At 39.9% G+C, this 452,528-nt stretch overlaps 30 protein-coding genes across 67 annotated transcripts; 15 read left to right on the forward strand and 15 right to left on the reverse strand.

Annotated features, from left to right (window-relative positions):
* Positions 1 to 299: 299 nt before the first annotated feature.
* Positions 300 to 64,823, forward strand: sbno2b (strawberry notch homolog 2b). 6 transcript variants are annotated; one of them, XM_014413008.4, is made up of 32 exons: positions 300 to 470; positions 18,068 to 18,294; positions 19,031 to 19,119; positions 28,340 to 28,463; positions 44,849 to 45,022; positions 46,503 to 46,589; positions 47,544 to 47,649; positions 47,768 to 47,928; positions 48,020 to 48,153; positions 48,773 to 48,863; positions 48,993 to 49,136; positions 49,290 to 49,407; positions 49,498 to 49,603; positions 49,755 to 49,908; positions 50,016 to 50,192; positions 50,455 to 50,552; positions 51,140 to 51,222; positions 51,507 to 51,689; positions 51,884 to 52,005; positions 52,094 to 52,225; positions 52,374 to 52,509; positions 53,860 to 53,972; positions 55,520 to 55,591; positions 55,793 to 55,901; positions 56,006 to 56,077; positions 56,169 to 56,312; positions 56,411 to 56,505; positions 57,489 to 57,581; positions 57,675 to 57,806; positions 58,421 to 58,497; positions 58,720 to 58,910; positions 60,661 to 64,823. In XM_014413008.4, the coding sequence occupies exons 2-32, from the start codon at positions 18,187 to 18,189 to the stop codon at positions 61,776 to 61,778; spliced, it is 4,743 nt and encodes a 1,580-aa protein (XP_014268494.1). In that variant the 5' UTR covers positions 300 to 470; positions 18,068 to 18,186; the 3' UTR covers positions 61,779 to 64,823. The 6 variants fall into 6 exon arrangements, with proteins under 6 accessions (XP_014268494.1, XP_004554934.2, XP_014268497.1 ...); XM_004554877.6 differs by having other exon boundaries at positions 46,506 to 46,589; XM_014413009.4 differs by lacking the exon at positions 300 to 470 and adding an exon at positions 498 to 1,124.
* A 2,150-nt stretch (positions 64,824 to 66,973) lies between these two features.
* Positions 66,974 to 88,890, forward strand: tjp3 (tight junction protein 3). 4 transcript variants are annotated; one of them, XM_012920178.5, is made up of 30 exons: positions 66,974 to 67,133; positions 75,573 to 75,629; positions 76,133 to 76,254; positions 76,356 to 76,458; positions 76,550 to 76,898; positions 77,036 to 77,139; positions 77,251 to 77,440; positions 77,694 to 77,766; positions 77,893 to 77,990; positions 78,142 to 78,241; positions 78,376 to 78,561; positions 78,725 to 78,825; positions 79,480 to 79,564; positions 80,246 to 80,322; positions 80,452 to 80,545; positions 82,393 to 82,466; positions 82,607 to 82,679; positions 82,787 to 82,860; positions 83,037 to 83,100; positions 83,185 to 83,341; positions 83,688 to 83,796; positions 83,888 to 84,107; positions 84,198 to 84,403; positions 84,501 to 84,596; positions 84,726 to 84,805; positions 84,909 to 85,119; positions 85,243 to 85,343; positions 86,231 to 86,806; positions 87,875 to 87,933; positions 88,036 to 88,890. In XM_012920178.5, the coding sequence occupies exons 2-30, from the start codon at positions 75,582 to 75,584 to the stop codon at positions 88,154 to 88,156; spliced, it is 3,951 nt and encodes a 1,316-aa protein (XP_012775632.3). In that variant the 5' UTR covers positions 66,974 to 67,133; positions 75,573 to 75,581; the 3' UTR covers positions 88,157 to 88,890. The 4 variants fall into 4 exon arrangements, with proteins under 4 accessions (XP_012775632.3, XP_012775629.3, XP_012775630.3 ...); XM_012920175.5 differs by lacking the exon at positions 66,974 to 67,133 and adding an exon at positions 71,449 to 71,611; XM_012920176.5 differs by lacking the exon at positions 66,974 to 67,133 and adding an exon at positions 73,510 to 73,717.
* Positions 88,891 to 89,699: 809 nt separating this feature from the next.
* On the forward strand, positions 89,700 to 104,419 carry arhgap45b (Rho GTPase activating protein 45b). 4 transcript variants are annotated; one of them, XM_076880430.1, is made up of 24 exons: positions 89,700 to 90,267; positions 91,300 to 91,552; positions 92,211 to 92,393; positions 94,327 to 94,467; positions 94,614 to 94,698; positions 95,740 to 95,812; positions 96,022 to 96,109; positions 96,590 to 96,721; positions 97,241 to 97,302; positions 97,390 to 97,500; positions 97,609 to 97,689; positions 97,832 to 97,999; positions 98,513 to 98,650; positions 98,735 to 98,931; positions 99,383 to 99,507; positions 99,668 to 99,754; positions 99,861 to 99,962; positions 100,050 to 100,213; positions 101,981 to 102,169; positions 102,269 to 102,406; positions 102,503 to 102,774; positions 102,870 to 103,101; positions 103,413 to 103,518; positions 103,612 to 104,419. In XM_076880430.1, exons 1-24 carry the CDS (start codon positions 89,992 to 89,994, stop codon positions 104,052 to 104,054), a joined length of 3,846 nt encoding a protein of 1,281 aa, XP_076736545.1. In that variant the 5' UTR covers positions 89,700 to 89,991; the 3' UTR covers positions 104,055 to 104,419. The 4 variants fall into 4 exon arrangements, with proteins under 4 accessions (XP_076736545.1, XP_076736546.1, XP_014268499.3 ...); XM_076880431.1 differs by having other exon boundaries at positions 98,735 to 98,889; XM_014413013.3 differs by having other exon boundaries at positions 96,022 to 96,097.
* Positions 104,420 to 104,762: 343 nt separating this feature from the next.
* Positions 104,763 to 109,606, reverse strand: polr2eb (RNA polymerase II, I and III subunit E, b). Its single transcript, XM_004554875.2, has 8 exons — positions 109,417 to 109,606; positions 107,474 to 107,648; positions 106,068 to 106,183; positions 105,892 to 105,972; positions 105,734 to 105,792; positions 105,566 to 105,644; positions 105,131 to 105,199; positions 104,763 to 104,903 (listed from the first exon to the last, which is right to left on the reverse strand). Exons 1-7 carry the CDS (start codon positions 109,471 to 109,473, stop codon positions 105,134 to 105,136), a joined length of 633 nt encoding a protein of 210 aa, XP_004554932.1. The 5' UTR covers positions 109,474 to 109,606; the 3' UTR covers positions 104,763 to 104,903; positions 105,131 to 105,133.
* Positions 109,607 to 109,957: 351 nt separating this feature from the next.
* On the forward strand, positions 109,958 to 114,987 carry gpx4a (glutathione peroxidase 4a). Of its 2 annotated transcripts, none has more exons than XM_012920106.4 (7): positions 109,958 to 110,119; positions 112,512 to 112,606; positions 112,706 to 112,850; positions 113,414 to 113,565; positions 113,811 to 113,835; positions 114,036 to 114,095; positions 114,286 to 114,987. In XM_012920106.4, the coding sequence occupies exons 1-7, from the start codon at positions 110,027 to 110,029 to the stop codon at positions 114,316 to 114,318; spliced, it is 603 nt and encodes a 200-aa protein (XP_012775560.1). In that variant the 5' UTR covers positions 109,958 to 110,026; the 3' UTR covers positions 114,319 to 114,987. The 2 variants fall into 2 exon arrangements, with proteins under 2 accessions (XP_012775560.1, XP_012775561.2); XM_012920107.5 differs by lacking the exon at positions 109,958 to 110,119 and adding an exon at positions 112,165 to 112,322.
* Positions 114,988 to 116,054: 1,067 nt separating this feature from the next.
* Positions 116,055 to 169,203, forward strand: pip5k1ca (phosphatidylinositol-4-phosphate 5-kinase, type I, gamma a). Of its 4 annotated transcripts, XM_004554872.5 has the most exons (19): positions 116,055 to 116,457; positions 138,243 to 138,274; positions 139,198 to 139,284; positions 139,672 to 139,802; positions 139,901 to 140,018; positions 144,511 to 144,663; positions 149,294 to 149,593; positions 150,261 to 150,469; positions 151,581 to 151,664; positions 151,816 to 151,864; positions 153,723 to 153,807; positions 155,206 to 155,367; positions 155,769 to 155,910; positions 156,201 to 156,233; positions 156,462 to 156,581; positions 159,512 to 159,782; positions 162,767 to 162,835; positions 163,917 to 164,006; positions 166,145 to 169,203. In XM_004554872.5, exons 1-19 carry the CDS (start codon positions 116,325 to 116,327, stop codon positions 166,145 to 166,147), a joined length of 2,271 nt encoding a protein of 756 aa, XP_004554929.2. In that variant the 5' UTR covers positions 116,055 to 116,324; the 3' UTR covers positions 166,148 to 169,203. The 4 variants fall into 4 exon arrangements, with proteins under 4 accessions (XP_004554929.2, XP_012775633.2, XP_076736778.1 ...); XM_012920179.4 differs by lacking the exon at positions 162,767 to 162,835 and having other exon boundaries at positions 116,057 to 116,457; XM_076880663.1 differs by lacking the exons at positions 162,767 to 162,835; positions 163,917 to 164,006; positions 166,145 to 169,203 and adding an exon at positions 159,948 to 162,754 and having other exon boundaries at positions 116,057 to 116,457.
* Positions 169,204 to 171,409: 2,206 nt separating this feature from the next.
* LOC101480206 (ras-related protein Rab-11B) lies at positions 171,410 to 176,578 on the forward strand. Its single transcript, XM_004554870.5, has 5 exons — positions 171,410 to 171,570; positions 173,364 to 173,559; positions 174,833 to 175,026; positions 175,140 to 175,220; positions 175,307 to 176,578. Exons 1-5 carry the CDS (start codon positions 171,531 to 171,533, stop codon positions 175,450 to 175,452), a joined length of 657 nt encoding a protein of 218 aa, XP_004554927.1. The 5' UTR covers positions 171,410 to 171,530; the 3' UTR covers positions 175,453 to 176,578.
* Positions 176,579 to 178,669: 2,091 nt separating this feature from the next.
* marchf2 (membrane-associated ring finger (C3HC4) 2) lies at positions 178,670 to 185,702 on the forward strand. Of its 2 annotated transcripts, none has more exons than XM_012920183.4 (5): positions 178,670 to 179,039; positions 181,192 to 181,489; positions 181,834 to 182,038; positions 182,312 to 182,521; positions 182,619 to 185,702. In XM_012920183.4, the coding sequence occupies exons 2-5, from the start codon at positions 181,293 to 181,295 to the stop codon at positions 182,775 to 182,777; spliced, it is 771 nt and encodes a 256-aa protein (XP_012775637.1). In that variant the 5' UTR covers positions 178,670 to 179,039; positions 181,192 to 181,292; the 3' UTR covers positions 182,778 to 185,702. The 2 variants fall into 2 exon arrangements, with proteins under 2 accessions (XP_012775637.1, XP_004554926.1); XM_004554869.5 differs by having other exon boundaries at positions 178,673 to 179,039; positions 181,834 to 182,029.
* A 2,859-nt stretch (positions 185,703 to 188,561) lies between these two features.
* LOC101479629 (ras-related protein Rab-11B) lies at positions 188,562 to 193,436 on the reverse strand. The gene is made up of 5 exons (XM_004554868.3): positions 193,254 to 193,436; positions 191,822 to 192,017; positions 191,539 to 191,732; positions 191,365 to 191,445; positions 188,562 to 189,537 (listed from the first exon to the last, which is right to left on the reverse strand). The coding sequence occupies exons 1-5, from the start codon at positions 193,291 to 193,293 to the stop codon at positions 189,392 to 189,394; spliced, it is 657 nt and encodes a 218-aa protein (XP_004554925.1). The 5' UTR covers positions 193,294 to 193,436; the 3' UTR covers positions 188,562 to 189,391.
* Positions 193,437 to 198,366: 4,930 nt separating this feature from the next.
* Positions 198,367 to 204,500, forward strand: LOC101479072 (signal-transducing adaptor protein 1). Its single transcript, XM_004554866.6, has 13 exons — positions 198,367 to 198,571; positions 200,101 to 200,172; positions 200,288 to 200,407; positions 200,505 to 200,561; positions 200,657 to 200,808; positions 201,100 to 201,231; positions 201,534 to 201,603; positions 202,205 to 202,307; positions 202,400 to 202,498; positions 202,947 to 203,018; positions 203,155 to 203,205; positions 203,319 to 203,450; positions 203,581 to 204,500. Exons 1-13 carry the CDS (start codon positions 198,485 to 198,487, stop codon positions 203,643 to 203,645), a joined length of 1,212 nt encoding a protein of 403 aa, XP_004554923.1. The 5' UTR covers positions 198,367 to 198,484; the 3' UTR covers positions 203,646 to 204,500.
* On the reverse strand, positions 204,402 to 213,801 carry fsd1 (fibronectin type III and SPRY domain containing 1). The gene is made up of 13 exons (XM_004554867.5): positions 213,596 to 213,801; positions 212,785 to 212,880; positions 212,575 to 212,706; positions 210,701 to 210,802; positions 210,458 to 210,480; positions 209,912 to 210,033; positions 207,573 to 207,782; positions 207,386 to 207,484; positions 207,125 to 207,272; positions 206,949 to 207,031; positions 206,293 to 206,544; positions 205,984 to 206,072; positions 204,402 to 205,883 (listed from the first exon to the last, which is right to left on the reverse strand). Exons 1-13 carry the CDS (start codon positions 213,608 to 213,610, stop codon positions 205,773 to 205,775), a joined length of 1,482 nt encoding a protein of 493 aa, XP_004554924.1. The 5' UTR covers positions 213,611 to 213,801; the 3' UTR covers positions 204,402 to 205,772.
* Positions 213,802 to 217,016: 3,215 nt separating this feature from the next.
* On the forward strand, positions 217,017 to 222,290 carry LOC101478408 (uncharacterized). 4 transcript variants are annotated; one of them, XM_004554863.3, is made up of 5 exons: positions 217,017 to 217,284; positions 217,457 to 217,813; positions 218,217 to 218,264; positions 218,641 to 218,778; positions 221,722 to 222,290. In XM_004554863.3, the coding sequence occupies exons 1-5, from the start codon at positions 217,242 to 217,244 to the stop codon at positions 221,880 to 221,882; spliced, it is 747 nt and encodes a 248-aa protein (XP_004554920.1). In that variant the 5' UTR covers positions 217,017 to 217,241; the 3' UTR covers positions 221,883 to 222,290. The 4 variants fall into 4 exon arrangements, with proteins under 4 accessions (XP_004554920.1, XP_004554921.1, XP_076736418.1 ...); XM_004554864.3 differs by having other exon boundaries at positions 218,662 to 218,778; XM_076880303.1 differs by lacking the exon at positions 218,217 to 218,264.
* Positions 222,291 to 222,554: 264 nt separating this feature from the next.
* On the forward strand, positions 222,555 to 238,105 carry si:ch211-129c21.1 (semaphorin-4E). 2 transcript variants are annotated; one of them, XM_004554861.4, is made up of 14 exons: positions 222,555 to 222,690; positions 229,012 to 229,499; positions 229,814 to 229,956; positions 231,067 to 231,129; positions 231,529 to 231,627; positions 232,629 to 232,728; positions 232,975 to 233,085; positions 233,222 to 233,373; positions 233,482 to 233,654; positions 233,858 to 234,014; positions 234,121 to 234,343; positions 235,302 to 235,417; positions 235,637 to 235,853; positions 236,037 to 238,105. In XM_004554861.4, exons 2-14 carry the CDS (start codon positions 229,391 to 229,393, stop codon positions 236,798 to 236,800), a joined length of 2,427 nt encoding a protein of 808 aa, XP_004554918.3. In that variant the 5' UTR covers positions 222,555 to 222,690; positions 229,012 to 229,390; the 3' UTR covers positions 236,801 to 238,105. The 2 variants fall into 2 exon arrangements, with proteins under 2 accessions (XP_004554918.3, XP_012775610.3); XM_012920156.4 differs by having other exon boundaries at positions 222,558 to 222,690; positions 229,015 to 229,499.
* Positions 238,106 to 239,642: 1,537 nt separating this feature from the next.
* scamp4 (secretory carrier membrane protein 4) lies at positions 239,643 to 247,452 on the reverse strand. Its single transcript, XM_004554862.5, has 7 exons — positions 247,247 to 247,452; positions 246,782 to 246,808; positions 246,396 to 246,524; positions 246,123 to 246,279; positions 243,928 to 244,029; positions 241,312 to 241,429; positions 239,643 to 241,184 (listed from the first exon to the last, which is right to left on the reverse strand). The coding sequence occupies exons 2-7, from the start codon at positions 246,786 to 246,788 to the stop codon at positions 240,996 to 240,998; spliced, it is 702 nt and encodes a 233-aa protein (XP_004554919.2). The 5' UTR covers positions 246,789 to 246,808; positions 247,247 to 247,452; the 3' UTR covers positions 239,643 to 240,995.
* A 43-nt stretch (positions 247,453 to 247,495) lies between these two features.
* chaf1a (chromatin assembly factor 1, subunit A (p150)) lies at positions 247,496 to 260,620 on the forward strand. Of its 4 annotated transcripts, none has more exons than XM_076880180.1 (16): positions 247,496 to 247,590; positions 250,297 to 250,344; positions 250,608 to 251,278; positions 251,725 to 251,787; positions 251,927 to 252,171; positions 252,519 to 252,600; positions 252,703 to 252,771; positions 253,262 to 253,479; positions 254,259 to 254,427; positions 254,555 to 254,635; positions 255,277 to 255,378; positions 255,515 to 255,764; positions 258,202 to 258,355; positions 258,467 to 258,788; positions 258,954 to 259,038; positions 259,747 to 260,620. In XM_076880180.1, the coding sequence occupies exons 2-16, from the start codon at positions 250,299 to 250,301 to the stop codon at positions 259,854 to 259,856; spliced, it is 2,667 nt and encodes an 888-aa protein (XP_076736295.1). In that variant the 5' UTR covers positions 247,496 to 247,590; positions 250,297 to 250,298; the 3' UTR covers positions 259,857 to 260,620. The 4 variants fall into 4 exon arrangements, with proteins under 4 accessions (XP_076736295.1, XP_024654650.2, XP_012775607.3 ...); XM_024798882.2 differs by lacking the exon at positions 247,496 to 247,590 and adding an exon at positions 247,669 to 248,547 and having other exon boundaries at positions 251,936 to 252,171; XM_012920153.4 differs by lacking the exon at positions 247,496 to 247,590 and adding an exon at positions 247,672 to 248,547.
* A 1,420-nt stretch (positions 260,621 to 262,040) lies between these two features.
* Positions 262,041 to 268,972, reverse strand: ubxn6 (UBX domain protein 6). Its single transcript, XM_004554858.4, has 11 exons — positions 268,745 to 268,972; positions 268,115 to 268,272; positions 267,376 to 267,440; positions 266,638 to 266,766; positions 266,441 to 266,538; positions 266,245 to 266,320; positions 266,049 to 266,133; positions 265,710 to 265,929; positions 264,690 to 264,820; positions 264,404 to 264,552; positions 262,041 to 264,052 (listed from the first exon to the last, which is right to left on the reverse strand). Exons 1-11 carry the CDS (start codon positions 268,825 to 268,827, stop codon positions 263,927 to 263,929), a joined length of 1,320 nt encoding a protein of 439 aa, XP_004554915.3. The 5' UTR covers positions 268,828 to 268,972; the 3' UTR covers positions 262,041 to 263,926.
* A 1,518-nt stretch (positions 268,973 to 270,490) lies between these two features.
* On the forward strand, positions 270,491 to 281,113 carry uap1 (UDP-N-acetylglucosamine pyrophosphorylase 1). Of its 2 annotated transcripts, XM_004554856.2 has the most exons (11): positions 270,491 to 270,606; positions 271,828 to 272,132; positions 273,243 to 273,447; positions 273,974 to 274,149; positions 274,238 to 274,410; positions 277,584 to 277,777; positions 277,874 to 278,014; positions 278,894 to 279,082; positions 279,302 to 279,343; positions 280,248 to 280,314; positions 280,414 to 281,113. In XM_004554856.2, the coding sequence occupies exons 2-11, from the start codon at positions 271,850 to 271,852 to the stop codon at positions 280,504 to 280,506; spliced, it is 1,563 nt and encodes a 520-aa protein (XP_004554913.1). In that variant the 5' UTR covers positions 270,491 to 270,606; positions 271,828 to 271,849; the 3' UTR covers positions 280,507 to 281,113. The 2 variants fall into 2 exon arrangements, with proteins under 2 accessions (XP_004554913.1, XP_004554914.1); XM_004554857.3 differs by lacking the exon at positions 279,302 to 279,343.
* A 2,617-nt stretch (positions 281,114 to 283,730) lies between these two features.
* ddr2a (discoidin domain receptor tyrosine kinase 2a) lies at positions 283,731 to 315,266 on the forward strand. 4 transcript variants are annotated; one of them, XM_012920109.3, is made up of 17 exons: positions 283,732 to 283,896; positions 297,614 to 297,727; positions 305,601 to 305,703; positions 306,249 to 306,480; positions 306,733 to 306,880; positions 308,075 to 308,177; positions 309,074 to 309,257; positions 309,343 to 309,583; positions 310,008 to 310,067; positions 310,493 to 310,629; positions 310,718 to 310,949; positions 311,061 to 311,248; positions 311,342 to 311,469; positions 311,576 to 311,773; positions 311,859 to 312,093; positions 312,596 to 312,745; positions 313,572 to 315,266. In XM_012920109.3, the coding sequence occupies exons 2-17, from the start codon at positions 297,646 to 297,648 to the stop codon at positions 313,701 to 313,703; spliced, it is 2,553 nt and encodes an 850-aa protein (XP_012775563.1). In that variant the 5' UTR covers positions 283,732 to 283,896; positions 297,614 to 297,645; the 3' UTR covers positions 313,704 to 315,266. The 4 variants fall into 4 exon arrangements, with proteins under 4 accessions (XP_012775566.1, XP_012775563.1, XP_004554912.1 ...); XM_004554855.3 differs by having other exon boundaries at positions 310,718 to 310,931; positions 311,016 to 311,248; XM_012920110.3 differs by having other exon boundaries at positions 310,718 to 310,892; positions 311,016 to 311,248.
* Positions 315,267 to 315,451: 185 nt separating this feature from the next.
* On the forward strand, positions 315,452 to 318,726 carry hsd17b7 (hydroxysteroid (17-beta) dehydrogenase 7). Its single transcript, XM_004554854.6, has 9 exons — positions 315,452 to 315,573; positions 315,801 to 316,007; positions 316,127 to 316,219; positions 316,358 to 316,472; positions 317,450 to 317,644; positions 317,757 to 317,870; positions 317,949 to 318,005; positions 318,084 to 318,182; positions 318,275 to 318,726. Exons 1-9 carry the CDS (start codon positions 315,539 to 315,541, stop codon positions 318,380 to 318,382), a joined length of 1,023 nt encoding a protein of 340 aa, XP_004554911.2. The 5' UTR covers positions 315,452 to 315,538; the 3' UTR covers positions 318,383 to 318,726.
* Positions 318,727 to 321,841: 3,115 nt separating this feature from the next.
* Positions 321,842 to 327,925, forward strand: serbp1a (SERPINE1 mRNA binding protein 1a). 4 transcript variants are annotated; one of them, XM_023154994.3, is made up of 9 exons: positions 321,842 to 322,213; positions 323,526 to 323,709; positions 324,330 to 324,470; positions 324,618 to 324,689; positions 324,908 to 324,982; positions 325,153 to 325,324; positions 325,912 to 325,956; positions 326,085 to 326,273; positions 326,583 to 327,925. In XM_023154994.3, the coding sequence occupies exons 1-9, from the start codon at positions 321,958 to 321,960 to the stop codon at positions 326,637 to 326,639; spliced, it is 1,191 nt and encodes a 396-aa protein (XP_023010762.3). In that variant the 5' UTR covers positions 321,842 to 321,957; the 3' UTR covers positions 326,640 to 327,925. The 4 variants fall into 4 exon arrangements, with proteins under 4 accessions (XP_023010762.3, XP_023010763.3, XP_012775624.3 ...); XM_023154995.3 differs by having other exon boundaries at positions 324,621 to 324,689; XM_012920170.5 differs by having other exon boundaries at positions 321,844 to 322,213; positions 324,621 to 324,689; positions 325,156 to 325,324.
* A 2,017-nt stretch (positions 327,926 to 329,942) lies between these two features.
* Positions 329,943 to 342,360, reverse strand: il12rb2 (interleukin 12 receptor, beta 2a). Its single transcript, XM_004554850.6, has 16 exons — positions 342,224 to 342,360; positions 341,787 to 341,979; positions 340,948 to 341,208; positions 340,318 to 340,441; positions 340,026 to 340,216; positions 339,373 to 339,515; positions 338,886 to 339,027; positions 337,091 to 337,155; positions 336,237 to 336,435; positions 334,870 to 335,052; positions 334,646 to 334,744; positions 334,398 to 334,544; positions 333,480 to 333,611; positions 332,494 to 332,590; positions 332,325 to 332,412; positions 329,943 to 332,238 (listed from the first exon to the last, which is right to left on the reverse strand). The coding sequence occupies exons 2-16, from the start codon at positions 341,845 to 341,847 to the stop codon at positions 331,798 to 331,800; spliced, it is 2,373 nt and encodes a 790-aa protein (XP_004554907.3). The 5' UTR covers positions 341,848 to 341,979; positions 342,224 to 342,360; the 3' UTR covers positions 329,943 to 331,797.
* Positions 342,361 to 342,651: 291 nt separating this feature from the next.
* On the reverse strand, positions 342,652 to 355,588 carry il23r (interleukin 23 receptor). Of its 3 annotated transcripts, XM_012920181.5 has the most exons (19): positions 355,570 to 355,588; positions 355,290 to 355,400; positions 355,068 to 355,169; positions 354,829 to 354,930; positions 354,286 to 354,424; positions 353,943 to 354,109; positions 353,254 to 353,377; positions 353,007 to 353,173; positions 352,471 to 352,607; positions 352,166 to 352,367; positions 351,971 to 352,053; positions 351,096 to 351,294; positions 350,806 to 351,009; positions 350,415 to 350,513; positions 350,105 to 350,260; positions 347,437 to 347,577; positions 347,211 to 347,298; positions 346,671 to 346,761; positions 342,652 to 345,714 (listed from the first exon to the last, which is right to left on the reverse strand). In XM_012920181.5, exons 4-19 carry the CDS (start codon positions 354,887 to 354,889, stop codon positions 345,064 to 345,066), a joined length of 2,709 nt encoding a protein of 902 aa, XP_012775635.3. In that variant the 5' UTR covers positions 354,890 to 354,930; positions 355,068 to 355,169; positions 355,290 to 355,400; positions 355,570 to 355,588; the 3' UTR covers positions 342,652 to 345,063. The 3 variants fall into 3 exon arrangements, with proteins under 3 accessions (XP_012775635.3, XP_004554904.3, XP_076736159.1); XM_004554847.5 differs by lacking the exon at positions 355,570 to 355,588 and having other exon boundaries at positions 355,068 to 355,408; XM_076880044.1 differs by lacking the exons at positions 354,829 to 354,930; positions 355,068 to 355,169; positions 355,290 to 355,400; positions 355,570 to 355,588 and adding an exon at positions 354,506 to 354,786.
* A 914-nt stretch (positions 355,589 to 356,502) lies between these two features.
* LOC101472450 (cytochrome P450 2J4-like) lies at positions 356,503 to 363,599 on the reverse strand. Its single transcript, XM_004554840.4, has 9 exons — positions 363,348 to 363,599; positions 362,694 to 362,853; positions 362,451 to 362,600; positions 362,055 to 362,215; positions 360,595 to 360,771; positions 360,360 to 360,498; positions 359,984 to 360,171; positions 357,607 to 357,748; positions 356,503 to 357,131 (listed from the first exon to the last, which is right to left on the reverse strand). Exons 1-9 carry the CDS (start codon positions 363,546 to 363,548, stop codon positions 356,956 to 356,958), a joined length of 1,494 nt encoding a protein of 497 aa, XP_004554897.3. The 5' UTR covers positions 363,549 to 363,599; the 3' UTR covers positions 356,503 to 356,955.
* Positions 363,600 to 366,898: 3,299 nt separating this feature from the next.
* LOC101472746 (cytochrome P450 2J2) lies at positions 366,899 to 372,593 on the reverse strand. The gene is made up of 9 exons (XM_004554841.4): positions 372,325 to 372,593; positions 370,850 to 371,012; positions 370,556 to 370,705; positions 370,004 to 370,164; positions 368,938 to 369,114; positions 368,703 to 368,841; positions 368,257 to 368,444; positions 367,670 to 367,811; positions 366,899 to 367,391 (listed from the first exon to the last, which is right to left on the reverse strand). The coding sequence occupies exons 1-9, from the start codon at positions 372,535 to 372,537 to the stop codon at positions 367,216 to 367,218; spliced, it is 1,509 nt and encodes a 502-aa protein (XP_004554898.2). The 5' UTR covers positions 372,538 to 372,593; the 3' UTR covers positions 366,899 to 367,215.
* A 591-nt stretch (positions 372,594 to 373,184) lies between these two features.
* On the reverse strand, positions 373,185 to 385,508 carry LOC101473039 (cytochrome P450 2J4). Its single transcript, XM_004554842.4, has 9 exons — positions 385,245 to 385,508; positions 382,607 to 382,769; positions 382,316 to 382,465; positions 382,050 to 382,210; positions 377,046 to 377,222; positions 376,809 to 376,947; positions 376,037 to 376,224; positions 374,695 to 374,836; positions 373,185 to 374,542 (listed from the first exon to the last, which is right to left on the reverse strand). Exons 1-9 carry the CDS (start codon positions 385,443 to 385,445, stop codon positions 374,367 to 374,369), a joined length of 1,497 nt encoding a protein of 498 aa, XP_004554899.3. The 5' UTR covers positions 385,446 to 385,508; the 3' UTR covers positions 373,185 to 374,366.
* A 2,598-nt stretch (positions 385,509 to 388,106) lies between these two features.
* On the reverse strand, positions 388,107 to 398,371 carry LOC101473341 (cytochrome P450 2J4). Its single transcript, XM_004554843.3, has 9 exons — positions 398,080 to 398,371; positions 395,348 to 395,510; positions 395,046 to 395,195; positions 394,197 to 394,357; positions 393,615 to 393,791; positions 393,378 to 393,516; positions 392,668 to 392,855; positions 388,822 to 388,963; positions 388,107 to 388,715 (listed from the first exon to the last, which is right to left on the reverse strand). The coding sequence occupies exons 1-9, from the start codon at positions 398,278 to 398,280 to the stop codon at positions 388,540 to 388,542; spliced, it is 1,497 nt and encodes a 498-aa protein (XP_004554900.2). The 5' UTR covers positions 398,281 to 398,371; the 3' UTR covers positions 388,107 to 388,539.
* Positions 398,372 to 400,073: 1,702 nt separating this feature from the next.
* Positions 400,074 to 406,489, reverse strand: LOC101473625 (cytochrome P450 2J2). 3 transcript variants are annotated; one of them, XM_004554845.6, is made up of 10 exons: positions 406,252 to 406,489; positions 405,874 to 406,107; positions 403,596 to 403,758; positions 403,250 to 403,399; positions 402,669 to 402,829; positions 402,132 to 402,308; positions 401,919 to 402,054; positions 401,292 to 401,479; positions 400,966 to 401,107; positions 400,074 to 400,716 (listed from the first exon to the last, which is right to left on the reverse strand). In XM_004554845.6, exons 2-10 carry the CDS (start codon positions 406,072 to 406,074, stop codon positions 400,541 to 400,543), a joined length of 1,494 nt encoding a protein of 497 aa, XP_004554902.2. In that variant the 5' UTR covers positions 406,075 to 406,107; positions 406,252 to 406,489; the 3' UTR covers positions 400,074 to 400,540. The 3 variants fall into 3 exon arrangements, with proteins under 3 accessions (XP_004554902.2, XP_004554901.2, XP_076736163.1); XM_004554844.6 differs by having other exon boundaries at positions 406,247 to 406,489; XM_076880048.1 differs by lacking the exons at positions 403,250 to 403,399; positions 403,596 to 403,758; positions 406,252 to 406,489 and having other exon boundaries at positions 405,874 to 406,006.
* Positions 406,490 to 407,651: 1,162 nt separating this feature from the next.
* LOC101474137 (cytochrome P450 2J4) lies at positions 407,652 to 414,740 on the reverse strand. The gene is made up of 9 exons (XM_004554846.6): positions 414,428 to 414,740; positions 413,207 to 413,369; positions 412,915 to 413,064; positions 412,596 to 412,756; positions 411,835 to 412,011; positions 411,594 to 411,732; positions 409,517 to 409,704; positions 408,975 to 409,116; positions 407,652 to 408,828 (listed from the first exon to the last, which is right to left on the reverse strand). Exons 1-9 carry the CDS (start codon positions 414,626 to 414,628, stop codon positions 408,653 to 408,655), a joined length of 1,497 nt encoding a protein of 498 aa, XP_004554903.3. The 5' UTR covers positions 414,629 to 414,740; the 3' UTR covers positions 407,652 to 408,652.
* A 2,123-nt stretch (positions 414,741 to 416,863) lies between these two features.
* LOC101469747 (cytochrome P450 2J2-like) lies at positions 416,864 to 442,087 on the reverse strand. 4 transcript variants are annotated; one of them, XM_076880047.1, is made up of 10 exons: positions 441,941 to 442,087; positions 424,879 to 424,980; positions 421,544 to 421,706; positions 421,242 to 421,391; positions 420,980 to 421,140; positions 420,349 to 420,525; positions 420,133 to 420,271; positions 419,713 to 419,900; positions 417,937 to 418,078; positions 416,864 to 417,761 (listed from the first exon to the last, which is right to left on the reverse strand). In XM_076880047.1, exons 1-10 carry the CDS (start codon positions 441,950 to 441,952, stop codon positions 417,586 to 417,588), a joined length of 1,410 nt encoding a protein of 469 aa, XP_076736162.1. In that variant the 5' UTR covers positions 441,953 to 442,087; the 3' UTR covers positions 416,864 to 417,585. The 4 variants fall into 4 exon arrangements, with proteins under 4 accessions (XP_076736162.1, XP_024654454.2, XP_024654453.2 ...); XM_024798686.2 differs by lacking the exon at positions 441,941 to 442,087 and having other exon boundaries at positions 420,133 to 420,268; positions 424,879 to 425,275; XM_024798685.2 differs by lacking the exon at positions 441,941 to 442,087 and having other exon boundaries at positions 424,879 to 425,275.
* LOC101471776 (cytochrome P450 2J4) lies at positions 426,113 to 432,089 on the reverse strand. Its single transcript, XM_024798690.2, has 9 exons — positions 431,809 to 432,089; positions 430,634 to 430,796; positions 430,330 to 430,479; positions 429,842 to 430,002; positions 429,113 to 429,289; positions 428,889 to 429,027; positions 428,488 to 428,675; positions 426,909 to 427,050; positions 426,113 to 426,707 (listed from the first exon to the last, which is right to left on the reverse strand). The coding sequence occupies exons 1-9, from the start codon at positions 432,007 to 432,009 to the stop codon at positions 426,532 to 426,534; spliced, it is 1,497 nt and encodes a 498-aa protein (XP_024654458.2). The 5' UTR covers positions 432,010 to 432,089; the 3' UTR covers positions 426,113 to 426,531.
* Positions 442,088 to 452,528: the final 10,441 nt, after the last annotated feature.

Genomic DNA, 452,528 nt, shown 5'->3' on the forward strand with positions numbered 1-452,528 from the left:
TATTTTTTTTATTTATCAGATAGTCGATCTGAATTTCAGCATCTGCATACCTTTGACTGAGCTGCTTGTTATTATTAGGGTACTAGTATTTATTTCTTGGCCAGCTGTTTATTAACTTAGCTATAACTGCTGAGCGCTCATTTGTCACCGCTTTATATATTTTGTCTAACTTGACGCATTGTCTCAGGTGGGCCAAACACTTATCTATTTCTGTGCTCTTCTGTTTTCTGTTCTCGATCAACAAGCAGAGTCCTCAAGGGATCTGAACGAGCGGCTCTTGTGTGTGACGACAACGGCGGAAATATTTTTTCGCTGTTCAAAATGGCAGCGTCTCAATCAGGAAGTGGAGAAAACAACTACGAAGAATAAGTTGGATAAAATTCCCTATTTCTGTTACTTTGACGCGAGTCTTCGATCAAAATCAGGCCGTGAGCTCGGGGTTTGGTTTGAGAATAGGAAACACGTCAACGGTAAGTGTACTTCGATTATATTGGGAAAATGCGAGCGACACATCGGCAGTAGCCTTATAACAAGATGCGTTCAGGGCAGCCTCTCCTAGGCGCGCACGTTTTTTACGACGGGCTACGCCGGCTCTTCGGCGCCTGGACTGGATTAAACGAATGGGACGTTATCGATATACATGTAATGTCATGAAACCCATGGAAGTTAGGAGCAAATAAAACACACATAGCGATGTTAATTACTTCGTTATGCTGTGTTCGAGAAAGTCCGGTGGCTATCTTAGCTAGCGTGTTACGGAGTTACACGCTATCGCTTTAATATTAGCCAACCAGCAAGTAATTTGGGTCAATAAAAATTTCCATGCTATCTTTATCATTTAAAGAGAAACAGGTAGCAGTTGCTACAAAAACTATTTTAACACAAATCTGGACAAACTGATATTTTATGTACTAAACTAGAGTGTATTCTCTCTCCAATAACATACAAGTGCCAGGCATGTTAGTGTAAAACGAGCATACCCAAAGTCGGAAAAAGGCTATGAGCTATGCTACCAGAGCTAGCACAATGAGCTATACAAAGTATGGTTGATTTTAGTGAAGTAAAACCAGGTATACTTTGCCTAATCGTTGTTTTCTTGACCAGCAGTCGTACGCGATTTTTCGGTAAGAAAACGAAGCATATTAATTAGAAATATTCAGAAGCCAGTGTTGGTTTGTTTGTTACTCCGTAATAGATATGTCGTTTGTCGTTCACTAAGCTAACAGTAGTGGCAGTGATACTGTACGCAGAGCTTTGGCTGTTTTCCTTTGTGCTGTTTGAAACCAGTGCGTCCACTTTTATCAACACAAGCTGTATTTTCAGCTTATTTAAAAAATGCTGCTTACTTTCATCGCGTAGGCGTACACACTAACTTTAGCTGAATTACAGGAGAGGGAACAACGCCATTTAGTATAATCTCAAAGCAAGTCAAGTTAGTTGAAAAGTACTGTTGTTCTCGGAGACCTTGGGGAGATGTTGCCCCCGTTTGTGCATCTAATGTATTAATTAACAAATGAGACAGAAGAAAGGCTGAAAGTTGTAAGCGTACTTGGTAACAATAAACTTTGTGCGTGTAATACATGTTTCCGCACACTTCTTTTTCATTATATGATTATGACGTGTATGTACCACTGTTAGGAATGTTGTGTTTGTCAAAGAGGTGGCTAAAGTATGCGAGTATTCTGTGCCAGGGTGCTTTAACTTATTATAGTAGAAGGGTCCGGATTAAACACGCCACTGGTCATGTCTTCCACGAATTTAAGCTATATGTTTAATACAGAAAAAAATCAGATTGATGTGGCTGAAACCAAACACATTGGAGCGTTTGGATTTGACTCATAAGGAAATGAAAATGGCTCCCACATAGCTGTCCCCTCCAGTTCTTTCCTGCAATTTTCGCTATTTGGTTTCCACTGTGTTTCTCGCCTGCAGCAAAGGCTAGTCGAGCCCTATGCAAGCCTTGACACAGTAGGTTGCCATGGTGCCTGGCTATTTTTCTAATTATGTCATTCTCCTTTTGTTGATGGATAGTATTTGGTGGCTGCGAAATGAACAACATGCTAGGCTTTTGTCACAGTTTTAGTCAAAAATATCTAAACCCCTGTGATGAGGTCAATGGACTTGGTGTTGTTTGTTGTAAAATCCCTCTTGCAGCTAAATCTCCCCCACTCTCCTGAACTTAAATGGAAACAGACAGGGTTTTTTTTTTTAACTTATTATATCACCTACCCAGCAACTTAAGTACTACACTAGAATATAATGCTTTTACAGATACCCATACATAGAGAAAAGTGGCTTTGAATTTAAGGGAAGTTTTGTTGGTTTGGTTAAAACAAATAAAGTACCAGTTAATCACTCATGTAATAATAGCTACTTTTGGTAACCATGCATACCAGGCTGTATTTTAAGTGCGTGTATAAAAAAAAGGTTTGCATGAGCAATAACAGTGGTTGAGCTCCACTTCTACTTCTGTGTGTGTTTATGCTGAACAGCTCCCCTTTTCTAATTTTCCTCTGTGCCAGACAATTGATGGCTGTCTGCCCTGCAGGGACTCTGAGGGTCACTGCACACTAGATCTGTTGGCACCATGTTTAGAGCCTGCAGGAACTACAAAGATGACACACAGAGAATATGTGGGTGTTTCACATAGCAGGATTAGCAAGTTGCATATGCTTTAAAAGTGTTAAGACATGTCCTCTGAAATTTTTACTATTTTTAAATAGTAATGTATGTTCAGGCTTTGTTTAACGCAAGAGTATTACACATGCAGTACAAGGGTTGCTAAAAGGTCCAGTAACATCCACCGGATGACGTTGGAAAGTTGTTGGAAAGAGTATTTTGAATGTAGATCAAGACACGCTGTTTAAATCATAAAATACAAAAGCTTTACATGTGAAGATTTTACACTTTAAAAAGTAACTTGTAAAGTGTAGTGATTGTGCAAAAACTGTATATTGTAATTTATCTGAAGACATAACAGTCTGCTTATTGTCTGGTTTGTAAATGAAGTGCTCATTGAATGACAAAAACTGAATTGAAAGTAGACCTTCTGATGTCAGGAAAATTTTTTAGGGGAGAGCAGTAAGGGATGTTTTTCACTAATTGCCTATGGTTTCTGCTTTTAGAAAAACTTACCTATGACTCGGGTAAAAGTTTTCAGAATTTACTTTACGTTTACATGATGAGAAATATTTGCAGGGTTATTTTCATGTAGATTATGGTTTTAAAATACTTTCTGACTTGAGATGAAATTGGGAAATTAGTTACTCCTGGTCTTATTGGTTTGGGGAGGCCAAACAGCTGTGATGCACTACTAAGCAATGGCTCATGCCCCCCACTGTTTGTGATTTGGCCTCCATTCTCCTTCAGCCCTTGTCTTTGCTAGCTTGTTCCCCCTTTCTCCAATTGGTGCCAGTGATAAATCTCATTTATTGCCTTTGGGTTGATTAGAGTGAGAGTAAAAATGTGAAGTGGAGGAGGGGTATCGGCCCTAGGTAATTCGTTTGATTCAGTTCCTGCTTTCCTGGAATCTGGGCTTCATTAGGTAATAGTTCGTGTACTAAAAAAAATATAAATGTTTGGTGATAGGAGAGTGAAAGCACAAGTAGGAGTTGTTATGAATATGTGGCAATGGGGCTCACCTCTTACACTGTATTATGAAACAGCCTTTTATGATAGGCTGTCTGAGTATCCCCTGTCCCCTTTCCAGACCTGGAGCCCATGTGGATCTCTCCCAAGCCACATCAGAGGTTCGTGAGACATGACTGAAATGCAGGAGAGCATACCACACTCTGGCATGCCTCGTTGCTTTACTTTATGATTTTCTGTGGAAAAAGTGTGTCAGAATACTTCTAAGAAACTCAGACAATGATTTCAAACTGGGACTCATCCAGGAATTAGATATAAGAGAAATGTTAGTCTCCACATAGATTGATAACCGAGTACAGTGCGTGTCAGTGTTTCAGTTATCAGACTAGATCCATATCTAGCTCCACATGGTAACTAGGGAAGAATAAGAAGAGTGGTTAATTATATGCCAACATACAACCTAGTTTGTGAAATTTTTTTAAATGCGTGAAAGGAAATTTGAGGTGTAAATTTTTTTTTAATGAACAATTTAAAATAATGTGTTTTTATGTCTGCTGTTGACCCTTGTTAAACGAGCACCCTACTGTGTTTCCCTGACATGTATTGAACCTAGTCCTATATTAAAAAACGTGTTCAGTCGTGTAAAACTAGGATTAGTTCATGTCTTGGTAACAGAGCCATAGAGTTTAGACCTTTTAATTGTAAGTATAGTAGTTTCAAGTGAATTTAAGATAAAGTTTTTATTGAAATTACACATTAATGCTTCTTTGCAAGTATTTAGAGGTCAACTGATACTGGCTTTTTGGATCTGTTGCAGAGAATGATTGTGGGAATAAATAATAATAATAATAATAGTAACCGGTATTGTATGTCAGGGATGCATCCTGAAAGTCGAGGACTCAAATCATCAGTCAAAGATTGCTGAATATACTTAGTGGACCATTCGTTGACAACATGCTGCATTGCGGTTGAACGTTAAGAGAAGTTGAAATTGAAGGTGAAGTGAAACTTTTTTACCTGCAGAGGCTTTCCTTTTAGGTAACTTGTCTGACGTTAAGTTTAGTGTTATGGGAAGTTTGAAACCTGTGTGTGTGTGTGTGTGTGTGTGTGTGTGTGTGTGTGTGTGTGTGTGTGTGTGTGCATGAGTGGGTGAGTGCAAAAGAGAGAGAGGAATTAACGTTACCAGTAGCCATAGATACTTTGAAGTTTATGCCAACAGCAGTGATTAATTACTATAATCCACCATAAAGTTTCTAGACATGTAATAGTATCAGCGAAGTCTTCAGTTATGTGTTGTATACTAGTTTTTTCTGTCCCATAAGAATGGAAATAACAGGCTTTGTCATGCAACTTTATGATGCTGTTTCTCTTCCTGCCCCTCATTACTGCAAAGTTGTTCCAAACATTCAAGGTTACCAGCTAGTAAACCAGACTATAGACACAGTAGCATTTCAAACCTTAAAAGAATTTAATGCAAGAGCTCACATTTCGAACAAGTGTTTGGTGCCTTTGTGCTTAAAGGTTAGCTTCTTTAGTCATTTTACAAATATGTTTGATCCCAACGTCTAAGGTTTCCCAAAGTTGTCAGTGTGAGTAAATATTTGTCCTTCCGTAGTAGAGTGACACTGAATTTCCAAGAATATATAATGGGTCTAACAATGAAGGGGGGGAAAAGAAAGACTTGTCAGTCTGTGCGGGTCAGCTTACTCTGATGCATAGCTCAGCCACTTCAGTTTCATGTAAACCCTGAACCAAATCTTAACCTGCCTCATCCTGCAGTAAGTGTATTTGTACTGTTGGCAGTAACTTAATTACCCTTGTCCTTAAAAAATGGCTCAGTTAATGTCACTTGACATCATCCAGTTTGATTTATGTGTATGTGAATGCGTGGCTTTGTTTTTTTGTTTTGTTTTGTTTTTAAGTGAGGCAAGTTAGAGTTTTCCTTGTTTTTAACATATCTGTGACATTTTATGAAGCAGTGGCAATGGTGGAGATGGAATTTGTGAAAAGACCGAATGGATTTGGAGTTATAAAAAGAATGGATTATGGTAAACATTACCACTTACTAAAGTAACACATTGCAGTACTTTACCGGAACTGCATTTGAATATTGTCTAAGTAATGACATAATACAAGTTTTTGAAATTTTTCTTTTATTGAGCATTGTGATAAAGATGGCAGTTTTTTGTTTATTCAACTTTTCTTCAAAGATCCCCCACCCAAAACATCATTGACATGTTAGCCTTTTCTGACAGAATTTGTACTGGGCCTCATATTCATTATTTAAATGAGTTCCACACAGCACTTTTCATCGGTTTTAGTCATATTTGGCTTTGCATGTTTTCTCTATTGTTTTAGTTTGCATTTTGTCCTCGGTCTGTCTGTGCTTTTGTTTTTTCTCTTCTCTTTTCTCATTACCCAGCCAGTTTCAGTAGATGACTGCAATTCCTGGAGTCTTGGTCTGCTGAAGATCTGTTCCTATTATAAGGGAGTTCTTCTTTTCCACTGTCGCTGAGTGCTGATTGTTTGGGTTCCCTCTATAGTATTGTAGGGTCTTTACCTAACATTATAAAGTATGACACATAGGGTTTCTGGATGGGATTACTTTACCATTTTATTCTACTTCAGAATAGGGCTGCTCGATTATGGCAAAAATGATAATCACGATTATTTTCACTGAAATTGAGATCACGATTATTTGACGATATTTATTTAACCCTTTAAGACCTACTATAGAACCAAGTCCGCCAGAGCTTATATTATTTTTTTACATGTTGTAGTGCCATTTGTGGGAGCATTTCAAGTTGCTAAATAACTGTTATAGCCCATATTTTAATAATATGTATGCATTAAGTCCATAGTAACTACATTAATTGCAAAAAAGTGCAATAAACTACAAAAAAATTTATATCGTTTTTGTTTTGTTTTTTTTACATATATTTCTACTTGGAGAAATTTAAGAGGTTTATCCCTCAAAACTTTAAATACAAAAAAGTTGCAAAAAATAGTTTACAACAACAGGAAATTTATTTTGAGTGTCTTCATAGTTTTATTTTGGAGATACACCAATTTTTATATACTGCAGGAAAAACAAAAAAAAAAACAATCCTATGATGCAAATTTGCAAAGAAAACAGCATGTGCATCAAAATAAACTATTTCCAGCAGTGCAAACATCCCAGAAACTATTCAGAAAAGTCAAACATGACCAGTAGAGGTTTTTAAGGCCTACAAGTAAAAAACTACATTTCCGCGAAAATGACGTCACTTCCGGTTTCGGCCAGGAAATGGCGGACATGCGACAGTTCGCGCTGACGTTTGTTTCACTGTGGGAAGTGTTACGAACAGCTGATCGGATCGGCAAAGCGTGTTTCTGGAATATTATGTTTTTGTTCCTGCAAGCGCTTTTTATGCAATTTTTGCAAAGCTTTATGTGGAAGGAAACCGTGACCGAGGACAAGCTGATGGCATAAGATGTAAGTACAACTCCTCCGGTTTCATATGCAAAACAAATTATTGCGCTAGCTTACGTGGTTCAGGTTCTACAGGGATTTAAAAATAGTTACACAAAACGGAGCATGCTGCTCTGACCGGCTTTAAAGGGTTAACAATGACTTTAAAAAATAATATAAAATAGTGTGCAACACCACTGAAGTTTTTTTTTTTTTTTTTTTACCTCTCTTTTCAACCAACAGCAGTCACTCTCCTCTCCAAATAACTTCTGCTTAGCTTTCCGAGCTTCCCTCGGGTCCTCTTAATCAGCGGTCTCCAACCTTTTTTGCGCCACGGACCGGTTTATGCCCGACAATATTTTCACGGACCGGCCTTTAAGGTGTCGCGGATAAATGAGGGAGGGGCTAATAATCGGCTCAGTCATTTTTAATGATCGTTGAAAGCCCAGATCGTAATCGTGATTAAAATTCGATTAATTGAGCAGCCCTACTTCAGAATAGTGTAATGCATGGTGACACTTTAAATTTAGATATATATTGTTGCTTTTTCACCTTACTGTCATCTTACGTTTACACAGCAGATCAAAGCCGCTGTGTGCAGTCTCTGCTGGTATCTGGAACACCTGAGCACAATGTGTTATAAGGTGTTTCATGTTCCTCGTATAATTTTTCTGTAAATCTCATAACAGTGTATGCTCTTTGACAAGCTGTTCATCAAAATAATCTGTAGTAATTAAATAAAGAGCTTATTCTGTGATGGGGCCACCAAATTGCAACTTTAATTCTGACTGACTCATCTGGGACTTGTCATATCATACAGTAGGCACTTGTTCTTTGTAATTATTTTCAGTTTACAGTAATTTGGTCTTCTGATCACAATGATATAATTTTTTGAACATGCTTTGCCTGTCTGATTTATTTTCAGCATGGCTTGTTGGTTTCAAGTAGTGTTGTTCTAGAGTATAAAGGCAGCCTAGTCAGTGAGCCAGCTCCTATGTGAAATAAAAAGGATGAACTGAAGTTTGCAAAGTGACATAGACAGCCAAAGATACACTCCTGTGAGCTGTGCAAATGGTGCAATATTTTCATGCCTGCCAGATAACTGAGGTCAGTTTTAGTGGAGCAGAGAGTACTGTCTGGACTTGAACCGTGTTAGGGCACAGTTCACAGTCCAGACTATTTCGTTTGCCTGTGCTGTGTTGTTTGCTTGTGAACCATGCATCTGCTAGCTTTTGTTGGGTGTTATGACTGACTCTCTGAATAACCATGGCTGAGAGGGGTGGTTATGGGGGTGGAGATTCAGACGCATTGAGCCAGCTGCCTCCAATCGGCAGCAAAATCTCTTTGGAGTTCAGACTGGGTGAGAGGCAATAGCTAACGCTACTGGCTTCCATGCACAGGATGGAGGTGGAAAGAGGAATGGACGTAAGGGAAACTGGGACATGGAGATATATACACCATATACTGGGTTGCCACACAGCAGGAGGAACTGTAGTGGAAAAAAGAAAACAACTGGGCATTGGTCGAAAGAAAGGAGTTAGGCATAGTGCAGTAATCATAATATGTTATTTTCACATTAGAATGCAACGTTAACTGCATTTTAATATTCATACAGCAGTATATATCATAAATGACTTTAAAATGGCGCAAGGAACAATATTTTAAATCAGCCAAGACACATACATGATGAAAAAGTTCACTGGCTTTGCTTATATAGGTGTGAGTAAAAATCCTTAAGAAATATCACAAGGAGCTGAGCTTTTTTAAAAAAAAAAAAATGGTTTAATATTTTTTGTGGGGGAGTAAAATAAGCTGTTGTCTATTCACCTAAAAAGTTTAACCAGAGTAGTCAAGGCAAAAAAACTGTGCAACACTAGCATACGCTATCATCCCTCTATTCTGAGGAAATTAGATGACAGAGGAAAACGGGGCAAAGAGGCAGCTAAGTGGATCGTTCTCTCTTTGATCAAGTCAGCCTTTGATCTATTTCTGGTGAGCTGGTGGTAGAAGTAGAGGGATTTGCTCCTAAATGAGTGCCATCAGGCAACTGTAAAGCATTGTTTTACTCCTTTTTTGCTCTTTTGCTCTTATTATTATCCAAATTGTTTTTGCCCTCACCTTTTTTCTCTCCGTACTCTTCCTGTTCTCCGTTATCGCTCCTTGTTCTTATTTACCACAACAAAGCCATCCTCTCACCCACAAGAGCTCGATTAAGTTCTCACTTTAAGGATAAATTACTTTAATGTCTCATTCAGCTTGTGTTTGTGGCCACAAAGATATTCATCATCCCGGCAAAATGGTGCTGAATAACCATTTGGAGTTGGTTGATGAAGATGTAATTAGGATTAATTGGTATTCACTTGCAAGCAGCGAAATCTGTGAACCCAGCCTTTCATTTAGAGCAGACCATTCAAATAAATGCCCATTTGTTTTATGAAAGGTGTTCCTGTGTGCTGTCCCAGTCCGTAGAGGCTCTTTGATAAATATTTGTACAAGAGAAATGCAGTAACAACAGACTCCTAAAACCAAATTTGTTTCCATTTCCCGACTTTGATAAGACAGCTGATTCAGTTACACCGTTATTCGATCATTATTCTCTATCCAGTGTCCTACTCAGTTACTGGGCTGTTAACAGTCCCTTTACGGCAATGCTGAATGGAATTTCCTTTCTGGCAGTGGGAACCGGGAAAGATAGGTAGCTAATGTCTGTGTCCTTCCATGTATGTGCTTAAGGGCTTGCGTCATGTCTGTGCATGTGCACACCGTGTCAAGTATGGACCCTTTGTGTTGAAAAAGGTGCTGATTAATAATGTAGGCTGTTTTGAATGATGGCATCCAGCGTTTCCCTGGGAAGTAACTTGTTCCTTTTATGAATATTTCATCACAGCAACTAATGAATCCAGCCAGTCAAGCCAATCATAACCAGCCAACAGCCCCCTTGCTGCTTTGGTGTAGTGTAGCTGGGCCCTAATCATTTCTAACCTGATTACTGGTGATGCTGATGGACTCAGATGGGTCATGAGTAAGTGGTGTACATTGAATTGAATGTTTGTTGTTATCCAGCTTGTTAGTAGTAAAGACAGAGACATACTACAACAGTATACAGAGTGACAGATGCCAACAGAGGGCTGTCTACATATTTCTACAGTACCTGCAATAAATGTGCAGTTACGTTTTTTTTTTTTTCATGAATCCATTTTTTACAGACCTACCGTTTAGTCAAATGAGCCCCTGGGCTTCACCTAAAAAGCACTGCTGCAAGAAACATTAAAGGGCTATAAAGAGATGCAAAATGACTACAGGATATGCTAAAAACCCAAGGAAACCTGTCCCTATGTCCTAGGGACTGTGTAATGTCCCTATAAGTCCCTAGGGCATATAGGGACACCACATGACAACTGTGATGTGGTACTAGATGGGAAAAGTAGGGGACTTTCACAAGTATTTGCCAAGGTGCTTATTGTCTCATGTAATGTCCATGGTAACTTTGGGAAAAACAGACTCATGTGAAATAACTTTAATTCCTTTTTCCTGGCATTTCCACTCATAGATTTCTCCACACTGGTACTGCAGTGACCTCAGAGGTTCAGCTGCACAATAGCATCAGCTGTGTCTCCTCCAGACTGGTTCATCTAGTACTTTTATGCACCTTACTGAGTGCATAGAGCACTTAACAAAAAACCTAATAAATATATAGCACGTACAAAGGCGCTGAAAAAATTGGTTGACATAATGAGGTTTTGACACCTTGTGAGCCGCAAGGAGCTGATTATGCAAATGTGGTTAATGAATGAAGCACAGCTAAACTTCTGAATACTTCCCGTAACCCTACTGAAAAGAAAAGATGATATTAGTATGATTTGAAGTAAAGGAATGCATATTAATGCTACAAGACGGGGGATTAACTATAGTGGGTAAACTGCATAACATGGGATATCATTTATTTACTTTTTGCACTGGTCTTGGTCTTGAAAACAGGATATGGCGCATCTGAGATATCTTGCTTTCATAAAGGAAGACATTTATATATTACTAGATCTAAAATGTATTAAGATAATGTCTACAGAGTTACTTCATGTAAAGCATAGAGCATGATTTCATTATGAGTCAGGAAGAGAAAAAAATCACTGTTTGTGAAATTCTGATTGTCAGTATCAACACTCCACATGTGAGTTTTCATTTGTCAAGTGAGGTGGCACACACGCGCTAGGCAGGGTGGTGCTTCTCCTCGTGAGTGTTAATCGTGATTTACCAGCTTAAGGAAGTCACACTTCCCTGGATGATCTCCATGTGCTCTGGCAGCCACAAGGCCACCAGCAGTCAGTCAGCTAGTTCAGTATATGCCAGACTCCCTTTTCACTCTCATTATTGGTACTTGCAAGCTGATAGTGGATTGTGTAACAGGGTGGTGGTGCAAACAGGCAGGCACATATCATGTCTTGGAAATATTGTTTCTAAAAATGTCATGTTACTAAATGTCCACATTTGTGAAAGGGCTGTTTGCTTATGGCAAAAAATCATGCCTATGAGTTTTTCTGTCAATTCTGTGATAACAGTTATGAGTAACAAGATAACTAAGAAAAATCATGCTTTTGCTAAACTTTTTAAATGGCCAAGCAGCAGCAGGCACACATGTCTCAGGAAAGCTGCACAGGACCCACCAAGAAGATAGAGTGCCCCTGCAGGTTCTCCTTCGGAAATGTTGTTATTACTTTTACTTCCTTTATCTATATCTTGTTGATTAAAGGCTCTTTTTGAATTATCTTGGGTGAAACGGTGAGTGAGTTGGACTTTTAGGGAATTGCCAAAGTGCACAACTGTAAAGAAAAAATGGTAACTACATTTATTACATAAAGCAAAATGCAAATTTATGGTTAAACAATAATCGTATATAAGATATCTTGTTTTCACAATTATTAGAAGCCAAAATTATATTTAAAGAAAAATCACATCGTCCTAGTTTGTAGCCTCTTAAGTTAATAGTGTGTGGATTTGTTTCAGGTTTTAAGGATTTTGCAAATACTGCAGATGAAGTGGCCTAATTTGTTTTTAGTGAGCTCTTGCATCAGACCACCCAGGAAGAGGGAGAGAGATGGACTAGGAGACTCACATGGGAGAGGGCTGCACAAAAACCAGCAGTAACCTCTGACTTAATTAACAGATTTAAGAGATTACACTGCAGAGTGCTTGCTTTCACTTGCTCTGTTACATTTTTTGTAGGACATTAACCTTTTTTTTTTTCCTTTTTTGTAGCACCCTGTACCTTAAAAAAAAGAACTGCATGAATTGTGTATGTTGAGGAAACTCCTTGTGCCCCTTGCATTACAGTGGACATTTTTTGTTTTCTTCTCACTGCCCACTACTGCCAGCCCTCTTCCTTCTGCAGATAGCCCTCTTCATCACACCCCTCTTCCTCTCTGCAGGAGTTAGGAGTAGTAGGGGGGTTTTCTGTTTTCCGGTAATGAGAGACCTTACAGGAAGGGCAGATCTGGGACCACAGTTACAATGATCAGTATCGATTATCCTCCGGAGCTCTCTGGAGGGAGAAGGGGGAACGAGGGACATTTTCTGTTGCTAAGAGACAATAACTGGCATGGTACTAGTGGGTGACGTGGGTTTAGGTGGTAGGGGGGACAAGAGACAGGGCATTATGGGAAGCAATTCTGCCTTTTAAATCAATGAGAAAATGCATTGGTGGACTTAGGCTAGTATTTGAAGATGAAGAGGCTATGGAACGATGGAGCTCCTGTCTGCTAAGGCTAATGAGGAAGACTGAGTGGTTCTAGCTATGACAATTCTTGACTTAGATCAGTGGGCTAGCTAACAAACATCTACTATACTATGATGTTAGTAAGGAATTACATAAATGTTGTAACTGTAGTTTCATGGACATCATTTCAAAACAGCAGAATTCTAAGTGCTACATTGTCTGACATCTAATGGTTAAAAGCAATAAAAACTGCTTCTCGTGTGTGCTTTTTTGAACTTTGGTTCTTTGTGGAGAACGCTGCTGTTGTTTTACTTGTGTTTAGAAAAACTTTATATCCCATCAGTACTGGATTTAATGCATCATATCTTCACCCTTGGGATATATGGGCTTGGCTTTTTTAAGGACTCTTGTGTTTCTATATCATCTGTGTTAGTCTCTTTATCTGCTAGCCAAAAACCTATGCAAATGGACTCCTGTGCAGTACCATAAGGCCCGCATGTTTCAGCAGAACGTTGGTATCGGCCATGTTAACTGATACTATCAGCAATTAAAATGACATCATTGTAAGCAGGCGATGTTTATGTGTTGTGTTACATCCATTTTTTTGATGGCTAAAAGTAGGGTAATGAAGGGCTGAAAGAGCTTAAAACTGTGTTTTTATAATAAAGATTTCTTTGTTTCCCTGCAACAAAAGGGGATAAAATAAGAACAAAAGAAATAAATACTTCAGTATTGGGCATTGGCCAGACATGATGGAGCCATAATGTTACAGCTGAGTTAGTGATGCCGAATTGGTTAGGAAATTGAATGGTGCACAACAAGTGCAAGCAAAACCAAAGCGTGGCGTGCACTAGGAGCTGTGATGACACTTTTGGCATGCATTTGCAAAGCACTGTCCTTACGTTGCTACACTAAGTAGATTTATGCAACACCAGCATGTCCTCACAAGGCTCCCAGTACACAGTCTCTGACTCCCTTGCCTTGCTTTTGTCTCCCTGCTTTGAGCTGCACTTTCTAGGGTGAAATCCGGCCATACATATTCAAAAAATATCTAATTTCCTTTTGCTTCAGACCTCCTGCCTAGGAAATTTGCCAGTTGGTTCTTTGCATTGGGCTTCCCCCTCATTTGTTTCACCTTTATCCAGACAGTATCACACAGGCAGCCCGAAGTGGAAAATGGCCTCCCTTTGTGTGTATTGGCTCTGCTAGTGGTGACTATCTTGGGCCAGGCCTCTGTCTCTGTCACATACACTGACTTGCACACACTTGGACACACAAAGTCCTCCTTATTTAGACCCTCATGAACTCTATTAGGATTTATTACCTCAGCTTTGTCCCCAGTGAACATGTCTGGTCTGTGTTCCAGATTGGGGGCAAACTGGAGGAGGGAATGAAGGAAGGACAAGGGGAAGGAGGGTAGCAGTTTGAGTAGTAGTGTTTCTAATGTAACACAGACATGCTTTGTAAAGTGCTAAAACATTGGATCCCATCTGGTGAGATTCATTAGAGATTTGTTAGGCTTGTGGACTTTAAGTAGCAAAAAACTGACTTTAGTTTTATATATTGTTTATGTGATCTAGTTGGAAATCGCAGTTTATGGATTTAGATCCCATATAAGAGAAAAGAGGTTCTCTAAAATATACAGAGATATTATACTTGATATTAAATAATTTAGCTAATTGAGCCAAAGCAATTATTGTGCTGCATTCAGTTTTGCAATCGCTCAAATGCTTTTCCATTCAGGTTTTCCCTTTGTATATTTTTGTAGCTCTGTGTGTTTAAGATTGACAATGTTAAGGTATAGGCTTTACAGCATTTTAGGAATCTGTCTGCATATCTACGAGTTGAGTTGTAAGATACACATATTTTACGACATGAAAGGTCTTGTGAGTACACACTATTGGTGGTTTTACTGGCTGGAATTTGGCTTTGGGGGTTACTGAATGTGTAAGCAGTGGTCCTCGTCCAGCAGAGAGTGACACTCAGCGGCAGAAAGCTGTGCCATTTTCTGTTAATTCTGAACATTTGTTATACAATAATAAACCAAACCAATAAACACAACTGGTTTAAACATAATTTATTATAATTGATTTTCTTTTATTTATTTTTGGACCACCATGTCTGTATTAAATACTATTATGTTATGTTTGTTATTTAGCTTGTGCTCATTATAGGTTTATCCAGCGCAGTGCACACTGCTGTGGACCTCTGGCCATGATTTTAATTGGTTCTGTAATGAATGTGGAATCTTCAGTGATGTTGGATGACAACCAGCTAATGAGGACTGTCCATCAATAAATATCTGCTCAAACTCTGCATTATGAATAGAGATGGCACGATACCACTTTTTTATGTCCGATACCGATACCGATATCATAAATTTGGATATCTGCCGATACCGATATGAATCCGATATAGTGTTTTTTAATCAACAAAACTGTTTTTTAAATATCTTGCTGCATTTTGTATAAGTTCATACTCAAGTTTAAAACAACAACTACACTAAAGCTATTCTGTTATACCTGTATGCAAAAAAAAATATTTCATAGTTCAGCAATACTGATCAATCTAAGAAACTTAAACCTACACCATCCTCCCTATTCTGGTATTTTAAAGAGTACTTAGCATAAATATTAAGCAACCTAACTAATAGGGTTCCAACTCCCAGCAACAACAAAAATAAATAAATAAAAAATAGGGAACCACCCCTCACGCGCCACCTCATGATGCTTAATCGACGTAATCAACCTTAATTTGATGCAGTGTGAAAAAAAATGCACAGAAATCAATTATTTTTCAAGAAATATTAAATAGATTCAACATCTTTCTTCAACAAAATTGCAGACTGCACAGATGGTACCTTCCCAAAGGAAAAAGTACTATAGCTTACTAGGGTATATATATTAGACTTAATAGTTACTATATACAGTAATTGACTTCTATTCATTTTACATCAAATTAAAACTTTGGGTGTCAGATAATTATTTATTAAAAGCTCGACATTTTAAATGAGAATAAGAAAGAAAAGTATGTCTTTGTGCCCCCTTTTCCCTGTTAATGCCCTATCAGCCCCCCTGGCTAAACTTTGCTAGATCCGCCCCTGCACAGTTACCAGCGTCAGCTACGTAGAAAAAGATCCTTGAGTAGAAAGTAATATTAAATACATTCTAACAACAGCTGATCAAGCTTAAACGTGCTGCTGTTGTTCAGCCGCTGGTTTCCTCTTTCTGGTGCAAAGTGGGCCAAAAGCAAACTAGAGACACGGACTCGCGACAGAAAAGCCGATCAGCTGATCCTTAAGCAGTTTCATGATTGAAGTAGCAGCAAGAAGAGGCAGTCGCTCCATATATCGTTTGTTAAGCTTAACGCAGGAATGCTTTACAAACATTCAGAGATGGACTTACACACTTGCTTTACTTCTCTCGGGATAACTTTGTCGGAGATGAAATGCCGGGTTGCTAGCGAAGCTCCAAATGCTATCCAGACCATCGACAGGTCCCGCATGCCACAGCCGCTCTATCACGTGATGCATACTGCTCCGACGTGCTAACGTTCTGAGGTGAGTTACGGCGTGTTGCAAGTTTTGTGAGGTGCTTTCGTGATATTTAATGGATCGGATTACATTTTTTATTTTTCTCCGATATCCGATCCAGTAATTTAGGTCAGTATCGGACCGATACCGATACGTAATATCGGATCGGTCCATCTCTAATTATGAATAAGATTTGAATTCAGTTTGTGTTCTGACAAATGTAGCAGCCCTAAAATGTAAGGCCAATTGCTTTTTAATTTATCTTCATATTACCATTTTATGGCCTGTAAATGGCCTGTATTTATATAGCACTTTACTAGTCCCTAAGGACCCCAAAGCGCTTTACATATCCAGTCATCCACCCATTCACACACACATTCACACACTGGTGATGGCAAGCTACATTGTAGCCACAGCCACCCTGGGGCGCACTGACAGAGGCGAGGCCGCCGAACACTGGCGCCACCGGGCCCTCTGACCACCACCAGTAGGCAACGGGTGAAGTGTCTTGCCCAAGGACACAACGACCGAGACTGTCCGAGCCGGGGCTCGAACCAGCAACCTTCCGATTACAAGGCGAACTCCCAACTCTTGAGCCACGAACTCCCAACTCTTATATATAGGCCTATTTGCATAACCTATCATATTTTGTAAATCATTTTAGTGCTTTATGACATATTTGAATTTCTCTATTTCACTATTTTTTCTCATAAACTGGACTCTGTTTATATGGCTATGCCAGACATAGTCTTTCTAAAACATATTTTTTTATGACATTGTCACGGCTGGCGGAGGGAGCCGTGTGGTGTGGAGGAAAAGGAGGACCCAAAATGCAGCAAACTGATGATACGAGTGACGTTTTATTTACAGGGTGGTAGTGGCAAAAACAGGCAATGAAGCACGAGTAATTACAAACGGAAACCTAAACTGGGAGAAACTAAGTGACAAACCTGGGACCATACAAAGGGGTGCGGGGCAGAGAGACGCAGAGACAGGAACACCATAGACCGCAGATGAATGTAGATTAACGCAGTGATACATGGATGAACGCAGACGAGCCGACAACGAACACAGACCGACACCCACTAAATATACACACACAAGGTAATCAGGTAATCACACACAGGAGGGAAGAACAGCTGAACCTAATACACCCGGGGACCGGAGGAGACAAGCTGAACACAATAACAGACACAGACCTTCAGAACAGAACAGGAAATCCAGAACACGAGCCTTCAAAATAAAACAGGAAACAGACTGATGTACAACACAACACGGGGACATGAACAGAGCACCAAGGACAGACACAGGTAGGGCTGACAATACACCAAACTTCAGGTTAACCCTAAACTAATACAGATCAGAAAAAACGCAAAACGCTGGGTCAACGACCCAGGACCATGACAGACATGGTTTTATGGATGCCGTTTGTTGAATAAAAAGAACAAAACTAAAATTACAAAACATGTATAACTGTCAGATTATATAAAATGGGGTTTGCATTATAGGCTATTCTAAGAGCCTTTTCTCTGTGTATCCATCACTGCAGTTGCACATGGGCCAAATACTTCAATTTGAGATTTTGAGCTTTTTTATTGCTGAATCTGACTTTAAGTAAGCCATTAAGCCCACAGTTTCTGCTGATTTTCATGGCTTATTTATCTTTACACCATCTTCCTTGATTTTATAATTACCATATTTGCAGCGAAACTGCTTGACAGCTTTTTTCCTGTTGCTGTCCTCTTCATTTCCTATATGTCTCATCCATTCCTACTCTTTTTTTCAGGTCATGGACTGCATTTGCCCTTGTTAAAAGCCCTATTTCACACACAGCCAGCACCTGAGTGGTGGTCGGAAAGTCCATAGTTTAAGTCGGCTGGTGGTCATGAGTGAAGCTGTGGTCTGATGCCAACCCTCACCTCAGCGATGGCCATGGACGGGGAGAACTACCTGCATCCAGAAGGCCCTCAGCTGGACAACAGCTTGTTCTCTGTAACCCCCACTAGCATGGAGGTGTGTTTGCATTTTTATATATAGGCCTATTTGCATAACCTCCATAGTTTTTCTTCTTTTATGTTTCACTTATTTAATATTTTTCAAAAAGGCAAAATAGATAAATAAAAGAGCATGTGTCACAAAATGCCACACATTTGGAAATGTGTGGCATTTTGCTGCAAATGTAGTTGGATAATCACTTGAATTTTGGTCTGGATCATCTTAACAGATCTAAAAGATTGTGCTTAAATACATAATCAAACAATCACATTTTCTAATGGTGTATTGTGAACAGAAAAGTAAATGATTCCACTAAAAAGTGATGAAAGCAGGCTTCCACCCTTTTCTGCTGTAATGGGATTATGATTGCTATTCCTGAGAATTTCTTTAAAAAACAAGCAAAAAAACCCCCCACCATACGTGAAACTGAAACTTTCCACCTCTCTAGATTACACTAAGGATGAATGTTATTGAATGCTGTTGAAATCACCGATTATTGGATTGCGCAACTACAGTGAAACATTTTGAAATCATTCCCAGGCATTCTTTGCCATCAGCTGCAGCATTCACTTCTTGGTGGGGTAAAGATGGGATTTATCTAAACAAAGTATTTTGTTTTTAGTATAACACATAGCAAAGTGCTGGTAATAGTATAGACTTATATTAAATTTGGACGAAGAGAAGAGCCTTTCCTGTGTGTTAAAGTCCTAATGCTGCTTTAAGTGATAAGTCTTTTTTTAATCTTTCTTTTTAGAGTTCAATATTTCCCACCCCCACTGCCTGGCCCCTCTCTTCTCACCAGAGTGGATACAGCATACACTGCCCTATGCAGTCTGGAAATCAGTAAGTTACAAGCACAGTTTACAGTATCTTCAAAGTGAATGCTCCATAACAATTACCATATTCAGTAGGGGTGTAGTAGCACATGTATTTCTCTTGAACTGTTCAGAAAGCTGGGTTGGGTATGAAATGCTCTTTTTTTTAATGTTCCCTGGGAGCCTAACAGTTATTGCCAGAAGACTATTTATATCAAGCAAAGTCTACCCAGCACCTTTTGTTGATGTTCTAGCTGTCTTTTTGGGTTTACTAGTTTATCTCAGTTAATTATGAATATGTTTTATTCTTTTTAATGGAAACATTTTTGATATTTGAATGATTTATTTACATTTTCAATGAAAAAAAAAGATATATACTTGACAGTTAGTAGCACTCTAAGCACAGAATGCAGCATCTGAGTGCTGAATGCAGTCTGAAACCAAAGTTCAGACCAAACCCTGAGTTTCAAATGCTGTTACACCCCCAATGTTAAGCATTTAAAACAGGCAGTTTCCTGGTTTCCAAGTTTCACACATGAACTGACAAAATGCACTAGCAGTCTAGGGACTTAAATTATTATAAATTTTTCCTCATGTTGGTGTATTTGATCAATGCATACTTCCCTGAGACAGTGACATCCACATAGCACACAATCACTTCCACACATTTAAATGTGGTCAGTCAGAATGACATTTATATGTGTATCCTACAGCAATACATATAAATATAAAAAGAGCAAAAATTGTGAAAGAATTTTTAGAATTGGTCAAATATAGCTAGATAAGTGTATGATGGTGCTTAACCTCCTAAGCATGCATTTTTAATTTCTCTTTGATATTTGGGCATATTATGTAGAGCAAAATGTAGAGCAAAATTTAGTATTTTGGTCTAGACGACCCAAAATGTGATGTCCTCATATGTGGACGCCAGGTCCTAGGAGGTTAAACTCAGTTATATACGATTTATTATTAATCGGGTAAACTTGAGGGAAACATTTGTATATATTTGATAAATATAAACCTTTAGGATTGAAAGAAAATGGATACACTGGTCCAACCTAACATGAAATTATCATTTAGATGCATGTAAAAGTGTTTCTTTCAGTGGGCACATAACTTTTGAAACCCCCAAAGCTGATTGAATGTTTGTTTTTTACAGCTGATCACATACTCATTCTAACACTCAACGACCAGCTCAGATCACTGGGCAGGTCTTCTTTATCAAATCTCTTTTATTTCCCGTAGTGAGTGGCCCAGTGTCAGACTTAACTGCAGGATCTCTCAGTGCTAAATGAACGTTTTCTCCTAAGTTGTGCATGTATAAAGTTAAACTGGAAAAGGGCTGCGTAACGTCTTGTTTTTGTTGGCAGAAAGAACCACAGTCGTTATCACGAACTGCACTCCATGCATTTAGCCACAGCTGTGCACTCAGGAACATTTTGACATTTTAATCTGTTAAAGATCAGGTGCACTTTGTATAAGCACTCTGATATAAAAGGTCATATGTACCGTTTATGTATCTGTGCAGTATGGGTTAGCATTTTTTTCAGCAGAATTGTTTAATTCTATGATACATGCTAAATATTAGAGCAGTCATTATGGTTCTTTCTTGCATCATGAAAACTATCAGGGTCTTAAAAGTGATATCGTCATTAGGCTTTTGCTTTAACCAGTCCAAACTTAAAAACTATGTGCATTAAATCTGAGAATTGAGTGGGCTTGTATACAGTATCTATTTGGTGATTCAGTGGATAGTGACTTGTTATTTTAAAGATGAATTTAGTCATCACCAAGATTGTGTCATATTGAAGATAACTGAAGAAGTGTTTGTTAAAGAAGTGGTGTTTTCTATTGTTATTGCTGCCAGTGCAGTGCGTCTTTGAAAGTTCAAGTGCCAGATGACGTTGAAAGCAGGGTCTGTGGTTTTCAAGTTCACTCAAAGTGGAATTTTCTGACATCAAGTTGCGTTTACAACACTCTTATCTCACTCTCTGTTTTACAATGTACAATACAATCAAATTCACAAGGGGTCTGTGGTTTATTGCAAGATTGGTTTGATTGAATTTCAACTAGTTCTTCAGTACTGTGTTTTGAGGACCCCTCATTTGAGGAAGTCTTTGTGTACTCTCAGTTTTGTTTTAGAGTGAAGTGGCTGACTGGTTTTTAGAAGAACCAAGTCTTTGATCAAGAGATTTAATTCACGTTAATCATTCCTTCTGCAGCACTTCAAAAATTATTCAGTCCTGCTCCTAGTTTATTTAATGGCTCAGTATCACTAAAATAGAAATAGACAAAGAAAAAAAGTAACTAAGAAATGTTAGTGGTTGCTTGATTATTACATTTAATTTTTCTTTCAGATTTGGTGACCAGTTTTAAGTAGTTGCAGCATTCGAGGTTGCTCGGTGTTTGAGTGTGCCTTCACCCTCAACTTGTGGGCGACCACTTTAAATTGCAAAACAATTACACAATTCCCTTTGTGGGAGGCAACAATTGTAGTCCAACTCAGATTGAATGCAGTCACTCTTAACAAATTGGGACGGTTTGAAAATAATTTCCATTGAATTCATTAATTGCCTACACATTGCACTCAGCCTGCGCTGATCAGTGCATCTGATGTGCAATGTGTGTGTGTCTCTTTGGAATAGGGAATTTGGCTTACCTGGTTGTATTCTGATGCAAGGTTGTAGAGTTCCTGTCTTCTTTTACAGTTAAATTTACTGTCCTACATTAAGCAATATCACTTCTCCACTGTCTCCGGAGGAATTTCCTTATTTCCATTTCAGATTACTTGGGTTCTGACTGGACTCTTAATGTAAATACTTTCTGTAGTTTCTCTGTAGATGGAGCCAGAATTGCAAAAGATTACAAAAGATTGACGATTTTTTTTTGCCAATTTATCTCAGTTCATTGCTGTATTTCACAAACTGCTGCATGTATTTGCCAGCTTGACCCCATTCAATCTCAAACTGACTGCAGGCTGGCTCTGTATTATTGCCGTGTTATTGCTGTCTTCCCACACCAAAGTTACTTTGAAGATGGTAACAGTCGCAGTCGTGTCACAGTCGTGGTTCTCTGTCTTTAAAGCAACCATTTCAAAGGCAACAAGAGTTTCCCAAGTTTGAATGTGGCATGAGTAAACAGGACAGAGGACTAAACCTCCAGTTTCTGCATCTCTACATTACCCTGCTAATTTTTGATGTTCAGTGTGGCACGACCCTGTGTGTGTTACTTCTTTTGAAGGATCCTCAGGTTACAGAGCAGGCTGCAGCTAAGTATGATTGACTTGCTCTCCACAGTCAGAATGAAACTGATTGGTGTCGAAAGCCCTCAGCTGTCCACTCACATTGCTACTGGGCACAAGCTGAGAAGTGAATAGCTCACAAGACCCCATTGAGGGAAGAATGTGAATGGACCAGTGCTCTGTTTACACAGATTGATGGACTGGCTGACTGATTCTGCCCCTGCGCAGCAGAAATGATCCTTATAAAGAGTAATAAAAACATCACCTAGATTCTAGTGACAGTTACAGCAGGAGGAAGTTCATTTTAGTATTAGAGCTTACTAAAGCATACATCTCATTATAGTAGCTCTGGAGATGAGTTTTATATGAAATGTGGAGCACTTGAGAATATGTGAATTGTCTGTGATTAATCTGTGTGCTTTGGGTTGTAGAAAAACCAAGGCACTTTCTCACCCATTGGGAATATAATAAAATCCAGAACAATAGGAGTGTGTTTGATTTAGGGCTCTGTTTTGGCACATGCTCATCACTGGTGAACAAGCATTTTTGTGTGTGTGTGTGTGTGTGTGGGTGGGGGGTAAAGGGGGTACTGTAAAGGTTATACGCTCACTTGCACCATTACCTACTTTGTATCTTGGCGATTCGATTATTCACTTAACTTAGTGGAAAGTTGCAGTACAGCATGTACTTTGCAAATGAGGCAGAATATTGCAGTGAGTTTTCCTGATAGGGCTTGCTCTCCACCTGCTTGAAGCAGGTTAACAGCTCAGCAATTCTCTGTTCTGTAATATTGTTCAAGCTGGTTGCCAGCAGAGACATTGAGGTACAGGCATAAGCTACTAGCTGCAATAGAATAGCAAGAATCACCCCGCTAATAATGCTGTATTTCTCAGTTTATCATTATCTGGCCTAAACATGTAGAATTCAATTATAAAGACAAGAAAAGGATAAATTAAGAGTTGTGTGTGAGCTCATAGCTTACCAAATAGAAGGCAACAGGTCATTCTCTCAACTTAAATTGATTATATCTACTGTCCAGCTGCAATTTCACAGAACTACTTCACTGTCTCTTAATTTAATCTATTAATTTATTTACTAATGGAACCAGCTACAAACTCACAGCATAGGTTATATGAGCAAAACACTGACCTGTTAAAATTTACCTTTTTATTAACACACAGTGACAGCAGTCTTACCCTGGTATCTTTATTCAGAAGAACCATGTTTTTTGTCACAGCAGGTTGAAATTTTGGAGGTGGCGGTTTGCATTTGCATGTAAAGCTGTGAAATATGAAATGAACATTAGCAAAAACATTATCTTCTCTTGACAGTTTGTTGCACTGTGGTTTTGATATTTACAACTCTGCATGTCCCAGACAATGAAGAAACTTATTTGTCTGTCCCCACCCTATATCCTGCTGTGTTATTTTTAGTCATATTGGTATCAACATCACTGTATCTGGCACTGGCTGAATATTTGTCTTCTCTAGTTATGTGAAGATGGCACATCATCAAGGCTAAAAATCTAATTCATAAATCCAATTTAAAAAGATCCAAACACTGAAAAATATTTCAGCAGTTGCTGCATAGAGATTACATGGTATGTGTTAGCTTATGCAAAAAAATAAAATAAAATACAGTACGAGTTAAATAATCTGTAGAGAGTCTTTTCGGAGAGACTGTAATTCAGGTGATATTATAGTTATGATTTACAAATTCAATATGTGTCATATGGCCATCTTAAACTTTCTGTTTTTAATAGAGACACTCCCTAAGTGTGTCTGTGCATATGTTTGTGTGTGTGTACCACAGGCAGATTGTGGGTTGCAACTTCGTCATGATCAGCCCATCCAAACAGCATGAGTGACTGATTGATATATTTATCACAGGAAACCAAAGATGAAAAATAAAAAACATAACAACATAACACTTATAGTGCATACTTGTCCAGCTTTTAAATAATTTGAGTAATACCATTTGTAAATGTTTGAACTCTCAGTTTTTCACGCATCTTCAAAGCCCTGTTTAGGACGTTAAATACTTTAAATAGACTCTTTACTTTGTTTTAGAGTTAAAGTTAGGTTAAGGTGTAGGTTTAGGGTAGGGTTAGAGTGAGAGTTGACTGTTATTCTTGGTGATAGAACCTGGCGGTTTGAGGTTCAGTAATGCATATATCTTAGTCAGTGTCCTCACAAAGATGTGATTAAAGTGCCCTACACACATACTCACATAGCAGGTAGTCATTGTAAGGGAAAAACTGGAAACTGAGAACCAGTTTTAGAATGAAAAACTCCATTTGATTTTTAAACATAAGTAGAAACTAATTTTCTGCTCAGTTAAATATTTTCAAGTGATTTAATTAACAGTTTATTGCAGGAATAATGGTTAGGTCTGCCCACACAGCTGCTTTTCCTGCTTTACACAACATATCAGCAATGTACAGTTAGAACACCACAGCCTCTTCATGTTTTATGGATTCATTCGTGTAGTGAAAGGATTTTTGATATTTACTCCAAAATTAGCTTTGACCTGCTACCTGTCTTCTCTGCATTATTTAGCATCTTTAGCACAGTACTACCTAGAGTCACACTGGAGTGTTTCCCACTGCCATGAGCCAAAGTTCACTGCGGGAGATAAATTTAGAATAGAAATATAGATTAGACTAGAATTGTCCTTTATTGTCCCTTGTTGGAGAAATTTGCGTGTTCCAGCAGCAAAGTGACAGGCAGATGGAGCATGTATACACTATATTAAAGAATATACAATAAAAAAAAACAAGAAATAAGAGACTGTATAACATAAGAAAAAAGGATACACTACAGTTATTAAAAATAGCATACTCAGATTCAAAGAAATGTGCTTCCGAGTAGGATCCTTTTTTTTTTTTTTTTTTTTTTAAAGCTGTACTTCGTGAGATACTCCTAGGAATCAGAGCAGTTGCATGTCTTTGTTTACTTTGTAATCTTGGGCATCCCGTAGATGTTGATAATGATCTCAGATTTTTCTATGGAAGAAGCCGAAAACACTAACATCATTGTAAAGTGCTCATGTTTGCTCACAGTAAACAGTTCATGGCTACTCCTGAATTGGGCAAAATGTGACAAACTTACCTTTATCTACAATCACTTTCAGGTAATCTTAAATGTACATTAAATTCCTGTGTTTATTCACTGTTAGCATAGCTTTAAATATTTATTTATTTATTTATTTTTATTTCAGGATTAATTTCCAAAGTTACTGCAAGTTCCGCACCTCCATAGGAGTTTGCTTTAAGGATGATGCCTTAATCCTGAAGGTGTCAGCACTATAGTGAACCACTTTGAAGCTGAAACACATTCTAATGTTTAAAGTAAAGAGCGTAGAAAATGACTATAGACTTTTGTACAGTCATTGTTTGAAATGCACATCAGGTCTGATCCTTTAAAGACCCTAATTATGAACTTCTCAATAAGTAAGGGGCACAGGATGCCAGGAAGTAATTTATCTGAAAACCTAATAATAAACATAATTCTAGCAAACTTGTAAAATCGCAGTAATTGAAAGACAGTTGAGATAACTGCACACTAGAACAGAAAACCAAGGTGTGCGGAAAAGCAAAGTTATAGATATTATTATCTATGCACAGCTTCAGGCTATGCATGATGAGATAAACAGTAAGTCATTCAGCTACTTTAGCTGAGAGACCCTCACTGGCTTTGTGTTATTGGAAGGCAGCTTATGCTGTCCTGCCAAGACTTCTGTTGTAATAATATCACACTCATATCACTGTTTGCTAAGGGGATTTCCAGTGTGGATGGTTGTTACTATTCGCGGTGTTTTCTGAGAACTAATCATGTTCTTTACCTTTTTTTTCTCATTTATATTTATCGCCATGATTAATCTTGTCTTTTTCCATTGTGTAGGCAAACTACTTGTTCTCACACTAACTCCCCATCTACTTGATTGAGGAAAAATAAGTTTAACAAAGACCTCATTGTTGTCTTGTTTTGTTTTTTTAAGTTAACCTACTTATTAGAGGTGGGAATCACCATACATCCCACGATACGATATTATCACAATACTTAACGCACGATACGATATTATTGCAATTTTTTAAAATATTTTGCGATATTCAGATTCTGTACATAAAGGTAAACTTTATCAATATTCATTTTCTCTAATATCAAAGTCTCGCACTCAGTCTTTCTCTCATTTCAGTCAGTTTTGTTGTTGACAAACTGAACGGTTTGTATTACAGTCTAGTCCAACTTAACTGAATGCAACCATCTGGTACAATTATAGCTATTCTGCACTATGCAATATGAAAACTATGCAGCCCCTTCAGCAACTGAAGAATTTGAAAGTAAATTAAAACAAAATATAATTTTATATTAAATAAAAAAGTTTTAAACTTAATTAAAATAAAACATGTCTTAAATTAAAATAAGTAAACTGTCATGTTTATTGCTGCCAAAAAACGTTAAACACATTTGGACAGTGAAGGAATGTCAGGATTCTTTCTCAGAAAAGGATCAACATGCTCTGAAGTCAGAGCACAAAAACCCTTTTGTAATAAAATATCGATTTCTGCTGTCCCTGTATCGATACATTATTAGCGAACAAAATATCACGATACTACACAGTATCGATTTTTTCCCCCACCCCTACTACTTATCAGCCAGACGCCCCTTTCATCCGCAAAAATTCAAACGAAAAATCGATGGCTGCATAAGTAACCAAGTGAGAGAATTGGTTATATAAAACAATAACCAAGATAAAGATAACATATTCTCAGCAAATACTGAATGTGTGACCACGTACAATCTCAAATATTGAATATTTGGCAACATGTCATTTTGTTGTTCATTAATAAATGAACAATTTTCAGCTATTTATTAATAAGTGACTTTATGTGTATATATATATATATATATGTATATATTGTACTATTCTTAGTTAGCGTATTGTCTGTCTTGTTAATGTTTGTTTATAATGGAGCACTGTAACAAAAAAATAATTCCCCCAGGGATCAATAAAGTATTTTGATTCTGATTCTGATTGAAATCAGAGGAACCATGTTTCCATAGTTTGGTTTCCTTACACTGGATTAGGACTGCCCTTTCATCCCCTTGATGTATTTTGACCTTAAATCAATCAGGCCTGCTGATCTAATCCTTTGAATAGATTTGGACGTTTCCAATCCTTCAGTTCTGAGCCCTGGAACATGATTGGGTGAGACGAATATGGGATGGTCCTTTTATAGTTCCACCTTTACAAGGGTTTAGTTTTGCTTTCATTTTGACTGTGCTTTTACCACTCATAGACGAGTAAGCTTGTTGCGTTATGATGACTTGTACTCAGGAAGAAACTGAAAATATCGCAGGAGTTCTATTGGACAGTTTCAGATATTAGCACAGTAGACAAAGTGAAGGTTGTTATTCGGGAGAAATGGATCTTTGAAACGGGTAGGAGCTGCTCTTATTCTCTGTACTTAGACTTTCTGTTGATAGCTCTCGCTTACCCTCTGGGTTTTTCTAATCTTGTCTATCTCTGCCTGTCTGTCCTGAGATACATGTTTAGCTTGTTTCTTTTAATCCCTGGTGCCTGTTTTTTGTTATTATTTATTTACTAAGACAAAGATTTCAAGAGTTACAAGAGACTAGATTGGGCTTAAAACTAGCTTGAAAATGCCATAAGGGAACAAACTGAAAGTGTTCCGCCTTCACCTGTTAGGCGTGTGTGGAATTTAAAAAAAAATGTTTTGTAACACAGTATTATAACTTTAGACCATTAACTTTTAGTTAGACAATACTAAATAACAAACAGCACCCGGCACGCTTGTCTTGGAGTACTTTGGTGTACTACTTAAATGTCAGCTTCACATGTCTGCTACTTACTGTACAGGTATAAAAGCCTGTGAACTTTGGCAGCTTTAAGGTGTTTGTAGCTGAATGAGTATAAACCTTGTTATTATTTGAAAAAGCTATGTGTAACAGTTAAACAGACTAAACTTTGTCTTTCTTTCTAGGCAGTACCACTTAAACGGCAGAGCTTTCACCAACATTCCAGATATGCCAGTGGATATATACCCGGGAATCTCTGACATGGACTTTCCCGGCCTCAACTTCTCTAGGAATGGAGAGTTTACCCAGGTTGGTTTTTATTTAGCACTTGTACATGCTGACCTACAGATGGTCTCACCGGAACAGTTTTTATTTCACAAGTCTTTGGAAATCTACTGAAGAAAGGGTGGACATTTTTTCCAAAAGATGTTCCCTCATTTGCTGGATTTGTGATGATATTGGAATGGCTTCAAGAATCGGGATGAAGATAGTCTTATAAATACAGAAAGATGTATTTGTCTTGCAGTTTTGTTTTGAGTTTTTTCGTTTATTTGTTTTGTCTACCACTCTCATTTACTTGCTCATCATAGGGAAGGATAATACCTCCCACTCACCCCTTTCATCTTGCCTTTCATGTGTATTAAGTTGAGCCTTAATTTACCGTAGAGAAACCTTATTAAAGCCTGATGTTGTCTAGACGACTGCAGCAGCACCTGCCCAATTCCTGTCAAGGCATGTCATTAATAGGAAGCTATAATTGTGTGATCCTCTCTTCTATGGTTTTATGCCTTTAGAAGTCGGCGTTTTAGTCATGCTTCAAATCATTTTACAAATATTAAGCATCTTAGAAAGTCCTGGAAGTTTTTTCAGCTACTGTGAATTATTTCAGTGCCTGTGAGACTATGCTTAACTTGGACATTCATTCAAAAATGGGAAATACTTAAACAGGGGCATTGAAGACACAGACCTCTACCCATACCCATTACTTTGCATAATTTGCATTTTTTATTTCTAAGTACTTTTGTGTCCATTCAGCCAGTACTTTATAGCTAGTATTGTATGAACAGGAGCCATTGTAATTGCACAGACCAGTGAATTTCTAATCTGAATCCATTTTGAGTTTATGAGTGTCATTATGGAACCACATTAAAACACAATATGCTATGATGATGAGTTTTAAAGAAGAGAGCCACTAACTAGAGAAGGCGTAGCTGTCCGGGCTTTCCTTAGTCCAGCATAAAGCCAAAGCAGCCACAGTGGTGGCTCAAGATAAGGGATCCTTGCTTTGCATATGCATTTTTTCTATAACATATTTCCTCATTATGTTCCTACGAGGCAACTCTTTAAACAGTAGTTCTAATAAAAATGTAGAAAATGCAGATTGTAAAAAATAATAATGTTTTTCAATCCTGGTGCATGAAATACACTTCTGGACATGACTATAATTAATTGGACAAATCTATCTTTAGTCAGAAGAGATGCTGGAACAGCTCCTTGCCGTAGCAAATTGACAGCATAGCCTGGCCAGTGAACAATGTATTGTCTGTAGATAAAAGCATGCATTTACATTCTATGATAAAGAAATCATAGAATAAAAAAATTCTAATAACAAGTTCTCATATAGTTTTTGCTCAGATGTTTTGCATCAACCAGAAGAACTAAAAGATCTTAAATACATTTAATGAACGTGCACATTATAGGTACGTTATGACAAAGCTGCAAGGATAATTCAGAGTTTTTTGTTGTTGATATCCAGTTTCCAGACACATCATTTGTAGTCCATCATTACTAGCAGTTTCAAATGAAGCACAAGCAGACACAGAATCTACACGCAAGAGTTTCACTTCATGTTTGGCTCCAGATGTTTGAATGAGTCTAATAATTCTCTCTTTAAAAAAAAAAGAAAAAAAAAGGCAAGGTTTTATTGGTTTGTAAGACTGGTGGGAGGGGTTTAAAATCAAAAGCTACACATGTCATATATTATACAAAAGAAAGTTACGTGTCATGCGCGTGTATTGTAGTGCTTACATGGATTGTGTGATTCATGTGGGGTTTCCCTAGTTTTCCAAATGCATGTTTTAGCCTGTCTGGATTGAGCTTTCTTCTGTAAAGTAATCATACAGGGCTCCTGAGTGTATGACACAGATGTCTAATTATCTGTAGGTACATAATTAGAAAACAGTTGTTGTGAGATTTAGTTTAGATTACCTCTTTTCACAAGCAGTAAGTAGTGGAGATTTGTTTTCGTGGTGTCAAAAATATGTGATGTTAAAATGCTTGCTTGTGCCTGTTTGCGGCAGCGAGATCTTTTGTGCTTATATTGTGCTTTCTCAGCTCTTCTTTCTGGTTTTAGACACTCCCTGCCATGTGAGGCATGGGGGAGAAAATGTAAGTCATGGGGTCATCATGACTAATCTGCCAACTCACACTCAGCTCACTTCATCCTCCATTTCATTCCCCCATTCCGTGGTGATCCTGCCATGTTTTTCCTGTGTCCATCCACAATCAGAAAGCAGAATTTCTTGTTTTTTCCCCCCCACTGTTGATTCATGACAATACAGAAAACATTTAGGCATATTTGACTAGGCAGAGTTTTTGATGGGATCGTTTGGTTTTGTCAAGTGACTGCCGTGTTTACCTCAGCAATTTCTTTGTTTCAGTTACAGCTGTAGGGTCATTAGGAAAATCTCTTTTGGTTTGCTGTCTTCCCACAATGTTACAGTTTGTTTATGCAGCTAACCAGCATATGACCAGGAAGTGTAACTCTGGATTGCTGTAATTCTGAAAACAGTTGATTATTTGTGTTAGAATCAGTAGACTTCCTGTTTATATTCCCGTTAATATTATTTTTATATGACTTTTCTCGAAGTTACTAATAAATAAAATGGACATGTGGCCACTGTATTGTGATCAGGATAAGGTTGTTGAAACATCATAACCAATGCACACAATGCACATCATAAGTAATTAGGACATATTAAATGTGAGAGATTTAAACAATGGCTGAATAAAATTACCTACACGTTATATGAACTGAAGCTTTGCCAATATGTGCTGTCTTTCGCTGGAAACTTCCCCCAGAAATAACAGTTGGCATAAAATACCTTTTCTGGGAGTTATAGTACCACCAAGAAGCTATAAACTAAGGCATTACCAAAACAGTCAGCTTGGACACAGTAAAACTGTGATAAACAGTGGAAAAACCATATTGAGGCTAACTTGTATTTACTGGTTTTTATTAACCTCAAGAATTTTAATGCCATTTTTCTTTAGTAGATTCAAACTAGCAACATATTTCCATTCTGCTGACTCTGCTCACTGTAATTAGAAAAAAAAGAGAGCTGCTACTTTGACAAAAACGCAACCGCGTTTTGAAAGAAAGCTATACCCTTTGTCACAGTGATACATGCATACCTACCAAGCCCAAGTTTTGTAATCTGTGGACCTTAAACACGTGAGTCTATGTGACAAAAGTCACAATGACAACAAGATTTACTGGAAGACAATAAAGACAAAACTAACCACTCTGGCTAACCTCAAGGAGTGCACATCACGTCAGAAGCAGACCATACTATCATACATACTATATCCTCTATATATACAGTATACCTACTGTATGTGCACATGTACACACATTGGAGCACATTTAGGCACACTCCTGGTCTTAGTCTCTTACTACATACTCTTGTTCTGTCTCTCCGTGTAATTGCTCTCACGTTTACACTCATAATACTGCCAAGTACATTTCTAGGAAGTGTGCATTTGCATTGAGTCTTCTTAGTTTTGCTTTTTGTAGAACTGAAAATTTCTTATTGCTAAATAAGTCACACTCAAAATTCCAAACGTGAGTAAGTCTTTAGCCAGCTGTTGGCAATTACCTGTAGAAAGATCATTGTCTTTGTCTAAGGTGATATAAACACACTAGATATGTAGTTGAAATGTGATAACATCAAAATATCTATATGGGCAGGCAAAGGAAAGAGAAAAGCAAAGAGAAAGATCCTGTTTAGTCTAAGACCCAGCTGAAAAAATGTTAAGGCCCCTTGGTTCCTGAAAGGCATGCTTTTTTTTAACCTGTGCAACTCTGCAGACCATGAACTAGATCATAACTAAGCTCATATTTTTGCACACAGGTGTAGTTTAAACCTCTCTGTTGCATTTAAGACTCTCATTTTGTAAATTAAAAAGTGTTTGCAATGCATACAGAAATACCCAGCTAATAGAATTATTTTCATTTGTTTTAAAATATTTGGTGAATTTGGTGAATTTGAAAGTTCTCAGGGTGTTTTTGTTGTTTTTCTTGGAGGGGGGCGGGGGTGTTGGAATATGGTGTGCGGTAAGAGGACGATCTGGTTTGTCTTGACTTTCTTTTTTTCTGTGGCAAACCTGTCATGATATAAATCAGTTGGTATTTCTCGGTTACTTCCTTATAAGACACTCCAGCACAGTCATTTGACTGGCCTAGTTTCCGAAGGAGGAGGTCAAAGGTGTTAATTTAAAGGGTTGTTAATAGGTGCACTGTTTTCCGTGAGGACTGTGTGCCTTAATATTAGGTTCGGATAGTTTAACTTCTACTCTCATTTGTTTAGGAACTGAGTATTTCTTAACAAAAAATAATTATTGCAATAGTCAGGTTTTGACTTGCACCCGTGTCTACCTTGCAAGTTAGAGATGATATCATCACAGTGAATGGAAAAATACAATTGTTGGTCCTGTTTGATAAGGGTCATCAAATGTGACAAAGGATTCAAATGATTCAAAGTCATTGAGGGCTAGAATCAAAATCAGATTTGGAAATCAAACCAGCTTTGCTTGTTTGTGGTCTCAGTTAGCCCCATTTCACGTAGCTTCACATTGCCACTTAGCTTTTGTAGATCACTGAAAGCAGCTGTGCGCATATGACAATAAGACTATATCCTGATGTTTTGTATGTAAAGTCAGGAATGCATTCATTTGTGTATTTGAAAGGGTCAGCATAAGACTTACAGGTGACTATCGACATATTTTTGGATTATGTTATTAAACGGCACTTGTTCATATAAGTCATTTAAATGCGAAGTTGATGCACTTCACATTCACCAAGAAGACATAGCTTCTTGTAAACCTTTTATGAGCATGATATGTTTATAGGGTATGTAAACTGTTTAGCTTTATGGGTTAACATTACATCATTAAGCTGTGATACATAGAAGGCTTTGATATTGGCTTGATATTGCCACAACAGTAATATAACTGTTTCATGACTATGTACTTGATCCCGACTGCAAGAGTACAATTTGGAAACTGTAGTTATATAACCCAAACTATTAGTTAATGTCAAGTTGTCATAAAAATGACATTTTTAACTGAGTGACACTTGATGACAGCAGTGATAAACGTTTGAAAAGATTCCACGTTTATGATGGTGTACTTCCCTTTCAAATAAAGTGGTACTTCTTTTGGTTGTGAAGCAGCAAGGTGTGTTTAGGAGTTCGAAAGAAGTACATCAATGATTAATTTCTCCCCAGTGGCCTTCCATGTGAAACGAAACACACGCACACACCCAGACTCACATACATACACAAATTATTCAGAGGATTCCCAGTCATACAATGATGACACCATGGACAGGCGCCACTCTGTCTCTGAGAGCCTGACTCCCCTTCAATTCAGTGAAGATGGACATTACAGTACCTCTCCATGCTTGATATCATGTATTCCTGGAAGCTGGGTGTACAAATAGGCCCCCGTGTTTCACATAAATCACATTATTTCTCTTTTTAAATACCACAATGTTTTCCTTTATGATGGACAGTTGGACAGTTAACATTGCTCTTGTTTTAGAAAAACTGGCACGTTGCTGCCTTTGATAAGCAGTCAGATTCCCAGAATATTGTTGTTTTTTTTTTTGTTGTTTGCATTTTACAATCACACCCATAGTTCCAGTAAGCAGTAATAACTTTTTATGAATAGGTGTGCAGATAGGCTAATCTTTGAAAGACCCCGTGAGATTGAAAACACGCACTTTTAACAATCTCGGCTGTTTTTTCTTTTTTTCATAAAATCTCTTTAATGGTTGTAGAAGAAGCTCTCTTGATCGAAAACTATATCCTATTCTGTGCTGTTATATCTGCAAAAAGGTGTCCTGTCATACCTGACACACCCTTCCCAGAAAGCTTATTTGACAACTTGTTGCATCTGCCTTTGTTAGCTTTTGTGTGTATTAATTTTTACCTTATATTAATCAGCATTTATTAAAAGAATAGTGACTGGCCTAAAAATGAATCTTTCTAGATAAAGAGTCACAAAAAAAGAGTATGAAGTAAGACAGCAAGCCAGGCAGGGATTTGGCCTCTAAATATAATAATGATTAAATAGTGGCCGAGTCCCATTAAACATAGCAGTAAGCAGCAGGGTGTGAGGAGAGGCCAGGTCCAGAGCGCAATACTGTTTACACTACAAATGCGGTTGAGTTACACCATGTACAGTAAAATGGGCCCTACTGCCAGTAACTCTAGTCACTTACCAACAAAAGCATCATTTCCTGAAAGCTCCTCCCCTCCTCCCTCCCTCTTCTCCCCACCTCTCCCCTCCCCTCCTCCTCTGTTCTCACTCGCTCTCCAACCACCTTTTTGAGCTCAGAGGAACTAGTCCACAATCACTATGACTAAACCCCTTATGCAAATACCTGACAGTCCTGGTGAAGCAGGAAGTATGTTTTAGAGTTGCTTGTATCTCTGTTTGTGAGAGGTTGTAGGTGTGAGCTCATTGCCCACAGCAGATCTGTGGTAGAGGCAGATGTGTGCTCTGAACCATAGAGGAACTGTGAAGGGGCTAGTGAGAGTCCTGTGCTGGGTGGGAGCGCACCAGCTGTAAAGTGATTACCAACACTTTAATCAACACATGGAAGAGACTGTCCAGTTCAGGGATTCAAGGTGAAGCAGGAGCGTATGTGTGTGTATATTTTACTCCCCCAAACTGCAGCTGTTGGATCCATGTCTCTCATGCAGTTCTGGACTAAATTTTATGCTCAGCTGGGAAAACCGCTACCAAAGGTACTGTTTGCATCTTGTTGTCATATATTTTAAGTTGAATGAAGAGTGTTGATTTAAGCACTCGCCGTTTTTATTTTCTAATGTCACGATCAGCCCTTGAATACTATGAATAGAAAAGCCTCGTGACTAACTGTAGGCTGTTATTGTGAAGAGTTTTTATTGTCCCTGTCATGGAACTTGATAACAGTTCATTACCCAGCCATCGTTGTATTTTTAATTTCAACTTCCTTGAATTAATTTTATAAACGCTTCCTCTAAAAACAGCGCTGAAGGAGACAGGCCTATGTTGTTTCTTCTATTGTAGTATAGGGTTTTTTATATGGGCTTGGCCTTCTTTGGATTTGATCTGTTTGTAAAGTAACTGTATTGAGACACTTCTGACAGCTGACAAATTCGTACTATATTAAGATGTATTTTAAAAACTTCTTAAATTAGTTTGTAGTAGCGCTTACAAATGCTTGTTTCCTGAACAAGATTGAGATATGTCTCTGATTATGCCCTACACCAAGACTGAAATTGGTGTAGAGCACGAATATGATTAATTCTATTGAAAGAAAGAAGGTTACCTCATCTTTGTTCATTATATCTTTAAGCTTTTTGCTTCCCTATTTAACTGTCTTAGAGTAAATGATTATGAAAGATGGTCTGTTAGTTTTTAGATCAGTTTATGAATATTTTTTGCCGACAGACCAGTCTGCCAGCCAATCATCTGCTGCACACGGCCACAAACTCTGACAAATTATTATGTGCCACACTCCACGCTGTCTACCACTAAGTGCTAGAACCTGATATCTTGTCAGGCTAAATGGCAGTCTTGCCGGTTTTGTGGATGACTATTAAATTTGGCCATTGTTGTGCTGGATTGTAAATAGACCATCATTATTTTTTGAATTATGATTCATTAGACTGCACGGTGTCAGTGAAAATGTGGCAAATTTAATGACTTGATTTGGGGAAAGGCTTGCTGAGCCCATTACCAGTGAATTTCTGATTAAGTCAGTTGGCTAATCCCATGTCAGCATTTCTTCTTTCAGCAAAAATTGAAAAAGGGTCCAGTCATGAGTTCCAAGGAATTTACACATTTTAATCATATTAAAAAAGAGAAAAAAACATCATGCATGGATATTATCAGTGCATGAAAAAATCTTAGGCACACAGTATTTAATCATCTTTCTAACACAAAAGTCAGCTGCACATCTGCACATTATTTGCTGTGGCCTTCCCTCCAATACACAGTGACCATTTAGAGAGTCAGAGTTTAGCATACTAAAGTGTGGCCACCTGTTTGATCAAATTCAAACTTGAACGCATGGAGAAATCTGTAGTAAAAGTTTATCCAAACCTAGAACCTCTTGTTCTAGAGCTTGTTTCTTATTTAAGGTACTAATTACTGTTACATTGCAAGACTGTGAACCTGTCATTTAAGGTGCAGGGAAGCCTCTCGGTGGGCACATGTTGTCAGTTTCCTGGTATTACGTTCAACCTCAAGTGTGACCCCAGGCGTGTACTTGACGGGAAGTGAATAAACAATGATGGTGAGATTAAGTGAGTGCTTCGGGGAGTGTGTGTGTGTGTGTGTGTGTGTGTGTGTGTGTGTGTGTGTGTGTGTGTGTGTGTGTGTGTGTGTGTGTGTGTGTGTGTGTGTGGGGAGGGGGGTACTGGGTCACTGATAAAAGAAGACAAAGGTTGGTTGCAAGATGTGCAGTTTTCTTAGGCTGCAGGTTGGTGCCTCGCTTCACATGCATGCTGTCTTTTTGTATGTAGCAGTGCATAAATGGGTTTGATTGAAAGCAGCATTATATCAAAAAAATATCACATTTCACTGCCAGTTGTAATCGCAGTATTTTAGAGTGGTGCTAGGTGAACAGACAACTTAACCAGGGGACATTCAAGCTAATTATTTCTGGCTAGTAATGTTTCTACTACGACACAGGATACAAGATTGAAAAACTACGACAGCATACGGAAAGGAAGACAGCCGTTAGAACAACATGACTGTCAGCGTAGTAATACTAAAATGAGAAAACTCAGCACATTATTTTTTAGAGTCCTAAAACTGTGTCGCCAAAATGAAGTTACCGGTAATAGTATTTTTTTTATGAAACACAATTAAATAGAATAGACTAATGAACATGTATAACTGTTTTGTGGTCATTCGTTCCATTCAAGAGCTTTTGCATTTCCCGGACCGTTTGCCTGTTAGAGCAAGGCATAATTAAAAGTCCTCTGGTACAAACTTGAATAAAATACTATGTTATTAAACTTAATGTGAGAAACTTGTTTCAAACATATTTGGAAACTCTTTTAACTTTTTGTAAAATGCCCCACTGGGGCATGCTTATTACGAGGCTAGTTTAGGATTTATTATCAGGTTATTGTATTATAGCAGCACTGTTATATCATAGAAAGGATTCGGTTTCTTGGCATTGTGGACCTGTCTACCCTTGATCTTGTCTGTTGGCTGTTATTGTCTGAACTAACAGTAAGTAAATCAGAGATGGTTAGGCGATGGCTGAGATACTCTTTTTACATGCTCTGGAATATTGTTAGAATACGGTTGATATAGAAGTGCTGGGTCAGTTTCTTTTAAATAAATAAAGGCATTTGAACAGCACCATAAGTTTTTAATTGTTTTGGCTTCATGTAGGATGAAAATTGCTAAGGGTTTCTGTGTCCCTTACCAGATGTGTTAAGTGTGAAAGTGACATATTGGACATATTGTTTTATAGAAAGTTCTGATTTCGTTGGATAGCCAGGAGAAAAAGTGTTGCAGGTGTTCCTTGATCGGGAACAAAATCAAAGTCCGTACCTTACAGGCTCATTGTGCACAAGGTACTCAACTGACAAAAGGTGTCAAAGTGTGGGTGTGTGTCATGTACAAGATGAGAGGAAGGTTATTTGAAGTACATTTTTGATTTCATACATCTGCAGACTTCCTTTCTTCTTAAGAGAAAAACTTTTCCTAGACTATGCTTTGAATATTAGCTTAGGCTATACTTTATAATACCAATAATATTTTACCTTTTAAAGCAGTAACTTACCATATGCATCTAGTATAGATTATTCCCCTATAACAAGTTTTAAAACAATTTTAAATCCTCTCTATTTTGAATGCGACTGTTTCAAATCAGAGGATTTACCTCTGTTGCAAGTGCTTCGTGGTATGCTGTGTTGAAATTTCTGTCATCTTGCGTCAACACTCCCCTTACATCCACTTTTCTCAGCTCTGAGCACGCAGGCCCACATAGAACACAAAAACAGACACACAGTGTGATTCTGAGTGAGTCACTTTAATGTGCGTTTTTTCACCGGTTTTTGTTTTTTTTGTCTCACAAACATGTTCAGAATCTTGTCTTGCTTTGAGTTGCAAGCCCAAGCATGTAGCCGCGATCATGACGATCTGTCTTCAGTGACCTGAATAATAAGGAGTCCCTGCAGCATATTGTGCCCCCCATAGATCCCTGATCTCAACATTATAGAGTCCGTCTTAGACAAAGAGTTAGTGGACTCTTAGATGGCTTTAATCTACAGAAGAATTGTAGAAAGATGTTTAGAAAATGTACTGAGAAGAGTAGCCTCTGTAAATACTATTGACCCCACCCCCTTTTCCCTATTTTTTTTTTTCTTTGACTACAATTTGCTTTGTGTCAGCTCACCCTCTGTAGATGACTTCCTGTCTTCTCATTCTTATCTTTAACTACTTTGCCTTTACTTGATTTTATTGCTAGGAAAGTAATTAGTTTTTTAGATCAACTGGTTTTGCTAAAATTTACCCCTTTTAGTTTCTAGTACCCAGCTCCGTGTGAACCTTAGGCTCCCCTACAGGCAGAAGAACCGTCCAGCTGGGGACACTAGACACGGCATCCTTTTATTTTCCAGAACACATGAAAACACTAGGGTTGTAAGTAACAAGCTGGCTTTCTTGAGTCAGACTTTGCACAACATGAAGGCCTGCCTGTCAGGAGGTATTTGGACTGAATATACCCCTTTGATTAGCATAGGTTAGTCTGGTGCAGATTAGACCAGACTGTCTGCTGGCTAAACAAGGAAACAATCGCTCTGACCTTTAACCTTTAAAAAGGAATATAGAACAGAAATAGCTGATTACTAATCAGACTTTTCACCCTAAAATAGAAAATGTACTAAGTTCTGTCAGAGAAAGTCCACTGGGTTAGGTTTTCTTTATTAGCACTGATTAATGAAATGTGGTCAAAGGTCGACTTCCACTTAGGGAGGATCCTGAGGAGAGCTCTTTGTGAGCTGCGAAGCTGCTGAACTTGAATGCATTTTGTTGACAGTGGCTGACATTTAAAAGTGTTTGAATATATTTTCTTTGGTTGGGAGGTTGTGTGACTAAAGGGTCTTATAGACCAGAACAGATGTAAAACTTTCCATGTGTACAGAAATAAAGTGGCTTTTTGACAAATTGGCTCCTTGATCAAAGCTCTGTTTCTGGTTAAGCTGATTTATGTCTGCATGTCAAAAGACAGAACCTTCTGTCCACAAATTAATTTAATGCTAAAAATCAAAGAAGCCCTTTTTCAACAGCAAGTTAATCAAAGAACTTGATTTTTTTTTAAGGTCAGCACCAGCCTTAAGCTGTATGGGGTCAAGGAAAAGGAAAAGCTTACAGCCGTGCTATTAAAGTCACAGTCCGGTAGATATGTCAGGGCCGTCTGACATGCAGACAGTTTGGCATAACATAATCCACAGAGAATGAGAGACACCAGTAGTGGCTTTTCAGTTACTGGCCCCAGACCCACATCTTAAGAAGGCACACAAACATCATCAGTCAGGTTCGGTTGACTGCATGGATAAGGTCAACAGCTGACCCCAGTGAGATCAGTCTCGGGTTGTTCCAGTCAGCTGATCATAGGGGTGCTGTGGATTATATGAAAACTCTATCCCATCACTGCATCCACATAAACAGACCACACAATCTGACAGATAAGATTTCAGTACACCTACTTGGCTTGTTGACAGGGTCATGCTGGCTTACACAGTCATTTTACACTACTGACATTACCAAGAACTTGGCATTTTATTAGCTTTTACAACTATCAGTCTCCAGAGTGTGGTGTGACTCTCACACGTCTAACCCTCCCACTACTACTGTTACTAATATTGGTACACCAGTATTTTCATGATCTTAAAGCATTCTGTAGGATATTAAGACAGGGCTGAAAAGGGGCTGTGCTTAATCCAGAGACAGTTGAGCTTGAGCTACATCCATATCAATCAGTCATGTGTTGGATTACACAGACAATCTTCTTGCAGCTGAGTTTTTGCTGGAAAACAAAACTAAACATTGAAGAGATGCCCAAAGGGGCAGAGAGACAAAGTTGCCGGGGATGAGAAACAAGGGGGATGGACATTTAGAGCTTGGGATAGTGAATAAGCAGGAGATGACAGAAATGTAGGTTGTGTTCGTGAGGTTATTTGAGGTGTGCATGTGTGTTTGTGTACATGTGTGGGTGTGTAGGGTAAGTGGGAGGCCAGGGTGACTTGTTTCCTGGCCTTGGAAAATTTAGCCAAGCTGGCAGTGTGTAGGAGGGGAAAGCCCTGGGCCTGGCCTGGCTGAGGCTTCAGCGTGGCCTTGTATTGAGAGGTTATTGAGTTTAGCAGGACGTGGCCTGGGACAGTATACAGTAGCTCTTACGTTAAGGTTGTGTTTTGGTAGCGGGGTAAAGCTGTGGTAGTATTACATTACTAAATGCAGATGATTAATTTTTTCAATAAATTACTGCTTTTACTAGCTTGAAATCGGTAATAATATTTTTCCTTTTTATTGCACTATTGTCGGGATATCAACTGTTGTCAGCACTTCCCGCATGCCAAAGAAAACACCAGTGAAAAGAGACAGCTGACAACACCCTGTGTGTCACGGGAGGTATGTGGCTGTCCTTGGATAACATTAGACTTAGTAATGAAAACAACAACAAAACAGAGGAACTGACCATTCAAAACTAAAAAGGAAAATAAACAAATAAAAATAGACACCTTGTGTAAAAACGGTTTACGATGTCATGACTGGAAATACTGGCAGCATCCTTTAAAATATTATTTTAATGATGTGTTTGAGAAGGGTTTGTGTCTGATAATCCTTAGTATTCCAAAAGGGCGTTTTCATTTAAAAGGAAGAGAAATATTTGTAAACTGATGTGCTTATAAAGCTAAGTAAAAGACAGGGCTGCTAGAGTCCTCTGTATGACACTGCATGAGTTTATCATCAGGGCTAATTATTGACAGTGTGGTCATTATATTAGAAACGGCTGTTCCTTCCTTCTGTCATGGCAACTGCAGTGTGTGTGTGTGTGTGTGTGTGTGTGTGTGTGTGTGTGTGTGTGTGTGTGTGTGTGTGTGTGAAGGACAGATAAATACTTCTCCTTACCGTAATATGTTGGCTAATATTTATTCTAGCCTAAATTTTGTTTTCACATCTTACGATTATGGACTCACTGGGATTTTTTGGTAAGGGCTGGAGATTGTGTGAAACTGTTTAAGGTTACTCGTCATGCAATAAATGCATCAACTTTAGCAGATTAGGGAAATAAAGAAGCTAAGCTGCTGGTGGGCGGTTATGTTTAGAAGTGTATTTTTCCAGTTCTGATTCTTAGAGCTGATAACCACCATCTTCAACCACAAACACCAACTTCTACTGCTCTGCAGGCATCTCGTGTGCTGGAAAGGCTCTTTGAGGTTGTTTTTCACTGCCATGTGCCTACATTAATCATCAACAGACAGATAACTGTTATTATCCAGATACTCAAGTACAATTTACTGCTGTGGATACATGATGTTCAGTGTTCGTGTTCATATGTGCCGGTAGCTTCCATACAAAGCTTCTTGCAGTAAGGTAATTGGGAGTGATTGTTGCAGGCATTTGGTCAAATGGATGACTGCATGTGTTGAGGGTTTCAACTTTACTGTAAAGAGAGGATATAATACTGGCTTCACAATTCACAGCAGAGAAGAAGCTGAAGTGAAAGAGGAACATGTGAAAAGCAAAAAACAGGATGGTGGACAGATGATGTGAAAAAGCATGTGCATGGACTTTCACATGTTTCGCTGTTGTACAAACAGTTTTTTTCCCACCTATTCCATGAAAATAAAATAAAATGTGTAATTTGGCCACAAAAAAACACACACACACAGATATTTGTTTTATTGCGCAACAGATACAAAGAGTGCAAAGGAGAAAGTGTGAGGCAGGATTAGCAGTTATATGATTGTAAGGCTGTGAGCTGTGGAAGGAGCCAGATTACCATCAGAGCAGTTGGAATTCAAGCCTTATCTCTGCTTGGCAGGGCCCAGTGTTAGGAGCAGTAGATGGAGTAGCCCTGGGTATAGGCCTGCCGGGGGACAAACACTGCTGCCTCTGTTACGCTCTGCTTAACAACTCGATTAGCATGGTTCTGAGGTTGGACATGTCTGGGTTAGCACCCACCAGACTGCCGCAGTTTTCTGTGATTCCTCTGTATCATTTTGGTTGTCTTAATATAACAACACTGCAACAGCAAAGCACATAATGTTACATGGTTTTACAAGATGCAGAAAACCGAGAAGTCTCATCATAATGTGGCGCTAAGCAATAAACAGCTGGCATACAAATTAGCCATTTTTGTAGAATAAATTAAATTAGCCCTTGTTTTCTTTTCAAGCTTGATTGAATTCATGGTGATGTGCAAAATAAGAATCGTTAAGGTTTTGAGAGTTTCATAACCCTAACCGGCTTTATGAGGAAAGCTAATATGACAGCTGTAGGTGTAACTCAGATTAGATTATATTTAGGGGGTTTTCTTTTGTGTTGTTTGTTCATCAGGTCTGTATTTGTATCTAAACTCATCTTGTAACATTTTATCAAATTTGTGGTTAAGTGTGTTGTAAGAAAGACAGGCAATACTTAATAATTTTTATACGTGTGTCTGCGCTTATGCGTGTGTTTCCGCAATTATGCCTCAGTGGAACGATGCCTCTGGTGACACTGTGTCCTTTTTCCAAGCCTTGTTGTTTATTCATTTATCCCAAGTCAGAATTGCACAGAATGGAGGGAGCAGGGAAGGGAATTAGGACACGGAATAGCATGAGGTAGAAAGTCACATAGTTGATAGAATAGAGAAACAAACTAGTAAACGGATACGTGATATAAAAGTGATATAAAGTGACCAAGTTGCGTGTTTGGGAGTGGTAGTATAGGACACCCACTCTTATCTACAACTCTTTCTCCATACAAAAGCCAGTTGTTCCAGTCAGCTGTCCGTAGGCTAGAAGAACTTTGGAGAGTCTGATTGCAGAGCTCATGCCTGATCTTGCCCTCAGGAAGCGCACACATACACAAACATGAGGAGAAAAGGAAAGAGAAAGGAACAGGGAGGGAGCTGAAGAGCATAAAGTGAGCAGTAAACACTGATAAGCTTAGTGCACTTTACAATCCACAAACATCCACATAATAGGTTAATAAGTTGCTTTGTTTCTCTAATGTCACAAAGACAAAATACACAAATATGTATGTAAGCAAATGTGGGGCAGAGCCACTTTTTCTCTGTTTGCTGTTTATAGTCCTTCCTGTTCACCATTCCTACGTGATGTTGTCATGTTAACACTTTGAGCTCTACGTCTAGTCCTCTCATGCTTGTGAAACATTTTCTGTTGAACTGTGAGTAATGGCTAACAGACAGCCATGACAGAAGTTCCTGCAGCTTCTCAGTATTAATCAGTCCTACCGGATTGTTAGGACTGAGTCAGCAGCTCAGCTAATGATTCTGCATGATTATGGACTTTTTTTTCTTACTTTTGTTCTGTAAGCATAGTATTGTTCTTCCCACAAAGCCATCTTCAGTCCTTAGAGCTTATTGTGTTTTAACAGAGATCAACATTTGGAGAAATGTTGAAATTTTCCCAAATTTCCAAATAAGCACGTTAGTCTCTTTGGGGAAGTATTCACAGTTGCCTCGTGGTCCCCTAGTGGGTGTATGGGGAACAGTGTGTTGTGGGAATCTCCATACATTGCCCAGAGTGTATTTATACACCGACTCATTTATGGACGTCACAAAGAGATTTCTCCTCTGTTGAGTTTCTTGTTGTCATTCAATTCCTATCTCTCCAAATACATGTTTATAAGTCTCAGGGGGCCTAGGGGTGCCTGTGAGGGGCTAGTTAAGGAACATGGCATGCTAATGGTTTGGAAACGATATGAATAGAGGCGCGACTGGAAGGCAGCCATAGCTGAAATGACAAACATACACACAAGCAGCCTTATTGTGCCTTCCCCTCACGTTCTACTTCACGTGCTCATTCTCACATCTGTGTGTAATTATATTTTGTTTGGGCTACTCGTGTTACACCCAAATAAATGTAACTTGGCTAAAATCCAGAATGAATACGGCTCCTTTATTATCCAAACATCACTCCCATTCATCCTCATGCCACACCTTTTTTCTTTTGCTGTTTGGTATTGGTGCCGTGTCTGTTACATTTTTAAAAAAAGCTTTTGTTGCGCCCCCTTTATGTTGCATAAAGCTTGATGGTGAGGGACCGTGTCTGGATGTGGGTATAAATATTGTTTCTTTATTTAGAGATCTACTGAACTCTCTGCCCTAAATTTTGTCCCGTTTTAGAGTTTACCTTTAACACCTCGTCCCGTTTTTTCTTTGCCTGCAGGACCTGCCCTGCCTTGATGACATCTCCACAAACTCTCTGTTCTCCTCTCCGACTGACTCACTGTCGGAGTATGCTGATACCCAGTCCTTCATCAATGCAGAGAACCTGGACACAGTGCCCACAATCTGGGACGTCAGCACTAGTACCACCACACCAGCACAGAGCCAGTTAGAGGTCAGTAACAAGCACTCGCTCACATGTCATTACCAGAAAAACTGGTTACCACACCTTTACCTCTTACAGATATGATATGCAACAGACTTGTTTGCCTCAGCATACGTATGTCTTCACTGGGGGAAGTTGGCATCGAATAACAAACAGTAGCTAAGGGTTATATTGTCCATTGTATCCCGTAAACACTAGTGCTTTCCTGCCTTACGACTGCGTCTGCAGCCTGGCGGTGAAGTGGTTAGCACTGTCACCTTCAGTTTCCTCCCACATTCCAAAGACATCCATGTGAGGTTAATTGGTGAGTCTAAATTAGCTGGAGCTGTGGATGTGAGATAGATAAAGCGCTGTTTTAATGGGTGAATGTGGCTTGTAGTGTAAAGTACTTGGAGCATAATATAATGTTGATTTAGTGTTCCACTCTAAGTTGGGATTTTCATGTTGTGGCTGTGCACAAGTCCATTCTTATGAAGTATAAGCTGTGAATTAAAAACTTCTAAGCAGCAGACACAGCTCTCATATAGTAACTGTGCAGCATATCTTTTGGTGCATATCTACTGTCTTTCTTATCTAATATCATTATCATCTTTCTGTGCTGTTAGCACACCATTTTACCACCTACCTAGCTACCAGTACGTTTGTTAATGTGTAGTTTTTTGCGTTTAATTCATTGTACAGTGAAACCTTCAACTACGCACCGATGTGATGGTATTTAATCTCACATATTTAAGCCGTTAAACCTCTGAGCACTGGTGGAAATGACACAGTTATTTTATTCATATTGAATTCTTATTACATATAGCAGGAGAGTCATTTGGTGCCGAGGTTGAACAATGGTTTTCCCAGTTGATTTTACGGTTTACGCTGTTGCTGTTTGCAATGACCAGTGTCTCGTCTTTTCATTCAGGAATTATGTTTGTATCCATTAGATAAAATTTGTTGTTGTTAAACATTTCTCTTTGATCATTACATTTTTTAACTGTTTTCTCTGTTGTAGACAAATTAGGAGTATGCATGCACTTTCATGCTCTCTAAATCAGTGTCCCGAGGAAAGCAACTTTGTTTTCAATAGTTGTTCCTCTAGCCTGCAGTTTCATTCCTGTTAAGCTCTCTTTGAATTAGATGGGTCCGTGGATATCTTTTTGATATGATCAGAGTACATTTATTTTCCCTGCTTTCTGAAAGCCTTTTTATTTTTTTCCTTTTCATTCTGCCCTCATTTCGTTCATTATATTTCCCAGACTATATTTCCCATGCCTTTATCTTCCTTTCATTGTTGTTGTTGTCATTGCTGGCTTTTCACTGCCAGTTAAATAAAATGCATTTTGTTTAGTGCAGCTTTAGGAGAGTGCCCCATCGCTCTCGTGCACATGCATATAGACACAAATGCACAGGCAGATTACTCTCGACTTTCTTTGCTTTAATCCTTCTTAGGCACAGTGTTTTATTTGAGTTTGTATTTCTTTATTTTATGTTTTTTTGACAGCAGAATGGCACCAGCAGGTTTCAAGGCTTGGCAAGTTTGGAGGATATATCTGCTATTATCAGCACCCCACCTTTAGGAGGATTCCAGGTAGTCACGTTAACCTCTCCAGTCTGATGTTAAAGTTAAACTCCTTGAGCTTACTCATCAGTAATCATATATGGGAATCATATATAAAATATAGATTATGTTTTAGGTCTTATTTGCAGCAGCTGCAGCAGTTCACTCAAAAAATATGCCCAAAATCCTGTCTTGAAGTAATTTGATTTCCATGTAATTCCATTGTGTTATATTAGTTCAATGTAAAACACTAAATTTAATGGAATCTGGTCCAATTAAATTTAATTGATTCGTATATGTTTAGTTAATACCCAGCATATTTCCCTTACTGATTCATTATTTGAATAAATAAACATTAGATTTTTACATATTTCAGTTGCATTTTATTCAAAATTACTGCTTCATGTTTAGGAGGGCAATTCATTTTTTTGAGTGCATCTTTTAGATGTTTTACACTGAAAACTTAACATGGCTCTCATCTGGGGGTCCCGTTGAATTTAGCAAAACTTCATAAGGTAAATTGTAATGCTCCTGTCTACCATCTGTATTACCACAGGTGACAAAAGCATGGCGGCATATTGTACATGCCACAAATGTACATTACATAAAAAACAGAGATTACTTTGACAGGAAAAGAGGCATCGTAATATTCAGCTGACTGTCAAAAAGAGGTCCTCTCCGTTTCCACTCTCTCTGTCTTTTGTCTGCTTGACTACATTTTTCAAATCTCTCAATTCAATCTCCTTTAATTGGCTTCATGCATTTTATTCACTTGTTATTTTGCTAATTTTCTGGTTAATATTCCTTCTTAAGGAACTTTTCCAGTGTGCATTATCGTCATACTAACTGCTCACCTACTTCTAAATTTCAGCAGTTTTCTCTCTCCTAACTTGTCTTCACCTAAGCTGAAACAACAAAATATTATTCCCAAATGCAACGCTTGCTGTTGTGATTACATTACTGAAGTCTCTGTGGTGCTTCCAGCCTCAGACAACCCAGGCAGCAACAGAAGAGGAAGAGGAGGCCGAGGAAGAAGAAGCAGAGGAACTGGGACATGTAGACACATACGCTGAGTACAAACCTTCCAAATGTAGGCCACTTGAATGAACTTCAACATCAGTTCACCCATTAATTTGTCTGCCTTTTTCCCCCTAATACAACATGACACTCAGTTTATGGTTAACATGTTTTTTTCCTCTTCTCTTCAGCCACTATAGGAATTTCTCATCCTGACATAGTGGTGGAAACAAACACTCTATCCAGTGTCCCTCCTCCTGACATCACATACACTCTGTCCATCCCCGAGTCAACTATTAAAAATGGTCTGCTGTCTGCTCTGCAGCTAGAGGCTATCATATACGCCTGCCAGGTACACATACCAGCACACAATACATGAAGCACTTTTAATGGCGTGACTCTGGAGGCATATTGATCATCATTCGTTCCTTATGCACCCTCAGCAACATGAGGTGATCCTCCAGAACAAGCAGAGGGCCGGCTTTCTGATCGGAGATGGGGCAGGGGTCGGAAAGGGACGCACTGTGGCAGGAATCATCCTGGAGAACTACCTTAAGGGAAGAAAAAAAGCACTATGGTAAGAGTGATAAACATGCTACAACAGATGGGCCAGTAAGAGGCCTGTCTGCATAGTCTGCCGTTTTAATTAAAGCACTCTTAGCAATTTTCAGAAAACGGAAAGACTACGTGAGTTATTTGGTGACCTTTTCTTGACTTCTTCATTACAAAATCACATGAACAGTTTTGGTAAAGTCATAGGGCATTTGAAATCGGCCTACGGAAAATATTTATGATGTGAGCTCGGTGTAATTTCAAAACTATATAAGGGAGTTCAGAAGGTTAAACTGGAGACAGAAATTACTTTCATTTGGATGCCTACATTCAGTTTCTACCAATATTAAGACCAAACATCTCCTTTTATCAGTAAATGTGAGCTTCTAGAAAAGCAATGCAAAGTAGGATTTGTATGAAACTAGAGAATGTTAAGAGTCACCTGTTCCATGAGGCCTCAAAAGGTTAGAGTCAAGAAAAACACTTCTGAGGGGAAAAAAGGACATGACTAATGCGGGCTATGATTAAAAAATAGATCGATTTTCTGATTGGGATTTTTGTCCACCTGCATGATATATCCTGTTTATGCACAGTAGATTTACTGTATGTCAAAGTCGGCTAATTTCCCCTGTCTTTTCCCTCAGGTTCAGCATATCCAATGACCTGAAATTTGATGCAGAGAGAGATCTCAAAGACATAGATGCACCGACTATTCCTGTGCATGCTTTAAACAAGGTGAGTTCAGGTGGAATTTGTGGGTCAAACTGAGAAAATTAGAACAGTTGTTATGTGTGCATGAGCGCAATCGGTGAAGTAGAGCGAAGCACTATTGTGACTTGTTTAATATTTGTTCTGTTCTAACAGATAAAGTACGGTGACACAGCTACCTCAGAAGGAGTCTTGTTTGCAACTTACTCTGCACTGATTGGAGAAAGCCAAGCAGGAGGGCAGCTTCGGACGAGGATCAAACAGATCCTGGATTGGTGCAAACCAGAATTTGATGGAGTTGTATCCTTTAATTTTAATGCCATATTCTTTGTCAATCTAACATAAGCTGTCCTTCGATATGTTGTTCCACATGATTTTCTGACTTAATTTTAACAACCACACATTCAGCAGTGGTTTTTGGTATTTTTTGTCCTTGACTTTGCATCAATATAGATTATTTTTGATGAATGCCACAAAGCCAAGAATGCCACATCTACAAAGATGGGCAAAGCAGTTCTTGACCTGCAAAGCAAGCTGCCGCATGCCAGGGTGGTGTATGCCAGTGCCACAGGTAAGCTAACACACAAATAAACATTCTCGGGCAGGAGAAAAAATACAATAGTAGACTTTAAATCATCGATTTCTGTCATGTCTGTTCCAGGTGCCTCTGAGCCAAAGAACATGATTTATATGAGCCGACTAGGAATTTGGGGTGAGGGCACACCCTTCCGAACCTTTGATGACTTCCTGCATTCCATTGAGAAGAGGTTTGTGGGATGAATTTCACTCTGAAGTTTTTATGTTTTTCAATCATGTGGATCTGTATCTTCAAATTACTGGAACATTCCTTACAGTCAGATTGTGGGAACGGCTGTTGACCAATGATTAAGTTATGTTGAATTATTTATTTGTGTACAGAGGTGTCGGGGCCATGGAGATTGTGGCCATGGACATGAAAGTGAGTGGGATGTACATTGCCAGACAGCTGAGCTTCTCTGGGGTGTCTTTCCGCATTGAAGAGATCGGGCTGGACGGTGACTTCAAAGAGGTCTATAATAAAGCTGCCAAACTGGTGAGGAAATTCAGTGACAGCGTCTGCTGTATTTATATGTTCTTATCTTATTTGAGAAAACTGACAAAAATTTAAACTGAGAATTCGCGTCTGGAATCTGTTTCTAGTGGGCCGAGGCGTTGAAAACGTTCATGCAGGCAGCTGATGAGCTGGGCATGGTCAGCAGGAAGTCTCTTTGGGGGCAGTTCTGGTCGTCTCACCAGCGATTCTTCAAATATCTCTGTATCGCTGCCAAGGTCCGCTCCTTGGTGGAGCTGGCCCAGAAAGAGCTGGAGGCCGGAAAGGTGAGCATAGCACACTGTTGAACTTTGAGTGCATAGATTGTATATGTAAGAGTGCTAATTTGAAACATAGTTTAGTCAGTTGTGTGGGGGGTTTCAGTTCTCTGTGAACAAGCTGGTTTGATTTTGCTTTAGTTGTTCAGGAATTCCACATGGATTTTTGTAATATTTTCCATCGTGATTAGCAGAAGTGAGTCCTAGTAGAAGTTTACTTTAGGTAACACGGCTGGGTCATTGATGTGCGTTTGTGTGTTCTCCACTGCAGTGCATCGTTATTGGACTCCAGTCTACTGGAGAATCGCGCACCAGAGAAGTCTTGGATGAAAATGACGGGCATCTGGACAGATTTGTTTCCGCAGCCGAGTAAGAGAGTATTTCGTCTGTTCGCTTCTGTGTTTCTGTGGTGATGGCTACATATGAAAAAAAAAAGACTGCCTGTATCTGAGTTGCAGCTCTTTTAAAACTGAATGCCGAGCCATAGGTGATAACTTTGACACTATTTGAAAGAGTGATTTTCTGCTTGCTGAAAACTATAGTCACAGGTGTCTTCTGTTTCGTTTTCTTGATACACCAAGCTGTCAAATAACAAGAAAGTTTCAAGAAGGACTTTGTCATGACTACATATAGTCATACAGGTCATGTGACATTCTTCACCAGTCAAAGCAGACAACCTTTTATTAGCTGCTAATTGACCAATGACTCATTTGTGAAAAAGAAGAAAAGGAAGTTATAAGGACTTGAACTTGGTTGACCTTAGGTCTGTCACAGCAGACATGCCTTAAAGTCTGAGTGTATTAGTTCACGTTTTCATCTGCCTATCAATACCTGGCACTCATAATTAGGTCAGATCAGGAATACTTGTAATGTCTAATTGCCGCAACAGCCCTAATGTGTTGTGGTTGCTTTGCTGTCAGTTTTAAAGTCTGTTATTCTGCTCTTCTTTGCTCCAGGGGAGTATTCCAGTCTCTTGTAACAAAGCATTTCCCTTCAGAGAAGCAAAGCAGGGAAAAAGCTCCAAGTAACAAGAGAAAACGTAAGTGAATATGAAGATTTAATACAACACTGTAGGATGTTCACCCCTAAATGCTGTCTTTTACAATTATTTCATGTAGCAAGTGTTCAGTGGACATTTCTATAGTTTGTGTAGCAGTAAAATTGCTCATGTTGTGATTTATAAGTGTATTTGGTGTATTTAGCCTAGCAGCTGGTACTATTTATTCTCAGTTAAAGACATATTTTTTAATCCTATGTCTATTATTGGCCTCTTTTGTGTCGCTTTTGCTAACTCCAATCTCATGCGGTTTAACTAACAATCAGGGAAACCCAGAGGTCGCCAGCCCAAAGTACCCAAGCACAGTATAGAGAACAACGTTGTGATCAACATCACTGATGACAGCAGTAGTGACTCCGATGGCATAGACACAGACTCCAACTCTTCACCAGACTCCCTGCTAGATAATGACGATGTCATCTTTGTGAACCAGACTAGCTACCAGACAGGTAGGCACCATTTCTTTTTTTTGTCCTTCAGCTTGTGTTGTCAGTAACAGTGATACACTGGAAGGTGCTTGTCATTCAAACAGATGCACATCTACTTGATAGCTGCCACTGTAGCCTCACATACCCTGCTATTTTTTATAACTCAACCAGCAAGGGATATATTGTTAATATCTTCCTCTGATTTGTATTTACAGCCAGAATAGAGGAAATGAAGCAGGACCTCCTCAACAAAATAGCAGAACTGGGAAAAGAACTACCTCTCAACACATTGGATGAGCTCATTGACAAGTTTGGTGGACCAGATAAAGTCTCTGAGGTATGACCCTCAACTACAAGCTAACCAGCAGCATCACCTGTCACCTTGACATGTGCAGCTGATGTATATTAACCCCTTTTCTCTCCAGATGACTGGTCGTAAGGGTCGTGTGGTGCGGCGGCCTGACGGCACCGTGCGTTATGAGTCACGAGCTGAGCAAGGGCTTACGATTGACCACATTAATCTCAAGGAGAAAGATCGCTTCATGAGTGGAGAGAAGGTTAGATATTTTACAGTACAAAAAAATGAATCACTGTTTTCATGACTCGAAGGGCTTCAGATCAGATTTCACCAAACAGTGAAATGCTTTAAAAACATTGTTCAATAAGACCTTTCTCCACCAATAAACAAAAACCTGTTTCCTGTAGTTGGTGGCCATCATCTCAGAAGCAGCGAGCTCTGGGATTTCCCTGCAGGCAGACAAGAGAGTGAAAAACCAGAGACGCAGGGTTCACATGACCCTGGAGCTGCCTTGGAGCGCAGACAGGGCTATTCAGCAGTTCGGTAAGTCAGGAAATGTAATCTAACAAAGAGGCTTTAAAAGTTAAAGAGGAGTACATGATTAGAAATAAAAGAAAAGGGCATTTTTTGTGTTATTAACTTACATAAGGATGTCGGGAACCTTTTTTAGACTGAATTTTTGACCTGTCAATATAGTCTGTCTGGTTAAGTTTGTGTCAGACTTCACATAATGGCTTGAATAAAGTTTTTCATCAGTGGTTAACTTTGTCAATGACATAAGTCTTTTTTTTTTCTGTTGATGAGTGATGTAACCAGTTAAAAGGCTATAAGGCACACTGGACTTATTTTCCTCTTCATCGTAGTTACATCAGCTTTCTATTCCTTACTTCCTTTTAAATTTACCCCTGTGACAAGCAGCAGCATTGAGGTGAAAGGTTGAAAGAGCTTTAGAAGAAAGAGAAGAAATGTGAAGAAGTGTTTTATGTGTTATTTTCATATTGCGATATTCAAATTGAGACAAATGTCTCGCTGAAGGTTTGTTGGTAGATAGAAGCTGTGGTTTCTTTCAGTTACTCTACTTGTGTGGGCTGAACATTTGACCTTTAAAGGTGTTACAGCTGCGAATCTATTTGTAATTAACACCACAAACCCGATCAGTATTTGATTTTTTTATATACGTAAATGCCAAAGCAGAGCACTAAACTAAATAAGGTCATCAATTTTCTGCTTAAACCACCTCAGTGATTCTTCAGGCGGACTAAGTTTCTCATACCGAGAAGCTTAGTCTGACACTTACATATACACACACATACTGTACAAACACAGACATGCTTATTTACTCATAAGAAGTTCTATGGAAGTTGAAGGGACTTCCTTAGAACAATCTTGTGTAAAGAGTTTTTGTTTTCATTTTTAGGTGGGAGGATCTGAGTGTCAAGATCAGATTTCAGTCATATGACTGGAGATCTTATCATCTCACCAATAATGTCCTCTTCATACTTTTCAGTTTCTAATTTATTGTTTCTAATCGCACCTCACTAGTGTACTGTACTAACATATAACTTGTGTGTGTGTTATTTTATTTACATTTATGGGTGTTTCATAGTTAGTTGAGATTGGCACAGCCTGTAACATAAAAATGAGCTGTTGTAAACCAAACGTCATCACAAAAATGTACAATACCTGATTTCTCCTACACATAGCAACATATCTTGCTTGTTTTATTTATCTGTATAAAGGTTTTACAGGATGTTCATTAGCAGTACAACGCTTATCTGTAAAGTTAAAGATTTGAGATTGAAGGATTTAACAGTCAGACAGTAGTCTTAATATCTTTAAATGTTTTGCATGTACAAAAAATGTCTTATTGCTATTTTATTCTCATCGTTCCAGGTCGGACTCATCGGTCCAATCAGGTGACAGCCCCTGAGTACATCTTTCTCATCTCAGAGTTGGCTGGGGAGAGACGTTTTGCCTCCATTGTGGCTAAGAGACTAGAGAGTCTGGTAAATATGAACAGTCTTTCAGTTGTGTGTGGGTTGGTGTTGCATTTGCTGTTGTTATTTTGCACAATTATCTTGAAGTGTCTCTCAGGGGGAAATAGCTGTTTATATGTTGTTGTCTTATGGAGTGTGAGAAGAACTGTTTCAGTGTAAACAGAGACGATCTGAGTTATGTGTTTATCGATCGGAGTGCTCCGGGCTGTTCGTGACTCCGCCGTTCATTTCTTAAACCTGCCCTCACCCTCTGTCCTTCCTGTTGTGTGGGATACTCCCTAGTCTTAAAGCGCTCCATAGTCTTCTTTATTGTTGGTTCCCTTGATGTTATATCAACTTTTCTCCACAAACCTCAAGAGATTCTGGGTCTTTCCCTTCTCCAGCTCAGTAACGGAAAACTGAACAAGCAGAAAAAGCAAAAAGAGGTTGTCTGGATAATTTATAAGTGTAGCTATTTTCCGTAATTATCGATGCATTTCTGCACTAGCAGCCATTTATTTCCATAGTGACACAGCATGACAGTTCTTTTGGGAAAAGGGCAGAGAGGGTGTAGGGGATGGTGGTTACAGGAAGTCATTCCTGCATTTGCCAGCTATGTGTGATAAATCTGTATCAAGAATATGGCACGTGGTCTGCCTGCCTGCCTGCCTGCTTGAACTTGATACAGCTCCAGTGCACACATTTCAGTCGAACTGAACAGCTGAACACCTTTGCAACAGTCTGACTCCAGATCAGCAGTCAAATCATATTTGGCTAAAACATTCATTTGCTTTGGTATCTTAAGGTTTTTGCCTGTGTGAGCAGAGCTAGCAGCTGGCTTTAAGACTGATCCACTGTTGACTTTGTCTAAATTTTCTGTTAACTTTGTTGCCTACTTCCATCACACGTTGGACTCACTGCACACTCGGTCTCTTTGCAAAATGTTGTTTGAAGATTAACTGAACCACAATATCATGTCAGCACGTTGCACATAGAAAACGTTTGTTTTCACACCTGAACCTCGTGGGTTTCCTTTGACATGTTTGGGCCAAGAGCGGGCTCTGCATCCTCATGCATTTACACTAGTGTGTGTGTGCGTGTGTCCTTATTTCAGTGTTTTTGGGGTTTGTTTGGGTTTTTTTCCTCCGTGTTATATGCTCCACACCCATCACTGGTGCATTGTAGAATCACCTTTTAACTATATATTAACTGAATTGATGGATATGTCAGATAAGCAACAACTGGGTATTTTTATAGTTGTTGTTTTTGGGGGGTTTTTCAAATTTTTCAAGTTACTACAGCAGCTGAGCTTTGAAATCAGACATTTCTGGCTTAAAACACTACAAATCCAGAGTAAATTGAAATTGCAAGGCATTATTTTCCAATATTATTTCTGCACAGTAGAATTGCACTAAACAGTGAAGACAGATTTCATAACTTCCTCTGACAGTTTCACACCAGCAGCACCGACTCTGGTTCTGTTAGCGTGACTGCTGATGATGTAAATGTAATATTTTAGTAATAGTAATAATAGTATATTGATTTGATAGTCATACTGTTTGTAATCCACTGTGCAGGGTGCATTAACCCATGGAGACAGAAGAGCCACAGAAACCAGAGACCTGAGCAGATACAACTTTGAGAACAAGGTATGCAAACCTAAGAAGCTTTTAAAATTGTACCCAACCTTTGTATCTAAAATGTTTTGTGCTCTTAATTTGAGGTGTATGGAGTTTGTCTTGCTTTTAGCATTTTATAGCATATTTTATGTAAACACTTAATCTGCAGTGCTTAAAAAGCCTTATGAGATCATCTGTCTTTACTAATTTCACCTTACTTCTTTTTTGCAGTACGGTACCAAGGCTCTGGATAAAATTACCAAAGCAATTGTTGGCTTCATAGATAACAAGGTGCCCCCTCCCAAAGGCTACCCAGGGGGTGATTCCATGTTCTTCAGAGGTATGTTCATATTTTGGTTCAGTGTAAGCAGAGAATATCATCAGCAAATGAAAGTTTAGTGCAGCTGTAGAAAAACGGTTCTGTTTTTTGTTTTTCACTTCCAGACATGAAAGCTGGAATGGTTGATGTTGGGATTTTATGTAAGGAGCCCCGCATTGGAAACAACAATGAGAAAGGTAGAGTATACGGACAGATTTCTTTCTCTGTATTTGGTATTTGAGATGAATAAACAAAATTTGAAGTCAATTGCTTGTTTGTTTTTCTCAGACTGCAGCATTACAAAGTTCCTAAATCGCATCCTGGGTCTGGAGGTCCACAAACAGAACCATCTCTTCCAATACTTCACTGACAACTTTGACTATCTCATAGAGAAGGATAAAAAGGAGGGCAAATATGACATGGGAATCCTAGGTATGGAGATCAAGTGTAATTCTAAAATAGAAGGATGTCAATGAATTCATTCAGCAGCTGCAAATGTTCATCACTTTCTTCTACTCTGTCGCTGACAGACCTTGCCCCAGGTAACGATGAGATTTATGAGGAGACACAGGAAACTTTCTTGACGGCTGGAAATCCTCAGGATGGCCAGGTTGTTCTGTATAAGGTAGGCTTGCATAACTTGATTTCAGGTCTACAAGTATACATTTCTTTGGAGTAGAGCATATGCAATGTTAAATGTGTCGATGACAGTGAAGTTGCATACAGCAGGATTAGAAAAGTATTTACTTCCTGCAGATAACCACAGCAGTACAGTGGCTTATTTGTGAACGGCCAGGCAGAAGTGTTGTTTGATATGGCATTATCAGTAACATATTCAAAACAGTGATGTGCCTGCAGCATCTGCAAAGTAACAGCAAACTATATAAAACATGTAAACTATGACTACACAGGAGAAGGCCTAGCTATGTAATATATATTAGGCCTATGTTAGGTAGTGTTGCCCACAATGGCAATGCTATGCTATGCTACTTATCTTTTTGATGCTCTTGCAATTTAATGATAATTTATTGTATGTATTAATATCAAAGTTAGAGCACCAGACCTTACAATTTTTCAAATAATATTATTAAATTGCAAACACAGAGTACATTATAAATATCACTGAGAGTCAGTTCATTTAGATCTTTTGACAATACTTGAACGGGTACAATTAAATAAGTTCCTCATAACGTGCAGTCCCCCAGGTAACTCAAGCAACTACCTCTGTAGTTAAGAGCTTGGATTGATGTCATAGTGCCAGCGGTAAGACTGTGATCACGCAGGTTTGGCCCTGGAGCTATGGAGCCTATGTAGATACTAGCAGGTGGCACAGGATAATTACTGGTATCCTCTGCTTTTAGCTTTTGGCTGCAGGCTAACCTACAGTTGATGTTTCAAAGTTGGCAGCCACTCAGGACTCCTGCACAAGAAAACCAGTTTACCCAGTATAAAGGGCGTATTTCATACATACATTAAAGTGGTTGTATTCATGTATTTATAGATATTAATAGTTTCTGAAGTCATACCAGCAGTGTGTAGGTGTGGGGCAGTTTGACTCCCTCTCTTTCACAGCACATGCTTTAGACTCTGATCTTTTTCCTCCTACAGATCAGTGTGGACAGGGGCATGCCCTGGGATGAGGCCTACAAGAAATCACTGAACCTCAGCGGCCATGATGAGGGATTCTACCTGTCTATGAAGGTGAGTTCACGTTATGATAAACAGTTTAACTAACTTTGTCTCTTTGACAGTGCAAAAAAAAAAAACAACACTCTCTGTGGCCTCTGTTCACAGCTTCGAGGTAACTATCCATGTGTGCTGCTAGCTGAGCAAGGAAGAGGGAAGAACTTTGTGGTCTATAAGCCCAACATCGGCAAGCAGACTCACCCTGAGAGTCTGGAAAAACTGCACCAAAAGTACAGAAAGGTAAGAGTTTCACAGTCTATTAGTTCTGTCTTTGTATTGGTTTTGTGTTACATTTGAGTCTTTTGATTTTTTTCCCCCTCAATTTGGCATTAAAATGCATCTTTTTTCATTTCTGAAAATGGGGAACATTGGGAAAACACAAAGTCGGACATTTTCTGGACCAAGTGTTCCTCTGTCATTGCTCCGGGTGTATATTTATATATATTCGGTCTCTGCTGCCACCTTGTGGACATTTAGGTGTGCTGACCAGATAAGGCTTAATGCTCTCCAAAGACAAAGTGTGGCAACATTTTACAGACTTAAAACCTTTAATGTTATATATTAATAGTAAATTTAAAGAGTGAGCTCTTATTTTCTTTACAGTTCTGTTGTTTATTAAGGCTATAGCTGTTTCCCTTCCCTGCTTTAAAACTGCTAATCATTGACCTTTCACCATAAGCCCATTGAAAATAACTTGTTTTTCCCCTTTGACACAATTATTGTTTTAAATGAGAAAAGGGTGTAGTTTGTGCTTTGGTTTGAACTTGAAAATCTCACTTCTGCATTGGTAAAAATATGTAATGAGTGACTACTTGGCTGACTTTTAGGCTTTTGCATTTCTTCCTTTTTTTTAGGTGACCCCTGAGGAAGCCAGGGACTGCTGGGAGAACCAGTTCACCTTCTCCTTCAAGAAATGCAGTCACGCTAACTGGTAAGCAGGAATCCACAATGTCCCTTAGGATTAATGAATCCTATCAGGCTGGTAATTATTAGGATTCAGTCAATGGTTTTTAAATCAAATGCCATTCCCAAGAGCTAGCCACGAAGAAATTACCTCCAAATCTCACATCTTGTACCTTAGCTTGCCATACAGTCACACTAAAAGAGTGATTTATGATGTGTTTTCACCATTTCTTCTTTGCTCTCTCTGCAGGAATGGGAAGTGTAAGAAAATTGAGGAAGGCCAGGAGTGTCTGCAGGGCATGCGCCTCCGTCAGTATCACATGCTGTGTGGAGCTCTGTTACGAGTGTGGAAGCGCGTCTCTGATGTGGTGTCTGACATCACCAACAGCAGCATCCTGCAGATTGTCCGCCTTAAAACAAAGCAGCATAACAAACAAGTCGGTTAGTATCTCTGACTGCCTGAAGTGAAGTGCAGTTTGAGGACAGCTTCTTCACTGTTCTTTTAATCCCTAAACATCTAGCTCAGAATTTAAAATGTGAATTTTATTGACCCCGATGTTGTTTTGATGGTAAGATGTGGTGCTGCTGTCCAAGTGCTGACACATCATTATCTAAAATTGAGGAAATGAAAAAGTTCCATATTTTCCTTATTCGTTTCCGCTGAGCTCCTGTGCGCATTACGTTAACGCTGACCCACACAGGACGTGTCGCAATTCACCTCAAGATCCATGAAAACACACTCGTGATTATTGTCTCTCTACACCGCACATATATCTTTAGTTTCTAAGTTGTTCCTGTCTGATTTTTCTTATTTGGCCATTCATTTGAAGAAAATGAATAGCATGACGTTATAATCAGCTGCCTGTGTCATGTCACATATGGACTTGGACTGCAGTCTGCTCTGCAACCGTGGCAAGCTCAGCCTACTAGCAGATGCAGTAGTTCTCTCTCTGCTGCAGCCTTTCTGCTTAGTAGTGTGGAAGCAATGAATGCACATTAAAGTACACATTACCTTTATGCTGTCTTATTTACTATACTTAGTGATGCATGTGCTGTGATATCCAGCCATCTGACTTCTCAACCATCCAGGTGACAGTGGGCATAAGAGTCGTCAGTCAATCACAGGACTGATGCATAGAGATGGACAATCATTCTCATTAATTAATACAGATTAATTAATGTCCTGTTGTTATTAGGGCTGGGCCATATCATACCGTTCACGGTAATACAGTATAATGTTGGGCAACGATAAGAAAATGAAATATCGCGATAGATTATGGGTAAAACGCACATGCACAGTGCCTTTGTTTTCATACGCACATGGCAGAAAAAGCATGGCGGCGACGGAGAATGAGGGACGAAAGCGGGTCGTTGAATGAAACGGATGAACCAGAATTGTTTTGTAAAAATGCTGCAACTTCAGTGGTATGGAACTGGTTTAGCTTACGTCCGTCAGATACACAACAAAGCACTATTTTTGGTAGCGCATGCTAGCGGGCCGTCGTTATTACCGTGTTTTTTGGAAAATACGGCACACTTAAAATCAATCCTTTGATTTTTCTGAAAATCGACAGAGCCCCTTATAATCCCGTGTGTCTTATGTATGAATTCTGGTTGTGTTTCCTGACCTCGAAACGATTTTATGTTTACACGGCGCTCGAAACTCTGTCAAATGTTTTAGTACGACTTTTCTAAGCTATGAACCCGCACCGCTTGATGGATTGTTGGAGCATTACGGCTATCATAGGCAGGAGCCTCGTGGAGTGATACGTACTGTGCTTCAACATAATATTACTGTATTGTGTGTGTATAACCTCTTTTTACGTTTTGTGGACATTATACATGGTTATGCTGAGGATATGTCGGCCAATTTCCACTGGAAATGCCTTTTGGTTAAACTGTCAGCGAGGAATTTGCACTGTAAAATTTTTATATAACTTTAATGCACATAAAAACAGCTGCTTGTTTAAGTGAAAATACATAGATTTTTTTTTTTTGCACTAATAAAGTTGTGGAGATGCAAAGTATTTTGTCTAGAGTCAGTTATATTGTCAGTTATATCATTATCGCAAATTTTCAAATGTATATCGTGATAAATATTTTTGGTCATATTGCCCTGCTCTAGTTGTTATTGTAAAGCTGATAAAAGATTGAGGATTTATCTTACTGATAACTGTGTCATCTCTCTCAGGTATCAAGATCCCAGAGAACTGCGTTCCTCGCGTACGGGACGAGCTGCTGCAGATGGATGACGAGGTGAAGAAGAGGCGAAAAGAGAAAGAGCAGGCTGCTGAGAATGAGCGCAAGCGCAAGCTTGAGTACCTGCAGGGGCACAGACAGCTCGTGGAAAATCTAACCAACCACAAAACCATGCATACTCAGTCCCTCACTCAGCCTTTTGACCCAAGATTCCCACTCCAACACAGAATGCACCCCCAAGTCCAGCCCACCTTACCACACCTCAGTTCAGCCCTCTTGGCCTTACCGATAAATTCTAGCCAAACCCAGCAAAGGACCCATAACAGCTGGTCCAACAATCCGAGTTCCTTCTCCAACACCAACCAGAGCTCCATGAACAGCTCAGTTAGCCTCAATCTCTCACCGTTTTACTCACCCGCCTACATGAACACTTTTCAACAAACGAAGAACCTGCCTCCTTCACTCCATCAGACCAAGCAGCCTTCCAGTTTGTCTTCCAAAAGTCCTTTCGACGATATCTTAGACCTTACCATGAGCTCTCCATCTCCCTCTCCAGACACCACAGAGGGCGGACTCAATCTGGACACTCTGACAAGCAACTCTACAGCGTTTGCAGAGGATTTTAATCTAGAGTCTCTCATCTCTCAGACTGCACCAAACGTCCAGCATGCTGCGCAAGTACAGCTGCCTCTCATGCTGCAGCAGCCTCTTCAGGCCTCGCAGCAGCAACAGCAGCAGCAGAACCACAACTTGCTGGCCAATAACCACCATGACTTATTAGATTATTTTGACATATCCCTTTCCCCTCAGATAGCCACACAGAAAGCCAGCCCTTCGTCTTCTACCTCCTCCTGCTCTTCCTCCACGTCCTCCACGTCTTCTGTGTCAAACAACATGGGTTCTCTCTTCTCCAACCCGTCGCCCAACTCTTTGTTTTCCAGCTCTTCCTCTCACTTCCCCCCAGCCTATCTCCTCGCTTCATCAGACTCTGGTCCCTTACCCAACGGCAACTGCAGCTCCGGCGCTCTTGACGTCCGCGAGGCTTTGAACAGCATGCTACAGGCCGGACCGGACCGCAAATCTGTCATTCAGTACAGGCCGCAAGAGTGAGAGCTCATCGGGCTCATCTGGACTTTATCTTTAGTTTTTTTCTTGTTGTTTTGTTTTTGTTATGTCTCTTAGAGCAGATGGTGTCTTGTTTGCTGCTGTCTTTGATCGCAACCTTGGACCTACTCCCTCTCCCCTCAGGGCCTATAGTCAAGTCACTGCCTGTCCTGCGTTGGGCTCACCCTTCTCTTTATCCATGTGTAGCGTTCACTTGCTTTAGGCTGTTGAGGTAACGACGGGCTCGATCAATATTCGATTTCTGCACCAAAGTGTGTCCTCCACGGTAAAAGGCAGCTGTTTAAAAATAAAAGGAGATGGGTGGGGGGGAGGAGGGGGAAAAAGAGGACGGGATAACTTTATTTTATCGAACATACGAGCTGTTGAGGTGCGGAAATCTCTAATAAACCTCCTGCTGCTGATTTTTCTCGAGGTATGATTGGTGAGTTGCTGGAAGCTCTAAATGCCTTTCACTAGTTAAAACCGCATCTTTAAACTTTGCTTTACTGTTACTACATTCACGGCTGTATGCAAGGCTTTGGTTTGAGTGAAACACGAGGTAGTCGAACTGGAAGACGCATGAAATCTTTTAGCTGATTAGCCATGAAATGCCTCAGATTTCCTTTTTTTTTTTCCTTTCCCTTCTACGCACTCCCTCCTGTTTGTCTCCCTGCTTGTATGAACACTAGTGTGAGGAAAAAAGGGAGAGGATGAGCAGCCTGCTGTTGCAAACAGTGCCTTTGGAAAAAGTCTTTAAATGCAGTCTTTAAAATCCATGTAGCCTAATGTATAGATTTGTACTCTTGAGCGTTGGTTTCGATTTTAATTTAATACGGTGTATTTGTATGAAACTTTTGGGGCCCATGGTGAGTCAGGCAGTCGTCGTTTGTGTTACACTATGCTGGTGTTGGGTTTCAGGAAGGCGCCTCCTTTGAGCCTGCATGTGCTTGTGTGATTGTCTGTGTAGCTGTCCACAAACGTTTATCTACACCCCTTTCTCCCCTTTTAATTTCACTTGACGCCCATTTTTGTTTTGGAAATCCTCAGGAAAATCTTGTGTATTTTTTTTTTTTTTTATCTTTCTGTGTGGATGTGTCATTTTTTGACCAACACTGATACCCGAACCTGTTCACGGTCTCTAATTCTAAAGGATCACAAAGAATTTCTATTGTTCTGAAAAGAAAGCGCCCCCGTCTCTTTGCTAGTATCAGAGTAATTTATTGTTTCCTCTTGAGCACTGTTTTTCACATGAATTCAACCTATACTAAAAAATAAAACATCCAGTTTCCATTTGAGGCTCTAGAAAGCTTTTGAAAGATGCGTGTACATGTGTATGATAGTACATATTTAAAAACCTGTGAGGTCTGGCCATGTTTGTGTGATGCACTGTAGTTGGTTTGTGACAAAATGCGCAGAGGAGTTAAAGCGATCAAAAAGCAATAAAAACCATGTTATATGTTCGTTATGAAACAAACGCTTCAGTACTGTTTACGCTCAACAGGCAAAGCTTTTTGGTTACCTTTGCATGGTGTGAATCGTCTTTATTTCTATTATGCTTTGAAATATTTTAGTTAAATACATTTTAAATTCATTGTTATTAAAAAAAAAAGTTATTTGTTATTTATATTTAAGGGATATTTAGATTTTAGATACATTATCTTGCTTATTGTAATAGTTAAGGACATGTTTGGTCAGGGAAGTTACTCATTTTCAAGATTGCTATAAAACAAATTCTATTATTACCTGCCACCAAATAACATTGCACTGTTCTACTGCTGTACAGCGTCTGGATTTATTTCTGCTCGTTTTACTTTTGCTTTTCTCAAACGCAATTGTTTCTCCCACTCGTAGAGCTTTTTTTTCTCTTGTCAGGCCTTCAGTTTGCAGAGAGATACCAAAGTATTCCACAGGCACCCCTAAAGTTACTGGCTCTAAGATATCAGACATTTATCAATCTCAGGAAGAAACCTACAGGAGGCGTAACGTCAGGGCGTTAGCAGAAATATATCAGTTCCCCTTTTAAGGATGATGAAACTAATGAGTATTTGTGCTATTTTTTCTTAACTCTGTGCTGTGACTCTTGCTGTATTTATGTTTTAGACTTAATGTGATGGGTTTGTTGTTTGTCCTTGTGAAAATGTCAGTGGTTCTAAATATTTATGCCTTCTTAGGGCAAAGATCAAAGGCTGTTTCTTTTAAGAAACATTATTTTTCTGTGGACAGTTTTGTTTTTTTCTTCGAACCATGTTAACGCTGACCCGTTCTCCCGTCGACTCACACCTGGGTTATATTAAAACGTGCAATTAATCTGTCCAAGCCTTCGCCCCTCCCTGCTTCTGTGTTTAGGGTTTAGGATGACTGATTCGTTGTTTTTTTCTGTGTGCAGAATAATACTGCAGCTACCCTTCGTTTCACTTTTAATAATATTCGTCAGGCACATTCCCAGACACCAGTCTGCAAACGTTTTGCCTTTGATTTTGTTTTTATAGTCACGGAAATAAAGCTTTATGCATTTGAGGGATATGGACAGCAGTTTTTAGGAAAGAAAATTCTTCATTCGTTTAGTTAGGCCTGTAATCATTTTTATCATTTTGCACTAAGAATGGCATAATCAAGTTACTGTTCTCCTGTTGGTTTTGATTGAGCGTCGCACGCTTGATGTATTTCTGTTCTTCAGTGGATTGCTCTGTGTATACTTTAACCATCTTTCTTGTTTCTCCCACCAGTTGCATATATATAAATGTTATCACCTTCAAATAATTTATTGCTAACAAAACACAAAATGAAACAAAAAAAACATGCTACTGATTGTATGTATTTTTAAACAAAGCCTATTTTTCCTGTAAAAACAAAACTGTGTTCAGCACTTTTATTCTGGGTTGTGCTTTTGTTTTCTATATATTTATAATTTAGATCCAAATGTATATATTGTAAAATTTGTGCCTTTCAACTAATTCTTAAAAAAAAATAAAAGTTTTCTACTTATTAAAGGAAGGACGATATAAAATTGCGGTCTTTGAAAACAGATTAAAAACTTGAAGATTGCTCAAACTGAGTGTCGTGTGTTCATTCTGTCTGTCGCCCGCGGGCTTGTTGTACAGTTTTTGCGCGGCATTGCTCCCCATTTTAAAAACATGGAGCTAAAAAAGGGAGCAGATTAACTCTGCAAATGTTTGTGTTCAGCAGGGGACACCCCCCCCCCCCCCCCCCCCTTTTTTTTTCACTAAATATTAATATGATATTTTCTGCCAGTGGTGTGCAGCGGTATCATCAAACACGAGAATAATCGGATAAATGAATCACAACACACCAGATAACAGCCTCTGTGTAAACGCACCTGGTATTTCTTTCTGGGGAGAAATAGAGCACACTGTCTACTTTAAGCACCTTCTAATAAAACACATTTGTTGCCACGGGGAGGGCTGGTCTTAAAATGTGCAGGCCAAGGTTGCAATAATAGACTAAACTACAACTGGGGAAAGTGTATTATTGAAATCTTGCTCTGAAAGAATTGAAGGAAACGCTTGATCATCACAGTATCCTGCAAACTCAGCCCAACAGTGGGCAGTTTAGTTTCAGTCATTCAGTGTGTTTGATCAAACTTTCAAAACGAGCAGCATTTTGTATTTGTTTTTAATTATTTATTCCTACACAGCTTTCATAAAAACATTGATCATATTTTAAAAAGCAGCACCTTCTGGACTTTTCCAATGCTTCCCCTGACAAAGGTCGATATTGTAACGAGAAACAACTGAAATAGAAAATTTCTAAAGAAGAAAAACTAAACTGAAACGAGCAATCACACCCTGGAAAGCAACTGAAACTCGATGGAACTCAAAAGAAAGACTCGAAACCAAAAGTAAATTTGAATGACACATAAAGATTCAGAATCTTTTGTCAAATTTATGCTTCGTGTAAAAACAAAATCGCGTTTCGCACATCCACCAGTCAGCAGTGTTAATACTATAAACACAAAAATCACAAATGCGGTCAAATACAGGTGATTACATAAAAGATGGCTAACTGGAGCTTATGAGCAGGGGCCCAAACATCAAAAAATTTATAAAGCAAATACATATAATTCCCAACAGACACTTCCACACTAACCTATCATTAAATATCCCACAATTACCCCAGGAATCCTAACATAACAATAACACTGATCCAATGCAGCACATAGACGTCACACTATAAACCTCATATAGAGAGTTGCAAGTTTTGAAACATCTTTGCCATACAGGGTTCAAAATACTTGAGTACTTTTTAAACCTAACTAAAGAAGATACACTAAAAGGAAATAAGTGTTTGAAAAAAACTACACAAAACAGGACTTCTCAGGTTTCACAGTCGAGTAGTCCTTCATTGATACTTTTGCATCTCTGCCCAGACCGAAGAAGCCATGAGAGCGGTGAGTGGAGTCCTTTAAACTCGTGGTTCAGCTGAAGATGTAGCAGCGAGGCACCGATGATCTCTTCTCGGTTCAGTTCAGGCCTTTCCCCTGTTAGTAAGTAGGAACGCTCCCAGCTGGGCCTGTGTCCATATATTCATGGCTGGGATGGAGAAGGCCACCAGCTCCACCTGAGAGCCACAGATGGTCACTTGGAACCAGACCTCCTGAAGTCAGCTTTCTTGGTGTTATCGGTGTCTAGGGCCACACCTGGGTGTCAGCTGCTCCATCTCTTTTCAGTGAGCTTACATCTGCGGTATCTTTGGAAAACTTTATGATGTCATTAGTACTGACAGTATCAGAGCAGTCACATGTGAGTGCAGACAATGAGGTGCTCGGCACACACCCTTGCGGTGAACCAGATTGTACCTGCTGACTGCCTGTCGTTTATCTGAACACAGTTCGGCTTTATTATTCAAGTCCATGCAGTGATTTCCACGCCAACGCATTCAATATGAACTTCCCCCTTTAAGAAGCTCCAGGGGAAATACAGTTTCAGGAAGTAAACTGGTGCCCATAAAAGACATTTTATTGGTTTTCTCAGATCAACTTTAAACTTCAGATCAATTTTTTTTTTTAAATTTTGACTTCCTGCACCCGAAAAAATTAAACCGAGATTAAGACGGTGACTAACATAATTGCGTAAAGCACACGCCCAAAGCAAACAGGGAGGTTTCACTTCCTGACAGACGCTGCCCCCGACGTGATGACGTTTTTCACCTGTACGTTGAACAGTTAACGCCACGCCTCCTGCTTACACCTGTTTTCAGGAAGATTTGTTGGAGAAACTTTTAGAAGTAGCGTTACAGCCAAGGCGGGCAGGTGAGACCTTAACGAGGACTACTGTTTATTTGGACGAAAGCGGTCTGAGAGTGAAGGAAGAAGCCTTGAAGCTACGAAGAGCACGTTTACAGGTGAGTTAGCGTCGTTTCTGTCGGTGTTTACTTCCTCCTGCACAGGTAATCAAACCATCTCAGCTTAGCCTGTGGAGTGAAAGGTGAAGCTGAAGGATCGTATGTGACATAACTCTGAATCAAAAAAGTTTTTTTTCTGTGGTTTTTCTCAGTTTAGGTGAAGTTAGTCGGATGTTTACAGGCCTGAAAGCTTTGTCGCTGCTTGACTGCAGTCCTCACAGGCCTGTGTGACAGCTGTGGTTTTCTTCTTAGTCATTTTGTGTGTTTTTGTTGGAGTTCCCCCACAGTTTAACGTGCTTGCCTTGATTTGTGTGCTTGTCTGTGTTGCTGTGATGCTGACTGTCAGCTGTAAACTCCACTTTCTTATTCCTCACCTTACTGGTTCGGCAACACACAAGTTTCTACCTGTCCGGAACAGGAGTTTCACACTAGTTTCGACTGCATTCCCAACCTGCTGCGTCCTCCTCTCCTCACTCTGCATATTTACACACTCATTGTTTGATTTGGGACTGACACAGTCGCTTAAGACTGCTGTTCTCGTAAGTTCCGTACTGCGCATGAGGTGCTTTTAAGCTTGTGGCCCGTCCTTTCTGGATTTTTAAAAGTTAATCTAGGTTTTAAGGTTTCTGTCATCGCAGCTGTAGCTTAGTTCAGTTCAAATAAAAGGAGGAAAGGGTTTAGTCTGCTGATTTTATTCCAGTAAAATAAATATATGTGTGGCGTCCATTTCCCAGAATGTGGACGTGTACACTTAAATATATTAACCCTCAAGTAATGTAGATTTTATCAGCTAAAATAGCAGAGTGTGCTCATTTATGACCACACTATTTTTGAACAGAGAAACACCCACAGGCATCTGACAACAATGGCCGCAACATCCCTGATGCAGCATTAAAAGAGCTGCATCAAGAAGGAAACGCACTGCGTATTCGTTTTTCCCATTGAGAAAGTGCTGGTACACTATCCCAGATATATCAGATATGTGGAGTTTCTTATAGTAAAGAAGTCTCAGTCTCTCCAGATGTGATGGTGTTTGCTGTAGTATTTTCACTGCTGTAGTGTTAACTTTTTGGCAGTCATCATTCAAACAGGGTTTCACTCTTCATCAAAGAGGTGCTCACTCCAAGGATGGCTGTAAATGTGTCTGGCTCCCAGCTCTTTGAAAAATACTGGGGTACTTTGTGGTACTGCTTGAGTTTATCAGGCGTTATCTATTACCCATTTTCTAAACTTGTGCACTTGTGTGTACAAGAAACATGACATTTCTTACAAACCAAAACTTTTTTCTTTCTTACGACAGAAAATAAAATGCAAATAAAAACTAAAGGTTGGATACCAGATAAGGTGTGTAACTTTAACAACAATTATTATTATTATTGTTATTATTATAAAGATATTACAATATCCAACAAAGAATCGAACTAGAGGTCATATATCTCAGTTTCTTGGTTTCTCTTCTCTGGCTGCCTATAAAATCTAGAATTTGAATTCAAAATCCTCCTTATTTAAAAAATAAAAGTACTGAATGATGAGAATATCGTAATAGTATCATAACCTCTCCAGTTTACTCTCACAATGCTGACTTGCTTGGCATTCCTAGAATTTCCAAAATTAGAATTGGAGGCGGAGCCTTTAGCTTTCAGGCAAGTCTCCAGTTTGGATTCGGGAGACGGATACCTTCTCTACTTTTGTAAATGTTGCTTTTTGAGAACCTTTATCATGAGCTGACCCTGAACCATGCCTTGGTCATGCTCCTTAGGCTACATTTCTTCTCCACTCACCTCTCACTTGCCCATGTGTTTATATGCAGCTACTGCATGTTGTTACCTTTGTCTTCTCTCCCATAGGCTGTTTGTCCTCGCCTCTCGTCTTCTCCTTTTTCCCTCCCCTTTCTCTCTCAGGAGTTTTCTTCATGTTAAAGATGAATTTTTCCTTCCCGCTGTGATCAAGTGCTTGCTTATATGTTGTTGTCTGATCTTTACCTCACAATATAAAGCATCTTGAAGTGACTGCTGTGACACTTTATAATAGAAACTTAATTGAACAGTCAGGTTTTGGTTTGCTTCTGGTTAAAACAAAACATAAAGTAGCATTTTATTTGTATATGTGTAATATATAAAGTGTGTTTTGTGTAAAAAGGGTTAAGATATCTAGCTCTGAAATATCTGGCATTTTTAACTTTTACAATGAGTTGGAATAACTTGCATCTTGCACTGCTGCCACTGATGTACACAGGTTTAATTTTTATATACATTTTCTTTTTATATTTCTTAGACATTTTTTATGTTAAGGTGAGAGAGAAACTGTCTTTCTCTTTGTCAGGATGACATGTACAAAAAAATCTGTGAGTCTTTGAATCTTGAATCTAATTGCTAGCAAATATCACTAAAATCAACATGTTTAAATCCTAATTATTTTTTTAAAGATGCCATATTATATAATTCCAGTTCTAAATGACTCTATATTTAAACACAGCTGGGGTCATAAGTGACGCTTCTCAGTCTCGACTTGAAGGTTAAAGAGAAAACGCCTCTTGTAGCATATCTCACTTAACGTGTGAAGTATTATGCAACATCCCATATTGTCATCTCCACCGCCGTCCAGCAGTGCAGAACTTTAGCAGTCGTGCATATAATTCCAGTGATTCCACCAGCATTGCTCACATTTCACATTTTTCCGTCTTTAACGGGAAAACTGAGGGAACTTCCTTTTTTTCTTCCCAATTTTGGCTTCCATGATAAAAATCAAGCAGCACAGGCCTCTTCTTCTCTCTCTTTTTCTAAACCGCTTATTCGCCTTGAGCTTGGTTCGAGGAAACTTGCTGAAGCACTACAATGGACGTGTTCGTTAAATAATCATGACCTCAATAGTTTTTGCTGTGATGGAGCAACCATCCACCATACACGTGTGACCATTTGCATCCTCATGCACAAGGGGCTGAGCATGTGTGGTATAACTCATGTTATGGCGCTGGGATAGCTGTAAAGTGTGTGTTTGCAGTACTACACACAAGACAACACAAGTAAGTCCACTGAGTGTGGAAGCCACAAAGCCCTGGCCTGTGTAATTACAGCCTCTTTGCTGATTGTGTAAACCTCTGGAGTATTTGTTCTGCAAAGCTCTATATTTTACACTAGGAGGCTTTGCTTTTCCACATTCCCCAACGAACTCGTGTACTGGAGCCTTCTTGCCTCCGTCGGTTGGTGTTTGTTAGTTTGTTTCGATGATGCACCGTTGAAGAATTTTAGTTATGAATTTTAGTTAGGCCTCTGCATTCATAGTGAAACTCAAGCACAACAAGGTGACCTGGAGTCGATAGTCAGTAGTTTGCATATTGAATAGCCAACAGGAGTGGCCTCTCTATGAAAGCAAAACAAATAGAATATCCTGCTGCCGTGCACACTGCAGTCCTCGGCGTGAATGAGTGAATATTCACCTACTATGAATGGTTTCACCTTTGCTACCTGTTTGTTTGTTTGTTTGTTTGTTTTTAGCAACTGTAGAAGTCTGTTTATTAAGATCAATTAATAATTCACACCTGGTGCTCTCGCTGACCTCATGCCGGCTATTCCACCTGGCTGAACCCAAGTTGGCATCTAACATCTGTTTTGTTTCTCAAGTTTTATAATACAGACACTGATCTGTGGATGAGGGATTTAGGAAGTAATAAGCTGTTGGATAGTGTTTTCTAGTAGCTTCACCTCCTCTTTGTCCCCCTTCCTCCTCAATGATTTGGGTACATGTCACACTGAACACTAAAAAAAAAAAAGGGGGAAAAAAGGCTACAACACGCCCATGCTGTGGGGCATATGTAAATGTTAACCATGGAACAGAGATAACATCAGGCTCTCTGTTGCCATTTCCTGATCCCGAGAAACAGCCTGTGTAGGCACATCAGGACACTTACACGAAGCTGGAAGATCCATAGTGCTGCAAACACCCCGTCAATTATTAACAGGCCAGTGCTCTCATTCCTCCAATGTAACCATGGCACCGAGCAGACAGAAACTCAGCCGGTAGCCTGGGATCTGCTCCTGCCTTGTGGGGAAGTAAGACGCGCACATACCGCTGACAGCGGGAGCAAGTGGACCTGTTTGACTTTATGAGCCTGTCACGAAGGAAACTATTGGGCAGACGGATCTATGGAGCGATCTTCACATGACTTCTCCATTGGAAGCAAAGGGATGACAGTTGCTACTTTTATTTATTTTTAATTTTTAACTTTTGTTTTTCTTAGTTTTCTTTTTATGGCAAATTAATGTTTGTCGTGAAGAGGCTTGCAGACCTGCATCAGTGACCATGTGTGACTGAGACACAGACACAGGATTATTAACAGATTTGCAGACAGCTGGAGATCTTTGGTGTCTGTGAATGAGTGGGTCAGCACTGTTATCATTATGAAGTTGACCGAGCGACTCAAACGGCTGAAGCACTTGGGCTCTGTGCCTCCGGAGCCTCCGCCACTGCTGGTGGTGCCCGTAAGTGAATGGATAGTAGTTATTTTATTTGTAGTTCCTTTTTCTATTACAGTAACCAAGCAGCTTTACATTAACTTCAGCTTTAAGAGAACTTCACAGGTTACTTCCCCCCCACTCTTCCAGCGCTCTCTTAAATATCATGCTCAATTTGAACCCACAGAATTTTATTTTTATTTCTTTATTCATGTTGAACAGTTAGTTGAAAGGTTTTGTTTTACAGTTAAAGAAAGTTTAAATCGGCAGAATTTCTTCATGTCTTGTTCATCAAATGTGTCAAAGTTGTGGAAAATGTATTCTTTATTGAACACACTGACTCAGTGACAGTTCAACTTGGCAAAAAGTACGTGAGTGACTTGTAAAACCTTTGTTTATCTACGTGTGCTCCATAGCAGGCTTTTTCCACAGTTCGGTGTAAGAAGGAATTAATTTTCACATCAAAGAATCTGGGATATATTTATAGAATGGGCCTCGTTAGGTGATCTCAGTAAGGTCAAAGATTCTGAACATTAAAGCATCGTTTCTCTTCTATTTTTAATCCCTCTGTCACTGATTTCCTTGTGACACAGTTTTGTTTTGTTTTTTTGCTCCTTCACCGAGCCCACACCCGAAGGTATAAAAAGAAGGCCTGAACCCTGAGGCTCCTTCTGTTATGCTTCACAGTTTGGAGGGAAAAAAAGCTGCTCTTTATTAGGGCTTTTCTTGTAGTGGACAAACTGAAGATTGGTTCTGATGTGCTTTTATCGTTGCGCTCTCTTTCGCCTCTTTCAGAAGTACGCGCCATGCTCTTGGTATGATCTTCTCAGGAAGCGTACTCCTAAGGGACCTCCTTAAATTTCTTCCTGTTTTATTGTGGACGGATTAACATGGAGACGGTTAGAAATGTAGATAGCCACCATCATATCATACGAATCTATGATTCTTCCCATACAACCCTGTGAAAGTTGCTGTGATAGAGCCATAACTGACAGAACAGACTTGTCATGTCATTGTTTATTTTTATTTATGAGGACGAGCCCTTTTTGTAACACACATTTACAATTTTGTGTCTTAATTGGAACGTCTGACCACAAGTAGCTTTTAGAGACATATTTTCCCCCTTTAACTGTTTGTATTTAGACCTTTTCTTATAATTAGTTTAAACCTCTTAAGCTCTTTTGATATTGAAACTAAGCCTAAACCTTACAGTAGTATTAATATATTTTAGTCTCAGTCGTTCACCAGCGTCTAAAATAATTATTTTGTGAAAAGAGAATGGGAAGATTGTTTGTTCATGGATCCAGAGATATGACGTGTTGAAGGAGGCATGTCTAAAAGTTTGCATAAAATATGCAGAGATTTGAATTGCAAAATTCTACTGAAACAAGGTTTTTCCCACATAGAGGAATTACTTTTTTTACTGCCCCGAGAAGTGGTTTGTGAAAACAAACAAACACTTTCTTAGTTTCAGTCTAATTTATTTAACCATAATTGATATTTTAGATGAAATAATAGACTGATTTCAATTACTGTATGTGCAATAACATTAACAGTCATGTGAACACACCCTTAAAAACTCCCGACCAATCAGTGACTGTCTGTTATTTAGAGCTAAATGATATTTTTCTGCTTTGAAATGAAAAAACTTTGAGCTTTCTAGTTCTTAGCCTGAATGTTCAAAGCTATGCAAAAACGCAAGGGAGTGATTACCCTACCTGACATATTTAAGGTGCTTCCCAGTTCTGGTGGGTTTAAAAGGGCAGATCCACCTTAAAAGCCATGTTTATTTAAGGACACTAGAGAATGACTCTTAGAGTGGGCAAAGACTCAAAGGGGAGGAGCGCTTTCCAGGTGAGGTCTTTCAGTCTCTCTGCCTGGTGTGAGAGAAACACCCCAGCTGGTCATATTACAACCAATTTCAGCACGAGGATCTAGTTTCAGCCACCATCCATGCAGAGCTCACTGGCGGGCGAAGTAACCTGAGATTACTGGATCTGTGATTGTTTTTCTGTTGCCGGCTCCATATGGGATATAAAGAGCTGGCTGTTTGCTGAGCGCTGGAGGCAGCAGGTGTTTTGTTCAGGGTAGAAATCCCAGTAGGAAATGGAAGTCAGGTTCAAAGATCACATGGTAAGTGCAGATGAAAATAAACGAAGCATTTATGGACTTAGTTATGCTTCCCTTTAGTGTGAAAAAAGCATAACTATTAAAGATTTACAGAAATGTAAGGACACAAGTCATTAGTGATGTGCATCAGCTCCCTTAGATTAATGTTGTTTGAAGCTGGAAAAATGATGACCTGAAGATGGAGGAGTGTCCTAAAGGAGTGCAGCTGCAGGCTTGGCAGTCTTGGATCAGGCGTTTATTAGCAGATAACAAATCACTGTCGGCTGTCGTTTGTTTTTGTAAATAATCAATTTTCTTTTGGAATATGGACGATGCTCATATTTACATCTCATCTCACTCTGATCTATAACGATGCGATCTTTATCTGCAGTTTCACATGCATCTCATTGCTCCGACATCGTGACCTACATCCAAAGTTAAATTTTAACTGGTTGTAAAGTCAGTGAGCTGTAAATGAGCTCTGAGAGCGTAGACCTTCCCGGCAGCTCAGTGTCCTTCTACATTGAGTTGTTTTGTATACTTTGTTGCTGATGTGATTTCCATAAAGGCATATACTCCAACTACTCATCAAGCCTATTCACCGACTCCTCAAAAAAGTTGCTTTGTTTGAAAACTGGCACACTTAAGTGACCTTTCTGTGTCGCTTGCAGCTTTGAATCTATAAATGCAACAAATCTACTGCTGATTTTAAAAAAAGAAAAAAAAAACGTAACTACTTCAGCTGCTGTTTCAGTCTACCTTATCATCAAATCAGAAAAAGTCATGACCAGCTTTTGTTTGAATACTAATGTCAGTACTTGTATTTTGTTTTTTTTTAACCTTCTCCAGTTTATGATTAACCAAGTCAAACAAGAGGCCTGCTGTTCCCAGGTTAGACATTGTACACCTGCGAGTTTAAGGTTTTCCTGGTGATCATTTGTGAGATTTTATTCTTGTAGTTGTTTTTTTTGTGTAACCTAATTTGAAAAACTAAACAGTCAGAGTCAGCAAATTGAGGTTGTATAATTAGGTTATGTGTTTGGGTGTGACTGGACGTTGGGTGCTCGGCTGATGTTGCTGTACTTTAAGCACTAATGGGCCTTGTACTTGTTGTGTGCCCTGTTCAGTGTTTAAACAAACTCCAAGTCTAAGCAACACTACACCACTGTGTGTCTGACTTGAGTATCAGGCTTTACTCGTTCTGGCTGTAGCTTAGCAAGCGTCTTCCTCGGTGTATGAAATATAGTCCATGGCCAGGCTGCAGTGTTGGCTTGTTTTTAAAAAAAAAAAAAAAAAATGCAAATCACATTGGGCATGTTGCCATGTTCCTGTAAGTCAAAGGTCGTCTTTTTTTCACTGATATAAATCCCCCCCAGAAGAATCTAATAGTTCCTTGTCACCAGTTGCTCTACAGTTTCGTTCATCCCCAGGTACTCGGCCAAACAGCCATGTCTACTTGTTCCTTATCTCAGATGCCAGGATGGAAAGCTCTTATTTGAAACAATAAGCTAAATATTGTAACTTGATAATGTCAGCATGGACTGTGTTAAAGGATCCCATTGCATTTTGCTCGATTCTTATATATATATATTAAAATTTTTCCAGTTGTTGGTTGTAGTCTGTGGCGTAAAGGTGGTTAAAAACATGCACACACATACCAGGTAGCCCCTCCTCCATACTGGTCAGGCAGGATTGCGACAGGTGAGAGCATGTTGAGATCAGGTTCACGTATTGGCACATTCTGTCTTCCACTCAGGCTCAGCTGTCCTCTCTGTAAGGACCTGGACTATATGTTGATTATGAGTTAATTAATCATGATTTATTATTGTCAATTGCTATAAAAAAAGATTATTTTTCTTATTGTATTTTTCCCCCCCAGAAACCAGGCATGGAGGAGATAACAATATGGGAGCAACATACAATAACACTAAACAAAGTAAGTGATTTTTTTTTTTTTTTGTTTGTTTGTTGTTGTTGTTGTTGTTTTTTAATTGAATAATTGAGATGTATATGTGAGGTGTTATGGTGAAACTGCTAGCGTGTTTTACTTTTCCAGTTGTTTAATCAACATGAAATAATGAGTAGGCTAAATTAAGTTTAACATGGAGATTCTAGTGTGTGGCTAAACAAATACACATGTGGAAAGTGTGTTTCGTTGTGGTTTCTGAGGGACTGTGTTCAAGTCCTCTTAGTTTCACAGCACAGGCTCCGTCAGGAATTCAGTGACACACCCTGCTGCACCCCACGGCACCAGCCAGCTCTTCGCTGTCCTGCCTCATTGTTGGCGACACTGGAATGTGTTCTTTCCTCCTCCTATCTCTCTACTGTATCTCCCACTCATGCTCATCCACCCACCTACTTCCCTGCACTCTTTACTGTCCATCATTTTCTCTCGGTCTCATTTTTTTTTTTTTTTTTTTTGTTCTTTCTAAATGGCAGGATTCCAAACTAGGATTTGGTTTTGCAATATCAGGAGGCAGGGACAAGCCGCAGCCCGATGGGGACACGTCAATTCTGGTGTCAGATGTGCTGCCAAATGGACCAGCCATGGGACGACTGTTGTAAGTTGGAGGCCTTTTGCTTTTAATGTGTGTAGAGACCTCTTTAAGATTTGACTGTTGAATGAACACCTGGCTGCCTGTGTATACTTGTACTTCTGCAGCACCAAAGACCAAATTGTCATGGTCAATGGCGAACCTATGGACAACGTCCATTCTAACTACACCATTCAGACCCTGAAGTCTTGCGGCAAGACTGCAAACATAGTAAGTGTGCACCGAGCCTTTAATTAATTTGTGCCAAGTGGCTTCCAATCTTGGGTTTCTTTCTGATGGGCGTCTTCTGCATCTTTCCCAGACAGTGAAACGTCCTCGTAAGATCCAGATCCCAGCAACCTCATCCACCAGACCCACTCGGGCAGCCTCGCACTCAAACTTGCTGGATGCGGACCCTCCGAGACGGCAACGACGCCACTCTGATGGGAGTGACAACATGGACTCCAGCCGCTACCGTGACGATGACCGCTATCGTGCTGATGACCGTTATCGCACCAACGACCGTTACACACGCCGAAGCCCCACGCCCGAACGCAACGGGCTTGCAAACGCGGCGCCGTTGATTTCATCAGGGTACAAGAGGCTGCCGCTCAAAAATGTTTCAGAAAAACCCATCAGAACTACTTTGATTAAAAAGAAAACCACAGATGGTAAGATTTCAGGAATGAGAGCGAAGGGAAACCTTTTTTGTTTGTGAAGAAGCGAAGCTTTTTAGACAAAAATAATCTGCTCAGCTCATCTTTTTTAAAGTGCTTATTTCAGTATTTCTGGCTTTATTTTTCTGCAGAGTATGGACTGAAACTGGGCAGTCAGATCTTTATCAAGCACATGACAGAAACTGGCCTAGCTGCAAGGGAAGGCACCCTGCAGGAGGGCGACCTCATTCTCAAGGTAATATTTCACTTGTCTTGGAGTATTTTTAAGCTACAACTATTCTACAGGACTGGAAGATTTCATTATTAATCTTCAGTTTGTCTTAATCAAATTTGTATCTGTGAGCAGATCAATGGCATGACAACAGAGAACCTATCCCTGCTGGAGACCAAGCACCTGGTGGAGAAGAGTAGAGGCAAACTGACCATGACGGTCCTCAGGGATGACCGTAGATTCCTGGTCAGCATCCCAGAGGTGGAGGACAGCCCCCAGAACAGCGATTATGAACGTCGCAAAGACAGCAGCTCAGAGCTGGATGGTAAGGGAATCAAACACAGGGGAAAAGGTGGAGAAATCAAAACGGTGAAGCAGCTTCTACTTATTTCATGGGTGAAATCAAAGTGCTGTAAAGTCAGTCTAATCCTGTAATGTTCCTCATGTTTGCTACAGTCAAATCCCTTTAAATGTAGAACTTTTTTGGGCTACAGGCTCAGATTAATTAATTCAATCTTGCAAACACCCCCTGTATAACTTGAAAAGTTAATACATTTTCTGTTTCTGTCTCCCATCAGAAATTTCAGACATTGATGAGGACGTTCCAGCCCACAGGACACGTCCAAGCGCCAAGGAGAGGCGGACACGCAGGTACAGACTTTACCCTGTCACCCCGCCTAGTAAAAATTAAGTCCACCGATGTAATGCACAAAAAACGTAAATCCTTTATTGGATTTGATCTAAAAGCACTGAAGAAATCTTTTATTTCTCACACAGAACAAAAGCTGAACCTCCACTGCCAAAGTCTCGGGATCAATCGCCTGTGCGCTCCACCTTATCCCGGCCACCTGTAAAAGCCTATGCTCCTCGCCGAGGTCAGTCCTGCAGAGAATTACTTTATTTTATTTTACTTATTGCACAAAGATGCTTGTACTCAAACCAGCACTGATTTGCTGGTTTTCTTGGAAAAAAAATATTTACATGTCCTATAATTAGTTTTCTAACTGTTGATTATTGTTTATTCAGCTCCGTCTGAATCTGAGTCCGACCACAGTGCATCTCCTCCTCCTCCTCCAGTCAGGAGAGAGAGGGACAGGGACAGCCTGGACCAAAACAACAAATACAAGTCAGTTCACACGGATGATATCATTAAAATGACCTAGGTTTATTTTATTAAAGTGTATATATACATATGTTACTACATATTAAATGCAGTTAAAACTGTATGAGACATTATTTTTGCTTTTACTCTTTGAGCAGATCTCTGTCAGGAGTCTCCACCCTCCCCAACCCCAAATCCTCTCCTGTTGCTCACAACTGGACTGCACCCGTCTCCGCCTCCTCCACTTCCTCACGCCCTCGCAGGCCGGTGTCGGAGTCCGACTCTGACCCTGAAGGTTCCCCACCCCCACGCAGAGATGGCCCTCGTCTGGACAGTAGATACAAGTACGGACATTTCTTTATCCAGTTCCAGGAATAAACAACAAAAGCACCAAGATCACTTGCACAGAAATATTCAAAAACAGAAGCCATAATTTGCACCAGCATCATCAGTTATTTTGGTAAACAATTATTCATTCATGCCCCCAACCCTTTCTTGTCTCTGCAGAGTTCTGCCTGATCGTTACGCAGGCCGGGTATCTTCCCCCATCGTTGTTCGCCAAGATCCACCAAGGAGGGTCAACTCACCTGTGAGAGGCCCGCCTCCAGGTCTGCACAAAAACACGCAAACAATCCAGTCTCCTTGTGATGTACACGTCCCGGACTTTGTCTCACACCTCCTTGGAAATATTTACTAAGGCCAGAGCAGAATATGAAAGATGCACATGAAAACATAAGATGGCTTGTAAGTGAATGAATGTAGAAGAGATAAAGTAAGTAAGAGTAAAAGAGAATTAATCCAGCAGTGCACGTATGAATGCATGTAACACTGCAGAGGCTGAGGGATGATTCTTGCAATACACTTAAAATATAGAAGGAAATGATGGCTAAAAAATAATATTCATGTAAATATTTTTGAAAGCATTATTTATAAGTGAGTAGATCAAAGCATAAAGGTGGAAAACATTATGTATAACTCTTCATTCAATCGTCTCATTGAGATCAAAACATTTTCCAAGAAAGGAGAGACGACAGATGCAATAATCATGAATAATGTTGGGTAATAAAGAAACTGTAGTATCTGAAAACAGTTGTTATTCCATACATGAGCATTAAAGATACTGGATTTTGAATTGTGGAGATTTGAGGCATCTCGGGAACGTAAACACACAATGGAAATGCTGCAGATTAATCAGAAGTAAATATGTTGTTTACTGTTTATATTAATAAAATTAATCTATAAACGCTTTTCTTTCTCCTCAGATTCTGACTCCGAGTCGGATGGCTTCTCTGAGCCTCCTCAGAGGCGTAGCACCACATACAGTCAGGACTCTCTCAGCAGATACAGGTACACATGAATCCCCCACACCTACCTGAAACCCAACAAGATCTCACGGACCGGAAACTGAGCAGACTCTGTGGCTCTCTGGTTGTTAAACTTAGTTAATCATACATATTTTTATTTTTAATGTTAAACTACCTAACCTTTGCTCTTTGAGTTGTTTAAATTTGATTTTCATTTTGTGCTTTGTCTCATTTTGAAATTTCTTTTTATTTTGTCTGATTTTCTGTTTTTGACTGTGTACAGAATCTGTGCTTTAATTTTGTTGACCAATAAAATAAAACTGAACATGTCCTCTCCTATATGTGGCTGAAGTGTTGATTAAATATAGGACACTCGTTGCAGCAACAATCATATCGTAGAATAATTCCCTAAGACTCAAATCAAAGTCTTTCAAAGTTTTGCGTAGTGTGCATGTGTTATACAGCATGTTTGAATCTCACAGTGAGCATCACAATCAAGTAGCTAATAGCTAAACTTAATAGGGTGGTTAATTTCAATCAGTCACAAAGCAGTTTACCGCCAAAGAGAGAGCTTCCCTCAAACAGAATAAGGTGAATATTCAATATTTTAGTCTCATCCTCTCATCAATAATCGTCTATTAGCCGCTGGTCCCCCTCGCCAAACGTAACTGAGATTTGTTGTCTTCCTCCTCCCTCACTCCCACCTCCCTCTCTTCTCTTCCAGGGTCCTGCCAGAAGTTTCCCTGCAGCCAGAGGTGGAACCACCAAAATGGAGCACTGCCAGCAATCCACCACAGAAAGGTGTGTGTGTGTTTTGTAGTGAGCAGTGGGAGTTCATATTTGGTGCCTGGAATCTAAAAGGACGCATGAGTCATCTAACAAATAATAAAACTTTCCATAAAGACAGTCTTGACTTATTGATCTCCACAGCGAATTCGGACTCTGAATCAGAGGCCAGTTATGCGCCAGTCCCCAAGAGGGAATCCACCGGCAGTAAAAACTCAGCAGCCAGAAATAGATACAGGTGAGAGACGCCTTCCACTTTGACTGTCTCATCAAACGCATTGAGTCGTGCTTCATGCTTCAACACCTATTATATTTTTTTTTTTTTTTTTTTTTTTTTTTTAATATCCACCTTCTTTTGATTATAATGGAACTTAATGCATTTTGCCCCGTTTTGCTCAACATGGCAAAAGATACACTTGAAAAACTTCCCAGAAATCATCATCTGGTTACTCACAAAAAAGGAAAAAGAAGATCAGATCAGTTTCATATAGGAACTGATTTTTCTCTAAGGGAGCTACACCCACTGTAGCTGGGTGGCTGTAGCTCAGGTGGTAGAGCAGGTCATCTACTGATCGGAAGGTTGGTGGTTCGATTCCCGGCTTCCCCTAGTCTGCATGCCAAATATCCTTGGGCAAGATACTAACCCGAAATTGCTCTCCGATGCATTCATCGGAGTATGAATGTGTGTGAATGTCAGTTGTGCTTGTGCGAATGGGTGAATGCACAAGTTGTGTAAAGCGCTTTGAGTGCTCAGAAGAGTGGAAAAGCGCTATATAAGAACCAGTCCATTTACCATTTACCATTTACTGACCACATCACTGTGTCAGAAGGAAGCACACATGATGAGGGGATCGTGCTTTAATGTCACATTAATGTCACTTCCTTTGGTACCTACAGCTTCCCTTGTTGTTCAGAAGGAAAATGGTTCCTACATGAAACCACTCAGTTTAATAAACTGCTTCTAAAAATAAACACTGCAGCCGACTCTTTCCAAATTAATATTATTTTATTTTGTTTGTCAGTTTTGTTTATTTACTATCCTAATATAAAACCTCACACATGTCTGAGTATGAACTCCTACGTGATCAGGAATTTAAGCAACCAAACTCGACACACAGGTATGTCTTAGGCCCCTGAAGCTTATCTGTACCAGATATTTCTTGATGTTGCTAAGCAACCACATATCAACAGAAACATTGTTAGCATTGATGCACCTCTGACACCTTTGTGAAACCACAACATTTTAATATAATATTTATATTCACAAAAGTTGAATATGATGATTAACGCCGCTATATTGCGCAAAAGTTTTGAGCTTTCTATTTGTATTTTTTTTTTTTTTTTTTTTTTTTTTTTTTAAGCAGTCTTGAGCACTTCTCTAGTCTTTCTGAAGAGTTTTCAGTCCAGTCCTTGTACCTGTCCATTTTCAGAGGAAGGTTTTGATTTGTTAAGCCACTTAACACTGACCTATGAAGCATCCAGAACTAGTGCAATGCAAAGAACCAATTTTCAATCATATTTTAACTTTTTTTTTTTTTTTTTTTTTTTTTGCCTTATTTACTGTATTTCCATGTATGTTTGCACATTTCAGTAAATTACCTCAAGCATTTTCCATTTTCCAAGAAAAATGTCATGAAATAAGAGTTGATACGAGACTTTTGCACAGTACTTGTTTTATTTATTGCACTTTTAGCACAGGCTAGAAATAATTTAAAGCTGCAACTGTAGAAAGAGAAAGTGAAAATATGAGAAATGCAAGTTACAGCTTCACTGTGAACTGTGGGAAATCACACTGAGAGGATGTCCGACAGGTTTTTATGCTTACCACAAACACAACTGTTGCCTGATAGTAACGTGCTTTGTGCACACGGGGGCTCATTACATGACTTCCTGCAGTGATTGCATCACATAATATTCAAACTGCCGACTTAGAAAACCATATCGAAATCTCGTGTGGTTTTCTAACTAACATGCACTAACTTGACCGTCAATTTATGGCTTTTGCATTTCTCATTGTATGTTTAGGGAACATTTAACAAGATGATGGCTGAAATTTAATTCAGTTTTCCCCTATTCTTCTCTCAGAGTGCCTACTTCAGTGCCTGTAAAGCAGGAGCCTCCTCATCGAGCCCCATCGCCCGCTAGACCGCCTCCAGATGGTCAGCTGATTACTTTTTTGCTTCATCTTCAACCTCTCTTTCTCTCTGTTTTAGATAAAAGCATTAGAGCACCACAACCAAAGAAAATCCTCACAAACTGAAGTCTCCCTGCTTAAAGTTTTCATTTTTTTTAAAACCAGATTCCTCTGAGTCAGATGAGCTTTCACATCTTAGGAGGTCTGGCAGCTCTGAGCGGGGGAACAGTCAGCGCAGGTACATCAGGAATTAATTCATTAAAATCAGATTAAAATATGGCAGCCCGAAATGTGTTTTCTCTTAAATAACCAATATTACTGATTTCTGTTTTCTCCACCTCAAAGTGCTCCTCGTGCTGCAAATGGAAACGGCACCATCAGGTCTGGGATTTCAGTCAAGAACAACCCGCCCATCTACTGTAAGGCTCAGGATGTGTAGCATGATTATCATAAATAAGTTTTCAATCTGTGGGTTGAAATAAACAAACCTTTTTTGGGCATCAAGATATTTTTGTGCTTTTCTTCTATTTTATTTTTTTGACATCTTATGAGTTGACATCTTTTAGGCGTCTAACAATATCTGCATTTCTTCCAGCCAAACCTGAAGAAGAGCCCCTCTATTCCCTGCCTCCAGATTCATACCCATCATCTATTCCAGGGTGAGTGCCGCATTTGCTTAAAGCGTTGCCCCGTGTCTTAGCGTCATAGCAACAGTAATCTGATTCCTTCGGTTTCCCCTTTAGGTACAGCTCAGATGTGAAGACAGTGTCATTTATAAAGGAGAGCAGTTTGGGTCTTAGACTCGTGGGAGGCAACGACGTTGGGATCTTTGTAGGTGGAGTCCAGCCACACAGCCCTGCGTATGAACACGGGATGAAGGAGGGAGACCAGATCATGCAGGTGACCTTTGTTTGCACACCTTATATGGACGTGGTTATGGCGGCATAGATTAACAGCGTCTTGTCCAGTTTAGAAAAACTCTTTAGCTTAAATGAGATGTTTATGCTCATTTGCATTTCTTTATTAGTTTTTTTTTTTTTTTTTTTTTTTTGACTGTTGTTGTTGTATTAGTAGTATCCATGTCATATGTACCGAGTAAAAATGACCACTGTCCAAAAACCTTATGCTCCTAGCTGTACATTTACATTGTTATTTGACACCTGTCCATTTTTAAAAAAAAATATTTTAAATATGACAGAAAAAGACCAGAGTCCAAGTTCATCCCTGTTCTTCTTCTTTTTTTCAGGTTAATAAAGTTGATTTTGGCCATTTCACACGAGAAGAAGCTGCCAACTTCCTCCTTGAGCTCAGGACAGGAGAACGGGTGGAAATCTCCACGCAGCATAAGATGGACAGTAAGTGAAGAGCAAAACCTTAATATGACACCGAGATTACTTCTGTTGAGTTGTGTCACAAGTCACAAAATCTTATTTCGTCTATCTTCAGTTTACAAAAAGATCCTCAAGTCCAACCTGGGAGACAACTTCTACATCCGCACACATTTTGACCATGACCCCGATAACCCCATTGGTCTGGGCTTCACCAGAGGAGAGGTGTTCAGAGTGGTGGACACAATGCATCGTGGAAAGATAGGCAGCTGGTTGGCTATCCGCATGGGGAATGACCTGCACGAGATGGACAAGGGCACTATCCCAAATCAGATCAAGTAAGGAGAAAGGAGACGATAAGCAGATGAAGATCTCTTTGCTTCCACGAGGACTGTTTCAGTTTTTGCATCTGCCATCTTTTCCTGCAGGGCAGAGAAGATGGCTAACATCGAGAAGGCACAGCGGGCGACCGGAGAGAGGCAGGCAACCGGACCGAGAGCCGAATTCTGGAAACTACGGGGGCTCAGAGGGAATAAGAAGAACGAGAAGAACATGCGACGGAGTCGCGAAGACCTGCTGCAGCTCACCATTCAGGGCAAATTCCCAGCTTATGAGAGAGTCCTGCTCAGAGAAGGTTGGCATTTATTTATTTTTTAATCATACCCTCACAGAGATACTTTGTTTCATGCATAAAGGTCCAGGTTTAACAACGTTTACTGGTTTTTCTCCAGCTAATTTCAAGCGGCCCATTGTTATTCTGGGACCTCTTAATGACATTGCCATGGAGAAGCTGGCACGAGAGATGCCTGATGATTATGAAGTGGCAGGTTGGTTTGTTTTGGGCTGTTTTGATACCCCTTTTTTATTCTTGAGTATTATTTCCCTCCTTTTTCACTTATTCTCCTCATCTTCTATTTTATTTAAAATATTTTGGGTGTGTTGTTATATTTCTACAGAGATGGTTCCTCGCAGTGGAAGTGCAGATGGCGGCTCCACAGTTATTAAATTGGACACTGTGAGGAGAATAGCAGAGAAGGTGAGCAGTAACATTAAAGTTATGTTTACAGTCCTGTTTTCTGTGTCTGTTTGGTATTTCCTCTTTGATTTTTTTTTTTTTTTTTTTTCCTCTCTCTTCCCAGGATAAGCACCCTCTGCTGGATATCACTCCCACTGCAGTGGAAAGGCTCAACTACATCCAGTACCACCCGATGGTTTTGTTCTTAGACCCTCACAACCGCAAGGATGTCAAGACCATGAGGCAGAGGTACAGCCCCAAATCCAGCAAGAGCTCCAGACGCCTTTACTCACAGGCCATCAAAATGAGAAAACACTGCAGCCACCTTTTCTCGGGTAATTTTAACACTTAAAGCTTTTTCCAGTACATCTATGAGGAAATAAATTTTTCTCTGTCTGCTGGTACAAGTTTAAAATGTTTACTTCTTTTGATTTATTTTTTTGTTTTTCCCCCTTCAGCTCGAGTGGACCTGGATCCCAGTTCCCACTCTTGGTATGAAAGTCTAAAGAATAAGATTCGCCACGAGCAGACCAAACCCGTCTGGGTGTCTGAAGTCACGGTACAACACACAGCTTCTCTTCACACACACATCTGTACACTAAAGCGATTATGAGATATTATTTTATATACAGATCGATGTGGTGTTTTGTTTTTTGTTCTTAATTTATTGCTTTAGTTCTTATAACAATCTAATGAGCGCACCGACTCTCATGATGTAGTTTTACATCTTTCTGTTTATTAATCCAAGTGCTGTGTGGCTCAAATGATCCATAAACCTGATTATTAGTTAATTGACACGAATATTAAGCCACAAGAAAAAGAGTAGTTTGAACTACAGTTCGTTATTGACCAAAAACTGAGCCAACGTGAAATTCTAGAAATCTGCAAAAAGAAAAACAAAAATTGCACCTGTAGTTAAAAACAAAGCTTATGATGATGAGTTTGTGATGCTGGTGTGATTGAACCAGCTTTAAAAATTCTCAGCTACATAAACAAATATAGAGCAACACAAATGAAGCATAGCACTCTGCGTGGTCCCAAAAATTGTAAATAAAAGATGGACAGGCCATCTTTGCTGGGGTACACTAGCTGTAAAAAGACATGCAGTTCTATGGAAGTCTGTGAGAAAATGACCCTCTGGCTTCTCTGATTGCCAACCTGTGTAAACGCTTTCCTGATGAGTTTATGGTCTAGAGTTTTACGTCTTTTTCTGAAGTTCACTTCTTACTTTATGGTTTCGTTAGTCAAAAATGAGAATAAAGCAGATTATGGTATCATATGAGCGTGCAGCACCCACAGTTTCTCCCCTCTCTTTAATACAGAGTTGCACATAGTGGTGATATATTTTACAAAGCAAACTGTTTTAATATTTTTTCCATTGATTATGTATTGTACAGTTAGTTAAACACTAATAACTAAAGCTGTTTGATTTCTCTGTCTGCACAGTTGGAGAGTGGTGGAGAACAAGATTTGGATGCTTTGGACCAGAACCAGACTGACTACCTCAGTGCTGCTAGTGACCTGGAGGACACCGATGGAGAGGGCTTCACAGACGACGCCTACACTGACAACGAGGAACTCGAGGAGGCTTACCCTGGTCAGAATACAGCCAAGGTCCCAGGGGGCTCCAGGGTAGCTGGAGCTGCTTTAGCTCGATCATCCGAGCCAGCGTTTGAACACCACAGCCCCTCTATAGAACCCGAGGAAAGCGATGACGCGTACGGAGTCAGAGAAATCCCGCCAATAATGCACGTACCTGAACCCAGGTCACCTCGTCATGCGAATTACAGCCCGCCGCAGAGCGATGCCGAGGAGGAAGATCCCTCTCATCGCAGTTTTACAGACTCAGATTTCAGCGCTCTTGATGTAGCTTCACACGCCGCTCCGTCTGAAGGACCGCCAGATTTTAGAGCCCCCGACCCCACAAGCCAGTACTCAGTGGACGAGCCTTCATACACAGAGGAGGAGCCGGAGAGCTTCCAACACGCCAGCCTGTCTGCTATCGAAGACAGATTAGAGCAGGTTTGTGCCCTCATTAAAACAGTTACTGGATACCAGTTCTTTTTTTCTTTTTTTTTTATCCTTTTACTTAAAACCAGATGTGTTTCAGTCCTTCACTTAACAACAAACAGTTTTGATAACAAAAGATGAATTCAATTTTTGAAACAGTAAAACAAAATGAAGTATTACTTCTAGCTTTTACTCGAGTTTAACTTGAATTTAAAATGAGGGGCATTTAAGGACGTCGACTAAGACTAAACAGATTTAGTTTAAAAAAACAACAACAAACAAACATCATCCAGAGTGCCAATGTTTTATTTTGTTTTGGATTTTTTGTTCCTAAGAATGTGTCTTGGGATTTATTAAACTGTGCAATGTATATTAATACATCTGAGTAATACAGTATTCAGACAAGTTCAGAGGATAAAAGGAAATAATAATAATACAGGCCTGGTCAGATGCTGTGGTGAATGGTGAATTTCCAGAGCTGAGCATTTGTTTCCTTTAAACAATCTGTAATCGATTACAAAATTCCCTCAGGTTTTCTTAATTGAAGGTGTTGCATCCTTTAAAAAACCCCAAAAAACGCAAGGTTCATTGGTTTTCTTGTTTGTCTACTTCTCGTTTAAAAGAACGTGACTATATTTAGTTGACACAAACGACTCAAAGTTCTGGAGGTGTTTTCAAGGAGAAAGTTATGAAAATTTGTAGTCTGTTTTATTTCCAACTTTTTAAATGCAAAGCTCCTAAATTAAATTCACATTAACCTTTTTAATAAATTTTTCTTCCCCCCCCCCCCTCATTTTTGGAACCTTATCATAAATTCTTCCTGGCTATGGAGGCGGTGCCGAATTAGCACACATATAACAACCTCATTTTAAATTCAGTATAAAGATTATAGTAAGTGTGGTTTCTGTTTTTCAAGAGGTTTACAGCCTGTTTATCATCATGAATACAGAGACTAGGACAAATCCTCAGTGTATTAACTGGTTCGGAAAGGCTTATGTGGATTTTAAAATCCATCTCTTAAAATAGTCTCTTAAGACTAAATAATTGTGAGAAGTCACTGTTTTATATCCTCTGTTACAGGCTCGCTCGGGAGAGGAAGAGCCCAGAGATGAGCAAAAGAAAGCCCCACAATTCATCGTGTAAGTCTTCTTGAGCCGTCTGCGGGTTTATGGGGTTCATGGAGTAACGCCAGACTGAGGCTGTGCGCTGATTTTTGACCCATCCGTTCTTCTCCCGTACAGGCTCGCACATCACCACCAAGCAGTCCAGTTCAGACGCACACAGATCCAGGGCAGCGACAGCTCTGAGGATGAATTTGACGATGCGGACGATATGGAATGGGGTCCCGCAACTGAGCTTTAGATGCCGAGAGGACTGATGCGGCTTTTCCTTGTGATCTACAAAGGACGTGGAAATGATTTCATTCCCACACTGAACTCTGTTATCTTGGATGGTATTGTCATAGTGTTTTTAAATTCATGTAAAGGGAGCCTCGTTCAGGTGTCACTGTAGCCTTTAATGACAACTGCAAGTTTTAAAGTCACCAAAAATCCTCTCAGAAGAATGTTGAGATCAAAGTGCCTGATTTGTTGTTGTTGTTTTTTCAGTGTTTTTTGTATTTATAAAAAACAAAACTCTGTGAAACGAATCAATTTCAAATATATGTTTTGTAAGAAATCATATGAAATATGCATCATTTTAGGAATAGCAAGGACATTTATACTTTAGATTTTTCTACATTAAACTGTTTGTTCTTCTGATTTTAAAATGGGTTTGTTTGATGATGCAGGACAACGAAAAAACATACTTGATCAGCTTCATTTTACCAAGCTGTCACTAAAATCACTCATATTAACATAAGTGAAACTGTGAATATTACATGTGTTACTATGGACATTCACTGGATAGTAAAAGTAAAAGATTGGCACACTATTTAAGTTACCACTGACTGTCAGAGGCGTCAAAGGACCCGGATTCACTTTGTTGTTGCTTTTTTTTTTTTTTTTTTTTTAAATATATAATAAATTTTAAAAAAATCTATTTGGTAATATTAGCATCTAAAAATTAAAACTGAGATATTTTCTCCCAAACTTCAATCTTTGGCATTCCTTTTTTAGTAACCTTTAATATAGTGGTGTTTACTGTAAACGAAGGATTGTACCAGGAAGTGCATCCAGCACAAAACATGCAGAGCTACCCGCTGGTTTGACTTCTTAAATAAATAAAGGTTCTGTGGTTAGGGGTCCATATTGTTATTGAAACGGTTTTAATTGCCTTTAATGTACAAACACATGAATGTGCTGTGATATTTGTGTCACTCATCGGTGATTAGTATTAATATGCTTGTACAAGAGGTGGACATGCAGATTCACACATCTGCAAAAAGTAACTGTGGAAGCAAAAGGAATGTCAATTAAACAGAACAAATACAAAAATAATTTGAATTTTCTAGATAGTTATTGTTGACACGGTTTCATTTTTCCCCTTTTTGAAATTCCCAGAAAGTAAATTTAGATTAGTTTAGCGGGATCCTCTTCTTAAAATGCGGGAGTCTGAATTAATCTTGTTTTTGTATGACTTTAACTTCATATAGTGGATCTCAAACCGCGTCGACTCAACTCTATTGAAATAAAACATGAACTGATACAGATTCGGTACTTGCTGTGATCAAATGCTATGAATTGATGTTACTTGGGATCTATTTTGCTTCCATACAATTCATTTAACATTATTATCAGATGTAGTTTAATAATTTCTCCGCTTTCCTTCTGATAATGAAAAAATTAAACAAACCTCGGTCTAAAGCGGTTTCGGGGCGCATGTACACCTCGGGGTTTTAATTCTGTGGCCCGAGCAGGTGCACAGAGGGGCGGAAGGTTACCGTCAAAAGCGTCGTTTCAGATGTTGGGAACACACGTGTGTCAGGATGGACTGATTGCTGCTGTGAACGAGGCAACAAGTTGTTGCTTGTGTTCGCTGCTTCTGACTTCACCAGGAGAGACGCCGTCGGGACCGCATTTCCCCGCGTGCACCTCAACCTGAATTAATCCTCGCGAAGCTCGGTGGATAACAAAGTCATCCGTGCGTCTTTCCTCCTCCTCCCCCCCGAGGAAACTGAAACGCGCGCGCACAGCGGATGCCGGGTGCGCACTGACGGTTTGCGGTGAGTTTCTCTGTCAGTGAGCCTGCGCGGCTCGATGAGTGACACCAGGAGGAGGAAGACAGACAGACAGTTATCGTGGCTCAAACTCGACCTGGATGGCACCCAGCTCCCGCTGAGCTCGAGCGGCAGAGCACCCAAGTGGCGAGTCGGGGGGTGGGTGGGGGGGCTGTACGTGAAGCTTAAAGAAGTCGGGATGGACGGCAAAGGCACCCTGAAGATGTTCAGGAAAAAACGGGAACTAATCAAGACACCGTCTATCTCGAAGAAGAGTCGAGCAGGAAGCCCTGGGCCACAGAGCAGCGCCCCGTCTGTGAGTAGCGCATCACTTCTGGTTTCTGATGTTTAACTGTGTGTGTGTCAGATGACCATCATCTGGAGTGGACAAGTTTCTGAGAGGGCTCATTACCAGGGGTGCTTTTGTTTGTGTGTGTGTGTGTGTTTGTGTGAGGCTCTGTAAGTTTTTAGTCTTTTTTTGGGGGGGAATCTTTTCTGCTGCTGTAGCTGGTGCGATCAGGGGTGTGAAAACTGTCCTCTAGCTGAAACCAGTCATTATAATGCAGTGTCACAGTGCTGAGTGCTGTGATGGGTACCTGACTGTAAGCTGACTCATATCTGGTTATGTGGCGCATAGGAAGTATGTCTCCTGTGGGGTTTTTGCGTGTGTGAGTGAGCAAGTGAGTGAATGCGTTTTGAGAATTTGTGATTAGAATGAGGACAAAAGTCTAGAGGGCAAGGAGCATGCTGAAACGTGGTGGCAAAAATAGTTACAACCCTTATTCTACAAGTCAGAGAGTTAAAAAAGCCGAGTCGAAAGGCAAGGACAGACTGGACATACTGCCCAACAAGCACAACGTATGGCTGAAACAGGTACGTTTGTCGTGTACACACAAGTCTCTGAACAGAAAATATGCACTGATGCTTTTTTTTTGGTTTCCTGTAAAGTATTTAAAATTTTCAGGCTGCTTTTGCTTGGTTGAGATGCACTTGTCGAGCCCTAAATCTACAGGCCGCTGACTTTAGTTGAAGTTTTCTGTTGAGTACCAACAGGCCAAAAAAAAAAAGAAACTTCTCCGTGAGTTGTGTGTTTTTGTTTATTTTATTTTTTTGTAGGTGATGTATAAAGTTATTCGACTTTCTGCTGAGTTTGCCACACCCGTTAACAGCTTGGAGTCAGGAAGTATTGCACAACGCAGCACAGGATCTTGTGAAAGTCTGCATATGATTGTTTACTAATAACAACAGTGCTGCTGGCCCCAGAGGCAAAGAAAAGTCACCTTGTTAGCCGTAATGCTGAAAGGGACGAGCTACATTGCAGTCTTGACCTTCTCTGTCTTCCTGTCAGCTCTCCATTCTCCAGGAGCAGCCTCGCAGAGATGCAGTCGACATCACACTCTTTTGTTCCCCCTCATCTTCCTCCTCCTCGTCTTCAACACTTACCCCAACTTCCGCCGGGCTCCAGGATCCCTCCGCGTCCTGCCCAGGCACCCCGAGCACTCAGCACAATAAATTGGGAATGATGCAGGGGGTGGGCTGCCCGTCTCCTGTGGCCACTCTCAAGAGACCGACCGCACTGAGCCGACACGCCAGCGCTGCAGGTCTGCTCCATCACTTAATTATAGTCTTGCTCCTGCTTGCTGAGCGTGGCCCATCACAAACAGAATCTGGTCAAAACACCATTTATGATCTGTAACTGAAGCATTTATGTGGCGTTATCACCTTTTAAACATTTAATATGAGTGAAGCTGAAAGGTTTGAGATTATCGACTTGGATTTCAAAGCCTAGAAACTGTGAAACTGAGGAGTTCTTTAACTAATGATTGCTCTTTAAATAGATTTCTTACACTGTTAAATGTAAGAAGGAAAATCATGACCAGAAATTGCCATTCTACAACTTCTGACCAAGAACAAGCCAAAAAAAATGCTCTAATGGAAAGGAATAGTCAAATGTTTTGGGTAGATGCGAAGGGCCCCTCTAATGTCACACTAGTGAGCATATAAGCTTGAAACTGTTGCACATTTGCAGAAAACCAAATGATACAGATCCCCACGTTTTGTTTTTTGTTTTTATTTCATTACAGTTTGATTGTATTCTCTAAAATCTTGAATCATTCTATTATTATTTTTATTATTTTTATTTTTATTTTTTATTTTTATTTTTTTGTGATAATTCATGAAGATTATTCAGTAAAAATTGAAAGTCTCACATGAAGACTAAATGCGTGTTTGTTGAGTGATATTTCTGTGTCTCCTCAGGGTTCCCGCTCCAGTCGTGGGTTTTCACTAGAGGTCAGGGAAAAGGGGCTATAACCCCGACGACTCCATCTGACAGTCCAGAGAGCGCAGCCATCGAGGTGGAGGACATCCCAGCCCTGCTGAGGGATGTCGCACGCTTTGCAGAGGCTGTGGAGAAGCTGAAGGATGTTGTTCTGGCTGAGGGTGAGAGCCGTGACAGGTTTAAGCTTTGTCTTGTACATCTCCAACACAAACCTGCGTGAGAAGCCCCCAAATACATCCTGTCAGACAGGCTTTTGTTTGGTCTTGTTAGCAGCTGCAGTCTTCCCTGCCAAACTCTGACTTACAGAAACGTGCTGTGTCTAGATTTGTTTTGAACAAAGCGCTCTGGGAGTCCCTCAAAGCTGAGCACATTAAAAATATCACTTGTTTTCCCCACTGTTGGGGCAACACACACTTTCCTGCTGACACGAAGCCATGTAAGGTTTTGAATAGTCGCCCTCCATTCAGTAGCTTTGGAGAAACAACAATAGTGTTTGCACTCTCTCTTCCCTTTTGTGTCACTCCATTTTGACAAGAGCTTACACAGAGAGGACATGAGGGATCCAATCTTACATCCGCCGTGTTCAGCGACACATGTGCGCGGTGTGCAAGGGGGGAGGAGGAGGAGTATGTTATGGGCGGAGCATCTCTGCACAAGCAAGCTTTACAAGAGGCTCTGAGCTTCCTCTCTCCAAATGGAGGCAGCGCGCTCACAAAGACAACCGCACGCTTGTCTCCAGCAGGAAACCAGTTTTTTGTTTACTGCAGACATGTTCTTGTGCTCCACGTGCACGATGCAGTGAAGCTTTAAAAAAAAGGGGCCATATCACAGGGGTTTGAAAAAGAACAAAGAAAGTCCACCTGCTGAATGCTCAAACTGTGTTGTCTTCTCTAGTTTCTGTCGTGTTTTGGCTAGTTTAGCTCACTTGTCTGTTATCTGGCTCTGTTCTGTCATGTTCTCCACCCACAGAGAGCTTTCTAAACAGGAAGCCATGATGGATTGTCTCTGACAGAAAGGCCTCGTCCGCACTTCCTCGTCTGATAGTCTGGCTGCGTTGCAGTGATGCGACACTGATCACTTTCAGAATCAAAAATACAATTGCGGCGTTGAGGTGCTCTTAATCTAAAGCAAAACCTCTTTTGACATTAAAAACTGTTCTCAGAAACTTCAAAAAGAACATTTGAGCCACAGGGAAAAAAAATGTTGCAGAACACCACAGTTGGTTTGTAGTGTTGCAAAACAATAGAAGGGACCACATCCTCTCCGGCACTGTGTTTAGGTCACTCTGTTCTTGTAGTGTGCTGCTGCTAATCTGATACTCTGACACACATTTCGAGACAAGGGTGATGGACCAGCTGCCCTCTGCTCTCCTCCACCAGCGAGCCAGTGTGATTAGATGACTCGATGGAAGAATGCGAGGTTGCAACATTAAAGGGTTGACAAAACCGGTGTCTGGAGGAAAGGAGGCTAGAAATGTGTCACCAGTGACATTAAAGCTGACAATGTTTATCTGGAGCTGACCTGTCTGACACTTGGCCTATTATCAGTGTCCTTATGGTTGGTGTTTCAACTGTCAGTCTCCATCTGCTGTTCCCCTGGGAAGAAAGACTTGGAGACTTTCAGCAATGTTATTTCAGGGAAGAGCTAATGTATCGATAGCACTCGTTTTCTTGCTAGCCTTGCTCCATCCAAACATTTTTAAAAATTCCACCTGTAAGCACCTACATTTCTTTAATGAACACGGACTTGGCTATGTGAGGATTAAAATCAGCAAGTTCTTAGTGTTTCTTGCGGAAAGGAAGCAGAGATTCTGTTTAAACTGTATCTCAGGTGGTGCCACAAACCAGCAATTTCACAATGATTGCAACTGCGTTTGGCAGAATGCATCGCCCAAAATAAAGTCAGCAAAATGTTCACGTACATATTGTATCGAGAACGAGACAAGTTGCTACGCGCTGGCAGCGATTTTAGTAGATGGCTTATTGTTGGCAAGTCAACACATCCTAAACCTCAAGCGTGATCTTTTTTTGAAGCTTGTTCCGCTGTTTTTCCTCTTGGTTCTTGTTTCACCTACCACGACTCTATCTCACCCAGGTAAGGAGAGTCAGCGGCCCGTGGCCCACGAGTGTTTAGGGGAGGTGCTTCGGATTTTGCGCCAGGTCATCAACACTTATCCTCTGCTCAACACCGTCGAGATCCTCACTGCTGCCGGCAAACTCATATCCAAGGTCAAAGGTAGACAGACTCTTCTGTTTTTTTTAGATGCATGTCTTTGAAAATCTCGATGTAAATCTGAGTTGTACAATGACGGTAAAACCCAACATCACTCTGTAACTACTCTTGACCACGACTGAAACCTGAACACATGTACGATTTTCCAGGTTTCCACTATGAGTCCTCTAACGAGGCTGATAAAAAGGACTTTGAGAAGGCAATTGAAACCATTGCTGTCGCTTTTAGTAGCAAGTAAGTATCTAAATCAGCTTTTTATTCATATATAAAAGTAAAACGCTGTCAAAAGCTGCTTCTGTTTCTTATCAGTAGCTTCTAAGAATGTATTTCAGTGGCAGTGAAGCCTTAGTGGTGTCCAGTAGGCTATTGTTCACACACAGGCAGTTCAGGTGGTGTGTAATTGTAGATATTAATACGAACAAAGTAGTCTGCTGTTGGGAATGAGAGAGAGAAGTGCAGTGATGGTGACACATTTGCATGAGACAAAGCTGAAAACAGGAAGTGGGTTTTCTTCTACCGTATGACACAAAACCAAAAGTAGAAAATGCTGTTGACTACCTGCCTGCTAAATGAACAGATTGCAGACCAAAGAGAAAATACATCGTGGGAACACTCGGTTGATTTGAGCTACCTGAGAATAGTTGAGATCAAAAGAACTGGCCTTTAAATTTGCTTTTGTTTTCCTGTAACTTTTTGTATTTTTTTTCTAATAGTAATGTAAAATGAATATATATATTTTTTTTAATGGCAAAGGAAAAATACTAAAAGCTGAAGTATAATTGTGGCGTATCGTACCAGGATTTTATCGCATGCCTGTCTGTGCCATTTCAGGGTTTACACAACTGTCACACAGCTTCAGGAGGAAGTGAGCTGGCAGAGACAGTTGAAATCTGCCATATGAGTCTGTTTCCTCATTCTCTTCTCTAGCCTTCCTCTGTATGACTCGATTTTGACATGAATGCAAAGACGGAAAAATCTAGTGTTGTTGTTTGGCCTGCATTTCAGCACATAGGATGGTTGCAAGAAAATAAAAATGACTGCTACCAAATTACATGATTTTGGGGGGCGGCGAAGGAAAGCTGGTAGACTAACAAAAACTGTCACGAAACTTGCTTATCACCTTCAATCTGCAGTGTACCTGTGGAGGTTTCGTAGAAGGCCTGGCCCTCTTCCTCTCTACTGCTTTCTCTTTTGAAATCCATCTTACGCTTTTTCTCTCTCTGCAATTCAACAAAGATTTTACGTTTGTGTGAAGGAGTCTGTGTTTCTCTTTAGTGTGTCTGAACTGCTGATGGGAGAGGTGGACAGCAGCACGTTGCTCTCCTTGCTGCCTACAGAGAAGAGCAGAGTGAGTTTGTCACCTATATTTCACACGTGCCAACCAAAAAGAAAAGTTACTTAATGTGGTGGTTATGCAAAAAGCTCCTTGATTAAATTAAACGTCACTGCCCGCAAAATGACACCTACACCTAAATTTCTGCTGAGTGTAAGGGGGGGGGGGGAAGAAAAATATCCTCTAATTCTAGCGAGTAAAGGTTCGTGTTTATGCCGTTTTAGTCCATGGAGAACTTGTACACTGGTTCTGGCCATGGAGGAGATGGTGGACATTACAGGAGCGACCTGCAGGACATGGGTAAGCATAAAGGTGCCGTACAGCTTTTGCTTTCAGTTAATCACAGGTGCTGCTTTGCATAACAGTGTAACCTCCTCCTTTCCATTCATCTCATTTGACTCCATATGTAAACGTTATAGTGGATATTTTCCTATTTTCTGTATTTTGATGTGACGGTGCATACTTTCAAACCGCCAACGTCACTGTAGTAATCTTAATGTTATCCCTGTGTTCATGTGAGAGATTTCATGTGTAGTAGGTCTCCCCCTGCTGATGAATATCCTGCAGTGCTCGGATGTTGTCGCAGTTAGTTTGTTGGAAAGTCACAGTCACAGGGGAAGTTTTTAGCAGAGAGAAATTACAGATTTAAGTACTGACCACAGCAGAAGACACTAAAAATAAGCTTCCAAATCAAATCCACTCGCATACCCGATGCAAACAATCGTCCTGTTTTCTGTCGTATCGACAAAGCGTTTCCTGCACAGTGACCTGTGTTGGTGTGTTGATGTGTAGGTAGAGCTGAGGAAGTGGATGTCATCCTACAGCACAGCGAGGGAGGGGTGGACTCTGCTCTGCTCTACGCCAAAACCATTTCCAAGTACATGAAGGACCTGATGTGCTACGTGGAAAAGAGAACTTCACTTGGTTAGTGGGAGTGACGAAACTATGTGAGAGTGATTGTACAAAGTCAGACCAACTATCAACTATGATTTCAGACACTAAACTAGACTTGAGCTTCTTATCACTGACATGTTTTGGGGTTGTTGTTTTTTTTGTTTGTTTGTTTGTTTTTTGAGTCAGAAGTGACCATTTTTAGATGAGAGTACAACGTAGCAAGTTATCAGTGAACTGATGAGCTTACTAAAACTTGTATGGGAAAATCCACCCATTTAGCTGTCACATGGGAGGAAATTGGTTTTAAAAAACCACTACAGGCTGGAGACATTGTTATTTCTTATGTACATTTGGGGGGTTTTAACCCGGGAGTCCATGAGGATTGAGGCATCTTTGAAGACGGCTTTAAGTGGCCATTCAAGTTTATTCCATCTTATTAAAAAAATAGTGAATTTTTTGGGGTGATTACATTTTTATAGTGCACGTTGTCCTAGAAGTTGTGCTTTTGACCATAATTTTAATAGTCTGTTTTTGTTTTGTCTTCCCCAGAGACCGAGTTCTCCAAAGGCCTCCAGAGATTATACCAGTCTTCCAAACACAGTATTACACATGTAAGCTCCATTCACTTTCACCTCTAAAGAGCTGTAATTTCTTTATAGTTCACGATCGTCATCTTATTGCTTGCTCTCTTCCTCTAGCCCCACATGCCTCTTTTCTCCATCTACTCTCTGGCTCTGGAGCAGGACCAGGAGCAGAGTGTGGGCCTGCAGCAGGCCAACAACACCCTGCACAACCAAACCTTCATTCAGGTACATTTCTGAGTTATTGGTTACTATTCTAGTAAATGAAGCACAAACCACATTTTTGGTTAGTCACTTGCAATTTCTCACCTCTCATATTTAATGTGTATCCTGCAGCCTCTGATGCAGCGTAAACAGGAGCATGAAAAGAGACGTAAGGAGATCAAGGAACACTGGATTCGAGCTAAAAGAAAATTGGTATGGCCTTATCATCTTTTATTAATCAACAGCCCTGTTTTATCCTTTTACTGTGACAAGAAAATCAGGCAATAACTGAAAATACCACAAACCTATTTATTTATTTATTTATTTCTTTTTTGTTTCGTTCCTCCTCGTTTAGATGGAATGTGAGGCAAACCTGCGGAAGGCCAAGCAAGCCTACATAGCACGCTGCGAGGAGTACGACAAGGCTAAAACGGCAGCCTGCCGAGCTGAAGAGGAGGGAGGGGGATCCACAGCGAAGTCTGTGGAGAAGAAGAAACGAGTGGAAGAAGAGGCTCGCAACAAGGTTCTTCTCAATAACTTTGTTTTGCTGATGTTGTTTTGTCTCTGCAGGAAGAAAGACGATTAAATTTTTTTTGCATATGACCTATATCAGCTGAAAATCTTTGGTCACAACTCCGTCACATGAGCCAAAGATGTTGTGTGAGGACACAAAGAAGGAAATAGTTTATCTGATACTTGCTAGTTTAGGCTGAGTGAACAGTTCAGCTTTACATAGGGCTCGTGAAAACCACTGCTGGACTTTCAGATCTTTCCCACTACTGGATGAATTCATGATTTTAAAAAATAGGTTAGAAAATGAAGAATTATGTACCTTCATTGCCCACCAGGGGGCCGCACCCTGCACTTCAAGAATAACTAAGCTTACCCTTTCTGATTTTTGCCACTGTGTGAAATGTTTCATCAACACTTTTCTGTCTGATAAATGATCTGACAGATATAAACAGCAAAGAAAAAGCAGAAGTAAACTCTGTGTGTGTGTGTGTGTGTGTGTGTGTGTGTGTGTGTGCGCGCGCAGGCAGATGAGGCGGAGGCCACCTACAAGACTTGTATAGCAGACGCCGCCACTCAGCAGCAGGAGCTTGAGCACACAAAGGTCACAGTGCTGAGGCAGCTGCAGGACATCATCAAACAGAGTGATCAGACCATTCGCTCGGTGAGAACAAAGGCCACACAAGCCATCGCGTCTCGCCAAGAAGAAAAGCTACAAATGCTCACCATCTAATCTTTTCACTTCCAGGCGACCATCTCCTACTACCAGCTCATGCACATGCAGACAGTAGCCCTGCCTGTGCACTACCAGACTCTGTGCGAGAGCAGCAAGCTGTACGACCCCGGCCAGCAGTACGCCGCTCACGTGCGAGACCTGCAGCTGCCAGAGCAGCCGACCATCCAGTACGCGTTTGAGTCCTACTCTCCCTCCAACTCATCATCGCAGTAAGAACTTCAAGCGCATCCTCAATTAGTTTCTCAATGAAACCGTTCCTATGCAGCTCAGGATGGGGGTTGTTACAGTTTGGGGGCCACATATGCCTACAGCAGAGAGAATTTAGCAAGGATCCACTCATATCTGATTACTCGTTCCTAAATGTATTCTCTCTTTAACCAAACATTTTCACAGACATGACACAATGTATCAAAACCACGTTGTTTCTGTTTCCCAAATATAACCTGGGTTAGACTATTTTAGGAGTTGATTGACTACATACAACAATAGAATACTCTATATACAGTGTTATACCACTGATGCTGTAATTTGTACTAAAATGCCATATCACACCTGCTACACACAACCCTGTACCCAGGCGTAGGACTAGACTCTCGAAATATGAATAAAAGAAACCCACTTTTAATGCATTTGCAATCTGAAAATCCCAAATTGTTGCAGCCATGGTCACAGACCGAGGAATGACAGCTTCAACACAGACATGCAAACGAGTCAAACAGACAGTCCTGCCGTCAGTGTGGAGACGACAGCTGGAGACAGCCGAGAGTCAGAAGTCCAGCGCAAGAGTAAGTGCATCCGATGTCTGCCGCTGCTAAAGATTTTACACAAATCTTAACAATTCCTCGCAATTACTTGTGACCTGTTACTATCCTGATGTCTGTAGTTAACAGAATTGGCAATGTAAAATGTGACTAGCTCATGTTATTGTCCCTTTTGTTATCACAGGACAGGGGCATAAGTCATGGGGCTCAACAGTGAGCGATGACAGCGTTGTTGGAGATGGAGGCCTGGATTCTCCAACTGCCAGCACAAGTAAGTGTAGACACGTCTTCTGTTAGTTTCACGCTAATCCGTACCAAAACCCTGCTCCAGAGATGGCAGTATGCATTATAAACGCTCTCAAACTCACTTATTTTAGGTGACATCGCTAAGATTGTTCGGACTTCATCGACTGGAACGATGTCGTCCAATGAGGATGCAGATGAAAAAGATGGAAATGTGTCCTCATTTGAAACTCAAAGTAAGATTTCCAGATTGTACATGTTAAACCTGGCTATCGGTTGAGTTTGGATTTTGCGGAGTGTGTGATGGGGGTTATTCTGTGCAGATATTAACGGCATGGATCCAGACGTGGTGGTGTCCACCGGACCTTTCCGTAATATCGGCCTGTCCAAAGCAGCCTTGACCCACCGACTGAGGAAGCTTCGGACTCCTTCCAAGTGCCGCGAATGTGACAGCTACGTTTATTTCCAGGGAGCTGAATGCGAGGAAGTGAGTTCTTCATCACTTCACCAGGCTAACATGTTTTGAGGCTCACGCTCTGAGTTGCACACTGAAACACTGAAAGCCTTCCAGCTGTGGTTAGATCGGCTCAGTGTGTTGCTGATGCATGCTACATTTTAATGATAGTAGTCAGCGTGTTCAGTGAGCATATGCAAATGTCAAAGTAAGATATTTTGTATTCTTAAAATTAACTTTTTATGTTGAACCCCACAAAATAGCAAATGGTCTGAGAAAAATGCATAAGTGGTTAGATAAATATGTTCAGTGTGGATACATGTAAATTACAGTATGTAATGATCAACACTAAAAATGAACATCTCAGACTTTCTGTAAAGGATGGACTTCCCTGAGAAGTAAAGCCAATGTGGAAATTGCATTGTTTCTAATGGTTGGAGGGGGAAGTGTAAAAAACTGTGCGTAAAATGGCCCTCAGCTGTCAGTCCACACCTTGCTCGTCCCTTCTGGTTGGAAAATTTAGCAAAGTTCAAAATGCCCATCACAAGACTTTATTAACAAGAAGGTGATGTCACTGTAACTGTTACAATCTTGTATATTTATAGCAATAATAAGGAACTACGTAGCATAAAGTGTAAAGCATGACTCAAAGCAAACGAGGGGAGAAAAAATAATTTCCGAAGAAAGACTTTAAAAAGTGTGTGTGTGTGTGTGTGTGTGTGTGTGTGTGTGTATATATAGTTAGTTGAAAGAAGCTACACGTCACTCTGAAACTGGAATTTCCAGTGTTCCAAGAAAATATCAAGAACTGCAAACAAAGAGACAATAAAACCACAACAAACAACTGTAACAGGAATATGTAATGACAGACAAATTTCATATCTTTATACCATTTTTTTTTTTTTTTTTTTTTTCCCCCACCATCTTTTCTATTGAATCGGGGGTTTTCCTTCCAATGGGCATAATAAATACAGTGGAAATGTAGTAAGGCAATTGTGATGCCACTGTGTCACCCCCTTATTAATGCCCGTGTTATCTAATTTTATTCCATCAGGTGATTTTTTTTTTTTTTTTTTTTTTTTTTTTTTAAATTTTATTTATTTGTACACACACGTTTATTAACCAAGCATGTGTACACATACAAGAAATTTGACTCTGGTTGTTTCTTTGTTCTAAGTGTATATAACAGAGTAGACAACAGTCATTACTGACAACAACAGTGCACATAGCATATTTATGGTGCAGATGTTGGAATAATTAAGGGATGGAGTGTGTGTGTGTGTGTGTGTGTGTGTGTGTGTGTGTGTGTGTGTGTGTGTGTGTGTGTGTGTGTGGATTGACTATAAACACATATAGACATGTACAACATTCAGCTGGCTGTCATGTGGCTGTCACTTGCTGATAATTGAGATTCACAGCAAGATTAACCATACTCATTTGAATACTGTTGATTGCAACAAGCAGCCTTACTTTGCATTGCAAATGTGAAACACCTGTAGTTAAAGTTTTTTTTTATCAGTGAAATTGAACATAGGTTCCCAAAAAGTTGATTCTGTTCATCTAGACGTAGAGTTTTCAGTGGGAGAAACTTTTTGTATGTGTAAAACTATGTATTATGCATAGTTTATTTATGTTACCTACACTATTGAAATTGCACATTACACCTTTGTAATCATTTTTGGGGGTTTTTAACGTTCTTCCTAATTAGATGTCACAAGTTTTTCTACCTAGTCACAAGTTACAGCTGTTCCCAGGCTACGATGGTTAAGATGATAATCATTATATTAACTGTTTTCTCAGTGTTTCCTGGCGTGCCACAAGCGCTGTCTGGAAACTCTGGCGATCCAGTGTGGTCATAAGAAGCTGCAGGGCCGTCTGCAGCTGTTTGGCAGAGATTTCACTCAGGTAGCCAGCTGTGCCAGTGACGGTATTCCCTTCATCATCACCAAGTGCATCTCTGAGATCGAGAGACGGGCACTGAAGATGAAGGTGAGAAAAAGCACGTATGCTGTGTTTTGAAGGGGTGGTCGATTTCTGATTGTTTGCCTTTGAACCGTTGGGTTTAAATCTCCTTTCTCCTCTTTTCAGGGCATCTACAGGGTGAATGGAGTGAAGACCCGTGTGGAGAAACTGTGTCAGGCCTTTGAGAATGGAAAAGAGCTGGTCGAGTTGTCTCAGTGTTCACCACATGACATAAGCAACGTGCTCAAGCTTTACCTCAGACAGGTAACTGAGGTTACACTGATGTGTAGCAGCTAGTAAAGACTGAACCTGAAGCTCAAGTCAATCATCATATGTTTGGTGTTTTTCCTTTACCCCCAGCTGCCTGAGCCCATCATGCCTTTCCATCTGTACAACAAGCTGATGGGTTTGGCAAAGGAGAGTCTGCATAATGAAGGAGACACACCGGAGGGGGAGGACTCAGAGTCGAGCAGCACTCACCCGGCAGTGAGCAGGGGGCCAGAGCTGGTGGATCTGGGCCCAGACACGGACCCAGAGGTCCTGGTCCTGGTGGACAGTCTGAGGGAACTTTTAAAGGAGCTGCCCAAACCCAACATCGCCACACTGCGCTACATCGTTCGTCACCTTCGAAGGTGAGTTAGTCATACAAGTCATATTAATTTTTTATTAAAAAGCAAAGATTCTGTTAACCTCACCATCCTTTCTTGCTCCATCTTTCTCATTCCAGGATCGCAGAGCTGGAACAGGATAACAAGATGAGCCCCAGCAACCTTGGCATTGTGTTTGGGCCCTCTCTGATGCGGCCCCGTCCAACGGGGGCTACGATATCCCTGTCCTCTTTGGTTGATTATCCCCATCAGGCTCGCATCGTGGAGGCCTTCATAGTCTTCTACTCTTCCATCTTCCAATCCAAAACTTCTCAGACCCACAAAACCTCCCGTGCTGCCTCCACGCAGCAGGTAGGAATCCAGCACACGGTGCACATTAGTATTTACTTACTGCTGAGCCTTTTTGTGAGACATTTTTAGGAATTAAATACTACTGCACAAAATATTTGCTCTGTTTTTACACATACTCTAAAGCATTGGAACAGAAAACCTGCTTTAACAAAGTCTAAAGAGTTAAAGGTTGCAAACAGCCCGGTATTAACGAGCAATACCAAAACTGGTCATAATCAGTCTGGCTAATAGAGACACCAGATTTGCATTTTTCTGTTGACTGAAAACAAATTCATGTTGTGAAGCTTTCACACTTTCCCTCCTGGTTTCAGGAAAATGTTACACAAGACAAAATGGTGAGCCCTGTTGACGCAGAAGAGGATGCGAGCAGAGAGGAGAAGACTAAACCTGAGGTTGACAAGACAGAGGAGGGATGTGGTGAGTTTTAAAGGCCAAGTTGTGTAATTTTATAGTAAATGATTTGCTCTTGAAAATGTTATATACATTTATCACTTATTTATCTGCATTCAGGAAGCTCTTTGGGGTCATTGGGCTCCAGTGAGCAGCTCCCAGACTCTGACTCTGAGCTGGACGAGAGGCACTCCCACAGCCTTACGAAGCAGGAGAGCGTGAGCATAGACGATGACCAGCTGAGCTACAGGGACAGTTTGGACCTGTCCAGTCAGTCTGCAATCCACATCGAGCCTGAACAAGATCTGGATCAGGATCAGGAAAACCCAGAGGGAGAAGAACCCCCCGCTCTGCCAGACAGCGGGCCCCCAGAAGAAGGTGCTGGAGAAGAGCAGGATCTGAGCGCTTCTCTGGCAGAGCTCAACGTGAATCAGTCCAACAATAACAACAACTACCACCTGTGCTCTCCCACACTGAGCCTGTCGGGCCTTCCACTGGCACGTCTCTGTGGAAAGAAATTACCACTGACGAGAAATCGAGACAGCGAGCCAGAGTTTGTCTGATATTGTCAATCGTGTCTGTTCGTCTTTAAATTTGAAGTTAATGAAAGCCTAACGGTCTGCCGTGTAAATAGGTCAAATTAAATTTTAAACTGTAGATGTATGTTACTGTACTAATCTTTGCTGCCAGTGAACCCTCTCTGCACGCTTGCTGCTCTTGGGATTACTGGCGTTTCAAGATATTTGATTTGTTTGTATTTTAAAGCGTTCGTTTTTTGGGGGAAGGGAACGCTGCATCAGAATGTGTGACACGTGCAAGCAGATTCCACTGCTGGTTATTTCAGCTCTAAAATTGAAATGCATGTAAACATTCTTATAAATGTTGCCTTTTGTCTTATGTCAGTTTTAATAAAGGTTCTTGTTTTAAATTTGTAGTTTTTGATTTTTGGCATTTTGTGCAAATTACCAAGACGGAGAAATTAAACCAAATGAGCACAGTTGCAACCAATTTCATAGAATGGGGAACGTGGTGAGGAATATGTCGTCTTTAATGTATTCATTTTGTCACTCCTGGCACTCAATGGGGCGAGGGAACTGCAGGAAGTGTTGAATACAGTAGGCGGTAACCTCTGAGGCTCAGTTAGCAGAGACTGGTATCAAAAGTAGGTCTACGATAGCAGCAGCAGCAGCAGCAGCAACAAGAGTAACATGGCATTCAAGAGGAAAAAAAAAGGTAAGAGTCTTAATCGTTGCTTAGTGTAAAACGGCACATTTCAATTTTGAATCATTTATTTTACAAAATCAGTAATTCAGGTCAAAGATACAAGCAGGGTGATAATTGAACAATGAATAACCAAAGCTGTCGTGCTGAGATTCCTTCACTGGTCCTTAAACGTTGATCAGGGAGAATAACTAGAAAACAGAACAAAGAAAATTTACAGCATCATTCAAGTTTGTTTTGAATGTTTAGACCGGAGATGCACTGAAAGCATTTTAAATTGTGTTTGTATGTTGTGGTTTAATACTTCCTTATTCTCAGGAAACACACAAAACCCAAGAACATTAAAACTTGAGGAGCTGCTACGCACTTTTTATCGCTTAGTTTCTTTTTCAGCTGTTATGTAAAAAGAAGCACATACCTGTCATTGGACCAGTCTGTATGTGATGTACCGCCCAGCTGTTTCACTGGGTCTGATGATCTTCACTACCTGGAACAGCAGATACAAAATGGCAGCTTTTTTTTTTTTTATATATTGCCACAGCGCTGTCTATCAGTGCGATGGAAAAAAAAAAAAAAAAAGTGATAAAAATAGTGCTGTCTCATCCTTAATGAATGAATGAATCCCTCTCATGTTTTTAAAAGAAGACACATTGTTTTTGTGTTTGCATAAAGGGACCATTCAAATAATTTAAATACCCCCAAATGTCAAACCGGTTTCAGGTTGATCACGAGTCTCACAGGTTTCAGAACAAACCCCGCACATAGTTTCAAAACATTTCTTGCAAAAAGTTAAACCTCTTTAGTCACATTTTCTTGAATTCTGTCAGTTATGATAGTTTCTAAGATTTCTTACCTGTCCTCTTTTTAAGCCAAAGTAACGAGCCACAGGGTCCCCGGCCTGGATCCTTGGCAGCTGGCTTTCTTTTAATTTACTGAGGTAATATTGTTAAGGGCAACGAGTGTACAAACCTCAACGCTTCTAAACTAATTTACTGTCATGCAGCGCAAAGTGCAAGGATACTATCTTGCCAGAAGTTCAGTCACTTCCTCTTTTGTCATGACGATGTGCTCTGGTACAAGCTGAAAGACAGGCGAGAAATGCAAATACAGAAATGTACAACACGCTGCAGGCTTACTTGAAAATAAAGATTTTAATATAGAGGACAGTATGATGCTTACCTCGTGCTCTGTGATGTTAATCAGCAGCTCCTGCTGTAGAAACTGCTCCAGTATATATTTGGGTGCCATGTCGACTAGAGACTGTGAGGGATTTGTATATTTACAATCACTGCCGCATCCATTTCGAGAGAAAAACCTTTCCCTTTTTACCACGTTTGCTTTAAACTGATGTTTACCTGTTTTGCTGAGGGTGTCATGCCCATCTGAACAACAATGATTGCCCGTGTGATGTTCTCCTCCTGCATCCTCTGACAGTACATCTTAATTGTCTTGATACCAACTTTGGGCTCCTCTGAAAAGAAATTGAAAAAAAAAAAGGGTGAGATTTTATGAAATTATATACCTACAAGTAACATACAAAGATAAACAAACATGCTCATAAACACACGTTTTTACAAATGTAAATTAGTGCAGGTGTCATTAAACAGCTTTACTGCTAATCCCTTCAAAGTCTTCTCCTTATGAAGCGCTGCACGATTCCCAGCACTCCTGTTATTTCCACCTTGAAGACTTGGTCTGATCAGTTGTTGGAGTGTGTTACAATTTCACCATTAGGTGAGGAATAAATGTGTCAAACTGACTCAAATGTCATGTGGAGAGTCATTCCTAAATTTGGTTTAGAAATTAGAGACTATGATAGAACCTGCACAGAGCACAATCATTGCTCCTCACCTGACTTACTTCTCAGATTTGGCTCTCTGTGACTTTGGTCTCTTCCCCAAGTGAAAAATTCAGGTGAGGCATTGATGCTTTTGAGGAGGAGCTCTCCAAGACTTTAAATCACTTGGAGTTCTTTTAAAGTGCTGAACTTGTGCTGAAGTACTCACTGGAACTCTTAATATATTCAGTGCAAGTGAAGAAAGTAAACTAAATACATATATATGTATATATATATATACATATATACACACATACATATATACATACGTATGATTAAATAAATAAAACCATTGGAGCAACAATAAAAACTTCACGACTGGCTAAATGGACAATCTGGTGCATTCTTAAAGTAAGGAATAAACTGGCCAACTCAGCAACGCCTTAGAGAATAAAAGCGACAATTAAAGTGATATGACTTCACACTAATTTCCATGGAAACGAGTGAATGTAAATAGAGAGAATTTACAACAATCTGTAAACCACTGGTTACACTTAACAGAAGGCTATAATTCCTAAACACAGGTGAGAAATACTTTTGTAAAACCTTGAATTAAATCTGAAATTCTGCACTTCGATCACACCCTGAGTGACTTTTGAAACCATCAAAGTGTTGTAGAGAAGCAAAACTACAAAAACTATATTATTCTCCAAGTACACATGGCCCTAATTGTTAGTCTGGCAAACAAAACAAAATAAATAAAGCCCCCACCCCCCCCAAAAATGATCAAAAAATATCTTTATTGCAGTGGTGGGCTATTGGTAGTTGCTTGTTATTGGTGGGTTTCTTTTGTGGGAATGAGGAAAACCTCTTTAGGCAGCACAGATTTTACAGTTTTCAAGGACAAAAAAACAAACAAGGTGTGGTTTTGGCTTTTTTAAGGACTGGACTCATTACAAACTATAATATTAGGAATACGCCTACCAGGAAAGAAAACGAACATCTGGTCTGTGGGATCATCATTGTGTGCCACCAGGACGGTGAGATCTGTACGTCGGGGACGCCCCTCACTGGGCTTGTCTCCAAACTGACTCTTGAACTCTTCCAGTGTCTGGTCCAACTCATCCTGTGTCACCAGATATCCTCTATCATGGCAGAGCTGTGAGTGTAAAGGAAAATATTAAAAAGGCAAATTAAAAACAAACAAACAAAAAATCTAAACTAGTTTTGAGCAGACTGTGGGTTTTTCTCATGACATGAAGTGAAGCAGGCCCTCAGGGCAGCCAATGCTAGGAAAGCTGCTGGCCCGGATGAGATCCCAGTGAGGATATACCACCATCAAAACCAGCCTGAAGACCACCGCCTTCGACCCAGATCAGTATGCATACAGAGACAACAGATCTAGGGAAGATGCCAGATCTTCATGATCATAAAATCTGCTGACGACACAACTGTTTTAGGACTCATCTCAAATGGGAACGGGGTTGTCTATAGAGATGAAGTGCAGAGCCTCTCCACGAACATTAAAAAAACAAAAACAAAGGAAATCATCACTGGTTTCAGGCAACAGAGAAGGGCGCTCAGACCACTGGAACTAGGGGGTGAGGAGGTAAAGAGAGTGTCTTGCTTTAAACTTCTGGGAATACCATCAATGAGGACTCTGAATGGACAACAAACTGCTGCTATTATAAAAAATAGGCACAACAGAGACTATTTCCTCAGAATAAGGCCCACCTGTCTGTAAATCCGTTAGTCTTTCTACCGCTGCAGCATTTTAGATCAAGTGGATGCTTTTCAGGGAGTTTATAGGACATCCTGACAACGAATAGCAATAGGCCAGCATTAACTAGTTTTTCAGCATCACTGTGAGACAGGATGTTTCTGATTTTAGCGATATTGCACACATGGACGAAAGCAGTCCTTTGTGTTTGTTTAATATACACATTTAAGGACATATTCTGGACCAAAAAAGACTAAGATTCCTCACAGTGTCACTGGAGGCCAAGGCAATGCCATCCAGAGTAAGAATCTGATTAGATACTGCATTTCTGAGACTTTTAGGGCAGAGTACAGTAACCTCACTTTTATCTGAATTTAGAAGCAAAAAATTAGAGATCATCCAGGATCAAATCCTGCAGTTTAATTCATTTGTGTGTGTTATCTGGCTTCATAGTTGGGTGTCATCTGCACAGCGGTAAAAATGTATGCTATGACAATCAGGGATACAGTGGGCTTTATCGAGCATATAGCACAATAAAAAACAAATTGCCAAATAATGCAAATCATGCCAAGAAGGCAAATATGTGTTCCTTTTTTAACTCATAAAGAAATAAATTAAAGATTACGAACTGTGTGATGAAACTATCACAACCCACGCCCACAATGTTCTCCTCATATGATAGATGAGGAGAACAGGCTTCCAAAAACAACGCTATGATGATGTAGTTCAGAAACCCATCATGTTGCACTGAGACTGCTTTAAAATGACGGCTAACGTATGAGGAACAGATCCGCTTAGTATCTCAGGTGGGAGGGAATGAAATACAAAGAGAGGATGTACAAACTGAACTCGGAAAAGGGTTTATAATCCAAACCTCGATCTTTTCCAAATCGTTTCCAAAATTACATAAACTGTGACTGAAAACTGAAAATACAAAGGGGAAAATACTAAATACGCCTCTGACGCTCATTAGTACTGTCATTAAACTGTAATAATACCAGAACCGCGAATTATGAGCTCCACAGCAGCATCATTTTACTGTGCTTGGTCGGAATCGATGATGCTCTGCTCTCCTTAGCTATTCTAATGTGTTAAGTAAATCAGTAAACAAGGCTACTTTCCTGAAGTGAGCCGCTGATTTCGACTCTTAAGTTAAAGAAAGCTAAATGCTAAGCTAATAACAAACAAACACACAAATGTAACCTACCTGCATGATTGTTTTGCGGATTTTCCAAAGCCTGTATGTTTCCTCCTCGTCATCCATCTCGTCTCAAACCGTGTGTATACTCTAGATTTAATTTAAATTTATTATTTTTCAATGAATGTCCCACTCTTAGGCACAGACATACACGACGCACGCTTTCGTCTTCCGATACAGGCTAGTGACGTAGGCTGGGCGCCTTGGGATGACGCACAGCAATCGAGGGTTTGTTTGTTTTGGGGTTGTTTTTTTTTTGTTTGTTTGTTTTTTGTTACAAAACTTTTACACATAACTCTTCTCCCACAGTTTGCCGAAAGGAAGGTCTTTCACGTAGAAAAGGGATTTATACTTTTTGAACTTGAAGCCTTTGATAATAGACGATAACGGAACACACGGACTTTTGATGAAAAACAGAAACAACCTCCTCAGTTAATAATAATAATAATAATAATAATAATAATAATAATAATAATAATAATAATAATAATAAAAGTAGTGTCCCTTCTCCCTCCTCTGGTCTCTGAGGCCACCGCCCTCCGCTGGTTCACAACACGCCGCAGGGCGGAGTCTGCAGCTGAGGTTCACGGTGGTAAATTTGTCCTCTTTTTAAAACAAAATGAGGCCATTTTATGTTATTTTAGCAACTGGGGCTGTAGCGAGCTCTGTGGCACTACTGGCGACGGTGTTGTACTTTGTATTAACCACAACGGTAACGTAAACCTCAACCATTTAATCTGCATGCTTTTGAGTGACGTCTGTGATTTCCACTGTGTGTAACACAATTTCATGTAACACGCTTTTTTTTTTTTACTGCTGTAATAATATCGTTAATCCATTTTTCACGTAAACAACGATGGCTGTTACCCAAGATGCTCTGCGTGTTTGTGGTGGGCTTTGATTAACACACGTGACACGGACGGACGCCCACAAAGTTCGCAAATCCTTCCCTCCCTCTGCTTTTCCCCGCACAGTTAAAGACATACCTTTCCACTGAATTTAGAGGGTGGAAAAAAAATACATTATAAGTGCTGTTTTTGACACCGGATGTTTGTGCTCCCACTCTGGCTGCTGGTGTCAGCTGATAGGCTTATCATCAGGACAGACAGAGAGGCACTTCTGTATCGACACAACACCCGGCCATGTTTTTTATTGTAGCTGATGTTTTATGATTAAAGAATAAAAGTTTGCTTTCAGCATCAGTTTATATTAGTGGTGGAGAAAAAGTGGAGAAAGAACAGAGTTCATTTTCTTTTTATTATTATTATTACATTTTATTTGACTGCTATTATTTTCAGTGTAATTATGAGTTAGCTTCCACATTGGATTTGCTACTTTCAATTTAGTTTTCAAGAGTTTTGGTGTTTTACTCTTTATCAGGGCAACATTTAGAAAAGCTAAAAGAGGAATTACAATTCAAGGCTCAACACTTAATGAAACTTGTTTACTGAGGTCATGCAGACCTCCTGAGTTGTAATAAAGAAATATGCACCCAAGCCTCATCAGTCCAAACTGACAAAACTAAAACTTTATGACTACACACTATTTCTTAAATGAAACACTGTAGTTTAAATTTGATCAAGATCTGAATTTCCTGCACACTTGCCTGGACAAAATAATATTTACTACTGAAAATCACAGCAAAATGTTGCCTCATCTCTTATTTTGTGGCGCAATGTTCTGCTTAGCTCTTCCACTCCAGCTCTCAAAACATAATCACCAGTTTTGTAACAATTCTGCTCTTGTTGTCTGAGATTATGATTATTTGGTAGAATGTTTTTTTCCCAGCATAAAGTTTCAAGTTTGCTTATAAACTTTGTGGTGGGAAAAAGCAGGCTCTCATGTAATGACATAGTTAGCATTGTTGAATGGGTGCATTTAAACCATAATCTTGTCTGAGCCTAATGCAAATGTGAAAATATCAGAACAAAGAAAAGAAGTTTTTTTGCCAAACTCATTTCTTTTGAATGTTTTTGTCAAAGGTTTCTATGCTTAGCTCGCGTAGCCGTTTTGTAATGGCTCATGGACCATTGGACCCTTACAAAACAGGCAAGATAACTGTTTTCAACCCTTTTATTTCAAAATAGACACATTAGTTCTTTAATTGCTTTGGATTAACAGCACTGGCAATTATATTAAAAAAATATTGAGAGATTATTGATGCACAAAATAATTCTCCATAAAACTTGGTTTCTAATTTCACACTAGAATATAAAGAGATTGTGTAACAGTGACTCAAAGCAACCTGTGCTACACACGTAAACAGGCAAAACTCAGCAACTGTTATTCAATCGGGATAATCACTGTTACTGTTATTTTTTTTGTTGTAAAATGTATATTTTTGGTACTCTTTGCATACTGAGATAAAAAGCAGCAGTGATTGAAGCAGCTGGCTCTGATTCGTCTTCACATCTTCCATTCAAAATGTGAAAAAATGTAATAATCTTAAAGCTGATTGATGTGAATTCAAAATTTTAAAAAGTGTTTTTTCTCACTACAATAGAAAGAGAGAAATCCAGCCTTTTTAGGGTAATGTAGAAGTTTATATCTGCTGCAAATCACCAGTTTTTCACTCGGATACTAAACACAATGCATAATGAGCTTTGGTTTTTCTTCTGACCGTTGCTCTTTGCTCTACACGGACTAAGTTGTGAACTGTGGACTGCAGCACACATGCTTTTGTGATCAGGCTTTACTGAATCAGCAGCACAGAGGGAGGTACTGGACAATCACAGCCTATCAGTTTAGTTAATGATCACCTGGTTTTGCTTTACAAAAGCACTGTAGAACGTGAGTTTTCTCAGTACAGAGACAGAAGTTCAGCGGTGATACTTTTAGAGACCGAGGAGCTAAGTAGGGCAGCCATGCGCCTGATAGGGTGCACAGTCCTCCTCTCTGTCCTGCAGTCGGCTATGGTAAGAAACAACGGGATTAGGACTGAAACATTACTTTTGCGTTTGAGGGCTAACCTTTGCTTTTGCTCTCCTTAGATTTATGTTTATTTTCATTACATTTTCTTTTTAAAATTAATTCTTCGCATCTGATAGGCTGTGGAGTTTTGGAAATAACACGGTGTTCTAACTACTTATTGTTTTTTTCCCCAGTCTACCCCATTAGAGGAATGGCAGAGGGCAACATCCATTTATAACTTTTCAGCAACGGATATTGATGGCAACGTGGTTTCCCTTGAAAAATACAGGTAAATTTCTCTGTCATTTTGTTAAAACCTCCTATTACAATTATAAACCTCTTATCACTAAACAAATGTGTGTGCACGTGTGTGTGTGTGTGTATTCAGGGGGAATGTTGTCATCATCACCAACGTAGCCTCTAAATGAGGTAAAACCCCAGTAAACTACTCTCAGTTTACTCAGTTGCACGCCAAGTACGCTGAGAGAGGTTTAAGCATCCTTGCCTTCCCTTCCAACCAGTTTGGGAACCAGGTATGTAAAACATTAGTTGTTTTTTTTATTGCAACATTTAATGAGATTTGTTTGTGTAAGTTATCAGTTATCCAGGTCATGGATAACTGGAGATCTGTAAAGACGTTTCACCTCTCACCCAAGAGGTTACTTCAGGTCTAAAAACAAATGGTGGAAAGTCTTGTTGTATTGTTAACAGATAGACAATAACTTTTTAAATGTTTTACAGAAAAAAACTGTATAAGTGAAATTTTAGCCAGTGTGAAACCTTTATAATTTTTGCATAAGATCTCCTGAAATGTTTTTTTAATATCTAAAACATTCATAATTTCATTAAGTGTGTAATCATGTGCATAAATTGTAGTTGCATAAACACCACAATGGATAATTTGGCATTTTTCTCACTACTAGCCCGAAAGATGGCTTGTTTTTGAAAGAAACTAGGCCACGTTTTAAGATTATGTCAAATTCAAGAAGCTGCTGTTTTAAGTCGACTATTTTGTTGCCATTATATATAATTTGTCATATGCAGGCCACTGAGAGCAGTTAGAGACTTTAATACTTTTAATACTATTTACTTTTAGGAGCCGGGCAATGAAACTCAAATCAGGCAGTTTGCAGACACGTTCCAGGCTCGGTTTGATATGTTCAGCAAGATCGAGGTGAATGGGCAAAACGCTCATCCTCTGTGGAAGTGGCTGAAGGAGCAGCCTAACGGGAAGGGCTTGTTTGGAAAGTAAGTTGTGAATGAATGAATCTGGGTCACAGTTATATGCTCAAAAAGTATCTTAAAAGCTTGTTTGGATCAGACATAATGCGTACAGTCATCTGTTTAAAATGTGTACAACTGAATTTGAACAATAATCAGTCATATCATTTAAATTACCGGTAGTTATTGATTAACAGCATTTTTTATTCCAATGCTGACTGAATGAGAGTGATTAGTGGTTTTCTAACACATTTTAATGTTTATTTCTGCAGTAGCATCAAGTGGAATTTCACTAAGGTACGTTTTATTACGGTTTATTTTTAAAACATTTTTATGTCAACAGGGCTAAAATATTATAAAATATAAAATACTGAATATTTGAAAAACAGTATAAAGTATAAAGGATAATTTTAGAGAGTATGGAACAATTAATGGAACAAGCTTTTATATGCAAAAAAATGTGTTATAATTATTCATTTATTTTCTTTTGTGTTTAGTTTTTGATCAATAGAGAGGGTCAGGTGGTGAAGAGATATGGACCCTTGGATGATCCAAGTGTACGTACAAAATCTTTGGTTATTCTGTCAGATGTTCATTGCTCATGTGTCTGTGTGATTACTGCTCACCCCGTGATGAGCTCTGCTGTGCTTTCAGTAACAACAAGAGATGTTTGTAGTACGTGTAACTTTATCACCCCTGTGTATAGACATGCAACTGAAGTCCATGCAACTCTCGCTTTCCTTCCAGGTGGTGGAAAAGGATCTTCCCAAATACCTTTAAACCTCTAAGAGATGCCTGAAACCGTGCTTACTTACATCCACTTGATTTTGTGTTTCCAGTAGTCTTTTTTTCTCACATTTCTCTGCCTCTCCAAGCACCGGTGGATATAGTTTCAGTCCATCCCAGACCAGTGACGGTCTGTTCATCAACCTGCATCGCAGGCAGGGCAGACCTGATGTCAATGGCGTGCAAACCTGCTGGGAAGCCGACCGAGCTTATAGTCATAGAGTTCTATGGAGAGAACGACGGGGAACCCATTAATAGAGCATCATTCAGCACCTTAATGTTGGGCATTGTTTTCATCATAAAATATACTAAGATTTGTTCCTGTTATATTTTTGTGTGTAACTTTTATTGTCTGTGATTAAAACAAAAGTGTTGGGGTTTTTATGGGGTTTTGAGGTTTTGGTACTGAGGAACAGATACATCTTGATCATTCATGTGCACAAGGATCTTTTCTTTTGTGTAACAGGAGCAATTAAAAAGGATTTCAGCTGAAAATGTATTCATTTCTGAGTCAGAAAGTCTTTAAGAAGTGAGCACTAGAGCTTGAAATTGTTCAACACAGTATTGTTCAGAAAGTGTGGACAGAGCAGTTTACCCTATAGGCTGTCCTAAAAATAACAATGATGACATATAGAACAAATAAAGAACTCGGAAAAAATTGAATCTTGGAAGTAGCCTGGATCATTAATTCCTTATATCGATGTTGGCGCTATTTGTAGGGGAGCAGGGGAAACAGGAACATTATTACACCACACAAAAAATATTACTATTTTTCTTTCTCTGTGTTTTTCTGATATTTTTAAAAATTATTTCTATATAACCTGATAATATCATTGTGATCTAATTCTGTGTAATAATAAGTGAAAATCTTACATCTTGACACAGTAAGTTCATCCTTGCAAAAACCTAAAAAATGTCACCCAGATTATATTTAAAAGACTGTTAACTTATTTATTTCTAAGCTTCTCTGAGACTCTTTATTATTAAGTATCGTCTTCTACTCACTGCAGCAGATAATCTGCTTCTCACCCTATTCCTAGCACCTTCCTCCTTCACTTCATCCAATGATTTTTTTCTGTGGTCTTCCTCTTTTCCTCTTTCATAGCAGCTTCATATTAAACATGCTTCATCCAACATATCCATTATCCATCTTTTGCACATGCCCAAACCATCTCAGCCTTTCCTCTACAACTTTGTCTCTTACAGCTCAACCTGATATATCCTTCTGATGTGTTCATTATTAATCTTATAAATTCATACATTATAAATTTATTACTTCTACTCCTTGCAAAGGTACCCATTTGTCACTCCTACCACTCCTAGATCCACAAAGACACATTACCTTGTGACCTTCTCTCCATCAACACTCTCAAAGCAAATCTCACATCTGTATTGCTTTCACAAATCTTCATGGTATGGCTCATTATCTTTATCCCTGTGTAATTACTAAAACTGTACAAATCAACCCTGTTCTTGAAAATCTGCACCAGTACATTTGTTCTCCATTTCTCAGGCATTATCTGACTCTCTAAGATTTAAAACTCCTGGATGTTTCCATACGTCCACAAAGTATGTCATCTGGATAAGTAAATTAAATAAGTTAAACGTATAACAGAAACATACTGAGCCCCATCAAAAAAAAAAAAAAAACAAGAGCCCTGAAATGTTATGCAACTGCTCAGTCAAATCTCCTTCTTGCAGTTCACTCAGAGTCCTGCAGAGGGAGTCACAGGGCCCATCAGTACAAAACCAGGCGGCAGCGGCTCAGCAGCAGCAGCAAGTGCAGTGCAGAGGAGCTGGAAGAAGCAGACTGTGGGCTGCTGTCGTGAGGAAACACTGCACAGATGAAGGGACCGTCGCGGATAGCTGTCGCATATTCCTCCGTTTGACTACTGTTACACATCAAACGACCCGATCCTCTTTCCCTCCACCGGGATCGCGCCGTCGCTGTGGGTCTTTCATTCGGAGGGGCTTGCCTGTTTTTTCCTCCGGGAGGCTGAATGGAAGCAGCAGCCGAGGGAGCGGTCGGGCTGTCGGAGGCCAGGGAAGGGAGCCCGCTGTCCGGGGCCGCAGCATCCGATGATGGGGACACGGTTGTGGGAGTTAGCTACGGGATGGACGCCGCAGACATGGGTATTTTTCCACATATCTCATAAGCCATTCTCATCGTCCCTCCATCCATTTTCCCTCGCGGCTTTACTGCTGCTACCGTAACCAGAAAGTCCCGACTCATCTCTGCTAGCAAGGAATTAATAAGCTAGGCTAGTGGCTAACTAAGCTGAATGGATAGGGCTCAGGTGAAGTTAAGTGCTGTACATACTGCATGCGTTACTGCAAACTGTGTAGGGTACATTTATACAAGTGCAACTATGAGCAGCCAGCACACGGACAAATACAAGTGTTGCATGGCTGATGATAAAGTTGTTAATATTTTTGGTTCATAAAAGCAGACAGGTGTGAAGTCAAGGTTTCTCATTACTTCTTCATTTCATTATTGATTTTTATTTATTGCTCTTTTAAAAAATATGAATGTATTCACATGGCCAGCTTTGAGCACCTAAACATTAATTTGCTTATTTGTCACCATCTTGGCACTTACTGGAACCAGTAATTTATTAAGGAGAAGGAAGGTTGAGCAAACTGGAGCCACTACAGTTGACTAACAGGCTAGACACCAGTTAAAGGGTGTAAAAGCCTTGCAATAGTGCACCAGTGTCTGAGGAAGTCCCGATAATGCATGAATAGTATGAAGCAACTAAATGCAATCAGACCACCACTGATTTGGCCGTTTACACCCGTGGTGGTCCTGCAATGACACCTCAAAAAAAGGCCCATTGGTAGTAAGTTTATAGATATAATTAATATTTAATTATTATTAGATTTAAAATGTCCAGGGAACTATGTATATATCAGCTGATAGAATTTAAGCCTATGTGTATCAATAATAACACTTTTCTGGGGTCAGACATTTGAGCATAGAAATCTAAAGACACGTGACCTTCAAACCATCCAGAAATTTGCAAAATGTTGCATTCTGCAAATACAATATCCAGTTATATATGCTCTTATCAACAACCTTGTCTATGCTAAAATGTCAGCGCCCTGCCTTATATAGCACAGTATTATATTCAGAAAGAAATATATTATCTTTGTGATGTAAAGAACAATTTCCAGAGTCACCTCACTACAGCCAGGTTTCTCAGCCCCAGCTTTACTGTTGCACACTTGTGCCGTAGTGGTGTCATGGTGGAATTTTCCTGTGTGCACTCTAGCTGCAGTGAAAATCCCACCAACAGCCCCCCTACAGTTGATCACTACAATACCCCCACAGCTGTGCGAAAAGGTTTGGTGGTGTAAGGACCCTTTTCAGAACGGGTGTATTAGAGCAGTTGCTACTTTCTTTACACCATTTGTGGTTGACTTTTAGGGGATTTGTTACACACGTATAAGTGAAAAGCAGGCGTTCTTAGATCTCTGTTTTGTCCAATATGTGTCCAACATATTGACATCCTAGAGTCACACCTTTATGAGTCATAATGGTGCCACTTATTATATAAATGAGGGTAAAGTGAACAAATATTAACTAGTTTGCAGTGAAGGAAGTGGCAGACAGTGGGGAGAGCTAAACAGAGTTAACAAACTCGCAAAAGTGAATAATAAAGGGACCACACAACATAGTTCGTCCTTTTTAATAGTGTTCATTCAAGCTGATGTTTTCTCTGCATGTTCAGGAGTCATCATTTCCATTATAAAATCTTCTTTGCGACCATGTGAAGCTGCTTTTAGCTGTGTGTTCAGCCCTTGTGTCTAACAGCCACCAGTCATGTTGCATTCACTGGTCTTGCACACTGTACATCACAGTTCTGGGGGGGTTTTCTTCTCACTGATGAGAAAGGTTCTGACTTTGACAAGAGTTCAGCACCTCCACAGAGAATAGGCTTGTGAATCAAAGAGACTGTCTGCTGAGGGTTAGTAGTCGAGCTTAAATTTATCAGAGGAGGAAAATGGAATCCAGGTGCCCCCGACTGCAGATGGTGTGTGTTTCATTTACTCTGTTCTGCTCAGTTACTGGCTACTCGCATGCATTGGAAAGCATAAGGTTTACAAAGGCCTTGTGTGCATTAATAGTGTTTAGGAGATATTTAACAGAGCTCTGCCCTGCTGAATATTTCATAGTTGACAATTTGGCATTCACCTGTCTATGCTTTCTTGCGAGGAACTTCTTGACCTTTAAATAACCAGGAAAACGATATTATTGCTGACATACTGTAGGGCGTATAGACTTGATCTCACTCCTTTTCGTTCCCCGTGTTGCTGCTTTTGTTTGCTTGCATAGGAATATCACCATCCGTGAGTAAGAGAGCGCAGGCGGGGTGGAGTGGATGGAGACGAGTGTCACGGATGATTTCTGACAGAAAAACAGCAAGAGTGAAAGGGAAGGTTTACAAGATGGTAGCGAGATCTGTTGTGATGTATGGTTTGGAGACGGTGGCGCTGAGAAAAAGACAGGAGGCTGAGCTAGAAGTGGCAGAGATGAAGACCAGAATGGACAGGATTAGAAATGAGTATGTCAGAGAGGCAGCTCGAGCTTGGCCATGGTGAAGAAGGACATGCAAAGGGATGGTGTAAAAGAGAAGGATGCTGGAGAAAGGTAGGACAGAAACACAGGAAAAGTGATTTTTCTGCTTTGAGCATGAATTAAATAAAAGGAAATCCCACATTTCCCAGAACACCTAAATTCTGTGCAGTGGTTCAGTAAGCACACCTAATCTGTCATTTGATAAATGGTTCTAAAATTATTAAGTGCAGCAGCAAAGCAAACAAATAGACCACTACTGCATGCTCACTCAGTGTTATTGGTCATCCCTCAGAGTCGTGGAGCCTCGCGTGTAAAAATGCGATTATTTCCCCCTCAGTTCTCTTGTTTTTATAGCATCGTGTATAATGTTAATCCATTTCTTGCTGTCTTGCAACCTAAGATTTAATGTGTGCACTGATACAAAGCGTCGCTGGCCAAAGCCCCGCAACAGGGAAGGGTAGGTGCTGATCGTACTTTGACTTCCTTGCAACATCTGACAAGTGAGTGGGTCTAAAAGCAAAAGTCCATTAAAGACGAGTCATGTGCAATAACAATTTCATATGACCCTCACAGCAGGGTGTTAGGTTTTTTTAGTGGATATTCACAGCAGAAACGATTCAGTTCGCATAAATAATGATTAATTGAAATGTCAGCTGTAAAGGTTCAGCTTGATTCTGATTGGCTCTTTATGGTGTTGGATGCTGATCAACGTGAGCTCTCTCGGTTTACGTCAGATCCTGCAAATGCGTAATTGCGGGTTGCTCTGCAATGTGTGAATACAGCGTTGTGTGGGAGTCACAGCTGGCTGTTAAATAGCTGTCTGAGCATTTATTCCCATTTAAAGCATCACGTCTTCTGGCCGTTGTAATTTGTCCCCGTAGTCTACTTTCAGCACAATGGCAGCATTCGTCTCACTTATCTTCTCCTCGCACTCGGCTTCATCCTCAGAGACAGTCTCCTCTCCTTCCTCGCTTCTCCAGAGTGAGCCACAGCTCATCTACCTCCTCTGTGATTCCCTCACCTCAGCTCAGCCACTCATTTGCCACTATCCATCAGTCCTCGCCCTTGTCTGTTTTTCTCTGTTCGCTTCAGGCACGGCCTGTCAGAACTGCTGACGGTAGCACAAAGGGTGGGTTACCTCCTGTGGAATTTACCATCCATCTGCTTCCCCTCTTATTCCTATGGCAAGGTCTCTCTCTTTCCCCCTTCTTCTTTATCCTTCTGAAGCTATGCAGGAAAGGATCAGTTTGTATCCCTGTAGCTCATTCGAGGAGCCTGTGTAGGGTTTTTGACCCTCTGCCAGGTTTTTTGATGTCATTATTTTACGCAGATGATGACGCAGTGGCTTCACTCAGTGGGGAAATAAGGCGAAGACCTACTGTTTTCAATTAAGCGAGTTACTGAGCCCATAATGCAGGCTATTATTATTTCATAAGCAGCACCTGGAGCATGAATGCAGTGAGACAGGAACACTGTCAAACTAATGCAAACCACCCACATAGAATTAGTAGCATTTATTTTCAGCCAAAAAAACCAAACAGCATTGGATGGTGTCTTCTCAGGGTTATATTCCTCCAGATTGGCAGCATGACCTGTACAGTTTGTACTACAGCTCACCCAGTAAATGTCTACCTAAGTCCCTGATAAGCGTTTTGAAGAAGTGATTAGGATTATTAATCAGTACTATTTGATTTCTTTGAGGCTGTTATTCATCTGCTTTATTGTAGGGTCTTTACCCTACAGTGTACAGCACCTTGAGGTAACTGTTGTTGTGATTTGGCACTATATAAATAAAGTTGAATTGAATTTAATCTATATCCATTTAAGCATTCAATTTCCTTTTTTTCACCAAAAACTCTTAAATATCAGAGTAAACCTGTCTGAGAGTAGTACGAACTGACCAGTTTATTAACCAGTTTGTCAAAAAATAGAATTTGTCTGCAATCATTTTAATAGATCTAAATATAATTTATTTTTAGGGCATATTTTTCTGCAATTGGATCTTCTTTTAGCAATTGATGAAAAGAAAGAAAGGGGAATATAGCAATGTTGACTTGTTAAGCCAGAAGCCACTTCCATCTGTATAATTAAAGCAAATGCAAATGTTAACAGTTGTAACTTCTTATAAGATAAGATAGCCTTCATTGGTCAAGGTCTGGCTGTGTGGCAGGCAGGATGAGGACCCAAGTGCAGGAGACAAAACTTGAGCAGCTTTATTGCTGAGAACTACAAACTAAAATACAAAACACTAAACTCTCGGCCTGTTAGAGCTTGAACCTGGTAGTAGAGAGCAATACATGGAGCACGAAGAAGAGGGGTGAGGATAATGAGAGGGCACACCTGGGAAACACTCCTGGGCATGCTCTAACTCAGCTCTAACCCAACCTTTTTGGCGCCACGGACTGGTTTATGCCCGACAATATTTTCACGGACCGGCCTTTAAGGTGTCGCGGATAAATACAACAAAATAAAACTAGTACCGGTACCGAAAAAAAAGAACATTTATTCATAACACACGTGAAAAGACCCAGGAAAACCGAGTTAACGATAAAAACGATAACAAAATAACGCTGAAAACCGATAAAAACCCTGAAAACCATACATTTCACACCTGAGCCTCAACTCTTGCAGCCCGGTGCCAAACGACTCACGGACCGGTACCGGTCCGAGGCCCGGGGATTGGGGACCGCTGCTCTAACTGACAAGACAGGGGAAGCAAAACTGATGCAAAGTACATGAGACAGGGACTATCAAAATAAAACAGAAAACACACTGAGATGGGAGTAGACAAGACAGAGCTCAGGAAGAAGGAGAGACAAAGACAGAGGAGGGATAAACAGAGACTGGGGAAACAAGATAAATAAACACAATACAGAGGACAAGAATGACTCTCACAGGAGACACAGGGATGAGGCAAAGACACAAAAGGAACCTTACAACAACAAACAAGAATCCATGAACCAGAAATAAAGAAACTCAGAGACACAAAAAAGAACTAAACTCGGGATTGTACTGTACAAACCTAAAATTCAAATCATCTCTTACAGCAAAGGAAACAATCATAAATCCATAACAAAACCCAAAACGCTGGGTGAAAAGCCTGCACCATGATAGCATTAGTCTCAGTGGGGAAATCCACATTGCGAACAGCAGCAGAGAAGACAGGACAGGAATATAAAAATTGAAGAAAATACATACACCACACAAAGTGGAAGAAATATTCTATTCTGAATTTTAAAAATTCTGCTAAATCTTTAAGTTATTCGCTATCTGAGTCTGCTGAAAGTGCCTGAGCCTGACAAAGTGGAAGACCAAGATGCTGCAGGGTTTATTCAAGTTTAATAGGGCCTGAGCCATGAGAAAATATATTCATTCATTAAACAGTGTGGGCCTAGTTGGCAAGTTCAGTCTGACCCTGGTATAAGCATTACTCCCAGCTCGTGTGATGGTGAATTTGCTTTGGGCCCCGAGAGAAGAGATAAAATAACCAAGGCTGCTTTTTCCAGTCTCTATCAGCCACAGCACAGATCGTTTCTTAGCACTCTTGAGTTACTTCTCCGATTGGTCAGATTAGTCTCTCTGGGCAAAAGACTTGCTATGCTTTTCTATCCTGGTTTCTGATGACTTCTTTACCTATTTTAATCATGTACATATTTATTAGGAAGATACTGATGTGGAAACAGCTCACTTGTCAGCATATGGTCACTGTCACTTAACTTTTCCTAGTTCATTTAAGGAGCATTGTGCAAGTAAATAAGAGAAAATGGGATTGTTTGATTAGCTGGGATTTTGCAACACATCTTGTGCAGAAACTGTTCTCTCTCAGAAAGTTTTGTTTAGATTTGTTCTGCTATGTTGAAAAAGGTGAAGCGAGTTTGTGGTGGAACAATGTAGGAACACAACAGGTTGTATATTGACTTGACCTCTCGGGACGACGGCCAGTATTTCCAGGCTTCAGTAGATTTCATGTTTATAGAGGCTCCATTGTTTAGTGGTTAACATGTAAAAGATGCCTGGTTTAAGATTCTGAGGAGACACAAATCCTTGGGTGGTTTGGTCTGGTGTAACAATCTGTGTGAAATTACTTGGAACATCCCTATTGTCCATAGTATTGCTTTAACTTTGGAATATTTAATTTAATTTTGTTTTGCTAATTAGGGCTGTGCGATATGACCAAAATCTCATATCCCGATATAAGAATTCTATCGTCCGATAACGATATAAATCACAAAAATGTAACATTTTCTGTAAATTCTGTGAATCTCGGGCAGCTCGTCTTGCGGGAAGTGTTTCCAGCTGCGCGTCATGTTGCTGGAGTCGAGTGTTTTAACCGATGCATGAAACTATACATTTTTAGACATAAGTTGTAAAGGCCGCCGTTTTCTTTGTGAGTATTTATTACACGGCGTGCTGCGGGGAAAAGCCTGTTCTAACGTTTGAGTCTAAGGTTTATTTTTTTAGCACCTGGCGGCTCTTTTTAAATTCTCATCCGTAAATAATCTGCTCTTTCACGTGATTCAGTTTATTTTGAAAAGTCTCAACAGGATCTTGAACTTTATTGTGAAAGGTTTATGTGGAACATAAACAAACGGACACGCGATGCTGTTACAGTGGTTGTTGCTAATAAAAACAGGCGCTTGTCCGTCCGTAGTGTGGTTATATAAAATATAAGAGAAAGAGAGAACTTTAAGAAATTAATATAGCCACTACAGTGACCATCAAAACGATGAAAAAATATTGCCGTAAACAGTTTATTTTGCGACACCACGAAACAAAGGATAGCGTAAAATGAAACGATAGACGTTTTTATATCGTCATCCGATATATATCGTTATATCGAACAGCCCTAATGCTAATTTTCTATAGAGTTTACACTTTCTGTTTTTCATATTTATATTTTAAGCGAGCGTCAAATACTCAAATTCATCGACTGTGGTGACCCCTTTCCAATAACAGAGCAGACAAAAGAAGAAGCCTTTATTTTGTTTTGTTTTTTTGTTCTGCCGGAGGTTTCTTCCTGTTAAAGGGGAGTTTTTCCTTCCCACTGTCGCCAAAGTGCTTGTTCATAGGGGTTCATATGATTGTTGGGTTTTTCTCTGTATTTATTGTAGGGTCTACCTTACAATCTAAAGCACCTTGAGGCAACTGTTGTTGTGTTTTGGCATTGTATAAATAAAACTGAATTGAATTATGAGATTGTTGATCTGAGTATAGGTTTAGCCATAAATCAACAGGATTTCCATTAATCTGTTAAGTCTAATGGGCAGCCTGGCCTAAGATGACCCCTGTAAACTGTTTATCTGACATATCCTGTTAGACAACAGCTATTAGTTTTACACATATAAAGAGAACCCAAAAGCACTATGACGAAGTTTCAAAATTATGAAAGAACCAGGCAGATATTATAACTTAATATCTTTTTAGTTGGCTACTTACAAATCACAATAGGCTAAATAATTTCTTAATTATTAAATATAAACAGCATTAATCATGCTTTTTATGAGTATAGACTGTGAAATAACACCAGTTTGTCTCTGTCTCGTCACTTGCTGCGTATGCAGAGATGCACTTAGGCCAACACAGCTCCACTCTTTACTCTGTGCTTCACAGTTAGCATTAAAGATTAAGATACTTGATTTGCTGTTGTAGAGGTATACAATGAAATTTTGCTTGGTGAGTCTATCGACCAACAGCAAGGGATGAAAGCAGCTTTTTTTTTTTAAAAAGACATAAAAATTGTACAAACAAAACAACTATAGAAAAAGCATTAAAAAGAAAAATATACAGCACACAAACAACAAGTAAGGTGTAAAGTGACTTTCTGTTTATTTACCTCAGTGCAAAGATTATGCAATATTGTGTATTTGCACAGATATTAAATCAGACCCAGTAATTATTATTATTATTATTATTATTGCAAACTGCATTAATCAAATGCAGCCATAACAAAGCATTCTTCACTCCTGCAGATTTTCTCCACAGGTGTTTTTCTCTTTTTTCCATGTTTTGACGTTCTGTGGGTAACCCTGAGAAAAAGACTCATTATCTGTACTGTTTTGTGCTACATTGGTAGCTAAGGAATGTGTTGTCTACCACATTGTAAATTATAAACGCTGTAGCCTGTGAGTACTTTATAAGCATTCATCTGCATGTCCAATAGTGGCAAAAAAGGCTTTAAAACCACACATGGTGCAGGGCTAAAAACATGACTTGGTGTTGATAAAATGGTAAATGATAGCACATGACAAGTGTATATATGACGCTGAAACACATACCAGTGCTGCTATGCCCCCTGCACTCTGTTTTTTCATGTAGGTGGCCATTTGTAGGGGTAGTGTGTGTGTGTGGTGCAAGATTGCCAGTAAGGATATCTTGCAATGCACCAGAGCATATAGATGAAAGACTGAAGTACATGGGAAATATGCAGAAATGGGATTATAGGCAAAATGTCTTTTTTTTTTTTTTTTTTTTTTTTGCTGTCTTGTGAGAAATTTGCTCAACAGTTCCTTAATCGTAACATAATCTAATACAAATATGTGACTAGTAGCTGTGCAGGAAAAACAGCTTCCCCACATCTTTTTGTATTGTAAGACTCACGGTGTCACATTACTAAATACAGCAATAGTTTGATCTGAGGGCTGTTTTTCTTTTCGTCTCTGCACCTAACCAAGATGAGGCATAAAATAACAGGTCTCTGTAGATTATTTATTGCATGTGTGACAATACCGACTGAGACATTGTTGTGCAGCTCTGTTAGAGGAGATTACCTTCTACTGAGTCACCGCTGCCTGCAAAGATGCTGCTCTCAGCAACAACACAGCAGCACACAGTAGTCAGACTGATCACCTCCGTGTTTATTCCGACTATCTTTCCTCTCCTCTCCTCTCCTCTCCTCTCCTCTCCTCTCCTCTCCTCTCCTCTCGAGTCCATAAAAGGACTTCTTTCTCTTGGCTGACAGCTTTCATTGCATTTTGAGGATCAGCAAGGATCACTAAGCTCAGTTCTGATCTGGCAGCTCAGTAATGAAAAACAGACTGAAATTACATAAGAGTTTGAGCACTTGAGTGTGTCATTTTGCCAGCAGGACTTAGCTGTTTTTAGCTTTGCCCAAGAACAGAGTTCTGCAACTCAACCCTGTCTGTTTTTGCAGGAAAGCGAGACCTCCCTGTGGGAGCGTAGGACATGGCCACTCTCGACGTGTAAATCCAATGATATTAAAACAGTTAAACCATTCTCACTTGAAGGCATACAGAAATGCATGGTAACTGATCCTCTCCACATTGAAATAGTAGTTATTAAAACTTCTCATTTGTGTTTGCATTGACTCCGTCTGCATATTGGCTTGTGCACTGTGAGCGGGTGTCACATTCCCACAGACACACAGGTAGGCGTCTGAATAGCTGACTGTCAGGAGCTGTTGTTTAATTGACTTTTCATGCTGTATGAAGTGTGTGTCCTTGGGATGTGTTTAAAACCTGCCTGCTATCACTAGACTTGGCCCAGCTTTAATAAAAGCAGCTCTCCCTGCATCCCCTCACCTCTGATTTCCATTTCAAAGTCCACTGAGCTTTCACGCTTCTCTGAGGAAAAATTACACTTTCATGCCCACCTGTTCCATTAGTCCAGTCTACAGTTTGAAATTAAGATGCAACTGGTGAAATTTAGAATGGAGTCATTAGCTGATATAACTGCCCAGCCGTCATTTCAGCCACTTTTCACTCTTGTTTTGAACATAAAAGACATCGGTATGGACGCAAATGATGGCAGACAGGTCTTGTAGTGAAGAGTGCATCTCTGATGATATCTGAGACATATGTAATCATTTATCTAATGTAAAATCAGTCTTACAGTAATCATTGAGCATCAGTTTTAACAGTTGGCCCGATACAAATGGATCCAGTAACCCAGAAAAACAGACAGACGGGTTCCTGCTCCCACCTGTCCCTGCATTAGTACCATCTTATCCTGATAATCCTGACAGTTAGCCTTACGGCCTGGGGAGAATGGTATTGGGATTAGGGATAGTGAAGTAATCATGACCACGACTTGGCTGGCTTTTTCTTTGGGATGTTGTCTGTCTGCAACACCAACAATACCTCCGACTTGCTCTGGTCAGTCGTGTCTGTACGAAGTGATCACGCTGCAACAGTAAAGAAAAGTCCGGAGCAGCAAATATTCCATTTCCAAAAGGGTTGGGATGCTGTGTGAAGTGTAAAAACAAACAAACAAACATTTGAACCAGAACCTCAATTTTCCTGATAGTGCAAATAACTGCCACATTTTAAATAATCAACAATAAAAGTCTGTGATTTTCCTGTTCAATAACTACTTAATTAATCCATTAGCTGCCTAAGCTATTTTTGCCAGGAGTTTGGAGAACTTTCTCATAAAGGTTCCATAAGTAAATATTTAGTTTTTATATCTGTGTGTATTTATCTGTCTATTGCTCATCATCCAGCTCCAGGCTATGTGCCTCAAAGGATCTGTTTTTGAGCCAGCTGCGGGCAGGAAGCGTTTCATTAAGCCTACTTGCTTGCTATTGATCATAATGGATGACTTGGCATAGTAAAAAGCTGTCCTCTCCTTTCGTGTTCTCACTGTATTTCACAAAGTGGATGATGTGTGCTGACAACAGAGGACATAGAGACTTTCCCCTTGTGTGTGCTCCCCATTGTTCAGTAAATCTAAGGAATCCTGAGGGAAAATACTTTGCAAAGAGAACATTGTGGATGTGTGCTGGCATCATAGTTCTATGTTAAATCACAGTAACATGTTTAGTAGGGGTGCAACGATAGACAAAATTCACGGTAGGGCTGGGCGATATTACCCAAAATTCATATCTCGATATTTTTTAGCTGGATGGCGATATAAGATCTATATCTCGATTTTTTTTTTTAAAGCCATAAGTTAAGAACAAAAAGAGAGTTCTTAGTCACACTGTGTCCCAGATGTCAAATGGGCATTTTCTTTACATACAGCGTAGATGTAGAAATTACTCAAAAATAAATTATCAGCATTTATTAAATAATCATGGTCCATAAATAAAAGAAAACAATGTTGTTTTTGTGCATAACGAAAAGCTCACAATTGTGCAGTCAAAATGTAAACTAATAGACCCTGAGCGTAATAACAAAGAGACAGATTTCACAGCTGCACCACGTCTCTGAACAGGTGCCATGTGTGGTCCTTATACACACACAGTACGGTAATATTACGTTGAAGCACAGTACGTATCACTCCGCGAGGCGGCTCCATCAAGCGGTGCAGCTCCGTAGCTTAGCAAAGTCATATTAAAACATTTTTTGACAGATTGCTGAGCGCTGTGTACCACATAAAATCGGTTCGCGGTCAGTAAGCACAACCAGAATTCATACATAAGGCGCACTGTCGATTTTTGAGAAAATGAAAGGATTTTAGGCCGTGCAGCCCCTCCTGGCTGCATGTCGTTAGCGCGGTTAGCTCGTTAGCGCGGTTAGCTCGCTAACACGTTGACACCGTCCAGCCCCACGCAGGGGGGGATCCGAGGTAACTCGCTAACGGAGATTTTCTTCTTTCATCTCGTCATTGCCTGCAGGTAAAGCTATGGGGGAGGGGGAGTTGTGTTCAGTGAAGGAGAGGCGAGGCCGAGTAACGTTGCGTAGAGACATAAGTGGACGAAAGAGAGGCAAACCTGCGGCTCCACAAGTATAATTATAACGTAACATAGACTATATCGATATAAACGATATTGTCACATCTTATATCTCGTATGAAAATATATCGATATTTTTAAAAAACTCGATATATCGCCCAGCCCTAATTCACGGTTCGGTTCGGTTCGATACTTTGGTGTCATGGTCATTTTTCAATACAAAAAATGTTCATGCTGTTTTAATTTGTCATTTATTAAAATTATAAATATATATTTTAACTCAAAAGTACAGTTTTTAAATGTAATGTTGCAGAAACAACAAAATAATTAAAAAAAAAAAAATCTATCTGATCGAGAAATCACTCTAAATCTCGTTAAAATGACATTAACTCCATAACGCGGCAAATCTCCGTTAACGAGTTACCGCGGATTGCCCCGTGTGTGGGGCAGGACGGCGTCAACACTTTAATGAGCTAACTGCGCTAACGCAGTAGTTCCCACCCATGTAATTGAGCATTGCGTGGCACATCCGACATACTGTTTTACTTTAGTCCATGACGCGCTTACCTTCAGGATCATACTTCACATGAAGACCAAAGTAGTTCCAAAGGCCAGATCTGAATGAGGGTGGGGGAGGTTCAATTTGCCATGTTGCAACGAGCTTAGCTTCTGTCTTGCTAGCTTGTGCTGCGCTCAGTGGATCTGCGCTTGACAGTGCAGCCTGGGCGGAGTAGTCGAGCGCAGATCCACTGAGCTCTCAACACCGACAGCATCGTCAGAAGAAAAGTTGATCAAATAAATAAAAAAAATTGTATTGTTCGATGCATATGCGTACCGAACTGAAAGCACTGTATCGAACGGTTCAATATCAATACGAGTATCGTTGCACCCCTAATGTTTAGAGATTGTTTAAACCGTATTTCCTGCTGAAGTTTGTAAGCAGGGTGTATTTGTCTCCCTATGCCAGCCTCTCTCTGTGTGTGTTTACATGCAGAAGCAGTGAGGATAAGCTGTAAGGCTATTATTCTGCCAGGGTGCCATAATTGCAAAGAACATTTAAAGCCTCTTTGCGTAGCTTAGCATTAGGAAGTTGATGACTCCCTAATTATAAATAACACCATAAAAAGTAGCTGATTAATAAAGAAAAGGCAACTGAAAGGAAATATTGACAATGTATGTTACCAGGCTTGTCTTAGATAGATAAGCACGCTGGAGTGCTGTGACAGAAACCAGCTTGTCAATGCTTTTAATCACTGTCTCTGCCACTAGCACTGGTTTCTTTGATCTGAGTCACATTAGGGCTGGAAATGTGGGTGCTAATGTGGAGAGTAAATAAAAATATGATTACAAATGAATGGGTCTATTCAAAACAAGTTAATTGACTCCAGAGATCCTGTTTTTCAGACAGGATCATGCCTGCTGTTCGTCCTCCTTTTAGTTTTAGTATTATATTTAATAAAGCCACTACATTTAAACCACCTGCCGAATTTTGCATAGGTCCCCTTCATGCTGCCAGAACAGCCCTGACCTGTGATTGCGTGAACTCCACATGACCACTGATGATGTCCTGTGGTAAGATGAAAATGGTGCTCAGAAATCAGGAGATCATCACATGTATCTGCTAAGTAAAGAGCGTCATTTAAAAAATCATCAAACGACACATAACACTAATGTACATCAGTAAACTATCACTAAGTTGTTATTACTGTTTCCTGCGCTTCATTCTGGACCAAAACCAGATGGAGGAGCGAGGACTACACAAGCTGGCTGGTGTGGTCATGGAAAAGTACACAGCCTGATGGATACTGAGCTCAAGGGCTCAAGGTTAGAAAGGCTTGATAACAAAGATTTCGGATCAGTTTTCCCTGTCTCAGTCTAAAGAGAAGTCGCAGTTGCAGTATTGGTTTTTTTTGTGGAGTCAAGTTTATATTAACCATCTTCTTAACAAAAAACAAGGAGAACCTGAGGGTATTCTGTCTTTCTGAACATCTGCACCATTCAGGACCTCGCCACCATTAGAGATAATATTACATTATATCATCCAGCGTTGTTCATTGGCTCTACTTTATGCTGCTGAGTACAGACTAGGCTGCTGTGTTGAATTTTTTCTGCATTTAAATACTGACAGAATGATGGATTTCTGCTTTCTGTGGGTCAGGCGCACTTTGACACGACTATCAAAAGCTGCTTTGTTGTGGCATGAAAAATTAACACCCAATCAATTGCTGGACCACCATCAGTGAGTCTCTGCCAAGATAATAACCAATCATCTCAGAGAAGCCGCTTACTTAGCTCATCCTCAGGGAGAACCAATATTGATCCTGGGCCAGACATTGCCGTCAGTAAGATACAAGGCTGTCTACAGTGTGTGCGATGTGAAGAATTACGCAAACACGCGAGTTGTTTCGTCTTTGTTAGTCATTTTGTTGTTTAGATTCACTAAAGAAGAATCTACTACATAAAGTAGTTCTGAGGATTTTCAACCCATCAGCAGGGAGAGTATCTGCTTCTTTGTGAAAGGAGAAGGGGACCTTCAGCAGGGCCCTGGTGTGAATACCTCTGGCCAAACAATCAGAAACAGACATCATGAGGGTGGCCTGAGAGCAAAATGTCCTCGATTGGGCCCTGTGTTCACCATGTAGCCTGATTGGCAGTTGCCATAGAATACCACAATTGGTAGGTCCACCACTAATGTCCTGTTCTGGGAGATCCCCCAGGACCCCATTCATGCCCTGATATTATAAGGGATGCATACAAACACATGGGGGCCATACAAACTACAGAGTACCATTTTTAATTACTTCAGTAAAATTTCTGAAAAATGGACCGGCCTGCTGGTGATACGAGAGGGGAGCGGGAGATCGACAGACGGATTGGTGCAGCGGCTGCAGTGATGCGGACGCTGTACCGGTCTGTTGTGGTGAAAAGAGAGCTGAGTGTAAAAGCAAAGCTCTCAATTTACCGGTCGATCTACGCCCCTACCCTCACCTATGGTCACGAGCTATGGGTAGTGACATACATGTGGCGGAAATGGGCTTCCTCCATTGGTGGCTGGCCTCTCCCCTAGAGATTGGGTGAGAAGTTCGGCCATTCGGGAGGGGCTCAGAGTAGAGCCGCTGCTCCTCCACATTGAAAGGAGCCAGCTGAGGTGGTTTGGGCATCTGACAAGGATGCCTCCTAGGCGCCTCCTGCGCGAGGTTTTCCAGGCATGTCCCACCAGGAGGAGGCCCCGGGGCAGACCCAGGACACGCTGGAGAGATTATATCTCTCGGCTGGCCTGGGAATGCCTTGGTGTTCCCCCGGATAAGCTTGAGGAGGTGGCTGGGGAGAGGGAGGTCTGGGCTTCTCTGCTTGGGCTGCTGCCCCCATGACCCGGCCCCGGATAAGCGGAAGAAAATGGATGGATGGATGGATGGACCAGCCTGCTTTTTTCACTTTTATTTTCAAGGTGTTTTTAAATTCATCAGTAATTTGATAACTTTGATTTAATTCAGACAATGTGGGATCTTTCGCTCTTAACACATTATCCAGTTCATGCCAGTATAGATTTCCAGCGTTTCCAGTATTTGCTGTTGGAAGTGGTTTTGCTTCCTGACTTTTAATTGTTTTGCCCCTTTTTAATGCTACAAACATGTTTATTACATTGCCGAAAGTGGGGCATTTTAACCTAAGAATCTATGAGGATTGAGTCAAAATCAGTGTCAAGTGGCCACTGCGGGGAACTGCAGTTTATGGCACCTCTTGCTTCATTTTTCAGCCCTGGAGGTTGGCACTTGGTTTTATTTAGCTTATCTTTTCTTTTTTTTGTCACCCTGTTTGCACGTGTATGTGTTTGCATTATATCATATACTGCTGTGTGGCTGCACCAATGCCCTATTTAACAGCAGGATGAGAGGACATGTGGAAAGCAGCATCTGTCTGTTGAATCCAGGCACACGTGAGTTAGTCATAAAAATGCCGGCTGACCTCAATAGGGGCACCATGGAAACAAGAAGGAGAAAAAGTGTGTGTGTGTGTGTGTGTGTGTGTGTGTGTGTGTGTGTGTGTGTGTGTGTGTGTTGTTCAGGTCCACGTCATAGAAAGCAAAGCGTGATTGTACCAGCTCAGTGTCAAAGATGTTGGATTAACCTGAAAGATTTCAATAAATATGGGAATATTTCTAATGAGTCATTTATGCAGAGATCAAGAAAAATAGAATATCCTGTTTGGATCTTAGCAATCCGTGTCCCCCCCCCCCCAGAGAAGCGTTTCAATTTGCAGTATCCTGCACATTATAAAGCAAGTTTGGACAAGAGTAAATTTTATGTGTGTATTGGTATGTCTCAGGTTATTTTATCTCTTAGTATTGTAGACTTTTGTGGGGTTTTGAAGATTTTATCACACCTATTTTACATTATGGGAGTCGTGGAAACCCCAGTTCATACATTTCTGGAAAAGCATCCATTATCCAGCAGGGTTATTTCCTGCTGTTTGCTAACATGCTTTCCTGCATATTGATAGACATTGGATTGCTTTGATTCATCATTAGGCATAATTATCTAAGCTCTGTTGAGCAAATGCACAGGGTTTAATCTATAGTTTAGCAGAGATATGCGTGGATGGTCTTTCAGGAATTGGAAAACAACCAACTAGTAAAATATGAACATAATCATATAAGCGCAGGGGTTTTCAGAATGATGTACAGTCTGTCTCATTTCACCTCGCGTGAATATTAGCAGCCAGTAATGGACGACTCTCTTCAGGGTTATGAGAAGAAGCCATAAACCAACAAATCGCCATTTAGATAGGAAACAGATTCAGCTAGGAGCTGTTTACTTGGAAGGGTCTATTTGTTGTTCCATCCCCTGAAGAACTCTACAGCTGCCATATAATGGTGGAGTGAGAACAATTTTTCAGTATCTCCTCGTTCTGCAGCTTCGCAACACTGAACAAGAAGGGTAAATATGTTAAAGGTAAATGCAGAGATACCACAGACATGTTATTAAATAAGACTCCTGTATTCATGGTCAAGGCATATAAATATACTATTGTTTTCACATTTTTTGTAGGTACATAAGCTTATTACTCTGTTTTTTCTTTATTGACTTTAACATGCTCTTATCAGCTTCCTGCTTGTGTGTTTATATGTGGCAGGAATTACATGAACAGCTGCAAGGCATTGTGATTTCAAGTCTTGCACTTCACGCACACACCCCACTTCACACCACTGCCAAGGCTGAAAAATTCATCATGCATCAACGGACTTCCTGCATTCAGAAAATATCCTTGGATTGTGATGTTTTCTTGAGGACATTCATTTCTCTTAACTTATATTTGTGAACATATGATCCGACTCTAAGGGGTAATCACTGTTTAGTTAGGCCTGACCCAACCTCTGGTAACATTTTAATCCAAATGTATGTTGGACTTTTTAAGTAACCGTGCTAATAAACAAACAGGCAGGCAGGCAATCTGAATCCATCAAATAACCTCCCCGTTGGAGTTAATTACGTGCTTGTAATCATAATATACAGTGATTGCATTTGAGGCTGACAGAAGCATTAGTTTAAAGGCTGAAATTTTTAATATAGTTTTGGCTCCTGTGTAATATTTCCTCTTCCCTAACCTATGTCCTTCTTTCCATAATTTAAAGTAATTTAATAATGGCTCGTCTGGGTTTACTTAATGTTGGCAAAGACCTGGAGGATGGATGGATTCTTTGAGTGAATACAACAAGTTACATTTAGACTTAGATTAAAAAAAGCCTTGTAAGTATCTTACACTCAGACTGCTGCTTAATGCAATGCCTGTGCAGACTACCGATATCTTACAGGAGCTTGTCAGAAGGCAGCCATCCAGCTGCAGTGTATGGACCCAATGTGTGGTCTGCTGTTACTTTGACTCACACACCTAATCTTGTGTATTCCCAGTCACTGCACAATCCCACATACCTTTGCGCGCATACACACTCTTGGGGCTGTCTTGACAGGTGCAGGCATGTGGAAAGGAAGAGATGTAGCCACAGTTAGTTAGATTCCTTTGCATACAAACACATGCAACACATTTGGAGCAGACACTGTGAAGTGACTGGAGAGATGTGGAAGAAGCACAAAAATCCAGCCAACCGCATGCATGTGCACACAGGCAAAATGAATAGTAAGCACACTGAAAGCAGCTGTGTCTTTCTGCACTGCAAACATTCCTCCATTGGCTTTTCTTTGTTTTACCCATATTTTTATTACTGGTTGTTCCACCTTGCAGGAAGCTGTCGTAGCACGCTTGTTTGTGCATCCCAGTGTGAATATGTGTGTGGAAGAGGGAGCAAGTAAGAGAGACGGAGCAGGAGGAGGGGTGGAAAACCGGCTACTGTGAGGCTCAGTCACATGGGCATGCACGAGAGGCAGGCAGGCAGACTAAGAGAGGCTGGCTATCATTTGAGCTGCAAGCACCAAGTCAAGCTGTGAGGATGCTCTCCCACTCCTGTACAACCCTGGCTTATAGGTATTAGCTGTTAGTGTCTCAGCTGGCGAGAGACAGTGAATCATAGTGTGCTGGTTAGAAGAGGAAGTCTCTGCAGAGTCCAGGCTGAAAGTCATGTTCAGTTCTCATTTAGCCTGTTGTGAATTGTTCACAGTAATGCGCACTCTGAAAATTGCTTCCTCGGGAGGAGCAGAGCCAACCCATTTTAAACCATCAAAAGCTTGTGCACATTCAGACGCTGGGATCTGGTAACATTTGCTGCATGAAAAACAAAATGAGCTTCCCTTTTACATTTCCTTCCACCACCTGAGATGTTTTCACACTTGCACTGCAGCTTTTCCAGACATTGTCCATTAATTGTGCCGAATAAAGCAAACACAGTTGCTTCTGGACAACAGTAGAAAGTGATCCCAAGGTAATTCTCCTGAAATTGTTTGCAGCTCAACCCAACTTGTACTTGATGGTTGATTCTGTGTCACCTTTTACAAGAAGGTACACCCTCTTTCAGTTCTAAGCTTTTATGTATCAGGACATAATGAAAATCATGTGGTTGACTATTTTACCAGAAAAAAGTGCAGAAGCGGTGCATGAAAAATTAAACGTAATCACCTTTAGCAGCAGTATTCTGAAATAATTGTTACCTGTATGACTTTATCAGCCGTTCACATCATTTTGAATCTTCTTTAAAGCGTTGCTTCCGTTCATTAAACCAGAGCATTTCAATCTTGCTGATGTATAGATCATTGCAGCACCTTGATTCATTTCTTTTTCTAACTCTAGAGCGCAGGTGTTGACTCCAGGCCTCGAGGGCCGGTGTCCTGCAGGTTTTAGATTTGCCCTTGATCCAACACAGCTAATACAATACACAGTTGGGGCGATCGTGGCTCAAGAGTTGGGAGTTCGCCTTGTAATCGGAAGGTTGCCAGTTTGAGCCCCAGCTTGGATAGTCTCGGTCGTTGTGTCCTTGGGCAAGACACTTCACCCGCTGCCTACTGGTGGTGGTCAGAGGGCCCGGTGGCGCCAGTGTCCGGCAGCCTCGCCTCTGTCAGTGCGCCCCAGGGTGGCTGTGGCTACAATGTAGCTTGCCATCACCAGTGTGTGATTGGGTGGATGACTGGATGTGTAAAGCGCTTTGGGGTCCTTAGGGACTAGTAAAGCGCTATAAAATACAGGCCATTTACCATTTTACAAATTGCTAAATGACCTCCTGTCATGTCTTGGGATTCTCCAGAGGCCTGGTAATGAACTAATCATGTGATTCCGGTGTTTTGACCCAGGATGATATCTAAAACCCGCAGGACACCGGCCCTTGAGGGCTGGAGTTCAACACCCCTGCTCTAGAGTCTGAGATGCAGCACTTGGGGTTTGTTTGCAGTTTCTCCAAGCATTGTATGGTTAGATCTTGGGTGGAATTTACTGGAAGGTTCACTCTTGGGAAGATTGGAAGCTGTCTTGAATGTTTTTCACTAAATAATCTCACTATATAACGATGGACTTCACACTGTTTGGAAATGGTCTTATAACCCTTCATAGAACCCTTCTTCTCTAAATCATTGCTGTCGTCTTTCCTCCTTGGCATCATGTTAACACACTCCTGAATTCTCCAGAAACCTCACACCTGCCCTTAATCCATTCATGGGTTTATTTTGATTAGCAGTACCTGCCTGATCCTAAACCTCTTTATTCCCATGTAAGCAGTAAGGATGTACTTTCTAATACACTGTTTCTGCACTTTGGTTACATTTGTGGTAGATAAACAATTCAAGATTAATTATATTTTTGATTATTTTTTTGAAAGAGGGTGTACTTTCTTTCACGATGACTGAATATTAATTGAAATGGCTGAATGGGCTTTCACCCAGCTGCTCCTCTTTTGTCCTAACGGCAGGGTTGCATGTTTCTAGGCGTGCAGCAGTGAGATTTGAAAGCAATATCTTCTCCAACAAATTCAGGCCTATCACCGTGTCATAAGCAATAAGGAACTTTCTGCTTTCCTCAGCGGTACGGGATGTGTTGTAACCTTACTGACACAATACCACAAGAAAATCTTTTAAACATTGCCGCTCCATCTGTTTCCCAAAAGTGAAAAGTAATCACATAAGCAAAACTGGTGTCCTCATCAAAGTGTCTCATCAGTTGTATTCATATCATCATGTATTTATTCCCAACTGTCAGGCTGTGTTGCTGCAGTTTCTCCATAAATTCCACCATCTGGGCTGCTGAGTGTGATAGCAGTTATGATGATAACAGTAACAGAGTGAGGCTGATTAATTCCCTCTCTGTCTGAAGCCATCTCTGAACCACCCTCTTCATCACTTTCCACTCTTTCTTTTGCTCATTTTCCGTTCTCCCTTTCCTGTTTTCCTACCCTTCTCTCCATTATTATGCTGAGTGTTATATATGTCTATAATTATGTCTATTTCAGGCTTTCCTGGTGGAAACAGGACTCTGATTGCCTTTCTCTACTGTTTACATCCTGTTATTAGGCTGGAAATGATCATAACATGGCAGATACTGCTTTACTTCATGTATTTACTGGTATGATTAGTATTTACTAGTGTAGCACGTTGTCACCATACTAGAACTGTTTATCTAATATGTTTAAGCTTGTCTCATGATATGCGGACGCACCTGCACGACATCTGCAGATCACACCCACGGTGTTAAAACACGGGGACTCAGGGGTTGTTGCTGTGGTGTGATGTGCGGCTGGCAGCTTGGGAGCTGCAGCCAGTGTAAATAAATAGCTCAGAAAATGGATCTGTGGTCCCGCCGTGCCTTATTCACGCCACAGAGGCATATTGAGTTAAAGTTAAAGTGAGTTCATTAAGAGAGCTTGCAGTCACACATGTATCTGTGAACCTGTACTTGGGCTGGGGTGGGTGGACTGTAAATGTCTGAATAAACCTATTGGCATTGGAACAAATAAATAGGATACATTTTGGTGCATAGTCTAGCCAACCATCACACACATGGGCTTCAGTGCCGCCTGCACAGCAGAATAATCAGTTGTACTTCATGAGGTTTTCTAAAGGACTTCGTGCCCTTGATGTTACTGTTTCCTGCAGTCACTCAGTCAGGCCCCTGCTTGTGTTTGACACTGTCATTACATAATGTTAGGCTGCTGCATCCACCCTGTGGGATTCATCTTTGTCACGGGAAGGACTAATGATGCTGAGTAATGGAGCCTCTCTGTCACAGAGCGACTTACAGCCAGTGCTTTGTCTCTTCTTGTCCCCTCTCTTACAGATGCAGCTGCTAAGAAAGCCTTCATCACAGAGGTGAGCCACCACCTGCACCTGTCTCTCTGTCTTTTACTTTGCTTTTTGTCCCATACTATCCCACTATAATGGTTTCATTTGAGGCTTTTAATTGGTGCTTGAAAACCGCCTCCAATGTCACTACAAACAGCACAAAATATTTAAAAGCATTAGTGATTTTTCTTCTTGTCTGTATTTATAGGACACAACATTTTATCAGCATGTATCCTTGCTCTCTACATACATATATACAGCTACATTTAAACTATCCTGAGTTTGAATAAGTAATCCTTAGTGAGGCAAAAGCTCACTCCACCCTTCTCTAAAAACATGGTTTATGGCCCTTTTTTATTCTGCTGTTCTCTCCAGTGTCAGCGAGAGCAGATATGATCATCAGCACAGAGCCCTGCCTGCACGTTGTTCAAATTGTTTTGTTCGGGAGGGGCACCCAATTAGAATAAAGGGATGTTTTCCTTAAGACAGTGGAAGAAGTGAGGCGCTGCACTAAAGCCCAGTATGAGATAAACAGGAATTATTCTGAGCCGCGACTCAAACTCAAAGCTGGAAATAAGCATAATAAGTCTTCTTTAATCCTCCTAATTTGATCAATCCCTTTTATACACAGCGCATTTTAGCAAGCCCTAAAGTATTGCCCAATTTGTTTAATAGGAGTGTGCAGATTACTTAAATCTACTTAAATACCAGTTTAAACCAAAAGCTCAGTGACCATAACATACAGTGGCTCTAGAATTATTTGCAGTGGATAAGATCCTAAAATCATTACATCAGCTCCATTACATTAGCTGAGCTACAGTCTGTATATCGCTTCAAAATGACAAACATCAGACGTTGAAATTGCTGCCATTCAACGGTCTCCATTCATAAAGAAGTGCAAGTACTGCTGACCGGATTATAATAGTCTGCTTCTCTCTTCTTCTTATCAGATGGCCTCATCCTCAGGCCAGCCTGGTCAAGGAAAGAAGATTGGACACAGAGGGGTGGACGCATCAGGGGAGACTACTTATAAGAAGGTGCTATACTATACAGTTTCTGTTTCTAAGAGTGACCTTTGATATGCTATCGAAGAATAGTGCTATGTCTCTAGGTGTTATAAAATGAGTTTTTCTGCCCTGTTACACCCAAAAAAGGTTTTAGAGGCCAGAGGAAAATAAAGATTTTTCTTTCAGTCAGTTTTATTATCAGAGGTTAATTTATCTAAGAAATATATGCATTTTCTGTTTGTCTGGTAATCAGAAATATGAAATGACATGACGCAGACTCATTGCCTTTGTACACTTTATAGATGATACCATTAGATTCTACTGAAACATTTCTAAAGAGCAATCTCAGACTGTCCTGTGAGGTTTAGAAGAAGATGAAGAATTTCATTTTTGCCTTCTCCACTCCCTCTTTTGCAGACCACATCATCAGCCTTGAAAGGTGCCATCCAGCTGGGCATCGGTTACACAGTGGGTAACCTGAGCTCCAAGCCTGAAAGAGATGTGTTAATGCAGGACTTTTACGTGGTGGAGAGCATCTTTTTCCCCAGGTTTTGTTACACCCAAACACCCACTAAAGCCCTCTAGTGCACTAATAAGTGGAATTTTTTTAATTTATTGACCAGATGTTGTTATCCTAAACTTTTAGTGAAGGGAGCAACCTTACTCCAGCCCATCATTTCCCGGATTTCCGCTTTAAAACGTACGCTCCTGTGGCCTTCCGCTACTTCAGAGAACTGTTTGGCATCAGGCCGGATGACTACCTGGTAAGAGTTCACTCGTCTTTGTCTCTAGATCCAGACTACGTTTAAGGTCATTGAAAACACTTGAGTGGTAGCAGACCAATCAAGGTTGGTAGCAGACTTTCCTTTATTGGTTAAAGCACTCTTTGATTTGAATCTACACACACCTTATCAATAACATTTATATCCTTCAAATGTCCTGAAAGGACGATTTTTGACATTTCACCTTTTTTCTAATTTTAGATATAAATAAACTTCTTTTTAACGGCCGATAGTGGCCAAACCGATTTGACACAGAAAAAGGCATCACTGCAACTTGTTGGGGTGGAGGTGTAAACAACAGAATTAGAAGAAAAAAACTCTTGATAAAAAGTGGGATCTTAGTAGAGAGCTAAGTGAAAAGGAATGTGGACAATAAGCCATGAGACAGCATCTGAGAGGGCAGAGAGGAGAGGAGAAGAAGGCTGGAGAAAGAGAAGGCAGGTCTGGAGCTTGTCTCTCTTCCTCTGTCTGGGGAACCCGGAGGCTGCATGATTCAACGCTCTGCATATACATACACTGATTAGTCAGTGTTTTTGCATGCTCCATGTGCACTTGTCCTCAATGCATTGGTACTCCAACCACGTGGAAACACAGCATTGTGCCGGCTTTTCTCCCTTTTCTCTTTCAGTCAGCAAGTCATCTGGAGACATTTCACCACTGACTGGCTGTACTTATTATTCAGATTTTAGGTCACAGCATAAACTCAAAATTATAATATGAATCTAGAGTCCATATTCTCTTTTAATTCTTTTTTTTAAGCATTTCCTTAAGCACTTGGACATAACATAGGACAATCTAGTTGATTGTCTTAACTGGTAGATGGTGTTAATTGAACGGTGCTCAACAAATCCTGAATTGAAATTTATAGAAAATGCAGCAGCAGCAGAGGAAGTGGTATACAGTGGTCCCTCGCTATGACACGGTTCACCTCTCGCAGCCTCGCTATTTCGCTGAATTTTTTTGTGCAATTTTTCATGCTTTTATTTATTTATTTATTTTACTGTGCATTACGTTCTGCATCCTGATTGGCGGTAGACTATTGTCAATCAATCTTGTGCCATGTCTCCTGTACAGTACAGAATGCGTTCACCTTCTCAAATTAATATAAATCTTCGATTGCTAGCAGTGTGATTCCATAGTGCTGCACTAAATGTTTGTAAGTTTTCTCCCCAACAAATACAACAATGTTGATTAGACGTTTTGCACCATCAAAGGCAACCGCGGGTGCCTTTGGTTTCATTCTATAATACTGGACTTATTTTCTACAAAGGTTTGAACTTTGAGGGTTTTTAAACAAGAGAGAAAAGTGTGAAAATGTTCATGCCTGTCTGCGAAAAGTGTATAAAGTGTGTAGTGAGGGGTTTTACAGCCTTACAGCATCTATAATAATACTAAAAAATAAAGTTGACTCCTTTGCGGATTTCACCTATCGCGGGTTATTTTTAGGACTTAACTCCCGATAAACGAGGGACCATTGTAAACCTCACTAACCTAAGGGGTCAACACTTTAATTTGGGACATAGTCAACAAAACTTTCAATGATTTTTAAAATCAGATATCACTGATATTTCTGTACTTGCACACTTACGCACTGACGACCACTGAAATTAATTTAGACAATGCTTCAAAAGTAAGGCCAAAGTAAGATTACATTACATGATCGCTGGTTGTTGGTTAGACGTGCTACAGGAAAGACTTAATGTTCATGTTTAGTGTTCAGTCTGCTGTGGATTTTTGGTTGTAAGTTTAAAAAAACAACAACTTTCACTTCAACTGCAAGGCTAAAATTTATGGGCATAAAGTGCTATAATAATGATGATGATGATACATGCTATTTCTATATAGCATCTTTCTAAACCCCAGTTACAAGATACTAAAATAGCAGCATGGAAACATTTCTGAATGCATAAAAAGAGAGAAAAAAGACAAAATGATGACAGAAATCATTAAGAATACATAATAAAACATTATGAACAAGCCAGGTGCTGTTGTAAAAGCAGATAAGTGACGGATAAGAGCCAATTAAAAGCTCAAATTTTAATCTAGAACATAATTATTCTGTGACTTATGAACTGAAATGTAGTCTCACTATAAAAAAATACTGTATATGAGCCATTTCTGTTCACAGGTAGCTGATGTTGTTAGAGTTCATTAGTGGTGGATGTTAAAAAGTAATTTGTTACAGTAGAAAATTGCTGCCATTAAAAGGTAATTTGGAGGGTTAACGGCTTTTTGCATTACCAGAACACTTTGGTCGTATTTCCTCTGTCTCGTAACCAACAATAAGCTTGTTAGTGTTGCTACGAGTGACAGCTTCAGCCATTGCTGTTGTGGGGCTGTAGCACTGGCACCATCTAATCCAGCCTTTCTAACAAGTCACTCTGTTATGTGTTACCACCAACAAGTTATTCATAGACAAATCATTAGGGCCTGCCAGAAGAGATAATGTGTTGTTGACACATTTGTGGCGGCAGCTACTGATTTTTGTTATTTCCTGTGGACCTGCCAATTATGGGCCTTTCTGTTTTGTCAGTAAATAGTGATAAAGAGATGTTAGATTTTCTCACACCCAAAAAGACAAAGAAAGCTTAAATAGTCTCTGCAGCAGTTCTGTTCGCTGAAGGTTTGATGCTGTTTTATCACATCCCTAAAGAGACTTTCTCGTCTGATAAATTAGACATCTTAGTGTAGGGCTGTGCGATATGACCAAAATCTCATATCCCGATATTAAGACATATATCGTCCCGATAACGATATAAATCACAAGAATGTAGCATTTTCTGTAAATTCTGTGAATCTCGTGCACCTCGACTTGGTGAAGTATTTCCAGCTGCGCGTCATGTAGCTGGAGTCGAGTGTTTTAACCGATGGATGAAACTATACATTTTTAGACATAAGTTGTAAAGGCCGCCGTTTTCTTTGTGAGTATTTATTACACAGCGTGCTGCGGGGAAAAGCCTGTTCTAACATTTGAGTTTAAGGTTTATTTTTTAGCACCTGACGGCTCTTTTTTGCTTCTCATCCGTAAACATTCTGCATACTCTTTCACGTGATTCAGTTTATTTTGAAAAGTCTCAACAGGATCTTGAACTTTATTGTGAAAGGTTAATGTGGAAACTAAACCAGCGGACATGCGATGGTTTTGCCGTCGTTGTTGCTAACGACAATGCATAAAAACAGGGCTTGTCCATCTGTAGTGTGGTTATATTAAAAATAAGACAAAGAGAGAACTTTAGGAAATTAATATATCCACTACAGTGACCATCAAAACCATGAAAAAATATTGCTCTAAACAGTTTATTTTACGACACCACAAAACAAAAGATAGTGTAAAATGAAACTATAGACGTTTTTATATCGTTATCCGATATATATATCATTATATCGAACAGCCCTAGTGTGAAGATGAGCCTCCCAACTGTTTGCTTATTGCTATTCCTAGTCAGCTTCACATTCTTATCCTCCCGTCCTGCTTAGGTGTGTTTTAAAATGTTGGAATTGATTCAGGAGAATGTTCAAATGTGAGTAATTAGCGGAAGTTGGATGGGGAGTGTTTGTATAAAAAAGGTTACAACATTGGAATTTTAAAAGCATGTTCTTTCAGCTTTGTGTTTGTTTCCATTGTAATTCTGTAAAATATATATTTATTCTATGTCCTTATATGTCCTATGTCCTATGGCCTTTTGTGTTTCATTAATATTCAAATTTGGGCTCTGTGTCTCAGCATGCTGGTGTTTGTGTTTGATTTCCAGTGTTTATGTTTATTATCAGCAGTGCAGGCAACTCCTCATTTATAGATTTGATCCCCAGAGAGCCAGAGAGTTCTAGTCAGCGTGGTATTCTTCATTAATATGTTGTTAACAGGAAGGTATCAGATGAGATGTATAATGAAGTGCCGTAATTATTTTTCTGTGCTTTTTTGTGTTCCACTGGTAGCGTTTGCATGGATTGCAGTAATCTAAAAGAACCAGATGGGAAGGGTTAAGGGGGATCTATGCGGGGAGAGGTGAAAAGGATTCGGTCCACTCAGCCAATTCCACCTTTATGGCAGCAGCAGCGGCTGTGATACAGAGCTTACGGAAGCAATTAAAGTACTTAGGCGAACTCTTCTGAGTCATGGCTCAGTCAAATCTGAACACCGTTAACAATTTACTGAGTCAGTGTGACTCACACTGACTGAAGAAATGATCATGTTCCATGACTTTGTCGAATAGACTGCAACTTTAAAAAAACATGTTTTCTGTAACTTGTCTACGAAGTTGCGTTCAGTTTCAGAGTAGTACAATTTGTGCGTCTTGCAGACAAGTACTACTAACAGCTAATTCAGTGTACTTTTACTGAGTACTATATCCTCTACGTAAACAATTGTAAGGTAAAACTAGGTCAATATTCTCATCTATTTTAAGTTTTATTTATAGTTGTTTTGTTTAACTTTTTCATAACATTGGTCATTTTTCTGTGTGTAACCCTGCAGTACTCCCTGTGCAACGAGCCTCTGATCGAGCTGTCCAATCCTGGAGCGAGTGGCTCAGTCTTCTACCTTACAAAGGACGATGAGTTCATCATCAAGACTGTGATGCACAAGGAGGCTGAATTCTTACAGAAGCTGCTGCCTGGATACTACATGGTAAGCAGATTGTGTGCATGACAGCGTACCTAAAATGTATATGTAACGTGCTCAAATGGGCGTGTCCCACCAAAGAAGTTCAAATGAACTGCCACAGCAGCTGTTCTTCCATGTTTTATTTATTTTCTCACTGGGATTTGGCAACTCTTTTCAGGTTTACGTTAAGTAACGCACACTAATTTCTTGTCGTCAAGACACACAGATTCATGAGCACTGGATAAAAGGCAGGGAACCCTTTGTGTACTTATGCATGTTTGTTTGAAGACACCACACTTTTTAACAAATCCATATTTTAATAGAGATGCTTTGCATGAGTCGAAGTTCAAAAAGTAACCCTTTATCTTATGCCAGGCTTTAGTGCAGCCTCTATCTGAAACAAGCTATTTAGCTCCCGTTTTTCTTTCTTTAAGGCCAGCCTGCATTTAAGGAAACTTTTATCTGATTGGCTACCCTTTTTTCACAGCTTCAACTGACCATTTTAGGGATATCTGTTCTTAATGACATCATAAAAGGCCAAGAGTAGAACGATTTGTCTATTAGCAGTCTGAAACCTGACATTTTGGCACACAGGGATTACTTCTACATGCACTGACCTCATCATTTGAAATATTGGCTATGTTGAAAAACTGTAATAAGGCATATATGGAAGAAAATAAGAAAATCGTGAATAAATAATAGGTTATTATTTATTATTATTTCATTTAAATACTAACTTCTATCCCTACGTTTTTTTTAAGCTCTCAGGTTTATGTAAGATCCTGGAAATGTTTCCTCCAAGCACAAACCTTCAAATAAAGCAGACTTAACAGCTTTTATCTTCTGTGACTGAAACCTCAGGCCATAGGATTTCATAAGAGACTGGCTGGTGTTTTTCAGTAGCCGGATGTACTGTGCTTAAGCCTAACAGAGCATGACTTCCACCAACAGTAGCCCACTCCCACCCCCTCCAAAACTTCACAGCCTCTTTCTGAAAGAAGTCAACCAGCAACAGCTCCATGTATGTCCATGCTGCTAATCCAGCCTCACAGGTTCATAGCCCTCGCCCTTGTGTTTATTAATGCACCGACAGCTGCGGGCAAAGTCCGCTGCAGGAATTTGTTTAATCATTTAAGGAAGTTGAAGTCTCAGCGCATTTACTGTGACCTTTTCCATCGTTTTGGTCGTGCTCTGAAACATTTTCACAGGTGTAATTGGTCTTAAGCGAGTGGTTTAATAAAAGCGGAGAGTTTCGGGCTGTAGCCCGAGGCAAGAGAAAGGGGAGGGAGGTTTTAAAGACTCTCAGAAACACGACACAGGACAAAAAATGTATGTTTGGACATTGAGAAGTAGTTTGAGTATTGTAGACTTATCTGTATTTTAGGCAAACACATAACAGACAGCGTACAAGCAGTCATTGGTGGAGCTCCACGTCTTCAACAGCTGACTGGCTCATGGTTGTGGGCTGAAGACTCTGGCTCTGGGCAGCATGCAGACCACAGTGATGTAACTGACTTCGTGCTGCCACTTCTCTCCCCTCTGTTTATTCACACTTCTATTATATGGCTTGTCCTTCATGTTTTAATGTCTTGTCACTCTCCAAAGAGAGCCTCCTGCTGCTGTGGCTCTCTCAGCGTGATTTATTTTCCTTGATTTCCCCCTCTCGCTCTGTCTTTGTGTTTAAATCCTTCCTCTCGTTTTTCTTCTCCATCCCTCTCCTCTGCTCCCGTGCCTCACGTGTTCGTGTTGTTGGCTCGTCACCGCTCTGCCCTCGTAACGCTGACAGAAGGGTTGTGTGTGGCTGAGGGCTGAGGATGCTCTTTCTCTCTTTGCTGCTCTTTGTAGAAGCTTTTCTCATCTGAAGGTCATTCACCAAGTACCTAGTCTTTTCAGCCACATTTTCTAGTCATCCTTCATCTCTCTGGAGTCTGTTCCTCTTTCTCTCTCCTCTTGCAGTCATTTTTACCCCTGATTGCTGTGTGTTACCACTATATGGAGCAGCCCTCTGTTTCTCGCACTTCTCTCATCTTTCTAATGGGACTGAGCTGGCCCAAGTCCCAAGGTCAAAGCAGGTTTATAACTGAGGAACCAGCCAAACTAATTTGTTTGCATTGATTCTTGAAATATTTGGCATAACCTGTGATACAGAGGAAAGTACTTGCTAAAGAACTTTTTTAAAATGTCCTTGTGTGCCTTCATCTTGTTATTGCATTTGGCTTAGCCAAAAATGATCTAAAGTGCTTTGTGTCTTTTCATTTCTGTTCAGTGATAATAGTTTGACTGTGACTTTGCACAAAAAATTAAAAAAAACCCCAGTCAGATATGAATTCAGCCGATTACCCCTTGTAGCCGGACTCCTCAGGCATCGCTGCTCTCCTTCCACAGCTGTTATTTTTAGATCGCTCTGTGTAAGTCCCCTTCTCATCACTTGCACGTGAGCATCTGCAGTTCCCACTGGATCTCCTCCAGTGTATCAAAATAGTGATTCTTCAACTTGACTTACATTTCTGGGAAATGGAAGAATAGCAGGAAGCCAAATCTGGCAATCAGGTTGATTAGTAAACCAGAACTGAGTTGGAGTGGCTTCAGCTCCAGATTTTTCAGTGTGTTATTTATTGGCATACATCGCAACTCAGGTTGTTTATGCTGAATATTCTCCCTCGGGTGCCTCAGCACATTACAAATTTCACAGTGAATAACCTTGTAAATATTGAAAAAAAGAAAAAAGCAGCAAGAAACAACCTGGGTGTGCACACCGACGACCTTTACGCTGAAAACTCCTGTTTGGTCTTTAAGTCCTAGCCAGAGACAGAGCTCTTGCTATGACATATGTTCTTCGAGATGAGAGTCAAGTCAGTTTGATGCAATACATTCAGCTCAATTCAATTTTATTTACAGCAACAGTAAACTCAAGCCCGTTTATATTGTAAGGTAAAGACATTTAAAATAATACAGAGAAAACCCCAGCAATCAGATGACCCACTATGAGCAAGTGCTTGACAAAGGTGGGAAGGAAAAACAACCTTGTAAAAGGAAGAAACCTATAGCAGAACTAGGATGAAGTATTACATATTAGGGCTGTTCGATATAACGATATATATCGGATGACGATATAAAAACGTCTATCGTTTCATTTTACGCTAACCTTTGTTTCGGGGTGTCGCAAAATAAACTGTTTACGGCAATATTTTTTCATCGTTTTGATGGTCACTGTAGTGGCTATATTAATTTCTTAAAGTTCTCTCTTTCTCTTATATTTAATATAACCACACTATGGACGGACTAGCGCCTGTTTTTATGCGTTGTGGTTAGCAACAACGACGGTAACAGCATGGCGTGTCCGCTTGTTTATGTTCCACATAAACCTTTCACAATAAAGCTCAAGATCCTGTTGAGACTTTTCAAAATAAACTGAATCACGTGAAAGAGCAGATTATTTACGGATGAGAAGTAAAAAAGAGCCGCCAGGTGCTAAAAAAATAAACCTTAGACTCAAACGGTAGAACAGGCTTTTCCCCGCAGCACGCCGTGTAATAAATACTCACAAAGAAAGCGGCGGCCTTTACAACTTATGTCTAAAAACGTATAGTTTCATGCATCGGTTAAAACATGCATTCGACTCCAGCTACATGACGCGCAGCTGGAAACACTTCCCGCAAGTCCAGCGGCCCGAGATTCACAGAATTTACAGAAAATGTTAAATTTTTGTGATTTATATAATTCTTATATCGGGATATGAGATTTTGGTCATATCGCACAGCCCTATTACATATTTAAATTTTTACCTACAAACCCACAAAATTTCATGATTGCAGCTCATCTTATAACTGCTGTTGAGGCATGAATCCCAAACTGAATATTAGTTTTTAGAGTCTTTTGTAGAACTGTAACCATTAATTATTTGCTTTATTTTTAATAAGTAATTCAAGTAAAACATGTAAACAAAATCACAACATAAAAATTCACATCATCGCACTGAGAATGATCAAAAACCTGTCAGTCATACTTTCATTCTGACTGTGTGCTCTGGTGGAGCATCAAAGGTTTTTGTTCTTACAGTAAATTTAAAAGCTTAAATTCCGCTTTGATACGACTCTTTCCCGAGTCGTGCTTTTTAAGTATGATTTTCTTCTCCTGTGGCTACAGAGTCCAGTAACCACTTTGATATACATGACATGGCACTGTGAGAAAAACCTTCATTTCTGTTGGCTCTCTCTGTTGTGTAATGGATCCTGGTGCGATCAGGTGGTGAATATGTAACCGTAGCCAAAGTGTGTGTACACTGAGAATCATGTGTTGTTTGTCAGTCAACTGTTTGCGTAACATGTATCAGCTATCCTCTTCCTCGTGTATGTTTCGTTCCGTCACGTTCCCATGAGGAGAAAAATGCCTCTTTGTGTTCAGTGGCGTTCCTTTTTGTGCTGTTTTGAAGATTTTATTTAAACTGAAATGGATATCATTAATCAAAAGCAACAATTTCTGTTCCAGTGTCAGAAACACTGCCTGAAGTCATACAACTTCTAAAAGATATATATATTTTTGTTACATGTGAGCTTACTGTACCTCACACATATTGTATTTCGGCTCAGTCCCTCAAGGCGTCTCCTTATGGTGTTCATTTCTCATGTTCTCCCTCTTTTCTTCTCATCTCCAGAACTTGAATCAGAACCCTCGCACTTTGCTGCCCAAGTTTTTCGGCCTCTACTGTGTCCAGTCAGGTGGCAAGAACATCCGTGTGGTTGTTATGAACAATGTCCTCCCCCGCGTGGTGCGCATGCACCTCAAGTACGACCTGAAGGGCTCCACCTACAAGAGGCGAGCGTCCAAGAAGGAGAGGGAGAAGGCCAGGCCCACCTTTAAAGACCTGGACTTCATGCAAGACTTGCAGGATGGCCTGATGATGGACCAGGACACTTGCAATGCCCTGACCAAGACCCTGCAGAGAGACTGCCTGGTGAGAAATATGAATATACAGCTAAATGCAAATACTGGTTTTAGCTTTTTTACTTGTGTTTTCTGTTGAGACAGACAGGAGGGGAGGAGATGGTGAAGTTGGTTTGCTTGTTGTGATGCAGGATCCGTTAAATGGCTCATAAAAAGTAATGGTAGATGAAGAAGCATATAAAAAGTCTTTAAAAAGAAGGGTGGGGAAGCCCATGATACTCATGGTGCCCTGATCGATAAAAGAGGATGGATGAGAGTAGACAGGGGAGCTGGAATGGAAGAAAAACTTTTCTTGAGGTTATGATGTTTGGCATTCCCAGGACCCCTTTCTATAAATTAGAGCTGTGTTACGAGTACAAGGTTTAACGAGGTGTCTGGTCTTGTAGCTGGCTGGCTTTTTCTCTTGTAAATCACTGTCTGCTGTTTCCATTTACTTTACTCGGAAAGCAGTGTGTGTGCACTCACTGGCAGTCAAATACATTGTTTATCAGTGTGGGCATGCCCGTGCACCACTCTGTCTTGTGTATAGCATTAACATCTCCACGGTTATTGGTTTTATATCCCTCTTGGGGACATGTTAAAATAATAAAAAATAAAAGCTTTCAGTCAGGATTTAGAAGCTGCGTGTCTCATAGGTACTGCACACTGACAACTATCTTTGCCTGTCCTGTGCTCAGGTGCTGGAAAGCTTTAAGATCATGGACTACAGCCTGCTGCTTGGGGTCCACAACATCGACCAAGCGGAGAGGGAGAGGCAGATGGAAGGCTCCCAGGGTGACAGCGATGAGAAAAGGCCCGTGGCCCAGCAGAAGGCTCTGTACTCCACAGCCATGGAGTCCATCCAGGGGGGAGCTGCCTGCGGAGGGTCTATTGACACAGACGACACGTGAGTTTGGCCAGAGAGGAGAACAGCAGAGGCTTTTGGGAGTGCATGTCTCCGACTTCCCGCATTTATACGAGCTAACAACCTGAAGGATAAATAACAATGTTAGAACTTATTCATCTACCTTTATCTCTTACTCTCCCTCCTAAAGTTATTCTGCTTTCAGTAGTTACGCTTCTTCTCTCTCTTCAGCTCTTTGTTCCCTTTTAATGCTCACACTTGATGCGACACTTTAGTTCCTTCAAATTAAATGTAAACCATTTCAGTGCTTCAATTTCAACTGCTTTCAGCCTGAAAAGATAATTGCATTTTTTGGTGCTGCCTCTTAGAGCTTAATATACACAACTTCAGAGAAATTCAAAAGAAATTGAAGAAAATGCAAACTTCAGATCTTGCCCGTAAAGCAATCAGCGGTTTTGTGTCAGAAGTCCGAATGTTGAGTTCAGTGTAGATTAAAGGTTCAGCAGAGACTAAAACCCTGCTGACTTGCTAAGATGCAGTTAGCCTTAACAAATCGGAGTATTCATTAAAGTTCCCTAATACTCTATAGTCTTAGATTTAAGTAGAAAGAAACCAACATTTCCTGCCTTTATAGGCTTATTCTCATAAGCCAAATTTCTGGTAGAAACATCATCTGACTCTGAAATCCCATTAAATCAGATTCTCTGTCACAAGTTTAAAAGGCACTGAAGGTACAGGGTATGAGTGTATTCACATTGCAGAGAAGCACTTATGGGATTATTTAGTCAAAGGTGAATGCCTGGATGCCTGCAGTTACCTGAATGAGCTGTAGGAATAGCAGAAGACTGCAAAGATGAAGCAGACCCGATGCTGTCATCCTCTCCACAGCTGGGGTTCACATTTCTGTTCAGTTAAACCCAACCATGAGTCGTACGGCTTTAAATCTAGATACCGTACATTTATTTTGAATAAGTGTTGTAGTTTGACATTAAATGTTGTTTTACTCACAAAGAACACATCCTAAAGCTGACTAATGATGATAAGAAAGAGAAAAATAAATCAAATAAACTCTGTGGAGAAGCTGATGGCTGGAGATTAATGGCACCCAAACCTGCCACATTTCATTTTAGCTTTACTTCTCTTCTCCTTTTAGGATGGGCGGTATCCCCGCCGTTAGCGGAAAAGGAGAAAGGCTTCTTCTCTTCATCGGAATCATCGACATCTTGCAGTCTTACAGGTGATCATCTTAGAAATCAGCCAAACGTCTGTATGATGCTGACATAAATAATGTGTACATGCTGTACACTACTGCCACAGTGTTTTGTACTAAAACACCTTTAAGTTCATTAGGTTTATTCATGTTTGCCATGCCAACTTTGTTTTTGCAGGTTAATCAAGAAACTGGAACACACATGGAAGGCTTTGGTTCATGATGGGGTGAGGTTTTTAGCTTTTGGGTTTCTTTCCTGAGCTTCGACATTGTAAGAGGGTTTATTGGCACAAAATGTCAATTTTCTGTCAGCTTACCTGCCTGACTCATTATTTCTCCATCCACATGGCTAAACCTGTAAATCCACACCTATCCCAGACTAACCCTATAAAGTTACAGGGCAGTGTCACAGAGTGGTGAAGTTTTTTCTTTTTCTTTTATTTATTTAACCTTTATTTAACCAGGAGGATCCTATTGAGATTAAAAACCTGTTTCAAGGGAGACCTGGCCAAGATAGGCAGCAGCAAGTCTCTCACAGTTACTCAATTAAACACAGGCAGCAACAACACACGTGAAAAAAGAAATGAAAAATCAAATAAAATAAAGATAGAATTAAATAAAATTCAGTTAAAATGACAAACAATCTAATTGAAACTGTTGCTTGTTATGGACTTGGCCTCAGGGACTCTTAGTTTTGCTTTAAAAGCACTAAATGAAATCAAATTAATTCAGTTATTTTCCAGTTCTGCAGTTCATTCCAAGTCAAGGGTGCTAAATGGACAAAAGCTCTTTTGTGCATAGAAGTCTCAAACATTCTGCTGATTCGATAACATTGAGTCAATACAGAGCTTCAAGCCTCCTCTGGCATTAACATCAGCACAAAAATTGTATAGTATTTTTTTTTCTCTCTTATTTCTTTTCTAAATGTACTTGTATATTGTTCACATGTTGAAATAAATTACCAATCAATCAATCAATCAGGGAGCTTCATGGCATGGGTTTCCACAGCTGAGAAGCTCCTGTACTGTGTAGCTGACTTGTAGTTTTGTCCTTTGTCCTGTGCTCATGATAGATTATCCCACATATACTCCAGAGTTCACTTATGCAGGCCATCCGGGTATATCTTAGCCTTTAGCACACATCCCAAGAACGACACCATGGAGTTACATCTTCAGTCCACTCATATTTTAAAAGTTCAATAGCTCCGTAATTTCAACATTAATCTGTTGTTTATTGTATGTAAAGTGTTATTTACTAATTTATTTATAAAACCATAGGTATATCTCTCCTCCACTACCACTACTAAAACAACGTAACTCTGAGGAAAACACTGTCTGTTGCTCATTCTGAAAAACATGTGGGCCTTAAAACTGTAATGCCGTAGAAACACTTTATTATTAGCAAATTGCAACCACATTCATTTAAGTAGCGTTATTTCCATAAACAGAGCCATTAAGATCAGCAGCTGCCTACACACAGTATTTTATATTTTGTTCTGCCAAGTCTGATTTTACAGGGAATCTGATACAGAAAGATTTACAGCACAAAACAGAAGATCAGTCCCATGAATCTCCCCGCCTCCTTTCTTTACTCCAAGCTCCCACTCCGAAACACCCTGACAAGCGAGACGTGTGGGAGAGCAAACAGCGTCCTGTTCGTCACTGTTGCTGACGACAATGGATCCTCAGCACGACCTCCGAGCCACACGCAACATTACATATTGAGCAACAGTGATGCTGAAACAAAAAAAGCTAATAACTGAGATTCTCTCTCTTCATTGCTTCCGCCGCCCCTACTGTCCTCTGTCTCAAACCAAACACCAAGTGTCATCTGTCAGTCTGCTGGTGTTGTCTTATCTCCGTCTGCTGAAACATAAATAATGAAGAGTTGGGTCTGTAGCCTCGTCTGACTGTGTTTCTGCGTGTCTGTAGCAGGTGTTGTTCACTCGTGTGGTTTGGCCCAGAGAGAAGAATTACTGAAATGGGTCACTGAAGAACACAGACAGTTTTAATCTACTGCGAGCACCAGTTTGATCATTTTATTCATGCACCATTTGTCTCATTAATCTCTCTGTCTCTCCCTCAGGACACTGTATCGGTCCACCGGCCAGGATTCTATGCCGACAGATTCTTGAAGTTCATGAGCACCACAGTTTTCAAGAAGAGCTCCTGTGAGTTTCATTTAAGAAGTTGCCATAGGTAGAGAGAAGGAGAGAGCCACACACCAGGGTTTTGTTGCTTTCAGTGTCGAGTCTTGATAGAAAAATCAGATACAGCAGCTGAAAGATTTTTTAGTTCATATCATTTTAGGAAAATAGATCTGTTGGATCTCTATTTGCTTTTATTTGCACTGCTTTTAAGCATTTTGTAAAGAGTACATAGGGGTATGTGTATGAGATTTTCAGCCTTGGTTAGCTAAGGTTAGATTTAAGCAGAGGGGGTTGTTAATCAGTTCTAGCTGCTTTGGTGCTAATAAAATTAAAAGCAGGCATACGGGAGGGGTAACAATGAGACGACCCCCAAAACGGGAATGGTTTTACAGGTGGACACCCCTGACATTTTATGCCCCCCTAGTCTTTTCTGACCGTTTCTGACTCTTGGGCCTGAGAGCCCTGTGCTCACTGCCTGGCAGTGTGCAGCCTGATTGGCAGAATTGGCAGGTCCACCTCTGGTGTCCTGTGATTTTCACAGATGAGAGCAGGTTCACCCTGAGCACATGTGATAGATGTGAAAGGGTCTGCAGAAGCCGTGGAGAATGTTAAACTGCCTGTTCGGGACGCCCTGTTTGGTGGTGGGTCAGTGATGGTCTGGGGAGGCATGTCCATGGAGGGAGAGCCATGATCCATGAGATCCAAGGAGATCTCCGTGGACACCATCCGTCACCTCCTTAGGACCGTACTCTAACACTGTCAGGCATGCATTCAAGCACTTGAGGTCTATACAAACTAATGAGCACCATTCTGAGTTGCTGCTATGAAATTTCACCAAAATGGACTGCATCATTTTTTTCACTTTGATTTTTGCGATGTCTTTGAATTCAGCCCTGTGTAGGTTGGTAATTTTCATTCCCATCATAGAATGTCACATCATTCTGTGGCAACATAACCCAGTGCCTATCAGTATAGATATCCAACGAGAATCTACCCCACTGAAATATGTGTTTTCAGAGTGTTCCATGTTTTATAAGAGTTTACATTCATTTATATATGTTCAGAAATGGTGTATGTAGTCGCGATGTTTGCTTGAAATCCCAATTTCCTGTTTCTGCTAAACCCAAACAAATTCCTAACCTAAAGTGATTTTCTCAGGAATTAAAAGGGAAAATAAAGAAACAATATAATGGTCACTAAAAACAAACACAGAACAAGTTCCCGAAAAGGTCTTTAAAAAGTAAAAATTAATTTCAGACTTCATACATAGATAGATAGATAGATACAGAGAGAGAGAGAGAGAGAGATCATAAAAACTGTCACTTAAAGGCTGTGTATACTGTAAGCTAAATACCCCAAACTACACAACACACAGGTTCATTACTGTAAATAAAAGCCTTATTGTAAATTATTCCTCAGCTTTGAAGTCCTCTCCGTCAAAGAAGGGTCGTGTGTCCTTGACGGTGCCCAAGTGTGGTGGTCCTGGTGCAGCTTGGTCAGCCAGCCAGCTGACCTCTGAGAGAGACGAGAATATCTACGACCTGAGAGGAGCTCGCAGCTTCCCAACGCTGGAGGACGAGGGTAAATACACTGCATGCTGTGTGTTATGATAAAATTAACAAAGATGGAACACGGTATATAGTTTTACAACAGCATATTCCATCCATCCATCCTTTCTCTACCATGTATATGTGGCTGGGTTGCGGGGGCAGTAGCCTAACAGAGAAACCCAAACTTCACTCTCCCCGAAAAAAACCTTCGCCTCATCCGGGGGAACACTGAGGTATTCCCAGGCTGGCTGACAGATATAATTTCTCCAGCGTGTCCTGTCTTTGCCCTGGGGCCTCCTCACAGTAGAACATGCTCAGAACACCTCGCCCAGGAGGCATCCAAGGAGGAAAATGCCAAAAAAAAAGATTGCTGACAGGTGCCAGCTCTCTCCAAGATAAACTGTAATGACTGTACCTGTGTCTGTCCACCAGGGAGACCAGATCTTCTTCCATGTACTCCTCCATCATTCGAGGAGGCCACTACCGCATCAATTGCCACTACACTCTCCTCCACCACCTCTTTGTCCATTCCTGAGAGATCTCCCTCTGACACGGCCGAACACCCCCGCTACAGGTACTAACACACACACACATCTTTTAAAACATTTATATATTAGATGGTCACAGGGAATCAATCTGTTCACTGCCCTTTTAATTATACATGAGCTTATAAATATTAAAGTTCATATATGGGACAGTTAACACTGTAATTAATGGCTTTGTTATGCTTTAGTCTGAAATATAACTGGTTTTATTTCCAAACTCTTATTTCTTAAACTTAAGCTTAAAGTTGTGTTGTCAGAATTCACCAGTGTGAGCCTTAAAGCATGTTGCTCTTACTGACTGTGTTTCCTCTGTCTTCAGGAGGCACACCCAGTCGCTTAGCCATGATGGGAGGTGAGTCTGAGTCCAGAGTCACAAAATGTATTAGCTTGTTTGACAAACACTCACTTGTTGTATGTTTTCATAGCATTAAACACTCCTGGGTGTGGTGGGTGGGTGGCAGAGAAAATCTGATGTCAGTGTGTTTATGACTAGGCCCGTTTTTCCTCCTCGTGTGTGTGTTTTGGCGTTTCATTTCCTCTGCGTGTTTTTCTTTTTATATGAGGCTGCTTGTGTTTTCAGGACCCAGGAGGAGCTGCGTGTGCGTGAGGAGGATCAGCAGACCATCACAGTGGAGGTGGAGCTGAAGAGACACGACAGTGAGCCCACCATCTCTGTTCCTCAGCCCTCACCTGAAATCAGGTACTCAAACAACACAAGGATAAACACTATGTAAACACAAGTCATCCTCAAACTTAGACTTAAAATCTGATGTTGGAGAGACGAATGCGCTTCTTGTCAGTTGATTTACAAGAACAAAACATCAGAAACACACTTGTAACCTGTGTATTCACATAACACTGAGTTTAATTAAATATCCTAAACCTGTGCCAACATCGACTTTTACATCGTTGGTCAGCCAGCTGCAAAACATGTTTAAGATTTTTCGATAGATACCAGGAACCTTTGGAGGAACTTTTGGTGGCACGTTTTACACCACAGACGTGCTAAAGGGGAAAGGAGCAAAAATGTGATTTACGTGACTCTGAACATGGCATGGTTGTTGGTGCTGGGACTTTCCCACACAAACATCTCTAAGGTTTGCAGAGAATGGTCCAAAAGAAGGGGTGCTTAGTACTAACTGAGCATCGTTTATATACCAAAGTCTACTTTTGCATTCTTGCTGACCGTGTCCATCTCTTTATGACCACAATGTGACCATCCTCTGATGGCTGCTTCAAGCATCGTGTCACAAAAATCATCTTTATCACCTGTTGAGAGAAAACAAGCAAAAAAAGAACATGTACTGTACTCAAATAGTCTCCACAGTAAACATATTTTGATGTGGTGGAACGGGAGGTTTGCATCATGAACGTGGTATCCACACTGGTTTATCCATCACATACACACATTAATGGATGCATTGGGGTTCATTTAGAGTTCAGTGTCTTTCCCATGGACACATGCAAACTAGTGCAGCTTGGGGTTCATTATTTCATGGTTCCCATCTTTATTCTATCTGTTGGCCTCACCCAGAGTTAGGGGGCGGCACGAACCAATGCTTTGGTCTAAAGTTTATTCTTTAAGCAAGCGTTTCTCAGTACCTGTAAACGGACTAAGTATTTGTATACTTTTAAAAATATCCTCATTTAAAATAGATAAAAACGATGTAATACAGCTGCCACCTGGCATGTTGCCATATTAGTCCCACAAAATGCTTAATGATGAATATTTTCCACCATGCACAAAACAGACCATTATGAATAAAAGAAACAAAGTCACAGCCTCTGTCCTTTTCACTGTAAACGACAGAAAGACGTGAAAGAAAGAGGCAGCTCTTATCATACATGTGACCCAAATACAGAAAGAGCTAGAACGAGGCTCCTCTATTACCGCAATATGACTCAGTTTGACACCATACTATAAATAACCTGCTGCCTGTGTCTCAGCAGGACTTAGCCAGCTGTTAGGTAAACACACCTCACCTGTCTCACACACACACAAACACACACACACAGTGGAACACAGAGAAACACTGAAAGCAGCTTAACCCATTTGTTCATGAGGTCAGGGTTCTCTTGTTATGGGGAAATAAATGCTGCAGGTGAATTTAGGGGCATGCATCTATAGTAATTAGGTTATGAGAGAGTGCCCACATGCATACATAAGGAGTGTTTATCTCCTGTTTTTTTAAATGGGAACATGGTGCAGACACTAAATCCAAAAAACCCAAACATGGGGGAAACGATCAGAAAAAGTAGGGTAGTGGGTCGGGAAGCTTTCACGCCTGAGGCTACCGCCCATAAAGCTGCGATTATCCCACACTTTGTATATTTTAAAATGTTTCTGATTAACTAGATTGGATTGCATGTTAGTTTTAATTTCAAGGTGAAACAAAGAGAGTTAGAGCAACACTTTATGCCGCTCTGGATTTTGAAAACAAAAACTAAATAACTTTCATTTTTACAGACTTAAACAGACGTAATGTAAACACGGTGGAGTTTTCCTGGAGTCAGGTCAGTGGAGATTGGGGTGCGGTTGCCGAGGGAAGCCAACTGAATAATTGGGTTTGATGGTGAGAAGGCAGTGGCTAGACATAAGGCCTGGGGGTCTGGAAAGAGCTGGCGGGGAGGAAGGAAGGGGTGGCGAGAGCAGCCGAGACAGTGATAGGCGAATGGATTAACTGCCTCAACGCTCCTCTGAGAAGCTGCTTCTAACACACCTGCAGCTTTGGAAATGGGTTGGATGGAGGTGAGGAGGCCGACATGAAGTGGAGAAATTGTATATTTAATTAGAAGATGAAAAGAAAAGATAAATATAAGGAGCAATTTGTGAAGAAGGCAGGCAGAAAAAACTGTGTAGTGAAACATTTTGTGTAAAAAAAATAAATAAATAAATAAAAAGAAAGAGGTGGGGTGAAATGGGCTGAGACGAACTGAGTAAGGGAGCATCTTTTTGCATGGCAACAATCATCCCGTCCCCCCTCGTTTGTTCAGCCATTCAGTTCTTCACTTGGAGATGCCAAGTCTCCTTTTTTTGCTTGCTTGGCCTGCTGCCGGGCTTTTCCTCTGGTGGAGCTAAACTCAAACACAGAAGCTGAGAAAGCAATGTGGATGTGCCTAAATCCTTCCTAATAGTCGATGATCTGGCCAGGAACAATAAAGGATTGTGGCAGCACACAGCCAGCTGGCAAATCTTTAAGCTTAAGCATCTAAACCACAAACACCCCCACCGCACATATACGCACAGCTGTTGAATTTTCTCTAATAGCTTGGTCCCACTCTTCTGCCCTGCTGCTGGAAAGTGGCTTATGGCAAGTGACCCAATTAATGGCTCTTAACGGCTGTGGGTCTGTGTGTAGGTGGATGTGCAGGCAGATTTGTTTCTGCTCTTGTTAAAATACATTAATACATAAAGTGAGGTGAATTGAACAGGATGCAACATTTTTATAAATACCTGAAACTGTGTGCTGCACTTTGACCACATAGTTACGCTCTTCTTGAATCAAAGTAATCCAATTGTGCTTGTCTGCATATATATAAAAGAACTATTAACAGCTAATTTAATGCTGCCAATTGGAGACCCTCTCCCTGCATTCATTTTCTAACAATACAACATTCGTTTTTCCACAGTGACATTCAGGAAGTAGCCGGCACAGACGCTCTAGACGGTGCCGCAGCAGAACCTTCAGGCTCTTTGTCAGCACCTGAGGCTGCCTCCTCTGCATCATCATCTGCCCTAGCTGCTTCCTCCTCCCCGGGGCCACCCAAAGAAGCCACATACAGCCCAAAGGAGGCGGTGGCAGTGGAAGCAGACAGGGCCAGCCAGGTGTCCGGTTCAGGGTGCACCAGTCAGGCTTCGGTTGATGACGACGACGATGTGCCAATCACAGATATCTACTTTGTAAGTACAAACATACCCTCGGACATGTGCAGCAAACACAAAGCAGCAGCTTTCATCACTTCTCTAATCTTTTAGTTTGGCTTTGTTTTTTTAGCCATCACATCATCACGTCAGAGTCGGTGTATCTTAACTGAATAGACTGAATTGTTTGACGCTGTCCTACAGATGCGCTAACACGTAGACTACAGGAAAGGAGCGGAGGATCAGGCTGGTACGGGAAAAAGAGTGTGCGCAGCTCTTGTTTGCAGTGTGTGGTGCTTTCAGCTAATCGAAATGTTTTGGGAAACATTTTGCTTTCTTTCTGGAGGCAAGTTATAAGACTGATATCTGTTATCCTGTTTTTAATGCTCAGCTTAGTCTGTTGGCAGGTAGATTAGTGTTTAGATGTGAGAGTCGAGTTACTCGTCTCATCTACCTCTTAGCAAGAGGCATATTTCCCAAAATGTTTTCTTTAAACACAGGTGTGCGCTTTGGTTTGGAGTGTTTGCTGAGTGATATTAGAGTGATGTATACCTTCACTTTGTTGCTCCCGTCTCAAATGATCTCGAGCCAACCTTCAGACACACACACACACTCACAGGATTTTTCTAAATAACATTTAAAGCTTTTTTTTCCCCCATTTTCATCTGCTCAGTCTCAGTACTGTCAGATAGTATTGTGCTAGCAGTCTACCCAAAAGCGTAGCTATAAATGAATGTATGAGCATCGGGTGAAGGAGAGCAGAGCTAGTGATCACAGTTACAGATAGAAACGTTCTCACTTGGCCTGTCAGGAATTAAACACCTTCTAATGTGGCTTTGAGAAACTTTAATGACCAACAGGTTAGTCTGTGAGCTCCCTCAGTAATTTAACAGCCTTCTCATCTACCCGGCTGTGGCTGACGCCCATTACAAGCTTCAAAAGCAGGAGATCCTCTCTCTGTGCACAGCAGCAGGGGGTCTGTAGCACTGCGTGACAAAAAGTGACACTACACACATCCTGAAGTGTAACTACAAAGAAGCATGCCACAGGCAGAGCGCTCAGAAGGGACTTCATGGAGTGGCAAAGAGCTTGTTGTTCTATTAGCTGCTGATGAAATGCCAACAACACAAACTACAGTATAAAAGGAGTACGGACAAGTGTGTTTAGACTGGATTTGTACCACAATACTCAGTTTAGCCTTTCGTCTTTTTGTGCTCTCCTCTCGCTCTGAAGAATAAATAGGATTTCTGCATGATTGCCCAAAAGGCTTGTTCCAATCTTAAACACTTCAGGTGCTGCTCCGGTTCATTCACACATGAAGAGCAAGACACGTGTTTCGGAAATTATTTCTCAGAAGTTTCAAATGAAACTATTAACATGCTACAATCTGGAGCAGTGTTTAAATGCCTAATGTCTAAAATGAAATCAAATGAAATCAAAATTTATTTCTATAGCATAATAATTATTATTATTATTGAATAATAATACAACAAAGTTGACCAAAGTGCTTCAAGGTCGGTCAGAGCAATAGCATAAGACAGAATAAAAAACAGTTAAAAGGAGGGCAGGAAACAATATGGGTAAACAGCATAACTAGCCACGAAATAACAAACTAGTTTGAATCAAAAGCCAGACAAAATAATAAGTTTTAAGATGCAATTTAAAAGACTGGATGGACTCCGAGGACGGAATATAAGGAGGGAGGTTATTCCAGAGTCTGGGTGCTACGATAGCAAAGGCCCGATCACCTCAGGACCTCAGATGAGACCTTGGTTGCGTCAGGTGCATTTGATTGGAAGATCTATGTCCTCTATTAGGAATATACAAATGGAGGAGTTCACATAGATAGCTGGGAGCCAAATTGTTTAGAATTTTAAAGGTAAATTGATACAGTGCAAGTTGGCTAAAACTGGTGTGATCATAATTTCTAGTGTCAGTTAAGAGACGCGCAGCTGGATTTTGAACTAACTGGAGCCGGTGACTAGAAGAATATGGGAGGCCCGAGTAGAGAGAATTACAGTAGTCCAATTTGGAAGTGATAAAAGCACGAATGAGCTTTTCAAGGTCCTTCAAGGGAAGGCATGGCTTTGCTTTAGATAGATCAAGATCACACTCAGGTCTGTTGGGACTACAGAAAATATCCGTTTACATCACTCCTATAAAAATATCTCTTTAATCTGATTTTCTGCACATTTTGGTTTGCTTATTTTAACACGACCAAATTATGGGAACGGTTTTTACTCGAGAAAATCAATATGAATTAGATTTCAGTGCTTGTGAGATTTGTTCCATCATTTCTGCAAGGAGGAGCGAATTGTGATGAATAAAAACCCAGTTTATCATCCCAAGACTCTGTTTAATAGTCTATCAAGCTGCTGGAACAATTTAATGGTTTTAAATTGTAGATTTTCCAGAGATGGAAATTAAGTATATGTCTGAATTTTGAAGATTTGTCAGCATTTAAGCTTGTGTAGTTCCCCATTAAAAAACAGCACAGCTGCGAGACTGAAAAGAAGAGATTGATTGGGAGTTTAGTTTTTATGATTCACATCCGTACTCACATCATATGTTTGTTTCTCTTCTTTTGCTCACTCTCATTTCTGTTGCCTCTCATGTCCACCCCATTAACCCGTTACACCTCTTCGCTCAAACGTTCAGTTTTTTGCCATTCCCTTTCCACCTCACATCCTTTGTTTACTCCCTCCATGCGCTCTCTCTTATTTCACATGTTCTCATTATTGTGATTTTCTTCAGAAGCCATAATGAAAGTGGCGAGATGGTGTTGTTGTATGCAAGCGGGAAATGAAAACAGAGGCGGCAGCCAAACACGTGAATCTAGCTGTGACCATCGACTTATCCAGTGTATCCGCGCCTTTTCCATTTTCACCCCAGCATGCTTCCTTTTTTTATCGTCAGTGTTTTATTTTGAGTTTCCCTCCTCGCCCCGTGTCCCCCTCCACCCTATTTTCAGCTTTTCATCTGTCTTTGTTTGTCCATCTGTCATGTACCTCTGCTGTTGTCAGTTTCCTGATGGGAGGACCTGGGTGGTCTCTCCTTTCCGACAAAGGAGGAAATGCCAGTCTGGTCAGCCAGTAAGTGAGATATAAGTTAGACAGCAGTGGCCTTGTAACAGTAGCTGTTCCCGTTGTTAGGCTATATTTGATTGCAGTGTTGAGAGGAAACAAGGTTTTTTGGATTGTTGTGATTTATCAACTGATTATGTTGTTTTGTGATCATGTTGAAACTAAAGAACAAAACCTGTTCACAGCAGGTTAAAAAAGTGACAGGAAGCTTCTTATTTGACAGTTTCTTTTATATTCATCTTCTTTTGAGTATTTGTTTCCTCACTCACTGACAGCTTGCTTTATTTCTCTTTGCACCTGTGTAGTTAGTGTGTTTATTGCAATGTGCTGAGCTTTGTGTGTGTGTAAATATACATGTGCAAGCGTGTGAGTGTGTGACATCCACCTCCATCCCTGTTACCTGTTGCCGTGTTGCAGCGGCTTCCCTATCTTAAAGGGCTGGTACCCCGAGAATGATAATGGCGAGACTTTTTAGAGACTCTAAACAACACTGAGTTCAAACGAACAACAACAACACATAAAACAAAAGACATGTTTGCTTGTTGGAAAAGGGGAAAAAGACATCTTGTTCCCTTGCTTTTCTTTGACGAGGATGCTTTCTGTGTCTGTGTCTGAATGTCCCGGCATCCTGGCTACCCCCCGCTCGCCATTCCCATCTCCTTCCTTCTCGCTCCTCATACTTCCCGCTTGGATGATTTAGCAGCTCATCCCTTGCTTTGCTCCCCAGGACTTAGTCCAAATGTTACAAAACACCAAGACATGTGATTCAGGCACACATCACTGAGGTTCATCTTTATATTTACATGTTTACAGCATTTTTTTTGGTTTGTTTTTGTATAAGATATTAACATCATGTTCAATTCAGCCAGGATGAACACATCCTTCCAAACACTTTCAACGTTCACACTCTCCAGTATGTCTCAACAACATTCCTCCTTAATGCATCCCTAATTTTCATTTCCTGTCTTGTCTTTTCTCCTGTGATCTCCTGTGTCTTTCTCTCCTGCCTGCCCCTGCTGCTTGTCTCTGTGCCTCTGGCCTTTCCTCTGTCCCTCTGGCCCCCTCTGCTGTGGTGGGTGTGTAAAAACAGCCTCCAGAGGACAGGACCTGGGTGTACTCTCCGCTACACTATGGCTCAGAGTCTAAGGCCCTGCCAGATGGGGATTGGGAAAGAGAGACAGTAAGTGAGATGCATCGGACTAAAATATGAAGCACAGAAAGTTTCCCCCAGAAGTGGAATGAAATTTGTTCGGGACCATGTTTGGGTTTGTTCTTAGGGAAGGATGAGCTGTAACGTTACACTCTGCACGAAGCTGCTACAGTAAATGTAGGCAAAGCTTCTCAGGTCCCAAAGTCCATTACTATTTCAAGAGTACGCTTGGTCTGCGTCCAGAAACCCACTCCTACATTACAGCATTCATTGTTCATTGACAAATGGGTGGAAATGGTCATCGACTGCCTCTGTGATCATTTAGTCCACGACCAGCCATCCCGCGTCCCTCCAACAACAAGCTGCTCAGACTTTAACACACACATCCATCGGCTCATGTGTCACCAGAGCGCCATGGCTCATTCTGCTTAAGCCGTTTAGACTAACCTGACAAGTTGCAATTTATTGAACATCAAAACCCGGTTTCTAGTTATTCAGTCAGTCGGAGGCAATGTGATGAGTTCTTTTGAGTTTATGAGGAACGAGTTTATTTTCTGGTTTAAGTTTATATTTAAATACTACCGAATTTAACAGTTATGTAAATTAGACAAATAAGTCACTCAAACTTATGCAAATTTAAAGTCAGAATGGCGTTTAGGTCACTTTAGTTTGGGTTTGTTAACTTTACGAGGTGTTTGTGAGCCAGTCTACTTTGTTAATGTCGCTTTAATGCAAAAGCGACATTAATCTGTTTTTTTTCCCAACTCATTTTGTTTTTCCATCTGCTTCTCACGCTAGACCTTTCTTTACTAAGTAGCCCCCCCCCCCAAAAAAAAAAGACAAAACATAAACAAATCTACTATTTTTTTAAAAAGGCAGAAAACAAAAATCAACAGCTCATACAACACAGAGCTCCACTTTCTTATTGTAAACGTAAGATGTCAGTATAATTTGGCCAATTACACTCCATCAGTGTGACATCATCATGTGACTAGAGTCATGTGACTGAAAATGCAGCATCATTGTCTAATGAAGAGCAGCAATGCTCGAATGACAGATTTTGACCCCATCAGCTGCATATAAAGCCTCAGTCATACCTAGAGCCTAAAGACCAGTCAGCGAATCCCTGGCAACAAGCAGTCGCTAGGGAAAATTCAGCTCAGTTCAATTCAGTTTAACAGTCTGCCAAAAATGTTTATCCCCAATCAGTTGATGAGGGGTTGCTGAAGGTTGCTAGCACTAAGTGAAATAAGGTGTTGCACTGAAAACTGTGTGATTGCGTTGATCATTAGCAGATTCCAGAAATCACCTGTAGTTTGCAGCGAAGACGCCGGCATGTGTGAAAACAGTCGCCAACTGCTCGCCGAGTGGTCGTGAAACTGCGAAAGGTCCGATGCAAGACGGAAATGGAGACTGTTTGTTGTCAAAGTTGCACATTTGGAAGCATTTTGTTTGTAGCAATATGAAACAATTTTTAAACTGAAGGCGAACGTTCTCCGTTTCTCGTTTTTTCAAATTTCACTCGTGTTCAGCTTCACAATTTACATGCAAGTGAGCGTCTCCTATGCAAACTATGGGCAACCATGGCAATCTACTACCAACCACAGCAATCACAAGGAGGTTTTCAGTATCCTCTTCGCTGCAGATTTCACCTTCCAGCAGCCAGTCACCAACCGGTCATAATTATAATAATCCAGAAAGGTTATGTCATTGGTAAACAAACAAACTAACAAAAAAACATCACGTACAAAGTTGTACGTCAGCTGGTGAGGAACATGAGCTAAAGAGTAGAAAGTGTTCATAGTTTGATTGGGATTGTTTAGACAGTCCAGGTAAAAAAAGTGTGGTTTCTAGAAGATACAAGAAATATTTACTATATGTGGGATTATTGCTGGAAAATCAAACTAATCAGACGGCCGTAGCCTGTAAAAAATATTTTTTTATTTTTTTTATACCTGCCTTTACCTGCTGTTAAGGAACTCTGCCTGAGCTCACTGTCCTGGCTTCCTGTTTGCTTTTCATCTGTAGCTGCACTTTGATTTGATGGCTCGGTGTTTATTTATCATTTCCAAATAATTAATGAGAGTTTACAGGCTGTACACCCAGGGGGGAAATGAAACATTTTCACTCTTCTGAATGCATTAACTCAGTCTGTCTGTCTCCCACAGTAAATCCTGTTTTCTGGCAGACAGGAGTGAACGTCTCAGCGGAGAGGACTCATCAGTCTGAAGTCCAGACCTCAGTGGCAGCAGCGCGATCTCTGTCTGAACCAGGATTTAAAAACATGCATACAGAAACACACTGAGAGGAAAAAGTGACTGTACCAGAGTACCAGAGGGAGAAAAAACCCTGACAGTGATGATATCACTGGTTTGCAACCATCCCTGCCTTTCACCCTTTGACAAATGAAATTTATTACATCAGTTTAATAAATAATTGTATGTGTGACATAGTGCGCATAAGGCTGTATGTAGTCTTGTATGTTTGACACACCCAAAAGAGCACGATAACCTACTTTTTGTTCTGTTTCACACTAACACAGCCCTCCAACCGACTCTTTCCCGACGAATCTCTGAAAGTCATTTTTATTCGTGATATCCTTTATGTTGCAAAGCGGTCACACATACTAGCCAGCAGACATCTCCTGGGTTCTGTGATCAAACAAAACCACAAGAAGCTCATTAAAACATTGATCCATGACACAAATACGGGTTAAAAAAATGCTAAATTGAGTGGATGCTCCTTATAGAAATGTACCTGTAAGTTTTAAAGTATTAAAGTTTTCCATTTTTAAGCAACTGTTCATCTTTTGTAGCGAGGCTTTAATGAAGCTATATTAATGCTACACTGCCTTCGGTTCTCAATAAAGAAAATGAATGGCACATCCAGAACTAGGAGCATATAAAGTGGTTTCTCCCAGTAAGGAAACCTAATTTGAAGAAAAATGAAATTAAACTCGTTAATCTCAAAATTATCTCCAGTGCAATTACCTTAGACTGGAACATATCAGTCATCCTGTGACTGCACTGGCTGCTGTGTTTCCAACCAGTTCGAAGGAAATCTCCAGCTCAGTGGTTGTAATTGCTGCCAGTATGGTGCCCATTTCCACTATGCCGCTGCTGTTGAAGTTAATTAGCTGTGTCTGCTTTTCCATGATAATCTTACCAGAGGTCATCATCACAAAATTCAGAACAGTTTGATGCTAAAAGATTTTTGCAAAACCAAGTGTGCAAAGTACGTCTTACTAGGCAGCCACCATAGCCTAACATAACTCGGATAAATAGAGCTTTTTCTTTTTTTTTTTCCCCCTGAGTCAGTGGATTACTCTTCTGTATCCCGTGATGTTGGAGGGCTCTGTGCTCGCAGTACAGGAGTTACAGTGAAAACCACTTTAAGCCAATCAAAGCAGAACATCCAGATATCTCTGTCATCCTTTAAAGTAGTGAAAATATGCAGTTTAACTTAAAAAAAAAAGCAAAAACATATTCACCTACAGCATTATTAAAACTTAAGTCCTGTTGTTATATTTTCATTTCTAAACTTTTCTTCAGCTGTTTTTACTACTGTGAACTTTTATTTATTTGTCTGTTTGTATTTGATTGTAATATTCACGACTGGTACTTTTCACTCATTTTTTTTTTTAATCTATTTGCATCCAAAGACTTTTTGTTTTGCTCATTTTCTTCACTGCGGTATTTTGCGGTATTTTGTTCTCTTTTTCATGTGTTGTCTAATTCAGTGTTGTTTTCCACTACACCACATGTTGTTCCAATAGCTGAGGGTGATGACTCTTGCCTTCAAAATAGAAGGCGTCAATTACAACACTAAGGCAGCAGACATTGTCATTAGAGTAATTTTCATGTCTACACAATGTCTTCCAGTGTTGCCCTGCTTTCGGACCGACGCACAGGGATCATTTGTAACAGTAGAATCGGCATATCTTTTTCTACATCACCTCCTCACGTCAAGAAATCGGGGAATCTTTCCAATGTTTGTAGATGTAGAGCACCAGTTGTAGTGTTTGCGGTCGATATCGTAGCTGTTACCTGTATATTCCAGTGAACGCAGTGCGTGTTGGCTTGGTGAGACACAGCAGTTTGTGAATGGGTTGAACGTTGTTTGCACTCATTAAAAGGACCTGAAGACGAACTAGTGGTAGAGGCCAAATAAACACTCGTCACATTATCCAGAAGTCATATTTTCGAGTTCTTAGATAAGAGTCTCTGCTCACACATGCTGATATTTGGACAGTATTTATTTTAGGATTGTGTGTTTGTGTGTGTGTGTGCACATGTGTCTGTGACATCAATCACAGTCATTGTACATTTAGTGTTTACTGTAGTCTCTCTGTGGCTGACATCTTAAAGACTTAAAGATTTGGAGGTTTTTGGGTTTTTTAAACTAACTACAGGCAGTTTCTTCGGTTCGTTGGTACCTTTTTACGTGTGTTTGTGTGTAAGGGAGGTTACATCAATGTCAGGTGTTGTAAAATAAGAATCGGTTTGTTCTCATGACGTGCAGTGGCCAGTTGTAATCAGTTTGCTGTTGTTCATCAGATGAAGACCATAGCAGCAATATTTTGTACAGTTTAGCTTTTACGTTAATTGCCTTATTAGGAAATTTTACATATAGGTCTGTTGTTTATATTTTTTTCCACTTGTGCTGTAATATTTATTTTTCTTTCTCATAGTTGTGCTCCTGAGAATGTGTACATAAAACTATAAATACATATATAAAGATATACAAATATATTTTCCATTTGAATCGGGAAAATATTATTTTTATTTGGTTTCATTTTTGCTGCTGGGCAAGAAATGATTGCAATCTACATGATTTTACTGTACCATATTCTTCAGTGTGTTTATTGAGATGCAGCTGCTGTATATTTATGGTTTGCAAACCACGGCTGTGTCTTTGTATGATATCCAAAACCGAAAGATTTGTGGGGTTTAATGTACATGCAGATCAATAGGGATTCTTCCAACTGTTCAGCTGTGTTGTGTGTGTTTTCAAATCCCTGTGTGCCCTCATCCAATAGGAAGAGTCCTTTACAGAGACATAGCATGATATCAAAATGAATATGCATATCAGAAATGTGTATTTATGTATATCTGTGTAAATTCATCTATTTATACATGAGGATAAATAGATGACTGTGTGTGCGTGTGTTTGGACTCAATCAGAATGAATACGAAATAAAGCAGTTCTATGAATTGTTGTCCATGGAGATGATGTGTTTTAGTTGGTTCTTTGTTGGGTGGTTTTTCTTCTTTTGGCGGCTCTGTTTGACTACATTGGATCATCTGCCTCCATGTCACCATAACCATAGCATCCACCTCTGTAACACCAACCCTCTACATGTCCTCCTTCATCCGTGAAGCTTCTCTAAGGTCTTCCTCTTTTCCTTCTGCCGGTCAGCTCCATATTCAACATCCTTCATCCAATATGTCCTCTATTGCACACGTCCGTACCATCTCGTCTCTCTAACTTTGTCTCCAAACACCTCAACCTGAGTTGTCCCTCTGGTCTAACTTCTAATCCTGTTCATCCTGGTCCCTCCCAATAAAATCATGACATTTTTACCATCTCCAACACGGCCTCCTCTCTATTGTCACTGTCATCTACGAACATCATCGTCCACAGAAACTCTTGCCTGACCTCGTCTGTCAACTTGTCCATTGCCACCACAAACAAGAGGGGCCTCAGAGCTGATCCCTGAAGTAATCCCACCCCCACGTGGAACCCATCTGTCATTCCTACAGTGCACCTCAACATGCCCTGCATTAGCTTCTCTGACAGTCCTGGCAAAATAATCATGTGACATGGAAGCGAAACTTTGAACATGGCCACTGGAGAAACTTACCACATAAACCTCTGTGTCTGACTCCACAAATCATTAGTAAGTAATAAAGTACTTCAGACTTAAGGAGTCAAAAACATTTTAATTCATGGGTCACATGCTGCCCAGTTTGATCTCCATGTAACTTTTATCTTAACCTATTTAAAAAAACATGCCAAACTTGTCACTGAAAACAATATCCTGTGAACAGTCCATTTATATAAACTGATGATGAACTGCCTCTCTTAAGAAAAACATGTCTCAGCTTTACGACTGGAAACAGTGATGATTCAAAGAAATGCACTGGCATGACTCCTTGGCTTAAACACCATATTTCTGCTTGGTAGTAAAAAGACTGTGTAATGTCTTTGTCAGTAACAAGGCGGTAAACCGAACAATGACTCAGACCTCTGGCTCAGATAAAACAGTTGTTAGCAGCACAATGTTTCCTTTGCAATATTTACATTGTAAAAAGTCATTCACCCGGCCATGCAAATCCTTTAGTGGCTTGGTTCTGATCAGTGGACAAAGTGTTTGAGAACTCCTGCATGAGGCCACAAAACATATAGGGAAACCTGAAATGTGACCCGTCCAGCATCTAGAGTATTGTCTATGTCAGATTTATTTTTACAACTTAAAGGCATTTCACCTCTCATCCAAATGGCCTCTTCAGTTCTAAAAGCTGAATGGAAGTCTCACATTATTAATTCTGTAAGCATGGCAGGGGTTGTTGTTTTTGTAGAGTGCTATAAATATGGCCACTTGGTGGTGCCACTTCAAAGGTTTATCAGAGGAAACAACCAAAATATGTTTTAAATAACTAAAGTAAATCTAAGAAGCTGATATTTTGCTCTGGATTACAATGGACAGGCTAAGCTTTAACATCATTGAGATTGTTTTCCTAAGGTCATGAGAATGGCTGTAGGACTGCAGGAGAGGCTGTAAATTTGCACATGCAAAAGCAGAAAGCTGGAAAGCCACATGATCTCATTCGAGATAATCCCTTTAACCTCTTTAGCCCAGCCCTTTAAATATAATGTATCTGTAGAACATTATCTCTGCCACGGGCAATGACCACAGACATACAGGCACACCTGAGTGTAATCTCAAATCTAGCTTTTTCTCTAATTGTAAGAACAAGAATAATTGCATCACCAGATGCCTGTGTTGGCCTAGGCACATCCTTTCGGGTACAATTAAACCATTTCTGACCAGGGTATTATAGTTACCTACAACTATAATGATGTAAATGAAAAAGATAAAAGATAAAGATAGATAGAATATGAACATGGTATAACAATAATAGATGGTATATCCTGCTTTTCTAGCACAGTGTAGTATAGTCTTTCCGTCTTGGTGTATATTGTGCAATACTTTTTACTTCAAAAAGTGTGTGGGGGGGGGGGGGGGTACGTCGACGAGCTCTGAAGGCTCCGAGCATCCAAATTAGGAGAACAAAGGCTGCGATGGTAGTCGTGTTTTCAAGGTACACGATGATTGGCCAGCATCTTCAAAGAACTCATGTGATTGGTGGATTTGTCTGTCAGTAAATGAGATTAACTTTTCAATTGGCCTAACTCGAAGTTGCAAAACTCACGTGCCTTTCCTCTTCCTAGAAGGCGGTGCCTGCTGGTTGTTACCTGCTGGTGGAGAAGCTTGTTGTTGTTGTTATTGTTGTTGTTTGTGTTAAAGTTTAAAAAAATAAGTCTTCTAAAATGGGAGCCCGAGACGATGAATACGACTACCTGTTCAAAGGTAAGTTTATCTCTGAAGGGGGATGAATGTCAGCGTCTCGGTCGTCTTTAATATGGCTCTCGGTAACAACAGGAGCAACTGAGGAAGTCAGTAATGCTAAAGTTAGCTCCACTGGTAGCAAAGTAGCAAACGATGAAACGATACCTGCTGAAAAAACTGACGCTGCTGCAGGTAGAGTTTGGAAATTCAGTGAACAAATGTGCATTCCCTAGCTTTAGGATACACCTTATCCCAGTGAGTAAGTTTAGACACGGCAGCTGTCAGGCTGCTTAAAGTGTGTTTAAGTAGCTAGCCGCTAACATCACAACGACGTTCCTACTTTGAAGTTAACTGAAACGAACCCATGTTCTGATTATATTTGATCTGTAAATCAATTAGCTGGATAACTTGGTGATAACGACCTTGAGTATGCCTAACAGGAATAATTAATGTCATTTTATTCTCTCTGACATCATCAGATTTGTTTGTCGTCACGTTAACATTAGACAAAATATGTCTTATATTAGTGAAGGTGGTGTGCATGAACAAAGTGAAATTCTAGCGTAACGTCAGTTTGAAAATGTCAGTGTTGAAAAAAATGATTTTTTTTAAGTGTTAAAAATATTAAAGCTGATGAGCCACATCATTAAGAAAAGGGGAAGCAGTTGTGGAAACTAGGATAAGAACAAAGCTGATGATAAGTTAGCAGCGGTATGGCACTATAGATGTGATGCCTTCTTTGAAAAGTGTAGAGAAGGTCAGAGAGTGCTTCACTGTGTCTCTGTGGATCTAGAGAAAACAAACGATACAGAGGAACTGTGGTACTCTATGAGGAAGTCAGAGGTAGCAGGGAAGTGCAGGACATGTATGAGGGCAGTGAGCCAGTGGTGACACTGGGTTCACGGTGGGATCGGATCGTCTGATCCACCTGAGCCTCTTCTTGTTTGCAGTGGTGATGGACAGACTGACAGATAAGGCCAGGGAGGAGTCTCTGTGAAATGTCATGTTTGCAGACGATACTGTGATCTGTAGTAAGCGTACGTGGCTGCTGGAAGAGAGCCTGGATAGGTGACTGTATGAACTAAGAGAGAAGAGTAATGAAAGTCAGTAGAAGCAAGACAGAATACCTCTGTGAATGAGAGGGAGAAAGGTGAATAGGTAAGCATGCAAGTAGCTGAGGTAGTGAAGGTAGAGAAGTTTTAATACCTGGGGTCAAGTCAGGGTAGAGTGGATGGAGACCAGTGTCAGGTGTGATTTGTGACAGAAAGACAGCAGCAAGAGTGAAAACAAAGCTTTACAAGATGGTAGTGAGACCTACTGTGATGTATGGCTTGGAAATGGTGATAATGAGAAGTAGACAGGAGGTCGAGCTGGAGGAGGCAAAGCTGAAGATGCTAAAATTTTCATTGGGTGAGACCATAATGAACAAGATTAGAAATGAGGACATCAGAGGGATTTAGATAGAAAGCTTGGCAAGTCTGAGATTATTTGGATGTGCAGAGAAGAAATAGTGGATGTTGAGTATGGAGCTGCCAGCGAGGAAAAAAAAAGAGAAAAACCTCAGAGGAGGTTGCAGAGGGTTGGTGTGACAGAGGAGGATGTTAGGGTTAGGGATATGGTGAGATGGGGGCAGGCATTCTGCTGTGGCGAGTTTGACTGGCTTAAATAAAATAAAAAAATTTCTCTGGGCTGGCTGTGCAGCGTAACAGGGGTGGGAATGCTGCAGCCTTAAGTGAGCCATGGTAGACCACTGACACAGCAGGTCTACTGTTTGCTTTGTTTTTTCATGTGTCTGGTGTGTATTTTGATTCTAGTTGTACTAATTGGAGACTCTGGAGTGGGGAAGAGTAATCTGCTGTCCCGTTTCACAAGAAATGAGTTCAACTTGGAGAGCAAGAGCACCATCGGGGTGGAGTTTGCAACCCGCAGCATTCAGGTGGACGGCAAGACGATAAAAGCTCAAATCTGGGACACAGCTGGGCAGGAGCGCTACAGAGCCATCACCTCAGCGTGAGTTTGTTTTGTCGTATGCATTACTTAAGGTGTTACGTTAGTAATGGTTATTTATAGGGTAATGTTCACACACTTAGACATGTATAATGAGATGTGTCTTTGCTAATAATTGTGGCTGAGTAGTACGTGTTTGAACCCCTTAGGGTAATAGACCTGGTGCCAGTTTTACATAAATTAATTGTCCAAATTCCTTTTGTTATCAGGAGGAATTAATCACCCAAGAGGAACCATTTTGTAACAGCTGTTTATGTAGCCGGTCTGGCCTGAAACTCTGACTGCCTTGTTCCTACGTTGTGTTGTGTGAATGATGAGAGGAGTCAACTCTCGCTTTGCCAGCTGGGGCGGGTTTATTCTCCCAAAACTGTTCAAAATAAAAACAACTCGGTACAGCAAATTTAACTGGGCTTCTGCATGCACAGTTTTAAGGGAGAGAGAAGAATAGCGGACCACATGAGAAATCACCTGCATGCGCCTGTGCCCTAACCTGGGATCGGCAAATTAGCATGTTACAATAAAGTGCTGTACTCGACAGGGAAACAACAGTTAACACTAAAACATCCAACAAAGCCGTGAGACGAAATGCATAAAGGGAACAAGCAATCCTTGAATCACTTTTGTTTACTTTAACTGTGTTTAATCGCTGTGTAACCGGGAACACTAGCGTACACGCACCTCTCCTCAGCAGGGCCTCTGGGTGACTGAGGAGAATAGCGAAATGACTTTGTGGGAAGTCAAAGGTCACACAAACAAAATAAAAGCTCCAAAAATATAAATACAGAAAATAGATATATATATATATATATATATATATACATACATATGTACATAAACGATACTGACAAAGCAAAAAATAAATGATTTTTTTAATACACCCGTTACATTTATATGTATAAAAAGTTGTGAAAATAATACAAGGTATAAAATGCAATACAAGAAATCCTGCTGGAGATGCTGGAGTCTTGTGGTGTCAGATTGGTGGCACTATTGTTTTCAGCAAAAGCAGCAAGCCATTGCTCCATTGGATCATTAGGTCCTGTTGTTTTCTTTGTATTGTTTGTGTGTCCTCCTTACTTCTGTAGGGATGGAAATGATTGTGAACCTTAGTGTCTTTATATGAAACTGTTATTAGTCACCAATTATAACCAAAACAAGTGTAAAAGAAAATACATTTGGCTTGTAATTTCTATTTATGGTTTAAACTAATATTAAACCATGTTAATGTTAAAAAGTTAGATGCCATAAAGCCATCATTATCAACTATCTTCATCAGGTATTATCGGGGCGCAGTCGGGGCTCTCCTAGTTTATGATATTGCGAAGCACCTGACGTACGAGAATGTGGACCGCTGGTTGAAGGAGCTGAGGGACCACGCTGACAACAACATCGTCATCATGCTGGTTGGAAACAAGAGCGACCTTCGACATCTCAGGGCCGTGCCCACTGATGAGGCCCGAGCATTTGCAGGTGGATTTTTGAGTGTTCTTTGTTTTGCTTTGGAGCAGTCAAAGTAGCTCCTTAACATTCAGTTCAATTGCTGTAAAATAAAAATCCCTTTTCTTTCTTTTTTTTAACCTTAGAAAAGAACACTATTTCATTTATTGAAACTTCAGCCTTGGACTCCACTAACGTAGAAGAAGCATTCAAGAGCATTCTCACAGGTAAAAAATAAAAAGTGTGAACTCAACTCAATAATCATCCAGGTACTCTACTGTTAGACCTCTTATGCCATTGTTTTCTTTCCTAGAAATCTACCGTATCGTATCTCAGAAGCAAATATCAGACAGATCTGCACACGAAGATTCTCCAGGCAACAATGTAGTGGACATAAGTGTCCCCCCAACCATGGATGGGCAGAGGGGCAACAAACTCCCCTGCTGCCAAAGCCTGTGACCCTCCTTTTTTCTTTTTCTGGTTGACTTTGTGTCAGAGTTTTCTCTTTTCCCTTCTACTGTCAGATGCTGTCATCTTACCCTCATGGGTTCAGAAGTGTTTGACACAGAGACTCTTAGATTTGACATTCCTTTATGCTGTTTTCTTCTTTGTTCGTCTGAGTCCCGTGTCAAAACAACTTGTCTAAAATACGAAAACAGAGAAGAAAGACGATTGTTAAGCTGTTAACTACAATCTCTTTTTAATTCACTAGGTGATGATCCTATTGACCCACTCCTGCTGAAGGAGTGGCGAGGGATCGGTAGGCCTGTTTATGAGTGCTCAGAGGTGTTTTTACTCGGTTCCTTTTCTCAGCCTAATCTGCTATAGTGGAGTCTCATTTTCATGTGGGGTTGACCTGATTCTGCCTGTCTTGCAATGTGGGTGCAGAAGAGGAGATGAGAGGAAGGTTCGTTTGGAGTGCTGATGTGTGGTCTGTCAAGAGTTTCTGGTTGCCTCTTTAATTTTAATTTTCCTCTTTTGTGCTGTGTGCCCACTCTGGCATGAAATTAGCATGAGCTTGGGACCAGACTGGCTATGAATGACTGACTCATTATAGGCAAGCATGAAACACATGACACATTTTTGTTTTTGTGTGTGTGAGTGAATGAATTTTAGTTTAGTACACAAACATACCAAAGGAAACTATCAGAATCAGTTTTGGGGAAGCTCATTTCACCGTGTTCAAGGATGTTATGCTTGCAGGTGATTGCTAAAAGGTCCAGGCTATTTGCAACAAATGTGTAACGGTCCACAGGAGATTCATTGTTATAAGTTGTGGTGTATGATGTCAAACTTTAATTTCAGAATTAGATTGGGGGTTTTTTGCACTAGAGTCCAGTTATTTCAGTGGAACCTTATATTTCAGAATGGCATAAAATTTTCATCAGGTAGCATTTTGCTACCTGTAAGGAAAACAATGCTGACAGAAAAGGAAAAATGAAGTTGAAATTGTAACATTTCTGTACCGAATAAGCCATTGCTGTCATTAATCCTAACTGTTGAACAGGAATTGATAAAAGTTTGTAAACTCAGAACATTATCTGTGGAAAACCAATAAATAAATACTCCCCACATACTGCTTTCACTTCAGCAACATTAATGGGTTTTACTTGAAAAAATGGAAGTGAAAATCAGAAATGCAAATTTTGTTTTCATACTTGGGTGGAAAAAAATATTTCCACCCATCTGGTTGAGGTGCTGTCATGCATTAGGTGTTCATAAGAAAGCATCTCATACATTTAAATGTGAATTTAATCTGAGTATATATAATCTTTTTTCCTACTTTTGCATTACACCAGAAAATACTGACTCATAACTAAAACCTGTCCATATGACCATACAGCAGACAGTTATTTTGGTATCCCTTACTCAGTTTACTCATACCTTAAGCTGGGTTGTTTTAATAATTGACAGATGGGTTTCTTAGGCATTTGGGATACAAACCTACTTTTTTAGGTTGTATTCAAAATTATTAGAAATGTATAAATAAGGTTAAAACGATAAAATTAGGATAGTTTACTACATGTAACATCTCAGTGCACATTCAGGGCAGGCCTTTCTGGCTACAAAGCACATTTAAAACAAGAAGTGCCAATTCTGAGAATACACTACTATGAGAAAGCAGGTGGCATTGACGACAAGGTTTGTGAGCATTATAACTCAAGAGCGAGATGACATAAGGTTTTCAAATTCATCCTATGAGTACATCTGATAAACATCTCGGACAAATTGGAATCTCAATGACCTTGACCTCAAGTACATAGGTTAACTTTTTGAAAAGCACCTAGGGTTTTCAGGTGCATCTGAGGGTGTTACTGGTGTAAAAGGTTTCAGGTTTTTCCTCAGTAGCTGGAAAGCTGCTCTGTTGGATTTTAAATGAGGCCATTGCACCTCTATTATACAGTCATTGATTCAAACAGACACTATGATCATGAATTTGTTCTACTCCTGCTTGGGTTAATGACTTTGGTTACATATGTTAGTTTAAAGACATAGTCTATTAATAGTTGTGGCTATTATAGACCACAATATGTGTTGAATCACTATGCAATTTGGTGGGATGTATGTCATTTTAGCTGGGAAAAATATATTTTAAATGAAAATATTAGGCTAAAGAAAGAAAACTTCCAATGAGCTTCAGAGTCATTAATTGGCCACCTTCGTTCTTCAACACAGTGTGAACTCTGAGGCAAGCTTTCTTGTAGTTTCTTTAAGTAGTCTTCAGACATAGTTCTACAGGCCACAGTCTATCAAAATCTGACACTGTTTTTCTAAGTGTATGCATCCATTACCTTTGTGACATTTTTCTGTTCTCCACTTGTCCAGTTTCCTCAAAAAGTTCAAGGTTCAGTACGTACAGTACTGAGATGTGCTAATTTTTTGGCTAATAGGATCACCTTCTTGGTGCATAAATACTATTTTATATCTGTCCAATTGGTATCTTTGGGACTTTTTGTAGATTAAAATAGAATCTTAGTTGTTACAAAGAGCTTTAAATAGGCTCTTAGTAACAACGTGTCTCAACATAAACTTAAAATTATTTCTTTGCTAAGTTGTCATGTTACGTATAGACATGACACTGGTTCATCCCTTGAGTTTAAAGCATTTTTTTTATGCGTGAATGTTACATAGGTCAGTTGTAAGCAGTTCACCAAGCAAAAAACACTCCTCTGAAAATGGGTGCAAGGCAGAGAAAAGGAAAAATGAGTTGCTCAAGATCAACAGTTTTCAGTTTGACTTTATGGAAGCAAACAAAGAAATGAAGGGCGAATCGAGATTTTTGCACAGTATCATAAATGATGTGATTTAATTATTTGCATGTTTAAGGTTACGTTTTCTCGCTGCACCATCTCGTGGTACAAACTGGTATTACACTGAAATACAGCCCAGGCCCAACTTTAGTACAGATCTCTTCAACACAGTACATAGATGTTTAGAGAGAGAAGTCACAGTGGATGTTTCTTCACATTCTGCTCACAGCTGAAGTTCAAACATAAATAAGGCCGTTTAAACTGTTATAAACTAAACCGAGGAAAGCCACTATGTCACTGACTGAAGCGAAACAAAACTTAAAGTGAAATAAAAACTAATTTAAAAATGCAGATGTGTTAAACAGTGTGGGTTAATGGTTTTGAATTGTGTTGAATTGTGAAGTTTTCCGGTCTCATTGAGCCTGTCATGTTTCCTGTTGGGGCCCCTCCCTTTGGCACGCTGCTGTTTGCGGCCACATTTATAGCCGTCTTCGGGATTTGTTTGTGCTCTGAGACGCCGTTTCTTCACCGCAGACGCAGACGCAGGCAGCTGATGATGATAATGACCCTCTGGGTTGTATTTAAAGCCCAGGGAAAGCGGAAGCCTGGCCTGACTGTTATCAGTTGAGAACTGCTAGCTGGTGTAGCCTTACACTGAGCAGCCTTCATCGTTAGCCGCCTGTGCTGTTCACTCATACATAGTTATTAAACATGAATAGAGAAGGAAATGCGAGCTTTTTCGGACAACAGGACTAAAACATCACCAAGAAGAAAGAGAAGAAGAAGTAGTCACGGGTGAGTAGCTGTTAGCTTTTATTTGTTGCTTTTTTCCACCAAGCGGATGGCTAGCACTTCGCTGACAGCTAGCAAACAACACAGCTGCCGTGAAAGTGAAACTGATTAGAAAATGCTTCTTTATAACGACATTTTCACTGTGACGAAGTTGGATAGTAGTTATTCGTGTGTAAAGAACAGCAGAGATACACACAGCTAATTTGAGTTGCCGCGCAGTTGTACAGTATCATAATTCAACTCTGATCCAGACAATAGTCTGGTTCAAATTCCCACATCTGTCTGCAGCGGTTAGTTCCTGTAACAGAGCCACAGTGAAGGAAAATGCCCCAGTTCGAAAGCTAACTGCATATTAATGTATGAGGGTTTATCATTGTAAGAAACCCATCATTAATCATTCATTCAAACGTGTAATTTTTGTTTGATCTTGACAAAATCCCTGCATTGATGTTCCCCAGCTGACGAATCCATACACACAGCTGATATTTAAAAGACTCGGAAAACAATAGCTTAATAGAGTCAGCGGTTGCCTTAATTTGGGGTTACCTCTTTGTTTATTTAGGTCAGGGATTGTACCTCTTAATCACCCCTGACGTACCCCCTCCAAATCTCCGTATGCATAAACAATAACACCAAGCAGCAATAGGGAAAAAATGCTCTTCGGCTTCACAAAGCTGTTCATCATCTGGCTCTGTTAATTCAGGATTTAACAAATCAAAGTGCATAAGATTGTGACTCAACTACAACGAGCTATAAATAATCATAAAAGGGCTTTGTTGTCTAACTTCTATTTAAACAGTGAGATGCTTGACTTAAGTTGAATCATCTTTTCTCAGTTGCGAGGGTTAGAAACAGCATTCATTGCCAGATGTTGTCTAAATTCTTGTTTGATTGAACAGCAAAATCTCATAAACAGACACAAACATTTCTGCACTGGCTGTCATGTCAAATCTCCTCTTGAAAAACAAGTGTTGGACATGGAAGAGTATACTGGGTTTGCGTATAAATGCTGTAGTTTACCAAGGGTATGTACAGTGCTAAAGAGGTTTTATTATCAACACTAGCCCAGTGTTAACCCACATAAACAACAGACTAGTAGCTCAGTAGTTCTTTAAAAGTAAGTTGATAAGTATTTTCAGTGAATATTCCCCCCAAATCCCCATTAAAGTTCCATATATATCAGACATGCTACTTTAAAATTATTGTTTCTTATTTTATTGCTTGTAATCAGTGTATTTCAATTTTGCTTATTGTGTTCTAATTCATTTGTACAGAATAGGATACATTTTTGAGACAGCAAGAAAAAATGTTGTTAAGGGTTATCTGGGTTAAGACAGCTGTTTATCAGGCTGCTGCACATCACATTCACTGTCACTGACCTCACACTTGGTTTTATAATGGATTAGCAGCTGCTTTTGGGCAAACTGGCCCACCTCCAAACGGACAGCTTTCTTCTAAAAGACGGAACGTCTTTTCTGGATAATTTTAGCCGTTCCCACGTGGTAGGAAATTAATCATTTGTGAAACAGACTACAGACATTTAAGTAACTCTGTCACAGTACTGCAGTGAGCCAAATGACGAACAAACTCTGGTCTACTATCACATTTTTATATATAAAAAATGCTATACGTCAGTGTCTGTTTGATCAGTTATCTGGTTAGTAACCCAGTTACCGACTTCCCTGACAGTACTAGAAACATTAAGAGGGAAGTGGTGAGTTGGGTTATTGCAAAACTGTAATACCATGTTGTTTGCTAGTCATGAACATGAACATGAACATGAAGGTCAATAAAAACAGATGGACTGTAAGCATAATATAGCAAACATAAAATGACTCATCATGATAGTGCAGGCATTGTACTGTAGCTGATTTCCATAAGTTCCTTTTCCAAACCCAGAACTTCCCTCCGACGAGCCTAATCTGGACACTAAAGTATTAATGGACAAGTGCACACTATAGCACACAAAAAAAACTTACTTAAAACATCACTCAAACTTGTCTCCTTGATCCATTTATTTAGTTTGAGCATTTGCAGAGTAAACCTGGGTTTCTCTAGTATATTAAGTTGGAGTAAAATTACTTGCTATCTCTCCACCACAGACATTTTTTAAAAAACGATAATGCATTGTCTGTGTGTGTCTGTTTCTCTGCAGAGCCACTAGAGAAAAACAGGAGCAGTTTGTGCCTGGCACTCCCCCAGCCTCCCCTCACCTCCAACCCTTCACACCCTCCAGTCCATTCGTGCTGCCAGCGAATGGACCCTGTAACAATGACGACCGGCGGGTGCTGCCACCTCCCTGGCTCTCTGTGTGACTGTGCCAGCAACACAGGCCTGTGGAAGAGCGTGGAGGAAGCGGGCGGTGACGGGTGCCAGGCGCTCTACGTCACCCAGGTCACAGCCATAGATGGACGGTTGCTGTCCTCTGTGCTCAAACCAATGAGTGCACAAAGGTACTTTAAGAATATTACTGTTATTGCTGTAAGATGTTCCACAGGTAAACTTTGAATGGGATTGTATTGTGATGGCAGCTTCTCCAGAGATAGGAAAAAAATATATATATATATTTTGCTATAGTTGCTAAACTTGTGATTATGCCTTGTATTAACACTATTTCAGACAACGCACTTCTCCATTTTTCTTGTTTTTTGTGGGTTTTTTTTTCACATTTCTTCACTACACACCCATTGAATATTATTATTATTCTCTTTGGGATAGAATGGTAAAACATTTTTGCTGTGTTTCATGCAGACGATGCCTGCCATTTATAAAAATCTCTGTATATTTTTTATCTCAGTGATGGTCCCATTTGCCGTATTTGCCATGAAGGAGGCAGCAGCGAGGGTCTCCTGTCTCCATGCGACTGCACAGGCACTTTGGGTACAGTGCACAAGAGCTGCTTAGAGAAGTGGCTGTCGTCCTCCAACACCAGCTATTGTGAGCTTTGCCACACGGAGTTCAGCATCGAGCGCCGACCGAGGCCCCTCACAGAGGTAACAAAGGTCAATGCCCTTTGCCTTGTCTGCAACAATCCTTCTTCTCATCCTTTTTATTCATCGTGGTTGGGCTGCTGGTTGTGAATGAGTGTGTATGTATGAAAGTGTGATGGTGCTTTTTATCCGTCTTTTTCTTGTTTTACATCTCTCTGCTTGCTTGCTTGCTTCTTTGTTAATGCAGAATGTCTTTTCTCTTCATTAGCTTCTTTCTTTTTACCTGGTTTCTGCCACAGTCTGACTTCTTTCTGTTTTTCTTCCCTCTTACGTCTTACCCCACAGTGGCTGCGAGATCCCGGCCCCCGTAATGAGAAGAGAACACTGTTCTGTGACATGGTGTGCTTCCTGTTTATCACTCCTCTAGCAGCTATTTCTGGCTGGCTTTGCCTGAGGGGCGCTCAGGATCATCTTCAGCTGAGGAGCTGGCTGCAGGCTGTGGGCCTCATTGCCCTCACCATTGCCCTCTTCACCATCTACGTCCTTTGGACTTTGGTAAAAAAAAAAAAGAATTCCCATCCATTATTACTGTAAAGCAGACATTTTCACTCGGAAAGGTTGATGTATAATGCTGCACTTCGGTTTTCTTCAGGTATCATTCCGCTACCACTGTCAGCTGTACTCTGAGTGGAGGAGAACAAACCAGAAAGTACGTCTGCTCATTCCCGAAGCCAAGGAGTCGAACTCTTCCCAGCATTCCTTGCTCTCTAATAAACTGATGAAAAAATCGGCCAGTGAGAGCATCGTATGAGACCAAACGGAGATAGTCGATGATTATTACATCTTTTACGTATGAGGGCTGATTCCCGATGCATCCTGCCCACAGTTTTGACTTTGAAGAAACACCTGTGGGGATTTTTTTTGTGTGTGTCGCTTTTTTTTTCTTTTTTTTTTTTTCTTTGCACCATGGGCTCATATTTTTTCACATTGCATTTTATAATCCTCACATGGGTGCAGGAATTAGCACATTTTAAAGGAATCTGCCTTTCCTCGTGTCAGGTGTTGACCAAGTTTATGCAAAGGCACTGAGGAACGGTGAAAGTGGTGGAAGCATGCAGAAATGGAGCCGAGCTGTCTCATCATCACAGATGTGACAACATGACTGGCTAAAACTGACAGCATAAAACAAGATGGATCGAGTAAACTTGTTAAAGAGGACTGTGAAATTGAATGATTGTCCTGCTTGGTTTAACAACCCATCGATGGTCAGGTATAGCATGTCTACTCATTGTGTATTGCGATGATAAAAGCAACTGCTACATACGCCTTTTAATTGTGTGTTACGTGGGCACGCACTTACCTACTTGGGGCTTCTCTTCTCTGCCCACTGAGGATCTCGTTGTATAATCACATATTAGTCTGTAGTTTGAAGATAAAAAGCTTTGATCTTTAATTTTTATTTCATAGTCACATCTGGATATGTCATCTGAGTGGAATCTTTTAACTCGCAGCTTTTACATCATCTCATCCGAGACCAGGCGGCTGCATAACATTTGTAAAGCAGAGACTTCTGCAATAAAACACTGTGGACATCGAGGTTTTCGCAGTACACGAAGACAGTTCTACCAACGTGCACAGTTATGCATGCAAGCAGCACTGTTAATATTTTTTTTTACTCTTATTGTATTCTAAAATCATTTTTTAAACCACTTAAGAACGAATGACTTTCCTATTCCTACTGAAGTAGGGTTTAACAGTGTCCTCATAGAGGTTCTTGTACTATCAATATGTAACAAGTAGGTATTTATATTTATATAGATGGATAGAAACTCCATCACGAGTATTGGTGTGGTGGCTGGGGCAGTGTACAAAAGCGTTATCGGTGTTGCTTGTTATTCATTTTTGGTGTTTTCCTTTTTTCTTTTTTTTTTTTCATGATCATAACAGTCAGAGAATTCCTGCTGTTGTTTAAGTTACGATTAAGCATTTGGTCTAATGTGATGAGAAACTTTCTTAATCTGGGATTTTTAGTGCTGGTAAACCCTAAAGGTAACCGCCAGCATTTTGATGTTACTGACCAGACTCGCCTGGAACTGGCTGTGTTGGTAGAGTTGGGAGATAGCTGAAGTTGATTACAAACTACAGCGTGTGCCTGGTATTCAGATTTCCGGGTCATATGATGGTCCAGTTTTTGTAATGTGAAACATTGTTTCTTCTCTATGCTTAATTTAGGTTACAGGGAGATGTCTAATTGCTTTTTAACGCATGCTGTAGGCTGTCCACAGGGAGACAAGCTTGTAGATTTAAAAAAACCCTCCCAACATTACATGTACTACTAAAAAAATAATTTAATTCAGTGGATCTAATGAAGCCAATTCAGCTTAGTATTGGTCTGAAATACTTTAATCATTTTTATTTATAGATTTGTCTTTTAATGGGTTGCAATTAAAAGAATTCGTCCCCTTAAAGGGGGTGTTTAAAGCGATATAAGTTTAAAACTAACCCGACGACGACCTGTTTGGTGGATTTTTGATTATAATTCCAAGAAAGGAATTGTTGATGCATGACGCCGTCATGGTGATCAAACTGTGCGATGCCTTTTGATTTAGTTCCATTTAATGAATGCTTCTGCATTTAGTAAATGGGCAAAATCTATCATTCTTGGTTAATTATTTAAATATTTACCTTTAAATCAGTCAGGCTTGAATAGTAATTTATTAACATGATGTGGTGTGTGGTGATGTAAAATTTATCAGAGAGAAATGTGTTTTTAGAAAGGGCTTGTGGTAACATTCAGCAGACAAATCAGATCAGTGAAATTATTAGTTTCCAGCAAGCATCGTATATTTTCCCCTCCTGTCCTTTGTTAATGCTACATAAATGTGGTAAACCCAAAATGAGGTTACCAGTTAAGTAGGTGGTGAAGCGTTAGTCATGTAAAGATGTCTGTTTTCAGGAGGAATGTTGACATATGCTTGTGTTTTCCTCCCTTTTCTCACAGTGCTGCATTACCAGTAACGAGTCATTTCCTTGTTTACATTACCAGTTCCCTTTGGTACATTTCACTCCTGCTCGTTTGATCCGCGTTCTGCCCCAGATAAATATTTGTTTGTGTTTTTAAGAACAAAGGATTACACCCTGCAGTACTGCGGTGTGCTCGTCTGCCTTGCAGGCTTATGATTAATTTGGTCATCCGTGTGTTTACCCGAGAAAGTACTGGAATCTGTTTGTACGATGTGCAAGAAATAACTGATTTTTTTTTTTGATGCAATGCAAACTTATTTCCTGTATTGGGAGTCTCTGCAGAGTTGCATCAAACTATGCAACACTTCTCCTTTTTTGGCTACTAAGAATTTCTGACAGTGTTTTTAGAGAAACGTAAAAAGAGAGTCTAAAATGTTTGTCACGTTTAAGACAAATTTGAGTCGCGAAAGCAAATATAGAAAGGGATTTTTTAAAATTTCTTTGTTGTTACTCAAACAAATGAACACGCAAATGTTAATAATGTTGCGTTATAACACATTTGTGAACTGGGCATGTTGGGTTTTTTTTGTTTCATCTGCAATTTATGTTGCTATTCCTCAGTATTTTTTTTTTTTTATATTGTTAAATACTACAATGTTTATGGTGTGCTGTGGGGTGAAGGGATGTCTTCATCAATGTACTGGTACCTGCAATCAGCCAAGAAATGTTTGCAAAGCAAATAAAACATAATCATAAATTATGTGATCATGAATTTGTCAGTGACAGTTTGTCTGCACTTGTGTAGTGTTGGTAAGGAATTGTCATATATGTTATATAGTGTAGTTATAATGGATGTTTACAAGTCCGTCTAGTGCAGTGACGATGACATGTCATTAAGTCTGTTTTGAAACTCAGCTCAGTGAGCTTGCTAATCCTAATGGAAAAAAAAACAAACGCTAATGTCAAGTCCTTCTATGGTATCCGTGGAGACTCACTCAGTATCTGCTTCCTGTCCGCTGCATGCGGCATAAGCAGCTTAGAGTAACACAAGTTCAAAATATGCTGTTTTTGTGCAGAGGGTCTGCTCTCCAGGAAGGAAAAATGTTTTTCACAGGTTATTATTAGGAGTCAAAGCAATGTTAAAAGGTGTTTCTTCTGCCTTCCTACTTGCCTGTCTTGCTCTCAGTGACAGCAGTTGCATTCTAGAGATGTAAATCTTGGTGTGCTGCTCCAAGTTAAATGATCTAGATGGTGACCAGATACAAAAGAGCTACAGAGGATATACTCAAGTAAAAAATGGCAATGTATTTTTAAAATATTAAAGGGGGGCTTCTTTATATCCTGTCATATACGCTCTCTGGCCTCTTCATTAGGTACAAATCTTGAGCTGTCAGTCACATGTCATAAACTTTATGCATTTAGACATGGTGATAACTGCTGATGTTCAAACTGAACATCAAAACGTGGAAGAAATTAGATTTTGGTGACTCTGAGTATGATGTAGTTGTTGGCGCCAGACAGGCTGGTCTGAGTGCTGATGTACTGGGGTTTTTCCCAAAGAAAGAATGGCATGAAAATGAGAAAATATCCAGTGAGCAGCAGTTCTCTGGGTGAAAATGTTTTGTTGATGCCAGAGGTCAGAGGAGAATGACCAGACTGCTCTGAGCTGATAGGAAGGAAACTGTAACTCAAGCACTCCCTACAACCGAGGTATGCAGAAGAGGATAGCGGAAGGCACGGGAACCTTGAAGCTGGGCTACATCAGCAGAAGACCACACCAGGTGGCACGCCTGGCAACTGAAAACAGGCTACAATTCACATGGGCTCACCAAAATGGGACAATAGAGAATTAGAAAAACGTTGCCTGGTCCGATAAGGCTCCACTTCTGCTGTGACGCATGAGTGGCAGGGTGAAAATTTGGCACAAACAGCATGAAAGTATGGATTCATCCTGCCTTGTGCTGACAGATCAGATGACTGGTGGTGGTGAAGATTTTCCTACAACAACCCACCGCTGACGATCTTCATGCTTATCACCGGCATACCAATCTTCTAATGCCTGCGTCCAACACCTTAGATCATCTCAAACAATAAGTTCACTACACTCGAATGGGCTATATAGTCACCACATCGCAATCCAATAGAGCACCTTTAGGATGTGGTGGAACAGGAGATATGGATGTATGGCCACAAATCTCTGAGGAAGAACTGCATTAACTTGTTGAATCTATGGCAGGAAGAATGAAAGCAGTTTTGAAGGTAAAGGTTCCTACCCAGTGCCCAGTAAGTGTATTTGCAGTGTTACACTGGTGGATGCTCATACTAAAGATGACTAGTTTCAAGTAAAAAAAACAAAAAACCCCAGTTTTTTGCATGTATTGATGATACCCCTAATGTAGTCATCAAGTGCACAAAGCTGGCTCTGAACAGAGGAGCCGACCTACCTGCTGTTCAGGTCTTTTGTTTGCAAGCGGTAGCCAGTCAGAAGGAAAAAGTATTATGTATAGATGGATCCATTGTATAAATGGATAAGGAAAAGTTAAAACCTCCCTAAAAAGCCCATTTAGTTGATTCAGAATTCTGCAGCAAGCGAGCTGACAGGGGTAAGACAGAGAGAGCATGTTTTTCCCACACTGCCTTCTCGTCATTAGCTCCCTGTTAAATCCAGAATCAAATATGAAATCCTTCACCTCACTTTAATCAGGCCCTCATGGTACCATATCACTCCAAAAGAGCACTTTGCTCTCAGACTGCTGGTTTACTTGTGGTTTCTAGAGTATTTAAAAGTAGAATGGGAGGCAGAGCCTTCAGTTTTCAAGCCCCTGTTCTGTGGAACCAGCTTCCAGTTTGGATTCTGGAGACAGACACACTCTCTACTTTTAAGATTAGGCTTAAAACTTTCCTTTTTGAAGCTTATAGCGAAGCCTGGATCAGGTGACCCTGAACCCCCCGTAACTACGCTAGGCTGCTAGGGGGTTTCACACTGAGTGCTTCTTCTTCACTCACCTTTTCACTATATCTTTAGACACCACTCCGCATCTAATCATTAATCTCTTGCTCTCTTCCACAATGTGTCTTTTATTTTGTTGCCCTCAACCCCAAACAGTTGTGGTGGATGACCTCCCCTTACTGAGCTTAGCTCTACTGAATGTGTCTTCCTGTTAAAGTGAAGTTTTTCCTTCCCACTGTTGCTAAGTGCTTGCTCAAAGAGGGGGTTGTCTGATTGTAGGGCCTTATAATATAAAGCACCCTGTTGATGCTATTTGGCAATATAAACTGAATTGTACTCTATCAGGGTCCAAGAATAAAACATAGTAATCAAACTTATGATCAAAGATTCGATTCGACTTAAATTTCTGTACTAGCAGCTGTATTTTCAGATTCGAAAACCCAGTTTTCTAACTTCAAAAAGGCGTAATTCAAAGTTTTAAATATTTACATTAGTAGAGTTTAGAATGAGACATTAACATGTAAGCAGTTATGGGCTCAGGAGGTTGAGCGGGTCATCTGCTTATTAGGCTACTTTGGTCAGATACTGAGATCCCAATTACTGGAAAGACGTCAGAGTGTGCCAGCTAAAAAGTGATTAAAAGCATGAAGTAAAGAAGTCAGAGAGGAAAAGCACTGTAAGTACCAGTCCATTGAACATTTTAATGTTTTTCACCTACCTTACACTTACACATGTAAAATAGTTATCTAAGTGACTTCAGAGCTAGAATTAAAATGACAATATTTCAGTTTGTTTTTGTGTGGAATAGTTTAAAATTGTCCACGCAGTTCAGTACATTTCTGATGAGAAAAAACAAAAACAAAAACAAAAAACACAAACAAACGAAAACCAAACAAGTCAGAGTACGTTAAATATCCATTTAACAAACTGCTTCAGTCAAGGATTTTATTGTAAATTTACACAGTTCTTAAACTGAAAGTAAAACAATGATGACTTCAGCCAAATCTTCTTCAATAAATACATAATGAGGATATTTTTTGGCATGATGTAAGGATGTAAGAGCCACACTGTCAAATAGCACAATACTGCTTCACCTGGTTGGAGTAACTGTCTGTAGTTTATTTACACAGCACCATCTAGTGGTAAACCATTGAAATGTATCTCACAACCTCCCTTTAGAGGACAGTGTTTCAGTTCAAACAACTTTACAGGCATCAGTAAGACAGCAAAGACTGCCTTGCTCCTGGATAACAGGAACCTTCACGCAGACTGACTGAGTGACATAAAGGCTTCTGAAATGTTTCTTTCATGGCAGAAAAGAAGAGCACAAGTGACTTCAAAAGTACTTTATAAAACAAAAGTAAAGGTTAAAAAAAAGATTTAAAAAAAAGAAAAGAGGCTAAAGTGGTGAGGGAGTTGGCCGTGAGCAGAGCTACGGGGGGAAAAAGTGCACAGGTGATGTGATGTGGAGGTGAATGTGGAGGAGAGGATGAGTGTCATTGGACAGAGCGTCACAGGCTCTGGCAGCACTGGAGTTTGTTGCCCTTCTGCCCGTCAGTGGTTGGCGGGACACTTATATCTACGACATTGTTGCCTGGAGACTCGTCGTGTGCAGATCTGTCTGCTATCTGCTTCTGTGACACGATGCGATAGATTTCTGCAGACAAATTTGAGAAAGAGGAAAAAAAATTACACTTTTGCAATGTTCATCATTTAAATTTTAATGTTCTTATTTATTTAACTGGCTGTGCAGATTAAATATAAAAAGGTACTATCAGCTGCTCGTGCATTTCCCAGAGGAGTCGCCACATGTTTTGATCTGGCACAGATTTTTATGCCAGATGCCCTTCCTGATGTAACCCTCCCATTTATCCAGGGATCAGCCCAAGGAATACACTAGTTTGTCACCCTGAGGTGGGGTTTGTTTCTCTCTCAGTCCTCTATTTTTAACCAGTGGGTGTAAAGAACGCTAAATGTGTTATTAAATAAATAAATATTTAACAGTAGCATGTAAGTTACACTTACTGATCAAACTAATCGAAATATGAGTGCATTTAAAATGTACCAAATTTAAGTAAATATTAATTACAACCCATGCCTAAATCCCCAGAATTAATACATGTTAAAGTATGTACAGTAGTTATATAAATGTAATGTCTTTTTTCCTGCTTCTATCTGGCATGCAACTAACATACATTACTGTCAGAAAAAAGTCTTGATTCGCCATCATTTCTTTACATTTTACAAGGAAACTGACAGCACAGTCTTCAGGAATAGTTCTCCAGGCTTCCTGGAGAACATTAAAAGCTTTTCTTTAGATAATGGATGTCTTTTTTTCCCATTCCCTGACAAGATGATCCCACACTCCTTCAATAATGTTCAAGTCTGGGCTCTTAGGAGGCCAGTCCTTACCTTACAGTGTTCTGTTGTGCGTTTTTCTTCTCAGGTATGCCTTTACTGGATTGACAGTGTGTTTGGGATCACTGACAAATGAAGCCGTTGCTCAGATTTGGCTTATTCAAAATCTAACCGTTCTTTTCTGTATTCATTAATTTTGACAAGATCTCCAACACCACTAGCTGAAATGCAGCTCCAAACCATGACAGAGCGTCCACCATGTTTTATAGATGGTTGTAGACACTCTCTGTTGTACCTCTCTCCCGAGTTCCTCCAGACAAAATGATGGCAATATAAACTTTGGATTTCAAATTTGGATTAATCACTCCATCAGGCCTCTTGGCATTATTTTTCAGTCCCATTCTTGTGTAACTTGGCAAACACCAGCCTTTTCTCTCTATTTACTCCCCCTTACGAATGGCTTCTTGATCGCCATGACTTTAAGATACTGATAGACGTGCCACGTCTTATTTTGTCCTTCATTTGTCCAGTTTCCCCTGTTGTTTTAAGGATATGCTGCACAGCGTGCTAAGCTACGCCAAGTTTTCAGATAAAGCTCATTGAGAATCACCTTGTTGATGCAAAACACTACCATTGGCTTGAGTTGGGTGGCTTTTTTATGCTTCAGTTGGCTTAACATTAACATTAATTCACTGCATTTACAGCAGTCAAATAATCAATTTTTCAGAAAAAAGCACACTGGGAAGCTATAATATAAAGTGCATCTACATGTCATCATACAGATGTTAACATGTATAATACTGCACATACAATGACTGCAACATTCAAGTTGTAAAAAAGTCCTTCACTAAGAATGAAACGAACTTACTAACCTTAAAAATCGTGGTCAAAATATTGAGCATAACATGACTTATTTTAACAATAGTTAATGTAGTTACCCATACTTGTTTATCATCAACATATTCAACTAATAACGAATGTTGGGGACATCAAAAATCATTTCACAGTGACAAAATCTATACTGAAACATTTGATGAAATTACATGAACTGGTCACTACCAGTATTATGATTTTGGTAGATGCCTTTTATCAGATTTCAAAATAAAAATTCTGTGTGCATTCCTACCTGTTAAAATGTTCTTGAATGCCTCCTCTACATTCGTGGAGTCCAATGCTGACGTCTCAATAAATGAGAGTGTGTTCTTTTCTAATACGAGAAGAGACGTTCGACACTTGAGATATGCACAAAATCACACTGAGCGCAGACTGTTTGGCATAATTGTGTCTCAGTGCGATTTACCTGCGAATGCTCGGGCCTCATCAGTGGGCACGGCCCTGAGGTGTCGGAGGTCGCTCTTGTTTCCAACCAGCATTATGACAATGTTGTTATCAGCGTGGTCCCTCAGCTCCTTCAACCAACGTTCAACGTTCTCATATGTCAGGTGCTTTGCGATATCGTAGACTAGGAGAGCTCCTACCGCACCGCGATAATACCTAAGTGAACCAGCATAAACGGAACGATTAAAATACTGTCAATACAGCACGATCGTGTAAGCTAGTTCAGACAAACTGAAAATACTCACGCTGAGGTGATGGCTCTGTAGCGCTCCTGGCCAGCTGTGTCCCAGATCTGAGCCTTTATCGTTTTGCCGTCCACCTGAATGCTTCGGGTGGCGAACTCCACCCCGATGGTGCTCTTGCTCTCCAGGTTGAACTCATTTCTTGTGAAACGGGACAGCAGGTTACTTTTCCCTACTCCAGAGTCTCCGATTAGTACAACTAGAAACAATACAAAAATTATATTTAGACTTTAAATGAAAAGCACTCAAGGAAATTGTACTTTTAATAGTGTCCCATAGGCGGGTCTGTGACCAGTGACTGGATTTCTACTTTGTTTTTACACTTAATTTAAACAGACTCATTTTTAGCTGCAGGATTACAGATTTTACTACAGAATTTACAGCCATGCTGAAAGTGCTGAACTGTTGCTTTCTATCTCTAGCTATCAGACTTTGCCCTTTTGGGAATGAGGCTATTAGAAGTTGCCAATATCCTGCTCTATAGGAAATCTGACTCATCAGTTTCTCAACGCCTCTTATTGCTGTGTCGTAACGAGTCATCAGTATCTTACAATCAGTATCCAATGGCTTCTCTAGACCGCCTTACTTTGATTTGATATTTTTAAGAGATAGCTACTTGGCCATTCATAGTGTTTCATCTCAGGTTAGTATCACAAGGGAGGAAATAAGGATGCCACCTATTGTGGTCCCATTCTGACAATGAAACCTAATCAACATAACTGTAATCCTAGGAGTAAATGGATCATATGATCAGGGCTTGGTATTTGTTTGGTATGAAAATATGCTGGCTTTTGATGTTTGGAAAACACCTGGGAGCAAAACAGGGCTCTACTGGAGTTTCCTCCTCTTTGCTTTCACTGGGAGCGAGTTTCCTCCCTCAGGCTCCAGTTTTGTTTTGTTTTTTTGTTTGTTTGTTTTTTGGGGCACAAAGAGGAATCCTGTTTTCTTAATCATTTCATCTGAGTTTAGGAGGCAGTCTAAAGAAAGCAGACCATTGCTGGAGCCCCTGCTTAAATAGCAGACGGCTACGTGTGGCCACCGCAAAGGAAAACTTCTCTTCCATGCCAGTAAAGTTTAATTAATGCAGAAGTAATGGCACCATCCGTCTGACTAGCCACTAGCTTGCAGCGCCACACGCCCTACTTTCTAGAAAAGCCCAAACTGCTAGCTGTAAACCTCGGTACAAAAGAAACAGCACCGCACCTAAAGTAACGGTAAATATGGGTTTAATTAGAGGAAGCGACGCTTCAATTGTAAAATAAAATAATAATAATAAAATAAAATGTAAAAAAAAAAAAAAAGGGGGGGGGGGGGGGGGGATCTCGGGTTAGCTACAGTTAGCAGCCACCACCAGCTGATTTTCTACCCGGCGGTACCGCAGCTAGCATGCTAACTGACGCTGAACCCGTCCAGAAGCGGCAGCGGTTCCGCTTACCTTTAAACAAGAAGTCGTATTCATCGTCCCTGTTCCCCATCGTTTGATACTATCGCCCTCCTTTTTGAGATTGCGGTGATGAGAGTAGGTAGGTTTCCCTGCCCAAACCAGGGTGGTGCGCCAAGATGACGAGAGACAATGTGCACGGAGCGGAGCCGCTGACACGGTCACGTGACTGCCCGCTACGCAGTTGCGCGTACCGAGAGGAGGCGATGCGGTTAGTACTGGGAAAAGTCTCCCTGTGGATACTTTACATTCATTTACCTTCTTATTATAATTCGACTTTTAATATGTTGTGTTTTTAAGGTTATAAATTATGTCATAGTTTTTGAGGTTTCTGACGTTTAATTTACAGACATATGAAAATGAAAAACCAAGTACATCCTTACCGCTTCCATAGGAATAAAGAGGGTAAGTAACAGGCAGGTGCCGGTAATCAAATGCAACAAGTCCTTCATTGTACAGAGAGATTATTCACAAATTGAAAACATTCAAGACAGCTGCCAGCAAATTCACCCTTAAGTTACATGTTCAAGTTCATGATTGTACAAATAGAAAACAGCAAGAATGACTTGTTTGGAAAGGAAGGAGAAACCCTCCTCTTACCAGAAATAACTGCCAGCACGGCTTATCTGCACCTGAACAAACCACAAGACTTCTGGAACAAAGTGGAGATATTTCACCATGCACAATGAAAACAAATCACAGCATATCAGGAAAAACGCCTCATACCATAACTGTCAAACATGGTGGTAGAGGGGTGATGGTTTAGGTTTGTTTTGCAGCCACTGGGACCTGGACACACTACAGAAAATGAGTCGACCATGTACTCCTCTGCATACCAAAGTATTTTGGAGGCCATTTGTCTGACAGCTAGATGTTGGCTCATGCAATAAGAAAACAATCAAGGTGTTGTAATGGTCCAAAGTCCAGACCTGAACCCGACTGAAGTTTGTCTCAAAAGCCTTAGGACAGCTGTGCAATGCAAATGAATAAGAGTGGGCCAGAATTCTTCCAAAATAATTTGAGTGACTGATAAAGTCACACAGAAAACAAGTTATTGCTGCTAAAGGTGATTCCACATTTAGCAAGTTACTGATTATGGGATGTGCTCAGTTTTTCACAGGACTGCAGAGAGTCCCTTGAAGACTTTAAAAAAGTCACATACAAGTATTTTATTTGCATTGCTTTAGTTTTCCATCCAAACAAGGAAAAAGAAAAATGGAAAAACACATAATACTGATGATGAAACTGAGTGCTAGCCATCCCACACTCTTACAAAGTTGGCAGTACTGATTTCTCCAGCTGCACTGTGCTGAGAAATGGTTAAACAGTTTTGTATATTAAAAAATGTGTTGTGTATTTATTTTAAAGATCCAACAATTAAAGAAATTGGCCCAACAAACGTGATAAACTGCTGCCCATGTTACAGTCTGTGGACGTCAGGCCAATCAAGCTGTAGTACAATAGTGGCCAAATGTTTTGGCACTACCAAAACTAAACTTATATATATTTGTTAAATTAAATCTTTGAAACTTATGAAGCCTTTGTGATTGTTCTTCACTGTATCATAGAAACATCTTTGTGTAACTGCCAAAACTTTTGACAAGTGTAGGACAAAAAAGCAACACCAGGGGACAGCAATGCTTTGGTCTGAACCAACTCTCTACTTACAACTAATCTGACAAATCTATATCATCCAAGTCCATCCAAAACTTTTGAACAGTGGTCAAATGTAGAAAAGGCCCAAAACAGCTAAAGAAAGGAACCTGTGTGGCCAACACTGGCAAGATATTTGAATCTCATCAGCTCTTGAAATGGTGATATTTATGCAGTGCTTAACTTCAACAAATGTATAAACTAATAAACTTAAGATGGCACACCTACAAAAAAACCTCTACACCCTTCTCTTGTCAAATGAATGTACAATAAACTGTGCAGCCACTTACCAGAAATCAGAGAGATTTGCAGTGAGGGCGAGGACTCTTGGGTGCACTCGCTGTTGCTTCTTTTTTTTTTTTTTTTTGGTTTCAACTTTTGTGTCCATCATCTAAACACCTTTGTGAACACAAGAATTCATAATCAACCACTATAAACAGTGATTCACGCTAAATGTGGTTTAAAAAAACACACACAACTTAAGTACAATACTCACTTCTAAAGGAACTCAAGTGGAGAGCTGTGGATTTGCAAATTTTAAAGACATTGCAAAATTTATTCATGTTGATAGGATGTGGATTCAGGCTGCCAGCTGGTGTATTGAACTTGCAAGTTCAACAAATACCAAGAAGAAACCAAAAAAGCTCCCGGGGTGTTCGCTATAAACACATGCAGGTCAAGAGCCAGCAGAGACAAAAAATAACGCACTTCGGGGCCCTTTTTATTGACGACACCTCCACCTTTTGTTTATCTTAATAAATAAATTGAATACATTTTCAGATTTATTCAATCCCCATCTTACACTGTATGTTATTCCCCAACTGTGTCCGAATCTTTTCCTTAACAATTTCCCATTAGTTGTGTTTATTCATGTCTTACTTTGATCAACATGTCAATTTACATCATTTTGGTCCTGCATGATATTTGACACTTGTGTTACATCACTGTCTGGGCACTCCACCCGGAGCTTATGATTTGTTCTCATTGTGGTTATTTTGACAGGTCGGTGCTGCGGTAGATACGCAATGATGATTGTTTTACTCGCTTTTTTTTTTTTTTTCATATAGGCCTACCCCACAGATCCATTGGGTGGTGGATATTCAGGTAATAACTATAATATCTGTGTCTGTCTTTCTAACTGCCTCTCACACTTTAGGGCCAACGTCAACAGACTGGGACAGATGACTTCACCAATACTGCGCTCTGAAAAGTGTGCTTTCGTGACAGATGGGCTGTAAATGATGATTCAAACTTGGAAACATTTGTGCATCATTGCGGATAATAGTCTTCACTAAGAAACCGGAAACTACACCGTAACCTTCCAGGTAACATGACGCACCTTCAAAGAAACGTAACTATGCGTCAGGTCGAGGCAGACCTCGGGACTTGAGTGCCGTGGATGTTATCCGCGTGCTTCAGTTCGCCTGAATCAAGATGGCACAGCGACATATTTCGCTGTTGCTCTCTGTTCAAAGCCTAAAAGTTGGATTGTTGGTGGTGAACCCATATTTGCATTTTGTTCTCTGAAAAGAACTAAAAGAAATAATATTTAACATCTTGTTTCTGTAGAAATTGAGAGCTTATGATTTCAGAATTCAGAATGGAGGCTGGCTTTATATGTAGCGTTAAAAGTAGAGCAAAAGTTTTCTTTTTTTTTCTCTCTTTTTTTCTTTTTACAAATCAATAATATATTTTCACATAAAAACATATATTAGCAGTAAAAATTATTTTTACATAGCTTAATGTTTCTTGATTTACAGTAACTCTGTACTATTTTTAACAGTAATGTTGAATTTTGTTTTTCACTGTAATGTTCACGGATATTTCTTTTTTTTTACAGTGTATAGGTATGAGCCCTGCGTAAATGAACCTTAGGCTGGATTGTTGATGTTAAACTATAATGGCTAAGAGTGAGTTACTTTGTAAAGATCAAAGATCACACATTCACAGAGTAAACACTGCTAAGGTAACGCCAAGGCCCAACCTTAACGTAAATTCGGGAACTGCTATTTAATCTTATTTTTTTCCTGCATTGCTTTGTGTTGTGTGTTTGCACAGTTATTTCAACACGAGGAACAGCCCTAAAATCGACAAAAACATGTTTTTGTTGGTGGCGCTGGCATCTGAAAATGTGACTTCGTGTCCTCAGTTCATTTTGTAGCAACAGAAAAAAAATACACGATTATTACTACGTCATCTTTCATGCAACACTGAGCTCAGCAACGTTCTCATGGAATCAGATTACCAAAAAACTTTGACAAGATTGAGAATAAAGTACAAGTTGATGGCTAATCTCAGGACCTGTTTCATGCTATCTGAAAGAAGCCTGTGCTATTTTTACTAAAAACCGTGATGATATCAAGTTATGGCTCCTGATTAACCGAAAGATTAGGCGTGATACGTCAAGATCACACCTTGACGTGTCCCGCCATTGTTTCACTGCCTGTACCTTGGTAGTGGTGCACCCTTAACGGGTCGCCAGTTCTAGGCAGGGCTAACGAGGGCTAAAGAGAGACAGACAGTCAAAATTCAGTCAAAAACTTCATTTACATTTGGGCAATTTAAATTCACCATTTAACCTGACGCCCTTAAGCGCATGCCTTTGTCCTGTGGAATACCTGGAGAGAGCCCACGCAAATTTAAGCAATGTGCAATTTCTTGGTTATAAAAAACAAACACCATTTCCCATCTTACAGCGTTAGTACACTATACTTTTTTAAAGGTGCAGGCTGTATTATATAGAGTAGCCTAACTTCTGTGTATTTTATAGGAAAGGAGCAACAAATCATAAACATTTGAATTGAATTTGAATTATGTTGTAAAGACCCTGCACGCTATAAGTATTTTAAGCATGCCCAAGTTATAAACTTTAGAATAATTCAAAATGAATCAAAAATCTTTATATGGAGTATATTGTTTCCTCATAGTTCCATACTGTGTGGAGCTATGGGACCTGCAGCACGTGCAAAACAAAGATTACTATTACTAATACTAATACTAATACTAATACTAATACTAATACTAATACTAAACCTAAGCTAAGGCCAACTAAACAGAAAACAAGCGGAAAACACATAGTGTACTTAGAAATCTAAACTAAAATAAAAATATAGAGTAAGAAAAATAAGTTTGGTTTTAGTCTTTGCCAGTTTCGTCAGATTATGTCAACACAACCTGCCAAGCAAGTTTTGGTGCAAATGTTTAATCAGAGTGCCCCAGATGACTAACCTTCATATTATAACCATTTAAAAAAGGCCTAATCCTCAAACAATGAAGACTAAATTGAAGAACATACACGCTCTGATGAGCATTGTGCTTTAGTTCTTTTGAAGTTCATTAAGGTGTAAATACCAGGCGCTGGAGTTTGTTCCAAGTTGCAAGAAAAGGTAGTTTCCGTCCTCAAGAAACACCCACCCACTTCGCTCTTTGACCAATCATTGGTCGAGGGCGTGGCCCAAGGACTGAGTTGTTTTATAGTCAGGCAGCTGGGGCACTTTTCATACATTTGTAGGAGAATTGAGTTCGTATTCACAGTATAATCTGACTTATTCTGAACAACGACACTTGCTGTGATGGCAAAGCGAACAAGGCGACCGAGGGACCAGCTGCCAAACTGTTACTATGAAGGATACATGGAGAAGAGATCATTCAATGATGAGGTAAATAAGATTTTTGCTTGGTTGTTTGTGCAGATATGTGACCGTTGTGTACTCACGCTTACAGCAAACATGTCATTATTTTCCATCGAGGCTTCAGGTTTTTAACTTTCAAACAGTTTAGTCAGTTTTTGAGTTTAAATGTCCATGAATTTCTCATAAACGATCAAGACCTGATGAAGCAAAGTCTTTCTATTGATTGATACTGTCCAAAAGAATTTACTCTTATATATAAGAGAGAGAAAAAGAGCAAATCCTTACAACTGAAAAGTGCAAAAATGTGACCACTTTTGCTTGAAATGTTGTCAAATTCGTTTCCTTATTGTAAAGCAATCAATTAGTCTGAAATATGTTTTCTGTTTGTTGTGTGTGTGTGTGTGTGTGTGTGTGTGTGTGTGTGTGTGTGTGTGTGGTAACAACAGAGGAACATGAATGATTGACCTGCCAACCATGTGCAGAACATGCCATTAATGTTCCTAACAACTGCCAACTGTTAAATATTTTTATTTACTTATTCATTTTAATGTCAGGGCCATTTAGTGACTTCAAAGAGGACTTCTATGCTTTTTTGGGCAATATTTCATTTTGTTTGTAGTTCTGTAGTTTTTTTTTCCTGCACAAGCCCGTGCTTTATATAAACTGTACTCCAATGTAATATTTGTACTTAGTCTTTACAACGTTATGCTTGAAATGATAAAACAGCACTGCATTGGCATGGTTACTGCTCAGTTACCCTTTAAAACAGATGTAGGTAAAAGACCTAGATAGAAAAAACCAGGTAAAAAAAGTTGTTTACTGTGGTAGAGAAGCTCCTTGTCATTTTCACATTTTTTTTCTGCCTGTCAGACTGGTTTGACTTCTTTATTGCTTTTGTCGTAATCATTTGAGAAAACCAGGAACTAACACAAGATATAAACTAGAACATCAAGCTTTAGAGATCATAAATCCTGAGGGCTGTTCTTACAAGGTGTTACTGATAAGACTGTGCACATGAGACTGAAAGGCAAGCCTTTATCTCACTTTATAAATTCAACACAATTTGTTTGAGCTTGGCATCGAATGCCTTAGAGATTTTGCCATCAGCCTTAATATTTGCCAGCAGGTCACAGTGTTGGAAAATGGAAAAAGAGAGCTTCATTCGGGTCTTTGCTTTGTCTGTAGACCAAAATAAGATGAAATTATACATGAAATGTCTCTGGTTTTCTCAGTCTAGGCAAAACAAGTCTGGGGAGGCATTGTACAAGCATGTAGAGCAGAGTTATTAATATCATACACCTGTATCTGTTGAGGTTTCTCGGTTTCCTTTGCGGTAAAGGAATCAGTTGACTCATCAGGTCTTTCCCAGAAATGTCATCAGCCTGGTTTTTGTTGATGTTGTTGTTTTTTCCTTTGTTGTGTAACTTTGCTTTCTTCTTTACTTGGAAGGAAATAAATGAAATGGATAAAAGAAAATGGATGATTTTATTTTTAAAATATCTATCCACGTGTCTGGATTCGTCACTTTTCTTGAGCTGTTTTTCTTTTGTGTGCAGACATCTCAGAAACTGTGGACCGCCCTTTGTGGAAACACCCTTTTTTTCTTCAATGACAAAAAGGACTGCGATGTAAGTTGACTTAATGAAATTCACAAATTTGAATTATTCTTTTTAAAAAACAACAAACAAACCCCCCCCCAGACTTTTCTTGATTAACCCTCTTTGACTGTGTGTGTTTTATCAGTACATAGAGAAACTGGATCTCAGTGGATTTATCTCAGTAACAGATGAGACCAGACAGGACCGTAACTTGGATGCAGCCAGATTCAATCTCCGACTGAAAGGCGGAAATATCAAATTCACCGTAAGGGAATATGTGGAATACATGCAACTGGTCTGATTTCTATCAAAGGAGGATGCTCTGTTTTTGACCTTTTCCTCCTCCTCTGTCACTTCTTTAGGTCCCAAATGCAGAAGTTCGTGAGTTTTGGAAGGGCTATATCCAAGCTGTGGCTGAGGTCTGTGGTACAAACCTTTATCTCACTTTATAGAAAAATAACAAGCTGTAGATGTAACACAGAGTATTTAAAATTATTATTATGTATTCCTGCAGCTGGCTGTGCCCACCTCTCTGAATCTGCTGCCAGGTCAGATCCACATGCTGAAAGAGGCAGTACAAAAGGAAACTGAGAGAAAACAGAACAGCCCTCCATCTGCTGAGACCAGCTGCCCTTCTTATGTCACCCTACAAGCAGACATGCCAGCGTCAGTATCAAAGACACTCGTGACTTTTGCACTATTGCTGACTATGTTTATGGCGAAGAGGTGTTGCTATAACTGTAAATGCGTTAACTGGTATTTAACTGAATTATCTGCATTTTCATTCTCGGAAAAAAAAAGAAAAGAAGCCAGACATGTTGGAATTTTGTTTTCTTTGGAAAGAAGTCAAGATTGACTCGAATGCCAGAAACATTCTTTGCATATGCATTCCATTAGAATTTAATTATATACCGAGCTCAGCTGCTGATGAGTGACACATTTGTGTCATTCCTATAGCTGTTACCACAATGTCTCCCGCCTGGAGGCCGAGCTGCTTCTTGACAGAGAAGTCAAAAGAGGAAACCTGCTGCTGAGACCTGGAAGCGATGGGAGCTCCTTCGCTGTCAGCACCAGGCAGGACTTGGACAGGTACGCACACACATCGGACACAGATATAAACATGTACTCACTCATTCATACATAACACAAATAATATACAAACTTAATTCCCAAAAAGTTGTGATGCTGCGTAAAATGCTAATTAAAACAGAATGGAGTGATCTGAAAACCTCATAAACCCATCATATTGTTTATTCACAGTAGAACTGAAATATGGATTTATTTATTCTGTTTTTACGTTACGCTTTGCACAGTGTCCCAACGTGGCTGATAGCAATAACTATGCTGGTATTTTATTCAGGTTTAAAGTTTATTCTTTTTTTTTCTTGCAGCCCTTTAGTCAAACACTACCGCGTGATCCGAAAACACGACGGCGGCTTCATCATTGATGTGGAGCCTAAAGTGAGTATTAACACCAAAGCCCAATTCTGGGTTCAGTTGTACATGTGTGCCTCAAAGAAAGGAGCAACTGAGTAACTTAAGTGGAATCTTTTATTCTCTATACAGGTTTTGCCTTTTTTTTTTTATTGCTTTATGAAATCTTCTGTGTGTGGCTTACACCCACATGGCAGTGACAAACAGTGCAACACACACACACTGCTGCCCTTGATAGAACTTTTTTTTTTCATGGTTTTATTGGCAATAAAGTGTTATGACCTCCTGGAAAACAATAAGGTATTTAACAGTAAAGGCTGTGGTGGGAATAAAATTGTCATGGCAGCAGATGATTGTTTTAATCTGGCTGCTGTTTTCACGACTCAGCCTGGTGTGTGTGGTTTTTTGCATTAGTTTGCGGGTACAACGCTAGGTTTGTGCTTGAAAGTTGCATACATTTCCTTCTGTGCTCTCATGACACACCTCAGTCTGTAAAGTGAATTTCAGCAGCAGTGCTCACTGCAGTTCCTGCAAGACATTTTATCGTTGCAGGTCCATAAATGACCAAGTCAACACGCACACACACACCCTTGTTAACTTTGTGTATTTGATTATTCTCTCTGTGCAGGTCACCTGTGACACTCTGCACGATATGATCAGCTATTTAGTGACATCAACTGACGGAGTTTTGATTCCCCTCATTATTGAAGAACCATATGAAAAGAAATTATGTATGTACAGAACCTGATATAGTCCAGTCTCTATTTGTTCTTCTGTAATAATTATTCCATGACTAATATAAGCTATGGACTTTTTTTAACAGCTTATATTTCTTCTGATAATGAAAATGGAGAAAAGAGTGTTCAGCAGCCCTTGCAAAAAGGTCCTCCACCAAGCCTTCCTTCCAAGCCTCCCAAACCAGGTATTTTCCATTAACACAAACTCATACATCAGTCTGTTTACTCTGCTTTGTAAGCCTCTTTGTTTTGGTGCAGTTGGGAGATTCCTCCTTGAGATTTAACTTTAGTTTCTTCTTTTGGCTCTGGACTTTGAAATTAAATGCTAATTACCATTAAACTTTAATTAATTAAACTGTAATTTAAGAAAATCTGCACAAAATATCACAGTAAACAATCGTTTGAAATGATATTGAATTCATTCCAGACTCCTGTGACTAAAACATATTACGTTAACCTTTATTTACCTGAACATAATATGCCGTGTTTATTGTCTGCATATTTGTGTTTTCCCAAGGTTGCTGGTTGAAATAGTACCTGTTTTTTTGTTTGTTTGTTTAAAATCTGGTCATTTTCTTTCTTTATTTTTTATTAGGTGCTCCAATAATCAAAATCATGTCTTCTATTTTCCAGTCTGTAGAAAAACACCATCTCCTGAACCAGAGGAATTGCCAGTGGAAGAGTGCTTGTATTTGAATGAGAACTGTGAGTATCACCATTGTCACATGTGCCATCAATCAGCTCATCCATCATGAGTTTTTTGTTATGTTTCACAAGTGTAAACAGGTGTGACTTCATTTTTTCCAGTTACTGTTTCTAAGCAATGTCTGTGTTCAAACAGGGAATGAGGAAGCAGAAGAGACAGAAGATTCCTCAGTCAATCCGTTGCCACGTAAGTGGCTCTCGATCTCTATCTCGCTTTCTAATTTAAGAAACTATTGGAAAATATTCACTTTGACGCTGCATGGTTAATTCCCCCCTTGTATGTGTCTGTCTTCACTACAGAACCAGAAGGGAAAACCCAGAAAATTCCACTCATGCCTCCAACTCCTGCACCTCGCAAATTTTTTCCCTCCTCCGTTTCAACCACAAAACAAGATGTGAAGGTGAAAGCCGTTACAGACCCCGATAATCAGCGTAGGTTCACTTTAAGGCTTTTTCCTACCTCAGTGAAATCTGAAACACATTTAATATTTTTCTAAATTTTTCTAAATAGTTATTTTTACTTTTTTCTCATGTTGAACTTAATAATCTGTTTATCTTTTAGTTGCTCGCGCAACAATATCTGAGCTGAAACTTCGGCTGGAAAAAAACAAGGGCAAGTGCCAGTGACCTCTCGTGACGGGAGCCCCTGAGAGCAATCTCCATCTGTGACAATATGGCAAAGCTGCTGTGTCAGACCGTCCCTGCAAGATGAACCGACACATGGGAGCAGAAACGGGCCGCTGATAACCTCCCCCTGCTCCGCAGTGTAGCTCGGGTCTGTCGGCAGCACAGAAGCAGCAAAGCCTCTCAGAGGATTAACGTGCTATTGATTTTTGCTTCTCTTGGACACTCGTTAGCAAATTAATCAACTGTAAAGAGCAGTGCACATGTCACATTATCTATACCTTTCTCTTGTACATTTTGCACATTTGCCAATGAAAGTGGCACTTTTTTTCTTTGTTCTATTGAATCACATTTATCAGTGTTTTTAGATTTTGTTTTTTTAAGATTTCCATAGCTACAATGGTTATATTCTGCCTTACAGGCAGGATGTTCATATTTGAACTGTAGTGTATTACTGCCCACCTTTTTAGTGATGCAGCCCTATGAAGAAAAACAGAACTGCCAGACGAACTTTTGGTTTCTGTAAATGTATCATATAAAATTTTTATTTTTTATTTTTTTTACTGAAGTAAAACTTGCTCTTTCGCATCAGGTCATGTGATCAAGCAAATTCTAGTAGGTGCCATGCAGCAACAGGATAGGTTTTATGACGGTCTGTGCCAGGTCTATTTCCGCTTTATGTATTATTCATACAGCCAAACCTTTTTGTCCTCCTTTGTTGATTTCTGTTTTGAGACAGACATCCACGGACAAACACAGTGCTCTCACTCCTTTATTACCTCAATGACTGATACATTATAGTGGAAAAAATTAAACTATTTACAATAAACTCTGACATCTGTCAGCATGTGAAACAAAGTCAACAGAACTCTCGCTTCTTTAAAGCATCGCAGGCTACATTGCTCAGAACACACGTAGAGGGAGAAATGTGGCAAAGCAACACTGTTACCGTGTGTTACATACAGCATGAGGTGGATGCTTCTCAGAGGTCAGGCGGTGCACAAAAACAGACTTCAGACTAAGTTTTCAGGGTTTATCGTTTTAGTTTCTCGCCTGGGTGGCTCCATAAATGGCTAATCTGTATTATATGATTTATTAGCTCCAGCTACTGCCTAGCTATTTGTTATATTTAGGACTAAACGCAGTCCACTACTCATAATGGGAACTCTTTGCTGCAAAAGAAATGGTGCATATACAGGGACAAGCATTAGAGTGCAGTTATGTGAGTATACAGTACAATCATTTCAAAAATCCTGAAGCCACATGAGCGCTCTGACTTCACTACAAGGAGTTAAAATGAAGGAAGTTGCCTCTGACTTTTAGTCTGTACGACAGACTCCTCCACAGATAACACCATCTCTGATTTTAAACTAACAAAACCTCAGCAGGAGCCAAAAGAGCCCAAAGTGTGGGTCCTGGCTATTATATGAAATACAATAGACACTGTTAAATGCACATGCCTTGGCAACAAAACAAATTCAGCATCCTAAATATGTTAATTTCTTGTATCTAAAAGCTGCTGGCAGCGATTCAGGTGTAGGTGCAGGTTGTTATTTGGGTTATAGACCGTATGTTGGTTGCTGGCTGGATAGGTAATAACCGCTAATCCAAATTTTTCTGACATAGTTTTAAATTGGAACAGAAAGCTTATTAGTGTACCCGATTTCATCTTTTTGGAAATGAGCAGGAAGGCACAGGGAGAGAGAGCAGACAGGACAGAGCGTAACCCTGAACCGGCAGCTGGCTGCACAACAGTTCGGCTGACAGAAGGATGGACAGCGGCCAGCGCTAAATCAGTGCTCTAGCAGCAGTGGTGCTAAATGGATGTGCAGAGACAGGAAACCTAGCAAGCCTACACCTACTGTATCCCCAGCATTCACAACAGCCAGAGTCATACATCTGAAGAGTTCTGTCACTGAGGGAGCAGCAGACCCACCTCTTCCCACCTAAAGTTCGTCTCTATGCAACACAGACACTGCACGTGGAACAGGATAAACTGTCATACTCCAGTGATTTAACTCTTCTGCGATATGGCTTCGACCGCCGTCAGGGCAGAGGAGATGATCTGCGGCGCTGACCAAGGCTGGGTGGAGGTGGGAGGAGTCCACTTGGCTAGGTGGATGGATGTGTCTAGTTGAGACTGGCGTTGGAGCTGCTGGTGCCGCTGTTCTTCCTCTGGCCGCTCTGCACCACGCTAGGAACCTGCAGGCCCGTCACTACAGAGAAACTCCCGTTCCACACCTGCAGGGGGCAGCACATGACAGGCAGTTTATTAAAATAAATAAATAAATCAGCAGGTGGTGCAAAGTTTTCAGACAAAAATAGGCTTGAATTTCCTCACCATGAACGCTGGGATAACTGGCTGCTGAAACTTAGTTTTAAAAGTGTGCATCAGCTGCTTAGTTTTGGCGTTGTAAAAAGACAGAATACCTGGAGAGAAACACAAAGGCAAACATACTTAACGGTTTATTTTATAAAGATTTTCTTTTTAAAATGTGTGGAAGTTAAAGTAGCCTTATTCTTGCTTCACTTTAATCCACAAATAACGCTAAACAGTCTTTTTCTTTTATTTCATTTTGTTCCAGTTACCAAATTGTGGCTGAGGCAAACTAAATCTTTGAGTTCACCCATTGATCTGTTTGGATCCTACCTTCATCGTAGTTGATGTAGACTCCGATGCTATTTGGGATGGGACAGTCGAGGGTTCGAGCCTTGTTGTTGTGCTTGGCTGTGAGGCTCTGCTGCAACCAGTTGTTCAGGTGGATGCACCAGGAAGCGCTGCTTTTCCCCAACTGGTCGAATCGGCCGAGGCTCCGCAGGGCTACGCCCACGGCAAAGGCCTTGCTCTCCTTGTCGAAACGCACCTCCCAGTACTGCTGGCCAGCATCAATCACAGTGTCAGCTGTCACGACACATAAGGCCAGCGTCAAAACAATCGCCACTGTCTTTACGCATGCTGACAGCTGTGGTTATGTAACAACTGCCTTGCTAAGAGATGGAAATCTGATTTGAAAAGTTAGTTATGTGGAAATGATTTCTGTTTAAAATATCCAAAGCTGTAAAAAGTGCAGTAATTAAAAGAAACAACAAAAAAACCCTTTGGTTTAAATCTGGATCATTTCTTCTCGTGTAAAGCCTTCATTACACCAACTAATTAGTTCACCTTGGGCGGTAAGGAAGATCAGATTACTTTATTGTGTAACTTTCTAACATTGTATCTTACAATCTACAATCTGGGGCGGTTTGGTAATGCAAAAACAAGTTTGTGTCTGTCCTTCCCTCTTTTTTTGCTGCACGTATTCTTACCCAGCACTGTGTACGACTCTGCTGTAAACCTGTCTCTGCCGGGCCGGGCGGTCGGTGCTCTCTTAGGAGACATCAGGGCTGACCTGATTACAGAAAAGACACGAGCTAGAAAGATTCAATATTTCTGAGCTTTATTCATAATGAGAGTTAGCACATGAAATCAGCAGCTTACAAACCTGGCTGGGGAGTGCATTGGTGAGTTGGTTCGGTTCTTGTCTTTTCGGATGTCCTGTATTTTTCCTCCGCTGCTGTCCCACTCAACGCTCAAGTCCTCCACCTTCAGGTTCTGATGAGCTGAAGCAGCATCCAGCTTGAAAGTGAAAGCTGGATATTGGGAAAGAAGCAACGTTTTTCTTTTAGTGTACAGGAAACTGAAAAGCCCCACATCTTTTGTCAGTCATAGTAAAATAACAGCAGCCAGATCCAAGTATTCTCACCGTGGGTTTCTAGTGTAACCGGCTCAGAGAACTCTCCCGCCACAGCCTTGTTACACGCTCTCACTCTGAACGTCAAGTACCGGGTGTCAAAGCGCAGACCTTGGAATTAGGGAAGTTTTCTAGGTTAGAAAATCTACTCAAAGTTTAACTATAAATGCCAAACATCACCTCACAGTCCTCTTCCTACCCGTGAGAGTGTGCTCCATCTCTCGTATCCCCTCCACCACCATCCAGGGGTAGTCCTCTCGGATGCGAGGTGGACCCTCGTGATTTGTGCGCCGGTGTTCTAGTATGTAGTGGTCTATCTTGCTATCAGGCTCTGGTAAACTCCAAACTACAGTCACCGTATTGTCGCACACCTGGCACTCTGACACCTGGATCTCAGGAGTAGCAGGAACTGAAGACAAAAAGAGTTTTTACCTGTTACAGATTGTGTCCAACATCAACTTTCACTACTCTTTACTAAAATAGTCAAGAAGTGTAACAGTTCGATATTAAAGCTGCATTTAATACCACAAGGGGGCAGTATTTTCCTAAAAGAAGTCTGACATGACCTTGTGGCAAAATATAAATATTTATTTTATTTTTATTTTTTTTTACATGCACTTGATAAAAAAAAAGTCGCCCTTCTCTGTGCCCAACTCTTCACTCACATTCATCTGATAAACTTTCACCTTTTCCATTTACTGTATCCTGTTTAACCAGCAGTGTGTCTTAGCTTTACAGCTAAAAGCAGGCGATTCAGATCAGATTGAGACCCACACTACATATGTAGGCTGTCAAACCGCAACGGTGCAATAACGAGGTTAGGAGGTCTCGCACAGCTGTGGAGTGATACTTCTCTGTGGTTTTATTGCCGTATGTAACTCCCCGTCACATCACATGTATTCATTTGACTCATTAATATAAAAAAATGCTGGTAAGTGGAACATACTGCAGGAAGTTTAACACACAGCAAGCATCGACCCTTTCTTTTGTTCTGGTTGAAAAAACACAAAAATGCCTACACTGCGCTTAACAACACCTCCAGGGTGGCAGCTTATACTTTATCTACCAAACACAGCCTGACCAGAATCTCTTAAGTATTTTTTTGAACTCTTAACTTCATTGTGTTGTGAAATTAAGTGTAATGTGCAGTGACTCATTTCGGGTTGTTTTATCTAGATTGCATCGTCTTACTTTTGAAATTCATTGAGGTGAAGTTAGACTACATGTACTGTGTAGCAGTTCAAGGTGTAACAATACAAAAGCTCAAATCTTAAAAGAGTTTTCACACATGACCTCAGGTGGGAACGTTAACCAGATTTCCCCCCTTTTCCCACATGCAGCACACCGGATCACGCAGCCTGCTTCAAAAACACTGTTTAGTTTAGGAGATCCCGCTGCCTGAACAGACGCACATCCCGCCTAGCTGCTGTAAACTCTCCTCATATTTTATCTGCTCTACTATATGACCTAGTGAAAAACTACCTGGACTTTGTACGAGGGAGCAGGCAGGTTACAGGTTGTTTAACTTCCGATGCGATTGAGACAGTTGTGCCCTCACGTGCAGCTCTGCTGATCAGAGAAACAACTGAAACCCATTAAATTGGTTGGCACTCGACAAGAGCCGACAATGACATGACTAGATGCAGATTTTATACCAAAAAAAGTAATTTTTCAGACAAAAACTGTAAAGTAATTAGTTACTAATTATAGTAAAATACTACAGCTGTAATTAATAATTACTCAAAGTAATTATTAGTAACTAGAGCTGTTAAGGAGAACCTCAATTTCAGCTCCATATTTAAATTCTTGGACTCTGAATCATGCTAAGCTACTCTTGTAGAGTTCAAAATAATCCTTACTAATCTTATGCTCAGCTGTACTGCAGCCCCTAATTTTATCTGACCTTCAGCCCTTCTCTCTTTAACTTTATTTATATAAACACATTAAAAACCACTAAAACTAAATAAATTAAACATGTTCCTGAATATTGAAGCTACACAACATTTACAGCAGGAACCTATCCTCCAGAGATGAACTATTTCCAAAAGCCTGACAAAAAAAAAAAAAAAAGAAGAGGTACATTTTCAGTTTAGATTTAACAACCGTCACAGGCGATGCTCATCCGATTGCAAAAACAGCCGAGGCAAACATCCCCCTTTTCAGAAAGCATCAATCAGAGGAATGATCAGGAGTGGCACACTTTAATGATATTGAGTGTATGGAGGCAGACTATCTACCACATATCCAGGTGCAAGACCATTTAAGGCTTTAAACACAAACAGTTTTCCTTTATATTGGATTCTGTAGTGCACACTACCTGTAAATAATCAACAAGTAACTGACCTACTAATCTATGCAGTGCATTACAAGAGTCGAGTATAGATGTAACTAAGTGTGCATGTGTAACTTTCTTATCATTGGTTATCCCTTTTAAACAGAAGCTTTAAACAATCAACCGGGTGTGTAAAATTAAACAGAAGTAGAGAAGCAGAGTGCTGCTTTAATGTTGTGCAAGTCAGCAACTCCTTCGTTTCAGACCTGGGAGAAATTTGAGTCCTTGCAACATCTCCCTCTCCTGGCTGAAATCCACCATCAAGTGACTCATGTTGTCACTGGCTTTAGCCTTCAGGGAGAGGCGAAAGGCTGGAGCCATTGTGACGCTGTGGAGAAAGACACACAAAAAACACACAAAGACGTGGGGTGGAAACAAGTGCAGGTCTATTATTGAACTGAACCAGAGGGCGACAAAGAAGAAACAGGTGATTCTAGTACTGCTCACTAAGAAAAGACCACTAACTACATTTCTGACATACTAGCGCTGAACTCATCACCCTAATTCAAAAAGCGGAGCTAGAGAGGGAGCAGCATTCATCCAGGGAGGGGCTGACACAGGATGGCACAGACTCGAGATGAGAGTGGGGAAACTCAGAGACAAAAGAGTGGAAAGCTTCCATCGTGCTTACTGTCTATGAAATGGGTGCGGTGGCTACAGGTTTGAATGCATGCACGCTACATTCATTAGATGGCTCGCTGGTTACAGGAGGCTATGACAAAAGGAAAGTAATGGATTGCTGAGTACTATACCTATCCTTAATGTCTTTGGCCGCCTGCAGAGGAGAAGCACAGAGAGGGAAAGGAAAAAAAGAGGAGAGACACGGAGCGAAGAGAGAACTGAGTAGGAGCCCATCATGTTGTCATTCAACACAAAAAGCTGCCGGTGGCCATGTTAAAATCACTGCTAGTATGACAGCACAAGGAGGACAGATTAAATCGTATGTGGACACTGAAATTCACATCAAACGGCGCAGCAGCATGACTGTCAGTTACCTGAGTAAAACCGTCCGTCTCAGAGGAGCAGAGCGTCTGATTGGCCATCTCCAGAAGCTCCTCTGAACTCTCCAGGGCTTTGGAGCAGGCGCTCAGCTGACTCTGAGAAAAGACCAACTTACAGTCAAATGGAGCGCATCTGTAAACTCCCACAGGTTATTCGTCTGTATAATAAGTTGATTGTGTTGCCAGCAGAAGCCATGGAGCTAGCTGCATCATTTGAGAGTCATCGCTCAGTCCTGAGGCTACAGACGTTTTTGAATTATTGGTATTTTGACCTGAGATGAATGAAAACAAAGATCAGCTTTCATTCATGCAGCTAGTTTGGAATAAATGTTGCAAAGAAAGAGAGTAAAAAAAAGCAAAAAATGCAAACTTGAGATGAGTCATTTTCACCTCCTCTCTGCAGCAGGTACCTCTGGCTCCACAGCTGCAAGTTCCTGGCCTTACCTTGTTTATTGTTACACAATATGAACAAAAGTATCGGACCACGCCTCGTAATCTTTGAATTCAGGTGTATGAAAATCAAGCATGCAATCGGCCTTTACAGACTGCATGGCTCACTGAATTCGATGGTGCTGTAATAGGATGCCTCTGTTGAGATCTCTTGTAAGAGGCTTGTTGCAACATGGAAGTGTTTAGGAACCATGCTAGCTCAGCCATGAATTATATCGATGACATAAAGTTACAGAGCGGGGTCGCCGAGTGCATAAAACTCGCCGACGCTCTGCTGATTCAGTAACTGCAGAGTTCCAAACTTCCTCTGGCATTAACACCAGCACAAACACTGTGTGCCGGGAGCTTCACTGCATGGGTTTCCATGCTTGAACAGCTCCTGCAGGTGTAATGTGGAGATGGCTCAGTAGTTTTGAGGCATATAGCGTATATTTCTCTTCTCTCTCTCTCTCTCTCTCTATGGTCTTCTTTCTTACTTCATTTTTTAAAGCACTTTAACAAGCTAAAGCAATGTAAAGGAAAAAAAGTAAAAAACAGTGTTGCTATGGTGGAAATCATTGAAAGCTGATTGGAGCAGAAGTCACCTGATTCTGTACACACCACTTAAAAACAATCATATACGGACACTTTCAGTCTCCTTGCATCTTTGGGGCGATTTTGGCCAAACCATTCATGTTCAGGAGGTTCATGGTTCGAGGAATAAATGACAGTTTGGACCTTTTTTTTTTCCAAACAAAGGGGAACAACAGCACCGTACAGATGGTAGCAGTTTAAAGGAAGTGGCAATATTATTTGTCTTGCTCCATAGTCCCCTATAAATCTTTCTAAGCTTGGCAACGCACTTCAAAACATATTACTAGCTATTGTTACTGTCTTCCTAATGCCTCAGAGGCATTTCCAAACCAACAAATGACACATAAAGTCAACACACTTTCAAGAGAAGTACAACCGAACATGTGAAGCATTTTAGAATTCAGCTTGAAGGATAAACGCTTCTCACCAATATTATAAATTACAGTGGCATTAAAAAACATAAACGTTAAGACAAACACGATGATGCTCCACTTAAACCTGTTATCTGTAATTTTGTGGTTTGTATTCTGTACAGTTACAGTATTTTTTAACAGATCGTGTTAAAGTACGTTGCATTCTGCTTGCTGTTCACTTAGAAAAGTTTAAATTTTAGTCTGACTTAAAGGTCAGGAGGCTCCGGTTTTATCCTGTGAACCGCCTTACTCAATCAGTGATCAAGAGATGAGCATGGGATGTACAACAACAAAGAATGAAACAACGTCCCCACAAGCACTGATGCAACACCTGCTTTCGTATGCAGACAGGTAATAAGTCTAAGCCATGCAATGATGCCCCCCCGATTAAAAAGATCTAGACTTTTCAAATCAAGAAACAATAACGGCTACCTGCAGCTCATAGGTACGGCTTGCTCGCTCCTGTTTGATACGGGTCAGCATATTTTCTTTCATTTCGTCCAGAACAGCATGGAGGGAGCTACATTCAGACTCCAGGTCCTCCTGCACCCGGTTGGAATTTGCCTGGTGTCGCAGCAGAAAAAAAAAGTTCAGGGTATCATTTGAGATCAAATTTAACTTGAGCCCTTCGCGTTACTGTACCTCCAAGTTGTCCAGACTCTGCTTGAGAGTGCAGATGAAGTTGGAAATCTCCTCATTCTTCATGGCCAGTGTGTGGGTGATCTTCCGCAGAGATTCCTGAAGAAAAAGACAAAATTTTCCTTTAGTCAATTCAGATTTTTCTTAACATTTCTGCTTTGAACTCACACACAATCTGACCCTTCCAGGCAGGCTCAGGATCCCTGTATTAGCGCACAGGAGAGCCTCCTCTGTGGATAAGATGTGTTAATCAGCCCTTGTCTGATGAGTGGACACATAAAGCTTTAGGCTTTGAGCTCCCTTTTAAACAGATGAGATCAGAGAGGGACCTACCCTCGGTGCACAGGGAGGGCGGAAGGATGCGCATTTATAATTTAATAATGCAGCTCCGCAATCGTTACGCAGGCGACTTCAAAGACCGGACACACAATATTACACAGAAAAACCCACACTTTTGATTTGCTGCCACTCCTGCTGCACTGCTCCGACGCCACAGTGAAAAAGCCCATTCATACAGAAGAACTGTGCAATGTTTGTTGATGGAAGAGGAGCTACGCCAAGGCCCCCTTCCCCACGTCCCCGACTGCTACACCGATACTTGTCGATAAGAAAGCGGTCGATAGCGAGCACAGAAACGACCCCACATCCACCCGAACAAACACCGAGTACAAAAACAAGACGACTGAGGAATTCAAGCCCATGCTGCATCCACAAACTCCCTCATATCGCCGCGTCTCCCCCTCCTTCCTTTGTACACTACGCCCTGAAACGGCTTCCCCCATCAGAGACACCTGTTCCCCCGGCTCCGGCTCACCTTCTGGTCTCCCATCTTGCAGTCAGGTGCACCGGCGCGGTCGCAGCTCCACACACCGCCGGTATGTCTCCTCCGTCCCCCGGTGTTTGGTGTATTAGCACGGCGGAGCTGGTACTGATGCTGCCGGAGAGCAACGCATCTTCGGACGGACACCAACCACCAACGCCTTTGGGCCGTAGTAAGCGGGGCGCATGCGGCACGGGGGGATTCTGGGTAGTGATGTTCTGGTGGCGCGGGTGAGGGATGCTGCTTTCAGGTGCAGTCAGAGAAAGGACAACGCGATAGATAGATAGATAGATAGATAGATAGATAGATAGATAGATAGATAGATAGATAGATAGATAGATAGATAGATAGATAGATAGATAGATAGATAGATTTTAAATAGCCTATATAACACAATACAGAGCCATTTAGGGTCCCAATAAAAATCTTCTTGGATATGGTTTTAGGTTTTCCTGTTATTTATAAAATCTCTGTATCTACTTTAGCTACTAAAAAGACAAAACTCTGTGTCTGCTTCCTTCTTTCTTTTTTCTTTGTAGAGGACACAAATGAATGTCTTCTAAATAATGCAGGAGAAGGCTCCACCTGAAATCTACATCTATATTACCAGATAAGTCGCCACAGCAGTGCTGGAGCCTATATCTCCCTAAATACTGATTTATTTATTCAGCATCTCTAATCTGAGATGTAAAACTGAGCGCATGGTTGGTAATAGTATGGTGAACCATATTATGAATTTGGATGATCTTGTGGTCTCTAGCCGTGGTAGTGCTGGTCTCTATTAGCTTCTTCACATATGTTGTGGATTTAAAAAAAAAAAAAAATCATATACAGTGTCTGTAAGAGCGATGTTATTATTTATAGAACCAAGGAAAACAAACATTTAAGATTTTATAGACTTCATATTGTCATACAATAACGTTACTGTGTATGTAATAGGGTCAGATGTCTTGGACAGAGCAAAAAATAAAAACAACAACAAAAACACGTGATGATGATATTTGTAGGCAACGTGCGATAATGTATATACCAGCATATTTAATGCATGCACAGACGGAGGGAGGGTCTTCATTTAGATCATTATGTAGAGCAAGGTGCTTTTCTTTCCTTTAGTTTGTGCATATTGTACAGCTCTAGCATATATGTGCACAGGAAAATGAGTTTACCGAAACTAAATGTAGCTTTCAATGACGTCATGAGGGTGACGATGGCTCAGTGCATGTAAGATGTTTGTAACTACTGGAGCCAGCATATTTAAAACTACTGGGTGTAAGTATATTTGCAGGCTTAATATGAAATCACTACGGGCTAAATGCAAATGATGTTTAACACTAGACATTACCAGTATTAATTCTAGAGACACTGGTATCCTCTCTTTGTTGGATGGTGTTTTGCAACTGAAATAAAGATTAAATGAATGAATAATCTGCCCATTAAGGTGTGGTTAGAAATATGGAAATAAATAAAACTTTTACTCAAGTATTGTGCTTGTTTTGATGTAACTGTATCATATATGTCACTACTTCATATCAGAGCTTGATGTTGGCCTTTTTTCTATTCATTTAAATTCAGACTGAAAATTTGATATGAGAGATGCAAGATGCCACCCTCCACACCACTGGGCTCCTCTCTGTTAAAAGTGCTGTGTGGATAACACTATCAGCTCACAGTAAGAAAGCACCGACTTTGAATTTAACTGTCGGCTCATGTAAGTTTGCATTTTCTCTTTGTGTCTGCATTTGTTCTTACAGGTGCTTTGACTTTCTCGCTCCCCCACCGTCCTCTCAAACACATGCATGTTAGGTCAGCTAGTGATTATAAATTGCCCAGAAGTGTAAATGTGAGCACGTATTTGAGTATGTCTATTTGACCAGGGCCTACCACAACTCTTCCTCTCTCTTGGCCTCTTGCCTTATGAGAAAAATAAAGAAAATAACTATGTGTTGTGCATGTGTATTGTGTCACGGAGACCATTCATAACCTTTAAAACTGTTAAAAGTGATGACAACGTGATTTTTAAACAAAGTATAAAAGCATACGTGACCTTTGTACTCACAATTTTAGTTTGGACACGTTTGGACAACTTTCTTTTCTATTTCTATGTCCTCAGAATGGGTCACATCACAGTGACCGCAAACTTGCATACTTTTGATGAAGGAAAACAACAATGAAACGACCATTGGCCAATAAGTGTAACTCAAAACAAAGGAATTAAAATAACCAACAGAGACTCCTAACTTAAGAGATGCAGCTTCCTGTCTGCTCAGCAGCAAACAAAAGACCCACTCTGACTTAGCTGCACTGGTTCTCTGAATAGAAAGAAAAAAAAACCCTTTTAAGTATCGCTCCCCTAAAACCTAAATGTTGGTAACATTTCTTGATTCTGATCAGTATACTAAGTAAATTTTGCATTATGTTTGATTAAAAAAACAACAACCCCGCAGCTGTTTCAAAGCGCAACATTTTTTACAGTAATTTTTGTCTTTTTCTTTTGCTTTTATGCATCGACATGCGTTTCTTATGAAAAACCACACCAGTAATTAGAAAATGGTCCGAATTTTATTATCATTTCATATATAACAGCATAAAAGATGAAGTGTATTGTGTTCACAGAGTCCTACTAAATAAATGATTTTAAGATTCTTTCTTTTCTTGCATTACAAACAGGACCTACTTTCAGAGACAAAAAAAAGATCATAGGGTTGAGGTTTCAGAAGCTATACACCCCCTGCAACCTTCAGATGTCTCGTCTTGTGGCCTTTTTTCTTTCTTTCACTGTCAGGAACAAATAATACACTGACACCTGCTATAATGTTAGTGAATTAAAGATTAGTTTTCAGAGCAAATCAATGCAGCACGGCTTTACACTTTAAACACCTGAATGCAAAATGCCACCCACACTGTTGTGTTCTTTAAGCCTTTTGTTGTGTTCACTTTATAAAACAACAATGCAAGAAAATTTATATATGTAATATATATGAGTTGAATCTCTTTCTTTTTGTCAAGATTGTGGTTGTAGACTGGATCAGAAAGTTCATCAAGCCATTTTGCTTAGTTGTGTCTTGTCACAGGAAGCCAGATGTTACTTTTCTAGTAAGACGGTGTGGAGACGAGGCGAGTAGAGTTTTAGCACCCTTGCACTTAAAACCCACAGGGGTTTCACAACCCCTTCACATCATCCTCATGTTTTTTATATTTGGTGACAGCAAGAAAGTCAGCAAATGTACATTTATATCACTGAGGAATTCACAAGGTGCAGAGCAATGCAGGGTATATATATATATATATATATATATTTATAGAAAGGCCTAAGAGTAGTAGTCAGGTTTGCTTTATGTGACTAAAACTGTTAGGTATAAAAAATGAGTTGGTGTGTCTGGTCAATAATTCTGTCTTTCTTTAGAAAGCCTACATCAGTTTCCATCTTCATTTGCCGTGTCTGCCTAAATCTCCAATAGTAAAAGTAACTGACTGACACTGAGCAGTATTAGAAAAAAAGAAAAAAAACCCTACTCCTCCCTCCCACCAACCCAACCGCCCACACACCAGTTCTACGTCTGGCTTTGTCAGATGTGCAGAAAGGCAGGCTGCTAAGACAGGATGACACTGACGATTAGAAGACCACTGCTCACACGATAAGATGGAAATGTCGCTGAAGCAGTTGATTCTGATGCTACTTACAGGTAAGACTCCCAATTTTATATTTAACAGATTAAAAAAAGACACAGTGTCATGCTAAATGCAACATGTGCACATTTCCTGAAGAATGAAACTCGTCTTCCTGTCTGTAGTTTTTGTCTACATGAACTATTTTGTAATTCAAAAAGTAAAATATCTTCTTTTTTCTATTTACAGTGGCAGCAACAGCCATGGTGATATCAGGTCAAACTGCTGTATTTCTGAATGAAACAAGAACAGTGAGAGTTCCATCTGGATCAGACCTGGCTTTGTACTGCTTTTTGGACACTGAGAAATATGAGCGATATCGAATCTTCTGGTATTCCAACAAATCTGAGAAATCTGAATCTTCTTCCAACGAGTCAATATGTCACAAAATCATTAACAAACCTGCAAACAAGACTGAAAATGAAGATTCAAAATGCATTTTGTCAAATGTTAATACAAACCACAGTGGATGGTACTTTTGCAAAGTCACAACAGAGATTCCCAGTTTAACAGAAATCCGCAGCAGTGGAACAGAAGTAAATGTTTGTAAGTATCACTTCTAGCTTTTAAAACTGTTAATTTTTTACTTTAAGTCTCTTGCATAACTTTTTTGAGCAGTATACAAACATTTAATAAATGCTGTATAATACACTAAAATGTAGCAGTACAGTAGTACACAGATAAAAAGCACTTTACTTTTTATCAGGTAATCTATATTTGTCAACAACTTCCTCTGTTAGTATGGATACATCATTTTTATGTTAATAAATACAACAGCATCCACTTCAACTCACCTTTAACATTAATGTGTTATAAACCATTACATGTTTATATGCCGCTTACAAACACCTTAACACCTGCTTTTTTGTCGTGAATGAATGCATAACTAATTTAAATGTCCTGGCTTGCAATGAATGTTTCTCATATAATTTTGTTTCCTCCACGACAGCGGACAGTGAAGTTACAACGTACCCGTCAAATGTGACGAATATTAAAGGTGTGTGCATGTATGTGCGTGTGCATGTGAGAGAGAGCGCGTGTATGCAGTTCTCAAAAGGCATAGGACATTTTCAGGACCCAGGAGATACTGAGCTGCGTAGATTTTCCATTCAGTGTCGCTCTGCGTGGGTGTCATTTGTCCACTTACACAGGGGATAAAAGCTCTAGCTGATGGGTCAAAACTGTTTCAAAGTGCTCACATTCGTCCTGTCAGATGCGTACTGCTCACAGGAAGTGCGTGGACCTTTACATAAAAAGGGCTGACTTAACGACTACATATCTTTTAAAGTGATCACATAACGCAGCAATTCATTTTATTGTATCCATGGTGTAACTTGAGAGTTACTTGTAAGTTAAATGCGTTCACATTTCAGGGCAAACTTTTCCTCCCGCAGACCCTCCTGCCCTGAGTGACAACTGGTGGATATGGGTGGTGTTGGGAGCATCCTCTTTCATCCTGTTCATCCTGACGGTCACATGTGTCCTACTCTCAAGAAGACAAGAGAATAGAGGTAGTGCTATTTCTTTTCATTGTGAAGGTTTAGATAATCATCGACAGTCTATACAGATTGCAGATAAGCTGTGCTTCAGCTGTATGCAACAGAAGCTGCTAGCCTGAGATAAAAGTTGCTCTATAAGAAAAAGAGGTCAAGCAACAAAAAAGCAAATTATCACACAAGATAACTTCACAAGATCTACAGTCACTTCAAATCTACACTGCATACAGTACAGGCTGATTCATTTCGTTGCAAATATTTGCATTTAAAAGAAGAAAACCTCTCATTTTTTTATATGAGAGAAGACGTTTTTATGATTGCAGAAACCTTCCCAAGTAGTGGCTGATGGACACAAACTAAGCAAGAAAGTGGTTAGTGTGGTTTGACAGCACACCGTGAGACAAACTCTGCTGTCACTAATAGATGTCTTCTCCTCCTGTGCGGTTTCACTTAAGAAAAAGATTTTAATTTCTAGCAGACATCAGAGACAAGGACCGCAGTTTATTTTGTGAAGCAGAGCTCGAGGTAAACACTTTGAGATCTGGTTGTAGACAAGTGATCAGCACTGTTATTAATATCAGATATCTGCAGAAATAAAACACAGGCAAAGCTGAAAAAGCCCATCCACATCTGCATCAACCAGCACTTTTACTACTTACAGATAGATTTCTGTAGTGTCCATATTTGACAGGCAAAATAAACTGAGCTGTTTCATGATTATTGAAGCCCTTACAAGTGGTTTGACTATAAAACTGGTATTATTATGATTGGAAAACTATGTTTTTTCCAAAACTCATTTTTTCTGTCCATTAACTGACAAAAAATTAAGTTTAAAACTTCTGACTTCAGTCCCACTCGTCATCATAAGATTGTATTTAGCTCACAGATTTAAGTCATTGACACATTTTTTAAACTAACTTTAAACCACAGAGGACAAAGCAGTTCTTTATGTAGGCAACCAGCAGCTTGTGCAAGTACATGTGGTTGTTTGGCCACCATTGATGGCCACAGAGGAAGGAGAAAAAACAGATGTAGAGTGAAGCTTTGAAAGTACTGCCAAACAGCTGTAAAATCACACGTATGACCCAGGCAAGGTGGTTTCTGATTGACACAAATTGTTGTTTGGAGTATTGTGTTACTGAGAAAATGTATTAAAGTATACTACTGAGGAGAATGAGGGAAAAAAGAGAGTTACCGGCAATAAAAAGCAAACCTCTGGTTTAGAAAAAGGTATTGAAACGATATCATATACAATAAAAAATATAAAGGAAATTAATTTTAGTTAAGTATTTTGTAAGTTTGGCCACATTTGTCAATATAACCAGCACAAGGGGACGCGAGTGCTTATGCCTATTGAGACTCGGGCACCCCTCGGGTATCGCTGTACCATTCTGAACTTCAATCTTTTAATATGTCAAACAGCACCTGCAACATAACAATAAGAGCTAATATTAATGTTGAAATGAATAAAAATGAGATGAAAGTTGAAATTTTAAAACAACAAAAACTAACAACCAAACTGACTTTTGAAACTAAACTGAACTGAAAACACAAAAGTAAAAATAAATATAAAAATAAATAAAACAAAACCTAAAAATGTATAATCTTAGTTATTTTATAGTTATGACTAGCACATCTGTGTCGCAGTGAGAAATTAAATACAGAAATTCCAGGGGACTTTGGTACTGACTCTGTTTCTTTGACATTTAACTATCTTGACTGTAAGTGAACTTTAACTTGAAAGGCTTTGATGTATTAATTTGATGAATCTTTTTACTTTTGAATCATAGTCAAGTGATTTCACTGAGTCAACACTTGTGTTTTTGCAGTACAAATGAATGTTTGCACTGCAAAATGTTTTGCCTTTCAGTAAAAAATGTCAAGATTAAATTTACAGTGACAGCATTTTTTTTTTTTGAAAAGCGTGAGAAAAACTTACACGTGGTTCCAAATGTACAGTTTTCGGGGCAGAAAGGATATTCTGTTAAAATAGAAATGAATTACAATTAAAAATAAATATTTGACATTTGAATAATTCCCATCTTAAACTATTTTTTTTCTTTTGTTAGGAAACTTTCAAGTTTACATCTCCTGATCAATTTTTAAATTGCAAAACCACTTTAGTATTAAGTTGATAATAAAATATGTAAAGCATTTGTAGTAACAAGATGTATATTGACTCTTAATACTATGTATATTCAAATATATAAATATTTGGACGGACAACATCTGACGTGACTTGCAGTCTTTCTCTAAAAATCAAATGATCAGATAATTGATGCTGACATACTACATATGAAAAATAAGGTCATGTTATTTAGTTACTTGCACAGAAATCAGTCTTTATTGTAGATCACTGTATTTCATCACTGAATAGACTAGAACAGAATTCCTTTATTGTCACTATACAGATGTACAATGACATACAGAGCATCTCCTACTCAGTGCAAACATATTTGAGAAGAAAGGAGGGGTGGGGTGCACAGTTTCTGCAGCACTGCATACATATGAAAAGTATTTAGAAAAAAAAGATATATATATATATATATATATAAATCTACAAATATACAAATCTGGAAAAAAGGAAATAAAGACGTAAATAAATAGTGTTATGTGTTTACACTGTATTTCATCACTGTTTTCATTGTGGTTGGGGATCTAAATAGCTTCTTTTGCAGTGTGTAACAATTAGTCAACTGCACAATAATCAAAATTAGCTAATTCAACTAATAAAACTAAATAAGGACATTTTTAGGGTAAAACTGTATTTTTTTTTCCTGCATTTTGGTCTCAGTGATGTTTGATTACTACGTTAAAGTCTAATCAGCCAAATGATAAGCAAAAAAAAAAAAAAATCCCTCTGAGCTTTTGTTCTACAGATTGTCCTACAGCTCAAATGCAGATATACATTAATTAAATGATATGCCATTGATTCTGTATTTGCCTTTCGTCCACCAGAAGAGCCCATCTATGCAAACACCCCCAACAAACAGCCTTCACCTCGGCCGTCCATGAGCGCAGCGGCGGTCAGCCTGAAGGCAGCTTCTTCCTTTCAAGACCCGCGGACCCCGAGTCCTGCCAGCAGATACGACGAAGGCAAACGGAGATATAGACACTGAACAAGTCACGGATCTCACAAACTAATGCCAGCAAAGGTCCTCACAGCTAATTTCACCGGGACACTGAAAGAAACTTTCCCCTTTCATTATTGTCGGATCTACATTTTGTTCATCTGGATTACTGGTTTAGGGTTTTTTCATTCAAACTGTACGTTTTTTAAAATGCGCAGGTGAAGTAGCTTTTATGAGCCACTAGATGGCAGATGATGAATGCGGTTTGAATGTGTAAATTCATGGTTTTGTTCCCTTAATTTTTGTATTGTATTACTTAATATTGAATATGATGAATACTGAATATTTGGAAATGTTTCCAATAGCTTTTGAATGGAGTATGGAGAAGATTTATACACACATATGTATATTTTTGTATTATTTTTTTAAAGGAGACTAAAACGTTAATTTCTTATATATGGACTGTGTCCTTCTTTTTATTTTCAAAATAAACGTGGCTTTCTGTCGTGCTTAGGCTAACACTTTAATACGTCCTCTGATAAAATACTTATTAAGTCGACTTAACATTTCCAAACAAACCAAAAGTCCGAACTTGGGAACATTAACAGGACTATGTCGTTGCTATCTGCTCGGTCGCGAAGCCCAGCGGCTCCTATATAAGTAAAGGTGCGATCAAACACGTGACGTGATCAGGCGCTGCCTACCGCTGAGAGCTGCCTGTCGGATAATCACTCCCTGCAGGAATTAGACGTGGAGTGAACGTTACAGGTGGAGCAGGGAAAGAAAGAGCGGAGCTGGATTCAAGACGGGAAAGACATCGGCACTCTGAGCGGTTTAATATTAAAACTAACTACTGGTAAGTGCGAGTTAGCCCGCTGACTCGTTTTTTTCTTTCCTTTTTTGTTATTGGTGCAGGTTTTTCCCATTGGGCGTGTTATTTTTCCACTGCGCTCGGGCTTGTTGTGGGAATTGGATTGCCAACCTAGGTGGAGAGGTTGCAGAGACAGCGCACTGCAAATTCTCTGACTTACCTTAAGATTATAGGATATCCTAATCTAATAATAGCAGCGGGGCGTTAGAGTAAGCAGTAGTAGGATATACTTACAAACTCTTGCACCAGTAGATGCACGGATAGTGTTACACTGAGAGAGACGCGCTCATCAAACTTGGAGGGGTCGCGCGTTCCCTGCAGCCCTTAGGATTAGATATAGCAGCGCTACGGGAGCGAGTGTGTGGTTGGATCCGGAGGAGAAAACGCTTTGAATCGCGAGCCAAGCTGTTTTATAAAGCTTAAGCACACAGATTTTTATTTATTTTTTCCTCCGCTGGAAACCAAGCATATAATTCACAGACTTCAGAGACATGAATCAGTTCTTAAATATAGTGCGCAGAAGGAAGCATCAGCATGTTTAATCTTTTGGAAACGTTTCTCTGCGCACACACAGCTACAAAAAAAAGAAAAATCAATACTGCTGCATCAATAATTCACACATTCTCAAATAATTTATTAAAAAGCAGCAAATTTTCATTGTATGCACATTATCACTGAACCGAACTTGATGTTAAATGGGGGTGAAGCGGATATTCGAGGGCATTTGTGGTGGAGGTTTAGTGATGGTGAGAATTGTACCAGTGTGAGTGTGTGTGGCTCAGTGAGCAGACGATAGACGAAGTGAAAGGCTTTCAGTTCACTTGCTCTGGGGATTGCCCGATTGTGGCTGTCATACTGCAGCTACATTAAGTGGGTTCATGGCTGATAATAGCACTTACATTGCTCTAAGCTGGAGATGATGCAGATTGTGTCTGTTTCACTGTGATTGCATGTATATGATTCATCTCCAAAAGAACTTTGGAGTTTATTTGACAGATAACTTCTTATAGTTCGCAATCAGATTCTCATAAACTGCGGTTCTCAAGCCTATCCAAGCATGACCCCCCCCCCCCCCCCACCCCCACCCCACCCCCAATCAGTAGGTGACTCAGATTTGTTATCAATCATTAACAATAACAAGGACAAAAAAGAAAGCTAGTTAATTTTTTAGTGAAGGTCAGCAGGACAGCGTCAGCAAACCCTTGTTTTCCCAACATGCTCTTTCTTTGCATATTGATCATCAGATTACCCCCACCCGTCTTCTTTTAAGTCTGTGCCCCCAGTTTGAAAACCACTGCTTTCGACTCAGACAGTCAGCAAAGTGGCTTTCAGAGATTAGATAAGTCTTGGAAACCACAACAGGAAAAACATCTTTATGGTTGTCACATCGTAACTGGCTGGCACCAGGTTTTTAAGGTCTAAGCTCAGAAAGCAGAAGGCATATTGCACATAGCAGTTTATCAACACGACAGTTCTTGGATTTAAAATGAAATGAATAATAACATCGTAATGGCAGTAAGTGAAGGTTTACAAAAACATCAAGATTCTCTTGCCATCCCAGTAAGAATACACCTTAGTGTTTCTAAGAAAGCTGAAAGAACTAATTCAGTGATAATTAAAATAAAGTGAGACATGAATTCTTTGTATTTTGCTCCTTTTTGTCCTCTGTAATGTTTTATGGTATTATAATCTAAATTATCTTCTGGTTTTTGGTGGCTGTTTGGCCAAAGTGAAAACACTGAGCTGATAGCACTGGTTTAAAAAAACACACACCCTTTTTCTAAAAAACAATGTAAGAGTTGTGAAGTAAATTCTTGGTGTTGATTTTTAAATCTAAAGAGAGGAGCGCCCCACACTTTACGACCTGCACAGACTTGCCTGGGTGTGTGTGTGTTTTTCTCCGTGCGTGCATGCGTTCATGCGTGCATTTTGACTCAATAACAATTGATATGTCAAAACAAAAGTCAGTATCTTATTAAACAGGCTTTTGCTTTTGTTATTGTGTTGCTCAGTTGTCACTTTCATTCCAGTTAATGATATTGTCAGTTGTGCTCTGGAGCAGTTCCACTGATTTGGGCCGTAGCTTAAAAACTGTACACGCTGCATGTTTTTGAAGTATTGCTCTCAGCTAATTACAATCCTCCTGCATATCAAAACAAAAGGTGGGAAGCTACTGTCATTGTGATAAAAGAAGGGGGGCTTTTTCTTTTTTAAGCAAATGTGAGCTTGCAAAAATATAACCCGGTGCTGAACTGGGGTGTGTTTTCCAGTGAATAACAACAGTCTGTGACACACAGGGTGTCAGGGGTGAAAACCCTCCCACTGGCACTTTCCTGTTTAGGCCGGTGTGCTGTTGAAATACTGTATCACAGCCAGCTCACCAGCTGGCCTGCCAGTGGACAGCTCAGCTTACGCCCAAATGGCAACAAGACGTAGAAAGAGGCAGTAGACGACCAACCAGTCGGCCAGTGACTCAAACAGAATCAAACCTGAATAACAGTTTGTCAGGCCAGAGGTAAATCAGTTACTGCCGAAGGGGACCTCACCCATAGAGCTCAGCGTAGTGCCGTCATTTAAAGCGTACACCAAAGCAGTCATGGCTCACTCCAGCTGTTTGACTGACTGCTTTTTGGATGTATTATGACTCACAGGGATGACAACAGCATGCAAGTCTGAGCACGTCTCAGACGCTGCTGCTGCATGAGGTTTTTACTTTGTTATCAGCACGCAGTTGTGTTGAGAATCCATTGTAGAGGTTTTTGGAGATGGCGTGGAGGCTCCTAAAGAGGCTATAAATATCCCCATGCTTCAAGTGGTTCCAGTGTCTTGAGATACTGCTGCCAGGCTTCTTCGGCGCATTGAACTCGTTCATGTGCAGCTTTTGAACCCACAGTTGTTCGTGTTGTACCGATTGATGAGTAAAAACCCACTTGGAGTCCCTGTGCTAACCCTTTTAGAATGTTGCTTGGTAGGAAGGTACATGCTGACATTTACATCTAGATGTATGGAGATGCAAGGGAACAGTTTTAGTCACAATCTTGTTAATTCTGTGAGTACTGTTTGACCTCAGATCAGACTTTAAATGTCAGTGATTTTAAACAGAAGCAAAAGAAGTATAGAGATTAGAAAGTGTTGTTCATTGCATGCAGGTTCTGTATACTGTCTGTGTGAGCAGTATTAGTCAGTGAGTGAATACTATAGATTTGCTCTATAGTCTGACACAAAGGGAATATCAAGTTTTTCAGAGCTGCATAATGAAGTTGCGTGCTCAGTGACGGGTCCGTGAGCAGGTTTTGCTGGCCGTACTGGAATTTTCATTGTGCCCTTATGAAAAATAATAGTACACTAGTCTGCCATGACATAGCTTTTGCCTCAGTGAAGAGCACACCCACGCTGATGGCGGTTTAATTTTGTTTTTGTCACTAAGGTGTCAAATAAACAAGAGGAAATCAAAAAAGCTGGGGTTCACTGTACAAAAGGTCAAATCCTTTAATGTTAATAAATGGCACACCATTTAAAATGTAGTGTTAAAACATCTTAGGTCCAGTTTTACTTACCAGAACTAATAAAGGTGTGCTACTGATAAAAGGCCACTGTGTAATAAGCCATAAAGTCTTAGGGGCTGTATTGCTAGTAAGCCATTATGTAGAGCAGAGGTGTTATGCAACCATGTGCATGACAAAAAAGGTCAAACAGTCCATTGGTGTGTCTTTCCTGATTAAAAATAAAAAAGCATTCTAAAGAAATCCTTGACATGAATCTGAAATGTAAAATTAATGTTCGTTTCCAAGGAAAAATAAATCCTGAAAGGTGCGGCACCTCTTAAAATAAATGAAATCTTTACTTCCTTCTTCCCTTATTTTTTTGATTTCAATACAACTCGTATCTCCCGTTTGACTGCGATTGTTTTTTCCAAGCTACTCGCGGTGTCACAAACCCTGCTCGTACGCAGTGAACAAAATCTGATTTTTCTTTTTGGTAAGATCAGAGAAGCTTTCAGCACATTTACTAATGTCAAAGTCTGAACATGCATCAGCGTGCGCTCACATGCAAGAGAAGCAATGACCAAAGACATGAACAAAACACATTTTTATATCAAAATATTAAAAGCTGCACTTCTAACGGGCTATCTACCTCTAATGTAAGAGGTGTTGTTTCTAGTTATAAATAAACAAAGAATGACAACAAATTTTCATTTTTCTACACTCTTTGTTTTGTTAGCCTGCAGTCAAACACTGATTTTATCTGTAGCAAGGTATAGGGCTTTTTTGTTTTTTTGTGGAGGTACACGTTTAATAAATAAACTGCGTGTGCTTCTCGGGGATCACTAAATGGATACAGACAACATTATCTTAGTGACTAGCTAATGAAGATGCAATTTCAGCTTGTTCTCCTGCCTTAGGAGGCAAATTAATGCGATAAATAACTAATTAATGCGTTTAGATTAATAACGTACAATCCACTGATAAAGCAGTGGGGCCTTTTTACTTTCAAATTCTCAGACTTTTAGGATTTATATAATTTTTTGTCAATTCATTAAGCGACTTCCAGACTAAACATAACCTAAGGGCCCCATTGCGAATGGAAATCTGCATCATATGTGTTGTAAATCCCTCAGCAGTGCACTGTCACCCCTTACGCTATGTTAAGTGTGGGAGAGCCAGAGGAAAGGACGACTGTTGCGTGTTGTATTGTTATTGTGGCCATGCCTACCTGTCTGCGCCATCGTGACCTATCTGCCAAAACCTCTGAAAAACAACCTTCAGTTATTCCGTTCAGCTGTGGCGCTTAACCCACAGTACCCTCAGCCCCCAACAGGCTGTGGTAAAAAGCATGCAACATGTCACCTCTTTGACAACACAGGGGCAGTCCTGTACATGCAGCAGCTCGTCCCACTGTGTCAACTAACAACAGGGTGGGAGCACAGCAGGTTAGCTGCAAAATGCACAACCCAGACTGCTCAAAGACCCAGGGGAGTTAACGCTTAGCTGTCTCTCAAGGAAATATAGATACTGTCATTTTTTCATTTCTGTCAACAGGCGAGGACTGTACGGTGTTTCAAAAGATGCATCTTTACTTTTTACTTTTACTTAAATCTGAATAGCACATGCAAAGCAGCTGTGTACTGCACAGCCCATTTTATTTATTTCTTCTTCTTTTTTTTACCTTGCGAATCTGGTCTTGAATATGCTCTCTGTGTTATTCTGAGTTAAAGTGCCTTGATGAATTTTGAATGAGGCTGCATCGCTCAGTTTGTCAAAACACAGAGAGTGAATCTCGCCAAAGAAGTGGTAAGTCTCGATTCCACATGAATCCCAGGGTAGGGATGGAGTTCGTGAGCTGTGAATTACCGTGATCTGCATGCATGCCCAAACCTGAACTGATCCCTGCTGCTGCTTGAACCCTGCTGAGTCCAGAGGAAGCAGGTTCTTATCAGGGAGGAGGACAGGAAGATACAGAGAGTGCAGGAGGAAGAGAGAGAGTGGGGGTGGGTGGGCAGTATATGGCACTCTGCAGAATTTCACTTAACATCAGCTTCCTTTGTGAAGTTTACTGTTATGAGTTGTCATAGCTTTAGCTGTAAGTGGTGCCAGACATCTCTGGTAGAAAAACATGGTTATATTTGTCTCTGTTTAGCATACTGTCTGGGTCTTCAGGATTTAACGGTCAGCAAACAGAACATGTTCATTTATGACACTTTTCCCCACCTTAGTATTTTCACTACTATCTTTAACTTGAAAGGTGTTGCTTATTTTTAATCTGGCTCTTTTGAGCAACCCAAATTAATAAAAAAAAAAGAAGGAAAGAAAGACGGAAGTTCTCCAGGAAACGAACAAAGTGTTCATCTTAAGTGGTCCTCTTTTTCCCAGTCTTGCTTGCTGTCACTTAGATAAACTTAGATATACAAAGGGAGCTAAAGTGCTTGTTTCAGGCAGTAGATGAACTGGGGGGCTACATGAGGACCCAGTATAATGTAAAATAAAAAGGATTATTTTGAATTGTGAGCCATGCAGAGTGACTCTTGTAGAGGCCATAAGTCCATATAAATGAGAAGAATAGGTAGCAAGGGCATAATAGTAGGGGTATTTTAAATTTATATTGCCCTGCATAAAAATCATCAAGCATAACAGAGATAAAATGAAAAGAAATAAAGTGTTGGAGGAAAACCAGCTTGCATTGAAAATTTTCAAGGGAATGTAGCCATCTTTTAATGTATGTAATATTTCCCGGTTTGGTATTAAAGTCAGGTTTTCTATTTCATGGGTCTCTTTGATTATTTCATAGATGTTTTCATATCTCTTCCAGAAGTGGGCTGCCGTGAAAATGATCTCCTCCAGCATCCCTCACCACTAGCTGAGCAGTATGGCTTCTGCTCCTCCTTCCAGAGAGGACACCAGCAGCTCGTTAGCACTGCGCTGGAGGCTAACACCGACATAGATTTCCAGCAAGTAGCTGCGCTTGACGTTCCCGGTTAAACATCTGAACGATTCACCTTTAGAGGGTCTCTGTAAGCAAATATGATGACTTATGCCAGAGTGGCACATGTCCAGGACCGTGACATCACCACAGTTTAACAACATCTGGACTGACACTGTGGACCATGATCTTTCTCTGATTTCGTGCTTTGGTGGCGGAGCTGGATCTTGCAGCTCTTCCACACTTAGACAAACCCGGACTCTGAGCCATGTCTCTTCTTTTAGCTCTGAGCATCATCTGTGGATTGATGCTCCATGTTTGTTTTAGTGCCGTCAATACTGACTATTGTGTGCCACGAAAGACCGTGCCCTACCAGAGTGAGTCAGAGATTCTCTCACCTTCTCCAGTAATATGTTGTAGAATTATTCTTAGCATATTCTTTCTTCTTGTGGGCTGAATCAGAAGTAGAAGCTAGAGCAGTTTTGAATATTTTTACTGTGATTTATGACCCAGTAGTGCAACTTTAACATCTCTTTTTTTGCTGGCTGGGACAAGTTTATTAGTTTTCAGTAAATTAGCATTTTGCTTTTTGCTGTGGGGGCATTTTTCCTACTGCATGGAGTCACAGTAGCTAACATGTGGGAGGTAAATAAAGCAAAAAACAGTGTATGATGCAGATTTCTCCGTGCAGATGAACTGAAGTTGTTCAGGGAAGAGGGGATCTACAATTACTCCACGATGCTGATGAGAGAAGACCTGGGTGTGATGCTGCTGGGGGCAAGAGAGGCCATCTATGCTTTGAATATGAGCGACATCTCAGTTAAAAATGCTACGGTAAGAACATGAGGAGTCTGTACACTCTGAACAGAGCTGTCAGATAATGTACATATAAAATACACACGCTGGAGCTGCCATGTTGCTTATTTTGTTTGATGAAATAGTAATTAGTTAACTTTTTTATCACTGTGGATTAAAAATGGAAGATTCATTAAACATTTATGATGTTTTACCACAGCACTGAAGCCATTTCCTCAAATAATCAGTAGCCCTGCCAAAGATGGACTTATCATGCTTAGATGTGATTTGTATTCATGGTTCTTAACTTTCTTTTAGGTTATGCTGTGATAGCACTGGCTTAACACAGTGAAATATTTCAGTACTTTACAAAGAAAAAAAAAAAAGTAAACAGCATTTTGTTTCTCGCTGGTTTGCAGTATAGCAATAGCTGATAATAGCTAATAATAGAGGTTGTTAATCAATAGTTAATCAACAGCTAGGCTGGTATACAGTACTGATTTATTGCATGCACTTACTGGCAGTTCTGTTAGGTGTATCTGTTTAAGTGCAACGGCAATATCTGATCAGCCAATCACATGGCAGCAGTTCAGTGCATTCAGGCATGTAGACAAGTTCAAACCGAGCATCAGAATGGGGAAGAAAGGAGATTTAAGTGACTTGGAAGGTGGCACGGTTGTTGGTGTCAGATGGGCTGCTCTATTTTTTTTTCTGAAAGTCTCAAATATCATTCACAGCATATTAAATATCTTCCCTAAAATCCACTGTGTCAGGTTTGTCGTATAAAGAGAAGAAACATTTCATATTTGCACATCTTTCAGATGCTGTGAATTATGGGCAAATGTTAGGTCACATTACGTACAGTGTTTTCTCACACATCATTTCATTCTACATGACCACTGCACATTTGCATGAGATATTTCAATAATAATGGTTCTGTTGGACTCTGTTGTTTGTTCATAGTTGTAGATACATGTCTAACAGTCAGAGGCGAGGAGTGCTTTGCCAGCTAACCGGTTCATGCTTTTAGAGCACGCTGACAGGTCTCGAAAAACAATAAATTGTGAAAGCTGTAACTGGACTACTACTGTGTGGTTGCAACACCATTCCTGAATGCTTTGACAAGACTCTTTCGTTTTGTTGGTGCAGGTGTATTGGCGGGTGACTGAGGATAAGCAGAGGGACTGCACGTACAAGGGAAAAAATGCAGAGGTTTGTGTAAAGTCGTTCAAAACAAAAGCTTTGCACTAGACAACTTTTACTTCGGGGGCATTGCTGCAGCTGTAAAAGATGACCACTGATTGAAAGTTGTTTACTCCCCCCTCACATTTTATCTTAGCACATGTGTAAATCATTTATATGAGAATGATTTTTTTCCCCTTTTCATGTCTTTACATGGAATTCTCTTTGAAGTACTTGGTTCATATCTTTGTGCTGAGAGTCCAAATAAAGGCACAGGAAGAAAACGCATGTGCACAGCCCTGACCTTTTGGTCACCGCGAGCTGCGGACAGCATGTGCAGTCACTATATGTATGCGGTATGTTTGTGTTTTTGCGGCTGAACTAACAAAGCTCTGACCTTGGCATTCTCTCTGCTGGATCTTGTTGCAGGTGGAATGCCGCAACTACATTCGAACCCTGCACAGAGTGAATGACTCTACAATTTATGTGTGTGGTACAAATGCGTTTAGCCCGACCTGTGATTATCTGGTAAGTGTGGCTTTAAGAGTACGTGTTTAATGTACGTGTGTTTGGATGCACAGTTTTGTTTTTATCCTTTCCCATGTTGATTTGTTTGCAATGAAAATGATATCACTCGTCTTACTTTAAAGGGAACCTGTAATACTCATTTCCAACTTCATATTTTATTCTTGGCCTGTACTAGTGCAGCTCTGGATGACCTTATCTTACACTCTTAAACAAGCTCCTCTCCCTTTAACCAGCTTTTATTTCATTGGCTGCCCCTCACAAACAAACAATGTGAACAGCTGGTATATGGTACACAGCTAGGGTGGTGTGTCTTAGATGACCATATTCAGAAAATCTGCTCTCACTGTTTGAAATGTAGGGTTGTTGAGCAGCCAGTAGCCTACCTGTAGATATGCTGAACTTGCATCCACCGCTGAAAGATTCTAGACATAACAGAGCAGAAGGCAGTGCAGGGTCTGCTTTAATTCAAGCAGTAATAACTGGGATTGAATTTTGTTAAGCTTTATGCTGAAGTGTTGTAAATGGGCACGCTTTGAGACATTTCTCTCCTGTCATCGTCAGTTAAATTTCCTTCCCCTGTTGTTGGTGTCTTGGAAAACTGTTTATTTTGGCAAGATGCTGAAATTTCAGAGGACTGAGCAGCCTTGGCTGCATCACAATGGGGTGTTAAACTGTTGCTATGTGAACCTGCAGCACTATGATAATAACAAACGAAATAAATAAAGGCAGACAATATGCTCATTATGTATCCCCAGACTCTGGAAGAAGATTTTAAGAGAAACAATTAAAGTGATTCCGGATATGAGTTTTGAAAACCCATGTAAAACCCTTTGTTTCGTTTGGACACTTTAGCGAGTTATTATGCAAATGTATGCAAGTTTAGTTAACTGCTTAAACATGTGAACAAACGGTAAGCTTCCAGTTCCAGTCCTCAATCTCAATAAAACACAGCTTTCTCAACTTCTCTCTCTTTGCTTGATCTCTTTCTTTGTTTCTGACAGACGTTTGCTAAAGGACAGCTGACGCTGCAGGGAAAGCCGGAGGAGGGGAAGGGCAAGTGTCCTTTCGATCCCTTTCAGAGATACTCCTCCCTCATGGTTGGTGAGTGTCTGAGGCAGACACAGAATGAAGATTTGATAGTTGTGTGCAGATTTCACTTCACACACTAAATAAATAAGAAAAATACCGCTCGGAGTATATTTGCTAGAGCTACCTGCTCATTCAGCATTCTCTGTACGATTTGTCGAAATGCCAAATTTTTCTGTATATAAATGTGATGTTGTTACAATTTAAAGTGAATAATGGATTTCCAGGAATTTTCACTCACCTCTTTTTCCTGTCTCACAGGAAACGATTTGTATTCTGCCACATCCATCAACTTCTTGGGCTCTGAGCCTGTTGTTCTGCGCAGCTCAAACTTGGCTCTTCGTACCGAGTTTAAAAGCTCCTGGCTCAATGGTGACTTCCTCTCCCTTCTTTTTAAAATTTTATAGCACCCCATGAACATTTTAGCATTTGTGGTGCTGTTGACTTCTATTTTCGTTTGCCTGTGTTCAATTCAATTTGTTCAATTCAATTCAATTTGTGTTTTCAGAGCCAAACTTTGTCTACATGGATTTTGTGGATGAGAGCTTTGATAGTCCCGATGGTGACGACGACAAGGTGTACTTGTTCTTCAGTGAAAATGCCATAGAGTACGACTTCTACAGAAAGGTTTCAGTGTCACGAGTGGCCCGTGTCTGCAAGGTAATGAACACAGTCTGTTCAAAAGCCTTGGCCTGTCTGACACAGGTCTGGTTGTTGTTAAAGGCAATACGCACACACATCACAGAGTGCTCCATATCTGTGTTAAAGGGGGATATGGGCGGCCAGCGGACACTGCAGAGGAAATGGACGTCGTTCCTGAAAGCTCGCCTGGATTGTTCCCTGTCTGAACCCAGCCTGCCCTCCATTGTCCAGGATGTCTTCCTTCTCAGACACAAGGACTGGAGGAAGAGTGTCTTCTATGCTGTCTTCACTCCACAGTCGTAAGTGTTTGCTGACAAATCCAGTGGCTCTTATTGCTCATGGCGGGTGTTGGCTTTGAGGAATGTTAGGAGTATCCTGAGCTTTTAGTTAACACACACAAAAAAAACTACCAAGTCTGTTGCAACTAGTATTTTGTTGAGACTCAGCTGATAAGAACTTGTCTCAGTGTGTTTCACCTAAACTTGTTATTTTGCGTTTCCAGGAGCTTATCCCAGAAGTCGGCTGTTTGTGCATACAGCGTATCTGCTATTAGAGATATTTTCAATGAGGGAAAATTTAAAACCCCTGTTGCTGTGGAGACGTCTCATATTAAATGGGTGATGTACACCGGTGAGGTGCCGGTCCCCAGACCAGGAGCGGTGCGTTTACAGACTTTTGTTGCATGCAGAAATTCAATTGAAAAACCAGATAAACGCAAATAGATGTGGAAGAAAAAAAATCTAAATTGCAGTTTTTGTGTTTCAGTGCATCAATAACATGGTGCGTAAAATGGGGATGAATCGCTCTCTGGACCTTCCAGACAAAACGCTCCAGTTCATCAGGGATCGTCCTCTAATGGATGAAGCAATTCGGCCACTGACAGGAGGCCCGCTGCTGATCACGAAGGGAGCTCTGCTGACTCGGATTGTAGTGGACAGCGTGCAGGGCCTGGACGGAGAGAAATATAACGTCATGTTTATTGGCACAGGTAAAAAAAGAGCTGTGTTTTTCAGAAAGGCCCCTTTGGAGTACTGCCGGTGTTACTTGAGTTTTATTTTTAATGTTAAACAGTCACTCACATAAAATTCTTAAAATAGTTAAAGTTTAATATTCAATACTGCAGTTTTAAATGAATTCATAACCTTTTAAATGGCTTTAAAACTTGACAGAAGGAGAAAAGTAACAAAATCAGATATCAGAACAGCAAATTTAGAAACTGGCTTTTGTTTCTGGGTGAAGCTTAGCAGCTGAAAAAACATAGTGATCCACATAAATTTTGTTTGAGGACTTAATTTTCCTAATTATGCTGATTAAAAAGAGATTCGTTTATTGTACTTGGGAAAGAGTTTGAGCACTGCAAGTGGCTCCCTGACACAGAATTACAAATGTCCTCAGTGATTATGTTTCTCACTAAATCTGATCAGAACTTATCAGAAAGACTGAATTATGCAACTTTAACGCAACTATATTGTCGTTATAATGTAACTAAAGGAGGTGAACATATTAGTTTCCATTAATTTAGCAATAGATTTTAACAATATGACATTTGTCATATAAGTGTTTTCTAATTATAAGCTTACCATTAAAAAACTGATGGCACAGTTTTTCCCCTTTATAAAGGCATCACCTGCACAACACCTGGTTGGGCAGGTGACCCATTTGCTGAAGGTGGCTGCAGGTGCCTGAGTTTGAGTCCACCTCACACCATTTCCTGTGTGTCTTTTCTATAGTCCCTATTTTTTTGTAATATCTTGGCTAAAAAAATGCCCAAAGCAAATCTAAAACTGTTGCAAATGCAGAGACCAAAGTAAAGGCTTTTAAAGCAATAAATATAACTTGGTTAATCATTAGCTTTTTATGATTTGTTCTAAGCAGCAGAGTCATCAAATGATATGGGTAAATACACTTGTGTAAGTTACGGGCTCTGCTTTTTGTCTTTGTAATAGGAAACGGTTATGTTCAGAAGGCTGTGAACTATGACGGAGAGATGTTCATCATCGAGGAGGTTCAGCTGTATGAAAACCATGAGCCCATCTCTATCTTGCGCCTCTCATCCACTGAGGTAATATATAATAACAAGTCCATTATACATGTTTTGTCATCATCACAGTTTACGGTTGTTTGCTGGGGTTTTGGTTGGGAGATACTGTTTAATATCTTAGTTTGAATATGTCATCACCTATTTGGCACTTACAGGCAATAAAGAGGCTTCAGTTGTGCTAAAGGTGAAACACTTTTAGTCTTTTGATATTTATGAGTCTTTATGGTTGTGCACTTATAGGGTCAAGTGTATGCTGGTTCAACTTCTGGTGCAGTCCAGATGCCGGTCAGTAACTGCAGCCGCTATGAGACTTGTGTGGACTGCATCCTTGCAAGAGATCCGTACTGCGCATGGGATTTATCCACCAAGCAGTGCTCCTCCGTCAACACTTTGTCCCCCTCCCCACATACAATACAGAGTCTCAAGAAGGGAGATGTGTCACAGTGTCCTCCACTAGGTACTTTAAATTCAGTTGTTTTTATTTAGTGTTAAATCAGAACCCAAGAAAGCACAAGGGTTGTTCGATTGTAGAAATAACAATATTATAGAGAGAAACCCACTGACACCCTTTGATCAAGCGTGTGCTGACATGGCAGCAGTTTTATGAGCATGAATTAACCTTGCGTTTGTGTGTTTTTAGATCCAGTGACAGCTGTCAAATTAGTCCTCATTCCAGAGAACAATATCCAGCTGTCGTGCCAACTTCACTCTAACTTGGCTGTGGCCGACTGGCGATTCGGTAACCACACACTTCACTCCAACAACAAATACTACATCTACAGTGGCGGTCTCCTCATCCTGAGTGCTTCTGAAACAGACGCTGGCCAGTATATCTGCGACTCAGTAGAGGAGATAAACGGACAAAAATACAACCAGACTGTGGCGGTTTATCATTTACAGCTCTACTCTGACCCGACAACGGGGATCATCCCCACCTTTGGCACAGAGGTGCCAAGTACCACAGAAGCTATTCACAAAACAATACATTTGACACCAGATCCAGTGCCAAGCCATAACATTGACAAACCGTCGTCTCCTGAGAGTCAAAACGACAGTGGCAGGATAACTCATCTACAGGTGGCTGTGGCCATGCTGTCCCTGATTTGCCTCTCTCTGATGGGAGTCATATTTATGATCTGGAGCCGTGGGCACTGGGAGTGCTTAAAGTTTGTACAGCGGCCCAGTGAAAGCGAGACGAGAAGGCAGTCAACCGAGTACAGGCAGATCCTGAACAGAACTTCAGAGGTAAAGCTCCTGGGGCCTGAATCCGGGAGACCTTGCAGTGCCAATAATAATCACCCTGCTGTTGACTTCAAAGGGAATGGGGAGCATCACTTCCCACCTATGGCCAACATTTCAAGTCTAGACGGTCTGGGATACATAAATGATGAGTCAGAGATTTGACTCTGCTGAGGTGTAGAATTCAGTCTGAGGCAGGACTCGTGCACTAATTATCTTCTTATAGGTGTACTCCCACTAAGATTCGGTTCCTATAAAGGTTTTCGCATTATAAATTCTTTTGATTGGTGTCCTGTTTCCTACACTGACTATCATTTCCATATTCTTACCAGGCAGCTCATGTCCTCTAAAAAGATATTTAACTGGTGGTTAATGTTTTTATATGTATTTTTTTTTTTGTATAATGATAAATTGTGAATAAGCTTTGTGCAATAGATTGTGTACAGCCAACACCTTTTCTTTTTGGACTATTTATTTGTAAATATAGTATAAAAAACACTGGACATGTAGCATTTTGATCATATTTTCAATGATTTTTAATGATTGATCAGTTGTCTGTATCACTATTTTATTTCCTGGTGGCCGTAAAAAACATCTTCTACATACATACCTCTATTTTTAAGCATAACCCCCACTAATATAACAGTTGGACCTCTGTCTTCAATAAGAAAAAAAAAAGAATTTTTATATTTAGGGTGAACTGGGGTAATTCTTTTCTTTTTTTGGGTGTGTAGCTACATTTCTGATTCCAAGCATACTGTACACTTAATAAGAAACAGACAAAAATGTCATTGTAATGTCAAGGGTGGGGGTGTACATTTCTGTCAGTGAAACAACTCAGAGGTGCAGCGTATCCAAGAGTTTCGGTGTCAAACTTTGAAACATGCTGCCTTGCTCATGAAAGGAACTTTGAGAGTCTTGTCATGCACTTATGAATCAGTAAGTCAGTAATGTCTCACACAGTCAGGAAATGTATTTGAAGGCAACGCACAAAGCCACTGCTTCCAATATTAATGTTTCCAAAGGTTTCATATGGTTTGTAGGGGAGGAAAACATCATCATTAACACCACATGCTCAGTTTGTAATTATTACAGTTTGTTTTGGACAAAAAGTCAATTGCAGTGAAGCCCCCCGAATCTTCTCTGTGGTTTTCAGTTTTGGTCATTAGCGCCATTGCGCAGAGACTTTTATGTTTCATCAAGTTCTGTACAACTGTCTGTATGAGAGTTGAAATGGGTCTCTGCTGAATTATTAAACAGCAGAATTGTATATGGATGTACAATATCAGTAGTACAAAGTAATCATTCAAACGTTACCTGTGCATTTGAATATTTTTTTTATTTTTAAAAAAGGGTACAATTTGTGTGTGTGTGGTTTTTTTTTTAAAAAAGCACTAAAAAAATCATCCCAGCTATAACACTGCCAACTACTGTTATACATTTTATAACAATAAAGCTACAAGACTTAAACGGAATTGTTTACATCATTCAGAAATGGCTTTTAGCTGACCTCTCTCAGGCCCAATTTTCCTCCCAACATTTAAATGAGGCTTCTTCTCTTACATCTGGCTTTGAGTTATTGTGTGATCCTTATGGCAAATATTTATTTGCCTTTGTGAAATGCATTGTAATACTGTTCTTTGGTCACAGTGGTGCAGTGGTTAGCGCCATTACTTCACAGCAAGAATTTCCTAAAGGTGCTTGTGTGGGTTCCCTCCCACAGTCCACTAGGTTAATTATCAATTCTAAGTTGGTCATAGGTGCAAATAATTGTCTCTCTTTGTTAGTCAAGCAACAGACTACTGACTTTCTAGGAGGTGTTTAAGTTATTAAAATTAGATCCCGACCTATTTATTGGAAAATTGACATTATTTGCTGATAGATATTTGCTAATCGGTTAGTATCTATTAATGATGGCCCAAAACATGAAAGTTAAAAAAAGAAGACACGGGAGTTGTTATGAGTGTTGACATTGCCCCCTGGTGGGCAAACTATGTAAAGTGCAACTTCCTGTTGGCAACCAATGTCTTCAGAATTTACAAATACAACAATTTGAACTAAGTAGTGGGAGTGTAAACTAGTAAATTCATGTAACAAATGATGGCAAAATCTCTTTTTTTATGCATCTGAAAGAAAAAGGAAATCAGCTAATGTATCCAAATATTGGTATTAGTTTTAAACATCCTGTATTGGGCTCTATTTGAAAAGCTAAAGCCAGGGTCCCCAACCCCAGTCCACGAGGGCCGGTGTCCTTGCTGGTTTTAGATCTCACCCTGGGTCAACACACCTGAATCACATGATTAGTTCATTACCAGGCCTCTGGAGAACTGCAAGACATGTTGAGGAGGTCGTTTAGCCATTTAAATCAGCTGTGATGGATCAAGGACACATCTAAAACCTGCAGGACACCGTCCCTCGTGGACTGGGATTGGGGACCCCTGAGCTAAAGGATAATAGTGTTGCTGAAATGAATTCATCAGCAGTAAACCTGTAGGGTGAAATATTATCAATTTTCAGGGTCTTCTTGTGAAGCAATAGCTGCTACTTCTGTATGACGAAATTCAGATTAGTTGAATTTAAGAATAGTAGGATTGCAACATGATGAGCTTTACTGGAGCAGATTTCATCCAGAATTTTAGGATGTCAAGAGATACTTTTATTCATACCCCGAAGCATTTCACTAGTGTCTCACAGCAAGAGAGTGAAGTCAGGCAAGAAATGTACAAGCTCCACAAACTGACAGGACTGGCATCTGGTTCAAATCACAGCTGAAAAGCTCATTCTCTATGATTTTTGGTGTTCAGACTATCAAAACTGAACTGATATACATGAGTTTGCTTGCAGTTTAAAGACAGCATAAAAAGTATATATAAAACTCAAGTAAAAAGATTTAAATTCACTCTATATTAAAGTAGCTGTGGCAGAACTGACTCATTTTTAAGACTTTCAACATAAATCCAACAATTACATGTATTTTTATGATAAGCAGGGACAGGCAAACACAATGTGAAAAAGAAGATTTATTGAAATGCTGCAACAGTGTTAGTTTAACATATCCATTTTATCAGTCACTTATCAAATATCAGAAAAATCAAAGTATTACATTTGGCAGTTGGCCATAAAGGGCACTTCAGTATGTTGAAAAGAAAAAAAAAAAAGTTGTGTATCTATGAGGGAGCAACCTTTCTTTATGACAGCGCTTTTACTTCAAACAAGCTTTATCTGGATCAACGGTGTTGCATTACCAGCATATATGCATATTTCTTTAAAAAAAAAAAAAAAAAAAAAAATCCAATAATTCCTCAGTCATGTCTGATATTAGACTATGTTTAAACAATTTGTTACCACATCTGCATGCATTAGTTCACTCAGCCAGCGGTTTGTACCCGTCTTTACTGTTTACATCATATCCGTTCATTTGTAATAAGAGAATCGCCTTCATTCAGAATCCCACAGCAGGCTGCATGCAACAGTGTAGACCCCAGATGCAATAACTCAGTCTATCTGGGAGAAAATTGAAAGTTGCTGGAGGTTTGCAACAGCTGATAAGGTGCTGTCACTGCAGGGCACTGACCACTAGAAGCAAACAGTGTAGCTTTAAAACAACAGGAATTGTGAAATACTGAGGTGGAGACACCCAGCCCCCTCCGTCGTAAGAGTAGAAAGTGTTTTGGCTCAATGATAAGTTGCACAGAAGAGTTGCTTCACTGAAGCATCCAGTTTTACAAAAAAAAAAAAAACAACAACAAAAAAGAACAATTAGAGTGTTTTTTTTTTAAGGCAAAAATCAGGTGTTCAGGCTTTTTTTTTTTTAAACATGCAAAAATCTGAACACAACAGTAAGGCGCATTTCAATACATCACAGGCAAGCGTGGACATATCAAGCAGACCATCAAAAATAAGCTCAATTTATGCTCAAAAACCTAAAATTAAAAAAAATAAAATAAAATAAATCACCAGTTTGTACACCGTCTTCTTGCAAAAAAGAAAAAAAAAACCCCTGCTCTTCAGCATACCATTATTTCGAGCATGCAATTCTGGCAATATACAAAAACAATCCTATTATAGAGGTCTATAAGGCACACATCTCTCACACACTCTTGAAAGTGTTCACTCTTTTTCCAATTGAGTCATTCATTTTAAGGACTAGATGTAAACAAAGCTGAAATGGAATGCTATAATCTAAGGATAGTCCTCTACCACATGTGTAGAGGCTTTCTGATAAAACTCTGTCCTCTCATAAAACACACCTGTATACTTTGAAAAGTAAGGGTTAAATAAATGGCGTTTTTGAAGTGCTTTCTTGAACATTGGTTAAACTGCCAGTTATCTGTCTCCCCCTAGAGGCGATTCTTAGCCATCACCAGTGACTGTTGTCGGGATAGCTGGGCACCGCCGTAGGGTACTGTGGCAAACTTGGGCCTTGGGCAGTCTGAGCGACGGCGTTAAACCCCGCTTCCCTCACCGTGGCACTCTTCCACATCCCGGTGCTCCACTCTTCCTGAGCTCGCTGCATACTACCGCCACCACCACGGTACATTCTGTGCACCTGGAGAAAGTGGGTGTGTTAGGTAGTTGTTGGTGTGCTTTGGTGTCTGCAAGGAACTGTGTGCACGTTGACCCACACAAAGGTAAAGGTAAGTGCGTGTGCATTTTCAGCATAGGCGTTCACTCACCTTAATGAGAACCAGTGCCATTAAAGCAGTCACCAGAGTGAAGAGCAGAGTTGTGATAAGCATCACTACAGCAGAGCCCACATTTTGGCTGAAAAACGTCACTGTTGCAATCCAGCCGCTTTGTTGTGTTGGTGAGGGTGAGATGGAGTTTTATGGGTTAGTGTATCAGACAGTATGCACTTAGCAAAGTGGATTTAATACAAATGCAATTTAAAGTTTTATTAAAAAAAAAAAAAAAAAAAAAAAAAGAGCCACGAAGCAGTGAGAACTGAGGCATAGCAACAAACAGCGCAGCAATGATCAGCTAACACATCGACCAAAAGTCTTATTATCATTACTTTTTATTATTACTTCCTACATTTTTAAAGATTTTCTGGCCTGGTTCTTATATGGAGTGTTTCTTTTTACTGACGCATTCAAGGCGCTTTACACAGCTTGCCTCATTCACCCATTCATACAGACATTTTTCTACACGCAAGTGTTTTCTATCTAACATTCACACTCTGAAGAACGCATCAGAGAGCAACATGGGGGTCAGTATTTTGCCCAAGGATACTTTGGCATACAGATTGGAGCAACCAGCGATCAAACACCAATCCTCCAAATAGGAGAAGACTTGCTGAGGTTTAGCCACCCCTGTTTTCATGTTTTATGTTAACAAAAAAAGAAAAAAAAGAAAGAAAACAAGATACTACTTGACCTACACTTACTGGCCACCTTCATGGTCATTAGGTACACCTTATCAGTACCAGGTTAGATCCTGTTTTGCTGTCATAACTGCCTTAATTCTAGGTGACAGATACAACAACGTCCTGGAAACTTTTCAGTTCATAATCGCATGATATCATCACACAGTTGCTGTAGATTTCTCTGCTGACCAACCATGATGAGACTCATTCCACGACATCTCAAAGTTGCTCTATTGGATTGAAATCTGGTGACTGTGGAGGCCATTTGAGCTCAGTGAATTCACTGTCATTTTCTTACATGCTGTCATGCCAAATTCTGACTCCACGATCCAAATGTTGCAGTAAAAATTAAGACTCATCAGACAAGGCAACATTTTTTCAATCTTCAGTTGTCCAATTTTGAGAAGCTTGTGTGAATTATGGCCTCAGGTTTCCTGTTCTTAGCTGGCAGGAGATTTCCCTACAGTGGTCTTGCTACATCCCTTCATTTTTAACGAGTGGTTACTTTTCCTTTCTATCAGCTCAAATCAGTGTGGTCATTCTCCTCTGTCAGCAACAAGGTATTTTGATTCAAAGAACTGCTGCTCACTGGATATCTTTTTGGGACCAGTCTCTGTGATTCTAGAGTTTGTTGTGTGGGAAAATCCAACGGTTTCTAAAATACTCCGACCGGTTTGTATGGCACCAACAACCAAGCAACATTTAAATTTGGGGGCAATATAGCCTCAAAATTAAATCACTATATTTTTTAAGAAAATGTGCCACAATACTTCTGAAGCAGAAAAAAAAAGACACTGAACACTAAAAATGGTAAAAGATTTTCTATCTGGGATGTTGTAATGTGGCTTGGTCTCTTTAACCATTTGCATAACAGCTTCCTTTCCCACCGTTTAAACTGGTCTCATGTACTTTGCCAAACAATATATAACCACGTCAATGATTTGCATCCATTTTCTGCTCTTCCAGTCTATACGCAGTTTAACTAGCTATGCACCAGTGACGTTTGGTTGAACCATTTGTTTACTTTTGGACTGTACACAGCTGCCAGCATCTCTCCTACTTGCCTGTCACCCTAGCCCAGTTGTACTCCACAGTGTTTTTGCCTCGAGTGTTGAAAAGAAGTTTGTTCCATTCAGCTGGAACAGGTTTCTAGCATATTTTCCAAAAGTATTGCGCTATGTTGGGGGTGTTAGAGCAGCTCCCTTTTTACCAAATCTTCAGCAGCAGAAATACACTTCTCACTGTCAGATATGTCACTTTGTTGTGCATGAGGAACATAAAGGCACAGTGTTGCTATAACGATATCACGAATGACCCCCCCACCCGCCAAAATCAGCAGGTCATCTTGACCATGTTTAAATTAATTGAATGGCTGGCATGTGATTGGCTGATTAGATAAGTGCTTAAAAAACAGTTGGACAGGTGTACCTAACAATGCGGCCAATGAGAGTACAATGTCTCTAAAAACAGATCGATGTCAGTACTACATGAAACCGGTTTAGAAACACCACTTCATAAAAACTTTGCGAAATTTAAAAAAATAATAAAATAGTAATCCACAAAATTTAAACCACATTGTTATTCTGCAGCTCAAACATATACAAAAAAAAAAAAAAAGCACTTTCATTCTGTATTTACATACAACTGGGTAGATAACAGGCTAAAAATGGCAATTATTTTCAATTTTAAAACAGTTTGAAATGTTTCACCTCCTTATATGTTAACTTCATGATTTTTTTTATTGAACAGATGAGAAACAGCCATGTGTGGTGAAAAGCACATTTTCCAGCTGCCTTGATCATCAGAGAGAAACCTTCATGACCCAATCCGATAAAAAAAAACCCCCAAAAAACATAAAATAACTAAATAAATAAATAAACTAGCAGCCAATATGTGTGGTGTTCAAAGCAGGTTTGGCTCAACTTACCATGTTCCCCAACCAGGGATGCCGATAGCCTGGATGAGGGCCAAGACACACTGAAAGAAGAAGATGAAGAAGAAGGCCATGAAGTTGAACGAGCTGTCAGCCCTATGAAGAAAATAAGAAAAGAAAATACAAAGATGATACAGTAGAAAAAAAGCCCGAAGGTTTTCCATTTCTGTTGCAAAGTTGCTTCTTCCTTCTTGTTGGCAAGATTTGAGTCAAACTACCACACATACTTGCAGAGAAACATGAACAAGTCACAGAAAAGCTGGAAATGTTCTCAGTAAACTCAAAAGATGGGTGCAAATTCAAATCAGAAAACAAGCAGCACAGTCAGAGCTGATCAAACTTTTTGGGGGCTTGTATTCAATTCAATGAATTTTATTTATATTGCACCAAATCACAACAACAGTCGCCTCAAGGCGCTTTATACTGTAAGGTAGACCCTACAATAATACATACAGAGAAAACCCCAACAATCATACAGGAAGAAACCTCCAGCAGAACCAGGCTCAGGGAGGGGCGGGGCCATCTGCCGCGACCGGTTGGGTTGATTTCTGTCCGTTCTAAAGAGTTCATTCTATGAGTATTAGGGCTGCATAAGAAAAGAAATATTGTCGATACTTTTGAGAAGAAAGTTGAAATTTCAAGATTAAACCGAAAAACTATTTTGAGAAAAAAATTCAAAATCTACTTCAAAGTTTTTCAATCTGACCATCTTTTTAATGTCCTTATCGCCACAATATGATTATGTGTTAAAAGAGAAATCATATTCTTCCTAGTTACCAAGAACGATTTTACTAACTCAGAGGGTATTGCAACCGTGGCAGTTTTGTCTTGTAACGACAACTGTAATCTCCACGTTTCGACTTTTTCCTCAAAACAGAATTGTGACCTTAATCTCAAGGTTTTGACTTTATTCTCAAAATTATGAATAATCTTTTTCTTTCAGTTAGATTTGTTTTATTTCACTTTTAAATACCAAAAAAGCTAACCTTTTCCGCTTTTATTAACTATTAACTAGCTTGTAAGTTAAAAGGCTTTTGGTCAATTTTCAACCAATAAATCCTTAAGATGATCTTGAAGACATCGGTGGATGGAAGTAAAATTTTAATGGATTATTAACATGACGCCACTCCACACGCTTAGAAAGTTTTACCATAATTTATGATAAACTTTTGAAGCCATCATGTTTACAGAGAGTGAGACATACATGCATGCAATCGAATGCTAACAAAAACATACATGTCCCTGGTGGAGGCGATCATAATCTTCCTCATCTTTCCTGAACATACTGACACAAAATTACACATGCAGATAGTAGTACGTAAACCCTTGAAACTGACACACTTTGAATCAGATATATAATCTTCAGGAAATACTTTTAGACCACTTTTCTTGACACATGGTGCAAGCAGCTCTCTTAAGCTCACTCAACATCTAACTGATTCAAAGCTATGACTTTTTTAAGAGACATAAAAAGTCTTCTAATTTAAAGCTTCTAAATTAAGATAAAACCGAGTTTATTTTACTTTAAAAAGCTTAGAAACACTGTGTTTAACCAGATACTTACTCTGAATGGCATTACCTTGGCAAAGGAATCCTGGAGTCATTTTTGACCAGGATATGTGCTTCAATGCGCATATTTACCAAATATGGCGCACTGCTTTCTTGCATTTGCGCAATATGTCTAAAATTAGAATAGTCATGTCTAAGAGTCATGGTGAAATAGTAGTTCATGCATCTTTACTTGTAGGCTCGAGTATTGTAATTCATTATTATCGGGTTGTTCTAAAAGCACCCTGAAAAACCTTCAGTTGATCTGCACCTTTTGGCATAGCTCTGGAATAATGCAGCTAGATACAGATGAATTTTCATTTTCCCTTGATCTATATTATGTTTATTGCTGCCTTTTAAGCATTCCAGACTGGAAAACAAAACAAAACAGCTTTTACCGTAGAGCCTTTGCTTGTTATAGTCTTCTTCTTTGGAACATGCTTGAAAGCCATTAGTTTTTCTCTCTGCCAGTTTTACTCCCTGGGTAAACATTTGACTTTGATAATGTGTCATCTGAGTTTGTTTTGCATTTATAAGAACTTTTTAATGTACGCCTGATGTTATGCTAAAGTTGTAATGTATGCATGCGTGTAATCAGAAGCTGCTCATAAATTTGTGGGAATTACTAAATGATAACTGACCTGAAAGCTTTGTAGAGTGGTCTAAACCAGCAGGTGTAACTACAGGGGCAGAAGAGGACGAGCCAGAGCAGGGAAAAGCCAAAGTTTGTGGCACCTCCACCCCCGGCCCACCAAGCAATACATCCGATTAAATTTACACACAGTGTTCCCGAATACACTGCAAAGAGGAGAAATAAGCGTGCGTTAAAAAAAACAAAGGGAAATAAGTACTTTCTCAGCAAAAATGGAAGGAATCCATATGCTTCCTGTTCTGAAGAAACTGAAGACACTTACTCATCCAGAGAATGTAGACTCTGCGTACCAGCAGCTGGTGGGGTGCAGGTATTTCCTCTTCAATGTTCTGGTAAAAACATGGCTTTATTTTTACAAACTCGGGCAGGGGTGGAAAGTTATTGGCCCGCTCTGAAACAAGAAGCAAGATTACATCATAAAAGTACTGCCATAGTAATAGTTTTTATTTGAATATATCTGAATACAGTGCAGGGAGGGAGAGAGAGAAAACGAGGTATAGTGGAGTTGTACTTTAAATAAGATTTCAAACATGAGGCTTGGAGGCCAAAACTGGCCTGCTAAAGGGGCCCAATTTTTGCAGGGAGTAAAAATTGCATTCCAAGTACTTTGCAGCCCACCCCTTCTTTAATAGAGAGATAGCAACTAACCTGCCATTTTGAAATTCCACGTCTTCCCTGAAAAAGAAGAATATACAAAAAAAGAGACGTAAATCTCCACACATTTTTAAATTATATATATATATATAACTGCCATTAATTTTCTGCCAGTGCTAACCTTGATTTATACAAATTCAAGCTAACCTTCGACCACTTGCAGGAACAGTAAACCCTCTAATTAGTTCTAACTGCAGATTTCAACTTTGCTCAAATTGTATACCGATTTCAATACGCCAACAGGAACACTTTCATGTTTTACCAATGCCAACGTGAAGTTATTAACTCTTTGCTTTACGTGAGACATTTTAGAGTTGATAGCAGCTAAGGCGTGTTCCTAAGCAGTTAGTTGTCGTACAGTAGCAGATATGAGCTCAGTGACTTTATCTCACGCTGCTGCTTCATTTGAATAGCAATGGTCTGTACAGCAAAAGGACAGCAAAGACATGTCGGCTTTACCGGGGTAACAGAATATCCTCGCGGTTCAGTCGACGACAACGGTGGGGTCCTGGAATCGTTTAGGAATCGCATGCGCTTTTTCGACCCATCATCTGCGACTGCGCTACCCCGTTCACCACATGTAGTTCAAAACTGTTTATATTCGGCAAGTACAGGGGACAAGTAGAACTACACGTCCCAGCAGCCATTCGAGCGGTAAACGGAAAACGCGTGACTTCAACATGACATCGTTTCCACCCAGTCCCCTCTCTGTAAACAGAGAGGTGGAAGTGGTGTTGGATGGTTCAGAGGCTGAGGTGGTGTTGGATGGTTCAGAGGCTGACGTGGTGGTGGATGTTTCAGAGGTGGATGTGGTGGTGGATGTTTCAGAGGTGGACGTGGTGGTGGATGTTTCAGAGGTGGACGTGGTGGTGGATGTTTCAGAGGTGGAAGTGGTGTTGGATGGTTCAGAGGCTGAGAGAGGCCTTTTTAATCATAAAGTAGAGAAATGAAAACCTCATTAACACATTCATAAACATTTAGCCGCTTTACTGACACAAAAAAAACTGTTGGTCCGGGACACTGGAATAGTCGGGAGTTTATACCGGCCCATTCCTTTATTTCACACAACATGGCAACCATGACTTCAGAAAGTCAAACTCTTCTGCCAATCACAGAGCCCGAATCATCAGCTACACTGGGCGTTCTTTGGTTCACAGCCTCGGGTGTCCCCTATGGAGTGGCTAGTGTCGACATAATAAAGTTAAATTGGTTTTAGACCACTGAATGACATGAGAGAATAAGCTTTTATTGTTACATTTCACATCTTAAATACTATCAGACAGTGCCTAGAACTCTCTTTCTACCAAGAATAAGTCACGTAGCTTTATAAAACGTGAACAGTAGCATAAACGTGCAGCGCAGCAGTACAAATCAAACAGCCCCTTGGCAGCCGGTAACTTCTTTTGGGCCAATCAGTGAGGAGCATTGATGGAAGTGACAGGCTCCCGCCAATTCCGACTCGGGAGCGCGAGGCAGGCAGCAGGGTAAACCAGGGGAGCATGTAGGAGCTGTAGGAAGGAGTATGTATTATGTTTTATGTGAAATAAATTAGCTATACATGTCGTTCGAATAGCAGCACAATATTGGTTTGCTACCACGGTGTATTTTCGGGTGTTAACGTGAACCTTGAGGGTATTTTGAAGTCACTTTGTCGGAGAACACAGCTAACGACAGAAGCACCGGGTTAGTGGTTGGGATGTTGGCGGCTGAAAACCCATCGGTGGAAGGACATTTGGCAGCATCGACTCCTCGTAGAAGAGGTAATGCTACGGCCCTGAATGCCATTAAAGCACACATATGTTTACATGTATATCATAGACAAAGTACAGTTTTGTCTTAACTATGTACAGAGTTGACAAACTGACAAAACTGTCATTTGCGTACTATAAAGTTATCCAACGCTATAAACTGTTTTATATCGCGAGGCTATTTAATGCCAATGGGACGAGACACACACGGATTGTTTTTTTAAAAAAAATGCGCCATTGTCTTGAGTCATTAAAGTCTGCAGTGTGCAGCTAACCTACTACTTTGCTGTTATAATGTCACTTAACGCCAATCCGGAAATTCTTAGCGTCGGATAACGTTTAAATTAGTTAAGTTAGGCTTCCGTTGGTCGGTATTTATATCTATCCAAATCTAACTGTAAATTAAAGGCCTTTAACCGAATGACAGTTGTATTTTTTTGCTCTACTTTGCAACTCAAAGCTCTGCCTCAGGTGCTTGGCTAAAGCTGCTAGGCTAGATGCTTAGCAGCAAACATGAAAGCCGGGTCACAGTTAACGCGTCAAAGCTGCTCCCTTCCCTTTAGCTTTACACACATTGACGTTTTGAAGCTGTTGTAACTGTGTCGTGTTGTTACGACCATCCTCAGTTGTTGTTTCGAGGGAGGTTTCAGCTCAGCACTTGGCAGGCAAAACGTATCCTGACAGACCCAAACTGAGGCGCTTGCCCGGTGGACTCTACCGGGCCTTGTTGCACCGATGCATACGCCGGTTGGCGGGAGAGCCAGCCAAACATAGCTACTATACTCGGTGTAATGTTGTTGTTGCAGCGTATTGTGCCGTTAATACAGCACATTCAAGAGCTACCTTTACTGTCAGATAAATGCATTTAATGCCAATCGATTAGTATTGGTTCTCGGACTGTTGTTATGACACTAGTCAGTAAATGCTATTTTACTACAAGCAGTCTTAACACTAAAAAGTGGTGTTGCCAGTGTTTTGTTTTGCTTTTTAAATGGATAAATATATTTTTTTGTGGGGGTATGGCTATTGATAAATATTTTATTGATGAATGCCAATATCTGTTCTGATAACGGTTCCACTTCTCCTAAAGTCTGATCACTCTGCTGGGAGTGGGGAGGGGGAAGTAGGCCTTAACAGGTTACCAGCATGAGTGTAACTGTTTTATTGTGTGTACATACGAAAAAACGTTAAACGCTATGTTTTAAGTATTACTTGCAATAGCAGTCATTTTACAAAGACAGCTGGGACAGGCTCCAAGATGGATAATGATACTTGGAAGTTTAAAACCTGTTCAGTTTTTTTTTCTTTTTTTTTTTTTTTTTCCTTCAGTCCATCAAAACCATTTCAAGTGCCTTGATGTGACTGTTGTGAATTGGCACTGTATCAGTACAACTGATTTGAATTGGGGCTCAGAAAGCAGTTTATTTGCTCTAAAAGGCACAGATGTTTCAAATATTCCAACTAATTACAATCACTTGTCTCGAAGCTTTTGCCATTGGTGAAATGTTTTTACGTCACAAAACAGTGCTCCTAAACTAATGTTTCCACAGAAATTCCCTTTCTCTACTTAAAGATTTATCAGAAATAAATAAGGAATTGATAAATATTTATAAAATCTTATTATATTATATAATATTATATAGTCTTTTTTTTCTTCTTCTTCTTGAGCACTTTTACTGGCAGGTAATTTAAAACAAATGAATATCATGATGTGAAATTTTACTTTAATTATCTTTTAATGTGTCTGTTTTCATTTTTCAGGCATGGATTGTAAGTCAAGTAACAATGCCAGCAAGAAACTTGTACAAGGTAAATGCAATGTTTAATTTTTACTTCTACGTTTTGTGAAACATATTACTCTTGACAATGAGAAATGAGACAATGCAGATTAAATGTTTCATAATTTCTGTGCTGTCTACTGTAAAATTATACCTTGCACTAACAGTGCCTGTTACTTACTTCTAGACTTTCTGTATTACTTTTTCCCTCATCAATATATTGAATCAAAATTGTGTCTTTCATCATACACAGTGGTGCAGCTCCAAATGATCCGTATTTTCTTCTGTCTCTAGCCCGTCTTCCTTTCAAGCGCCTGAACCCTGAACCTAAAGAGAACCAGCCACCTAAGCGCCCCTGTGCCCATTCCTGCCCTGAACCTGAAGTCTCAGACAGGGAGAATGAGAATGCATCCTCTCCTCTTTCTGTGCGCAGTGGCCCACCTTTGGTTAATGGTCGTGGGCCACTTGATGGCTTCATAAGCCGTAGACGCGCCACAACTTCAGATGAGAACATGATTATAGATCTGACTGAGGACAACACATCATCTCCTTTAAAGCCCCTTGCCTCATCTGTTTCAGCCTCTCCCTGCGTCCCAGCAAAAGATAAGCATCACTGCAAAGACACAACGGCTTCGCCTCAGAAGTCCTGCAGTGCTAATGGCGCTCCTAAAATGCAAACATTAGACTCTGTTGTAATCAACAATGATGATGATAAAGAGGAGGAGGAGGAAGAAGAAGAAGAAGAAGAAGAGGAGGAGGAGGAAAAAAAGAACAACACCGCATCCATCTCTCAGCTTGACACAACACAGGATTCTGACACTGAAGCAGAGGAGCTGAATGAGTCAGGAAATGTTTCTAGTTTGGGAAACCGGTCCATGCAGTCAGTTTCATCAGTCACTTCTCCGTCTGAAAGCTCGCCAGAAAAGTCCAAGACGGATGACCCTACACCCGCTACTACACCTACAGTATGTACAGCACTCTGTGACCCTGCTTTTTGTTGCAGCCCACATTGGGCAGTATATTACTACAAACGTGACATAATCAGTGTTCAAAGAGTTTGTTTTTTAAATATAAATTATATATATAAATCTGCACATATCACACAAAAAACAAGATTTCTATTGAGTGTTTGCTTCCTATCATCAATAGATTGCTTTAATTTGATATTTACTCATGTAATGCATAACACTAAAGTACTAAATCATTAATAATTAACAGTGTGGTTTTTTTTTTTGGTTTTTTTTGGGGTGGGGGTGGGGGGGGTGTAATCTTGGCTGTTCAGAAAAATGTCATTGTTAATTGAAGTAATTATACCATTGTTAACATTTAACATTGTTAAAATTTAAACATAGGAGCATTTGTGAAAGACAGGCAATGATCTTGAGCCATATTTCTTTTCTCTCACTAACAGGAGTCAAAGACCACCCCCAAGATACCAGCAGATCAAAAAAAGGTCAAAAGACGCTCATTGAAGGTAAAAAAAACAAACAAACCCAAATTGTTGCATTCGGTTCACTTTCATTTATTTATTTATTTTGTGAGCCTTTTGTGTGTCATATTTCTTCACCCACTTTATCAGTTTGTAGAAAAAGTGATAAATATTTGACATTTAGAGTTTACAGGAACAAGACGAGAGACTCCGGCTGCGACAGGAGAAGGAACGGCAGAAGGAAGAGGCCAAAGCTGCAAAAGAGAAAAAGAAGGAAGAAGCTCGGAAACTAAAGGAGGAACGAGAAAGGGAAAAACGGGAGAAAAAGGAGAAGGATGAACGAGAAAAACGGGAGAAAAAAGAGAAGGAGGAGAGGGAAAAGGCAGAGAGGCTAAAAGCAAAAGAGGAGCTGCGGAAATCCAAAATGGAGTAAGTAATGGATTATTGTTTTACATTGTAGTTGTCCATACTTTTCGCCACACCTGCAGTCATTTGAGAGACTTGCAGGTCAGCTGATGGAGGAATCTGAACAGTGAAAACACTTTCATTGTTTCATATGGTTGTAAAGATTTGTGTCCGTTGTGGCAGTGGAGCTGAAATGAAATGTGGTTTGGGTTATCCATATATTATTTATATTTCCCTCCACACTTGCAGTCATTTAAGCGACATATAGGGCAGCTGATAGAGGAATCCATATAGTCTATTCATTCAATCTGAATTAAGTTTTGTTTTTAAGTTTAGATTTGGTAAAATATTTTTGTTAACATCTGCCATAGGGCCAAGCTGGAAGAAAAACGAAAGAAAGAGGAAGAGAAGCGAATGAAAGAGGAGGAGAAACGGTTGAAAGAAGAAAAGGATGTAAGTTATTTTTCTTTTTTCTTTCTTTTTTTTGACAGTTATGTGCTCAGCATCTTGTTCTACATTCAAAATTAACCATTTGACTGTTCTGTTTTGTTACAGCGCCTCAAAGCTGAGAAAGCAGAAATTACGCGGTTTCTACAAAAATCGAAGATCCAGCAGGCTCCAAAGGTAAGTAGATTTACTAACCTGACATGAAAATTGATGGATGTCACATTTGAACTCTGATCTCTCCTTCAAAATCCGTACAGTTTCATAAAATGTCTTTTCTTTAAAACTACACCCACATTAAATATTTACAGCAAGTATTGTTAAGACAAAAAGAGAGCAGTCTACAGTGTATTTTTAACTAACTACTGTTACATTGTATAACAAGCTCAGTGTATTCACGTTCAGTTATTTAAAAATCTGTGCCCATTATCTACTCCTACATAAGGTTTGTGTAATCAAAGCAAACCTCTTTCATACAGCTGCTACCCGATTTTCACTGCACTGCAAACTTAATGTATGTATTGTTAAAAATACAATACTAAAGGTGAATGCTGCTCAGAGAGTGAGCTACCTTGGCGGAGGTTTGCATTCTTAGTGCTTCTCGTTTATATTGACTTCATGAACCTCCAGTATAATAATTGCCATGTGTTTTCTTCCCTTGTCATTTCAGACACTTGCAGCTGCGTGCGGGAAATTTGCTCCATTTGAGATCAAAGAAAACATGGCTCTGGCACCACTGTGCCGGGTTCAGTGTGAAGAGTCTGCTCTGGAGGAACTGGACCGATGTTTGTTGAATCCTGCTGATAACCTGAATGGACTGAAAGATTGGATTGGGCAAAAACCCAGACAGTCAGGACCCACAAAACCCAGACAGACCAACTCACTCAGGTGAGACTGGAATTGGTGGTAATCCCAATTTAACTTTTGTTTTGTAAATCTATATACAGCAGCAGTAATCCCTTGCTCAGACTCCTTGGGCAGAGGCAGTCACATGATCTTGGTTATTAACTGCTTAAGTTAACCCAGGGTTTGTCAGTTTAATTGCGAGCATGTTTATTTGAAAGAGGTGGCCCAGTTGCAAACATGAACAGGCAGAACATCTAATTTTTAAAAAGAAGTTAAAACTGTAATATTAGAGAAATATAAAAAAGTAAAATGCATAACACAGGCTGGAAGCAACACAGCTGCTTCTGAGCAGTACAAGTGTATTTGTTGTCAGGAAAAGTATTTTGAAGGCATTTTGGTCAGTTAGTCTGAACAAGATCTACTATATCAAAGTCAGCTAAATTGGACTGTAAAAAGTCAGGGGAAAGGTGAAATGATAACTATGCAAGTTTCTTCTTTCACACAGTGTCAGTGCCACTTCTCTATAATACACAGATGAATTTAATCAACTATTAAATTAGTATTTTCCTAACTGGCCCTAGGACGGTTACAGTTTCTATTCTGCATCACTGGTCATGTCCAATGGTCTGACAATAAAGTATAAAAACAAACATAATTCAAATGAATGACCAAAGTCTAAAGTACAAATGGATTATATATTAATGCCTGTAGAACAATAAAATTGTTTTAAATTGGTTCTCATGTATCATTTTTATAAACTGAAAAAAAAAAGATAATTAAAATAGTCCTTCAAGCTTTTGTTTGTTTTCTTCCTCTCTCAGGGATTGTATAGCAGTGGAAGGGCCAAAACCAGATAGTGTGCCGGACCGTAAACGTTATGGGCCCATGAAGCTTCTGCAGTTTCGTGAGAATTACCGTCCAGCCTACTGGGGCACATGGAGCAAGAACAGTTCACACATCTCACCTCGCCGCCCCTTTAGACAAGACAAGGTGAAACCTTTATTTGTAATTTTATTAATGTCTTCTGTTCATGCACCACCCTAGCGGTGAATGTGCTTATGTGGGTTGCCAGTTTATGTGTAGCTGTAGTGATAGCAACTGTTCTCTACGACCATAGGGTTTACTTGACTATGAGGTGGACAGTGATGAAGAATGGGAGGAAGAAGAGCCAGGAGAGTCCCTGTCTCATAGTGAAGGGGTAAGTCTTTTTTTTGCCCCCCCATTTAATAACTGATTTAGACACATGTAGACATATAAACATATAGGTATTACTGTTCATCAAACAACACACCCACATTTGTTTTTTTATTCTCTTTGAAATCATTGAAACCCGTTTCAATCACTCATGATTTATATAGAAATCACAGATTGTTGTCCCAAAGTCCTGGTGTGAAAACGACCATTGAGGTGTAGGTGTGTGTGTGTGTGTGTGTGTGTGTGTGTGTGTGTGTGTGTGTGTGTGTGTGTGTGTGTGTGTGTGTGAAGTGAACTAAAAAAAAGACCATCTTGTGATGTGATTGTTCAACCATGACACAATAAAATGTTGACTGTGAGCACTTGGACCACACCTAATGATTTTAAACTCAGTCATATGCTTTTTAATGTTTGTTTATCCATTGGTAGGGGTTGATGAGTATGGCAAAGTATTCAAATCCATCTTAAATTATAGTTGACGTTACAGTATGCATCTTCAGCCATGCCATGATTATATGAAATGACAGCTATGCACGTTTCTTTTTACAAGGTGAAAACAATACCGGTTATGCTTTGTGGCTGGTAATAACTGTGACAGTGATTATTTTACTCGTTAGAAAGCTGTGAACTCTTGATCACTTTTAGGAAGATGAGGAAGAGGGAGGAGAAGATGATGACGATGACGATGATGGATTCTTTGTTCCTCATGGCTACCTTTCAGAAGATGAAGGGGCACTGGAAGAAGAGGTATGAGTCGAACTACAGTATTAGTGCCCTCTGTCACCTTACTGAAAGAATTGTTTGACTCTTCTAGTTTCAAAATACTTTGGCAAAGTTTCTTTTGGCGGTTCGCACAACTGATAATGCCCAATAAACCTCCCAGGATGGTGGTGACCTGGAAAAGCAGAAACTCCGTCAGAAACTGAAAGCAAGGGAGTGGGATGAGCTTATGTCCAGCAAGAAGAAGATGAAGGTCCTGGAGCCGATGGTGAGGGGCTGCATCTGGGAGGGAGAAGCACCTGGCTTTGAACTTTTACAGTCATATGTTGTGTGCTTGGTGGAGCCTTTACCCAAAGCAGACAACAGTCCCAGCCCAGAGGAGATGTCACTGAAGTCTCAGAGAGAAGAAAAATGTAAGTGTCTGTCAGATGTTTTGCTTGCATGCAAAGTTTGAATGGTAAATGGCCTGTATTTTATAGCGCTTTACTAGTCCCTATGGACCCCAAAGGGCTTTACACAATCAGTCATCCACCCATTCACACACTGGTGATGGCAAGCTACATTGTAGCCACAGCCACCCTGGGGCGCACTACCAGAGGCGAGGCTGCCGGACACTGGCGCCACCGGGCCCTCTGGCCACCACCAGTAGGCAATGGGTGAAGTGTCTTGCCCAAGGACACAACGACCTACACATTGTCCAAGCCGGGGCTCAAACCGGCAACCTTCCGATTACAAGGCGAACGCCCAACTCTTGAGCCACGATCGATTGAAGAGCTGCCTGAGCTGCCTGCTCCTCTTGTGATTAATTATGGAGCAAGTAAAGGCGGCTCACTTTACCATAAATTGTGTGGGTGTGTATCTATCTGCATATTTAGCAAGAAATGTGCCATTTCTTCATTCAGTGAAGTGATCGTTAAGCTTCAGCAGCAGTTCTCAAGGTTCTTGCTGTGAAACTGTAACTGTTTAGCAGTGAACAGAAGTCCTGTCTGACTAAAAAGTCCCTCACAGGCTCCAGATGCAGGAAGAGCTGTATTGACTTTGAATGACAGTTTGATGTGAGGAAAGCTATGCAGTAGATCCATATTTCTAATGAATATACATGAAAGGTACATCTCCAGCTTCCCTGCTTCTGGGTTCCTGACCCCATGGATCCAAAGAAGTCATCTTCATCGGATAGGCTACTGTTTGTACTGGCCTCATCCAACTCTGTGTCTAGGTGATGTCTGATGAAGTTGAGACCTGTGGAAAGATGTATGGTTTTCAAAAGAATTAGGTCTGGGCATTATTGTGCTGTATAGGATGTTTGCCTTGAAAATTTGATCACACTGGAGATGTTTTTTACCAACTACTAAAACAAAATCTTGTCATTCATAGCCAACAAATAATTTGCGATGAATTCCAGATTACATTCAAAATCAGAACTTATGCAAGGCTAAGCAGTGCTGGCAAATAGTCTCCTTCAAAAAAATGTTTAGCCTTCCTCTTAGTTATAAACTTCTACACCTCATAATTGAAGTTCATTGAAGGAGTCAGGACAAAAAGTCACTTAATGAGAAAAGAAAAATATTAAAACAGCTTAATTACCAATGTAGTTTCTAGCAGAGAAAGGGAGTGATTCTGGAAATGCGCATCATTTATTTATATATTTTTTAAATCATTTAATTTTTAATGTGGCTCAAGACTGTGATCCTATAACCCACAGGTGTTAAGCTCCAGTCCTCGAGGGTCAGTGTCCTGAAACTATTAAACGTCTCCTTGCCGCTACACACCAGAATAAAATGTCATTTGCAAGACTCTATAGTACTTGACTCCATGCTGAGGTGGCAATTCAGCCGTTTAATTCATGTGTGTTGGAGTATGGACACATCAAAAAGTTGCAGTACACTGACCACCGAGGAATTGAGCTCAACACAGCTGCTGTAACATAAGGATGACATCCACCTAACCACAGCTAAAAAAAAAAACAAACGAAATTTAGCATGCTTCCTCGGGTTAGATGTTGAGTTCTTGTTATGCTGAAATGTCGGTTTGTTTTGGCTCACACTGAAGACACCGCATTATACAGCTGTTATTTTGTACTGCTTTTACGCAAAACATGCTTTGCACATGAGGGCAAGGGTGTTCATCCTCTTCAGTTCTAGCTACCTCTGCCATTTTTTAAAAATGTGTTTTATATCTGGTCATGTGACTGCATGGCTACATCTGATTGGTGAAAGAGTTACAGGTGGCATGATCCATTATTAGTAGTAGTATTATCTAATGTTATTAGATATAATGTTATTAGACTAGAAATTAATTATTTTTAAAAAAGTAACAAGTCAAGTATTGCCAAATATAGTGGAGTAAAAGTAGCAGTTCTTCTTCACAAATGTACTCAAGTAAAAAGTATGGTGTAACAAAGGTACTTTTAAAAGTACTTTTTCCCCCAAAACGTATTCAAGTTAATGTAACGGAGTAAATGTAACTTATTACTACCCACCTCTGTAATTGAGATCTCAAATTCTGACCATACAGTAACCAGCATGTTTACGAAATAAAATTTTTAGAGTAGAGTTTCTAGAGTAAGCCTTCAAAATAAAAGCAGGAAAAATCGTCTGTTATCAATTATCTTCTCATGGATGGATGGTAAAACAGGTGTAAAGTGTCTATATAAAGTCTTGCAAACTCTGGATCAACTTATTTTGGCAGCGGAATGGGTCATGGTTCGACGCTAGCCTAATATTGCACAGCACTGTTGGCTTCAAGGAAATAAATCTTTTGATTTTTATGTGAAATGTATTTAAATTCTAATAAATGTATGTATTTATGACATAACAATGAATAACTCCCTAATATTCTCGTCTTGGACAGTACTCGGTAAGCTCCTGCCTCTTCTGCATGGCAATCTCAACAGTAGCAAAGTGATCATCAATGAGTTTCGGGAGTTTTGTCGCCAGGAGATCACCTCCTCATCTCCTCCTGTTCTGTCCAGCCCTCAGAACCCAGCAGAAAATATTCCCAGCAGGTAAAGCAATGGTTAGGGAACAGTAAATGTAATATTCAGTGTGGACGTTTATGTTTGTATGGTGTAGTTGTATTGTCTTGAGATTTTTCCTTTCCCTCCTGCTTTGATCAGGATGCAGCTGCGACGCCTCATCAAGAACAATGCTATTTATGAAAAGCGTTCAGCCCACAGGCGATGCTGCTGGTATGTGCACCAAGAGGTTCTGTCCCGTTTTGGTCAGGAGGCTCTTCCAGTGCCCTGCCAATGGACCTACCTCACCACGGGAGCTCGAGAAGAACCCCGTGAAGAACCCCAGGCAGCCACAGGCTCTCAGGGAAACTCTCCCACAACTCCCCAGAGCTGCTCCACCACCCCTTCATCCTCTAACAAAAGGAAGAGCACAGGCAGCATGTCAATCACCAAGTTTATGAAGAGATGTAATGATCCTGAGCAGGTAGGTAAAGGTGGATTATGAGAGGTTTTTTTTTTTTTTTTTTTTTTTTTTTAAAGCCCTGTTTGCAGGACTGGTCTACAATGAAATATCCACTTTTAAATATCATGTTACCAAACACGTGAAAGGATTTTCTTAAACTGACTGCAGCTTTTTACTGTTTACCAGACGGAAGCAATGGAGGCTGACGGTTTTCAAGCTGACACTGAGGATGATGATGAAGATGACTGTGTAATTATTTCTACCCAAAGTGGTAAGCTGCATAGGAAGATTATTCTTTTGTAAAACTTTACCTTTTAACTGTAATTTTCAACTTTAAGGTTTAAACCAAGATTCAACGACATCACAAGAAAATAATAGTGAATAAATGGATGTGAAAGTGTTCATTTTAAACATGGCTACAATCAAGTGAGGCCAGCATATATACGAGTAATTCCTGTGATGCAAAAGCTCAGAGTTCAGACTGCTGCAAATGCTCATTTTACTCTTAATTCTGTATAATGCCAATGAGAATGGCTCCTAACATAGTCATCTACTGTTCATACCTTTTTTGGAGTAGCAGTCAATCAGAAGAAGTTTTCCAGTAGTCTGTAGTTGGATTTTGATGGTAGTGATTGAATTTAAAAACTGTGTAGTGAACTTTTATTTCAGCTTCTGAAGTAGGGCATGTCAGAAAAGGTTTGAAAGTGAGTGAACTGAGGGGTACCACCAAGACCCAGTATAACATAAATGGGGATTGTTTTCAATTATCAAGTATGGAAACTTACTGTGGAGTCAAAGAATAAAATTATGGAGCTAGAAAATAATAGCACAATAGAGCCACTTTGAGCCAAGCATTTAACCTAAGCTGTTTATTACAGTTTCCTATATATATTATTCAGTTTTAAAGTGTATGTATACATTTTAGACACCTAAATTAAATCTTATTACATTTGTACTTTTTTTTTTTTTTTTTCTTCAGGCCCTACAAAACAGACATCCAGTGAGGGAGATGGTACAATGGAAACAACCCCCTCTGACACTGCTGCTCTCCCCACTGCAAGCTCTGCGTCTGCCCTCGACACTGTCTGAGTGCAGGACAGGCAGTCTTCACCCAGTCAGACTACCCCTTTTCTGCCTAGAAATTCCTGCTTGCTGGATCTGAACTCCACGGTGTGCCAGACAGAATCAAGTCTTCAAGTAAGATGAAGCACCTAAGATACGGGTAACTCGTAGCAGGTAAACTCTGCTCAGGATTGAGTTCCCTCTCAACTAATTCAGTTCAGTCAGCAGCCATCGGGCCGATAGCAGCTATCCCTAATATTGGTGACTGGTTTGAATAAGGACAGGCTTGACCAGTATTCCAGTATTCATTGATTATATCTGATATTTGTGTTTAACGTGGGCCCATAGAGGGGAAGGTGAATTTCTCCGGCACTGCTTTAGCTGCTGCTGCAGATTTGGGTTAAACAGGGAGAAAAGCAGAACACAAATGGCCTTTTTTTTTTCTTTTTTTTTTTCTTCCCCTCCACGAGAAGCATCCAAGACATCGAGAACATTATTTACGGTTTTTGAAATGTTCAATTCATCAAGTTGTGGATGTGATATTTTCTAATGTATATAGGTTACCAAAATGAGAAGCTTAAAGTCCATCTGTACATTTTCTTCTGATTTCCATGGGTTCATTTATTCTGCAACTTCTAAACCTGACAAACTCACTGGAGTAGTTGCTAGATCTGTACTTGTACAGTTAGGTTCAGTGCCACAGTGTTTTATAAATATGTATTTTCTTTATTTTTCAAGAATACTTGAACAGGATAAATCCATTAAACATGAATAAAAGTACTGCACTTTTATATACAGTTTATTTCTTGTCTCTTTGGGATGTTTTGTTATTCTATTAGTAGAGTTCTGTAAAAAAAAACTGGCAGCTGAGTTGTTACATGGAACTAAATTCAGAAAATATTTGTCCCACAATGGGCAATTAAGTTTGACAGTTGATAAGTAATATATTAATGATGCACATGTGTTACCTAAATCTTTTGTTACACAACATCAGTAAACTGTCATGTTTAAGAAACCAATGCCAGGTGATTTAGGCTCACGTGGCTTTATCCTGCTGGAAACAGTCATCACTGTTATACACTGTTGTCACAAAGGAATAAACATAGTCAGGAGTAATATTGATGTTTACGCCAAATTCTGACTCTACCCTCTGAATGTTGCACCAGAAATTCACTCATCAGACCAGGCAACAGTTTTTTCCAATCTTCTGATCATTTTGGTGTGCGAACTGTAGCATCAGTTCTGTTGTTAGCTGACTTGAGTTATACCCAGAGAGCCATCTGCTTCAAGGTTAGACGTGTATTCAGAAATGCTCTTGCGCATATCTTGGTTGTAACGAGTCGCTATTTGAACAATCAGGCCATTCTGACATCACATCAACACATTTGCTGCGCACTGGATATTTTCTTTTTCAGATCATTCTTGGTACACGGTACAGATGTTTGTGCTGAAAAATCACGTAAAGCAGCTGTTTCTAAACTACTTAGAGCAACATCTGAATACTGATACTGCAGTTCACCTTAGCCAATTTGAATGTATATGACAAGGGATAGAACACCAATCAGACTAAGCCACACAGACAGCACTTGGTGACAGTGGGAGGGAAAAACTCAGTTTTAACTGGAAGAGACCCCAAAAGCAGGCTCAGGGAGAGGAAACCATCTACCTGGTTACAGCTGGCTAGGGGGGCTGAGGAGTATTAGCAGCTCTAATTTGGTTTAAAGATGGTAACCTGTTTTTGACTTATTTTGCTGTTATTTAGTTAAAAAAACAAAACTGGGGCACTAACATGGTTTACCAGTTGAGAGGAGGGAAACTCCCACCAACACATCCATTAAAAGATGATGTAGTCTGGTTAAAGACACTTTGTATTTCATCCAATTAACCCTTTAAAGCCAGAACCATAAAATAATTGCCAGAAAATTATAATTTTATGAAAATGGAGTGATTATTGAACTGTCTGCATATATGAATTTTAAGTTGTATCATATTTGTTATAACCGGTTCTTTTCTTTTTGCAATTAATTTTTTTCATAGGGAAAATAATCTGCAATAATGCATTAAATATCATACACTTGACTTTAAAGGGTCCAAATCTGAGAGCAGTAAATGGCTGGCTGCTAAACTAATTTCACATTTAAGGTATCAGCACATCAAGATGTTGCACATATTATGAAGGCTTTGCAAATAAATACATGTCCAACACAGGAATAGAAAACATTTCTTATTCCAAAGACAACTTTTATTTATTTTTTTTAAACAGACTTCTGTTTGTTAAAAGTTAAGAGGCTTTGCAAGCGATCGTTATTACAGGCAGCTTAAAAAGCAACAGAACACCACTCGGAAGGAAACATCTGGACAGATCACAACTGCTCACTTAATTATTTCATACTGTTATGGTGCTAATGAAAGATCTACATCCCTTTTATGCAATACCTGTGGACAAGCGTTAGACTGCAGAAAGGTTTCTTTTGGCTGATTCAACCTGGGCTGTGAATGAAATAGTGGACATCAGTTTGTTTCCCCATCACCCAGTTCTAATTTGTGTGTTCAGTGTGCAACTGACCATTATTAGCAACATAAGAGGGGAAAAGACAGTAACCCCTAACCTTAGACTGATGTTACATAATTGTGTACATTTCCCTTGTGATGCATGGAAATGGTAAGAGGTAGGCTGTTGTCATTTAACCAACCACTACAAGGAGAAAGTAATTAGGTTTTCAAGTTCTACTTGGTAAATGCTCATGTACAGCAAAACCACAAACAAAATAAACGTATGCAGCTTGAATAAACTTTGAAACTTCAGTCTCTTTTGCAACTTGAGTTGTCACTGGATTCAGTTCGGACAGTTGGTGTTTTGAGGCGTTTTCATGCGTTTTTATGTGGAGAAAAATAAGTGTTTGATGCAAACAAATACAAAAAATAATTAACCACCATTTTCAATACAACAGAAATCCATGCTGCCAGAAATTTGGCTATCTCCATGCCAGGGTGGAGTTGGTTACACAAAGCTTCAACATAAAATTCAAACATTAATCATTTAAGTGTGAACAATGTAATAGTAGAGGTGTTTAGGCCCCTCCCTACTCCCCAAAATATCCTTCATTGTTACAAACTTACAAAATAGTTGATTCCAGTACTAGAATTGCCTTCACATTGTCACCACATGGCTGACACAATTATAAAACTATATATATATATATATATGGGCCTCATCTTTTAATTATTTTTAAGTTACCCCTCTGTTTTGTCTCAACATAAATTTCAAAATTATCCAAAATAAAAATTTTGATTTATGAATTCTGATTTAGGCTCATGCTCATACTGAAGCAACAACAAAAGACAGTCTGTGTTGTAACACCAAGGAGCCCAAGGCCGCTCCGGAGCAGAGGACAAAAGGGCAACAGAAGCTTATGTATGTTTTCAGCAATAAAGCCAGACTCGTATCATATCAAATCAGTTAACAGACTACACTGAGCTAATCTCGAACACTGCCAAACAAAGCACAGAGCATTTCAAGTCTGAAGTAAAGCCAGTGCATTGACACCCAGCAGCCTTACAAAAAAAAAAAAAAAAAAAAAAAAAATCACAGGAGCCGCTGAAGGAGCTGAGATACTTAACGTGATTCAACAACTGTATCTTGAACGGTCTTTGCCATTTATTTTTTTCTAAAGGGGAGGGAGTGGTGACACAGTTAAAACAGGGTCTCAACATGCTTTGAAAACTCTACCTGACTGACTTGGGTAGAACAGGAAAGACTGCAGCTGCAGAGTCTGTTTACTACACAGCATGTACAATCAGGATGCAAAACCCCCCAAAACAAGCATGTGCTCTTGCTTTCTCCTTCCATCTGTCAGCAGTGCTTCCTTCAACATGTCCTGCTGAAGCAGGCTGTGTTGTGACCTCATCCCCATGGGGAGATTATGCTCAGCCCAACAAATATATTAGGGTAACATTGCCCCTAATCTATCACTGCTACCGACTTAGGTTAGAGTTTGCAAAAATAAATGTGTCACTAGTAAAGGGCCGAATTCACCCCAGTAGTGTGAGAGGAAAGAGGAAGGTAGAGGGGAGGGTTCGGGAGAGAGTACTCTTGCTCAGCTCAGGCTCCGAATGTTTTCCAGCAGTTCCGGTTTGAGGAGAGTGGGGCTCTTTCCACCTGCAGCTGCAATATCAGCCTGCACAGCTGCATCCCAGGCAAACGTGAGCAGCGCAGCAGGGACCTAAAATATAAGGGAAGTCAGTACAATACAGATTATTTTTCGTTTAAAAGGGAGAAAATTAGTAGTTCAAATGTAAATGTGACACTTTACCTCAACATCAATATTACCTGACTAAAAACGACCTCGAACATTCACTCTCTGTTCTAAAAATTTGCAGCAAACTAAAACCTGAATTAAAACCCCTGCTCTGTGCTGTGGGTTTTAACATTGAAGTTTGTTTTCATTCTCCCAGTGCCCACATTCATCAGAAAGAAATACTAAATACAGTGTTACATGTTAGGGCAACAATGGGACTGACAAAAAAATTAATCCACAGGCCAGTTTGCCAAGTAGATTCTGATTTCAACCCACCAAGTTGCACTCTGCGAGAGCAATGTCTTCAGATTCTTGTAGTTTTTGACCTCCAGGAGCAATCAGTTCAAAGGGCTGCCAACCGTCCACCAGAGACTCCCGCATGAAGGAAAACAGCACAGGCATCCGGTCCCAGGCATAAAATGTTCCTGAGAGGGTCACAAATCATGAGCAGTTGTGTCAACAATGCTCACAAAACTACAATGTGTAGGATTTTTCAGAGTAAAATGCTTTTGGTTTACTCAATTGATTTAATCTTGAAGTACATTTTAAATTGTGGCTTCACCTTGTAGCAGGTTACCATCAGGTAGTCTCACCCTGAGCAGGGTGTAGTTGTATTTCCTCCTCTCCCTCTGTTCCTCTTTCTCCCTCATGGCTTTAGTGCGCAGCATGGCACTCTTCTCTACTAACTCACTCCTGTGAAACACACAAGGGACTCATTCGCTGATAGACAAACACTAGTAAACCAGGGAAACTTTTCTGGCTAGAGGCACATGACACACCCAGAGGCTATAAAAAGAACATCAGCATTAAATAATCCATTATTCTTGGGTGTGCTGTTAATAGTGGAAACCTAGAGTCAAATACTGCCATACAACCCAGGACAACTAAGAGTTAAAAAATAAATAAATCATAATTTCAATGCTGCAGTCGTTTAAAACAAAAAAAAAAAGAGGTGTTAGTTGTACACCCTTTCATGGAAACAGTATTCCCTGATGGCTGCGCCCTCTTGCCCCCATGTCTCAGTCTAATCGAGCATCTGTGGAATGTGCTGGACAAATAAGTCCGATCCAAAGAGGACCCACCTCAGAATTTACAAGACCTAAAGGATCTGTTGCTTTACATCATGTTGCAAAGTTATGAGAACTAATGATCCATCGAGGGGTCACTGTCTACTGCACACATCCAGGAGACTGTCACTGTCTCCTCTGAATCTTCTTTACTTGGTTACTCAAACTTGGAAACCATGTGGAACAAATATAACCAAAACCTAGTTTGATCACCAGCATATTTAGGGGCAAACTGTTACTTGTGGTTCTTTTACAGCAGTCTTGTAGGATAAATTCAAACAGGGATGAAGTTTCTCTAAGCACACTGTCACAGACAAATTGCAAATCCTATGAGCCAAATATTGATCTTTACTCCATTTCACTGGAACTGCTACCACAGCGAGTGAAATCAAGTAACTGATCTGACTGCACAGACAATTCATTAAAGAAAAGAGACAACATTTCACTACCACCTAACTAGAATTTATAGCTGACTTGAATTAGATCCATTTTTTGGATTGAAAGTGAGTCTATACCTCTGCTGTTGCTCCCTTTTGAGCTCCTCCGCTGTCAGGTTGTAGAACTCTGGCGGCAGCTCAAAGCGTTGAGCGTTAGGAGACTGCCTGAAAGCTTGAGGCTGCCTGTCCAGCTGCGCTCTGACCGGCTCGCCTCTCTGAAGACGATCCCTCCTCTCCTTCATCAGCTCCAGCGCATCGGGGCTCTGCTCTGGCAAAACCAGGAACTCCTCTTCCTCCTCTGATCTCCGTGAAAGGTGGGCACGCGTTAAAACGATGTAAAGACTGAATGATGCATAAATGAAAATCACTGGCAGGTGAGCAGACACATACTGCTCATAAATATCACTATTCATTTACCTTGGCCCTCTATGGGAAGCATCACACTTGTAAAGCCCAGAGCCTGCAGGAACTCCCTGCTGCCCTCCACAGACTTTACTTTCTCCTGAAATAACACAAGGAATCTTATAAGACATGCAAAATTATCTTGTTTTCTTATAGAAATCCCATAAAGTCTGCTACAAATAGTTAGTCTTGATCCAGGAACGTTACACACCTGGAACACTTTGTTGCTGAGTTTAATTTTCCTGTATTTCTCTTCTGTGGGGTTCTTGCATATATTTTCAACATATCTGGAAACAAAACAATGACAACAAAAAAAAAACCTTTGATGTCTAGAACAGATATTCAAAATCTGTGACAACAGCATAAAACATTTACATATGTAATTAACATCACCATCAGCGTCTTACTTGCTTATGATGTCCACAGCAGCCTTCACTTTCTCTCTGTCTTTGTTAAATGTGTGCATCATCATAACAGACGCCTCGACTGCATCTTCCTCAAACCGCTGCAGGGAAAAATTGCATGTTTATCAAAAGCACCGATTAGATAAGCATTCAGTCTGACTGCACACACGTTATAACTGAACCAACATCCTCAGACATACCATTAAAATGGCTTCTTTAATGTGTATTTCCCTCTCACTCTTGGTTAATGTGGCTCCAGTTAGTGGACAGATGAAATAGACGCCTGATACTGAGAGAAGGGTGGGATCTTTCACTGGCACTTTGGAGCCCTGGGAGGAAAATGTCAATCAGTGTTGTTAGATTCAGTGATGAAATTTTCATCCACACTAACAGGCCACCGCTATTACTCTGAATTTAATACAGCTCACATAACTAGGCGGCTCCTTTTCTGATATTCTGAATTAGGCCTCACAACCACTGACGTATTTTCCAGTAAGGACATGTATAATTCAGGTTTCAACAAGCATATAGGGGTTTTTTTTCATATAAAAAAAGAAAGTTCTGGCTTTTCAACTAAAGAAAACCACTAGGATTGTGATAAAAGAATTTTAGTACTGAACAGATTTAAGGTAAATAAGGGAAGATTAAAACAAAAGCCCACTGTCTGGCTGGAGAAGGACACCTACTTTTATGAAACTGACATTGAGATGAACAGCTGTCTGCACCTATGCTGCCCTTTTCAACACTGGACACTGTATGATAGGCTGTGTATAAACAGGAATATTTACTTTAATCAGTCATGAAAACAGCTTATCAGGAGTACTGTCTTCTTCAAAGTGAAAGAAAAAATTGAAATATTTTAAGAAGTTAACCACAGTCGATGTGAACCAAAATTAGCATGAAAATTGTGTCACAATTCTGGTTTATGCAACACTTACCTCTGCTGCAGCTGCCTTTTCTTTTTCAGCAAGTGCAGCTGCCTCGGCCTCAAGTTCTCTTTTTACTGCAAGCACGTGTAGAAAACAACTGTTATAACCAGAATATTTTTTAACAGTTAATAAATAATTTTTTTAACCAAAAATATTACCTCAAAATAGAAATCTTTGCCGTTTGCTTTATCAGTTTAAAACAGTATCTAATCATATCTACTTCCCATTGACAGGATCAGCATCTTAATATAAACATAAAGATTATATACTTGATGCAAATCTTCCCATGAATACAAAAACAATGATTTTTTTTTTTTAAAATAAATACTTTTTTGGTTCAGGGACGAGTTGCTACCTCAAGTGGAGGAATTGAAATATCTGAGGGGGGAGAAAGGTCTGGGCTTCTCTGCTTAGGCTGCAGCCCTCACTAACTGGCCTCAGTTAAACAGCAGAAAATGAATGGGTGGGTGACTTCTATGATTATGTGGTTTTTCAGAGGTAATAAACGTTTTTGGTGGCTGATCTTTCATACACTGGATATAGTGTACAGTAGCAGACAACAAATTTAGAAGATTTTTTTTTTTTAAACAGATCAACTATAATAATCCGTAGAGTGCTTCACAGTCCAAAACATGTTTTAATACCCACAACTGAATTATCCTAATACCCACAACTGAAACGAGGAGGCTGACGTTCATCTGTGTTTGATAGACACCACCTGGTGTAATAACAGGGCTGCATGTCTCACCCTGGGTCCTAATGGCGTCCTGGGAGGTGTGAACCTTCGGCTTCTGATGCTGTTCAATCCTGGCCAAGGCTGCAGCTCCAGCCCTCTGGGCTCCTTCACTGGGGGCATGGCGATCGTGCTTAACACTGGATCTGCCCTGCACCACCTCAGGCTTGGCACTGTAGGGTTATTAGGAGAGAAACAGGACTATAAGAGGAGACGTGTTGTGGCTTCACAGTAGGAAGAAGAAAAGACAGTGCTAAGCTAAGTAGCAACGACAACAGTACAAACACGTCAGAATCACAACAGCTCTGCTTCCTGTTGAGAAGCAGGTTTGCTTAGTTCTTTAACTAAACAAGCTTGTGCAGGGATTAACTGTTAGTCAGGTCACCATGAAATTATACAGTCGCCCCCCGCCGTGCTCAAGAATATATAACAGTTAGCCGTTTGACAAACACCCGTGAGAAAAACACACACAAATTAGCACTGTTGTGGTTAGCTTCAATACATGGGGAGACGGAAAAGCGGTAGTCATTACTGATCAGCTGTCAGCTATGAGATAAGCCCGTTTAGCCAACGTTAAATAGCTATCTGTGCGGCTAGCTCTGCTTAGCGCTGTAGCAGCTGAGAAAAGAAAAGTTTGTTATTTGCCTGGTGTCTTCCGTTAGTTTCTTCCCGGGTCCCGCGGATTTAAATTTGATGTCTTTCTTAAAGTCATCGAAAAACTTCTTCATTTTCTGTAGCTGCACAAAAATCTGACTACCAGGAAAAAACCAAACAGATGGGCAGCACCCAGCCTGGTTTTAGCGAGGAAGAGGAGGACCACAACAAAATTGTTTCAAATGAGAACAAACTGCTTCCGCCTCATCACGAGAGACGGTCGCCCCCTCGTGGTTGAACTCAGAACTGAAAGTCCAACCAGATCAGTTGTTCGTGTTTTATAAGACAACTTTATTTTTTATTATTTGACCTTTTTGTTTGTTTGTTTGTTTGTTTGATTACATGTACTTACATGTTTGCTGAAATTACCCGAGTATTGACTGGCTCACACACACACACACACACACACACACACACACACACACACACACACACACACACACACACACACACACACACACACACACACACACACACACAAAAACATATTATGCTATCACATTCTGGAAACACATCACATTAAGTTACTAAAAGCTAATTTTAGCTGTTCCCTAATTCACAAAGTGGTTGGCCCAATGCAATGCAAAAAATGTTTTGTGTCTCTTCCTGAGCTCGAACCAGTGATCTTTTACTTATTAGGTAAAACTGTAAACCAGTTACTACTATGGCAAACATAATGAGCTGTATCAATGTTAGACTAATATCAGTGTGAACAGTAATGAAAGAACAAAAGGAAAAACAAATTAAAAGAGATTAGTAAACGAGTTTACAACACACAAATGAAAAACAATAATTTGTGTTTTTATTCTTTTTAGTTTAAGTGGAGATATGTACATTAGCTGGTTCATTGAAGCTGACTGCTCTGTCTCTACCTGTCTGATGATTTACCTTTGATTACATTCATAAAGCTGCTTTAGACTATCAAAGACTGTTAAGAACAAGTACAAATACGAAAAAGTGATGACAAATAGTATAACATAAAGCTTGCATGATTCGGCATGTCGGCAAATACAGATATATCAGAAAAAGAAGTGCATTTTCATCTCTTTATTAAAGTAATCAAAGAAACTGTCAAAATATCTCTTTGGGCTCAGTAGGCGAAGCCATAAAATTTATATAAATAGAATTTCCAAAAATACAGTTAGTCGTTCATTTTTCCTTCACATTTTCCAAAGCTGTCCAGAGGTGTTAAGAGTTTTTGATGGTGTGGTGCAAAAAAAAAAACAACTATTAGCTGTTCATGACTTGTTGCAATACAATCTGACAAGAAAATTTCAGACATGTTTCTCAAACATGATTTCAAGACAAAATAAAAGCTGTGATCAGTTTTTGGCAAGGGGACTTGTATATATATCCTTCATTTATCCTGGTAAAAAGGGAAATTGACGTCAAAAATGTATTTTTAAGAAAGATGTGCCCAAGGGGGCAGCACAAATGGCAGAAAATGGTTATCTCAAGATATTTTAAGTGGCCAGAACAGACTGCTGTGATTATCAAATAGGTAGAATCAAGAAAGGTTCTTGCAAAACAGACCATGTCTTTACTTTATATATAACCTTTTCAGAAATCCTATTGACTGCAGTCTATTTAACCATATAAGCAAATATATTACACAGATAGAAAACAGTTTTTGGCACAAAATCAGACACACACACTCCTAGCATAGAGTGATTAAATTTACAGGTGGCACTTGAACGCATCACTGACTTGACTACACAGGCACACCTCCTGCCACGTCAAATGTGACGTAGCAGGAGGTGTATTCCGGGAGGGAGGCGAATAGTGACCAGTGCGAGCGAATAGTCATCGATTGGCATTAATGATCTTACACCGGAGAGGAGTCTTTGTGAGAGGTAAGAGTTAAATATTTGATTTACTTCTATCTGCTGTGTGTGCAGCAACCTGAGCGGTTTCCCGCTCCTCAGTCGGGCGGATATTTGCTAACATGTGCCCGGCTGTAGCTTGACTGATGCGCAGACCGCGGCTAACTATCTTATACAGTGACTGAAAATGAGGTTCACTAACTCTATGCGCTTCTTAGCAACAGTCCGTGTTATTACATTGTGCTAACACTGGATTTATCTGTGCTCCGAGTCAACACAGCAGTCCCTGCTACCTCTTTACAGGCTCACCGTCACAGTCATGTTGGAGATGTGAAGTTTAAAAGTTTTATAAACACTTTAACTAAAAGTGATATATGAGTATTGTGTATTACAGCTGTAGATAATTCAGGTTGTGTGGCTGTGGTGTTAGTCGTCAGCATCCCATTGAAAAGCTCACTTACAGAGGAGATTTCTTTGGTGTAAACCCTCTTAGAAAACATCATAATATCGCGTTGTTACACAGCTATTATTGTACTGTTGTAATTATCAATCATAATAAGCAAACATAATGGGTATGAAAGAGTCAGTATTCACACTGTGGTATAAATGAAACTATCCTCGACCTTATTCTATAGTGTTGTGACGACTTCCTGGTAAAAGTGGGTGTGGATTTAAACAAATAGGATAAACATTCCAGCAGTGCTTGTTTTACCTACACTACAACTAGCACAGGGCTATTAAATACTCTTATCATGTTTCCACCTTCCATCAGAAGATCTTCAGTCACTTTAAGGACATTGGCTATGTCATCAATTATTTTTTTACTCCTAAAATTTGTTTTTATATACACATACAGTTTCTTGGGTGCTCAAAATGAGCTTTTAGTAGTGACTGTACTAAGAAATATGATTGGTCCACATGAAACTATAGGAAAGAGTCTATGTTACCTTATATAACAGATTTTTTCTGTAATTTTTTTTTACCCATTTTACTTAAAAAAATTATTTAAAGGTGAGTAAATTAAACCACACTGTTAAAAAAAGCTACAAGTATTTTTTAAAAGGTCCTTGCAGAAGGCCATATCTATATGTGGGAAAAACCCTGCAAATGTTTGGATATTGTAGTGCGACCTTTCTCTTATCATCTATTTTTTTATATTTACATAAAGGCCACCGGCTTATACAAAAACAACACAAGACCTGGGGCATGTTTTTCAGTTCTTTTTAAATAAAATAATCTTTTTTCCCACAGTTAATTAAAAGCACAGGTGATCATGGACCCAAACATCAGCACACTCAGGCAGAAACTGGCTGACGCCGGCCAGTCTCACCTCCTGCAGTTCTGGAACGAGCTGAGCCCTGAAGAGCAGGCCGAGTTGACCCAAGAATTGGAGGGTATGGACTTTCAGGAGATCAACGGATTCTTCAAGAATGCCATGCAGACATCTAACAGCAGCAAACAAGGGAAGATGGACTGCCGCATGGAGCCCGTGCCCAGGGAGGTGCTGGGAAGTGTGACGAGAGACAGGGAGAGCGTCAAAGACTGGGAGCTGACAGGTGAAGTATATTCTCACCTATTTACTGCTTTTGACCTTTAAACTGTACTTACTCGGTATACTGAGTGTTTTAAGGAAACATAAAGCATTAGAATTGGGAGTATTTTATTTTAATGAGAATATGTAAGCTATTATCACTTGTTAAACAAGATTCGCCTAGTTACCGCAAGCACGTTTAACACAATGAAATCTTGACAGTGATGACCTGCAGGTAAGAGAGGAAAGCTTAACTGGTATCAGACTGGGAAGCTTAAGTGGATTAAAACATCACATGGGTAACCCAGCTGGATGAATAGTTGTTCTCATGGCAATATTTTTAAGTATCCACATCCAGATGTTAGCTCACAGAAAAACAGCCCATTAGATCAAAACTTTTGCAAAAGCTTATTACAAAGTTCCAGTCATGCTGCGTCAGAAGCTCCATGTTTATCCATTGTGCGTTTCTGGGCAAGGGTTGACATTTGAGTAAGTTGCTGGAATTATTCATTATGTTTTGCGCAATCCCTCATGCTTCATTCTTCACGGGGCTGTATGACTATCTCGGTGGGCAGCAGAAACATCTGGTGTTGATTTGTACTTGACGTAACCGGAGTTCCCTCTTGACCCTCAATCATGAGCTCATTGTGATCTGTTGGGACAAAATCTGTGTTGCTGGGTGTGGGGCATGTGTCAAAGTTTATGGATTAACCCACTACATAAAACTTGCTTCCTGGCACCAACCAGTAGGAAGAGAGTTTCATATCGTGTCACGTTGCTGCAGTTTATGTAAGACAAACTGGAACCATTATAAACTATTGGTACATTGAACCATAGTAAAATCTTGAGTGGGGTTGTAAGATTTTAGCTCATATAATGTGTCACGTCCACAAGTACTCCAGAACCAGTCATAAAATGTTGCTAAACTGTTTGGATTAATGTTATCAGAACTGTTTTGTTAAGTTTATTATTATTCATCTACTAACCAGGCAATAAGAGGTCTGCAGAGATTAGATACTGTGCATTGTGTGCCATCATATCAGTGTACAACACTAAATGCATGGCCCTGTTTTAAATAAACTACAGGACACATTTCTGCTACTATTTATGACCGTTGTGCTGTGTTGCCCTTTAGGTCTTCAGTGCATCTCTAAGAATAAAGTGGCAGTCTTACTGCTGGCAGGAGGCCAAGGAACCAGGCTGGGGGTCTCGTACCCCAAAGGCATGTACGACATTGGGCTGCCGTCCCACAAAACCCTCTTTCAGATCCAGGCTGAGCGCATCTTGAAGCTGCAACAGCTGGTTGAGCAGTCGCACAAAACCAAGTGCTGTATCCCCTGGTGAGACACGAGGTTTCCATGACTAAGGCGTTTTAGTCGACTAAATCTACAGCTTGATTTGAGGAAAAATAAACAAGCTCGAGCAACCAAATAGGGCTATCCTATTTGTAAAGTGAACTTCAGCTGTCCCAATTATGTTAGCATGATGATTAACTGGGTCAAGTCACTGTGTGAATCAAAGGAAACTCAGTCAAGGAAGCTGTGTTGCCGGAAAAGCTTTAAGTCCCTGCAGGGGAGATCCAGCAGTTTATAGTTTTAAAATATGAATGATCGAGATAAAAAAGCAGGAAATAGAGTTGTGCGTGTCAGATTTAACGTAGTTGAAGGATATGTTAGAAACATCTTCATCAAGTTGTTACTTTTTATTGTCTGCTATAAACTTAAGTATTATACTGTTGGTTCAAGCTAACATCACCTTTGCTGTTAAGTTTTTGTAAGAGATGATGGAGATGTTTTCTGCAGCACTGCACAATTGTTAAATTGTTTAAAATGCATAAGTGCTGCGTTCTTTCCGTGTTGCCTTCAGGTACATCATGACGAGCGGCAGGACAATGAAATCCACAAAGGATTTTTTCTCCAAACATAACTACTTTGGTTTGGACAAGAACAGCGTGGTCTTCTTTCAGCAGGGCATGCTGCCGGCCATGGACTACAACTGCAAGATCATCCTGGAGAGCAAAGGAAAGCCCTCCATGGCTCCGGGTATGTCCACACATATACAGAAGTGTATGTATGCTTCATTCACAGTGTTGCTCAGTGTGTGAGAAATGTGTCTGTGTTTGTGTTCTAGACGGTAATGGGGGTCTTTACAGAGCTCTCGGGAACCAGGGTATCCTGGATGACATGGAGAGGAGGGGGATTGAGTCCATCCATGTTTATTGTGTTGATAACATTTTGGTCAAAGTGGCTGACCCTGCCTTTGTTGGTTTCTGTGTGCAGAAGGGAGCGGACTGTGGCGCTAAGGTTGGTCATACCACCTATTTTTTTCCTTTTTTCTTCTTCTTCTTTCAGCTGCCCGCTCTAGGGGTCGCCACAGCAGCTCATCTGCCTCCATCTTTGGTGAATTTCTTGTGGTAGCACCTTCCAAAGTTACTGACAAGGGCGGTAATTCCAAACTTTGGGTTCAACAAAGGTGTGGTGTGGTGCTGATGCCATCATTTGGGGAGTGACACTAATATTTTTTCTGTGGGAATGTGTGGAACTGGGTCTAGACTGGACATGAGTAGTACTTATCCCCTTGAAGCCGAGTAAGTCATATTTGATACACGAGTTTTTTTTAGTTTTTGAGACTTTACCCCCCCAAAACCAAAACAACTGACTTCTTTTTGCATTTATACCCAAATCAGGCCACATAAAAAGGCACGACAAAACAAAAGATAAAGAACCGAGGAAGCAGTAAAGATATTTTATTCCCCTCCTAAAGTTGCCTGAACACTGATAAGTCACCTCGAAGCACTATAAAAGTAACACTGAATTGAATTCATAAATCTAAAGTTGACCTTTATCAGACCTTTTAGTATCAGTGATTGCACACACAAAGATTAAAAGTCATTAAATAGGAATGGCACATACAGATGAGTCATGCAAATACTAAAGCATGTATTTGAGTTAGGTAATATGTATGCCAATAGTCGAGTCATGTTTGTAGTATTTTATCCAGTCTGAGCAGTTAGTCTCGTTCTTCTTGAGCAACCATTTATCATGTATGACAGTTTCATACATGATAAAAAAAATAAATGAAAGAAATCTGCCCACATGACCCTGTGGGCTTAAATTGTAAGAAACAAATGTGTAAAATTACCGAAAAGGTTTTGGTAGCTCATTGTGTAGACTCTTCTTTTTTATGAAACAAAAGTTTCTGTTAATTCACAGAAACCTCTTTTTTTATACAGTGAACCTGCTGTAAAAGACAGAAACCTATATAGTACAAAGTGAAACAGAGGAAATTTGCTGTCACTTAATCATGTGTTACCCTGTGAGCAGGCACTGAGGAGGTCTTCATCAGCAGGAAAAACTGAGGGCTCGTGAAAATATGATCCCAAGTCCAAACTTTATGCCCTTCTTCACAGCTGCCCAGGGGTCTAATTGGAGTCTTAGCCAGGCCGATTCTGGCCCTTGGACCTTATGTTTGAAAACCCTGTTCTAGAAGGTCCGAAGGGTGACAAGTGTGGGATGTCATATATTGAAAGGTGGGGTCAGTTTAACTTGGCAGGTTCCAGATAGCTGCACCTTCCACAACTTACCACTGGGTGGAGTTGTAATCCACTTCTGCAATCTTCTTTTGCACTACACTTAGCTTTCTAGGAAATTTAGGAATGAGCCCAGAATCTTCTTTTGCCTACTATTATGGTCTTAGTTGATAGTGTGATGTGAAGATGCCACTTTTCCCACATATTTTGGAGCCTTCTTGTCCTGTGAAGTGTTAGTGATAACCACTGTTCCACTGTTCCACTGTGCCACAAGTGTAAGTAATTAATTAGTAATGTGATTTACTATAAAAGGATAATCCCAAAGAAGCTTAATGTTGCAGAACTAAAGACATAAAGGAGTTCTGATTTATAAAATAATATTTTCACGTATAGACTCGCAAAAGAATTTGAGCAGAATCTAGTTTGTGGTGATGTGAAAATTCAGTACTCACTGGCCAAGATCTGCTGCTGAGGAGGCTATGTTCGAGATAAAAAGTTTTACATTTATTCTTCACCATTATTCATTCTGTGAAGATCCTGCTGACCTTGGTGCAGAGATAGTTAGAGGGACATTTTTCTAAAATAACACCTACTGACGAGCTAAGCGATAAGAGTCCAGTACACCAGAAAGAGTGTAACCATCAGGAGACCTCTGTTTTTAGCTTTAACAGTAAAATATGACTGATATATGTGTGACTAAGCTTTGCTGGCAGATCTTACTAATTAATTTCTAAACAAACCACATACTACTTCAAATACATCAAAGTATGAAGTCAAGATTTCACTTTTTTAACTGTTTTTGCACAAATTACGTGCTTCAGTGTGTGTTGGATAGCTGAAAAGTGCCTGAAGGATCCTGCTACTTTTTGATTTCCTCTAAGAAGTAGAAGCACTATGTATATTTTCCAGCTAACATAGAGCAGAGTGAACTAATTATTGTAATAAGATCACCCAGACCCTGCTTCTGTTTGAAATTATGAGATGTGGGGTGGAGCAGCGATGGAAGAATCAGATCAGAGCGGGGTACCACCCTCTCATCGTAAATTACTAAGCTCCGCTAACAGTTCATGTGGCTTCACCAACCCCCCCTGCCAAACCCCTACCAGTTTACCATCCCCCCCTCAGGACCCTGTCATTAGTAACCGACAGATAGGAAGGGGGGAAGGATTTTTCATTCAGTGCAGACTCGTAACTTACTGGTTGTAAAATGGAGTGCACCGATTGCTTCATAGCACTTTTATTTACTATTTTATTTCAGTTTTAGACTATTTCTGACTTTAAATAATTTACAGATAATTTGACTCATAAAGAGACAACAGTGAAAATATTTTGTAGTTTTTATATGGAAAACTAAATTTAGCACAATTAAAGTGTACCGATCTGGGGATTTTATTGTATAAATAGTTAAAGTAGAGAGTTATTAGCATTTTACAGTTGCTTATTTTTATTCTTTGACTTAACTAGAGTAGCTTTGCATGATTCATGTTAAAATAATCCTTTTTTAATATCATAACTTTTTTTGATACAGTTGATCGGTTCATCCTCTGTCTGAAACAAGCTTTTTTAGTTCCCTTCCTCCTCGCTTTAAACCAAAAATGTATGATTGGCTGTCTCTTGTGGACAAAATATTTGAACAGAACAATTGTGTGTGTCTGACCATATTATGTTTGGGATATCTGCTTTTATCAATATGATACAGAACCAAGAGTAGAAAAAATTGACTGAAGCTGAGCATTCAGAGCAGTCTGAAGCCTGAGCTTTGGAGTTACAGCAATTACTTGGACATGTGCTGAACTTTTGATTTGAATCTTTGCTTATTTTTGATGTGAGCATCCTGCAGTAACAGTTACATATGTGACAGTAAAAGGAAAAGCACAGTCCACTTTAAGTTGACTTTGTAGTAATCTGAGGTTTTTAGTAAGGTCATTTTGTGACATTGTTTCCCAGGTGGTGGAGAAAACAAACCCCACAGAAGCAGTAGGCGTTGTCTGCAAGGTGGATGGTCGTTACCAGGTGGTGGAGTACAGCGAGATCACCCTAGCAACTGCTGAGAAGCGGAGCGCCGATGGTCGTCTGATGTTCAACGCAGCAAACGTGGCCAATCATTTCTTCAGCTTCTCCTTCCTCAGAGACATAGTGCAGTAAGGCAAAGCTATAAACACAGTTATCATTACGTTTCAGATTCTTTCAGCTTTACATCATCGTAATGAGACATTTTTTCCCCGTTTTCACATTAGGAAATACGAGCCCCAGCTGCAGCACCACGTGGCCCAGAAGAAGATCCCATATGTGGATGCTCAGGGTCAACTAATCAAACCAGAGAAACCAAACGGCATCAAAATGGAAAAGTTTGTCTTTGACATTTTCCAGTTTGCCAAGTGAGTGACGGTGCATTTTTTTCATATATGGCATAGAAAATATGAATGTGCGTGTGCATGCCAGTACCAGTTAGCTAAATCTTGCCTCATACTAACCCCCCCTCCTTTTGAGAGGTGACCAGTTTGCATATATTTGGGGCCCTGGTTCTACTGGTCCTTGATTTTTTTCTTCCGTGCAAGGACTGTCTTTTTTTTTCCAGCCCTAATTTCTGCCCTCCAGTTGTGCCATTTCTGCAAGGTCTGGTCCAGCAGACTAAGCTTGCCAAATTCTCCACAGGGGGATGGAAGTTTATGAGCGGTTCCACATCCTTTAGTGTTACATGACATCAGCTCTGAGTCACGTCACTACTAATAGAACTTTATATTTAATGAAAGTATTCCTGTAACAGTTAACTGATGGAAAATCAAGGACACCATATCAAGCTTACTTCAAAGTTTTTGAAGATGTATTTTTAAAGTAAAGAAAAATCTATTTTTGATGCTGCTGAGGACATGGATTTGACTCAAGTCTTCAGTTTTTAATGTGGCCTGCTCTGTTGTCTTATGACCTGTCTTAGAGCCATTTGGTCCATAAAAATAAACAAAACTTAACTGATTTCAGTCCTCTGCAGAAGCATTTTTATGTGTTCCTCTGGTCTATCTTTAGTGTGGCTGCTATTTTTATATCGCTCCATGGAAGTCACGCACAACCTGAAAGCACAGTGAAACCACTCCAAGCATAGAAAGAAAAATGACATTTTTGTTTTTATTTGTTGCGGTTTAATTTCCTGTTGAGTAACTAATTAACCTGCTAATTTTTCAATCCCTGGGAGCTGCTCGGTTGTGATGCAAGTCTTCGGTTTGCCTGTGTGCTGATGGGATGCTCTGTGTTTGTAACAGGACGTTTGTTGTGTATGAGGTGCTCCGAGAGGACGAGTTCTCCCCGCTGAAGAACGCAGACACTCAGGACGGAAAGGACACACCCACCACAGCCCGACACGCTCTGATGTCCCTCCACCACCGCTGGGTGCTCAACGCTGGGGGACATTTCATTGACGAGAACGGCAGACGTGTACCCGCCATACCCAGGTGACTACAGCATGTCATGTCACTTTACAAAAAACATACATAATAATGAGATCTTTGTGGTTATTCCCTTCTCCTCGACACTTTCCACATGGTGTACAGACTGTATGCGCTGGACTTTTTGTTTGTTTTGTAGACATCGTATTCTTTTAGCTTCACACTCTCACTCCCCCTTCTCTCATGCTTGGTCTTGCTCCTGTGTGTCCCGTGCAATGTTTCCAGAGACGGAGCAGCAGGCAGTGTCACAGATGATGGCAAGAGAAAGTAATTATCCCTCTGCAGTACTGAGTGCATGGTGATGGGGTTTTGGCTTTCTTACCCTCTCGCTCAGACGTGTTAACACCGTGTAATATTACTTCTGATCCTTGACATCCCTTTCCTTCATTTCCACTGAGAGGAAAAGAGTCTGTAGAGGCCCTGCCAGTCGGCGGCCTTCTTTCAGTCTTTTTACGGTCAGTCGGGATGCAGGAAATGACATCGAGGATCAGTGAAGTCACCTGAAAACATGGTCTTCTTCCGCACCTTGGTTAAATGATCTACTATCATGTCAACCTGTGATATATTGCATGCTGGGTAAAGGGAGACAGTTACTAGACTGCAGATGAGCACACACCTGTTGGTTTCTGTACCAAATAGTTATGTGGTCAGCTTCATCGCTTGCTATTTTGCCTTTAAGTTTAAATCCACCCGCTTGTTTTTCCAGACAGAATTAAATGAGCATGTGCTTCACAAACTCTTTCGGCACCACGAATGTTTCCAACACTCTTAAAGGGCGTGCTTCTTTCTCAGTCATTCAGCTTTTCCATCAGGCAGCTGCTCAGCAAAACACCTGAAACACCTGATGTCTGATTAGTGATTTTTTCTCTCTGTAATCATCATCTAGAAATTAACACGTTGAGTGACGGCAGTCTCGCACAACGTTCCTTTCATTCGTCTGTTTTCTTCTAGCGGACTTCTATCACAAGTCAAAGGACTAATCACTTGTTGCGATGAAGCGCTGATTCTCTTTGTCCTCTAATCACAAGCCGCAGTAGAAGAACAGCTGTGTCAAGGAGTCCTAGCAGCTGTCTTTTCAGCTACAATTGCTTCTCTTCTTCCACGAGACCGTCACTCATTCGCTTTCTGTTTTTCTCCTGTGATCCTCTCTGAATTTGTCTTTCCACCGCAGCCTGAAGGATGGAACGGACCTGCCGATCAAATGCGAGATCTCCCCACTGGTGTCGTACGGGGGAGAGGTAAGAACACGTTGTACTAAATAAAACTCCAGATGTTATTCTTATCCATGAATACTCAGTAAAATACTAACATTGTCCTGATGGTGTCTGTACTTCAAGGGTCTTGAGGAGCTGGTGAAGGGAAAAGAGTTTCAACCAACTCTGACGATCGATAAGGAGGGAGTCCACCAGCTGGTGAAGAATGGGGTGTAATGACTGAACGGGAGAATGCGGGGAAGGAAACGGCCCAACTTCCCTTTATCTCTCATTGTATGGGAAGAGAAACTGTGATGTCATCGCTGTGCAATAACAAATATCACACACATGTGTTCAAGAAAGAAGCTGTCCTGTCCAAAATGAATGAATGAACAACATGAAGTTTACTTTTTAGCACCAGGCTTTCCTTTGCTTTGTAACTCGTTTTGCTTTTCTTCTTCTTCTTCTTCTTTTTTTTCCTTGAAGACTTGAACACAGCAAGAATTGAAGTATGAAAATCCTGTCATACTGACAGGTTGAAGCTGTCTGCAGGTGCATCTATTTATTTTGCTTATGAGACTTATTTTTATATGTACTGATAGATTATCTATTGGTGGAAATGGCCATCTACTTGTTTTACCTGGTGATTTTTTATGCAACAGCTGATTCAGACGAAATGATCACACAGATGTTTCCTACAATCAGATACGGTACATGGTCAGGATGTGGGGGGTATTTATAATAATTGCTTCTTCTCTGCTTGTAATCAGTGAAGACTGGATGTTATTCAGCTTTAAGAGACGCTATGGCTCATCTTTATTAAATACATTTTCCTACTTGGAAAGCAATGTCTTTGTGTCTGTTTAATTATTCAAATGGTGTTAACATGTTTTTTTGTCATATCTTTGCTCGCCGGTGTCTGCGAGGTGTGTTTTTTGCATTATAGCTCTTTGGTGTTGTGAATCACCATTTCCAGCAGATGGTTTATGTTCAAGATGGCTCCGAGGACGCAACGCTGCTGCAGCTATTCAGGGCATTTTTCTTTGTGGCTCCTTTCTGACTCACTTTCTTTCTCTCCCGCTCCATAACGGCGCTGTTAAGACTAAAGAAGGTCTCTTATAACGTCTATGGAAAGACAGCCTGACCTGTAGCTAAGCTGAAAAACTCTTTAATGGCATTTTAATCAGTACATTAATTCTTTAACATATTTCATACACTTTACCTGTTCTACTGAGAGTCCATATTCAGCAGATAACAGATATGTGACGTTGTTACTGGGCACAACATGCTCATGATGCTAGTATTTACAAGTCTTCAAAGTTTGCTCAAAAAAATCACATTTTAACTATGAATATTAGTATTCACAGTCAAACTTAGTAGTTTTAAAAAATCATGAATGAACCATTAATGGCTATTAAAATGAAACAAAAATAAATAATACTTAAAAAATTATTTATTTAATATTTATATTTAAAACGGATAAAAAGATGCAAGGCAGAGCTGGAGGTGAGGAGCCGAAGATTTGTTCCTTGTTCCGACACATCTGAATTAAATGAATGGCTTGTTACAAAGCCTTTGCCAAACTTCATGGCATGCTGAAGAGGTAACCCAACCATCTGATTCAGCTGTGTTGGAGTAGGGATGCATCTAAAAGCTGCTGGATAGTAGCTCTCGAGGACTGGAGTGGACACCCCTGATGTAAAGCTTTCATTAGGAGTGACCAGGATGGACAAGATTAGAAGTAGAGGGACAGCTCAGGTTGAGCGGTTTGGAGGCAAGACTGAGATGGTTTGGACATGTGCAGAGGACGGATAGTGGATATACTGAACAAAGGATGTTGAAGTTGGAGCTGCCTGGCAAATGGAAGACAGAGTGTGTTCATGATGTAATGAAGGAGGAGATGCAGAGTGTTGGTGTGGCAGGAGAGTGTTAGTGATAGTGTGAAATGGGGGCAGATGATCTTCTGTGGGGACCCCTAAAGGAAGTAGCTGAAAGAAGAAAAAGAAGTGACTTAAACAGAACGTTTTAGGGTTAACTTGTCGAAGGCCTATTTGCTGGCATATCAGACTGTAAAAGTCATGAGCCAAAGACCAAAGCCTCCTTTATCCTCTAATAACTGACTCCAATACTTACAATAATTTACAAAAGAATTTAATGTTCTCTTCCTAATGACTTAAAATAAGAGACTGAGTACATAAACTCATGAGTGAGGTGTTTAATGAGGGCTGTTTTCCAACGCACCATCTGATATCCCCATGTTGGTGTTGTTCCTGGATCATCAAAGCTAATGTTTGTCCAGGTTTAACACTGCAACGATATCCTAACTATAGCCCCGTAACCCTAACCAAGATCACATGTTAGCCCTCAACCCAAACCCCTCCTTTTCTTGGATGTTTTCCTGAGTGGACATGGGCAACGTTTTTTTTCCACATCACAAAACTATGACACCATAACACTGTGATTGGTCACTTGTGATACTGAACCAAGGTCAAAATGAATTATGATGATTCAGAAACAACACTAACACAGGGATATCAGATACACCTTTACACAACTGGAAATCTCTTTGTAACTACAGTCGTTGCCCCAACAGGCCATCGGAAAGAACTGGAAAGCTTTAAGAGACTTGACAAATGCCTAAACAGAATATTAAACTGGGGAATACAGAGTAGGACAGTGGGAGCTGTGGTAAAACACTTGCAAAAGCAGCAGAAAAAACATCTCCAAGCAAGTAAAAAGTAAAATCCTAGGGTTCCAATAAATTTCCACTGGCCATTGGTGTCACTTCCCTGCAGGTCAATATGGCTTCCTCATCAGCAAAGCAAGCAGCTTTGCATGTAACTAAGTAAGAAAAGCTCTTAGTCACCATGTCTAACAGATGAAAACTTCATTGTTTTTATAGAGATCAGGTCATAGAGTTCAGACCACATCAGCAGCAAAACACACAGAGTACAACGTAATAAGAAGTAGACCTCTCTCTGACACCTGACTCACACTTTTCATGGATCTGGTTCGACTATTGAGGTTGTGACAAACTGCTGCGTTAGTGCCACTGAGTTCAATAAAAGAGTAGCTTCTTTTGCAGTTTTTAAACCTAAATAAGCTTGTTTTTAAGGTTAGTGATGAAACAATAAGTTATATGAATTTGACATAAAGCAAGTGACAGCAACACCACCGCAAATACTACCTTCAGTTATGGCTGCTTCTATGCTTCGTCCTGTAGCTGTCAAAAGAAAGGTTCCTTTCAGGAGGAAGAAAGCTTTTTGATTGAGCTTTGGATTTTTTGTGTGTGTCTTTAATTGAAACCTTATGTGTGGCATGTGGAATTCTGGGACGTTGGCAAACTCCCAGGAATCCACAGAATGTGATTTTTTTTCCTCCCTCCCTCTCTCGCTCTCTCTCTCTCTTACTCTGTTTCTCTTCTCTCCCTCTTTTCCCCCCCCCTATTTGCAGGGGTGTCTTACATCAGCCCAGTGAGTCCTGGTGAAGGCAACTGACGGACAGAGAGTGAGCGAGCAACAGAGAGCAAGGTTTGGAGGGTTACATCCAGCCGCCTGCGTCTCACTGGAATAATCTAAAACCATCAGTGAACAAATGGTTTGAAATGAAAATAAAACCTTCTTAGAAGTAAGTCACTCATTTCTTTTACTTTAAAAAAACAAAAACTTTTTATTCTCTATGTTAGGACTGTTAAGACTGATCAGCTTTCTTGGCTCTCTCCTTGAATTATTTCCTCTTGGGAGGCCCGTTTGCACACGCGATCCAGACTTCTGTGTACTTTTGTGACTGAAGCAGCTTCTGTTTGCATGGCAGACGAGAAGAGTGGACAGCAGAACAGAGCGATGCGGTGCCGCATTCAGACTCCTGTCTGCTCTGCAGTGGATGCAGCTGTTTTCAACAGAAGCTATTACTTACCGTTTGGCTTTGCTGCGGTTGACTTCAAATGTGATTGAGGCCAATTCCTTCTTTTCACTCCTAAAAATCTTTTTATTTCTAATGGAAATTAAAATTGAAGGAAAGAATATAATGCAAACTTCTCTTTGCAGGCTAAGATCTTCCGATGTGGAGTATTTTTTATTCTCTATGTGCTTACTGTAACTTTAAGACAACACACATGTCTACTGTTGACTGGCTTAAATATAATTCTGGAGTTTGTTGCGGTATTGACTTCATCATACAAACCCCTCTCTTCTGTGCGGAATGACTGTGCGTATTATTTTTACGGGCATAGCTAATGAAAAAATGATGTGACTTCTTTTCTACTGCCGTGCATCAAACTCACACATATTTTGTGTGTTTTTGTGGCCTGGAAGTTTTGGAAAACTAAAACAACTGACTCATTTCATGCTGCTTAGATCCTCTCTGTGGTCACCTGGTGAAATGTTGAAATTTGAAGTTGCAGCTTTCTAAAAAAAAAACACGCCTTTGTGTCACTGAGGTGATGTGTGTACTTCGATGTAGGTGTTACGTAGGTGGTATGTAGGTATCATCCTGCGGTATGTGGGTAATAGATGTTCACACAGAGGTCGCTTTTGTGCTTTGCCGAAGAGCGCAGGATATGGACTATGAGCTCAGAGCTTTGACATTTGAACCACGGTGCCCAGCTGAGGTGAACAGTCATGAGAGGTGGCTCTGATCAATGGAATAATTGTTAGAGGAAGGTCACGCTGACACTCAGGTATGCGTATGTAGTCTGGGTCTAATATGGGGATGGATTTCTTTTCTGGACAAGCACTTTCATTCCAGTAATGCAAAAACCTGATGCTGACCCCAGTGGCTTCATAATATCTGAAGTGATTTGACAAAAAAATGCACTATTTTATTAGAGCTGATTGCTGAGACACTGTTGATGGCACAAGGCTGTGACTTCTGTGCAGGACTGTAATTGCAAATGCTATCTCTGCTATTAGATCAGACACTTTCTCTGTGAGGACCAAATAAGTAATAGAGTAGGAACAGACAAAAGAAAGCAATAAGTCAGATTTCATAACATCACCGCAAATTAAGTCCAGGAATGTACTGATTACAACAAACTGTGGATTTATTGCAGTGTAAGACTATATGGGTGTGGCTTTTTCCTTTAAGCTCTCTTTGTTGTGTCCCTGCTTGGCGTGTTATTGTGTTAATAGGAAACCATCTTTATCATAATAATTGAGTTCTTTGCCAAAGCAGAATTAAAAGAAGTTATTTCCTATTACGTTGAAATATATGAAACACTTGTGGTTGATGCAAGAGGGGAGTGGACCCATATATTTTACTTGCTCAGACTGTTGGTTTAAGCACATGCCATCACTCTGTTCTCCATATATGTCAGTATCTGATGAGCAGCTGTGTGCAGATGCATATAGGCGCACACCCAGATAGAGAGAATAAAAGAAGCAACAGGAGGAATTATGCATTTCTCCTGCACGCCCTTTCAATTAGCAACCCTTCTGTCTCGAGCTTTGACGCTGACTGACATCCTCACATACAGACCCAAATCACCCACCACAGCAAAGGTTGTAATTTCAACCCTACTTTCAAAACACTGCACTAGAGGCACCCGGTGCTTACTTAGCTTAGCAGTAACCCGACACTGACCTTGTTTGATTGGAAGTGTTTTCAAATCAATGCCTCTGGCAGGAGAAAACCAGCTGTGCGCTCGTTAGCTGAGGTGCATGCTGTAATTTGGCATAAATAGATCCATTTCAGGGAACGTCATGGCTAAAATACTGCGCTGTTGACTTTGTAATCCCACATGTGCTTGAACTTCGACCCTGCCCAAACCACCACCCATATCATCACCTTTCTTTTGAGGGGCATTACGCAACGTGTAACCCAGAGAAGTCTACCTTTGTCCTTCTTATTTCTGAGTATGTCTAATTGGTGTTTCTCTGAAAACTATATGTTGATTTGTCTTCAGTCATGGAAAACATATATTTAATTTCCGCTGTAGAATAATTATTAAGCTCGCTGCTTTTGTCCAGAGAGAGCTTATTCTCGATGTGTATCATGAAAGCTAGGTAATTATAAAGGAGCCAAACTAGAGGTGCTCATTAACACAAAGCAGTCAGAAATCCTCCTCTCTCTGTTTGCACGTGTCCTCAGCTGTCCTCCTTCTCCTGTTTACATGTGGAAGTCTTTTCTTGTTTGTTTGTTTGTCTGATGCTCATCATCCATCTCTTCACCTCAGTTCTCTCATGCCTTCCCTAATTACAGAGTGTCAGGGACACTCTGAGGCAATATCTCAACATGAGAAAAACCTCATGACTCGCTGCAGCCTGCTGCTGCTGGGTACAAATGACAGTCTTGGCTTTGAATGAGTTGTCACTGCTGAGTTGTCACTGCATGGACAACGCCGGCCTTTTTTTCTGGAACCACTGCTATCTGCTCTGCTGTGTCGACTTGTTTTTATTTGATCCTGTTACAAAAAATACAAAAGAATTTATTGAAATCATTCTGTTTTAATTAGTGACCTTTTGGACAAGAATGTGCTTTCAGTTTGAAAGTGGGTGGCAGTGAATGTATTTTTTTTTATATATTATTCACTTCAGTGGCAGTCACTGATATTTGTGAGTCAGTGTGCTGTTTAAATTTAAGACAGCCCCAACTGCCACAGTCAAATGGCTTCAATGCACAAGTGCTCTTGAGCTGGGCGCCGTGTGGCGGATAGAGCTCTGCTTTAACGGGGGAGATGGAAATTGGCGTGAGATGCTGTTTTTCCAATCTGACAGTGTAGCTGTAAAGTTCAGGGCCTGCATATTCAATCAAACTGGATCTCCACTCATAGATTTTGGGCTACTCTCCTTACATAACAAACACAGCCTGTAGCTGCACAATATTCACAATGAACAGTTTGTGCCTTTGTCGAAATATTTTGGTGGAGTTTGCAGGTAAAACTCTGTGCCCGGTCAGCCTGAGGGTGCTAAAAATGACGCTTCAGTCTCTCCTGCAGGTTCTCACATTCTTTCTCCATTTTTACAGCCTTTTTTTTACAAGCACTTGTATACTGGCTTGAACAGTTCGTGTCCTCAGGCAAGTTTCAGTCCCCAGTGGCACCATCGCTGGCGTACTCCAACAGGTGTGCTCCTGGCTGAATGCGTTGTACACAGTTATGCTGTAAAAGAAAAACCCCTTTGCTTTATTACATAGTGTATTGGTGGGACAACCGCCTTACGCAGCCTTTAAGCCATCATGTAAGCAAGCAGTACGAAGACAGAATCCAGACAGTTTTTCTGTGTAGATTTTCAATCATCTGAATAACGGTAATGGACCGAAAAGAGATCTGGTTGCCTTATGCTTTGAACCACTTACTCCAGCTCTACTGGCTTTTTTTAAATAGAGAAATTTCTGCGAAGCTTAAAACAAAGTGAAATATGACAGTATGTCACAAAGCTGCGTGTGATATGGTGTTTCTTCTACAGCGCTTTGTGACTGCTGTTCCAGGATAACAATAAATAAATAAATAAAGCAGCTTTGTGACTCAGTAATAAAGAAAAAACAAAAAAGACGCCTCGGCACAAGATGTGACACATAATATTTCCCCTGCACAGCTTTTTAAAGGAAATAAACAACACGAAGGCAACAAAAAACAGACTGTTTATGTGAAGAGATCCGGCAGAGGTTGTCTCCAACCAGTGAAGCAGTGAAGGACCTTTGCTTTTCAGCTTTGGGTTTCACGTTACTGTAAAACTATTGCTTAGGAAGCGGAATCTTGTATTCATCCACAGTGTCGCAGAGCAGCATTTAAAGTCTGCCGTGTCACATTTGCATATGTGGTGTAAGATATCCCACATTTAAGCATGTAACTAAGGACTTCTCCCCACATGTCACAACATTTTATGTGGACAATAGAGGATTGTTTTCCGTGGCGTTTTTCCTTTCCAGTCACAATAATTTAATTGTGTGTGTGTGTGTGTGTGTGTGTGTGTGTGTGTGTGTGTGTGTGTGTGTGTGCGTGTGTGGGCCTTCTTCCATGCATGTCCCTGCTCCTCATTCTAAGATTTTACGGCTGTGTGTTTACATGGCTCCACCTGGGTCTGGTTGTGAAATACAATTCGGATTCCATACTTTTCCATAAAAATAAAATATCTGTGATTCTATATTACAGCCTTAAGGGAGAAACAAGAGGATATAATAGAAAGCACATGTGGATGGTTATGGTGCATAGCATACGGGTGCACTGAATAGCAATCAGACCTGTGCACATAAACACACTCACACTAGTACATGTGCTCTATGCAGGGCGTGGCTCTCGGTGCAAAAGTGCTTCTTATTATCTTATTACCAATTTGGTACTCATGCTCATAATTTTTCTACCACGTGTCCTGGCATTAACACAGAAAACAAAAATGAGGGGAAAATAATAGATAAGAAAAATAATGGTTGACTTTTAAGCATTTTCTTATTTTCTGCCTTATGTATTTACTCATATTAAATCTGACCAAAGTTAATAATAGATAATGAGATCAGCATGTGTGTAAGTAATCCTTATGAGCCCAAATCTTGGGCTTCAGACTTCAGTCTACTATTGATACCATTTGAACAATAGAAGTGCTTTAAAGACAGGCTCCATTACATTCCAGGTCTCCAACAAAACCCAGTTTAAAAATACAAGGTAGCTAATAGATGTGTTTTATTGTTTTATTCATAAGATCAAAATGATTTAGTGGCCATTAAAATGTGTTCAGATTTGGCAAACTGATAACGATTCATCTCATAAATCAAGACATGCCACTTTGCCGTATGTTAGTGGGCTTAGTATTAGCATAAGATTACGCTCCATCCTTCCTGTGCTTCTTAAATCAAGAGCCTTTGTGCAGTCAGTCGGGACAAGGGGCGATATCTAGGAAGCAGAGTAAAATATGAGCAAATGGAAAAGCAAGAATTGAGCAGTGACATTATAATGTGTTTACCCTGGAAATTAACCTGTCATGCAGTTATTTTTATTTTCTAAAAGCACTGTAGTTAAATTTCATATTTTAATCAACGTGAAGTCATACAGTTTGACAGAAATTATGGCCTGTGTTTTAGCGTTGTGATTATAAAACAGAAGATATAATTTTCTAAGTGCCTCCCTAGCCTCAGGCCTTTGTGCTTTCCTTCACCCCCTCCTCTTCTGTCTGGCCACTGATATTGGCAGGACAGTTTTTGGTGCCTGGATGGTGAAATTCTCAGTCTTTCTCAACCGTGCCAGCCTCGCCTGGCTGCTTCCTGTCATGCGAGGGATCCTGTAAAACCTCAGATGTTGATGCTGCTGTGTGTTTGTATGTGAGAGAGGCAGGGAGTAGAGCCAGGTAAACCTGTGTGTTGACTTTACAGTTTTTCCCAGGCTGCAGGCCCTGGTGCACCAGTGTTACTCTGTGTGCTTTGCCCGTTACTCCCGAGCAAATTAAATTATTTACACAAACATATAAAGCCTGGGAAAACAAAATAAAATCCCTGTGCATTTTTTTTCTTTGGCAATGTGAGTGCTCTGCAGGAGGACTTTGCAATCAGTGCATGAGCGCCTGTGAGACTGCCTTAATATTTAGGTTGAATAGTTATTCTTCTGAATTGTCCAGACTCATCAGTTTACCTCAAAGGTATTTAAGACGTCCTTCAGGTTAAAAAATGTGTGTGCTGTGCGTGTGTTTCTTTCTGCGGCCTTGTGGGTTTCTGAGTGGAATATCTGTCCTTCACCACTTCCTGAACTAGCCAAGAGAGACCTGATATCGACCCCAGAAACAGAAATTTGAGCAAACAGTTATTCCATTCAGGAACGTTCTGCTCCAGCTAGATAATAAACTTTGCTTGCTGCTGATCACCGCTTGGTTTATAACAACCTGTTTTCAATCAAAGGCTAGAGCCCTATCACAGAGGCTGAAAGTCATTATTTCTAAAAAACATAATGTCTGTTCTAACATGCAATAACTCTGAATAGCTTTGGCCATAGATGTTGTCCTGAGTGGGGTCTAGCCTCTAGCATGTAAGATTTTGTGTAAAATGTAAAGTAACCCAAAAACTCCCAGTGCGAGCAGGAACATTTAAAGCACGTTTTCTATCATATTTGAGTCTTGGTAAGACAGTATGTATAAATAGCTGTTATGCTGGACTATATTGTAAGTCAAGAGGAAAATAACAATTCATTATTGGTGCTAAAGTATTGCATTTGAATCTGTTTTGAGGACATCCAGCTCTTTTGTGGATTCATTTGGTGTTGGAATAATCGGGAAAAAAAAGGTTCCCGGCTGGAAAAAGTTCACCAAAACACCCCCTCAAGTTGGAACAACAACTTTTCCAAGTTCTGCACATGATTTGCCGAGTTCTTGACGTCATAAAAGCACACGCGGAGTATGAAAGGAAATGTTTTGTTGGCTATAGCAGCTTTTGGTCAATCGTGGAAATTCACATATTGCAGACCACTTTTATAGTATCATTTAATCTGTAGTACTGTATTAGATTGTAACATTACTTGCCATCCATCTACACTGTCTGAGACTAGCTAGAAAGCTTATTATCAGTGAATACATAAACAATTCAAGTAAAACTATTTTATTTATTATATGCAAGAAACAGTTTCTCATTGTAGCATCCATGTTATTTCCATTTTCTGACTTAAAGCACTTGAACACAACGTCAGAAGAATGACCTTCTGACTCTGGAAATTCATCCTCCTGGAGAACATGTGAACGCACAGCTCAGTAGGAATTTACTGCAAGTATCTACTTAGCTTAGCATAGGATAAACACTCAAGACTGGGGAGTCAAATAGCCTTTTTCTGGCCTGCTAGCACCCAATTTTCACACTTATAAAGACATCTATGCAAATAGAAAAACAGAACAAGTTAGATTAGATTAAGCTAATATAACCAGTGGCTGACAGCAGCTTTTTGTAAAGAGACACATAGGAGAAAAGTATTTATCGTCTAATCTAAGTCTTTGCAGGAAGGGAAAATAACATGTCTCCCAACATGTCAAAGTATTCTTTTCACCAGGAGGGCTAACTTATCGACCCATGAGGGGCTGAACATGTAAGCCTGTGTCTCAGCCGACCTGAGGGTGAGGCCCCTCGCGGTCATGATTTCCTGCATGGGGAATATGTATGTAAATGTAACTCTTGATGATGTGGAATTATAACAAGTTTCTTCATAAACAATCAGAGTTTCAAAATGACACTAATAATGACAGATGAGTTTAACCTCAGCTGAAAATCGGGTTCTTGCCTAATATTGTGACTGAAGATAGAGCACTCCATTATGACATTTAGCATATTATGTTTACAGTCCCCTGAAAAGGATAAGCGGAAGCGAATGGATGGATGGATGGATGTTTGCAGTCCTAGGGGAGGCACACAGATGTATTTAAAAGAAGAAATTTCCATGCTTTCTGTTTTTTATATGCTAAATAGTTATGTCTATGGCAGCATATGAAACCAGAAAAAAGGCCATCCTCAGGGACTCTTCATTCCACCGATGGCTAAACATTTTCACTCAGGGAAAAAGGAAACTTTTGGAGTTGGAATACAGTAAATGAGGCCAATTTTCCTTTTGAGCTATTGCCTCGGCATTTATAACTTATAGTCTGGAGATACAGCTCGGTAAGGTGGAACTGATGTGAAACTCACCACTCTGTTATGTATCTTGTCACTCTTGACAATTATAAACTGGTGAAGTCATATATTTGACTTTTTTTCCTAAATTTTGTGGCCTCTTTGGAGTATATTTTTACTATAGATTTGTATGCTTTTACAGAATAACTTGTAACAGGAAAGTTTCCCCGGACACATTGAAATGTGTCATGCCTGCTACTCTAAAGCCTTTTGTTTTGATTGCTTTATACACTTTCTGCTCAGGTTTATTTTTTGTTCTTTTTCTGAAAGCTTTTGGAAGTGTCCGCAGTTTATTTTCAGAAATGTGAACCTTGAGCGGGCCTTGCACCGGTATAGACTTTCCTGAAGGTTAGCTGTCTTAAAAGATAGGTGATCAGAGGTGTAGACTCTCTCATGTCTATGAATTTAAAACGTGAGGCGGCACACAGATACTTGGATATGCCTAAGTCAGCAATTTAACATGTTCAAAGTGAGAAAGTTATAAGGCAAGAAGGATCAGAAATACAGTACCAGACTACAAACTGTATATCAAAGATGTATGTTCCTTCCAAAAGTGTGAAAGTGTCTTAAACTTACCTTTTTGTGGCCATGTTGAGAAAATACACTGGATTATAGATCTAAGAAAAATGGCCCTAGACCTTCTTAAAAACATTTTAACAAGTTTAACACTTCATAATAATAATTTCCTAAGAAAACAGCCCCTAATAGGGTAAAAGGGTATATCCAAAAGCACACCTTTATTTGTGGAGTCCACCTTGTGTTTGGCAAGGTGCATTATCCCTCAGTTTCCAAGTCAGACCCGCCTCTCAGTCGTCAGTGTGGTTACAACACCAAAATTGCAGCAAATTGGCAAAAATGATCACCCTAACAGTTCATAACAGGATTTCATTAACTAATGGGTGATGTAACGGTGGCTACATCCATCTTTTACATATAACCGATCCCAAAGCGAGGCCTCTGGACATCACTTTAAGAACTACACCATGACAACAACCGTAAAACACGCTCGTTATAATTCATCTTGCTTTCCTTCTTCCTCAGAGCTCCGTTTATGAGTTGACATGTCCTCTATGGAATCATAGCCCTTTTTCATCCAACACCTCTTTTGTGCTTCCATCCTCACCTCGTTTCTCCCCTCCCGTGGTTCTCAGTCTCGCTGTTTACACTGGATTGCATGTTGTGAAAAATGCAGGCCAAATTTGGACCCGGTTTACCTGGGCGCCATCGTCACAGTAGAGAGCAGACTTTACCTCAGACCAGTGATATCCAAACCAAACTCTGCCTGCTAGTGTTGAAGGATTGTTTAATTAGCAGGAAAATGGCAGACATATCGTACCTGGAAGGGGACACTATTTCCATTTTCACCTCAGAGAATTTGAATCCCGTGTGTGCTCCAGCAGGCTGAATAACAAAGGGCCTGGAGGTTGTTCTGCATATGTACAGGTGGGGGTGTCTGTGTATACCCAGCTCTCCTAACTTTTTCCTGTGGTGTCTCTCAGGAGCTATCAGAATAAATTCACCTCTGAAGGGTTTGTGCAGCTGGTCTCCAGTTTCCCCGTCTTTTACTTCACCATTGCTACTTGTGTATTTCATCATGAAATGAGACAGCTAATTTTCTCTTTATGGAAAATGTTAAATATACATAATATGATGAATAATAGTACACTTTAAAATTACTCACCAATTATATTTTAATCATATTACATGGTTTAGTAATAGTTTAATGAGATACTTTCTGTTTTTCTTTATTTTTTTCACATGAAAGTCTGAAATTTTTCTTTGGAAGTGCAAAGGAAAAATCCCTGGAAAGGATACCTTTTGAAACGGAGATAGGATATGAATAAGTTTTTCCTGCCGTGTTTCTGTAAGAGGAGAGCGGAGAGAACTTTCCAGAAATGTGGACCTGTGCTGGGTTCTTAGCACTGTGGACTGATCTGATGTTACTATAACAGGGAATAAAAGCTGTTTTATTAATACAGGTATGGAAAACACACCTGGAAGTTGTGTAGCTGTATTCCGGGGAAGCAAACAACTCTTAAAAAACGGGTTTAATTTTTATAGATTAGACTTTATAGTTACATTTTTTTGCCTTCTAGATTTGATTTTGTCACAACATACGTAGTTTATCCAGGCTGCTGCTGAGCCGAGTCTTTTCACTCAGATTCCCGGTGTTCTTACTACAATTTGAGCTTTCACAGTAGTCTTTATTACCATATTAAGCACTTTCCAAACCTCTGCAATTAAATCTTAAAGTAAATTATGTCGAGATCTGTGGTTGTTCAACACTTTCTAACTTTCTGAAGGTCCGTGAATCGGGAATTAGGATCCATCTGCTGTAAAAACAGAGCTGGGGTTTTTATAACTGACTAAACAGTTATATGATTATTTGTGATTCATTTTTGTTGTATCACATTTGCAGAGTTAAGATCTAAGGAGTTTTAGGGGAAGTTCAGTTGTATCAAGTGAGTGATAAGGAAATTTATTGCCCAAATTCTCCAGAGCAGCAGAGTCCAAATGTATTCATTTTCAAATTGCAGTTTTGAAGCTGTTACTGATTAAACTTTGGAATATTTATATGAGGAAACCTTAAAAAAATGATGTTTAAAGCTGAGAAAAAGTTAAAAACTTTAATAAATAATAGGCCATACATTTTCCTCTGCTTATCCATTCAGGGTTGTGGTGGGACTGGAGTCTATCCTTGGTACATCAGGTACTCCTAGGTACACAAATGACTTGCACAGGTACACCCTGTGTCAGTCATTAGTCTTCTGAAAGGTTAACACAGAGATCTAGACAACCATGCATGCTCACATTCACACACAGGGCCAATTTAGAATCATCAGTTTACCTAACATGGATGTTTTTGAAGAAAACCCATGCAGACATGGAGCGAACATGCAAAATTCCAGCATCTTAAAGGGCCTCTCATCCCCATACAACAAACAAATGAAAGCTAGACATTTTACTTTTGGCAAGAGAATAAAAAGCCATTATTATCTAAAACATGTTTTTCTTGGTGTTGTTGCCATTTAAAGACATTTCAGACTCACTTTTTGTGTTTGTCAAATGTACCCCGCCTTTATTTGTGTAAAACCTGCAGGTTTTTCAAGTTTGTCTTTATCCACAGGAGTCATCTGTGATTACAGCGTGCTTTGCTCGCTTACTGAAAGTATATCTGATCATTAGTTTTAGAGATAGTGCTTTGGAGGTGTTTCAGAGGCTGGCCTTTTGATCTGTTGATTACAACTCAGGGGACCACCAATTATCAACAGGAGACATGGTCTGGGGATTCAGCCTCTCTGTGCTCAGTTTTGTCAGTCCACATATTTAAGTTTAGATCTAAAGCGCTCCAGACTGTCTGATAGTTGGTGAGCAGTAATGTGAAATGTATGTTTGCACGCAAACACACTGGTATGCTCCTTTGAGAGTCTCCAAATGTATAACCAAAAGTCAGTTCTCCTCCCGGACATACAATACAGGCAGTCTTTACATAAATGTTCTCCAGCACATGGTAAACACATTTTTGACTGCCACATACACGCAAGCCATCAGGTGTTTGTGTTTCATTAGCTACGAAATGCCAAGAGGAATTAAGCTTAGCAAAAGCGTCTCAGTGGGAAATGGCCGTAACATGAAGCTGCAGGAAATAGCAGTAAGAAAAAGCAATGAGATTATGTGTGAAGGTACAATGAAAGAGGCAAGTCAGGGTGTAATAAGTGTCACAACATGCACTGGGTGGACTCTCTGTTCTCTGTGCTCAAGCAATCAGAGAATTCATAACTAATGTACAACTAATGCTAAATCAAGCATTTTGATAGGATTTTGTTCTTAAACATAAGGCGCGATTCTAAACTTCTTGTAAAAACAGTGTAAGCTCAGGGCTACAAAGCTATATTACACCTCCTGACCCAGTATGAACCTTCCAGATCCCTCAGGTCATCTGGATCCGGTTTTTTATCAGTTCCCAGAGTCAGAACCAGACACGGAGAAGCTGCATTCAGCTTTTATGCTCCATATATCTGGAACAAACTCCCAGAAAGCCTCACATCAGCTGAAACACTCAGTTTATTTAAATCCAGGTTGAAGACTCACCTGTTCTCAGCAGCATTTGAATAAAACACCAAATCCACACTTTAAGCTTAAATTTCAAAACTTACATTTTAGCTACTGATTTTATCAACTGTTCTGATTTTATCTACTGTTTTTTTAATCAATTTTAAATCATGCTTTTTATTTGTTTTTGTTTTTTAATGTCTCTGTAAAGCACTTTGAATGACCTTGTTGTTGAATTGTGCTATATAAATAAACTTGCCTTTCCTTACACTCCTCATTTATCCTCAAAACTGAAAATACACTGTTTGATTTAGGTGACAGAGCTGAATGAAGGATGAAAAACACAGGAGGAGTGCTCACTATCTTTGAATTTATCTTATCGTTACCTGTTATCGTTACCTGCACATTTAATGTCCAATCTGAGTGCACTTCTTGTTCCTGTGTGCGTCTTAGTCAGGTAATGTTTAGAAACACATGCTGCAGTGCAGGCGTATCTATAGGCGGACAGATCCTGTACCGCATATATGTTTGATTTGGACAAACTGAAGTTTCAGCAAATCTTGAAACAGATGACAGCAGATTGAACATGAAATAAAATGAACAGAGGCCTGCACTGTGGTGAAACTCTGTTTCATTGACCAGACTGCTGCTCCTTTTGTTATTTCAGTGGGAGAATGTCAGGAATATGTTGCTTTTGGCCCGAGACGAAGACCAGGAAATGTTCGATACAGACACACACACACTCACTGTGATGTTTCTTTATGAAAATTCCCACAATGTTCTCTTAGTTTTGCTTTGCATCACGTGTGTTTTAGTTTAGATAACCTTGCTTTATTGATTTCCTCTACTACCAAACAGCTGAACAGCGTGTAGAGTATTCTACGCTGTAAAATGTTAAAGCAAAACTAGACTTCAGGTGTTAAGTTCTGATTTCTTCAAGCAGACACACGGTGATCAGGAATGTGCAAATTTAGTGCGGAAACATAAGTGGAAGCTTTTGCTAATGCTGGCGAAGCTGTTCAGAGTTTTAATAGTCTCCTTTAAAAAGATCAAGCACGCTGGCATTTCATTGATCTCTTTCATCACTTTTTGCACTTTTACATTTGCACAGTCACAGCATTTGTAAATGTAATCTAAAAAGTGCTACAAATAAAGGCTGATTATGAATTGGATTTGGTGAGAAACTAGGTGTTTCTCTCTGTTGTTGGATGGACTGGTCAGTTGGAGGCGGCTGGTTGGCTGAGGTCATGTCTGTGACTCAGTGCCTCAACGTCTCTTTCCCCCTCGCTTCATAATTTGTCCCTTCGTTTATTCGTTCCTCATTTCTTCCTATAATTAGTGTGCATTATGTAAAATCATAAAAAAACCCAACTTTAACTGAGACTATTTTGTCTTCTTTGGCTGAAATTTAAACATCCCTACAGTTAGATTTTAATAGCTCTTTCACAGAGCGATAAAGCTCTAAATAAAGGGAAATTCCAGTTTTCGGTGGCAGTTATTGTGTTTTTTATTGAGTGAAATAAAAACATGTTTCCAATTAAACTGCCATTTTCCTCTTATATATCTAAACAAATGTTTTTGTTCCCATGAATACAGGAGGAGTTAGTACAAAATGTAATCTGGTCATCCTGCAGGCACCAAAGAGTTCACAGTTTTATCCCCGAGTTTATGAAACTGTCTTTCAGGTGTTTGCATAACCCGCTGTTTCCATCTTGTCTTTCAGGTTGGAAGTCTGTCTCTTTGCACGTGTTTGGGATGAAGCACCTGTGGGACATTCACTTCCTCCTGCTCATCCTTGTCTATTTGTTAGGAGGCGTCACGTCACAGGTCAACCCAGGTGTGTGCAAAATGAGATGACGTACTGTGTTGAGCTCCCATTTTTCTGTCCTTGGGTGTCTGAGGGTGTAATAAGGTCATATTCAAGAGTTTGTGAATACTATAAAACCACTTTTGTGAGTTTTGAGTAGGGATTTTTGGACTCAGTGCTGCAGCCCAACAGTCCAGACTGCAACTGATTCAGATTCTGGATAAGTGCTGCATTGTGGGAGCCATGTGGTCCTCTCTTTCTGGTTTGGCCTCTTTGATCCCAGCATGCACGCCTTTCTCCAGCTCTCTCTTCAATGTATGTGTGGTTTTTGTGATGTCAATGAAAAGGGACCAATAATTTTTTTTACAAGGAAATGGGGTAGCAACATTTAATGGGCAAAGATTGAGTCAAAAAGCAACCAAAGAGAGCTTTCTAGTTATTGTTGAAATTGTAGAAATGCAGCAGATATTTGCCAGTAAAAACCTCGAGCTGGCTACTGTTTATGATTTCAGTTTCAAAGCTTCTGTCATCAGGTTCAGTTTTCTTTATTGTTGAAAGAATAATGAATGACATATATGCCACAGTATTTCAGATCTAATAACAGTAATTAATAATGGTTTTGTCAGAAAAGTTCAAAACAGGGTTTACAGGTTATATCCCGACAGCTCTGCCAAGAAATGTTAAAAAAAAAAACACAACAGTGGAAAAAAAAAAGTGCCCCATCACTTCCACATCCTCCAGCCTTTCTACACCCCACTTCCACTTTCAAAATAAAACTTTCTTACATGATGTTCTGCAGCATTTTAAGACCGTAAACCCAATTTTATTTTGAGAAAGTATGAAAGTAAAAGCAAACATGAGGTCATGATGACAGGCCTGGGGGTTTTCTGCTCTCTCAAATGGACACTGCTGAAACAAAACTACAAACATTACATTTTTCAAACCCACCAAACCAAAGTATTTTTTTAAGAAACACAACTTTTCTTTTTCCTTTTTTTAAACAACAGCTGTTTTCTACATGTTTCTTTCTCATTCTCACCACTGAACTGCACAGGCAAACACAAATACTTACACAACCACATCACAGGTAAACGCACATTTGAACCTGACTCACTCTGGCACTCATTTATTCATCAATCCAAAGACAACAGAATAAATTCAGCCTGGTTGCAATTGAGATCAAAGGGTGTCAAGGAGTATAAGTAAAATAGTGCCTGCATGCTGTGGTTACTTTCAAGCATTTCCTCATACGTAGTTATTAATAGCTGCATTTCTGACCTATATAGTCATATGTGAAAGCCTTTTCAGGATTCAGTACCAAAACTTTCAAACATGTCTTATGAGACATCTTCTCAATTACACGTTGAGTGTTTGACTCTGTTAAAGCTTCTCCCTCTTGTCTGTCTTCTTTCCTTGTTTTTGTGAGTGAGTGAATGCATGTGTGCGTGTTTGTGCGCCTGCTTGCATGCATATACCCGCATGCACACGCATGCTGTGATCCAGCTATCCCACTGGAGTCTGTGGCTAATGCATACCAGACATTCTGACAGCAGGAAAGTCCATTGAAATAGGCTCTGTCTTTCTCCCCACCATTTCTGTGTTTGTGTGTGTGTGTCTGTGGGGTGTGCAATTCCCAGTATCTGACCACTTATAAGTCAAGGAAAAGACTGTTTGTGTATCTGATCGTTGTCAGCGTTCAACAAGTTCACCATTTAAGACCTTTGATCCCGTTTAAAATCTGATCCAAACCATTGTTTAAAGCATTCACATCCGCTGTCACTGTCCTCCGCTAAAAACTCAAATCTCAACCTGCTGTAATAAACGGAAGCAGGACATATCCACCTATAATTCTGTCTAATGCTTTACTTGTGCTGCATTGAGAAGTGAGTCGTTTTTTCACTGTGTGGAAATATTCACTGCTGAATTTAGTGGAGCTAAGATGCTGAGTGATGCCAACTTTCCCCTGTTTAAAATTCCCAAGCAATGGAGTTATACCATCCCTGTTTTTCCCATTTTAATCGTGAGTAGGCGAACTTTATTTCACTGTGGAGAGAGGAGGAGGGCGGGGAGGAAGTGTGGACACGAGCACAGGCCAGGGCAGAGCATCCAAATATTGGGCAGTACTATTATTGTGTGGGCTTCTTCTTTTGAGGATGTTTAAGTCTTGAATGAATGAATGCAGTCGAATTTGAGAGCTTATAAAAGTGAATTTCACTACAATAAGAATATAAATTATGTGAGGTGAGGAATTAATTAAATGCCAGTCTTTGCAAATTTGCTGCTGCAACCTAAATATCAAGAAGCTTATAGTCAAATAACTTGGTTAATGGTTTATATTTACAGCCTGGATGCTAATGGTAAATGGCCTGTATTTGTATAGCGCTTTACTAGTCCCTAAGTACCCCTAAGTGCTTTACACATCCAGTCATCCACCCATTCACACACATATTGGTGATGGCAAGCCAGATTGTAGCCACAGCCACCCTGGGGCGCACTGACAGAGGCTGCCGGACACTGACGCCACCGGGCCCTCTGACCACCACCAGTAGGCAACGGGTGAAGTGTCTTGCCAAAGGACACAACAACCGAGACTGTCCAAGCCGGGGCTCGAACCGGCAACCTTCCGGTGCAAACTTCCATTAAAGCCCCAGTTTCTAATGTGTGTCCTTGGGGAAATTAATTGCCCACCATTGACCCAGAAGCTGCTAAAATGGTATGCACAGCAAACCTTTCATATCACATGCAATTTTTTGATAGAAATATTGATTAATTCAGCTTTAAAGCAACTGACTTAGGTGACTGACTTGAGCCATAACCATGTAAATTCCCATTTGTGGCCACAGTGGCTGCTATAAGTTTACATGGTCATGGTCTCGGAGATACAATAAAGCAGACAGCTTATTTATAGGCAATGAAACCAAAACATGACTGACACATAAGGGACAGGTATGTGAACATAAACTTTCATGACTGCGGTGTGTGTGTGTGTGTCTGTGCAGTCAGTGGTTGAACTGCAAAAGCTAAAGAACAAGTCTGCCTTTCAGTGCAGGGTGCGGTAAAAATCAAGAGGTGAGCGAGAGGTTTGGTCCATTGCTTCTTCATCGCTCTCTCTCTTTATTCCTCCACCACACAAGGCAAGTATTTTTCCACCTTTTTTCACGGGGGATATTTTTAGATAGCGCAGCTCAATGTGAAGCCTGATGGGTTGTGGTGATGGTGGTGGTGGGTGTGCACATAAGGGGAGTGGGGTATGTGTCCATACATCCAAATGCACACACTGGACTGCCCCCACAACTCACCCCGGGGGTCACCTCTGAGTGGGTCGGGTAGATAAATAAACACAGCAAAAACCAACATTTGGAAGAGCGGTCACACATCCGGCAGGGCGTACTGAAACCCGCCTCTTTCTCGCTTTGACTCTCTCTGGGATGTGGTTAAAGGGTCTGATAATGGCTCCTGTTTCATTCGTTGCGTCTTGGGCAATTTCACCTCAAAATGGTCACTGAAAGTATTCTCTTAACTTTTGACTGTGTTTCATAGCAGAGACAGTTAAAGTAAATAACAAGAGCTGCTGTGCTTTGCTCACTCACTCTCCACCTCAGTGTCTGTTTACACTCTTCACCTCTGTGCGAACGAGACTCTACTGGCATTCAAAAGTGCGGGAGCGCCAACCACCTCAAACCCCCTAATCTAGCTGGACTGAGCTGCCACAAAAGGACAGATTTCAGCTACATGTCAGTCTGAAACCAGTGATTACTATTCATCGTTTGTTTTCAAACAGTGTAGTTCTTTGACTGGATTGGGATTCGTGTATTACACATCTCTGCAGTTCATCTTGAAGGAGGTTTGATTATTTTTTCCCCTTTACTCCAGCTGTCATTCGTGCAGTTCGAGCACCTGAAATTGTTTTGTAATTACGCATCTAAGGATACCACTAATTTACTTGGAACATGAGATGAGTAGGATGGTTTTGGTTGATGTGGTCTGTTTATTGCCACAGCGATCTGGTGCATGGAGAGAAATTGTAGGAGGGGAGGGATATAAACAGTAGGGGATAAATGATGCGGGATGGAGTGAGGAGGGCAGCAAAGGTTAGTGAGGACAAGATGAGAGGAGGTCAGAGGAGGTAAATGTAGACATCTGGAAGAGTTTTTGTTTGTGCTTCCTTCACCGTGTCACTGCCAAAACGAAGCTTTCATGCGTGTTTGTGGTTTCATCTACTCTTGCTCTTTTGTGTATCTGTGCGCGCTCCAACTTCCAAAACGTAAGGCGTCTCCCCATCTCGACTATTAAGCAAATATTTGGAGGAGATTAGGATCAGAGGAAGAAAGAATAACAGGGAGACATAAAGAGCAAGAGGAGGACACAGGAGGCCTTGGACCTCAAGCTCTTGCTGGCATCTTCTCAAAGGGTTTTTTTGTGAAACAAGGGGCCAGGCGAACTTGATCAGACTCCCTTTAACTTCCACCTCCAACCTAGCTAAAGGCTGCGACCTGATGCTATCACACATGCAGAAATCAAATTTTTCAAAGACTCTTTCATACATGGTTCAAAACAGGTTGCATGGTGGTCATATCCTATTAGGTGGAATTAGTCTAGGAGCCAAACATAGTATCTCTCCCAACCTGTCAAGAGTGCCCCTTTTTTGGCCTCTGAAAACACCCATAAATCGCTTAATTCATTCAGAGGCGTATAAAAGTTAATAGATGCCATGTTGGCTGGATCACGCTCAGTTAGCCTCTAGCTCACTGAGTCTTAATGAGATGAAGATTTTGTAAAGCATGCTGTTAACTTTAATCTCTTTTAACCACTCAGATGGTCAGAGGAGAGCAAGGAGGGACCACACAGGATGGGACACAGGGGAGAGAGGAAGAAAGGAGCTTGAGGGGGTGGAGGGCCATGTAGGAAACGATGGGCATAATGGTTTTATTGACCGCACAGTGGGGGCACCAGTCACTCTGACCATACACACACACACACACACACACACACACACACACACACATGCATAGAATAACTCAATCCTCATGTGCTTGATACCAGTGCTGTTTTCACTGGCAGAAACACCGAATGGATACAGCTTATTATTTCAATAAGGAACCACAATTTGAGGGCACAGAGTGTGTAGTCGTGTGTGTATGCGCATGCATATGTGTGCAGTCCTCCCACAGCACTACCCCACCCCTTCGTCCAGCACTATCCATCAAGTTTTTCAGGTTTCTTGACAGAAGCTGGGAATGAAATATTTCTGTCTGGTGAATGTTTGAGTACGAGTTTGAATTTTCATCACCGTCGAGCACTGCGGAGGGTCTGGGGAGAGTTAGGGGAGACGTTTGCTTAACAGTGTGATAACTGATTTAAGTACAGGAGGTGGACAGTCTCCCAGGAAATTCCTGCTTAAAAAGAAACACTTAAGTAGAAGTGGTCCTCTTATCAAGTTAAAAAATACCGTGATGATATGTTGGTGCGACTGCAGGTTTAACAGAGGTGGAACGAGTTAGACTAGAAGATTGATACAATATTTACTGCTGTTTGTAAAGACATGGCCAAGAGATATTTAGCTTTGAGTCTTCTTAAAGTGGACCTATTATAGTTTCTCTTATTTTGATCATATATATTGTTAGTAAGCTTGTGTACAAAAGCACATACTCTAGACTGAGAAAATTTAGCTCCTAATCAGTGGTTTTAAACGGATTTCTGCTCATTGAGAGTGGATGTCCTAAAAATGATTATTTCAGACACACAGCTCTGGCTGTGAGCACAGAAGTGCCATAAACCTGCTTTTTTCTAGCCTTCTGCTTGTGAGGGGCGGCCAATCAGTGGGTGAACTGACCGGCTATAGCAAAGACCATCATGAGGATTATTCTAACTACAAGGAACCTCTACTAAATTCCAAGAATTCAAAAATAGCTGGGCTGAAAAACCTTTCATTTTTTAAACAAGAGGATATATTGAGGTTGAGCTAAATGTATTAGTATTTTTAAAGCTAACTGTTTTTTTCAAAGGGCTGATAAAAATGGGTGACAAACAAAGAGAAAACAACCCAATAAAGAGTGTCTTACCAAGGTGGTGGGTGGCTCTACTGGAAGCTTGGAAAAACATTTTTCCATTTTTCTGTCATGACAGTGCTTTTGGTGGTGGAAAGCACTGTCACTGGTCCACAGTCTCCTGTGGGTGTTCAGTTTGGTTAGGGTCTGATTACTGGAAAGGCCAGAGAGTGTGATTTACATTGTGCACATATCAAACTGTTCAGTGACACCCTCGCATCCACTGGATGGGGACATCGTCACACTGAGAAAACCACTCACATCTGAGTTAGGATTAGCCAAGTAATATAGTTAAATATTACTCCACTATGAAAACATAATTGTCTGTGTCAGTGTTTTAGTATTTTCTTTCATTAATGCATCAATATGTAGGCAGCTTCTTTATATATGTATCATTATGCTTTATATCTGATGTTGTCATTCTTTAAAATGTCATTCTGCCAAGACACACATGTGGAATATGGATTCATTTCCAACATAGGCAGCAAGACACAGGAACACAGAAGGCAAACACAAAGAGGACATTTAATGCTGATAGTCCATACCCAGTTATTCAGAAAGTAAATCCAGGGACTTCAAATATACAGAAAACCAAGCTCAGAGAATATACAGCTAAATATACAATGTGACAAAGGAAGGCTGAGACAATACATACATATATACAGAAGAGGTAATGAGGGAAGAGAACACAGTTGGGGAACTAAACAAAGCTGAAAACAATCAAGACAATGGGCAGGTGTAGTAAAACTAGACAAAATACAGAAAGCTAAACATTGACCAAAATAAAATGGGAAATAAAGACTAAACGAGAAAAAAACTAACTTGACACAGGAGATGAGAAGGAAAACAGGAACACTGAAAGTAAAAGGGCAAACACAGAGTTATGGAGGGACAGAGAAGGAGCATAGAGGTGAAATTAATTTAAAAATAAATGCCACCAAAAGTAACAAAGACTCAACAAATAAAGGAACGCAAACAGACTTCAGTCTTAAACAGCAAAAGTAGGAAATAGACCATAAAGAGCCCATACAAAGCATCAGAAAATAAACAAGGCTTCTAAGCACAAGATAATTAAAAAAAAATACCTTAATGAATAGAAAGCTAAGTGCAAACTAGACACACACACACAAACCCAATCAAAAAGACAAACTAAAAAGCAAGACTCAAATGACAGGCTAAATATAAAGTAGGACCACCAGGAAGGTATAATAAATAAAACAGAAAGCTAAATTTAAACAAAAATGAAGAACAAAACCCAAACAAAATATGAATCATGCTCAAAACAAAAGAAAACATGAGCTCACAAAAACTCAAAACCGATGACAAAAGAAACTGTAGCTAAAGACACAGAGCAACTTGAGTGCTGTTAAAAATACACAATTTCAGAGTAGATAAACACAATTACAAAAAACGTTAGACTGCAAACATTTCCTGACTAAAGTAGCTGAGTATATGTACTAAGTTACTTTCTGCAAGCTGTGTAATACTAACCAATCTGGTTTCCATTTTTCCCTCATCAGAATTTTTAATAGGCTGAAAAAAAGGAAACCAGTGGAAAAATCATATTTTCCTGCTTGCGTCGTTACCAAAATGCTACTGTGTAACTCTGGCCTTTTCATAATTGCATAATCAAAAGTGGACTCACAGCAAGTTAAAAGAGAATTACTGCTTTCACAAGTGCTAGTAAAGAGAAAAAGCTTCTCATTGACAGCAGTACTTGTAATCAGCAACCCCCATCCCTCTGCCACATGCACCCCACTGGCTCGGTGGTGTTTATGGCTGAGAAAACATCAGGCTGCTTTGTCTGTCTGCTTGCATATTTGTGATTTCAATTGATGGATGTTGTGGTGTTTCAGGTGTGTGCCGGTATCCTCTGGGGATGTCAGGAGGACAGATACAGGATGAGGACATTTCTGCTTCTAGTCAGTGGTCTGAATCCACAGCTGCAAGATACGGCAGGTAGGTATCTCTCTACAAACTCTTACATACGTGTTTCATGGCATGTGTACCCTGATAATGAGTGAGTGTGTGTGTATATGTGTGGGTGGTTTATCCTGCAAGGTGCCTGTGCCTGTTTATTTGCAGTTAACCACAGACTGGGGTATCAGTTCTAACCTACAGCCGCATGATTGTGTGTCTCTGTGTGTGTCTGCTCTAGAACTTGGGTGGCCCTCAGTAAGTATCAGGATAATGATGTAATATACTTTCCCCATCCATCCTGGCTGGAGTTTCAGTCTTGCCCAGCGCCGTCTTTCCTGTGCCAGGCCCCTGCCTGAAATTAACACTTTAAGATGAATTTACGATGCAGCCTTTCACCAAAAGTGTTTTCATAGCAGGCTGCAGGAACTGAAATCCAACACTGAACTCACTTTTACTTTCCTCTCACCTTTTTCTTCTCTGTCAAGTCCTAACGTTTCTGCTCTATTGCTCCCTTTCCGGCTGTAATTCTAATGTGCACATCTACTATTATTTGTCTTTCTCTCTCCCTCCATTTATTTCTCCAGGTTGGACTTTGAGGAGGGCGATGGCGCGTGGTGTCCGGAGATAACAGTGGAGCCAGACAACCTGAAGGAATTCCTCCAGATTGACCTGCGCTCCCTCCACTTTATCACGCTCGTGGGCACCCAAGGTCGTCACGCAGGAGGCATGGGTAATGAGTTTGCCCAGATGTACAAGATCAAGTACAGTCGTGATGGCAGTCGCTGGATCTCGTGGAGAAACAGACAGGGCAAGCAGGTAAATGCACCATAGAGTTTGTCCTCTGCAGTAAATCAGGTGAAATTACATCTTTTTCTGGTTTGGCAGTCATATCTATTTGGACCTTTACAGCAAATGATAACGCTGTACTGATTTTACCCTTTTAGTGCCTCTCATTACTTGGACCTATTATGACTGCGTTTAAAGTGATGCAATGGCTTTGCTATCTATAAACTCTGTGACTCTCAGTCATTAGTGTCTGCCATAACAGTGCATTTGTTTGACCTCCAGGTGATTGAGGGAAACAGAAACGCCTACGACATTGTCCTCAAGGACCTCGAACCGCCCATAATTGCTCGCTATGTCCGCTTCATGCCAGTCACAGACCACTCCATGAATGTCTGCATGAGAGTGGAGCTCTATGGCTGTGAATGGCTGGGTAAGTGGTGGATCAGGTGGAAGGGAAAACCGTGCAGAGGGAAAAGTGGGAAATATAATGAATAATGTGCAAAGAACTGTAAAGGCAATTCAACAAATCCTCCTCATCTTTGAGCCCATAAAGATAGAGAGGATCAGCTGAGGATCTGTTGCTTTTTAATGACAGGCAGGGCAGTGTCTGAAAAACACTGGTGCCCTTAATGAGTATATGGCAAGAAAAATATTAAACATCTACTTTATAGGCACTTTAGTCCCTTTACATGGTAACTTTTTTTTATTAATCAGTGAAAAAAGAGCCAACGTGTACTTTTTAAAGCACTTTTTCTCTGTCTCTGCTCCCTTAAATATTATGCAAAAATCAATGCCCAAAACCAGCTTTAAAACTGGCACAAATGCCATGATGTATTATTTTGAAACCCTGCATGCTTCTTATGCTCATGTGAACACATCCTTGTTTAAAATTCACGTGTATAGCTAATGAATCAATAAAAAGCTGGTTAATTAATGACATTACTCCTGCAAATGCACTTTCAGTTTTGATTAAATGCATTGAACTACAACATTGAATAAACCTTTGACGTATTTTGCCATATTTTTTTACACAGTCCCATGAAAAAGGTGCCTTTGTTGAAACATTTCCAGATTTTAGTGCATGAAATAATACTGCATGGCTGAATAGGTTTTGAATATGAAGTAGTGAAATGTTTGTGAAGCAGACTTTATTGGTCATGTTAGCAGATTGTTTTGCTCGCATGAGGATGACAAAGAAAAAAAGAAAGCAACTGCTTTTTAAAAGTCACTTTACCTCCAGCTTGTTAGAAGCTTTAAGGGGGTGTCTTAAAGTAAAAGTGCTATTCAGTCGGTTTTGTTCATTCCTTGTGCTACATAAAGTCCTTCTTTTCTCAGCGCTGGCAAAACAGTCCCGTTTCTCCCATACTGCTCCTAAACATTACATTTATATTCTTCGTTTCCTCGTTCTGCCTCTTCATCGAGGACTATTACTGCTACCAAAGTGGAAAATTCCACCCGTCTCTTGTGACGCTTGACATTTTGGTAAAAATCTGAACTACAATGTAAAACAAACTTTGTGGTTTTCAACAAAGGCTTTCTGCATGACGTGAATGATGGATCTCATAAAAGTCCATGGGATTCTCACTTAAAAAAGAGAAAAGAATAATTTTTCTTTGCTTTGCAGACGGCCTTGTTTCATACAACGTTCCAGTGGGAGAACAGATGAATTTGCCCGCTTATCCTGTTTATCTCAATGACTCTGTGTATGATGGAGCGATCATCTACAGGTGTGTGACTGTTTAATGTATTGGGTTTTTTTTTTGTCATTTTCCTCCATCACACACAACCCTCTCACTTTACATCCACCTTCTTACAATCCTCCCCTTTGCCATGTTGTTGTCCAGTTTCTATGGTGACAGCAGAGACAGACAGTGGTGAGTGGGCCATGGTGGTTTACTGTTAGGCAATACCTCATGGGAATAATTGAGTCAAGCCTGCTCACACAGTTACAAAACCAGATTGAACCAATCTGAGTATTTTGTTGACATTCATGTTTGGGTTATGGTAGGGTGAATAATCTCCTCCATGACACAAAGCTTCTTTTCTCTGTCAAGGAAAAAGGGCAGAGGGAAAAGAAAATGGACCATATTACAATATCAAAGCCAAAAGCCAAAGATTAAAAAATGATTTATGCAATGCTGCCACCTAGTGCTGGATCAACATATGAAAAGTGTTCCTACTAGGGCTAGTTAGCCTTTCCAAAAATTATTTATTTTTGCCCTTCAGATTTATATTGTGATATAATTTGTATTATCCAGTGCATAATAGTTCTCTCTTCAAAACAATGCCTGTAGCTGTTTGGCATTTGAAACATGATATTTTACTCTCAAGATTCATTGTTGTATTGTTTTTTTATTTATTTAATTTAAATATAGTGACGTCCTTAGTTACAAGCCAAACACAAATACCTTTGGATCAAGTGGAATTTCTTCTGAGTTAATCACACCACATGTCACACTGACCTCTTCCCCAAATGTTTTAATCTCTCGGCTAAATGCAGTGAAAAGACGTTTCTTCAACTTCTGTTTTAGTAACCAGTTGTAGTAACAGTTATTCTTCAGTATGAGGCTCCATAGAATTTAAGATCGGAGCATTAAGCATGCTCTACCTCTCTGTTTCTCAGTATGACAGAGGGCTTGGGCCAGCTGACTGATGGAGTGTGTGGCCTGGACGATTTTACAGTAAGTCATGAACGCAATGGATGGCCAGGATATGACTACGTGGGCTGGAACAATGAGAGCTTCCCGAGTGGATTTGTAGAAATAATGTTTGAGTTTGACCGCATACGAAACTTTACCACGATGAAGGTGAGGTTCGTGATCAGAAAAGCTGAAATTCTCCATGACTGTTCAGCTCCACACATCTCACCGGGTGGCTTTTTCCCCCGCTCAGGTCCACTGCAACAACATGTTCTCGAGACACGTCAAAGCCTTCCGTCAGGTGGTTTGTTACTTCCGCTCTGACTCGGACTGGGAGGCCACGCCACTCTCCTTCAGCCCAGCGGCGGATGAGAAGAATCCGACTGCCCGCTTCGTCATCGTCAACCTGGCTAATCACATGGCCAGTGCCATCAAGTGCCAGTTCTATTTTGCTGATGCCTGGATGCTGTTCAGCGAGATCACCTTCCAGTCAGGTACACATTTGAGAGCTGTGTGATGCTCTCTGCTAGTCTGTTATGTATTTAGAATAGGTTTGTATGCTGTCATGCTCATTTCAAGCTCTGTGTTTTTATTGATTAAAGTACTTTCATATGGTTAAAAAAATACTTATGCCATACTGGGATTTTATAGTGGGCTTTGTGCAGCCCTTTCTTCAATCCACTGTCTGAAACAAGTAGCTTTCACTCCTGCCTCATATAAGCCTGCCTTCTTCTGATTGGCTGCCCCTCGTTTGACTTCTGCAAATAGCACCAAGTGCTTGAGGGCACCACTTCCTCTCTTTGCAAGTCTGGAATTACTGAAAAAATACTAAATACTACTATTTTCTCACTATGCTTTAATAAAAAGTTGACAAGCTCGGCTAATTTCCGATCAACTCTGTGCCATCTGCCCTTTCAGACACAGCCATGTACAACACAACGCTGGCTCCACCCGAGCAAACACCTAACACACCACCAGGTTAGTGCAATACTCACCTCACTTACACTAATAATACACCTATCAGTTACAAAATCTGTGGCAACACCCAACGACATTGGTCTGAGCATTTGGCAGTGATAATGAATGCACCAACACAGCATGCAAACTATCAAGGGTTTAACTTACTGATGTCTCTTTGCTGTTTTCTTATTCCAATCAATGAAAAGCAATTGAGATTTATTATTATTTGTTTACTTCCATGTTTCATTTGCATTTTACAAACTGATTTAAGCAGGTTTTAGATATGCAGTGCCGTAAATGGATATTTTCACAAAATTAATGTTAACTAACCCTCAAAAGCAGGTCCGTCCAGCTGTCATAGGGTGAAAGGCCTGGGCTGGTCTGCAAGAGCACACTCCACTTCAAAATCTTCAACTCTTGCCTCTCTCTCTGTTTCACTGCAGAAGATGACCCCACACACAAAGTAGATGACAGCAACACCCGCATTCTGATTGGCTGTTTAGTGGCCATTATCTTTATCCTTGTAGCCATAATTGTGATTATGCTGTGGAGGCAGGTGTGGCAGAAGATGCTGGAGAAGGTGAGCACACGGTTTGTGCATTTCAGCTGAAGCTTTCTTCTGAGAAGTGATCAGTTCTGTTTCTTCACCTCTATATCTTTTATTTCAGGCCTCTCGTCAGATGCTGGATGACGAACTAACTACTAGTTTGTCAATACAGAGTGAAACACTGGGCTACCACACCCACAACCAGTCGAATACAACCAATGCACAGGAGTCTAATTCCACCTATGAGCACATCTTTCCTCTCGGTCCAGACTACCAGGAACCTTCGCGCCTCATAAGTAAGCTGCCGGAGTTTTCACAGAGAACAGAAGAGCCCAGTAAGCAGGCAAACACGGGTACTTACAAATTCAAAGTATTTATATTCATTTGCACTGATTTATAGTTACCATGTTGCATTTCAGGTTCGACCAGCACTTCTGCTTCTAAATCCACTGCCTCTTTTGCAGTCCAAGATGGCGTCCCTCACTACGCAGAGGCAGATGTTGTAAACCTACAAGGTGTAACTGGAAGCAACACCTATGCCATCCCTGCAGTAACTATGGACCTGTTGTCAGGGAAGGATGTTGCTGTGGAGGAGTTCCCACGAAAACTGCTCACATTTAAAGAGAAGCTTGGAGAAGGCCAGTTTGGAGAGGTGCAGGTTACAGCTTTGGTTACAGCTTTGCATAAGATAAAACACAAGTCACGTTTTGAATCTCACTCTCCCCGCTCCCTGTTTCTCTTCTAGGTCCACCTGTGTGAGGCAGAAGGAATGCAGGAGTTTATGAATAAAGAGTTTTTGTTTGACATCACAGAAGATGAGCCCGTCTTGGTGGCTGTGAAGATGCTCCGTTCAGATGCCAATAAAAATGCCAGGTGTGCCGGTGCTTCTTGTACCCTTTAAATGAAATGAAATTGCAAGCGTACATGTGAAGTTTTTATTTTTCTCACCTTTAACTTGCAAATTGTTTTCCATTGGAAGGAATGACTTCCTTAAAGAAATAAAGATCATGTCACGTTTGAAGGACCCCAACATCATTCGCCTCTTAGCTGTGTGCATCCACAGCGACCCTTTCTGCATGATCACAGAGTACATGGAGAACGGAGATCTCAACCAGTTCTTGTCCCGCCACGAACCAGAGGGACATCTTGCTCTGCTTAGCAATGCACCTACTGTGAGGTAGGAAGGGGGCTAATATATGCAAACACATGTAAACATGATTTTCAAGCAAATTATATGAATATTTATTCTCTCTCCTCCCCAGCTTCAGTAATCTCTGCTACATGGCCACTCAGATAGCCTCGGGGATGAAGTACCTATCCTCACTTAACTTTGTTCATCGAGACTTGGCCACACGAAACTGTCTGGTGGGCAAAAAGTACACAATAAAGATAGCTGACTTTGGCATGAGCAGAAACCTGTACAGTGGGGACTACTATCGCATCCAGGGCCGGGCAGTGCTGCCTATACGCTGGATGTCATGGGAAAGCATCCTGCTGGTGAGGACTTCCTGCAAAAACATCACTTTATTCAACCGTTACTGATAAATTGTAAATTGATATCTAATTAAACTTTAGTAAATACTTAATTTAGTATAAAAGAAAACAATTAATAATTCATATACCATAGATTACCATAGATTGTCGGTTATTTTTATGACATTATGTATAAAATGTTTTATAGACATGATATACTGTATTATTTTTTTCTACTGACACTGAAACAAAAATTTTGTATTTGTTGATACATGTTATTGTGATTGTTACTCATCAGTGTTGCCAATTTCAGCTGAAACAACAATCGTGTGATTTACGTCACCAACACCTCATCTGTCTACTTATCTGTCTAATGCTCTATTTATTTGTCTACTTGTAAAACAGATAGCAGATAGCTTTCAAGTCAATTACTGATTAGTAAACATTATCAGTTTAAATGCTGTTATTTGTACAGTGATTATTAAAAAGTAGAAAAAAAACATGTTTGCAATCTTCTGCTTTGCAGGGGAAGTTCACCACAGCCAGCGATGTTTGGGCCTTCGGGGTGACCCTGTGGGAGATACTAAACTTCTGCAAGGAACAGCCCTACTCTCAGCTCACTGATGAGCAGGTGATAGAAAACACGGGAGAGTTTTTCAGGGACCAGAAACGACAGGTGAGGGCTGCCAGAAGCATTTTGTCATTGTTTCTTTTTAAATAAGAAAAATGTAGTTATTATCAGCATTTTTGAACAAAACAAAAAAATAAGAAATTAAACAAACTGTTTTACGACAAAGAATTCAATTAAAATGGGAAAAACACAAATGAATGAATGAAAAGGAGTTAGCAGAAGCTTTATCCTATTCTAAAGGAAAATAAATTTCTCACTGGATTTCACCAAACAAACACCAAGTACTACATACCCATACCTTCACACAGTAGGTCATTTATGGAGATATTAGGGAATGATGATGTAAATGTACTAGTTTTGATATGAGATATATTTAGTTTGGTTTCAGATATTTATTTCCATATTGTTTTAATGAGCCTTCTAACAAAATGTTGTTCTCTCTTATTCACAAAAGGTAGCTACAGCAAATCGATCTATATATTCGATTTAGCATATTTTTTTTACACCAGATGCCTCCTGACACAATCCTTCTATGGATTTGTGTCTCCTCGTGAGCTAATGGAGCCACTAGTCTAAAAATCACAGCTGAAAATCTAGTTTGATACAATTCTTTCTAATTTCATAAATTTGACTTCATTTTTTTATTTGCCAGTGTCAATCAACACCTCCACAGTGTATTTCTTGTTAGCCATAAACTTCTATTAGTTCCATTATTACAGCCATTGAAGTGAATGTGTTTGCTCTGAACCCAAAGTGTAAGTTAATTAATAAATTGTATTTTTCAATTAAAGGAAACAGCTAAACAGTCTAAAGTGCTAAAACAGTAAACTCTTTTGATTCCCTGAGTTAATATCTCATCCATATTGTGCAGATCTACCTGCCTCAACCTGTGTTGTGCCCGGACTCGCTCTACAAGATTATGCTGAGCTGCTGGAGGAGGAATGCAAAAGAACGGCCGTCCTTCCAGGAGATACACAGGGCCATCTTGGAAATACAATCTTAAGCCAGTGCAGTGTTAAAGACAGTGATTTCCAGTCTGCTCATCTCTGGAAGTAAATGAAAATATGGCAATAACAGCAGACATTATCCAGGTTTAAGCTTGTCTCTGTAGAGTAACAGGGTTGGGGGCACTATGTACTACCCAAAAGAGTGAGTGTGTGTCAGTTATTAGCAAAAACAAGTTGGCTAAGATGTTTTATATGCATACAAATATTCCTCAAAAAAACAGTGCTGTTTTATACTACGCTATTCTTCAAACATGCTTAAGAACATGACCTAAGGCTCTGACTCATGTCGATGAAGCCTAATTTAATGTAGCAAGTGACATTTGGCACTTTTGAAAATATATTTTAATTGCATTTGTTAATGTTGGTTTAAATTTCCTATGTTACAGCAATTACATATTGACAACAAAACTAATGCAACTGAACTCTCTAGTGTTTTCTCTTGGAAGACTGCTTGAATGTAGAGGAGGAAAGTCCAGAAAAACCATCACTGTTACAGTTCATCTTATCTCAAGTATCTAATCACCACACATTTAGATTGACGAGAATAACAAGGAAATACCATCTTTTACATCTCCTTGACGTGGTTTCAACATTAAATGTATATGACTCTGTATTTTAAACAGATAATTCTAAATCTCAAATATCAATATTTTGTATTAGTATTTATATGTTAATATGTGTTTGTTCCGTTGGTTTTGTTTGTGCATTAATATGCTCTTTATTTGGAGTATTGTATTTGATGCAATGCAATAATTCTCTAGGTTACATTTTGGATTTCTACGTTATCTTTTATCCTGCTGCAAACTGTTGAGTTGATCATACACTAAGCTCTAAACCATTGTGATTGATAATCGATGAGATATTGGAAGATGCTTATCAGCAATCCAGGCCGCGTTGGTTCAACAGTATGTGTTTACAGTCAGTGTCATTGGAAAGATGTTACTGAGAGTGCTGTGGATGTTGAACAAATGACAGAGAAAATAAGTCTTTTTTTGAAAGCAGATTAAATGTAGGTATTCATCCTAAATGGTGTGTTTGACAAGAACCATAAGATGCCTATGAGTGAACGCTTTCACTGTAGTTTATACAAGCAAATGAAAAATAAATATCTGATGAGTCATCTACAGGTTTAGCTTTCTGCAGTTGGCTTTTTCTTCTGTATTATTTCCTCTTCAATTTGTTTGTTTGTCCACGTCTGTGCTGACTTTCAGATAGTTTAACTGTGTTTACAGGCTTTGCTTTTGCAGGTCTTTGTCCCTCTTTGTAAATCAAGAGAAAGCTCAGATCATTGCCCTTTCAACTTATCCCTATCTGGGCAAAGACATTCTACAAATTAAATCTGATATTTGGTTTAAAGATACATTTGTGAAGCTTGCAGATGTTCTCACAAGACAAAGAAAGCATTTCATGGCATTCTCCATCAGCTCAGTGCAGGCAGATGAAGTCCTAATATGTTGAGATTCATTTCATCTTTGTACTCAAATGTTTAAGTGAGAATATTTTATATATTTCTGTAAGCAAAAGTTGTTCATTAAATAAAAATTAAACTGGAAATTGAATCTGTTTGAGAGCTTTTGTCTTATTCATGAACAGAGCTGAATATTTCATGCTGTGTCTGAGTGGGCTGTCCCTAAAGATGATCAGCTGACAACCATGTGGATCTTATTGGCGGAGTGCTGCTACAGCATCCAATCAGAGCTCAGAGGTGGGGCGAAAACTGTTACTTCACAGATCAGGAAATCATTCTTAGGACTTTGCACGGATCAACTGACTTAAAAGAACATTTGGCAGCAAATGTAGTTTTCTATATTGGCAGTTTGAAGTTAACAGGATGAATAAGGTGATTTTGGTAACAGGAGCCAATAGGTAATCACTGTTTTTGTTTTTTAAATGATAACCTTCAAATCAGGAAACTTTATATGTTCAGTGAACTTACTACTAGTTATATTACAAAAATGTTTGACTAAATGTCATTTTTGCAGTGAATTTAATCCACAGTATTAAACAGTAATACTGTAGTAAAGTATTATTGTAAGTAGTAGTAGTAGTAGTAGTAAATACTAGTAGTAATAGTAATATGGATTTCCCTGCAGTGGCATTGGCCTGGCACTGTGTGAGCGTCTCCTTTCAGTGGACACAGAGGGTCTCCAGCTTTGTCTGGCCTGCAGGAACATGCGCAGGGCTGAAGCTGCTCACTCAGCTCTCCTCACCTCTCACCCCAAAGCCCAGGTGGCCCTGCTGCAGGTGGACACCAGCAGCATCTCCTCCGTCATTAGTGCTGCACAGGAGGTCAAAAAGAGGTGGGAAGATGAACTCAGAAACACAGAAATCAAATCTGTACTTGATAAATCATCACTGATCACCAGTTATGCTGATAGTTCTTTATGTGCTATAGACAACCATTGTTTGTTATCTGCAGGTACGACCGGCTGGACTACCTTTACCTGAATGCAGGAATCATGCCAAATCCACGGTTTGATGTAAATGCCTTTTTCAAAGGCCTCTTTTCCAGGTAAACTAGTAACTCTAGATGTGCCTGAATCCTCAATTTTATCTACAGTGCATCACAGTTTCTTTATATTTCATCATCTTCAACTGTGTCCCATGCTGCATTTCTTTTGCCTCAAATTTCTATAAACCTGTATTGCAGAAATGTCATCACAATGTTTGCCACCGGTGAGGGCATTCTGACACAGCAGGATGGTGTTACCCCTGATGGCCTCCAGGAAGTTTTTATGACAAATCTCTTTGGTCACTTTCTTTTTGTGAGTCACTTTTGTAATTTGGCGTCTGAATAATCTTCATATTTTAGACAGATCTGCTCATAAAATATTGTACTGAGATGTGCTTTGTCATAGTTTTCTGAAGGAAGACTAATTGCTGGTCGGTTGTCCTTGATGAAACAAATATAGGTGATACTGGATCTGTCTGTCACTTAGCAACTATGCTCATTAAAAATTAACAGCACGTACTGCTCTAGCCATAAGGTCACAGCAGGTAATATTCTGCTCACTTTGCATTTTCGGCTAAATTGGGGCTGCCATCAAAGTAACCTTTTCAAAGTTCTTGTTTAAACTTTCAGCAATTATAAAACAGTCTTCAGTGCGCTTAAGAAAACTGTTCACTCTCACTTTTAGTGAGAGTGAACAGTTTTGGTGGAATCTTCTTAAAATGCTCATTCAGTTTCTTTAAAATCTACATAGATTAGCCACAACATTAAAACCACTGCCAGGCAAAGAGAATAAGGCTGATTCGGCACTGGCATTTATGTGGAGATTAGTTTGGCACATTCCTCCCATAGAAATGTTTTTGTAGACCAAACAGAGACAGTAATGACACCCAAAACAGAACTGGCCTTCAACCGTAGGACTGTGCACATTGTCAAACCCCCAAAACTGCTTTCGAATGCTTAAAAGAACAGAGTCCAAGGCCTTCAAGATCAATAACTAGAACAAGCCCAGTCAACCCTACAGCCCACTGGACCCTAGGTTCCACTGCCCATACTATTTTGTTAAAGTTATTTTGGTTACTTATATAATATCAGCTGGTTTTAGTGTTATGTCAGATTGCTGCATAAGCATCCAGTTTAATAGACAGATGTGTTTAAGTACATGCAGTAATCTCATCTGTTCTCACACAGTTCACCCAGTTACCTTGGGTTTAGCTTCTTTTTTGGACAAACTGCAGTGCAAGTTTTAATTTTATCTTTCTGTGATTTTGTGTCCTGCTTTTAATGATAAAGGTCAGGGAGCTGGAGCCAATGCTGTGCCGTGCAGGCCGGACCTCCCAGCTGGTCTGGACCTCCTCTAGTAATGCTCATCGTTCGGCCTTTAGTCTCGAAGACATTCAACATAAAAAAGGCACTCAGCCTTACAGCTCTTCCAAATATGCCTCTGACCTGCTCAGCCTCACACTCAACACACACTACAATAAACAGGTCAGCTCATGCACCTCACATGCCATGACTGACTCACACCAGAAATTGCATTTCTTTTTTTAAGCTCCTAATATTTTGATGAAAGTGACCCTGGTGCTCATTATTTTTTTAGGGTTTGTACTCATCTGTGATTTGTCCTGGTTTTGTGATGACCAATCTGACCTACAACATCCTGCCCTCCTTCCCAGCATTCCTCTGGACACTGTTTACGCCTATCTTCTGGCTTGTGAGTGACACAGTTGTTACAAATGCATAGTTGGGTGTTTGGCTCTATCTGAGATGTGTATTTCTTTCAAACTCACAGATAAGAATGTTCACAAACACTTTCACATTGACACCTTATAATGGAGCTGAAGTTCTGGTAAGTAAAACAGAAATTCACACTTCCAACACACAGTTCAGGTGAAATTCATGTTCTCAATTCTGTTCTTATTTTCAGTTTTGGTTATTTAAACAAAAGCCTGAATCGCTGGACCCATATGCAAAGTATCACAGCTTAACATCTGGGCTAGGGAACAACTACACACAGCCCCGTAAGGTACGGCGGGTAAAAATTTACATTAAAAACTAATGTTGAGTCAAAACAGTCTGTAATGTAGTTCCACATATGTCTTCTGTGTCTCTTCACAGATGGACATTGACTTGGAGACATCGGAGTCTTTGTATGAGAAATTACTGCAGCTAGAAAGAGAAGTAAGGAAGAAACTGAAGGACGAACAAAAGGAAAGCCCACCGTGATCCCCCAAATCCTGCAGGATCATCTTGATGCAGATCACCCAGTTCTGGATGGAAAACATTTTATTCCCGTCTCACAGGTCTCCTAGGAGGATTATGTGCTCTGGCTGTCAGAAAAATAACACACCTCTACCTGTCACAGCAACCTGCAAGGCTGAATTTTAAGTGGGAACTGATGAGTGTGGTGCATGTTGTATCAGCACACATTTTCATCTAACAATACAAATAAGCACTGCCTGTTGCACTAATTCTTATTCAGAGACTTAACAAATTATCAGAACCTACTAACACAGCTACTAACACAGTTTTGGAGTCTAAATACACAGAAATAAATGTGATCACCACTATGCATTTTCTCCACTTTCTCCAATCTGGTTGTTAATCCCATGGTCCTCACGGCAAAACGCAGTGCAGTCTGACAGCAGACTATCTGTGTCTTCCCAAAAGTTGATATAGGTACTTCGTGTGAGCCTCTCGGCGGTGTACGGAGGTGCCGGCAGGTGCGCACAAGCGCTCTCGAAATACCTCTCCGGAGGATCTGGGGCAGAAACCCAGCAGCCATCTCCGTGTTCCATTGTTTGGTCTCCAGTCTCGCACTCCTCCTCTGCTCCGCTCAGTTTCGGATTGCAAAAAGCCCAAACCATCCCGCAGAAATAGATGAAAAACGTGCCCATGACCATAATCATGAGCGCGTAGGACTCTATCATAGCTTTGGTGACTGCGGACGTCATTTTGCGCATATGCAGGAGTTACTGAACGGACTACCGAAAGTCTGGTCGCGAGGGGGAAGTCAGCAAAAGTGGCATCACCGTTCGAGCTGCACCACTCAGAAACGCGAGACAGATATAGGAAGAAAAAAAAATTCCCGGACGATTTAAAGTCGACTATTATGGGAGTTTTTAAGATTCTCAAAATTTCGATATAAACAGTTACTGTTTTTTTGTTTTTTTAAGACTACCGAGGAGAACCAGCAACAAAACATCAAGCTTCTGTTTAATGTGTGGTCTTGCTTTGTGTTCGGTTGTCTTTTCAGCCACTCACAGTATTACATATGCCTATTTAATATTTGCTTATTGGCTACAGGGTATATATATATATATATATATATATATATATATATATATATATATATATATATATATATATATATATATATATATATATATATATATATAATCATACATGAAGCACAACCAAGTTTCCAACTACCACGTGGCACTGCAAAATATAAATGCACATAAAAGTGCAGGAATTTAGAGATCATTTATAACGTGTTTGTTTAATGAAAATATTACAGACAAGACAACATATTAAATGTTGAAACTGGAGAATATTTTTTAAGGTATAGGTTGTTATTTTTAATTTAATCCCAGCAACACATTAAATAAGACTGAGACTGGTGCATGTGTTTAGTCTTACATCATACTAAAACTCTAAATGTTTTCATTTTCTTGATGATGCATGATGCTCAACTACTCACTGTCTCCTTATTAATGTGTCCGTTTCTCAATTTCCAAGTAAACAAATACAATATATCAGAACCAGAAACATGGTGGTGAAAATAACTCATTCTGTGCTGTGGAACAGCTGCTGATTAAAAGAAAATGTCACAAAAATGTTGCAGATCATCAAATGCATTTTAATATTAGACAAAGATAATCTCAGTGAATACAAAATGCTGTTTTTAAATGATCATTTCATTTATTAAGGGTTATCCAAACATTCCTGCGCCCATGTGAAAAATTAATTAGTCTCCTTGTTAAATCATGAACTAACTTTCTTTAACCACATTTTTTGTAAAGCTGAGTTCATTTTCACCAACCACACCCAAGCGGACAAAGCGAAGTAGGCTAAAAGATTTCAAAAAACAGCACAACATACCACAAATTAAAGAAACTCAGGAGCAGCTGAGAAACAAAGTCACTGACATCTATCAGTCTTGAAAGTCTTGGAAAACCATCTCTATGTCTTTGAGACTCCAACAAACCACAAAGGGACCCATTTTCCATAAATGGATACAACTTGGAACAGTGATTACTTTTAAAATTGAGCTTTTCCTTCCCACTTTTCCTTCTCAATGTCAAAAACATTTCAGTGATCTCCAAGATTTCAAGAGTCAAATATGGTGGTGGTAGTGTGATGGTCTGGAGCAACTTTCCTGCTTCTGGACCTGGATCACTTGTCCTAACTGATGGAATCATAAATGCTGCTCTCTACCAAACAGTCTTAAGGGAGAATGTCTGACCATCAGTTTATGTTCTGAAGCTCAAGAACATTTGGGTTATGCAGCAGAACAATCTGAAAACCATTAGCAAATATACTACTTGAATAGCTCAACTAAACAAGAACAAAATGAAGGTTTTGTCAAAATCTGGACTTAAATCTGATTGCATTTTGTTTTGCCATGACCTTAAAGAACATACACATAAGGTCAGGCCATTTATGCCTGAAAACCCTCCGATGTGACTGAATCGAAACAATTTTGCAAAGAGGGTTGGGCCACATGTCCTCCACAGCGTTCTGAAACACTTATTGCCAGTTATCACAAGCGCTTGATTTTGGTTCTTGCTGCAAAGGGTGGCACAACCAGCTATTAGGTCCAGGGGGTAATTACCTTTTCACACAGGACCAGGTTTATTTGCATAGCTTTCTTAGACTAATACAATAAAACATCATTTTAAACTGATTTTTATATTCACTTGTGTTATGTTTGTGTAAATTTTTTTTTTTATGATCTGAAACATGCAAGTGTGACAGATACGCAAAAAAATAAGTGATCAGGAAGCAGAAAAATAATTTTTAATTGTAGCCCTGTGTTACAGTCTTAAACCACCACAATGCATTTTTGTATAGCACTGTTTGCAGGTTTCCTCACCTACATCAGGCAGTGCTGATAAAGCTATCTCTAAATACAAATGTGAAGTGCTGTTTATACTTGCAGTAGGCTACTTGCCAGCTTTAAATGGGGGCTAGGCCCCGATATTGTGTGAATGCTTGTTCTGAGCTGTACTAACATACCTATACTCTGTATATTAACTCTACCGTAAACTTAAACTTTAACAATTTAAGTGAAATCTTTGACCACTTCCTTTTGTTTTCCAACAAAACTATAGTGCCTCTATTAAGAGGAGCACCTGCTGTTTCCCTTCGAGATATGTGAGGCAATATATAATAAGCCTGACCAAATATTTGGGCCCTCATTAGTGTGGAAACCAGTCTGCAGTGCTTTTCAAGACAGTTTCGAGGACTGGGGACATTTCTGAAAAGTCAAAACAAGAGCACGCAGTGTAAATGAGGGCACTCATGCTTTATTTTACAGACTACACCGGATAGCAACACTAGCCCCTCTTGCATTGTGGGTAAACGAGTTTCTTCAATTGCCTATCAGTAACCCAGTCTAGTGATTTGATCGTCCAAAGAAACTACACACCCCACCCGCGCCAACCCAGAGGTCCCGGATGTCTATCGCGCCGGAAGAGAAGACGGTCCTTTCCCAGCCATCTTGTGGCTTCACCTAGCGAAGTGCTCGCACCAAGCCTCGTAGAATCGGAGGAAAATCCTGCTGAAGGGGCGCCATCATGCCCGGACAAATGCAAGAAGGTTTTGGCTGTGCCATAACCAATCGGTTCGACCAGTTATTTGACGACGAGTCGGATCCGTTTGAGCTGCTGAAGCAAGCCGAAGTAAAGAAGAAGAAGGAGGCTTCTGCCCCTGGTGCCGCCAAGACTGCAGCCCAGGCTGCCAAGCAGCCTAAAAAGGAGTCTCAGAAAGAGAGAAAGACCCCCTTGACCGATAAGAAGGAGGAGACCCAGGCCGTCCCGCTCAAGAAAGATGGTAAAATATAATTTTCACGTTTCATGTCTCGCACAGTTAAAGCAGATGCTTAACATTGAGCTAACAGGCTAAGCTGCTTGATTACTAGCTAGCAATGGTTCACAAGCCACCCTCCCCGTGACATGCGGTCCACATGGCTGTTGTGTGCCCCTGCTGGCTGTCATTTACCCGAACAATGACATTTAAACAAACGTGTTCTGCAGTGGGATCCGTTGGGCTTAAAAAATTTGCTGCCCGACGTGTTTTGGCTTGCCCTCCCCCCTCCAGTGGGCCTTGTTGAGCGGGTAGAACCTGAAAGCCTGACTGGCCGGGGGTGTATCTCCGGGTTTATACGTTTATGCTTGCCACGATGGGCTTCCAGAGACCCCCACTTGTGGCTGAGCTGACCCAGAAAGCAGTTTTTAGGAAGCAGTTAATTATTTTAAAAATAAAAGAAAAATATCTTTCTGTATATTAATGGCAGGCGCTTTAAGGAGAAGGAAGTTTAGCACGTGCAATGATTGAAGTAACGTAATATGAGTACATGTGTACGCTCGTGGCGGATCGGCAGGTGGATTGGACCTCGGAGCCTGCACTGCTCTCGCGCGGATGAACCTCGTGGTTGTAGTGTGGGGCGTGTTAAAGCACAGGCTCTTAACCCGCCACTTCCCATTGGCACATAATGCAGCCGCGATGCACGCGGTCGACGTACATTCACAGCGCTTGTATCTCCGGTTTCCATTTTCCCCCAGATATTTAATTGTCATATATAACATCATGTATAGTTAACAAGTCATTCAATATATTTTTGTTTTACAACTTGTTTGTCTTAAATTTTCCAGCGTCAGGATTTGACCTAGTTCCAGGAGGTTAGTTTGCCATTATCTTCACTTCAGGCTGCCAAGTAGGCTCATATCTGTTTGCAAGAGAGAAGATGAGACAGGTGCGCTGACTATGGTGCAACCAGCTGCTCCTGTGTAGTGGTGGATGTCTATTTTGGTAGCTGGTGAGTTAAGCAATGGGTGGGTGGTGTTGTGTCACACTGGGTCAGTGGCAGTTAGATGGGCCATACAGGGTTAAACACTGTGTAGGTGTTAATTCACATGGCTGGCCTGTGAAAGGAAGGAGTAACAAGTGATTAAGTTATCAGATGGCTTTCCAGGTTAGAAAACAAAAGTAGGTCAACTTCCTTTGCATGTTAATTGGAATTATTTGCTCCACTTAAACACAACAAACACATCTTCTTTGTCTTTTATCACACTCGACATTTGGTCCCAATCTGTCACTTTCACTGCTAATGGTCATCTGATCCTCCTGTTGTGGTCAATCCTAGGTGCTGGAATGAGGAGGATGGGCCGGAAGCCGGAGGGTGAGGGGTCCAGACCCCAGGGCGGCCAGGGAGAAGGACGCCCCGCAACAGACAGACGGCCAGCGGACAGGCGGCCACCTCGCCGCTTCGAGAGGCCTGCTGGCGACTCTGGCGAGAAGCCTGAGGGTGGTGAATTTTCAGTGGAGAAGTGAGTTTATTTTCTGAGCAGACTAATTTCCAACAGGGTGTCTTCTGCTTTCACAAAATAGTTGTCATTATTGGGTGGGACTACAACTGTTTAGGCGTTTTTTACCATGATAAGAGACTGTAGTCTTGCCCAAACTGCGGCAGGCACATATATTTTATTGTCACAAAAATCTGTGTAGGAAACTGAAAAAAATAAAGTCATCTGCAAATCAACTTTTAAGTAGCTACTATCAGGATTTTTATGAACCTTTTAAAAAAAATCAGTTGTATGTGCAGTCCCACTCAGTTGTATGGAGTCTTACAGGGAGCTTTAGGTCATTGCTCAGCTGATTGATTCACTTTCATATTCTCAGTTTTTGTTTACAGCAGGCAGCAGGAAAAGGAAAAACAACAAAAAAACCAAGCAAACAGAAAGCTTAGCACCAAGCAGTAGACACAGTTAGCTGTTCAGGACTCCCTCAGGAGTTTGTAGAAACCAAAACCGGAGATAAGAGTGTTATGTTGTAATGGTGAAAACTTGTTTTTACTGCCCCCAACTGGACAATAAAAATGTTTTCCCCATTGGCTAAGGACCTTGGCCAGACTGTGATTGTAACAGTTGTTCTGCATTAATTTCTTTAGGCCCGTCAGCGACAGGCCAATGAGGGGACGTGGTGGCGGTAGGGGAGGCCGCGGAGGCAGGGGTCGCGGCATGGGTCGCAGCGATGGCTTTGATTCCCGAGGAAAACGTGAATTTGATCGGCACAGCGGCAGTGACAAATCGTAAGTAATATTTTTTTTTTTTTCCGCTCACTGTTCTTATATATCGCTTCATTGAAATACCCTTAATGCATCTGGTTTTAAGACCTTTGTGTGTGTTGTGATGCAGTGATCATGTTATGATCCTGGCTAATCCAGATGTTGTTTCAGTAGTTTGAAAGGAGAAGAGAAGCGTGGTGGAAGTGGATCTCACAACTGGGGCACCGTTAAGGATGAACTGAAGTAAGTTCTTACTTTAGGAACAGAAGAAACTTCTGTGATAGTTAAATAACACCTTTACGCTTTGATAGCGATAACTCTCTCGTCTGCAAGAGATACATTAAATGATCTATTAGTATGCCATTCTTAGGTGACACATGTGCTGTTCTGGGTAAAGCTTACTAAAATTGATGCATGCAGAGCAATCCTCATTTTCATGGCTTCCCTGCCCCTCCTTGCAGTGAGCTTGACCAATCAAACGTCACTGAAGAAAACCCTGAAGGAGAGGAGCATCCAGCTGCCGACTCTGAGAACAAGTAATTTTTTTCACCTTGCTGTGTTCCTCAATGAGACTTCACTTTCACTGTGAAAAGATTCACAACTTTTGATGTGCATTTTGTAGCCACACATGCACATCCATACTAAATCAGTTACACTGAAAGACAGTGTTATTAATTCTAACGCTTATCTGGGTGTGTTCATGTTGAAGGGAGAATGAGGTTGAAGAAGTGAAGGAAGAAGGCCCCAAGGAGATGACTCTGGATGAATGGAAGGCCATGCAGGACAAGGACCGCGCCAAGGTAGAATTCAACATCCGCAAGCCCAACGAGGGAGCTGATTGGAACAAAGGATTTGTGCTCCACAAGTCCAAGGCAGAAGTGAGTAAAAACAAAAGGTCTGCTCTCGGTTGGAGAAATTATTTGTTGCTACATTTTAACAGGTATCCAGTATTCAAGAATTATTCTTCCAATGTAGTATATTGACACTTCCAAAATAGGTGAGACAACAGCTTAGCCAGGAATTAGGGAAGATTATGGAAACTCCCATGTGTTGGAGGTTATGTTAAATATTCTTTCTCCGTGAGATGAAACTGACTTTAATAGTGTTGCACCGGTGCAAAAGGTTTTCATGGCTGCACTTCAAAGTCAGAACTTCAACATAGAACAGGAAGTAGTTGTACTTATCAGACAATGATGCAAGTTTTATTTTTGCAATATGCCTTTAAAAGAAAAAGTGAATCGGAGTGTTGTGCAAAATTGTATTAGCCAGTATTCACTTTCTAAGGCAGTACTCCATCATAGGATTTTCAGTCAATGTGCAGAACATGTCACTAAAACTGGGTTTCACATTATGTTTTTATATTAACTGTATTATCTTATTAAGAGATTTGAATTTGTTGGTGGAAGCACATTATTTTGATCAGTGTGTTAATGTTGGCTTGTGTCTTTGTACCTGTCCACTGCAGGATAAGAAGGGTGATCTGATTGAACCTGAGGTTGATGAGCCGAAGGTAAAATTTCTACAGTTGCATGTACTCTGAGTATATGAAATCCAGACATGCATGCTAGCAGAACATTTATGTTGCAGATATACCAAAACAATAAAACTTAATTTTTAACCCTTGTTTTTGTAATTTAGGGAGATGATGAGCACCATTGCAGGAAGCCAGCCAATGACATTACGTCACAGCTGGAGATCAACTTTGGAGACCTGGGCCGTCCGGGCCGTGGACGTGGTGGACCACGTGGTGGCCGTGGAGGTGGAGGTGGAGGTGGTCGTGGCCGCGGCGAAGCCACCAGGCCAATGCGTGGTGGAAGGTCTGACAAGGTATGGGGCATTAAGCACAGCTTAGTTGCTGTTATATCAGCAACAACCAGGTTTATGCGCAGGAAGTTGGGATGCACAACACGAAATGTTTAAATTACCAGTGATTCTGATATTTGCTCTTTTTGTCATATAGAACGTCCTTTTTTATAGAAGTGGTACAGCCCTTCATTTAAAGAACAGATTGCCCTCTGCTGTTAAATCATTTTACGACTGATGGCAGTCAATTTATTTCTTTATTATTGCAGTGGACCATTTCCATTAATCAGTCATCTTTTCTAACTTGTACTTGTTGTCCACCTTTTCTAACAGTCATCTACGTCTGTGCCAAACGTGGACGACCCAGAGGCCTTCCCAGCCCTGGCTTAAGCCATGGTTGCTAATCCTCAGGCCTACAGGAGCCTCCTGAGCACCTCCACTACGAGGCTTGCATGTTCCTGGATCCTTCAGCAGAGTGAACCAATGGAGAAGACTGTCATTTACTATGACACTCAATGTGAGGACTGAGTTTTACCCAATAAAAACAAAACGAAGATGGAAAAAAAAAACAGAAATTAACAAAAAAAACAAAAAAATAAAAGGACTTCTTGCTACTCTGGAGCAACTTATTGGTAGAGGTTTTGTACTTGGAAACAAAGTAGCAGGGATGTTTTCATACAGTATTTTTTTCAGAGGTTATGCATTGTCCATTGATAAATTTTTGTAATTGCTGCTTGAAAATATGCATTTTGAAAGAGTATCTTTAGTGTGGTGTGTGCCATTGCTTTCTCGCTTTAAACTAGGCACTGTGGAGCTCCAACCCAAGCTCATAAGCTCTGACACACCAGGTATTTCAGATGACGTTACAGCTTCAGTCATTGAGATTTATGGATTTTTTTTTCTTTACCACTGGGATATTGTTTTATATTTTGTACAGGAGGTCTATTCTTGTATGATCTTCAGCCTGTAAATCGTAACTATTTTCATAGATTCTTTCAGAGACTGTATTTCACATGGTGCAAATAGGATGCACCTTGATCTTTGGTCAAAAGGTGCTACCTATCTTTGAATGCATTGATGAAATGGCGCCTAAATCTGAATTTAAGGTTCTTTTTGTACTGAAGATGTTTTGAAGGAGTAACATTAGGTCATTTTGGAGGAGCACGCTGGTGATGACTCTTAAATTTGCGCTGATCATGAAACTTTGGTCAGGTGAATTTATTAGCTCAAAGATATTTCACATTTTCTCGTTACTTGTTATTTGAAGTGCAATCCTTGGTCTAATGCATCTTCCTCCTTGCCCATTTCATCTTTGATCACTGGCCATGTGCGAGTCAATTAATGCCTTTCTTTTTACTTTAGAGCGATAAGGGGAGGAAGTGTTTTTACACAGTTGAGATTTGACCCTCTCCAACTGTTTACACACTCCACCTGGTATCCTTTTACAGATGTAAACTCAGCCCAGCTTCAGTTTGTTTCTGCAGTCTGTTCTGTGCTGATATTTTCCTCCACTGTTGACTTGCCCTGTAGCTTCCACAGTGGCACCACTGCATAATTGCTCTGAAAGAAATACAGTTGTCCATTGTGTGGAACAACAGAAGTTCTCTACAAATGTGTGAATTCTAGCCCTGCTATTGGAGACCTCTGTCGGTAAATAAAGGTGGTCGATAAATTTTTTTGCATTGTCTTTTCTTTTTTTTTGTCCTGCCTGCACAAAGGCACTATTATTTTACGCTTTTGCTGTACATTTCTTTTAAATTCCCTTTTGACCGCATCACTTTTTAAATGTATGCTACCACTGTGTTCAATTAGGGGGACCTGTTATGATATCTAGCTGTTTTTTCACCTTGCCCTACTAGGCTAGTGTTGCATTATTACTCTAGTCATTTGACTTGCGCTGGACCTTAGTGTAGCCCCTCAGTTTTCTGAAACAACCTGATTTCTTCACTCCTTTAGGCCAGTTTTGTCCTGAAGGTTGGCTTTTGCAAACAAAAGATGTGAACAAATTGGCTGCCTGTGCACAGACCCAGCGTGGTGTCTGGGATAATCATTTGATGCTAATTTGCTGAGATGAACCCAGAAGTCCTTATAGTCTGAAACCAAACATGTAGATCAGATTGCATCCTGTATTTTTGGCTCTGGAGTTACTATTACATACAGAAACATTTTTAAAACCCTGACCATGTTTGAAATGAGTTTGTAGAGAGATACTTTACTTGTCCCTGAAGGGAAATTGTTGCTACTGCTTTTAAAGAATGCAGTTTGTTGGGGAAAGACAGCTTTTGTGTTTTTGCTGCAAGTGCAATACTCAGATATTTGTTAATGATATTTGTTAATGATGAGCAGACTTTCAGCTTTAATTTGAGGAATTTAACAAAAGTATTTCATTAACTGTTTTAATAAATAATAGGCCCTTTTTTCAGAGGCTCAAAATTAGACTGCTTTAAATCTAAATAAATAAATAAATTAAAAAAAACATATATATATATATATATAAATAAAAAAAACACTCCTCCCTTTAGAGATTTTGCCAGCAGCTTCAGTTACTGCTTATGTGGGTTCTTTTGCATTTAGTAAGTGGAAGGCATACTCTACAATAGAATAGAAAGGCCCTTTACTGTCATTGTCCATGTACAACAAAATTGTGAGTGCTCAACACCAGCTGTGCAGGTTTAAAATATAAATAGTAAGACAGCAAGATTAAACAACAGGAAAAATGTATACAAAATAAGAGGTAGGCTCCATTAGAACAGGTTGCAAAGTGCTTGGTTTAAGATGAGATTCAATTCAGTTTCCTTCATATAGCAGCAAAGAACACGGAAAACCCCAACACTCATATAACTCACCTTATAAGCAAGCACGTTGGTGACAGTGAGAAAGAAAAACTGTTTTAAAAGGAACCAAACAGAACTAGGCTCAGGAAAGGGCAGCCAACTGCTGTGACGGCTTGGGGTCTGGACGAAAACAGGACCAAGACACACTATGGAAAAGAGTCAGAGATGAATAATAAGCAGTGATTAAATGCAGAGAAGTGTATAAAGAACATCACCTGACGGAAGAAAAAACCCCTCAGTGCATCATGAGACTAGATTACTGACTCAATGATTACTGATTACTTTATTTACCATGAGAAACTCGTGGCTTCTTTTTATTTTGACAGATTGATTTGACTGAATCTGAGCAGAGATTTTAACCTTGTATGCTTCATTTGACCTTGACCTTCATTATTCAACCTTTATAGCTTTTAGAAGCCAAATATTGCTCCCATCATATGGGTAAAGATAGTAAAATACACCATTTCTGTATGTAATGCTTCAAGGTCCTAGATCAACGTTTAGGGTCACATGAATTAGGAAAAAGCTTTTAGTTTCCAGGAATATACTGAATTAGTCTTTATTTGAATTCTTTGAAACATTTTTTTCAATCTAACATTGTATGACTTCCTAATGACATAAAAAGATTAATATACTAAACTAGATTTTGATATTAACAATGCTGACGTCAGCACAAATGATGAGAGAACAGATGATGTCATCATACTGTGATAAATATATGATTAAACATCAGAGAAGTGCTCTCTGGGTGTTCTTGTTACTAAACTAGGTTTGCTTTGTACGACTCTGGCACCACAATTATAATCTTTGGAGTCAGTGGACCATATGACATCCAGGAAAAAAAAACTCATACAAAGTCTGAATGATGAACTCATTTATTGGTATTGACATCGAAGTAAATTAAGTATATATTTATGAGCTACGCCGATTCCCATATAAAGACAGTCATAGTCAAAGGGTGCAAAATCATCAAAGAGGTCACTCAAAACACAAGATTGTTTTGAAAAACATAAAAGAATAGCACTGTACATTCATCAAATTTTACTCTTTTTTTTTTCTTTGCTATGCCAGCCCTGGAACAACAGAAAATATAAATGAATATATGAAATATATCCACATCCAAATATATTCGTTTTGATTTTCTTTCACCCTCTCATGAAGTTCATGTTTGCGGCTTTAAAGACTTTATTTCTGATGGCATCTGTCACTTTTACATCTTTGCAAAATGTATCTGATTCAGCTTTACTTTGTGTTCAGTGGTAATTGTCATTTAAATTAAGATAGAACTGATAAATGTGGATGTTACAAGTATCCCTTTTTTGTTTCTGCCATGTTTGATAGAAATGCATCACATAATTTTTATATTAATCAGATACATATTCTTGCTATTACTTGCCTTTTCTTAATGAGCTAGTAGTGTTCTACTGGATGTTGATCTGGGGACTGGGGAGGCCACTAAATTTATCACGTTAATTAAACAATTAAAGGTAACTTCTGCTTTGTGACATGCTGAATTTAGCATTAAAAGTAGAAAATTGTGACCAGAAAGAGATGCACACCATAAAGTCCTGAGATGATTGCAGGGTCCAAAGTCACTGCGCAACTGTTGTCAGGTGTTTGACTCAAAGCAAGCTGGGAACATGAATCCTACAACTGTTGCCTCAGCAGATGTGAATAATCGTCAGGGCACACGGTGTTTACCAGTGTTGGTGAGCCTGTGCTGGCTGCAGTTTCAGATTTCTGTTTTCAGCTAACAGAATTGATTCCTGATGCAGAAATCCGACATGTCTAAGATGGTTTTCTGCTCAGTGCAGAGATAAGATAAAGCTTTTCCCACGATTTTTTGGTATTAGAGTAAACTGAAAACCTGAAACAGAGAATCATGTTTGGTCTCAAAGATCATACTTTCCCTCATTCTGAAACTCCTGAATGTTTATCTGCAGGAGTGTATGCTGTACCAAGTTGACTGGCTGTTTCCATAACTGCACAAACAAGTAGATATACAGATATTCTAATGAAGTGTTTGTTGAGTGTAGTAATCATATTCTATAAACATCAGCATGTTTTTACTGGCTTTGTGTTGTCAGGCTAATATTAGCTATTGTCTCTCAACACTGCTGGGCTGTTGAATTTGTCTCAAGTTAAAAAGTTGCAGTTAGTTCCAAATGGTCCAGTTTAACCTCCTCCTTTTGTAGATGAGCTAAGACTGAGGTAGGATAAATGCATATGCACGGGATAGTCAAGGCTATAACAGAGTATGCATTTGGGATGATCTTTTACAAAGGAGAGGACATGTCTACATGTCATAGCAGGAAAAGCACAAACAGAAAAGCAGATTATGTCTGAAATCTATTTTTGCATCAGGAACCAAGTTATCTCTCTGCTTCTCCTTCTATGAAACGTCTGATTGGGCCTTTGGAAATTTCTTCAGCCAGATCAGAAATGACAACATCTCTTGCAAGCCTGTCCTGTTAATTGTAGTCAAGCGATTAGTGTGTCCATTGCCGTTTTGAAGAGAAAACAATTGTAATGCATGACATGAAAAGAATACCCTTTAGGTTTAAAATTGTTACTGCATAACTGAAGCTCAGACTTAAGCAAAAGTTCTCTGATTTCAGTGAGCATGGAGGTAGTTCATGCAGTTCTTTGTTTCTGGGCTGTTGGCTTATCAGCATTCGTCCTCTAAAAGCAGGTTTCATTTGCTTTCAGTTTTACTAAGCGTTTTGAAAGAAGTCACTGCAGTCAATTTTCACTGCATCCAGAGTCAGCTTCCCTCCAAACACCAGCGGCTCTATGAAGATGTTGTGATTGGAGATGAAAGGCATGTCCAGAAACTCTCCACATTTCTCCTCATCATCTTCCTCGTCCAAATTTCCAGGCTCGTGTGATGAAATATAATCAACAGTTGTGTCCAGAGACGTGTGCGTGTGATCGGAGCTGTCTGAGTCGTGGGACAAACTCTTAATGTACGTGGTTGGAATGACCGACTCCGGCTCAGTCTCAGAGCTCAGCCTGGTTGAAGGAGACATACGCAAGATTGGTTTTCTAGATTCACTGTTCTGCTTGGGTAGCTCCTCCACATTCACCAGGATGAGCTTTTCTTCCTCCCTGGGTTCACTGGAGCTGCATGGTGGGAGCGGCAGGTTCATGTTGCCCTGTTTGGAACAGAGACACGAGCTCAAATGACGAACAATAAGAGATGCAGTCCAACCTGAATTCTTCTTAACTTTTATACGTTTACCTTGTCTTGGGTATACTCTTTGGCCCACTTGCTGTTTGCAGGATCTGGCACAACATCTAGCATGAAACACTGAAAAAGCTCCCAAGACCTGAGGGAGAAGGAGAAAACTTTTTATAGCAACAAAATAATAAGGTGTAACTGCGTTATAGAGTTTATGTTGCACATGTACCTTTGCTTTACGGTTGAGTTCTGGTACAAACACACAAGAATCACCACAGCCACGGAGCTGATAATACACACCGGTAGGAGGAACGCTTGGGTGTCATCTGCAACAGTGGCAACAAAATAAAAAGATGTAAGATCACGGAATACACCTTTATTTCCTCTGTTACAGCGCGTCTAGGACGCTTAACTCTTTGCAGGTTCTTGCAACAGGACAGCAAATCTACAACAGAATGGCTGAAAAGTAAAAGCATTAGGTATTTCAAAGGCCCACAGTCCAGTTCTCCACCCAACTGATGCGGTGGAAGTACTTCAAGAAAGCTAAGTATAAATAAATGCCAAGTTTCAATGAACTGAAGCAACTTTAAAAAGAAGAGTCATACAGAAAATAGGTTTACTGCTGCTTATAATAGTTATGAGACACTAAGTCATTGTTTGGACTTATTTTCTCACAGGACTGCATAGAAGGCTGTGACTAATTTATTTTCCTCATTACTGTATATGTACATTTAAAAAAAAATTATACATCAGTATCAGGGACTATTTTAACGAAGATCACTTGGATTGAAAACCAAAAAGCAAACAGTCTGAGTATAGTATAGTATAGTATATACTAGTATAATAGTGTGTTTTTAAACAGTTTCACTTAAAACAAAGCTTTAATGTGAAACTTTACAATTACTTGTATATAATAAATTTAGTGATAATAAGTTATTTAATATTTTATTTTTTATTTATTTAATATTAACACAGTACTACAGATGTGATAATTGACATGAACTTCTTACAGACCTGTTAAATTCAAGGCAACACTCAACAACCAGGTAGCTTAGCTTAGCTTAGCAAAATGATTGCATTGGAAATAGCTTGCATGGCATGCAGACCTCCTATTTTACCGTGTCACTAGTGCAGTTTCAGATTTACTCTACAAACCCAAGAGTGGGATTGAACTCCTCCCTGAAAGAAACTAAGTGTAAAAAAGAGGCTGCTTACGTGCAATGAAGAACTTGATCTTTTGACCTGCAGGACCATCTCCTGCAGCTGTTGAAGCACTCATCCACAGTCTGTACTCTGCTGGAGGCAGGTCTTTAATTATATACGTCCTCTCTGATGCTGGCGTAGAGTCTGAAAATGTATAAACACATACAGCAGAGGCAGAACATTTTGTCAGTGTGCATAGTTTCTGTTAAATATGTTTCAGTCACTGACTGTATATAGAAGAGCTCGGTCATTTGAGAGGGACTCAGCATAAAGTTGCTTTTCCTCCACACTGAAACGATCCAGCTGGGGTGGTTTGGAAGTCTGGCTAAGGTGCCTCACAGGTGTGAGGTTTTGGGGCTTCCCAGCTTGTAGGAGGCCCTGATGTAGACCCAGGAGAGATTATATATTTTAGTTGGCTTGAGAACAGCTTGGCATCCCTCTTCAGAAGAGCTGGAGGAGGCGGCCGGGGTGAGGTTGGTCTGGTTGTCTATGCTTACACTGACCCGTTTAAGTAGCACAAACTGGGTAAATGTTACACTTTAAGGTGTGGCTGTCTTGTGATTCATAAGTCACAACTCTATAGATGCACATGCAATCTGTGGTTTCTTTGTGAGGCCCACCCTTCACTCATTGTGTCCGGTTTCCAAACGGCATGCTGGCAACAGAAGAAATGCTGAACTTCACAAACTAATGGCTGATGAATCCTCTGTATGATCTGTATGCTTTTTTAATCATCTGTTCTCTTATGTTTCATTTGGTTACATCGCTTCACAAGAAAAATGCTTTAATGCCTGGAACCATATTGAAATAACAAGCTTTTGAATAAAATATTAATGTGGTCCCTTCGATTTAGCATTCTCATTTTCTTCACCTTGGCCTTTTCTGAAAATGTCAGTAAAATAAAACAACTGCAGTTTAACTCTTCCTTACAGATTTTAGTGTTCCCCATGGTCTCCAAATAGATAGTATACTTGGTAATGCAACCCCTGCGCTGACTCCTGTCAAGCTCACTCCAGGTAATGTTCACGTTGTTTCTTCCCTCAACCTTCTCTTGGACACGTGGGGCGGCTTCTGGAGCTGCAAACCACAAGCACAACCCAAAACACTGCTTAATATGATGACCATTAACAAAATATTTAATATTTAATAAGGAATATTGACTGTTTTGTATGTCTTACCTGACTCCAAAGTGGCAACACCTTTAAATTTCCAACTAATGGAACTCTCATTATAGAGCACATACACCGCTCCGTCATAGCACTCATATGGCTGGACATCTGCAGAAAGGAGGACAGAAGCACTTTAAGAGAAAAAAGAAATGTGCAAAATGTGTGTTTTAAAAAAGTGACAGATCACTCATTAGAGGCTTTGCTTTTCTCCTGCTTCATTTTTCACTTCCTACCTGAAATGACAGCGTGGTTTTTGTTCTCGCCCAGCCTGACCCATCTGAGCTCCTCCAACTTGTTGCCATCTGGGTACCACTCCACTACATATGTGGTCGGTGGTGGTGCAGTTTCAGGTTTTGTCCAGGAGATGGTGATATTGGAGTTGTTGGCTGTTACTTGTAAGTTGTTAGGGGATTTGGCTGAAGCGAAAACAAGGCAATCATGTAGTCACGTAATTCACAAATGCATAGACCAGTGTTACTAATACATTTGTAACATTTTAATGAGAAGACTTAAAATTAAAAGAAAGGGAACCAGACTGTGGATTTTTATAATTCTCCTGACAAAGAAACAAGGCAGAATTACCATCTGGGAAAAGTTTTTCACGAGGGCAGTTAGGAATTGTTTTATTTTTTGCAACAAATAGACGTGTAAGGTAAACTGCAACCTGAATTATTACATAAATAACTGCCCCTGTTTTGTGGAGGGCCTCAACATGTTGGTGTACGCTGATAATGCACAACATTACAACCACCTGGCCTGATACGAGCAGATCGAGCATGCCATCAACACAGATCTGACCCAGAAAACATGCACGCAGGAACACTAAAATTGTCATATATCTAATCTATAGGGTGACATTAACATACACTGTGTCATATCTTCCCTATGCGAAACTGAAAATTAATTCCTGGGAAAAAGGAACTAATGGAGTGAGAGTCACCTTCTACGCCCTTCCCCCAAGTCACAAGTTGTCTTTGGTGTAGCTGGATTTAATTTTCTTGTGGTCCCACCCACCAAATCACACCTTTTCTTTACTATCTTAAAGAGCCGCTAAGTTAAAGCCAGACTTTAGAGAAGTCTCTGTGCCCATGCTGAGTTTTGAAAACTAAAGGCAATGAAAATTTGGGACTTTGTTTTATTGTGTGAGACAAGGGATGAGGAATAAAAATGCTTTACAGCCACAGGCACCTGGACACTCTAGGGTTACTGCTTGGGCCGGACTTGTTGCATGGGTGCTCAGTAAGATTGGGATCTGGAGAGTTTGAATGCTAGGTCAACATGACAGACTCTTTATTGCATTCCTCCAGCTGTTCGTGAGCAGCTTTTTCAGTGGCGAGGTGAGGACACTGTGGCCTGAATGCACTGTAACGAGACCATCAGTGCCATTCACTCAAACTGCAGGGGGGATTTTGCTGTAGTCGAATTTGGTCTAATTTTAGACCAGATCTGTCCTTGAAGAGCATATTCCAAATATGTTTTTGGTGAACCAGATAACTACAAACAAAGACATATCAGTGTTTCAGCACAGAAGCTCTGGTTGCAGAACAGACGATGGAAAAAGAGATACTGAATCATATGTCAAATGTCTTTGTTTTTTTACCTTCAGTACGACGGGTTGTTACTCTGGCAGGAGGGGACAGCCCTTTGGAGTTGCGAGCCCTCACTGTCACATCACAGCTGGCACAAAGTTCAACTAGACAACTCCTTTCATTGGCACTGACGTTGGTGATGACACTAAAGCTAGAAATGCTGAGTTCATATCCTAGGATCTTCCCTCTAGAGACGGAAACGTTCATCTCCTGAAATCAAAGAAATAAAAAAGCATCACATCAGTTTTTTTGATGACTGGAGGATGCAGACCAGACAAAGGAAATGATTACACAAGCCTGGGATTTAGATGCCGCTCAAAATCAACATCACAGCAAGATGAGTATGTAAGACACATCATTTCTGTTCAGCTCCTCTCTTTCTTGTAAACTGAAACTGTGGTATCTGCTGACAGGTTTCACTTGTCTCTCAGTGTCTTTATGTGACATTGAAAGTTTCGAGGTGTGTGTGTGTGTGTGTGTGTGTGTGTGTGTGTGTGTGTGTGTGTGTGTGTGTGTGTGTGTGTGTGTGTGTGTGTGTATGGTCCAGAGTGGTGATTGTGTGAGTGTGAATGTCACACCTCAGAGGTGGTCAGTTGTTGACATTTAGTCTGCAGAATAAAGTAGTAGTAGTAAAGCACAAAGATCAGAAAGTGTTACTATGGTTACAATGTCACATGCCCACACAGACACACAGAACGGGGAGAGGGGAATACATGTAGACCTCAAACCCTCAGACTCAAGCACACACAGCAGCGCTATGTGCTGTGTGTCAAGTGCAGTGCAATTTCATGTAATTCAGCTCTGCAGCAAACATGTTAAGGATAATAAACAGTGAAAACTGTATAAGTTTTCTAATAAGACTTACCTTCCAGTAAACTTTCATGTGTTTAAAATCAGATGCAAGCCACACATCCAGCTCTTTGGCAGGGGCTAAAAAAAACAAAACAAACTGCAGTAAGTCACCAGGACATATTAACTCAATTCATGCAAGAGAAGCTAGTGAACTGGGTGGGTTTTCATTTCAGTAAATGAGCGCATCTGCATCAACGGTGTGATGGTTCCTTATCAGTGATGAAATGCTTTGAAATATTTTAAAAAGTGACAGACATCCATTGTGCAGCTCTGTTAAACTTTCCATCTTAACTCTGACAGTAATGAGTAGCAATTCCAAGAAACCCCGTGTTATTTGAATCAAAGTCCTTATCTAATTAAAAAAAGAAAATAATGCACAAACAGTGTGGTTAAAAGGTCTGTTGGTGCAAACTGTGGTTATTCATTATTAAAATTAATTCTATGAGGCTTTATTCACAAACTCTGTGATGCTTTTGGAAAGTTCTGTCTAAACCAAACTTGCTAAAGTCTTACACAGGGGAGGGTGGTTTCCTCTACAGTAACTCTGGCAGCAGTGTGTGACCGTACATGAGATGTTGTAACCCAGTGAGGAAGAAAAGGTCACTTCACCCTGTCATTTGTGTACAAATGTAGGAAGATGTGGTAAAATAAATGTAAATGAGGTTAGAGGGAGTGCTTTGTACATTGCCTCCTAGAAGACGCATGTATGCTAGCGTCAACCCTATTCCAAAGTGCACTGCCAGTTATTACTTTCTTTCACTTCCAGTAATTTCTCAAAAGAAGGAAAATTTAAGTATTAATGAGAACACACAGCAGTCACATGGTCACAATGGTTCCCTGTTGATGAGTTCAAGTGCTGTTGTAAAATGAGATTTCAGGGTTGGCCGCTTGCAACTTTTTAAATGCCAGTTTCAGTTGTTTCTATTCAGAGTGTTTATATTTTCAAATACAGATACCAACCACAAAAAAGGATATCACAGCACTGCCTAGTGCAAAAATGAAAACACCTATGAAATGATCCACTTTCACAAGAAAAGGCAACATATTGGGTCATGTTTCTCTCTAAGCTGATTTTCATTGTGCCTTTGATGTCATGATAATAATCATCTGTGGTCATTTAATGTGTGGAGTCAAAATAGCCTTCTTCAGAGGTCCAGAGAGCACGTTGCTGTCCAGAAAAATGAGGAAGAAAGACAAACTGCAATTAATGTGTTTGATGCACACACGCTCGAAGAAGGCGCGCAAGACACTCTTCACAAACGTTGCTTCACCTTTCTGTCAAACTGACGTTCATGGAAAATGATGATCTGTCACTGCTGTACATTCATAGTTTTACATATATGTACAGAGGCCTGCATATCTTCACACCATCAGTATTAAAAAATGCAGCGATACTTCCCATAAAGCATCATGGTCTTCTTCACAGCCTCACCTTTCTTCCCTGTGCCTCACTATTGAACTTGTTTATAATTACACTCAATAAATATTTCCTGAAGATATTTATTAAATTAGCAATTTAAGAAAACATGCATACATCGTATTGGAAGTAGCTGCTTTTGTTCTCAGCACAGTAAGACCCATTTCAGTGGCTCAGCCAGTGGTGAGCAGATAAGTGCCTCAGAAACCGAGAGGAAGCACAATTGTATTATCTGATGGTCTGCACAGATAAAGCGCCACAGATATACTGTATCTGTACCTTATTATCCGTCTCTAGACAGAATGTGTAGTGTCAGGAAGTGCTTCATAATACGCAAAGGCAGACCTTAAAACAGCCTTCTGGAGCTGCAGGTTAACACATGAGTACTTACATTCCTCTTGAGTCCATGCGTAAATGTTTGTGCTCCACTCACTCCACAGGCCGGTGCTGAATTTAGATCTGGCTCTGAAATGGTACAACCTGTAGGGCTCCAGAGAAGAGATGGACCAGTGGGAGGAATTCATCTGCACAACCTGTAAGTTAATAATAAATACATATTTTTCAGTTATATAACCTCAGATTGCCATATAGATACGAGTTTTGCATGTGGAAGTGATCCGCGAATTAACCCATTGTAAGAACACCTGAGAGAAGATAAAAGGACAAATTCCAGCTTGTTTTTACGACTTGAGCATCATTGTCAATTCACTTATACTCATATCAGTCCTGCTACTCATATATGCCTCTCGATCTGAATCAGTAACAGACCTATTTGGTCTAACTGTATATCTTCAAAGGTTCATGTGATATCTCTGACTTCTACTTTTCTCACTGAAAGTCCCTAAATTCTCAAACTCTGAAGAGTTAAAATGTCTTACTGAGTCCTGATAAGTTGTCCATGTCTGCTTTTCTGCCCTGTACTGGATCTCCAAGTGCTGAGTCCTCACAGGCTGCTCCACTTTCATGATGCACTTCCGGGAGTAGCACTCTGGCTTGCCCAGAACGGGAGTCGACGGCATCACTGTTCGGATCAACGCAAAGTGGTCACATAAATGACAAAAACAAACATTTTGTACAGCACTAAAACAAAACAGGTTCCTAATATTTGCCATATATGTATTGTCTTGATGCATGCTCCATCCAGCGTGTAAGGAAATCCATCTGGATGTTGCGTTTTCAGTGGGAAAGGTGTTTCATCCCTCATCCGTTGAATGAGTGACGAAACGTTTCCCGAGCTAAAAACGTAACATCGGTGTGAGCAGAATCATCTTTCTGGGATTCCTCTGGATTATTATTGGCAGGATTTGGAAAAGAGCATGGGTGATCATCAGTAACCATAAACTTCAAGATTGAAGTATAGAACAGTTTCCACTGCAGAGTTGACGTGAAATTCTACCCACAGCATCATTACGTTGTCATACCCTTCAGTCAACCTGAAAATCTTTTCTTGCTTTTTTTTCTTTTTTTTTCCCACAAGTTTCATCTCTGGAGTCATTGGTCTCCAGTTGATGGTAACTTATATGAGTCTTACCAATTTTACTGAGTGTGTAGTTAATGATGGACGAGTTTGCAGAACCCAGTGGGTTTTCAGTTTGAACCCACACTGAGATGAGCTCGACTGATCTGGAGACAGTGAAATTCACCGACAGCAACTCGGTTCCCTTATCGGAGACTTTGTATGACGTGGATCCATCCGAGTGACTTCCAGAGACCCCCTTCACCCTGAAAGTTTCAGTTGACAGAAAAAACTGTTATCGATGTGTTTTGAAGGCAAAACTGACAAGCAGAATATTTGTTTTTATAGCAGTATGGTGGTGACTCACCAAAGCGCTGAACTGTTTCGAAGATTAGTGTCCCGTCCTCTGTTCCAAATGCAGACCACAACTCCACTTTCATTCTTTACGATTTTGTAGATGCATGAAATGTTTTTAGGGTGATCTGGTAGGTCTGGAGATCAAAGAAGACAGAGAAAATACTCAACTGAGTACTGAGCGGAGAGCTAAAGCATAAACAATACTAACAGTAGTAATTTGTCTTTTTATGTCAAGCTGCATGTGTCAGAAACAGCAACAACAACCAAAAATAGTTTATTTTCACACTTGAGTTAGCAAATCCTATATAGACTAAATAAGAAACTTATCATAGCTAACTTTGACACTTAGCTGTGCTCACTCCTTAACATGCAACCAGAGTGTACATTATGTAAAGACAAAAAAGCAGAACCAAATGACCCTTTGACAGCTTTTGTAACTTAGAAGTGCTAAACATACCCTAAAATAAAAAGTTCTCAAGCTGAAAGACAAGTCCTGCCCTGCAGAGCATCGCTCAGGACTTTTCAGTCTATTCAACATCAATCTGTTGGCTTTTTCTAATTAGAAATAGAGAGCCTAAAATCCATGAACCTGGGCTAAAAGTCTCAGTAGAGGGGACTTTCATGCTCACTGAATACTCACATCCAGCTGAGATGTCAAGTCCACAGGGGTCCAGATCTTTACGGTTCTCACAGTGACAGCTGTATGTTCTGTTCTCTGTTATGTTCACCACCTTAAAATGTATGGTTGTAGAATTCAGTGCTTTGTGTTTCTGCTTTGTGGGACCTTGGCCACTGTACATGGAACCCGTACACATCAGGTTAAAGATGCAGAACACCTCAAAACTGGAGCCTAGCTGCACTACAGAGTCAGTACTCGACCTGATGACGCAGGATTTGTCACCTAAAACAGAAAGAACAGCTTACAGACTGTAATAACATGATCATATATATATATATATATATATATGTGTGTGTGTGTGTGAAAAAAGTTATATCCCAGATGGCAGATACATTTGGGGTTAATCAGGGCTATGCCTGACACTTGGCTCATGTAAGATGAGCCAGTCTGAGTCAATGTCTTTAGTCAAGGCCAAATGTGGCTCATAGGAACCTGCAGAAACAGCCAAACATTAACTGCTAATCTGGATTATGTGAAAATCTGATTTAACTATAATTTCAAATGTCAATCTTCACATTTGCACACAAAAACACTGTCCACACGTTCTTCTTCTAGGCATATTCTTCGGGATATCAGTTATCACATTAGTTATCATATATAAACTATCACATAACCACAAGGTTCACAAACGACGGACAATGGGAAAGATTCTAGATCACTACCTTTAAGACTTCTTTAAAAAACACACCAAACAAACCCACTGATCGTGTTGCTGATATCGAACTTTTATCACCAACATATATAAAGAGAAAATAAGAGATATGTTAGAAAACTGAATCCACACATTTATCTAAGCTTACCAATGCAAAGCTGCACGGCCAGCACGGCAACGGCGACGAAGACCGACCGTAACTGCAACATTGTTGCCACGAGTCATCAGCAACTTTACAGCAGCCTAAGTGTCTCTTCCATTGCCACGGGAGCTGCTTCGCCTTAAAAAGGAGAAGTAAAAAAAAAAAATGCCTGCGATCTCTTATGCTTTCGATGCAGCGACTGTAGAGGTGGGAGGAATCAAAATAACATTATTGATTAGAAATGTTCACTTCATACAGCCAATAAGGTCGTAACTTATAAAATGTATACATTGTGAGGCATGTACCAGTGTCAGTGTAATCACACGCATGGTTCAAGTGCAGCAGAGGACAGTATATAGTCAATAGTAGTTTAAAAACAGGAGAAACGATCCTGAAAGTCACCCAAATATCACATCTCAACATCAAATTTAACTTTTAGTTACCGTCTAAGCTGTTCGTAGCTCTAGCCGTCTTCGTATCGGATCCTAAACATCTTCATTTAGAGAGAGAGAGCGTCCACACTGCGGTGGTAACGTGAGAGCGGAGACTCCGTGTTGGCTGGCTGCCGCCCCTGATGTGAGGTAACTAACTCCTGAAACTGGTCTACCTTTACTTTAGAAATTATCACTGAAGCCAGATAACCACAGAGGCTTCTGTGCGCACCCAGGCTGCACATCAGCACTGCCTACTTGTCTGTTTTACTAATACGTGCATCCAAGATTTAGCGAATCATTCAATCACGATTTTTATTTTATTGCAGTTATTACCAAAAGTACTAACTGTAAAGTAAAAAATATATATATAAATGATTTGGGTGGGGCATTTTGTGGTGTTTAGCATATTCAGACGGACAAACAACACGTGACAATGATTGCATAAATGATCAGCAAAACTTTATTGTGCGATAAAAGGTGCAAATATTGATTAGTATCTTATGGGGGGCGTCTCTTCGAGCTGCTGTTTAGATGATGCTTGGGAACCTCCTGAAAAGAAGGACCTGCAAAAGCACAACAAGCTCTCAGAACGAGTTACATTATCAGATTTTCCATGCAGCCCAAAGTCTTTCAGTCCCTCTGTTACATCTCCATGTGGTGCAATGGGGGACTTTCCAATGTGGCATCGCATTCTTCGGAAATACAACACAAGACTCAAGATGAATGGATATGCCTGTAGTGGTTAAATTAGCAAGAATAACGAGATATCTCTAACCTGGAGACTTCCTAAAATGTAGTATGTCAGTAAAGGAGAGACTGTCGTGAAATGTTGATTTTCTTTTAAGGAAGTGAGCCGGCTCTCAGGAAGTGATAAAAATGGCATTGAACTGCAGGTGGTGCATGTATGAGTAGAAATGAAGGTTCACAAAACCCGACAGTGAGCCACCGACTGCAGAGGGAAAGCCCCAGAAGGCTTTAGCCTGGGTGTGTTTTGGAATAATTTCACACTCATTGCTTTTCTACTCACCAAGTGTGGTGCCAGCACTTAGAAACATGCAGGGGTCGCGCCCTAATGTGTGAGTTTGACCTGATGCAAGCATTTGGATTTTTCTGGATAAAGGCACTATCAAAGTTGATAACATTACTTTGTTTTTTGCTTGATTAATTGGATGTGGTTTCATCTTTAGCTTATTAGCAAGCACAGTTTGGTTTCCAGGCTCTTTTTTTGTGATTGTCACATACTGTTGATAGTGGATGACCATGTAATTAATCAGGTCAATGTATGAGCCTATGAGCAAGAAATTACTAAAAGCTTGCTCATAGGAAGTGTTTTTCTTCCTCTTGACTCTTTGTGATGCAATAGAGAACTGATATTGCGAATGAATCTTATTCCTTCACTCTGCATACTTTAAATGCGCATCTCTCATTCTTCCTTGCAGCCACCTTTGTGCAACCCACCTTCTTCCCAATACCGCCTCTCATCACTCGAGCCTCCATCTTCATCTCCACCACCATTGTCTAGACTCCTGGGTTGTCCTACCCGAATCCCTATCACGGCTGGGATTCTTTCCTGCTGTGATGGACTGTCGAGTCTAACTGCTAAATACCTCAAACTGAATTCTGTACATCAATAAATCATGAGGTTAATATAACTACAGGCACTGTTAGCTAAAAGATCAGGCGACAGACTGCAGTACGCTAAGCTTCACGTATGCTTTTGAGACACTAGTCTCTCAGTCTAGTCTAAAATCTGGACCCAGATTACAGTTTCTTTGGGTATTCTTTAACAAGCTTAATAATAAAAACAAGCTACGCTAGCATCTCTGTGACACTTTACTTACAGTGTTTTGAATGCTAATGCTAAATTCTAATGTCAGCCTGCAAATCCTCCACCATCTCCACCTCATAGATGTTATGGCAGGCACAAGAACATGAAATTCATGATGCTTATCGGAGGATCAACAAAATATTACAGTTCAATCCAGAGAAACCATGAATGTCTCTATAGTGACAGATCTTCCAGTGAGTGGATGAGTTTTTAACTCATTCTTTAAGTAAGTGGGAAACATCTTGTCTACACCTTCAATCTGTTTTACCAAAGTTGACAACAATCTACCAGATAAATGTAAAGATTAAAAGAGATGACAACATCACTAAAAGATGGATGGTGGAAACAGAGGAGATGCTATTTTTTTGTTACCTGGTTTAATTCTCTTGGAAACATAAATCATTTTCTTAACAAATTAGATAGATGTGAATCACTAAATACTAAAAATATTTTTCTATGATGCTATTTACAAGCACAGCGGTACAGTGGCTAGCACCATTGTTTAAATAGCAAGAAGAGTTTAGTTTCAAATCCAGGCTGGGGCCTTTCTGAATGTGCGTTTTCTCTCCAGGTACTCTGGCTTCCTTTCACAGTAGTGATTTTAAATCGACTCCTGGGCTAACACGTCTCCATGCATGAGTCCTGCAACAGACCGATGATCCCATGAGTCCAAATTGCATGGAAGAAAGTTGTTTATGTATGAGTGTGCTCCACTGTTAGCATTTTTGGAGGGGTAGTGTTATATCTATTCATATATTCAGGAGACGTTTTGGCCTCATGTGGTCATAACCATTCTGCCATCAGGTCACTCTGATGTTTGACATTCAGCAAACTTGATAAAGTTTTTTTTTGCTTTAAATTTATTTCATGAATTTGTTTTTGACAACAATTTCAGGCAGATTTTCATTCTGATCGCACAAAGTTACTGAAATCATCATTTCAAGCGATAAGGTGGTTTGATAATGCTTTCTTTGTAGTGCAGGTTTATCTTTTTTTCTTTGTGTTGTCCCCATCGTCCATGCTACAGTTGATCACTGCTGACGGCAGCAATCTGAGGGAAGTAACCGCCAAACAGTATTATCTCACCAGTACATTGAGACAAGCTGGGGTCTGCTGTGTCAGGAGTCATAATCTCATCCTGTGGCAAGTCCAGAGATGGAGAGTCTGTTTCTACTTCATCCACAGTCCCTCTATGTTGTTGTAAGAACTGAAAGCCTCTAGATATTGTGCTTGGTTCAGGAGGTTTAGGCCTCAGACGATCATTCAAAAAGCCGTGAGTACGTTCCCGAGATGAATAAGAGGAATTCACATCCACACTCAACAACAAGCCACTCAGTAATCCTTCAAACACACTTGAACAACTGCCGTCCTCCCCATTTAATGGAGCGTCCATCTGCTTCTCCTCCACTTCATTCACCTCCTCTTCTTCTGAAGTCATCATGCCAATCTGGGGTTTGTAGCAAACATGCTCGAGCCTTCTGTCAACAAGCATTTTCTCAGTATCTGACATCAGGAAAGGTGTTTTCACTGTGAGTGGTCCTGATCCAATCTGGGACTCTTCAACATGGATGTTGGGGTAGATTTCATCCCTCTCCTCCTGGGAGATGACAGTGATGGGGGACAGTGGAGGGTCATTGTGGGTGCACGAGAATAATGGTTCGACTCCATCGTGCTGTGGACCACAAAACAAACAAATCAAATCCATACTTAGATCTAGAGAGATAAATACAATGCAATTGTTTCAGAGTTATGTGTGTCATCAAGACAAAGTATCTAAATCTCTCAGAACGAAAGCAGGAAGTAGCATTGACTTCCTACGATAGTTCAGGCTAGCAATGTCTAGAAACTAATAGTAGGCTATTTTTAGTGTAGCTCAAAACTGGCAAATTGATTTCTTTGTTTTGCTGGCACTGGTGGAGTTGTTTCATTTGCTAGTTGTTTCTCTTTTGGTCATTATGCTGACAGTAAGATGTAGTCTCCTTGGCTGAAAAATGAAGCCAATACGTGCCAAGGGTCAACAACTGCAGTTCCTGGACTTGGGAGCATCCGCTAAGGCTGGCATCAGAAGTGAGTTAACACTATTAGACTCCAGTGCTACGTTACTTGGAACTAGGAATGGGAACAATGAAAAATGTGGAGATTCTAATTCCATTATCGATATCAGTTATCGATTTGATCACTTGTTGATTCTCATTGGCTCCACAAATGCTAACAGCCTATCAAATGCATTCATGCAAATTGACTGCACGCTGTGTGAAATGTTTGTGTGTGTGGGAGGCATTTCCCCTTTTTGTTGTGATCAGTGTTGGGATGGTTGCCTACTATAGTCCAACACACTATTATAAATCCCTATCCTAATGAAGATATGAACTTTCTATGATCTTTCTCTTAGCATTTAGCTAAGCCAAAAGCACAAAGCAGAGACGAAAAACGGCACAAAGAGACTAAAGTGATCGCCACAGTAATTCTACTTTGGAAATGTTATATTTTAAAGCGTATCACGATGCTTTAAAATGCAGAGTTCACAAACCAAAATGTCATGCTATAGTAGCTATATTCATCTTTTATGTACAGTGTATGGCTGATGAGCATGAATGTCATCTCAGTGGACATGCTTGCTTTGTTTACCTCCAATAGTCTGATGGCATTACTGTGTCCAGGTTTTGGCAAGTTTTCAACTAGCCAGGCAGGTCCCCAGGATATACATTTCTGTTTGATCCTAAGACAGAAAACAGTTAGATTTTCAGTTTTTGATTAAAACGCTACAACAAAACCTCCTTATTGTGCCTCTGAGGTACTAGACAAAATAACTGATGCATGCGTGTATTACTACAGCTGTCTACTACTGCAAATCAAAATCAGTCTCTCCGCAGGTAAAACCACCAGATTGGGAAAGAGCGCTTTGACCACATTTAGTAGGCTACACGTGTTGGTTTAAGTTTCTCTTCGTGTTAAATCTGTGGCTTCTTGTTCATCTGTTCATGTTGCGGTGTGGCATTTTAATAAAGCCGACCACAATGGCATCCATCGCTGTTACTAGTAAAACAAAACTTAAGGTCCTGATGTGGTATCCTTAGAAATACTTTGGCTGTTAGGTTTTGTTTTGTGTCTGTCGGACAACAGTTGTTTCGAGCTTAATTGTTCATTTCGAGCATAAATGATTAATACCTTTCCCTCACGCATCTCCAGCACATCAGGTTGGCTATGATCGCAATGAAGATAGCAACGATGAAAACACACACAACCACCAGGCCAACTACAGGAGACAAGAAAAGAAAGACAACACTTATGAGTTATGAAAATAATATTATTTTGATGTTAGTTGTCCTCAAAATACAAAAGGAGAGTTAAAAGCTTAAATATGTTTTAGTATTTGTGGCAATAGAATATTGACCTGGAGGAGCTGCAGGCTGAGAGTAGATCCGGCGCCCTCGCGGTCCTTCTCCTGCTGAGTTGGATGCAGTCATTTGCAGAACCACATTTCCTTCAGGACAGTTCAACCACTCCTGCCTTGGACCAGGTGCAGACACAGTCTCTGTGTAGAGAAGCAAATGAGAGATATTTCTTTTTTTAAGCAAGCACAATATTTTTAAGGTAGCCTTAAGAAGAAGACCGGCATAATGCTGCTATTTGAACATCAACATGTCTTCTTTTGCATGAGATGGACGATCCCTCTGTTTCTTCACTACTTCCCTGGCCTCGTCCTCTTGTAAAGATAACATATCAGTTGGGGGTTTTAGTCAGCGTCCTCCAGCCTACTGTCAACAAGCATGATCATAGGATGTGTGGCCTATGTGCTGCTTGAAACCTGCTTGGCTCTGCTGAACTAATGAGGTTAAAAATGGTTCTGATGCACCAACGCTTTCTGGGAAGTGGGTGTCTGTGGATTGCTGACTGTACACTTGTAACAATGGATACTGGTGAAAATAATTTCCTGGTTTTTGGGAAAAAATACACTTCTTATGAGTAAACGTTTATTTTCAGGTTCAATTACTGATGGGGAATTTGCCACCCTAGTACTTTCAGTTCTGTTGAAACACCAGTTTTGATTAGTGGTCTAGCCAGACCTTGTGTATTACACTGATGACGTCCCCATAAGTGTTGATTGCACATAAAAATAAATAGCAATAACTACATCATTTGTCCATAGTTGACTGGTAGGCCTGTGGCTAGCTTAATTTGCCCAGCTTGAGCTTTTGTTTTAGTTTTTTTTACAAACAACAACACTATCAGTCATGATTTGGCCATCCAATAACCCCAACCTTAACGTTACTGAAGCAGTGCGGGATCATCTTGATAGAGAGCGGAACAAAAGGCAGAAAACACTCAAAGAAGAGCTTTGAATGCCCTTCAAAACGCTTCGAGAACTGCACCTGAAAACTACTTGCCATAAAGCTCTCTAACAGAGTTCAGGCTGTGCTGAAGAATAAAGAATTAATAAGCCACAGCACCCATTTCTCATTTTTCCATGAAAAATAGAGAGAAATGAGGGTTGGCTCAAGACTTTTGCACATTATTGCAAAACAGAAAATGAAGGAAAAACAAGATAAATCTGTAACAAAGAGACTCTTTCACTTGTCAAGGACTTCATTGGCCAAACGTCAGTCTGATCCTTTTTCCTCTGTTAAAGCCACAATCCCATCAAACTTTTTCTAACCAGTATTTTTCCACTCATGTATTGGTGTGTTTGTGCAGATCATTTGCAGTTAAACGTTTCTACCAAACAGAGATAGTGAACATTGAGTCAGATCATGACTGTCTCTGAGTGCAAAGATCTCACCAGTTTCCACATGACTTTCTCTTGTAAGCTGCAACTTTCAGTGCAGTGTAAGAGGATTAACTGCCAATAAAAGATTTTAGCATGATCTGGCTGCAGGTTATATTTTGGCACAGTATATGAGTAATGGAGCAAAATGGCATAAGACAAAAGTAGATCACTGAAGTAATTATCTGAAATACCTCAAAGAACACTGATAGTTAGTATCTGCACGTAGCACATTTGAGAGAGCAGAATGTGCGCTCTCAGGTGCTTTAAAGCTGACATTCCAAAAATAGTGCACAAAGCAGGCTGGTTTGTAACTGTGTTTACGGATGCATTTGTGCACATAGCCACATGGCTTCCTGTTTGTGGTCAAAGCCAGTTCTAGAAAACTCTGAAGACTCTGTGAAAATGACGACAAACAACTGTTTTTTCTTAGGTGAGATCTCGGCATACACAATCAATCACCAAGGTGATCTAAGATAGATACAAAATGCGTAGGACTTCAGAGAAAACTACCAAAAAGGTCTCTTGTCATGTTAGACAGTGATGCTGTCCCCTCCTTTTAGCTTTTTTTGAAAAAGTATTTTTAACATAATAGCTACATAATCCACATGCAGCAGTTTAACATTTCAAATTCATGACATTACTGGAAGCGAGAGGTGAAAAACCCTGCTGATGCACTGCATCTTTGTGGGAGGGGAGTATCGATGGAATCCTGGTTGCACACTTTCCATTTTGTAACACAAGTCTTCTGCTCAGACACAATTTGTGCTTACATAAATTTACTATTGCATACATAAATTTCCCACATGTGTGCGCCCACAGGAGGACTTTGTCTGACCTAGGTGGAATACAGACACAAAACGTATGCCTACATGTGCTCCATAAAAGGCAGGGCTCGTGATGTAGAAGAACAGGAAACACAGCGCAAAGTTGTGGTTCCTCTAAACCTTCAGTGCAAATCAACATGTGTTTATACTGATCTGAAAAAGCAGCTGAAAAACATGTGTTAAAAAAAAGAAAAAAATAGACTTTTTCTTTAAAGCAACAGCCTGCTCATATAACTAAACCTTTTCTGTCACACCAAAGCATGCCAGGTACTTATTTTGGACCTGCCTTAAAAGGATAAATAAGGTGACCCGATAATGTTTATAGACAACCTACCAATTTTCACTTACCGCTACAATAAATGTCTGTTTCGGTTTCTCAATTTATCAGTTAATATGATGTTTTTTCGTCGAACAGCTGATTGTGAAAAAATGCCCATCCCATCAATTGGCATATACAGTTTGATACTCACTATTTAATTCTTTGTCTTTGGATTCCGGTGTTTTGCAATAGATGTTGTACTTTGTGATGAAACCCCTCTGCTGGTATACGGGCAGCTCCTTCCACTGGATCTGGATGCGTCGGGCCTCGTGGGCCAGCACAGAGAGGTTTGGACCAGAAAGTGGCTCTGAAACACACAGTGATGCAAAGACTATGTGTTGGGTACGGTAAGTGTTTCCTGAAGCCCAGGTATAGATTCACAAAATCTAGCACATGCTTAAAAAAATCTTCAAAAATGTAGAAATAAACTTCTCTTAAAAAAGAATCTGAAGAAGTGTTACTCTGTTCTTTGGAGTAGAGCAGTATGGATGATGGAGCACTGACACCTCTGGTGGTCACAGCATACAGAGAGATGTTATACCTCACACCTGGAGCCAAACCTGAAGCAAAGCCAGAAAAAAACTACATTATATTAAAATATATTATTTATTTTGCAAATATGAAGATTAGTTCACAATTACAGAGCTAAGGTATATAAAGACCATATCTGCATTCTGTGCTTGTGCTGGTGTAATACAACAAATGGCCACAAGAGGCCACTGTTTTCTCTCATTTAAAGCCCTGGTGTCTTTATATCATTTCATAAATTTAAATTTGCATTTATGTGATGCAATATTTTTGCTGTTCGTATGTGGACAGCCAGATTCCCTAGTGGCTCAGTGGTGAGTCTACCTGTGATTGATGTGCTGTTTAGATCTTTGGCCAACTTTTGCCACCACAGCCCTTCTCCAGATACAATTGTCCTTTCTATCACGTAATACCGCAGTTCTTCCTCCTGTGTCGATGGGTAGTTTCCTGTTGTCCACGACCAGGAAACAAACACAGCACTGCCATCAGCAGCAGGGCTAAATTTGATCAGAAGAGATCCAGGGACACCTGAACAGTGAAGACATTTAGTTTTCATTTTCTCCATAACTTAACCGTACTTTTGTTTTAATCTTCTGTGTGCAGTATTGCTATACCTGATTGTCTGAGAATTACATCAGCTGGTGGCGACTTTCCATATGTGGTGACCGCACTGATGCTCAGGCTGCTAACCTCTGCTGGTAGCTGAACTGAACACTGGATGCACTCGGCAGCACAGGTTTTAAGCTTCTGACCATTATCCAGAAAGATGTCATACTCAATCACCTTGCCACTGAAATCCTCTCGTGGTAGAGGCTGGGAAAGAAATCCAGTCATCACTTAATATTTACATTTGTCATTTGCAGATTAAGTTCTTTAGGGTTGCGTGTTATGTAAAATAATTTAGCTGGTGTCTGTAAAACCTCTGATCAGAGGATGGCATTTCCTGTTTGCAATTGTCCCTTGTTTAGCGTTAGCCAAGAGGCTGTTATATTTCTTTGCACTTTGCTGTGATGGATAAAAAATTAGAACTGAAATGAAATTGAAATTCTACCTGCACTCCTATATTACTCATTTTTAGTAATATAGTTTGCCAGTCTGAAATACAGTTACTTGCTTATTATCCAAAAGTTAGATTAGAGGTCTGACACCACTTTCATTTTACTGTATAAATTGAAATTACTGCTGCCAGAAGACAGGCTTTGTGTTAGATTATTCTGTGGTCAGGTATTGTGCAGGAAGTCGCTGTCAAGAGAAAGTTTTTTCTTTCATGTAAAATGCACAACAAAAAGGTCTCCGCAGCAAATCAAGTGGTTGCAATTTACAAAATGATAAATGATTCCTTTTAACCAATCAGCAGTGAAGGCTTTCTGTGTTATAACCAAACTGATGCATTATAAAAAACATTTCTTGTATTTGATGGATGTTTGGGATTCATAATTGTCAGCATAACAACAAAAGCCAGGGCTCATGAGTGGCCATAACTTATTACCTTCCACAAAACAGTCACGTTCCTCTGGCCGTCTGTCCCCTGCCTCTCCACCTTCCTCCAAACTTGCAACTGCTGGGATGGACCTGAGGGGAGGGTAGACAATAAGTTGTGGGCTATGAATTAGAAACAACAAATTCTTATATCATCACATTTACATTGCATCTGTCTTATGATAAGCAAGAACAGTGAGCTTGCCTTTTCCAGGGCTTTTCTTCCTCACAGACGCGCTCCATTTGCTGCAAAGCAATGCTTTTCTGGCGCTAATACTACTTGCGTTGGTATGTGTCGGCACAGGCGCTGTGTTGCATATTTTCATCTGGAACTCATACTCAGTCAGATGTGTTAGATTATCTACCCGTATCAGATTCTTACCGAGTTCCACGCCCGCTCTCATTTCCTAAAAACATTGAGAGATTAGATCAACTTCATGGTGCCAGATAAAGGCTTTTGCTGTAAAAACCCCCCACAGTGTCGTTGGAGGAGTGTTAATAAAACTTTACCCAGGAAGTGTTGTTTGTGCGCAGCATGACATGAGGTCTGAGATAAACTGAGGATTCATTGCTTTTCCATTGCAATGTGGCTGCTACGGAATTGCTCGGAAACTGTATCTGCATAATAATAGGTGCATCGGGAATCACTGCAAGACAAAGGAAACCAAATATAGTGCTCACAAATGATAGAGACAGAAACAGCTACATATTCTGTAATGGCACAGAAATTCTGGGCAATTAAAGTTTACTGAAATAGTGACAGAGCTCATCCGAGGGCGTAGGTAAATTTCTCTTCAAATAAATATTACACAAACAGAAAAACAGTTTGCTGATAAGAAGGTCAAATTAGTCAAACTGTGACCATAAAAAAAAAAAACTTTCTAAAAATGATACATCAGGTGATGACACATTTCTCGAGAAACCATATGACTCTAATAAAAAAAAAAGAAAGAGAATGAAATTAACAAGTGAAAAAAAAAACATTCAATGGTATTCAAGTATTCAAATTCAAGATCTGTGTAAGTATTGCAGAAGCACAGGTTTACCTATGTCCTTCACACGTAGGACGACTGGATCGGACTGTGATGTTCCAAAGTGGTTGGAAGCACTGATAATGATCAGGTATGTAGTGTTTTCATCAAACATGCTTCGTGGTATGGTGATTTTGTCAGCATCCTGGATTTGAAATAGACGTATCTGACTCCCATTTTCCCTAAAAATAAAACATTAAAAAAATCAAACCATGAGATTTGGATAAACAAGAAAATACAAAACAAAAACATAACACCATACCTGTTTACAGAAATGTTGTAGAGAGTAGGGAGGTACGTTTCCTGCCCCCTCGTCCACGAGCAGTTTATTAAGGATGAGCTCTTTGCTGTTTCACATGTTATAGTGTCAGGTTTATCTGGAGGCACTAAAAGCACATGATTGAAACAAAAAAAAAAACAGACCTTAGTTTTTACATTTGCTGGAAAATGAAAACTAGTCATTTGCTTTCTGTGTCACTTCTATAAACAAATTTCAAAGTGTAAAATATTAGCAAATGCATATTTTCAATAATTTTATACTTTCTCCTAAAAATATATATTTTAGTAATTAAAGTTTGAGCACATCTGCTCCCATTACTACAAGGTACCCATGGGTTTACCTTTCACTTTGCTTTTTTTATTTTTTATTTTGTACTGTTTGGTTAGCTTCTACAAGAAAAATTAATAAATAAAAAAGAAACTATGTTCCAATAACCAAGCCTCCAAGTTCTGCTCAACATCAGCCGTAACAGACAGCAGTGAAAAACAAAAAAACAACAATTGTGATTTATTTAGCCTGCTGCAAACCAAGTTTACCTACAACCCCACTGCATTTTCTTACTATTATGCCACTTTTATAGGCAGTGTTGTAAATTTGTGTCTTACTCTCTCTTTCTATTTTTTGCACTTGCACACAAATTTTCTTTTGCAGCTGCTGTAAACTGTACATACGGCCAGCTCGTAGATCCACTCCATTCACAACGCTATGCATATAATTACTGCAGATCGCTGCAGACAGTGGGATCCATATGCTGGGCAGATAGAATTTCACTGTAGTGCAGTTGATTCTCTCCCATTTATCCACAGGCTTGCCATTTAGCACCATGTATATCTTGGCTCTGCATGTAAAAAAGAAAACTTTTAATTATCATTTCCTAACTGGTGGAGAGGGACAAGAAGTCTAAAAACTAATTTTCTGTTATCAAATATGAGCCAATAAAGCTGATAGCTACAAACACAGCAGGGAGATTTTCATGCATGGCAGAATACTGTGTAGCATTGTTCTGATTCTCACCTCCAATCACATTTATGGGTGTGGCAGTACACCGTCAGATTTGAGCCCATGAGAAAGAGTGGAGCTGGCTCTACAACCAGGTACCCAGTATACCGGGTAGTCATCGCTCGTTGGCAGCCAACAGGCAGAAGAGGGAAGTCTGTCCGGAAAAGACAAATGCATGAAGTTTTCCCCACAGCATTAGTCGAGAAAGTGAATTTTAGACCATTCCAATAAATACCTTATGTATAGCAAAACCCATTTACTATAAAAACCAAGTGGATCATTACATTCATTGGCTGTAATGTGTGAGTGGGAGATCCCAAAAAATCCTCTTTGTGCAAGAAGGAATGCCAAGAACAGACAAAGTAAAAGTGTTTTCCATGACTATGTATCTGCTAATTTAATTACTGAAACACTTGGGTTGAAGTTGTGGTAAAAGCCGAAGCAAGGGTTACAATTCAAAACCACAAGAGCTACCAAAGTGTGATAAGGGATCTCAGTAAGCAGAAACAGAGTAATGGCGGTGTGTTTTTTTAAATAGCTGGAACCTGTAACACTCACAATTGATAGAAAAAGTAAGAAGTACAATAATACATCTCGAAATGACTGAGGAGACAGTCATCTCAGCTCATTTTTCTGAATCCCGAAGAACCCCTTCAGCAGCTGTAAGAACAAAGAAATGAGAAGAGAAGAAAAACAGGTTGTTTTTTTAGGAAACAAAATGAAAAATGACAAATTTCTTACTTCTTAGGAATCACTTAAAAGAAATTTCCTTTCACAAAATTATCTTCAAAGCCTACCTCAGTCATCTGCGTGCGGGAGCACTGGAGTGAGCTGCCTAACATGAGGCGGAGGAAGAGCTTTTAACTGAATGTCTCATTCTTTCCAGTGCAAGCTTGAAGCTGATAACATTAACAAGTACAAGCGTCACAACACCGTGGCAGATAAGAGAAAACACGTTCCTGTCAATGTTCTATCCTGCTGACACAACTGAGATGAACTGAGATTAAGTATTTCCTCACGTCAAGCATGTTAACTTTCAATTCTTTCGCTGCCAGCAGCCTGTTGGGACACGTTGGTTTTGGTCCGGTGGCTAACGAGCCTTATCGCTACTCACCTGCGGCACCCAGAACCTGAAAGACAGGACAGGAATAGGGAGAGAAAAAAAAACTGCATTATCCCACAAGGAGAGTCTCCTAGCGATCAACGACTGTAACGTGTTTCTCTGTATGTTTTTGTCTCTCAAAGACTGCACATACCATCACTTTCGACATATAGGCGAAAGATTGAGATAACGCTCACCAGAACTCCATCCTGTCTGGGTTTTCTTATCAAGATACCATCCAAAAAGGCTTTTGCTGTGAATCGATCGTCAGACGACTTGCTGTGTGAGGAGCACCTGACTAAAGTGATCTCTTTCATGGGAGTGAAATGTCTTAAAGAGGCCAGTGACCTAGTTTTGTGGTATTCTGGCAAATGCAGAAACTTTGATCATTTTTTTTGAGTAGTTTGTTGCCCTACTTCTGTTGCCTGTTTTTCATCACCACAACGATTCTGTTGACTTGAAACATCAGTGTTCTCAGCATCTGCTCTCATTAAACATGCTGCTGCTGGCACATAATCCAGTGGTCAACCGAGCAAGCGACACGGTGACATCAATCATTTTACTTTGAAAAGCACGCTGACAACTTGGTTATTTGACACAATAAGTCAAAATGTGCTGAAGGACAGACTTACATAATAAAGGTTATAAAGATTTTTTTTTTAAAATGACATAACAGAAAACTGCTCAGTGACATGGAAATTAAACACATCCTGGATCTTAAATGTGTTTTAGAAAAATTTTAAAAGAAACTTACAGAGAACTCTTTAGAGAAATGGATTTGCACTCGAACATCTTTTCTCACTGAGCCCGTTTGCTAGCGTTTGTAGTCCCGCAAAGTACTTCAGCCTCAACTGTTTAAAAGTCTCTAGCTATCTTGGCTTTTGTGATTTTCTTTCACAAGATATTTTCCATCTGTAACTTCAAACGGTTTACAGGGAAAACCCAGAAGTTTGACGGGGTGCATGTTCGTGAGATAAAGGTGGCTTGAGGTTTAAGGCAGTTTTCAGAATTAATACTCCTTCATGTTCATGGTTCAAATTCAGAAACTCTCTGAAAGTGTTACTTTTCACAAGTGACATGACAAAATTTGGTATTCTTAACACAAATACTATAAATAAAAAATACACAAATTTTTAAATGATTCAACCTTTTATTGACATTTCATTTTCTTTCACATAAACTTTATGCTCCACAGAACTTTTTTTTTTTTAATAATCAATCTTTAAACTACAGTGATTTTAAGAGAGCGACAGTAAAGAGCGGCACGTTGTGTTTTTTTTTTCAACTTCCAAACCTCAGAATAAAACCACAGTGTGAAATTTAACAAATAGCGGTCTGAATGAGAAACATACAGTTTATTCAAGGACGTCGCGTTTTAACTACAAAGACAATGTGCAGAGGAAGCGACTGCAGGAAATTGCATACCAGTGATTTCTTTTAAGGAGTTTGTTTTATTTACTTTTGCACACTTGAATATTTTAGATTGCAGAAAGCCCTCCTTCCTGAATAAACTATACCCTCAAATTTGAGATAGATAAAGATACATGCAAAGAAACATGGCATTTTATGTGCCATTTATTGCTTTATCGTGGTACAGCACAGAGGCGATAAGGTTTGGGGGCCCGAGCTACTCCCAACTTGAACTCCAGACTGGGCTGCTCTCCAGCAGGTGCAGTGAATGAAAATCTCTGGAGGAGGGAGGTAAAGAACAGGAATAACTCCATCCTGGCCAGCTGTTCCCCAAGACACACACGCTTACCTACGAATACACCAGAAGTTGAGTGATTTCATTCACAAGGACATTCACCTTAATTCACAGATATTTTTGTAGTTCTTCACACATGAAGTCTGTAAAATGTTGGGAAAAGCATTTCAGGACACTGGCTAAACTTTCCATATCTCATGTGTAGCACACAACGGGACACATTACTGGAAATACTCTTCTTTATTTAAAAGAAGGGTGCCAGCACAAAAAAAAAAAATGCACACTTTTTGTACTAGGAACCCGGCAGGTTAAAGTTTAATGCTATGAAATTTGCATATGCATATGCACTTCAATCAGGGAAGGTCTTCAACAGATCAGAGTCTTTGTGGGAAAACTGGTGTTTTGCTTCCTATCTGAACCCTTTCTGGTGTTCCACGAAGCTATAACATTTTATAGTGCCCCTGTAAACACATACCCATAAAAAACATGCAACTGTGTTACAAGATATGTGGAGTAACTACTGACTAACCTGCAGCGAAAGGCATAAAGGCTTCTCTCTTCCTGAATTTACCATCCTGGTCCAGAAAATGTTGAGGGTTGAAGGTGTGTGGAGTTTCCCACATCGATTCATCACACAGGACCGAGTGCAGTAAAGTTATGATTATGGTACCCTGAAAAAATACAATTGAAGTAAATGATTTTACTAGTTTGTTTCCAATGCAAATTTTGAAACAAAGTTTTGGACAGAATCAAGAATTCTCAAGAATTTAGAAACTTAAAAATGTCAAAAATAATAAAATGTGCAATTGTTAATTGTGTTAATTTGCTAGTTGGTGGAAAATCAGCTCATGGAAGAAGCTAATTCCTATAACTAAAGAGCAGGGCTATTAAATGGATTATTGTGTTACATTACACAATTATCCATCCATCCATAATCTCTACAGTCTGTCCTGGGTCTACCCCGAGGCCTTCTCCTGACAGGGCATGCCTAAGACACATCACTCAGTACTACAGATCCTACAGATACCCGAACCACCTAAACTGGCTTTTGACAGGTAGGAGTAGCAATCTACTCTGAGCCCTCCTCGAATGTTGGAACTTGCCGTCCTGTGCTACAGTAGAGTGACATCTCATCTTTAATCCATAAAGTTTAATATGATGTTGGCCCAACCTTTGCAGCTATAACAGCTTGGACACTTCTCAGAAGACTTTCCAGAAGGTTTAAAGGTGTGTTCATGGGAATTATTGACCATTCTTCTACAAGCACATTTGTGAGGTCAGACACTGATGTTGGATGAGAAGGCCTGGCCTGCCATCTCTGCTCTAATTCATCCCAAAGGCTTTCTATCTATAGGTCAGACTGTGTGCAGGCCAATCAAGTTCTTCCACATCAAACTTGCTCATCTGTGTCTTTATGGGCTTTGCTTTGTGCACTGGTGCACAGTCATGTTGGAACAGGAAGGATCCAACCTCAAACTGTTCTCACAATGTTGGAAGCATGAAATTGTCTAAAATTTCTTTGTATGCTAAAGCATTAAGAGTTCCTTTGAATGGAACTAAGGGGGAGAGCTCAACTCCTGAAAAACAGCTCCACACCATAATCCCCCCTCCACCAAACTTTACACTTGGCACAATGCTGGCACCTGACAAACCCAGAGAACACGTATCCATTGCTTTGGAGTCCAGTGGCAGCGTGCTTTTCGCAGCGTGCATCTGTTGGGTTTCCTTTGCTCTTGGTGATGTCAAGATTGCAGCTGCAGCTCTATTCCATCAAGTTCTCTGTGCACTGCTCTTGGTCTAATCTGAAAACCACGTGAAGTTTGGAGGTCTGTAGTGATTGATTGTTTGACTCTGCAGAAATTTGATGACCTCTGTGCTCTGTGCGCCTCAGCATCTGCTGGCCCCCACTATGTGATCATGGCTGTGTTGCCGTCGTTCCCAATTGGTTCCACTTTGTTATAACACCACTAACAGTTGACTGTGGAATATTTAGTAATGAGGAAATTTCATGACTGGACCTGTTACACAGGTGACATCCTATCACGGTACCACGCTGGAATTCACTGAGGTCCTGAGAGCTCCCAGTCTTTCACAAATGTTTGTAGTAGCAGTCTGCATGCTAAGGTGCTTGATTTTATACACCTGTGGCCATTAAAGTGCCAGGAAGACCTTGATTTAGTGATTTGGATGAGTAAGTAATTACTTTTGACAATATCCAGGTTATGGTAATCTAGTGCACTTGGAAGGAAAAGCGACTGGACTTCTCTAAGTTTCTTGAAGGATCCTGCAACACGGGGCAGAAAATGTTCCCTCCAAGCCACAAGAGAGAGAGAAGGAGCACACAGATGTAACGAACGCTCTTAAAGCATGTGGTTATCGAATCAGCAAAGATACTGTAAAAAAGGTCAGACATCAACTAGGGAGAAACAGAAGGAAAACAGAATAGCATTGTCAGCACTGTCATCTCCTATCATCCCTTTATCAGAGAAACTCAGGAGAGACTTCTCCAAACACCTCATCCTAGTGTACTTCAGACCTTTGGCTCATGTGATTAGGCAGATGATCAATAGTGGGCCAGTGACCCTCTTAAGGGACATTCCTAATATGGCTTAAATCCGGGACTCTCCACCAGAAGCTTCTCAGATGAGAGGTGAAAAATCTTCAAGAAACTTAAAGAAGTTCCTGAGATAATGTATTTATATATTTATACGCCTCTAGAGTTGGCGTATAAAGGAGGATTTTTAGTACTTTAAGTGAAATACCCAAATTCCCAGCATGTTTTTGGTTTTGATTATTATTATTACATTTAATCTGTCTAAAAACATTCTTAATTATCTGATAAAAGGATAGGTCATTTCAAAAAATGACAAAAACCTCACTTGGGAAATAACATATGAACTGTATACCTTTGGGATTGCATAGTTATCCAGTGTGGTGTCTTTGCTTGTCATGTGAGCCAAATTGAGGGGGATGATGTTGGCCATTCTCTGAATCTCATGAACGACAGCATCAGTATAGGGCATTTTTTCTCTGTCACTCATAGAGGGCTGTCTGGATGAACCAACCACAGCATCTATCTCAGCCTGGACTCTCTCTGCACAGTGAAAACAGGAAACAATGTGAGTCTGTGTGCAGCATAGATGACTTACAGGGAAAGTTTACACATCTTACACGCATCCTCTCACAATACATATGATCTCTTAGGGACCCCCTGAGAATATAAAGAGATGGCAAATTGATTAGAAAATATGTAGTAAAGGTGGATGTGATTCATAAACACACCTTGTATGTCAGGGTAGTAGATCATGTAAAGCAGTCCCCAGTGTAAAGTAGTGGTTGTAGTTTCAGTTCCAGCACCAAAAAGATCCAGAGCGCAAAAACACAGATTTTGTAAATCAAAACCAGATTCTTTGTTCTCCTTCTATAAGTGTGAGAGAGGATCAAAAATGTGTTACATGCCAACAAATCACACATTTTATTAGAAATGTAGACAACAGACAAGGAGCACTTTACTCACCTCTCCCATTTCTATGAGAAAAGCATCAATGTAATCTCTTGGTGATGAAGGGTCAATATTTTCTTTGTGTTCATTGACCTTTACCTTTACAAACTCAATTAACTGTTGTACCAGAAATAATATTTCCTTGTGAGATCCAGGAATCCACTTCATCAGCCAGGGCATTGTGTTGTACATCTACAGAGTTCGAAGACAGTTTCAGGTACACCTGTTGACTACTGGCTTTTACACCAGATAACTCAAGAACTACAGATATTTGGAAACCCCTTCAAATGTCATGAAATATTAGATCCCAAAACACAAGGAGATGTAAACAAGAACTGAGGTTGTTTTTCTTTTCTCTTAAGAAGTGAAGATATAAATTTCTTGACCTCCTTTCAGATTCCCCACACTAGTCCTTTAATGTATATTTTGTCCTCCCTCCAGTCACCCCCAACCGGTCACGGGAGATTTTCAACCATACATACATTAAACAAAAATCACATTGGGGAGACAGGTCAGAACAGGTAGTGTAAAGAAAAACAATGAAATTTACGAGACAAAAGGGCAATGGAGGAGAAAAAAGAGGACTGTACTCAGACTGAGCTCCTGATAGGGGATCAGTATGAGAACAGAAAACAAAAACTCCTCAGCACAGAAGCACATGAATCTTCACATCGTAAGACCATGAAAACACGTGACAAGCAACAGGGGTGGGTGAGTAGGTTTAGAGTAAGGCAATGTAAACAGGTGGTGGCCCCTCCCTGGGCCTGGTTCTTTCTGAGATTTGTTTCTGTAAAGAGGGAGTTTTTCCTTCCCACTGTTACCAAGTGCTTGCTCATAGAGGATCATCTGCCTTTAGGTGTTTTCTCTGTATTATTGTAGGGGTCTTTACCTCACAACATAAAGCACCTGGAGACGACTGTTGATATAGTGTTGTAAATAGAGCTGAATTCAATTGCCTAATCTAACTAAACATAAAGTAGTTAGAACTTCCCCTTAACTAGAAACAACAGTTTCATGTCATACAGAAATTTTTGGATTGGAAATAAAGCTACTGTTGGCTGCTTGTTGACTGATTTAGCTGATTTTTAAGTCGGATGTCCTTATTTATGCAACTTCAATGGGATTTATGTTTCAAACATAAAATAATCTTTTGCTTGTTTGGTGACTGTGTAAACTTTTACACTATGGATCCTACAATTGCAGCAAAAATACGACTGGTTAATTTTAACAATATCAGCAACACGGACAATTTTAGTGCCAGATCAGTACTTTTACCTTTGATTCATAAAATAGATTTCACACAATAATATTTGTGTACATTTACATGACTCATAGTTTGAATACGCACCTTTTAGTTTTAGTAGACTGACATTACTGTATTCGTTTTCAATAAAATTTCTTCGGCAATGTTTCAAATTAAACACATTTTAGTTACAGAATAAAATAATGAATAAAATTATTGGATGTATTCTCACCTGTACTGACAAACTTCCCTGTAAATGCATAATCTTGTTGAATTTCTGGAGAATAGACTGAAACTCCTTGTCAGTGTAGTCGAATCGATTCCCAAACACCAAACAGCAGATGATGTTGGACACAGCGTTGTTTATCAGTGACTGGGTATTAAAGGGCTTTCCTGTAAAATACATAAAAAAGACTGAGGAACCCTTGCATCATGTCAAAATAATAAAGAAAATTGGGACCCAAAACATCACAAACAAAACATCAAATATGATGAGTCACTGGACAACGCATGTTATATGAATCGCATGCAACAGGTGTCATGATACCTAAGTACACAATGTATGTAGCTGTTGGTGCATGCGTTTGTCTTCAAAGTTGAAGGTAGTGTGAGTTAAGTTTTTTTGTGCCTTGCTTATCTGCAAAAGCCTCTATGAGGTACTGGCACTCCTGCTGGATGGATAAGTCCAGGGTCTTCTTGCCCAGACCAAAGTTTCTGAGAGTGTGAAGAGCAAATCTCCTCTGTTGCTTCCATGGATAACCATTTGACATCACAAGACCTTTTAGGAACATACAGAAACATTAACTCCAAAATGGTGTAAATTGAGCCTGATCTTGCTCAACTTCAAATATGAAAATACAACCAACTCCACCTCTGTTTTCTGCTAGTTCAAATATGGGTATGACAGGACGATCAATTAAGTCTTCTCCTTTTTGTACCAAGGCCTCTTTCACAGACTTGTAGCCATTCACGACCACAATTCTTCCACCAAATAGTCGCAGGCTGAAAACGTTTCCATACTTCTCTGCAAACTGAACACAGGCATTGACATTGTGGTTGACCACTGAGTGGACATATTTTTTAAGAAGTCACTGTCATGTGATTGCCCATTTCAGTTTTAACCCCCAAGTTTAACTGTTTCTTATCAGCTGCTGAAATCTATTTAAAAGTATAATTTCTAATGCTGGTTGGGTTTTTCAGTTACCCTTTTTTAAAATCTGGAGGACAAATTACTTAATCAACAATATAAAATTAATAGCATGTATCAATATTGTGCCCCCCACCCCGACCCCCAGTAAAGAGAACAAAGGGGAATCTGGAATAGAGTTCAGTTTGGCTATCTTGCATTTAAGTTAATAATTTACTATTTACCTGACATGTTTAGGACTTTTTTTAAAAAACAAAACCTCACATTTACTGATTTACTTAAATCAATACGCAAAAAGTGCAGTGTGATATAGCTGAGTGTTGTTTACGCTTCTGACCCTTTATTTTCGACTACACAGCAATAAAGCTATTTCTATACCTCTGCGAACTGCAAGTGAAGCCTGGCAGGTTGGATACGCCAAAGATCACCAATGAAAGCAAGAGCCCACGGTCCAGGAGGAAAGTTTTTTGGCACTCTGTTCTTCAAAAAATCAGTCAGAAGCAGGAAAACACACACAAATAGTAAAATGCTCCCGCCGTCAATCCACTCCAGGCCGAGCACGCTGTATATTCTCTCCATAGCTTTACTCTGTTATGCAAAAGTAACTCAGTGTTCAGCTACAGGGACAGAATATTATATAACCCAATGCCCGAGAGTACATAACCCAGCCCAAAGTCTAGATAAAGCCTTGATTACACTCCTAGTTGTTAGAAACAAGGTTTTGGTTTGTTTTTCTCCCCTAAGTTGAGTGAAACATTTAGTTCTGTGACTCAAATTAGCAGAACTGTGGTTTGTCATACAGTGACCGGATGTCTATGCCCATATCTTTTTTTTTTTTTAAAATACAAAAACCCAATCAAAGAGATAAATAATGAAGTCAGTAAAATGAATATTTCTTGCAGTGATGATGCCTTCCCTTGGAGGTTGTCTTTGATTAAATGTGAGTGCTCTTGCACCATTATAATAGCCACATATGGCCAGATTACACTCCAAGTTAATGAACACACCATACATGGGCATTGTATTGTGCTGTAACTGTGTTGTTGCCAGGTAATGGCTGAGGAACACAAAACCGTATTGCACAATACAAACATTGAGAAATGCCCAGGGCAGGCACCTCCGACTGATAGCAGTGTGAACTTAAAAGAAATCAGGCTAAGAAGAATTAGATCAATCCAAACTGGATTCAGTGAAAGATGAATATATGTTACTCACACACACATTTTCATATCAGGCTACGTTTATTTGTTCAGCACATTTAAAACCACAGAAGGTCTTTCAAACTGCTTCACAGTCAGGGCTCAACAATGAATCATTAAAAAGTGTGTAGTTTAATGTCAGAATCTTATATTTGTATACAGTATAATAGTGTATGTAATGTCTAAAGGTTTAATCAAACAGCATGCTGGCTCACAACATAATACAAATAGACAATGGTGAAACAGAAACTGCTTGACATGAAAAATGTAATAAAAGACAAATGTACACTGTAAGAAATAGATGTGTTTAGCTTATACTTGATGGTTTAACGTGCCACGGCACAGAGGATGTAAGGTTTGGGACAACAAGTGGTTCCCAGACTGGGCTGCTCTCCAGCAGGTGCCAAGAATGAAAACCTCTGAAGGAGGGAGGTGAAAACACCCCAAAGTTGTGTCCTGGGGTTGTTCTGCCAAAATGTGCAGCAAAAAAAACAAAGAGATGTCAAAAATCTCTTTCCAAAAGGCACCATAAACAGCAATGAAACGTCTAGTTCTGCTACTCAAATTAGCAGAACTGTGGTTTGTCATACAGTGACCGGATGTCTATGCTCATTATCCTTTTTTTTTTTTAAATACAAAAACCCAACCAAGGAGATAAATAATGGAGTCAGCAAAATGAATATTTTTAGCAGCAATGATGCCTTCCCTCAGAAGTTGTCTTTGATTAAATGGGAGTGCTCTTGTCCCATCATAGGAGCCAAATATCTCCAGATTACACTCCAGGTTAATGAACACACCATACTGTTTGGGTAAGCCAAATATATCTGGACAGGACCACAACATGTGTGACACTGACACTTTTGCAATACCACATTTGTCACACATGGGGGAGACAGTGCCAAATGTTTTGTTAAGTCTTGGCGTAGTGGAGCTTATGCAAGACTTTAAATTCAATCAACCTGGAATTGACAAAAAACCTTTGAATACTGGACAGGCTCTCTTTTGAAAGTTCATCTGAAATCACACTTCAGTTAATTGGTGAAGGCTTCACTAACATGGTTGTGCTAACTGCCATAACGAAAACTGGAAGCTAAATGTTTGGGAGTTTGTGGCATTGAGAAGAGGTCATAAAAAACATGACTTATTTAAAAAAAGCATGAATTTGGGAACAGAGCTCCATCCAAAATGTCTGATTTGAAGGTAGTGATAAAAATATGACTGATGAAAATGCAAACTATTAAACCAGTTGTTTTTTTGTTTTGTTTTTTAAATAAATGACACTGGTGGAAAAATGGATAAGATAAGAGAGTCCTCAAGAGTTTGGGTTTACAGGGAGTTTTAAGAACAAGGAATGTGAACAGCAGAAAAATCAGAAATGTACCCCCAAATCATCTATGAGTGGCATAAATTCACTTTTACTACAGCTGAATTTCCCGACAGCACGCTAAATGATTTGATACATTCCAGGAGATAGGGGACAAACACTGTTGGTTCAGACAAGCAAGTCATCAGCACACAAATTCACAAGACTTTCCATTCTTCCAGATTTTTACACCATGAATTCCTGGGTGACTTCTGTTAACCTATGTAGTGCAGTTTTTCTTTGGACAACTTTGTGGTCACAATACCCATGAAAGCACAGCGACGGCTTGCGTTAACCCTCTGACGACAAAATTTACAATGCCCAGACCCAAGGAGACACGTGGATGCTCGTGATGTGAAAGTACAATACTGGTGTGAATGTGCATGCGCATCTTTTTCTGTGTCAGGTCTGATGCCACAAAAGATAGTGGCATGAGAAACATTTAGCTACCACAAACCACAGAGCTGTTCAGGGTGTGGTACATGATCTGGGTCACTAGTTGAATGACTTAGCAGAAAACACACAACCAGGCAGTGACGCATGTCTGGCAAAGGTCTAGGATTTAAAAGGTCCTTTTTCTTAACTGATGCACCCGTACTAGCCTTTGTGATAATAATTAAGTCTTCTGTGCAATAAGCTGGGAAGGGATTCTCCTATAGGACCACGATGGACAACGAGGGAGGCTGCCACCTTAAAAGGTACCAAAATCAGACATGCACAGATCAAAAAGGAGTGCTTGGCTGTGGTTTAGGCATATAGAGCGCTCCCAAAATAACTTTAGCCTGTACATTTCATTACCCAAATAGACCACAAGCCATTGTTTCCACACTTGAAAGGATACTGTTGCAATGGCTTTTGGTTAATGAGAATAGCAAACTTCAATGCACAGGCAAAGTATGTCTTTGAAAACTGCTTGAATTTGCTGACACACTTTCAAGGCACCTTTCAGCCATGCAGAGACCTTTAGATAATGGAAACTGTCATATGACACACATCATACAGTCGATACTGGAAAAGGTTAGAGACCACAAAAAAACGATGAACCCTAAATGACGCTGAGCTGCATGAATCGAGTCATACTATGAAGTCAGATATTCTCTATTATCATGCTGCAACTTGATCCTCGAAGAGTAGAACTACTACATCAGATTCACATGGGCATTTTATAGTGTTGTAACTGTGTTGTTGCCAGGTAATGGCTGAGGAATACAAAACTGTATTGGACAATACAAACACTGAGAAATGCCATGGACATCTCAAACTGATAGCAGTGTGAACTTCAATAAAAAAAACAGACTGAATAAGAAGGATTAGGTCAATCAAAACTGGATTAAGTGAAAGATGAATATATATTACTCACGCACACATTTTCAAGTCAGGTCATGTTTATTTGTTCAGCACATTTAAAACCACTGCTTCACAGTGGCACATAGATTATCACTCAACAATGAATCATTAAAAAGTGTTTAGTATAATGTCAGAATTTTATACAGTTTGTATACAGCAGATATGTAATTTCAGCATATATGTATGTAATTTCTAAAGGTTTTATTAAACAGCATTCTGGCTCATAACATAATAGAAATAGATAATGATGAAACAGAAACTGCTTGACATTATAAAATGTAATGAAAGACAAATGTACACTGTAAGAAATAGACGTGTTTAGCTTATACTTGATGATTTAACGTGCCGCGGCACAAAGGCAGTAAGGTTTGGGACAACGGGTGGTTCCCAGTGTGAACTCCAGACTGGGCTGCTCTCCAGCAGGTGCCGAGAATGAAAACCTCTGAAGGAGGGAGGTAAAGAACAGGAATAATTCCATTCGGGCAAGCTGCTCCCCGAGACACACACGCTTGCCTGATAATACACAATAAGAGTTTCAGTCACTATGCTTTCATCTTACAGAGGTTATTACTACAGCTCTGAAACACACAAAAGAGACACCGATCCCCTGCAAACTCAGTGATGTAAGAAATTGTTTGTAGATATAAGTCGGTGCTCACGAACAGTTAACAGCAAGCAGAAACATGCAACACTTCTTTTACCATATCTTGCTCAAACACCTCTCTTGTTGTTTTGCCTACATATTCATTAACAGAATACGTTCACTGAGATAAACTGCCCTCTTGACATACCTGCAGAAAAAGGCATAAAGGCTTCTCTCTTCCTAAAGTTACCATCCTGGTCCAAAAAGTGTTGAGGGTTGAAGGAATGTGGAGTTTCCCACATTGACTCATCATTGAGTACAGAGTGCAATAAAGGCAGGATCATGGTGCCCTGAAGAAACAGGTAAGTTAATTTGTGTTTGTTTAAAAATTATCTCAACTTTTAAGAACAAAATAATTAAACAGGTTAGATGGAAAATCAGCTGATAGAGAAACGAATTATCATTACATATGTTGAGCAATTAATATTTGGATATTCCAAAAGAGCTACTAAATGTGTTGTATCGTATTATGAGTTGTAAAACACTTGTTATTTAACAACAGATGCACCAAAATGCAGTGGTTGTTTTTTATGTTTAACCATTAGCCCACTGCAATTAATTAAGATATTTCCATCATAAATATTGCGCAAAAACTGTCTTTCTGAGTTTATCTATGCTTTAAAGTGACTGAAAAAAAAAACATTGCTGAATTTAATGAGTTATTCAGTAGCTATATGACCAGAAACCAGAAAAACAAGCAAAAGGCTTTGGTAAAATAATTCTTAGCATGAGTACCTTTGGGATTGTGTACTTATCCAATATTGTATCCTTGTTTGTCATGTGTGACAAACTCAGTGGGAGGATGTTGCCCATTCTCTGGATCTCATGAATAACCGCATTGGTATAAGGCATGTTTTCTCTGTCACTCATAGAGGGCTGTCTGGATGAACCAATCACAGCATCGATCTCAGCCTGGACTTTTTCTGTACACAGTTAATAATGTGAGTCTACGTCAAGATTTTTAAAGTTGAGAAAACAATTCAAATCTAAGTAAATATATAAAATAGACTTGAGAGAAAACCCAATCCAGAGACAAAATTAAACAGAGACACACATTACAATGTCACATCAGAAACAATCAATTTTTATATAAATGGCTGACCTATAAGAGGCCGCTGTCATTATAAAGTTGAGATACTTGCAGAATATGTAGTCATAGTGACTATTACTCAGTCACAAACCTTGTATGACAGGATAGTGGATCATATACAGAAGGCCCCAGTATAAAGTAGTGGTAGTAGTTTCAGTTCCAGCACCAAAGAGGTCAAGGGTGCAAGCATTCAAACTACTGAGATCAAAACTTGAATCATTGCCTTCATTCTGTTAGAGGCAAAGATGAAAAAAAAAAAAATCTGATGACATTTCATTAAAAATGTAAAAAGAACAAAAACAGCAGAGATGCAGGACAACACTCACCTTTTCCATTTCTATGAGAAAGGAGTCGATGTAGTCTCTCGGAGATGATGGGTTAAAGTCTTCTTTGTGTTCACTGATCCTGTTTTCTATGTAATTATTTATATTCTTGACCAGAGTAAATGTCTTCTGATGAGGTCCGGGCACCCACTTCATCAGCCAGGGCATTGCGTTGTACATCTACAGCGCAGGAGGACAGTCACTAACTTGTCAGACAGCGTGGATATATCTATGACATTTCTATTTATTTAATAAAAATGTACTAAATTAATTAGCTTTCAAAGAGAGATCCACATTACTGTATGTCCCTATGCGAAAAAGTAAAGAACTCTCTTGTAAAATCATGAATTGACTATGATTAATCCCATTTTTTGTAAAGACCTTTTAAATCACTTAAATAGAATCTGTCTGACAAAGTAAAGGAGGCTAAAAGATCTTAAAGCACCTGAGAACGGCTTATAAAAACATTTCTAAGTCGCTGGGACTCCACAAAAAAGATCAGAGCCCTTATCCACAAATGAAGAAAACTTGGAACAGTAGTGAACCTTCATAGGAGTGGTCAGCCTACCAAAATGACTTAAAGAGTGCACCACTGATCACCCAGGAGGTCACAAAAGAACCCAGAAGAACACCTAAATAACTGCATGGGGGAATTTCACTGTCAAAACCACTGCTGCCCAAAAAGAACACAAAAGGCTTGTTTCACATTTGTCAACATCTTGATGATCCTCAAGACCTTTAGAAAAATATATAGATGAGACAACATATGGCATAAAGCTAACACAGTATTTCCTAAAAGAACATTATACTAATAGTCAAACTTGATTAAAAAACAAAAACAAAAAAACAACCTAATCAAAGCTGGACTCAAGTAAGATTTAGATGCTTTAAATCAGTGGTCTCTATGTATGAATTACAAATATACAAATCACTGGGACACAGAACAATTCAGGAAGGGAACAATTCAAGGAGAGCCTTTTATAATAATGTGATTCAAATAAATATGACACATGCATTTGCATAAATCCTTTTAATTAGATTACTGAATCCTGGTTTAAAGGAGGCTCACCTGTGCCCACATGGTTACCTCCAAGTACAAAAGCTCATTGAAGTCCTGAAGAATAGACTGATGCTTCTCATCACTGTACTCAAATCGATTTGAAAACACCAAACAGCAGATGATGTTTGACACGGCGTTGTTTAGCAATGGCTGTGCATTAAAAGGCTTTCCTGTAAATAAAAATAAAGTGTGGGTGAGACAGAAAATGGACTCCATGTCCAAAGAGAAGACAAACTTGCTTGATATTTACCAAAAAAGCGTGTATTATATAAGAAAAATTAGCAATTTCATATTTTATATGTTTAGCAGAAAATTAGATAAGGTCATAAGCAATTATCAAACATTTAAAATGTAAAAATTATCATCAAATAGTGTGTGTCTGTGAAGGTTCTCAGTCATCCAGGTCATCATAGTCTAAGGAGCTTGGAAGTCCGAGAAGCTTCTTCAATTCTGAAGAAGCTTCTCGGATTAGAGGTGAAACATCTTCAAGGAACTTAAAGAAGTCCAGACGCTTTTCTTTCCAAGTTCCTCAGACTATCAAACAGTGTGATTTTTAAATGCCTTGCTGGTCTGCAAAAGCCTCTGTGAGATACTGGCACTCCTGCTGGATGAATTCTGCCAACGTCGTCTTGCCCAGACCAAAGTTTCTGAGTGTCTGAAGAGAAAACCTCCTCCGCTGCTTCCATGGATAACCACTGGAAGCTACAATACCTTTGAAAAAACATATACAAATATACATATTTTGACTGGAAGAGAAACTAGGCATGTTGATCACCATCGTCACGCTAATAAATCTAACTTGGTGCCCATCTGATACTCCAATATTAAGTGTGTAATTAAAAGAAATGAAATCACCTTTATTTCCAAATACATCGTCAACCAAAGGAATTATGGGACGATCTGCAAAGTCTTCTCCTCGTTGGACCAGGGCTTCCTTTACAGACTTGTAGCCATTAATGATCACAACTCTATGACCAAAGATTCGAAGGCTGAAAATGTTTCCATATTTCTCTGAAAACTGAATCGACAGTAGATTTAGCTTGTTATTCAACACTTGCATATTTTAGGATAATTTAAAAAGAAATAACTTTTCTGATACAGCTGACTTTTACATTTTTATTCTACCAAAAGAAAACTAAGACTGTAGCAGCTGTGATAAGTGTGACATGTGATACCATGTCCCAAAAAATACAACAACCACAAAACAAGCAAATAAAAACAAAAAACAAGAACTGAAAGCAGCTAATAAAATAAAACAGAAATGCTTGCTTACAAATATTTAATGTCTCTTTACGGGACACTCAGCAGCAAAAAGTAGAAGCTGAAAGGACAATAGCAGCAACTTGAAATGCAGCTCACACTAAGCTTGTAGGCTGTTAGTTATGTTCAGTGTTGCCAACTCCTCAGTAAGGAAAATCGCTATTGGCTGTCCTAAAAGTCGCTAGAAGTCGCTAGATGACGTCATCACCTAATATGCATAATTGGTCATGCTAATATAATGATAACCTACGCTGTTGGAGAGAGAAATAACATCGTGGAAGAGACATAAAGTTAGCAAAAAACGTCCTAAATGCATTTAGAATTTATTTAGAACTACAAACTTAATTTCTTTTAGCAATTATTGTTTTTTAATGTCACAATTCCAACCCTGCTCCTTTATTCGGGCTTCGACCGGCAAAAGTGACCCGAAATAGGCACTCTGGTGGAGTTACTTTGTGTGTGAGAGTGTGTGTTTATAAGTAGTTTTAAACCTTGTGATCCACAAAACAGCATAACAGTAAAAGAAGAACTGACTGTGTTACAGACAGTGCGGGAGCAGCGGCTTCGCTCATGCGCGATTCATTTGCAGTTTGGACGCACAGGTGTGAACATCTCCTGCAGCTGGGGGAGGACTATCCTCCGCCCGTGGGGTGCCCACGGCAGCACCGCTGCTTGTTGAGAGTAAGAGCAACACGCCCTTTCACGTCAAAAAGTCGTCATAAATAAGTCTCCAATAATTCCAGAAAAAGTCGCCAGATTTGTCGCTAGTCGCTTTTTAGAAAAAAAAAAGTCGCTAAGGGGTCTGAAAACTCTCTAAATATAGCGACAAAGTTGCTAAATTGGCAACACTGGTTATGTTACCGAATGTTTTAAAGTCTAATAAAAAAACTGCTCTGCCCCATGTAGCCCAATCTAAGTCTAAATGATTACCAATAACGGAGGAATAAAGGGAACCTATAGCACCATTTAGCTACCTATTTGCAGTAAACGAGTCGCCCCATTTTCTATATGAATATATTCTTCTTCTTAACAGCAACAATGATAATAATAATCGTTACTTTGTATCACACCTCTTCGAACTGCAGATGGAATCTGTTAGGTTGCAGGCGATGAAGATCACCAATAAAAGGGAGAGCCCACGGTCCGGGAGGAAAGTTTTTCGGCACTCGGTTCTTCAGAACATGAGCCAGCAGAAGAAAAAGACAGGAAAAAAATAAAATGCTCCTGCCGTCAACCCACTCCAAGCCGAGAGCGCTGTATAATGTCTCCATAGTTCCGCTCATTCGTGTCACTTTACTGTTTTAACTTTGATTTCACCACTAGATAAAATGGTGGGTGATTATATAACCAAGTGGGTTCGATAGCTGGCCTTCAAAATAAAAGCATTTAATAAAAACATGAAATCAATAACAAGTATCTTACTACGATGATCGTAGCGTGTTTATGTGTGTGTGTGTGTACAATGTTTCCTTGTTAACTGATGGCCCAGTGTAAAGGAAACGTTGCATGTCACATCATCACACATACAGAAATTATTAACATGTATAGCTTTAACAAGCGTTATCTAACAGTTTTTATGATTTTCCTATATGTTATATTAATTGATCATACATCTGAAAATGATACATTCTCTGTTTGTTTGGCGTGTCACGTGTTTCCTGTACTTATTGTAATTTATTTGTCACTGATTTTTGTTTCAATCAGCAGTGAAGGATGCGAAAAAGCATTAATCAAATTAAACAACTCAGCTGATTTGTAAAGAAAGACATTTTCTGGGGGAGTTCCTCTACATTATTTAACAGTTGGGGTAGGGAGATTACAAGCTGTTAGTGATAGCTGTCAGTCCAGTCATTCATTGTATTACTGCCCTCTGCCAAGGTAAAGACTAAAGCTGACACCACTGACACAAGCTCATAATGAAAAAGGCAAGTGCATGCAGAAAATCTATTTATTTATGACATTGTGCATTTTATAACAAGCAGTGGTATGAAAAATAAAAACACTCACACCAACTGAAATAAATTATTATGGTTATTAAGATCACCCTGTCACCACCTGGTTTGCCTGCATTCCTCTGATATCCAAATAAACATAAACCTATATACTTTTCAAAATAGTTTGTGAATTTAAAAGGGCCTTCTTGTTTAAGAGTGACATAAGATTGTTGGTAATCAACCCGCCCATTAGGTTATATCATAGAGAGTCTACTGTAGAATAACAACTGATTTCTTATGTTCTTTTAAAGAAATTGGGAAAGTCAAGATAAGGATTACCACGTTTAGCAGAACACCTTCAAAATACCATCAAAGCAAACAGAATTTTTTTTTACTATTCTGATATATTTCCAGAATCTTAAAATACTTTAAACACATCATTGACGAGTGTTAGCTTCATTAACCAGGAGGTCACTGTTTCATGAGGGTCCGTCAGTGCCAACAAAACTGACTAAACACAGCGAGTGGTTTTGTGCAACACAAAGACAGAATCTAAGAGTAATCATCAAGCACAGTGGTGCAAAATTATAGAATTGCATTCCTGCCTCAAGCACTGAGCAACTTCAAAACACTGAATCAAATAAGCATTGTTTCATAGAGTACTTAAAGATTATGTGAAATCATCTTTTGGATAATTGAACTAAAATAGGTTATTGATCCTCGACATACAAGCAAATCCACCAAGATATGGTGGGATTTTGTTTTCAATGTAGACACTGACTCAAGTGTAGATTAAACTTAATAAATTAAAGTTTGAATCCTATGTAAATATCTCTGCAGTACTATTAAACGTTAAAAACAGAATACTGTTTTTTTTGTCCAGCTGTATTTATCTTATTGTCAAAATTTTACTGAAGTCCTTGTAAATGTTTGCTTATGACAGCGATTATCATGCATATGCAGTGGAATGTGATCTCTTAAAAAGTTGTAATTTAATATTGTAAACCTTTCAAATTTTTATTTGTTGAATACAATGGATGGAATGGCTCCTTTAAAAGGTCTCCATGGTGAGAAGAATTTAGCAGGTATAGATAATGCTTCATATGACAAATATGATGGAGGACATTGATTCATCAAACTGAGTATCAGACAATTTCAGTTTTGTCATAGTTGATGGTTTAACGCGGTACAGCACAGAGGCGGTAAGGTTTGGGACAGCGTGCGGCTCCCAACTGGAACTCCAGACTGGGCTGCTCTCCAGCAGGTGGCGAAAGAGAAAACCTCTGAAGGAGGGAGGTGAAAAACAAAAACAACTCCATCCTGGCCAGCTGTTCTCCAAGACACACACGCTTGCCTGAGAATAAACAATAGGAAATGGGTTTTATTCAAACAATTTACAAGATATTCACTATATCATAGAGTTTACTACACTTCTGCAACAAACCAAGGATGTATGCCATTTTGTCTTGGCTAAAACAGTACAAGAGGCTTTAATGTACAACAAACCTGCAGAAAATGGAAGGAAAGCATCTCTCTTGCGAAATTTACCATCCTTGTCCAGAAAGTGTTGAGGGTTGAAAGAGTGCGGAGTTTCCCACACTGACTCATCATGTAAGACTGAGTCCAGAGTAGCCACGATCATGGTACCCTGCACAAAAAATACTATAAAAATAACCAAAATACTAAAATTGAAAGAAATAAAAAAAAAAAATTAAAATTGTTATTCAAGTATATTGGTTTAATTTGCCATATAACAGAAAGTGAGCTGATGGAAAAAGGCAACGTAACATTGTCAAAATGTCCAAAAGAGCTTTTTAGTATGCAATTGTGTCAAACTACAAAGTGTATAATGCCTGTTAATTAAGAACCAGGGACAAGTGCAATGGTTGTTTTAGATGTTTTTAACCTTTAATCGTAGGTGTTAAAAAATTTATCTGTTTTCTCAAAATTTCTAATTTTTACAAGTGTATATTCTGGTGTCTATTCACATTAATTTCTCACTTTCAGTTATTGGTTTGAGTTAATATGAGAACAGTAATGAAGCTGACCTTTTTATTTGATTTGAAGTTGCATTGTCATTACATACAGTATTTCAGCGAAACTAGAGAGAAACCATGCTAAGTCATTGCTGTTTTGATGAAATAGTGGCCGTATGATTTGACATCTACTCTATCTGTCGCAGGACAAAAGGCAGTCTATGCAGGGCCATAAGAGTATCCTTATGTGTAGTCATGAATCACTGTAATACAGAGCCCTGATGTAATACTAATGTAATCCATTAGCACAGGTGTGCCACAGAGATCTATTCTTGGACCTCATGTATTTATTCTGCACATAACCACAGACTAAAAATGGACTCAGCCACTGTGTAGTTACAAAACTCTGCATTTTGATGGGTTAGCATTTTGGTTGCTGCCATGTTACTTTTTAGGAGTCAGAAGTTACCATATATTGTTGAGAAGTCTAAACAGGCATGGTACTGTGAATTATTTAAGCATTACATAAGTCATTTTAAGGACTGCATAATATCTGGATAATTTTGAGGAAGAAGAATATTTTCACCATCTTACATCACAAATACACTTTACTTTCCGGGTCCATGTGGTATCAACCTTTTGGGATTTACTTACCTGGAGGATTGATCATACATCAAAAGAGTACAGTTGATAGTGAGTGTTACACTATTTTTATACCAGGCTTTAAATGTGCTTTTTAAAGCTGCTTCATTGGTTATTTTAAGTGTAACATTAGGATTGACTTTTCAAGTCAGCTTCAAGTTGCTAAATTGGTAGACAAGGAATACTTTATTCTACAGCGAAACTGCCAGAAAGTATTATGGTTTGTGTACCTTTGGGATTGTGTATTTATCCACTGTAGTTTCCTTGACTGTCATATGAAACACATTGAGAGGAATGATGTTGGCCATTCTCTGAATCTCATGAATGACAGCATCAGTATAGGGCATGTTTTCTCGGTCACTCACAGAGGGCTGTCTGGACGAACCAACCACAGCATCAATCTCAGCTTGAACTCTCTCTGCACAGTCAAAACAGGATACAATCAGAGTCTGTATCAAGGTTATTATATTTATCTAAAAGTAAATGAAAAATTAAAATTGACAGTGAGAAACAATTTCAGGTTATTAATGTAAAAATAAAAACGTACTTAAGAAAAAACAGTTACTACCAATACTGAATTATTAACTTCAGATCAAACATAATTAGAAACATAAACAGGAACTATATTTTCAGTTTTAGTATTTGTGAATTTGTTAATATTTGTCAACACAAAAGCTACGAAACATTTAAACATATGTTTATTGAAAGGTGGAAAGTCTATATGAATGTCAATCGGCTATCTTCACATATTGATTTTTTATTGTCAGCTTCATGACCACATATGTGGTCTTCCTGTTTTCTGATAAATAATGCCAGGATCTACTCTGGAAACTAACTGATTCCCAACTAGAAATCAAAACATGCTAAAAAAAAAAATGATGAGACTATCATAAACTCTGTTTTGTGTATTATGTAGATGACTAACACAACCTGCATGCTTTTTCTCACAGTACAAGACCGACATGACAAAATACATAGTACTGTTGGGTATTACACACGCACCTTGTATATCAGGGTAGTAGATCATGTAAAGCAACCCCCAACGTAAAGTAGTGGCAGTAGTTTCAGTTCCAGCAAAAAACAGGTCCATGGTGCAAGCGTGTAAGTTACTGAGAGAAAAACTTGAATCTTTCTCCTCGTTCTATCAACGGTCCAAACAACAGAAATTAAAATCTGTTATCAAACTTCATTACAAGACCAAAACGAACAAACATAATAGAGATCGAGCACAACACTCACCTTTGCCATTTCTATAAGAAAGGCATCAATATAGTCTCTCGGTGACGCTGGGTCAAGGATTTCTCTGTGGTCTTTGATCCTGATTTCTATAAAGTCCTTTACCTCTTGTGTCAGAGTGAACATTGTCTTATGAGGTCCAGGTAACCACTTCATCAGCCAGGGAATTATGTTGTACATCTACAGAACAGGAAGCCAGATTAAACCATCTTTTCATGACTGGACATATCATGCTGTGCATTCAAAGAATTCTGAATTGAAATCTAACACACTTCTAACAGGAATTCCACAGTGGCAAAGCTGGTGGTAGAAATATAATTACCAAGAGAAAAATATTTGAGGACAATGTCAGCAAACATTTTTTTGATTTTTGTTTTAATGAGAGAGATCAAGTTCATATTCCCCAGTGTTCACTGAAATTTAAGTTGATTTAGATAATGCTTCAAAATGAGGAGTTGTCATATAGATGAGAAGTTTCAAGACATTTTTCAAAAAGCACTTGAAGAGACTTGGCTCCACATATTACCCGATATAAGCTGATTGTTATAAAAAAAAATCTACTTAGGTACAAATACTACTTGTGAACACACGTATACAAATATGATGTCTATTGGGATTAAGGATCCTTTATTGTTATTCATCATGAAGAAAATGTGATAGAAAGAGATGCAATTACTCAGGTCTCATCTCAGTACTAGTGACATTTAAAAATAATAGACAGACATTTAGAGATTTCTCCAGATACAGACAGACAAACTGGTGGTAGCTAACCAACCGGACATTTTAGCGGAAGACAAGCAGAAGTATGTATATATATATATATATATATATATATATATATATATACAGCATATATGCAGCTGGATAGCGTAGTGGTTAGACTACACGCCTTTGGAACAGAGGATCGCAAGTCCGATTCCTGCCTGGGGCGTCTGTATCCAGTAAGGGTCCTAAGGCTAGACACCCTATGCTAAGCAAGCCTACCGCAGACATGAGCGAGACAGATAAATATGAAGGCATGCCGGCTCGGACGTCGCCCGGATCAACAAGGTCCGCGTCAGGTGTTGAGGAACCAGGGCACCCTGACGAAAAGTGGGCTACTGGAACAAGAAGGCATCGGTGGGCAAGGGACGAAAACAGGGCGTTGTTGGAATGCTACTACGCAAGTAACCCCGGCGGAAGGGGCTACATGAATAGGATGAGGGACCTATGGATTCTTCGATACCCAACATCCACACTGACGGCGAAACAACTAGTAGCTCAGTGTTCCAACATTCGAAAGAAGGGACTGCTCTCACAGCTAGAGATTGACGAGGTACAACACAAATGCTACGGCAAGGAGGAGTCAGGACGCCAGGTCAGGGGGGAGATATCCTCACCCCCACCCGAGATTGGGTACATAGCCCCAAGTGTGATAGGAGAAGGATCGTTGAGTGCGAGAGGAACTGACCTGAAAAATAGGATCATGGCCAAGCTTGAAACCTGGATCCCCCGTAGCCGGTTACCAAGATTACGTGAAGTACCCTCAGAAGGTCTGCTAGATGATGTTAATGCAGCACTACGGGCAATACCTACAACCACGATTACCGACACTAACAAGCTGATCTACAATACGGCAGCAGTGATCAGTGAGATGCTTGGCTACAAGTTGAACAGCCACAAGGGGCAGTACCCTCCATGGAGAAGGAGGCTAGAGGGCAAGATCAAAGTAGCACGGAGAGAGGTTAGCCAACTAACGGAGTTGCAGAAAGGTGCGACGAATAAGGTGCCTAAGAAATACAGCAAGCTGTCCATACCTGAGGCCTTGGAAACTGCCAAGCAAAGACTCACAGCCTTGGCCAGCCGCTTGAGGAGGTACACCAGAGAGATAGAAGGCAGGAGAATAAACCAGCTGTTCTCCACAGAACCAGCAAAGGTGTACTCTCAGTGGCAAGGGAACAATAAGAGAACAGCACCACCAAGGCTGGAGACGGAGCAATACTGGAAGAGCATATGGGAGAAGGATGCAACCCATAACGGCAATGCTCAGTGGCTAGAGGATCTGAGGGCAGACCACAGCGACCTCCCTGAACAGGGTCCAGTAACCATCACAGTGGCAGATATCCAAGAAAGGGTCTCCAGTATGAAGAGTTGGACAGCACCAGGGCCCGACATGGTTCACGCCTACTGGCTGAAGAAGCTAACTGCACTCCACGAGCGTCTGGCAGCACAAATGAACCAGCTGCTAGTTAACGAGATACACCCGGAATGGCTAACTGAAGGCCGGACGGTCCTGATCCCCAAGGACCCCAAGAAGGGACCGGTCCCCTCCAACTACCAACCAATAACCTGCCTCAGTACTACATGGAAGCTCCTGTCAGGCATCATATCGGCTAAGATGAACAGGCACATGGGTCAATACATGAGCGGGACACAGAAAGGAATTGGCAAGAATACCAGAGGCGCAAAACACCAGCTACTGGTAGACAGAACAATCAGCCGAGACTGCAAGACCAGACTGACCAACCTGTGCACTGCCTGGATTGATTACAAGAAGGCCTATGACTCAATGCCCCACAGCTGGATACTGGAATGCCTAGAATTGTACAAGATCAATGAGACCCTAAGAGCCTTCATCAGGAACTCAATGGGGATGTGGCGTACAACACTAGAGGCCAACTCCAAGCCCATAGCACAAGTCACCATCAAGTGCGGGATCTACCAAGGAGATGCTCTGTCCCCACTGCTGTTCTGCATAGGCCTGAACCCCCTCAGTGAGATCATTAACAAGACTGGCTACGGATACCGACTACGGAACGGAGCAGTTGTCAGCCACCTCCTGTACATGGATGACATCAAGCTGTATGCCAAGAGTGAACGAGACATCGATTCACTGATCCACACTACCAGGCTATACAGCAATGACATTGGAATGTCGTTCGGACTGGAGAAGTGTAGTCGGATGGTAACAAAGAGAGGGAAGGTAGTCAGAACTGAGGGGATTGAACTACCAGAAGGCAACATTGCAGACATAGAGGACAGTTACAAGTACTTGGGGATCCCGCAGGCGAATGGGAACCATGAAGAGGCCGCTAGAAAAGCTGCAACCACCAAGTACCTGCAGAGGGTCAGGCAAGTCCTGAGGAGTCAGCTGAATGGTAAGAACAAGATCCGGGCCATCAACACGTACGCCCTGCCCGTGATCAGGTACCCTGCTGGGGTAATAGGCTGGCCAAAGGAGGAGATAGAAGCCACTGACATAAAGACAAGAAAGCTCCTTACCATGCATGGAGGGTTTCACCCCAAGTCCAGCACCCTGAGGCTGTACGCTAAGCGGAAGGAAGGGGGCCGGGGACTGGTGAGTGTCAGCACCACAGTCCAGGATGAGACAACGAACATCCAAGAATACATTGGGAAGATGGCCCCAACTGACCGAGTGCTCAGTGAATACCTCAGGCAGCAGAAACCCAAGAAAGAGGAGGGAGACGAGGAACCATCATGGAAGGACAGGCCCCTGCACGGTATGTACCACCGGCAGATAGAGGAGGTGGCTGATATCCAGAAATCCTACCAGTGGCTGGACAAAGCTGGACTGAAAGACAGCACAGAGGCACTAATCATGGCAGCACAAGAACAAGCTCTGAGCACAAGATCCATAGAGGCTGGGGTCTATCACACCAGGCAAGACCCCAGGTGCAGGCTGTGTAAAGATGCCCCAGAGACAATCCAGCACATAACAGCAGGGTGCAAGATGCTAGCAGGCAAGGCATACATGGAACGCCATAACCAAGTGGCCGGCATAGTGTACAGGAACATCTGTGCCGAGTATAACCTGGAAGTCCCGAGGTCAAAATGGGAGATGCCCCCAAGGGTGGTGGAGAATGACCGAGCTAAGATCCTGTGGGACTTCCAGATACAGACGGACAAAATGGTGGTGGCTAACCAACCGGACATAGTGGTGGTAGACAAACAGAAGAAGACGGCCGTAGTGATCGATGTAGCGGTTCCGAATGACAGCAATATCAGGAAGAAGGAACACGAGAAGCTGGAGAAATACCAAGGGCTCAGAGAAGAGCTCGAGAGGATGTGGAGGGTGAAGGTAACGGTGGTCCCCGTGGTAATCGGAGCACTAGGTGCGGTGACTCCCAAGATAGGCGAGTGGCTCCAGCAGATCCCGGGAACAACATCGGAGATCTCTGTCCAGAAGAGCGCAGTCCTGGGAACAGCTAAGATACTGCGCAGGACCCTCAAGCTCCCAGGCCTCTGGTAGAGGACCCGAGCTTGAAGGATAAACCGCCCGCAGGGGCGTGCTGGGTGTTTTCTTTTTATATATATATACACACACACACACACAAACACACACACACATATATATATATATGTCTGCAGAAATTCCCCCCACCCCTACAGGTGGGGGGAATTTCAAGCTCAGGCCCTCTACCAGAGACCTGGGAGTTTTGAGGGTCCTGTGCAGTATCTTAGCTGTTCCTAGGACTGCGCTCTTCTGGACAGAGATCTCTGATGTTGTTCCTGGGATCTGCTGGAGCCATTTGCCTAGTTTGGGAGTCACTGCACCTAGTGCTCTGATTACCACTGGGATCACCGTTACCTTCACCCTCCACATCTTCTCTGAGCCCTTGTTACTTCTGCAGCTTCTTGTGTTATTTCTTCCTGATGTTGCTGTCATTCGGTATCACTATGTCTATCACTACGGCTGTCTGCTGCTTCTGCTTGTCTTCCACTACAATGTCTGGTTGGTTAGCTACCACCAGTTTGTCTGTCTGTATCTGGAGAAATCTCTAAATGTCTGACATTTTGTTTATATCTGTGGGCTTTGCATCTGCCAGGACTTGGCTTCCTCCTCTCTGCCCTTTGGTGTGTTTTAAATCAGTATTTGTTTTTGCTCCTCATTATAAATTAGAAACCCTGTAGGGAGACTGTGGTTGCTTAAATGTGACTTTTGGATTTTATATAAATTGTGATGTAATTTGATTACTGCATAATGTAGGATGGTGGAAGGAGATTCACCTGTATCGATATGCTTCCCTGTAAGCGCAAAATTTCATTGAAATTATGAAGAATAGACTGGTACTGCCGGTCAGTGTACTCAAATCGATTCCCAAACACCAAACAGCAGATGATATTCGACACAGCATTATTTATCAGTAGCTGGACATTAAAGGGCTTTCCTGCAAATAAAGACAGAAAATATGGGGACAAGTACCCAGTGTCATAACAAAGCAAGCCCACTCTATTGAATGGTGGCAATCATGTCACCAAGATGTTTTTTATACCTTGGTGTTCTGTGAAAGCCTCTGAGAGATACTGGCACTCCTGCTGGATGTATAACTCCAGAGTCTTCCTGCCCAGACCAAAGTTTCTGAGTGTATGAAGAGCAAATCTCCTCTGTTGCTTCCATGGATAACCATTTGAACCCACAAGACCTTTGAACACACAAATACACAATAATAGATTGAATAAGAAACACTACCTTACACCCCTGATTTGGTGTCTCAATTATGTTGTTCATTGTATTCAACACTAACTATATATATATTTTTTAATGAAAAAGAGAAAAACAGAACCTTCATTCCCAAATAAATCTTCAAACAGTGGTACGGTGGGTCGATCTATGAAATCGTCTCCTTGCTGGACCAGGGCTTCTTTCACAAACTTGTAGCTATTAATGACCACGGTTCTTCCACCAAAGAGTCTGATGGTGAAAATGTTTCCATATTTCTTTGCAAACTGAACAAAGACAGCAGGTAGATTTTGTGGTTCAACAGTACTCAGAGAATTAATACTGCTTCTACATCTTTACTGCAGATACTATAAGATTGCAGCAATGTTGCCTCATTAATATTACAGGGAGTGCAGAATTATTAGGCAAGTTGTATTTTTGAGGAATAATTTTTTATTGAACAACAACCATGTTCTCAATGAACCCAAAAAACTCATCAATATCAAAGCGGAATGTTTTTGGAAGTAGTTTTTAGTTTGTTTTTAGTTTTAGCTATTTTAGGGGGATATCTGTGTGTGCAGGTGACTATTACTGTGCATAATTATTAGGCAACTTAACAAAAAACAAATATATACCCATTTCAATTATTTATTTTTACCAGTGAAACCAATATAACATCTCCACATTCACAAATATACGTTTCTGACATTCAAAAACAAAACAAAAACAAATCAGCGACCAATATAGCCACCTTTCTTTGCAAGGACACTCAAAAGCCTGCCATCCATGGATTCTGTCAGTGTTTTGATCTGTTCACCATCAACATTGCGTGCAGCAGCAACCACAGCCTCCCAGACACTGTTCAGAGAGGTGTACTGTTTTCCCTCCTTGTAAATCTCACATTTGATGATGGACCACAGGTTCTCAATGGGGTTCAGATCAGGTGAACAAGGAGGCCATGTCATTAGTTTTTCTTCTTTTATACCCTTTCTTGCCAGCCACGCTGTGGAGTACTTGGACGCGTGTGATGGAGCATTGTCCTGCATGAAAATCATGTTTTTCTTGACGGATGCAGACTTCTTCCTGTACCACTGCTTGAAGAAGGTGTCTTCCAGAAACTGGCAGTAGGACTGGGAGTTGAGCTTGACTCCATCCTCAACCCGAAAAGGCCCCACAAGCTCATCTTTGATGATACCAGCCCAAACCAGTACTCCACCTCCACCTTGCTGGCGTCTGAGTCGGACTGGAGCTCTCTGCCCTTTACCAATCCAGCCACGGGCCCATCCATCTGGCCCATCAAGACTCACTCTCATTTCATCAGTCCATAAAACCTTAGAAAAACCAGTCTTGAGATATTTCTTGGCCCAGTCTTGACGTTTCAGCTTGTGTGTCTTGTTCAGTGGTGGTCGTCTTTCAGCCTTTGTTACCTTGGCCATGTCTCTGAGTATTGCACACCTTGTGCTTTTGGGCACTCCAGTGATGTTGCAGCTCTGAAATATGGCCAAACTGGTGGCAAGTGGCATCGTGGCAGCTGCACGCTTGACTTTTCTCAGTTCATGGGCAGTTATTTTGCGCCTTGGTTTTTCCACACGCTTCTTGCGACCCTGTTGACTATTTTGAATGAAACGCTTGATTGTTCGATGATCACGCTTCAGAAGCTTTGCAATTTTGAGACTGCTGCATCCCTCTGCAAGATATCTCACTATTTTTGACTTTTCTGAGCCTGTCAAGTCCTTCTTTTGACCCATTTTGCCAAAGGAAAGGACGTTGCCTAATAATTATGCACACCTGATATAGGGTGTTGATGTCATTAGACCACACCCCTTCTCATTAGAGAGTTGCACATCACCTAATATGCTTAATTGGTAATAGGCTTTCGAGCCTATACAGCTTGGAGTAAGACAACATGCATGAAGAGGATGATGTGGACAAAATACTCAATTGCCTAATAATTCTGCACTCCCTGTATATCTCTTAACAAGAACCCAAACTGCAAACACATGAGAAAATATTTAAAAAGAGAATATAAGTAACCGAAAATGCAGCTCTGGCTGAACCCTCTTGATGTGGTCTCCATAAACCAAACTCAAGCAACAAATCTTTTCTCTTGTGTGAATAAAGGCAACTGCAGATAAAGTTCACTGAGTTAATGATTGCCAGAGTTTTAAATGGGGACTTGCCTGAACTTGTTCTGTAGTACTTTAAACAGGCAGAAGGTCCTTTTACTAACTATTACATCCATATTACAAATATTCTTCCACTGAGGATAAGTAATGGCCATTGAAAAAAGATGCTCCTTTAATTCTTGGATATTTTATTATTAACCCTTCAGAGGAGGTTATGTTTTTGGTAGCATTTATATCCATGCATGCCAGCATTTTGTTTGTAAACATGACAGCTCAATTTTAAAATTTATTGTTATTTATTGTTTTTGTTGCTATGCATTTGCATTTAAATATCTTGTCAAATTTGACCTCTTATGTCATTTTTTCATTTCGCATCTGCCTTTCTTGCAGGTTGACCCCAAGATGCGTTAAATTTTTATAGAAAGTTTTATTGAGAGAAAGAGAAAATTAGCTAGAAATATATTGTAGTATTATATTGTAAAATAAGCACAAGTTATACTATTATCCATTACCTACTCCTATATAACATTTTTGTAATTAAAGTAAAGCTACCCTTATCTGATTTTTAAGGAAAAAAGAAAGAAAAGAAAGATATTAAAATTAAAACACTATTCCCTTAATAGTAAACACGAGTACCTCTCTGAACTGCAGGTGTATTCTGTCAGGCCTGATGCGATGAATGTCACCGAGAAGCGGGAGAGCCCACGGTCCAGGTGGGAAGTTTTTCGGCACTCTGTTCTTCCAAATATCAGACAACAGCAGGAAAACACAGAGAAATATTAAAATGCTCCTTCCATCTATCCACTCAAAGCCAAGAACACTGTATAATGTCTCCATTTAAAGTTCTTAATGTCGCATGCTGGATTACTGTAGTGATTTAACTGTGATGCTACCACGAAACAAAGTGCGATCAGATAAATGGGTGGACTACTTAAAACACAAAGGTGAAGGAAAGACTAGCCTTCAAAATAAAAGCTGATAATGGTGGTGTTATTTTCAGTTTTTTTTACACATAGTACATTATTACATGCAAAAAGGCTACACATAAAATTATGTATGAAGTACTGATTACTGTATCAGTAATATCGGTGATTGACATTGTGAGGGAAAAACAATTATTTCCTGCATAAAACAAAGAATAACCCACCAGCACAGCCAACCCACCTCCTAAAGAAAAGCGAACAAAGACATGTATATGTAGATATGTAAACAGTGTCCAGTAACTTTATACCATTTCATAATGATGGAGAGGCCAAACTATTGAGTGCTGCATTATTAAGTGGCTGAATAAAACAATGATATAGCTTCCAAGCAAACATCTTGTTTGTGTGCTTGGAAGTTTTTTTTTCTTTTCACAATTTAAGTCCTTTCAATGGCAGTCAAGCCTGAATACGAACTACCAAGCTAACAATTACGCATGTTTAATTCTAAAAAAACATGGTTGACTCATGTAAGTAGAACACGAGGAAAGAAAAAAAGAAGTCTGGTTGCAAATTTTGAAGCCAATATGATAACCTTATTACACCAACGATGTGGATGTCTAGCTTTTTAGATCCAATCTGGTCTTTAAGTCTGACGTCATTAGCCGTTTCCGGGCCCAAATTCCGCTTCAGGTCCCAAAATCAAACAAACACTGCAGCATTACATTACTGTGGAGTTACAAACTGTCTAAATTCTTTCATCTTTAATCAGTGTGGCTGCTGTAACAGGTAACAATTAAGTTTAACATCCAGGCATCCATGAAAACAGGATTAATAAAATTTGGAAGTTAGCAGGGAGTTAGCTCGCTAGTTTCCACCTAAACATAATATACCAGGTTCTGAAAGGGATTTCTGAAAAAAATTAAGATATACAGCTCTGCTATCTGCGAACATTGAGGAAGACAGCAAGCTAAACAGTAGTGATGCTTGTAGGGTTACTGAAGTTAGACTAGCTGTAAAATATTAAGATGTGCTACTTGATCGCTAGTGACACAGTTGTGTTAGCATAATAGACTTTGACAGTTTTGAGGGAGAGTGAGTCCAAAAGTCCGCAAAACTACAGATATCAAAGCAACTGCAGAGCGAAAACAATTAATCCTCCTGACAACTTTGTGGTGTTTACTGCCAGGGGTATGCTACTATATCCATTAAGGAAGGGTTTTTCTCAGCCTTCGTCAACTGAGACGGGCAAAAAGAGTCCCAGGTCCACTCTCAGCCAGGCCAAGTTTGTTTACTATATTGGTTAAAGATGGGTGATGCATCACCTTCTGACAGCGAAGACGGGCAGATAGCCTCCCAGGTGCATCTTAGCAGGGCTGAGTTTATTTAACCCTTTCTTTGGACTTATCACCGTTGGCCATAACACAACCAAAGGTTACTTATTGATCCTAATTACTACATTTGAGACAGTATTGGTCAACATGTCCTCATACAACAAGTGGCACACACTTCATTAATGTAATTGTAGATAATATTTGACCTAAATATGTGGGTCTTGTGATTTAAACATGTAGGTTAGATGCTTATCACAATGATTCCGTTATATAAAACACTCCAGTGTAGGTATATATATATAGTGTACGCGAGTATATATGATTACATAGTATATATGTGAATATATATGTCATAAATTGTGGAATTCCTTTTTCTGGCAGCCACATTTGGGACCAGCTGTAGTTCGTGTTTGGTTCATGCAAATGTATAACAAATTGCATTGATCAAACAAAGAGGAATTATAAGCATGGCATGGCAGCTAGATTCCTTTGGATCAAACTGAGCTGAACTTAATAAGTCGCCTAAGCCAGATAGAGCAAGATTGGACTAAATTGACAGTGATGCTTATTTATGCTGGGTTTTTACAATATTGGCCCACATTTATAAGCAAGGAGCCCAGCTATATATGAATAAGGTCAGTGTGCCATTGTCTACTTTACTTACATGAAGTAATTGTGCTCTTGTGATGTCACCAATGTCAGAAGGATTTAAGCACCTGGCAACCTAGAAGTGCTCCAGTTCCTGTGACCTGTTTATCCATTTCCTGCAAAGCTGACAGTAGTGCAGTATCTTCCAGACCAAGCTCCTTTCTGGACAGCTTTTGCAAGAGGATCTTAACAAAGAGGACAACAGAACTCCAGATTCTTAAAGGAGAGTTAAAGTATTGTAAATTGAACTAAAAGAGAAACAATACCCCAGAGGTACAGAGGTTTGGATGCCCAGTTGCAGCCCAAACACTCTCCCCACAACAAGGAAGTCATGATCCAAATCAAGTACTTCATACCATGTATTCTATACTTTTTTGGTATTGCAACCATCATGGCACACCTGCTGCTCATATATTTTTACATTTCAAATGATTAGTTTTAGAAGTATTTCTAAAAGGATTTCAATGCTCTCTCTACTCTTGCCACCCTAGATTTTCTCTTACTTGTCGTTTTCTATCTCTAACGTCAAACACACTTCAGGTAAAACAAAAACCTTTGACTGTGTGTTAATGGTGTAAAGAGAAATGAAAAGTCAAGCTTGAGATTTTTTTTAATGGTAATTGTTCAGAATTAACATTCATTTCAGGTAAAGTAACAATTTAGAACAAATGATTCTGTAAGCCTTCAAATACAGTGGAAAGTTTTCTAACAGATTACTTTGATTGTCCTTAAAAGGGACAGAATCCACTTTACTTGTAAAAGCAATGAACCAGGCAGGTATCTCTGAAATCGTTAACCAGAACAGAGACTCAATCCTTTCACTTGCCTTAATGTCAGAAAAAAAGGATAAACTAATCTCAGTTTTTTGGTGGTTTAACATTTTTAGTAATTTCTGTTAGAGTACAATAGATTTATATTGTAAAAGTTAATGAAAAAGGTCTACTGGACTACAAGAACAAAAACTAAACTGCATTAGATGATAAATGTAATAAAGGAGTGATTTATTTTCAGTTTGCCATAGTTGATGGTTTAACGTGGTACAGCACAGAGGCGGTAAGGTTTGGGACAGCGCATGCCTCCCAACTGGAAATCCAGACTGGGCTGCTCTCCAGCAGGTGGCGAAAGAGAAAACCTTTGGAGGAGGGAAGTAAACAACAGGAATAACTCCATCCTGGCCAGCTGTTCTCCAAGACACACACGCTTGCCTGAGAATAAACAGTAAGTCATGAGTTTTATTCAAACAATTTTTTTTACTACACTTCTGCAACAAACCAAGGATGCATGCCATTTGGCTAAAAGAGTACAACAAACCTGCAGAAAATGGAAGGAAAGCATCTCTCTTACGAAATTTACCATCCTTGTCCAGAAAGTGTTGAGGATTGAAAGAGTGTGGAGTTTCCCACATTGACTCATCGTGTAGGACTGAGTCCAGGGTAGCCAGTATCATGGTACCCTGAACAAAAAAAACCCCAAAAACCCCACAAAATAATCTTAAGACCTGAGATACTGAAATTGGAAAACCAACAAGTAAACAAACAAACAAATCTAAATTGTTACTGAAAATTGGTTTAATTTGCCATATGACAGAATCCAAATCCAATTTATATAGCATTTAAAAAAAACAGAAACATCTTGATGCATGCTCATCCAGGTAAGTAAATATCCAAAATTTGATTCTTTTCATCTGGACGTAGCATTTTCAGTGGGAGAAACATTTCATCACTCATCCAAGTGACTTCTTCAGTCTCAGCTGACTGCAGGTTTCCCCAGTCTTATAAACAGTACATTTACATAATGACTGAAACCAGCCCACTGAAGGAACAATATGCTGGGAGGCCAGTTGGGGAATGGCTGCAATCACAGCATTGTACGATGGCGAAAGATGTACCCTTAGGCCCCCTCCTCGATTAAGAGGTGGTCTTTCCCTTTTCACGTAAATGGCCTCCTTGACTCCGCGTTCAAACCAGCGTTTTCACTTAGGCAGTAGTTGTCCTTCTCTCCTGGATCGGCTGGAGCTTTCTTTTGGTGCCTTCCCATCTTTGACAAAAGTCCAGCTGGGATAACTACGTTTACTCAGGGACTTCTTGATGTGATGTTCTTCTGCCTCCCTGGTCGCTGTGTCTGTGGGGATTGTGTTATGTCTCTGTGTTGTAGCGTCCTGATGACACCCAGTTTATGCTCCAGTGGATGATGAGAATCAAACCTTAAATACCGATTCATATGTGCAGGTTTACAGTACAAATCAGCTTTTAGATGTTCCCCATTACTGATGGAAATCTCACAGTCTTAGAAGGCTAACCTGCCATTTTTCATATCCTCCCTGGTGAAATTGATGTGTCGGTCCACGTGATCCGTGAATTGTGGTACGTCCTGAGATTTGATTTTCACCCAGGTGTCATCCACATATCTGAACTAATGACTTGGTGGTGTTCCAGGGTAGGATAGCAAAGCCCTCTTTTCCACTTCTTCCATGTATAAATTGGCCACGATAGATGAAACTGGGGAACCCATGCACACCCATGTTCCTGCCTGTAGAACTGACCCTTGTATGTGAAGTAGGCCGAATGAAGATACAGTTCCAAAAGCAAACACACTTGGTCAATGCTGAGAGTGGTTCTGTTGCTGAGGTTTGGGTCATCCTGTAATCTCTTACAAACTACCTCCAACGCTTCCGTGACTGGGATGCAAGTGAATGGTAAATGGCCTGTATTTATATAGCGCTTTACTAGTCCCTAAGGACCCCAAAGCGTTTTACATATCCAGTCATCCACTAATTCACACACACATTCACACACTGGTGATGGCAAGCTACATTGTAGCCACAGCCACCCTGGGGCGCACTGACAGAGGCGAGGCTGCTGGACACTGGTGCCACCGGGCCCTCTGACCACCACCAGTAGGCAACGGGTGAAGTGTCTTGCCCAAGGACACAACGACCGAGACTATCCAAGCCGGGGCTCGAACCGGCAACCTTCCGATTACAAGGCGAACTCCCAACTCTTGAGCCACGATGTAACATCGTACGATGTAACAGTGAAGAGAGATGTAACATCGTACGAGACCATGGTTTCATCCACCTCCATAATGACATCTCTCATCTTCTCAACAAAATCCAAATGTAAATGTACTGTTTATAAGATTGGGGAAACCTGCAGTAAGCAGAGACTGAATAACTCACTTGGATGAGTGACGAAACGTTTCTCCCACTGAAAATGCTACATCCAGATGAGCAGAATCAAGTTTTGGGGTAAAAATCAGAAAGTTTGCCTAAAGTGCTGTACAAGAACAAAACAATAGATAAAATGAAGGATAAAAACATTCACATTTAAACACATAAAACATAAAAGCATAAAAAGCATATCAACTCACACCAGTCTAGACGCTATTGAATAAATGTGTTTTGAAAAGAGACTTAAACAGGAAGTGAAGATGCCTGTCTAACATTTAAAGGCAACATATTCCAAAGTTTGGGAGCCACAATTGAAAAAGCTTGTTCTCCTCTAAGTTTCAGCCTAGTTTTTGGGACAACCAAAATCATCTGGTTGTTGAAGTACATCAGAAAGGTATGGAGGAGCAAGACCGTTTAGGCATTTCTAAGTCAAGATTAGGACTTTAAAATTCATTCTGTGATAAACAGGAAGCCAAAGAAGAGGGGACAGGATAGGGAAGATATATTCGTGCCTGTGTGTACCAGTTAAGAGACGGGCAGCAGCATTTTGAATAAGCTGAAGATGTGAGAGGGATGATTGGCTGACTCCAGCGTAAAGTGCATTGCAATAGTCAAGCCGAGTTTAGATAAAGGCATGCATTATTTTCTCTAAGTCACGCCTTGACAAAACTGACTTAAGCTTTGCTATTTGCCTTAACTGGAAAAAGCTTTTTTCAAGACAGAGCTGATTTGTTTATTACATTTAAAATCAGAGTCCATAATGACTCCCAGATTTGTGACATTCTATTTGATGTATGACCCAAGCCAACCATAATTAAGTGGGGTGCATGAGGTATTATTAGGCCTGAATATAATTACCTCTGTTTTGCTTTCATTGAAGCTCAAAAGGTTGAGAGCCATCCAAGCCTTGAAATCTTCAAGGCAGTTTAAAAGGAGTTGGATGGAGCCTGGACTATTAGGTGCTAAAAGGCTAGTGAGGTGAGCTGATGGAAAAAGGCCATGTAACATTGTCAAAAGATCTAAAAGAGCTATTTAAAACGGAAGCGATTTTATTTGGCCCAAATCGATTTTCCAACCCTCCAGATGTTAATTTCACTGTTTTGACCTCTTATTTGAAGAGTTCAATCACAAATCTTGGAGTAAAGATCGATTCTGCACTTACCTTTGATGACCACGTGAATGGGGTGATAAAATCAGCATTCTACCACCTCAGACGTCTATCGAAGGTCAAGCCCTTTTCTCTCCAAACGTAACTTAGAAATTGTAATTCATGCTTTTATTACTTCACGCCTGGATTACTGTAATTCCATTTTAATAGGGGCTGGGCACTTTGTCACACTTACAATTAGTGCATAATGCTGCGGCTCGATTTTTAACTGGTAGAGGAAAATTCGACCACATCACTCCGGTTTTGGCCTCTCTACATTGGCTTCCAATCGAATTTAGGATCCTGTTTAAAGTTCATTTATTGGTTTTCATCAGAATCAGAATACTTCATTGATCCCTAGTGGAAATTATGAAAATTGTTTTTGAATCTTTCAATGGTTTGGCAACCATCTATTTGTCCGATTTGTTGAAGCCTTATGTTCCCACTCATTCCCTTCAGTCCCTAAGTCACGGCTGAAACTCAGAGGAGACCGGGCGTTCTCTATTGTGGCCCCGTTGCTTTGGAACAATCTTCCTCTTCATATTAGACAAGCTACATTTAAATTTCTTTTGACATTTTTTCAGTGTTTCCTGTAAAAATCTGACTTGCTACCTCTTTGTTCTAGTGTGGCTATTTTTAAGTATTTGTCAGTAAATACAATTACATTTTAATTTCAAGTAAAAGTAATTAAAATTCAATTTTATTAAAGAGGAATTATGCCCTCAGTCATAGGCTATATTGCTTTTGAAGACCTTTGAAGTCAGCCTCAAGTGGTTGAATTGGTAGAAAAGGAATACTTTAGTCTACAGCTAGCTGCCAGAAAGTATTATGGATTGTGTACCTTTGGGATTGTGTATTTATCCACTGTAGTTTCATTGCTTGTCATACGAAGCACATTGAGAGGAATGATGTTGGCCATTCTCTGAATCTCATGAATGACAGCATCAGTATAGGGCATGTTTTCTCGGTCACTCACAGAGGGCTGTCTGGACGAACCGACCACAGCATCGATCTCAGCTTGAACTCTCTCTGCACAGTGAAAACAGGACACAATCAGAGTGTGTATCAAGGTTATTACAGTAACCTAACACTAAGTGAGAAACTAAAAGTGAGTGTAAAAAAAGACATTCCAAGTCATTAATACCAATACTGGATTACTGGACTACTTAATAAACTATGAAATATAAACAGAAACATGAACAGGAAATATATTTTTAGTTTTAGCATTTGTGAATTAGTTAACCTTTGTCAACACAACAAGCAAGAGGAGACAATCGAGCATATATCTATTAAAAAGTGAAAATATAAATGTTAATCTGCCATCTTTACAAAATGCAGATTTTATATTGTCACACATATGCTGGACTTCTTGTTTCCTGATATATACTGCTGTTTTATATTAAAAGAAAGAATACAGTTGCACATTTTAGAGTAACAGAAACTAAAGTTAAAGAATTAGATCTTCTCTGGAAACTAACAGAATTTTTATTATTTCTAAACAAAAATTTGACATGACAAAATACAAGGTGCCGTTGAGTATTACATACATACCTTGTATATCAGGGTAGTAGATCATGTAAAGCAACCCCCAACGTAAAGTAGTGGCAGTAGTTTCAGTTCCAGCAAAAAACAGGTCCATGGTGCAAGCGTGTAAGTTACTGAGAGAAAAACTTGAATCTTTCTCCTCGTTCTATCAACGGTCCAAACAACAGAAATTAAAATCTGTTATCAAACTTCATTACAAGACCAAAACGAACAAACATAATAGAGATCGAGCACAACACTCACCTTTGCCATTTCTATAAGAAAGGCATCAATATAGTCTCTCGGTGACGCTGGGTCAAGGATTTCTCTGTGTTCTCTGATCCTGATATCTACGAAGTCCTTTATCTCTTGTGTCAGAGTGAAAATTGTCTTATGAGGTCCAGGTAGCCACTTCATCAGCCAGGGAATTATGTTGTACATCTACACTATAGGAAGATAGATTAATCCATATTTAATGACTGGATAAATATTCATGTGGCTGTGTGCTCCACATATGAAGCTGTGCATTCGGAAAATTATGAATAAAAATCTAGCGAAGGATTCCACAGCAGCAGAAGTGGTGGTAGAAATATAATTGCAATATATTAGAGGGCAAATTCAGCAAACTTTTTTTTGTTTGTTTTTGTTTTAATGAGACAGGATGCACACTCCACCAAAGCTGACAACGATGACAAAGATGTCATTTTATAGTCACAATATTTAATTACAGTTATTTAATTTGCACATTTTAGTTATTTAAGACGCTTAAATTTGGCTTGTGCATTTTCGATAAATCGTGATGTAATGTGATCATTGCATGATGTAGCACGGTAGGAAGAGGTTCACCTGTATTGAAATGCTTCCCTGTAAGCGCACAACTTCTTTGAAGTTATGAAGAATGGACTGGTACTGCTGATCAGTGTACTCAAATCGATTCCCAAACACCAAACAGCAGATGATATTTGACACAGCATTATTTATCAGTAGCTGGACATTAAATGGCTTTCCTGTAAATGAAGACAGAAAATATAGTGTCCTGGTTAATGTGTCTGAGGAGCGGACCCAAAAGCAGATACACAAGGGACAGGACTAAAATTTAACAAAAAGCGAGCCATTTAGTTTGGCTGATAACTACAACAAAAACAAAAGCACAAGCAAACAAAGGTGAAAAACTACACAATAACTTAACCTGGGGGGAAAAACTAGCGCAGGACAAGGAAAAGCTCTAACTATAAACCTACAAATGAACATGAGAAACCCAAGACTAGAGAAACATGACATCCATGGACCATGAGGTGAGAGGTTGGGCTGAAGAAACATACATGGACAAACATAACAGAGAGGGGAGACATGGAACAGAACATGAGAAGGCATGTAAACAGGAAGGGGAGATGAGACACCTTGCCCAGACAACATGGGAATAAATATGACAAAACATACAGCCAAAGCATAGAACTACTAAATAAGAGAAAACTAAAACTTTCCAAAACACATTGAATTCACAAAAGAACTAAGACCTCAAAATGCTGGGTCACAGACAAAGCCCCCTGACACATGGGGGACAAGTACCCATGTCATAACAGTAGGTAAACTCTACTGAATGGTGGCAATAAGCCTCATAACTTCAGTTCTATCGCAGAGAAAGGTGGTGATCTTTGGACTCTTCGGAAAAAAGCATAGATGTCTTTTTCATGCCTTGGTGTTCTGTGAAAGCCTCTGAGAGATACTGGCACTCCTGCTGGATGTATAACTCCAGGGTCTTCTTGCCAAGACCAAAGTTTCTTAGGGTATGAAGAGCAAATCTCCTCTGCTGCCTCCATGGATAACCATTTGCTATCGCAAGACCTTTGAACACACAAATACACAATATTAGACTGAATGTAACAAACACTAGCTACATGCTTACAGCTCTGATTTGGTGTCTCAATTATGCTGTTCACTGTATTCAACACTAACTAAATATCTTTTTTTTCAGTGAAAAAAGAGAAAAACAGAACCTTCATTGCCAAATAATTCTTCAAACAGTGGTACGGTGGGTCGATCTATGAAGTCGTCTCCTTGCTGGACCAGGGCTTCTTTCACAAACTTGTAGCTATTAATGACCACGGTTCTTCCACCAAAGATTCTGATGGTGAAAATGTTTCCATATTTCTTTGCAAACTGAACAAAGACAGCAGGCAGATGTTGTGGTTCAACAGTACTCAGAGAATTAATACTGCTTCTACATCCTTACTACAGATACTATAAGATTGCAGCAATGTTGCCTCATTAATATTATATCTCTTAACAAGAACCCAAACTGCAAACACATGAGAAAATATTTAAAAAGAGAATATAACTGAAAATGCAGCTCTGACTGAACCCTCTTGAGGTGGTCTTCAAAAACCAAACTCAAGCAACAAACCTTCTCTCTTGTGTGAATAAAGGCAACTGTAGATAAAGTTCACTGAGTTAATGATTGCCAGAGTTTTAAATGGCAACTTCCCTGAACTTGTCCTTAGTACTTTAAAAGGTGAAGGTCCTTTTACTATCCATATTACAAATATTCTTCCACTGTGGAAAAGTAATGGGTATTGAAAAAAGATGCTCCTTTAATTCTTGGATACTTTATTATTAACTCTTCGGAGGAGGTTATGTTTTTGGTAGCATTTATATCCATGCATGCCAGCATTTTGTTTGTAAACCTGAAAGCTCAATAGTAAAATTTGTTGTTATTTATTGTTTTTGTTGTTATGCAAATGCATTTGCAGCCAAATATCTTGTCATATTTTGACCTCGAATGTAATTTATACATTTCATATCTGCTTTTCTTTCAGGGTGACCCCAAGATGTGTCATATCTTTAAAGAAAGTTTTATTGAGAGAAAGAGAAAATTAGCTAGAAATATACTGTAGTATCATATTGTATAATAAGCTCAAGTTATTTATATTCAGTTCTTTCAGTTCTTGTTAGGAGAGACGGCATCCATCCCAATTTGGATGGAGCAGCTCTCATCCAACAGCTAGACCTCAGTGCAGCATTCGATACTGTTGACCATAATATCCTATTAGAGCGATTAGAACATGCTGTAGGTATTACAGGTACTGCGCTGCAGTGGTTTGTATCATATCTATCTAATAGACTCCAATTTCTGCATGTAAATGGAGAGTCCTCTTCACACACTAAGGTCAATTATGGTGTTCCACAGGGTTCAGTGCTAGGACCAATTCTGTTTACATTATACATGCTTCCCTTAGGCAGTATCATTTGAAGACATAGCATACATTTTCACTGCTATGCAGATGACACCCAGCTCTATCTGTCCATGAAGCCAGATAACACACACCAATTAGTTAAACTGCAGGAATGTCTTAAAGACATAAAGAGCTGGATGGCCGCTAACCTTTTGCTTCTTAATTCAGATAAAACTGAGGTTATTTTACTCGGCCCTGAAAATCTTAGAAATATGGTATTTAACCAGATTCTTACTCTGGATGGCATTACCTTGGCCACCAGTAACGCTGTGAGGAACCTTGGAGTCATTTTTGACCAGGACATGCCTTCAATGCACATATTAAACAAATATGTAAGACTGCTTTCTTCCATTTGCGCAACATCTCTAAAATTAGAAATATCCTGTCTCAGAGTGACGCTGAAAAACTAGTTCATGCATTTATTTCTTCCAGGCTGGACTACTGTAATTCATTATTATCAGGATGTCCTAAAAACTCCCTGAAAAGCCTTCAGTTAATCCAAAATGCTGCAGCAAGAGTCCTGACAGGGACTAGAAAGAGAGAGCATATTTATCCTGTTCTTCCCTTCATTGGCTTCCTGTTAAATCCAGAATTCAAAATCCTGCTCCTCACATACAAGGTCTTAAATAATCAGGCCCCATCTTATCTTAATGACCTTGTAGTACCATATCACCCTATTAGAGCACTTCGCTCTCACACTGCAGGCCTACTTGTTGTTCCTAGAGTATTTAAAAGTAGAATGGGAGGGAGAGCCTTCAGTTTTCAGGCCCCTCTTCTGTGGAACCAGCTTCCAGTCTGGATTCGGGAGACAGACACTATCTCTACTTTTAAGATTAGGCTTAAAACTTTCCTTTTTGCTAAAGCATATAGTTAGGGCTGGACCAGGTGACCCTGAATCCTCCCTTAGTTATGCTGCAATAGACGTAGGCTGCCAGGGATTCCCATGATGCATTGAGTTTTTCCTTTCCAGTCACCTTTCTCACTCACTGTGTGTGAATAGACCTCTCTGCATCGAATCATATCTGTTATTAACCTCTGTCTCTCTTCCACAGCATGTCTTTATCCTGTTTTCCTTCTCTCACCCCAACCAGTCGCAGCAGATGGCCCCGCCCCTGCCTGAGCCTGGTTCTGCCGGAGGTTTCTTCCTGTTAAATAGGAGTTTTTCCTTCCCTCTGTCGCCAAAGTGCTGCTCATAGGGGGTCATATGATTGTTGGTTTTTTCTCTGTATCTATTATTCTATGATCTACTGTACAATATAAAGCACCTTAAGGCGACTGTTGTTGTGATTTGGCGCTATATAAATAAAATTGAATTGATTTTACAAATCAATACCTATTATCCATTAATATAACCATAAATAAAACATTTTTGTAATTAAAGCTACCCTTATCTGATTTTTACTCCACTAACATCTTAACGTACTTTTAAGGAACAAAGAAAGAAAATAAATATATTACAAATAAAACACTATTCCCTTAATAGTAAACACGAGTACCTCTCTGAACTGCAGGTGTATTCTATCAGGCCTGATGCGATGAATGTCACCGAGAAACGGGAGAGCCCACGGTCCAGGTGGGAAGTTTTTCGGCACTCTGTTCTTCCAAATATCAGACAACAGCAGGAAAACACAGAGAAATATTAAAATGCTCCTCCCATCTATCCACTCCAAGCCAAGAACACTGTATAATGTCTCCATTTAAAGTTCTTAATGTGGAATGCTGGATTACTGCAGTGTTTTAACTGTGATGCTACCACGAAACAAAGTGCGATCAGATAAATGGGTGGACTTCCTTAAACACAAAGGTGAAGGAAAGACTCGTGTTTGCGCATCTGGACTTCAAAATAAAAGCTGGTAATGGTGGGGTTATTTTTAGTGTTTTCACATGTGGGACGTTATTGCTTGCAAAAAGGCTACACGAAGATTATGAATGAGTTTCCTTTTTAAATTCCTTTAAGAGACCTTGGATTGGCCATGGAATTGTTTGAACTAGTGTTGGATGTGGACCCAGTAAAAGACCTTTCCCAGTGAGACACAACCGGTGAATGCTGGGATGTTCCTACAATATTTATGTTAAGACTGTTGCACCCATGTAATGTTTAAATGGCAGCTTGGTGATTTTTAGCCCTGGTTGTTGTTTTTTAAGGCCCAGGCTTGTTTTTATTGTAAATAAATGAAATGTTCTTGATCACCACACTGCGGGTTTTGTACTCCTTGGCTATCATTCTATTTTTTAGCTGCTCTCCAACCAATGGAAAGGATTTTTTTTTAATTTTTTAAATTTATTTAGTGATATAAATGCTGGCAGCACAAGGAGATGAGTGAGGAATAAAGAAGATTCAAAAATTTTAAATTAAAAGCAAGTATAAAGTTATTCAAATACAGTAAGAATGATCAAATTAAAATTGATCACTGGAGAAGGTGATGAAAGGAAAGAAAACATATCTAAACTTCTCAGGGAGGTTTTTCACAGGAATGGTTGCCCTGATGGAAAAGGTTCGGTTAGTCTTGATTCTCACCTGAACTGTGGGACAACCAGCAGAGCCTTGGCTCATGGCCTTAGTTTATGACCAGTGGTGTACGATGACAGGAGATGTGATAAATATACTTTGGCTGAAGCTCATAGAGAGCTTTAAAGGTCAACAAAAAACTCTTAAAACTAGTTCTATAATCACTAGGTAAAGCCAGTGAAGAGAAGCTTAAATATGAGTGTGGTGCCGCATTTTGGAACAGCTGTAGTTTGTGTTTGGTTCAAGCAAATGTATAACAAATTGCATTGATCTAACAAAGAGGAATTATAAGCATGGCATGGCACATAGCTAGATTCCTTTGGATCAAATTGAGCTGAACCTAATAAGTCGCCTAAGCCAGATAGAGCAAGTTTGGACTAAATTGACAGTGATGCTTATTTATGCTGAGGTTTTTACAACATTAGCCCACATTTATAAGCAAGGAGCCCAGAATGTGAGGTCATCGAGCCATAGTCTACTTCATTTACATCTATAAATTAAGTAATTGTGCTCCTGTGATGTCACCAATGTCAGAAGGATTTAAGCATCTGGCAGTGGAGTGCTCCAGCTCCTGTGACCAGTTCATCCATTTCCTGCAAAGCTGACAGTAGTGCAGGATCCTCCAGTCCAAGCTCCCTTCTGGACAGCTTTTGCAAGAGGATCTTAACAAAGACGTTGCAGCCCAAACACTCTCACAATGACAAGGAAGTCATGATCCAAATAAAGTCCTTCATACCATGTATTCTATACTTTTTTGGTATTGCAACCATCATGGCACACCTGTTGCTCATATATTTTTACATTTCAAATGATTAGTTTTAGAAGCATTTCTAAAAGGATCTCAATGCTCTCTCTACTCTTGCCACCCTAGATTTTTTTCATTTTCTCTTACTTGTCATTTTCCGTCTCTAACGTCAAACACACTTCAGGTAAAGCAAACGACTTTGACTGTGTATTAATGGTGTAAAGAGAAATGAAAAGTTATGCTTGAGATTTTTTTTAATGGTAATTGTTCAGAATTAACATTCATTTCAGCTAACGTAACAATTTAGAAGAAATGATTCTGTAAGCCTTCAAATACAGTGGAAAGTTTTCTAACAGATTACTTTGATTGTCCTTAAAAGGGACAGAATCCACTTTACTTGTAAAAGCAATGAACCAGGCAGGTATCATATACTCTGAAATCCTTAAACAGAACAGAGACCAACTCCATTATTTCACTTGCCTTAATGTCAGAGTAAAAAGGATGAACTAATCTCAGTTTTTCAGTGGTTTAACATTTTTAGAAATTTCTGTTAGAGTAGAATAGATTTACATTGTAAAGGTTTGTCAAAAAGGTCTACTGGACTACAAGAACAAAAACTAAACTGCATTAGATGAAACATGTAATAAAGGAGTGATGTATCAAGCTGAGAATCAGACATTTTTAGTTTGTGATAATTCATGGTTTAACGTGGTACAGCACAGAGGCGGTAAGGTTTGGGACAGCGAATGGCTCCCAGCTGGAACTCCAGACTGGGCTGCTCTCCAGCAGGTGCAGAGAATGAAAACCTCTGAAGGAGGGAGGCAAAGAACAGGAATAACTCCATCCTGGCCAGCTGTTCCCCAATACACACACGCTTACCTGAGAATGCATAAGACAGCGTTATTCAGATAATTTACAAAATATTAAATCGTACCACATATTATTAGTGCACCTCTGGAACAAACTAAGGTTACAGTGAACACCTATGGCCTACCAACCAACGATATGTAAAAAATTGCTTAGGCAAATAAAGACATTGTGGTGGCAAGACGATTACAAGGAAATACAGTATTGGGTTTCATTTTGCTCTTTTTAGAGTAGAACAAGAGGTTTTAACTTCCAACCAACCTGCAGAAAATGGAAGGAAGGCCTCTCTCTTGCGAAATTTACCATCCTGGTCCAGAAAGTGTTCGGGGTTGAAAGAGTGTGGAGTTTCCCACATTGACTCATCATGTAGGACCGAGTCAAGTGAAGCCAGGATTATAGTTCCCTGAAGAAGTATGACACAAAAACTGATCACTTAGAAACAACGTGATAATCAGTTGTTTTTTGCTTGTTTGTTTCTTTGTCTGTTTGCTTTTTGCCTAGAGGTTAAAATGTTTTTAATTCAAGAATAAGCCAGAAAACTTTACTAGGAAAAAAAAAGGCACAAACACTTGTTGCAGATTGTGTACCTTTGGGATTGTGTACTTATCAATTGTGGTGTCCTTGATTGCACTGTGAGCCAGATTCAAGGGGATAATGTTGCCCACTCTCTGGATCTCATGGATGACCGCATCAGTATAGGGCATGTTTTCTCTGTCAGCCATAGACGGCTGTCTGGATGAACCAATCACAGCATCGATCTCAGCCTGGACTCTCTCTGCGGAGTGAAAACAGGAAACAAGTTTAAAAATAAACAAAGTAAACTAACTGAAACGACTGTGTGCTTTTAAAGCTATCAAGAATAAACTCAGAAAAGTAAAAAATTGTCTTTGTTAAGTTGCTCTTTGTTAACACAGCAAGTATAAGGAGTCTACAGGACAATCACTCAAATACCTTCACACATGGTTTTGACATTGTCATCCTGATTCTGGTCTTCTTGTTCCCTTACAAGTTCTACTCATTTTAAATTAACAGAAAATGTGAAAACAAAAAAGTGATAACTGAAACTGATAAATTTAAAATAAATTTTTAAAACTTAGAAAATTCAAAACTATGCTGCAAAGATGGCTGGAAAAAAAATCCTAATACCACTAACAATAAATATGTGATAGCAAGATAATTACAGCAAATGCAGGCATGGTGGATATTATGCACACCTTGTATGTCAGGGTAGAAGATCATGTAAAGTAGTCCCCAGTGTAAAGTAGTGGTTGTAGTTTCACTTCCAGCAATAAACAGGTCCATAGTGCATGCACTTAAACTGCTGTGATCAAAAACTGAATCACTGCCCTCCTACCAGAGACAGGAATAAATAACTGTTGACATATTTCATTTGAAATGCAAAAAGGAAAACACAGCACACCACTCACCTCTCCCATTTCTGTGAGAAAAGCATCGATGTAATCTCTCGGTGATGCTGGGTTAAAGTTTTCTATGTGTTCTCTGATTTTTGTTTTTATGAAATCAGTTACGTGTTTCGTCAAAGTTAATATCTTCTGATGAGGTCCGGGCAGCCACTTCACCAGCCAGGGCATTGTGTTGTACATCTACAGAACAGAAAGACAGTTACCAAATTATATGATGGTCTGGTAACAACTGTGACATTTCTACCTGTGTATTTCTCTATGGTACTCAAAGGACCCTGAATTAACATGTGTTGGGGAATCCCACAGCTCCTAAGATGGTTATAGAAATCTAATGTCCAGGGAAAAATAAAATCTTTCCAAACCTTATTTTGGAGCAAAGCCAACAAACCTTTTCTAATCTAGATAATGATTAATACAATTTCCAAATATGGCTCCTGAGTAGCAAAATTATTTCTAGAGGCGCTGATCAATACATTTGATTCAATAAGGAGATGTTTGTAATTTTTATGTATTCTTGACACGTGTCTAAAAGGGGTTTACCTGTGTCCCTATGGTTCCCTGTAGGCGTTCCATCTCAATGAAGTCACTAAGAATAGACTGATACTGCTCATCAGTGTACTCAAATCGATCCCCAAATACCAAACAGCAGATGATGTTTGACACAGCGTTGTTTAACAGTGGCTGGGCATTAAAAGGCTTTCCTGTAAAATAAAGAGTACAATGTGAATAAGGCTTGTTTCAGCTCTGCAAGAGTAATGATGTTTCGCAATGTCTGATGATTACACTAATGCTTTAATAATAATAATAATAATAATAATAATAATAATAATAATAATAATAATAATAATAATAATGGATTGGATTTATATAGCGCTTTTCTAGGCACCCAAAGCGCTTTACAATGCCACTATTCATTCACTCTCACATTCATACACTGGTGGAGGCAAGCTACAGTTGTAGCCACAGCTGCCCTGGGGCAGACTGACAGAAGCGAGGCTGCCATATCGCGCCATCAGCCCCTCTTAATGCATGCTTGTCTGTTGGAAAGTTGTAAGAAACACAAAATGATGCATATGTATCAAACAGAAAAATATGTGAAAAACAGTGTGATATTTTTATGCCTTGGTGATCTGCAAAAGCTTCTGTGAGATACTGGCACTCCTGCTGGATGGATAACTCCAGGGTCTTCTTGCCCAGACCAAAGTTTTTGAGTGTATGAAGAGTAAATCTCCTCTGTTGCTTCCACTGATACCCATTTGACATCAGAAGACCTTTGAACACACACACACACACACACACACACACACACACACACACACACACACACACACACACACACACACACACAGGTAATAGAAACTAATTAGAACATCTTAATATCCCTATTTTGGCAGTTCTAATGCTGTTCGGGCATTAATTATAAGGGAGATTCTTTTGAACAAAAAACAAACAAACAAAAAAAACCACCATTATTTCCAAGTAAGTTTTCAAATGAGGGTAATGTGGGCCGATCTATGAAGTCTTCTCCTTGTTGGACCAGCACATCTCTCAAAAGTTTGTAGCCATTAAGCACCACAAGTCTTCCGCCAAAGAGTCGAAGGCTGAAAATCTTTCCATATTTCTCTGCAAACTGAACACAGAGAGTGGACAGGTAATGTTGTGCGTATGAAAACTGTGTATTTATACATCATTTTGCATTTAATAATTAGTGATCAATTAAATCTGAATCTCTTGCACACTGTGTTTTTGTCCTGTCTCCCCCCCCCTCACCCCTAGCTGTTCGAGGCACATGGTTGCCCCTCCTCAAGCCTGGTTCCTCAGGAGATTTCTTCCTGTTAAAATGGAATTTTTCTTTCTCATTGCCAAGAGCTTGCTCATAGAGGCGTTGTTGTGGTTGTATTATTGCAGGGACCTTGCCCCAGCAAAAGAAAAAAAAGGAGGCAGATATTGTTTACATGGGAAGAATGGGTAATTTTAACCCACTGCCAGATGGTTGATAGGCATCTATAATTCAGTTTTTATGGGTTTAAATAACATATTACAGTTCTGAAATTAAAACGTCAGGATGCTAAAGGCAAAAACCAGGTCAACCTGCAAAATAACAGGGAATAAAAGGAACATAGAATAGTCCATTATTTGCACTTCAGTAAATATTTTTCACAGGGGCTTCCCCAAAAACGTCGTATAGTCCCTCTAAAATGTCACGTAAACATAAAATGTCTAAAACTTTATGTTTCAACATAAAATTTTAAATGTGAAAATAAAGTGTTGCTCTAAGCAGTAAATTTGTTTAAATATATTATTCTTATGTATACTGTTAGAATCTATTTATTTTTAATGCTTGTATGCATGCTTGTCTTACCTCATAAGACTTTGCTGTTACACTATCTCTTACCGTACACTACTAAATCTCCATTTGCACTATTTGCCTATTTTGCACCACTATGCCTTCTTACTTGAATATTGTATATTGTATATTGCATAGCTTTTTTTGTTATACGTAAAATTGTATTGTATTTATTTAAATTTTTACTTTTTAATTATTTTATTTGCATTTTTCTAATCACTAGGGTTTGAGAGTAACGCAATTTCTATTCTGTGTATGTCCTGTACATGTGGCAGAATTGACAAATAAAGTTGACTTGACTTGACTTGACTTGACTTGACTAAATCCCCATTATTTTATGTTATACAATTACCTCGTCTTTTATATCATACATTTATGTTTTATCCTTTACTGCACACAGATATGTATTGTAGAATACTTTTGGATTTAGGTAGTTACACTCAGACACTAACAGATATATAGGGAGAGGCCGCTTCTCTGAGGAATTTGGGTGGGGGTATTGCACTAGAGATGGTACAATAAGGTACAGAAACTTAAGGCTCACTCCACTTGATGGGCATAGACCCACTGCAATCCAGAAGACAGTAGAAGTGGAGACACCCATACTGAACAGCTTGCCTCTCCGCAGAACTGTTTGGAAGGTATTAAAGGCACTGAAAAAACAACAGTTTGCTTACCAACCCTTTAGGAGTGGAGCATGCTGCAACAGGTAGATAATTCCTATCACACTACACTTAGTGTATCGAGGGTAGGTGGGAATTTTTGTTTGACATTTTTTGTAGACTGTACTATTTTCACTCTTCATCATGCTGCTGTAACACAACAATGCAGTATTGATCTATCTCTCCATCTATAATTTTCAGTGAAACACTACAGCTCACTGAGCTGTGAGCCAGAAGAGGAAAAGTGGGGGTGGCCCACAAAGTAAGAATCCAATGAAATATTTGCAACACCTAACAGTTAACATGAAAAAATAGACTTTTAAACATTAAGTACTGTAGTACTGCAATTTTATTTAGTTGGGGATAAGGGTATATATATATATATATATATATATATATATATATATATATATATATATATATATATACACACACACACACACACACACACACACACACACGAGTTTCTAATATTTCAAAACTCGAAGTGGATTGAGCAGTTAAATCGTGAAACAGTCGGCACCCGTACCATAATATGAGTAAGAAAAGCGCAACAACATTGTAGGGGAAGCTGGCAGTGCAGCTGACTTTAACTCCACACCGAGGGCTCACATGGCTGCGGTCTGGGTTTTGAAGCCTTTTGTCTCTGAGCTAGAGAGACGGAGGTCCATTTCGCCATGTAAAACTAATGTGAAATTCTAAGCGTTTGAAAATAAATTGTGAAAATAGGTCATACCTCTGCGAATTGCAGGTGAAATCTGTCAGGTCTGATGCGATGAAGATCGCCGATGAAAGGAAGTGCCCAGGGTCCAGGAGGAAAATTTCTCGGCACTCTGTTCTTCAAAAAATCAGCCAGGAGCAAAAAAACACACAGGAATATCAAAATGCTGCTGAAGTCTATCCACTCCAACCCGAGGACACTGTATACTGTCTCCATGTCTTCACTTTTTTGTGACGACCTGTAGCTTTCCTGTTGAACAAGTCATTACAAACCACGTGAGAATGTTTAGTCAGCTGGTCAGATGAGTCAGAAATGGGTTACATAAACTTTATGGTTAGTCGGTAGTCTCAAGTGACAGTTTGAACTCTGTACGTATAACGTATCTTACCGCACCCCGGAATGTAAAGCCTTTACGGCTTCTGGAAAGCGTTTAGCTCCAAATTGCAGCGTACACCAGGTAGTTGGCTCAGATCACGTCTGTTTAGAACCTCCAAATAGTCTCGGTGTGGTGGTTTTGGTCCGGAGGTCCGAACCGCGATTAAGGTGTTCACACCTGTACAAGCACCGCGGTAAAGTGAGCCGTCATTTGTGAGCCGCGGTCAAGCCAGCCGCCTGCTATCCGCCGCATAAATTTCCTTGCGCTTTTACACCAGTCTTTACGGTGGCGCCTTTTCGCTTTGTATAAAAATTCATTAAAAATCATCCTGAGTAGTTGAGGTCCAACTTTCAACACATCCCTCCTCTAGGACACCTACTGTACCTGTGTGCCAAGTTTCAGCCAGATTTACTGTAGAATTCCTCAGAAATTAAAGGAAACTTATATTCAATTCAATACAGTCAATACAATAGAATTATGTCAATTTTCAAAAATTCATTAAAAATCATCCTGAGTAGTTGAGGTCCAACTTTCAACACATCCCTCCTCTGGGACACCTACTGTACCTGTGTGCCAAGTTTCAGCCAGATTTACTGTAAAATTCCTCAGAAATTAAAGGAAACTTATATTATATAGACGTTTAAGGTTGAACGGTAATCAGAGTCTTCATCTCTTAGACCTCTCTTCTGTGGATGCAGCTCAATTTTCTGGACAGAGACATTGAAGGTAAAGATAAAGAACACCTCAAGTGTAAGACTATAAATTTTTCAAAATTTGCTTTGCATACAAAGTTAAAGTGTCATGATCTGCAATGGCAGTGGAAAGAGGAGAAGGATCCAAATGCAGCCACAGGGCGTGAGTGATGTTGAACAAGAATCTGTTCCTAGGATTTAGTGTTTAGTTGTAGTTTCCTTTTGGCTTTTGTTTTCAGTCTCGTACTGCCTAAAATAAATGGCTTGCTGATTGTTAACGCTTACTTTCGCCTTCCAATTGTCTGCATTTGGGTCCTCACCGCTCTCCATGTGCAGATTGCGACAGACAAACTTAAGGCAGTTGGTCATGGAAGCAGACTGTTTTCCTAGAAATCTGTTGAGTGGAATATTTTTTTAAAATTTAAACTTTTTATCTACTCTCTTGTCACAAAGGCTCACCACAGTAGAAGCTCCATGTTTGAGGGCGTTTAACATCAGATATTCTTTCTGAAGCATCCCTAAAGGGGCTTTCTGTCTCTTGCTCAAACTGAACCAACAACCTTTCACTTGCCAAACAAATGCATAAAAAAGTTTAAAGCAGCTAGCACTGAACCACAAACAGCACCAAGCACCGTTATATTTCTACACAGTGTTAAGACAATGACTCTAACCTACAGGCTTGAAAATTATGGTTAAAATATTTTCTTTAAACATAAATGCATCAGTCCAGATGTTTCCACATAACTTTATTTAACAATTGAGGTAGGGTGATTACAATCTGTAGGTAGGGTGATTACAATCTGTCAGTGATAGCTGTCAGTCCATTACTTCCCTCTGCCAAGGCAAACACTAAAAGTGACACCGCTCATACAAGTTCATAATGAAAAAGGCAAGCATATGTAGAAAGTCCATTTATTTATGACATTGTGCATTTTATAACAAGCAGTGGTATGAAAAATAAAAACACTCATACTAATTGAAAAGTATGAGTGGCGTCACCACCTACTTTACATGGCTTGTCTGCATCCCTTTGATATCCAAATAAACATAAACTTATATACTTCTCAAAACAGTTTGGGAATTTTAAAGGCCCTTTTTTTAAGAGTGACAAGAGATCGTTGGTAATCAACCTGCTCATTAATCAAAGGAGCTTGCAAAGACAAGCGTCTGGACTTCTTTAAGTTGCTTGAAAAAGCAACCTGCTTTTTACAAATTTTACAAATTCAAGCAACCTGCTCATTAGGTTACATCATATAGAGTCTACTGTAGAATAAAAAGTGATTTGTTATGTTCTTAAAGAAATTGGGAAATTTAAGAGATGGATTAACGCTTTTAGCAGAACACCTTCAAATATTTGTCACCATCAAAGCAAACAGAAAAAAAAGACAAAGTCATTGTTAACTTTTACTTGATGATGAAGCCCAGGTCAGAACAGGTACTGTAAAGAAAAACAGTGAAGGTACTACGCAGTAGGGTACGTAGGTGAAAAAAGAGAACTCTATGCATAGGCAGTCAAATGAGATCTCTTAAAAAGTTGTAGTTTAATATTGTAAACCTTTACACTTTTACTTGTTGAATACAGTAGACTGAATGGTTGAGGGGAATGGTCTCCATGGTGAGAAGAAGAAAAAATAAAAATGATAAGATACTCATGCTGTAAGGGTGAAATTATTTAGCAGGTAATGCGATGGAAAACAGATGTTTTCAGTTTGTCATAGCTGATGGCTTAACGCGGTACAGCACAGAGGCGGTGAGGTTTAGGGCAGCGCGTGCCCCCCAACTGGAACTCCAGACTGGGCTGCTCTCCAGCAGGTGGCGAAAGAGAAAACCTTTGAAGGAGGGAGGTGAAAAACAAAAACAACTCCATCCTGGCCAGCTGTTCTCCAAGACACACACGCTTACCTGAGAATAAACAATAGGAAATGGGTTTTATTCAAACAATTTACAAGACATTCACTATATTGCAGAGTTTACTACACTTCTGCAACAAACCAAGGATGCATGCCATTTGGCTAAATCAGTACAAGAGGCTTTAATGTACAACAAACCTGCAGAAAATGGAAGGAAAGCATCTCTCTTGCGAAATTTACCATCCTTGTCCAGAAAGTGTTGAGGGTTGAAAGAGTGCGGAGTTTCCCACACTGACTCATCATGTAAGACTGAGTCCAGAGTAGCCACGATCATGGTACCCTGCACAAAATAATCATACGAACCGAGATACTATATTACATAAGTAATTTTTAGGACTACAAAATTTCTTAATAATTTTGAGGAAAACCAAACAATATTTCCCCATCTTACATCATAAATGCATTTTATTTTTGGGGAGATGAGTGTTATTATGAAAAGGATAAATTTTACCAAAACATCACTGTGTACTCAAATATACTTACAGTATTTTTTTTTTTAAATTATTTCCTTTTTTAGTTACCACCTTATTCTAGTGTATATACCTTTAAGTATTTGTCGGTAAATGTAATTGCAGTTCAATTTCAAGTAAAAGTAATTGAAATTCCATTTTATTAAAGGGGAATTTTGCCCTCAGTCATAGGCTAAACTGCTTTTGAAGACCTTTGAAGCTAAACTTTACCTTTGGGATTGTGTATTTATCCACTGTAGTTTCCTTGTTTGTCATACGAAGCACATTGAGAGGAATGATGTTGGCCATTCTCTGAATCTCATGAATGACAGCATCAGTATAGGGCATGTTTTCTCGGTCACTCACAGAGGGCTGTCTGGACGAACCGACCACAGCATCGATCTCAGCTTGAACTCTCTCTGCACAGTCAAAACAGGATACAATCAGAGTCTGTATCAAGGTTATTACAGTTACCTAATAATAAATGAGAAACTAAAAGTGAGTGTAAAAAAAGACATTCCAAGTCATTAATACCAATATTGGATTATTAGACTACTTATTAAACTACTAAATATAAATAGAAACATGAACAGACATTGAATGAATTTGTTAACTTTTGTCAACACAACAAGCAACGAGACATTCGAACATATATCTATTAAAAGGTGGAAAGTCAAAATAAATGTCAATCTTTACAAAATGCTGTTTTTATATTGTATATTTAATACATCTGCTGGACTTTTTGTTTTCTGATAACTACTTCCCTTTTATTAAAAAAAATTAAAAAAGAACGAAATTGCACATTTTGGGAAACAATAACTAAGTTAAAGAATTAGATCTACTCTGGAAACTAATGGAATCCAAACTCAAGACAAAAATTTGAAGCATGCTAAAAATGCCCCCAAAATTACAAGATTGTCATCTGGTGATAGGAAGGTTGGTGGTTCGATTTCTGGCTGCCCGAGTCTGCACGCTAAGTATCCTTGGGCAAGATACTAACCCCAAGTTGCTCTCCAATGACTGTGTATGAATTTTAGTTAGAAAGCACCAATAAGCATAGAAAAGAAAGTGTTTGTGTGAATGGGTGAATCAGTTCATTTACCACTACAAGACTGACGTGACAAAATACACAATACGGTTGAGTATTACATACATACAGTGTTGGGAAGGTTACTTTTAAAATGTATTCCACTACAGATTACAGAATACATGCCCCAAAATGTATTTTGTTACGTATTCAATTACGTTACTCAATGAGAGTAATGCATTCTGAATACTTTGGATTGCTTAATATATTACCATGCTTTTTTACAACTACATGAATGTCCTATTGCTGTGTGATTTATTACTACTATTACTGAAAGTTACTTGCCATACCAATACCAACTAGATTTTTAAATCTTAATATAAATGAGAAACAGTAGGGTGGACATTAGGTAAGGCTGCGCTTTTTGCAGCGATCTCGTATAGAAAACTATTTTGCATGTATATAAAACAGGTTTGCGGCTGTTAAGATAACGTTGGTATCTTAACATCGGTCATTTATCATGATAGAAGTTGCGAGTAAAAGAACTTCTGGCTAATAAGTCGGGTTCCGTGTCGGGCTCGTAGCTGAAAACTAGCTTTACTCTGTTGTCTGGGTCAACTTTGCTAGCGAGAGACAGAGAAAGGCGTTGAAAGGCTGCTCCAACTGAACTTATTGTTTCAGAGGAAAACACGAACACAGTGTACAGTAAAGTCTTAATAGGTTACTTACAACTGGGCTCGTCAGGCACTCTTTTTGGCTGCAGTGGTTATTATTATATTTACATGATTCCATCTCCCGTTTCTGGTCGGTGACAACTCGCACTTTTCGACTTTCCTTTTTGTCCCTCCCTCGTGCTCACAGACGATAACGGGTATGGCAGTCCGTTCTCCCTGCAGCACGGACTACAGTGCCCATTAGGCTACATTCTTTAGGGCAATGCCTGTAACGCTTTGCCTGTTGCCTTCATTTAAATCATTTTTAAAAATATTTCTTCACGTCATTATGAGACACGAGATTGAGACACAGGCATTTGAGCCTCTTAATGCATGTCTTGTTTGGGTTTCCACCAGCGTGGAATTACCAAAAATAGAGAGAGCATAGCCTAAAATATGAAACAGGAAAAGACCACCGTGTAATCCCTTTATTTCAACAAAGTAACTGTATTCTGAATACCACCTTTTTAAAAGGTAACTGTAACGGAATACAGTTACTCATATTTTGTATTTTAATTACGTAACGGCGGTACATGTATTCTGTTACTCCCCAACACTGCATACATACCTTGTATATCAGGATAGTAGATCATGTAAAGCAACCCCCAGCGTAAAGTAGTGGTAGTAGTTTCAGTTCCAGCAAAAAACAGGTCCATGGTGCAAGCATGTAAGGTACTGAGAGAAAAACTGGAATCTTTGCCCTCGTTCTATCAACGGTCCAAGCAGCAGAAATTAAAATATCTTATATTTCAGTTTGCATTACAAGACCAAAATGAACAAACATGATGGAGATCGAGCACAACACTCACCTTTGCCATTTCTATAAGAAAGGCATCAATATAGTCTCTCGGTGACGCTGGGTTAAGGGTTTCTTTGTGGTCTTTGATCCTGATATCTATGAAGTCCTTTATCACTTGTGTCAGAGTGAACATTGTCTTATGAGGTCCAGGTAGCCACTTCATCAGCCAGGGAATTATGTTGTACATCTACACAATAGGAAGATTAGATTAAACCATATTTTAATGACTGAATAAACATTCATATGTGTGCTCTACATATGAGGCTGTGCATTCAAAGAATTCTGGATTAAAATCTAACAGAGATTTCCACAGCAGCAAAGCTGATGGTAGAAATATAAACCAGAGGGAAAAATATTTGAGGGCAAATTCAGCAAACTTCTTTTTGTTTTTTGTTTGTTTTTTGTTTTGATGAGATAGGTTGAGGTCAGGAAGGCTGATTCTCTGAGATTTTGTTTATCTCTGTGGGCTTTATATTTTCCAGGCCTTAGTTACCTCATCTCTGCCCTTTAGTGTTTTTTTAAGTCAGTCTTTGTTTTGGCTCCTCACAACTGATTTGGAATTAGAAATTTTGACAGGAGACTGTTCTCCCAAAAACATAACTCTGGGATGCACACTCCACTAAAACTGAAATTGACTTAAGAAAGTTGTGATGTTACAGTAGATTATTAAAGTACATTTATTTAAGACGCTAAAATGCAACTTGTGTATTTTCTGTAAATCGTGATGTAATATGATTATTGCATGATGTAGCACGGTAGGAAGAGGTTCACCTGTGTCGACATGCTTCCCTGTAAGCGCATAACTTCATTGAAGTTATGAAGAATGGACTGGTACTGCTGATCAGTGTACTCAAATCGATTCCCAAACACCAAACAGCAGATGATATTCGACACAGCATTATTTATCAGTAGCTGGACATTAAATGGCTTTCCTGCAAAAGAAGACAGAAAATGCGGGGTAGAAGGACCCCATGTCATAACAAAGCAAGCAAACTCTATTGAATTGTACCAATCAGCCTCATAACTTAGGTGGTGGTGATCTTTAAATGCAATTTCTTTCATAGTAAAATAGCACAGATGTTTTTTATGCCTTGGTGTTCTGTGAAAGCCTCTGAGAGATACTGGCACTCCTGCTGGATGTATAAGTCCAGGGTCTTCTTGCCCAGACCAAAGTTTCTGAGTGTATGAAGAGCAAATCTCCTCTGCTGCTTCCATGGGTAACCATTTGATATCACAAGACCTTTGAACACACAAATACACAATATTAGACTGAATGTAACAAGCATTCGCTTACAGCCCTGATTTGGTGTCTCAATTACGCTTTTGACTGTATTAAACACTAACTATATATTTTTTTTTAATGAAAAAGAGAAAAACAGAACCTTCATTCCCAAATAAATCTTCAAACAGTGGTACGGTGGGACGATCTATTAAGTCGTCTCCTTGTTGGACCAGGGCTTCTTTCACAAACTTGTAGCTATTAATGACCACGGTTCTTCCACCAAAGATTCTGATGGTGAAAATGTTTCCATATTTCTCTACAAACTGAACAAAGACAGCAGGTAGATGTTGTGGTTCAACAGTACTCAGAGAATAAATACTGCTTCTACATCCGTAGTGACTGCAGATAATAGAATATTGAGCAATGCTGCCTCACTAATATTATATCTCGTAGAACCCAAGCTTCTCTCTTGTGTGAATAAAGGCAACTTTAGATAAAGTTCATTGAGTCAATGATTGCAAGAGTTTTAAATAAGGGCTTGCCCGAACTTGTTGTGCTTTACTTCAAAAAGGTAAAAGGTCATTTTAGTAACTATTACATCCAATTATACACTGCTTGTGAACATGATAGCGCAATTATAAAATGTATTTTTAACATCTGAATCTAAATATCTTGTCATATTTGACCTCTGATCTCACTTTTAGATTTTACATCTGTCTTCCTTTCAGTTTGACCCTAAAATGTGTTATATCTTTAACAAAAGTTTTATCAAGAGAAAGAGAATGGTTAGTTAGAAACATAATGTTGTTTTATATTGCATAATAAGCTTATTATTATATGCAGTTCTTCAAAAATCAATACCTATTTTCCATTACCTACTCCTACATAATGTTTGTGTAATTAAAGTAAGTCTCTGCCATGCTACCTTCATCTGATTTTTACTGCACTACCATCTGCACTTGCATCTTACAGTAAGTACTGTAACGGACAACCTTATTGACTATCTCTATTCACTTTTGTTTCTTTAAGAGAGATGTTTGGTTGTGCTGCAGGAAAAGCCAATGAGTGTGTGGGAGGGGTTTCTGGTTGTTGTTTTTCGGAGCTGGAGAGGAGCGGTGACCCTCCATGGGGTGAACGCCCGTGTTCCTGTACCTATATACAACCGTGGTGAGATCAAAACGTCTGGTGCTTGAGAGCACATGTGAACGTTACTGTACTTTTAAAAAGACCACAACAAAAAAAATCAATATGGTAAAAATAAAATAATATTCACTTCAAAGTAAATACTACCCAGAGAATGAACTGCCGGGTGGAGGTTTGCATTCTCTGAGTGTGTCTTGTTTGATTATACAAAGATAAGAATGAAGCCCAGGGCTCGTACCTCTCTGAACTGCAGGTGTATTCTGTCAGGTCTGATGCGATGAATGTCACCGAGAAGCGGGAGAGCCCACGGTCCAGGTGGGAAGTTCTTCGGCACTCTGTTCTGCCAAATATTATTCAACAGCAGGAAAACACAGAGAAATATTAAAATGCTCCTTCCATCTATCCACTCAAAGCCAAGAACACTGTATAATGTCTCCATTTAAAGTTCTTAATGTTGAATGCTGGATTACTGTAGTGTTTTAACTGTGCTGCTACCACGAAACAAAGTGCGATCAGACAAATGGGTCCTTAAACACAAAGGTGAAGGAAAGACTCGTGTTCCCGCATCTGGACTTCAAAATAAAAGCTGATAATGGAGGGGTTGTATTTTCGCATGTGCAACATTATTACACGAATTAAATACAGATTACTTCACCAGTGTCAATATCAGTGTTTGAGCGAAAAGTGTTTATTTCCTGCGTGAAACAAAGAAATATAAGCCACTAGCACAGCCTACCCACTTTTTAAAGAAAAAATACAGTATGTAAACAACGTCCAATTACTTCATACCATTTCACAACCATGGACGGGCCAAAAAACAAACAAAATATATAGCTTCCAAGAACACAGCTGAGTTTCGTTTCTTTATTTACACAATTTAAGTCCTTTCAATGACAGTCAACGAGCATGAGGGATGGTCGTCTGCCATGACCGCTGAGGGGATGAACACAGGACAAAGACATGCTGTGAAAGAGACCCAAAGAAATACAATACTAGAAATAACAGTACTACTTATACACATTATATAATATTCCAAGGTAGCAGTATACAGTATACTGCCTAACTATAGATGCATGAATGCTCCCAAATGGTGTGCCTCTGCTTATTGATGTGTTGAGAATTCAGTGATAGCCATAAAATATTAAAATATTCAAGGGCAGAAGGAAATAATTGTTTGTGGAACCTGTTCCAGATGTAGAGGAGGCGTTAAATCCAATAAAAGCCGTTCTCAGTGAGACATAACCGGTTATTACTGACATAATCCTAGAACCTTTGTGTTAAGACTGTTGCACCTATGTGTATAATGTTGGACTATCTCTGGTTGTTGTTTTTTAAGGCCTGGGCCTGTTTTTAGGTTCAAGGTTCAAGGTTCTTTATTTGTCACATGCATAGTTATACAAGTATAACACACAGTGAAATGTAGCCTGACACGCTCCTCGACATGTGCAGAAATGGGAGGGGGGTAGAGGAAGAACATTATCTCTCTCTCTCTCTCTCTCTCTCTCTCTCTCTCTCTATATATATATATATATATATATATATATATATATATATATTATATATACATTGGGTGAATGTGCAGTAGTAGCAGCAAGCAGGTGAATTCTGTACATTAATATGAATAGACATCTGACTATTTTACAGAATAGGCAATATAAACATATTTAAAATTAAAGGAATTTGGAATGTACATTGTGCCTTGGTTTAGAGTGTCTGGAAGAGAGTCCTGTCTCAGTCAATTATAGATGATGTGAGAGGGCGGGTGTGTGTGTTTGTTTAGGGCCCGGATGGCTTGGGGATAGAAGCTCCTCTTGAGTCTCTCTGTCCTTGCCCAGATGATGTGGAACCTTCTACCAGATTGCAGAAATTGGAACAGTTTGTTGCCAGGATGGGACGGGTCCTTCAGTATCTGCGCTGCTCTAGTCCGGCATCTCCTGGTGTAGGTGTTCTGAAGCGGGGGGAGAGCAATCCTGCAATCCTTTGTAAATAAAAGAAATGTTCATGATCACCACCCTGGGTTTTGTACTACTTGGCTACCATTCCTTTTTTTTTGTTAGCTTGTCTCCAACTGGTGGAAAGGACCTTAGTTTGGCTTTTTACATGTACAGGAATGCTGACAGCATAAATTAAATTCATTAGGAATGATCAAATTAAAGTACATTAAAAATGAAAAAGTTGATGAAGCGAAAAGACAACATAGAAATAACTCAAAACTCAAAACACAGAAATGATAAAAATAACTCGTGAAAAATCCTGGTTATAAAAATCTGTCTTTAAGAGGAATTTAAAAGATAAAAGTGATCTCGCTGTCAGCTCCCTGACAGAAAAAGCCTGGTAACATCGTTTCTCACCTAAAATATAGGACGACCAGCAGAGTTTTGGCTGAGGACCTTATGACCAGGTACGATGTCAGATTAAAATACACTTTGGTGGAAGCTCAGAGAGGGCTTTAAAAGTCCACAATAAAATCTTAAAACTAATTGTAAAATCAGAACTCCAAATTTCTAAAGGATCATTCAAGTATTGCATCTTATTGAGCTAATAACAGAAGCAATACTCCCGAGGTACAGAGGTCTTTCTTGCACCAAAATCCTAAACTTAATGGTGTCAATTTGGATGCCCAGTTGCACCCAAACACTCCCCACAGCAAAGAAGTCATGATGCAAATCAAGTCCTTTATACCCTGTATTCGATACTCTTTTGGTACTGCAACCATCATGGCACACCTGCTGCTCATTTTAATACAGCTTAAATTATTGGTTTTGAGAAGTATTTCTAAAATGTGGCAATAACACTTTTACTCAAGAATCCCTTGCCACCCTAGATTTTTCTCACTTCAAACACAGTTCAGGTAAAACAAAAAACTTTGACTGGGTACATGCTGATATATAGAGATATGAAAAGTCAAGCTTCAGAAGAGACAAATTTTCACAGTTACTATTTGTTTAAGGTCAAGTATTCTATAAGCCTTCAAATAAAGTGGAAATTTTTATAATGTTTTCTTTGAAACAAGCTTTTCTCATCATAACATGACAGAATTCAGAATTGTAAAAGCAATGAACAGGCAGGTATCATATACTATGAAATTGTTAGCCAGCAAAGGGACTCAGTCCATGCTTTCACTTGCTTTAATGTCAGAATGAAAGGATAAACTAATCTCAGTTTTAGCTGGTTTAACATTAAAATGTATACTTGAATATAAAAGATTCACTGTGTAAAAGTTTATCAAAACTGGTATACCGGCTGACAAGAACAAAAATGACAAATCCCATTTTACACACACTATGAGATATGAAAAATACAGAGGGGTAGATACTGTATTAGATAATAAATGTGATAAAACAGTGATTCATCAAGCTGAGAATCAGGCATTTTCACTTTGTCATAGTTGCTGGTTTAACGTGTTACAGCACAGAGGCGGTAAGGTTGGGGACAGCGAGTCCCTCCCAGCTGGAACTGCAGACTGGGCTGCTCTCCAGCAGGTGCAGAGAATGAAAACCTCTGAAAGAGGGAGGCAAAGAACAGGAATAACTCCATCCTGGCCAGCTGTTCCCCAATACACACACGCTTACCTGAGAATACACAGCATACAGTTTTATTATGTTAGATAAAATAGTCACTTTTATCACAGATTAATATTGCACAAACAAAGACATTGTGGTGGCAAGATGATTACAAGGAAAGACATAGTATGGGTTTTTCATTTTGCTCTTTTTAGAATAGAAAAGGTTTTGACTTCCAACTAACCTGCAGAAAATGGAAGGAAGGCCTCTCTCTTGCGAAATTTACCATCCTGGTCCAGAAAGTGTTCGGGGTTGAAAGAGTGTGGAGTTTCCCACATTGACTCATCATGTAGGACCGAGTCAAGTGTAGCCAGGATTATGGTGCCCTGAAGAAGTATGACACAAAAAACTGAGATGCTAAAATTGTAAAATAATCAAAAGTGTGTTACGAACTTGCATGTTCACGTGTTTGTTTTGTGCAGGTGATGTATCTTTTTATGTTAATTCAGCTGTGCCAGGGCCCTGCTCCGATTGGTGCGTGGATACACCGCCCTGACGTGACTGGTCCCAGCTGGAGGACCCGCCCATTAAAAGGAGACTGGAGTGCTATGGCGGGAGAGGTCCTTGCGTTTCTCCTCATGATCCAGCAGTGTACCTGTGGCAGCCGCTGGCTGCAGTGCGGCTTAGAAGTTGTGGAAGTGGAGTGGGTAGGGGTGAGCTGCCGTTTCTTTTGATCACCCGTTTTCTCCTGTTTTGAATTAGTTAAGGAGCTCAGACTCTGTCTTTATTTTTTGGGTTTTGTTTTGGTAAGGGCAGGGGTGCGGGATTTGTGTAGATTTGTTTTGTTTATTGTTTTGGCCTTGGCTCACCCTGAAGTGTTGACACTCCCGTTTTGTTGTTCCTTTTTTCCACATTGTAAATAAATCACATTATAACGAACGGATTTGTTTGCTGTGGCTGCTTGGGTCTTGGGGAGGAAGCGAGTGCCTCACTCATGTTATTGCCTGGCCCTAGACGGGTCGTAACAAGTGTAATAAATAAAAAAAATTAAATAAAATCAGAAGAAAGAGAAAATATCAGATATTTAAACTAATAAAATTCATTGGGACAACACCGTGTTTACCACTGTGTACTATATCATCTTTTTACTCATTTTTTTTACTCATTTGCAAACTGAGGAGACCTGGTGCTGGACTTTTTTGGAGAAAATGTCCCATCCTTTCTGATATAGGAATTTAGCTGTTAGGCAGTCTTGAGTTTTATTTGTTAGATATTTTTTTGTTTCATGACTCTTCTACTATCCCACCTTTTTAGGACATGTTTCTGTAATCAGATTCAAAATAAGCTGATAGTTTTTATGAAATAGTAAAATATCTCAATTTAAACATCTGACATGTTTTCTAATATATTTCTGTTACATGTTGGTTTATAAAACTTACAAATCACTGCATTCTGTTCTTATTTAAATCTCACAAAATATCCCATTTCCATATATTTTAGCCAATAACCACAGTTAATAATAAATGCATCTAATTTATCAGGAATTTAGATCATTTTCTGAACAATATTCGAAAGACTCACTCACCTACAGGTTCAAGCTCACATAAACACATGATTTCTGTCTTCCCATACAATACTTGAAACACTAGTATGAACTAGAGTGAACAGCTACTTAATTAAAGTTATAACTTTGTGCAACTTCAAAAAAAATAAACAATGTTTGCATCATCAAGTATCAACAACAGTCCAAAATGGACAAATAACAAAGCTGAGGTCGAAGAGCAAGTGTAGGATCTCCTGAATACTTAGAAAGGACGTGGTAATCACCTTGTTTCAACAGTTTGTCCGTTTGTTTGTTTGTTTGTTTGTTTGTTTCGTTTTGGCGTTTATTTGTGTATTGTGTATTTATTTGCTTTTTATGTTTGGGGGGTTGGGTTGGTTCCTGGAGGTTTAAAATGCTAAGCCAGAAAGTCTGACTTGGAAAAATAAAAGGCACTAAAATTATTAGTGGATTGTGCACCTTTGGGATTGTGTACTTATCAATTGCAGTGTCCTTGCTTGCACTGCGGGCCACATTGAAGGGGATAATGTTGCCCATTCTCTGGATCTCATGGATGACCGCATCAGTATAGGGCATGTTTTCTCTGTCAGTCATAGACGGCTGTCTGGATGAACCAATCACAGCATCGATCTCAGCCTGGACTCTCTCTGCGCAGTGAAAACAGGAAACAAGTTTAAAAATAAAGCTTAAGATGAAAATAAACTAAAAAACTAAAACTAAACTGAAATGAGTGAGACTTAAAAAAAACTTAAAAGCCATAATAACTGAGTGTTGTCTGCTGCACAGTTAACTGGGGAGAAAATTCTCATTCCACCTGCAATCAATATGTGATGGCAAGATGATTACACAGTATGCAGGCATGGTGGATATTATGCACACCTTGTATGTCAGGGTAGAAGATCATGTAAAGTAGTCCCCAGTGTAAAGTAGTGGTTGTAGTTTCGCTTCCAGCAAAAAACAGGTCCATAGCGCATGCACTTAAACTGCTGTGATCAAAAACTGAATCACTGCCCTCCTTCTAGCAGAGACAGGAATAAATAACTGTTGACATATTTCATTTGAAATGCAAAACGGAAAACACAGCACACCACTCACCTCTCCCATTTCTATGAGAAAGGCATCGATGTAATCTCTCGGTGATGCTGGGTTAAAGTTTTCTATGTGTTCTCTGATTTTCATTTTTATGAAATCAGTTATGTGTCGTTTTAAAGTTAATATCTTCTGATGAGGTCCAGGCAGCCACTTCACCAACCAGGGCATTGTGTTGTACATCTACAGAACAGAAAGACAGTTACCAAATTATATGATGGCCTGGTAACAACTGTGACATTTCTACTTGTGTATTTCTATGTGGTACTAAAAGGATCCTGAATTAACATGTGTTGGGGAATTCCACAGATCCAAAGATATTGAAGGAAGTCTAACATCCAGGGAAAAATTAAATCTTTCAAAACCTTATTTTGGAGCAAAGTCAACAAACCATTTCAGTTTGGTGATTCTATACACTCAGTTTATGTTTCAGTGACCACTGAAATTAAAGGTTAATCTAGATAATTACTAACACACTTTCCAATTATGGATGTTCAGTAAAAAAAATTAATTTTAGATCAAGACATTTGAATTCAATAAGGTGATGTTTGTTACTTAACTATATATGACATGTATTTAGGACATGTTGTGATGTAATAAGATTAATAAATGTTGTTGCCTTTTTAAAGGAGGTTACCTGTGCCACTGTGGTTCCCTGTAAACGTACTATCTCGGTAAAGTTATTAAGAATAGACTGATACTGCTCATCAGTGTACTCAAATCGATCCCCAAATACCAAACAACAGATGATGTTTGACACGGCGTTGTTTAACAGTGGCTGGGCATTAACAGGCTTTCCTGTAGAATAAAGAGACAATGAGAATACGAGGCAGTAAAAGGCTTGTTGCGTAATGATGTTTGTGCAATTTCTAAGTGTGTGTGCGTGTGTTTGTGTGTGCCTTGATGATCCGCAAAGGCCTCTGTGAGATACTGGCACTCCTGCTGGATGGAAAAGTCCAGGGTCTTCTTCCCCAGACCAAAGTTTCTGAGTGTATGAAGAGTAAATCTCCTCTGCTGCTTCCACTGATACCCATTTGACATCACAAGACCTTTGGACACACACACACACACACACACACACACACACACACACACACACACACACACACACACACACACACACACACACACTCTGATGCTGCTGGTCTAATTGCTGCTAATGAGATTCTTTTGGGGGAAAAAAGGAAAAGAAAAAAAACACCATTATTCCCAAATAAGTCTTCAAATATGGGTACTGCGGGACGATCTGTGAAATCTTCTCCTTGTTGTACCAGCGCTTCTCTCAAAAGCTTATAGCCATTAAGGACCACAACTCTTCCACCAAAGAGTCGAAGGCTGAAAATTTTTCCATATTTCTCTGCAAACTGAACACAGAAAGTGGACAGGTGTGTTAGTGAGGATGACAACTGTGTTTTTATACATCGCTTTGCATTTAAACATTCGTTTTTATTCATCTCTGACTCTCTTGCACGCTATGTTTTCGTACTGTTTCCATCCCCTCACCCCAAACCAGTCGCGGCAGATAGTTACCCGTCCCCGAGCCTGGTGCTGCTTGAGATTTCGTTCTGCTAAAATGCAGTTTGTTGCCATGTGCTTGATGGTTGCTGGGGTTTTCTCTGTATTATTGCAGGAATTTACAATATCCTAATCACACTGGTGGTAGATGTTGTTTATTTGATCTTTTTTTTTAACCCACTGCCAGGTGGTTGCAAGGCATTTATAATTCACCTTTTATCAGGGGCGGATCTAGAGAAATTTTCTTAGGGTGGCAAAGAAATCAAATGGGGGTGGCAAAATCAAAGCCTTTTTTTCCCCCCAAACACATATGCAGGTGGTTACATATGGTTAAAATGATTCAAATGCAGTAAGTATACACATTTTTCAAATAAATATAGTCTATAACTTAATTATTGTCTGTAGTCCACATAATTACACACTTAAGTTACATAAAACATGTGAGTTTTGATGTTATGTACTGTATAGCCTGTATAATAAATAAATATGTAGCCCAATAAGTATAAAATCCAGAAAGCTACACAACATGGGGTGGTTCATTTACAAACACAAGTCTAACTTAAGTTTCACACTGTTTTTTGTTAGAAAACAATCACATTGTTACAGCTTAAATTACACAAAATGTCAGAAATCTGCACTGTCATGAACAAAAATTTAAACCTAATTTTTCATGATTTGTTGGATTAACCCACTGAGGTCTGAAATACAACCGGCCATTTTTGACTCCTTTTGAGTTTCGGTTTGTATTTCACCCTCAAATTGTTTCATTTTATTTTTTCCCCCTTGCCTTGTTTGGTATCATTCTTTTCAGCTCAACTGAATTTAGTTGTTTTTTTCACTGACATACTGCATTAGTACTATTATTACTATTAATAGTACTATTACTGATCTGAAATCACACAAAGAACTTAAAATCCTAGTAGTATTTTTTACTGTAAAAAAATCCCACAGACATGTTGAGTAAATTTTTATAACTTGAAATGCAAATATAAATTGTTCATTTATTGTTCATTTTGTAAACATATACAACTATTTATCTAAAAATGCAGCCAATACACCTGCCGTTTGTTTTTTTCATTTTCTACAACCATTTAAAAATATTACTAAAATTAAAGTGAGAGAACAATCAGGTGTTGCAATAAGATGCTCCACAAATGATGTGTGCCAATAAAAAAAAGTTTGTCCACCAAAAGACAGAGGAGAACAGCACAGGGATAAACCTGCAGGCCTGACAACAGGAGGTGTATCACTCTGCTGGTTTTCTACTTAGTGACAGTGTTTACATTGCAAATGTGCCTTAGTGACATTCATTAGTGCCCTCACTGACACACAAAACAAAACGACTACACAACAGAACAGCTACACAAGACAACACAATACACTAAGTATACACTCCACACTAAACGTCACAAATCTCCCACATCTAAAAACTCTCCCTCACTCGCTTGCTCTGTCTCGCTGCCGTTACCGTCATTCCCAAAACTTTTCCCTCTTCCCAAACAACCAAATCCCACATGTTGACTTTTTTTTAAATTGGTCGACATGGTACATTTTTCCACCGATAGGAAAGAGGTGTTTTTTTCCCTTTCTTTACCGTTTTCGCGCTGTCCTTAGAAAATGCTTAAAACACACACACACAAAAACGTAACGACAGTATTTAGAAAAAAAGCATGGCTTATATATATTATCATAACTCTGGATTTACTGGCCTGTAATTAAAATGTAAAAACTTTAAAGTCCGAACTTTCAATGTGGGCTGAAATAGAGACTCAGCATGGCTGCAGCTTTTTGCTATGTCAGCTTAAAATAGTCATGTGATTTGGAGGTGCAGCGTGTCCGTGGACCACGGAGGGTTAATAACACTCACCTTCCTTCCATTTCCAGAGTGTAACATCCAACCACCTGTGTAAAATCCAAAATTCCCATGGTGTTGTTTAAAATGTGCTCTGGCACAATCATAAGCATGGCTTGCTACTGAAAACAAGAAAAAAGCTGGTCCTGCTATGGGCTGAACCATTTGTTAATGGTGCAGGGGTGGAACACTATCCAATATATTCAGTTTTAGCATTTATATTCACTGTTGACTGTAACTATGATAAAAACTGTTAATGCTATCTTATTTTAATAAACAACACCGTCATATGCAAAACTGGGGTGGCACTTGGGGTGGCAAGGGATCATTTTAGGGTGGCACTTGCCACCCCATGCCACCCTTCTAGAGCCGCCCCTGCCTTTTATGGATATAAATAACATGCTACAGTTCTGAAATGAAAATGAAATGATGCTTAAGGCTAAATCCAAGGTCATTTTTACATGCTGCAAGGTGATTGCCAACATGATAAATATGTAAAAATATATATTTGAAAATAATTACATATATAAAGAATTACTTAAAAATCGAGTATCATCATTTAAAGAATTTAATAACTCATTCATTTTTAATTATTTTTTGTATTAATTAATAATATTTTTGTTATTTAAATATTTAACATTTTAATTCATTAATGATACATTTAATTAAATATTTAATAATGTATTTATTGACACTCCAAGCCCTCCATACACTTAAACACGCTATGCAGATTTAGAACTACACACGCATAGCACACTCATACCGCAGAGAAATGCAAAAATGTTTGTGTTTGATTGCAAAAGCAAAGCAGGAGTGACATTATTTCATTGTCGGTAATGTTATAAAACCAGCTCCATGAACTGCTGAATGAACAGTCTGACCTACAGAAGCACAAAGCTATTGCGAATCGAATAACAAAATATAACTTGCACATTTGATTAGTGTAACTTAAAGTGTATCAGTACAATTCAGTTAATGAGGCAGAGCGACTTTATTGGGCAGGCCTGGTGTCTTCATCTTAAACTCTAAACTTAGCATAAAATCTTTAAGTTTAATCCTCTAATGAAAACAATAAATGTGTATTTTAAAAGCGGTCAAACTAGAGTGTTACTTTAACCTGTCAGCAATTTGTTTAATATAACATATTATTCTTATGTATAGTGTCATACCTCTGCGAACTGCAGGTGAAGTCTACTAGGTCTGATGCGATGAAGATCGCCGATGAAAGGAAGTGCCCAGGGTCCAGGAGGAAAATTTCTCGGCACTCTGTTCTTTAAAAAATCAGTCAGGAGCAGAAAAACACACAGGAATAAGAAAATGCTGCTGAAGTCTATCCACTCTAACCCGAGGACACTGTATAATGTCTCCATGTCTTCAGTTGTTTGTGCTGACCTGTAGTTCGTTTACAGGTAACAATCAGTTGATCGATTTGTTAACTCCCCCTCGAGCTTTGGTTTCTTTTCACAAAGAGAAAAAAGAGAAACCAAATGCTTCATTACAAAACACGTGAGAACGTTTACTCCGCTTATTCGTCAGATGTGTCAGGGATGGGATAACACTCTTAACTGCGCCAGCACAACAGATCTGAGGTTTGGTACCAAATGCATGCGGTAAGCATGCAGCTGGGGCATGCTAGGTTGTGAAAACAGTGCTCAGTGCTCTCTTGTTGTACCTGCAGCTGCTGCAGAGGGGTCCAATGGCCAAAAAGCAATATAGTAACACAGATTTCTCTTTGAAAAGCGCATATTAGCATAGTAAAACCTTCACTGGCTGTAATGGTGGTTTAACCAGATCCCTTAGTTTCTGTAGATGTTCATAGAACTTGATTTTTTCTCAACAGAGACTTCAGAAGTTGAACTTCAGAACCTGTAATCTGCTGAATGCACTCTCCCAGTTTAGGGGTTGAAGCCTCCAATGCACCCATTCAACCTCTCAACCTGCTCCAGTTGTACCTCAGTCCTCTTAATCTCACAATTTTACTGTCACCAATCTGAAACTTGCTGTTTTCAACCACTTTTAGAGGTGTGTCCCATTGTGTGTCTGTACAAAGAACAGGCAGATTCCACACAAAAGCTCCAGCCAGCAATGCGGTTCACATCCAGCCTATAATTATCCTTTGTTTATAATCTTAAGATTGCTGAATTATTGGTCACTAATAGTATTTGTGTGGTAATAGTGCTTTCACTTAAGGATTTAAATATTTGCCTCACCATGGTTACTTTAGACGTGGTGACATTCTCTCACTGGTTATTTTATATCATGCACATGTGAAGATAAAGAACACCTCAGAATTTTCTTTGTGTGCAAAGGCAAAGGTTTGATTTACACCCAAGAAAAGTTCTTTACTTGTTCACATGCCAGAATGTGGTGTTTTATTCATGAAGACAACAAGTGACTCTGAAAGCCTTTAAATAAAGAGTAAAGTTTTTATTGAAACTGAAGTGTCCAGATTACATCATGCATTCTCAAACTGATAAACAGCACTGAAATGAACTGCACTCCCACCCGTTAAAACTCAGTCTGAAACTATATTGTGACCTTAAACACAAATCCTAATGACAGTGTGATTTATTTGAGCACAATGAGTTTGGTAGGCCTGACAAATTTAATGTGCACTGGAAAAGACTTTAAGAAAGTTGCAGGAGAAGATATTTATTGCTATTTTAATATGGAGAGGATGAAAAATAACAATTGACCTTAATCTAAAGAAATAGTAATATAGCAGATCATCATTCATTACAACATAAATGTAATGGTAGACGGTGATTCGTTGCGATCCATTTTGCTGGGAAAATAAGTGCTCAGATTAAAAGAGCTGGTGTTTAACGTGGCACGGCACAGAGGCGGTAAGGTTTGGGACTGCGAGTGGCTCCTAACTTAAACTCCAGACTGGGCTGCTCTCCAGCAGGTGCAGAGAATGAAAACCTCTGAAGGAGGGAGGTAAAAAACAGAAATAACTCCATCCGGGCCAGTTGTTCCCCGAGACACACACGCTTGCCTGAATACACAATGAGACACACAAGTTTTATTCACACAATTTAGAAGTTAATCCTCAGCAAAGTTAACACTGTTATTGTAAATGGCTGCTAAGGCAAAAGGTTAATGGCAAGACATTCTCCTTCAGTAATTTTGACTCTTTAAAGCACTTGGCTTTAAACAGCCTTTAACTGGATTTGATGAACTGCAACAACTGACTAACCTGCAGAAAAAGGAAGAAAGGCCTCTCTCCTCCTGAATTTACCATCCTGGTCGAGAAAGTGTTGAGGGTTGAAGGAGTTTGGAGTTTCCCACATTGTCTCGTCATTTAAGACCGAGTGTAGAGCAGGTATGATCATTGTACCCTGAGAAAATACAGCCAGTTAGAAGCGTTATTTATTTGTGTCTCTTTAGCGTTTGTGCTAGTCAGTTTGTCATACATGTTTCTGGTATTGCTAATTGTTTGTGCATTTATTACTTCTACAGTAGACTATTCATTAGTGCCAGGTCACTATAAATGCTCACTGAAAAGCCTTCAGTGAGCATTGATCCAAAATGCTGCAGTAAGAGCTCCGACAGGGACTAGAAAGACAGAACAGATTTCATTCATATTCACTTCTCTTCATTGGCTTCCAGTTAAATCTAGAATTAAATTTAAAATCCTTCCCCTTCCCTTTCTTTTTTCATTCTCTATGTGTTCATCCATTTCTTTGTATTTAATCATTAGTTATTATTAATGTCTGGCTCTCTTCCACAGTGTGTCTTTTTGTTCCTTTCTCCTCCCCTCACCCCTCGTCTGGTCACAGCAGATGGCTGCCCTTCCCTGAAGCTGGTTTTGCTGCAGGTTTCTTCTTGTTTAAAGGTAGTTTTTCCTTCCTACTGTTCCCAAGTAATTCCCTAAAAGGAGCCATCTGATCAAATCAAATCAAATCAAATCACTTTTTATTGTCACATCACATGTGCAGGTACATTGGTACAGCACATGCGAGTGAAATTCTTGTGTGCGAGCTTCACAAGCAACAGAGTTGTGCGAAATACAATAACATAAACAGGCAAAAATACGAATGGCTAAATCTGAAACTAATAAATATATGTACAATATATAATAGTATATGCAAAAAAAAAAAAAAAAATTCTGGATGTGTATACTAAATGTTTTTCTACGTGTGTGTGTGTGTGTGTGTGTGTGTGTATACACATATTATACAAATTAAATAGAGTCAATAAATAAAATATGTAAAAATATACAGAGTTGAGACATGTGCAAAACAGTGGCATTACTGTACAGTATGGAGTGCATAATGTTGATTGTTGGACTTTAACAATAATCAGCACCCCAAGGTGACAGTTATTGTGATTTGGTGATATCTAAATAAAATTGAATTGAAACTAACTATATTCATACTGTGTTTAATGTTTAGGCCCCAAGTATATTTTGGGATGTCTCAGCATCTCAGTCCATTTCATTTGTGTCCCATTCTCACTCTTGCTCTAGCTTTTATTTTCTAGCTTAAACACATTTTACTGGATATATTTTCTGCATTTTGTGGTGAAGTTGGGGCAGCTTTTTATGGAAGTTACAGTGTTCTCACGTGACATATAGGCTTGTTTAACTTAACACAACAGGTTTAGGATGTTCTGGAATTCAAAACAAAACTTTATTTCAGTCAACCAACTTTGAGAATCCTGGCATTAGACAATAAAAGGACGGCTTTCCTAGTTTTTAATTCAAAATCTATCTGAAAAAAAAAAGGAAAATGCAAACGTGCTATAAAATTTCTCTTCACAATTGCTTTGTGTACCTTTGGGATTGTGTACTTATCCACTGTCGTTTCCCTGTTTGCAACATGGGCCACATTGAGGGGAATGATGTTGCCCATTCTCTGGATCTCATGGATGACCGCATCAGTATATGGCATGTTTTCTCTGTCAGTCATAGACGGTTGTCTGGATGAACCAATCACAGCATCGATCTCAGCCTGGACTTTTTCTGCACATAGTGAGAAAACAAACTGGTGGCTGTTGTTGCAATTTCGCACTATTAAAAAAGTAACTGATGTTTATGCTGCTTAGATAACCAGGGGGGAAATTTACACATCTTTCTCTCCCAACATAAGAAAGATCTGTGAGAAATCCCTGAAAAAAACTAATAGAAAGATGGTCACAAGTGTGTATTCAGGATTAATATTGTTCATACACACACCTTGAATGTCAGGGTAGTAGATCATGTATAGCAGTCCCCAGTGTAAAGTAGTTGTAGTGGTTTCAGTTCCAGCACCAAACAAGTCCAGGGTGCAAATGCACAAATTGCTGAGACTAAAACCAGAGTCTTCGTCCTCCTTCTATCAGAAACACAAAAGCCAGAAGTGGGAAACATGTTTCATTAAAAAATGTAAATGAACAAGAACACATTTTGAAAACACTTACCTCCCCCATTTCTAAGAGAAAAGCATCAATGTAGTCTCTTGGTGATGATGGGTTGAAGTTTTCTCTGTGTTCTTTGATCTTGACTTCTACAAAGTCAATTATCTTTTGGGTTATAGTGAATATTTTTTGGTGAGGTCCAGGCAGCCACCTCATCAGCCAGGGTAATGTGTTGTAAATCTACAGAACAGGAAGACAGCCAATAAAGCATCTGACACCCTGGAAACAGTTAGCTTTCAAAGATATTACATCACATGGTGTCCCTGCAGTTCACTTATCAACTACCCATGGCAACCTACTAGAAGTAAACAGAATAACCAATATGTTACTGTTAAGTAGCTCAAATTGGACAAAAGTAGGCTTAAACTGTGATAGACAGTAATGAAAAGTAACCAAGCAAATTCATTTAAACACAATTTTAAAGTGCACTTTAATTGCAATTAATATCAGTTTTACATTGCACCAGATTTCAAAATATGTAACTTTCTTCCTCCACTGTTTTTAAATGAACTCGACATTGAAATATTTCTGCTTTTGGATATCAGTGACAGAATCTGAGAAAAGGCAGAGCTTTGGAGGAGTCTATAATATGCACAATAGTTATGCTCCACTAACTGCTCCGTTTGCAAAAACAGCTTGGGCTGCACAAAAAAGTTCAGTTAAAGTGGTTTTATATATGTTCTGTATGAATCCTGAGTCAAACAACAACTACAGTATGTAAAAGAGTTTCACCTGTGCCCACATGGTTCCCTGCAAGCACACTATCTCATTGAAGAGCTGCAGAATTGACTGAAACTGCTTGTCAGTGTACTCAAATCGATTCCCAAACACCAGACAGCAAATGATGTTGGACACAGCATTGGTTAACAGTGACTGGGTATTAAAAGGATTTCCTGAAAGAGGCCATTAGACAAAAAATTTGAGTAAACTTATATTAATGAATTTTGGATACTTTAAAACAAATTTTACATGGACTTATGTTTAAGTTTAAAACGTAGGAAGTTGTTGTGTGTTTCACTATGACTGTTTGAATAGTTGGATTTAGAGTCTTATGTAGTAATGTGTGGGTTTACGTTGTCATGCAGAAGTTTGGGGTAAAGTAAAAGGATATAGCCATATTAACCATTAATGGTTATTATTAACGAAGATTAAAAAAAAAGTATTATTACTGTGTTATCATAAAAAGTGTGAGTTTAATGTGTTTGTGTGTCTGTGTGTGCCTTGGTGATCTGCAAAAGCCTCTGTGAGATACTGGCACTCCTGCTGGATGGATAACTCCAGGGTCTTCTTGCCCAGACCAAAGTTTCTGAGTGTATGAAGAGCAAATCTCCTCTGTTGCTTCCACCGATACCCATTTGATATCACAAGACCTTTTGGAAAAACAAAACTGCGTTAGACGCAAAGTAACTTAAAATCAAAGTCAAAAACATATTGACTTAAGTTTTAACATTGCTAAAAAGGTGACAGGCTAGTGATGCTGGTCTTATTAAAACTTTTTAAAAACTTTTTAAGTAAAATTATCACCTTTATTCCCAACCAATTCTTCAAACATTGGTAGGCTGGGGCGATCCATGAAGTCTTCTCCTCGTTGGATTAGGGCTTCTTTGACAAGCTTGTAGCCATTAATGATCACAGTTCTTTGACCAAAGAATCGAAGGCTGAATATGTTTCCATGTTTCTCTGCAAACTGAACATGAACAGAAGATTCTGTTCAGTGCTGGGTTGGGATCTGCATAATTTGTTTTAGTTACTTCCTATTCTGAATACAAATACAGCTTCACACACTTTAATGTCTATTTCTCTCAATAAATAGACAAAAATGACAACAAAAAGAAATACTTTATTTATTCCATGGGTATCTATTTTTATGTAAGAAAATATTAAGGACTACGCTGAAATCTCTGTGACTCTTCTGCCCTATTGCACATTTCAAAAGCATCCATCCATCCATCCATTCGCTTCCGCTTATCCTTTTTCAGGGTCGCGGGGGGTGCTGGAGCCTATCCCAGCTGTCATAGGGCGAGAGGCAGGGTACACCCTGGACAGGTCGCCAGTCTGTCGCAGGGCTAACACACAGGGACAGACAACCATTCACACTCACACCTAGTGGCAATTTGGATTATCCAATTAACCTATCCCTATCCCCCGGGAGGAAGCCGGAGTACCCGGAGAGAACCCACGCAAACACGGGGAGAACATGCAAACTCCACACAGAAAGACCCCGGCCTGATGGTGGAATTGAACTCAGGACCTTCTTGCTGTGCGGCAACAGTGCTAACCACTGTGCCACCGTGCTGCCCATTTCAAAAGCAATTAAAAAAAAATAAACTTGCTTTATAAATGTCCTGTCTGCTGGTTTATTACTTTCCAACCCACAAGTGACTCATGATAACTGTTGTCTTCACTGTAGAATGCACACACACACACACACACAAAGGACAGACAATATATATAATATGGTTAACAGTGGTGAAGATGAGGTGTTTGGTGGGGGCGCCACATCATATTCTGGTTAACACCCCATAGAAAATTGGGCAGGCTCTGCACGAATACATACTAACCTTTCAAAAAGAGAGCAACAGCACTTTAAATGCCTGGTGCACACGATTTTTATGACATGAAATAACAACAACAGCAACAAAAATATTATTATTATTACTACTACTACAACTACTACTAATAATAATTAGTATGTATACCTCTGCAAACTGCAGATGAATTCTATCAGGTCTGATGCGATGAAGATTTCCAATGAAAGGCAGAGCCCTCGGTCCGGGAGGAAAGTTTTTTGGCACTCTGTTCTTCAAAACTTCAGTCGTAAGCAGAAGAACAAACAAAAAGATTAAAATGCTCCTGCCGTCTATCCACTCTAAGCCAAGAAGGCTGTATAATGTCTCCATGGCTTCGCTTAGTGAGGCTGTCGCTTAATGTTGAGATGGACTATATCTGCAAATATGACGATGATTGTTTTATAGCCGGAGGACGTGGAAAGACTCCAGAACAACGAACCGCGGTTTGCTTTCAAAATAAAAGCACGTGGTTAAGATAAGATAAGATAAGACTTTATTGATCCCACAACGGGGAAATTTTTGCGTCACCTCAGCTCAAGTACAGATATATGAAGGAAATACAAAAATACAATTAAGTACAATCAATGAAAAAAAGTAAGATAATACACTATATACAATGGTAGCATACACAGTATGTGATTATGGATATACTTGGAAATATGGAAGACATAAACTATATAGCTTGGAAGGTCATGGAAGGTCCATTATGCATGAAGTGGTGACCGTGGATGTTCACAGTGTCCAGTGACTTATGACATCGTGATTGAGGAGTTATAGAGTCTAACTGCTGTTGGGATGAATGATCTGCGATCTGCGAAAAGACTTAACCAATATAAAATTACACTACATCTCTAAGACACTCTGTTACAACTGTTACACCTGTACCAGGTGGTTAAGAAAAATCGGAGTTGTAACAGTGTATGAAGTTAGGAAAATTTAGGGCTATGCTAAGGAGGAACACAGGTAACAGTGCTTGTTTCAGGTCTTAGACACACGGTGTGCTTTCAGTGTAGGATTATTGTTTTCGTACATTTATTAATTAAGAAAACACCCGAGAAATAAAACTTTTACCTTTTAGTTAAATTTAGAAAGCTTATGGCTTTGTTTTTCACTGACTGTCTACTTTGTTGTTTTTTCTCAAAAAATTACGTAATATATTTATTAAATATTTCATTCACAAAGATCTCATTTGTGATTTAAGCACGATCAGTTTTTGAGCAGTATATTTCAGACCTCTACTGGCCTGTATGGTTTACAGTAGTTGGTATTCTTCTTCTGGGGACCTTTGGGTTCTTGCCATAATTACATAACATATTCAGAGCCAAAGAAAACAACACACTCAGTGTGTGAAACGTTTAAACCGCCCAGTAGGTTAAAGGCACTGGCACCTTATCTTGAAACCCGACTCCTAAGTTGGTTTGGAATGTGGGAAGAATAATGAGGAGAACTTTAAAGAAAAATTATTTAAAATGATACAGTTAACAAAAGATATCGGTGTGCCTTTTATTCGAATGGATCGCTTTTATGTATATACACTGCCTTAAGAGAATAGTGATTAATTGTTTAAAATGTATTTTTTTTAAAAAGGGGGAAAGCAAGTTGAACTGAACAAGGGGAAGTTAAAGTAACAGAGTCGTTTGTCAGTCATTAAATGCTGCCCAATAATTAATCTCTATACAACAATTTGTTTGCAGGTTTGTGTATTCCTGCTATTACATTGAGGCCGACAGTTGAGCAAACTTCTTGGCTAGCGCCCCCCAAATTGCTATTTGTGTGCATTAGTCTTTTGCATCATCCAGCTGTATTGAAACACTCAAATGGGAATGAATGGGTTGTTAATACTGCAAATTTGTTTCCCATAACATTTGGATTTAACCAATAATATTTAGAACTGGCACATATACTTAACATGTTTATGTTACATTTAGATTTACATTAAAAAGTCTGCAAATATCTGTGACTTGAAAAGTAATATCAAAGCAGACTTTTAAGAAGTTTGGAGCTAAATGTGATACATTTTGAAGTTGTTTTCAGCATGCTTCAATTTACAATCAGCTCCATAGTAACCAGCTGGAAGAGCTCAACCTCCTGACTTGTTATTTACATTGGAATTCCCAAGAGGTCCTCAGTCTTATGTAACATGGTTGGGGCCTCCACTGAGGAGCTTATGTCCACACTTCATTTGTTCCTATGCTTGTTACACAAAAACTAGCAGCCATCCTGAAAGTTAGAGGTGGAATATATGAAAAAAGTAAATTTGGTACAGATCTTTTTATCGTTACTTTCCAAGCCATGTGTGAAAAGAAAAGTCTTTTGTTCTTTTTTTAACATAATTTTAAGTTGTCAGTGCCACCAGCTAGCCATGCTAGCTGGTGGATGTTCTGTTTTGTTTATTCTGTAAAATACCAGCAGCCTTAGTTCCCAAACAGCCACAGGGCTTTGCCTTTTTCAAGAAATGTTTTCACTGGAGTTGACTTAAAAACAACGGAAGTTGCAAAAGTCTCTGATAAAAATACAGACTGCTGAAAAATTAAAGGAAAAACGTGAACCCTTGACTCCTTGTCCTAGGTGGTAAGTTTCTACAAGTTTCTTGCATTGCTTCATTAAGTAAAGTACTTAATACTCTGACAGTGTAGCGGCATCTACACTTTTAGCTCTATACTACGTACAAAATGGCTGAGTTGAATTAAAGTCATGTCAGTTTTAATTCAGTTTTATTATAGCATCAATTTACAATAAGTTATCTCAAGTCATAAAAGGTAAAGACACTTGCAAATCAAATCAGAATTTGTCAGTTGCTTTAATAAAGTTGGTTTTCTGCTTCTATTACACTTACACTTACACTAAAGAGAGAGAGAGAGAGATAACATTCTCTGCAGACATGAAATGCGGGAGAGAGTATAACGGTGCAGCGATTAAGGATGCCGTGCAGGGGCGTCTGCCCTCCCTGCACGGCATCCTTAATCACGCCCGCGGAGTTATAAACACGGGGACTCAGGGGTATGGGGCGCCGTTTGTAAAGTGAAACATGCTGAAATTAACGGCAACATTTTTCCACATTTAGCTCAAAACCTTACAAAAACATATTTTTTCGAGTAAATTTTTACAACATTTAGTAAAATATTTGTAATTTTTCATCAAATGTTAAATATTAAATCTAAATGTTAAATATTAAATCTAAATGTTAAATGTTAAATCTAAATGTTAAATATTAAATCTAAATATTATATTTAAATCTAAATGTTAAATGTAAATGTTAAATATTAAATCTAAATATTATATTTAAATCTAAATGTTAAATCTAAATGTTAAATGTTAAATCTAAATGTTAAATCTAAATGCTAAATGTTAAACCTAAATGTTTAGGCTAATATGCAAATGTATTGTACGGATCAACGGAAATACCAAAATAAAAGCTTCCCGAAAACCTCCGGTGCAAAATTGTGTCTGTTCTCTTCCTCGCTTCTCCCCGCCATGTGCTGCTTCACTTCTTGCATACGAGCATGTCCAGCGATTTTGCTGGACATGTGCTGCAGCGATTGTGAAGTGGAGACTGCAGCTGCTAAGAGTGCACTACTGCTAAACCTTTGGATGGCCGACAAAACGGATCTTCCGATGTTTTCAGCTAAATCGCCGGACGTGCTTTCTCATGGTCGGGTTATGGCTGAATTCCAGTGGAATGACATTCCAGCCATGTGTTCCAGCTCTAAACCTAACCTTATCTAACTATAACCTTATTCCTAACCTTTACTAGCAGTTAAATGACATAAAATAGTGTTTTCCAAATCTATTTTTAGAAAATGAACGAACATGTAGATTGAGTCCAAACGGTTCTCACGTGCTCTCCTTTTTCCGTTGCTGTAATTTAGGAATGTGTTGGGTACCCGAAAGCATAAAATGTTGACAATTTGTCACCTAGCGAAAATTATTACGCTTTGGGAGTGAGAACGTGTCTGACCACTACCGGCACACTTTTGCAGCGGAGGTTTTCAGAAAGCTTTTATTTTGGTATTTCCGCTGATCCATGCAATAAATTTGCATGTTAGCCTAAACATTTAGATTTAACATTTAACATTTAGCATTTAGATTTAACATTTAGATTTAGATTTAAATATAATATTTAGATTTAACATTTAACATTTAGATTTAAATATAATATTTAGATTTAACATTTAGATTTAACATTTAGATTTAGATTTAAATATAATATTTAGATTTAACATTTAACATTTAGATTTAAATATAATATTTAGATTTAACATTTAACATTTAGATTTAAATATACCATTTAGATTTAACATTTAGATTTAGATTTAAATATAATATTTAGATTTAACATTTAACATTTAGATTTAACATTTAAAATTCTGTTTTAAATATGAAAAGTTACAAATATTTTACTAAATGTTGTAAAAAATGACTTGTTTTGAGCTAAATGTGGAAAAATGTTGCCGTTAATTTCAGCATGTTTCACTTTACAAACGGCGCCCCATATCAGGGGTTGGTGTGTGCTGTGGTGTATTTGCGGCTGGCAGCTTGAGAGCTGCAGCCACGTGAAATAAAGATGGCTCAAAACTATGATCTTTGGACCCGTCGTGCCTTAATTCCACCACACACGTAAAAAGTCAGAAGCACGTACAAACCCGAAGCACATAAAAACTCCAAAACACGTACAAAAAACAACAGCAGTGTTCCAGGATGCTAGGCGCAGTGTTGAGCTTTTGTTACCTTTTAAAGTTCTTTTATTGGTTTTTAAATGTCTTAATGGTCTTGGGCCTTCTTATCTCTCAGATCTGCTTTTACCATACGAACCCTCGCGGACCCTGAGGTCCTCTGGTACTGGCCTTTTGATTGTCCCTAAAGTCAGGACACATACTCACGGAGAGGCAGCTTTTCAGTGGTATGGTCCTCGTCTGTGGAACAGCCTGCCGGAGGAGCTCAGGGCCGCAGAGAACGTACATGTTTTTAAGAACAGGCTCAAGACCCACCTTTTTAATTTAGCTTTTACTTAGCGTTTATTTATTTTTTATGCTTATTTATTCTATCCTGTTATTCTATTATTAATTTAGGATTTACCTAATATTTTTTGATTTTATTCTTATTCATTTTTTAATCTTCTTACTCTATTTATATTTATATTTATATTTATATTGTATCCTGTTCTTATTTATTTTATCATTTTACCCTGTATATATCGTATTGCGTCATATCTCCAGTGTTTCCTCGGAGGGCGCTCTCTGCACCGGGGCTGTTATTGACCGTGGTCTCTGGGGTCCTCTCAGCCTGGTTGGGGGGCTCCTTGGCCTCCCTCCTGCTGTGTGCCCAGCCCGGAGGCTGCGGCCTGTGACCGGCTCCCGGTGCAGACGGCTCTCTGTTATAATGTTTCCTCACTTGGCTCATGCGAGCCCAGCCCAATTTTTACTCTTTAAGTGTGCGCGTGTGTGTGTGGGTGGGGGTGGGGGGATATATGTGTATTGAGAGTGTGGGGAGTGAGTTGGAGGGTGGGGTGGGCTGCTTTTAACTATGTAAAGCACTTTGTGCTACATTTTTTCTGTATGAAAAGTGCTTTATAAATAAAGATTGATTGATTGATTGATTGATTGATTGATTGATTGATTGATTGATTGATTGATTGATTGATTACCTAGTGGATACACAAGCCAGGAAGTACCAACGACCGGATCTGGTGTGCTGTAGTAAAAGTTAAATGAACATTTTTTTGAATTATTTGAATACATATATGAGTGCTTGTGTATAAATACACAAACAATACATATATGCTTTCAATTGTGTAATTTAAGTGATCTAGGTAGCTCTGTTTTGGAAGTTCAGTTAACGCTAGAAATGAGTTTTGGAGTTTGTACGTGCTTTCGAGTTTGTACGTGCTTTTTGAAGTTTGTACATGCTTTGTCTCTAGGGGCCACCGTATATATTTATATATAAACATATATAAATAAAACCACTGTTTTTTTACATTAGTAATTCCTTTTGTGCATAATTTTATATTGTTGTTAATAATAAATTAATTAAAACAACAAAACAAGCTGAAGAGTCGATTGGGAGCCGAAAGAGTGGGTTCTTTTTAGTGAGTCTCGCTGAAAGAGACGGTTCTCTAAAAAGAGCCGGAAATCCCATCACAACAACAAACTGCGGCTTGCTTTCAAAATAAAAGCGCATGGTTAAGAGTTAACCAATGTAAAATTAAACTAGCTCTGTAAGATACTCCGTTACATTTGCAAGTCTGATTGCAACTTATTCTGTATTTTGTTCATGAAGTTTAGAATATTTAGGGCTAAGTTTAGGAGGAACACAGGTAACAGTGCTTGTTTCCGGTCGGTAGCCTTAGCCACACGGTGTGCTTTTAGTTTAGGATTATTGTTTTTTTTATATTTCTTAATTAGGAAACACCTGAGCAATTACATTTTTAACTTTTAGTTTAATTTAGAAGGCTAATGGCTTTGGTTTCCACTGACTGTCTTTAGGCTACTTCAGTTTGTTCTCAATACATTACATAATATATTTATAGAATATTTCATTCAGATTGCATGTGTGATTTAAACATACCCTCAGTTTTTGGCAACATATTTCAGACCTATGCTGCCCTGTATGATTCAACGTAGCTGGCATTCTTCTTCTGGGGGCCTTCTGAGTTCTTGTGCCCTTGCCATGACGACATAACACATTTAGGAGCAATGGGAACGACTCAGCCAGTGTGTGAAAGGTTTAAACCTTTGGTACAGCCAGTGTGTGAAAGGTGTAAACCTTTGGTACAGCCAGTATGTGAAAGGTGTAAACCTTTGTTACAGCCAGTGTGTGAAAGGTTTAAACCTTTGGTACAGGCAGTGTGTGAAAGGTGTAAACCTTTGGTACAGCCAGTATGTGAAAGGTGTAAACCTTTGTTACAGCCAGTATGTGAAAGGTTTAAACCTTTGGTACAGCCAGTGTGTGAAAGGTTTAAACCTTTGGTACAGCCAGTGTGTGAAAGGTTTAAACCTTTGGTACAGCCAGTATGTGAAAGGTTTAAACCTTTGTTACAGCCAGTATGTGAAAGGTTTAAACCTTTGGTACACCTTATTTAATCACTAGTGTACATATATTTATATTTATAGATACATATATATTTAGTAGGGGTGCAACGATACACAAAATTCATGGTTCGGTTCGATACTTTGGTGTCACGGTTCGATATTTTTTCGATACAAAATAAAATGTTCATGCCTTTTTAATTTGTCATTTATTAAAATTATAAATATATATTTTAACTCAAAAGTACAGTTTTTAAATTTAACCCTAACCCTAGTGCGTGTTTTTTATTTTGACAGCGAATGCGCACCTGCGGACCACTTATGTGCACCCCTGGTTATTTAGCTCATCATATCGCAGCCACAGAAATTATTTTGTCCATGAAACCATAAAGCTGCACTTTCTTTTTGCCTTATAGTCTGATTTGTCATAACTTTTCCGTTTTGCGGTAAGCTTTTCTTTGGCTGTCACTTCTTCACCCTGACCTGTCTTATTTGGCTCAGCAGAACTGAAATATATATCCTGCTGCTTTTACACACGCACTCACATAAGCTCAGCAATTCTCTGCGCGATCAACCTCTCACATGTTTAAGCTGCCGGAGATTTCACTTGTCATGTTTGCATAGTAAGCTAACGATTGATAAGACGATGTCAGAGGAATTGGTGCGCAAATTATCATCACTCACCAATCAGTACTGTCGCTCTCTATACACAGTTCACACGATTGCAAAGTGAAAGCAAAAAAACAAGCGCAAATTCAAACGATTTCAATATGTCACATATTGACAGTGGCTCACCAATGCCAAAGACATAATTACCCAGCTACATTTCCAAAAGAATGCAAAAGCATTGACATATATTTTTCCTTCCTACAATAGCCGGACGGGCAGGGCAGAGATAGATTTTGGTAGCCCGACTGGAAAAATCGCTAGCCCCAGGACGTCGGGCTAGCGATATTGCTAGCCCTGTATCTGATTGAGGAATCACTCATCTTTGGAAAAGAGAGTTTATTACAGAGAAATGGCTCTTTCCAAAATAAAAGCTATACTATCCGCTTCTTCTGGGCTATATTCTCAGCAGCGTATTAAACATATCAGGTCCCCATAAGGAGAATCATGTGCTAACGGCTGTCTAAATGACTCAGGTAAAGTTTGTAGCATGCATGCTTGTTGTTTTTGTCTTTGCACTAGGATGATGTCGCATAAATGTGCAGTCATATTCGTTGTGTTCCCACTAGTGCTTTCAGGTTAACCTCGTTAAAATGACCTTAACGCCACAACACGGCAAATCTCCGTTAAAGAGCTACCCCTGATAGCCCCGTGCATGGGGCTAGACGGCCAACACGTTAACGAGCTAACTGCGCTAACACACTAGCTCCCACTAGGGTTGCCAACCGTCCCTTAAAATACGGAATCGTCCCGTATTTCGAAACAAAAGTACACGTCCCGTATTGAGCTAATAAGGGACGCACTTTGTCCCGTAATACAGTGAGAATCAAAAGTGGCCTATAACTTTTAATGGAATTAACGCTTTGTTTGAAAACATAATTCCCAGCCCCTCTCCTGCTTTGTGACCAATGAGCTGACAGCACACTTATGACAATAAGTGTATGACAATTCAGATTACCGCTCATCTCATTGGTCGAGGAAAGGTCGCTTGCGGAGAAAATACTGGAAGACAACAGATGACCACAACAAGAAGCATGGCCAACAGGGAAACAAACGCCGACACTGCGGTGCAAGTCTCGGACGACAGTACACCTAAAGCTGGGCAGACACTGTGCGATTTTTTCAGTCACGATATTCAGCTCCTGCTCAAACTGCACGATTGACTCGCAGGGTTAGAAGTTGGTAGGTCACGATGCAGGTCTTACACTATACGACCCGATGCTCTGATGCGACCTGAGAGCTCACACTGTGCCTCCATAAAATTAAGGTTATAACAGAAAATCTGTCGCTCGCTCGCTCTCTCTGTCTTTCACTCACACAAACACACCACCACCACCAACTTTGCTAAATTGCTAATGAAAAACATTGATCAGGCAGCTGTGATTGAGCAGCAATGTAAATCCAACTATTTTCACGGTTGTTGTGGTCGTGATCATTTTGTGATGCCACATCGAAAAGGCTCGGATGAGCTTTCCAAAGTTCTACAAGTTGTGCCTCCATCGCTTGTGTCCAGATCGCACGCTGCACAGCCGTGCTGCAACGTCTTTTTCACCGACGTTTACGTGTTTGCGCGTGAGCAGTGTGAGCGGCTGTGGTGAGACCCTCACGAGCGATTGATGATCGGGAGCTGGTCGTGAGGTGTTAATCACTTCTCGTTACCCCACGTATACTACACGACGCACGATGAAGGCCAAAATCGGTCCGATCACTCAAAAATCGGCTCAAAATGGGCCTAAAACCGCACAGTGTGAGCCCAGCATTAGAGCAGCAATGTTTGTTCCCCTCAGAGAAAGGGAAGAATGGGAAAAGGAAAACACCTGGCTGGAAAAAGTTAATATGGGCATGTGCAGTGAATATCAGCGCTATGTGGCCAGAAGTGTGATAATATAACTTATTTTGTGTAATAAACAACTGCAAGGATAGATAGTCATCTATTTGTTGTAATCAATACATAAAATTAATACATAGGTGAATAATGATGATGAGTTATGATGCGTAATCATGGGAACAAGCGGGTTTACAAACAGGAGCAGCTGATTACCATTAGAAAAGCTGAAATAATACCTCAACTGAAGCCAATTGTACTAAATGCACTAAATGTGCACTGTTACAAGAATATTTTTCTTTCTATTGTTTTCTATTATTTTAAGTTAAGCAGGACAGAGTTCTTTTAAAGAAAGATTTACTTATATTCTCAAAAGTTAAGCATGACAGGCTTCTGTTTAAGAAAGAGACCTGTTTTATTGTGTTAATGTTGTCATTTTGAGCTAAAAATAAATGGCTAAATGATCATTTGTTTCACATGTGTTCATATCACAAAGAATAGAATATGCATCTACTTAAATCAACTTCAAGTCAAATGGTTAAAAAAAATAATTTCACACACAAAAAAAGAGCTAGAAAATTCACCACACTGGGAATGGTGAAGACAACTGGGTTGCCCGGCTCTGGCCACGAGGTGTCCCTTATTTATTTTTCAGGGAGTTGGCAACCCTAGCTCCCACCCATGTAATTGAGCATTGCGTGGCACATCCAACATACTGTTTTACTTTAGTCCATGACGCGCTTACCTTCAGGGTCATACATCACATGAAAACCAAAATAATTCCAAACGCCAGATCTGAATGAGGGTGGGGGAGGTTCAATTTGCCATGTTGCAAGGAGAGCTTAACTTCTGTCTCGCTAGCTTGCCCTGCGCTCTTCCTTCTGACGATGCTGTCTGTGTGGAGCGCTCAGTCGATCTGCGCTCGACAGTGCAGCCTAGGCGGAGTAGTCGAACGCAGATTCACTGAGAGCTCCACACAGACAGCATCGTCAGAAGGAAAGTTGATAAAATAAATTACAAATGTTGTATTGTTCGATACATATGCGTACCGAACCGAAAGCACTGTATCAAACGGTTCAATATCGATACGAATATCGTTTCACCCCTAATATTTAGTCATCTTTTCTCTTTTACCATGTCTCTCTAGTATTTTGCTCCTTAATATTTTTCTATTTTTTTTATTATTTTATTTTATTTTATTTTATTATATTTTCTCCTACTGTATCATGCTGCTGAGTGACTGCTGCTCGTCAAACACATTTCATTGCAATGTTGACCCTGTGCTAACTTGCATATGACAAATAAAACTGAAAACTGAAAAACTGAAAGGTTTAAACCTTTGTTACAGCCAGTGTGTGAAAGGTTTAAACCTTTGGTACAGCCAGTGTGCGAAAGGTTTAAACCTTTGGTACAGCCAGTATGTGAAAGGTTTAAACCTTTGGTACAGCCAGTATGTGAAAGGTTTAAACCTTTGGTACAGCCAGTGTGTGAAAGGTTTAAACCTTTGGTACAGCCGGTGTGTGAAAGGTTTAAACCTTTCGCTCAGTGGGTTAAAGGCATTGACACCTTATCTTGATGAGGCAAACTGTTTTGTTTCTTTCTTTCTTTTATTGAAAATGATACAGTTAGCACAAGATATCAGTGTGCCTTTTATTTGAATAGATTAGCTTTATCTGTATACACTGTCTAAAGAGGTTAAAGTGTATAATTCTTCAAATGTGTAGGAGAAAATGTAAGTTTAACTGAAGAAGAAGTAACAGGCTCATTTATTAGCCATTAAATTCTTCAAAAATATTGAATCTCTATACAACCAAATGTTTGCAGGTTTTTGTATTCCAGCTATTACATTGAGACAGATAGTTGAAAAAATGATCTTCAGGACCAAAAAAAGAAAAGTGCTACAGCATTTGGGTTGATTAGTCTTTTGCATCCTCCATCTACACTGAAACACTCAAATGGGAATGCTTGGGTTGCTAATACTGCGAATGTTTTCCTTAAGGTTGCTGCTATTTCTTTTGTAGGTTGTGCGTCAGATCAGTACAAGTAACAAATAAAATAAGCGATTACTATTGCAAAAAACTACTTAGATTACTGTTACTTTCCTGTAAGCATGCTGCGTTACTAAAACGTGATTTTGTTTGTGAGAGTGTCTCATGACAATGATGTAAGTGTGTGCGACATTTCTGGTAACAGACGTGCAGATCACGTTGGTGCAGATCAACAATGAATAATATATAGAGTGTGGGAGAGAGTATAACGGTGCAGCGTTTAAAGTGTGGAAGTACCTTATCCTTACTTTGAGTGTGATTTCATAAAAAGTGACAAAAACATTAGTGTCCACTGTACACTGCGTGGGAAGAAAACTTCTTTTTACAGCGAAACAAAGCCCTAAATGTCTGAGCAAGTACCTAGCACGCTGCCACGGGAATGTGAAATTCACAGAGAAACTGGTCTTCTTGATAACAGAAGAGCTTTTGAAACACAAAACAGAATCAGACTCAAAGAAATTTTATGCAATAGTCTTACTGGAAGCAACTACTAACCTTTTCAACAAACTGCAACAAACATCACCTTTATTCCTCACTAATTCTTCAAACAGTGATATAGAAGGACGATCTTTGAAATCATCTCCTTGTTGGATCAGAGTCACTTTCACAAGCTTGTAGCCATTAATCGCTACAATTCTTTGACTGAAGATTCAAATGTTTCCATATTTCTCTGCAAACTGAACACAGACTGCAGATTGGTGGTGGGGTACAGCAATAAGTTGGCATTGTTTCTAAGAAGAAATACTTTAATCGATATGAGAAACCATCTTACGTGTAATCCCCGGATTTTTTGTCTTACTGAGACTACAAAATATATCATATCATATCATGAACACAAAAATAAAATGAGATTCAATTCACTAATTGCTGGTTCCAAGACAATTGTCACGGTCCTGGGTCTGTGACCCAGTGTTTTCTGTTCTGTATTATTAATCTCTCCATTTCTTGATGTATCTTTGTTTATTCTTACGTTTTGGTTCTGTGTATCCCCTCTAGTGTAGTCAGATCTCTGTGTAAAGTCCGCGTCTTTGAGTCTGTGTCTTTGCGTGTGTGAGTTTCCTGTTTTACCTTGAAGGTCCGTGTCGGATGTCAGTGTGTTCAAGTTACGTTTCCGCTGTCTCGTCAGCTCTGATTTCTCCCAGGTGTGTTCCCCTCCTGTCTCCCATCCCTTGATTACTGCTGTGAGTATTTAAGCCCTGTGTGTTCTCCTGCCTGTTGTGGGTTTGTCTGTGTTAATGTCCTGTGGCAACCTGGGTTTCCCTGTGTGGTTCTATGGTTCCCTGGGTCTGCAGTTAGTGTTTCAAGTTTGTTTGTTTTTTTGTTTTTTTGTTTTTTTGTTTTTTTCCAGTTTAAATTTTGTTTAGTATCATGCTGTACAGTGCAGCGAGGAATGCCCAGACCTCTACATTGAAGAGACCAAACAGCCACTTCACAAGCGCATGGCACAACACAGAAGAGCCACCTCCACAGGACAAGACTCAGCAGTCCATCTGCATCTTAAGGATAAAGGACACTCTTTCGAGGATGCCAATGTTCACATTTTGGACAGAGAGGACAGATGGTTTGAAAGAGGAGTGAAAGAAGCCATCTATGTCCACTGTGAGCGACCATCTTTGAACAGAGGCGGGGGTTTACGACACCAACTCTCTGCCATCTATAATCCAGTCTTGAGATCCCTTCCCAGACGCCTTAACGCTCACTCACATCCTGGGCCATCTGACCTCAGGAATTCGCATGATAAGGTGGGGCCAGGTTTCACAACGAACACACCCGAAACTCTGGCTGATTGGGACCCACACCCAGTTTCACACCTTGGCTCAGGCGATTAGAGGATCATCAGGGGGTCCTTTTGTCCCTCTGTGGGGGGTCACGCCCACTAGGTTTATATCTGGGACTCTCCACCATTTGACCTTAGAACTGAAGAAGCTTCTCGGATGAGAGGTGAAACGTCTTCAAGTAACTTAAAGAAGTCCAGATGCTTTTCTTTGCAAGCTTATTTAAATCACTTGAGTTCATGCATTTAGTTTCTTTGTAAAACTGTGGAAAGGCAGCAAACAAAACATATATCAGTGTAGTAGGATTAATAAACAACTATAGGTTATTTTGCTTGCTTCCAGCAATTGGTGGAATTTATAGATTTCCATTAAAACCCATAACATCATAGATGAGTAGAAATGGAACACAGAGGCATACAGTAACATAGATTTCTCTTTGAAAGCGCATATTAGTAAGTGAAATTGTCACTAGCTGAAAGATGATTTAACCAGATCCTTCAGTTTCTGTAGACATTCTTAGAATTTGATCTGTTCTTGTCAGAGACTTCAGATCTTTTTGTACATGGAATCTGCTGAAGGCACTTTAATGGTTTTGGGATTGATACAGCCAACTACCACTAGTTAACCTGCTAAACCTGTTCCAGTTGTACCTCCTGATACTTCTTCTATTCACAAGTTGGTATAAAGACATCATCTTGCCCAAACGATGTCGTGCCAACACGTTTCTTAAAAAAGATTTTGAATGTTGTTCTGTTCTGACATTTTAGCAATGTTTCATAGCAGTCTTAGTTCAGGGGTGGTGCCAGCCTGCTTTAAACATGTTGTTGTGCATGTGTATTTAAAAAACCTAATCTTGATTCCTCTGTTCTTGCAAATTTTCGGCCTATTTCAAAGCTCCATTTTCTGTCAAAAATCTTAGAAAAGATTGTATTTGTTCAATCTTTCTAAATTGTCACAATGTTCTTGAGAGGTTTCAATCTGGTTTTAAAGCCTTTCACAGCACCAAACCTGCACTTTTAAAAGTTCTTATCGATCATTTACTAGCCACTGACTCAGGTGACTCAGCTGTACTTCTGCTTTTAGACTTGACCACTGCCTTTGATACTGTTGACCACAGCATCTTGATCTCTCGGTTGGAGCACTGTGGCATCAAAGGCACTCCATTAGAATGGTTCAGGTCACACCTCTCTGAAAGGACTTTTTCTGTAGCAAACGAAGAGACACAAACATATCTCCCCAGTGCTTGACTCACTTCACTGGCTCCCAATCCGCTTTAGAATTCAGTGCGCCCCAGGGTGGCTGTGGCTACAATGTAGCTTGCCATCACCAGTGTGTGAATGTGTGTGAATAGGTGGATGACTGGTTGTGTAAAGCGCTTTGGGGTCCTTGGGGACTAGAAAAGCGCTATACAAATACAGGCCATTTATTTACCATAGAATTAAATATAACATTTTACTGGTGACTTACAAAGCACTGAATGGACAGGCCCCAGAGTATCTGTCTGACTTACTGCACCCTTATATGCCCCCTAGAGCTCTTAGGTCAGGTAAACGTTTGCTCTTGGCTACACCAAAGTTGAGGCTGGTCCATAGAGGTGTGGAATGATTTAGCTCTCCACATCAGAAAGGCCCTCTTGTATAAAAGGCCCCAAAGTTCATATAATAGTTTTACTGGTGTTTATAAGTTTATATAAGTTCATGTAATGTTCCATCTTCTGTCAGTTTGGGCCAGCCCACCTTCTAGTGACATCATCCGGTTAGTAAGGTGGGCAGTTTAATGGCGGCTGAGCAGTGTTGGTCCGGAGGGGGTGCACTGATTCCTGGGGCATGTTAGGTGTGTGTAAATGACAAGAAACCACACACACACACACACCCAGACACACACTTATGTACACCCGCTGTGTTACAGCCCCAGAAATTAAGCGGTGACAATAAAGTGCCTCAAACGGAACCTCAAGCTCTCTCCTTCTTTCGTGCTCTGGGCAATTTGGCCTTAAGTGGTGTTCTGGCCGACACACCGGGGTGACCGTAGTGCTCAAAGACTGAATCAGTGCCACAGCCGTGCCTATCTTTGATATCTCCACTACATTAATTGGTCCTTCGAGCCGGATGCACTAGGTTCGCCTCAGAGATGGAACCAGGCCCAGAGTACGAGGCTCGTGGCGCACGCCCCAAACGACATGCTCGCCCACCTGTGCACAACGCAGATTATGAGGTGGAGTACCCAGGCTACATTAGCCATGCATATAGAGAGGATGTAGAGCTCAGACACCAAGAGGACAAGGCCAGGATGACCTCCCTCGCTTCCCCCTTTAGCTGCAACCTAGCCAGCCCTCAGTGGAGGCGGGATGCTATTCTCCATGAGACGGCCTCGCGCTATGGAGCTCAGAGCCAACAGCACATTCAGGAGAATCAGCTAGCCCCCCAGCTGTATCCGGAGAGATGGCATGGGGAACAAGCCTATGATCACTCTACTCCTCTACCCTTCGTGCTCCCCTATACACATCCAAATAAGGAAGTAAGTGCAGAGTTAGAGGATATCCGTCAGGAGCGCCACCTCATCCAGCAGAGCCAGCAACGTATGTCATCAGATCTGGTCGAACTCAAGGCACTGCGGGCAGAAATGAGACAGTTAGTGGAAGCTGTCCAGAGCATGCAGGGCCCATCTTCTCTCCAAACCAGTAAGTCAATGCAGTCACCGCTACCGGGTGATGCACCAGAGATTGAGGAGGATGATGACTGGCCTGCCCCACCACCGTGGCCAGATCCAATTGAGGAAGCGCCACTGCCTAGTGACCCACCAGTGTTGAACCCCCATCGCCAAGATGCATGTATGTTTCCAGCCATTAAGACAGAGGCAATGGCAATCCCACCTGCTAATATGGTCGTGGACCACCCAGGACAGAGTCTGTCATCAGATCCTCCACCAGCTCTCAGGTTTCCAGATAAAGCCTCCCATAATCCACCTCCCTGGTTCAAGCCGGTTCATCTCCCACCTCGCCCAGGCAGTTTCCCACTGGGTGGGTCCAAGCATCCGCGCGCCGCCTATGGGGACAGTAAGACTGAGCATGGCTGTAATCCAGCATCCCCTGAGCAGCAGTTCAATCTGTCCTCTCCACAGCCACTGCCGGACAGACCGAATCCGGGCAGGACTCCTATCACCTCAGAGACAGTTTACCGTGGTCCCCGCCCAACAATCCCCAACTTCTCCAGCAAAGGGGTTGGGATGACCCACACCTACCTCAGGAGCTTATGCAGCAGTGGACAGCCTGGGAGGAAGAGCTGCAATTTCTACCTGAAATTACTCTTCCCCGACCATATGTGCCTAAGGAAGTGGACCCCTTCAGCTGTCAGAGAGAGGTGCACATATTTTGTGATGCCTCTGAAGAAGCTTATGGCTCAGTAGCTTACCTCCGGACCACTGGCAGAAATGGTGAAGTGCATCTGTCATTCTTGGTGGCCCGTTCCAGGGTTGCCCCTAAGCGGTTCCACTCCATGCCCCGATTGGAGCTCTGTGCTGCACTCACTGGGGCACAGCTCTCACAAGTGCTGGAAAGGGAGCTCACCCTTAGAATCGACCAGACGGTCCTATGGTCCGATTCTACAACAGTGCTGACCTGGCTGAGGTCTGAATCCTGCCGATTTAAGGTCTTCGTGGGCACTCGTGTAGCCGAGATACAAGAGCTGACAGACAGGCACTCCTGGAGATACGTCGACTCTGGAAGGAATCCAGCCGACGATGTGACACGTGGGAAGAAGTTGAAGGAGCTCACTGTACCAAATAGATGGAGCCAAGGACCATCCTTTCTCCTGCGCAGTCCAGACTCCTGGCCAGAGGATCTCACGGTTGACCAAGCAGGAGATGCCTCGGAGCTGCGCAAAGCTGTGTTCTGTGGGACCACAGCAACTACTCCGTCAGGTCAGCCAACTTCAGATTTGAGCCGCTACAAAACCTGGAGTGAGATGTTAGAGGTTACAGCGCGGGAGCTACATGGGGCGGCCCAACCAGATGGTCATCCCACTGTTGAGGACTATCGCAAGGCGGAGAGGCTGATCCTACAGAGGGCCCAGATGGATAGTTTCCTGGAGGAATACAACCTGTTGAAAGTCGGTAAGCCAGTTCCCAGGAGCAGTCGTCTTCTCTCTCTGTCACCCGAAGTGGATGAGACCAGACAGCTCATTTGTGTTGGAGGACGACTTCGTCGATCTGAAGATTTGGCTCTGGAGACACTCCATCCGATTATCTTAGACCCAAGCCACCCAGTGACCAAACTCCTGATCCAAGACTTTGATCGCCGCCTCCATCATCCTGGCCCGGAGCGGGTGTTCGCAGAACTTCGGCGCTCCTACTGGATTCTGCGAGGGCGTGAAGCTGTCCGGCGCTACCAACACCTCTGTGCTGATTGTCAAAGGTGGAGAGCTAGACCTACAGTGCCAAGGATGGCAGACCTGCCAGCAGCCCGGCTACGTCTATATAAACCGGCTTTCTACTCTACGGGAATGGACTGCTTCGGGCCGTTTGAGGTCAAGGTTGGTCGGCGTATTGAGAAGAGATGGGGAATCATATTCAAGTGCCTCACCACCAGGGCAGTCCACTTGGATGTTCTTAACACCATTGATGCAGATGCATTCCTGATGGCTCTTCGGCGATTTGTCACCCGTAGAGGAACACCTGCCGAGTTGTTTTCAGACCAGGGGACCAACTTCAGGGGAGGTGAGAGGGAGCTGCGTGAGACCTTTCGGAAGATGGCCCCGGAACTACAACAGCTTCTAGCACCCCAGAGGATCAGCTTCCGCTTTAATCCTCCAGGTGCCCCACACTTTGGGGGAGCATGGGAAAGGGAGATCCGGTCGGTTAAGTATGCCCTCTATGCCACCGTTGGGGCTCAGTCAGTTCCAGAAGAAGTGCTTCGCACTGTACTCACCGAAGTGGAAGGGATACTCAATAGTAAGCCCCTGGGGTATGTGTCTTCCGATGCCAGAGATGCAGATCCGGTGACTCCTAATGTTCTTCTGATGGGGCGGCCGGATGGATCGCTACCTCAGGTAGTATACCCAGAGAGTGAGCTCCTCAGTCGCCGTCGCTGGAAGCACTCCCAGGTTTTGGCTGACCATTTCTGGTCACGTTTCATTCGTCAGTACATTCCCAGTCTGCAGACTCGCCAGAAGTGGCAAACAACGGCAGCTGATTTGGCTGAGGACTCTGTGGTGATGATCGCTGATCCACAGCTTCCCAGGGCTCTCTGGCCGGTGGGGAGGGTGATTAAAACTCATCCTAGCCCTGATGGACGCATCAGGTCAGCTGACGTGAAGGTGAAGGAGAGAGTCTACACTCGGCCAGTTGCCAGACTGGTTGTCCTCCCTGCGCTGCCCTCTGGAGAAGATGAGGACAGCTCTGCGTCGAACTCACCACAACCCTAGAACTTTGTTGCCTTATTGATGAGCAAATGTCTTACATACATTTGGGGGCGGCTGTATAAAAGGCCCCAAAGTTCATATAATAGTTTTACTGGTGTTTATAAGTTTATATAAGTTCATGTAATGTTCCATCTTCTGTCAGTTTGGGCCAGCCCACCTTCTAGTGACATCATCCGGTTAGTAAGGTGGGCAGTTTAATGGCGGCTGAGCAGTGTTGGTCCGGAGGGGGTGCACTGATTCCTGGGGCATGTTAGGTGTGTGTAAATGACAAGAAACCACACACACACACACACACCCAGACACACACTTATGTACACCCGTTGTGTTACAGCCCCAGAAATTAAGCGGTGACAATAAAGTGCTTCAAACGGAACCTCAAGCTCTCTCCTTCTTTCGTGCTCTGGGCAATTTGGCCTTAAGTGGTGTTCTGGCCGACACACCGGGGTGACCGTAGTGCTCAAAGACTGAATCAGTGCCACAGCCGTGCCTATCTTTGATATCTCCACTACACCTCTACTGTCAGTCTTTTTTAATCCTATCTCAAAACACATTTTTACTCATTGGCTTTCAACGCAGCATGAGAGTTATTTATGTATTTACTTATTTATCTGTTACTTGGTATTCGTTATTTGATATTGATGCTATTTTTGTTACATTAATTTTATTGTGTAATTTCTATCTTTGTACATCACTTTGGCCAACACTTTTGTTGTAATTACAGTGGGGCAAAAAAGTATTTAGTCAGCCACCGATTGTGCAAGTTCCCCCACTTAAAATGATGACAGAGGTCAGTAATTTGCACCAGAGGTACACTTCAACTGTGAGAGACAGAATGTGGAAAAAAAAAAAAAATCCATGAATTCACATGGTAGGATTTGTAAAGAATTTATTCGTAAATTAGGGTGGAAAATAAGTATTTGGTCACCTCAAACAAGGAAAATCTCTGGCTCTCACAGACCTGTAACGTCTTCTGTAAGAAGCTTTTCTGTCCCCCACTCGTTACCTGTATGAATGGCACCTGTTTGAACTCATCTGTATAAAAGACACCTGTCCACAGCCTCAAACAGTCAGACTCCAAACTCCGCCATGGCCAAGACCAAAGAGCTTTCAAAGGACACCAGGAAAAGTATTGTAGACCTGCACCAGACTGGGAAGAGTGAATCTACAATAGGCAAGCAGCTTGGTGTGAAAAAATCAACTGTGGGAGCAATCATCAGAAAATGGAAGACATACAAGACCACTGATAATCTCCCTCGATCTGGGGCTCCACGCAAGATCTCATCCCGTGGGGTCAAAATGATCATGAGAACGGTGAGCAAAGATCTCAGAACCACACGGGGGGACCTGGTGAATGACCTGCAGAGAGCTGGGACCAAAGTAACAAAGGTCACCATCAGTAACACACTACAACGGCAGGGAATCAAATCCCGCAGTGCCAGACGTGTTCCGCTGCTGAAGCCAGTGCATGTCCAGGCCCATCTGAAGTGTGCCAGAGAGCACATGGATGATACAGCAGAGGATTGGGAGAATGTCATGTGGTCAGATGAAACCAAAGTAGAACTTTTTGGTATAAACTCAACTCGTCGTGTTTGGAGGAAGAAGAATACTGAGTTGCATCCCAAGAACACCATACCTACTGTGAAGCATGGGGGTGGAAACATCATGCTATGGGGCTGTTTTTCTGCCAAGGGGACAGGACGACTGATCCGTGTTAAGGACAGAATGAATGGGGCCATGTATCGTGAGATTTTGAGCCAAAACCTCCTTCCATCAGTGAGAACTTTGAAGATGAAACGAGGCTGGGTCTTCCAACATGACAATGATCCAAAACACACCGCCCGGGCAACAAAGGAGTGGCTCCATAAGAAGCATTTGAAAGTCCTGGAGTGGCCTAGCCAGTCTCCAGACCTCAACCCCATAGAAAATCTGTGGCGGGAGTTGAAAGTTTGTGTTGCTCGGCGACAGCCCCAAACATCACTGCTCTCGAGAAGATCTGCATGGAGGAATGGGCCAAAATACCAGCTACTGTGTGTGCAAACCTGGTAAAGACCTATAGTAAACGTTTGACCTCTGTTATTGCCAACAAAGGTTAT

Source organism: Maylandia zebra, linkage group LG23 (genome assembly GCF_041146795.1).
Source record: "Maylandia zebra isolate NMK-2024a linkage group LG23, Mzebra_GT3a, whole genome shotgun sequence".
In the NCBI taxonomy this organism is placed as follows: Eukaryota; Metazoa; Chordata; class Actinopteri; order Cichliformes; family Cichlidae; genus Maylandia; species Maylandia zebra.

Coding starts and splice junctions, on each gene's coding strand:
- sbno2b (XM_014413008.4), top strand. CDS start 18,187: ATGCCAACCCTCACCTCAGCGATGGCCATGGACGGGGAGAACTACCTG. Junction 50,553..51,139: donor AGATTTGTTTCCGCAGCCGA/GTAAGAGAGTAT, acceptor TCTTTGCTCCAG/GGGAGTATTCCAGTCTCTTG. Junction 52,006..52,093: donor GACCAGATAAAGTCTCTGAG/GTATGACCCTCA, acceptor TTTTCTCTCCAG/ATGACTGGTCGTAAGGGTCG.
- tjp3 (XM_012920175.5), top strand. CDS start 71,531: ATGAAGTTGACCGAGCGACTCAAACGGCTGAAGCACTTGGGCTCTGTG. Junction 76,255..76,355: donor CCAGCCATGGGACGACTGTT/GTAAGTTGGAGG, acceptor GTACTTCTGCAG/CACCAAAGACCAAATTGTCA. Junction 85,344..86,230: donor TCTGGGTGTCTGAAGTCACG/GTACAACACACA, acceptor CTGTCTGCACAG/TTGGAGAGTGGTGGAGAACA.
- arhgap45b (XM_076880430.1), top strand. CDS start 89,992: ATGAGTGACACCAGGAGGAGGAAGACAGACAGACAGTTATCGTGGCTC. Junction 99,508..99,667: donor GTCAGAAGTCCAGCGCAAGA/GTAAGTGCATCC, acceptor TTGTTATCACAG/GACAGGGGCATAAGTCATGG. Junction 103,102..103,412: donor GTGCTGCCTCCACGCAGCAG/GTAGGAATCCAG, acceptor TCCTGGTTTCAG/GAAAATGTTACACAAGACAA.
- polr2eb (XM_004554875.2), bottom strand. CDS start 109,473: ATGGATGACGAGGAGGAAACATACAGGCTTTGGAAAATCCGCAAAACA. Junction 105,973..106,067: donor TGACACCCTCAGCAAAACAG/GTAAACATCAGT, acceptor AATCCCTCACAG/TCTCTAGTCGACATGGCACC. Junction 105,793..105,891: donor TTAACATCACAGAGCACGAG/GTAAGCATCATA, acceptor CCTGTCTTTCAG/CTTGTACCAGAGCACATCGT.
- pip5k1ca (XM_004554872.5), top strand. CDS start 116,325: ATGGAAGCAGCAGCCGAGGGAGCGGTCGGGCTGTCGGAGGCCAGGGAA. Junction 138,275..139,197: donor AGAAAGCCTTCATCACAGAG/GTGAGCCACCAC, acceptor TCTTCTTATCAG/ATGGCCTCATCCTCAGGCCA. Junction 155,911..156,200: donor GCCGAACACCCCCGCTACAG/GTACTAACACAC, acceptor CTCTGTCTTCAG/GAGGCACACCCAGTCGCTTA.
- LOC101480206 (XM_004554870.5), top strand. CDS start 171,531: ATGGGAGCCCGAGACGATGAATACGACTACCTGTTCAAAG. Junction 171,571..173,363: donor ATACGACTACCTGTTCAAAG/GTAAGTTTATCT, acceptor TTTTGATTCTAG/TTGTACTAATTGGAGACTCT. Junction 175,027..175,139: donor TGAGGCCCGAGCATTTGCAG/GTGGATTTTTGA, acceptor TTTTAACCTTAG/AAAAGAACACTATTTCATTT.
- marchf2 (XM_012920183.4), top strand. CDS start 181,293: ATGGACCCTGTAACAATGACGACCGGCGGGTGCTGCCACCTCCCTGGC. Junction 182,039..182,311: donor CCCTCACAGAGGTAACAAAG/GTCAATGCCCTT, acceptor CTTACCCCACAG/TGGCTGCGAGATCCCGGCCC. Junction 182,522..182,618: donor TCTACGTCCTTTGGACTTTG/GTAAAAAAAAAA, acceptor GGTTTTCTTCAG/GTATCATTCCGCTACCACTG.
- LOC101479629 (XM_004554868.3), bottom strand. CDS start 193,293: ATGGGGAACAGGGACGATGAATACGACTTCTTGTTTAAAG. Junction 192,018..193,253: donor ATACGACTTCTTGTTTAAAG/GTAAGCGGAACC, acceptor TATTGTTTCTAG/TTGTACTAATCGGAGACTCT. Junction 191,733..191,821: donor TACAGAGCCATCACCTCAGC/GTGAGTATTTTC, acceptor TGGTTCACTTAG/GTATTATCGCGGTGCGGTAG.
- LOC101479072 (XM_004554866.6), top strand. CDS start 198,485: ATGGCAAAGCGAACAAGGCGACCGAGGGACCAGCTGCCAAACTGTTAC. Junction 200,173..200,287: donor ATGACAAAAAGGACTGCGAT/GTAAGTTGACTT, acceptor GTGTTTTATCAG/TACATAGAGAAACTGGATCT. Junction 202,499..202,946: donor TTCCAAGCCTCCCAAACCAG/GTATTTTCCATT, acceptor TCTATTTTCCAG/TCTGTAGAAAAACACCATCT.
- fsd1 (XM_004554867.5), bottom strand. Junction 210,034..210,457: donor GCCAAAGACATTAAGGATAG/GTATAGTACTCA, acceptor CTTTCTCCACAG/CGTCACAATGGCTCCAGCCT. Junction 206,073..206,292: donor CTACATCAACTACGATGAAG/GTAGGATCCAAA, acceptor GTTTCTCTCCAG/GTATTCTGTCTTTTTACAAC.
- LOC101478408 (XM_004554863.3), top strand. CDS start 217,242: ATGGAAATGTCGCTGAAGCAGTTGATTCTGATGCTACTTACAG. Junction 217,285..217,456: donor GATTCTGATGCTACTTACAG/GTAAGACTCCCA, acceptor TTCTATTTACAG/TGGCAGCAACAGCCATGGTG. Junction 217,814..218,216: donor TGGAACAGAAGTAAATGTTT/GTAAGTATCACT, acceptor CCTCCACGACAG/CGGACAGTGAAGTTACAACG.
- si:ch211-129c21.1 (XM_004554861.4), top strand. CDS start 229,391: ATGTCTCTTCTTTTAGCTCTGAGCATCATCTGTGGATTGATGCTCCAT. Junction 229,957..231,066: donor TCTCAGTTAAAAATGCTACG/GTAAGAACATGA, acceptor TTGTTGGTGCAG/GTGTATTGGCGGGTGACTGA. Junction 233,086..233,221: donor TAAAAGCTCCTGGCTCAATG/GTGACTTCCTCT, acceptor TTGTGTTTTCAG/AGCCAAACTTTGTCTACATG.
- scamp4 (XM_004554862.5), bottom strand. Junction 241,430..243,927: donor ATCCCTGGTTGGGGAACATG/GTAAGTTGAGCC, acceptor AACACAACAAAG/CGGCTGGATTGCAACAGTGA. Junction 241,185..241,311: donor TGGCACTGGTTCTCATTAAG/GTGAGTGAACGC, acceptor CACTTTCTCCAG/GTGCACAGAATGTACCGTGG.
- chaf1a (XM_012920153.4), top strand. CDS start 248,484: ATGTTGGCGGCTGAAAACCCATCGGTGGAAGGACATTTGGCAGCATCG. Junction 253,480..254,258: donor AGACAGACCAACTCACTCAG/GTGAGACTGGAA, acceptor TTCCTCTCTCAG/GGATTGTATAGCAGTGGAAG. Junction 255,765..258,201: donor GTCTCAGAGAGAAGAAAAAT/GTAAGTGTCTGT, acceptor CGTCTTGGACAG/TACTCGGTAAGCTCCTGCCT.
- ubxn6 (XM_004554858.4), bottom strand. CDS start 268,827: ATGAAGAAGTTTTTCGATGACTTTAAGAAAGACATCAAATTTAAATCC. Junction 266,539..266,637: donor TTAAAGAAGCCATTTTAATG/GTATGTCTGAGG, acceptor TTTTCCCTGCAG/CGGTTTGAGGAAGATGCAGT. Junction 264,053..264,403: donor CTCTCGCAGAGTGCAACTTG/GTGGGTTGAAAT, acceptor CTTATATTTTAG/GTCCCTGCTGCGCTGCTCAC.
- uap1 (XM_004554856.2), top strand. CDS start 271,850: ATGGACCCAAACATCAGCACACTCAGGCAGAAACTGGCTGACGCCGGC. Junction 279,344..280,247: donor ACAGATGATGGCAAGAGAAA/GTAATTATCCCT, acceptor TTTCCACCGCAG/CCTGAAGGATGGAACGGACC. Junction 280,315..280,413: donor TGGTGTCGTACGGGGGAGAG/GTAAGAACACGT, acceptor CTGTACTTCAAG/GGTCTTGAGGAGCTGGTGAA.
- ddr2a (XM_004554855.3), top strand. CDS start 297,646: ATGAAGCACCTGTGGGACATTCACTTCCTCCTGCTCATCCTTGTCTAT. Junction 309,584..310,007: donor CGAGATCACCTTCCAGTCAG/GTACACATTTGA, acceptor CTGCCCTTTCAG/ACACAGCCATGTACAACACA. Junction 312,746..313,571: donor TCAGGGACCAGAAACGACAG/GTGAGGGCTGCC, acceptor CATATTGTGCAG/ATCTACCTGCCTCAACCTGT.
- hsd17b7 (XM_004554854.6), top strand. CDS start 315,539: ATGAATAAGGTGATTTTGGTAACAGGAGCCAATAG. Junction 316,473..317,449: donor TCTTTGGTCACTTTCTTTTT/GTGAGTCACTTT, acceptor TTAATGATAAAG/GTCAGGGAGCTGGAGCCAAT. Junction 318,006..318,083: donor ATAATGGAGCTGAAGTTCTG/GTAAGTAAAACA, acceptor TCTTATTTTCAG/TTTTGGTTATTTAAACAAAA.
- serbp1a (XM_023154994.3), top strand. CDS start 321,958: ATGCCCGGACAAATGCAAGAAGGTTTTGGCTGTGCCATAACCAATCGG. Junction 324,690..324,907: donor ACCGTTAAGGATGAACTGAA/GTAAGTTCTTAC, acceptor CCCTCCTTGCAG/TGAGCTTGACCAATCAAACG. Junction 326,274..326,582: donor GTGGTGGAAGGTCTGACAAG/GTATGGGGCATT, acceptor CTTTTCTAACAG/TCATCTACGTCTGTGCCAAA.
- il12rb2 (XM_004554850.6), bottom strand. CDS start 341,847: ATGTTGCAGTTACGGTCGGTCTTCGTCGCCGTTGCCGTGCTGGCCGTG. Junction 339,516..340,025: donor CTACACACTCAGTAAAATTG/GTAAGACTCATA, acceptor TGATCCGAACAG/TGATGCCGTCGACTCCCGTT. Junction 333,612..334,397: donor CATGGGGAACACTAAAATCT/GTAAGGAAGAGT, acceptor ATACATTTTCAG/ACTCTACGCCAGCATCAGAG.
- il23r (XM_012920181.5), bottom strand. CDS start 354,889: ATGACTGTCTCCTCAGTCATTTCGAGATGTATTATTGTACTTCTTACT. Junction 352,054..352,165: donor GAAGAAAAGCCCTGGAAAAG/GCAAGCTCACTG, acceptor CCCTCCCCTCAG/GTCCATCCCAGCAGTTGCAA. Junction 350,261..350,414: donor GCTCTACTCCAAAGAACAGA/GTAACACTTCTT, acceptor TGTGTGTTTCAG/AGCCACTTTCTGGTCCAAAC.
- LOC101472450 (XM_004554840.4), bottom strand. CDS start 363,548: ATGGAGAGAATATACAGCGTGCTCGGCCTGGAGTGGATTGACGGCGGG. Junction 362,854..363,347: donor TTCACTTGCAGTTCGCAGAG/GTATAGAAATAG, acceptor GCCTGTGTTCAG/TTTGCAGAGAAGTATGGAAA. Junction 360,499..360,594: donor TTCTCATAGAAATGGGAGAG/GTGAGTAAAGTG, acceptor TCACACTTATAG/AAGGAGAACAAAGAATCTGG.
- LOC101472746 (XM_004554841.4), bottom strand. CDS start 372,537: ATGAGCGGAACTATGGAGACATTATACAGCGCTCTCGGCTTGGAGTGG. Junction 368,842..368,937: donor TTCTCATAGAAATGGAAAAG/GTGAGTGTTGTC, acceptor TGCCTCTAACAG/AATGAAGGCAATGATTCAAG. Junction 367,812..368,256: donor ATAAGTACACAATCCCAAAG/GTACTCATGCTA, acceptor CTGTTTCTTCAG/GGCACCATGATCCTGCCTTT.
- LOC101473039 (XM_004554842.4), bottom strand. CDS start 385,445: ATGGAGACATTATACAGTGTTCTTGGCTTTGAGTGGATAGATGGAAGG. Junction 382,211..382,315: donor GGCTTTCACAGAACACCAAG/GTATAAAAAACA, acceptor CTTTATTTGCAG/GAAAGCCCTTTAATGTCCAG. Junction 374,543..374,694: donor TTTCCTTCCATTTTCTGCAG/GTTTGTTGTACA, acceptor GTTTATTCTCAG/GCAAGCGTGTGTGTCTTGGA.
- LOC101473341 (XM_004554843.3), bottom strand. CDS start 398,280: ATGGAGACATTATACAGTGTTCTTGGCTTGGAGTGGATAGATGGGAGG. Junction 393,517..393,614: donor TTCTTATAGAAATGGCAAAG/GTGAGTGTTGTG, acceptor GACCGTTGATAG/AACGAGGAGAAAGATTCAAG. Junction 392,856..393,377: donor CTACTACCCTGATATACAAG/GTATGTATGTAA, acceptor TTCACTGTGCAG/AGAGAGTTCAAGCTGAGATC.
- LOC101473625 (XM_004554845.6), bottom strand. CDS start 406,074: ATGGAGACAGTATACAGTGTCCTCGGGTTGGAGTGGATAGACTTCAGC. Junction 401,108..401,291: donor ATAAGTACACAATCCCAAAG/GTACACAATCTG, acceptor ATACTTCTTCAG/GGAACTATAATCCTGGCTTC. Junction 400,717..400,965: donor CTTCCTTCCATTTTCTGCAG/GTTGGTTGGAAG, acceptor ATGCATTCTCAG/GTAAGCGTGTGTGTATTGGG.
- LOC101474137 (XM_004554846.6), bottom strand. CDS start 414,628: ATGGAGACATTATACAGTGTTCTTGGCTTTGAGTGGATAGATGGAAGG. Junction 412,012..412,595: donor AGGGAAGCATGTCGACACAG/GTGAACCTCTTC, acceptor CCTATTGTGTAG/ATGTACAACATAATTCCCTG. Junction 409,705..411,593: donor CTACTATCCTGATATACAAG/GTATGTATGCAG, acceptor TTGACTGTGCAG/AGAGAGTTCAAGCTGAGATC.
- LOC101469747 (XM_024798685.2), bottom strand. CDS start 425,079: ATGGAGACATTATACAGTGTCCTCGGGTTAGAGTGGATAGACTTCAGC. Junction 421,392..421,543: donor AGACTTATTTGGGAATAATG/GTGTTTTTTTTC, acceptor GTGTGTCCAAAG/GTCTTGTGATGTCAAATGGG. Junction 420,272..420,348: donor TTCTCATAGAAATGGGAGAG/GTGAGTGGTGTG, acceptor TGTCTCTGCTAG/AAGGAGGGCAGTGATTCAGT.
- LOC101471776 (XM_024798690.2), bottom strand. CDS start 432,009: ATGGAGACATTATACAGCCTTCTTGGCTTAGAGTGGATAGACGGCAGG. Junction 430,797..431,808: donor TTCATCTGCAGTTTGCAGAG/GTATACATACTA, acceptor GTTCATGTTCAG/TTTGCAGAGAAACATGGAAA. Junction 426,708..426,908: donor CTTTCTTCCTTTTTCTGCAG/GTTAGTCAGTTG, acceptor TTGTGTATTCAG/GCAAGCGTGTGTGTCTCGGG.